The sequence below is a fragment of the Carettochelys insculpta genome, chromosome 16 (genome assembly GCF_033958435.1).
Source record: "Carettochelys insculpta isolate YL-2023 chromosome 16, ASM3395843v1, whole genome shotgun sequence".
Lineage (NCBI taxonomy): Eukaryota > Metazoa > Chordata > Testudines > Carettochelyidae > Carettochelys > Carettochelys insculpta.
The window spans coordinates 17,205,311-17,696,347 of NC_134152.1; the positions used below are offsets into that span (position 1 = coordinate 17,205,311).

General features: G+C 44.1%; 1 protein-coding gene across 2 annotated transcripts; it reads right to left on the bottom strand.

Moving 5' to 3' along the window:
• Positions 1 to 136,019: 136,019 nt before the first annotated feature.
• On the bottom strand, positions 136,020 to 443,326 carry SHISA9 (shisa family member 9). Of its 2 annotated transcripts, none has more exons than XM_075010947.1 (4): positions 442,561 to 443,326; positions 435,709 to 435,836; positions 163,634 to 163,789; positions 136,020 to 136,441 (listed from the first exon to the last, which is right to left on the bottom strand). In XM_075010947.1, exons 1-4 carry the CDS (start codon positions 443,169 to 443,171, stop codon positions 136,077 to 136,079), a joined length of 1,260 nt encoding a protein of 419 aa, XP_074867048.1. In that variant the 5' UTR covers positions 443,172 to 443,326; the 3' UTR covers positions 136,020 to 136,076. The 2 variants fall into 2 exon arrangements, with proteins under 2 accessions (XP_074867048.1, XP_074867047.1); XM_075010946.1 differs by having other exon boundaries at positions 136,020 to 136,482; positions 163,621 to 163,789.
• Positions 443,327 to 491,037: the final 47,711 nt, after the last annotated feature.

Genomic DNA, 491,037 nt, shown 5'->3' on the forward strand with positions numbered 1-491,037 from the left:
ACAACTGGATAGTTAATTCACAGAAATATAGGGCCTGAAGGGACCTGCTGTGTCAGGCCCTGGTCCTATCCCATTCAGTGAAACTAATTCCACCTTCATGAAGTAAAGCCTCTCCTCTATGTATCTGTGTATACATGAAAGCATAGTATTTAAATAATCTAAATTCTGTTTTCTTTCTCAGTGCTAGGTTTCCTATGTAGGAGACACTAGCTTTAAAACACTAAAATCCTTGTTTATAGTAACAAATGCATCATCGTCTTTTCAGGTAGCAGGGAAGCATTTCCCCAAACAGTGCTCATTTTTACAACACTTGCAATTTTAAATTGTCTACCAAAGTAGATTTATGAAAGGCATACATGCAGAAATATCCCTCCTTTGCTTCATGCTCAGTATTATCATGGGATACAAAATAAGTGGCCTCAAGCTAATTTTAAGGAAGTATAAGCATATGCTGTTGTTCATTTTCAAATATATTTTTCCCTGGAATCCTAATGATTCACTTTGTGCTTCACATTTCTAAGAGATAAACAAGCTGATCATGCCAATCTATTAACCCTTTTAGTACCAGCCTTCTCAGTGCAAGCAGGACTGTGTAATTTTTTCAAGTGACTCTTTTTTTAAAGTATTTTCATTTTACGATAAGAGGCAGCCCTAGAAAAACAGGAGAGTAGCTGTGTTTTACCCTAATGGAAGTTCTATGTGTAACTTTTTATCTGGTTCTAGTTAGGCAGCAAAGGTTTTAAAACACGGCAATGAATATATTATGTGATAAGTCCTCCAACTGTAAGCAAAAGAGGCTGTCCAATCATATTAATCCAAGTGAAAGCCACATGAGAATGGGGCAGGATTCTGATGAAGCCTGTGAGGATCTCTATTTTATTGGGATCTTTATCAAAAATATACATATTACCTCTGCTCAGGAGTTGCAGTTCATTATATGTCTGAGTGGCTACCAAATTTGTAATATTCTGAAATATTCTGGCAGTAGACTAATTATCCTAAAAGTTGTTTGGGCACAGATTGATACTGAACGAAAGCCACTAGGTGTTCAAGTGCAATCATCACATGATTTGCTCCTCTCAGTCCTCTTCCTACCACTCCTTCTATGCCCTCCTTGCCCAAGGCTTGATTATACAGAGTGGTGCATTAACCAACACAGACAGATGTTTGAGAAATGTGAAAAGTAGACCTAGAAATATTTAACTCTGCTTGTTCTTTCCATATTTGAAGACTTGGTGGATGTTATTTTTCTTGATACTGCACTCTGAGACCTGGCCATCCATCAGTTACTGATGAAAAAGGGAATTACAAGAAGTAAGAGATACAAGGGTACCTTTCACAGCTCTTGAGTGATATCCAGCAAGTCACTTATTCTCATTGCGGCTCCATTTCTCCCCCTCTCCCTGGAATCTCTATGTCTTGTCTACATAGCACCTGGGGGCAGAAACTTAAATCTCAGAGCAGGTCTACACTAGAGGACAAAGTCAAACTAATTTATGCAGCTATGTGAATAGTTCAAGTTTGCACAGTGTCAACAGGAGAAATTCTCCTGTTGACTTCCCTTATTCCTCACCACCCTGTGCAGTACTGGGAGCCAAAGGGATTACAATCGAGAGCTGACTGAATGAGTCCCTGCTAGACACACTAAATTGAATTCCTGGGAGATCAAACTCCAGAGCTCTGATCTACCCATTAGTTTAGAAAAGCTCTGAATCTCTTGCATGCCAGGGGAGCACCACCCACTGGGTTACAGAGTCAATTTCATGCTGTCTCTTTGCCCTAATGAATGGAATTGGAGCGTCTCATGCCATGGTCTCCAGTCTAGCCAATATCCGTCACTCTTGGCCAAAACAACAAGAGTTTGCAATGTATGTATGCTCCAATCATACATAAGGTCTACGGATCCACTAGAAGTATCTGTCAACAGATGTTTATGTCAGAAGAGATTTCCCGACAAAATGTCTGTTGACAGAGCACAGCCATACACAGAAGTGGATCAGAAGAGCAATATATTCTGTTGACAGAGCAGCCAGACAGCCCAGCAGCTCTCTTGACAAAACAGCCAACTGGAAGCACAGCAGACCGGGCTGCCCAGTGTCCTGGAAGCCAGGTCTGTCGACAGAAGGCCCCCTGGAGCATCTACACTGCTTTTTGTTGACCAAATCTGTTGACAAAGGTGCTTTTCCTCATCTGGGAGATACAGAAGTGCCGAATTTTTTCAACAGACTGTTGATAAAATGCATTTTGTGTGTTGATGTGTGGCGAGTTTTGTTGATCAAATGCCTTTTTTTTTGGTCAAAAAACTCACTAGTGTAGCTGTAGCTAGGGTGTCTAATTCAAGGAAGATTCCTGCATAGATGGAGACGCACTATTTTTTGGCGCTAATTCCAACAGAACCAGTACAAATGCATCTCGGTATTCTGGTAATCAAATACAGATGTCCCCTGAGAGCTGTGGGAGGTATCACCGCAGGGGACCAGGACTCAGCGTGAGATGGGCAGAGCTCTGCTGCTGTGGCAGAACTGGGGAGCTGAGAGAGCAGGGATATGAATGGGGTAACTGGGGAGCTCTGATACCAGAGCCAAAAAAAGGACTGCTTGAGGGGAGAATAAGACATGGGGTAACACTTATTTTGCAACAAGAACTATGGCTGCATCTACACTGGTACCTCCCTTTCGAAAGGGGTGTGTTAATGAGGGAGTTCTGAAGATGCTAATGAGGTGCTGATGTGAATATGCGGTGCCTCATTAACATAATGGCGGCCCCACACGATCTGAAAGTGCTGCTTTTGGAATGCTGCCACCCGTCTAGATGGGGGGTCTTTTGAAAGGACCTCCCTGACTTCAAAAGCCCCTTCTTCCTAAACCAAATAGGAACAATGGGCTTTTAAAGTCAGGGGGTCCTTTCAAAAGGCCCCCATCTACACAGGCAGTGTGTGTTCTGAAAGAGGCACTTCTGAATCCCGCATGGCCACCATTAAGCTAATGAGGTGCTGCATATTCATGTCGGATCCTCATTAGCATCTTCCAAACTCCCTCATTAACATGCCCCTTTCAAAAGGGAGGGGCCCGTGTAGACACAGCCTACGTGTGCAGACTTTCTATTTCAAAATAGTTAAGTGTTATTTTGAAATACACTTTTGTGTGTAGCAGCCCTATTTTGGGATAGCTGTTCCAGAATAGCTTATTTCAAATTAGGGCTGCTGTGTAGAAGTAGCCTCTGAGTCTCCTGTGACAGGGTTAGGCAAGTGGACATTCGTTAGGTGAAGTGAAAGAACAGTGTTAAAGGTGAAGCAAGGCTAAATTTAAAAACTCGATGTATCCCAGCAGCCAAAGAAATGCCCAAATATTGAAGGCTGGTGGGGGAGTGTATTTCTGAACTGGAAGCGCTCCACTTTTAAATCCCTTAGTTCAGAATTTTAACTATAATTAGCAAAAGGCATCCATATGGTGACTTTTCTAGTCCCAGATGGGTAGCTGTCATCTTGCACATGATCTTTGCTTCTCTTTTGAAGTAGAAATGAGTAATCTTGGAAATATTAATCTGACTTCAACTATATTTATCCCTCTATCAACAGTGATGACACACTTAGATTTCTTTCCTGGCATAACATGGCATGTGCTGCAGTGCAGAGGTTTCCAGTTGCCATTATTTTCAGTGGGGAAAAAAGAATAATCTCTGGGAGCTATAAGCCAGTTATCACGAAATAATGATCTATTAATTATCAAGGCCTAAAGAAATTAGTGATATTAGGTGCCCAGCTAGAAACACCTTGTAGGAGTTGATCTTCAGGGTTGCATGACTGACACTTTCCAGAAATCAGGCTACTTCAAGGTGCCTCAAATCAGGCACCTAAAACCACTCATCACTTCGGAAAATCTTGGCCTAGAGCACTCGAACAGCTGTATTGTGCATAAGCGCATCTGTGTATCTGTTCAAACCTGTCAATCTGCTGGTGTGCACAGCTACATCATAATTAGCAAAGCAAAAATTAATAATATACACTGCCAGGGAACAAGCCTGCTTTTGTGTGACTTATTTTCATCTAAACTTCTGGACTGGTTACCCCGAACCATTTGTTTCTGCCCACGTCACCGTATCTCTAACGCTGTGTCTACACATAAGCGCCCCTTTAAAAGGGCGGCAATCGAAAGAGGGTTTTCAAAAGAGAGTGACCGTCGACGGGTCGCGCCGCCCTTTCGAAGGCCCGCTGCGTTCTTTCGAAAGGGAGCGTCCACATGGCGCCAGGCGCTCTTTCAAAAGAAGGGGGCCAGAAACACTGTGGATGGAGTCACATGGCTGCAAGCCCTTCCAGGGCTGCAGCCAGCCACTCCCTTAAAGGGCCCCTCCCCATCTCTCCCAGCCTGCGCAAGATGAGAGCTGCCCAGCTGCCCCCAGCCAAGCAGAGCTCACTGTGCACCAGCATGGAGTCCAAGCAGCTGCTCCTTGCTGAGGACACACACGGATCATGGAGACCATACTCGCACTGTTGTGCACTGGCGCGACAGCCACCCCCCTATCTACTAGGGTGGCTGAACAGCCCCCCCACCCCCACCCTCCCCAGTGCCATGGAGCCCTCCCACCCAGGACCCTGCAAGCCTCCTTCTGGGTGCCCTGGTGCCTCTGGAGTCACCCCAGCAGCACTGACTGGTGGGAGCACCTGGTGCTGGGGGAGTGGGATGATGCCTGATGGATCCACCACTTCCAGACGAGCAGGCAGACCTTCATGAGCTCTGCCACTGGCTTGCCCCTGCGCTCAGGTACCAGGACACCTGCACGTGGCCCAGCATCTCCCTCAAGAAGTGGGTCACTGTTGCCACCTGGAAGCTGGCCACCCACCACTCCTACTACCCTGTGAGACACCAGTTCAGGATGGACAAGGCCGCTGTCGGGGCTGTACTCATGGAGGTAAGTTGGGCCCAGATCACACCCCTGCCTGGGATGGAGGGGAGGTCTGGGGCAAGGGAGACCCTTGGCTACAGGGGGCTGGGAGGGGACCAGGAAGGGGCAGACAGGGAACTGGCAGGGGGCAGGCAGTGGACAGGAAGGAGGCTGGGAGGGGGTTGGGGGGTAAGCAGGGACTGGGTCCAGCAGTGGGCAGGCACAGGGCTGGGAGGGAGCCAGGGGTGCCATGGGGCAGGAAGGGGGCCACCAGGGGGCTGGGGAGTGGGCCAGAAGCAGGCCGGGATGGGCCGGTGGGGGCAGGCAGGAGGAGTGGGCCAGGTATGCCCTGCCATATCCTCATGGGACAGCATGTTCTCCCCCACCACCATGTAGGTTGTCTGAGCCATTAAAGCCATGCTGCTGCACAGGGCCAGCCGCCTGGGGGATCCAGATGCCACCATCACAGGATTTGCCACACTGAGCTTCCCGAACTGTTTCAGCACCCTGGATGGGACACACATCCCCATGCGTGCCCCAGCACACAGCGCCAGCAAGTATGTGAACCGCCAGGGCTACCATTCAGTGGTTCTCCATGCCCTGGTGGACTCCAGGGGCTGGTTCACGGACGTATACGTGGGCTGGGCCAGCCGCACACACAATGCCCTTGTTTTCTGGAACTCCAGGCTTTGCCGGCTCATGGGGGCCAGAACCTTCATCCCCCAGCGGGAGATTCTGGTCAGGGGAGATGTCACCACGCCACTCTGCATGGTGGCAGATGCAGTGTACCCCTTGCGGCTGTGGCTAATGCAGCCCTCTACAGGCCACCTCGACCCCACCCAGGAGGCATTCAACGTCCACCTCAACCAGCCCTGCAACATTCTCAAGTGGACATTTGGGTGCCTTAACAGGCGGTGGCAGTGCCTCCTCTTGCAGTCTGAGGTCATGATGCTGAACGTGCCCCAGGTGGTGGGCACCTGCTGTGCCCTCCACAACATTTTGGAGTGAAAGGGGGACACTTACTTCCAAGGGGGCACCAGGGCCTGCACCAGATAGGAGCAGCCAGGCAATGCACCCATTCACCAGACCTACCAGGATTGCCTCCGCATCAGGGAGGCCCTCCGACAGAGCTTTGCAAATAGGCTGCAGTGACTCCACCCACAACCATCCCACCCTCACCATCCCCACCACGGCACCTGCACATCTGCCACTCACGATCCCTCTCTGAAGAGCACAGCACAGGGAGATGTTTGCAAAATAAAACTTTACCTATGCACTACTTGAAGCCAACGGAGAACAATAAACTGTGTACAGTGGGGGTGGGACAACAGTGTACCAGGAGGGTGGGAGGGCTCTCAAAGTGAAGGGCAGGTGGGAGGGCTTACAACCTGGCATGGGAGTGGAAGGCACCAGTCCAGGGCTGGGCTGCAAGGCTACAAGTGCTATCAGCCCCAGGAGCCCCTGACCCCCCTAGGTGTGGGGTCCTCACCAGGGTGGGAAAAAGGCAGGAAGCACTGGGAGGTATGACTGTGGGAGGGGGTCAGCAGAGGGCTCATTTGGAAGGCGGTGGGGGGGGGTGGCAGGGGACTCAGTCAGGGGAATGGCAGGGGGCCACAGAGGGCAATGGGGGGCAAGAAGGCAGATCATATTGGTCACATGCTTTTGCAGGACGCCACCAATGTTTTCAAGACTGCTCATGAGCCGGTCCCAGGCCACGCTGCACCACTCCAAGTCAGACTCAGTGAGGCATAGGTGCCACTTGGCCACATAGGCCTGGTGGTGGCTGGCCACGTCCTCTGCCATCCACTGAGGGGCTCACCATCCACTGCCCCAATGGCTTGCTATGTTAGGGGATGCCTGGGCACTCTCCACCTCTGCCAGGGAGCTCTCTGGGACAATGGAGGTTGGGGGGCTCTCCCCGCCCTCGCATGGTGCAGCTGTATGGAGAGAAGACAGAGGGGCCCTGATCATGGCCTTGCATCCCTCCCCCTCGGGGTAACATCCCCCCTCGGGGCACCTCCCCCCTTCTGGGGGCCATGCATCCCATCCGATGGCATGGCAGCCAGGGGCATCTTGGGCAGGTGGGGGTTTCTGGCCCATGTGGAATGGTTCCTGGGTGCTGTCCAGCCCTGACTATCCATTGCCATGTGCATAGTGCACAGCTCACAGTGCTGGCCACTGGGGGTGGGTGCTGGCCATCGTCGGTGGCCATCATGGGGTACTGTGTGCTACACCAGGCCGGGAAGTGTCCAGCCTGGGACCGCTGGTCCTGTGTGTGACCAGCTGGCAGGTGCATCACCCTGACCACATGGACCAGGGTGCATGCCCCCCTGTGTACATACCTGAGGGTCCCTTGACAACATCTGGTGATGCCCAGCTCCTGGTCAGCCAGCTGGATGAGTGGGAGGCGATGTGGACGATTAGGTCTCCCTCCTCACTCAACCACTCCGTGATCGTGTCCAGCTCCTGGCTCCCTGGTCTGGCCTGCTCCTCTGCCTCTGGCTGTGGCTTGTCCGTGCAAGTGTCCAGGACAGCCAGTGGTGGGGAGCTATCCTGGGGCCCAGGGTGGCCTGGAGCTGCCTATAATAGGGGCAAGTGGGAGGAACTGCCCCAGAGTGGCCATCCTCACCCCGAGCCCAGGCACAGCCCTGCCAGGATTCTTTCAATTTACTGCAGACCTGGTCCACAGTGATCTCCAGATGCCCCCTGGTGAATAGGCGCTGGGCCAGGTGGACAAACACAGCAGCATCGTATTGTTTGACCCTCATTTCACAGAGGCCCTCCTCCTCCTCCTTGCAGAGGCCAAGGAAGTCTCTCAGATCCTGCTCTGTCCAGGAGGGAGCCCTTTTTTTAGCCTCACTCCTGGGCCCCTGGGAGGGCTCTGAAGGTGGGGCTTGGGGCTCCCGTGGCATCTGGCTGCTGGCCATGGGTCATCGCTACTGCTCTGAGGCTGTGCTGAGGGCATGCTGTGGGAGCTTGTGCTGCAGCTGCTCCGGGCACGCTCTCAGCTTCCTGCCACAGGGTTTCTGGATCCATGTTACTTTAAGGGCAGCCACACACAGAGATCATAAAGCCCCACTGCTGCAGGCTAGAGCACCCCCGCACTCCAGCTGGCCGGCGCCATGGCAGACTCCTCTCTCAAAAGAGCGGACCATGGAGCATCTGCACGTGTACTCTTTTGGAATAGTTTTCAAGAGGGGACACTTTTCCTGATAAAGGATCAGGGTTGGGATTTCAAAGTCTGCATCATGTTCCTTCAATTTCCTTTCGAAATAATGTGTCTCACATGTACATGCTCCTCACGTTCTTTCGAAAGACAGCCAGATATTTCAATGTTTCTCACACATGTAGGCGCAGTTTGATTGTGAATTAACTCTGGGCGTCTTGTAAATTTTGACAGCGTTCTTAGGGTCCTAATTTTAATGTTTTTAACGAATACAGCTATTTTTGTCTGGGGTATATGTACACACTGCTTCCTTCTGTGAGTGTGAAACCCCCACTCTTGCTTTTGCTTGGGACATCTACAGTAGCTTAGTGATCTCTGAAATGGATAGACAAACCTGACACCCTTCAAACAAGGATTCCAACTCCCCTCCTGAATGGCTTTGTTTTCAATAAAACAAAACTTGTTGCAATATGCCTGATTTTTACCACATGCACTGAATTCCTGACCGTATAATAGAGCAGATTATATCCACTGAAGGCAATGGAACCATCATCCTGCATTTAAACCCATTTGACTGAATGCAGGCTTTAGGCAGAGGGCTGGACTTGATGACCTCCTGAGGTCCCTTCCACCTGTAGGATTCTATTATAGGCTTTGGCTACATGAAAATGATCGGTTTCTCCTTTGCCATTGTCTGAATGGGGAAACTGACAATATGGCTGGCCTTTACAAATATGATCTAGAATTAATTTATGTGGTAAATATCAGGGTCAAATTTCCATTAACTTTAGCTCCCCAGTCAATGGGCATTTAAATACCTTAAATGATTTTGAAAACTTTACCCTCTGCCCCTAAGATCACAGCATTCCATCCCTCAGCCCAAGTGGTAAATATACTAGGTGTAGCTGTGAAGTTGATGTGACAATAAAACCTACCAGAACCCCTTTTACATTGTTAAGAGCTGAGTAGAACGCTAGAACGCTGCTCACGAGAGTGGTCCATATGTTGGCAAAGCTGAGAGACAAATTTGTGTGCCAATGAAGATATGGGATGAAGAAAGACAGGTGAGAAATAACCTCATTCTTTCCCCAGAAAAGGGAAAAAGAAGGAGAGAAACATACGTTTATCCAGAGATGATGAGATAGAGAGAGACTCAAGTAAACACTTACTTATGGTCCCAAGTTTCCATAAGTCTACATAAGAATTCAGTCTCAAGGATTTATTTGTCTCACCCACATTGCAGCTAAAAAAGGAAAGGGAGGTCTCTTTTCTGGTCCCCCAAGCTCATGTCTTTTTCAAGCATTTCAGTGAAAGGAAGATGGTTGTAAACACTGGAGTTCACATGTGGATTAGATCAAAATCATAATTAGAAATACAGCTCCACTTGTGCCCCACCTACTTATCCTCAAAGCTGTGTCTACACTACAAAGCTTTGTTTATAGAAGAGCCCTTCTGTCAACAAAGCTAGGGTGTGTCCACACTACAAATGTGTTCTGTCCAGAATCTGTCAACAGAACACAACCTTTTTGCCACCAGAGTTCTGTCTTGAAAGTTTGAGTCCTAGCACCTCTGTAGACAGATTCTGGAGAATGAAAAATAGTGTAGAGGCTCCAGGGGACCCTCTGTCAACAGAGAGGGCTTCCAGTTTACCTGGCAGCCCTGTTTGCTGAGCTTCTGGTTGGCTGTTCTGTCAACTGAAGTCTGGGCAGTCTGGCCGCTCTCTGTTGACAGAAGGCATTGACGGGGGAGCCACTGGTATGTGTGGATGTGTCCTGTAGACAGAGGTTCTGTTGATAAAACTCTGTTGACAGTTTCTTGACCTCCCCCCCAACACCCCTCCACTCTCTGATTTGCTCACCTTGATTATCTTTTTCTGATTTGTCCTCCTTGCTTACTGTTTTTGGTTCTCTGTGTCTTAAATATTCAGTCTGTTCTGTTCTGGCTACGGTCTGAAGAAGTGGGTCTGTCCCATGAAAGCTCACCTAATAAACTATTTTGCTAGTCTTTAAAGTGCTACTTGACTGGTTTTTGTTTTGATAGTGTATAGACTAGCACGGCTTCCTCTCTGTTACTGTTCTGTTGACAGCGACTTCTGTAGACACAAATTTGTAGGGTAGACCCAGCTAAAAGGTAAAATGTCCCTTATTGCCATGACGTGTATCCAATCTTCCTTATCATAGGGTTTATTTGGCTGCACAATGCCCACATGTTCCTTTTAAAGCCTTGAAGATTGTGTGTGGTGGAGAAATCATGGGTTTCCCAAGCATATTATTTAATAATGATGATTATTTAGCATTCAATAGTCAGAAGGTAATTTTCAGCTTCAGCTGTGATCCTTGGATGCTTGACTAAGGAAAGTAATCTTGCTGAACTGTTATTTATACTAGTGAGATACATTAGTAGTGTGAATATTGCAAAAGAATCCATATTTGTTGTTTATAAACAATATTTATTATGTGCCTTTCATCCTAAAGCATCCCCAGGCACTTCAGAAATTAAAGCAAACTGCTGCTGAACTGAAGCCACAGCCAGGGCGATTTGACAGCAATATGAGGACACAAAATGAAACATACTGAAAATTCTCCAACTGAAATGACAGACTGGAAAACAATTAAAGCCATGTTTACAATATAATCGGCATAAAAGAAAATAAGTTCAACCCTATGAAAAATGCATACAAATCTGGCATCTTTTCATGATGTTTAGAAATCTTATTTCTCCTGGTCCCATTTGACCTCTTACTCACTGAATTGCACGCTATTTGTCAAGTCTGCAGGAAATTTTGTATCTTGACGTGCAGAGAGATTTATGCTTGTATTTATCATTAGTGTAAATGGGAATTCACGTGCAAAAATCCCCATCTAGCAAGAGGAAAATATAACCCCACGAAGGCTGTGAATTCTGTTTCTTCCTTGGGCACGAAGTTTAGTCTGTTTGCAGAATATAATTTAGAAATGGCAAAAGCCTTTAACTTGAGTAAGCACATTTTAAGCTTATAAATATAATAATATAAATATATATACATATAGAAAAGAGAAGTCAATATGGACAACCAGGAATAACTTAGAGTGCAGCAGCAGGATGCCAGGGGAAGCATTACCTCTTAATAACATACATTCTGTCTCACTGGGATCTAAGCAAATTACAAGGCATAGGATTCAGAACTGCATCTCAAAAATTGAAAGGAAAGGTGCAATTTATGTCAGTAAGTAACACATTAATTATACAAAGACTAAAGCTCAATTATTTTATTTTGTCTAATTTGCTTCCATCACATTTGTGTCATGGAGAGTATTCTGAAGTTACATCGCTGTTGAATTTCTTTTTGACCCTTCCTCCTTCTGCATGTTTGTTGTTGCTCAAGATTATTTAACAGGGTTAAAATGATCTAAAAGGGGTGTAGTCCCACTGCGCGCACTTCTCCTGTTCTCTTCTCTTCTCTTCATAAGCTCATTCTTTCAAGGTATTAAGAACTCTCAAATCATATAGCCTTCAAAGGTACCTACAGCTCCCATTGGCTAAAGTTGCTTAGCTCATATAAAGCCATTTTGGTTATCCCTATGGCATTTAGGAATTTTTTCATACATCGAAAATTTAGCATCAGTCAGTACTGCTTGCAAAATTATAGGTAAAATGTATGGGTCCAGATATAATGTTGACTTGCCCATTCTTTGTCACAATTGTTAATGATTATGATTTACTCCATTTCAAAAAATTGTCTTAAGATAGCAGGGGAGTAGTATTTTGCAAGGCTGCTTTCTGGCTATTACAGCCTGAATTATTTCCTTTCCCTGCTCTTCCTTTCATGGTCTCAAATATTTTTTTCTTCTTTTTTAAGTTCTCCTTCATTTGCCCTCTTTCTCTAACATGGGGAGTTGCTTCTGTCAGGCTACGTCTACACGTGAAGCCTACATCGAAATAGCTTATTTCGATGAATAACGTCTACACGTCCTCCAGAGCTGGCAACGTCGATGTTCAACTTTGACGTTGCGCGGCACCACATCGAAATAGGTGCTGCGAGGGAAAGTCTACATGCCACAGTAGCACACATCGAAATAAGGGTGCCAGGCACAGCTGCAGACAGGGTGACAGGGCGGACTCAACAGCAAGCCGCTCCCTTAAAGGGCCCCTCCCAGACACAGTTGCACTAAACAACACAAAATACACAGAGCTGACAACTGGTTGCAGACCCTGTGCCTGCAGCATGGATCCCCAGCTGCCGCAGCAGCAGCCAAAAGCCCTGGGCTAAGGGCTGCTGCCCACGGTGACCATAGAGCCCCACAGGGGCTCGAGAGAGAGCGTCTCTCAACCCCTCAGCTGATGGTCACCATGGCGGACCCCGCTATTTCAAAGTTGCGGGACGCGCAACGACTACACGGTCCCTACTTCGACGTTGAACGTCGAAGTAGGGCACTATTCCTATCCCCTCATGGGGTTAGCGACTTCGACGTCTCGCCGCCTAAAGTCGAAGTTAACTTCGAAATAGCGCCCGGCGCGTGTAACCGTGACAGGCGCTATTTCGAAGTTAGTGCCGCTACTTCGAAGTAGCGTGCACGTGTAGACACGGCTTCAGTCTGTTTGTGTTATTTGCTGCCTCACTTGCCTGACCAGTTGTAATTTTATAATTTCTGTGGTATTAAGAACCAGCTCATTTTATGTTCCTTTTAACTGACTATCTAAGCAGGTTATTATTGTCAATATTGCACCAAGTAATGAAATAATGTCTTTCTTTATCTCCGTCTCCTCCACTGTATGCCTTTTACTGAAAGTAACTTCAGTTTTCTTATATAAACATAATTGACTCTTGGAATGTGAGATTGTGCTTATTGTTTCCTTTCATTTTCTTTTAATGGAATAAGTACTTTCCTGTTATGATAAAATTGTGAATGTGGTGCTTTGAAGGTTTCTTTCCTGGTCTTTGTATTTAGGAAGAAATAGGCCCAACCCCTCACTGTGTGGCTAAGAAATTGCTCGCAAATTAGAAATATGTCACCAGTTCCTCAGCTGACATAATTGCCAGAGCTCTGTTGAAATCAATGAAGCTATTCTGCTTTACGTCAACTGAGGATGTAGCACAACAATTTAAAAATAATACAAAGTTTTGTATGCAGTGCTTTTTCAAACACTCATTGTCATTACAATTCTGCAGCCTCAGTCAATGTGCCCTGCCATTCAAATAAACAGTCTCAGGTACAGAGGAACTGACTTGGCAAGCATTTGAGAAGGCACCTCTTTATCATAGTGACAGTTGGAAGGAGCAGTCACATATTCTATGGATGAGGTAAGTTTTCGATGCTATTTTAACATTGATCATCCAGTTGCTTCCCTTTTCCTTTTGCTTCACTCCATTTTTCATAAAAATGCTAAAAACAATCTGATCATTCAAATGAAAATGAAGAATCCTTATGCTGACCTGTTTGTAGATTAGTAAAGATTAAGCTGAACTAATTATAGTGTTTGTGGTACGGAATTTTTTACAGTCCCAATACGTCTAATTTATTAACTGTTAACCAGGCCTTGGTCTCTTGTTAACATGTCTTCCTCTTTTTAGGGGATGTAGATTTTTGAGCTAGGAGCTCCCTGTTAGCAGAAAGGTAAAGTTTCCTTTTAAGATACAATTTCATTTATTTGCATATCTCATTTTGAACCTCTCCCTCAGTATTACTTATTCTACATAAAATGTTTGTTTGACAAGAAGTATTGTCATATCCTTGTTATTATAGATCATGTTGGTTGAATGCAAAATATGCCAATTGCTTTGATTAACAAAATGTTTCAGTTATGTAACTTTCCTATGTGGTATTCAGTATGTTTCTGTCAGCAGGAATGTTTGTACAACAAAGATGACCCAGAAGATTGGTTGGGAATAAGAAAGGGGCAGCCAAGAATAAATCACTAGAAACCACCCTTCCTGTGGCCATGACAGGGTGAAGCAGGGAGGATATTTGTACATAACCCTTATCTCTGATGCTACAAGAGCCCACTATGGTGTTCAACTGTTTAGCACTATGTTATATTGTCAATTAAATATAAAATTGTCTCCTAGATCTTTAGGTTTTACAAGGACAGATTGTGTATAAAGACAGCTTGTAGTGATTCACTTTGTTACTAATAATATATTATCCATAGGATGGGGAAGAGGTGCTTTTTCTAGCCAATCATTGATTATTTTTATTATTTTTGGTATGGGATTCAAAGTCCAAATGTAAGACTAGTTGTATTGCAGATAACAAACAGCCATTCTTGTCCAGTGCGCATCTCCAATAACAGCCCATAGTACGTGATCCAGCCCCACGTGCTTTCTGAAAAGAAACCTCTAATGCACCTTACTTATTGTGAAATATGGTATCACTTTGTGACCAGTTTACCCCTGATGAAGCGGGTCTTTGCCCACAAAAGCCTCTGCACCAAAATATCTGTTAGTCTATAAGGTACCACAGGACTTTTCTTGTTGTTTTTGAAGATACAGACTAACTCAGCTCCCTCTCTGAAACTAGTCAACCCCTTAGAACTTTTCATGTGCCCAATGCCATGGTGATGGAAACATAAAAGATGCAACCGGCAAATATTATTAGATGATGAAAACTGGAGCATGTAAATGCTACATTTGAGACTGTGAAATGTACATGCAGTGGATGGAGAGCTAACTAGGTGGTCTATGCCTGAGTCCCAAATAAATATATTTGCTGGAGTCAAAGGTTCCGATTACAGGTAATATTGAATTAGAGCATCATCCTTCTAAGCATAGGGGCTGGAATTAGGAGTATGGGGGTGATGCAGCACTCCCTGGCTTCAAGTGGTTTCCATTATATACAGGGTTTAAAGTTTGCTTCAGCACCGCCACTAGAAAAATTGTCCCAGCACCCCTGTTCCTGAGGAAACCAGGTGCTCTACAGGATTGTAAGGCACCTCACCAATACACACCCATAGTGTGAAGTGTCTTTTCTGTGTCTGTAGGAATGAGGCTCCCTGAACCCAACAGCATCCGGTAACACATGAACAGCCCTCCAGCCCTCACTGTCTCTGTGCAGGTTAATGGAGGTACACACCAGCCCTCCCATCCTGGGAATTTCTGTAGTGCCCAGCCCTTAACCCACTGGACACTCAGAGGTTTGCTGCCCCCAAGGGAACCGTAACACACATCTCATGCAGAGTTACAGGTCAGGATTAGCTCCTTTGTGATATGATATCACAGTACTAAGATATGTTTATTATCAAAAGCTAAGATTTAAGAAACAGAGAGTAAGTATAATGGTACATGTGAAACAAAAGTATTGCACATTTCATAGACTCTCTAGATCCTTGTCTAAAGTTTATTTCTATAAAGAACTCTCCCTGTGTCTCTAACAAAGCTGGCTGGGATCTCTTGTTCATGAAGGCAAGGTAACCCTTCTCCAGGTCCACTGTTTGTCCCCAGAGTGCAGATCGCCTCCCAAGTCTATTCCTGGTACACTGATTTACCATTCTCTTATTGATTTGCATGCAAAGAGAGCTTTCATTGTGCTTAATTTACACTTGAAACAAAGCAGATGGGTGAATATGCATCCCTTTGTCTGGCAAAGCCTGTCTGTCAACCCTGGATGAATTCAGATTAAATTATATTTTCCAGTATATATATGTATTTTAGTACCAACAGATATATTTCACAATGCTATTCATGACCATTGTCATAAAGGCTCTAATTTAAGATATCCAATAACATACTGCATAGAGCTTAGACAAATATTATCAAAGGCATGTGCTAGGTGTAGACAATTTTTCAAATCAGATAGGAATTGTTATCCTAGAACAGTAAGCTCTTGGCCAATTAGCATTTAGAGGAATTTAGGGTCACAGGAAGACAGACTGTATATTATATAATTTACTGCAGTGTTTCTTAAACTACGTTCTGTGGCACACTGGTGTTCAGGAACAACTCACCGTGTGCTACGAGCATTTGAAAAAAATAATTCAAAGTTTTACAATAAATAACCATTTTACAATGATACCAGTAATGAAAAATATTGAAACAGAATTTTATTTCTACATCTCACAAGAGGGTAGTAGTCTGGCAACATAGCAAGGTTGACTAACGTCGTGCTAGCCTTCCCTTCTCCTCTACTCATCTTCTAGCTATACAGTGGTATAGCAACCAGCAACAATGTCTGGCAGATGTGCTATGCTGGCATGGCAGCTATGCTATGAGTCAGCTGCTTGATGTTAGCCAACATCCGTGTGTGGTGTGTGATGATCTGTTGAATTTATTATTTCCACCAATGTGAGTAAACAGAGTGAGTTACATTTCTTTTTTAAAAAGCCAGAAGTGAGTGAAAATACTACTGCTGAGGAACAAGTACCATCAACAAATGTACGAGGGGTTACACATAAAAATATTGATTGTTTAGTGTTCCTTAGTCTCAAAAAGCTTAAGAAACCCTGTGTTACTATGTGTGGGCTCTTTCTCATGTGCTTATTCCAAATTGCCTCTATCCCCACTATCTTGCATGAAGCTGGGGAGTTTACATTCATTTCAGATTCTGCTCCATGTCTAGTTGTCAAAGTACTTTGTGATCCAGACTGCAAGTTGCAATATACATGTAAAATACAATTATCTATAAAATATATATTTGAAATAATTCATCTACAGTTAGATTAAAATGAAATAAGGCTAAATCTCTGTGCACCATTGTAGTCTTGTAATAGCTCTGCTACAGCAATAGCAGGATATGAAGGAGAAAGCCTAAAGTGTGCATGGGATATTGATATGTTGTTTTCTATCAAGCTGCTTTTTAAATGGATACTGGTTATTTTTACCAGCTGCTGTAGACTAACTCCTTTCCATTGTTCCCTGCTACCTCCAGAGTATATTTTACCAAGAAGTTAAAAGAGTAGTTGAAAATAAGAAAAATTGATCTGAAAAGTAATCTAAAAGGTAAAGTGATTTAATTTAAAAAGGCAATAGAAGCTTTTCTCTGAGATTTTCATTTCCTGACAGGTGTGGTGTGCCAGTAATATGGCCGACCCACACTTTAATTAAACTAAACATTTCCAGGAAAATAACAGAAAATGAAGAGGGAGCAGTTAGAAAGTCAGAATGGCCTCTTCTTAAAGAGCTCCATTTTGGCTGAGTGATGAATGGGAAAATGGCTGCGAAAAAGGACTGAAAGAGAGTCTTTGGGGGAGATTTCAGAGATGCCAGTGGAAGTTAGGTGCCCAGCTTTTGCTGACGGGGAATTCTCTCACATGCACAGAATGAGCATAAGGCACATGTCCCATGTGAGGTGAGCACCTAACTGATCTGTGCAGTTGAACATCTTCCTTTTAACTTTTTGTCAATCCCCTTAATATTAGCATTACAAATTATGTAACAATACAGCACTATTGGCTGGGTGCATTATGAGATAGTTGGCTTTTCTGCAGGCCTGTGAATCATCAGGTATCAGATAATGGAGACAGTGGGATATAAAAATTGATGATGTAGTGTCAGCCCCAGGAAAGTAAAAGCTGTCTTACCTGGAATTTGGATAAGTAGCACATCTATTAACAGTCATCTACTCTACCTATGGCCACCCAGCTGGGGCTGGCAGAGCAGGGATCAAGGCGTCAGTGCTGGGGGCCAGCTGCCTAGCCAAGGCCAGTGATCACAGGGTTGGTTGCCTGGCTGGCAGCAGCAGTATTGGGGGCCAGGGACTGGGTGCCCAGCCACCATCAGCAGCCACAGAGCTGAGGGCCAGAAGTCAGCTTAGGAGCCAAGGGCCGGGTGCCTGGCCATAGCTGATGGCTGCCAGGCCGGTGGAGCAGGACCAGCGGCTCTGCTCCAATAACCGGCAAAATTGATTATCCAGCATCCCCCACTCCCCAGGCGTGTTGGATAATAAAGCTCATACTGTACTTTGTTTCCATGAAACCAAAACAGAAAATTACATATTAAGATTGGAATTGACAAAGTTGCCTTAAGTATTAACAATAGTAAAGAGAAGAGACTTGTTGATACATTGAGAAACCTCAGATGCCCTCATCTGCATCACCACGCAGTATTTTAAGTTACCTATATTAACATTGAACCATCCAACATGGGACAGTGCAAATGTGACAGTAGTCCAGGGGGTTGCTATTAGTTTTAACATAAAGTGCAACTTGGCAAGTCAGTTCCATCCCTGAGGGAGTTATACTGCATGGATTATTGATACAAGAAGCTGAAATACTTCTTATTTCCTAGTTGTGGTGATGCCTCATTTACAGCTATTAGAGTCTCTCTTGACAACTGAAGTTTGTGCATTAGGAAACTAATATGCTATATCTGTGGAAAATACACTTCATATGAAAAATGAGTGCACCAAGATTTCCCATTCAGCGTAACTGATTCTAAAACCCCAATGCTATACCTCAGCTGTTTGTTTCTAATAGTTATCACCTCTGAGCCAAGTAATTTTTTAGGATAGAAGTCACACTGTACACACAGTAAGTACAGGTGCCAATTAGACCTTATTTTGAGTGCTATACATAGTGTACCTATAATAAACAGTCCTGTAGCACTTTATTGGGTAATGAATATTTGTGGCTAAGACTGCAAACTTTTGCTTTCACATTCCTTTTCTGGAAGAAAGGTTTAAGGATGGGGCTTCTCCTGCCTCCTCTCCCCTTAGTATAAACGGGAGTTTTACCACTGATTTAGGTGGGAGCAAAGTTGCATTGCATAAGGTGTTTGAAAATCTCATCCTAAAAGTCTGAATCCACAACATCTATATTTTGTCTCAAAGTATTTAAACCATTTAAAATCAAAGATCCTTCTCAAAAGTTTTTAATCCAAAGCAAACTCATGTCGATCTGGTGGGGATAAATGGAGATTATGATGTAAGTGTATGGTAGAGGCTTAGGGATAAATGTTACATGACCTCCCTCCCCGAACTCCACCCCGCTAAAGTTAATGATGCAAGTCCCATTGTCTTCATTATGTCCACTTTACAGTTAGTGTGGTGAAATGTAACATTTGTGGGTATGATCTAACTCCAGTGAAATGCATTTGAAGAATCCTGAGTTGAACATACTAGGACAACTGTAATTCAGCTGAAATAATTCACAATGGCAACATCTACATTAGAGAGTTTTGTTAACAAAATGAGGTTTTGTTGCCAAAAGTCACAAAGCATCTACACACAAAATGCATTTTGTCAACAGTCTGTCAAGAAAACTTGGTGCATCCACCGACAGAGTTCTGCCTCTCTGCAATGAGGAATAATTCCTTTGTTGACAGTTTCAGTCCACCAAAAGGCAAGTAGATGTTCTGGGGGGCCCTCTGTCAACAGACAGGGCTTCCAGTTCACTGGGCAGCCCCATCTGCTGTGCTTCGGATCAGCCGTTCTGTCCAGAGAGAACTTCTATTAATTAGGAGAGAATGGGCAGGTCTCAAAATGCCAGTTGACACTAACTGAGGCTTTAACCTACAGTTTAGCTGTAAACAGAGATTAAATTCAATAATATAGGATTAATACACACAGCAAATGTAGCCCATTGTAGCAGTCCAGGATAGAAATGTATCTTTTGATAGAAACTTTGTATTACCCAATATCTTCTGAGAGGAGACTTGAACTACATTGTACCTTCGTAATGTTTATATTTGTTATTTTGTATTACTTTGTATCTTTGTCATTGTGTATTCATAGACACTTGGTGTCTGACTCCATATTGTACCTAAGACTTCATTTTGAGGGACATGGTCTGCCTTGTTAGCCTCTAATCCTTGTGCTGTCTTTGTGTGAGGATGAGTGAGAGAGATCCTTCTGGAGGTGTGAATGTGGATGCTTCCTGAGTTAGCATCTGAGCCAGCCTGTCTGGACAACAAAGACTTGGTAGCTGAAGAACAAGGAGAACTGGATTCTGCAGCAATGACACACACACGAAGATTAAGTCCCATCTGTAGTTAATGAGTCACACAGGAAGCTGGAGCAGGGGGAGAGGATCAACCCCATCTGCCCTTGAGTGGTGACTCTTGGGCAGTGAGACAGAACCAGAACTATGGACTAAAAGACATAAGAGAAGCATATACCACTACAGAGCTGGGTTGTTTTCATCTTGTCACTGTCAGAGTATTGATCTGGATCGAGGAACCCAGCTCCACCCTCACTTCAAATCCATCTGGGCAATGGATTAGAGTGTGCAACTATAAGCAACCACCAGATGAAGTGTGTGTGTGTGTGTGCACGTGTGCCTGTGAGTAAACTGAGTATATTATATGCCTATAATATGACAGTGCTATGTTCTTGATAAATACAGCATTCCTGCCTTATCCCTCTGAAAAGATCCTGTGTGCTTCTTCTAAGCAAAACACCATTAGTGTTGTATGTTCCCCAGTGGGTCACCCAAGAAGATTCCTGCTTCTGACAGGACTATCCCAAGAATCCATCTAGACAGCTCTTCTTCACGCAGCCCCACATTTTGCAATTGTGTTGCTGTAGACAGAAAATGCGCATGCAGCTCCAGCTTGCACTTCATCCCTTCAACATGATTGTCAGACAGCGAGTGACAACTTATAAATCAGCTAAAGGTAACAGCTGGGACTCAGTAGCCATGTCTGCACGAGCCCAAAACTTCACAATGGCCATGCAGGAATCAGCAGTTAGGAATAAGGGGATTTCAAAGTTGCGGGGCTTCTTTTCAAAAGGATCCCAATCTGGCCGAGCTGCGTGGCAACAAGCCGCAGCAATTTCGAAGTGCTGTGGCTACCGGCATGCTAATGAGGCACTGAATATGTATTTCAGTGCTTCATTAGTAATCTTCAAAATGGCCATTCTAAAGTTTTGGGCTAGTGTAGACATAGCCAGTGAGTTTAAATAGTTATACCCTACCTGTGTCACACACACATATATATCTCCTGCAGAAGCCCTTTCCAATCAATACCTCAGAGCACTGAGTGAAAAGAACAAAAGGTATTTTTAAGTTATCTTGGTTGTGTTTCCATTCATGTTGGTTCCAACATTTTATAAGAGGTTTGTTTTTTTTCCCCCCCACTAGTGGCTCTTAAGGAGTCACATTTCATCTTCTGAGTCATTTTCCAAATGAAACACTTAATAACAAGGTAATAGCTGCCCTAGTGATAGCTACAGACTAACACAGCTACCTCTCTGTGACTAGTGATAGCCGTTAAGTAATAAGTGTAAGAGACACATTTTGAAACGTATGTTAATGGGATAATTGGAGCTGCAGCTGAAATTTACTAGGTCTAGTACAGGATGCAATAGAACCACAAACCTGCTCTCTGCTGCTAATTCAAGAGAACCCCTAGACCTAGTCTATATTACAGAATTAGGTTGACAAACAGCTTATATCAATCTAACTCCATAAGCATCTACATTAAAATGCAGCTCCTGTCTCTGTAGCTTGTCCACTATGCTGACATAAATCCACCTCATGAGAGGCCTAGTGCTGAAGTCGATGCAGCTAGGGTTCATGCAGTGTCCTTGGAGACATTGTGTGACTTAGATTGACTGTTGCTGTCTTTCTGAAGCCATCCTGCTGTACCCACACTGATGGTTAAATCTATGCAAGCACTCCTGGTGAGAATCCGCCCTGCCAACAAAAGAAATGGAGTGTAGACATGCAAAAATGATTTCTTAGACATTTACTTTACTTTAGACTGACTAAATTTTGAAGTCTAGGCTTCCTCTTAGTCTTTGTCCCTTCTCAATATTTCTTTTACAGCCCTGCTGCCTGTCTCCACTTTTCATTTATCTTCTTACCTATGCTCACTTTTGTTCTCCCCCCTTTCTTTAATGACTGTACTTTTGACTTATTCTTTTTTCCACACCCTCCTCAACTCCCCCTATCCAGCCCTTCTCTACCACCTCCTACCCCAATTTCTGTTGCCCCACCTGTGCCCTCTTACTTTGCTTCTCCTCTTGTGCCCCATGCCTTCAGGTCAACTGAGGGTGCCCCAGCACTTCCAGGCTCCAGCCAAACTCCAAACACAAGACCGCTGCAATTTTCCTTCTCCTGTACAGTAGATTAATTGGTGGCTGCAGCATGAAGCTGCTGAAGTTCCACAGAGAGGGCATCACTGTGCATAGGTCCCTTTCAAATGAGAATAAACAGTGTTTCTTTCTCCACCTGGAGGTGACTCAACCTTCCTGAGAGTATTCCAAGTTAACCATACAGCTTCTAACAACCTCCTGTTTAAAGCACCAGAAAAACAAACAGTCCCTGGCCATGTCTACACTAGCATTCCTCTTTCAAAAGAGGTATGCAAATGAAAAATAAAAAATGCAAATAAGACTCAGACTTACCTATATGGAACCTCATTTGCATATTCTTTTGAAAGAACAAAAGCAGCATAGATGCAGCTCTTTCAAAAGTAATCCCCACCTGAGAAAGAACGCCCCCTTCCTTTTAAAAAAAAAAAAAAGTTCTTTCATAGACAAGGATTTCTTCCAAAAGAGCTGCATCTACACTACTTTTCTTCTTTAAAAAATATGCGAATGAGGTGCCATATATGTAAATCTGTCCTCATTTGCATTTTCAATTTCCTTCATTTGCATGCCTCTTGAGAGAGGAATGCTAGTGTAGACATAGCTCCTCTGTCCATTGTGAGCAGGTTTCACTGTATTTGTTTTCCAGGGGCATTCATATTCTAAATAACTAGCAGCACTGTCAGCCTGCAAAGGCGCTCTGAGACATACTCTTTACTGTTAACATATTGAGAAATAACGTGAAGTTCCATATAAACTATGACATATGTCATATGAATGAGCCAGCTCGCATTTGAGTCACACTTCAAGCATCATTGCCAAATGCGCCAGAGGCTCACAAATCTCCAGATACAATGTGGCGTGGCCAAATCATTACTCAGCCAGCCTTTACCATAGTGTTTGTGGGGTTGATTAGTTATACTCCACCTTCTCCTGTTCCCTCCACATTTGTAAAATTTTATCCAGGGTCCATCATGATATCAGCTTTATAACTGTAATGCATTTACTGACTGACATTTCTAGTTACCAAAGAGCTGCAAAATAAAACCTCCAGGATGATTTTATACTGTGGTAGCACATGGAGGCCCCAGTCATGAACTCATCATGCTAGACAATGAACAAACATAATAAGAGAAAGAGACAGCCCCCATCTCACTGAACTTTTATATTGGGTTTTTACTACAGACAGTATTTTCTTATTCTTGGCATACCTCAGCCTTGTGTATTGAAAGTCAGGGTCTGTTCCCTTTTCTGTAATTAATTCCTTGTCAGTTTCACTTTCCAGGTTGCCAGAGGTGTAAGGTTTGGAATAATTAAAATAAAACCTAGCTTGCTGTATAGTGTAATCACAAAGCATTTCACAAACCACATCAGTATCATTATTCCTGTCTTACTTGTCCAAAGTCACTCACCAGGTCAGTGGCACCACTGGGAATTATACTAAGGTATGCTGTGTCCCAGCCCACTACCCTGCCCACTGGACCAGCAGTTCTCAAACTGTGGCTCATGATCCCATTTTAATGAGGTCACCAAGACTGGCATTATACTTGCTGGGGCCTGGTGCTGAAGCCCAAGTCCCAGTACCCAGGGCTGAAACCTAGAGCTCCTGTCCTGTGTGGTGGTGCTCAGATTACATCCCCTCCAACATGAGCTGAAGACCTTGGACTTTGACTTTGCCTTTCCCTCACCTTGCCCTGCCCCCATCCAGGCTCAGCCTTTGGCCTCCCTGCTGGGGTTGTTTAGTAATTTTCACACTGCTTCACTCCGCCATGTTACTGTCTGTCCAAACACCATGTGGGGATTTTTGAATTGTTCTTACAACTGTTTCCTTTGAATTATTTTTTAAAAGGAAAAAAAAACCACACACACACAGACCCCCACCCCAGGACTAATAAATCCCTCCTTTAGCAAAACCTGAAACTGTCACCTGATAGCAATGGCCAATGCATCGACCCATTCTTCAGATATGGCATGTGGTGAAACAGAGCAGTCACTTCACTCTAACTGATGCAGGAACGCTCCCACAATGCTCTCACTCTCTGCCACTTCGGAGAGTCAGAAACTGGGAATGGGAATAGAAATCAGGCCTCCCCTGTGGCTATGTTGAGGTACTACAGTGTTGGATAACCAGCAGAGTTTTTTCTTTAGATGTATCTCAGCTGCTTATTGAATCAAAACTATACTGATTTCTAGTTGTAAATTGTATGCTTGTCTTTATTGACTGTGAAATCAGGTGCTTCTTAACATCTGAACTAGCTTACGCCAAAGTTTACAAACCTCTCCTCACAAAATAAGATGGTCAGTAGTAAATCAGTTTTCTCAGGGATGAGATGTCAAGCTTCAGCATTTCAATTTACAGAGCTGTGTTAGTTTCTTAATATTTAATAAAGCCTGCAATGAATACATTTTATAGCTGTAATATCATTTACTTGGTACCTCAAATAATAATTTGCGCATGAAGACCTCCATTTTGAAGGTAAACTTTAGATTATCTGGATGAATGAACACATCAGAATTTTGTGTACCACAGTGGGAGACTTTAGGTTGCTCTGTAGAAGTGCAGCTGATCAACAGGAACCACTTAACTTGGGATGTAACTACTGAATACTCATTGTGATGGAAGGGAAGTTGCTATGTAATAATCTTCTGAATACAGGTCATGGAAGGGACGTTATTATTCTCTATTGGGTTAGAAAACTTTCCAGGATGAATGCAGTGATCTAACTTACAGTGGGGTTGTCGGATGAACAGACAGTGAAGCAACAGACTGGCTTCCCAAAGAAGAACATCTATTTGCACACGGAGCTTCAAGAATTCTGTCTCCAACACCAAGCGGAAGGGCACAGATGAGCACAGTCAGTAGAGGGTCACTGTGCCCCGCCCCCCAAACAGCATGGCTCTTTTTCAGGATAATCCTTTTAAGCCCATCGCAAGCAGGGCAGCACACGCGGCATCATGATTTGCTGAGGATAAGCAAACAAAGGTGAATCTCCCCTGTGCTATCCATTACAGAACTTCCCCTATTTCACCATATCAGTCTTCTCAGAATCACAGAGCATGATAGCTGCATGAATATGGCCAAAACCCTGAACCTTTAGCTACTCCGCTTTCTGCTGCAGGTGTAACCCTTCTGCCATTAGCAGTCAGCAGCAACTAGGGCCAAGTTCAATATCTAGAGGTTCCTTTTCATTTATCCCACAAAGAATCAGCTCAAGGCCCCACCCAGTAGCCTGGGAAATTCACACACCCCTGGGTACCTTGGGGAGGCAATGCTTCTCCACTCACAAGCACAGAGTCCTAGTGTAGAAAAGAAACTTTTAATGAAAGAGGGAGAGAAGTCACATGGCATTAGCTTGGGAAAATACCACCACCAGAGTTCATAACGAGCCCTCAAGCAACCATTCCAGCTCAGAGGATTGAGCAATGTCCTTTGCCTCTCAGACTCACCAGTCCAGCAAAGTAAGGGTCCCATTCACATACCCAAACTTTAAATGCCCCACTCACAGCTTTGTCCAGTCTGTGCTACCCCAATACATCAACCTGATGATTTCCCTCATTGAGCCTGAGGCAATGCCACCTTTGTGCTGGTCTGGTGGTCCTCTTGCTCCTGCCAGCCACCCTGCTGGCCACTCACCAGTTGCACCCGCTCCTGACAGCTGCCTGTCCACTGCTTTGTGGGTTTGGCTCAAGGCAAAACCCTGTGATTTCAGCTCTCAATCTCACCATCCACTAGGGTGGAATCTCACACAAAAGAATACAGACTCCAGCATCCAGTTTTTAGTTCTGCCTTTAACAGTGCAGGGTGGGGTGGGGTGGGGTGGGGTGGGATGACTAGTCAAACCAGGGTTATGGCTATATGGCCAACACTCAGTTTGGCAAAAAGGCTCCTAATCAGCTGGTTCAACCAGTAACCCCTTCCCCCTTGCTGCCTCCCAATGCTCAGATGGAGGGAGCCTCCCGTGATCCATACCTTACACAGTGATGATGACCACCCTGCACCCCCACAACAACTTCAAGCATTGGTAAAACTCCACAATTCTTACACTGGGTGATAGCATAAATTGTGACTTTACAACATGTCACAAAGATGAAACCCTACCGCTTCATCTGCTACCCAAGGCATTACATAAGCACACCTTTGTATTTCAATGCAAGTGATCTTGAAAGGATGTGTTCCTCACATTCCTGCAGCAGGGCTGAGCTCCTGCTGACATGTTCCTTACACTGTGATGCCAGAGCTCTTACTGCTGGCTTGATCAGGAAAGGTGTGGTACCATGGAGGGTGGAATAAAGCAGCCTCCCCAGAAACTTTCTGAGAGAGATTCCAGAGTACATTGATGAGAGCTTTGAAGAGATGGTCAGAGAGGGTTCTCACGCCATCTCCGGGTGTATTAACAAACTCTTCTGGGGAGCAACTGCTGTGTAGGTGGACTGACTGCCACTGTATCCCAATTGTTCAGGGCAAATATAGGATTAAACCCAATTACATTTAACCACTGTAGCAGATTACATATGTAAACTCACCAGAGGTGCCCTCCCTGCCATGTGGGTCCAGCAATAATCGGTCCTGAAAAAGGATTAGCTCCAGAGTTAAGAAGAGTTCCTGGATGTCAGTGACAATGAGAGTGACTTATGGAAGAAGTACAAGGGGTCATGTCCCCCCACCCCAACCACTGTGGGCAGAAGGGGCAAGGGGGTCAGCCAGCAATTGGCAGTGGAACTAGCACAGGAGGGGGCATCTGACACCTGCAGTAGAGGTCCAGCATTCCCACACTCACTGGCCCTGGTGGGGCAGGCGCACCAAGGTGGGTCCACCTCATTGTGCTGCCCCAACTGTGTCACATGGGGGAGGGGTAGGACTACGCCTGCAGCCACCAGCAGAAAGCTGAGTGGTATGGCCAGGGAGAGCAAAATGAGCTGGAGCTGTGTTGCTTCACTTCCCTCGCTTCTTCCAGTGAGTGCAGCCTCCCTCCAGCCCCGTCCTACCTTGGCATGTTTGTGGCTCAGACCTGGAGTGACAATTTGCCTCCCTTGTCTTCCGGTACACTTGCCAGTACTCCTTTATATTCACATGGTACTGCTGCACGTCTCTGCTGTACCTTTTTTCCATCATGTCCTGTGAGATTTTGGCATAGATGTCAGCATTTCATCTGCTTCAGAGCTCTGCCTCACACATTTGTCCCCCTACACAGCAATGAGATCCAGTATCTCCACATGCTCCAATTTGGTGAGGCAAACAGCTGAGGGAACGGCAGTGCAGGAAAGCAAGGGGGAGGGAACGTTTCATGTGCCCCTCAGGGAGATGTGCTGAGTAAGAGACCCCCACATCTTTCTCATGCACTTCCCCTCCCTCCCAGACCCCACACCTGTGCCCTACATCCTGCCCAGACCCACACCCCCCCCACCCACTCTGCAGTCTACCTCTTGCCAAAAGCTTGCAACTCCCTCCCTCACCCAGATCCCACACTCCCATCCCCATCCTGCTTCCTGGCAGCCCTCTCCCACACACTGAACTCCTAATCATGGCCCCACCCCAGAGCCTACGGCGGTGGGTGGTGGCATAAGAGTTAATCCAGCCTGGAGAGAACCGCTGAACTTCAGTCTTCCCTCATCCTCCGCCTCGCACCCCATGAGGCTGCAGTGAGAGGGGCGTGAGGTGTCTTTTTTCTGCTTTTCAGTTGGGGCCAGAGTAGCATTAGTTTGAGGGTTTGTTTTGCTTTGGTTTTTGCTTCTGACTTTTGCGGGGCCCCCAATGGATTTTTCTGTGGATCAGTGCCCCTCCCCCACAATGCAAATGTTCCCAACCCCTGTTATGAACAGAGGCAGGGAATTAAGATAAAAACAGAGAGACTTACCATTAAAGTAATGCAAGGATCATTAGATGATCCCAAAAGTACTCTACTCAAAAGATAGGCAACAAAGGGTGGGAATAAATGGTGAGACTAGAGAGAAATAACTAGGGGTGACCCTCAGGGCTCTATACTGGGACAAAGTGCTGTTCTTCACAATCATAAATCATTGGGGGAGGGGGAGGAAGATGTAAATTGTTAGGTGGCAACATTTGCAAATATACACTTTTTTCCAAGACTGCAAAAAGTTACAAAGGGATTTCCCAAAACTGGGTGACTGGGGAACGCAATGGCAGATAAAATTCAATGTTGATAAATGCAGAGTAATGTGCATGGAATACAATCCCAAATATGTATACAAAATAACGGCTTTTAAATTAGCTGAACCTATCAATAAGGGGGTTTTGGAGTCAATGTGGATAGTTACCTGAAAATATCTGCTCCATATTTAGTGACTACCCAAAATTTAACAAAAAACACACTTACAGAAAACTGGAACTCATTAGTAACAGAGAGGAAGCCATGCTAGTCTATACACTATCAAAACAAAAAGCAGTCAAGTAGCACTTTAAAGACTAGCAAAATAGTTTATTAGGTGAGCTTTCGTGGGACAGACCCACTTCCTCAGACCATATCCAGACCAGAACAGACTGAATATTTAAGACACAGAGAACCAAAAACAGTAAGCAAGGAGGACAAATCAGAAAAAGATAATCAAGGTGAGCAAATCAGAGAGTGGAGGGGTGGGGGGGGAAAGGTCAAGAATTAGATTGAGTTAAGTATGCAGACGAGCCCATTAGTCTATAAATGTGGTGTCCAATAAATCCACCACTTACCACACGTGGTAGATAGGACACTGCATTGTGGCCAACCCATGGCTCTCAAGCTGCATGCAGATGCATCTGATGAGGTAAATGCGTGGTTGCATAGGTGGTGTAGCAGGGAAGGATTTGGTCTCTTTGACCATGGGATTCTGAGAAGAGACGGGATCCACCTCACTAAAAGAGGAAAGAGCATCTTTGCGGGCAGACTTGCAAACCTAGTGAGGAGGGCTTTAAACTAGGTTTGTTGGGGGAAGGTGACACAAGCCCGGAGGTAAGTGGGGAAGGAGGAGGGAAAAATCAAGTGGGTTTCCTGGGTGAAGAGGAGAAGGTGGGCCAATCGGCCCCTTCTCTAAGATGCTCGTACACTAATGCCAGAAGCCTGGGGAACAAACAGGAAGAATTAGAGGCCCTGGCACAGTCACACAAGTATGAGGTGGCTGGAATAACGGAGACTTGGTGGCACAATTTGCATAACTGGAGCACGGTCATGGAAGGTTATAAATTGTTTAGGAAGGACAGACAAGGAGGAGGAGTTGCGCTCTATGTGAGGGAGCAGTATGATTGCTCAGAGTTCCAGTATGGAGAAAATCCAGTTGAGTGTCTTTGGGTTAAGCTTAGAGGTGGAAGTAACAGAGGTGTTGTTGTAGTTGGTGTCTGTTATAGGCTGCCAGATCAGGGAGATGAGGTAGATGAGGTTTTCTTCAGACAGCTTAGTGAAGCTTCCAAATCACAGGCCCTGGTTCTCATGGGAGACTTTAATCATCCAGACATTTGTTGGGAGACCAATACAGCAGCACACAGACAATCCAGAAAGTTTTTGGAGACTATTGGGGATAACTTCTTGGTACAAGTGCTGAAGGAACCAACCAGGGGCTGTGCGCAACTTGACCTGTTGCTCACAAACAGGGAAAGAACTAGTAGAAGAAATGGAAGTGGGAGGGAACCTGGGCTGCAGCAACCATGAGATCGTAGAGTTCAGGATCCGGACGAAAGGAAGGAGGGTGAGCAGTAACATACAGACCCTTGATTTCAGAAGAGCAGACTCTGACTCCCGAAGAGACTGGATGAGCAGGAACCCTTGGGAAACAAAGATGAAGGGGAAAAAGCTGAAGAGAACTGGAAGTCTCTCTGTTACTATTTTAAAGAAGTCTTACTGAAGGCACAGGAACAAACAATCCCGCTGCGTAGTAAGAAATGCAAACATGGTAGACAACCAGCTTGGCTTAACAGGGGAATCCTTAGTCAGCTTAAATTCAAAAAGGATGCATACAAGAAATGGAAATGAGGACAGTTGATTAAGGAGGAGTATAAACATACGGCTGGAGAATGCTGGGCAGTAATCAGGAAAGCGAAAGCACAATTGGAACTGCAGCTGGCGAGGGATGTGAAGAGTAACAAGAAGGGTTTCTACAGGCATGTGAACAATAAATGGGTTATCAGAGAAGGTGTGGGGCCATTACTGGATGAGGGAGGTAACCTAGTGACAGATGATGCAGGCAAAGCTGAAGTACTCAATGCTTTTTTTTGCCTCAGCCTTCACAGACAAAGTCAACTTCCCAATGATGGTCCTAGATGATGCAGTATGGGAAGGTGGAGGGCAGCCATGTGTGGGGAAGGAACAAGTTCTGAGCTATCTAGAAAAACTAGTGTGCACAAGTCCATGGGTCTGGATTTAATGCACCCCAGGGTACTGAGGGACTTGGCAGAGGTCATTGCTGAACCTTTGGCCATTATCCTTGAAGACTCTTGGAGATCAGGGGAGATACTGGATGACTGGAAGAAGGCAAACGTAGTGCCCATCTTTAAAATAGGAAAGAAGGACAATCCAGGGAACTATAGACCCGTCAGCCTTACCTCAATCCCTGGGAAAATAATGGAGGGAATCCTCAAGGAAACCATTTTGAAGCACTTGGAAGAGGGGAAAGTGATCAAAAGTAGCCAACATGGATTCACCAGGGGCAAGTCCTGCCTCACCAATCTGATCAGCTTCTATGTTGATGTAACAAGCTCTGTGGACATGAGGTGGTCAGTGGATGTGATATACCTTGAATTCAGCAAGGCTTTTGATACAGTCTCCCACAACATTCTTGTCCATAAGTTAAGGAAATATGGATTGGATCCTTGGACTATAAGATGGATAAAAAGCTGGCTTGATGGTCAGGCCCAACAGGTAGTGGTCAATGGCTCAATATCTGGATGGCGGTCTGTTTCAAGCAGAGTGCCTCAAGGCTCGGTTCTGGGGCCGGTGTTATTCAACATCTTTATTAATGACCTGGATGAGGGACTGGGTTGCACCCTCAGCAAGTTTGTGGATGACACAAAACTAGGGGGAGAGGTAGATATGTTGGAGGGTAGAGAGAGAATCCAGAGGGACCTGGATAAATTGGAGGACTGGGCCAAAAGAAATCTGATGTGGTTCAATAAGGAGAAGTGTAGAGTCCTGCACCTGGGGCAGAAGAATGCCAAACATTGTTACAGGCTGGGGACTGACTGGCTCAGCAGCAGTACGATGGGAAGGGACCTAGGGGTTATGGTGGATGAAAGGCTGGATATGAGTGAACAGTGTGCCCTTGTAGCAAAGAAAGCTAATGGCATACTCGGGTGCATTAGGAGGAGCATTTTGAGCAAATCTAGAGAAGTAGTTATTCCTCTTTATTCCACACTGGTGAGGCCACATCCGGAATATTGTGTCCAGTTTTGGGCCCCCAGTATAAAAAGGATGTGGATTTGCTGGAGCAGGTTCAGCGAAGGGCAACAAAAATGATTAAGGGTCTGGAGCAAAAGACCTATGAGGATAGGCTGAGGGATTTGGGCTTGTTTAGTTTACAGAAGAGAAGACTTAGAGGTGATTTAATAGCAGCCTTCAACTTCCTGAAGGGGAGCTCTAAAAAGGAGGGTGAGAAATTGTCCTCGGTGGTGTCAGATGGCAGAACAAGGAATAATTGTCAGAAGTTGAAGAGGGAAAGGTGTAGGTTAGATATTAGGAAAAACTTCTTCACCAGGTGGGTGGTGAAGCATTGGAATGTGTTGCCTAGAGAGGTGGCGGATTCTCCATCCCTTGAGGTTTTTAAGTCCCAGCTGGACAAAGTCCTGGCTGGGATGACTTAGTAGGGGTTGATCCTGCTTGAAGCAGGGGGCTGGACTAGATGACCTCCTGAGGTCCCTTCCAGCCCTATGATTCTGTGAAGTGGGTCTTTGGCCATGAAAGTTTATGCTCCAATAAATCTGTTAGTCTATTTTTTTTCCATAATCAGCCTATGGAACTCTTTGCCAGAAGATGTTGTGAAGACCAAGATTATAACAGTGTTTAGAAGTGAACAGAATAATTTCATGGAGAACTGATTTCTACATGGCTGTTAGCCAGCATTGGCCAAGATCCAAGTTCCACAGAGCCTTTACTTTTGCTTTCAAGAAGCTGAGATTGGGTGATGTGATGAGTCACTCAGGCTACATCTACACTAAGAGAAATCTTCAAAATAACCATGATAATGGCCATTTTGAAGAATACTAATGAGGATTTTGAAGCTGGGTGTCGTTTTCGAAAGGGCCCTGCCATCTGGATAATACATGCGGGAGAGAAATGCAGCAATTTTGAAGACCCATGGCCAGCAGCATGCTAATGAGGCACTGAATATGCATTTCAGCACCTCATTACTATTCTTCAAAATGGCCATTAGCATGGCTATTTTGAAAATTTCTCTTAGTGTAGACATGGCCTCAACGATTGCCTGTTGTGTTCATTCCCTCTGGGGCTCCTGGTATTGGCTAGGGTCAGAAGATTGGAAAGTGGGCTAGACAGAATTTTGATCTGATCCAGTAAGGCCATTCTGATGTTTACATGGATCTGCCCCCTGCTGTAACCCACTAGACTCCACTTTCTTTCCAGAGCTGAGGTAAAGACCCCATCAGAACCCCTGGGATCTATGTTCTTACTTTGCTACTAACTCCACAGAAATATATTAAAATTTAAACCAACAGTGTCCCCTAAGGGACGTGCCACAGCATGTCAGAATAGGTTATTAGTGGAGCTAAATGGGTCTAACATTTGTCTTTTTTATATATGAATTAGATACAGGGTTTCTGTCAGCTCATTGCTAAATTATCTGCCAGAAAACTAGTTTTCAATGTCCTTAAATCAAACTAAAAAGTTCTCAAGCCATGGGGTTTTTTGCCCCCCCCACCTTTTTTTTTAACTTCATCTACCAGTAAACTTAAGTTATCATAAATGGAAACAGTTTGGTTAGCAGGGGAGCGTGTGTGTGCTGAAATCAACCTTTACAGACATTTTACCAATGAAATCAAATTCTTTCAAACTTAGATATTTGGAATAGAATACAAAACAAACTAACATCTGTTCTGTGCCCCTCTCCACACAACCAAGCTCATTCCAGCCCCCTTCATTTTTTTCAGGCGATTTCTCAGTCTGTAGCCTCTGATTCCTTTTAGTCATACAAAACACAATCAGCTAAACAATGATGGTACATATACCAGCTGGTTTTATGTAACTCTTCTCTTATTCCTAGGGCCCAACCATGAGGCTAAGAGTTTCTCTGCTTGCTTAGCATATGTGATGTGGGTACATTGTCAATGCCCACATTCCTCTTCTTCATTATTCTCATCCTCTGTTCTCATTTCATTTAAAGTGTCAGAATCTGTCACTTTTCTGCCAATTTCATGATGGCTTCCATTGGCAAACATCCTGAACTCTGCTGTAGTGATTTCTGCAAAGGGAGAGGACATGGTTGTGTTCCCCAAAAATTCCCACTAAAGACCACCCAGGGTTAAACTAGTATAGATTTATTGGACTGAGAAATTATCACACCACTATATGGTTAAACTAAAGAGGCTAGAGCTGCCAGTAAAGGTTTAAACTAAAGAGGGAACCAGCTATCTTTGTCTCTCTCTCACACCGACAATTACATACACACCATCATTCATTCACACACATTCAGGCACTCACCCAGGCACATGGGTTGCAGAAAGAGCCGAAGCTTTTTGGGTCTAGAGGGTGTGTCTGCTGATCAGGACTGCAGAGCTGGCCAGGAAAGACACTTGCTGCAGGAAGAGTAGTCACTCAAAAAGAGTACTACTTCCATCTACTTCGTCCTTTTACTGCCTCTGTACAACCCATGTGACTCATTCACATTCCTCACCAAGGAGCATGGCCAAATTTCCCTTGATCCAGCAGAGCAGCAAATCTCCTTTGCTCAGGCTTGATTGGTTTGATGACTCATCAGCTGGCTCCACCTGCTCAGCCTTGCAGTTTCTAGTTCCACTCAGCGGTCTCCATTCACACACACATTAGTATCTGAGGGGAGAATGCAGTTTAGAGCACATTTCAAGCAGAATGGATGAAAGTTACAAAAAAGATTATGAAGTTGGAAGGCTCAGCAATCACCAAGTTTACAGTAAGTTTCTGGATTTATAAAACAAAGTTGTTGAGATTTAAAAAGTTGCAAGTTTTCACAAAGATTACAGAGTTGCAAAGTCTAAAATGACAAATTGCGGAGTTTAAAAGGCAAGGCTGCTGAAACAATTACAAAGCTTCAGAGAGTTATTTAAAAACCATCAGTAATGAAGTGACTTAGAAGAGAACTGCCCCTGTCCCCACAGCAATGAAGCAGTCAGGAGGTTTTTGTCAGCCTCTAAGTCCTGTGTTGGCAGGGCCTCACAGTTTAGTGTATTTCCAGGATATCCATGTGTAAAATCAAGTAATAGTTTGGATGGAGGCTTTTATGCAGCAATGGCTTCTTTAGCCTTGTCTTGGATGATGTCACTTTGGCATCTGAGTCTCATGTTTTCACACCGCCTATAGGTATGATTCTGGCTTATAAATTATTTTGGGCAGAAACCATACAAAAATCAATGTGGTCTACTTTCAGCCACAAATCACTTCAATTGTAGGGAGGGTTTGTTGATTTCAGTTTGAACTGGACATGCCAAGTAAAACTCCAGACTACAAACTGAAATAATTCTTTGTGTGGGTTGATGCAAACAAACTGCTCTATTTTACTATTATGCTCTACAGCTGGAGAACCCAATAAGTCCAGCTCAGATTAGTCCTTAGGGTAGGAAAAGACATTCACAATTTCTACTCTCTGATGATCCTATTATCTCTTTATTTGGTTGCATAACTCTATTGCCGATCTCTAGGGAGAAACTTTTACCATTGCTTGATTCACCAAATCAGTATTGCCAAGCACAGGTTTCCTATAATAACTTCTGAAGCATAATGTGGGTAACAAAGACAGCTGGTTAAAAATTTTTGTTTGCAAGTTTTTAGACAAAAATGGCATTGTTGCCAAAATGGAAACTTCTGTGAAAAATTAACTTATTTTGACTAAAAATCACTTTAACTAGAAAAATAAACAAGAAATTCAGAAGATATAGATTGCCAGATTAAACTTTTTGTTTAAGAACATAAGACCGGCCATACAGAGTCACACCAAAGGTCTATCCAGCCCAGTATCCTGTCTGCCAACAGTGACTAATGGCAGACACCCTAGTGGGAGTGAACAGAACAGGCAATCACTGAGGGATCCCTCTCCAGTCATCCATCTCCAGCCTCTGACGAACAGAGGCCAGGGACACCATGCCTACCCATTGAAGCTAATAAATATTGACAGACCTAATCCTCATGAATTTATGTAGTCCTTCTTTGAACCCTGCTAAACTCTTGGTTTTCACAGTTTCCTCTGACAACGAGTTCCACAGGTAGACTGTGCACTGTGTGAGGAAAATCATCCTTTTGTTTGTTTTAAACTTGTGACCTATTAAGTTCATTTGGTGACCCCTAGTTCTCAAGTTATGGGAACAAGTAAATAACTTTTCCTTATTCACTTTTTCCACACCAGTCATAATTTCATAGACCTCTATCATATTCCCCTTACTCTCCTCCTTTCTAAGCTGAAATGTCTCAGTCTTTTAAATCTCTCTTCATAAGGCATCTGTTTCAAACCCCTAATCATTTTTGTTGCCCGTTTCTGAATCTTTTCCAATGTCAATATATCTTTTTGGCCGTTTCTACACATGCCACTTTCAGTGGCATGCTAATAAATGGCCTGAAATATGCTAATGAGGCATGGATGTAAATTCCCTGCACCTCATTAGCAAAATTTTGGGAAAGAAGGGGCCTCCGGAAGGAGGACTTCCTTCCAGAAGACCTGCCCCCAGGGGCTGTGCTTCTACATGCTGTATTGGAGTCCAGCAGAGCGTCTTCCGGACTCCAAATCATGTGACCTTATGCTAATGAGGCATGGGGAATTTACATCTGTGCCTCATTAGTACATTTCCAGCCATTTATTAGCATGCCACTTTCAGAGAAAGTGGTATGTGTAGAAACGGCCTTTGAGACAAGGAAATCACATCTGTATGCAGTATTCTAGATGTGGGATTACTGTGGATTTATACAGAGGTAATAAGATATTCTTTGTCTTAGTCTCTATTTTAAACCCTTTTTAAATGATCCCTAACATTCTGTTTGCTTTTTTGGCTGCTGCTGCCCTTCAAGTGGATGTTTTCAGAGAACAATTCACAATGACACTAAGGCAGTGTCTACACTAGCCTCAAACTTCGAAATGGCCATGTAAATAGCCATTTTGAAGTTTACTAATGAAGTGCTGAAATACATATTCAGCGCCTCATTAGCATGTGGGTGGCCACGGCACTTTGAAATTGACGCAGCTCGCCACTGCGCGGCTCGTCCCAACGGGGCTCCTTTTCGAAAGGACTCCGCCTACTTCGAAGTCCCCTTATTCCCATGTGCTCATAGGAATAAGGGGACTTCGAAGTAGGCAGGGTCCTTTAGAAAAGGAGCCCTTTCAGGACGAGCCGTGCGGCGAGCCGTGTCAATTTCGAAATGCCACAGCCTCCTGCATGCTAATGAGGTGCTGAATATGTATTTCAGCACTTCATTAGTAAACTTCAAAATGGCCATTTGCATGGCCATTTTGAAGTTTGAGGCTAGTGTAGACATAGCCTAAGATCTCTTTGTTGATTGGGTATGGCTACATTAGTTCCCATCATTTTATATGTACAGTTGGGATTATTTCTTCCAAGGCACATTACCCTGCTTTATCAACATTAAATTTCATTTTCCATTTTGTTGCCCAATCACCTAGTTTTGTGAGATCCTTTTGAGGTTCTTCACAGTTTGCTTTGTTCTTAACCATCTTGAGCAGTTTAGTATCATCTGAAAATGTTGCCACCTCGCTGTTTGCCCACTTCTCCAAATCATTTATAAATATTTTGAAGAGGATTGGTCCCAGTACAGACCTTAGGGAGACACCACTAGTTTCCATTCTGAAAACTGGCCATTTATTCCTACGCTTTGTTTCCTGTCTTTTAACCAGTTATCAATCTATGAGAGGACCTTCCGTCTTATCCCATGACAATTTACTTTAGTTAAGAGCCTTTTGTGAGGGACTTTCCTCTGGAAATCTAAGTACACTATATCTACTGTATCCCACTTGTGCACATGCTTGTTGACCCTCTCAAAGAACTCTAGTAAGGCACAATTTCCCTTTACAAAAATCATGTTCACTTTTTCCCAATAAATTATGTTAATTTAGTTCTATTCTTTACTACAGTTTCAACGAATTTGCCCGTAATTAGATTTACCAGACTATAATTGCCAGGATCTCTACAGCTCTTTTTTAACAATTGGCATCACATTAGCTATCTTCTAGCCATTAGGTTTAGAAGATGATTTGAAGGATAAGTTACAACAGGTGGACAAACAAAACAAATATGGAGAGGGGAGGTGGAAGAGTGTGTAACAACAGAATAAGAATCCTGGAACATGGAACAGCCAGTGGGCTGGGGCTGCTGGCCAGCAGGGAAGCCTGCCTAAGGCTACATCTAGACTACAGGATTTTGTCAAGGTCAACAAAACCCATGGAGCATTCAGATTGCCAAGTGCATTCTGTCAACAGTAAGACAACAGATCTCAGCACTTTTGTCAACAGCCGTACCCTGCTTGCCACAAAGAAGGACACCGCTGTCGACAGAGAACTGTTGCCATACTGCTGGTCTGGAAGTTCTGGGGGGGCAGCGGGCTTCTGTTGACAGAAGAGGGCTCTGGGACACTGCACAACCCTGTCTGCTGCAGTTCTGGGTGGCTGTTTTGCCGATAGAGTGTCTGGGCAGTCTGGGTGCTCTCTGTCAACAGAGTGGATTACTCTTTTGATCTGCCTTGCTGTCTGTACATGATCAGTTGACAGAAGTTTTGTGGCAAGGTATCTTCTGACACAGACTTCTTCTGACAAATCCATGTAGTCTAGACATAGCCTGAGAGCGCTGCTTAGGTAAGCACCACACCCCAACTCCTTCCCAGACCATGCACCTGCTTCTAAACCCCTCCTTCAGGCCAGAATCTTTTCCTGCACCCCTATTCCATCCCAGAAACTGCACTCCAATGTGCTGTCCCATGTCACCACCCAAACCCTCTGCAACCCTTTCCTCCCATCTCAGGTCACAACTCCCGCTCAGACCCTATCAGCCACTCCTACCCCTCTTCCTGAGTGCAGAATCCTGTCCTGCACCCAGACTTCATCCCAGACTGTGCACCCCAATTGCCTGCTCCAGGTCACAGCCTCCCCTTCAACCAAACTCCCTCTCAGACCCCATACCCTATCCTGCAACCCACTCATATACCCTGAACTCCTTTCTACCTCCAACTTCCATCCCAACCCCCCACCCCAACTCCTTAGAAAAGCACAACCCTTGACCACTTACCAAACCCTTGTAGTGGCTCGGAGTGGTCCTACATCAAAAACTGTTGTCCACTTCTGCTCCATCTCCAGTTATAAAGATCCTGGAGGTCCTCCTGACCTGCACAAGAGTCATGTTTACAACAGCCATGGATCTTTGGCCTCCTCCTTATGTAACCATTTGCATCAGTGCCAAATAAGCTTTCCATTCTGACTAGATAATATTTTAAATCCTCTTTGCAGTGGTGTAAGTGATGACACAGAGTAAGGGGGCACAGTGAATTGGGAGTATCAATCTCAAACATTTTATAAATACACAGAATACCTCTACTGCAGAGAAAATGGATTCTGCCCCTTTTACTCACAGTGAATGCTACTTTGTGCCTCAGTTAGCCCCATTTCATTGGAGGAGTAAAGTACTGCTCAATGAGGGTAGCAGAATCTGGTCCTGTTATTTGTTAGGCACAGAAACTGTATTTTATTCAGCCAACTAATTGCATGGCTTTAGAAACTATGCTGCTGTTCAGGTCTGCAGATAGCCAGCTTTGAAGTGAAATAAAATTGTTGCTGGTCTCCAAAGGCAGCTTTCACAGCACAGATCAGCTTTGGAGCCTGGCTATCAACCCTGCCTGCTGAGATCCCTCTTTCATGCAAATTATGACTTTTTCTGTGAGTAAGTGATAAGCTTTTTTAACTGGCCAAGTAACCTAAGGAAAGAAAATGTCTCTGTATCTGCATGAAGAGTGGCCTTTTTTTGCACGTGTTTTAGAATGACCTTAATTTCTATGCAATGAAATCTTGCTCCTTTTAATGATTTAGCTGTGGTGGGTGACAGAAAAATGGGAGTGGGAGGGAACGAGAGGAATTGGCACATTTATTTCTCCCTGATGATCTCATTTGAAAACACACAAAATGAATTTCAAAATTCACTTGAACTGATTCACTCATCGAATTAAATTATCTTTTATTATAGGGTAGTTTCTGAGAAACTGCGATTAATCTGTCATGTAAATGTTCAGATTTCCAATTAGGAAATGATCATCAATGAAGTTTGGTTTACTTCTGGGGCTGTTTGTAACACTTCTTTTGTGATTTTTTTCTAGAGCCAGCCATCCCTTTATAAGACTGTAAAGACCCCCAGGCTACATCTACACGTGCAGCCAACATCGAAATAGCTTATTTCGATGAATAACGTCTACACATCCTCCGGGGCCGGCAACGTTGATGTTCAACTTCAACGTTGCTCAGCACAACATCGAAATAGGCGCAGCGAGGGAACGTCTACACGTCAAAGTAGCACACATCGAAATAGGGATGCCAGGCACAGCTGCAGACAGGGTCAACGGGCGGACTCAACAGCAAGCCGCTCCCTTAAAGGGCCCCTCCCAGACACAGTTGCACTAAACAACACAAGATACACAGAGCTGACAACTGGTTGCAGACCCTGTGCCTGCAGCATAGATCCCCAGCTGCCGCAGAAGCAGCCAGAAGCCCTGGGCTAAGGGCTGCTGCCCACGGTGACCATAGAGCCCCGCAGGGGCTGGAGAGAGAGCATCTCTCAACCCCCCAGCTGATGGCCGCCATGGAGGACCCAGCAATTTCGACGTTGCGGGACGCGGATCGTCTACACGGTCCCTACTTCGACGTTGAACGTCGAAGTAGGGCGCTATTCCTATCTCCTCATGAGGTTAGTGACTTCGACGTCTCGCCGCCTAACGTCGAAGTTGGTGCCGCTACTTCGAAGTAGCGTGCACGTGTAGACGCAGCTCCAGAGTGTTATGTATCTCATGAACTGCCCCTGTATAACAAGGTGGTGGGGGGATGATCAGAAGTCCCAGGAATGCTATTTTTTAATTAGTTTCCTCTCCTACATAGCTGATAGTAGTATTTTGGAAATAGAAGTGTTATCTGTTAAGTATCAGAGGGGTAGTCGTGTTAGTCTGTATCTGCAAAAACAACAAGAAGTTCTGTGGCACCTTATAGACTAACAGATTTTTTTGGAGAATAAGCTTTTGTGGGCAAAGACCCTCTTCGTCAGATGTGCATCACATGCGCCTGACGAAGTAGGTCTTTGCCAATGAAAGCTTATGCTCCAAAAAATCTGTTGGTCTATAAGGTGCAAAGGACTTCTCGTTATCTGTTAGTGGAACGTAGCTGGTTTAACAAAAAAAAAATCTATATACAGATTATTGTTGCTCTCAAAATCATAGGTGCTGATTTACTGAGATCCTGCTTGCCTCAGACACCACCTCCAGCCCCTCCTGCATGCATAGAACAGCTGATTGCAGTGGGGGAAGGGGGGAGCTAATCAGCAGGTGGTGCTGAGGTAATAGGGGAGACACACGGACCCATGGTCTGCAGTGGTGCTGAGCACCCATGATTTGGTTTTTTCCATGCATGCTCAGACCTGGAGTGCCTACAGAGTTGGCACCTATGCTAAACCAGTGTTCAGACACAGGTGGTACACTACTGAAATGCAGTCTCTCCTACCGTCAACCAGAATAACTGGAAACAGGAATGTAACCCAGTAACTACGTTCCCAGATCCATATCTCAGTTATCCTAGTCAATGCAGAGTAACTCCAATAACTGTTCATTTTAACAGTTACTCCTGTGTAACTGAAAATAATATCAAGCCCAATTGTGAATGAAAAGATCTGGATTTAAGAGGGCAGAATATAGTCACAGAACCACACATAAATGCAGGATTGGAAGCAGGGGCAGCAGATCCTCCCCCAAAGTGTAGGAGGGCAGGAACCCCACCCCTTGAGGCTCTTCCCTTCCTCCTCCTCTTCCCACAGAGACCCTGCTCCTGGCCAAGCTGGAAGCTGGAGTAGGGCTGAGGGGTTAAAACAATCCCATACCTTGTTCCCACCTCCCAGACAACCTGCCCAGAGAGTTTAAAAAAGAACCAGATAAATTCATGGGGGATAGGTCCATCAATGGCTATTAGCCAAGATGGGCATGGACAGTGTCCCTAGCCTCTGTTTGCAAGAGGGTGGAAATGGGTGACAGGGAATTGATCACTTGATGATCACCTATTCTGTTCATTCACTCTGGGGCACCTGGCATTGGCCACTGTTGGAAGACAGGATACTGGGCTTGATGGGCCTATGGTCTGACCTAGTATGGCTGTTGTTATGCCCAGGTGGAGGGTGTAGACCATGGCTCACTACAGGCGGCCATGTTGGTCTTAGCCCAACCCACCTCAGCCACGCAGGTCAGGTTTTCTAAATGTCCTATCTTTTTTATTTTCTGTCCCCTCTGTTCTCTCCAATTTGTCCACATAGATCCTAAAAATGTCACCCAGAACTGGATGCAGTACTCAGATGAGGCCACAGTAGAATGGTCTAAATCAGGGCGATTAACTCCCATGTCTTACAAATATATAGCCCTGTCATTACACCCTAAAATGGTAATAGCTCTTTTCACAACTATATCACACTGTTGAATCAGATGCAGCTTATGATCCACTGTAACCCCAGATCCTTCTGAAGAGTACTACCATCTAGCCCAGCAATTCTCAGATTGTGGGCTGAGATGCCAAGTGGATTCCATAACTCTCAAGTAACCGGCATTTTAACCATAAGTACATTTTAGTTACATTTTCCATACGTACAGTATAGTCAGAGCAAATACAAATAAATGGAGCAAATACAGTATAAGTTGACAGTGTACAATACTATTGTTGTTAGTAAATAAAGTACTCTGCATACATTTTTGTTTGTTTCTTAATATCTAATCTTGCTTTTCTTTAGTATTATGCATTGCCAGGTACACCTCTCTATTATGGGGAATATTTGAATATCCACCAACCTCCCAGTCCTAGGGCTGCCAGATATGAAAAAGTTTACTGTAAATTAGGGCACTGAACAGCAGTCCTGAAAAAAGTGACTTTTTATTAATGGAATCATAGAATCACAGAATCACAGGGCTGGAAGGGACCTCAGGAGGTCATCTAGTCCAGCCCCCTGCTTCAAACAGGATCAACCCCAACTAAGTCATCCCAGCCAGGACCTTGTCAAGCCAGGACTTAAAAACCTCGAGGGATGGAGAAACCACCACCTCTCAAGGCAATGTATTCCAATGCTTCACCACCCGCCTGGTGAAGTAGTTTTTCCTAATATCTAACCTACACCTCTTCCTCTTCAACTTCAGACCATTACTCCTTGTTCTGCCATCTGACACCACTGAGAACAGTTTCTCACCCTCCTCTTTAGAGCTCCCCTTCAGGAAGCTGAAGGCTGCTATTAAATCACCCCTAAGTCTTCTCTTCTGTAAACACAGGAAAGTTTTGATTGAATTTGAATTTGAATTAGAATTGGAATTGGAATTCAGCAGCACCCAGCCCTGCAAATATAAAGGGTGCCCATTACAAAATAATTCCTTTGCTCATCACATCGCACCACATCAGTAATAGCCATCACATTGCATTGGTAGCAATTGCATCAATAGCCCTCTCCTGCAATCATGAGTATTCAGGGTAGTGATCTACCTAGTATCTCTCAGGGTCAGAAGGGAGCCCCAGCGTTGACCCACCAAGAGATTCTGGATTTTCTTGTGATTTGAGGAGTTCAATCGGTGGTGAAGAGGCTTCCGGTGGCCAAGAGAAACACAGCAATCTATGACCAGATGTTGTGCAAGATGACTACCTGAGGTTACTCCCAGGACTTAATGTAATGCCGGGTGAAGGTGAAAGTACTCTGGGAAGCCAAACCGCAGTCAGTGGCAGCTCCACAGACCAGCCGCTATTATCAACAGCTGCACACGCTTATGGGGAACGACACCATCATGGAGCCCAGTCTCAACTATGACACTTCTGGATGCCCTGCTATGGAGTTCAGGGTGAGCCCAGAGGAACTGGCTGCCCCAGAGGAAGAGGGCAATGGAGAGGAGGAAGGGAGCTAAGAGCAGGGGACTGAGGAGGTTCTTCCCAACAGACTGGAGTTTTTCACAATAGACCTGGCGCTGGTCCCCTCCATGCTGGGCTCCTCCACTCCAGTCACCTCCAGGCCAGTCTCCAAACCCCCTAAACCAAGCTGTTCAGGGGAGTATTTATTTACTGTGCATGCTAGAAGTGAGTTGGGGGTGGGTATAGGTATAGGGTTGTGTATGGGTACAGGTTTGTTAGCTATGTTTCTGTGCTGCATGTTGATGTTTCTTGGGATGGAGCACTTCTTCTTTTTGGAGATATTTTATAAGAGGCCTCATCCAGGCACTCTTGTTTTGTTTTGCTTTGTTTTTTTCACAAGGTTCTTGGGAAGTCCTGACTTGTTGTGGCTTCTACGGTTAGCACACCTTGGCATTCCAGGCAACTAGATAGCTATCTGGTGTCATGACAGCACACAGCATTTTAGCACATTTTCCAGGCTTTTGGTCACACAGCATGAGCAGGTGTTTTGTTTTGTTTTTTTCTCCACAGCTGTTATCTTTAGGAGGTGATGTCTTCTTTGGAAACCTACAGGAATTTGCATCAGATTTTTTTATCTTGCTTCCTGCCCCTTTACATTTTTCTCCAGCATCCAGTAGGAGCTCTGTTTCCTACCCCCCAATGTGGTTTGCAGGCTCTGTGGGGCTTTTCCCCTTCCATGTCCCTTTCCAACCAGTATTTATTTTCATTTTTCAGGAATCCCCCTGTGCCACACAGCTGCTGGGCTCTCCAAAGCATTTCCACACACACAAGCTATTTCCTTCCCCACCAGCATTTCTTTTTATTTTTCAGGAATCCCCCATGCCACAGGGCTTCCAGGCTCTTATGGGTGTCTCCCCTCTCATGTCCTTTTCCACCCAGCACTTCTTTTCATTCTTCAGGTCTCCATGCAGGACCCCAGCATTTTTTTGGAATATTTTTTCTTTACATTCATTTTATTTTACATCAACCCCCTACCACCACCGCACGCTGCCATCCTTGTGGCTCTAATCAAACCCTTCCCCATCGTCCCCTCTGCACAGCTTGATCATTGCAGAGGATTGCTCCTGGAATGTCTGAATTTTTTTCCCCTGCCCCAGGACACCTGGCGGCTTTCCCTGTTTCCAACCCTCCCCTTCCCCTGAAAAGAGGACAATTGTTTATAGCTTACTGTGTCCACAAATAAAAATGATGGATAAGTGACGGCAAATGCTGTATTGTGAAATGCACACTTACGAGCCCATCCTTAATAAGTATTTAGAGGCCTTCAAAAAGGTAACTTTCCCTGATTGTAGACACAGAGACCCAGAATGAAGCCACAGCCAATTTCATAACGACAGTTATGAGGCAACTGAGGTCCTGCGCTCCTGGCTGCAGCTGCAGAGGGACTCCCAACACAGCCCTGTAGGGTCCAATACACTGCTGCCCGGAGTCCCCTGAGGAGAGGTCACCCACCCCCATCATCGCAGTCCCCACACGTGGGGAGGGAGGGCAAAGAGAGCCCACTGCTCCAGCCCCAAGGGCCACTGCAAAAGGCTATTTGGGCACCCTTGAGAAATCTTTTCCCAGCCTCTTAAACCTCTTCTCACCCCAAAATAAAATCATTCCTTTGAGCTTGGTGTGATTTTGTGATGTGCAGGAGTGGTTGAGAACACAAATCGTAGTGGGGTTTGGGGGCAGGCTGAAGGCACAGCTGCCCACTGATATTTCCAGGTTGGCAGCAGACACGCGGCTGATGGAACCAGTCGGTTGGGGGAGGGCTGAAGGCACAGCTGCCTACCACATGCATTATACATACTGCAACTTACCCCCCTCACATCAAGAAGAATTCATTCATTAAGACATGGTCTGATTTATTGGAATTATGTCAGAGAAATACAGCAGTCGCATGTGTATTACAGATCATCATGAAGCCATTTTTTAAAGCTTCCCTTATTGCTGCTGTCTCAGCGTGGCTACTGGGGGATGGTTGTGTAGGCGGCTGCGAGTAAGCCCAGCCTATGGCCTCACCTTCAGAATTCCAGATGGATGGGAAAGTCTCCCACCTGGATTCACATATGTTGTGCGAAATAGCGGCTGTAATCACAGTGGGGACATAAGTTTCAGAAAAGTCCAGATGGGTCAATAAGCATTTGAACCTCACTTTTAAATGGCCAAAGGCGCATTCCACCACAATTCTGCACCTGCTGAGGCTGTAATTGGAGTTTTCCTTGCAGGCGTCCAGTGCTCCTGTGTAGGGCTTCATAAGGCAAGGGAGCAGAGGGTAAGCAGGGTGCCCAATATAACAATAGGCATCTCCATGTGGTTTTCTGATCAGGGAAAAAAGTCCCACCCAGGAGCTTTCTGTACAGTCCAGAATTTTGGAAGATGGGCACATCCTGAACCCTCCCTGACCATCCCACATTGATGTCGGTGAAATGACCTTTGTGGTCTACCAATGTCTGCAAGTCCATGGAGAACTACCCCTTTTGGTTTGTATACTCAGAGGCCAGGTGATCCGTGGCCATGATGGAGCTGTGCATGCCATCTATTGACCCACCATGGTGAGGAAACCCCTGGGCAGCAAAGCCACCCACTATTGCCTGTACATCTCCCAGGGTCACGGTCTTCCTGAGGAGATGCCAATTGATTGCATGGGCCACCTGCATCACCATGGACCCCACTGTAGATCTGCCCACCCCCAATTGATTTGCCACTGACTGGTAACTGTCAGGCATTGCAAACTTCCACAGTATGTTTGCCACTCACTTGTGAACTGTTAACGCTGGCCTCACAAGTCCATAACCACCACTTCACTGCCACCAATGAATTCAGGGCAGCCAGCAACTCCGAGTCCTTGGATCGCAGTTGGGAGATTTGTTCTTCCAAACCATCATCGTCAGCAGCAGCAGCAGCAGCACAATTACGATATTGAACCGTCACTGAGCTTTGTAATTGAAGGCAAAATTGTGTGACAGCCAGTGTGGTTGCCGAGATGAAGCATCTGGGGATCCATGCTTGCACTGGAATGCCACCGCAGGAAATGGCACGATCTCCAGTTCATTTTCATGTGGTTACTGGTGCTCTGAATTCTGGGACAGTATTCTGGGATTCAAACATGAAACACCCCTAAACAACCTGTGCTAAGACACAGTGGGATAGGTAACCACAATGCACTGCTCATGCTGTCAAACTTGTACAGGGCAATGGGGACACAGAAATTCGACAGGAAAAAAAGGTGGGTCAAATTTCAAGAAGCTTTCTGGACACATTTCGAATTCATAATAACAAACCTAGGAGTTTATCTTGTAATGTAGATGCAGCCTAGGTAAAGTATTCCTACACTTCACCACACTCCTGGTGAAACAGTTTTTTCCTAATATACAACCTACACCTCTCCTGCTGTAATTTCAGACCTTTGCTCTTTGTTCTGCCATCAGTCACTACTGAGAACAGCCTCTCTCCATTCTCTTTAGAGCCCCCCTTCAGGAATTTGAAAGCTGCTATCAAATTGCCCCTCAGTCTTCTCTTCTGCAAACTAAATAAGCCTAAATTCCTCAGCCTCTCCTAATGGGTTGTGTGCTCCAGCCCCCTAATCGTTTTCGTTGCCCTCCAGTGGACCCACTCCAATGCCTCCACATTGTTTCTATACTGGGGCCCAGAACTGGATGCAATACTCCAGATGTGGCCTCACCAGTGCTGAATAGAGAGGAGTAATAACTTCCCTAGGTCGGCCAGAAATACTTCTCCTAATGCACCCCAATATGCTGTTAGCCTTCCTGGCTACAGGGGCACACTGTTGACTCATATCTAGCCTCTCATCCACTGACATCCCCAGGTCATTTTCTGCTGCACTGCTACTTAGCCAGTCAGTCCCCAGCTTATAACAATGCTTGGGATTTTTCCATCCGAAGTACAGGACTCTGCACTTTTTCTTGTTGAACCTCATCAGATTTCTTTTGACCCAATCTTCCAATTTACCTAGGTCACTCTGGACCCTTTCACTATCTTCCAATGTATCTACCTGTCCCCTCAGCTTAGTGTCACCCGCAAATTTGCTGAGGGTCCAATCCATCCTTTCATCCAGATCATTAATAAAGATGTTGAACAACACTGACCCTAGAACCAAGCCTTGGGGCACTCCACTTGAAACCAACCACCACTCAGACATTGAGCCATTAATCACTACCCATTGGACCCAACTACCAAGCCAGCTTTCTATCCATCTTACAGTCCATGTATCCAATCCATGCTTCCTCAACTTATGGGCAAGAATCTTGTGGAAGACTGTATCAAAAGCTTTGCTAAAGTCAAGGTACATAATATCCATTGACTTCCCCATGTCCACAGAGCCAGCTACCTCATCTAATCCAACCCAGTGCTTCAAGCAGGACCAGCCTCAATTGTGTAATCACTTGGAGCCCTCCAAAATCTATTTTGTCCTATGTGAGGACTGCAGGGTTAAACTCCAAGCCTTGATACTTGTTCTAAAACAAGACAGAGCAAAATACTGCTGTTTTTCTAATAAGAAGTTACAAGTTTCAGTAAAGCTATTTTCCACAGCTCTGGTTTTGTGTGTATCTTATTTTTCTCTCTCGCTCTCTCTCTTGCTCTCTCTCACTCACACACATGATCATTCTTCATTGCCACAGAAATACTAGCCTTCCCAGGAGCCTCGTTAACTGTAATCTTCTCACTACTGCAAGTCAAGTTTTAAACATAAAAATGCACAGAGACAAGTTGTAGAATCCTCTCACAGGCTGAAATATACAGTGTGTGAAAGCCCATCAAAGAAGTTACTATTGCATGCAGTTTTTTAACATTCAATAACATATCAAAGCATATTTGAGCCAAGTCTTTTAAACCCAATCATCCTAACACGTAACTAGACGAGCATAATGATGTTTGTGTGGTGTGTTCTTTCATTAAAAGCCATGAACCAAAATTGTATCTGACTTCAGTGGGATAGCCTCTGCATACATATCAGGCATCATAACTTTTGTGTAAAGAATGGAGTTTGTGATACGCTTTTGAAAGTATTTTCATCAGTTGTGACAAACTGGCTTGTACTTATAGACCACTGCCCTTCACTGGATGGATTCAGGATTGTGTGTTACTGGCTGGTTCTCTTTTAGCTTAGGTATTAAGGTCCTATGCTTTTGGAGCACCAAGATCTCAGTTCTTTCCTCACTGCCACCATGTGGTTCTGAAAGGCTGGGATGCAGAGCATCATAACAACCACGAAGTCTATGCTTGTCCTGGGTTTAGTCATGCAGTGCACTGTACAGTCAGGGCTATAACATGGCTTATCTATGGAATTTTTGAAGTTAGCCACATGAAAGGAGAGAGAGTATGTACCGTGCCCAAACTCCCAAGCCTCTGAGAACATAATGCAAATACCTCTCTGCTTCTTGTTTGTTGTGCCAATAGCAGAAGTACTAATAGTGGGTGCCGCACAATAATTAAATCTAGGGACTCTCAAAAATAACCCAGAAAACTGCCACCATCCTCAAAAATTAACCTAATCAAAACATCCAAGCAAATGACACGAACAACAGTCAATCAAGCCAGGCCCTTTCAGAAGTCCATAGAAGCCTGAACCACTTCCAGCTTTCAAGGCCCCTAGCCATAACAAAAAGAAAAATGATGTTTTTTTACCAAATCACATTTCTTATTTGCTTAAATTTGTAGCAATAAGTTGAGAGAGTGAATCACATTTTGGTCTGATATGGATACGCATTAAAACAAGATGGGAAATTTATCAAATGCCAAGTACTCTACAACTGTCAACATTTGGGGCCCCCTTTGAGCTTGAGGCCAAGGCCAAATGTCCCTCCTGTCCCCGCTCAAATTGGTCCTAAACCAAACTAATGGTCAACTAAGCTCTTGTATGTATTGCAACTTGCAGGACTAAGGTTCTGATGTCAACTAAAGGGCAAGAGCTCCTTTAACTGAGAATGCGCAGGTGCCTAAGTTCTAGGTAGCGCACATTTAATTCCCCTTGCTAAGTCTACTGGTACCTCATTGAACTACAGTTCAAATCAAATAAAGCATAAATGAACTTTCTTCTCAGATGACTGCAAAGGTATTTGTTCATCTGCAAAATGGAGTCTTTGCAATCCTTTGCTTCCATTGCAAATATAAAAATTGCTAATAAGCATAAATTGTTCAACAGATCCATTAAAAGCAGTTACCAAAGCTGAGTATTTTAAACAGGGCACAATTAAAAAGATCACGATGTACAACAGAAGAAAAATTGTTCCCACATTTCTTATATTCATCCCTTAACTTACAGACTGTGAAAAGATCAAAAGTCAGCGAGTTAAATGTAATTTTAAGACAGACATAACTCCAGGTTTGTAGAAGTGTGAAGGGTTAATATGATAAAACATTCATTGTAATCGTGTGCCACAATATAGCTCTCCCTTTTGATAGGGAGCTTTATGTTTGTGAAAGAGACAGCTTTTCTGTCCTTATTTAATGTTGTAAATTGCTTCCTTTAAAGTCTGCCTTTCCCTGACTCAGCCCTACCTGGACTATTTTAAACAGAAGTTGGAGACTGATTGGCTCCATATTATTGTCACAGTGGCCCTTTCATTCCAGAGAGGATTCTAATATGCATAGGGCGTTTTTTTAATCAAGGTGAATTGAAAAAAAAAGTTGGAATTCAGCCTAAGATGAAAACCTCCATAGGGACTCTGCAGGATTTTGCTCATGCAACTAAACTGATTTCCTTGCTCTTGTTTCTTGCTTCAGGGAACTTTGCTGAGGTCTAGACAAATTCATTATAATGTCTCTCTTCATTAGTGTATATCAGGAGAAAAGGGTTCAAATAGAGAACATGATAAAGTATTGGGGAAATAACCTGAGCATTCTGACAAGTGTTTTTTTAAGCGATTCAAAAACAAATATTGACTTAACGTTCCCATCATTCACTGCAACTTGTTACACAGCAGCCTGGGAATCAGATGATGCGTGGGACTTCGTGGTATTACTGCTTGCAAGATTTGGACTGAATTTCAAACCCACTCAGACTGAATAGGGATTTGAAGTTTGCAATGTTGTGAACATCAGCCTGTCACGTTCACAGGGCTGGGACCAGCAAACATCACTTCCTCTGAACCTGATCTGACAATGAAGAGAGCTCCCTATTCTTACAGTGAAAGCAGCACACAGAGCCCTAGGAAATCTGGGCTGCTAAGATCAGACGGTTGTGCTACACTTTCAGTCCCTGTGCACTGCTCTTGCAGTCCTTCGCCCTTAGTCCATCAAAGTGACAGCCAACATACTAGACCCCCCTTTGCTGGTTAAAAGCAGTGTTAAGCTAACCCTTTGTGCCTTGGGCTTCAGCGAGTGTATCTGTACATGTTGAAGTGCAGGATCAGGGAACATTTTGTTGTTAAGATGTCAGCGTGATCACTTTGCTGTCAGTGTATTTTTTAAAAGAGCACGTGACTGGACTTCAGAATTCAGAGACTTTGCAAATGGCACCATTCATGATACAGGTTGAACCTCTCTCATCCAGCACCCTTGGGACCTGATTGGAGCCAAACGAAAGAATTTGCCAAACCTATATTGTCTAACAAATTACCAACACTTCCACTGCTTACTGGGCTTGTAGAAGACAAGTAGGGGTAAATTACAACTAAATAACAGCACAGAACATTGACAGCCAGAACTGGGGGCTTTAAATAAACCTTATGTGACCACAAGAAACTGATATGTGGATGTCTGGCTAACTAAATCATGCCAGATTATGGATGTTGCCGGGTGAGAGAGTTCCAGATTAGAGAGGTTCAACCTGTACTTGAACAATACTTTGTACATACAGTATGATCTTGTTCCCTGTGAAATCCACAGAGGAACACGTGAACTGAGAAAGAATCCATCTGGCCATATTCATATAGCACCAGTCATGCAAGCATCTTGCAACAGTTTATAGCCATTAGCCTTCACAGAGCTCCTGTAAACATTGCATGGAGGATTAGCATCAAGGAAGAGCTTTTTGGGTCCCCAAAAGGCCAGCTAATGATTAACAAAAGTGGCAGTGGAATCTGCTAGATCTCAGGGACACTTTAGGATTTTCATTTTGTTACATTTTCAAATTTTTCATGTTGCCCCCCCGGTCCTTTTTCCTGCTTTTAACACCTGTCAGGATTACATTCCCGTTCCTTTACAGCCAGAGAAAGAGGCAGAGAGTGTGACCTCAACAAGAGGTCATGGAAAGGATGGGGCATGGAATGGAACGTAGAACTCCTGAGCACCAGTATCATGTTGTAAGTGCGCTTGAACATCCTTTCTTTTCATTAAGAATGAATTATTCAACGAAATAATCCAGCTACAAAGCTAATATAAACCCAAAGCTCTGTCCTGCCTCATATTCTTTCACTTACTGAGATGGTAATTTCACCGGCTGAATTTTATCCTTCTCCTATCAGAAATGAAATTCACCTGGTTTGAGACACCTTTCATAGCTCAGGTAGGCACAATAATACAGTGCCTCTCTCTGAATGAGACACCTAATTCTGCTAAACTCCCATCTGCTTTAAGTTAGTTCCCCTACCTTCTATAATCACCAATCAGTACACATCAAGTGCTAATTATTAGGCATCTTCGCTCCTGGCTTCCTTACTTAGAGAGTCCCCGAAACTGATAGGAAACATCTCACTGTACTTTGTGTGGTAGTGTTGCCGATTCTTTTTTGATGGTAACACTCAGCCCTTCAGGAAGGTACTATTGTTTCAAAAACATTTGTTGAAAAGGGGAGGGTTTGGGGCAGGGCAAAAACAAAAGACACTTTACTAGACAGCAAGATGAAGGAAAATATGATTAGTTCCTTCTTCATTCATACATCTCATTTACACTAGTGCAGGTATGATTTCTCACTGTGTAATGTAAGTGGTGCCCAGAAGTAATGGTTTCATATGTTGACTATGACTGTTCTTGGCTGTAATATTTTTCCTATGGACTAACATCTTCACAAAGTCATCATGTAAAGTGCTCCAAGCACCCTGTAAATAACTTTTACTTTTTGTAATTAAGGACCTCCCCAATGACACCATTTGGCTTCATGAAGCAAACTATAAAGTACCAAGAGAGATTATTGATGGAAAGCTTAGAACTTTTTAACTCTGTAACAGATTGTGTTTTAACTTTGGAGTGTTTTTTGTTTGTTTGTTTTTTGGTTTTTTTTTAAGTAAACTGTTAATTTCCCAAGACAGCGTAAAGGAAGCACATTCCTGCAGGCTGAAGTGGGAGGCCAAAATCCTCCAGTGGGGCTACCACAAGGATACCACAGAAATCATGATTTCAAGTCAGCGTCTATACTCGTGCAGAAAGTTGACTGCTGATATGCAATTTTACATACACCTTAACCCAGAACTTAACCCCTCATTCAGTCTGAATGTGATGGATGGCCAGGTGAGTTTGACTGGGTTTTGCTGAAAAGACTGAGCAGAATTTGGCAACTAACTGCTGGGCCTGAAGCATCTGTTCCAGGTTGAGGTTGGACTCAATATGGACCTCTCCTTGGTTTGTTGCATCTTCCACCTGGGGCCCCAGTTCCAGGTCTGGTGGGTAGACAGTTGTTAATAACCCTTCCTGGACCTTCCAGGGACTTACAGAGTAAATCTGTCGCCCTTTGTGCTTATCAGACTTTCCATCTCACAGTTCACTGGACCCACTGGAGTTTGGAGTCTGTACTAGGTAGTAGCACTAACACCTGATCCGCTGGTTGGAACTCACGGAGTCTTGCTCTTTTGTTATAAGTCGTCTCCTGGGCCCTCTGAGTTTCAAAGAGGTTTTCCTGTGCAAACATGCTTCAAGCCTGTCTCGTAGGTTAAGCGCATATTGCAGTACGTTAATGCTTTGGGATGGTTGTTCCTCCTACATCTTCTACATACGTCCAAAATCCTCCACGGCTGCCTCCGATACATGAGTTCAAAAAGTGAAAACCCTGTGGAGGCCTGGGGGACTCCCTTGACTGTGTACACGAGGGCTGGGAGGAGCTGGTCCCAGTGGCGTACATCTATTAGAACAAACTTGCGGAGCATTGACTTCAAAGTCTGATTGAAGTGTTCTTCTAGTCTGTCTGTTTGGGGGTGGTAGACTGACAGCTGGATAGTCTTGATTTTTAACAACCAGCAGAGTTGCTGCACTGTTTGGGACATAAAGTTTGTCCCCTGATCTGTTAGGATTTCCTGAGGGACTCCAACCCGAGTGAAAATGTTCATGAGCTCAGTCACCACTCTCTTGGCACTCACCAAGTATAGAGGCACAGCTTCCAGGTACCAGGCTGCATAGTCGACAATGCTGAGGATGAATTGGTATCCGGATGTACTCTTCCCCAGTGGACCAACGATATCTACTCCAATCTGCTTGAAGGTTATACTCAAGTGGGAGGGGAATTAATGGGGCTTTCTCCGCTGGCCAGGGTGTCATGACCTGGCACTCTAGGCAGGCGGCACAAACACCTACGACCTCCCTGTGGATCCTGGGCCAAAAGAAATGTGCCAGGATTCTAGCCAATGTCTTTTCCCTTCCCAGTTGTGCCATCATGGGGATGGCATGGGCAAGCTGGATGACCTCCCTCCAGTATGGTCAGTGCACCAGGAGCTGATGGTGCACTTTTCATCTGTGGGTCCTTATCTACATGGCATAGGCAGTCTCCCTGGATTTAAAAATGGGGAAACTGTTCCACTTGATGGGGTCCTATGGTCTCCCCATTTACTACTGCCAACGGGTCATAGGCTGTGCTCAGCATCCATCTGCCCATTGCTCTCCCACAAAGTCCAAGGGGTGCATTAGGACTGCTGATTCAGGTAGTGGGGTTGGCTCCCTCTCAGGCTGGCTGGGGCCTGGGCTCACCTGGGCCTGTGCTGGCCCCTGGGAAGTCCCTTGCCTTGGATCTGCCACTTCCCATACTCCTGCAAGAGTCATGGTTCTCTTTGAGCAACTCTCAAAGGCCAGGATTGCCATTCCCTAGCTGAAGGCTTCCCAAGTCCCTCTAGCAATTCCCCAAAATATCTCCAGCCTCTGCCCACTAATACTGGGTAGACAAGGGTTGGGGCCAGACCCAACCACCAATGGCTTTTCATGATTCTATACTTGCAAGGTCAGCCGGGTGCAAAGGTACGCCTTCACATCCCCATGGATGCCCGGCAGCCTGAGGGTGCCCTGAGGAGAGCCAAGGTCAGGCACAAGAGCTCGCCAAATCAGGGTCTGGGTGCACCCAGAGTCAATCAGCCCAATTACCTCTGTCCTGTTGATGCACAGGGAGATGATCAACTTGGCAGGGTCCTGGGGGCTGCAACCATGTTCATGGGGCCCAGAGGTTCCCAAAGTTATACTCCATATATGGGCAGTCTCAGGACCAATGCCCAAAACACCCACATGTAAAGCTGTCACCCTGTTCTGGAGTGGACTTCAGGGGTGGGGGGGGCAGTTCCTCAAGGTGACCTGGGTGGAAGGGTGTGGAACAGTTTCTCCATGCTGGGGAGTCAGTGGGGGCCCTGGTTCCTTGTCTCGGGGGCACCTGGTTTCCCAAAGGAGAAGCTATTGAGCTGGTCCAAAGCCCAGGGGTTGAAGTACAGGGGGTAACCCTAAGTCCCACCTCTTTTGAGGCCCAGGGAGGGGCAGCAATTGCTGAGGTCCACCCCAGCTTTGTGACCTCTGACTGCTCTTAGCCATTCTTGTCTGGGTGCCTCTCACCTGTCTGGGACCTAGAGAGGGAGCCATCCCTGTGGCCTTGGCTGCTAGATAGTTCTCCATCAATGGGTGGTTCTGCATCACCCACTTCCTTCCCCCAGCAGGCAGAATCTGGGTGAATTGCTCAAGCAGGATCCGCTCAGCCACCTGCACCCTGTCTTTGTTTCGGGCTTCAGCCACCTTCAGCAGGCTTCCCACAGCTCCTGGGTGACCAGGTGGAGTCAGGCTCTGGGGTGGGATATTGCTCCCCCACCATGGAAGCACTGGCAGGAGGTCTCCTCTGACATGTCCAGGGCATCCAGGATCGCGCCTTGACCTGGGCATAGTCCTGAGAAGCCACAGTGGCGAGGGCCCAGTACACAGCCTGGGCAACCCCCATCAAGTATGGGGCCAAAATGGCCTCCCACTGCTCTCAGGCCCCCAGGCTACTGTGGCCACCCACTCAAATGTTTGCAGGAATGCCTCAGGATCATCCTTCAGTCCCATCTTAGTGAGCTTGCTAGGTGCCGGAGCAGGTGCTGACAGCTCAGCCAGGGTCCTGGATTGCAGCAGGGAAGTCACCTGCTGCATTAGCTGTTGTTGGTAGGTTGCTAATTCCCCAGTTAGCTGTTGCTGAACCATCTGTTGGAGCATCTGCTGCTGTTGTAGCTGCTGCTGGCTGGGTGGCATTTTGCTTCACCATTCACTTCAGCAGTGGCTCCATTGCGCTTCAGTGGCTGGGCTCCCACTCACTAGGTTTATGGCTGTCACTGCAGTAAGGCCTTCAGCAGGGCTGGGGCACTGGCCATATTCTCCAGCACATGTAGGTGGGTCTCACTAGCACCCGGGTGGTCTAATGTCTAGGTGCCCATGGTGCCTAGGGACCCGAGGAGTAGGACTTCAGCCCACGCACTAGAGGCTGAAGCTTCAGTTTGGGGCCTGCCTCCGAGAGTTAATTTTCCCCTCCTTAGGGGGGGTTTCCCTGGGATTCTCCCCCTTGGCACCTGGGCGGGGGTGGGTTGGAGGCTGCATCCTCCTGAGGCAGACCCAGGAGCAGCTTTGGCTCAGAACCTGTGGGTGCCGGTGCCAGAGCCAGCTCCTGCCTCTTGGCTGGTCAGCCCTGAACTGGGCTAGCTTCCCTCCTTTCATCCTGCCTCCAGGCCTGACACTGGCTGCAGGTGAAATGGGGCGGGGCTAAGTGGGCAAACTGGCTCTATTTAGCCCCTACATTCTGAGGCCTTCTCCTCAGTCCCTTACAGACTCCTTCAGATGATTTCAATGTATAACCACTTTTACTTAGCTTCTAATCTCAAGTCTTACTGTATCGAAGTAACTTTTTTGTTAATTAATTCTGCTCTTTTAGCTGTTCCAAAACACAGCTTACATTTGATCAGCAAGAAAACAATTTTTCTGAAGTTTAAAACAGCGCAGAGCCACAGCAATGAATCCATGCAGGACCCATGGGGCATCACAAATACAACAAGGATCTGTCATTTGACGCGGACTGGAGAGCCATTTCCCTTCTTGCTCCTGTATGTGTGATGCATACAGCTGAAAGAATTTTAAAACATTTTGTTGTACAGGGAAAGGTGACGTGTGGACACCGTTTCTACCAGCAGTTTGGAAAGCTCATGCAATGACTGTTAAGTAAATTCAGCACCATGCTCTTGTCTGTATTACCTTGATCTCAGAATAGGGAAATCGGAAATAATCCCAGTTTCACAGAAAAACCATGCTAGCCTGCTCTTGGAGAATGGCTGTGTTCAGTTAACTAGCATCTGCTGGGCTGGCTGCCTGGCCAGGACTGGTGGCAGGGATGCCAGTGGTGCAGGGCCATTGGCCCCAGCTTGATTAACCAGCACATTTGATTATCTGGTAACCCACATTACCCAAGGATGCTGGATAATCAAGCTTGTACTGTAACTTACTTCAGTTATAAAACCATGAATGTTCTGGTTCTTTTTGACTGTGGCAGCAGAGTGGAGACATAAGTAACTCCAGAGGTGGGCAATAACTTTTGATGAGGGAGCCACTCCAAGAATTTGGAAAGTGTTCAAGGGCTGCACTCTTCTGTGATGTTACTGGAGGAGGTGTGAGGTCTGGGACAGAGGTTGGGTACAAAAGCATACTTGTGGTAAGGATGTGCAGGAGGGGGTGTGGGGTCTGGGAAGGAGTTTGGGTAATGGAGAAGGCTGTGACCTGGGGCAGGGGTCTGGGATGTAAGGTCTGGTAGGGGGTATAGGTGTGGGCAGAGGGTTTGGGTTATGGGGGGTGGGAGGCAGAAGACTGAAGGGAGGGAGAGGCTGGAGTGTCAGAGGCAGCCACTGGCTGGAAGACTTACCTGGATGACTCCTGGCAAGCAGCCCAGCAGGGCCCTGGGACAGGCTCTCTGCCTGCTGCAGCCCCAGACTGCTCTAAGATGTTCCTTGCTCCACAGGGCTCTCTGCTCCAGACACTTTGCACACTGCCCAATACCCCAGCAAAAATCTCTCCGTTACTATCGGCCAGGCACCAGCTAATGGGAGCTGAAGTATTCTGGAAGAAGGTGGGAGCCGTGCGTGAAGCCTCCCCCCGCCCTCCAGGCTTTGGGAGCAGAGAACTACCTACAGAGATGCACACAGCAGGGAGCTGCTTAAAACAGCGGGGCCGCATCTACACTTGCATTCCTCTTTCAAAAGAGGCATGCAAATGAGTTGCAGATTTACATATCTGGCACCTCATTTGCATGTTCTTATTTCAAAAGAGCTTCTTTCCAAAGAAGAACACCAGCATAGACGCTGTTCTTTCGAAAGTAAACCTCAACTTTGAAAAACTTTTTTATGGGAAGAAGGACTCTTTTGAAGATGGGGTTTACTTTCAAAAAAGCAGCACCTACACTGGTTGTCTTTTTTTGAAAGAAGCTCTTTCAAAATAAGAACATGCAAATGAGGTGGCATATATGTAAATCTGCACCTTATTTGCATTTTGATTCCCCTCATTTGCATGCCTCTTTCGAAAGTGGAACGCACGTGTAGATGCAGCCAGGGTGTCTGCTCTGTGCCTGCAGCCACTGGGCTGGACCCTGCCCACCGCTGCAGACCCTCTTGCTCCCCAGTGTCTACTTTGTCTCTGTTCCTCCCTGCTGCATTGTGCAAGGGGTGCCTGCAGGGCATGATGGGGGAAACCAAAGCACCCTGGGAGCTGTAGTTCCTTGAGAGTTGCTTTGTGGAGCAGGGAAGGAACTACCTTTCCCAGCATACCCTCAGCTGCTAGCGATGGGAATGGGAGGTGGATGAGGGGGTAGTTGTGAGACGCCTGCATAGCACTCACCGTACATGGACAGCAGCCAAAGTGTACCTGGATGAAGCGGTGGATATCTTTACCCAGAAGTTCTCTAGAAGACTAGAGCTTCAAACTCTCCTTAAAGATGGGAACAAACTATGAACATATCTTAGACACTGCCGTGAATTTAGTGACATGAAAAAAAGTTTGCTATTCCCTAAAATCTATGAAATTACTACTAACTATATACAGTCTTCACTGAAAAACTCTGGAGACAAAGTCAAATATTTTGGAATATAGTTTTTTACTTATAATATTACAGCAGGCTCCCAGACAGTAATTTTTATAGAACCTTTATTACTATATGAACTTGTAGTAAGTTATAACAAAATCATTTTACCAACCATTGTTTCTACGCATATTTTTCATTTATCTCTCTTATGCACACTCATTGCATGACTATTTTGAACTCCTTTATATTTAAAAAAAAACGTGGTCCACATTTTCAACAAAAGCACCCACCCCGATGGAAGTCCTGCATATGGGCCCACCCTACCCATCTGTAGTCATGTTGCCATTCTTCCCTTTGCTTGCCTACATTAACATGACAGCAACCAAACCAATGGGGGTTTGTTTGTTGGGTTGGCTCTATTTTTTGTCCAAAGGGCGGCAGTGCTACTCATCTTTTGTTCTTCAGTCACCTTTCCTGAATGGTTTATTTTGATTCCATCTAACATTAACATAGTGGGTTTAGGCAGCAAAATAAATAGCATGGAGACAGCATGTTTGGTTACAATTAGCTTGCTTCATTCTTTATTTCTCAGCATTCAGCTCATAAATTGCTTGTTCCATTTATGTGACTTGCATGTTTCATAGTTTGAGACAAATGGATTGCTGGCGAAATGCAGTGTTTTGTGTTCCATAGGAGAGATTAGATACTAATAACCAGCACTGTACAGGCCCAATTCTGCAAAAAAGTCAATGAGAGCTCTTCCGTTCACTTCAGTGGAGCCATGATTTCACCCATGATGTTTGGCAGAGTTCATTTTAACTAGAAAACAATATTGCTTAGAGCAGTGTGTCCCGAATGGTGTTCCACAGAACCTGGAGGTTCCGTGAAGTGAAGATAAGTGTTCTGTGAGAAAGTGACCAGAGGTCGGCAACCTGCAGCTCTGGAGCCACATATGGCTCTAAGGAGTCATTTGCAGCTCCAGATGCTGCCATCGCTACTCCGCTGCCACCACTGAAAGAGTAAAACTAAATTTAATTGGTTTAAGAGCTGTCAGGGTGGTGGGAGGGATCCGGCCATTAAACCAATTGAATTTAGTTCCATTTTTCTAGTGATGGCAGGAGAGAGAACCGCAGAGATCCTCTAATCCACAAAGTAGCCAGCGTGTGTGCAATGGGGGTGGGGCAAATGGACCCAATGGCCATCCAGAAGGGGAGTCAGATGGGTCCTGCAGTTCCTGTGTTGTCCTCACCTTTCACTGGCTGCAACTGGTCTATCGCTTTGCCATAGGGCAGCCAATAAAACCAGACACTCAGGACTAGAGTTGGAAGCGCAGCGGTGGCTAAGGTAGGTTTATCCACCATGCTGGGTGAGGAGGAGCTAACTCAGGCAGAGTTTGTTCAGGTGGGGTGAGGCTGGGGGGGCCTCTTTGGGTAGACGGGTTAGTCCCGGGGGCCAGTTTGGGGCAGAGGCAGGTTAATCCTGGGGGCAGGGGCAGGTTTGGGGCTGAGAGGGGTTAAGCCTATATAAGACTGTTATTAGGGGTTCCACAAAATTCTTTTTAATTTAAAAGGTTTCTGTGGCCAAACAACATTGTCAAACACCAGCTTAAGGAATCACAGAGATTCACTGGGACAATGAAGGTATGAAATCTAGCGTGCACACACGTACACACACACATGCACGTGCACACACTCTCACACACACACACACACACAGGACTGAACTTCTTACTAATCCCCCAGGGCAGATCAACAATATAATAATGTACAAGCACTAAGGTACGCATATGGTCCCATCTGCTAGAGGAGGTGCTACCTACACAAATCATTACAACTCTTGTCCCACTAGTTAAATAAGAATTTAAATAACTCCTCAGAAACAAGGCAGTCTGTCATCCACGCGGGTCTCCATGTCCGCCTGCCATATGGACAACTAACTCATAGTTGGATGTACATTATCACTGAGTCCAGGATTCATGTCCTCTAGGTCAAGCCTATCCAGGCTCTCTCAGAGAATGACGGAGGCCCAGCCCACTTTGAGGTTAGAGGCCCCAGCCTAGCCCCAGGATCCTGACATATCTAACTTCTCATCCACAAAGTCATACTAAAACCAAAAGTACACACACAAATGAACACTTGAGACATGTATTTATTATCAAGTCCTTATACCAATAGCAGGTACATTAAAAATGTAACGTTTAAGTGTAAGTTTCCACTGCAAGCAAAACTCTTCATTTTAGGAATGCTTTTCTGGCTTTGTTGTGTGGAAACTCACTTATAATTGAATAAAATCTAATTCACATGCAACATCACTAAGCCTGTTCAAGTGCTCTTGTTCCATTGTAGAATGATGATAGTTCTTACCTGTTTGAACACGTTGAATGTGCATTCACCTGGAGCCACTGATGCAGGGAGACTGACAAAAATACATCATGCAACTGTGATATTAGGGAATCCAGTTGACAGGCCGAGATCAAATATTTCTTGAAGAAGTTCTTTTTTCTTGCAGTCCAGTTTAAAATTGGTGGCACATATACGTTTCAGGAAGAGGATCTTATCACAGAGATCTCCTGAAATTTTGTTGTAGTACCTTTGTTGAAACTGTTCAGCTGCTGAATACAGATCCTCACCACTTAGTTGTCTGAACTCCCAAAGGAATCAAAAAGGGTACAAATTTGTCACAGTGATTCAAACTGATTTGTAAGACCAGATTTGATGGAGTTAGTAGTATCAAAAAGACCACTGACTCGATAGTGCCTTTTTGCATCAGATTAAGATGTTAGACTGTGACTAGTGGAAAATTCAGATAAAATGGCAATGCCCTGTGCTACTGATTTAGGCTCAGGAAGAACTGAATCCCATTGATCACGAATCTTTTGAACATCTTTAAGAAGTCGTTCAGTGTTATCCCTCTCTACATCTAATGTAGCATTGTGTGTGTCAAATACAAGATTAGTTTTGTGGATCATGTTTAGCAGCTTCATCCACATGAACAGCATTAAAATGTGTTTAAATCTGGATGTATACTTCTGAATTGACTGAAGCTGTGCGAGACTGTGCTAACAAAACAAAACAGCAGAAATGTAGCACTTTAAAGACTAACAAAATGATTTATTCAGTGATGAGCTTTCGTGGGAGGGACCCACTTCTTCAGCTCCGAGACTGTTCAGTGAGAGTAAAAGATGCAAACTCACTGAAAGCCTTTCTCACCAAGTTCAAACGCTGTACAACTGGTTTAATGCCATCAGTTCATGCTGACCATTTTGTTGTCGACATGCCTTCAAGGGAAGCAGGATTCAGAATTTCCCACTTTCGGGACAGCTACTGAAGAGGATGTATAACTGCTGGGTTGTTCCAAAGTATGTGATAGCTTCCTTGCATGATTCGGCACAATCAACACCAACAAGTTTTAATGTGTAGTTGTCACAACTCTAGCAAATAAAGTTTGGGTTTTGCTCAAGAACGACTGCTTCTACTTCATTGTTCTTCCCAGCCATATTGGACTCATTGGCATAGGTTTGGCCAACGCAGACTTGAAAATTTAATTTGAAGCCTTCCAGAATTTCTAATACACGAGTGGTGATTTCTTTTCTAGATTTTTTTTCATTAAAGTATTGACAAAATTAATGATTCTTCAGTTGAAAGCTTTGAACTTTCTGCAATTTTAACATATTGAACAATCAGGGTCATCTGTTCTTTATGAGAACAGTATGGAGTTACATCAATAATAATTTTGAAAAGTACTTTCCATGTTGTATCTCTTCAAGAACTGTGGTTTGCAGAAATGCCTCCACAGAGCTCAGTCAACAAAAAGCAGTCCTGTAGTACTTTAACGACTAACAAAATGATTTCTTCATTGATGAACTTTTGTGGGACAGACCCACTTCCTCAGCTCAGTACAGTAAATCCTGATGTCTTGACTTGAGCTTAACTTGCGTTAACATGAGTCAATATCCTGGGGTTCCCACAGGTTGGGGGCGGGCAGGACCACAGCTCCTCCACCAGCTCCCCACTCCATCCCCAGGTTCCCCCAGCTGTGTGGCTGACAGGAGCAGTTTTCCGGTCCCTGAGCGTGGCCTGGTTCCCAGCTCCAAGCCACTCTGGAAGCCAGGAAACTGACCGACTGCCACCTGGTTCCTGGCTCCCCCCAACTTGCACGAAATTTGAGTTATGTGAGGTTGCCCAGGAATAACTTGGAGATCTACTGTAAACTTACTTTGTATTTGGTAGACAGATAATGTACTTGCATGTGTTTTCCGCTCTCTTTTGATTCACGATCACGCTTAACATGGCCTGATAAAAGTGGATCATACTTGCTAAGAAGCTCAAGTATACCAAAAAAGTTTGCATATGTAGGGTCACCAACATGTTGACTGGAATGAAAGAAAACCAATCCCTGTTCAGAAAGAAAAAGAATGTATTCACTATGTGCTCAGGAGTTTTTTCCAGTTATCAGTTCTATGTTAATTTCATTCATGAGTAAGTTTCCAACTGAATTGTCAGCTAGTGCTGTTCCACTAGATGACTTCCATGTAACACAGTTATCTTCATGTGCAGGTATTCAGTCTTTCAACTTCCTCCAACTTCTACTGATGCTCCAACCAGAAGGATCAGACAGTACTGATGCATTTGAAATATTACTGTTAGAAGTGAAATAGGGTTCACAGTACAAAACCTGCTTTCCATGTGCCAGCAGAGTCAATTTCTTATGTAGATCTCACCATTTGGAAGAGCTTTTGTCGGCAGATGAGTGGGAAAAACATGATTTTCAGCATCTTTCAGTATATTACTTGGCAACTGAAAAAAACTAACTTTAAGAAATGACTGCATTTAAGGAACATTGTTCTTATCAAAATGTTCAAAGCAGATTCTGATGCCTCTGTTGTTATACTGTGTCCTGTGCTAGTCAAAAGTTCTTGCTCTTGTTGTTCAGCATGTCCACAGTCCCCATTTTCTGCCCACATGGTCACTAAATTGAGGTAGATTCTTCATCTATCATTGCTGTTAGCATTTCTCTGTCTTAATTCATGACCTCATTTTGAGGCAGTGGCACTGAAATATCATTTGTGGGTACAAAGTTTTCATCATCAGAACTTGGAAGTGTCACTATCAGTTATCTACGAGAAACGATGCTATTGGCTTCAGATGCTTAACTGCTGCTTCCCTCCTTCACTTTCACCATCTATTACTTGCACCACTTTCAAAGCTTTGCTTAATTTTTACAGAGATTCTTTTAAAACACAGTGGCACACACTAAATTAATTTGCTAAAGGCTATTGATTATACAAAATGTTAATTGTATAGGCTTCACAAGGAATATTATATAACAACAGTTTGGGACTGTTATTTTCTATGGCCCTTATAGCCTTATTTCAAGTCTTGAAAGTTTATCTGCTAACATGTTCCCATTATTAAACTCTTCTAATAACTGATGCATTATTATGAATATGAACATGGTGTGATTGCCAGATTAGATATAAAGTTTATTGAATAACAAGAATTAAAAGTTTATTGTCACAAAAAAAGCCTATAAATGTGAATGTAAAACTGGATGAAGTAGCTTACAGATGAGCCTGATATGGTTACTGTATATGAAGACTCATAAGGTAAAACAGGAATATGAAAATCTCCTATGCTGAGAGAAACAGCAAATGTAAAGGTTAAACTCAACTTCACACCAAGCAAAATAACGTTACAGTAACAGAATTAATCACAACTTTCAAAACCTCTAAACTATGCGAAGACAGGAAATAGTGTTTCATAATGTAGAATTGCTAATGACAGAAGATACTTCAGTCTCTAGTCACACAGAAGAACGCTTGGATGTGACTGAAAAATTGGGCGAAGGCCTGAGGTCCCGTTATGATTTAAATCAATTTTTCAGGTACATATAGGAGTTGCAGAATTGTGTCCACGACGCTTTGCTTCTAAATTTGCATTCTTAACACTTTCACATTTCACATCAATAACCAAGCAATGGCCAATATGTATTTAAACGTCAGTCTAAAAAGCACCCACTCACTCAAATTAAAGCAGATTCCATATCTGGGGGTGTATGTGCAGCGGGTTGAAAAAAGTGCTTACAAGATGGAGGGAAGAATGCAATTGTGTATTTTTGCATCAACATTGCATCTGTGAAGTAACTAAAGTAATCCCTTTCTCCATAGATGTTTGTCAAAAAGTTTCTATTTCACAGTGGGTCCAAGTTATTTAAAATATCTTTGATTAATATGTTAATTGAAGAAATTGATCTGAACTATTGCATCAGCACAGTGATTGGTAGCTTGTGGAGATTTTGATCTTTGATAATATGCCAGTGTGAAGACTGATGCCGAAGTGCGGCACACTAGGCTGCTGGGAAATTGAGGTGGCAGTCAGCTTCTCTAGGTCTTGTTCAGAGTTGGTTCAAAAAAGTCATCATGATGTCGAAGGGTAAGGGTAAGGTACCTACAGTCTGTGATCCTGTAATGAGTTGTTTGTTATTTGTATTGCAGTAATGCAGTAATGCATCTGGGTAGGGCTGTCCCTAGAATTTACGGGGCCTATGCACACTCTCCCCGACATGTGCCCCCTCATATGATTTGTTCCTGCTCCCAGCCTGGTGCCCCCCACGCTCACCCCGCTGCATGGGATTGTACTTGGGAGAGTCCAGAAGGGAAGACTTTAAATGCCTCCCCCGTCTGCTGCAGAGGCTGACACTCAGCTCGGGGAGCACTCCAGCCTCCACTGGGGGATGCCAGGCTCAGGAAGTGCAGATGACGGGGTGAGGAGAAGGGCACCTGCTTTGAGACATGGCAATTTAAAATGGCCCAGTGCTCCAAGCAGCCACCACTGCTATCACCGCAGCAGCTGGAGTCCTGGGCAGCATAAGCAGACAGTGCTAAAGGGGTGGCTGGGGAAAACTGGTCCCCAGCCCTGTTCCTTTTGGGTCTGGGAGATGCCCTGCCCCCAGGGCACAGCAGTTCAATCAATAGTCCTGGGCTGGGCTCAGGGGACTGATAGCGGCAAACAGGTCACCGCCCCTGCCTCACCCTCCAGTGCACACATCTCCATAATCTAGGTCTCCCCAGGGACGGCAGGCCTGGGTCAGCTCACGCACATGTAAACATGGGAGCCAACCTACTCCGACCTGCTGTCTCCAGTGATGCCAAATTTTGGGTGCCGCACACAGCCACAAATTGTGCGTGTGCCAAGGGACAGCCCTGCCTCTCAGCCCTAACCCTGGCTCAGGTCCTCCTCCCTGTAGTCACTAAACAACAAGGTGAAAGCATGAGCTGATGTCACCAACTCTCCCTGCAAGGCAAGGTCTGTCTTCCCCAGAGGAGTTCTCCACAAGCCTGAGCTTTCTGTCTGCTTTGGGGAGCTGCAAACTTTCCTCCATGTCAGGCAGCAATTCACATTCTGCAAGGCCCAATCTGCAATGTACAAGAAAAGCTCAGGCTACGTCTACACTACAAGATAAACTTGAATTTAAAGCAGTTAGCTCAATATTACCATGTGACTGTCTTCACCTTAAGTACCATTAGCTCGATTTAGGAAGCACTAATATCGATAGCACAATATCATCTGAACCTGCTGGGTGGAGCATCAAGTTTGAATTTTAAAGTTTGATTAAAAGTCAGTGTGGAAGAGCCACATCTTAAAATTGAATTTATTAGCCTCCAGAGGCATCCTGCACCCACAATATCCCACAGTGCTCCACTCTGGCCACCGCTCTCCAGCTGCACAGGAATTAGGTAACAGGAAGACCATGAATTTCAAATAACCCCTGCAGGGAGTTTGTGGTTTTGTCTCTACACTAGGTATTTTTTCTGTGCTGCCTGGCACCAGCAAGGCTGCAAGGCTGTTTTGGGAGTCGTGCCTGCATAAGATACTGAGAAACTTCTTTTTGGTGATTTACATATGTGCACACGCGTCGGGCGCCATTTCGAAGATAACTTCGACGTTAGGCGGCGAGACGTCGAAGTCGCTAACCTCATGAGGGGATCGGAATAGCGCCCTACTTTGATGTTCAACGTTGAAGTAGGGACCGTGTAGACGATCCGCGTCCCGCAACGTCGAAATTGTGGGGTCCTCCATGGCAGCCATCAGCTGGGGGGTTGAGAGACGCTGTCTCTCCAGCCCGTGCGGGGCTCTATGGTCACCGTGTGCAGCAGCCCTTAGCCCAGGGCTTCTGGCTGCTGCTGCTGCAGCGGGGGATTCATGCTGCATGCACAGGGTCTGCAACTCGTTGTCGGCTCTGTGTATCGTGTGCTGTTTAGTGCAAGTGTGTCTGGGAGGGGCCCTTTAAGGGAGCGGCTGGCTGTTGAGTCCGCCCTGTGACCCTGTCTGCAGCTGTGCCTGGCACCCTTATTTCGATGTGTGCTACTGTGGCATGTAGACGTTCCCTCGCAGCGCCTATTTCGATGTGGTGCTGCGCAACGTCGATGTTGAACATCGACGTTGCCAGCCCTGGAGGACGTGTAGACGTTATTCATATTTCGATGTCGCCACATCGAAATAGGCTACTTCGATGTAGGCTTCACGTGTAGACGTAGCCAATGTTTGCTGACTGTGTGTGGCAGCAATACGTCAACTTTTTGAGGAGCATGTCGGGAGGTGAGGATAGTCAAATTCAAATTTATAAAATCCAGAGTTGCAAAGCCCATACTAATAAATTTGAATTTATCTCGTATTGTAGACATAACCTTAGCCATTGCTGAAAGCTTAGGGAGGAATTGGCCTCTTTTGTTGTTTGGTTCCACTGGAAAAGAGAGATGTGCCTTTTACACACACTGCAAAAGGACTCGGCAATTAAGCAGAATTATCAATCCTTTGGGTAGCAAGGAAGGGAGTGCTCTTTCTTCTGTTTGTCCTCTGTTGTACAAGTGTCCTCAGATAGCAAACCTCAAGAGATAGGGACTTTACCATTGTTTTAACCTAAGCCACCCGCTGCACAGCACCATGTGCAGTTACAGGGTAGAATTGGGTAGTCTGCCCCCTAGAGGCAGTACTGCAAACTGATCAGTCCTCCCCATCCCATAGCATGGCTCTCTAAGGCTACATCTACACTAGCACACTACATCAAAGTAGCCGATTTCGACATAAGAACATTGAAATAGACTACTTCAACGCGTATCATCTACACGTCATCCACGGCTGGTGCCATCGACCTTCAACGTCGAAGTAGCGATGGAGACCATCAAAAGCAGCTGCCCCAGAAGGAAATGTGGAGCGGCCACACACACAAGTGCTCCCCGTCAAAATAAGGGGCCAGCAAAGCCGCTCCCTTAAAGGGCCCCTCCCAGACACACTCGGCCTGTACAGCATGAGATCCACAGAGCCGACAACTGGTTGCAGACCCCATGCACACAGCATGGACCCCCAGCTGCAGCAGCCAGAAGCCCTGGGCTAAGGGCTGCTTCACGCAGTGACCACAGAACCCCGCAGGAGCTGGACAGAGCGTCTCTCAACCCCTCAGCTGATGGCCGCCATGGAGGACCCCGCTATTTCGACGTAGTGGGATGCAGATCATCTACACACGCCCTATTTCGATGTTGAACATCAAAGTAGGGCACTATTCCCATCTTTGGATAGAAATAGCGATTTCGATGTCTTGCCGCCTAACATCAATTTCAACATCGAAATAGCTCGTGGCACACGTAGACGTGACGCGTACTATTTCGACAGTGTGCCAGCTACTTTGAAGTAGCCGGCTAGTGTAGACACACCCTAAATGTTTGGATTGGTCTGATTTTAAAACCCTGAGGAGACATAGGGAGAGAGGAAAGATACCCTGGGAAGAAGTAGCACCTCCAGTGAATTCTGGTACTCTTTAAGGGCCTGGAACCTGAGTCTTGGAGACAGGGTGGGGCAGGGCTCCCCTCTCAACTAGATAATACAGAGAGAGCAGAGAGAGGGTCCAGCACCTTCTTTCATAGGACAGATGGCTAGAGGGCCCAGAGGAAGCAGGGGGCTGCGATAGATAGCTGCAAAGCCTGCTGATCCTGAGTGAGGTCAGCTGAGGGAGGTAAAGTGCAACCCTACTCCAGTAAGAGAGCTGGAATCTTCTGATAAAGACAACATTTGTGTAACCTATTCAAGCTCCATGAGGAGAGCTGGAACTCATGCCAGAAGGAGAGACAGCAAACCGGGAGGGGATGGGCAGCAGAGCTTAGAGGGCAAGCTTGGGAGGAACCCTGAAAGCCAGAAGCTATTTTTGTTTATTTGGGACTTATTGTTATGTCCCTTTTTGCATGAGGTATTTTAATAAAGGGGCATCGTCAAGCGTGAAGAACATCTGAAATGAAGTTGGCTTTTTGAGAGGGGGAAGTGAGGCAGAGAGTACTTGCAGTGCCACACGAACTCCCAAGGCAGGCATGCCCTATGGCACTGTGCTGTATGAATAACTTTAAAATAGCTGCATTTGCATATGGAGCTTGTACATAAATTTGCATTTCTGGACTTCCTGCTTTGTCCCTCCATTTATATTACTTTCCTCTCATTAGTATTAGAGCATTTTACAGAGGTCAATGATTCCAGCAGCTCAGCTAAACATAGGGTTTGTTTCCTTGGAAGAGGGATTTTTTAAGAGTAATTTTCATTGTTTGCCATTATTGGAAAGTGGTAGCAAAATACTGAGCAGCAAAGTTTGTGCCCAGTCCTCATGGGAGCATCTCACAGACTCAGGCAAATGTAATTTACTGGGATGGGAAAGGTAGTCCAGTGAAACTGTCTTTAATATCTTTTTTTTTCTGCCTATCTAATATGAAAGAGTCTATGACTCATATTTAAAAAAAAACAATTAGTTCAAAACTTCAAATAGAATTGAGATATTTAACTCTAAGACAACTAAAATGAAAGCTATGTTCTGAATTAAAATCTAACTACCAAATTACTGACAGCAGTGAATGGACGAGGGGAAAGTTTAGGCCAAGTGCTCATCAAACATTTTATCTGGATATCTCAAGCTTTCAGGATTTGGCTACAATCCCCTACCACAAGCATTTTTCAGAACATGCCTTGGTCACAGGGGCTACGTCTACACGTGAAGCCTACATCGAAGTAGCCTATTTCAATGTGGCGACATCGAAATAGGCTATTTCGATGAATAACGTCTACACATCCTCCAGGGCTGGCAACGTCGATGTTCAACATCGACGTTGCACAGCACCACTTCGAAATAGGCGCAGTGAGGGAACGTCTACACGCCACAGTAGCACACATCGAAATAAGGGTGCCAGGCACAGCTGCAGACAGGGTCACAGGGCGGACTCAACAGCCAGCCGCTCCCTTAAAGGGCCCCTCCCAGACACACTTGCACTAAACAGCACAAGATACACAGAGCCGACAACGAGTTGCAGACCCTGTGCATGCAGCATGAATCCCCCGCTGCAGCAGCAGCAGCCAGAAGCCCTGGGCTAAGGGCTGCTGCACACGGTGACCATAGAGCCCCGCACGGGCTGGAGAGACAGCGTCTCTCAACCCCCCAGCTGATGGCTGCCATGGAGGACCCCACAATTTCGACGTTGCGGGACGCGGATCATCTACACGGTCCCTACTTCAACGTTGAACGTCGAAGTAGGGCGCTATTCCGATCCCCTCGTGAGATTAGCGACTTCGACGTCTCGCCGCCTAACGTCGAAGATATCTTCGAAATAGCGCCCGACGCGTGTAGCCGTGACGGGTGCTATTTCGAAGTTAGTGCCGCTACTTCGAAGTAGCGTGCACGTGTAGACACAGCTAGGATGAGCTGTGGTTTAGACCCTGTGGTGGTACCTCTCCAGAGACAGGCTTTCCTTCCATCACTTTTCTCCAGCTTTTAACCCTATTCCCACTGGTCTTAAGCAGGGGAGTTGCACCACAATCTACTGCCTGTGAGGAAATAACAAGGCCAAATTATTTTGTGCCCATGAGACCTTATGCCTCCAAAAGGCTGAGTCCTGACTCAGAACAGCTTCTTCAACACACAGGTGCACCCAAAAGAATCTGAGGTTCCCAGATGGAAGTTAGAACAGTAAAAGGCTTGTTTCCTAGAGTATGACCTCAACTCTAGCCTTTCCTTCCAAGTTTGAATAAGGTCTGCTCAGCCCAGACACCCCATATTTCTACAGCATCTTCTGACTAAATCTCTCTCTAGCCACATCTACACGTGCCGGCTACTTCGAAGTAGCCGTGCCAACTTCGAAATAGCGCCCGCCACGTCTATATGTGGCGAGCACTATTTCGAAGTTGACATCGACGTAAGGCGGCAAGACATCGAAGTCGCTATCCTCATGAGGAGATGGGAATAGTGCCCTACTTCGATGTTGAACGTCGAAGTAGGGCACATGTAGCCGATCCATGTCCCGCAACATCGAAATAGCGGGGTCCGCCATGGTGGCCATCAGCTGAGGGGTTGAGAGACGCTCTCTCCAGCCCCTGAGGTCTATGGTCACCGTGTGCAGCGGCTCCTTAAAGCTCCCCGCCCCCTGCCTTCCTGTGCAGGAAGCTGAGAGAGCGTGCAGGCAGCAGTACAGCACGCCTCCTTGCACCCCAGAGACACCCCCCCCCGGCTACGATGGCCGTCCGCCAGCCCCCCAAGCTGTGGGCACCCCCCCAAGGGGAGCCAGGGCACCCCCCCAAGGGGAGCCAGGGCTCCCAGGCTGGCAGCCAGCCAGGGAAGAGGCAGCGGGGCCCCTCCTGGACGGAGGCCGAGCTCCGGGACCTGCTGGGGCTCTGGAGTGAGGAGGAGGTGCTCCAGGTAATGGAGAGCAAGAGGCGGAATGCGGATGCGTTTGCTCAGCTGGCCTAGGGCCTGGCTGCCCGGGGTCACCCTGCCTGCACTCCTGCCCACATCAGGAGTAAGGTCAAGGAGCTGCGGCAGGGTTACGCCCGGGCCTGGGATGCGGCCAGCCGATCTGGGACCACCCCCGTCACTTGCCCCTTTTACAGGGAGCTCAGGGAAATCCTGGGCCCCTGGCACACCTCCTCCCCGCTGGCCACTCTTGACATCTTGGCTGATGAGCCCCAGCAGGCCCCAGAGGCAGAGTCCACCCCGGAGGCAAGCCCCGCACCACAGGGGCCCCCCCAGGAGCCCACCCCTGGGATGCCGGAGGAGGAAGAGGAGAGGGAATCCTCCTCCAGTGACGGGGGTCTCCCGATCGCCATCCTGTCCCGCAGCTCCAGCAGGACGTCCGCCCACAGGGTGTCCCCCGACGGTGAGCGCGGACCATCAGGTATGTACCCCCCCCGGTGCACACCCTCGGGGTTTGAGGGGCGGCGGCAACAGACATGACCAGGGCCCTCCACATGCCCAGATGACCATGGCCCCAAGGACAGCAGTGGCATGTCCCTCAGAAAAGTGCATCAGTCCCTGGCCCCACAGCATGACAGCGCCATGCCCCATCCCTGGGGATGGGGGGAGCGGAACCTAGGGTCCCCTGGGGGGAGGGGGTGGGACACCTATCAGCAGCAGCAGCATCTCCCGGGGACGGGGATGGGGAACCAGCAGCAAAGGGGTTGGGGGACAAGGGCCACAGCTCAGGGCCCACACCAACGGCTGTCTCCACTCTTCTTCCCCCCCGCCCCCCGGTGTTCCGCAGCTGCACCATCAGCGGGATCGGAGAGTGCTGGTGAGGTGTCAGTGGTCCCGGAGAGCCCACCGGGGCCATCACTGCAGGCCAGCCCCTCGGCGGAGCACCGACCAGCCCCAGGGCGGGGACGACGGCGGACCCAGCACCACCCCCGGACAGCGACAGACCCCCAGCCTCTGGCGATCCTCTGGCGGCAGCTGGAGGTCTCAGAGCAGCACCTGCGGGTGGACGAGTGGTGCCTCCATCTGCAGGAGCGGACTCTGGCCTGTCGCCAGGAGGTATGGGGGGCCTTTATGCGCACATTTGAGCGAATCGTGGACTACCTGGCCCCCCATGCCATGCCGGCCGCCACTCTGCCCGCCCTGCCTGCTCCACCCGCCTCTCCACCCGCTGCTTCACCCACTGCTCCAACTGCCATCCCACCACCGAGGGGCCTTCCGCCGAAGGGGACCTGGGGCCTGCTGACACCCTCCGGCCGTATCTGCCGGTCCGCCCGACACCCAGCCAGCCCCAGCCAGGGCTGAGGCCGAGGCGAGGGTCGTGGCCACCAACCCCCAGTGCTGGACATTAGGGGGTGCGTGGCCCAGGATGTGCCCCACCTCCCCCTTTGTACATCTCCCCTTTTATTTGTGTTGTAAATAGTTTTTATTAGACCCCTGTTATTTTATGATACCTGCCCCCCCATGTAAATAGTTCTCCCCTTCCTTGTGTTCCACTGTTTTTTGGTTATCATATACTATATAATATTTATATTTGTTGTAATAATATAATAATAAGAATTCAACATTTTGTGGTTTCACGAACAACAGGTCTATTTTTATTTGCAAGAAAAGTTGGGGGTGTGTGCTCTTGGGTGCTCTGTGGTGTGGGCGTAGGGGCAGGGAGTGTTGTGGAGGATGGGGGGGCCAGTGGGGGGCCTGCCAGCGTTCACCCTGCAGCCTGGTCGAAATGGGCCCGCAGGGCCTCCCAGACCCAGCTCCCCTCGGGGTCCACCTGGCGACTGGGGGCAGCGGGTGACTGCACGTCGGCCCTGCCAGCCTCCACAGCCCAGCCCTGAAAGAATGTCTCCCCCTTGCTCTCCACCAGGTTGTGGAGGGCACTGCACGCGCCCACAATCTGGGGGATGTTGGTGGGGCCCGCATCAAGGCGGGTGAGGAGACACCTCCAGCGCCCTTTGAGGCAGCCAAATGTGCGCTCAACCACCTGGCGCACGTGGTTCAGGTGCGTGTTGAAGCGCTCCTGGCTGGCTGTGAGATGGCCCGTGTAAGGGTGCATGAGCCAGCCCCGGAGGGGGTACGCCGCGTCTGCGACAACACAGAGGGGCATCGTGGTGTCCCCCACAGGGATCTCCTGCTGGGGGATGTAGGTCTCTGCCTCCAGTCGGCAGCACAGGCCCAAATTCTGGAATACCCGGTCATCGTGGGTGCTGCCAGGCCACGCAACATAAATATCCAGGAAGCGGCCCCAGCTGTCCACCAAGGCCTGGAGGACCACCGAATGGTATCCCTTCCTGTTCAGGAAGCGTCCTCTGCTGTGCTCTGGAGCTTGGATGGGGATATGGGTCCCATCCAGAGCCCCGAAGCAATTTGGGAAGACCAAGGTGGCAAACCCCGTGATGGCGGCATCCGGGTCCCCAAGCCACACGAGCCTGTGGAGAAGAAGGGTGTTGATGGCGCGGATGACCTGCAGGGGAAAGACATGGGAGAGCACCAATGAGGGGTGTGCAGGGTGTGTCTGGCCCTCCCCTCCCAGGGCTCCCCTCCCCTCCACCCCCAGGGGTCCCCTCCCCTCTCCTCCCAGGGCTGCCTCCCCCTCCCCGTGGGTCCTCTTACCTCCATGAGGACAGCCCCAACAGTGGCCTTGCCGACGCCAAACTGCTGCCCCACGGATTGGTAGCTGTCTGCAGTGGGCAGCTTCCAGACAGCGATGCCAACCCATTTCTCCACTCTGAGGACATGCCGCTTGGCGGTGTCCTGGTGCCTCAGTGCGGGGGTGAGCCACTGGCAGAGCTCCAGAAATGTCTGCCGGCTCATACGAAAGTTCTGGAGCCAGCGGTCATCGTCCCACTCGCCGAGCACCAGCCACTCCCACCAGTCGGTGCTCGTGGGGTAGCTCCACAGCCAGCGGTGTGTGCGGCGGGGGCGGGGGGCAGGAGACAGCAGGGTCTGGGGTTGCTTCCTCCTCCACTGGGGGCAGCTCCTCTTCCACGAAGAAAAGGTGGTCAGCTGCCTCCTGCATGGCATTGAGCAGGGCACGCACTGCTCCTGCAGGGGCGGCTGGGTGGACCTCTGGCTGCTGCTGCTGCTGCTGCTGCTGCTGCTGCTGGGGGTCCATAACTGCTTCACCGAGGTGTGCGTGCCTATGGCTCTGCAGACCGCGTGCTGTGCAGGCTGTGTGTGTCTGGGAGGGGCCCTTTAAGGGACCGGCTAGCTGTTGCCCTGGAAGTGCTAGTCCACCCTGTGACCCTGTCTGCAGCTGTTCCTGGCACCCTTATTTCGATGTGTGTCGCTTTGGCGTGTAGACGCTCCCCCGCAGTGCCTACTTCGATGTGGTGCTGCCCAACATCGACGTTGAACGTCAACGGCACCAGCTCTGGAGGACGTGTAGACGTTATTCATCGAAATAGCTTATTTCAATGTCGCTACATCGAAATAAGCTATTTCGATGTAGCATACACGTGTAGACATAGCCTCTGACTTCTGCAGAATCTTCCTGCTCCCAGCAGCTGTAGCCCACTTACCTGAACCCTACTTTTCTAGGAAGGGCTTTTTAATGGTTTAATTTCTTAATCTTAGGTTTGAGCCTGCAAAAATAATCTAAAAGCCTGGATTTGGCCATGCTGATGAGTATTTCCCAACCAACAGCTCCTTAAGACCCCTACTTTTCTTAGCTGTATTTTCTCTTTCTAGTAGTTTTGTTTACCACTTGCTTTTCTTTCCTGGCCTCCTTTGATTTAATTCTTCCACATGTAGAATATTCTTAGAAAATAATACAGCTATTTCTCTCCTTCTCCAAAACACGCATACAATCTTCTCTGGGCAATCATAGATCTTGAGAACAAAAGTAGCTTTCCCTCTCTCTACTATACCTTTGGTAAGTAAATGCACTGATACTGGAACTGGGTTGCATTTATGGAAGAAAGGATAACTAAATACATTCAGCACATGATTATTGCTCATGAATATTTTTATTCAGTTGAGTGCATCAACACTTTGTGGGTTTGTTAGGCCACGATGTCCAAGTTTAAACCTATAGTAGGGAGTGAGAATTCTCTTACATTACTAAGCAGACTTCTTGGGCCTTGGATTATGTGCCTGCTTACAACCTCTGCCCAGAAGGTAGATAAGGAGATGCAGGAAATCGGTGGGGCCTTGTCTTCGTCCCCCACATGTGCTCCAGTGCAGGTGAACTGCCTTGGGGAGCATCAAGGTTTTCTACTAGAATAAATCAGCCACAAATTGCTACTCTTGCACACCCACCTAGAGCAAGGAAGAAGCCCAGCATCAAAAACTGAGACTTTTGTGTATCAAGTCATTTTCTAAGGTCTATCCCAAGGGCAATGTAGTTTACAAACCACCCTTTCCTCAGGACAAGGGTAGTGACAGATTTCGCTGGGCCCTGGGCATCATGTGCAGAAGGGCTCAGCTCCAGGTCTCCTGTGAGCGGAGGCCTCAGATGGAAGGCCTTCCCCTGCCAGCCCTCAATGTCAGTGGGACCACACTGCATAGAGCTCTTACAGCAATCTACAGGGCATGGGACTCCAGCCATAGCTGTTGCTATAATAGCAGCCTCGGTCGTTTTAAATCATTGGCAAATAGGGCAATTGCCTGATTCCTCTACCCGTTTCAGCTGTGGATCAGAGCAGAGCCTAAGGGCACATTCTAGCTCATAGCATCTTGTGAATTGTTTCATCCCTCTTGTCTCCCCCAAAAACTTCTGTTAAAAGAAGTGTTCCAGACTGACTTATTAGAGTCAGCTATGAGAATGTTGCGCATTTTTTATTGAAAACTTTCCCCTTCCCCTCAGTGTTATCAACTCTCAGATTTTTGCCATAGCATAGTTTTAAATGATCTTATTTTCTGCATGGAGGATAAAGTCAAATTCTCCACCTTCCATCAGAACATATGCATGAATACTGGCATATCTAATGTTTGACACATTTTGTCATAAACAAGGTAGCAGATGTTACCTTATCCACATATATTAGTTCAGTCGGCACCATATTTTTCTAATTTTCATTTTTAATATTAACTCTTTTCTAAGTTATGGTACTAAAATGGCATTAGTGCTAATATTGTGTACTCAATGTTATTTTGTAGTTTATATTAGGCTGTTATTTTGGATCTGATGCTGCGGGGACACTAATTCCTTAACTAGGAAAATGTCATTGAATTGAATTGCTTTTCTAAAGCATATTTAATATGTACAGAAATGAGATGTTACTTAGCAGAAGACACCAAACTGAATGTTTACTACAAAAAAGAAAGAAAATAACCTAACCAAGGATCAGGTGATTTAGCTTATAGTCAGAAACCACACTGGGATTCCAGGATAGTAGTCATCTTGCAAGGATTTGAGATAAGATTTTCCCTGCCATTGCCAGGAGGGGGACACCATGATAGTTTCCACAGTCTGACGTCACATTTCTTGAAGAGACTTATGACCAATGTGTGTCTGAAATCTCACAGCATTTCTTCACTATCCCAGATCCTCAGGAGGTGGAGTTGTTTGTGGAGCTCTGGCCCACATCAGCAAGGATTCCATCTAGTTCAGTTGCCTTGTTCCACTTCATCACTTTGATAGCAGCTTGGATCTCACTCAGGGTAGGAAGTTCCTTGTATACTGTGCAGTTGTTGTTCCAACATTTCTGTATGCACACAAAACCCATACAACAGACAAGCATCATTTGAAGGCACTTGAACAATATCATCAAAGCTGTGTTAGAAGAATCCTAAATATCTCTTCAGAGGATAGGCACACTAGTGTCCTGGGAGAGTTGCATATGACCAGCATTGAAGCCATTATCATTCATCAATGACTTCATTGGACTGCTCACATGGTTCAGATGTCTGATTGGCACCTCCCAAAACAGATTCTGTTTTCCCATTTGGAGGAAGGACAGAGGAGCGTTGGGGGCCAGCAGAAGCGATATCAGGACATGCTGAAGGCACACATGAAAAAGTGTAGCATTGCAGTCAACACTTGGGAGAACCTTGCCCAAGACCATCCCCAGCGCAGAAAGGTAATCCATGAGCAGGTGGCGCAATTTGAGAGATTCTGCTACAGTGCAGACGAGGAGAGGCGGAGAAGAAGAAAAGAGCATCAAAACTGCCCTTTGCCGTTCCAACAGCTACAAACAACTGCCCCTTCTGGGATAAGATTGCAGCTCCAGAATCGGGCTGATCAGCCATCAATGGACTCACAAATAGGAGAATGACATGAAGACATCATACTCACTATCGAGTGACTGCCAAGAGAAGATGCTTGATTAGATTGACTGCTGGATTAGGTGCTTCAGTGAGGCTGAGCACAAGCCGTTCATTCCTGGAAAGCTTAGTTAAAGTGTGAGTTAGGTCAGAAGTGAGATGAGGAGCCTGTTGATCTCAGCCTAGTGCTATGGCCTTCATCCTGCAAGCTGTTCCATATGGGTGAATCCCTGCTCCTTGTGCAACTCCATTGATCTCAGTTAGGAGTCCATCCACAAGGAGCAATTGGCAGGATTAAAGCCATACACATAGCTCTAGATTGAGAATGCATAATTCATTTAATTTGTGATCTAGATCCCACTTTAACTCAGGTCTTTGAGGCTTAATGACTGGTACACCATTTCAGTGAATCACCTGATCCATAGCTCTGTATTCCACATCATATTTCATCCCTTCCTTCTGAGCTTTGAAGCCCCCAAGGTTAAGCACAGGTCCTGATGGTGAGGAGAAGGTAGAGCAGCTTGCAAAGTTGGGTCTTAAATCAGGTCTTTTTTGAGACACATGCACACATTATAATGGAAAAGCAGTTTTAAAGCTTGCATCATATAATTTAAGCCAACATTTAGTCAACATTTTAATGGAATGGGGCATTCTATTAATGACCTCAAGGTATGTGTGTTACTGAAAAAAAAACTTTCGCACCATTCTTCAAAGAGAAACAGCCAAGCTGGCTTTTATATTCAAATTCGGCACATTAACATGTGGTTTAAACCGGGATGGGAACTTTCAGAGTCACTATAGGGGCTAATCTGCATACTTGGCTTAATCTAATTCTTGACCTTCACCCCCCCGCACCCCTCCACTCTCTGATTTTCTCACCTTGATCATTTTTTTCAGATTTGTCCTCCTTGATTACTGTTTTTGGTTCTCTGTGCCTTAAATATTGAGTCTGTTCTGGTCTGGCTATGGTCTGAAGAAGTAGGTCTGTCCCACAAAAGCTCACTTAATAAACTATTTTGCTAGTCTTTAAAGTGCTACTTGACTGCTTTTTGTTTTGATAATTTAGCCAAGTGTATCTTGTATTAAAGTTGTCGTGCATTTGACATGTAAAATGTGATTTCACTAGAAAGGCTACTGTGAACAAGTCAATAAAGAAAAAAACACCTGCTTTGTAGTAGGTAGCAAGAAGGAGGAAAGAAAAATTTCTGTAGCATGTGGGATTTTTCAGTTTTTCCCAATGGGTAAAAAAAAATTATCTTTGTACACCATTCTATAAAACTAGAGGCCCTGTTGCACTCTGCTTGCAAGTGTAAGTTGGGCTGGAAGAAATCTTGAGAGAGAAACCTGCTGTAATACGCATCCAAAGTGTGTGGGCTGGACGCTGTGCTGGCCGAGGGAGGGGCTGGGGCTGGGGCTGGGGCTGGCATGGCAGGGGGTCTTAGTTGGAGAGGCTGGGTCGGACCTCATGCTGGCCAGGGGAAAGGCTCTTTTTGGGGCTAAGCCAGGCGTCATGCTGGCCAGGAAAGGTGCTGGGCTGGCACAGTGCAAGGGTGGTGGGACATGGTAGAACCTTGCCCAGATGGACAAACAGCAAAAATAATATATATGATGTTGCATGTTACCTCTGTAATGGATGCTCCTGTTTGACCATGACAAGTGAAGTGTGGGTTGGCTATACTAACAAATATAGATATAGATATAGATTTAATTTCCCTTCCTCTTTATGATTATGATTTCCAGATGATTCTTAGGAGTGAATCCAGCCATCTGTGGTATCTCAGGTAGGTAGCATTGAGTGGTGAACAGCAAACAGGAAAACAGAAAGTGTTTACCTGAGAACCATTCGAGAGGCGCTATCATGAGTGCTGCATTGGACAGCTGTGCTGTGAGCAGGTGAGGTAAATATCTGAGTGTCTGTCTGCTGTGACCACTTGTTCGACTGGACTTGGTTGCAGGTACTGTTGGACAGTCTGTGTGTTTGTTTGAAAAATGTGAACTGGGAGGTCTTTGTTTCAGGTGGACCTTGGGAAGTTGACTGGAGGGAAGACTTTGAGCCAAGCCCAATGCTTTGAACCAGCAGCCTTATAGAAAAGCAGCCAGTAGCAAACTGAGTGAATTGCAAAGGACACGCTAACATATGGAGCTTCCACAGAGTTTTTGTGCCTTTTAGGGGTCTTTGAGCAGCAAATACAGCATCTGAGGAGGCTCCCATAATGGGGACAATATGGATAGTGAGCAACTGGCTATCATGACCTGCACTGGATGGGCCTTGTTCATCTATCTCCTAAGAAATAGAAGTGACTTCATGTGTAGAAAGTCCAAGCTAATCTCCATATCAGAAGAGAAGGTTAAAAGACCAAGTATCTACCCTGCCTTGCATCATAGCAAATAAAGACTTGCTGGATAGAAGTCAGCATTTGGTACTGAAGGCACAGGCTGCTGAAGAATCAGAGAGGGCAGTGCAGAGCAGGGAGGAAAATTAGCAGTATGTGGCCTCCAGAAGAAGAAAGAGTAGAAGTCATAGAATCACAGGGGTAGAAGAGACCTCCGGAGGCTCTCGCATCCAACCCCTTGCTGAAATCAGGACCATTCCAAACTAAATCATCCCATCCATAGCTTTGTCAAGCAGGGACTTAAAGACCCCTAGGGAAGAAGATTCTACCACCTCCCTTGATAACCTATCACAGAGCTTCTCTCCTAGTGAAATAGCTTTTTCCTAATATCCAACCTAGTCCTCCCCCACTGCGATTTGAGCCCATTGCTCCTTGTTCTGTTAAGTCATGTTCTGCCAGTGCAGGTAGAGGTAAGAAATAATTTTCACTCTCTGCACAGGTACTATGTTGGAGAATGGTTTACAAGTACTATCTAGGGAAACGGATCAGAAGAAGACCCCATTTAATGAAAGGCATGAGATGCATTTTCCCAAAGATGAAGATGCCATGACTACTTCTTCCAAAAGCAGGAGAGAGTGGATGGTGGCTGAGAACTCCCTTCTAAGAAGGACAGAGTCATCCATCCACCATCCAGACCAGGGAATTATTGTAGACAAGAAGCTGGATATGAGTCAACAGTGTGCCCTTACAGCCAACAATGCTAAGAGCATATTGGGCTGCATTAGTTGGAGCATTTTCAGTAGAACAAGGGAAATGATTATTCCCCATCTATTCAGCACTAGTGACATCACATCTGGACTGTTGCATCCAGTTTGGGGACCTCAGTAGAGAAAGCAGGTGGACACACTGAAGAAAGTCCAGGAGCAGGCAGTGAATATGTTTTGGAGGCTTGGGTATGACTTACGAGTACAGAGTGAGGAAACCAAGCTTGTTTAGTCTGAACAAAAGAAGAATGAGGGGGATATGATAGCAGCCAGGCTATTCTCAGTGGTGGCAGATGACAGAACAAGGAGCAATGGTCTCAAGTTGCATTGGAGCAGATCCAGATTAGATGTCAGGAAAAACTACTTCTTTAGGATAGTGGAGCTCTGGAACGGGTTGCCTAAGATGGTGATGGAATCACCGTCCTTAGCAGTTTTTTAGGCCAGGCTTGACAAAGCCCTGGCTAGAATGATTTACTTGGCCTTGGTCCCGCTTTAGCAAGGAGTTGGACTAGATGACTTCCTGAGGTTTCTTCCAGCCCTTGTCTCCTATGAGTCTATGATTCTGTGTTCCATTAAGAGGTTTAGAGAATATACAGAATCTGCTCTTTATGTTCAGCAACAGCAGCAATAACATGAGGCAAGGATGGCATTTTGTTGCACTGCAGGGACACCAGTTGTAATAGAAGACACTGATTTTGTGCATGTTATATTAGCTTTAACAAGGCCTTGATGAGAAGCAATCAACTGAGTGACATAGAGGCTTGCATGGAAGGATGCAGGGAGCCTTGTCCTCTACTCTTGTATGTTTTCACAGGGGCCTTTGCCCCTCATTGTAGGGTAATGGCAACATAATGCACCTTTGTGCACAGAGAATAACTGGGTCATTCTGAGTTTAGAACTTCCTGTGAAAGTCAGGCACTAAGAGTCAATCTATTCTCAAACTCTAAGCATTTGTCATTTAAACTGTCTGTGGTTGATTAATCTAGTCACCAAAAGTGCATATTATCTAACACCTATAGCAGTGGTGGGAGACCTGCTAAGTGACACTCAGGGCTGATTTTTAAATGCCTAATGGGTAATCAATCACATAGATACTTATTAGTCTATTTGCAAGGTAGAAATGAAAACTAGGCCAAACAACACTTTGTTTCTGAAGGACTGGGGAGAGAAAAGGGAAATGCATCTCTCTGATTTCTGCCTGCACAGTAAGATAACCCCAGTATAGCACCACTACTACAGTGGTAGCACCACCAGTATACTGTTTATCAGGAGCAACAATAATCAGCTCCCCTGAATTTCATGCTGCCTGTTTGGGGTATCTGTTTTTTTCTCTGTATGTTGAGGGAATAACTCTCTTCTCTGTAGCAGCCAAGGAGTAAACAAACTGAAAACAATTTTCAGACTGAGAGCACAGAGCTGATGATTACCAATATTTTTCCCCTAACAATAGTGATATTTACTTTTTCCTGTTGAATAGCCTTGATAGAAAGCTTCATTTCTGCTTGCATTGTGGTACATCCTGTTAATTTACCCTCATTATCCTTTAACTATAGGTTTTCTTTTATGATTTATTTTATGGGAGTACTTCTGTGCTTAAGATTCTTGATGAAAGGGGAATTTAAGTAAGCTTAACACAGCGTTAATTAGGACAGAATAGAAAACTGCATGAGTGATCAAAGGGTTGCAGAGGAGAGAGACCTCACATGGGTAAATTTCTATTCCTGCCTCTTAGCTCCTGTACTAGGCCCCCAGATGTACCACTAGGTATTTGTGTTTGGTATAGAGTAGGTTTGCCACTTACCTGTTGCTTAGCCTCATGGAAATGTACTACACTGAATTAGGTCTCTAATACTTCATCCAAGAAGAAGCCCCAGGACACTAGGAGGCCAGTTAATTAGATTCAGCTGTGGAATCCAATCAGCTCTTGAGGCACTGGCATGGTTTTATTTTCTTTTTTAATTTGCACCACTGCTGCAGTGACTCTGCTGCCTCGCTCCTATTTCCTTACCCTTCCGTACCCCCTACCTTGCAATGACTTTCTGCACTCGGACTGGCGGTACAGTGTACTGAGGAGGGGAGAAGCGTTGGCTAGGTGACAGGTGGTGTCTTGAATTTACAGAGAAGCCAATTCCTCTCTGTAACAAAAGATACAAAAACACCTTGTAGAAAAAAGGAAGAATTTCACAGAGTCAGACTGAAGCTGTTTCAAGGAAGATCAGGCTGCCATGCGGTAGAATTGTGGGTCATGAATGCAAGTGCCCTATACAATTAGTGAGGCCTGAGAAGGAAGGGAAGCCTTAAAATCAGAGTATCAAATATATATTTCAAGACTCTACTTCTCTCCCAGGTCTCACTTGTTGAGGCAGGGAGAGGGTTGGGGACAGGGGTAATTATCTTCAAAGGCAACAGGCTTCCCATCGGGCACTGACACTGGTATCTTATGTGCAAGTCCAGCCTGATTAGTAACACTTGAGACTAAGATTTTGCCATGGTTTTTAAAAACAATAAAGAAAACTTCATGTAAGCCCAAAACCTGTCCCTGGGAGCTGCATGTTCCGCAGTTTGCTGCAGGGTCTACCCATAGTGTTTGGGAACTGTAGGGCCCCGTTCACCGACAGCCCCAGCCTCGGAGCCTCAGAACTGAAGTGGAAAATGTCACAGAACTCTCGAGAAGTCACGGATTCCATGAGCTCTGTGTCAAAATCTTCGCCTGCCTTATCAGGCGCAGTGCTAAAGCACAAAATGGAAACCAAAGCCAACCCTTAAGAAGTGGAGGGCTCAGTTTATTGATGCAGGGCTTGGTTCAGCCATAGCTTAGGCTGGCTTCTACTGGTGTGAACTAGGACATAATCCACTTGGTGGTTAGATGTCTGTTTGTAAATGGGTTACAGTGGTGCAACTGCAAGGGCCCTGCATGTGGCCAGTGAACCCCTGTAAGTAAGTGCCATTGGCCAGGGACAGGGTATAGTCAGGGCAGAATCTGCTGGAGAAATTCTTATGGATTTCCAGTTGAGTGTACAGCTTCCTTCTCCGTGAAGAAATGGTGGAGCAGGCAGTTGGTACAAATATTAGGGTGGGAATGTTCTCTTAAATACTTGTTTGAATAGCACCCAACACAATGGGTCCCTGATACCTGCTAGCATGCCATGCAAAATTGTCTTTTGCACTCCAGCATGACATTTACACCTTTCTGGAACAATTGGAACGAACCAGTCCCTGAGCACCCATTGAACCATGGGGAAAATGATGGTGGGTTTGTAAATGAGGTCTTGAAAAATGGAATAATTTGAACATCTACCTTCTGTCCTTGCCAGTATTCCTTATAAAGTTTCTCCAAGTGTCCCACTGTCATCTTTTCCAAAGTCTAATCCTAATGCAGGGAGCTTACCAGAGATCATGATATTTAACAGCCGCCTGTGACAAAGAGAGAGTAAGAGCACAAGCTCTTCATCAGAAAAAGGCTTATTGAACAGAAAACTGTTTTGCTGAGGAAGGAAAAGAGAATCCTCGAACCACTTATTGCACTTGCTGGAGACGCAATCTCTCAGGAAATTAAAGGCAATAACACAATCCTACCATGAATGCTCTTCAAGAGCAGGACTGCATCTGAGTTCTGTCCTACAGCTCAATTCCACACACCTCAGGATATTTCTAATAGCTTAGGGCATACGTGGAGTCCCTTTGCTGTGTTTGGCTTTTCGCTCTGATTCCTTTTGAGACAACTGCAATATCTGGGCACATTGGAATGAGTCAAGGACAGAGTGCCTGTCTTGATTTTACTCATCCCAGTGTAAATTGGCAGTAACTCACTGAAGCTAATGGAATTACACTCTTTTTGTGCTGGGGCTAGTGAGCCAAGGATCTGGCCAGAGCAGTAGCCTTAATTTGAAATGCAAGTAGTCCTAATGACTTTTTTTTTTAACGTAGACATTAAAAGTGGCTTTTGGCTGGCTCTGCATGTGAAAAGGAGAGGCAGAATCCTCCTTCTCCCTTTTGCCCCTGCACAACAACCTTCCACCAACCCCATCCTTGCATTCTGCATGTGGTGTATCATAGTGTAGTCTTCACAATGGGCACCCAAACAGGCCAGGGAGAGACAAGCGCATGGCTACTGTGTTGGCTCTTTCCTGCTGTGCTGAGCTAGTCTGGCACAGTGGGAACCCTGTTAAGGTGTTTTGTTGTCCGTTAGATGCAGCCTCCTTCACTCCTAGAAGAGTGAGTCTCCCACAATGTATCCCGTACATGCTGCAACAAAAGCCTTCTGCCACACATCACGTAGCCTAGTATAGAAGGTAGCTGTGTGTGTCTGTATCTGCAAAAACAAGAAGTCCTGTCAAGTATCGGAGGGGTAGCCGTGTTAGTCTGGATCTGTAACAGCAACGAAGGGTCCTGTGGCACCTTATAGACTAACAGAAAAGTTTTGAGCATGAGCTTTCGTGAGCACAGACTCACTTCATCAGATGCTGACCAGCATCTCACAAAAGCTCATGCTCAAAACTTTTCTGTTAGTCTATAAGGTGCCACGGGACCATTTGTTGCTGTTAAAGAAGTCCTGTTGCACCTTATAGGCTACCATATATTTTGGAGTATAACCTTTCGTGCACAAAGACGAAGTGGGTCTTAGCCCACAGAAGCTTATGCTCCAAAATATCTGTTAGTCTATAAGGTGCCACAGGACTTCTTGTTATCATGCAGGCTATAACTTAACCACAGCGTAGCCCTAATATCAACCCCTACATTATATTTTGACATAGATTTTTGTATTTTATTTTTGCAGTCATCTCTAAATTGGTTACATTTCCTGAAAGGACTTGGTATCACGCTTATGGGCAGCGTCCAACACCCCATCCTGTGAGGGTGAACCTTGTTTTCAGATGGGATTTGTAGGGGAATTTATTCATCATAAAGAGAGAGCAGCTTTTCTTAACTAGCAGACAGCTAGAGCTGTTCTCTGAGCTTTTCAAATAAAGTCTGCTAATCCCAACACCTCACTAATTAGACTATAACAACCTCCACACAAATGTTACTGGACTACATTTTATCCATAGCTCCATTTGTCCAAGTGCTTGCCTGAGTTAAGAATTTCCATGGGGAAAAACAAAGTTAAATGCACAGAGTACAGAAGTACCGTCCCTTAAATGACACTCAAAACACACCAAAGCTGGATCTCAGTGGAAGTAATATTTTATTATGCCAGAGGCCTAGATTAGTAATATCTCCATCTACCACACACTGCTTTCTAAATTAATTATCCCATTCTCCTTTCCCTTCCTTATATTTCTTTGCCTACTTCAGTTTCTGCAGAGAAAGACAGGATAGGACACATGTGGGTTAAAACAGCTGTGACAATCATGAGACGTAATTGACATGGCAAGAATGACAGTAGATTCTGTACTATGTATGGCCATTTTCCAGCAGTTCTAAGCAGTCTTGCTTAGCTGCTTGTTAGTTAGTGGCTTTGGGATATACTTTGGGCTTGTCATGTAATTGGGCTGCCATACAGCTACTAAAGCTTTCCATTTTTCTCAGACGTATTTTCAGTTCCCTCACGCATCTCTCTTCTATTTATCACTCTCTATTGCTTTAACTTGAAAGAGGCCTTTAAAAGAGCCACTTATAATTTATCTTTTTTATTAATGCAAATACCTTATTACCAGTGTCCCTTCATCTATTTTAACTGCACTCCAAACTTGTTCACTTCCAGGGCATCAAAAATAAATTCCACTTTACTTGCCCTCCAACAATCCCTTTGAATGTACATACATGGTTTACTTCTGGATAAGGAATTTATTGTAAAGCCTGTCTCTTCATTATTTGCACTTATAAAAGTGGGAGCACTTTCACAGAAATATAATTAGCATACCAAAATGTTTTTGATCGTGCTTACCCTAGTCAGAAGCCTCATTAGCAGCAATCTTCTACTGATGAGAAAACCTAACTTTGAGTTTGGACTCTCTAGATCAAAGCCAAATTTTAAACAAAATTGGTCTTGATTCAGCGTTTTTTTTTAGAAGTATAACTGTTTTAAACAGTTTTTCAAAATTTTTTCAAACTGTTTTAAACAGTTTTTTAGGCGTGAGTAAATGACATTATTTAATTGTAGCGTCATTTGTGTATGTCCAAATGCAGTTTTTCCTAACGATGGATAGACAGCAAGTTCACATTTTGGTTTCTTCGTATTTCATTTACTCATTTACAGCAAGAGATTTCAAAAGAGAATTTTACCTAAGAAGCAGAGCACTTTCACTCTTCTTTTTAACATCCACAAGAAAAAGTGTAAATGCCAAAATCTAGAAAAATATGTAACTTCTACTGACTTAGCTGCCTGCATCTTTGCAAATATATGTAATAAAAAGTATATGCACAAAATCCTCAGTAAATGCATATTTAAGGCCAGATTCACCTGGTTTTAATCATGACAGATCTGGGTCCCACTTCTTGACTTATTGAACTCAGTAGCAACTCTCAATGCCATAAATTAGAGCAGGAGAATTTACGTACAGTAAAATTGTTTCCATTATGATCCGCCAGGGTCTTGCTGTTGCCTTCAGTGGGACCAGGATTTCACTCTTAGGCTGAGTCTACATTATGGGATAAATTTGAATTCATCAATATTGATTTTGTAATTCTGGAATTTATTAAGTTCAAATTTGACCATCCTCACATCCCATGTGATACTCACAAAGTTGACTCATTGTTTCCACACTCAAACTAGCTAACATCATCTGCTGCAGTAGTGCATTCTGGGAACCTATTGCACAGTTCACTCATCCCTGTAGCATTCTGGATATGCTTGCTGGTCTTTGAGATCATCTTCCCACATTGCATTTTCCTCCTTCCCCTCCCAATGCCTAAAAATAATACAGGGACCCTCAACATTAGAAGAAGGAGGATAGAAAAGTATAGGAAAAAAGAACTTTTGGTTTTTCCCCCCCACATTACATTGCCAACATAGGTGCAGCAACTGTATTCTCAACTGGCCATCCACTGAGTGTCCCACCTCCCATCACTGCATGTGATCCCTGAAAATAATACAGGGGCCTGGACTGTATTTTAAAGTGAGAAGAAAGAGGATAAGAAAGTAACGGAAAAAAGAGTTTCTGATTTCTCCCTCGTTACAATTCTATTGGGAAGAGTCTTTGGCTTTCTGGTGCACTACAAGACTTCTGTGCAACAACTATGTTCTCAAATGGCCATCCACCAAGTGTCCCCCCTCCTATCATTGCCGAAGTAGCTGAAGTATTCTCCCTGTGTATCTTAGCAACAGGGGGAGATCCTCCCTCCCCGCAGCAGCAAGCCCCGGTATGGGCGTGGGGCGGGAGTCAGTGAGGGACCAGTTGAGGTGGTCCTCTCCAAGCATGTTAGCTGGGGGAGACTTCCTCACAGTGGCAGCAAGCCCCCAAATATCTTTCCCGCCCTTGAAGCCCTACACGTGCACAATCTATCATGGTGCTGCCTGGCAGCATGGTCAGCGCCGAATGGCAGGCACATCCTTTTATTGGGTTGTGGGCTAGCCATGAGGGGCAGAGTGCGGGAAAGACCCAGACTGTGTAGAGCCTGTGGGGTTCGCACACAAATGTAAACTGCTAAGAAGAAGTTTCTCGGTATGTTATGCAAGCACGACCCCCCCAGCTCAGCCTTGTTGCCATGTGGTGCGGGGGGCAGGGGGGTATGGGCTGGCACCAGGCAGTGCAGAAAAAAATAACAAGTGGAGAGACAGAGCCACAAACTCCCTGCAGGGCTATTTGAATGGGTAGATGTGCTCACAGTGCTAATAGCAAACAAAGCAAAACATTTCTCAGGCTCTCATACAAACATGAGCCCACAGCTAAAGCCTCACTGCTCCCACTTGGAAATACACAGTCTTCCTTTTACAGGAGAGCAGCGGCCAGAGCAGAGCACTGAGGGGCATTGTGGGTTACGTACAGGACACTGCTGGGGCTAATGAATTTGCTTTTAAGACGTGGCGCTTCCCCACTGCCCTTTAATCGAACTTCTGAATTCGAGCTTGACACCACACCGGTCAGGTAACTGCGATTTTGTAGTCTTGAGATTAGTGCTCCCTAAATCGAGCTAATGGTATTTACGGTGAAGACGGTCACGTGGTAAAACTGAGCTAACTGCCTTAAATTCAAATTTATCTCATAGCGTAGACGCAGCCTTGGTCAGTTTCCCTATTTAAAGTAATTCGATTAACTCTAAATTCCAACCATACCAGGGTATTGTAATTTAAAGCATTGTCATTGCCTTCAACATTCACACCTGTACAAGGAGGCCACAGCTCCAGTGTTTTCGCGGGAATTGTCCCTGCTGTCACTGGCCAAGGCAGCTGCACCTGTATTTCTCCTCAGTGGACCAGCAAGGGCACCTACACTCGGTCTTCCAGTTGTCTTGTTTACCTTTTGCATAGAAGTACAAACACCACAATTACGTTTGTAATTCAGTGGTATTAACCAATATCAATAAAGTTAACAAATGAATAAAGTTCCTCTGGCTATTTCAGGAAAGTGACATTCCTCCACACCCCCTGAGACATGGGTGGAGTTGGACCCTGTCTGGGAGGGTGTGGAGATATTTTGTTTTTGTAGTGGGGCGACTGCTCCACCCCCTCAAGGAAGATGATAAGACAGGCAGGAGGGAGCCTGCGCAACAACCCCAGCCAATGAGGGAAGGAATCCTGGGGTGAGCCAATCAGAAGGAAGCAGCCCTGCCTATCAGTTAGGTCCTGGCCAGGGAAGGTGCAGGAACAGCTCCCAGTATGTGCCAGCACCTTGCACAGTCACCTGCCAGACTGCTGGCCCTGAGCTCCAGGCCAGTAAGGTGCCCAGGGAGTGAAGCAGTGAGGGAGAGGAGAGGAGGGCAGGGAAAGGATGCCACCAGAGGGTTCCTGGGCCATACTCAGAGTAGTGGGTAGGCCTGAGTCCTTTCCCTCTCCCCCTGCACCACATCTAGCCACACCATCTGTGGCCAATATGGGCTCTGACTTGCCCCCTGAGGTGGGAGACTAGATGGAGGCTGCAGCTGGCCACACTGGTGGGTGCCCTGAACAAGGACTGCTGAGACCCTGGAAAGGTGCAAGGGACTGTAGTGGGCACTACCAGAGGGTAGTGTCCCAAAGAGGATCCAGCAATCCTGGTCCCAAGCAGAGCACAAGGTAGAGCAGGGAACGGTGGCGGACAACACACCAGCCAAAGGGAGGAGCAGGGCTGGAGAATGAGCTAATTCCCGCCCCCTCCCCCAACCAGCAGGAGGCCCCGTGGCAGCGAGTTCACCCCATGACAGTTGTGTGCTTAGAGCAGTCCTTCACACAGTCTGGGTCCTAAATGGTCCCTGTGGGGGAGACTATCACCCACACACTGAATCAGGGCACAGAACAGAGCTGTAATAGGGGACGTGGACAGCAAGGGGAGGCGGCAGCAGCAGCAGGAGGCCTCCTCCCCATCAGCCTCTCCCTCCACTGTACTCACAGCACGGCACGAGCAGCAGCTTGCTCTGTGGCAGCCTCTGGGCCTGCGGAGCCCTGCTTCGCCATCGGTGGTGGGGAAGAGGCCACTTCCTGCTGCCACAGAGAAGCGAGGATCGCCAGGTCAGGAGGCTGCAGCAGAGTGGAGAAGGCTGCTGCTGACACCACATGGTGAGTGTGGGGTGGAACTTTATACATGTCCTGTTTACTTTTCCATGGGCCCATATTTACTGACCAATAGGTCCCGTGCTGTTTGTCTGTGCAGTCCAGTCCACAACCTTGCCAGTTTGGCTCATCAAGTTCAGTCCAGTTCATTTCTGCTTAAAGGGGCCCTGCTCCCAGCATCTTCTGCTATTCAGCCATGTCACTATCTCAGCATAGTGCCCCCAACCCTTGGGAGCTGAAAGCCCTAAAGAAACTGCATTGAACAGAATGTTAACATACTGAGTGGCGTTTTCTAAGACCATGACCGTGCCCCAAACAGAAGAGCGTTGGCCTGATAGGACATGACCAGGGAAAAGTGTAAGTCCAATAACTTGTCCGGACAAACCCCTAGAGGCCTGGGTTGGGATCTGGTGGAGTGGGTGGTCCGGGATCACTATCCCTTGATGCCAGGCTTCTAGCAGCAGTGGAACCCCAAGAGAGTGATTGGAGCACCCAGGAGGGATTGAGGGTTATCATGCCTGCTGACTAGGTTCCTCAGTGATCTAGAACTGCTTCACACCACTGATGATGTCATTGCTTGGCTAGATGACTATGCTAAATAAAAGCAGAACTTGTCCAGCGCCCATACCAGGACAGCTAGGCTGGCAGAAAAGGTAAGGCTGGTGTTCACCCTCTAGGCCATTTTGTCATCACCTTATCCTGCTTACAATCTCCATAACCCTAATACCTGAGTATCTCTCAAGTGATGTTTGCCTAACTTCACCCCTGTCAGGCAGGGAAGTGGAATCTCTATTTCACAGATGAGGCACAGAGTGCTTAAGTGACTGGCCTGAAGTGAAACACCAATTCTGTGTCACACCTGGGAGCTTGAGACCAGATCTACTGAATAGGGGCTGAGAAAATGACTGATTTTTCAGTGCATTGGCTGTTCAAAAATCCATCTGCACTGAGCCACAACTAAAAGTTCTGAAACAAATATGGCAAGCAACATCAAAAATTTGTTTCTGTTGGAATAAAATGTTTTGTTTCTTTCTCTGGACACTTTAAGAATAAGAACAATTAAAGAAATGGCTTTGCAAAATGGTGGTGTGTGTGCAGACCAGATGATGCTCCTAATTTTTGCCCAAAGTTTAGGGCACTCTCTTCAGATGTGTGGGACCAACATTCAATTTCCATGTGCCTGAGATGGAGAAGGTGGAACAGCTGTTTCACTGTGAATATGACAAGAATTAGATAAGCTACTGCTGCATTGAGAAACCTCTGCAAGATCCGGAAGGCTAAAATATTTCTCTTAAAACTAAAATTGGTGTATATAAAACAGCCATCGTGTCAATATTGCTGTATGGGTTGGCATGCTGGAGTATGAGGAAAGCAAATGAATGACAGATATTGACAGCAGATGAACTAGCTGAAGAGAATAATGAGCATTTCAATGCTGCAGAAAACAAAATATGAAGCAGCCAGAAAATGACTAGGACAAGAAATAATGCTGTTGTGGAAGACTCAAGAAAACTGCTGGCAATGGGGTGTGGATTTGTTTTTCTCATGGACCTGGGATATCAAGTGAAGTGCATGGAGCAAGAATCTAGGAAGACAGACTGCATTGGATGGACACAGTGAAGAATGACATAGAACCAAAAAGTAACAGAGAGAAAGCTGTGCTAGTCTGTATACTATCAAAACAAAAAATCAGTCCAGTAGCACTTTAAAGACTAACAAAATAATTTATTAGGTGATGAGCTTTCGCAGGACAGACCCACTTCTTCAGACCATAGCCAGACCAGAACAGACTCAATATTTAAGGCACAGAGAACCAAAAACAGTAATCAAGGTGGTTCTCTGTGCCTTAAATATTGAGTCTGTTCTGGTAGGGCTATGATCTGAAGAAGTGGGTCTGTCCCACGAAAACTCATCACCTAATAAATTATTTTGTTAGTCTTTAAAGTGCTACTGGACTGATTTGTTGATAGAACCAAAAGGTTTAAAGATGAACAAAGCTGTGAAGTCTGGTGCTGTAGGAGACTTTTTTTTCTTGTAATTTCACTATTGCCCCTTGGTCTCTTGCGTTTCCTCTAAAGACTATTTGAATCCATCTTTGGTATTCTTCTTCCCTCACCCTTTGTTTTTGGCACCCTTCTCATCTAAAGGCAGGGAACTAGCAAGTCACCTGACTGTTAGTTAGCCTAGCAACTGGGACAGTCTGTAAGATCAGTTCTTTGGTCATATTTATACATACCATCTTGGAGGTTGATGGATAGATAGCCTATTAGTACCACACTAGGGTAGTTGGGAGGATCATTCACTTTGCATCATCTGCTGTTCAGGTCTCAGTTCACATCCACCCATGATGGCTTGGGGGGAAATCTAGAAGAAAAAAGGAGCAGAAGGGTCATGTATCTGTCCTGAGATCCTATTTCCAGTACCTACTGGTGCCATTTGGCTACAGAATCCATCAGTCACCTTGGTGTGAGCTGTCCATCTAGCTGCAACAGATGGTAAAAAGAGCAACATGTACCTTCTGTTAGCCTAACCTCAGTTAGGACTTAAGCCCTTTATCCCTGTTATAGCCAAAGCTTGTTTGTATTTGGTCCTCTTTTAGTTGGGAGGCCTTAGAGTCCTTTTTGCTTTACCTTGTTTTGCTTATCTGTGTATTCCTTTGCCAAGCTTGTAATCAATACATCTGTTACTGGTTTTGCACCTTATCACTTGTAAGACTGCTTCGGGTGAATAAATCTATTGGCAGGCACAGGGTAGGGAGCCAGATCTCACCCAGATCCCCTGGCCAAGGTATAAAATTGAGTCACTAGTACAAGACAGAAAGTGATGGAAAGACTCCTTGTGGACCTGGTTGCTGCTGAGCTGACAGACAGGAAACAAAGAAGAAAGATGAAAATATGCTACCTTTGCTCAAGATGTTAGTGAACACCACGCAAGACAAAACCCAGCCAGTTATTTAGGATAACTTGCCAGATGCCTCACCTATATTTAGAGGAGTGGCTTGGTCATTGTTCGAGAGCGCAGTTTACGAATAGTTAACATTTTCTCTTCAGCCTATAATGATTTGCATGCTTGTAAATATCTATTACATGGTGATTCACAGATTGCTACGTCTGCTCTCTTTCTTTATTAAGCTGCATCTTAGTCAATTATCTACCTCGTGCAACCTGTCCCATAACGCATTTGGATATGGAAGGTGAACAATATCATTGTTCATTGATACATAGTTATTCTTTTCATTTTGTATGTGGTATGAATATACATATATAAAGCCAACTGTTTGAAATATGTATTTTTGTGGTATTAAAATAAATGACAAAAGTGAAATCTCGGGCCCATTGAACTCAAGGTCTAAAATCTCATTTACATTCATGAGGCCAGGATTTCACACCATTGCATTAGTTTACTAAAGAAGTTTCACCATTAGCAAATATCAGTATTCAAGTTACTTCTTGTCACTAAAAGTACTAGGGAACACTGTAGATGCTGAGATAACTATATATATTTATCATACGTTTATTGGCAAATTTTTCAGCTCTGCCGCTGCCGATGTAGAAAATTATGTGTGCTCTTATCGCAAGCGATAATTTGGGAAAGCAAATTTGCAGCAGGGAAGACTGACATTTTCAATGTTCTACAACAAACATTTCTGTTATGCGTGGGAAAACTCCAGTAGATGAAAGGGAAAACCCTCAGATTTAAGGTCCAGTGGGCTGTAATATATCATCAAACATAGCACTACTGTTCTTAGCAAACTTTTCTTCCTTGTACTTCATTAAAGATAATTATCTGATCTCTATATAAACAATAACAAATTTATGGATTGAGTAATTTCATTGAACTCAGTGGCATTATGCCAGTAAGATATTTAGCTCTCAAACTTGAACTGTGTTTTGTCAATTCTCCTTTTATCTATGATTTTATCCACCAACACCATCAATACTCTGTGTGTTCAGGTGTGTGGCTATGTCCCTCCTCCACCTCCTACTCAAAAGCCTTGGAAAACAGATGGGCCTTCATAGTAGCAAGTAGTCGATTCCTTACTTCATTTTTTTCCCTCTACGTGATTACAATTTTAATCTATGTCAGTGCTGCAAGGTTTTTTCAGCATTACTTATTTTGGTGTTCTAATGTCTAAATAAATAATGTTGGGAAAAGGCATTCATACAGGCAGAGCATTGCAAAACAGAGCATTCTCATTTACAGCCATAGTTCACAGCTACTGCATTGCAAAAGGAGGTTTTGCATGAGCTAGTAATAGCCATACTTTGTTTCCACACATTCCTTTTCCACAGGTGAAGGGGTCAGCAACAGCCATTCACAGAGCTGGAGTAATTATTTGGAAGGAAAAGCCCTCTTACATCGAATTATCCTGAGCGGCCGTGTGAACTCTTTCAGGTGTGGGGGGGAGGTGTTTAGTTTGTGTAGACAAACCCTTAGTTTTTTCAAAGTTTTCCCATGAGGGACAGGAACAACTAGCTTGTTAAGCCCAAATCCAAAAAGTTGTACTGAAGCAAACGCAAAAAAATACATCCTGCTCCAAAACAATATCGTTTGCTCTAAAGAAAACACATGAATGTGCAAGGATCTGTATCTGCAATTTCAACACTCACCTTTAGTAATTTTCACCTCACAGCATTACTCTCCACATAGATTGACTGGTTACAGAATGTTTCTTCAAGTCATAGCAAGGTGCCAGATTCACACAGAAAGGATGAGTAGTGGTAACTTTAATTTGTTTGCAAATTAAGTTGATAACACATTGTTGGCTGTACTTACACTACAAAAATAACATCTACACACACCCGACTTCAAAGTTAAACTTTGAAGTAGGGCACTGCTCCGTTTCCGGGAATGAAGTAAGGACTCCAAAGTAAGGGAAAATGTGTGTAGACTCTCTGCTGGCTACTTCAATGTAATGCATAATGTCAAAGTTATTTCCTCGTGTAGACGCACCCATTGTTTAACCTATAGCTGGGTTTGTTGAGAAGTTAATTACCTCTTACAAGTAGTTCATTTTGGTGGTATTGAATCAGGATGCCAGGCAATCAACAGCTGGGGACACCATCTGTGAATCAGCAGAGACCCCCCACCCCTCCGCCCAGACTATGAATATGAATTGCATTGGGGCCCAGACTTGCCCCTTTCCAGGCGATGTACTGAAAATTGTGTTAAAATTACAAGCTATCACTTGTAAGTTTGTAAGTGGTGTCCAGGTCCTGCATGTAGGCTAAGGGGCTTTGCAGGGCACCACATTAGCTGGGTCTTGTGAAGGCAGCATGCAAAGAGTCTGCTTAGAGTAAGACAGACCAATTTGTGAGACTGACTCAGGGAGCACCCAGGAAGGTGTCGCTCCTCTTTTGATTCATGCAAGTTAAGACTCTGGAGTCTAAGAAACAGAGTATGCTACACTGCCATTTTCCAGAAAAGACTAAAAAAAAGCCCTGTAATTTCTTTATGTGTATGTCACATACATAACAGAGAATTGGCAAACTCAACAGACTAATTTCTTGTGAGCTGCCTAGTTACTGGGGTTTCTCTTTTGTGAGGTCTTTATTGTCCTAGCTCTGCCCCACTTCTTCAGCCTGATAACCCCTCTTACGCCCTGATTTGGAGCTACATTGAGCCCTAGCTGGTCTGGCTTCCATTAACAACAAACCACCTTCTTCTCCCTGCAGGGCCCTAGAGCAAGGGTGAGCAAACGTGTTATGTAAGTGTAACCCTTCTATTAATGCCAGATGCCTGCCAGAAGGGCCGGGTTCAACTCTTGTGGGGTTTTCCTGTCAAGGATACAACCAACCGGCTCGAGCCCCCACCCAGTGGCCTGGGACAATTTCACCCCCGTGCTGGGTGCCTGTAAGGCAGTTCTCCACCCCCCCGCTCGCAGCACAGAGTCTGAGACAGAAATGGCTCTTTTAATGACCATAACCTACTGCAAGGTTACAGTGACAGATGCAGTATATCTAAGCAAAGAAGAGACAAACCCCCTTCACCCAGATACCATCCCCATATGCAGTAGAACCCAGTCTCTTGCTGGGGTCTTGGCCCTTTACCCCACACACAGTTACAGGGCGTACCTTCTGCAGTGCAGTCCCAAACCCAAAGCCTGCAGATACATCACCAGGGCAGTACTAGCTGTCCACTTGCCTGCAGCCTCCCCTTGCTGCCACCAGCCACCCACCAGATGCCCACCATCATCCAGCACCGCTTCTACCGGCTGCCGTCGTCACTCCTAACCCCACTGCTTGGGATCACTCTAAGGCAGAACCCTGTGATTTCAGCTCTGTGTGGCCTCAGCTGCCACTCTGTGATTTCAGCTCCTGGTAGCTCTTATATGGGGTTTCACAAACACCCTAGTATCCAGCTCTATCTTTCAACAGTTGGGGAGGGTTAGTCAAACCAGGCTTATAGCTACATGGCCAAGGCATAGGCAAGGCCATGGCGCTCAACAAGCTGGCTCAGCCAGTGCCCCTCCCCTTTTTTCTCACAATGCTTTAAACCAGGGAGCCCTGTGTAATCAATGTCTTAAACACCTAAGGCGACTGCCCTGTCCCCCACAACAACCCAGAGCATTGGTGAGATCTCACAACTCCCGCATAAAGTGTCAGCTTAAACTGTGATTTTACAACTACATGTTTACAATAGACCAAATCTCATGGCTTACTTGCTACCCATTAGGCTTTGCCTGAAAAGGTATCACACATGCACACCTTTGCATTCTTATGCAAATGATCACTGGGAGGCACACTCCTCCCAGCCTCAGTATCACACCTGCCACCCTTTGCATTCTCATGCACATGACCTCTGGGAGACACATTCCTCCCAGCCTTCAGCAGCATTCCGTTCCTTCTGCCACATTCCCTACATCAGGTCCCACATTTTGTCCCTGCAATTAGCAGGGACCCCACAACCTGTTTAATGTAATCTAAACTGATGGCAATTTTGGTTATTTTCATATGAAAAAAAAAAACCCTTCCAGCAAGTGTAAGAAAACAAGTCTGTAGAATGTAAAAGCATTATTATTAGTCGATACATAACTGTGAATACATGGACATAAAAACAGTACCATATTTCAACATTTGTAGTGAGATGGATGAGCCTGAGACCCAGCAGCTACCCCTCTACGAAATTTCTTGCTCCCTCCAGGGATCCACCCTCAAATTTGCCCACCCCTGCCATGAAGCCTGGTCAGGATACATTAGATGTAGACTGTACAATGGGAGTTGAGAAGTGAGGTTGAAGAGAAGGAAGTCAGAAACTACGTGGAAAATGGGTTGAGAATGTTAATCTTGAATTTCTTCTTTTGCATTATTGCCTGCTGGCAGCAGTGCAGCAACACCTTGACTAACTGACTAATGATAATCCTGTAGCCTATATTCATTCTATTATTTTTCCGCAGGACCTAGAAACACCTGTTGACTCTGGTACACCTTGTCCTGTGATTGACAATAAGTGTTTTGATGGCTTGTTTCACAGCTTTAGTTGTACCTCAGGAGTTTAATTCCTTTGAGCTGTGAAGGAAAACTCTAGCCTTATCTGTGCTCACCCAATTCTTGTTCAGATTTTCTTCCTGGGTTTCTGCTTGCCTTTACTGATTTAATTAATACTTCTATATCCCTAAGCTATATACCTGCTGACTTTAAATCTGTTGTCATTTATCCATTATTAAAGCAGCATTCCTTGCCTGATTATTTGGCTGCTAGTTACAGAACTACTGCCAAACTCCCATTCCTCTATGAGAGGTTAATGTGAAGTTACAGAACAAGTCAAAAGGAATAAGACTTATCTTCGTAGTTTAAAGCATGAAACCCTAAAGATCTTTAGGGACAAATTAGCTTGTAATCTTGGTCCTGCACCTTTCTATTTTCCTGTCCTTGATGCCAGTGACCATTTGGAAAGAACACTCTGCTGAACACTGTTTACCTATTTTTGTAAATAGATGTGAGCAAGGTAATCAACGTTAACAATTACCCCTGGGCCTCAAACTTACTCCCTCTTGCTCTGCACGCCCAGTTTTCTGGTTTAATGTCATATGTCCCCCTTTTGGGAGATGGCTGCATTCTTACAACATAGGAACAAAGGGGACTTGACAATGGCAGGAACAGAGAACGTTACCGTCTTTGTCCTCTGCTTTTGTTAGGAAGGGTACCCTAGCCCTATGAATCACTAGGTGCAGGATGATGGATTCTGGTGGGATGGGACTGTGCCTCCTTTTGAGTAACTATGGCTCACAGTCCTCCAGTACCCAGTCACAATGTGAAAGAGTAGCACTGCATAAATGCACTACTTTTCATTCAGACCACAGCATCTGCTGACAGCTAAGCACTAATCCTCAGTTCCTCAGCTTGATTCTCTCCCCGCCCCCATTGGACTAGAAGATGTAAGATCATCACGGAGCAGATCCTAGACCATGTCTGCAAACAACTCTGTTGCTCCACGAGTACCCCAAAGTTCCCTCTACTTTTTGCCAGCCGTATGCAGAACAAATTTTGCTATGTGCATCAAGGCATGTGTGGATGTGCACCACCAGTAGATAGACAGCTGCCTGCTGTGGGCACAGTGAGCACTTTGCCAATCTCCTGGCCAGCCACCCAAGCACACAGCTTACGGGGCACACTGGCATGCACTCTGATTGCACTCATCCCCAACTGACCTGGTGTCCGTGCACAGCTTCTTAGCAATATGCTGTTTTATTCCTTGCTTGCGCTCTAGAAAATGTAAATGTTTATGATATTTTAAACTGAAAAGGTGTTTCTCAAATGGAGCTGCTAAAATTACTCATTCACACTTTTCAAAAAGTCATGAAAACCACATAAAACATTTTAGTTTATAGTTGTATGCAAAATATTTGGGAGGAGGGATATACCCAATTTCATCCCCTCTTAGCTCAAACTGATCATTAGTGTCCCAACATTTACGGACATAATTGCTTGATATATATATTACTTAAAACACACAGCCACCTTCACTGGATATGTTGTATGGGTCTGCCTATGTATTCAGTCCTACACTTACATGAGTTTGGGCCCAGGTGAAAAGCACCTGTCCAAGGCTGCTGCAGCAAGCACAGTGGGGAAGGGGTACCAGTCTGTTCTGATGTGGCTGTGGTCTGAAGAAGTGGGTCTGTCCCACGAAAGCTCATCACCTAATAAATTATTTTGTCAGTCTTTAAAGTGCTACTGGACTGCTTTTTTTTTTGATAGAGTATAGACGAACACAGCTATCTCTCTGTTACTGCAGTGGGGAAGGAGTACTTGTCCTCCAGCTGGGGGGCTGACTGACACACAGACAGAGACAGAGACAGAAACAGACACACAAGACAAAATATCTGAAGCATATAGTAGATAGCTATCTCTTTCTCCACGATTGCCCAGTCCCCTTGTCTGGCCCCTTGCTGTCCCTTTGTACATTTTAACAGTCCCTGCTAGCAGAGCTCTCCCTTTCCTTTTTATGAGAAATAACTACATCCCATTGTCCTGGCGCAACCAAACCATCACCTATCTTCAAGCTATGATAACAGGAAGCTTGATACCAGATTTGGTGGTCCTAGCGCTTACCATTTAGGAGGAGTTCTTAAACAAACAGACCAGACAGACGGATACACTCAGACAGACAAACTCTCTCAAATATATAGCAGACAGGTATATCTTGCAGGTTATCTAAGGTACATTACATCGTTACACAATTGTTATATAGAGTCACCAGATGACTTGCATGAGTTTTCATCTATCCCTGTTTCACTTGGCCTTCTTTCTAATGGGCTGCTTCAGGAGTTATCTCCTGTGTTGAGTATTTGCTGTCTGTAGCGCTTCACTACTGGATGGTATTCTAGAGTTGGAGAGTCAAACAGTGCTGCTGTGTAGATAACACAGATGTTTCAACGTTTCTACACCTGATTTCATTTAATCTCTATAAGAGTGTTTGTCCAAAATTTAACGTTTGAATGAATACAATTCGATTAAGCCTAAGTGTTTGGAAACCAAGTTTGGGCACTCCAGCTGCCTTACATTGTGTTTTCCCTTCCCGTTCCCTTTCAGGGTTTGAAATCACATTATGTCTTGCTATAGAAAATCAGTTTCAATTCATTGTTTTAACTGTGTTAAATGTCTTCGTGACTCACGTGTAATCATATTTGTAAACAGCTTTGATATTTTTCCAGATACTGCTATGCAAATAAAATACTGTTTCTGAAGCAAACCATTTTGAGTTACAAATAAAAAATCTCTGTAACTTCTGTATTAAAGTATAATCACACTCGGGCTAAAAACTCCTTTCCTTTTTAATTCTGGCCTTATTTGAGCAATTTCGAAGCAGCTTCCTCTTCTTTAGAACAAACCTAAGGGACGGGTTTAATAGGATGGGGGTTTCTGGGCACAGCTAGAGAAATCAATGCAGGTTATCTTTGTTTAAAATCTGGGCCACTTACAGCCCCAGGCTGGGATTTTTCTTCTCACTAAGGCAAATCCAATCAGCCTCTACAGCACCTCTGCCAGCCCCATTGGCCAGCCAGAAGCCACACAAGCAAACCCACAGACTTCTCAGCTTCTATACCAGCCTAGACCAACAACCTCCAGCTTAAGATGAGAGGCTCTTAAGCCTGTTTTACCAAACTCCACACAGATACTTCCAGACCCCCAACGGGCCCAGCTCCAGACCCTGGTCAATATATACTTGGATCTTACCCAACCAACCATGAAAAACCAGATCCTTTAATCCAATATCTAAGGGTTTATTAATACGAAAGGAAGAATGGGGTTAGAGAGAAGAATTGTTAAAGCAATACTTTAAATGCATCAGTCACAAGTACTGAAGGAGGCCAGCAATGTTCTATGCTGATTCTTGAGAGTCTCTGGAAGTTGCTTTCAGGGACCATAGATTCAGTCATTGGAGCATTGTAGATCCAGCCTGCTGGGGTCCACATGCTGGGACGTGGCCCCTTGGAGACCACAAGACAAAGGATGCAAGATGGACACAGCTAAATCCACATCATTCCTCTCAAGAATGGGTCCCCCTGTCCAGACAGGCTTAATTCATGGGTCTGAAAGTACCTGCCAGGGCCCATCTTACAGCCTTTCATGGGCTAACTCCTGCACCCCATCCTGCCACCTTGTGGGGAAACTGACCAAGCTGGATGCACAAAGCAGCTGATATTGCTGCTCATTCCTACACTGGCCTGCAGCTCCTTCACCTCAAGCAGCCCAGGGGGTGCACAAGGAAAGGGGGGAGAACACGGCTGCTGATGCCTCAGCGCAGCCCAGGTGGGGAAGTGACCTGAGCAGAGAGAGCCCTGGGGTTGTGTATTCAGAGCAGGGGAGAAGGACTCTTTCTAGTCCACATTTACATTATTTTAAAATAGACATATCAGCACACCCGACAGACATAAGTTTCACTGACAAAAGCGCCAGTGAGGGTAGTGCTATGTCAGCAGGAGACACTCCAGCTGCTTGCTGGGGTGGTTTAATTGTGCTGAGGGGAGAGCTCACTCCTCTCCAAATAGAGGACCTAACACAGGAAACCATACAGCAGCACTGCTGCAGTGGTAGAGCCATGCCATGGGAAGGTCCATAGTGTAGACATTGCTTTAGATAGATCAGAATTATGTAAACACTAGAAGAATGAAATTTGATTACCGCAGGAGACCATCACTCATGGATACTTTCTGGTCCAGTATTCAGAAGTCTTCATTTGAAGTTTTTCTTTGGCCTGGCTACTGTAGGCATGAAGGTTAGCTAATGTGTAACATATAGATAGGCTCTATCCTTGCGCTCCGTCCTCCTTAGGTCACATTCTGACTCTCCCTTATCCCCACTTTTGTTACTGTTTAGAAATGTATTGATGAGCATCTTTTAAAAAAGGGAGAGAACCACAGAGATATCAGTGCATCTGTAATTGACTTTGCACTCCACTTTGACAAAAGCCATTTAACGATCCTGTAAAATAGAGTGAATCTGGGAAAAACCAGATAGAGGAAAGAAAATGGAAACCTAGTTCACAAGCTAGAATTATTACAAAGGGTTTTCTTTTAGTGTAAATAACAAATATAATTAGCTTCAGATTGTGGCATATTGAAGAATGAAGGCTTCTTTATTCTAGGTGGTTTTGGTAGCATTACAAATATTTCTGGAGTACAAGCAAAGCTGCTGGAAAAAGCAAATCCTATCGTGCAAATGTAACTTGACAAAAACTGACCTTGACATGCAGCCTAGCTAATTTTAAGCATTCAGTGGGGAGGCTAATCTCTTGCTTAAAGTAAGGTTGTGTTTAAGTTGATTGATGGATGGTGGTTTCAGGGCATGGCTGAATGTGCATGTCAAAATTTCATTACATTAGGATTATTTTAGGGCCTGCGTCTACTTGGTCAAATAAACACTACCCAAGACTTTTACAGATGCAGAGGGTGCAGGATCAGGGCCTTATTTCATTTTATGGAACTTAGATGTGTCTGTATGAAAAATATAACAAACAGTCATGTCAAAGTATGTGCTTTTGAACCTGGTTGAATATTTACCAATACACATTGTCCAGTAAATGTTGCCATTTTTCTACTGAATAACTATTGTGAATTACAGTTTTGGATTTTATAAAATAAATAATTGACCAGGTCTGGAGCTGGGTAATTCTATTTGTTTAAGACATTTCTTGGCAAATAGCAAGTGTGGAAACTATTCTGAAAATATCATTTTCTGACACTTAACCTGCTCTGCTCTAGCAAGGAGGCATGTCTGTGGCTTACATAGAAATACAGAAGTTCATTTTTCCACAATAGGTTGTCGAGTGAAAGTCGTACTATCTATTTATTTTGATGGAGCATCCTTCAATGCATCTCCTTGTGTGTTCAATAGTAATGTGTTCTGATTTCATCCTGGGGTAGAGAGACTGCAAGAGATCTCAGGGATGGCATAAAACCTCCGAGTTTTTATATCATAATTAATAAACAACAATAAAAGGGGATTTAAGCCTTCCCTGAGATCTCTGGCAGTCTATACGCTGGTGACACTGAGCTCATTGACAAAATTTCCACTGACTTTAGCGGATTCTGGATCTAACTCTTATGTGGTGCATAAGCTCCCAGGGCTGGCTTTGGCACTGGAGCTCTTAAGTTTATGTGGCGGAGTGGTGCCCCAAAAAGAAGTGTGAGCCCCACAGTGCTCACAATCAAAGTGTACAATGCGAAAGTATTTTATATTATCTCAACTTTCCAGATGAGGACCTGGAGCAAAAGGAAATAAAGTGACTTGCACAAGATAACACAGGCCACTCGTGCAATGGTGTTGTAGCTGTGCAGGTCCCAGGGAACTGGAGAGACATGGTGAGTAAGGTAATAACATTAAGTAGACAACCTTCTCTTGGTGAGAGAGACAAGCCTTTGAGTTTATACAGAGTTCTTCAGGTCTGGGAAATGTCCTGTTGCACAGTTAACTACAAAATGGAACAGATCATTCAGCCTAAGTAGTTAACACATATTTCAAGGTGAAGTGGCCAGTTAACATATTTCCAGTTAGAGGGAGAAAAAGTAGACTATAGATTTTTTAATTTGCCATAAATTCAGTGTCTCCATGATTTTAGTGTCTTGAAGTATAACAAATGTAAGCTCCCAGGCTTCTCTTTTGAAAGGGCTGTGCAGGTTTCCTTTGAGGATGTGGACAGATAACTCAGATATATCATGAGCGCTTCATGAAAAGTGTTCACCCCACCTCTGGGTGGTGGTTTTGTCTTTTATCAGTCAGAGGTGTGGATGAGCTTCCTAGATAATATGGACTAACCTATAGGATGAGTTCTGGCCTCACCACTCAATGTCTGTTATTCACAGAAGCCATTTTGCATTTGTCAAGGCTGTTCCCCACTCTGGCATGCTGAGTGCTGAAGGTGGGAACCTAAAAGAGATTCTAAAATACCTTGCCACTTGTATTTAAAAATGTCCCAGGTCATGGACTCGCTGGCCTTCAACTGGTATTGCTGCCACCACCCAAATGCAGAAACCCTTTGAGAAGCCAGGAAGATGTATTTGGGAATTCCTTCCTGTGGGGTACCATCAAGCTTTTTAACCCTCCCTCTGGAGAAAGCTTGAAACACTGTAATCTCTCATAGTACAGTGAACTCTTTCATAGCTGGCAGTCCCGTGACCTGGGACTGACTATTCAAATATTCTGGATAATATAGAGGTATACCTAGCAATGCTTAACACTTAAGAAAAACAAGATTAGATATTAAGAAACAAACAAAAATATATTCAGAGTACTTTATTCACTAACAACAGTAGGATTGTACACTGGAAACTTATACGCTATGTGCTGTATGTATTTGTATGTACTTACCCTATACTCTACTTATAGAAAAAGTACCTAAAATTTACATATGGTTAAAATCCCAGTTATTTAAGAGTTCCATACGATAGAATGCGGGATATGAAAGAGTCAACTGCAATATGGCTTGTAGTCGTAGGCATGTACACACAGAGCCTCCTGCCTTCTCAGATAAAGGAATTAGATCATGATCTTAACAGGGTGATTTTTTATTAACAAAGCAAGGAAAAAATACTTGGTGAAACATTATTTGGTTGAGATATGATACAAAGCAACTAAAAAGAAAGGATTAAAACACAGAATAGCTTCCCTGGGATTCAGCTTGGAAAGTTGGAGTATCAGGCGTGATTATGTGTGCTCAGCACAGAGAAGTCCAACAATCCCCAAAATAAAAGAAATAATCTGATTGCAACCGACTAAACATTCTCCATTCTACTTGCATATCTGTAGTGTCAAGAGTTAGGTCTTCCCTACGCATGGATGTCACTGGAACTTCCATGCCTGGCTCTCTGGCTTAATTCATGTCTCCCATGTCCTTGTGCCAGCCACTCTACCACCTTGATAGGGAGCAGCACTGCTCCCTCCCTCACCCCCCCATAAGTGCCCCCCGTTGCAAGTATACCTTCCAGCACCCACCAAATACCCCTCCCAGTACTCGCACACCCTCTAGCAGCCCAAGCTGCACCCCTCCCCTGATCCCTGGCAATGTCCTCTTTTGAGGAATGCGGTATGGTAACTCTAAAATTATCTGTCACTTTCAAGACCATAAGAAATGTTTGAGAAGATGTTCCCAATGTTCAATGAAACATGAGACTTAAACTAATTTTCCAGTGTCATCTCTTGTGTCCTCTTCACCTAGGTTATTAAAAAGACATTTTCAAGTTGTCACTAAAGAGCTGATGTAAAAGTGTTCCTGGAACCATTCTGCTCATGCGTAGGTCTGTATGCATGTGACAGAAATTATGATCTTATGACTTCTGTGACATTTCCCCTATTCTAAATACTAAATTAATTGAATGAGTATGGTTTTAACACGCTTTCCTTGAGAGTCTTTTGCTAATCGCGTGACTTGCAAAGTGAATAAAATGCTGTTTCAGCTTCAAAATTGAATTCACTCTCATCAGAAGAGTTTTAAGTGTCCTTTTTTCTGCGACTCTGACAAGATAGATATTCATGGCTTCTGTTATTTATTCTATGGTACAAATTGAAAATCAGAACCTAAAGCAGAAAACCCTTAATATATCTGTGCATGTACTTTTTTCACAGATGCCCTGATTGTTCCTTGTCAGCACTTACAACATTCCCACATGTATAGAAATCCAAGTACTCATATTATTACGGTGCTGTTTGAGATTCATTTCCCATTAACAAAACTTAGAATCTACAAAGATCAAAGATGTTAATGAAACGGATAGGGAGTAGATGAGGAGTCAGCTATTTTAGAGCACTCTGATTCCATTAAAAGGAGAGGAAGGATGGTCTTATGGTAAGAGCCCTGGGCTAGGATTCAGGAGGTCTGTGTCAATTTCTAAGTCTACCACAGAGTAAACCAGGATAAATCACTTAATCCCTCTGAAACCCCAGTTCCAAATCTGTAACTTGAAGGTATGCTCCAAATAGACAAGATAGCATTAAGATCTTTGGGGAAGGGCGTGTTACTCACATCTATAATAAAAATGATTAATTATACCAATTTTTTACCATCTAATAGCCATGTGGGGTCCCTGAAATAAATCTGGCAGTCAAGTTTATAGTGGACTGGTATCAACCTTAACATACACATATCCCATTTAGTACCAATTAACAATCTTGTCAGTGATCTGAGTACAAAAGCCAAAGATTAAATGGTTTTAGAGACAGAACTACTATAGATTTGGCCCATCCAAGGCAACGCTGAGGTACTTGGACTAATCACTGCAGTGAAATTTGCATGGTTCCTGCCTATTTGCCTCCTGTTCTGAAGTTACATCAAGAATTTCAGTTTCCCATACTGTCAGACCATCAGAAGTACATTACCATCAGGCACATGTACAAAATGTATATGTCTGGGATTTGAAACTAGATGTTCCATTTAAGTTGAAAATAGGAGCTAACTACCATAGTATGCCAAATTATGAATTGTCATGGACAGCAAATAATAAGAATAAGAATAAGAATAAGAAATTGTGTAAAATATATGTGTAAAATAGATATTATTTTCTTCAGTGGTTACTAAGTGTTGTAATATCTTCCTTTGAACCAGGCACACAAATTGTTTGCTTCCCTCACTGCTCTCCTTTTGTATGGGATTTTCCTAAATACCTTCCTAGAATAAGTCCCACTGGAAGTCAAAAGAATTTGTGCTTCCAGTCCCTTTTTCAAAATTGGAACTAAGTGTTTGGACACAAGCTTTAAAACAGAACAATATTATTGAAAGGGTGAGAATGAAGGACTACATGCTGAATGTCAATATGTTCTTACGGAGTTTTCATAATTTTCTGCAATTAGTATTCCTAATCTTCAAATCTATTGTGTAGGGTTCACAATGTCTAGCTGCTCAGTGAATTGTTCACAGTGAATGCTTTATGCCTTTTTAATCAATATTGTGAAAAAGTTTTGTGTGTATAGGGAGAGGGATGAAATAAAAGCAAATAAAAGACAGCTCGCAGAAGGGTTTTGCTCTAAGTGATCTCATGCCAATTATAGGTGTTGCCTAATAGCTGGATATTAAAGGAGGCTTGAGTACTGTATTAGAAGAGTCACAGGTTATTATCAAAATCTTTATACAGCACAGCACAGTAGTACTGGTATTTTAAGGATGGACGTTGCATTTTAGATCTTCTTTTGGGTATAAGAGAATATCATAGAATCACAGAAGATCAGTGTTGCAAGCCTGACCTTATCAACTTCTAAGGATAGAGATTCCACCACCTCCCTAGGCAACCCATTCCAGTGCTTCACCACCCTCCAAGGCTACGTCTACACTAGCCAAAAACTTTGAAATGGCCACGCAAATGGCCGTTTTGAAGTTTACTAATGAAGCGCTGAAATGCATATTCAGCATCTCATTAGCATGAGGGCGGCTGCGGCACTTTGAAATTGACGCGGCTCACCACTGTGTGGCTCGTCCAGATGGGGCTCGTTTTCGAAAGGACCCCGGCTACTTCAAAGTCCCTTCATTCCCATCTGCTCAAAGGAATAAGGGGACTTCGAAGTAGCCAGGGGCCTTTTGAAAAGGAGCCCCATCTGGACGAGCCGCGCAGTGATGAGCCGCATCAATTTCGAAGTGCCGTGGCTCCCCACATGCTAATGAGGCGCTGAAAATGTATTTCAGCGCTTCATTAGTAAACTTCAAAATGGCCATTTACATGGCCATTTCAAAGTTTTTGGCTAGTGTAGACACGGCCCTAGTGAAGTAAAGACCTGTGTGGCTATAAAATTTGTACCATAGAATCATTGAATTCTAGGGCTGGAAGGGTCCTCAGGAGGTCGTCTAGTCCAGTCCCCTGCCTAAAGCAGGATCAACCTCATCTAAATCATTCCAGCCATGACTATGTCAAGCTGGGAATCAAAACCTCTAGGAATGGAGTTTCCACGATCTGTCTTGGTAACGCATTCCAGTTCTTCACCACCCTCCTGGTGAAATAGTTTTTACTAATATCCAACTGTAGTGAGTCAGTATGGCCTCCCGCAGACTCAGAGGCAGACGAGGCTGCGCAGAGGCCCTCGTGGGCGGGCCCGGAGCTAGGATACCAGAGGCCCACCCCTCAGAGGGCGGAACCCAGGGCTAGAAGAGCCCAGGGCGGGGCTCAGGGCTCATTAAAGGCTGGGCCTCCGGGCAGGGAGGACGCGCCTGCATGAGCTCCCTGGCGCCAAGGGCAGAGGGCCTGTCGCTGCCCGGCCAGGCCGGACGAGCAAGCCCCCAGGGGCTCCCAACAACCCCGAATCCAGATGCCCCAGGGGGACTACCCGGACTTCCCAGACCTGCCAGGACCTTCACGCCGGCGGAGATGCCCTGCCTTGGAAGGAGCCCCGGGAGCGGTCTGCCCCAGAGTCCCGGGGGACCCCTACAGCCCTCAGGCCCAGGATCGCCTCGGGTCCCCTGTGCTACCGCTGCCCGACTATCCCAATGACATTGAGATGGGCGACTGGCCGGAGCCCCCGAAGGTGGATGACCTGGAGGAGACCGACCTAGAGGGACCCCCTGACCAGATGGACTGGGACCTTCCGCCAGTGGAGGTAGAGGTAGGAAGTGGCCCAGGGAACGACGCTCCCAAACCCATGGCAGTGTGTTGCGGCCTGGATCCCCACTGCCGTGGTCGTGTGTGAGCGACCCCCAGGGCCCCGGGCCGGGTCGCAGTGGAGTGGGAGGGCCTGCGACCCCCTACCCCCTCCTTGACAGGGACAGCCTGCGCTGGGCCTGTGCTTAAACCTCTTTGTACTGCTGCCATTCCCCAAACTGAGGGCTGGGCCTGTGCTTAAACCCTTGTGCTGTTGCCCCGCCCCAAACTGAGGGCTGGGCTGGGCTTGTACTGCCATTGTGAACTCCTGCCCCCGCCCTGGACTGAGGGCTGGGCTGGGATTGCCCTGCTATTGTGAACTGCTGCCCCGCCCTGGACTGAGGGGCTGGGGCCGGTATTGTATTGCACTGGGAACTGCTGACCGCCCCAACTGAGTGCGGGCCGGTGTTATAACCCCTCTTTGGTTGCCAACCGCCCTAGGCCAAGGGCCGGGCGGTCTAGGACATCCTACACCAACCTACACCTCTCCCTCTGTAACTTCAGACCATTGCTCCTTGTTCTGTCATCTGTCACCATTAAGAACAGCCATTCTCCATCCTCTTTAGCTCCCCCTTTCAGAAAGTTGAAGACTTGTTATCAAGTCACCCCTCAGCCTTCTCTTCTGTAAACTAAATAAGCCCAAGTCTCTCAGACTCTCCTCATAGGTCATGTGCTCCAGACGCCTAATCATTTTGCTGTCCTCCGTGGAATCCCCTCCAATGCATCCACATCTTTTCTATACTGGGGGGCCCAGAACTGGAATAATATTCCAGATGAGGCCTCACCAGTGACGAGTAGAGGGGAATAATAACTTATCTAAATCCGCTGGAAATGCTTCTCCTAATGCACCCCAATATGCCATTAGCCTTCTTGGCTACAAGGGCACACTGTTGACTCATATCCAGCCTCTCATCCCTTGTCATTCCCAAGTCCTTTTCTGCTGCCATGCTACTTAGGCAGTCAGTCCCCAGTGTGTAACACTGCTTGGGATTCTTCTGACCCAAGTGCAGGACTTGGCACTTGTCCTTGCTAAACCTCATCAAATTTCTTTTGGCCCAATCCTCCAATTTGTCTAGGTCACTCTGGACCCTATCCCTATCCTCCATTGTATCTACATGACCTCCTAGCTTAGTGTCATCTGCAAATTTGCTGAGGTGAAATCCATCCCCTCATCCAGGTCATTAATAAAGATGTTGAACGGTACTGGCCCTAGAACTGATCCTTGGGACACTGCACTTGAAACTGACTGCCAGTCAGACACTGAGCTATTGACCACTACCCACTGGGCCCATCTGTCAAAAAAGTTTTCTACCCATCTTACAGTCCATGTATCCAATCCAGATGTCCTTAACTTATGGGCACGAATATTGCAGGAGCCTGTATCAAAAGCTTTGCTAAAGCCAAGGCATATCACATCCATTAACTTCCCCTGTCCACAGAGCCAGTTTCCTAATCATAGAAGCTGATCAGATTAGTCAGGCATGACTTACCCTTGGTGAACCCATGTTGACTATTCTTGATCACTTTCCCCTCATCCAAGGGCTCCAAAATGGATTCCTTGTAGATTCCCCCCATGATTTTTCCAGGGACTGAGGTGAGGCTGAACGGTGTATAATTCCCTGGATTGTCCTTCTTTCCTTTTTCAAAGATGGGCACAACATTTGCCTTTTTCCGATCGTCTGGGATCTCTCCCAATCTCCATGAGTTTTTCAAAGATAGTAGTCAAAGGCTCTGCAATATCTGCCAATTCCCTCAGTAAGCATGGATGCATTAAATACGGACCAACAAATTTGTGTATGTCTAGCTTTTCTAAATAGCTCTTAACCTGTTCTTTCCCCACCGTGGGCTGCCCACCTCCTTCCCATACTGCCTTGCCTAGTGCCACAGTCAGGGGAGTTGACCTTGTCCGTGAAGACTGAGGCAAAAAAAAGCATTGAGTACTTCAGCCTTTACCACAACATCTGTCACCAGGTTACCTCCCTCATCCAGTAATGGCCCCACACCCTCCCTCATAGCCCTCTTATTGTTAACATATCTGTATAAACCCTTCTTATTGCCTTCCACATTCCTTGCTAGCTGCAGTTCCAGTTGTGCTTTTGCTTTCCTGATTTCCCCTGGCTGTTCCAGCCATATAGTTACACTCCTCCTTACTCATCTGTCCAAGTTTCCACTTCTTATATGCATCCTTTCTGAGTTTAAGATCTCCAAGGGTTTCCCTTGTAAGCCTAGCTGGTTGCCTACCATATTTGCTTTTTTTACTGAGCATCAGGAGGGTTTGTTCCTGTGCGTTCCATAGGACCTCTTTAAAATATGGCCGATTCTCCTGAACTCTTTTCCCCTTCATATTAGCTTCCTATGGGATCCAGTTCTCTCAGGAAGTCAAAGTCTGCTGTTCTGCTCACCTTTCTTCCTTTTGTCAGAATCCAGATATCTACCATCTCACGATCGCTGCAGCCCAGGTTGCCACCCGCTTCTACTTCTCCTACTAGTTCTTCCCTATTTGCAAGCAGCAGGTCAAACTGTGCATACCCCCACTCAGTTTCTTCAGCACTTGTACCAGGAAGTTATCCCCAACATACTCCAAAAACTTCATGGATTGTTTGTGTGCTGCTGTATTGGTCTCCCAACAAACGACTGGGTAAATAAAGTCTCCCATAAGAACCAATAGCTGTGATTTGGAAGCTTCTCTTCATTATCTGAAGAAATTCTCGTTTACCTCATCTACCTGATCTGGTAGCCTATAGCAGAGACCAAACACTACATTGTCTCTGTTGCTTCCACTTCTAAGCTTAATCCAAAGACACTGAACTGCCTCTTCTCCCTCCATAAACTGGAGCTCTGAACAATCATATTGCTCTCTCACACAAGTCACAGCTCCTCTTCCTTTGCTCCCGTCTGTCCTTCCTGAACAGTTTATACCCTTCCATGGCAGTGCTCCAGTTATGTGAGTCATCCCACCAAGTCTCCATTATTCCAATCACTTCATAGTTCTTTGACTGTGTCATGGCCTCTAATTCCTCCTATTTGTTTCCCAGGCTTCTTGCAGTCATTTACAAACACCTTAGATAATAAGCTGATTGGATACTTCCTCCTTTCAAACAAGTGGTCCTCCTTTTTTTGCACCTTTGTTTCCCCACTTACCTCAGGGCTTGGGTCACGGTCCCACCGATGAACCTAGTTTAAAGCCCTCCTCACTAGGTTTGCAAGCCTGCCCGCAAAGATGCTCTTTCCTCTCTTCGTTAGGTGGATCCTGTCACTTCCTATTAATCCTTGCTCTCGAAACAGAATCCCATTGTCAAAGAAGCCAAAGCCCTGTCTCCAACACCACCTGTGCAACCACGCATTTACTTCCATGATTCAATGATCTCTGCCTGGACCTCTTCCTTCAACAGGGAGGATGGATGAGCATACCACTTGTGCTCCATATACTTTGATCTTCCTTCCCAGAGTTACATAATCTGCAGTGATCCACTCAAGGTCATTCTTTGCTGTGTCATTGGTTCCTACATGGAGAAGTAGGAAGGGTTAATAATCCACAGGTTTGATGATTTCTGGAAGTCTCAGTCACATCCTGGATTCTAGTTCCTGGTAAGCAGCAAACTTCCCAAGATTCCAGGTCTGGATGGTAGATGGATGGGAGTCCCTGATCACCACCACTTGTCTTCTTCTTTTGCGGGTGATGGTCATAGAAACGCCATCCCTAGGACTACTCAGTCCATGCTTTCCAGACAGTGGGGTCTTCCTCCGATCCCTTCTCTGAGAAGTTTCTGCCACAGTATTCTCCACTATATCACCTTGAAAGAGGTTGCTTACGTGTACAGGAACTGGAGATAACTAAATTGGCTTTCATCTCCTGGAGGTGACATGCTTCCAGTTTTTTTCCTCAGCTTCTACTGCCCTCATTGGTTTCTCAGCCTGTTGTGCCTGCAGTACTAAATGATGCCTTCTATCGAGGAACTCTTTACCTCCTCTGATGGACCAAAGGGTTGATATTTGCACCTCAAGTCCTCTAACCTTTTCTTCCAAGATGGCGACCAGCTTACACTTGCTACATAAGAAATGCCTTCTGTCTTCTGGGAGGAAAACAAATATAGCACATGTAGTGGAGGTCCCAAAAGGCAGACTTGTCACTATCCATTTTTCTTTCCCTTTCTTCAGTGAATTTGCTCAGAAGATATTGTAGCTGATTTGAAGGGCAGAAGGGAAACAAAACTATAAAAAAACTTATAATAATATGGGACTCACCCCCAGGTGAACTCCCAGGCAAACTCCCCTGTTAGCAGTTCCCAGATGGTTATGCTCCTGCTGGTTGCTAGCCTCTGGCTTGTGAAGCCTCTTTTCCTTTGGTTCCTCCTACCCCTGGTGAATCACAGGCGGAGGGACTCACTCTTTCACACACACACTAACTGCTACAGTAACTGGAATTCAAATTCAAGCAGACAATCTACCTAGCAAACTGAAATTCAGATTCAGAAATTCAAATTCACAGAATCAGCTTAGCAATCTGCAATTCAAATTCAAACAATCAACCTAGTGAGCAAACTCACCCACAAATAACTGAGATCAATCAGTAACTGAAATTCAAATTCAAACAACCAAACAGCCCAGGAAAAAATCACACCTAATAGCTCTCTTCTGATTCAGTGGGGTTCACCTTCTCTCCCAGGCAAACTCCCCTGTTAGCAGCCCCCTGTTTGGAGCTCTCAGCTGGTCATGATCCCACTGGTTGCTAGCCTCTGGCTTGTGAAGCCTTCTTCATATCTGCATCTGTATGCACAAAAATGAGCCAAATATATCTGCAGTGACATCCGCAGATGCGAATATCCACAGATGTAAAATAGATACCTTTGAATTTGGTGGCTCTACTAATATTCAATCTAGACTTCCCTCACTATAACTTGAGACCATTATTTCTTTTTCTGTCACCTGCCATGTCTGAAAATAGCCTTGCTCTATCATCTTTGGAACGCCCCCCTCCCCTTTCAGGTAGTTGAAGGTTGCTATCAAACCCCTTCCCCCCGGCCATGCCACCCTCATTTCTCTCCTCTGAAGACTAAGTAAGCCCACCTAGGTCCTTCAGCCTCTCCTCAGAAGTCACGTGCCTCAGCTTCCTAATAATTTTTTTTTGTCCACTGCTGAACTCTCCAATTTGTCCTCATCCGTTTTATAGTGGGGGCACCAAAACTGGACACAGCACTCCAGAGGAGACCTCAACAGTCCTGAATAGACAGGGAATAATCAGCCTTCCAAATTGCTAGGTCATGCTGGACTCTATCCCTCCAGCATATCAGCCTCTCCCCCCAGGTTAATATCTTCTGCAAACTTGCTGAGGGTGCACTCCATCCCATCATCCAGATCATTAATGAAGATGCTGTGCAAAACCAGACCCAAGCCAAAACCTTGCAGCACAATGCTTGATACCAGAGGCCAACTAGAGATGGAGCCATTGATCACAATCTGTACATCCTGATGATCCAGTCCTATCCCTTCTCCTCAGCATATCTTCTTCTCCCCTCCCCCACTCAGTTTAGCATCATCTGTGAACACACTGAGGATGTTATTCCTGGTAAGTAACTTTTCACAAATTGCTAAGGAGCTGAAGATTAAATCTAATGCCTGTATCTTCTGAGTGTGGCCCTCATGGTTATGAACCACCCAGGACAATGTGACACCATGTTTTAGTAATTCTTATTTTTCATTGAATGTATGCTCATAAATAAGCAATTACAATGCTTCCTGTTAGTTACTCACGTGCTGGTATACAAGCAGTTTAAGGATTTCTTTCCTTCATGTCTTTTGGTGTTTTCATTAATTTTTTTTTCTCAGCATCTAGATATGGTGCTGAATGAGAGAATTTGCCAGACCATGGGAGGTTAATAGTATTTAGCACATTGCCAACACTTCCACTGCTTAATGGGCTCTTAGAAGACATTCAGGGGAAAACAGAGCTAAATAACAGCACAGAACACTAAGAGACAGGACTGGTGGCTGTAAGCAAACTTCATGGGACCACAAGAACTTTCGCCACATCCATGGTAAGTGGTTGTCAGGCTAACTAAAATTGTGCCGGATTATGGATATTGCCGTATGAGAGAGTTCCGGATTAGAGAGGTTCAACATGTAGTTTATATGCTCAAAATATGTCCTAATCTCTTACATTGTCAGTATTTGCCATACATTTTCTCTCACTGAGTACAGCTCTTCCATCTTGTCTAAGTCTGAAGTTAAAAAAAAGAAAATCAAGATTTACCTAAGAGAAACCCCTACTTTGTATTGTTTTCCTGGCATGTATCATTGGGTAACATATGGATATGTCCCACTGCGGAGGTTGTGTTGTCTGTCTCAGCTGCTGCTTCACATTCGTTAAAAATACTGGTTCTCGTTTCACTTGTATATATTAACAGTGTGAGTGCAAATGAACATATATGTTATTGATGCTGCACGTTTGATCCTTGCAAGAGAGAAAATCATTGTATTACAGCTGCATTCTTGATTCCTTTAAACACCCAAAGAAGGGTGAAAATTTTCAGTAGTTACTAACAGCATCACTTCTGTAATTATTTTCCTAGTCTAATTTTACTGGCATTTTCACTTTGTCCCTTAGAAGTTGTTTTATTTTTTTCTTTTAAGCTGTATTCTGAGCTTTTGGAAAATCCATTTAGTGGTAAGATTATGATCCTTTTGATACCCACACAAAAGTCTGATTAGCGAAAGAGAGAAAGTTAGTTTTCCCTAAGTAACCTTTTGTAACTATGCTCTTTCATCTGTCCTTCAGGGAAATCCTACCATTATTACTCTTGGTATCTTCACTTGTGGCTAAGCTCCTTGAAGCTGTCAACAGTTTTTCTTCAGGTTGTGTGCATGCATGTGTGTCTGAGAGAGAGAAGCACAGATCCTCTTCCCATTGTTCAGTGATCCCTGAAAGATGGGAAGAAATGAGCAGCTTTGAAGGCCACTGGGAATCAGCATACAGATATTTAGTACCAGTATTTCTGAAATCATGATCCATCCTACATGGCATGAGTCAATAAATTAATGTTTCCACCCTTCACTGCAGTTACTTAAATGAATCTGCTCACGTTGCAGCCTTAGTGGTAGATTGATATATAGCTTTGTGTGATGTACATGTGGCTGTAATATTAAAGAGCAAAGGGAATGGGATACTTAGGGTATGTGTACACAGCAGCCTTATTTCGAAATAAGATAGGCTGGAAGAGCTCATTTCAAAATAATGCTACTGCACGCAAAATGCATTTTCAAAGAGTACTCAGCTATTTTGAAACTCAGCGTCTACACACAAAGAGCCAGTTTTGACATACAGCTATTGGACATACTATGGCTTGTTTTGAAATAGGCTCTATTCCCTGTCTTAATAGCCCCTATTTTGAAATAGCTAGACACTATTCCTTGTAGATTGAGGTTTACCAACTTCTAAATGAGCCAACCACTATTTCAAAATTATTTTGTTGCATTTCATAGATGCTAGGATAGTAATTTCAGAATAATGGCTGTTATTTCAAAATAACTTTGTTGTATTGACCTATCCTTTTACTGTCTTTGTTGATGCTTTTTTGATTTTTCTCTGCTTATGTTCATGAGTGTCTTTTGCCAGTTATGAAAAGAAGCAACCTTTCTAAAAAGGAGTAGAATAAGTTTTGTTGTGAATCATGTAGTATTTTTCATGGGAAATCATTGCATTACCAACCTTCTGCATGAGATGTACATTCACATGGGAAGTGGAAGATATTATTATGAAGGATGTGATGTCAGATTTTTATAATCTTTGTTCATACTAAATACACACCTATTATTTTTAACTTTAATGTTCAAACATTTACATATTTAGTGACCATTTACTTCATGACTGATACTGTAGTTTGTATGTAATATATTAGTTTATGAAATGGTAGTAGTACAGTGCTATTACAAGTCAGTTTCTATCTATCTATCTATCAATCTATCTGCTAGGTTAGAAACCAATAGAGATTCATAAATACAGAGAAAGTAAGGATAAAGACTGAGATTTTCAAAGACGCCTATGAGAAATTTCATGCACTTTGGCTCACATTTGAGCACCCAAAAACTGACCTAAAACACTTTATCACTGTATGCAGGAGGGATTCTCTGTAGTGTCAACAGTTCATTTGGAAAATACAGTGACATCATGCAAATACCAATATCCTAATATGCACAGTAGCATCTTTTTTACAGAGTGCTATGAATATGTACCTCAGCGCCAAGCAAACTACCTGAGAATGTGATTGTTTGCCAGAACAAGGGATTCTCCCTTATTCATTATGTACTGTGTCAAGGTAACCAATGTCTGCATGACAACCAGCAGAAAGAGGCAGATGAGCAACTGGCTGGATATTTCCCCAAAATGTTACATTCCTTCACTTAGCACTGTTCTATTTGCTCATTTAATGTGCACCATAGTCAGTGGCAAAGATCCCACAGGATCAAGGCCTTAGCAGTCAGCCAGCGTGTTTACTGGCCTGTGATTTAGGTGTCCTGTGATTTAGGTGTTTGAGCTTAGGGATCAAGTACCCAAAGAAGTGGAAGGGCCCAGTTGTCTACATTGGACATAAACAGCCCATTAGCCTGAGCCCGCACACCTGACATGGACCAGTCATGGGTTTTAATTGCAATATAGAAATATCCAGAGAGTCCTAGATTCTGGAACTCGAACTAACTGTACTGTTACAGCTCTAGTTTCTGTGGCTTTTTGACAATTGTTATGGGCCTGGTGCATCAATCTTAAGCGTCTCCCTGCCAAATAGGCCATTCTCTGCATTATACCCTTGAGTTTGCTGTGTTAATTAGATTTAAATGATTGTGGGACACATACTTCACCCTCTGTGCGCTAGCAAGGAAGTGATGGGGCCACACAACCTTTGACACTCTCTGCAAAGGGTTGGGCAGAATCTGTCTCAATATTAATGAGGCTTTTTCTAATTTCCCAGCTAGGGAAACTGTTCAATGCGTTCTCCTGAGAGAGAGTGAGATGATGGAAGGGACGTGTACTGGCTCCTGCAGGGAATTGTAGAGTGTGAGACAAAAATGCAAAGGACCAAATAGAGAAATATTTACTATGGACAAAGCATTCACAAATAAAAGCAAAATCAACTCGGTATAAAGGTTTTTGTTCAGTTTTAAATTAAATAACACTTGACAAGGCAAAAATTTTCCTTCTCTCAACTGTAGCATTACAACAGTGAAAGTGGGGATTGGCTGGCTCGGGGAATTAGACAAACTGGAGAAATCTTCTGGGCTGGCGTAAATAGGATGAAATTCAACTAGGACAAATACAAAGTACTTTTAGGAAGGGACAATCAGTTTCACATGTAGAAAATGGAAAGTGACTGTCTAGGAAGAAGTACTGCAGAGAGGAATCTAAGGGATCTTAGTGGACCACAAGTGAAATATGAGTCAATGTTGTGACACTGCTGCAAAACAAACAAACAAACAAACATCATTCTGAGATGTGTTAAGAAGAGTGTTTTAAGCAAGACACTAGAAGTAATTCTTCCATTCTACCCTGCACTGGCCTCAACTGGCATATTCTGGGTGCCACATTTCATAAAAAGTGTGGGCAGATTGGAGAAGGTCCTGAGAACAGTAACAAAAATGGTTGGAGGTCTAGAAATCATAACCTATGAGGACAGTGTGACAGGATGAACCACAGAAGTTCTCTGGTCTGCTGATTATGCCACTGATGTCTGTCTTTTTGCTCTCTAGAGCTTCCTACCACCCTTGCCTGCTGAACCAGATCCTCTGGTCTCCTCCAGACCAGGCACAGAGTTGGGGGTTTCCACCCCCCTGCAGAGAAACACAGGCACTGAACCCATTCAGCTCTGGGAGGACTCATCAGATTCAGTGGGTCTTGCCCACAAAAGCTTATTACTAAATAAATAAAATTGTTAATCTTTAAGGTGCCACAGGACTGCTTCTTTCTTTGTTACCCAAATAGTTGTTCTAAGCATCTCTTTCACAAGCTAAGCAGGGGCCCAATCCTCCCCTTGTTCAATCTCAGATGTTTCCAGCAGGCATCTCAGGTGATAAGAGGTGTTTCCTGACACTTGGCAATTGCCCCTACTGTTTGGATCCCCTCCCTCTTAAATCTCTTTTGCGCATTTGTTGTGGTCAATTCAAACTTTTATGGAAAAGTACCTGATCCAAAATGCGTTTCGGCACCAGGTGCCCTGGCCACTTGTTTTCTAGGACTAACCATAGTTTGGGCTTACAGGACAAGCAGGACAATTTGATCCTCATGGTTCTGGGGCACCAGTAATGGCCCTCATTAGCATATTCAGAAATAAAACCAGATTCACACTTCATCTTTCTAACCTCATGCACACCATTGATCGGTGCACAAAATAGGGGATGTGCAGATTCAGCAGAGTTGTAACTGTAAAATAGTTATGTTACATGACCTGTTTTGCATAAAGCATATTCAAGTTATGCATATTCATATCCATAAGCTAATTTTCATAAAACATACAGATCATCACAGGAAGATTTGGGGTTTGTTTAGTCTGGCCAAGAGAAAACTGAGTGGGGACGTAACAGCCTTCAAGTACCGAAAGGTTGTTATAAGGAGAAGCGAGAAAATTTATTCTCCTTAACCTCTGAAGATAGGACAAGGCACAATGGGCTTAAACTGCAGCAAGGTAAGGGGTTAGATTGGATATTAAGAAAAACTTCCTAGCTGTCAGGGTGGGTAAGGACTGGAACAAATTACCTAGGAAGGCTGTAGAATCTCCATTGTTGGAGAGTTTTAAAAGCAGATTAGACAAACATTTGGCAAGAATAGGCTCTAGATGGTGCTTGATCCTGCCATGAGTGCAGAGGACTGGATTTAATGGCCTCCTGAGGTTCCTTCCAATTCTATTTTTCTATGTGTTTACGATTTTATGAAAAACCTGCAAGAAGTTCGGTGACACCTTATAGACTAACAGATATTTTGGAGCATAAGCTTTTGTGGGCAAAAACCCACTTTGTCAGCTCCATATGATTTTATGATTGGCATAAAAATGGTACCTTTCACCTTTAGTCACTTCTTCAAACTTGGCCAAAGGCTGCAATGACTCAGAATGTGGACCTTCTGGGTGTTGGGCCTCTGTGACATGAGTCTGTCTTGGAGCAAATGCAGGGATGCAGATATCTACAGCACAAAATCCACATCCACGTTCCCAGTTGGCATTACATGATCAGTTTCAGAAAAGGCTGCACAAGGTTTGAATTGTTCCCTTCAATCTAGAAAGTGTGCTTCCAAATTAGGAGAGAGGGACATTGGAGGGGCAGTATCAGGAAACTTGCATTGCCTGTGCCAATGTGATGTTGGTTCTGTGGATCACTTTCCCCTCTTCCAAGTGCTTCAAAATGGATTCCTTGAGGAACCCCTCCATGATTTTTCAGGGGACTGAGGTAAGGCTGACTGGGCTATAGCTCCCTGAATTATCTTTCTTCTCCTTTTTAAAGATGGGCACTACGCATGCCTTTTTCCAGTCCTCCGGGACTTTCCCCAATCTCCAGAAGTTTTCAGAAATAAGCCGTGTCTACACGTGCACGCTACTTCGAAGTAGCGGCACTAACTTCAAAATAGCGCCCGTCACGGCTACACGTACCGGGCGCTATTTCGAAGTTAACTTCGACGTTAGGTGGCGAGACGTCGAAGTCGCTAACCCCATGAGGGGATAGGAATAGCGCCCTACTTCGACGTTGAACGTCGAAGTAGGGACCGTGTAGTCATTGCGCGTCCCGCAACTTCGAAATAGCGGGGTCCGCCATGGCGGCCATCAGCTGAGGGGTTGAGAGACGCTCTCTCTCCAGCCCCTGCGGGGCTCTATGGTCACCGTGGGCAGCAGCCCTTAGCTCAGGGCTTCTGGCTGCTGCTGCGGCAGCTGGGGATCCATGCTGCAGGCACAGGGTCTGCAACCAGTTGTAGGCTCTGTGTATCTTGTGTTGTTTAGTGCAACTGTGTCTGGGAGGGGCCCTTTAAGGGAATGGCTTGCTGTTGAGTCCGCCCTGTGACCCTGTCTGCAGCTGTGCCTGGCACCCTTATTTCGATGTGTGCTACTTTGGCATGTAGACGTTCCCTTGCAGCGCCTATTTCGATGTGGTGCCGCGCAACGTCGAAGTTCAACATCGACATTGCCAGTCCTGGAGGACGTGTAGACGTTATTCATTCAAATAGCCTATTTCGATGTTGCTACATCGAAATAAGCTATTTCGATGTTGGCTTCACGTGTAGACGTAGCCATAGTGGCCAAAGACTCTGCAATGACATCTGCCAACTCCCTTAGTGCCCTTGGATGCATTAAATACAGTCCCATGGATTTGTGTATGTCCAGCTTTTCTTAATAGCTCTTAACCTGTTCTTTCCTGTCTGAGAGCTGCCCACCTCCTTCCCATATTACATTGCCTGCTGCAGTAGTCTGGAAGATGACCTTAGCTATGTCTACACGGGGATGCTACATCGAAATAGCTTATTTCGATGTAGCGAAATCGAAATAAGCTATTTCGATGAATAGCGTCTACATGTCCTCCAGGGCTGGTGCAGTCGATGTTCAACGTCGACGCTGGGCAGTACTACATCGAAGTAGGTGCTTCAGGGAAGCGTCTACACACCAAAGTGGCCCACATCGAAATAAGGGTGCCAGGAACAGCTGCAGACAGGGTCACAGGGCGGACTAGCACTTGCAGGGCAACAGCAAGCCGCTCCCTTAAAGGGCCCCTCCCAGCCACACTTGCACTAAACAGCACAAGATCCACAGAGCCGACAACTGGTTGCAGACCCTGTGCATGCAGCATGGATCCCCAGCTGCAGCAGCAGCAGCAGCCAGAAGTCCTGGGCTAAGGGCTGCTGCACACAGTGACCATAGAGCCCCGCAGGGGCTGGAGGAAGCGTCTCTCAACCCCTCAGCTGATGGCCGCCATGGCGGACCCCACTATTTCGATGTTGCGGGACGCGGATCGGCTACACATGCCCTACTTTGACGTTCAATGTCGAAGTAGGGTGCTATTCCCATCTCCTGTTGGGGATAGCGACTTCGACGTCTCGCTGCCTTAAGTCGATTTCAACTTCGAAATAGCGCTCGCCACGTGTAGACGTGGCAGGCGCTATTTCGAAGTTGGCATGGCTCGTGTAGACACGGCTCTTGCCTGTAAAAACAGAGAAAAAAAATCATTGAGTACTTCAGCCTTTCCCACATCATCTGTCACCAGGTTACCTCCCTCAGTCACTAAGGTTAAGTCTACATGGCCAAATTATCTCAAAAGAACAGCAGCTATTTTGAAATAACTGGCATTGTCTAAATAATACACATGCTACTTTGAAATGTATTTGAAATAATGGGCGCATTATCTCAAGTGTAAGAAACCTCATTACCTGAGAAATAAGGCCTATTTTGAAATAGGCCGTAATGGGCTCCAATGACACTATTTCAAAATAGTACTATGGACCGGAAATGATAGTTTGAAATAGCTAAGTGCAATTTCAAAATGCATTTTGTGGCTGCTTCTACTACACGTGCCACCTCCCGTCAGAGGTGGCGTGGTAATGAGGTGCTAACGTGCATATTCAGTACATCATTAGCGTAAAGACAGCCAAGCAAATTTCAAAGTGCAGAGTTCGAATTGCAGATTGACAGTGTAGATGGGGTCAGCTTCAAAATAAGAGCCCCGCTTCAACATTCCAAACTAGCTCAAAGTAAGGGAAAGGCTAAGTGTGTCTCTTATTTTGAAGCTGCCTCCATCTACACTGTCAATCTTCAATTCAACGTCTGCACTTTGAAATTCACGTGGTCACAGTTATGCCCTCTTAAATTACGCCCTTTTAAAACACCTGGCAGCAGCAGCAGGTGGGGCTGGGATCTGCCCAGTGGGGGCGGGGCATATGTGGGTGGCAGGTGGGACCAGGGGAGAGATCTGGCAATGATCATTGGTGGACCCATGCCCCTGGGTCCTGAATGCTTCTGGAGGCTGGGCACCATGGGCACATATAACCCGCTGCTCCTGGCAACAGAAAGCCTGATGCTGCATGGTACTGCGTAATATAAGTGGGACATCCCATGGAAGCTTAACTATTTGTAGCACAATCCTTGCTCAGAGCTGTAAAAGACAGGGAAGAATTGGAGGCCACAGCAGAACAGAGAGAGACTGAGACTGGTAACTGAGTAGGGGACAAAGAAGAATATGCTGCTGCCTGTAGTTTACCATTGATACCATTTTGCACCCGGGGGTTTTGCTCGTGTTTGTTTTTGCAATGAAATAATCCTGCCAATGAGCACTCAGCAGGCACGCGACTCTCTCCTGGTTCAGCTCTGTAAACTCAACTGAACCTCATGGTCATTTTTAACATGCTCTTGTGATCTCTTGATTTAACGTAGTCAGATGTTTGATGCCCTGTTGTGCTCCCAGCCTTATTTATCACTAAGAAGGCACACAGCATATTGTGTGTAAGTTCAGAAAATGAGATCTTCCTGTGAAATGTCAACCCCTGTTAACATGAAGTGACGCACTCTTAGAATTTAAGTGCGAGTGATGTTGCTAAGCAAAGGAGGCTTGGGATAACTAAAGCAGGGAAGGTGCAAGAGTAGAAACCATGTACAGAATAGGCTGAATACATGGCGGTTACTGCACACATCTCAGGAGATGCTTGGCACCTTGCAGGATCAGAGCTTATCAGACTTAGAAGAGAGTTTGCCCTTGAGCACAGTACATGGCTATAAGTACTTTGGATGTTCCGTCCAGCCCATCCTTCTACCTGATGCAATTAGGTAATTTATATCAGGTTTGGGTTTATATTTATTAGAAATTAGCCTGAGTTAACACCTGACTCTTAAACCCTTGCCTTTATTTTCATGGCCTAAACGCAGTGCATCAGCTAGAAACCCCTGATCCAAACTGCTTTAGTCTTGGAGGTCCAGGACTGATACGATGATCCTGGTCTGGTTTCAGATAAAAAGGCACAATGGATAAAGTTCAACAAGATCTTTACAGCAGCTTGCTCAGAGACCATCCCTGCATGCATGACATCAGGAGCATTGGGGGGTGACAGACTCACTGAGCCCCAGGGCCAGGCAAGGGAGGCAGCTCTGCACCTCTGGAAGGGATGGGGCCTTGGGCAGAAAGGGTGGGGCTGAGGCTAGCTCTCGCCAGACAGCCTCAGAGCTACCAAAAGTGATCCAGGCTCACCTCAGGCAGCCTTTCAGCATCATCTGAACCCCTTTCGGATTGCTGGGCACTGAGTTGCCCCCTCTGCCTCTCACTGTTGTCCTGCCTGATCAGGAACCAACCAGTTGCTCTTCCTCAGTGAGCCAGCACTGGGTTAGTGGTGGCATGTACAAGTCACCCATTGGTGAACTGAGGATTAAAGAGCAGCTCTGACCTAGGAGGCCCTGCCCAGTAGCATTTGCTGGGCAAACTCACTGTGATGGTCCACTCTCCACGCTCTATGAAAATTGGCTTATGAGATGCTGTGGACAAAATACCTTCTGTGACCTATGAATCTTAATGTTACAATTGGCTGGTCCTGTATAGCCTATTTTTGTGCATTCTTGTATGTGAAGTTAGAAATATGAAGTGTAAATCTGTTTATAATTTGAAATGTTCTCATGAGAGCCATTAATGGTGCCTCAGAGAACTAAATGATTGGGTGAGCAACTCTACAGCTGGTAAACAAGCTTGTTTCTCCTGCAACTCTAAGCAATGGTTGTTCCTTGGAAGACATGTGACTGTGCCACCTAGTTTGGGTTCCATTTTGAGCTGGTGTTTTTCTATGTGAAGGGGGGATGCCAAACAATAGATTCTTGCCTGGGGTCAGAGTCTATTTAAGCAATGGGATGCAATCAGCATTTTTCTTTTTTTTTGACTGGCTGAGAAATGGCATATGCACACCCAAAAAGGATACCAAGAAGGCTGGAGACAATTAGCTCACTTGGTGCCCAGGGCTGGGCACTTAGGGAGAGAAAGGACACTGGAAAGGATGGGCCATGTATTCTTCTGGATGGGCATCCATAAAAAAAGATATATGACTTCTGTGCCCCGTGATCCAAATGCAGCTGGCAGGGCCCAAAAGGATGCCAAAGGCCCCTCTGATTCTGTGCCTGGTGATAAGCATGCCCTTTGAATGGAGAAATGCATTTAGTGGATCTGCTTGAGCAAAGCGCATATATATATTTTGACAAACCCCTTGTCTGTCCTTTACGGGTCCTGCACTTCCAGGTGGCTCCTTGTGTGCCTCAGAGACTCAGAGAAATTCTTTCATTGCCCTGGAGCACCCCAAAGACAAGGGTCTCCCTTTACCAAGCCATTTTCTTCACAGGCCAGTCTTGAGTGAGGGCAGAGTATGATCCTCTCCACCAGACTCAGGCTGCCCCCATTTGGCCCAAGTTGGGTACCCCTCTAGGGGAAGGGGAAGGGGAAGCCAGTCCCACCCACTGCCCTGGACTCCAGCCCAAGGACCCTAGGAAGGAAGGACCTTTCCCTGGGGCTCTGCACCCACCATTTCCCTCTGGTACCTGGTAAGCTGGCATCCCTTGGTTTCACTCAGCCTGTCCTGCTCCCCTCTTCTCTCAGCCCTCCAGCCTCTTTTTCTCTGGGCACCACTCCCCCTGCTGATGCCTGGGAAAAACCTTTTACAGGCAGCCTGGAGACCTTAACTAGTAGCAGGTGCTTGACTGCAAGAAGTGGCTGCCTGACTCCTAACGAGCCCCAGCTGCCTATCCAGCCTGCAGGTCTGCCCCCTCTGGGAACTTAGGAGGGGAACACAGAGATATTCCTCCAGCAGCCAAAATGTTCACCCTCCATCAGACATTTGTTGGCTGGCACTTCTGGTCTGCTACGAGACTATGCTACACAGTCTCTGGAAGCCTCTCCTCGCTGCAAGATAAATGCACCTGTCATAACAAAGGCACACAGGAAGGTCTTTGCAAGGGTGGGAACACTGAGAGAAATATTGGTGGACAGGGATCCAACTTCTCTTCAGAACTGTGCAAACTGGGCCCACCAATGGGGGGGGGCGGGCTAGAGGGGCATGTGCCCCAGGACGCTTTGAACTGCTGCTAGTGCGCCATTCCGTGCTGCTCTGAACCCTGGGGCGGGGGGGCAGGGGGGCATGCTGTGGTATAGGCAGAACTAAGGGCTGACTGCAATTGGCCTCACCCCTTCCACTGGGGGCTCAGAGCCAGGCCCCACACACCTAGTGCCCCCAGGCCTGTGGTGGCTATCAGCCCTGCCAATGCAAACTGCTGAGGATCAAAGTCCTCAGGACTTCTGTCTATCATCCACAGACAGATGGGCTGGTGGACTGTGTCAGTGGGACCCTGAAAGCCATGCTGAGAAAGTCTGTTAACGCAGACCTTCAGCACTGGGACTGACTGCTGCCACCTTTGATATTTGCCATATGGGAGGTCCTCTGATCCAAGGGAACAGGTGTAAGGGTGCTTACCCTGAGGTCATCTATTTGAGCTAGTATTAATAGGGCCTTGGGCACGAACCCACTGGAGGACGAGGGCCCAGGTTTCCCCACCCCCAGCCAACAGACTCCTGCCACTCATTGGTAAGATCCTAGTCAAGAACACAGGATGGACTGCTGGGCTAGGACCTCAATTCACTGAGAGAGCCTCAAAGGCTCGCTGGTCATGTGGTTTGGCTGGCTGATCAGCACCTTCCAAAAGAGATTCTGTTTTCCGAGTGGTAGAAAGGACAGAGGAGCGTTGCGGCCAGAGGAAGCAATACAAGTACGTGCTGAAGGCACATATGAAAAAGTACAGCATCAGTGCCAACACTTGGAAGAACCTTGCTCAAAACCGTCCCAGTGGAGAACAGTAATCCATGAGGGGGTAGCACAGTCTGAGAGGTCCCACTGCAATGGAGACAAGGAGAGGTGGAGAAGAAGGAAAGAGCCTCAAAAACTGCCCTGTGCCCCTCGAAGAGCTACCAACACCTGCCTCTTCTGTGATCAGATCTGCTGCTCCAGAGCTGGGCTGAGCAGCCATCAACAGACTCACAGATAGGAGGGTGACATGACCCATTGTCGAGTGACTGCCAAGAAGAAGCAGCACTGGGCACAGTGAGGGAGCTGCTCAGAATGGTGGTGGTGCTGAACACACGGAAAGAGGCTATGTCTGTGCAGTTCTGAGGCATAGCTTCGGCCCAGTCCATCACATTCCACAGTGGTTGCTGGGAGGACCTGCTAGTTACTTCTGTCCTAAAGGTGAGTGTGATTGTCCAGTGCACGTAGAGGCATTGTTCCTAGCCTGCTTCTTGGAGCAACAGTTCTCCCCATCAGCAACAGAGAGGGAGCCGTGCTAGTCTATGTACTATTGAAACAAAAAAGCAGTAAAGTAGCACTTTAAAGATGAACAAAATAATAATAATTGATAATCTAATAATTTTTTTCTGATTTGTCAACCTTGATTACTGTTTTTGGTTCTCTGTGCCTTAAATATTGAGTCTGTTCTGGTCTGGCTATGGTCTGAAGAAGTGGGTCTGTCCCACAAAACCTCATCACCTAATAAATTACTTTGCTAGTCTTTAAAGTGCTACTTTACTGTTTTTTGTCTCCCAGTCACTACAACTCCGGCTGTGCACCTTAATTCATGCTACACCGCTCTGTCTCTAGGTCTCTCAATCAATCCTTAAGCTTTCAGCTGTGCCAGGCAGTGCCTGTATTGCTCATTCAGATGCACATGCTCTAAGCTACAAGGAAACTTGTTCAGCTGCAAATAAGCATGTAGTGGAGACAAATGGTGGTGAACAGGGGCACAATGGAGGGTTACAATTAGGGTAAGGAGAGAAGTGGATAGCTGTGGTTGGGAACCTCTGGGCTTAGAATTCATCAGGGTCCTACCACTGGCACACTACTCAACCAGTACATTAACAACAACTCAGCAGAAATTAATCAAAGCAAATGCTGCATTATCTCCTGAATGCAGAATTGGGATTCTGTATATTTTATGTCTCTAAAGAGGAAAAACGGAAGGACTTTACTACTTGCCCACAAAACTGTTTTCAGTAATTTATTATTGAATACATGTGTATTCTATGGTCTAGCAGGAAATGTGGGGTCGGGGGAGGGGGAAGATAATAAATGACAAAAGTACTGGTCACAGCTGTAACTCTGAGTAGGTTTGTTTTTGGTTGTTTGGAGAGTTGGTTGTTTGGGTTATTTCACATGTAACACCTTCTGTCAAGAGGAACTGCGAAGAACTTCAAAAAGATCTCAGCAAACTGAGTGACTGGGCAGCAAAGTGGCAAATGAAATTTAATGTGGGTAAGTGTAAGGTAATGCACATTGGGAAAAATAACCCCAATTATACTTACAATATGATGGGGACAAAGTTAGCTGCAACAGATCAGGAAAGGGATCTTGGAATTATAGTGGATAGTTCTCTGAAAACATCCACACAGTGTGCAGTGGCAGTCAGTAAAGCAACTAGAATGTTAGGAATAATTAAAAAAGGGATAGAAAATAAGACGAAGAATATCTTACTTTCCCTATATAAAACTATGGTACACCCACATCTTGAGTACTGCGTGCAGATGTGGTCTCCTCACCTCAAAAAAGATATATTGGCATTAGAAAAGGTTCAGAAAAGGGCAACTAAAATGATTAAGGGTTTGGAACGGGTCCCATATGAGGAGAGGCTAGAGAGACTGGGACTTTTCAGTCTAGAAAAGAGAAGACTGAGGGGCGATATGATAAGGTATATAAAATAATGAATGGTGTGAAGAAAGTGAATACAGAAAAGTTATTTACTTGTTCCCATAATGTGAGAACTAGAGGACACCAAATGAAATTAATGGGTAGCAGGTTCAGAACTAATAAAAGAAAGTTTTTCTTCACACAGTGCACAGTCAACCTGTGGAACTCCTTGTCAGAGGACACTGTGAAGGCCAGGACTCTAACAGAGTTTAAAAAAGAGCTCAATAAATATTTGGAGGTTAGGCCCATAGATGGCTATTAGCAAGGGGTAAGGTATGGTGCCTAGCCTTTTGTCAAAGGCGGGAGATGGATGGCAGGAGACAAATCACTTGATCGTTGTCTTCGGTTCACCTCCTCTAGGGCACCCGGCATTGGCTACTGTCGTCAGACAGGATACGGGGCTAGATGGACCTTTGGTCTGACCCAGTATGGCCGTTCTTATGTTCTTATGTTCTGCTGGCTGAATGTCCTAGTTGGGATTTAAAAATCTGAAAGTAGAAAGAATGACACTTTTAACAATCTTGGATGGGAAAGCTATTATTTTAACCAGATCCTTCCCATATGTCTTCATCAATGGGGCAGAGAACATTTACAATAAAAAATGTGCCTTCCATAATTCCATTAACATGAAAGAAGATTTTATTTCCTTTTCTCTAATCTAGTATGAAAAGCATATTATTCTAAGGGTGCAAAAGAGGAGAGGGAGAGAGCACCTAGCACACAGCATCAGTGACAATCCAAAGTTAACAAATGAGTCAGCAATGAGGGGAAGTTCACATGTGAACTGAATTACTACCTGAGCCAGTAGGAAAGAATTGCTCGACAGAAATTAGAACAAACAGAAATTTGAACTGTATTTTACGTGAGATATGGGTAAAGGGTCATTTTAAATATTGCCGGTTATCAAATAAGCAATAACTCCGCCATGAAGCCTCTAGGGGTTCCATGCCAGTCCCAAGCCTGGATGAAGGAGGAGGGTTGGTCAGATGCGTACTACTGAAGGACACCAATGACAAGGCTGAGGCAGTGGTGAGAACATGCGAAGAGTTGGGAAGTTGGTTTAGAATGAGTAGAGGTGCGAGACAAGGAAATTTGATATTGCTGAGTATCTTCATCACGCACTCAGGCTGTTTTTACACGTGCCGCTTGTTCTGAAAGCAGCATGCTAATGAACAGCAGTAAAATGCTAATTAGGTGCAGATGTAAATTTCCAATGCCTCATTAGCATATGATCACATGATTCAGAACCAGAAGAAGCTCTTCTGTACTCCAAAATAGCTGTGCAGAAGCACTGCTCGCAGAGGATCTCCTGGAAGGAAATCCTCCTTCTGGAAGCCCCGTCTTCCTGGAAATAGTTATTTCAAAAGAGCCTCTATTCCTCATAAAATGAGAGTCACCACTGGTTTGAATTCATTTTGAAATAGTGGTTGTGTTGTGTAGATGCTAGCATGGTTATTTCAAACTAACTGCTGTCATTTCGAAATAACCGCACTGCGTAGACCTACCCTTAGTGCCTTTTCTGGAGAACAAACAATGTGTTTGCAGTTGTACAACACACATCAGTGTTGAATTAATATATACAATCCTTCAAACAAGTACGGATTTTTTCTAATTTATGTGAGGTTATTAAACAACTAATACACAACTACAAGCAGTGCTTTGTTTGTGTTGGTACAGGCTGGTAGGCTGTACTGGCACCTCCCAGCCGAGATATCCAGGGTGGGTGGGGAAGCCCACCAGACCTGCAGCTGCGATCTGGCTGGGGCACAGAGCCTGCCGGCAGCCACAGCAACAGGAATCTGTCTGGGTGGTGGGGGTACCCTGGCAGTGCCGGGACGAGGAGCTGGCAGGGCTTGCAGCCCTGCTGGCAGCTCCAGCCTCGGAGACATGGCTGGGACTGGGCTGGAGCTGGGGGAACCCCAGCAGCCCTGGGGCTTGGAGCTGGCAGGGGCCTGGAGGCCCATCGTCAGCTCCAGCCTCAGGGACCCAGGTAGGGGGATGGAAGAGCTCTGGCAGCCCTGCAGCAGGGATTCGGCTTGGGAATGGAGCCCAGCCAGCAGCCCCAGCTGTGGGAACCCTGGTGGGGGAGGGGGCAGGGAGCTAGCTGGATACTGGCTCTTTTTTTTTTTTTCACAGAAAAAAGCACAAAGTACAAGACTTTAAAATGGCAAAAGTATCTATGAGGATTTGTAACAGTTTTCACCCACTTCCTTAAATAAAAGCTGCATGTGTCCACATTCATTGATTTAGAGTCAGTTCTTATTCTGCCCCCCGGCAGACAGCATGCCCATGGTAATTTTAAGGAAGAAGCCTATTTAAATAGTCCTTATTTAAATTATAAGAAAACCCTAAGAGGGCTGAACAGAAGAATGTGTGCATGGTTGTGATGCTTTTTCTTACATGGTCGCTGTTCACTGGAGGGAGAACATAAATAATGGCACCCTCACATTCAATAAATTGGCTCATTCAATATAATCAGAGCAAGATCAGTTGACTTCAGTGACAAAAATGAGCCTCTGATAGTTTTTTACTCACTGAGCAGCTCCCACACAGCTAAGGGGGTACTTTTACATAGAAAATAAGTAGGATTGGACTGCAGGGAGGCATATCCACACTAGCTTTACTCTAGCAATTAAAAGTAACAGTAGTAGTGAGGACATGGTAGAATGGACATCAGTGTGAGCTAGTAACATGAATAAACAGCCTAGAGTACCCAATGGGCTTGTCCTGGGGCAACCAGCTTGCACCGAAGCTCAAGCCATCATGTCTTCGCTTTTGTTATTACCCACTCCAGCTACATTAAAGCCTGATGCATATCCACACTACAATGACAGTCACATTTACTGAATGCAGATACCCTATGAGTGACATGGAAGCAGTCAATCAAAATGGCAGAACAAGGGGATGCAATGCAGAATTCAGAGCCCATGAGGAAGTGGGAATGAAGGTGAGTTTAAGTTATCTTTGGGCCCTCCGAATCACAGGCTATTCTGGGCTCTGAAGAGGGTCCTGGTGTAACTTTAGAGAAAGTCCACAGAAGAGCAACAAAAAGGATTAAAGGTCTAGAAAAGATTTCCCTTGAGGAAAGTTAGAAAAAATTGGGTTTGTTGTCTAGAGAAGAGAAAAATAAGCGGATGTGGGACATAATATATCTTGAGTACATAAGAGTTTGTTCTAAAGAGGAAAGCGATAAACTGTTCTCCTTAACTACTGAGCACGTGACAAGAAGCAATGGGTTTAAATTTCAGCAAGGGGGATTTAAGGTAGACATTAGGAAAAACTTCCTGTCAAGAGAGTTAACCATTGGAACATATTGCCTGGGGACATAACAGAATCTCCGCCATTGGAGGTTTTTAAGAACACATTAGATAAATCCCTGTAAGGAACAATATAGATCAGCAGTTCTCTAGAAGAGGTCCAGGGGTCACTAGGAGTGGCTCAGGAAGGTTTCAGGGCCCCACCAAGCAGAGCCAGTGTTATAATAGCTGTGTCCCAGAAAACTAAAGCCCCAGACCTCGAGCCCTGACACCTGAGGCTGAAGCAAAAACCTGAGCAACTTACTGCCTTCTAACACCAGCTCTGGCTCTTATATGCAGAAAAGCAATTGTTGAGGCACTGGTGGGCCAGGGGGCCTTTAAATCATGTTGGAGAGAGGGGCCTCAGAAAGAACATCCACCTCAGCTCTAGATGATAATCCTGCCTTGGTTGTCCAGGAGACTGGACTACAAGCCCTATTTATGTCCTTTCCAGCTGTACATTTCTATGATTCCGTGATTCCCACGAACCGGTCTAGGTTACAGTAGCTTTTATGGGCTGCTCTGTGGGCCACATCTGTACCCATACGTTGTGGCCCACAATGCTGAGTGCTGTGGCCCTGCCTTAACAAGTCCCTCCAGACCCTTGCACAGATCTTGTGAGGGGATCCTCAGGTGCCTGAGCTCTGGGTATTCTCCTCTGGCCAGATGTGAAGTTGTTAAAACCCACGTCATTTTATGTGGTATGAAAGAATGTGCAGGAGGATGTTGTCCATTATGTCTTTCAGATGGATAGCTCTATATGTGAGTGCTGGGGAGGGACATTAAGGGGACACCAGCCACGTGACCCTTGCACATGATGGCCCCCTAAGCCACCCTAGTCGTGGGCCCACATGCTCTTACACTCCCCTCCTTTCTCTTCCTCTCACCTGGTAACAGAGAGGACCTCAGTCTATGACCAGCAGCTATGGACTGAGGACAGTGCTGCTGCCCTCCCACACACCCAGGGCCAGCTCTAGGCACATGCAGAACACACAGCTGCCTATGGCACATGCCCCTTTGTGCCCTACCCAGCATGTATCACCCCTGGATAATTCCTCCATATGCCACTAAGATGATAGATTGTCTTCCCTGCCCAACCTGTTTAAGTGACTTGCCCCAGGTTACAAAGCAAGTCAGTGGCACAACCTGAACTTGAACGGAGATCTAACTCCTAGTGCTTCACTCTAAATATCAGGCCACACTATTGCATGTTATTAAAGACTAACTTGGAAGCTAACAAAATACTTTGATTTTTCCCTGCCTGAGGTTTTTTGTTCCCTCACCCATACTGAGGCCCATGTCAGGTTATTTCTGTCCAAGTGAGCATCATGCAGTATTTCTTCTGGGCTGGATAACTGCATAAGAAGTAAAGTGGTCCACCTACAAGCACCCACTGCATGGATCAGATTCTGCAGTCCCATTGAGGACAATGGCAAAACTCCCATGCACTTCAAGGAGAGCAGGATTTGGCCCTATGTGGCTTTATTTTTTTTCTCCCAAACTTTAAAATAACAATTCAAATGTGCAGCATTCAAATGCTAGCAAGGTGCACACTTACCACAAGTCCCATACAGGCTGCATTTGCAAGAGACCGTTCTCCTCCTGGCATGCTTACAAATAAAGAATGAATGAGGAACTCTGGCATAAGCCCAGTGATAAGAGTTTATGAATGAGCAAGCAAATCAGATTCACATAGAATCAGTTTTATTGCCAGGTAAGAAATTCATATTAATATAGTGAATACATATGTTTACAAATAAACATTCTTAAAAAACAAACAAACATTTTATCGTAGGAAGTATTATTGGTATCATAAACTCCAGAGTTGTTAACAAATATTAACACGGGTTTACTTACAGAACATACAGTTACTAAAATATTTCCACATAAAATATGCTCAAGTTACACAAAAATCTGTGTGGATCAGAGTGCAGCTGAAGTGTGTATCTAAAGCATATGGATTAACAGCAACATTCCATAAAGGGTCAAATTAAGTTAGCCAGTTGTGAATGCAATAAAGGTTAAAGGAACGACATGAGAGATACAGGAGAACTTGGAGTGTGTGTGGGTAACCCAGACGCCATGTACTGGCACCTCAACCACTTACAGAGAGAAAAAATGCATCTCCTCTACAACCTTAGCTGAGAACCAGCTGCCTTTTAGCTTAAACTGTAGAGGCTCATTCAGTGATCTCCAGAGGTCCCAGCAGTTACAAGTTGGAGCTCATCCACAATTTCAGCTGGGCCCTTGAAGCTTGGGAAATATGTAACCCACACACCTGCTGGATGTGGGTCACTGTCCCATGTAATGTCACTTTGACCACTTACAGACAGAAAACAAAATGAGTCTTCTCTGCAGCCTTAGCTGACAGCCAGCTGGCTCTTAGCTCAGACTGTAGAGGCTCATGAACTACGCTACAGAAGTGCCAGGGTTAAGTCCTCCTGTCGATGGTTACATGTCCATGGGCTTTGTTTATGTCTCTTAGGCTGAAAACAGATGATCATACAAATTAGAAGCACACCTACAGAGCGATGCCCCTATTGTCAGGGTACAAATCAGTCTTGAGTTGGCTGGATAAAGAATTGTGTCCTTTTAAACGTCTCTGCTCTTGCAGCCTTGTAAAAATGTGAGAAGAAATACAGTCTGAATCAGCTGAATACAGTTCAGAAATTCCACTTTTGAATCATTTTACAGCATACAGTTCTCAGACTCATGGAGCCAATCGTGTCTTTTTATATTATGAAACTAATCTTAAGGAGACTTGACAGCCAGAGAGAATGTAAATTGCATTGGGATGGTTAGTTTATGACATGGCCAGAAGACTTCTTCTTTAGGGATGGCAGGGAGTTTAGTGCATGATGAAAGTGAAAAGCAGATTGCACTGCCTGGTGTATCAGGCTGTTGCCACAACATTTATTCACTTCACTGCTGATGTGCACATATTTTATCAGTCCAGGACTGCCAGCCTGTTAACTGTGCCCAATTCTGGAGCAGTTTTATTGATTTGAAAAATGTATCCAAGTCATCAGAACCAGAGTAAGACAAGATCATGTGTCTGATTTTAAACCCAAACTCTTGTGATGGCTTGAGGCTAAAGCAGTAGCCCCTTACCTATCAAACAGCCCACCAGGAGGAGGGGGACACCACTAACAAAAGGCAAACAAGAGAAAAGACAATATGCATGGAACATTTAATTGAACTTTGAAAGAGAACTACTGTGCCTAAAGGCAAATACAGACTGAAAGAATATAGGGCATTTTAGGTAGGAAAGCTATACCTTAAGAGTAGAGGGCTAACTCAATATTCCTGACCTTGCAACCACTACATGGAGGTGAAACATGAATTTTTGTTCTTGACAACAAAAGAGGGCAGAGAGACAGTTAGGGCTAGAACCCTTCTAATACTTTAATCAAACATGAGGAAATAAGCTTAAAAGAACATAGGTTTCACTTTGAGAAACAAGACTGTCATTGAACAATAGCAATACAGTAAAGGCACCACCCACGCTTATTTATTTTCAGTCTGAAGCAGTTGACTATAGGCAAAACATTTAGGTGAAGAAAAAGTTTTGACAGTCCACAAAGCGAGAGTTGTTACCTCTGCCTGGAAAACAGGTGTTCTGCTCCTGCCCACACCTTCCCACATCCCTCCCCCCATGTTCTGTCACGTGATATGTCTCTTATTTTGGAGGATCCAAGAATGTTAAAATTGAACCAAAGTTAAACGAAAATAAAAGCTTCTAGTTTGTCCTTCTGGACACTCTGCCAGCCAGAAAGTTGTCATATGCTTTCAATTGTAACAGTCTTCATAAGATTCACATGAAAGAGTCTTTTGTCTGTTTTATTTTATTGGGTGCTTTTCATTTGTTTGTTTTTACGCTTCCTATAGTGATGGCATGAAAACATAATGTCAGGGCTTGTACCAAGTTATTTGCACTTGGGTTTTCACAGGTTTAGTGATTATTATTCATAGCAGAATTTATACAAAATTCCAGACCAAAACAATGTATTACAGTATATTGTTCTTGCTCAATGGATCTCTGTTTCAAGGCAGGAACATAATGTAAATGGTTTAAGCAGTTGTAAAGTTTCTCTAGATTGTGCTACTTCTCTTCATGGATTTCCGTTTCAAGTAAAAAAAAAATTAGTCACAAGGATTTGTTTCCAGTATGAAATACAAATGGTGTTTCTAATTCAACCTTCAGTGTATTGCTGAATGGTATTAACCCACTCTTTACCTTACAATTGGCTTCACAGCAGGAATGCCCAAGTGGAAGTTCCTTTCTTTCCTGCTATCTTTTTTTTTTTTTTGCCTCTTTCAGTTATTTATGTGTGTTTTGTTTTTAAGGGATCTTTTTTGCTCAGACACAATCTCAAACAGTCACTTCTGTCTTGCTGTTAGTTATGAAATATGGCTGTGGAGGCAGATAGTGCTGGTTCCGAGTTGTTAGTGGATCACTTCCTGCTGGTTCTCCTGTGCCGGGCTTGCCCTTGTTTGCATACGTCTGCCGTCGGAGGGACTGGTCACTGGGGTCCCAGGTTCTGAAGTTGTAAGCTAATGGGTGTGTTTGCATCTTTGAGGCTTTGGATTTCTGCCCATTCTGTCTGGTCGTGCTATTGTCAGGCGTGTATGTTCTGTCTTCTTCTCTGTGCACCGGGTGCAGTGGCAGGCTCCCCTTGGCAGCCAGTTCTGCAAGCTGTCGGCGTTTGGAGTAGAAGTCATCATTGACCTTGTCAGCTGTTTGATTGCAAAAGAGGAGGGAAAAAAAGAAAAAGTCAGTTGAGAGCTAGAAAATGTTAAATATCAATGCAGGGTATATAGTCCATCATGTATTACTACATTTAGATCAGATAGAAAAAAAATCTTTCTAGATGGGAATAAAAATTCTTCCTGAAAGTTTTGGATTAGGAAGATTCAATGATGTTTTCCTTGGGTTTTTATAGGTATCAGCAGCCCAGGTATCAGTGGCTTCAATATAATCCTTCAACAGACATAAAATGGCCATGCCAATGTGCACTTATACCAAGGGAAGGCACTAAAAAAGCAGGGGCCCACCAGGATTAGTCCCTGATGGGCCACTGCTGCCACCACAAGTATCCAGGGGTACTTACCTGCACTTTCACAGGTGTCAGGTGATCACACCTCTTGTAGACCACAGATCAGTGTTTACGGCCAATGGGAGCGGAAGGAAGCAGAGCACACCAGGACACTGGTTCCAGCCACTCCCATTGGTTGTGAAGGGCAATCTGTGGCCAATGAATGCTGCAATCACCTAATCTCTGCAGAGGCACAGAAAATATAGAGGTTCAGGCCTGACAGGAAATAATCATGGTGGACCAGGTCCAGCCTCTGGGGTGATACGTGCCCACCCCTTACCTAAACCATACATTTTTGAAAACCAAAAATCCCATTTTTAATCCTTGCTAAGATCCTGTGCCAAAGCTCATGGAATCATGTTGGCTTCAGTGGGCTCTGGATCAAGCTCTAAACATACCTGCTTCTGCAAGCATTGCCTGGGCTGCAGTCTCACGGGGTATCATAGGATCACAGGACAGGAAAGGACATTCAGAGATCACCTAGTTCAGATCCCTGCACTCATGGCAGGACTAAGTATTATTTAGACCATCCATGACAGGTGTTTGTCTAATTTGTTCTTAAAAATCTCCAATGATGCAATTTATTTCAGTCCAACCCAAACATCCCTTGCTTCAGTTTAAGCTCATTGCTTCTGGTTCTATCCTTGGAAGATAAGAACATTTTTCTCCCTCCTCCTTGTAATAATCTTTTATGTACTTGAAAATGGTTATCACACTCCCTCTCAGTCTCCTCTTTTCCAGACTAAACAAACCTAATTTTTTCACTCTTGCCTCATAGGTCCTGTTTTCTAGATCTTTAATCATTTTTGATGCTCTTCTTAGAACTTTCTCAACATAGTCCACATATTTCCTGAAATATGGCTCCCAGAATTGGACACAATACTCTAGTTGAGACCTAATCAGTGCAGAGCAGAGTGGAAGAATTGCCTTTTGCATTTTGTGTACAACACTCCTGCTAATACATCTCAAAAATGGTGTTGACTTTTTTTGTGACACTATTACCCTGTTGACTAATATTTAGCTTGTAGTCCACCATGACCCCCAAATCCCTTTCCACAGTACTCCTTTCTAAGCAGTCATTTCCCATTTTGTATGTGTACCAGTGACTGAATGTCATCCCATCTATTTCAGACCATTTCTCCACTTTGTCCAGGCCATTTTGAATTTTAGTCCTATCCTTCAAAGCACTTCCAACCCCTTCCAGCTTGGCATTGTCCTCAATTTTCATGAACATAGTTTTTCTCTCATTATCTAAATCATTGATTAGAAGACCATTCATAAGAACTAAGAACTAGGGGTCACCAGATGAAATTAATAGGTAGCAGGTTTAAAACAAACAAAAAGAAGTTTTTCTTCACACAGTGCAAAGTCAACCTGTGGAACTCCTTGCCAGAGGATGTTGTGAAGATCAGAACTTGCTCGGGATTTTAAAAAGACCTAGATAAATTCATGGAGATAGGTCTATCAATACTTATTAGCTAGGACTGGTTGGAATAGTGTTCCTAGCTTCTGTATGTCAGAGGCTGGAAATGGATGGAGGAGAGGGATCACTCCATGATTTCCCGTTCACTCCCTCTAGGGCATTTGGCTTGGGCCACTGTCAGAAGAAAGGATACTGAGTTATCTAGAACTTTGATTTGACCCAGTATGGCTGCTCTTATTGAAGAAGATATTGAAGAGAAATGGATCCAGAACTGACCCCGTCAACCTCTCGTCATTATGCCCTTCCATCATGACTATGAACCATTATTAACTATTCAATCAGAATGCTTATCCAGCCAGTTATGCATCCATCTTATAGTAGCTTCATCTAGATTTTATTTCCTTGATTGTCTGACCTTCTCAGGTCATGGGAGATTGTATCAAAAGCTCTACTAAAGTCAAGAGATACCAAGTCTACCACTTCCCCCACTCCACAAGGCTCTGTCAAAGAAAGCTGGCAGGTTTGTTCTCGTCAAATCCATACTGACTGTGACTTACCACTCTTTAGCTTCTAGACGTGTGCAAACTGATTGCTTAATTATTCTTAATTACCTTTCCCAGTACAGAAGTTAAGGTGACTGATCCATAATTTCCTGTGTTGTCCTTATTTTCTTTTTTATAGATTGACAGTGTATTTGTCCTTTTCTAGTCCTCTGGAATCTCCTCTGTACTTCATGACTTTTCAAAGGTAATTGCTAATGGATCATATATCTCTTAAATCAGCTTCCTGAGTATTCTAGGATGTGTTTCTTAAGGACCTGGTGACTTGAAGACATTTAATCTGTCTAACTAATTTTTAACTTGTTCTTTCCCTATTTTAGCCTCTGATCCTACCTCATTTTCACTGGCATTTACTATGTTAAATGTCCAATCACCACCAACCTCCTTGGTGGAAACTGAAACAAAGGAGTCACGAAGTATCTCTGCCATTTCTACATTTTTTGTTATTGTTCCCCTCCAACCCCCTGCTGAGTAATGGTCCTATTCTGTACTCGATCAACTTCTTGCCTCTAATATACTTACAGAGTTTTTAAAAATCTTTTAGGTCTCCTCTAGTTTGATCTCATTTTGTGCCTTGGCCTTTCTGATTTTAACTACATACTTGTGTTATTTGTTCACATTCATCCATTGTAATTTGACGTGGTTTCTACTTTTTGTAGAGCTTTTTTTTTGATTTTTAGATTACTGTAGATGTCCTAGTTACACATCTTGAGACTCTGGGCCAAAATTGTCCATCCTATGGAGAACTGTAACAGAGAGGGAGCCATGTTAGTCTGTTCTCCAACAAAACAAAACAGCAGAAATGTAGCACTTTAAAGACTAACAAAATGATTTATGATTTGTTCAGATCTGATGAAGTGAGTCTGTCCTACGAAAGCTCATCACTGTATAAATAATTTTGTTAGTCTTTGAAGTGCTACATTTCTGCTGTTTTGTTTCATCCTACGGAGAGGCAACCAGAAATGTCTACATGATAAACCCTGCAGAATTTACGTCACAAAAGAAGGGAGTTGGGGAAGTGATAGAGGTGCAGTCTGCCAACCTCATGAATCAAAGCAATTCACAAAGAGAGGTCTAGGGGAGGTGCTATACTGATGCTTAGATAATAGAGTTTTTACAGAGACCCCTGTAGTAGTATCTACAGAGGGTATCTAGCAGAAGTCTATGTTTATTCAAACTACATGAAGTTCCACTTGGATAAGGGGTCAACAAGGATGATTTTTTTGATAACAGAGTATGTGTCCCTGACTCTACTTCAGCCCTACCCTCAAAGTACTTTGGAAGCACATCCCCTCAAAGCTAGACAGAAGGATCTTTATGAGATCCCAGGGCACTGTATGGTAGACATGGATTTTCCTTATGTTCCCTCACCATCACCATATTTACCAGTTATCCCACCACCCGTCTTTTTGCAGAGGATGTTCTTTGCTTTTTAAATGGTGAATTAGACCAGGAAGGGAATGATGCTGGAGGGCTAGCTACACTGTGTGTTGTTTGTGTGCATTGCAAAGATACAAAACAATTCATCACAATTCAATACAAACATCACACTCTGCTCAAGAGAGGCAGCAGTAAGCAAGATGAGATGCATTTGGTACAGTCATGCTAGGAAGCAATGGGACCTAATACTCTGGGTTCCTCACTCTCATTAGCACTTAAATTAATTCAAATCCTGTTAAATTCTGTTAGCATCAATCCAAAAAACTGCATGTGGCACACCGTTTCTTTAAGGAGGAATATCAGCAAAACACCAATGTTTATTGAGTGTGCTGATGACAAACTAAGCGAAGGGACTGTAACAAAGATGTGATTACAACAATGGCAGTGTGGATGTTGCAGTCTAACGTATACCACTTTTATTCAATACATAGTTGGAGGCACTTGCTCTATCATTTTTGAAAAATATCTTTATTGAATGGTGGTGGTTTGCTTGCTGTTATGAATGGGTACAATGTCCCTCCTTATGTTCCCCTACAGAGAGCAGATCTGACTTTGCTACATCATCCTTTGTACCCGTTCTAGAGGTGAATTAACAGATTATACCCGATTTCCATGAAGCTACAATCTGGTTGGCCTCTGCAGGCCTGTTAAATACCAGTCTTGCTGTAAAGACCATCACATCTTTCTGCCATGATGCACACTTCCCCAGCTGTCATATCTGTGCACTTCTGCTGTTTTCCTTGCGCTCTTTTCCTGAACATCACTATATGGAATTTTGCTAAGGAGGATGGAACTTTAATTCAGAGGGTGAAATTTACCTGTGTTCAGAGAGCTATCATGAAGGTAATGCACCACATCCGTCCTCAAAATAGGGCTTCATTAGGACTTCAATGCTGCATCCTGTTTGTATGGGTCCTGTGCACAAGTGGATGGATTTTACACACACTGGTTGCTGCTCCTCATCTCAGAACATTATCTGTGTAATGGCATGCAACCGGGTTTTCTTTTTAGATTGTGGATGTCATCACAGAAGATATATTTTCCCTTAGAAGATTTGAAATTGCTTAGGAAGACTACACTGTAAAATTAGGCTTTACATGCCTTACCTATCTCCATCTGTCTCTCTTGTAATTGGCATCTGAAGTCTTTCCATAATGTACAGTTGGAGTAAAAAAATTGTCGTTTCTTTTAATTAACATACAGTGTAGATAATAGCCTGTTCTAATTTCAATATGTGATATGTGAATGCAATTACTGATAAAGCTGTAATATATTACAAAGAAGACTTGCTAGAATTTTCTTCCCTTTATAAAGTTGTGATCTAAACAACCAGGAATTTTCATCTACTTTGTTTCTGAGTGACTTTGTCAGACTAAATATGGATAGTCCTATTCATTGTAAAAAATATTTGTTTGGAAACCAACCTCCCTGAAGTTCCACACTGACAGGATACACAGCACCTCTTATTAGCTTTCCATGAACACTTGTGCTAGCAAGTATGTCTTTGCAAATATGTGTTTGTCTGAGTATGAACACCAGACACATTTGTGAGAGATAATGGCGGATATAAGTCAGCCAATCAGGGAGCAGCAATGACTACATATGAGTGAGGTTTTGTTTGTATGGGAAAAGTCACACAAGTTTAAACACTTTAAATCAATCTAATCCAACAGCTTCAAACTTCCAATGTAGACAGACATAAGTTCATTCTGTGTTTAAATTGATTTAATTTTCATTGGAAAATTACCACTTTAAGAAACTCTTTTAAATGTGAGTTACAGTATGGGTTTGGACCGTTTAGCTAGATCTGTGCTGTTTAATGCAACTTTCTTTAGTTTAGGCAATGCTTTATGTGGTCAATCACAACATAAGTAATGAATTATGAACAGCAAATGACAAATGTAATAATCATGACACACACTTAGGAGGAATCCGTTGGGTGAAAGTGTTTCCAGAGGATTACCCACTTCCAGATCTTCCTTGGAGAAGCAAATGAGTCATTGCTTCCTTTTTCTTCAAATTCCTTTTGTTGGCCATGTCTGTCATGCTGCAGCAGTGTCTGCATTCAGACTCTGTCAGACAGGAGATGTAGTACCCAGATCTCTAGATATACAGGTTGAACCTCTCTCATCTATCACACTCAGGACCTGACCGATGTCTGACTAGAAAATTTGCTGCTTGATGGGAGGTCAATAATTTCTAGCATATTACCAACACTTCCAATTCTTACTGGCCTCCTAAAAACATTGAAGGGTAAATTACAGATAAATAACAGCACAACACTGAGAACCATGACTGGTGGCCTTAAACAAACTTTATGGGACCACAGGAAACTTGGCCACACCCATGATAAGTGGTTGTCTGCCTAACAAAAATCATGCCGGATTATGGAGTTAGCCAGAAGATAGAGTTCCAGATTAGAGAGGCTCAACCTGTAGTAAAATAAATAATCTCAGACAACAGGAAATTGTGTTACCATTTTAGCTGTGGTAGTTCAGTTGTTTAATCTAAAACAATCTCCCAATTTGACAACTAGAACTGGAGAGAACAAAGCCTAGAAAGTACTGTGAATAGGAGATGTTTGGAAATTTTATTTGCCTTTATACAAAGTTATAGGTAGTCTTTGTACAATTTGCAGCTATTTGATTAGCTGATGTTGAAGACACCAGGAGGGGGGAAGCATAAGTCAGAATGCTCCTCTCATTTCCCAGAGCCTGTCAAAACGCCATCCAGCTACCTCTTTACTGTTGGGGCCACACAGGTCAGAGCTATCACTGAGACCTCACTCTGAAGCCTGGTCCCCGGTATATCTACCAGTTTATCGGCTGTGAGCTATGCACTCCCTGTGAAACAATAGGCTGTTGATGTGCTGCTAAGGATGACAAGTATCAGAGAGGTAGCTGAGTTAGTTTGCATCTTCAAAAACCCCAAAAAGTCCTGTGGCACCTTATAGACTATCAGATATTTTGGAGCATAAGCTTTCGGGTCTTTGCCCACGAAAGCTTATGCTCCAAAATATCCATTAGTCTATAAGGTGCCACAGGACTTCCTGTTGTTTTTGCTAAGAACAAGAGAGCCGTTGACTTTGCAGTTCATCTTACGTTGGTAGCTGGAACTGCCTTTACCTTCACATGCTTAGAGACAAATTTTGGAAGCTGGGCCCCTTTCTTCATCCTCTGTGATCCCAACCTCCTTCCTGTAAAGTTCCCATGAATCATTATCCTGGTAGTTTTACCATGGGAGATGTTGATACTTGGCGAGGTGGAATGTGCTGGGGGGAGCCAATTAAACGGTTAGGATTTTTTCTACTGTGACTCTCTTTGTACATTAGACATCACAGCTGAGCATGTCTGAACTGCTCTTTTTCCAGTTTGATTTTTGTACATTTAAATCAGCTTAAAACTGCCTAAATATAGTAAATGCATGCATGCACATTGGGGTAAATGTATTAGAGATACGAAGCCTTCCCAGCATCCCTCACAATCCTATTTTCAGCTGTTAATGCTGTGTGTAACTGTGACATGTCAGCAGTGTGTTTGACTGCACAGTGAAAGACACTGATGTTCAAAGCCAACCTTGTAAATCCCATTCTCCGTCTGTTTAAAGTATGCATCCTTAAAATAACAACAACCATGAAACCTGCCTCAATAAACACAGACTGGAGAAAAAAATTAGGATAAATAGTGGAAAAAAAAATCTTTTGGCAACTCTTCTGCACATTGGAGTTCTCTCCATCTTAAAATGTGCACATCAGTGGGGAGAAGAATGTGACAGAGAACCACTGACTATTTCCCAACACCAACTATGTTACCCAACATGCTAACACCTGATGCTCATCTATTGCAGAAACACATTCACTTCAGCGTTGTCTAGCTGGCCCCTTTCTTATGGGGCACTGTGGAGAGGAAGGAGAGGTGATTTCATAACAAACTGAAAAATAAAGCATGTACGCATTATTGGGATGTTTGTGCAGTCATCTTTGAAAAACGCCTGTTGAGAATACCTTGGTAGGTTATTTTTTATTTTTAGCCTATCACTGTAAATGTCTTATTTACCTTTGTACACACAGAAGGGTTACAGGATATCTGGGATTTTACTCCAGGTTCTTCCATTGACTGGCCACATGATCTTGGGAAATCATACAACCTTTGCATTCATAGGCTGGTAATCCATTAGTAGCTCCTCTGAGGTGTTATGAGGATTAATTGCTATCCGTACAATGCATTGAGCTCTCAAATTAAAGGCCCTGGAAATCATTTGTATTGAGTATATTTTGTATGCAAGACAGTAAAATAGGATTTAAAGATATCACTGTCACGTTAGAAGAAAGAGAGAGAAAAGAATTAGAATCTCAGAATTGCATAATGACTATGTACAATAAGAGCTTTAATTCTGAAAGTCACCCCTTTTGCTTTTCCTGTCTCCGGTATTAATGGTTAATTAGATGTATTCTGACAGTTCAACATTTTGGTAACATTTTTGCCCTTTCATTTATGGTAGTCAACAGTACTTCTCTGCCCCACCCCCACCCCACCCCCACTGTAATATTTGAATATCTCATAGCTTATAAAGCATCTGTCCTCTCAACAATCTTGTGTGGTACGGAAATTCTATTATCTCCCTTACAGAGGGGTAACTGCTGCACGTGATGTGCCCAAAGTTACACAGGGAGTCATTGTCAGAGCAGGGAATTGAGTCTGTTGCCTGACTCCTCAACTAGTGCCTTAATCACATCACAGACTTCCTATCTTAATGTACACACAAACTTAATGACAGTTTTTTGTTTGAGGAATTGACATATTGAAACATGGACAATTTCTCCTGAAAGACCAACAAATGTATTTATTAGTTAATGAGCTTTCCTGGGTAAGACCCACTTCTTCAGATTTGGAGCAGATAATGAGAATCCAGGGTTTATATAGCAGGGAGGAGGGAAAGAAGGAGAAGGAAAAAAATAGGGGCCCGGGGGAGTCACCTGTTGCTAATAGGACCAGTGGCAGAAGTATATTAAGTGAAGTGGGATGGGTGCCATTCCTGCAAATATCAAAGATGGGAAAATTGCCCTTGTAATGCGTAAGATAAATTACAGCTGTGTTAAGCTCCAGGTTAAATGGTCAATCTTACAAATGAATTCCAATTCAGATGTCTCCCTCTGTAATCTTGGTAACCTCTGTTACCTTTAAAGGCAGTTTATTTCTTGGTTAAGGAACCAGGAGGGTTTATCTGCCTAGGAAGAGGAGGAAAGTTGAGGAAGCTATTTACCAAATGTATACTCTTTTTGTTTGTGAACTGTTTCTGAAGAAACTTCAATTTTTGCATATTTGTTCTTAATTCAAAATTATGTGATTAATGTATTTTAGTCAATATGTTACTTATGCGCTAAATAGTATGGATGACATCATCGATCCTTGAAGACACGAGGAGTTTTGCCATTGAATTCAGGAGGGCCTCCCTGTGTAACTTTGTCAAAGTCACCTTATTCTGTCTTTTGAGTATTTACTAGCCAAGCTATGTGATGGGCCACTAAAACTACACAGTATTGTTTCTGTTCGTTGAATAGTTTTCAAGATGGCCATTCAAATGCTTCTGGCATAAATATTCATGTGAACACATTTCTATTAGTATTTGTGTTTTATTTCTCTCTGCACATCTATTTTTTCATAAACTTTTGCCTCTGCAAATGTCTGCAATTACAAACGTTGCATGGTGGAAAGTAAAACATAAGACTGTAAATGGCTCTGAAGCAAATGTGTGGCTTTTCATCTGCCTGGTCTTGCAGGCCCCATTGTATGAGGAATGAAGGAAGGCAGTTGCACTCTGAATTTAAGACTAGAAATAACAGGTGGGAAAAACAATACCAAATGAGAGGGAAGTGATTCAGTTTGGCATTATGAGTGCACCTTCCCATTAGTACGTCTTAGCTTATACACATTGGGTGCGTCTACACTTGCATTCCTCTTTCGAAAGAGGTATGCAAATGAGGGAAATCAAAAATGCAAACAAGGTGCACATTTGCATATCCGACCCCTCATTTGCATACTCTTATTTCAAAGGAGCTTCTTTTAAAAGAAGAAAACCAGTGTAGATGCTGCTCTTTCGAAAGTAAACCCCATCTTCAAAAGTATCCTTCTTCCCATTAAACAAAGGGAAGAAGGATTCTTTCGAAGATGGGGTTTATTTTCAGAAGAGTGGCGTCTACACTGGTTCTCTTCTTTTGAAATAAGAATATGCAAATGAGATGCCATATATTCAAATATGCAGCTCATTTGCATTTTCAATTTCCCTCATTTACATACCTCTTTCGAAAGAGGAATGAAAGTGTAGATGCACCCATTGGGAAAACTGCATGTTGGGGATTACTTTCTTCTACCTGTGGTCTTTGATTTGAGCTATAAAGTACTTACTCAAGGCTATCTAACCTTAAAATGGGAAACCTTATGTCTCTCTCCAAGTAAAGAAGCTAGAATGTCCCCATAAGATTGCTTAACAAATGACAAAAGAGATAGTCGTCTCTCGCCTTTGGCTTGTATATGTTACTGGAAGTTACTATAATACAGTCAACTTGATCTAGCCCTAAATGTTATGACAGCATCTGTTTGTTTTAACTTCAGCTCAGAAAAGCCACAGAATCATAGAATCCTATGGGTGGATGGGACCTCAGGATGTGTTTTGAATGTGTTTTGAAGCTTCCAAACCTCTTGATTCATGTTTTTTAGGGACTTTTGTTAGAGTTGATTTGAAAACTAATGCAGAATTAATTCAGCAAAAAATCCAGCCTAGTACAATTTAATGTTTCCTATGCTGGGGAAAAAGACCCATGTGGCCAAATTACTGTTTGGTTCAGATTCACTGAGTTAAATTAAAGAAATATGGCTCAATTCAGGAAGGTAGAACTAATAGGCAGCGAACAGCACTTGGAACACAGGGTTCCCAGGGCAGCATTCAGCCAGTTTAACTGCTGTAGTAACGAGGGAGTTATAGGGAAAGCTGGACACCAGAATTCAGTCTCATGTCTGGAAATAGACAAGCTCCTTTAAATAATAGTTAGGGAAGGAGAGGACAGGATACCAGGTCGTGTCTGTTGCCAAGGGGTGGAGGCACGGCTGCGGCAGCTCACTGCTCACCAGCCGTTCTCATCTGTGAAATGGCTTCTTGCTGGCTTTGTTGCAGCTGAACACAAGTTAGAGTGGTTGTGAGCCAGAGTGAGGAGATAGGAAGTGAAAAGTGTGGCTTAAAGTCACCAGCGTCTCCTGCCATTTCCACTCTCGTACGGGGCACAACTTGGCTAGAACAGAAAATTCAGCCCATGGACTATGTATTTACCAACATTTTCTCCTCTTCCTTTTCTCTTTGACTAGTTTATTTGTAACAATTTGCAAAGAAAGATAGCATATTATGGCAGCAGATTACTGTCTATGATCTTCATTAGTGACAAGAATGCTTGGTAAGCAACAAAAATATATATGATGCTCAGAACTGGATGTAAATGAGTCTCACAGGGCTGTAATCCTACTTATATGGCTCTGTCATCCCTCTCCTTACATACTGTACCACTTTATCAGTTCACTCATTGCTCATGCTGATCTGGAAAGAGGCCAAGCATAAAAAGACATATTAAATCATTCTTTTCCTCCACAGGCGCTATTTGAAAGGAGCTTGTCCACCTCCAGACATAAGACTGAATTCTGTTTTCCTATCAAATAGAATGCTACTTTCATGTGATGAGAAATGATTAAATATAAATATGTAGGCACAAGTCCTTCTTCTTCTGTTCAATTGATTACTTTTATAACAGCTTTTCATATGCTCAAGAGGCCAGAGAATGTTTGGTTTTGATATACAGTAGGAAAGCTTTAAAATATGAACGTAATTAGACTTGGTAACTAGAGCCTGCAGTCTCCACTATGTTCTCTTCATCCACGGCAGACAGTGAAGTCTGCTGCTTGGCTGGTAACTCTGAGGCAGAAGTCGATTAACTCTTCAGGCACCAGACATGACGCACGACACTCTCCATAGCACCTTACCTTGGTAGGTAACAAATCACTAGTGCTTCAGACTATTCACATGCCCAGAAGCAGAAGTGCCACTCTTCTGAACATGTGCCAAGAGGTATAAACACCAAAGGAACTAATTATTTCTGGTATTTGTTTCTTATTCATTTCCAAACACTTTGTAAGAGCAAGCTGGTTTCTCTCTGTGGAATTAAAAAAACAACTTCTTTTCAAAAGGCACTTTTATATTAACCTGATAGGTTTAAATTTCAGTGTTAACAATTTTATTTGACAAAGTAATGCAGAGGTGTGATCCATATTTACCAATCAAGGTATACTGGCTACATCCATTTTATACTATTTTCAAATTAATAAATTATGAATATATACCAATCCTGTATTAGAAAACCAGTGTATTGAATACAGGTTTATGATAATCAAGAGAATCTGTCTTCCTGGAAGCAAATAATGCTGCTCTGTGTTAAACTAATAAAACAGCTTTTTGTCATAGGATTTGAAATCTGTTGATGGACAGCAATTCATTAAGCCTCACACCAGCCTTGTACTGTTCTTATATTGCAAAAGCCAGAAAGTATGCCCAGTGTTTGTTACTTGCTCAAAGTGAAATAGTGAGTGAAGAATCTGAGACCAAAATAAAAAGATTTACACTTCCCTGCGCTGAGAACATGATGATGGGTTAGGTTTCTAAGGTAGATAAGAGAACAAAATAAAAAGCTTTACAGTACCCTGCTCTGAGACATAACAATGGATTAGGTTTCTAAGGTGGATAAGGGAATTAGGCACCCAGTACCCTCAGGTTCCTCTGAAGATTCCAGCCAATAAGCATACTGTAATGTAAAACCTGTTTCATAATGATTTCTCTCTCTCCTTTCACAATGAACATTAACACTTATCCTTGCCTGTCATCTGTAACTGGCAAGTAAATTGCCACCGAATTATGGGTTGGATTTCACTAAAAAGTCAATATTTATTACAAAATATTAATTTCGTAAATGAATAGCTTTGACCATATTTTTCTCAGAGTTTTCTGGCAATCTTCTCGGCAAATTAAGGGATAGGCCACAAAATTTACCATTTGAAAGGCAAACTAATAATCCATACACTGACTTCAATGGTGACAGAATGGATTGAAGAACAAGTGTACGACAGTTAACATCAGATAGCTTTCCAGTTGTCTATTAAAAAGTGCTTCTTCCTTTGGTCATTCAATCAGCTAGTTTATTAGTTAGCTTCATAGTGTATCCCTAGCATATAAATAAAGAACAAACTTTATGGCATCAAAGTTGGTAGCAATCCTTTTATGAACACATCTTTTATGTGTTAAGTTGTGTGGTTCAAATAATAATCACAGCATAGTATTCTAGAATGTTTCAGTAAGCAACAATTCATTTTTGTTTCTACAAAATACATATTTATGTTATTGACCTATGGACTTAAAAAGCTGAAAACAAATTGGAACTGCACTCACAGGTCAAATGCAACTCCTTACCATGCAGTTTTGTTCTACCAGTCCCAAAATTTGACTAAGTGCTAAACTTTGTTCAGTCTTTAAGTTCTGAAAACAAAAATTTTCTTGAAATCGACATTGCTTGGCTCATTTTTGTTAACGGTGTAAAGCATCTGAGTGCCACTGTTCACTGGTTCTCAAACATTTTACTCAGGTAACCCACTAGCTACATGGTCTCACGCATCACATACTCTGGCACCACAACCCTGCTCCCAGCCTGGCGTGTCGAGGAGGCCTTTGGAAGAGGAGGGTTGGAAACTGACAGCAACTTGTGAGCTCACCTCACAAGAGTGACAGTGTCACTTAGTTTGGTCGGGAGAGGGAGCAAGGTCTCGCCCCACCAGAGAGGAGCTGCTGTTGTAGGGTGAAGAGGGTGCAGTGTGCGCTTGCTGTCCATCCCAGCACACGCTACTTCCGGGGCTTTCCCTCCTCCAGGCCAGGAGACGTACATACATGGTTAAGGATGAGAGATGGATTCATCTAGCCCTGAATGTGGTGACCTCAAACTCCCTCTAGCCCCTCTGCTCTGGGGCACTGGCTAGGAAGAGCCAGGTGCTGCATATGCCAAAGCCCCACACAGCTCTGGCATGGGGAAGTTTCTCTACCCCTCAGATACGCTTCTGAGTGGTGAGTGGAAGCTATTACCAGTCTGCTTGTGCCCTGACTCTGCAGGTCCCCAGGCAGGGGCATTTAGCACCATCTTCACATGCTGCCCCTACCCTAGGTCCTGTTCCAGGGTGTGTGGGGCTGCTCTGTCCCCCAGGCACCCTCCCCTGCTGAGCCACCTCTCTGGCTGGCTTCATAGAAGCCCCTGCAGTCAGGTTTCCTGGGACCTGACTCTCAATGAACCCTTAAAGCTTAACCCCTTCCTGTCCACATTGTAGCCAGGGGACAGGAGGCAGTAGGGTTATATTGGTGGGCCAGGAGCAGCTTGGAGGTGGTAGCTGCCTTTCTACATGTGCAAGCAGGAAGGCAGAAGCAGCTTCCATCCACAGGAGTGTGTGGGGGAGAAGACATGGAGCTAGGTACCAAGAGTCTGTCCTGGGAGCCCAGCCAGGCATAGAGGGTGAAGAGCACTAGGCAGGGAGAGATTGGTCACCCCTCCCTTCCCCATACCCCATCCCACACCCAGCGAGAGAGGTGTATGGGAGTATGTGTGTATCACCTCACCCATGCTAACCTTAGCAATAAAAAGGTAAATAAAAAGACTCAAGCATTTCTTTTTAACAGGGACTAAGTCAACTTGCTGTTACTTTGAACATTTGTACTGTATAGCTCTGAACTCGCTTGAAGCTGAGTAATTTTACCAGGTATCCTGTATTCAGCATAGAGAAACACGATCACCCTACTTCTGATTGCTCACTGAGGGCACTAATCATAACTGTAGTTCATTCTTCTAGACTGAGCAGTTATACAGTAAGAAAGCCCATGACATAATATTGCATTTTTGAAAAGGCAACAGCATCCCAAACCAGTCTAACTTTCCTCATGTGATGCAGTAACTCCCTGTGATTTTCAGGAGGAAACACAATTTTTCTCATAATAGTGTCTTACCAGGTTTTCTGGGCCACATACGATTTCTGGTTGTTATTGTGGAGAAAGTTTATCTAAAGCGCTAACATGATAATGCTACTCTCTGGTTTAGGCTTTGGATACTGTACACTCATCCCTTGCTTTTCGAGTACAATTGGTTCCCAAATTTCTGCTCATAGGGGAAAGCTCATAAGAGTGACATTAAATTCCCATTAAAATACATGCAAAAGTCTCCAATTTGTTCCAAGGGCTTGTAACTTGACACAAACCAGGTGAGTTTAGGTACTTTTCTCATGTATTTGAATAGTTTGGCACCAGCAAGAGGATGTAGTGTATGTATGTAGAGCAGGCATTTCCAGCCTATGGGTCAGGACCCGAACACGGGTCCCATTAGATTTGTTAAAGGTCGCCATCTGGGCAGTTTCCAGCTGCATGTGGCTGTTAAAGAAGCCATTTGCAGTTTCTTAACACTGCTGCCTCAGGCAGATATCTATCAATAGCGATAACTGTTGGAGATGGCAGCTAACTCTATTGCTAGGGATAGCAATTACCTTAGGCCTAGGTGCTGAAACCTTAACACTTTAGTTAATTGCTGGGAGCCAGAGGGCTGGGGAAGCCACCCAGCCTAGCACCCCTGGTGAAGAGGCTGTGGGAGAAGGAGTGTCTAAGACTGGGGCTGCTGAGGGATGCGGGGGAGGTGAGGTCTCTAAGACTGGGGGAAGTTTGGGACTTCTGAGGGGTTGTAAGGCTGGGGGAGGTTTGGGGCTGCTGCTGGGTTGTAAGCCTTGGGGCAGTTTGGGGCTGCTGGGGGGCTCTAAGGCTGAGGGTGGTCTGTGACTGATGGAGGTGGTCCTAAGGCTGGAAGAGGTTTGTGGCTGCTGAGCAGGTTTAAGGCTGGAAGCAGTTTGGGACCATGGGGGGCAGTTAATACCTGTGGGGCACGTGGGGGGGTCTAATACAGTAAACCCTGGAGTTACCTAGGGGTTGTTCTTGCAACCCCTACATAACTCAAATTATCCTGCAAGGGGAATGGAGCTAGGAACCACCAGGGCTGGTCAGTTTCCTGGCTCCCAGAATGGCAGGAGCTTGGAACCAGGGGCAGGCTGGTTCCAGTCTCCCTATGGCTTGTGGAGCCAGGAAACTGATCAGCTCATGGCTGGTCAGTTTCACATTCCCACCACTACAGGGGAGGGAACCAGGCTAAGAGCCTTTTCCCTCTTTTCCACCAGCCAAAGGGCTGTCAGACAGCCGCATGTCTGAGGGAAGGGAGGGAGAAGGCTCCAACTGCAGGTCTCCACGCCCCCAGCCAGTGACCTCACAGTTGGTGCTGAGCCAGCCGCAGGACTGCGGGTCTCCCCGCCCTCTGGCTAGGGACCCCACTCATATTAGTGGGGGAAGCTCATTCATATAGTGAATAAAGGTAGGTATAAATATTCCTCATTTTAGTGAATACTCAAAAGTAAAATACTCATTAAATGAGGGATGAGTGCAGTGGGGAATTTCAGCTGCTGTAGTCACACAGCTAATATCTCAGAAAAACAACTTTTAGGCAAAAAAAAAAAAGTGGGAAAATTCATTGGGCGCATTGCAAATCATGTTACTGCACTTTTTCCCCCCAAGCCTTTTGTTATTACAGGATAGAAGTGTAGGAGTAAAGCAGTAATCTCTGTGATTTCTTACCTGTGAGATTTCTTTCTTATACTCAGTTGCTCCACTTTGAACAGCCTTTGCAATACTGAAATGGCAGAGTGTGAACAGCTGCTATTTATATAATGTATAGAATAAAGGGTTCGTTTCCATCATTTGAGGGGAAAGCCACACAGTACGAAGGTAAAGACTGCCAAAATGAGTGGATTCTTCTGGAGATGTTGGTGCAAATGTCTGGATCCTGTGAAATCTTGCAGGACTAGTAATTGGTGTACTTGCGTCGGGGAAAGCTTAGTTTTATATGTAAGGGTAGCACATGCAAAAGGCATTGAAACAATCAAGACAGGAAGCCTCCAACACGTCGGCACACACAATGGAATTTTAAAAATCACCCTTCAGTGCAGAGCGAGGTGTCAACTAAGGTTCTACAACAACACTGCTCGTATATAACTTTGTAGTGACTTTGATACACGTGAACCTCTTTAATCTGGCAACCCTGATGTGCCAGATTACAGAATTTGCTGGGCCAGGGAGGGCACTGTGGGGTGTGGGTGTGAAGGGGGATGGGGTGCAGTACGTACCTGACACCCCACTCCCAGGGGCACCTGTGGCTCCATGTTCCCCACCACTCTTAGGCACCACCCCCTGCAACTTTAGGACTAGTGCGCAAAATCCTCACGGGAGCTCATCACTGCACTGCCATTCCCCCAGCTGGGAGGGAAGTGGGAGTGGCAGCACACAGAGCCACTACCTCCGCCCCACCAGAGTTCATACCCTGGGTGTTCCCAGATTAGGGACACCCAGAGTGCAGTGGTTCAAAGGTACATCCTTTATAGTCAAACTCTGTTTGTAAATAATCACCAGGGAAGTAAACCAGTGCAGTATTAACACATATTTTCATTAAGATCCTGCCAACAGTTATAAACAAAGCCATTGCTGACAGTGGTTACAACTGAACTAGCACTGACACCCTCTCTGCTTGTCTGCACTTACAGCTGACTTCCATTCAGCACCTGTTCATCTGCAATCATTTTTGTCCTGTAGCATAGAGAGGGTCGAGACATCATCCTACACATTTCCTTATTTATCACTTACTCGAAAGTCTTGTGTGCAATTCATTAAGTTTTCATTACAACAGGCTCGTCTAGAGGCACTCTGGATTTAGATTTATTGGCTTCTTACCCATCTCCATTGCTGATCTGCTAAATGAATGGAAATAAGCCAGGCTGATTGTTAGCCTGTTGCCACCAAACCAGCCACTAGCAATGGGGGAAAAACCCATCTAATCGGTTAATGTATTTCGTAAGGTCATTTGAATCAAAGCTGCTGCTTTTACAAGTCCACACATTGTAAACTATGGAGGACGCTTATTTGGAAAACTATTTTTGCCTTATTTTGAACACTCACAGATAATGTGGGTTTGAAAATTCAATTAATTTTCAAGGCCCAGCTTTCCATGGGAAGGGGGTGTCTTTAACATGGAATATAGTGCAAGTTTTCCCCTAGCTGGAAATATGTTAATTGTTTAAAACTGAAGCCCTTTTTGGGGCAGGGAGAATACAGATTTGAATCACAGCAACTGAAGAGATTCACAAACTTAAACTAGTCTTATAAGGTTGAAAGATGGGTTGAGAAGTTGACAAACTTTCAGCACTTCACGCAGATAGTCCTCCCCAGTGAAATTAGACATTGGGTCCAATTTAGTCTGGAAAACAAAATCCACACAGTCCTTCTGAATTTGGCTCAGTAACTCCTAAATCAGAAATAACTAGGCACCCAACGTCCAGATAGACTCTGAAGAGGAAATCTGAATAATAGTTGCTAAGTTTTTTGCATACTTTAGTGACTATTTAAAAATGATGAAATGCCTTTGTGCTGCTGGTAGCCAGCCTTACCTCCTGCAAAATTCTTCAAAGCTAGATATACTGTTTGACAGTTAAAGGTGAGATGACACAAATGAAAGTGTTTAGTGTGTCCTACTTTGGTGTTAAACCTGCCTCTCCCACACCTAGTGCTGTTCGCAATCTCTCCCCTCCACCTCTACCCAACCTAGGTGTCACTTCTACTAAGACCAGCCTTATCCCTAAAGGCCTACCTTTCCACAGCTCTATTCAGTTGCTAAGGGATGGATGTGTCTGTAACAGCCTTTTGTCATGGCTGACTACTAATCCTCGAATTCCGATAGCACTAAAAATGAGAATCGCCAGGTAGCAGAGGAAGCTACAGGAACATCTACTTTCTTAAAGGCTGCAATGAAACAATAGCCAAACTTCTGATGAGGTATATGGGATACCAAAGCATTTCACAACCAGAGTGCTCACAGCTAAATTCAAATGCGCCTCTCTGAGGTAGAAAATGACAATTAGTGTAGGAGAGGGGAAATTCTGATCAAGGACATCAGAGTAGGCAGAGTAGGTTTGTTTTTTTTTTAAATTCTTCGACAACTGCTGAGAGATAAACCGGGACCAATCTAGCTACCATTGAAGTCAATACAAAAAAATTGTATGATTTCATTGACAGCAGGAATGGTTCCTGAAAGTCTGCACCAAGCAGTCAGCAATGTTCAAATCCTTGGCAGAAATACCCCCACCCAGAGTAGCCATGCTATTTGTCACAAAGAGAAGAGGGAAGGGCTCCTTGGGCAGCACTGTGGTTCCAAGCTATTTCTGATGTTATGGTTAGCCCACTAATGTCTATAGACACTTAGAACCATAACCCCTGTGCCTGGGGGAAAGCAGGGAGTAACTGATGCAGCACTTCCTTAGCAAATGAACACCCCAAAGCTCCACAGCCTCCAGCCTTACCAGATTTATTTCATACGTATACATCAGGTTTTTATGTCACACATGGTTCTGTTAGATCCATGGCCCCAGAGTTAAGTCAGGCAACGTGCCTCATCTAGCATTATACATGCCACTGAACATACCCCTAAATACATGAGATTATTAACTGATCACCCTCAGGATACGGCAAATGATGCCTTAATCTGCCCTTCCCTGTCTGTTTCCTAGGCATTAAATCCAGTGAGCTATTCCTGTGTCTAAGATTCTTAATGTAATCCATTTTTGTGCCACCACTTAAGGAAGTGGTAGCTGAGATTTCTTTGCTTCTGGAAATGAAAATGTGGTATTTATTTTGCAGTTCATTTTTGAGACTTTGCAAAGAAATGAGGTTCTTTACTCATCCATCTAACAGTGTGGTTGTTGGCAGTTGACAGTGTACTATAACTGCATTATGCCTAATAACCTTAATTCTGCTTTAACTAAAGAATCAACCTGCCATGAAGTCACAAACACATCATCTGTGTTATATGCAAGGTGAGGATACAGCTTCCAGAGCTCACTGGCATATTGATTTTTCCCCCGCCTAACCTTTGATTTGTGTTGATGCTCCTTAACTGGAGCTCCATGGAATAGTGGGTAGCATGGAAGGGTTCCACTGTCTGCCATGTAGAAATCCATTCCCTCAAAAACAATCTTTGGGGGTAGCAATACAGTTTAAGGTTTATTACAGTACTTTCCTTTACATCTCAACGGTGGCTTTGGCTGAGGAGCTGCAGCGATCCCAGCTAAGAAGGGTAGCTTCTTCAGAGGCTGTGCTACTTGGGGATGATGAATCCGGGGAGTAACAAACATCCCTGCAAGACAGCCCTTGTTTCAGTTTAGAATGGGTATCCCTTCTCTGCAAATCCCCAGGACCTGAAGGGCTAGATGGGGGGGTGCATGGCACCACTCCATGGATTCCTTCCCATTAGAGGGCTATAATTCAAGTAGAAATCCTTGACATACACCTCACAATTGTCTTGTTCTCCCTTGGTCTCCTCCCACATGGATTTCCAGGGTAGCCAGAATTGGACAGATGGCTTCCCTTGCATGCTTCACCTCTGCCAATGAGATTTTCTATACTGCAGATACAGCCATTATGTGTCATGGGTAGCAAAAAGCAAAACCAACCTCTGCTCCAAATCTCACTCATAGGGAAAAGTGGCAAAACAGAAGAAACTGGTGGGGGGTATTGAGCATCATATTTGCAGTTTCTCGCTTTGGCCATGAGTAGGACTGGAATGGTGTTTAGCTTTGTTTTCCCTTGTCAGACGAAGGAATTTCAAAACCTAAAGGGATGATGGGAGCTGTGAACTTTGAGGTGGCCATGCTGCTGCATGCAAACAGTCTTTTTTTTGTTTTTTCAAATGCAAAAACCTTCAGTGAGGAAAGATGCTCTGGCCACTTGCGACTCCTTGAAAATCCGGGAAAGATATGAACTACTTGTGTGAGTCAGCAGCGCAGAACTGGGCCTTAAGAATGGTGATGACTGTTTGCCTATATATTAATGCATGAAAATAACTAATACATTGTATTAATCCCTGACTGAGGGAAAGCTAGTTTACAGCTACAGAACAGCATTTAAGTCCTACAGCTTAGGAGGAGGAGTTCAAGTTCAGGTTGGATTAATTATGCCTTCTGAAAGGTCAAAGGCTCAAAAAGGGATTGCAAAGTGTTTTGATGACATGATTCTGTGTTTAGTAAATCCCAGCACTCCCAACAGGTACACTATCTCTGTGCTTCTCAAGAGCTTTCTATGTCAGCAGTGCATAAATAAACAATGATCATTTAAGCATGGAGCACAAACAAGGGTGATGAATTGGAAATAAGAATAATTTATGTACAAAACCACTTTCTGAACTTTTCCACATAAATAATGAAATGTTGGGAAACTACCAAAGGGAACTAGGATCTTGGCCTTGCAGGTCATCAAATAATGAAGATGGCTGAACACTGAGTACTCCTTGCCATCCAGCAGCCAAGGGGATTTTCTGAAGTATGTGGCTTTGGGAAAAAGCTTATAGAACCTTTATCTAGTATGTTATATTTGTACATTACCTGGCACACTGAGGTCCAGGTCCAGAACTAGGGCTCCTAGACACTAATGTAATAGTGCATGTTCAGTTGTTAGGAATGATTCTAACATTCTGATTAGATAAAAACCAAATCAAATGACATGAGAATTATTGCTTTCAAATCCGTGGGAGCAAACAGCAGAGGAATGTATTCCATCAGCTTTATCCTGGGCGGTGGTGGGAGACTAATGCTGCTGGAAAAAATTCTCTGGCTAGATAGCAATGGAGCATGGAAAGGGGGTGCAGATGGTAATCAACACTCAAAGATAGTACTGATTTGTGAAGTTGGATCTGAGAGAGAGAGAGAGAGAGAGGGAGAGAGAGAATATGATTCTGCTCAGGAAATGAGAGAATAGCTGTTGGACTCAATTTGCCATTATCCTGCATCTTTGGTAGTCCTTTTCATGAGTTCAAGGTGGGTGTAAGTGATTCTCACATCAGAATAGTACTGTTTGGCACAGATGTAAATATACAATGTGCTAGACAAAGGCAAATCTGATCCTTAGTTCCTGGCCAACACTCAGGAGGAATCCCTGCCAAGGGTAAAAGTAACTAAACATTTTTAAAGGTACTGTTCTATTGCAACCCAGGTCCCTGCCAGCTGTTTAAATAGCTCCTGTTGACTTTTGCCACCTCACAGCCAGCTCTTGATGGAGGTGTGTGCCAGAGCACACCAGCTAACTTTCACCTCTGCCTCCGAGTCTGCACTGGAAGGCTCAAATAGATCAAATAGTAACCCTACAACATGGCTAATTACAGAAAGTGAAGAAACAAATCCACTGTTCTGTGGACCTTCTAGGAGGAATTTAGATAGACTAGAAGTACTGTGACAACCTTTTTCCAGTGGGAAATGAGACATCCCACAGCACAGCCTGAAGCCCCCTTCTCCCTCCCCCGTTTAGGGCTGGTCTGAGCCCTCCCTGCCTCCTCCTACCTGGGGATAATCTGAAGTCCGATTTCCCCTGGAGCCAGCCTGAGCCCCCTGCCACCCATGGCCCCCTTCCCCATGCACAGGGCTGGCCAGAGCTCTCCCTGCCTCCTGCCCATGTGGAGCTGGCACAAGGTCCTCCTTCCCCCGGTGTGTGAGGCTGGCCCAGGGCCCCAATACAGCCTCCTCCTTCTACAGGCACAGGGCAGTCAGAACATCCCTGCTGCCCACCTGCAAGTGGAGCCCAACCTGCTCTCTCAGTCCTCCCTCCATCGTGTTGCTGGCAGTGCATGTTCCTCCATGTCCTGCTGGGGATCCCACCCCACTTCTTTAACTAAACTGTGCATTCGTCTCACTTGCTCTTGCCAGCTGATCATCAAGAGCAAATAGGACAAATGCACAGTTTTGCGAGAAAAGCCGGGACAGCTGAAACACGGCTGAAGAAAACGCCCCACCCAGGCAAAACAGGATGTACCGTCACCAGAGATAGGGCAGCCGAGATAGGAGAGAGACATTTGAATCTGCAGTTTGAATTCCCTCACAGAAAATCCTTTCCTGTACAAATAAAATACATAACGTCCATTTCAATTTTGTTCCCTCCTGCTCTTTGTGCTGAATCAAGTGCTTTTAACACCTCATTAATTAATAACAATGGCACTGTTCTCGTTTAGCAATTCTTGTGCTCAGGAGTCCTGAGTTTGTCTGGAGTGCTCAACTACATGCAGGTGCAGCAATGTATGCCTTGAATTACTATGGGCTACTAGATTTTTAAGACTAGAGCTCTTACAGCATCTTACATAAAGTTCTCTTCAAACTGAGTAGCTGCCTGCTAAAAATAAACAGCCGAATTATTGTGACATCTATAGTACAGGAGGAAGCAGCTGCCTTAGCTCTTTGAAATTTCATATTGCATCTGGTAATGCATCACTTTTTCAATTGCCTAAACATCTTATCAATTGGTCTTTAAGACTATGTCTATTGCTGATATTTACAAATTGTAATATGGGTTGTTAATAGTTGACAGTAATGTTTCTCTGCAAGAAAAGGGAATTAAGCATCGCGAACTAATTCCTAATATAAAGATCATGTACCGTGAGCTGCACTTAAATGGCTATGGCTTGTTTCCATATACCGCAGAGAGATGAAAGCCACACTCATTATTACATTTCTGCTGTAGGCAATTGGATCAATGCTTAAATCACTTGTCATCAAATGCAAAGGGAAAACTAAAGTGATGGAACTAAAGTGATTAGAATCTGAGTGAACTTTACAGTGTAAGTGTGGGTGTATATAGCCACATGAAACAGTAAAATTGGTGTAAATGTAGAACAGCATCAAAGCCTTTGTTGTTTGCCAATGGTACCTCTGCTCAAGAGACAACGTTGGGGAACAGCTGAAACTGGCAGGTTTTGTATCACTCTAGTAAGAAATGCCTGTATGAGAACTTGACAAAGATAGTCTCAGACAAGGAGATCTCATAAATGTGCCCGGGAAAAGGGAGCATATTTCCAAGCATTGTTCAGACTTGCTGGAACTGGATATCAATAGCCTCAAAACTTTAGTTCAAGATTCAGATAGACAGCAAAGCTTTTGGAATCCTATGGAAACCAAGCCTCAGACTCTTGAAAGACTGATTTTAGTTCATTTGTTACAAACTAAAACTTAAATGCCAGTGTCTTAAAATTTCTCTGAGCTCTTGTGCCTCTGAAATCTCTTGATTCAAATCAAGATTTTAAGTCGTAAATATTCAATCAAATAGATTAGAACAGAAAGAACAGGGGTTTTCTCTTTTCTTCTTTCTCCTACCACCTCGCTGTCTGGAAAGGTCCAAAGGCTCTGATTTAGGTTCCATCTCCCAGCTGTGATTATGTACTATACCATATACCATTATGTACTATATTGCAGGCCATAGAAAAGAAACTTCCTGTAGAATTTTTGTACATTATGCTACCACAGATCAGATTTGGATCTCTATGGACAACACAACTACCTTATTTGTCACCCAAGACCTTAACCTAGGCATCATCTTGGACTTAAATCTCATTTTAGGTCCTGCCTCCAGGTTATGCTTAAATCTTGCCCCTTCTTTTTGACTAATGTCTCTGGACATGGCCTCTCTTATCCATTTTTAGCTCAAGAATTTAGAAATACTCCAAAGCTCTTTCGACAATCAGGGACAGAGGCTTTTGGTGCCACATCCGACCATGGCAAACTTTATATCCATGTCTACATAAAGCTGGACTCTTGGCAGCTCCATGCTAATGAGCAGTCTCACAATTGCAAATGGCTGCTCATTAGCATAATCATGGGGCTAATTAGCATAACCCTTCTGTCACAAGTCCAGCTGAGGCATCTCTATATAACTTGTTTACCGCCAGCAGAAGCCTATGCTGGCAGTGAGCTCTTGCACAGCTAATTAGAATATGCTAATAAACAGACATTTGCAGCTCCATGTAGACATGCCCTATAGGCTGCAAATTTCCAACGGATTGCTCTTCTGTCTGAAAAATGTCTAATTTATTGAAACCCAAACTGTTTGCAAAGCAAAATCAGCTCTGATAAACCTCCTCACCTAAATATTTTTGGGGGGAGAAAGCATATATAAAAATTTCAAACTGTTCTATCTTGGCATTTTCAAAAAGAAAAAAATATTTTTGTCAATGATTCTTGGTTTTGAAATTTTAATATAAGAAAACAATTTTTTAAAACAAAGCGTTTTGATGTGATCAGAAATGACTCGTTTAAGTTAATTGGCTTGCAAAAATTTTGAGATTTCCAAACTTCATCCCAATTTGGATGGGTAAGATCTTTGAAATCTCAAAAATTCTCTCAGAATAGAAAAATCATTTGACACCGAGCTCGGATTTCAATGCAGTGAATAGTTGTTCTAGTGTGATGACTTCCATTGTATATCTGAGTGTTCCCAGTTATAGAATTATTGTCTGAGCCAAAAAGTTAGTAACATGCCTCTGAACGCAGAAGGTATGATACTGTTCTAAACATAGGGGCCATTTCTACACATACCACTCGACAGTGGCATGTTAATAAACAGCCCAAATATGCTAATTAGGTGCATATGCAAATTCCCCACGCCTCATTAGCATAAGGTCACGTGATTTGAAGTCCAGAAGACATTCTTCCAGACTCCAAAATGCCGTTTAGAAGTGCGGCCTGCAGGGGGTCTTCTCGAAGGAAGTCTTTCTTCTGAAGGCCCCTTCTTCCTGAAAAGTTTTCGGAAGAAGGGGCCTCCGGAAGAAGTGCTTCCTTCTGGATGACCCCCTGGGGGCCGCACTTCTAAATGGCATTTTGGAGTCTGGAAGAACATCTTCTGAACTACAAAATCACATGACCTTATGCTAATGCAGCATGAGGAATTTGCATCTGCACCTCATTAGCATATTGTGGGACGTTTATTAGCATGCCACTTTTGACAAAAGTGGCATGTGTAGAAATGGCCAGTGTGTTAACAACTTCCATATATATTAACTGGAAAAGGACTGGTGAGAATCTAAGAATGGACAAAATTTCTAATTTTTGCTTCGTTATGGAGTAGAAGGGAACAGAAGTGATACAGTAACAGACACTTCAAATCTCTACTCAGAGCTGATTAGACCTCTATTGGAGTATTGTGTCCGGTTCTGGACACCACATTTCAAGAAAGATATGGAGAAATTGGAGAAGGTCCAGGGAAAAGCAATAAGTATGATTAAAGGTCTAGAGAACATGAACTATGAGGGAAGACTCAAAGAACTGGGCTTGTTTAATTTAGAAAGAGAAAACTTAGATATGATAACAGTTTTCAAGTACCTCAAAGAGGGTTACAAGTAGGAGGGAGAAAAATTGTTCTTCTTGGCCTCTTTGGAGAGGACAAGGAGCAATGGGCTTAAACTGCAGCAAGGGAGGATTAGATTAAACAGTAGGAAAAATGTCCTAACTGTCAGGATGGTTAAACCCTGTGATAAATTACCTAAGGAGGTTGTGGAATCTCCATCGCTACAGATTTTTAAGAGCAGATTATGTAGACATCTGTCGGGGATGGTCTAGACAGTGCTTGATCCTGCCAAGAGGGCAGGGGACTGGACTCAACAACCTCTCAAGGTCACTTCCAGTTCCAGTGTTCTATGATTCTACAATTCTAAGTATTGTGCTGAGGGTGTTACATCTCTTAAACTGTAATAGAAACATAACTTCCATGAAGGAAGGGTACATTGCTTTCCCCAATCTGTCCCCTGCTGCCTCCAGCCATAAAAACTACTTTTTCAAGAGCTTTAAAAAGGAATGTGTATATATATAATATTAAATTAATAAGCCTTGCTCCAACATCAATAACCACAACCATGTGTATAGATGGTTAAAATCATGAAGCCTCACAACACAGCTAGATTATATACCAGTGCCCTGCAAATTGCTACAAATAAAGGCCATTCTGACTAATGGTATATAATCGTGTTTCCTATGAGCAAATACAAGCCAGATACTTAAATTGTGTTCTCTAGATTTGCACATTCATCTGTTCTTGCATATCCTTTATTGGAGTGCGCAGTCAGGATAACTACTTACTTAAGTACCCGTTCACTGCACAATTGATTGATTGGTATGTGGAAATGCAGCATTTTTAAAACACCAAAGGTAATGTAAACTGCCAATAATACATGTGCCTGCATGTGTGCAAACTCCATAATTGTCATTTCCTTATGCTCAATTGTAAGGTAACCTCAGTGTTCATTTATGGAGGTCTGTCAACTGAAATTGTGTTAGAATGGCTCAGATTCTGTAATGAGGTGGTCCAGAACCATAACGCCTTCTTTGTGACTGATTGTTAGCGGGCACCAGAATATGCAGAATGCTGAATTAAATGAGGAGCATGCATTATTTTTCTTGCTTACCGACTGCCTTTAGTGAGGCATACTTGTTAAGCTCCTTCCCCGTGGGCTGTTGTTCATAAGGATTTGTGATCTGGCCGATTTTGGGGTATGAATGTGGATGTGCCATCTCAGGGAGGAGAGGAGAAGTTGGTACCACATTATTCATCTTTGGACCATCTGTGTTAGAAATGAAAAAATATAATGTTTAGATTTGATCATCATTTTGCATTACAAACCAGAGTAAATGCACTATGGTGTATAAGAGAAAATCCAGCATTTACCAGAAAACAAATGAGTGTTAGAACACAGCCAATCTAACCTGCCCAGTAAATATATTCACAGGCTGCAGTATGAGTAAAGGAATGTATATGAACAAAGCAAAGATTTGGACTAATTACAGGGGTCTGCACGCAGTTCTTTAAGTACTTCTTTGTGGCTCCTGATGCTGTACTTGCAAAACTCCTCCAGAGAGGGAGAAGGCTCAGGAGTGAAAGTCAGAAAGACAGTGGAACAAACACACACACAAAGTATGAGGAAATAGAATATATAAAAAGTTCGTGAATATCCTGCAGTAAACATATATCATATTACAAATTATTTTGTGTGCACTGTTCTTAAAATAGGGGTTACAAGAAGTATGCTTTGATGTTATTTATTAAGGACCATCTCGTATTCCCGTGAATTGTGGCTCTTGAATTATTGAGTTTTTTACCAAAATGGAAAAAATGGCTCCTCCTGCTAGTTTGTTTGCTGACCCCTGGACTAGTAAATATTATTTTAAAGCTACTGATTATTAATGCAGTAGGACTGAGCTTATTGCAGCACTAACTGCATATTTTGTAACAGTATATGGAGCAAAACTTACCTGTTTTTTATTCCAAACTGAACCCTAAAATTCAGGTGTGTTTGAAACTGGGGTTTTGGTTCTGGTCCATCATTAACACTTAGCAATACTGACCAACAATGAGGTCATTCTAAATGTACATATATCTTATTTTTCTTCCTCTCCATCCACTCCATTTCCCATGATAATGAGCATCATAGTGGGAGAACAAAATAGCATTTAGGCTGTGTCTACACTAGCCTAAAACTTTGAAATGGCCATGCAAATGGCCATTTCGAAGTTTACTAATGAAGCGCTGAAATACATATTCAGCGCCTCATTAGCATGCAGGTGGCCGTGGCACTTCAAAATTGACGCGGCTCGCCACCACACAGTTCGTCCAGACGGGGCTCCTTTTCTAAAGGACCCCGGCTACTTCGAAGTCCCCTTATTCCTAAGAGCAGATTGGAATAAAGCGACTTCGAAGTAGGCAGGGTCCTTTTGAAAAGGAGCCCCATCTGGACGAGCTGCACAGCGGTTAGCCGCGTCAATTTCGAAGTGCCGCGGCCGCCCGCATGCTAATGAGACACTGAATATGTATTTCAGCGCTTCATTAGTTAACTTCGAAATGACAATTTGCATGGCCATTTCGAAGTTTTGGGCTAGTGTAGACATAGCCTTACTGTGGCAGCTGACTCAAGTCTAGAAACAGAAGCTTGGGAGCACTTGAAGACTGTCATATCAGTACAAATTTTATAGCTGTTCTCAGGCTGGTTTGTCCCTTTCGATAAGCCAATAAAGTGTGTCTACACCCAGACGCCCTAAACTGTACTCACTTGTACAATGAGCTTTTCCACCATTACTTCTATTTCTGTCTCGCAAGGTGAATCAGATTTGCATGCTGCTCCCAATAACATAAATTTCTACATGGTCAGCATAGCTTTTTGGTAAGTCTGCTACCAAGCTGTGTGCTTTGTAGTATTTTGTATTGCGTGTCAGTCAAATAACAATGCTGTTTTCAAGTATATAGCGATTAAGAATGTTTATTCACAGAACAGCCCATTTTTGTTAGTTACTCTTGCAATGAAACCATAACACTGAATCTGTGACAATATAGCAACTCTCCTAGCATCAGATGTAGGATTAGGACACAGTAGAAGAAAAAGCTGGCTTGCAAGGGAGAGAAAACATATTGTGATGGAGTAAAAGGATCCTCTCCCTTAGGAGTCAGATACCTCTACAAATACTGCCAGTATTGTATGGGAATGGAGCCGTTTGGCCGCCTATAGTTCTCTAAATAAACTGAGTGGATCTATTAACTGCACATTCCTTCTTGCTACCACAAAATATAATGAGGAGTAATAGCAGGAGTGTAACGACTGGATACTGATTAGAGCTGGGAGGTGTGAAATGGTTTAACCATTCTTGGAGAAGTTTTGCAATTTTTGAACATTTTTTCAGTACCATATTGGAAGAAAAAGTTAACATCTCAAACAAATTCTAAATCAAATCTAGGGAAAAAAGATTCATTAAATTCAAATGTTTAATTCTAATAATTTCAAAACATTTTGTTTCCATTCCTTTTTACATTTTTACTGTAAATTAACTTATATTTCAATATGAAAAATGGTGTCAAACTGAAAAATGGAACTTTTTGATTTTGAAAATGTCAAAATGGGGCATTCTGAGAACTTTTAAATAATTTGCGAACATTTTTGGTAGTGACAGATCAGCATTAAAGAAAAGTCTGATTGGAAAATTCCCAACCAACTATAATAATGACACTTACCAATTTACTGACTAACTGTGGTGACTAACACCACACATGGAGATAAAGCTCAAAAATCCATTCCCTTTCTACTGAGTCTAGAGCCCACCTGAGGAAAACTTTTTATTCTGATGACTTGTACTCAATGACTTTGAAAGTAGGTCAGTTCTCTATGCAAACCTGCAAATCAACCAAATAGTTGATTGGTACTTTTATGGTTGAGTCTTCACTAGACTTTTTTGGAAAGACTCCTGCCACTGAACTACCATACTTGCAGCTCCAATGGTGGGAACTTTGGTGTTAACAGGGCATCAGGTTTTTAACCAATATGTCTTTTAGTTTTGATCAGAGTGGAGTGCAGATGATTCAGCAGTAAAAATAACTGTGGCATTTCTACACTAGCAGTTTCATTGTTGCTGTCACTGGTGGTCCTGCAGTGGTGGAAGATTTCCAGAAATTATCTAGCATGGGTAAAGTGTCAGTGGTCACAGTCCTTCATCTAGTTACTACCTCTCTGTCAGACTTATTCAGACACGTCTTTAAGAGCAACAAGGGAAAGATGGAAAAACACTGACAAAGAAAATGGATTTAACTATAAAAAATGTTCTTTCATTCAAGTGCACCCAGTGTTGCAGTCCTACTTTAATTCTCATCTATTTTCAGAGTCAATGTTGCTGCTTTTCAGCTCTTCCACACTTTATGCAGATTTAATAATTAAACAAATTGGCTATTTTTGTATGCTTCTAGAATCTGGTTCTTAGTTTGTTGGCTTTTGGGTTCAGGCAATGAAATATTCTAAATGGTGATTCTCAAGTTGACTAATGACAAAATCTTGTTCATTGCTGTTCACTGACTGCTGCGGTCACATTGAAGTACTGATGCAAGTCTAGATAGGATTAAAAACGTCATTCATGTTTCCCGCTCAATTGACCATTAACAAAAAGGCTAATTAAGCAAAAAGCCAAACGGAGGCACAATACATTGCTTAAGTAAGGAAAAGACGCATGTTTATAGAAATATCTTCTTTAGACTGGATTTCCGAGACTAAAAGTAAAATCTGAGCTGTCTCCACTAACACACGCATTATTCTGCATCCTACCATTTGTTAGTTTCAAAACTACCATCAATGAAAAATATGCTATCTGCATTTTCAATATTTTGAGCCTCTTAGCTGTTTGAATTCTCATTCAATTGCGATTTTTCTTGTGCTTTCTTTGCACGAATTTGATAAGCAAATACCATTCTGCCTCCTGACTGCCAATACAAGAAGGAATAACAGGAGCAGTGTGTGCTGTACTTCACCAATACAGAAGCTAGACTCCTGCTGGGTCAGCAAATGAGGCAGACAAGAAACAGCTGACAAAAGGCTCTTCAGATGCAGAAGCCTGCTCTGCCTTTTTCTTTAAAAGCACCAGGCATCCAGGCATCAAAGGTCACTGGAGGAGGTCCAGATATGAGCTGGACAAGAGAGAAGCAGCTCTTGAGCCACCTGATAGCTTGGAAGAGAGAAGTGCTGTATAAGTACATTTCCACTCTCTCTCAGTAATGGAAATGGGAGAGCAAAAAAACCTTTGAAGCTAAGGTGTCAGCATATCTTCACAATCCCAACTAGTGAAGAGAGGTGTTTATGCTTAAGCAGGGTGAGCACGTTGCCCCATGGCAAATATGGCACACCTTCCTCCAGGATCAGGGCTCCTCAGTGATGGGAGCTGCTGGTCCATGGTGAGGCACTGAGGATGGGGGCTCCACAACCTCCTGATGAGGGGGAGTGGAGAATGGGGGCTCTGCAAGCTCCTGGTGTAGGTGGGGGTAATGAGAATAGAGGTTTGCAGCCTCCTGGCAGGGGGAGACCAAGGAACATGGCAGCTGCCCCACAGCAGGGGTCTGTGGCAGCAGGGTCTGCCAGGCCAGGGAATGGGGTAGCTGCCCCCCAGAGGAGCTCCCCTGCATCAGGAGCTGCTCTCCCAAGGGGCAGAGCAACAAGAAACAGAGCAGCTGCTCAGTGAAGAAGCTCTCTGGCAGCAGGGGCTGGCACCCTGAGACACTGGGTGGTGGGAAAAAGGAGCCCTGCAACATTCAGGACAATTTGCCCAGTTTCTTAAAAAAGCTGGGACGCCTGGGAGAGAGCTTAAATAAGGGACTGTACTGGTAAAAACAGGATGGATGGTCATCCTAGTTTAAGTGAACTGGGTACAGTGATTATGTGCTACAACTTTCTACTGGACCACATCAGATTACTCTGCAGTGTGTCTCAGACATTAGACAGCCAGCAGCAAGTGGAGATTTTACAAGCGAAAATACTTTCAGAGGCGATGCTTCTGTTTTCTAATATCTATTCTTGCTGGGGGTTTTCCAGTGGCATTAGGACAGCAATGGAAATACTGACATGGCTGCAGTTTATTACAATATAAGTTGCATTACATTCAGTTATGCTAGTGTCATGTCTAATTTATGCCTTGTGCTGAGATGCCAGAATGGGCATATCAAGCAATCATTCAATGCAAAATAGATACCCAACATATCAAGATCTGACAAATTCCCCTCATATCAACACCTATTTGAGAAACATATTGTCCATTTCATCTACTTATTTATCGGTATTACATTATCCTGGCTTTAGTTTTGGGAGAGGGAGAAATATGCTATGTTGACCTGATAGCAGTAATAAATTTGTCCAAAACATGGTCTGTCTTGAACCTTCCTAAGGCTCAGGACGTGGTCTCTATTCAAATCTTTCTCTTCAACTTTCAGAGAGTGGAAGCTATTCTACAGAGTGGCCTGAGGGGTCACTTTCTTCTGGAACAGAGAAGTAATTTATTAGGTGCTTGTAGACAAGGAAAATGAAAACAACCTGCAAGAATAAAATAGAATATTTTAGTAAATGAGCAGTTGCAGACATGAGAAAAAGAGCAAACAAGTCGAGCAACACGATAAAAACAAAATGTGAAGGAGGAAGGGCTGAAAAGCAGAGCAAGATTTTGCTGTGAAAACTACCTGCAGGCAAAAAAAGTGAGGATGGGACAAACAAAAAGAAACCAGGAAGTCAGACTAAATAAATGCATACAATAAAATGATAAGAGAAAATTCAGAGCAAAACACAAGACTAGTTGGGCATTTTCAGATACTCAGCAGATAATCACAGACTACTGGAACTAGAAGGAACTTCAAGAGATCATCAAATCTAGTCTCCTCTACTCATGGCATGACCAAGCACCATCTAGATTTACCTGCTCCGAAAAATATCCAATGATGGAGATTCCACGATAGCCCAAGGCAATTTATTCCAGTGCTTATGCAACCGCCCACAGGCAGGCTGGAACCTCTGCAGCTTACAGCATGAGCTTCTATAGTTTGAGCTAAACGCCAGCTGGCTCTTAGCAAAGGCTGTAGAGGTGACTCAGTCTGTTCCTCTGTGTAAGTGGGCTAGATGCCGCTCACTGCTTCGGACTGTGAGACACACCTAGGCTATGTTTACACTGCAGAGCTATTTTGGGATGCTGAGGTATCCTGAAATAGTAACTCTGCATTTAGAGAATAAGCCCAGTATTTTGAAATATCTTTCACGTTGTGGGAGGAGCAAGGGATGCCTCAAAACAGCACTGTATTTTCAAAGCTGGCACTGTGTAGACAATGTCAAATCCCAAAATAACCTGTGTTGAAATTTCGATTTAGAAGCACAGTGTAGATATACCCATAGATGTGTGGGTTATAGTTGACCACCCTGACAGCTAGAAAGATATTCCTAATGTTCAACCTAAACCTCCCTTCTGCAGTTTGAGTCTGTTGCTTCTTGTCCTAACCTCCAAGGTTAAGGAGAATAATTTTTCTCCCTCCTTCCTGTAACAACCTTTCAGGAACTTGAAAGATAAGCCCCAAAACAGCTAATGTGGAAAATGCCGACACAGTAAGCCCTCAATTTTATGCACCTTGATTTACTGCTGGGATCCATAAAATCCTACCCCCCCATCCCCTCCCCCTGAAAAAAACCCTTAGGGACTTATTACTGCTAAATGGCTGCTTGGCATGGTGGCGGCTCCTCCAGCCACGCACAGCGAAGCAGCTCCAGTTGTGCGCAAAAGGCGCTTCCAGTCACATGTGATGAGGCAGCTTCAGCCATGTGCAACAGGGCGCCTCCTGCTGTATGTGGCTGGGCGCCTCCAGGAGTGTGTGGTATGGCACTTCCAGCTGTGTGTGGCAGGGTGCCTCTAGGACACCTCCAGACACGTGCAGTGGGACAGCTCTAGCGGCATGAGGTAAGGGGCTTCCAGCTGCAGGGCTGCTCCAGCTGTGCATGGCAAGGTGCCTGCTAGGGTGCCAGGGTCCAGCAGCTCCTCCAGCAGCAGCTCAGGTAGGTCAAGGTTTTTTTAATTTGTTTTTGGGGGTTTTTAGTGGGGGATTGGGGGGACTGGAGATGGGGGCGCCTGGCGGTGGGGGGGGTAGTAAACCCTCGCATATAACAGACCTTTGGGAACAACAGACAACCCTCCCCCTGCACTGGTCCGTTAAATTGAGGGTTTACTGTAAAAGCAGAGCAAAGTTGAGTAATATAACAATGTTTGCAGAGAACCCCCGCCCCACTCTGTCTCACAGGCATACGGTGCTCACATATTCCCTCTTTCCTGTTTTCTGTCCACAGAGTCATGAGACACCACTGCCACACAAGGGATGAGCTGAACTGGTAGTGTGATACCACATGCAGTACTGATGAACTGCTTCGAGGCTAGTATCAGAGGGTTAGCCGAGCTACCCTGTATCTTCCAAAGCAACAAGAGTCCTGTGGCACCTTATAGACAATGAAGAGGGTCTTTGCCCATGACAGCTTATGCTCCAAAATATCTGTGAGCTCCAGGGTTATAATACCACGTGCCCCTGTAAACTCACTCTCTTGTTACAGTGCAGTTTAGGATATACTGCGTGCTAATTATACACACACACACAGAGAACATTACCTCAGTAAACCCACCAGCCCACAATGGCATTGCAATGTGGTTTTGATAGGCCCACTGATGAAGGAAGAGGGAACGAAGGGGGCAGGGCTCCCGACCACTGCTGCAGCTTTCTCATATCAAAGTTTTTCCATGCTCCTGATTTTGGTCACCTTTTCATAGAATCCTAGGGCTGCAAGGGACCTCAGGAGACCATCTAGTCCAGCCCCCTACTTCAAGCAGGATCAACCCCCACTAAGTTATCACAGTCAGGACCTCGTCAAGCCGGGACTTGAAAACCTCGAGGAATGGAGAATCCACCACATCTTTAGGCAACACATTCCAATGCTTCACCACCCTCCTCGTGAAGTAGTTTTTCCTAATATTTAACCTACACCTCTTCCTCCTCAACTTCAGACTCTCACTCCTTGTTCTGCCACCTGACACCACTGAGGATAGTTTCTCCCCTTCCTCTTAAGAGCTCCCCTTCAGGAAGTTGAAGGCTGCTATTAAATCACCTCTAAGTCTTCCCTTCTGTAAACTAAACAAGCTCATATCCCTCAGCCCGTCCTCATAGGTCTTGTGCTCCAGATCCTTAATCCATTTTTGTTGCCCTCCGCTGAACCTGCTCCAGCACATCCACATCCTTTTTATACTGGAGGGCCCGAAATTGGATACAATATTCCAGATGTGGCCTCACCAGTGTCGAATAGAGGGTAACAACCACTTCTCTAGATCTGCTCAAAATGCTCTTCCTAATGCACCCTAATGTGCCATTAGCCTTCTTGGCTATAAGGGCACACTGTTTACCCATACCCAGCCTTTCATCCACCATAACCCCTAGGTCCCTTTCCGTTGTACTGCTGCTGAGTCAGTCGGTCCCCAGCCTATAACAATGCTTGGGAGTCTTCTGCCCCAGGTGCAGGACTCTACGCTTCTCCTTGTTGAACTGCATCAGATTTCTTTTGGCCCAGTCCTCCAATTTATCCAGGTCACTCTGGACTTTCTCTCTACCCTCCAACATATCTACCTCTCCCCCTAGCTTTGTGTCATCTGCAAATTTGCTGACAGTGCAATCCAGTCCTTCATCCAGGTCATTAATAAAGATGATGAACAACACCCGCCCGAGAACCGAGCCTTGCAGCACGCCACTTGAAACTGACCACCACCCAGATATTGAGCCATTGACCACTACCCTTTGGGCCCGATCATCAAGCCAGCTTTCTATCCATCTTATAGTCTGAGGATCCAATCCATACTTCCTTAACGTAATTGAAATATTGAAATACTTTTTGCTGAACCTCCTCTAAATTTGCTGTATCGTTTTTAAGATGGGGTGACCAGAATTATGCACATGGCTCCAAACAAGAGTCCAACATCAGCTCTGTAACACTGTGCATGTAATTCACCATCCAGTTCCTTACTGGCACTAAGCTAAGGAGACAGGTAGATACATTGGAGGGTAGGGATAGGGTCCAGACTGACCTAGATAAATTTATGATTGGACCAAAAAAATCTAACAAGGTTCAACAATGACAAGTGAAGGAATCACAAGCATTGTTATAGGCTGGGGACCAAATGGCTAAGGACCAGTGCAGCAGAAAAGGACCTGGGGATTATTGTAGAAGAGAGGCTGGATATGAGTCAACAGTGTGTCCTTGTAGCCAAGAAGGCTAACAGCATATTGGGGTACATTAGGAGATGCATTTCCAGAAGATCTAGGGAAGTTATTATTCCCCTATATTGACACTGGTGAGGCCACATCTGGAGTACTGCATCCAGTTCTGGGTCCACCCCCCCAAGTATAGAAACGACGGGGATGAATGGGAGTTGGTTCAGCAGAGGGCAACAAAAATGATTAGGGGGCTGGAGCACATGACTTACAAGGTAAGGCTGGGGATTTGGGCTTATTTAGTCTGTAGAAGAGAAGACTGAGGAGTGATTTAGTAGCAGCCTTCAGCCTTCAAGAGGATGGAGAGAGGCTGTTTTCAGTAGTGACAGATAGCAGAACAAGAAACAATGTTCCCAACTTAAAGAGAGGGAGATGTAGGTTGGATATTAGGAAAACTATTTCACCAGGAGGGTATGAAAGCACTGGAATGCATTACCTGGAGAGGTGGTGGAATCTCCATCCCTAGAGGATTTTAAGTCCCGGCTTAACGAAGTCCTGGCTGGGATGATTTAGTCGGGGTTGATAGGCGAGGGACTGGACTCGATGACCTCCTGAAGTCCCTTCCAGCCATAGGATTTTATGATTCTATGATTATGCAGGCTAATGTTTTGGGTGCAGCTTTGTTTTCTAACCAGAGATGTACACTGAGCAGCAGCTCTTTCTTTCCAAAATGAGATAACTGCATGGGGGCAGGTCACACAGTACAGGCCAGTTTTCCATTTCTGGTACTGTGTGCTATCACAAACAGCTAATGTCTTAGTCTCTGGTGAGGCTCCAAATGAGTAGGAGTTGAACTGAGTTCTGTGCTATCAGTTGGCTGTTTTGCGGCCACCCAGGGAGGTGTGGGAGTAGGACAGCATCGGTCTTGTGACTAAATTGGCTGGGAGCCTGTGCCTTCTGCATAGTTGCTTATTTCATGTTCCTGTGTGCTGTATTGTACCATTGGACAGTGGGTATAAGAGGCAATGCCTTCCTTAGGACTTAGTGCTCAACCTCTTCCTATCCCCACTCTGACAACCCCTGCCGGCTCAAATGGGAGTCTATCGGAGCCTGGTTTGTCCTCCCCTAGAGTGGATACAGTAATTTCAAAATGAAAAGCCTTCCAGCTTGCCAGCCCTATTAACACAGCATTGAACCCATGAAAGAGCCACTGAGGGGTAATTAAGCCATTTCACAGGTATGTGCCAACCCAGAGGTGTCTACTGTCAGTATCTGAACTATACTGAAAAAATAGTTGCGCAATACTGTAAGGTCTACAGGACCTGAGTTTGAAATTTGCTTGAAATATGTCATTAGTTTGTTGCTGACAATAATAAAATCACATCTTGAAAAATATTTGCATAGATTTTTAGATGCACAATCTGAGTATTCAGGTTTAGCCTTAAATGCTGGATCTTCAGACCTTCAGATTTTCAAACAAATTCTTCATAAGACTATCTAAAATACACATTTTAACTTTAATTACTTTAGTACTTGCTGTCCATCCCTGTTCTCCTTTCATAGCCTTTGGAGAGAGTTCTCATATAGCTGGACAAATCATTTTCCCATTCTTTACTTCTGACTATTTGATTAGTTGGTTTTAAGAGAATTTTCCACCAAAATCAGTACCTTAATAAGAGGTAAAATCCTTTGCTATGCCTAAAATCTTTGGAACATGTTTTTAACATAAACATACAGTGAAATTTCATAAAGATGTCTGTTCTTGTGGAGATCATAAAATGGTATTGTCTTATTCTAAAAGCAATGAACTTTGTTATAAACACACAAAACCATTCTGACTGATTAATTTAAAATGTCTTTGTTTCAGTGCATTAAGTATGTATTAATCTGGAATGATGACTTTATGAAGGCTTATGAGTACATTTAAAATATAAAATCAGCTTGGAAATACTGATTAAGAAAAAGCAAAACAGAGAAGAGCTGCATCATGTATTCCGTAATATTTAATGTTGTATTCAGCAGAACAGCTGACTTGTCCTGATAACAAAGTTTTTGCAAATAACTCACAAACATCAAGGTATAGCAGAAAACCTGTGACTGACATTTTTAATTCCAAAATGTATCCATTTTAAGTAGGTACTTTCTGTATGTTCAGTTTCCACAATCCGGACAGCAGTGGAACACATTCTCTATTTTCTTTAGAAAGAAATTTTGGAAGGGTGGTTTTCTTTTGTTGTTGTTGTTTTTGTTTTGTTTTGTTTTCCAACAGTCATTTGTTAAAGTTGGTTTCAGGGATTCAGCTGGAAGGGGTGAGCAGAGAGAGGCAGGGAAGAGAACAGGGGGATGGTGGGAAGGAGGTGGGGCAAAGTGGGAACAGACCTTGGCCAGAGCAGAGGTGAAGTATGGGCGGGACCATAGGATGGGGAACTTGCCTTCCCAAGAAGCAACTTCACCCATGGCCCATGGGACTCTCCTTTTATTTATTGTCTCTGAATATAAATACACTTTATGTTGGATTGGTATTCCAGATAATTTTTTCATATGGACTTCCTGTCATAGGATCCTATGTTCTACTTTATGAAGGACACTTATGTGTTTGAAAAAAAGATCTTTGTCATTAAAGATTTAGGCATCTTCTTATTCTCCAGCTCAAGTAGTTGTAATTCTGTGATCAGATTTGTGGCACTGTAATCTTCTCATTGATACCCCCATTGTGACTTAGCAGACAGAGGATTAAACTTTTTTAAGAGGGCACTAAGCACATGAAGTCTTCAGATACAAAATCTCTGCTTTTATTACAATCTCTAGTGCTTGAATTTGGATGGGGGAGGTTGTGGTGGACAAGAAGTGACACTATGTTCTTACTCCCACTCACATTTTTGTCTGACTTCACCTTCCCTTTCCTCCAGCAGCTACACACCTTTTGAGCACTGATAAGATCCCTAGCTATGCAAATTAGGGAAAGAGAAATTCAACATATTTACTTACAAAGCCAAATTGGTGTCCAGCAGAATGCTCAACACAATTTCCCCTGTGGTGTCAGCTGTTCTTTAAATCAGTGTTGTCCATGCCTAGAAATACTAGCACCATGGCTGAAATGTGTCACCTACTTCTACGCTTTGTTAGCCTACTGTATTTGGTCTCTTATTGCAAATATAACTCCTGCTTTAGAATAGCAATGTGGTGGTCTTATTATAACCCTTGGCATGTTTCTGTTTCTTTTCCTTATTTGCATTTGGAGTTGAATTTGCAAAAGAGAGTACGTCGGGGTGGTGGTATTATTTGTTCACTTTTCAATAATGGCTATGGGCAACCAATTGATGCAGAGGAAATTTTCTTACAGTTTGAATGCTTTAAAATATTTTCTTGGGACATCTCGATGGGCAGCCTGTCATCTGAATCGGGCAGTTGGCCTGACTAATTTGAGGTCATTTCAGAGATTTTAAATGAAATAATATGCTCTGTGAATAAAAATTACAAGACAGTTATGATATTCACTGAATCTTACACCAGAATTTAAAACTTCTTATCCAATTCAGCATCACTTCTTAGCATGGGTGAAATACATCCCCATTAAACAGAATGAACGCTGATTACCTCCCTGATTAAGCCATAGACATCATTCACTAACATCATACTAAGCTGGCTAATTGGGGAGGGTCTGCACAAGTTAGAGCAGAATATACTGAAGTGGTACACAGTGTAGAAGACATTCTGTATATAGCTACATCTGGACATTGCTAATGGAGATGGCAGTGCCATACACCTCCCTGGTGTAACTCATTTAATGTCAGTGGTTGTTACATTTGCGTTTTAATGCGAGGCTTTAATGTCTAAATATGGACATGGTCTCTTCTGTTTCAAATACATAGAAAAACTTTGAGAATACTCTTAAAACAGTGGTGAATCATTGCTCAAACTTTCAAAATATCGCTAAAATTCGTTACTCTTTATATACTAGTTCCTGGAGCTTGGAGGATGTGTCTTTCTATTTGATCTTATGCTTTCTATGCCCTTTTCAACGGGCCAGCCTGATTTTTTGACTTTTCAGCTCGGTAAATCATCTTTTAAGAAAATAACCTTTAAAACTGAATTATACTATAATCCTCCGTTTCCCCTCCTTTTCTATGATCAACCCCAAACATAACACAAATTTATATTGCTTCTTTGTGAACCATAAGAGCTTAATATGTGTCCCTTTTACCTATAGCAAGTGGTGAGCAGTTAACTAGTTAGTTATGCTTTGAACCACTCATTTGAAGAGTGGCTTTTTCAACAGATTTGTAATGTTGTTCTATCCAAGTGCAGTTTGCATGGAAACTGCAGGAAACAGTCAGAACTGTGGGAGAAGGGGCAAGATAAAAACCAAAATTGCCAATGGAAGAACGTTTTCCCTTCCTCCTATTTTTGACCTCTTTATTTGCTTTAGGTCTTAGAAGCAACAATTGAGGTAGCATGAGGCAGAGAAAGCAGATATAGGATAAAGGCAAATATAACACATGTATATGGACAAATCAATGATTTTCCAGAGAGCCATTTATAAACTACTCCCTAGGAAATAAATTATTATGGTACCTTGCAGGTAGTCTGACTTTATATCCATTCATAATATTTGCAGTTCATATCAGATAGCAGAAAAGCTGTGTGGGAGTGAAAGAAAACATACTTGACACCATTGTTTGAAGAGGCACATATCATGAGCTTCCTAAGGTTCCTTGGTCCTTCTAGTTCATGCATTGCTATTAATTTACTTCAGAGTCTGAGTTTGTTTCTCTAGCTGGTCCATAGTTGAAGATGAATTACATTTCTTTCATAAATTCTAATCTGTGGGCACCAACAGTTCTTAGAGTTTCTATTGGTTACATTTTCAGTCACAGATACACCTTGTCTGCCTTTTGTGTGGTCATTAACTACAAGAGCTGGAAATTATAAACAAACAAGCAAACAAACAGAAAACAGCACAGGGTGGGGGTACAATTATTTTTAAATAATTCCTTCTTTTTTTCATTTTGAATATCTTTCAGCTTTTAAAACTGGGACACATTTAACTAATTCCGAGGCTGGATGAAAAAAGAAAGGGCAAAATTTTCCAGAAATTTGATGAAAGTTGTCACCACTTTCTTTTAAAAAAGTCTTATTCACAGATGCTATTTTACTTTAGGGTTTTAAGGTGATCCTCAAGTCACACATTATTTGACTTTGTCTTCTAATCATGCATATAAAACCATAAGGCTGTGCCCACACTAGCCCCTCCTTTTGGAGGAGCTATGGTAATATGGCACTTCAGGATATGCTAATGAGGCACATTCATGAATATGCAGCACCTCATTAGCATAAAGGTGGCCGCACAAACTTCTAAACTGCTGGTATCAAAACACACACCGCCTGTGTGGTCGGGGGGCCTTTTGAAATGACCCCCTGATTTTGAAAGCCCCATTGGCTGGGTCTACACTACAGACTTTTGTCGGCAGAAGGCCTTCTGTCGACATAACTCAGGAAATATTCACACACTTAAAGCAATCTCTTGACACAACTCTGCATTTTCCTCGACAGTATTATCACCCCCCCCAAAAAAAAAAATCTGGACAGAATTCTGTCAACAAAAGTGCAGTGTTGACACTCCTGTCGACAGTGAGGGCTTCCAGTTGCCGGGCAGGCCTCTTTCCAGAGCTGCCATTCCATTTTCTGGCACCAGAGGACAGTGCAGCCTGGCAGTCCTCCGTCGACAGAGCAAGTTGCATGTAGCTGCAATCCATCCACAGAACACCGTTGAGATTTCCCTGTCAACAGTAACTTCTGTTGACAGATGCTTCTAGTGTAGACATAGCCATTTGGTTTTGGGAAGAAGGGGCTTTCGAAATCAGGTGGTTGTTTTGAAAGGCCCCTGGCTACACAGGTGTTGTGCATTTCGAAACCAGAAGTTTCGAAGTGCACGCAGGTGCTATTATGTTAATGAGGTGCTGCATATTCATGCGGAGCCTCATTAACATATCCCAAAGTGCAATATGACCATAGCCCCTCCAAAAGGATAAGAACAAAAGGTACAAAATATAGCTGGTGAGGATGAAGTCAAAGGCTTGCTCTTAACTGGTGCCTGGAAAGTTGCATATCCACTACAATGTTATGTTCCCTCTTGCTAAACTGCAGCTAGGCATATGTGAGGAATGTTACCATTTCAACCACGTTCCCATTTTTTTTATTTTAAGGTCGAAAAGGCAACTCTGGTGTCTCAACTCCCATGTTATTTTAAGACCCTCTCTTTGTGGAATTTTTCTGTGATCAATAAGGTCCATGCACATACATTGATGTTAGCGTAGAGATGACCCAGTTCTATTTTGGGATGCTGTGAAGGCTCTTCTTGAAGGGACAGCTTAGCTGGCAAAAGGACAATCATGAACATATGTTTCAATAAATGGGAGAGAAAAAAACATACTGCTTTAGAGATTCAGGTTTCAATAGTTTTTAAATGTTCTCAGGCACTTCAACAGAAATTGAGATTGTATACTTTCTTACAAGCTCCCTATCAAAAGAGCAAAAATTCACTAAGGACTGGCTTTTCATAGAGTGACTAAAGCTGACAAAATAACTACAGCAGGTTAATTAAAGGGCACTGCAAATCCAGAGTAAAACCAAAGTTTTATGCATATGAGAGTAAGGCATACTGGACTGGATAATCAAAAGATCACCAGCAACTCATTTAACCTACTTACATTTAGTCAAAAATACCCTTCACGGTATGAAGCTGGCATAGAGTGACTTGAAAAAATAATCCATCCATTTGATGATGTAAATTTGAGTGATCATGTAGATATGCGTACGCAAAATTCTTGGAGCAGTTGTGTTAGGAGCCAGGGATGTGCTTAGCTTTACAGGGAGTTTTCAGAGCTTGCCAGCAGGCAATTTAATTCACAAATCCTCTCAGCTCTTAATCATACATTTCTTGTAAGGTGCATATTTGCTTCTTCTTCTTGGGGACACAAGGAAGTGGGGGTAAGAGTCATGCAGAATTGTTGTCTCTAGTTCATGGAGTGCAGGGCTGCTACTAAATTGCTCCCTCAGGACCACACAGTATCCCAGATGGGGCAATGAAGAGGCAAGGCTTCAGCTTCCCATGCACTGGTCATCTGGGGGATACATACAGCACGTCTTAAGGGGTGCTGCTGCTCTTCTCAGTGCACCAGCCCCTTTTGGGAGACAGTGTCTGTGATGAATGGAGTCTCTCATGTAAACCTTTGACTTGTGCACATCCACTATGCACCCAGTCTAGGGCTGTGCCAAAGAAGCACAATCTACCTTATGATATGCATATACCCGCTTTTTGGAAATAATTTTATGTTTCAGAGGACTGCCAGGAGAATAAGAAATATCAGAAAGTGAGGGAGCCTTGAACTTGCATTTTGCCAAAGTTTTATCTTCTACATCCAGAACTTCTAACTTTTGGGTGAATTCTAAATTTGCCCAAAAGATTTTCCCAGCCCTATTCACTATAAAAATTCTTCTACCACCATCTTCTCTCCTGTAAAACCTTATTTTCTTTCACATTTAGTGTAACTGGGAAAATATATTGTTATTTTTGCCTTGACTGTTGCCCTGCAGTGGCAGATGCAGGTATGCTGGGGTGCTGCACCAACAGAAGAGTCCTCTGTTGCTGAGAAAGCAGGAGAGGGAGGTCATTTCAGTGTTACCAGTCAAATCAAAAACAACAAGAAGTCCTGTGGCACCTCACAGACTAACAGATATTTTGGAGCATAAGCTTTTGTGGGCAAAGACCTGCTTTGTCAGATGCATCATATGAAGTGGGTCTTTGCCCACAAAATTTTATGCTCCAAAATGGTGACCATCTGTCTTGTATTGAGCGGGATGGTCCTATATTTGGGATACCAAAAAGGTGTCCCTACTTATTTTTTAAAAGGGACTCCTTGTCCTGTATTTGGGCCACCCCCACCCCTGCTTTTCCACCAGCAGCTGAGCAGGCACAGCTGCTGACAGGAGTCCTTTCCCTGAGCCTTGGGGAAGTGTGGGCTGGCAGCTGCTGCTTCCCCAGGGATCTGGCGTATTGCCATCAGCTGCCACTTCCCCGGGGCTCCCAGTGAGCGCAGGTGGCGGTGGCTTCCCAAGAGCTCCCAGGGAGGGCCAGCAGCTGCCACCTCCTTCCCGGCTCCCCAGGGCTTAGAGGAACCACCCCTCCCGTCCATATCTCCCTGTCCCGTATTTGGGACAGGGAGATATGGTCTCCCTAGTTAGTCTATAACATGTCACAGGACTTCTTGTCGTTTTTGAAGATGCAGACTAACTCAGCTACCCCCGATACAAGTCAAATCGAGAGTCTTACAGAAATTTGGTGGTGACTATGTACTGTATGCAAATAAGTTGGTGGATCTCAGTTAAGTTCTTAATGGACATTCATCTGTTCACATCACTAAACTTACCATCACAATTGGGAAAAATTGACACACTTGTTCACATTTTCGGATAAGAGGCCAAGGACTGAAATAGGGACAAAGTGACAGAATTACTTTCATACCTCTAGAGATGATTGTTCTAGATTAGATAAGTTGTATGAGTGGGAAAAATGGGGGAAATAACTGCTTTACATATACTCTTGTAGGGTTGTAGATAAACTGAGGACTTTAGAGTCTAATGTGTTAACCTGGCAACTTTTGTGTAACTTTTAAAAGAACTGGTTCAGTTTTTGGCACTATCTTCTCTGGAACTACTCTCTCACTGGTGTTTAATGTGTAAGTTCAGGCCTGATGAAAGTAAGCCCTAAAGAATAGGTTGACAGTCCTCGCTATACACACAAAATAGAGCACAGGTAGCAATTTTTTCTACTTTCTCTGCCAATGTTACTTGACCTTGCTGTGGGAGGACTATATCCAAAATTGAAAAAGAGTCCAGTCTCTTCCCAGCTATTCATTTTGGCCTCTCTACAGAGAACAGTGTGCTAATTTGTGCTTCCCTTTGGATTTTTTTTTTATACTGGGGTCACTGAATGACAGCACCAACTCATTTCACGAAGGCCACCTCATAGGCATTAGTTGCTAATAACTTTCAGTCACTGTGAATGTGGGCTGTGTTTCACTTGTTGAAATGAACAGTCTTTATTCTACTGCCAGTCTCCTAAACTACAGTTCCATTTTTCATTACATCACAGCACCATTTTTCACATCAAGTGTACAGCTTTGACCATCTCTCCTCAAGTTGTAAGCTGCCTGCGTGGTTTTCCTGAATGTTTCACAGTTTGTAACCTTATCTTTTTCTAAACTGGGCAGTGTACTACTGGCTGATGTCTGTGACCTAGACACCTTATTTTCTTTAGAGAATTACATTCCAAATAAGAGATTCCCTCTCTTAGTTCTTTGCTAGTCTACAGAATAAGATCATCTACTTCACTGAATCTAAATAGCTTTCAAAACTGGACCTTTGCCCTCTTGGTAAATGGGTGTTCAACATAAGTGCTTCAGTTTCAGCATTTTCCAACATTTTAACTGTACCAGATGCTAAATATTTTGATTCCACAAAGACCTGGTAAAGAACCATGAATGGAGAACTACGAAAGTCTCCTTTGTACTTGATACTGATTAGCAATGCTGCTGCACTGCTGTATATTGATCTGCAAGCTTCTACTTTGTGCTAACATCTCCATAGGATGGCAGTCTTAGGGCCTATAGCTTGATTTGGGAGCCAATCCTACATCACCTCCAAAAAGTTACCTGGGCTGGCAGAAGGGGCAATGATCAAATCCCTTTCATGCTCCTGACTTCGTTTGCTTTCCCTGGATATTGCTGTTCCCTTTCTCAGATAGCTGCTACATCCTTCCTGGTTGCTCATTTAGGCTACGTCTACACGTGCACGCTACATCGAAATAGCTTATTTCGATGTAGCGACATCAAAATAGTCTATTTCGATGAATAACGTCTACATGACCTCCAGGGCTGGCAATGTCAACGTTCAACTTTGACGTTGGGCAGCACCGCATCAAAATAGGCACTGCGAGGGAATGTCTACACGCCAAAGTAGCACACATCGAAATAAGGGTGCCAGGAACAGCTGCAGACAGGGTCACAGGGCGGACTCAACAGCAAGCCGCTCCCTTAAAGGGCCCCTCCCAGACACACTTGCACTAAACAACACAAGATCCGCAGAGCCGACAACTGGTTGCAGACCCTGTGCATGCAGCATGGATCCCCACCTGCAGCAGCAGCAGCCAGAAGCCCTGGGCTAAGGGCTGCTGCACATGGTGACCATAGAGCCCCGCAGGGGCTGGAGAGAGAGCGTCTCTCAACCCCTCAGCTGATGGCCGCCATGGCGGACCCCACTATTTCGATGTTGCAGGACGCGGATCGTCTACACGTGCCCTACTTCGACGTTCAACATCGAAGTAGGGCGCTATTCCCATCCCCTCACGGGGTTAGCGACTTCGACGTCTCGCCACCTAAAGTCGATTTCAACTTCGAAATAGCACCCAACACGTGTAGCCGCTACGGGCGCTATTTCGAAGTTGGCGCCGCTACTTCGAAGTAGCGTGCACGTGTAGACACGGCCTTAAGGTGAACTCCATCCCTGCATAGTGGGACAAAACGAGGCCTATGCACCATTTAAGTACTTATGCCATGACACACATCATAAGTGACAGATAATCTCTGTACTCAAGTGACTTTCTCCCAAGATGCATGTTCATTATGCATTTGAACAATTGTATAAAACTGTTTGGTATCCACTGCCAATATGTGAAGGCAAAATACCAGCAACGGAACGTCATTTCTCAGTTGTTTCTGGTTATCACATATTGCAACATCACATTGTATCCAGCAATACTAATGAAATGCAGAATGTGTCTGACTTTCGTGGAATTCCTTCCTTCTGCTTTTTGGAGCCTTACTGGACACAAGAAGGAATCATGGCACAGGAAGTGACCTCAAGAGGCCATACAGTCCAGTCCCCTACACGTATGGCAGGACTAAATATTATCTAGACCATTTCTAACAGGTGACTGTCTAACCTTCTCTTGAAAATCTCCAATTATGGAGATTTCACAAGTTCCCTAGGCAATTTATTCCAGTGGTTAACCAACATAGATTCATATGATTTGCATGCAGTTCTTTTCCACTTTCCCTAGTAAGAAAAGGACTTTGACAATAGTTCTGCTATAATTCTTTCCACTACAGCTGGCCTCAAATACACCAAAGTCAATAGAAAATTGTACTTAATCCTACAACACACCGAATGTCCTCATCTTCTATTAACTTCTACTATGGGAACTTAAATGCTCAGCACTTGAAGAGCTGACATCCTGAGCCCATAGAAGTCAATAAAAGTTTTGCCACTGATTTTAGTGAAGTCCTGTTTTCACTTGAGGCCACAGGTGGCTGTTAACTGCCTGGAGCGTATTGGTCCTGAAAATAGAACTCTCTGCACACATGATTGAGACAATGGACTCTCTTAGTGACACATATTCTCAGTTCTGAAAAACCTAACTTCCAACTTTATATTATTTATTTATTGCTGGTAGCATCCACTGTGTGGTTGGTATTTTGGAAACACAAAAAAAGGAACAGTCCCTGCTCCAAGGAGAATGGGCTAGAAGCTTTGCTATTTAGGTGCACATAAACTAGCTTTGTAACCGAAGGCCATGTCCTTGAATTAATTCCATCAAACCTCTGTTATTTCTCACATCTTGTTACTTTATATAATCTCTGTTCACTGGTGGGGACTCTACTGTAACTTCCCAGAGAAACGGCATACTCTGTAAATATGTTTCTTTCTCCTTAATGTATTTTACTCCCAACTTTAATACGTTAGAAAATATTACCACAGTTTATATATTTACAGCTACAAACCCTAGAACTAACAGTCCCTTTTCGGTAGTATTAAAGACTGCAATAGTTCATCAGGATAAAGTTGCAATACTTTAATAATAAATAAGAAAGGTGGAATAGTGTAGGATTTGTTATTAGATTTTGGCAATTATATTCATCCTTTCACGTGTGAATTCTCACTCTGGTTTCTTCAAATCCTGCCCTAAACTTTTGTGAAGTATTTCTGTGAGCTATTATACTGTTTCCACATTACAGCCAAGAACAGGCTGATTTTTTTCATGGTTAGAGAAGTGATCCCTTTTTAAATTTTAATTTGTAAGTTAACAACTGCTTTTTTCCCACCCTCTGAGATTGTGAGAGAGACAGACAGACAGAGATAGAGAGAGAGAATATGGATTTATGGTTCAGTCCTGAAACTAGGACTTGAGAGATCTGGATTCAGTTCTTGGTTGTGCTGTAGAACAACTCTGTCTTGTGGACAAGAAAATTCAGTGGATGTTTTTAATCAGAACTATGCTCGCAAATCCTTTAGATGCTTTTGAAAAATGCACTTTTAATCTCTCTTCTTATTGGTTCTCTACCTGCCCATTAATACAGTAATCCTGCCTTTTGTGTACGATTTCAACTGCTGTTTCTTTGGGGAAGAGACGTTCTCTTTACGTGTGTTTGTAAAGTGCATGGCACAACGCAGCCCCGATCCCAGCTGGGGCCTCTGGCAGTAGTGTGTTACAAGTTCACACTGAGAATGCTTTGGGTTCCATTTGAATAAAAGGTACTATATAAATGTATGTTATTGTTTTGTCTATTGGAAAGGAAACCCAAATTAAACAAAGCTGTAAACGAGAAGAATGCAGTGGTCATGTTTGCCAGCTACTGCGATTTCTTTTGTCAGTACAGTATGTACACCATTTATTCATATTATTACATTCAGGCCATGCTGAAAGCTGCTTTTCAGGCCAGCAAGTCACATGCCTTTTATCAGAATATGGCCACTTAGTGTGAGGGGAAAAAAATCCATACAAGAGCCCCTCATTTTGCAGCAGCAGCATGATTTTTAGATTAAACCCAGTATGTGACAGAGCCACTTGCATTTACCGACAGCCTCTAATTATTTGTTATGTTCTCTAGTACTTAGGTCACTGCATGCCAGAAGAAACACATTTTGCACTTAGGAAAGGAGTTGCCTTTGTTGAATACAAGCTGCTCTTGTTGTTGTTTTGACTGAGTCACTGCATCTGAAAGGTAAAGACAAGTTCACACACACAAGCAAGGGTAGAAATCAGAACAGTATTTCTCCTGAGAAGTGGTATGATTTGTGATGGAGCTAACAATTTTACTATTAAGTCCTGCAGAAAAAAGTGGTAGCACTGGACAAAGTTGGTGTGAATGTGTATCATGGGAGTTCCTCTAACTACAGCAATGGAAATGTGAGTTTCCATTCCCATGGATTTGTGGGAAGCTCTTCTCCAGATGTAATGCAGGTAGGTTCACTCCCTTGTGCCTTTTGCACTGTGATGTTTTCAATTAAATCTTAGAAAGAAAATCATTAAAAATGCTAGATTTTGTTCACTGGAAATTATAAATCAGCTGAGATAGTCACCAAACTCGACTCCAGTTCTTTCAAAGGTTCACAAAGGCCAATAAACATCTGGATAGTAAAAAATTCAGCTGAGTTTTGCCTAGTTGCTGGTTATCATACAGAAATCTTCCACAGCTCTGCCTGAGACATAGTTCTTATGCATAAATACAGTCAAAATGTATCCTATTCCTGGCATACTTCCAACAGAGTTATTGCATTTATTAGAATAAATGGCAATATCTTTCTCTTGTCAAATGGAAGAAAGACCCAGAAAGCAGATAAATCTGAACCTAATTGCCAATTAGAAAACAATTGGGTCTTGGCAGTACTCAGTAATCATAGGGATTTTTCCCTACATCTTACTGATTCAATTAGAGGGAACTAAACACATTTCTGCATATGTTTCACATGTTTGGATGAATGCCCTTTGCTTAGCCATTTCTATTCATAACAATACCTAGGCACAAAGGGCTTTTTCGTAGTTATTACACATGCATGTGTGCAGTTGAATAGTGATTTGTGAAAGGATATGAACTTTTATCATGAGGAAAGGAGAACACAAGAGATATACAGATGGATTGATTGACTGAGTGACTTAATTGCCTAATGGGCTTGGAGTCCTAAACACACATCTAGTTGAAATATTAAATATTGCCACTCTTCTAAGTTGGGATTTCTCTGGAAGCAGTATTCACTCACGTTGTTTCAGTAAAAGAGCCTGATTCCTTATTAACACAAAGCTGCCAGGGACTTCAACTGTGCATCCACCAAGGATGATCATGAGTTTTCACCTCAGGAAGGATAGCAGTACTTTCTCCTAAAACACAACAACTCAGCAAGGGAGACCCAAATAACACGCCAGTTTCCTTCACTTTTTGGAAATAAAATCACAACAGTAAGCTTCATGAATCCCTTAAACACCTCCAATATTAGCGGTTGAATTTGAAATGAGGTCAGAGGAGAAGGTGAGACTGCTGTGATGCAGGAGGTGTGTGCAAAATGGGCTGCACTCTTGGGAGCAAGGTCTGCGACTCTTGTCATAGGTTCCTAGCTTCTGAGAAGGGACAATTATATAACATCCAGCTCTTTGAGTCTGCCACTAGAAGGCATGTTTTCTAATCTTTTAATCATTCTTGTGGCTCTTCTATTTATATTTGCCTGCTAGTGGAAAACTGGAGCTGTAATGTTTGATGCTTGTTGCTATCCAAAGAACAACACACAATGGAGAAGATAAACAGCATTTCTGAAAAATCAGCACTTCTACATTTTGGACCCAGTCCAAAAGCCCTTCTACTTATGCTTAGTCTGAAATCCTGGCTCTAATGAAGTTAATATGTAGATTATATGACCTGGAGACAATGGAGCCAGGTTTTCTCTCTTAGGGTATGTCTACCTGCAATTAAACACCTATGGTTGGCTTGTGTCAACTCATTTGAGCTTGAGGGGCTGGGCCTGTTGGGGTTTATAAAACTGCAGTGTGTATGTCCATGCTCAGGCTGGAATCCAATTTCTGGGACTCCCCAAGTTGGGAGGACCTCACAGCCTGGGCTCCCACAGAAGACATCTACACTGCAGTCTGATACCCCACAAGCCCAAGTCAGCCAATGTGGGCTAGCCACAGGTGTTTAATTGCAGTGTAGCCATGCCCTTAGTTTTTCTTTCCCATGTAGTCCCTAATCCAGCAAAGCACTTAAACACAAATTTATTTAACATTATGCATCATTAGAATCAAAGGGACAGCTTAGGTCTTTAAGTGTTTTGCTGGACACGGGCCACCAGAGCCTTATCCAAGGCCTACTGAGGTCAATGGAGGCTTTCCATTAGCTGCAATCAAAGTGGGTTCCTAGTCTCAGCAGTGCTATCAGCAAGTGTAAGCATTTTCAAGATTGGACTCTTTCTACTTCACCAACATTGGCTGAAATATGCAGTGTGAACCTCTGGAAAATGTTCAGACTGCACCAATTATCATAAGATACTCACCTCTATTAAACTTTTAGTTGAAGTTCCACCCAGTCTAGTAAAAAATACATTAAGGCAACATCTGAGTCAAAATAAGCAATGCCTGATTAGTAACATACCTGTGCAAAACCACAAATAGCAGTACATATTATTAACCTCCTGTAATTATCATTGCTTCCAAAACAGCAGAAAGAGAAATGTGATGAAACTTCTAAAGTTTTTACAGTTCTGGTACATTAGCAGTAGTTAGATGGGAACCATGCCATCAGTCACTCCTGGATATGTAGCTGTTCAGCATGAAAGCAAACCCACTATTAAATTTTGTTTAAGAAGTGTTATGACGTAGTACTAGTAACTATATAAGTGCTCCTTACTTTGGGACATAAATCTGTATTTTAATATAATAGATTTTTATACTATGACTGTATGATTAATAGACAATAGGGCCAGGAACCTGAGTTAGTTTCCTGATTCTGCCACTGAGTCACCATGAATACATAGTAAAGTGGGGAGAATGATACTGTCGAAAGTGCTTTGTGAGCAATGGATGGACGATGAACTATTATATTAGAATGAAACCTTGGGAAAGGAAAAGTCCGTGGGAGGCTTGTCTAAGTAACTACAGATTGAACCTCTCTTGTCTGGCGCCCTCAGGATCTGACCAGTGCCAGACATGAGAATTTGCCAGACTGCAGGAGGTCAATATTGTCTAGCAGCATTACCAACACTTTCACTGCTCACTGGCCTCTCTGAAGACATTTAGGGGTAAATTACAGCTAAATAACAGCACAGAACACTGAGAGCCAGGACTAGTGGCTGTTAAGAAGTTTTACTGGACCACCAGAAACTTGGCCACACCCATTCAACCTATACCATATCATTTTCCTGTTGGAATAACTGCTCTAGGAAGGAGTTATTACTGTAGAATTATAACCTGGAAAGATTCAATGCCTGAGTAAGGATTGCTTGGCAGGCTAAGTACCTTGTCAAGACTGGTCCAAATGACTCATGTTTTCAGTGACTGATTTTGAATAACCATCATTGGCAATGCCCCAAAGGCTAAGAAAAATGGGGAAGAGAGCAATCAAAGTTAATAAAAGCTAATATACCATAATAAAGAGACATAATAAAGGAATACCTTTCAAAACTAGCTAAATTCTGAATATAGTATTGTCCTTCAGAATAACTCCATGAACAATGTACTAAGCCTGCTTCCTCCACAGATTAACTAGGAGGCTGTCATGGGGTGGGACTCCCAGAGTTTCCATGCTCCCAGCAACTTTGAGGCCCATCTAGTAACCTAACAGAGCCTGGGAGCACCAGCTTCCAAGCTTCCAGGCATATGGCCCTTTGGCAGTGTAGACTGCCATGGTTTCCAGGATCTGCAGCTCTAGGACAACCTGCCAAGTAGACTGCCTCAAAGTCCTGGACTGCTGCACTTTCTCTGTCATCTAAAATTTTAAAATAAGAACACAACAAAGTTTCAAAATAGCAAAACCCCTTTGTGAAATGGAATTGCCTTTCTCTTCACAGCTCTACCCTTAGACTAAAAATTCCCAGCATAACTGCTTTTAAATAAAGAAAGTACAGTACAGCATGCAGTCACCTGGGCACCTGTGAGATATGTAGCCAGATTGTGCAGGTGCTTCTGCCTCCCAGAAATACTCAGGACTGAGGAAGAAAGGGGAAAACTTCCTGACAAATGAGTAAGCTGCAGAAATTCGTATGAGCAGAATTTCAAAGTTAGTTGCACTGGTGAAGAGTCCACAGGCAACCAGAGTGGAAATGGTAAATAATTCAACATCCTGCCTGTTCTCTAGAAGTTTAGCCTTTGTGTAAAATGAAAAGTTCTTGAAAAAGTCTCTAATTTATGAATCACCAGCAGACCTCAGCTATGTCCTCTGTTCTGTTTTGGGGAGGACTATTTTTGCACGTAGTTTTTGTAAGCTTCATTTTATAAACATAGGGTTTGATCCTACAGCCATAGAAGTCAATGGAAGTGTTGCTATTGGCTTCAGTACCAGAATCAACAGCGTATTTCTGGCAGAATTCTCAACTTGTACAAAGCCAAGTGACCAGCCTTTGAATGTATGTCTGTGACAGTCATAAAGGACACAACATTCCCAGCTGCCCGTTAAAACTTCCCATCATCTGTCTGCCACTAATACATTCTTCACTGCTCTTCCTTCAGCCACTTCCTCTGTTGCAACATTTACTGGGGCTGTGGCCATGGATCTGCGTGGCTGCAGACCCACTAGTCACACCCTCTCTCTCCCATCCCACTCTTGCCTCACTCTAACCTACCTTCCTGCTTCTGCACAGCATTTCTCCAAGTGTCAAAGTCCCCTGTATTTCCTGTCAATCTGGGTGTGATGATTTATTGTGTGTAGCCTCCAAGTACAGCCAGCTCCAAGCATTCAAAAATCATAAGGTTTGCTTACAGATGCTGAGATTTTAAAACAAACGAAAATGTCCATCCAAATAACTATGTACACATGGTCAGTGCATCTAGGACATTCTCTACAGAACATGCTCACCATACAGTTTTCAGGTCCATGCCTGCAGTTCCGAAGATGGGGAGGTTTCGGGTAGATCACCAGAGAGAAAAGGGCTGGGGACTTTTAAGGGGTTCCTCACCTCCCTCTATCTCCCTTACAAGTTTGGTGGGGGGCTTTGGCCAAGCTGATAGGTTGGCAGGAGGGGCCCAGAAGTCCATTAGTTCCCATACACCCAAGGAGAGGGCATATTAAGCCCGTTCCTTAAATCAGAATCCCATTATATTCTTGGATCAGTTTTGTTAAACTGCTTCAGTTATGTTTCTACACTCCTGCGTATGTATATTCAGTGAGAATAATAGCTTTGACCTATATGCCTATAGGAAGCAGGAGGCATAAATCTCTCTCGCTCTTTTCCATTAAAACTTCCTGCCAGAAGGACTAGGGTATTTTTCCAGAAAATGACTAGTTAGCTAAAGAGCCCTGCTCTGCACTGGAACTAGCACAGCCCCATCTATGTGAGTTCTTGTCATATATGTAGAGCCCTGTAAATCTGTGGATATCTGCTTTATAGTCTTGGTTAGCTGCAGCCACAGCTCAGTTTTGCAGGTATGGATGTGGATGCAGATAAATGTTTTTATCTCGAACCCTGAAAATGTGCAGAGATCTGCTTTATAGCGGGGGTGCACGCATCCACAGCTGTGGTCTTCTTGGCCTCTGAGGAGAGAACAAGAGGCAATGGACTTAAGCTGCAGCAAGGGAAGTTTAGGTGGGACATTAAGAAAAAGTTCCTAACTGTCAGGTTGGTCAAGTACTGGAATAAGTTGCCAAGGGAGGTTGTGAAATCTCCCTCACTGGAGATATTTAAGAACAGATTAGATAGATGTCTATCAGGGATGGTGTAGATAGTGGTCAGTCCTGCCGTCGGGGCAGGGGACTGGACTCAATGGCCTCTCGAGGCCCCTTCCGGTCCTAGTGTTCTATGATTCTATGATTCTATATCCAAAGTTCATTTTTATGGATACGGATGAGGATAAGGACAAAAATTTTGTATCTGCCCATGACTCTGAGTTCGCCAGTCTGAAGTTCTCAGATAGCTAAACACAGGTCCTGATGCACAGTCAGCCAGAAAAGAGAAGAGGTGGCAGAGAAGAGAGAGAGGGAAAGAAAGACAGCAGATTCAAGACTCCCCATTATGAAACTTCTACTAAGCACAACCTCTGCCAATCTAAGAATAAAAGTAAAAGGATAGTAAAAAAGAAGGCACGTGGCACAAATAAACCCTTACTACACAGCAATTCTGAGCTAGCAAGGGCATTTCAGACTTTCACTTGAAAAACAGACAGTTCTGAAGACTGGAAACTGACATCGTTTTAATCTATTTTTCTATTTTGACTTTAACTTCCCCTCAAACAATGATAAGGGAGTGAAGAAAATGTATTGTCCATGCAATGTGAAAACCCTTTTATAGCTCATTAAAATAAAAAAGACATTATTGAATCTTTAAACTTCATTACTTCTTCAGAGGCTAATGTAGCACTGTTTATTTGTGAACACATACTAATGGGAACAGAAGATGTTTACTGTTAGGCTAACAGATCATGCAGTAAGTTATTATGAAATGTGTTATTAAGCTGCAGAAAATTAATTATATGACAAAGAAAAAGCATTACTGAGCAGTTCAGGATATTTCCACTTCATATCTAGTTCACTAAGAGGTCACACTCTCCCTGCTCCTTCAGGTACTTGGCAAAGATTATGCACCACAGGCAAGATTCACTCTTGTGAAAGAAGGAGCATAAAGCCTCCATAAACAACAAGAAGTCCTGTGGCACCTTATAGACGAACAGATATTTTGGAGCATGAGCTTTCGTGGGCAAAGACCCACTTTGTCAGACGCATGAGTTGGGGTGGGGGGTTCAGAGGAGGCTTTAAGGAGCAGGGGTCTCACTAGAGGGGAAGGCCAGAGGTGACAAGGTCTATTCAGTCAGGGTGGATCATCAGCAGTCAATGTGGAGTTGTGAACATCAAGAGAGGAGAAAACAAGTCAGTTCATCGGGCGATACAGCCCATTGTCAGATGCTAATGTGGAGGTGTGAACATCAAGAGCAGAGAAACTGCTTTTGTAATGGACCAACCACTCCCAGTCTCTGTTCAATCCTTGGTTGATAGTGTCAAATTTGCAAATGGATTGCAGTTCAGAAATTTCTCTTTCCATTTTATTTTTGAATTTTTTTTGTTGTAGGACTGCTACTTTTAAATCTACTTTTAAATTGCAAGCAATTAAAGCCTACCTGAAGCCTTCCTTAGGTCATAAGTAGTATATAAGCCTTATAGTGACCTTCTGAACACTCTTAACTTTCACCTCATAAGATATTGGTCCAAATCAGTTACATTAAGGTCTAACTGTGCCATTGTGTCAGCAAAAGGCCTCTCTACCTGGTGAGGTAGTGCAGGGACTTGATGATGCTGGTGTACAGGGCAGGTTGGGGTGAAGACTGGGACAGAGAAGGTGGGCAGGGCAGGGAATGAGTTGTGTGGAGTGCATTTACAGTTAGTCTCTACTTCCAAGGTCTGGAAGAGGCACTCTGGACCAGGCAGGCCCGTGGCTGCCCCAGGACACAGGGGATACAAGGGAAGCTTAAAGCCACTTCATGCTTCCTGCCTCAAGCATGGACATGGAGGAAACATGAATGAGAACCTATGTTCCTTTAGGGTTTCCTAAATAAAGCTGCTGCGGAACTTGCAGCAGAACCAGTGTACAACACCGGTGACTTCGGTGTGCTGAGGCAAAGTCCCCGTGTGACACACAGGATATTTGAGTGGGCTCTGACCTGCTACCTTTCATTCCCTCTCCCCTCTCCTCTTCCAGTTCTTTAAACTGGACAATTACTATATTTCTTTCCCTAATGTTTGCAAGAACATGAGTGTAAGATTTATTGGGAGTGGGTTTGGATACTAGCAACACGCAAAAGAAGCCAGTTATGTGGACATGATCCTATAATCGATCAGATTTCTGCTCTCTCCTCCCTTTCAACAACAATAAAAATATCAACAAAATAAACGAAACAAAACAAAATCCCAGGAGCAAGCTAAAGGGCAGAGGGGCTGTATGATGGAGCATTGTTCCAGAGAGATCACAGGAGCTCCTGAGCAAAGAGGGGAAACACAGATGCTGCTAAGCTCTTGGCACACTCTATTCTCTACCCTCCCCCACTCAGATGGCCTGTATGAGGTGGGAAGTCATGGCTCCACCTTCTCTCTAACCCAGTGTGACCAAACAGTTCCTGCTTCCCCCTCCCTCACCAGTAATGGAATCTGGCTGCACAGCTGGGTTAGCAGTGGACCTTAGGCATAAGGCAGAGCTGGGACTGAACTGGGGATGGGGAGGATCTGTGGCAGACCTGGCCTGGGGGCAGAGAGAGAACGAGGGCAGAGCTGGCCTGCTGGTGGAGCAGGGCATGGAGTGGAGCTGTGACTGCCGTAGAGGGCAGAGCGAAGCTGGGACTGGGCAGGGAGCAAAGCAGAGGGAGAGAGGAGTTGTATCCGGAGCAATGGGCAGAGTGGAAGTGGGCTGGGGACAGAGCTGGGCTGGGAACAGGGCAGAGCTGGGGCTGGGGTTATAGTCATTCCCTCCCTGCTCCCTCTGGGGGATGCCTGGCATTCCCTCTTTGCCCCCAGGACGTGGAGAGTGCTGGCCTGAGCCCGGCAATGCATCCCTGAACGTTCCTCTGTGCTTCCCCCTCCCCTCCGGGTGTGTCCTGCGGCTTGAGGACTACTCCTCTAACCAGTTTTGGGAGGCAGCGGGAGGTAGGGAGCATCTCCGGTGCTTCCCTGAATGTATTTATTACCCCTTCCAAGGCTTTCGGGGAGGTCAGGGAGGATCGACAACATGGAGGAGACTCTATTTCTCTTCACACACTGTGCACTTGCAGAAGGATGAAGCAGGATCTGGTCCTGAATGTTGTTTTACTCTGTTGTTGTTCCCAGTAAGTTCTTTAGCTGCAGTTCCTTGCAATCCAAATGGCAAAATTTAGAATTAATTATGAAAATGACCTCCTTGTGCAGCAGAAGGCAAACGGTTTATGAGCATAAAGCAGAGTTTCCCTAATTAATGCCCCTGAGAAATATTTCTTAATTTAATGGCTTTTTAATGCTAAAATGTCCTAATGTTATGGTAAAATATGTTAACTTCCTTTCTACTCAGGCTTGAATGATGGAAAGACCAGAAAAGTAATCTGTTACCTACACTACTCATGCCACCTTCGAAAGTGGTGCTTTCTGTATTTACATAATGTGCTGATCAACTGCTTTTTCACTAATTACATCTACATTTAAAGTGTATTAATTCTCAGCCATTTAATTATCACTGGCCTTTCATCTCAGAGACCCACCTTCAAATCCAGAACTCCCCAAGCTTTCAAATGATTGTAAATGTAGATAATATTAAGCTGGAAGAAAGTTGACTCCTAGTAAGTGCATTTTTGATCAATGGTCCTTCACAAAACTCACTCAAATTGATGGACATGCTACCCATCTTCCATTGTGGTTACGTAAGGGGACAATTAAATGCCCCCTTTCTAAGTGATCTGAAACATTTGCTGTCACTACCCCACATAACTCTATACTGACTTCAAACGCTGGGGCTGGAAATTGATTTGGTTGCAGCTGTGTGTGTCTGTGTGGCACAAACCATGATGATCGAGCAGAAAGCAAGAGAAAGCCCATGAGATAGCCAAAGAAGCCTTTTAGGGTGGCACTAGGTTGGAAGAAGCCAAGAGAAAGACCTTCTTGGGGGCAGAATGCTCTCTGGGAAAAGACTTGGAGATTGTGAGCAAGGAAGTTACCTCCTGTTATTTGTTCCTAATGTGCTCAGAGAAACAGAACTTTGTGTATAAGGGATTGCACTAAGAAATACGTGACTGTCATTCATTTCTCCTCCAAAGACCTAAACACTGGCTAATGGTTTGGGCCAAAAATGGCAACAGTAATCAAAACAAGCTGTTCCAAGTTTTGAAATCACTCTGGCTGCTGTTGGTATTTCCAAGTCCTCAGGCCATTTATCTCTCAGACCATGTGCATTGTCATGCGTGTTGTTTTAAAAAAGAGATTTTGGATAGGGAGGTCCTTGATTTGATTCCAAAAAAGGCCCTAACTGAAAATTTGCCATTCACATAAATAGAAGATTGAGACAATTTCCTTGCTCAAACTTTTCTGGGTATCTGCTAAGTCATCTCTGCCAGTGAGACTTAACACTGAGGCTCACAAAAATATGTGTGAGGCCCACACTTTTCACCATTAGAGTGAGTCAGACAGCACAAAATGATAGCTATTTTCAGAACCCTTTTTTTGGGAATGATGCCCTTAGAACTATCACAATCCATGTTAAGCAGAACTGTGTGCTATACTCTGAGAGGGGAATTGAGAACTAGGTACAAACATTTCCCTCAGAGGCAGCTAAATATGTGAATTTGTGAACTGAATGGTGCCACCTCCTTCCTTGGTTACGGTCATGGGAAGGTGTTTCAGATTACATGAGAAAACAAATGTTTCAACCCTCTCTGCTCTGCCAAGGGGTATGTGTACTGCTATATTAGGTTTTTCACAGTCTAAGTGTGGGAATTTTGTGTTAGTCCTCTGTTAAAATATTGGTAGATCATCAATGTTTTGTGGTTTATATGCATGAAATACAATTCCCTCAACTTTATTTGGCAGTCCCTTAAAGTGTAGTAGTTTTTCTGAGACGGAATAAAAGGATAATCAGTTTGCTGTGAAAAAGAAAAGGGCATGAACTGATTTAGCAGTTAGACCATAAGCACAGTCCTGCATTCCTTAGGCACCCAGCCTCTGCTTCACTCAGTCTGAGGCATGAGTCCCCAAAGAATGAAGGAAGAGGCCCCATCAAATAAATTACATCAGAGGTTCCCACACTGTTGTCCAGGCACCATTAGTGGTTTGCAGAGATGTGAATGCTCCCATAGTGCTAACTTCTCCTTGCTTGGAAAAAGATCCTGGAAGTCCGGGAAAGCAGCTAGAAACAAGGAGGAGTCAGAACTACAGAACAGATGGAAACAAGAGTTGCCCTGGCGGAACAACTGGAGCTGCCAGACACCAGCACTGCAGGACTCTCTAGGGCAGAAGAGAATAGGCAGCCAAGTATTATCCAAGGGATTGGTGAGCAGAGATGAGTAGATATCTTGCAGATGTAATCAGCATTACCGGGGGGGCAGAGTAATAGGGAACAAAGTGGCAGGGAAAGGTGTCCTGAAGGAAAGGGGAACAAAATAACAGGAACATCTTGCAGAGGGAGAGAAGAAAAAGAAGATAAGGCAGCACAGAAGTATTTGCAAAGAATGGAAAGAAGACAAGGACAGAGCAGGTGTGTGTGTGGGGGAGCTATCAAGAACAAAACTAGTGTCAGTGTGATTCATTATTTTAAAGAGCAAAATACTTATAAAATTTTAGGATGAAACAACTGAAAATATCTAGTTTTCTTATGACTTCACTAGACAGGTAATTGTTATAGGCATCAGGTGGTGTTATTCAATTGCAAATGGAAGCGGGAGGTTATCTGCATGACAATGAAAAAGATGAGGGTTTGGCACCTTAGTACAAAGGCTTGGTATCATTCATGGCGTGAATAAAATCTGAGAAGCTGGTTTAACGGTGATAAATCGCAGACTAACTAAGGTCCCAGGCCAAAGGTGCATGTAATTGTTATTTATTATTTGTTTTTTACTGCACCAAAGTGTCTCACTACTTCTGCGGAATACGTGGATTAAGAGTGATGTTTTATTTAACTTTAAAAGACAGGTGAAAAACTGGAACACCTAAAGTTTATCAGTTGGAGGAAACAAGAAGTTGAGGGAAGCAGCAGAGAAGGTTCAGTTGTCTATGTTTTGAGTCATACCTAGTGCAATCACAGCTTGATGCTGCAAACTGTCTTTGAGTGGCACATTTACTTGTCAGTTCTGCTAACTCACTTTCAGAGGTCACCAGCCTGCTGCCAGCCCTTGGCTGCTGTCCCCAATTATTACAGGGATGTAAATGAGTTCTGAAGGCAATGGGAAGTCAGAAGGTAGGAGACTGATGATAGGCGCTATGGAGGGACTGTGGTATGGTACGTGATGAATGGGGGAAGACTACTACAGTGGCACTGTGCTAAAATTGGAGGAGGGCATTCCACACTAGTGAAACAGCTTAAAAACACTAACAGTGTGCCTAGCAGAATGTTCATGGCTTAATCCGAAAGATTTAATGAGCTTCAAAATGATCTTATGAAAGCGCATGAAGATTTTTTTTGTTGTTGTCAGAATGATTTATTCGTAACTGTGCCTATTAACATTTTAAAAATGCTCAATAGCTCCTTCGAAACACCTTGTAAATTAATCTTAATAAATATGCAGTAGGAAGCAGCTTATCCCAGTAATTGACATTTAATACTATACAATAGCTAAAATTTCTCAAATAATTCCTACAAGAAGTTTAACTCTTCAACAGACCACTTTTGAGGCAGGAAAAAGGAAATAAAACCACTGCATGTCTTTGAAAGATTCTAACTGAGGTAAATTGCATGTTGCATTACAGTTAGTGAATGGTTAATGCAAACTAATGAAAAGTATGGAGAACAGAATAGGTCGAATACTTTTTTAATGTAATAAAGGCAATTAATTACGCAGCACTCATCACCTGCAAATTCACATGAAACACAACAACAAATCTTTTCCCGTATTTGTTGCCTTTTTTAAAAATATTTTTTGGTTTGTTTTTCCTGTGTGGAATGAGGAGGTCAAAGAAAAACATTCCAAATGCAATGAGCTTTTTTGGCAGTTGTCTCATCTTCTCGGAGTTGGCTCCATTACCGTGGGCAAGTTGTCAGTCCACTGATGTTCCAGTAGAAGTCATGATCCTTTGGGTGGCTTGGGCTAATGCCCAGGAGAGATTTAAAGTAAAGGGCCAAAACCTTGAATTTAAATCTCTGTTCAGTGGGAAGATATTGGAGACTGTGAAGCAGTGGATGATGTGTTCTTGGAAGCCTGTGTTACAGAGTAAGCAACCAAATGTGATCCATTTGAGCTTCTTTAAAAGTCAGAGGTATGATTCCTGTGTGTTGTGCATTGCAGTAAGTGAAGCTGAAGGTCACAAACACAAGGATAACTGTGCTGAGTCTGAGCCCCACAGGAATGGGTTCAATCTGACAGCCAGTAAATGTGGGAAAGTGTAGGTTTTTTCACAGCTGTGGACATTTTAGTGAATCACAGATATTGTAGTAATACGGAGGAGCCCACAGAATGAGGACTATATTAATGACCCAACAGGAGATGCCCTCAGTGGACAGCAACACCTATTGTACTGGCACATTCTTCAGTTTTCCCTTCCCCCACCAGTACCACCTTAATCTGCTTTCATTTAACTTTGACCAGGCACTGAGAAAGCCCAGAGATGATGCTGTTTGCTTGAGATAGAAAAAAGCATAAAACAGGATCTTATCTGTATGCTCCTGGGATTTGAACCTAAGTGATCTCATAAGGTGGTTCCCAGGATGGGAATATTAGAGACAGACAGCAGATGATAACAGAATCCTCTTTAAAATGTCCACTTTTGAAAAAAAATAATGCTCTGTCCTGAAGACCTTATTCAAACTAACCTTGCCCTAGCTTCAATGGGCACTAGATCTATAGACTGAAGAATGGATCCCATATTCAAAAACACTGCAGTCATTTTGGATAATGCTGACTAAAGAACATGAAGAGTTTTTTATAACCATATGTGATATAGTAATAATACTTATTCCTAACAGTGTAGCTCCTAATAACAAAGCACTCTGTCTTATTTAAGCTTATTATAGAATCAATTTATGGAAAAGACAGTCTACTGCCAAACCTTTGCTCCTAGTTACATTTAGTGCTTACTAAGATCAGCACAACTCATAATACAATTACATCCCTGATAATAGCTATTAGAACCATCATTTTGCCTTCAGTAACTACTTTTTATGGGCAAATTCTTTTCAAGACAATATCGTGTCAAGAGAAGCAGATGTTTCAGCTGAAATGCATAACAGCCAAATACGGCATTCAGGTGTTATTACTATCAAGCCAAAGTGTTTCAATTTATTGTATTTATAAAATGTATTTACTATGCAAGTATATTTAACCAGTAAGTAAAGTAATTATTACTGTCAAATTGCTTAATAATAAGATTTTTTTGTCTGATTCACTTTCTGTTTCCCTTTTGTTGTCTTTTTGGAGATTTCATTCAGCTATTTCCTGGATTCAAACACCCACACCTATAGTGTACATTTCAGTGCAATGATTTTACTTCTCAGGAGTCAGTGAATTCTTTCTGTCACTAAATTTTTCACATCTCATTTCTCTTTGTTTCTTTTGTTTTCCTACCCTGACTTTCTATTCCTTACTGTATTTCTGATCCTTGCTGAACCAGTGATTCAACTGCTGAGTTGACAATTCTATTTGAAGAAATAAAACAAGTGACAGCACATCTGGTTTTGCAACCTCTCAGCCCATTTTTTCCTTGTGACACATGACTGTCTATAAACATTTTCAGCTCATGCCATTATAATAATTTCATTGTACTTTTATTATAGTTTCATGGGACTCAGATTTTCTTTCAGAATGTGTGAAAACACTGATTTTTTTTCAGCAACCCTGTTTCAATATTCAGGAAGATTATCTCATCCTCAGAGAACAAGATGATGCTTTTCAGATATCGTGGTATGCATTTTGAAAGTGGTGCTCAGGAGTGATGCATCTGATTAGCAAAAGAATTTGCGAGCACAACTCTTTCATCCCAGTCTGAAAATTTACCCCCATGGAATATCTAATTTGCAAAAGGTAAAAGGAGAAAACAGGACAACCTTGTTAGAGTTTGTCTTGGTTAACTGCAAGTAGGCCCATGGAATAGCAAATTCTGAACTGATTTAATCCTGGGTAAATAATGTTTATTCCCCCATAACCAGTAGTAGCGCCAAGAAACTGACTCTGCGGATAGCATTGTGCTCCTTGATGTATAGCAAAACTTCTTTCTTCAGGGGAAAATATAGAACTTTGTTTTTCTGATGTCATTTCATTTGCAGCTGGAAGTAGCACGGCAGGGATGCTGTCCACTTTTACACCTTTTCTATCCTGTTCCTCTTGTTGAAACCTTAGAAAAAGAAGCTAGTAGTAGGTTTTCTTTGCCTGCAATTGAGTAAATCCAGTAAACCTGGCAGGGAGGTGACAGAGGGAAAGGAGCATTCTGGTATTGTATGAAGGGCACAGAGAGGACTGATGTATCCTCTTCTGTGGACTCTGTACTGTTGTCATTTTCTTCAGAAATCAATTCCACTTCTCTTAATTTTCCCTTGTCCAGGTCAGCAGACAAGTAGGAACCCATCATGAGGTAGATGACTGAGCATCTGCCACTATGGTATTGATTATATATATAATGGACCAAATTCCTCTGTTTTCTACCTGCATCATACCTGCAACAAGCCAACTGTAACTTGACAGACTTCCAGAGGGAGACTACAGATTTACACCAGGATGAGAGAGAAAAACTTGGCAAAAGATAATTTTAAAATAATCAGATTCTGTTCAGTTTGAGAGTCTTGAGCATGGATACATAGACTCTCCTTCCCCAAATCTATCTAAGGTAAATGCTGATGGGTCTATCACCAAATTAGGGCAATGGCCTAGAACATTTTGGGATCCATATGGGAAGGTAACTTTCACCTTCACTCTGGACTGTGTTGCTGGCGTTCATATACATATAACTCAATACCCACTCCCACATAGCAGCTTTCATGTGTTTCTTGTAAATCCCAAATTTAGTGTGGCTCCAATTCAGGAAAGCACTGAAGCCAGTGTGCTTAGAAAGTTTCATGACCAGGGATGAATGGGAGCCCTTGTGGGGAAGAGGAAGCATACGTAACTGGTGCTACAGAGTCAGTGAACAGTGACCTGAAAGATGTCTTTCTGGCCTGATGCACATGTGAAAAAAGAGTCCAGTAATTCTTTGAGTTGGGAAGGCTCCCAGGCTTATATGATGCTAATAGCTGAGCCACAAATTGTGTTTATAAATCTCATTTATTTGCAGCTAAATTGTGGTACATTTCCTGCATCACTCTGACTAAGATTAGAGACAGTCATGGTGCGAATTCCAGTGTAGGAGTGTGTGACCAGCTGGCACTCCCACCCTGCTCCCAAAAAGTCCATGCAGACTATGTAAGGTCAGACCTACTAAATAAGCCAAATCTGAGGAAAGGGTGAGTGCAAAGGAACATAAGCCTCAGCCTAAATTTTCTCCCTAACACTTGTCGTCCCTAAGGTCTTTAGAACGTCGCTTTCTGCATCCCTCATTCTCTCTGATCAGAGGGTCACATCCACCTCTTGCAGCTTGGTGTCAGTAATAAACCACAGTGCCCAGCCAGGGGGCAGAACTAACTTGGCATCTTTATGCATCAGCTGGGCTGTATATCATCCTCACATGACAGCTCAATAAAAGAGTCCAGCATCCCTGTGCAAGGTCATGGATCCTGCTATCCTACCACAGAGCACATTTCTTACTATAATAAGGAAAAGGCCTTAATCTTCTGCTGCTTCCTAATCCAAACAGACTAATTAAATAAAGACAGTATTTTATATTTAGACACAAATTTTAAATAGTTACTCTACATTCCATAGTGGGGGAAAGTTATTTTTTAATATAACCCAGTGCTGTATTTGACTAGAAATGTACCAGACTGTTTTATAGCTTTGTCCTAGTGCCCTTAGAAACCCCACTCTATGGAAGCTGCAATATCATACGTAGTGTTGGATGGGGCAGCAAGCTGAGAAAAATATCATAACAATGATGATTTTCTTCCTGTGAAAGGAAATGCTGAACCACAATTGACTTCACATCAATATATAAATTGACACAGTGCAGAGATGCATTCCATGGAAGCTGGCGTGTACCGAAGGTGCTAGGATTGCTATCTCAAAATAGTGCTTTGCATTCAGGGATTCTAATATGAAATACCCACAAGCAACCAGGGCTAAGGCACTGTGGGGTAGGTATCCACAATGCACTGCTCACGCTGTCAAACTTGCATAGGGCAATGGGGATGTGGAAACTCAACTCGGAAAAATGATGGGTCAAATTTGAAGAAGGTTTGTGGGCACAAATTCAAATTCGTAAGAACAACGTTAAAATCAAATTTATTAAAAATCAAATTTATCTCGTAGTGTAGACACAGCCCCAGATTCCTCACATTTGCATGATCAGTCCTTATGACTCCAACCAGCTTCTCTGATATTTTATAGCTTTCTTTCAAAATCCAAGAAGAAGCTGAAAGAAGGACACTAGAGAGAAACTTTTAGGTGTGTTTTAAAGATATTGAACTACTGTTTTTTACCTTGAGAATTTAGTTTGGTTTGATAGTACCAGTCAGGATAAGCAACAAAACTTCAAAAGCCCTTCTTTCTCTCATAGCTGTATTTTGCTATGTGATGCTTGAGACTTGGTGGGGAAGAGGGAGGTGTGCAGCGTTAGAAAAACTGGGACAAATCTGTGTCTCAAAAATCAAACTTTTTTTTTTCCTTTGTAAGTTACTTTTCTGGGGGTAATGCTCATCAGCTCACAGTCACACGATGGTAGAGTGGTTCATAGGCTGTGTGGGGCCTGTAACACTAAACAGGCTGTAGTGAAAACCTTTGATAGCTTGGTATTGATACAGCTGGCCCACTGTCTCTTTATCCACCGAAAACAAGTGTTGAATCCTGCAAACTTTTGTCCACCACACGGATGTTTGTTGTACAACCAATCTCTAGAAGTGAGGCTTGTTTACAACTGAAAAGCACTGAATGCTGTAAAAATGGCTCTGCATGTACACGTGAAGTTCCAGATAAACCAAGGCAAAGGTCCAGATTCAGTTCCCTTGGGCAGGGAAGAGCAAATGGTGCCTACTTGCACCAGACTATTCTGCTGCACACCAGAGGATTCACCAAAAGAAAAACAGTTCATGAAACTGCTGACTGTCTTCTCTGTCTTTGGCTTTTCCCTAGAGAAAGGCAGTGACAATCTCAACCAGTGGCTCTCTAGCAGCTGCACTAATGGAGCCTGTTTAGAGAGACACTGACCCTCCAGCCACCTTAAATGCAGAGCATCACCCCTTTCTATGGCTGCAGCCACGGTTATTGACTCCCTGGAAAGGAAGGGAGGGTGTGGATACCTTGAATTTCTGCAGTCCTCCTGTTGCATGGGCAAACTCTTCAACACCAGCAGCCCTGTGCCAGATGCCAGCACAAACTTTGAGATCATGTGGTCCAGAACCATCAGCAATGCAGAGAAAAAAATACTTAAAACCCTGATCAAGACAATGTTCAGGGAGGAAGATAGCTCAGGCTTGATCCAAGTATTTCTTGTGGAAAGAGATTATTAGTGCTGCCGAGATGTTCTTACTCATTTCCTACTATAATTGTGGGTAATCAACCATATATCTTGCTAGGCAGCACAGCACAGTCAAATCCTGATGGCATGTGCCAATTATGCACCCTTGGAGAAAAGCCTTCCATGACCATCTGCAGAGCCTTCCACCTGCCAGTTGGTTTCCTCAGAGTCCAGCAGAGAGAGCTCTGCGGGACTGAAACATGTCTCCCTATTGCCTTCATCTTTTTCCTCCACTCACTTCAATTAGCCACAGCAGAGGCTTGCAAGGCCTCAGAGCAGTGGCACTTTTAAGATTGCTCATCTGATGGGTTTTCCTAGGAACACCCAGTCCTTAAGGGGAGGAAAAAAAATCACTAACACAGTAAACCTATAGTTACTCTAACGAGAAATAATAACCAACATTTTTAACGTAACTCCTCTGGCACAATTCTAGCGGTTAATTATACAATTAGAAATTTAGTTACCAAAATTAGATTAGGAAATTTTCACTAAATAGAATAACTATTTCTCTGGTGACACAGGCTTTGGTAGTTAGGCCCGTAGTGAAGTGGACTGTTCTTGGCTCTTCATTTTCCGTCAGATTGCTGGTTGCCAGGAAAGGACCCCAAGGTCAATTCTGTGGTTGCATCAACAGACACTTCACACTGCATTAATTCTAGGGCATAAATTGCATTCGCTAGCTTGGGTGTCTTGTGCACAGGCACTCCAGAAATCTGTACAATCAATTATTCTCTATATTTAGTTGGTTAATTATAGGAGTAAAGTCAAGCAGAGGAGCATAAGTACCACTTTCTGGAATTGAGCAAATTAACAATCTGAGCCATACATTTGTGACCTTTAAAATGGACATACACCTGTTCAACAACAGGCCTTGTCTTCTGCTGAGGTAACCTGGCAGAGAGCTGTTGATATCAGTGAAGTGACCCTGATTTACATCAGCTGTGGATCTGGACTATTCTGGGTGTGTTTTAGTACATTTATTATGTAAAAGGTGCCTGATAGAGAGAATGAGAAACTAAGTCTCTAGTCAGAGCATAACTGAGGCACAAGCCCTGACTCTGCAACCTCTACAGTCACTCTACCTGTGTGTCCCAGCTGTGTCTGGGACATAATACTAGTTGTGCAGGGGATAGGGTTGCCAACTTGGCAATATTTTAAAACTGGACACTGCCACCGAAGTGCTGGAAACTCACCTGCCCCACCTCTTTCCCCTCAGACTCCACCCCTTCCCCGAATCTTTCCCTGGGACTGCCCCTACCCACTCCTCTTCCCCCTCACACCCCTGTCACTTGCTGCTTTTCCCTTCTCAGGCCATGACCAGCCACGTGCCCCCCAGTTCTGGAGGGACTTTCCTGCTTTGTTTGTACTGGGAGCTTCAGATGTCCAACACAAGTAGGAGTCAGCCCTGGTTTAGCAGGGGCTAGCACAGGTGATGGCCCAGCACGTTCCCGCCCTTCCCCCCGACCCCACCCCTGCAACTGGACTTTGGGTATCAGATCACTGTCAGTATCCCTTTATACCCAGACTTTCCAGACAAAGACTGGGCACCTGGCCACCATAATAGAGATGAGAAGGAGGTTCAGTCTCCAGAGCCCCACACTATCTTTAGTTTCTCTGAGGCTGCCAACAGGGGTGTTTTTATGTCCAATAAGATCTGCAGAGGGGTTAAAGCTATAGTATTAGAATCCATCTGCCTTACAAATGTCATAACATTGATACAGAATGTGCACAGACTGCTAGCCAAGGATTATTCATTCGCAAATGTTGCCTAGTTATCATAAGATGTGGTAACACATGTCATCAAGATGAAATATCAAGTCCCTTATTTATTTACATAATCCAGAAAAGTTGGCAAATATTATAGAACTTAGCCTTGATTCCCAGCTGAAAATAAAGTATTGTGGTAGACTGCATCCAGTTAAACCCAGAATCCAGTCCTGTGCTGAAAGGAGAAACTCTCCCAGTTTTCTAAGGACTATATGTATTATTTTAAGCCTTTATCAAGGTCACATTCTATAAACTATTCATCCCAATCAAAGTGGACAGTACCGGTTCAGAACCCAGAAGCTGCACAACATGTGATAATTCTGCTAGTCTTCAGCCTTATTCAGAAAAGTTCATCAGCTTACGTGTACAGAACCTGAGGAACAAAATAATTCAGCTTCACATTACCTGCAGAAAAACACGTTCCTTCTTCTTGTACTAAATCATCCCTGGTCTAATTGGGATACATTTGGTAATGAATGTGTTTTGTCTCGTGTGATACGATTAACAGCATTGCAGCAGTTACTGCAGACTACTGGCTTTCCTCTGGTTGTTTCTTAAGATACTTCAGTTGGTCAAAGGCAGAGTAAAATTTGTGGAGGAGCACTGAGCCAGTGCAAGTGGGGGCCCTTCCCCACCTGCAGATCCCCTCCTTCCCCTATGCCCTAGCTGGAACACTGGATGAGCAGAGTGGGCAAGCCCCTGTGCCCCAACCCAAATCTCCAGCAGGAATGCTGTGAGCATGCTGGGATGCCTATTTTTCTGCCCCCCACCCCATTGGCTAGGTCTGTTGGCTCACTGGCTAATTTGCCACTGAGCTGGTACATGGGTACAAGTTCATATCTCTCCCTCTTTATTATATGTTACCACAGCAAAATACATAGGGCAAAATTCTGCCCTCAGAGCATAATAATAACTTATGTATAAATGTATGTTCTTGAAACTCTTATTGCTGTCAGTGATATATGCATATGAGTATCAGTGGGCAGAATTTGGCCTATTGTGCCTGTAGTTTACACACAACTCTAGAGTTTAGTATAAACAATACAACAGTCCCATGGGACTCAAACATTTGTATGTTACATTGATGCTAAACAGATATTCTCTTTTTAAGATTTCTAGCATAAACATTTGAAACTTAGATGCATGTTCACAGCCTGAATATTCAGAGTTTTGATGCATAATGGACTTAGCTAATGTGACTCCAACATTTAAAAAGGGCTCTAGAGGTGATCCTGGCAATTACAGACCAGTAAGTCTAACATCAGTACCAGGCAAATTAGTTGAAACTATAGTAAAGAATAAAATTGTCAGACACGTAGATGAACATAACTTGTTGGGGGAAAGTCAACATGGTTTCTGTAAAGGGAAATCTTGACATACTGATCTACTAGAGCTCTTTGAGAGAGTCAGTAAGCATGTGGACAAGAGGGATCCAGTGGATATAGTGTACTTAGATTTCCGAAAAGTCCATGATAAGGTCCCTCACCAAAGGTTCTTAAGTAAAATGAGCTGTCACCGGATAAGAAGTAAGGTCATCTCATGGATTGAAAACTGGTTAAAAGACAGGAAACAAAAGGTAGGAATAAATAGTAAGTTATCAAAATGGAAAGAGGCAACTAGTGGTGTTCCCAAGGGGTCTGTACTGGGACCACTCCTATTCAACCTATTTATAAATGATGTGGACAAAAGGGTAAACAGTAAGGTGGCAAAATTTGCTGATGATACTCATCTGTTCAAAATAGTTAAGAGCAAAGCAAACTGTGATGAGCAGTGATTGGTCAACAAAATGGCAAATGAATTTTAATGTTGATAAATGTAAAGTAATGCACATTGGAAAAAAATAATCCCAACTATACATATGAAATGATGAGGACTAAGTTAGCTATAACCACTCAAGAGAGATATATAAAATCATGACTAGTGCAGAAAAAGTGAATAAAGAAAAATGATTTACTTGTTCCCATAACAAAAGGACTAGGGATCACCAAATGAAATTATTGGGTAGCAGGTTTAAAACTAACAAAAGGAAGTTTTCCCTTCACACAGCACTTAGTAAGCCTGTGGAACTCCTTGCTAGAAGAAACTGTGAAGACTAAGACTTTTAACAGGATGCAAAAAAGAACTAGATAATTCATGGAGGGTAGTCCATCAATGGATATTAGCCAGGACAGGTAGGAATGGTGTCCCTAGCCTCGTCTCTCAGAGGTTAGAAATGGATGTCAGACAAGGAATTGCTTTTGTGATTACCTGTTCCGTTCACTCCCTCTGGCGCATATGGCATTGGCTTCTTTCAGAAGACAGAACACTGACCTAGATGGACCTTTGGTCTGACACAGTGTGGCCATTCTTATGTTCTTATGACTTATTTTCTTTCCATGATAGCATGTGGACAGTGGGGAATTAAGAGAGCTATTCTGCTTTGCAGGACATATATGTGTCTTGGTGGAGTTTTTAAATGTTTCCATTTGTGTCTGGCTGCAACACAATTCATTAAATACATATTGGAACATGGTTTTGTTTTCCATAGTGTCCAAAACACTGTTCCTGGAAGCTACTTGATTTGTTATAATAATCCCATGAGAAACTGAGCTCATAGTAGAATCTGAATCTCAACCCTCAAAGGAGTGACAAGCCTCTGTGCACAGTACATAAAAGGAAAAATGAGATTAGAGATGACATACTGACAATGGGGTCTTCCTTGGGTACTTGGGGAAAACAGAACGTGGTACTCCTGCAGTCAGAGGATGTCTGCAAGGACAGAATGATCAACTCTAGTCTTGCCTTCTGCCTTTTGATTCTGTCATCTTATCACTCACCGTAGCACTTTCCAGCACATGGAGATATTGGGTTTTAGTCTGCAGATGCTCTGTGCATTGAAATCAATGGGAACTCTGCATGCAAACAGCCTGCAGGATTGGGCCTATTATGTGGTCACATTTTTATTTTGCTATGTTGGTTTTCTATCCTTTTTTTCTGTTTTTGCCCAGAAATAACACTTTAATTCCCTTTCTGATTTAATATTTTGCCTTTCAAAGAGATCCAACTGCTGTTTCGCTCACAATGAAAATCATATGATGAACAAGATAGCAGGGAAACAAAGTCTAAGCCCAGTGAACCCTATTTATCTTCGTGTGACTGTGAGCAAAATCTAATTTCACTTAACATCCGTAGGTCACAGATCTCTCTCTAGAAATCCTGTTAAACCTTGATTCACCAGTCCATGAGTTTTGATTGTTTCTAGAGGTTTTGGAGACTAACAGACAGGTAATTTTTTAAATCAAGTAATACTGAAATAGGCTTACATAATTATAGTTTTGTCCTCCATATGCTGACTCACATTTTCAGAGAAATTTACACCGGTACTCTCAAGGAACACAGTGCTTTCCAAGGTGTTTATGGGCCTACACTAAATCCAGCATGTGCCCCCAGTGTCTATGTTAACCCTTTGTGGCAAGTGTCTGGATGAATAAGACTGTAATTCAAGGAGCTCTGCTGCAAAATGTTTTTCTAAGCTCACAGGGACTCGTTAATACCCCCCATTACCTGGCTGGTTCTAATATAAAGTGCCAAATTTACTCTGCTGAACAATCCAGAGTGATTTACTGCTCCTGCTCTTCATCAGCAAGAAGGAAGAATCAACCCATCCCATTAGGCAGGCAAATTAGGGGACTGTTAAATCGCACAGAATGGATATTTATATTTCCCAGATTTTCATGCAACTATGTTACATTGTGGGAAGGTGAAACATGAGTGTCGGTAAAATGGCATTATGGCTGTAATGAAGAGGATCTCTAAATTGGATGGTCAATAACCGCATTGGAATCATGACACTAAATGAGAAAGATGTTGCCATCTATGCCAATGCCTCTTTCTCTCTTTAGACCAATAAACTGACTCTAGTTGTTTTGTTTTGGACTGTGCAACTTTGCCTTTGGCTGTAGTCTGCTCAGTTGTGCATAATTTGCAAAATGACTGAGCATTTTCATTTCACTATTGGAAAGTTATCAGCCTCGTTGAAAACAAATTAATTCACAGGAGATGCCCAGCCCGGTAACTTAGTTGAGTGCTGGGGAACGGCACAGGCAAAAAAAGGAAAGGATGCAACAGAGGTAAAGCTGCTCTTCCATTTTGGCCTACGGGGGGAGGTGAACCCGGTGCCCTCCCCAGCTACACACCGATGAAGGAATTCAGCATCTGTAATAGAGTCTTTAGCCTTCACTGTCTGCAGGCTAGTCCCTTTTCCGGTCTCCTAATCAACCATGTGTGACAATGCTCAGGGACCTCCTGCAGAGATAGATGCCCTGCTGCGAGTTGGTACACAGTCTCTCAGATCCTGTACCTTAGCCATGATCCTAAAGAGGCTCAGTTGTGTCCGCAGAAGTGAGACCAGGTTTACCCAGTACAGATGCAGGTGTTGATAGAACGGTTAGGGTTTATAATTATAAAAGTATGATTTAAACACACAAAAAAGAAAATAAGCATTAAACTGAGCAGTAATTAGGTCAGTAGTTTTTGGAAAATTAAAAAAATAATTGAGCTATGGCATTAACTCAAATACCAGCCTGGGCAATAATCCTTTTTTCCTTTCTCACTGGATAGATGTACCTGCTGTTCTAAGTTCACAGCCACAGGAGTTGAGAGGCTGAGTTTGTTCTACAGATGAGTTGCATTTGGAAGGTGACTTCTCTTCTGCAGGTTTAATGTATTTTACACATCAGGCCTCCTTACCTTCCTCTTTTCCACCTCAGTAGCATCCTGTGTGCCACCCGCCCAGGCCCCTCTATTCCAGCAACTCCCCGTGACTGCCCCACATCCCTCCCAGGGGCTGCAGTTCTCATTCCCTCTTCTGTTCCTTTGTGTTCCATTCCCCACGTCTGCTCCACGGCTGGCAGTCTGTTTTCCCGTACAACATGTCCTGGTGCTGGGGTTAGGCCAGAAGAGTTCAAGGTGTAGGAGGGGCTCTGGGCTGGAGCTGGGAGTTGGATGGGGTTGGGGGCTGAGGGTTTGTTTTGTGGTGCAATAGGGAGCTCTGGGCTAGTGTCAAGAGGCTTGGGGTGCAGGAGGAGGCTCTGGGCTGAGGCAGAGGGCATGAGGTGCCGGAGGAGTGAGGGCTCCAGCTGGGCAGTGTGGACTATAGGGTAAGGCCTCAGGGAGGAGGGGTTCAAGGTGCAAGAAGGTGCTCAGAGCTGGGGTGGGGGTGTATGGAGAGTGAGGGCTTCATCTGGGGGCAGGGCCTTAGGGCAATTCTGAAGAGGTAGGTGACGGGCTCCTCTGTTTCCTCAGGCAGAGCATAATGTAGCAGCCTGCCTGCTCAGCGCTTTGTTCTCTTTGTAGTTGAAATATGTGGCTTCAAGTTGCATATAACTCGCTTTAATGCAAGCTAAGTACAACTTGAAGCTGCTTTGTGGCCCCTTCCCCCTACTTTCCCGAAGCCATGCAGCTGTCAACCTGACTGTCCTGCCACTGGAGAAAGGCAGGGAGAAGCAGCCAGGAAACTGAGAAACTGACCAGCCCTGGTGGGCTGGCCAGTTTCCCAGTCCCACAAGAAGAATGGAGCTGGGAATCAAGCGGCAGGCTGGTTCCTGGCTGCCCTGTGCTGGAGAAACTGGTAAACTCACCCGCCATGAGCTGGTCAGTTTCCTGAGTCCTCCAAGCCCAGGGGAGATGGGAACCAAGCTGTCCCCTGGGAGCCAAGAAACTGATCAGCCCTAGTGGGCTGGTCTGTTTCCCAGCTCCTGCAAACCCAGGGGAGCTGGGAACCAGCTTGCATCCTGGTTCCCTCTCCCTGCCAACTTGCACAAAAATTCAAGTTACGTGTGGTTGCACGAATATAACCACCATGTAACTCAAGGGTTTACTGTAGAGCAGTATTTTCTTTTAATGTTCCAAATTGTTTCCATGGATATCAGAAAGCCAGATAGTGCTTTCATTTATCTAGTGCAATTGATGCTGCTGCAATGTAAATGAGGGCAGAATTTGGCCCAAAGAATTATAGAACTGGAACAAACTAACCATAGGGGTGTCATCTATTCTGCAATGAGACTTTTAAGTGGATGGGCAGCCAACCATTTTTAGATCTCCTTTGATTCTACCTAATAATTATGACACTCTTTGCCTCACTCTGTTCCAGAAAAATACCTCAGAGGAAGTCACGCCAGAAAAGTATGTTCAAGCATTTTAAGTTGTTACTGAGAGGCAGAAAATCCCCAGGTGAGCTTGAAATGCATCACAAAGAAATAGCAATTAGAAAAACTGGAGCACTATCATGTGATGCTACGCCTTCATATTTTTACGGGATCTGTTTTGAATATGAATATGCATAACTCAAATATGCTTTATGCAAAATGCAGCATATAACCTCTAGTTGAAAAGTTTGTAATCCACTGAATGCATATATGCTATTTGTTCATGTATCATTTTTGTATGTAAAGTCAGAAATATGAACTGTAAACCTGTTTATTAATCTAAGTCTTCTAGTGAAAGCTATTAGTGGTACTTAGGGAACATAAGGGTTTGGTGCTCAGGACAATGATCTGTAAATGATTTTGTTGTTCCTGTAAGCCCAAACTGTGATTGGTCCTACAAAGACACGTGACCATGCCACCTGGTGCTGGCATCCATCTTGAATTTTACATTCTTGGTTGCGGGGAGAACTGAACAAAAGATTCCCACTTTGGGCAAATTCTATTTAAAGGATGGGGAGCAAATGATGGTATTTAGCTGGCTTTTGAAACTGCCTCCCCATCCTCAGAGGATACACAAAACATCTGGAAAAGAAAAGAACTTGTAATGAGGGGGATGGAGGAGCTCTGCTGGGCCCAGATCAGAGGAAAAGATTAGCCCTGGCTTGTGAAGAACTGCACCTGAAATAAGAACTAGGGTGAGAAATTTGATTTGCAAAAACTTCTCTTAGGCCGTGGCTAAACTAGCCCCCACCTTTTGAATGGGGTATGCTAATGAGCCACTTTGTCAGGTGCTAATGAGGCGCTGCCACGAATATGTGGCTGCAAGCATTTCGAAAGTGCTGCTTTTGAAATGCATGCTGCTTGTGTAGACGGGGACCCTTTGAAAAGACCCCCAGACTTCAAGAGCCCCTTCTTCCCAAAACCAAATGGGACGAAGGGCTTTCTAAGTCTGGGGGTCCTTTCGAAAGGCCCCATCTACATGAGCAGTGTGTGTTTTGAAAGCAGCACTTTTGAAACACACGTGGCTGCCATTATGCTAATGAGGTGCTGTAGCATCTGACAAAGCGGCTCATTAGCATACCCCTTGCAAAAAACGGGGCTAGTGTATTAGCTGGTGCATTTTATTTTAGCTTAGTAATTTTGTCTGTCACAACTTGCAGCCACTTAAGTGCTACTTTTTATATTTAATAAAATTCCTTTTGTTTAATATCAAACCTTGGGTAAAAAATTGTTATCTGGGGGGATCAAGACCTATGTACATATCTCTTTGATTGATAAAGACAGCAAACTTCATAAGCTTTCTCTGTATAAAAGTTTTATATACAGTAAGATGGATTTATTGGGGGGAGGTGTTGGGCCATATTTGGAGCAGCGCTTTTGAGTGCTATCAAGTCCCTGTAACTGAGCCCTTGCAGAACTGAGCTACTCTCAGCGTGTGCACTACTTTGCTGGAGGACTGTTCCCCCAACTCTGTGCCTTTGCTGGAGGAGGCCAGTGCTTCTGGCCCAACCAGACAGGGAGGTGGGACACAAAGCCTTCAAGAGACCAGATCCTGGAATAACAGCATCTGTGATGGAAATGAAGTTCAGGGTGGGGGCCTGCAAAAGAATTTAACAGTACCTTGCTGCTATAGGCTTCTGCATAAAAGCATCCCAAGATCACAGATTCCCTGACTTTGGACAGTAGCTGCCACCACCCAGGTAAGAACACCCCTTTTTAAATCCCAAGAAGACACACTGGGGATGTCTCCCTGTAGGGTAACCCCAAGCTCCTAATCCTCCCATGTGGCGAGCTGGAAAACAAAGAGGAAAACAAATTGCAGTCTCTAGTAGCTTACCTTTCCATCTTAGGCATACATACACAGGGAACCTCTTCAAGGACACAGGAATCAAATTACTGCCTTGAAAAGGTGATTTTATTAACAAAACAAAGAAGACATACTTTTAAGTATACTTGCTTGCTAGGTGTTACAGAGCAACTAGAAAGGTGGATTAAAGCGCAAAGAATTATTATCCTTTGATTCATTTTAAAGATTACAGTGTACAGACAGGTACAACAGCCAGCCTGAGAACATCCATACCAAGTCCAAAATAAAAAAAAAATTAAAAAAAAATTGATTGCATCTGACTAAACATTTCATTTCTACTCACAGATCTGTTATTCCAAGATTGCTTTCGAGGCTTGGATAATACTGAAAACTCCAAGTCTGGTTTCAGACTTAATTCATCTCTGTCACTCTCCTCGGGCCACACAAAGGACTCTCCCAGCAGGTAATTGCTTCAATTCAAAAATCCCCCTCTCTCTCCACATTGGCTCATCTGGCTTCTTGCCAACACAGGATCCAATCTCTGGTCTTAACCCTTTACAGGCAACTTAATTAACTGAATCGTGAGCAGTCTAGAAAAGGAGTAGTAGCCCTGCCATCCATCACACATATAAACCCAAGTCAAGTTCACCGTAAGGAGGGAGAGAAGACAACTCTCAGTTTCTATGGTGATGGCTGCCAGCACAAAACTCTGAGATAGATGGATAGATGAACAAAAGACTCCAGGAAGACAAGGTCACTATGTAGATGTAATTTCACTGAAATGCTGAAGCATGACAAGGATGGGTTCTGTAGAAAACTGTAAAATACAAAGGTATAATTATCAGACCCAATGCTAGTACGCCTGGGTATTGTAATATACTGATATACTCTATACTGAGTCATCTCTACAATGTTAGAAAAGGATGTGTAGGCTCAGTGAAGTTACCAGACGACTGGACTGACATTGAAGAAGGATCACAAAGGTCCGTGGGTTATTGTTGAGGGCTGCAGGAAAATTTTATATTAACAAAAATATCTGCAGGAGCATTCAGGATGCTCAAGAAGAACAAGATGGCATTAGAGCCAGCACAGTGGGGCACAACTGGTGAGCAAAATCCAGGCAGCACATTGACAGTGGGGCCCAGCCAGTGGGCAGTGGATGCTATTTTCAATTAAAGCACAGGGCCTTGAAGGCGCAGGGCCCAAGGCAACTGCCTTACACATCTTGCCCTAAGGTCAGACCTGGATGACACGAGAAAGGTTGTGGGGTGGGCAGCATCAGTGTAGGATGAATGAAGAGAGCCATTAGGGAGAACAAGCCACAGGAATAGCAGAGAGGGGTAGAGGCCCAAAAGGGCATTGAGCACCAGTTGGTGACGGAATACTGGTGAGGGTTACAAAAGGGAGAAACTGAAAAGGACCCTATTTGCTAAGAAGACTTAACCAAAGATTTCGTGAATGGCTAAAAAGGGGCTAATTTTAACAAGCAGAACAGCAGTTCCCAACCTTTTCGAGACAGCCACCCACTTTGACCCAAGGCAATTAAAAACCCAGGGTGAGGGGAGGGTCTCCCCTGGGCAATTTTTTTATAAATCTTGACTCTGCCCCACCCCGCCCCAGGCTTAAACCCCTCACAGCCCCAAAACACATCCCCACCTACGTCACACAAGGCTGCTGCTGCTCCTCACTGCTCCTTCACCAGGCTTGCCACTGCCGCCTCCTCCATGTGGCTATGACCAGCTTCTACTCCCTTCCCCCACCTGAAGCGCAGGCAGTTCCCTGTCTGGCCACACTGAAATGAAACTCAGTTTAATTGGTTTAACAGCCAGATCCCACCTGCCAGCTGTTAAACCAATTAAATTGAGTTCCATTTCAGTGCAGCAGGACCGGAAGTCAAGGCCAGAGCAGTGAGAGGCAGCAGCAGCAGGAACCATGAATGGCTCCTTAAAGAGCCACATGCAGCTCCCAGACATCCAGCTGGTGACCCTTACAAAATCTAATGGTGACCCATGTTTGGCTCCTGACCCACGGGTTGGGAATCCCTGCATTAAAATCTACACCTCCTCATATCCTATCAGGCCCACCAATGGCAGTGGCAGTGGACAGAGCCCTGGGCCCCTTTGAATTGGATTGCTCTGAGGACAAGGGAGTGAGGCACAATGCAGTCTGGGGAACACTAAGGGCTGACCACCCTCAGCCCCGCCCCTTCTGCCTGAAGCCCTGCCCCTTCCAAGGCATGGAGCTGGGCCCCCCACTTCTTGCCTCGGTGGCTGTTAGCTCTGCTGTATCCTATAATTGTGATTTCGTGCATAAATTATCCTCCAAATAGATGCAGTGAAGCAGCCTTTTGTCAGCAACATTTCTAACATGTTGCTGTTTCATGCAATGGTTCAAAATACCGATTTGTTTCACTTCCTCTGGTTCAAATAGCCTTGTATTTCGTGTAGCACATCTGCTGTGACAGTGACCACAGACTCTGGGCAGCATTATATGTTTGACTAACTTCCTACCATTCAAGTCCCCAAAAAAGTATTTTCTTCTGACCACACACAGCAAGAGTCGGAGCTCCTGTAACAAAGCGAGGGGAGGATGGGCTCAGGCTCAGTGAACACAGTGATGCAGCTTGACATTCAGTTACTGGCAAACCTCCATGAGGCAAATTGTAGCTTTATTGTGCCCAGAAGCACAAGAAACATATTAAATGCTGGTCCAGAGAAAACCATTCTTCTACCAAGAGGATAGTGAGTCTGTAAAAGAGCTGCTTCTGATTATATCATATGGGCCAATTTTATCCCAATGTAAATCACTTTTATTGCCAGAGAAGTTAGTTACACCAGGGATTTGGCCCTCTGCGTTATGCGGAAGGAGGAGTGGAGAGAGTTGGCTTTTGGAATGAGGTGTTTGAGGTTCTGTGTCCTGTTCCTAGCTCTGCTGTTGGTGGTGTCCTACGTAACATGGATCAGTAAAGTCAATCAGAGAGATTTGGCTTGCCTGCTCCCTGTTCCCCATGTGCTCTGGAGAGTCTAATGCTCAAGCTAACTGCATTTAACCCTTGCATGCAGGGAATACTGGGACTATATTGTAGTTTGCCCTGAACTGGAATATGAGGAAAGAGAGAGGATAGAGGAAAAAAGACCCCCCTCCACACACACATGCAAACACCAATGAAAGTGGGAGGTGAAGCACAATACATAAGGGTTAGTTTAATTTAGTACTAGTAATAGCCTCTCCATTGATGGCTGGGAGAGCCTGGTGTTACTGCATTGCCCCTTCCGCTCCCTTCAGTGACTGTGTTCCATGGCACTTCGCAGAGCTCCTGCAAACATTGTGTCTGAGACACAAAAGCAGGTAACGCTGGCCAGAGAGGCAGCAAAGCCAGGTGAATTCCTTGACCCTGGTGGTAGTTAAGGGTCTAGCCTATGATTCATTTCTCTTCCTTCTGTTTTCATGCCTACCAACTAGTGGCAGCAGCCATTCATTGAGATGAATTTAATGAAAGATTAAAATGAAACACAACACACCAAACTGCTTCCTTCTTATTTCTGTTCCACCATGTTACAAAATATGGAGAACAGCCAAAGTAGGCAGTATCTAATCTCCACTTGCTTTCCCAGCCTGCCACAATTCAGGAGCTCCCAACTACTCACTTAAGGGACTGCTAGCCTCCTAACGTGTCTGAACAAAGCCAAGGTTGGGACCAAGTGAACAATGAAGATTTAAAACCTCTTCCTAAGGAATTTATAATCTCTAATATAATGGTGTTCAGTACTCACTGGAAACCTCAGAGAGGCAATGAAGAGTTTTTAATATAGCCATTAACTTTGCAAGTGAAATGGGAGTCCCTCATGAGTGTCCTTACCCCCAATTTACCTTTTTACCCCAACGGTATCTAAGGTGGGTCCTCAAGGATATTTTTAAAATTATGCTGATCCTGGATGTGTAACTGACAAAGAAAGGCACAGAAATGTGTTGAAATGAACAGACACTTGCATTTGGAAAGTGTTTTAACCTTACACTGAATTTATGCTTTGTTTCCATAAGTAATTGATTATTTAATAATGACATCTAATAGGCAGCTGCCATGGGAATTCCTGCAACCCTGATGAAATAAGAAAAAAATCTATCACACATTTGTAATTAATTTATTACCTTCCAGTTTTAAGAACCTTTAATATTCAGCATAGATCTCTTTCCAGTGATGATGATGATGATGATGATGGTGTACATTACAGAATAAAACAGCAGAAATATAGCACTTTAAAGACTAACAAAATGATTTAGTCAATTATGAGTTTTCAAGGGACAGAACCAACTTCATCAGATCAATGGCATCTCCAGTACAGACTGACATCTATAAGCACAGAGGTCTAAAAAAAATTGCAATAAAAACTGACAAATCAAGTACATAGGACTGAAGGAGGGGGAGAGGGGAAGGAGAGTGTTAAGTGTCCTGCCTGAGATGATTACAAGCATCAAAGGAAGGGAAGCAGTCCTTGTAATGTGTGAGGTAATCGATGTCTCTATTCATAACACGTGTTAATGTGTCAAATTTCATTATGAATTCCAATCCACAACTTTCTCTTTGTAATCTGTTTTCAAATTCTCTGTGCTCTAGGACACAAATTCTCAGGTCTAACAGAATGACTCACTCCACTGAGGTGTGCACTGACCAGCTTATGTGTATTGAATTTCTTGATGTCAGAAGTGGGTCTGTCCGACGAAAGCTCATCTCTGAATAAATCATTGTTAGTGTTTAAAGTGCTACATTTCTGCTCTTTTGTTTTGTTGGAGCACAGACTAACATGGCTACATGTCTGTTACTATGTGCATTACAGGCTAAACCTCTCTAATCTGTAACTCTCTCATCTGGGAACATCTGTAATCTGGCATGATTTTAGTTAGTGGGACAAACACTTACCATGGGTGTGGCCAAATTTCCCATGGTCCCATACAATTTGTTTACAGCCACCAGTCTGGGCTTTCAGTATTCCATGCTGTTATTTAGCTAAACAAACCAGCAGTCATGTAGCTCTTTAAAGACTAACAAAATTAAAAGTGCTACACGAATACTGATTTGTTTTGTTACAATACAGACTAACACAGCAACCTCTCTGTTGTTATTTAGCTGTAATTTACCCCCAAATGTCTTCTAAGAACCAAGTAAGCAGTGGAAGTGTTGGTAATGTGCTAGACAATTTCTATATCGTTGAGCCCAGTCAGGTCCTGAGGGAGCCAAACAAGGGACGTTCAACCTGTAGCTGCATAATATCCATTGACTGCCATGTTACTAACAGTAGAAAGTTTTGGTTTAGAAGTTCCCATCCGCATTCTGCAATATGCTGCATCTAATGTGATACAAACTTAAGAATGGCCAGACTGAGTCAAGCCAGAGGTCCACATAGTCCAGTATCTTGTGTTCTGACAGTAGCTGGTGTCAGACGCTTCAGAGGAAATTAACAGAATAGACCAATTTAGCATATGACCCATCTCCTGTATTCCAGTCACAGCTTCAGGCAGTCAGAGGTTCTAGTACTTTACATCTTCTCTAAAACTATATTCAGCAAATGTCTACTCTTGAGCAAGCTGATTGAAAATGCAATTCAGAGTGATCACTTATTTTTTATGTAAAACTGAAATTCAGTTTAGGACTTCTTCAAAAGAGACTAAAAAGCCATAAAACAAAATGGAAGTGCCTTACTGGACTTCATGAAAATTTCATGCACATAATACTGAAAATATACTTAATACAATTTTCACTCATCTATATTAAAGGGCCAATTTTCTCAGTTTTCATTTTCTGGACTAGTTCTATACCTATTGTTGTTTTATTCTCAGGTAATTTGGGTTTATATGTTATATAAATAGTATATAAATATATATATATATATATATATATTACACAATTCTTTTATGAAGGAGAATGCATTGTTCAGGAGTGCACAGTCATTGTTTGCAAGGGCTTTTAAGGATTGGGGTTTTTCTTCTGGACTGTGAAGCTTAGAAGCATAATAATGTGAGAGAGATACCAGTATTTTAATAACTTACAGAAATGGCTATAAAACTGAGCATAGCATAAACAATAATTACCTTGACAGTAAATTGCACCGAGTGAGTTAAACTATTGATATTCCTTCTATCAATGAATCATTTGTATTTTCTTTGGCAAAAACTAGGAAAATAGCATTCCTGCTTCTGTATCCCAGGCCATAAGAGTAAAGTGCCAAGTTGTATAGTGGTGTGTACAGGTCATGATCAAAGTAATCCAGAAAGTTTCTTCTTGGGTGTCTGTTGTTCTTTATAAGAAGAATATCTGAATTATGTTGTCTATTAGTGAGTGTGGAAGAATGGGAGTTGGATTCCTCAGTGCTTTCCCTAGATCTAATACTTAAGTCGGAGGAATGTGACATGATTTCACACAAAATCTCTGTGCCTCAATTTACTAAACTGTAAAATTTATTCCTGTTTCATTGCTGTGTCGGGATGTTTCGTATGTTATTTGTGCAGTACTTTGAGTCCGGCCTGCAGTCCATCATGCCAGGACCCGAAAGTAGGGAGTAGCCTCACGCCACTCAAAGCAGCTGGCTGCTCCACATGGTTCTCTGTGCCATGTCTAGTGCATGGGGGGAGAAGCTGGCCAATTAGAGCTGAGAGATTGTGCTGAGAGCAGGAGCAGCAAACAAAGCCCACCCCTCCCACCAGTGCATGAGAAGCACATGGAGGGAACAGCCAGTCACTTTGGCTATGTCTATACTAGCACCCCCCTTTCGAAAGGGGGGTGCTAATAAGACACTTTGGGATATGCTAATGAGGTGCTGCAATGAATATTCAGTGCCTCATTAGCATAACAGCAGCCACGGCACTTCAAAAGCGCTGCTTTCACTCACGCGCAGCTCGTCTACACTGGGTCCTTTTCAAAAGGACCCTACAGATGTTGAAATCCCCTTATTCCCATTTGCTTACAGGAATAAGAGGACTTCGATGTCTGTGGAGTCCTTTCAAAAAGGACCCCATGTAGACGAGCTGTGCACAATCGAAAGCGGCACTTTCAAAGTGCCACAGCTGCCATCATGCTAATGAGGCATTGCACATTCATTGCAGCACCTCATTAGCATATCCTGATGTGTCTCCTTAGCATCCCCCCTTCGAAAGGGGGGTGCTAGTGTAGATGTAACCTTTGAGTGGTGTGATGCTGTGACAGCCAGGAAGTCTGCCTGAAGGCCCCACTTGGCTGCTGGCTGGGAGTCACCCAGGTAAGCCTCTCCCTCTCAGAGCCTGCATCTGGTACCCCACCCACTCCCACACCCCAGTTCCCTGCAATCACATATCTTACATATTTCATAGAACTGGAAGGGACCTTGACAAGTCATTGAATCCCATCCACTGCTCTCTCAGCAGGACCAAGCACCATCCCTGATAGATTTAAAAAAAAAAATCTATTTGCTCTAGGCAATGAGTGAGCTCACAACCCACATTCAGTTTACAAGGCCAGTACTCAAACCACTAAGCTATTCCTCCCTGCTTCTTGTGATACTTACAATTTATTGTCTGTAAAGGGGAGAAGAAAGAATTGGCTACCATCAGCTTGATTTAGCTTTCCTGAGAGTATAAATTATAACACAAAAACGATCATTACTTGCTTTATTAAGATGGTGCCAGTCATTTGGTTTTGCTGCAGTAACTGTTTAAATAAATTGGTACTTTCTGGGACCCACTTTCTACTCCACTCACTTACACTAGTGTGAATCAGGAGCAGCTCCCCTGAAGTAAATGGATTTACAATACTGTGAAACCAAAGTAAGTGAAAGGCGATTTGGAGCAAGCATTTTTTTGATGTATTTCTGGAACAATGGAGTGACTTTTACTTATGTCAGAGACAATGGAATGGGCTCTCGGTGTGAATTAGTACAGTGAAATCAATGGAGCTATGGTGATTTGTGCCATGTAAAGATCTAGCCTGCAGTTTTCAATAAAATGCTAATCATTTCAGGGTAATATGACAGAAACCGAGAACTGGAATAGGCCTGAGGTTCCCACCTTCCCTGTCTCTTCTAAGAAGCAGAACTGATTAGTTGTAATATTTGCTGTAGCCACGAAGTTGGGAAGTTTGATTCTCATGATATTCAGACAGCTGACAACTTGTTTTACCATGTCTTCACTTTGAATTAACATGTCTACATGCAAAATCAAATTCATGCAGTGTGAATAAGGAGAAATCAAACATCCTCTCAGAACAACTGCTTCACTTGTTGGGTGCATACTTATCAGGCCAGATCTTCATCTAGCATGAATCTGCATAACTTTGTAGCTATAACAATTCACAATAGCTGAGTGGCACAATTCAGGGCAAGCTGCACCTCTGACCCCCTTCAGCAGGGTCTTCCTGAGTTCCCCTCACACAGATTTCAGGTAGCAAGCCTTTACTTTCTTGGGGGGGGGGGGAACTCACAGTTCTTCTGCTTGCAGATGGAGTTCTGCACACCTGGAATGCTCTGGCCTCACCTGTTCTCTGCCTCCTCCACTGACGACTTGCTCCCTTCCCCAAGGTCCCCTTTGCTTCCTGGTGAGTCCTGTCTCTCCTTTATTCCACCTCCCCCTCTAGAAGGGTCCACCACATCCCTCCTCTCCTCTACCCCCCCTCACCACTGCTTGAGTCCCACCTCACCCACCAGTCCTATGTGAGACACCTTCCTTCTGCTACATTCTTCTTCAGCTTCCTCTCCTTGGAAGCTGGGGAGGGACTCCGCACTAGCCAGTGGTCTGGAGCAGTGCATAGGCATGGACGGGAGTGGCAGAGCACCTCGGATGGGGTGGGGGACTGGAAGGGGCTGGGTAGGGCCAGTGCCTTGACCAGACATGGCAGGGTTGGAGGTTAGCCTCCCCAAAAGGGATTTCTGAAAGGTGACCATCTGTCCTGTTTTAGCTGGGACTGTTCCCCCCTCCACGCTTTTTTTTAAAGCTCCCTGGAGAGTGTTGCTACTTTAAAAAAAAAAAAACACAGGCTAATTGTCCTGTATGTTGCACAGCAGGGATTTGAATTTTAAAGAGACAGCTCTTTAAACAGCAGGGGCACCTACAGGAGTAATGTAATGAGAGCTGTCTGCAGGAGGTATGTAGGCTCTTAAAGCAGATTGTTTAAACATGCGGTTAGCAGTAGCCCCTGGGGTGATGGGGGCGGGGGAAGTGCAGGAGGGGCAGTTGTGCAGTCTGTTCACACTGCCAGAGAACGACAGAAGAGGCTGTGTCTCAGACAGCTTCCCCCACCCGCCCCCAAAACACACACATTGCTGGCAGGTAACAGGATTGGGGTAGGGAGGGCAAGGCCCTATGGCAGAGAATGGTGGTGGGGGCAGCCACATGGGGGAAAGGGGTGACAGATGTTGGGGTGGGGGATTGCACTTAGCTTGATAGCCCACAGGCAGTGCAAACAGGCAAGTCTCTGGAGTAAAGGACAGCTGGGCCCAGGCCAGGGGTTAGATCCTAGGTTTGGCCGAGTCCCACAAGGGATGGAGGACAGGACTCAAGAAGGAGCAGAGACAGGAAGAAGGGACAAGGAAGGTGAATCATAGAGGTGGACTGATAGGGCTGGATTAACTCTACTGGAGGCCATGGCTATTAGATTTTGTGGGACCCCCTAGGATGATGAAGCGGGTCTTTTCCCATGAAAGCTTATGCTCCAAAATATCTGTTAGCCTATAAGGTGCCACAGGATTTCTTGTGGATTTAGAAAAATAATGGTTTCAGAATAGGGGAGGGTTTGCTCCAGGCTGGGCCAGAAGGCTGGAGGTGTGAGATAGGGTGAGGGTGCTCCAGCTAGGAGAGCATGCTCTGAGTTACAGCCTGGGATGAAGGGTCTGGGTGCCACAGGAGGGAGCTCCAGGTGGGGACCCAGGGATTTGGAATGTGGGAGGGGACTCAGCCTGGCCCACTGATGGATGAAGACAAAGGGGTAAGTGCTCAGGACCCAAGACAATTAAATAGCCTAGAAGTCCCAGACCCTTTTAAATTGCTCAGGCAGGTGTGGCAGATGGAACCCCCTGCTTTTCTTTGGGGAGACTAACCTCCCCCAGTTCTATTCTTTCTGCCTGCGCCTTCCCACAAAGTGCAGAGCTGCAGCCCGCTTCCCAGCCTCCCAGAGGAGGTGGAAAAAGGTGAGCTGATGGGAGAAATAGAGTGGGGGCAGGGAGTTTGGTTGCTCTACTTTGCATGGATGTTAATAGATTAGAAGAGAGAGAATTCTTTTTACAACATAATTCTTTAGGAGTTTTGTAGCTATGTGAAACTGATCCATAAAAAGTGTATCCTGAATTACTTTACTAACTGGTGCATGGTAAATTAAAAACTTGAAGAACTTTACCATAGATCCTGTTTATTTGACTTTTCAGTTAGAGTTGGATTTCCAGACAAGAGATTTCCATCAAGTTTTAGCCTTTGTTTGGGGAGGGTATTGAAGCATTAGGCTGAAGACCTTATGTTGATCTAGCCTTGCCCTAGGGAATGAGGGAGCTAGATAGGCTGATGGGGTAGTATTTAAAGAGGGGGTCTCCTCTGAAACCCCCCAACTCATTCATCTGATGAAGTGGGTCTTTGCCCACGAAAGCTTATGCTCCAAAATATCTGCTAGTCTATAAAGTGAGGACTTCTCGTTGTTTTTGAAGATACAGTCTAACTCGGCTACCACTCTGATGGTTTGGGAGAGAGAAACCCATGATGGTGGATTTCAGTGGGAGGCAGCATCAGGGCAACGAGTGAGGATTTCAAAGCCTGTCAGTGCTGTACCTTTCATGGGGACTTACAAGATCTGAAAATCCCGTTTACAAAGTGGGGTATTAGAATGTAGGTCTATTGTATACAGACCAGTGGAAGGCTGGAAGGTTTGGCAATGGGCTTGGCACAACGTGTATGGCTATTAGAAGGTATGCTGTGCTATACTGAATACAAAGTGGTATTCAAAGGTATCAGGTATGGAATAATATGTTGTTTGACATTGAAAGCTAAGGGGTTATTAGCTTAGGGGGTAAAACCTAAGCTAGGGGGTAAAACCATGGACTCCAGTGAAATTAAGTGGAAAAATGCAAAAATATCAAATGGCTTACACTGCCCCAGGGCTCCGCCCCACTTCTGGACTCCTGTCCTGATTCCTGCACACACACCCAGCCCTGACTTCCAGCAGCTCATTCACATACCCCAGCCTTCCCCCACATATCCCCAGCCTCCTGCACCTCTCTCTATGCCACTACCAGCTCACACTCGAAAGGACAGCAAGATTAGTACAAGGCAGGCACTTTTATACAGCAATAACCACTCAATTGTAGGTATGTATCTTTAATTTTTACCTCTTTTGGGGGCTCAGTCACATTAATGATATTTTGAATGTTTATACTGTGTAGTTCTCATGGAACTCAATTAACTCCAAGCAATTTGGCAGGTGTCCCATATTTCACATAGGGAAATACGGTCATTCTATTTGTTTTAACTCTCCATAACACCCTCCCAGACCTTTAGCCCTCCCCCTTCTGGGGTCACTGCCATATAACTGATCTTGGTTTGGAGGCAGTAAAACTTCAAGGTTGTGTCTACACTTGCATTCCTCTTTCAAAACAGGCATGAAAATGAGGGAAACTGAAAATGCAAATGAGTTGGAGATTTACATATTTGGCACCTCATTTGCATATTATTTCAAAATAGCTTCTTTCCAAAGATGCCACATACGTAAATCCCCACCTCATTTGCATTTTCAATTTCCTCCATTTGCATGCCTCTTTCAAAAGAGCCCAAATGAATTAACTCCTCCATTATCCCTTTGAACCATGTTAATGGAGGGCTATCAGAAATGTTTACCCACTTCCCTGATTATGTGCTAATCATTGCATTCCTGTATCACCCACTAATAATCATACAACAGAAGGACATCAACAATTAACAAACAGGTATATAATATTCACCATAACCTTCACAGAGAAACTGTCTTCTTATTCTTTCTGGGCATGTCTACACTAGCAAGATTTGTTGCCAAAACCCCTTCTTGGTGACAAACCTCTGACAGCATTCACACTGCAACATGACAAAAATTGCAAAAAGTGCTTTGTTTATGCAATAAAAAACTTTCATCTCCTGGAGGGACTTTGCCCTCTCGTCCTCCCTGTACTGTTGGCAATCATGCAGCCTGTACCACAGGAGGCTTTTTTCACTTTAAAGAACTCCAGGTTGTTTCCCACAGTGCCAAAGCAGCCACTCTGGACATTGTTTTCAAGCCTACTGAGCTGCAGCCAGGTAAACAACAACCTGTCCCCTCCTCCTTTCAAGGCCCAGGAACTTTACATTCCTTTTCCTGCTGGTTGGCTCAGTATGCACTGCTCTCCTGGCACAGTTCACTATTGCTCCAAACGCTCTCCTGCTTGGACCACAATGCAGCTTTTGGGCCTTATCAGTCTGTGGGGGGAAGGATTCAGTGCAGGCTCAGCTGTGAGTGACCTGTAGGAACTGGGACGTATACATTCACACTTCTCAATCCTTGTGTGAGAAGGGGTACGACCGGGACACACCACAGTGCAGAACAAAGATAAAAGGGCTGAGTCAGTCCTACCATATGATGAGGGAGGCAAATCATCATTCTGGTGCTGCACCCAAGATATGCAGTTTTTATAAAGAACTTGATGCAATCCTGGTGGAGGGGACTCCACTTTCACAGCCAAGAGCCCTGTAGATACTTCCAAAAGCGCTGAGTCAGTGGAAAGAGGACTTAACCCACAGGATGAAATTACAGATGAAGAGGTAGAGCTAAACAAAGAGGCAGGACTCACAGCAAGGTCATCTGGTATGGCAGGCAGCTGGGAGCTGTTCCCGTTCCAAGGCTAATGGCAAGTCTCAGCAGCAGCTCAACATGCAGCAGGAAGAAAGGGAAGAGATGCAGGGTAAGTAGCTCTGCCTTGGGGACTGCAGTGGGGCAGGGGAGTCACAGAAATGAAAGAGGGTGGCTGTGTTTCTGTGAGCTGGCTAAGCTCTGCATAGCTAAACACTGTGTTTAAACAGGATGTTGATGCACACTGAAATGGCAATCGAATCAAGTATAGAGACGCTCTGGAAATTTTGCCTTAAGTATTTATCAGTCTTCTCTCTGATTCCATGGGAGGGTTGCCATGTTAGTCTCCCATACCATTCTTCAATCAGTTCTACAGGAACGTAGGCAGCATAGATTTGGGCTGCGTAAGGAGCAGGGTGACCCCAGCTAGCATCCAGAAGCACAGCCCTCATTTCCCTGCTTGCCCTCATCAGCAAGAGTGACGCCAGCCTGTGGACAAGTTCATTAGAATTATTCTCCACTAACCTGCTGCACGAGACAGAACTGTACTTTCTTATGCCCACCCTTCGTTCCCACTTTTCTGTTCCCCAAAACTCACCAAGTTCCCAGTGCCTGCAGAGATCTGTGTTCAGCTCAAACATCAGTGGAAAGTGACAGCTTATGATGCAAATGGTGCTTTTGATTGAAATGTTTCAACACTGAGTGAAAATTTTACAATTCCTATTTTGTTACATTCTATGTTCCAGAGGAAAGCTTGACAACTCAGAAAAGTACATCCACTGACAGACCACGTCAACTGAGGAAGAGATCAAGGAGAAATAGAGATGACATTGTGAGGTAGGTTTTGAATCATTCCTCACCGCAATAACAGAGAAAGGAGGAAAGATGGTAAATAGACATGAGAGACAGGAAAGACACCAGTGAATGTCTGATCGAGATCATTGAGGATCAAACAGAGATGCTAAAGACTTTAATCAAGATGTACAGCGGTCACAAGTGGCGTTGAGATCCCTTACAACAGAAAAAAATTCTTTGTCCAGAAAACCACCCTCTATACTACCCCCACAGCCCTTTTCACTGCCTGGTGTTGCTCAGTTTCCACCACATTCCACTCCCTCTTACAGCTGCGACTCTTAACAGCTGGACCTATACACAATTGGGAGGCTTTTCCCTATCTCTAACCCTCCCTCACCAGCCAACATTCACCCCAGATGTGTGATGTAGGCTGCAGTGATCAATAAAAGCCAACATATTTAATGGTAAGATGACTTTATTTTCTATTCCACAACCCCTACCAATCACCGACTTCCGACGAAGGCTGTCACATTCCTTGCTATCAACTGAATGCGTTATTCAGGATGAATCACGGAATGCAGCAGAGAAGCAACTCCAAAAGTGTGATGTTTCAGCACCCCTCATTGTCAAAGTAGTTTCTCAAAGCCTCTCTGACATTAATGGCCACCCTGTGACCTCTTCTGACAGCCCTAGTGCCTACCTGCTGAACCTGTGCTCCCAAGTGCCCTACCTCAGTGAGCAAACATTTCACCTTTATTTTCACACAGATTATGTAAACAGCAGCATGTGGTGACAACCATGAGAATATGATCCTCCACGAGGTTTAGCCTGCTGTAACAACACCTTCATCTCTCTTCAATCTACCACAAGTGCTCAATAAGAGTCAAATGTAATGCCAGATTACTTCTGTGCACGTCACTCACAGTCTCATCTGCTTGCAATTCTTCTTCCTCTGGCAGCAAGTGCAACAGTAACTCTGCTGCAACGCATGATGTCCTCAAGATGATGAACGCAGCATAGGAGAGGAGTGAGTGATCCAGGCTTTCTCAAAGCAGATGCGAGAGTGAGCAGCAAGAACTGGCAATTTCACAAATGGTACAGAAGTGCACCAGAAGCCCCTATGGGCTGGGAAATAAAGCAATGCCTGATGGGACATTTTCACGTTTCCAACATGCAGAGCACTGTGTTCCATGTTACCAAAACGCCTAGCAAAAGAAAGATGTCGCTACGCATTGTGGGACGCATACACTCAGTCTGTCAACAAGGAGCTATAAATGTGGCCATAATCTGTCAAGAGAGGGAGGCAGTGTAATCTTGCTTTGGCTCCTTTTTTTTTTTTTGACTTCTGTGTGTCAACATTAATTTTGTCACCAAAACTTTGCAGTGGAGATGTACTCTCTTTCCCAATATGTTCCATATACTTTTGAAACTGATAGCACCTCCCTACAATAATACTACTGTTAATTACAACCACAGAGTGTCAGGTGTATTTCTGCAGAAACTGCATAATCATTTCAGATGACATATTATTTCACCACCACATTAACCAATATGGCATTTAAGGGCTACAAGAGAGCCGACTGAAACTACCAATTTCTAACAAAACTCAGGTGTACTGAATTAGAAAAGTCACTGGTATTTCCATTTAACATTTACGATAATAATAGAACTTTGTCTCAGACTGACAATGATTAAAAAGAAAAAAGAGAACAAGATAATATGTATGGGAAGCCTTTGTGATTTTTTTTTCAAGAACAGTTGATCCTTACCCAAAGACAACCCTCATTATTCCAGAAAGGTCAGTATTTGAATGGATTATCTGATATGCACATTAAATGTTGGCCAGACTTTTCCCCAAAATGATGGAAGCAGTGCAGTTATTGTACCATCAGATCTGGTGTTTTATTTTTCTTCTGGCTTTTGATGCCTCCCTTCTGAGCCCAGTTAAAGCTCTTCTGCATCCAACACAGAATACTGCTGGAGTAACCTTGTCTGTTCCAGTAATCCATATCTGTGAGGTTTGCTTTTGTGTAAATCACATGGACAGCATGACCCTTGCTCAAAGGAGCAAACTATCTGAAAACAGGTCTTTGAAAATAAGTCTTTGCTATTAGGCATGAGGCTGAGTCAAAACACCTAAATTTGGGTAGCAGTGTTAGGTGTGTCCCACCAGAAGAGGTGGACAATAGCAGCTATTTTCAAATACATCATCTAAACACACACAGCTTATTTTAAAGCAGACCTATTGAATGCACTATAGGTATTTTGAAATGGGTACTATTCCCTAACTTAACACCACCTATTTCAAAGTAGCTGTTTCAAAATAAGTGCTATACCTTGCGAAATGAGGGTTATCACTTTGAAAATAAGATGGCCACTATTCTGAATATATTTCGAAATAGTGGTTGATTTGCGCAGATGCTAGGTGAGCTATTTTGAAATAACTGTGCTGTGTAGTCCTACACTAGGCTAGAATCTAATAACTTTTTAATGACCTGGTAATTAGTTTTCAGTTTCGTTCCTGGAAAGGAACGGAAAATTTTCTACTTGTCACTTCACAATGCTGCTTCTGACCTTTGATCCCACATCAGCAGTCTCTCCCTATTCCGCAAAGCACTTAAGGGTGTGCTTAACTTTAACAGCTGCTTAAGTCCTTTACAGGTCAATGGGACATAAGCACATGCTTAAGTGTTTGCTGAACTGGGACTTGTATGTACAGTGCCATTAGTGCTGTGTTGCTTTCCCCCTCCATCTTAGGTTCCGTTGATTAAGAATGGTATGGACTTGGCAAAAGGTCTGAAAGTTAGAAGTAGCTTGAACTTAATAGTCACATTTTTAAGAGCAACGAAAGGACAATTTACAATGCTTATCACTACTTTTGTTGGTAACATTAACTGAAACTGAAAGCTAGAATTCTTATTTCATAGGGTGATGTGTTCTAGTGTCACTCTGGATTTCAATTCCAGAATGCAGAATCACTGGCTCACTCTGTGATATGGGCCATATCACTCCACCCCAGTTGATCTCTATTCAGGACACTGTTTATGTCCTGCTGATTTCAAAGTCTAGCATATGTAGTACATAGCTAAATTCTTTCCCTGAAGCTTGTACTTTTGCATCCTCACTTGTAAAATGAATCATGGAATACTAGAACTGGAAGGAACTTCAACAGGTCATCGAATCCAGTACCCTGTATTCACAGCAGGACCAAGCATCATCTAGATCATCCCCAACTGATGTGTATCTAACCTGTTCATAAATATCTCCAAAGATGGAGATTCCACAACATCCTTAAGCAGTTTGTTTCAGTGATTAGCCACACTGACAGAAAACTTTTCCTAATGTCTAACCTAAACCTCCGATGCTGCAATTTAAGCCCATTGCTTCTTGTTCTTCCCTCAGAGGTTGAGGATGATAATTTTTTTCTTTCATTCCTCCTTTTCACACTCTTCTGGGTACTTGAAAGCTGTTATCATGCCCCTCCCAGTCTTCTCTTTTCCATACTAAACAAACCCAGTTCTTTCAATTGTCCCTCATAGGTGATATTTTCAATATCTTTAATCATTTTTGTTGCTCTTCTCTGGACCTTCTCCAATTTGTACACATCTTTCTCAATATATCATGCCCAGAAGTGCACACAATACTCCAGTTGAGGCCTTATCAGCATACAGTAAAGCAGAATTACTTCTTGGGTCTTGCTGACAACACTCCTCTTAATGCATCCCAGAATTATTTTTTTTCTTTTTTTTTCCCCAAGTGTCAAACTGACTCATATTTAGCTTGTGGTCTACAAATGACCTTTCTGATCCCTGTAGTATTCCTTCCTAGATTACTTTTGAATGTGTGAAACTGCTCGTTCTTTCCTAAGTGGAACACTGTGCACTTGTCCTAATTGAACTTCATCCTATTTATGTCAGACCAGTTATCCAGTTTGTCCAGATCATTTTGAATGTTAATCCTATCCTCCAAAGTACTTGCAACCCCTCCCAGATTCGTATCCTCTGCAAACTGTATAAGTGTACTCCCTATGCCATTGTCTGAATTGTTTGTGAGTTTAGCAGGCCAATGCTCAAACCACTGAGCTCTCCCTCCCCGCCTTGTTTTACAAAGAATTATTTATTTTCTATTTTAATGTAACAGTCTTTGTAAAGTTAACATTTCATCAGAAATATTTTGATTGTAGTTTTTAACTAGTACTTTGCTTTTACAGACAACCAATACAGACTCCCACTACCCCTGCCTTCTAAAAACTATTTTGTTACATTTTTGACCAGAACTCTGAAAACAATTCTGACTGTGTTAGTCACAATATTGCAATGTATGGGATGCGTTGGCCACATTAGTCATATCATGTTGTATTGCATCTGATAACGTTCCATAATGTGACTTCCTGTGTGCCTGATTCAGTATATTATCCAGGAAATCTGAACCTAAAAACCGTTTTTATATACATGAGGGCTAAAAATAAGAGGCTGTGTATTTTTTCATAATTTTCAATTATTTAGAGTATTGTTACCAGCAATACCCTTCTTCCTTGTTCCTGAAAAAATAGCTGTAGCTGAGATACAGCAAATTCTTCTGCATCCTTCATTAACTTCATCGCCTACCATCTTGAAGTGTATAAGTGCTGTCGTTCATTCAGATTTTGACAAATATTATTCTGAGACATCCTCTGATTTGGCTTCTTACTTTAAAATGTGATCACTTCCTAGAAAAAGACAGGATTGAGTTTTCTGATCATCTAGGGTACTTCAGAGGTATTTTACCAAAAACTAATTTGCCTAGGATTAGACAAACACTCGAATTCTACTTCCTGGAGGAAACATTCCCATCTCCATCCAGAGAATGCTTTATTTTTTGGGTAAGACCTACCAGTCAAGCTGGTAGCAAGCACTAATTTGGAAGGTCAATAGATATACATAACTTGTCAGTTAGCCAGATGCATTCAGAAGTACCCAAAATCTATCCGGATTGTTTCTGTCAAACTCTAGGTTAAGGGCGGGGTAGGGGGTGGGGGAGATATAACCAATGGGCCAGATCCAGCCTGCCAAGCGTTTTAATCTGGCCTGCAGCCATCCCCTAGGGCACAGAACAGAGCCATGCAAAGTGTCTGGGTACTCCCTGTGGCTCTCTACACTGTGGTGGCTTGAGAGCAGTTTTGTGCACAGCCTCCACCCCCAACTCCCCCTCAGCCCTTCCACCCACTCCTACATCCCTTCCGCAGGCTATACTACTCTTCTGAACCCATACCCCCTCCCAAATCCTGCACCCCAATACCCAGCTCCAGGTCACAACCCCCCGCTTCACCCAAAGTCCCTCTTAGACCCCACATGTGAATGTAAGTTCCTTACCCGGAGCTCCCATCTGCACTCAACCTCCATCCCATACCCAACACCCACTCCATAGAAAAATGTATCCCATGACCTCTTTCCAAAATCTGAAAGTGCCCTCCTCATCAAAAATTACCGCCCACACCTACTCTACATGTTATTGTATCAGTATATAACAAGGAACAGCTATTGTTTTCAACTGTGACTCTTCTGTGAATACAATGGCACATATAAATTATGTAAGGTGCAAGCAGTCGACCATTATTCACTGGGCCATCAATTAATCCCAGCTGATTAATTAACTGTGATTAAAATTAATCACAGTTATTTGCACTGTTATACAATAACATATCAATTGACATGTATTAAATAGTTTTGCATATTTTTTCTACATTTTCAAATACATTGGTTTCAGTTACAAGAAAGAATACAAAGTGTACAGTACTCACTTTGTATTATTTTATTACCAATATTTCCAGTGTAAACATGATAAAAAGGAGTACTATCTTTTAATTTGTGTCCTACAATTAAATTTAATTTATAAATGTAGATTGTTTTGTTTCTGAGTGTCACATGTAACCAAAAACAATGTAAAACTTTAGAGCCTATAAGTCCATTCAGTCCTACTTCTTGTTCAGTCAATCCTAAAACAAGTTTGTTTAGATTTATGGGAGAAACTGCTGTCATTTTCTTTTTTTACAATGTCTCACCTGAAAGTTTGGAAAAAGATGTGCACATGGTACTTTTGTATCCACTGTTGCAAGGTACTTATGTGTCAGATATACTAAACATTCATATACCCCTTCATGCTTCAACTATGATTGCAGAGAACATGCTTCCATTCTCATGATTCCCATTAAAAATGTATTTATAAATTCAAGATTGAACTACGTGGGGGAAAACTGTATGTCTCCCGTTCTGTTTTATCTGCATTCTTTCCTGTATTCCATGTTATAGGAGTGTTGGATGGTGACCCAGCATGTGTTGTTCATTTTAAGAACACTTTCACAGCAGTTTTGACAAAACACAAAAAAGATACCATTGTGAGATTTCTAAAAAATAGTTACAGCACTTGACCCATGATTAAAAGAATCAGAACTACTATCCAACATCTAAGTGGAACGAGGTATGGAGCATGCCTTTGGAAATCTTAAAAGAGCAACTCCAATGCAGCTACTACAGAACCTGAACCAACAAAAAAGAAAATCAACCTTCTGCTGGAGACATCTGATTCAGCTGCTGAAAATGAACATGTGTTGGTGCATGCTGCTTTGGACCATTATCTAGCAGAACCCATCATCAGCATGGATGCATGTCCTCTGGAATGGTGGTTGATACATGAATCTTCAGGGCATCTGGCATGTAAATATCTGTGAATCCGGCTACAATGGTGCCATGCAAATGCCTGTTCTCACTTTCATTTCATGTAAACAAGAAGTGGGCATCATTATCACCCTATGGTAAGCAACTTGTTAGTCTGAGTGACTAGCTGAACAAGAAGTAGGACCGAGTAGACTTGTAGGCTCTAACGTTTTAAGTGGTTTTATTTTTGTACAAAATTCTACATTTGTAAGTTCAGTTTTCATGATACAAATACTGCAGTGCAGATTCTATTAGGTGAATTGAAAAATACGATTTTGTTTTGACAGTGCAAATAATTTAATCAAAATATATAAAAAATGAAAATTTCAAGCTTTGTATACTGTTATAATTGATATCAACATATCTGAAAATGTGGAAAACATTCAGACCAATGGTATTCTATTATTATTTAACAGTGTGATTAATAATGATTAATTATGATTAAAAATTAATCATTTGATGGTCGTAATTATTAACATTCACAAAATGCAGAGCAGTATTTCCAAACAGTTGATAGTGGCTTATTTATAAGTGATTAAATCCTATGGATTTACTATGATAGGCATAAATGTACAATCAAATCATTATATCGCTGATTTTCAATTATTAATAATGCATTTACCACTAATGCCTTAATATCGGAGGGGTAGCCGTGTTAGTCTGGATCTGTAACAGCAATGAAGGGTCCTGTGGCACCTTATAGACTAACAGAAAAGTTCTGAGCATGAGCTTCCGTGAGCACAGACTCACTTCATCAGATGCTGGTCTTGGAAATCTTCTGGGCCAGGAATATAAGCCAGAGAAAGGGTAGGGATAACAAGGTTAGCTCAGTCAGCAAGGTGAGGCTTACTACCAGCAGTTGATCTGGAGGTGTGAACACCAAGGGAGGGGAAGCTGCTTCTGTATTTAGCAAGCCATTCACAATCTTTGTTTAAGCCAGAGCTGAGGGCGTTGAATTTGCAGATGAATTGTAGCTCAGAAATTTCTCTTTGGAGTCTGGTCCTGAAATTTCTTTGCTGTAGGATAGCTACTTTTAAGTCTGCTACTGTGTGGCCTGGGAGATTGAAGTGCTCTCCTATGGGTTTTTGTATATTGCCATTTCTGATATCTGATTTGTGTGCGTTTATTCGTTTACATAGAGACTGTCCAGTTTGTCCGATGTATACAGCAGAGGGGCATTGCTGGCACACGATGGCATAAACTATATTGGTAGATGTGCAGCTGAATGAACCCATGATGGTGTGGCTGATCTGGTTAGGTCCTGTAATGGTGTTGCTGGTGTAGATATGTGGGCAGAGCTGGCAACGGGGTTTGTTGCATGGATGGGTCCCTGAGTTAGAGTGACTGTGGTCCGGTGTATAGTTGCTGGTTAGGATTTGTTTCAGGTTGGCAGGTTGTCTGTGGGCAAGGACTGGTCTGCCTCCCAAGGACTGTGAAAGTGGGGGATCATTGTCCAGGATGGGTTGTAAATCCCTGATGATGCACTGTAGAGGTTTTAGGTGAGGACTGTAGGTGATGGCTAGTGGTGTTCTGTTGGTTTCTCTCTTGGGCTTGTCCTGTAGTAAGAGGCTTCGTGGCACACGTCTGGCTCTGTTGACCTGTTTTTTCACTTCCTCAGGTGGGTATTGCAGTTTCAATCATCGCACCCCATTAATATTTAAAAAAATTTAGTTTAGTGAGATCAGGTCTTCCACATTCCACCTGAGTGCCCTAGCCTGGGCTTTTTGGGGTGTGATGCTCTCACATTCTCGTTCTCTTTTGTTAGTTTATTTTAAAACAATTTTTACTTTACTACTATGACCACTATCACTAATACCTGAAATTCCATCTTGGGCTTCAGAAACCTTGATGAAAATTTTGTTCAATCTTATACGGGTCCATGAAAAGTCTGTTTCATCAAAGAATTCCCACCCAGCTCCACTCCTAACCATATATTCTGTCTATGTCGGATGAAGACTTTGCATGACAGGGACCATGTCTTTTTATATGTTTATATCTGTTAAAACATCACACAAAGTTATGGTACTATAGAAATACAAAAGTCCAGAGGAAAGCAGCAAGAATGATTAAAGGTCTAGAGAACATGAGCTATGAGGGAAGACTGAGAGAACTGGGGTTTGTTTAGAAAAGAGAAGACTGAGAGGGGACATGATAGCAGTTTACAAGTACCTAAAAGAGCGTTACGAGGAAGAGGGAGAAAAATTGTTCTCCCTGGCCTCTGAGGATAGGACAAGAATCAATGGGTTTAATATTCAGCAATGGAGGTTTAGCTTTGACATTAGGAAAAAATTCCTAACTGTCACGGGATGATTAAACACTGGAATAAATTGTCTAGGGAGCTTGTGCAATCTCCATCACTGGAAATATTTTAGAGCAGCTTAGACAGACATCTGTAAGGGATGGTCTAGATGGTGTTTGGTCCTGCTGTGAGGGCAGGAGCCTGCACTCGATGACTTCTTGAAGTCCCTTCCAGTTCTAGTGTTCTATGATTCTATACTTATGAATATTACAACTGCATCAGAGAAAGAAAAAGCTGTTCTTGTATAACAACAATGGACATACCCAACGTGTCTCTCTATAGTTATGGCCAGATTTTCCAAAGAATTCAACTGCCACCTGAATAGGATACCAAGATTTAAAAAAAAACATTCAGCCTCCTAAAGCTTCCATTGCCCTCAGTTGTAGTTGAAAATCGGCCTCTTTATTTAAGTGTCCAAACAGGAGCAGACTGACTGACATATCCGGATCTTTACTTACCAGAGATGCAGCACAATTTTTTTAGCCAAAATACAAGGTTAAAGTTGAGTCTTTTTCAGGTAAATGAGCTCTTGAAGTTAATACTTCAGTGCTTGAAACTGCTGCAGCCAGCTGCAAGATGTGTAACAGTTCTTTTAAATCATCACAGCTGTCAGTTTGAAAATGCCATGGTGTAAAGTTTACAATCTCTTTCTGCTAGAAAATCAAGCACTAAGGGACTGTCAGCATTCTATTCCATTATCAGACATTTCCTGTAGCATTAGAAGGATATTAATATCCAAGCTGTTTTGAATTGTATTGCATTGAAATTGCTACACAGATAGTCATCAAAGATGGTGTTTATATTTTATAGAACAGAGTCCAACGACTTTTGGTCTAGTGCTTGATTTTAAAATATAAAACTCTCTCAAGTACAGGTGCTTTTCTGCCTTCTAGATTAAAAAGTTACAATATGTCAGATGACATGCAATCAGCTGGAAAATGAAATGTAGTCATAGCTTCAGTGTCTGGAAATCACCCAGACATTCAGACTTGAAAACACTCGCAGTAGATATCTGGTAAGTGCATTTGTGAACCTTGATAGATGCAGTACTTACTCCTTGTTTTTCATGGTAGCATATCCTGGATATTTCAGATTGCACCATGGTACATCTCAATGCTGCTGTCATCTAAGTAAAACGATTTATTTATTCTTTTGATGAAACTGGCTTTACCCATAACATTGTTATGTAATTACCAGCCCTGCATAACTATTATGACTGTGCTTTGTGGGTAATAAACCCCAGCATGTTTACTTTAAGAATGGTTGGTAATATGTAGCATTATTTTATTAAAATCACTGGAATGTTTAATTTCAATGGAACTTTGTATAAAAGTATACAAGGAGTTACCATGCTAGCCATGCCGCCACAGGTTAAAAAATTTTTTTAAAAAAAGGCATCCATTGTAGGAACAGTAAAGGGCCTGGAAAAAATAATTCTAGGTGGAAATAACAGCGAACGTTCCATCTGTTCCTTCCACTGTATTGCTATACCTGCACACATGGCCCCAAATCTATGTGGGTGGACCTTTTGTGTTCATGTAGACCCTCATGGAACTGGATGGGACAGACAATATGGAAGGGCCTTAGGACTGTGTATCCTCTTGCCCAATCTGATTGGCACAGATAAACTGTCATCTCTATGTTGCATTTGCTGATGGGAATGGAGACAAAGATTCTGTGACAAAGACAATTTGTGAATTTTGGTAAAGCTCTCAAGCTTCATGAATAAATATAAATTAAATAACTTTGTGATTTTGCCATTCCAGAAATTCACCTAGGCTAATCTATATAGCACCCTAAACTTGAAATTTCTAGTCCATTTTCAAATAGGCTATTTTGGCAAATATTGAAATAATGCACTATTTTGAAGCATTACTTACTCCTCCAAAATGAGGAGTACAAGGATGTTGAAAAATATTTCAAAATAATGGGCATGTTTCAAAGACTCAGAGTAGTTTATTTGGTATACCAATTTATCCCAATATAGCTCTGCTTTGTAGACATAGCCCAAGTGAGGATACTTTACAGTTATAACAATAATAGGATAAAAAGAAACTGGACTGCAACAATAATTGAGTCGCTAGTATATCTTCTGGAGGGACAATGTCAGCCATGTGGGCAGGCGTCCCTCTAAATGTTGTTTCACTCAGTCCTACTAAAATGAATAGAGTACTATGCCATGGATTTCAATGACATTTTGGCTACGTCTACACTAGGACACAACGTCAAAGTAGCCTATTTCGAAGTAAGAACTTCGAAATAGGCTACTTCGACGATTATCGTCTACACGTTCTCCAGGGCTGGCAACTTCGATGTTCAACGTCAGAGCAGCCCCAGAGAACATCGAAAAGAGCCGCCCCAGAAGGAAGCGCGGAATGTCCACCCACACAAGCCCTCTCTTTTGAAATAAGGGGCCAGGAAAGCCCACGGACCGCGTCACAGAGCACACTAGCCCTTCCAGGGCAGCTACAAGCCACTCCCTTAAAGGGCCCCTCCCAGACACACTCAGCCTGCACTGCACGAGCAGCCCTGCATTGGTGATACAAGCCTCGCAGACCTCGAGCCCGCAGACATGGACGTCCAGCAGCAGCTGGAAGCCCTACAAGCTGCCTCCCATGGAACAGGTGCCCTTCTAGATGCTGCCCGGGCAGCTGCCCAGCAGCTTCTGGAATGGGAGCCCTCCCCAGGAGCACCAGGAGACATCCCCGACCATCGGGCCCTCCTCACCCTCCCCCGCCAGGTGCCCTGCCGACTCTGGAGCTACCCCTCCAGCACCGAGTGATGGGAGCACCTGGTTATGGGGGAATAAGATGATGACCAGTTGCTGTGGAACTTCCGCATGAGCCGGCAGACCTTCATGGAGCTCTGCCAGCGGCTCACCCCTGCACTCAGGCACCACAACACCCAGATGCAGTGCGCCCTCCCCGTCAAGAAGAGGGTCTCAATAGCTGTCTGGAAGCTGGCCACTCCAGACAGCTACCGCTCCATGGGACAGCAGTTTGGAGTGGGAAAGGCCACAGTCAGGGCTGTCCTCATGGAGGTAAGGAGGCCTGGGGCTGAACCCCCTGCTGGGGAGGGGGACCTGGGTGAGTGGGGCCTGGGAAAGGGGCTGAGGAGGGGAGCCTGGGGAGGGGGGCCTGGATGAGGGGGGCCGAGGAGTGGGGCCTGGGTGAGGGGCCTGGGTGAGGGGGGTCACACTGCAAACCCTCACAGGCACCCATGTTCCCTCCCCACAGGTGATGCGTGCACTCAATGCCCTGCTGCTAAAGAGGGTCATCCAAGTTGGGGACCCGGATGCGTCCGTCGAGGGATTCGCCACCATGGGATTCCCCAACTGCTTTGGAGCCCTTGATGGGATCCACATCCCCATCCGCGCCCCAGACCACAGTGGTGGCCGCTACGTCAACAGGAAGGGCTACCACTCTCTGGTCCTGCAGGCCATGGTAGACAGCTGTGGCCGCTTCCAGGACATCTACGTGGGCTGGCCCAGCTCTACTCACGATGCCCACATTTTCCGGAATTTGGGACTATGCCGCCGACTGCAGGCGGGGACCTACATCCCCCAGAGGGAGATCCCTCTGGGGGATACCACCACCCTACCCCTCTGCCTTGTGGGGGATGTGGCATACCCCCTCCAGCCCTGGCTTATGCAGCCCTATACAGGCCACCTCTCTGATAGCCAGGAGCGCTACAACGCCCGATTCAACCATGTCCGACAAGCGGTCGAGTGAGCCTTCGGGCGCCTGAAAGGCCGCTGGCGTTGCCTCCTGACATGCCTAGACCTGGGCCTCCCAAACATCCCCCAGGTTGTGGGGGCCTGCTGCACACTCCACAACCTGGTGGAAAGCAAGGGGGAGGCCTTTGTGCAGGGCTGGGCATGGGAGGTCGCAAGAGCCTACCCCCAGCCAGCCGCTGCCCCGAGCCACCAGGATGGGGTCTGGGTCTGGGTCTGGGTCCGGGAGGCCCTAAGGGAGTACTTTGACCAGGGGGATCAGTGAGTGACCCCCCGGCCATCCCTGCACCCCACCCCAGCACCCACCCCTCACCCTCACCAAAAGCACACAGGACACAGGTTTTTGGAAAAATAAAATTATCATTATTTTTACAAGAACAAAAATGTTGCCTCTTTTTGGCATATAAATAATATTAGCAAAAATAAAACAGATTCAATAAAAATAATAACTATATACCATTGGGGGACATCTTTAAAAACTATTACGGGGGGGTCAACTATAAATAACTATATACAGGGGTGGGGACAACTATGTACAAGGGGGAGATGTGGGCATGCCACATCGGCCCATCATTCTGGGGCGTGGGTGGACAGGCGCGAGCCCTGCCGCATTCGGCTGGCCGGTCCCTCTGTCAGCTGGGGTCCCCGGCGAGGCCGGCTGGGGGCCGGGAGCATGGGGAGTATGGCCGAGGCGGGTCCTCGGCCCCGGGTGGCTCTTGCTCTGAGGAGCTGGTGGGTGGGGCAGCAGGCGGGACATCAGGCGGGACAACAGCAGGTGGGGCAGCGGGGAGGGCAGCACGGACGACATTGGGGGCAGGAAGATGGGCCACCAGCTCCTCAAATGTATTGGCCACCCGGTTGAATGTGGCCATGAATTCCCGCTAGGCCTCCTGGTGCCAGGCGGCCTCCCGCTCCTCGAATTGGAGCTTCCGCTCCATGAGGTCCGCCTGGCACCGGAGGGCCTCAGCCACCTCTGGGTCATAGGTGGTGGTGGTGCAGCGGTGTCCTCGGCGGGGGTGGGCCCATACTGGGGCAGGTGGTGACCCTGGGAGGTGGTGCTCCGGTAGTCTGGGAGGGCTGTCAGGGACCACGGATGGTGCGGCTGCAGAAATAGGGGAAAAGGAGGAAGGGAGGCCGTGAGTACCCAGCCTTGACCCATGCGGCCCACACCCCATCCCCCCAAGGGCCTGTCCCCCCCCGCATCCATCCCCCATTGGTGCGTGCAGTGATCCTGTGGGTGGCCCCCTCCAGTGGTCCACCCCTCTCCCCTCCCACCGGGGCTGGGGCACGGCACTGTCCATGGGTGGAGGTGCTGCTGGGCACTGATGGCTGTGGCACCGTCCCTGTGCTGTGGATTGCCTGGGCCATGTCAGGCTGGGCTGTTGTGGGAATGTGTGGGGCCCCCGGTCAAGTGGTGCCCCCGCCCCATGCTCAGGGGGTCTGTGCCCTGTGGGGTACGTACCTGACAGTGCACTGCCAGGCTCCGGAGATCCCCAGGCAGCAGACACCCGGCTGGAGCTGCGGGACAGGACGTCCAGCACCAGCTCCCCCTCCTCACTGGACCAGTCGGTGGCTGGGGTGGAGGGTCCCGGCTCTAGCCGTGGGGGGGCAGGGCTGGCCTCTGGACCTGACCCTGTCTCCGAGGCCTGCTGGGGCTCGTCAGCTGTGGTGTCAAGGGTGGCTGGGGGGGAGGAGGTGCCCCAGGGGCCCAGGATAGCCCTGAGCTCCCGGTAATAGGGGCAAGCGGTGCAGGCAGCCCCAGACCAGCTGGCCGAGTCCCAGGCCCAAGCGTAACCCTGCCGCAACTCCTTGACTTTACTCCTGACATGGTCAGGAGTGCAGGCAGGGTGACCCCAGGCAGCCAGGCCCTCAGCCAGCCGGGCGAACGCCTCCGCATTCCGCCGCTTGCTCCCCATGACGTGCAGCACCTCCTCCTCCCCACAGAGCCCCAGCAGGTTTCGGAGTTCAGGGTCAGTCCAGGAGGGGCCCTGCTTCCTACCCCGCCGGCTGGAGGCCTGGGATCCCTGGGATGGCCCGGAGGGGGAGCTCTGGGGGCGCTCGGGTGGCTGGCTGACCACCATGATGGTGTCCCTCTGGCTGTGCAGGGACCTCGTGGCAGGGCTGCTGCGCGCATGCTGCCAGCTTCCTTCTACAGGGTTTCCGGGTCCCTGTGGCTTTAAGAGCCGCTGAGTGCAGAGATCACAGAGCCCCGCAGTGGCTGGACAAGGCATCTCAACCTCTCAGCTGATTGCCGCCATGGAGGACCCCGCTATTTCAAAGTAGCGGGACGCGGATCGTCTACACACACCCTACTTCAACGTTGAACGTCAAAGTAGGGCGCTATTCTCATCTTCTGATGGGAATAGCGATTTCGACGTCTCACTGCTTAACTTCGATTTGAACGTTGAAATAGCACACGGCGCGTGTAGACGCGACGCATGCTATTTTGACGTTGTGCCGGCTACTTCAAAGTAGCTGGCTAGTGTAGACGTAGCCTTTATGTTGTAAGAAGAATAAGCAATTATATTAGAAAGACACAATCTACTAGAGAAAAAAGATGTTTTTTGTGTTACACATGACTTGGCAGAACCCAGATTTCATAACTGGTTCAGACAATAGCTCATTTGAGCATTGCTTCTGCTCCCATTGAAGCGAGTCTTTAGTAAGGCAGCTCACTAGACATTTGGAGTTCGGGGAATGTTTACTTCAACCTTCAATGCTTGATAAGGAACAGAAACTACAACTCTTCTGGGGTGAACGGAGCCTTTTAATAATTAATTTTAAATAAGTAATGAATTTTAATCAGTGTTTAAATTAATGTAGTATTACATAATTTAAAATAATTTCTGGAGTCCCAGCTCAAGCACATGAACTGATTAAAAACATACTACATCGAAATGGTTCACTCAAATTTAAAACAACCTTGTTCCCTTTCCACCCCATAATTATTCTTGGGATTGGAAGCAGCATAGTTATTGCGGGTCAGAGGAGGCACACCTCCTTTGTCTGTCCATACTAAAAAACTTTCACTTTTGCCTCTCTCCTATTTCTCACTCTCCCATTCCAGTCTTGAGATTCTTCTTCCTTTCCCCACCCCACCCCACCCCGCCAACACTTCTCTGCCCTTTCCCACAGTAGGCCAGTGGAAAGTACCATAAATTCTTTTGTATCCAGCAACCCAGGACCAGGAGGCTGCCAAATATGCAAATATTCTGGTTTATCGAGAGTAGCTGATTGAGGCACAGACAGGGGTCAGTGCCCCTCCCATAAGAAAGTTCAGCCTCTCCTGCACCCCCAGCACCAGCTCCCCCACAAATGCTACCCCTTTACCTTTTGGTGAGCACACTGAGAGCCACTGGTGGGACTTTCACATGGCCACATGGTATGCAGAGCCACTTGAAGGCTCAGGGATTGGTGTGGGGAGCTGCTGGCGGGCTCAGGGATTGGCATGAGAAGCCGCTTTTGAGCTCAGCAATCACCACATGGTGCAGGAAGCTGCTAGCAGGACTCAGGAATTGCTGCATAGTGCAGGGGGCCTCTGACCAATAGCCTGCCTGGACGCCAGGGACCTGTGAGCACCCTGGCTGGTGCTGGGAGGAGCAACCACAGCTCAGCGGGACTCACCTGGCAGCTCTGAGCAGAGAGCTACTAATAAACCCACTCAGCCTGCTTGCACAGCACCTGGAACTGTGTAAAAAAAAAAAAAAGGAAGCCGCATCATGGCTCAGGGTTTGCCGGTGTTATGCTGATTATCTGAGCACCAGATGATCAAATACCAGACGAACAAGAGTTTACTGTACTTTGCTCTTCACAAGCAATGCTTTTCCAACATACAGAAATCTCTGAATCTAAAAACCGAGGATGCTCTCAGGAGAGCTTTTCTCTTGAGTTTCCCTCTTGTTTCTGGCTGAGACAGAAATAACATAATAACAGCTTGTACTGCTGGTATTCTGGCCTTTCTGTTAAATTAACCAAATGTCAGTTTAGGTGCTGTTCATATTTTCATGTCAATACTTATATTACCTGAACTGGTCTGTCCTTCCTACTTAAATCATCTTTTCTGTGATAACAGCAACATCATGGGCAGGTAAAGAGACACGAAGGTATGTATTTTAAAATTCATTTAAGCATTTACATATGCCCATAAGCACCTGCTGGAATTTTCAGAAGTGCCTAGGTGCCCAGCTCCCTTACGTACTTTTGCAAATCTCAGTAGGTGCCCACTGGCATATTTAGGTTCCTAAATACTACCACAGGTTAGGCCCAAATACAAAAAGGAGACTGCACTTAAAACAGTTGGACTGAACTTAGTCCAAGTAATAACTGACATTCTGTCCTTAACTCTTAGGTGCAACCATTTGTATTTGCTACAGTTTTTTCAAGCAAATGTTAAATATTACCACTCCATCTCCCTCTTGAATTTGCAGGGTTGCCAACTCTCATGGGCTTTACACATATCTCATTTTATCTGGTGATGTTCTGAACCCTACAGCTCCTGATTCATGTGATTATGTAAGACTCTCAGTTTTCACTGCAAAACAACCAGAACATTTCTGGTCCCTGTGCTTTTGAAGTAAGTTTTGAAAATGTGATATCCTAAAGGCTCAGAAGTTAGATAAAAAGAACCCTAAATTAAATTTTTTAAAAACGTGTTATTTTGTAAGCTGGATATAACTCGTGGGTTTTGAACACCTGATGCAGGCACATGACACCTTCTGAGATCAGTGGATGGACTAAAAAGTATATGCTTCTGCTGAAATGCAGTCACACTGGGAGAGGTCAGGGCAAAATAGCAGCTTTTAATGCTGAATTGACTTGTGTTTGGCATTTTACATTCCATTCTGTCATTTGAACATGAAGAAACTGGGCTGCAGTTAGGTTGGTGGGGGGGTTGGTCTGTTTGTTTAATTGTTGTAATAGGATAGAACTCAAAATAGCACAGGCCGGATTTACTTGTGAATAACATTAAGGGACCTATTCACAGAATTACAAGCCATACACAGAGAAAATTGCATAATTTAAGAACCTAATAACTGTAATCACTAGAACAACAAAGGTCACTGTGTCCATCAATACTGTTTCTTCTTTCTCCTCACTTCCATCCCTCTGCATGAGAAGTATTACTTTATTCATTCCCTCATTAAATCATCTGTTTCCACTCTCAACATTGTTCCCTGTTCCTAACTGTGTAACTCTCAGTCTACCTTAACCCTATTCCACTGTCTCAGTCCTTAAAATATACTTATGGAGATATACCTCTCTCAGAGAACTGGAAGGGATCTTTAGAGGTCATTGAATCCAGTCCCCTACACTCACGGCAGGACCTATCATCATCCCTGACATTTTGTTTGTTTGTTTGTTTGTTTTAATCTCTTTGCCTCAGATCCTGGAATGGTCTTCTCAAGAATTGAACTCACAGGCTAGTGCTCAAACCTCCTTGTTTTCACTTTGGTTTTTAATTAGAGGATTTTTTGCATGGCTGGAGTTGTTGCTTGATATCAACACTGATTTTTTAAAAATTTGCTCTGATAACTTATTGCTTAGTGAGCCATGAAGATTTACCATGACAGAAATATGTCTAATTTTCTTTTTCTTTCTTTCTTTCGCCACGTTTTCACTATAGAGTTTTGTCGACAAACCTCAGGGAGCATCTACACACAAAACGCATTTTGTTGACCAAGTCTCAACAAAACAGTGCATTTTCCCCAACAGTGTTATCTCTCCCCACGTTGAGGAATAATGCTTCTGTTGACAAAAGTGCAGCATAAACACTCTGGGGTTCTTTTGTCGACAAACAGGCCTTCTGGTTCACCGAGACTGCCCTGTTTGCAGAACTTCCAGTCAGTCATGCTGTCATGAGAGGGCTGGACAGTCTGGCTGCTCTCCTGTCAGCAGAGTGGACTGCTCTTTCCATCTGTTTTTACGCTTAGACTCAATCTGCCGACAGGAGTTTTGCTGGTAGCTCTCTTCAGACAGTGACTTCTGTCAACAGATGGCTGTAGTGTAGACCTAACCTCTCTCTCTCTCTCTATCTCCCTCTCTCTGTCTGTCATTCCTTCTTTACAGATGAGGTTAGAAAGTGTCACTTGCACACATGAATCGAAGCTAGTCTAATCTGAGCAATAGATCTTTCGTCTAATCCTTGGTGAAGGTTGCCATTTCCCCTGTGAACAATCTTTCTAGAAATAGTTGTCCAAAAACTAGATGGTCTATGAAATTGAAGCCTACTGCTTTGTTTTTCATTACTCTAAAAGCCCATACCTCCTCAAAACAGCTTAACAGAGAATAATATTATGAAAGCACCCATCCATCTTGATTGGTTGATTTGGTGATATTCCAGGATAATATCAGTTTGGGGCATTTCTGCATCTGATGTCAAACCATGGACTTTTCTGAAGTTTCAGATGGATCTGAGGGGTAAGGCTACTGTTTGGCAGGAACACACTCTGTTTGTTTGTTTTGTTTTTTTTGCAAACCCCCAACTCCAATAATAATGACAATGCAATATCTGTTGCTTTTTTTGTTTGAAGCACCACACTATTTCCCTCTTTTAATGTATCTGCACCTGAACATTTTACCTAAGGCTTTATGGATTTTCTGAAAAACTCCTCACATATTCTAAATAGTCAACATCAGCTCTTTTATAATAAGCAAAAATCCCCTCTTTTAAGAACATGAGAATGGTCATACTCGGTCAGACCAAAGGTCCATCTCACCCAGTATCATGTCTTCCAAGGGTCGCTAAAGGCAGTGCCTCAAAGGGAATGAACAGAACAGGTAATCATCAAGTAATCCATGTCCTGTCATCCATTCCCAGCTTCTGACAGAGGCTAGGAACACAATTCCTGCCCATTCTAGTTCTTTGCTCCAAGATTCATTCCCTATTCACTGACAGAATATCTTGAATCCTAGGATCTTTTGTGTTTGTTTGCATTGCTCACTGTGTGTGACACATTAATTTAGCATCATTCTACCATTTAGAAACATACAGGGCTTGTCTACACTTGTCCCAACTTCGAAGGGGGCATGTTAATCAGGGCAATGGGAGATTACTAATGCAGTGCTGTGGTGAATACGCAGTACTTCATTAGGATAGTTCTCCCCTGCAGCAACTTCAAAGTGTCAAACACTGAAGTGCTGGCATGTGTGTAGCCACGGGTACTTCTACGTGCCTTTACTCCTCAAAATTTCAGTTTATATACTTCAGAGACCAGGTGGGACAGGGCCATGATGGGGATGTGCATGCCATCTATTGACCCACTGCAGTTAGGAAGCCCCTGGGCAGCAAAGCCATCCACTGTTGCCTGTGCATCTCCCAGGGTCATGGTATTCCTGAAGAGATGCTGACAGATTGCATGGGCCAACTGCATCACCACAGACCCCACGGAGGATCTGCCCATCCCAAACTGATTTGCCACTGACCAGTAACAGCTGGAAATTGCGAACTTCCACAGTGTGATTGCCACTCACTTCTGAACTATTAAAGCCAGGTTCATTCTTGTATTACTGTGCTTCAGGGAGGGGGCCAGCACATCATAAAGTTCCATAAAAGTGGACTTGCACATGAGAAATGTCTGCACTCACTGCTGGTCCTCCCAGGACTCCAAAATTATGTGGTCCCACCAGTGTCTGCTGATCTCACAAGTCCAAAACTGCCACTCCCCTGCCACCAGTGCATAAAGGGCATCCAGCAGCTGTCAGTTCTTAGACTGCAGTTGGGAGATTTGCTCTTTCAAACTGACATCAGTGTCACTGAAGTAATGAAAGGGCCTGACAATCAGGCTTGGTGTAAGACTAAAGGCCTAGAACAATGGTCAATGCCTAGCTAAAGCACCTCAAGCCTGAATAACAGAAGGTTAAAGAAAAAGCTGTGAGTAAGGTAGATTCTGCTCACAGGCATTTGGCAGAGACAGGGCTGATCAGAACATTACTCCAAAGTGCTAAGCAGTCCATGATACACATAAACAGATTCTGCTTGGCACCATGCACTCCCCATATCTTCCCCATAGATAACAGCTTAGTACCAGGTACATTCCGACCCAAGTTCAGGAAAAGGTAATGACAACATGACAGATAGTAACAGAGAGTAAGCCGTGCTAGTCTATACATTATCAAAACAAAAAGCAGTCAAGTAGCACTTTAAAGACTAGCAAAATAGTTTATTAGGTGAGCTTTCGTGGGACATACCACTTCTTCAGACCATATCCAGATCATGACAGATAGTTTTGTTTTGATGGTACCACCGCTATCCCCCAAGTTAATGGTTAGATCTAGTTTCATTGGGTGGGCATCAATGTATTACAATTAGGGGGTTGTACCTGGATATGTAACTTGTTTATACCTGTGTATAAAAGTGTGTGTAACAGGCGCTCTGTCAAGTGACTTAGGGGATGACGGAGCACCCTTGCTGTCAAATGAGTCGTGTCCATTGTCACATACCAATGTAAACTGTTAAGTCATATCGGAGACTCATGAAGGTGTTGGAGCCCATGAACTATTGACAATAAACCTGGTTCCTGTTCCTTCCTACCTTGCCTGATTGGTGGTTCCTGGGGGCTCTCTGAGGTGTGCAGTGCTGGCTAACTGCAGAGTCTATACTTCTGTCCAAAAAGAGTACATGCATGAGGCCAAGGTGATTGGCATCGAATAGAACAGCTTGGACGTCTGAACACTATTCCAGTAGAGACAGCCAACTACAATGATCATCATCATTATGATAGTGAACCATCACTGAGCTTTGTAATTGAAGGCAAAATTGCACAACAGCTAGTGTGGTTGCTGAAACAATGTGTGATATGAGTTGAAGCATTTGTGGATCCATGCTTGCACTGGAATCCTGCAGGAGGAAATGGCATGATCTCCAGTTCATTTTCACGTGGTTACTGGTGCTCTGAATTCTGGGACAGCGCTTTGCATTCTGGGATTCAAACATGAAACTCCCACAAGCAACCTGGGTGAAGGCACTGTGGGATAGGTACCCACAATGCACTGCTCCTCTGTCGAACTTGCACAGGGCAATGGGGATGCAGAAACTTGACACAGAAAAAAGGTGGGTTGAATTTCAAGAAGCTTTGTGGACACTTAATTCAAATTCATAATAACGAGGTTAAATAAGCAAATTTATCTTCCAATATAGACATAGCCTAGGTCTCATTCTTCTGATAAGCCCAACCTTCAGCTGGCTGTATTTCAGGGCATATGCGTGCATATGTATGTGCATGCATATGTATGTACAATGGTAGCATAAAGCCACCTCATCCCCAATGCCTCCTGAATTATTCAGGATCACCCAGGATCAGGAGCACTATTAGTATATGTTATTTGCATTGATGAAGTGCCCAAAGGTCCCAAGCAAGATCACTGTGTTAGTTATTGGACAGTCAGATAGGAAGACACAGCCCCTGCCCTTAAGAACTTATACTGTAATGTAACTTAAGGCCAAATATATATATAAAAATATGAAAAATAAGGGTGAGAGAAAGCAACATTAAAGTCCAAGCAATTATATGACCTGCATGTGTTCATTCCTCTTGCAGAGCTCTCAACAGGATGCCATCCCAGTGGCAACCTGGGGCACCTGGATTCAAGGCTTCATTCCCTGTGTCTCCTGCAGGGGCTCAGGTGATCCTGTTTTCACTTCTGATCTGGGGCTTCTTTCAGGACTGGGGAACCCATGTTCCTTGAGGGAATCCCAGACTGGCTGGGGGTCCCCGCTTTAATCTGTCCCTGGCATTACTAGCAGCTAGGAGCCCCCAGCTAGGGTACTAGCAGCAGCATGCAGGAGAGCCTATCCACCGGCATGACCTTCCTCTAACTGCAGGAAGCTGGGAAGGTGCTGCCTTGAAAGGGTGGCTGTCTTGGAACCCCCATCAACTACTATACAACCCCCATCCACGATCCCATTTGGGTCCCAACCAGTGTAAGCTGTAAACTGAGTGCTTCAGCAGCTGCTCAGAAGAAATTCAGCTACTGCCCAGCTAATTTAGCAGAGTGCTTGCAGCCACCCACAGCCAGCAGTACGCGTTTCCATTGGTGGTGCACAGTGACTCATGCTTTGGTGCACATAACAAACTTTATTCTGCCCTTGGATGGAAAAAAAATTAGAAGGAACGCTGGGCAGAACCCCCAGTTACAACACATCTGAACATTGCAACACTGACCAATTTTAAAAGCCTTTGGCCATGAAACTGACCAGAAAATTGTGATTTTGGTAGGAGCCTAGTTATGACATATGTGTAGCTAAAGGGCCTAAAACCAGCCTCCCTGCTCCTGGGGCTTCTGCAAATGTCCACCTGTGGACGTGAATAGTCAAGGATAGACATTGGGATCCACAGGGCTCTGCTCCCAAGAGATATCAGGCAATGGAGAAGAGTGTGACCCCAACACTTCCGGGAGCCAGCAGCTCATGCCAGCAGCTCCCCCAAATAATATAGCAGCACCACTCCCAGCCCTGTTGCCAGTGGGGCTGTAAAACCCCAGATGGATGATGGTGCAGCTATGAGCAGGGCTGATGTACTTACAGACATGCTGCTGAGGGGAGCTGCCAGCATGGGGCACTGGTTCCCAGGCAGAACAAGACCATGCTGCTCTTTATTGGCAACAGTGTCTTTTGGGAGTAGAACCCTCTGGATCCCTATGTCTTTCTGCGGATAGCTACATCCACAGCTAAACACAGGCAACTTTTCAATTATTTAAATCTAGATAAAATTAAACGAATAACTGTGCATGGAGGTGATTTTACATCACTTACAATATTGTGTGCTGTTCAATATAAAGAAATATCACCTGTTACAGGAGGCACTTCAGCCTACCTATCATTAGATGCCTAATTTGTCGGAGTTTACTGAATAAATTCTTAAAGGACTGGAGAGGACAGAGTCATTGCAGACTAAATCTGCTAATCACAGACATCACAAGGACGACACATAATCAGAAAGAAGAGATTAAGTAGAAAATATACCTGAGGCACTATCCTTGCTGTAAGCAAATTTAGGAGATTTGCTGTAGATAAAGTGATGTGAGAGTGGTGCATGTCACAGATTAATCTTGTTAATAATCGAATCTTCAGCAGCCATTGTCCGACCATTCAATCATTCTTCTTGTTTAAGTTATTATCTTCTGGAAAGTAAAGTGGATTGGGCACACTTATGGCAAACTATTTGTCTTTAAGCTATAGCCATAGTGAATTTCTTACCTTGACTGTGAACTCTGTCAGACAAGATCTAAAAGGTTCTCTTTCTGCTGCAAGCACGTTCCATGTGGTGAAAAATCTCAGACCTCACACTGGTGTATTTTGCACTGGACTAGGAACAATGATGTAACTAAACCAGTGCAAACCTCTAGAGAAGTTATACTGCATCCATATAAAAATGACTTCCATGAGTGCACGTTATGTTGGCGTCAAAGCCTCACCCAAGGCACTTTTTACCATAGTGCAAAGTGTCTTTGTTAGGAGTTTGCAGGGGGATAGCAATCTTTGTGTAGTTATGAAGGTATCAGAAAGCTCCAGTGTAGACAAGAACTTCAAAGACCCTGCTTTCTGCCACAAAGGAAGCAGATTCCTCTTGAAAGATACTGTGGTATTGTGGCATTAACTGGTTTACATTCACATGATGTTGGTATTCACTTTAAAAGCCTAGCCTCCTTACTTAATTTTAAAGATGATGTTTGAAATGGAAAACACTATTTGGAATTCACCTTTGCAAATATCAGGAGAAATGTGAAAAGGGTTAATGCATTCAATCAAATTCTGTGATTCTGTGAAATACATTGTGTCCTAGAAATATAATTGAAAAATGTCTGTCTGAACTGCCAGATGTGGTGGTCCTCAATAAACATGTTAATGAAGACTTTTAACTCCTAGTCTGGTAAAACAATCAAATATGTATAAACAGAAGATCTTCAATTATACAAAATGATGCTAGCTATGAATGAGATTGTGAACCCCTTACTTGTAATGGTGAGCAATTATTCATTCAAGGAGTTCTACTAAATTCCCAGTGTGAGGAAAGGAGCCACATATATAGCCCTGTGAAGGGACACCTTTGGAACATGGGCTATGACGAAGGAAAAAGCTCATACAATGGAGTGAGGGAGAGAGAAGCCAACCTTAAAATTTACAATTGTTTCTCAGAGGCCAGGCCACCGCTAGAGATGCCTATCACCTGGTTGTTCTCCCCCACAATTATTTCCGATTTGGGGACAATTTATACCTCCAGATTAGTGGAACTGCTATGGGCACCAGCATGGCCCCACAATATGCTAATATATTTATGGCTGACCTAGAACAATGATTCCTCAGCTCTCGTCCCCTATTATCCCTCCTCAACTTAAAATACATTAATGACATCTTTATGATTTGGACCCATGGTATAAAGACTCTAGAAAAATTCCACAGAGACTTTAACAATGTGCACCCCACCATCAACTTATGCCTCGACCACTTCACATGAGAAATACATTTCCTGGACACTACAGTACAAATCAAGGATGGCCTGATCAGGACCACACTCTACCAGAAACCCACTGACCACTATACTTACCTACACGCTTCTAGCTTTCACTCTACATACAACAAGATCCATTGGTTACAGTCAAGCCCTTAGGTACAACTGCATTTGCTCTGATCCTACTGACACAGACCAAAAACTACAAGATCTCTACCAAATATGCATAAACCTGAATTACCCACCAGGAGAAGTAAAAAAACAAATTGACAGGGCCAGACGAATACCCAGAAACCAGCTACTTCAAGATAGGCCCATAAAAACCAACAACAGAACACCGCTGGTCACTACCTACAGCCCCCAACTCAAACCACTGCAATGCATTATTAAAGACCTACAACCCATCCTTAATCAGGATGCCACACTCCAGAAGGCCCTAGGTGACTGGCCTGTTCTCTCCTACAGACAACGCCCCAGCCTTATGAGGATTCTCACCAGCAACCACAGACTATACCACAATAATACCAATCCTGGAACTTTTCCTTGCAACGAGCCCTGTTGCCAGCTTTGTCCACATATCTATTCTGGAGATACCATCGCTGGACCTAACCAGGTTCTTCAAAGGCTCACGGACACATTCTCATGTTCCTCTACTAACAGCATATATGCCATCATGTGCCAGCAATGCCCACATACTTTGTATATAGGACAAATGGTAAACACACTTGGACAAAGAATGAATGGGCACAAAACAGACATCAAAAAGCTCTTAACTCACAAGCCTGCCAGCCAGCACTTTAATGGAGTGGGCCGTTCTGTTAAAGACCTGAAAGTCTGTGTTTTACTGAAAAGGAACTTTAGGAATCAGCTGCAAAGAAAGAGTGCCAAGCTCTCTTTTATATTCAAATTTGACACATTAACATGTGGTTTGAACTGGGATGCCAATTACCTGGGTCATTATATGGACTCTTTCACATACCTTGTTTTATCAGACTCTTGACTTCCCTGCTTCCTACTGCCCCTCTGCTCTTCTGATTTGCCCACCTTGATTACAATTTTTCTGATTTGTCCACCTTTAACATTTTTCACTCTCTGTGCCTTAAATATTGAGTCTGTTCTGGTATGGCTGTGGTCTGAAGAAGTGGATCTATCCCACAAAAGCTCACCACCTAATAAATTATTTTGTTTATAAATAAAATAAAGTGCTACTGAACTTCTTTTTTGTTCTGGTTGAAAAAAATATTTCTATGAAAGAAATCACATGAAGCAAATTCATTCAAAATCCAAAACAAAATTGTTTCATATGGAAGGGACATTTTGTTTCATTCAAATATTCAAAAACCAGAAAGAAATAAAATATCAATTTGAATACAAAATATTTGTTTTATTTTTAAAGTTTTGTTTCACAATTAAGCAAAATGTTCATTGTTACAAAATAATACAAAATACAAAATAAAACAAAATACAAAATAAAAAAGATTTTTTCATGAAAATGCATTTTTAATAAAAAAGCTGACAAATGTTGATCAGCTTTAATGTTCGTCTTTGTATTTTTAGCCTACTTATGTAAATATTCAGCTTTATTTTATTATCTGTGCTTATGCTCTTAGTTTTCAATCCGATGTGAAATCTACTTATCTTTATTCAGGATAACTAGAGTTAATAGCAAAAAATATTTGTTTGGAGATGACGAATACTCACAGATGTTCATGAGGGATAGACACGGATACCTGTTATACTCTGGAAGCAAAAGAGAGATAATCTGAGCAGACTACGAAAGTAAATGGACTGTAGGGCTATGTCTAGACAGCAGGAGCTATTCCAAGGTATAGTGGTATCCTGAAATAGCTGCCCATGTCTATGCAACTTGCCTGTTGTCTCGAAACAGTTTTCGAGATAATGGGCACACTATTCCAGCACCCCTGAATACCTCATCACAGGAGTACAGAGAAGCCTCGAAATAGGGCTTTATTTCAGAATGGGGCACCATTTAGACAGTGCCACATGCCAAAATAGCCTATTTTGAAATCCACTTGAAATAAGCTATGAAATTTGCTTAGCGCAAACTGCATAGATTATTTCAAGGTTAGGGCACCATCTAGACCTAGCTTATCACTCCTCCTCAAAAGCTGAGGCAAAGCTGGTTTGGGCAAGTAGAAACAGAGAGACCTGCTACTCGTGAGTAGGCATCCTATTCTACTAAAGAAATCAGAATATTTCAATTATCACACCTTTAGCAAGAAGTCATATTTGAAACAAGCTCAGTGTTTCAAGACAGTATTCTGAATGTTAGCCTCTTAACTGAAGTTGAACAACAAACCCTTTTCTCATCCTGTGAGAATCTTCAAGATTTCAAAACTGCAAAATCTTGAAATAATCATGAATTTCACAAAATTATAATCCACCCCAAAACAACTGGATTGGATCACTCACTATATTTTGTTTTAATAACTTTAAAAGTTTTCAAAATGCTACGTTATGTTTTGATCATTTTAAACCAAATGGGGAGGTTCATTTTAACAATCATTTCCCGCTAACAGGTTTGATTTTGAGAAACACATTTTCTGATGAAAAATGTTTGAAAAATTCCTGTTCAGCTCTACACTTAACTTCCCTCTGGCACAATTTGCCTTTCTGCAAAGACACAAATGTTACAAAGTTTAATTAATATTTGTAAGGATGGTTATTTTTATGCCGTGTAGTAACATGAACTTTGCCGGTTCATGACTATGTCAGAGGTGGGTATTGTGGACAGCATCTAAACATCCTTTATTATATTTGCTGTTTTCAGAATGTGGTAGTAAGAAGGAGGAAATACAGTCAAACAGAGGGGATATATGAAACATTAAAATAGCAGTTTTAATCTGGCTTCTTGAAAAGAAATATATCCTGGAGGCAATGAGCATAAGATCCAAAACAGCCCACATGTTTACATAGGAACATACAATTTATAGGATTAGAAGGAACGTCTTGGATTATGTCCAATACCTAGAGGCCTGCACAGATACAAAATTGGTATTCGCATCCACAACACATCTGCAAAAATGGTCCATGCATATCCACATCCACAGATTAGGATACCGGATGATACAAAACAAATATCTGCAAATTTGCAGAGTTCTAGAGACAAAATTTGTATCTGCATCTGCAACTGTACCCACAAAAGTGAGTCATGGACATCCACATCCACAGATGGGACACACATGGATACAAAGCAGATATCCACAGATTTGCAGGGCTTTACCAATACCCTGCTATCACAGGAAACCCCATCGTACAATTCCATTAATACCTTATCAAGTTCCATCTTAAAATTATTTGGGATATTTTCTTCCACTTCTCCTACTGGAGGCTATTTCAAATCTTCACTTCTCTGATGGTTTGAATCCATCCTTCTAATTTGGGCCTGAATTTTATTCATTCAGTTCAATGCTTCATTTTCTTCATACAATGTCTGAAAGGTTGAGAAATTAAGAGAGTGGGGTAAAGCCAGAGATATGGTTGGAGGAATGAATGTTCATGTCTGAAATAACTAACACTTTCCCATTTTGAACTTTTCAGGGTTTTTTGAGCCTGGTAACAGTATAGTATAGTATTGACTGGCATCCTAGAGTACTAATTGAGATTGCTGTAAGTTATTGAGATCTGTGACCATCAAGCAGCAAAAGTGTTTGTTCCTTAAGTAATTCTTCCTCCCATATTCCTCCAACATTGTTAAATCTGTCATCGAAATCTGTTATTTACTCTACGCTGGCCACAGAGTCACTTGGAGCTTCTCTCTGCTAGCAGATGGACTGACATCACAGCAAACCAATTATCCCTAGCCTCACCCCAGTGCTCGCCTCTCCAGCAAGGGCCCTCGACTTTATTTAAATCAATTGTTTAATGCTGGGTTTTATTAATTCAGTTTTGAGCATCCTCACCTTCCCACAGGCTCCCCACAAAATCAACTTACTGCTGCCACACACAGGTTGCCAAAACTGACTTGTATCAATGTCATATCCCAGAGCTCCCTGAGCTCTATAGTATTCTGTGTATTTTCACTTGTGCAACATGGGAAAAAATGCCCTGCAAGTGGCTGTTGGTATCTGACGCTATCTTCCTACATTTAGTTTCCCACATTTCCTTTCCCTCATTCCCGTGCAAGTTAACCAAATGTCCCTTTTTCCAGACAGAATCTGGCTTGCCTGGATAAGAGATGTGCTTTTTTTAAGTGAGGGGAGTGGAGGGGTAGTAAAGCAGATAGCAAAGGTTAGAAATAAGATTTTGGGCATCCCAAAGGACAGGTTTTGACACCAGGATGCAAAAGTACTGGAGCACATGCTTGATACTGAGTGAGGAGGAAGGGTCACATAAACTGAGGGGAACCCTTAACATCAGCAGGGCCAAAAGGCACTGTGGGCCCAGTGGAAAGGCTTGGATCTGGATTTAGACCTCTGGTAAAGAAGATCCTCAGATCAAGAATTCTGTCTCAAAGGCCAGCCACTCTAGTGACAAATGTCTGAGTGTGCACGAACAACAGAGCTACAGGCTGCTGTGCAAACACCCTTGCACCCACTCCTTTCCAGCCAGCATTCCACATAGAAGACCAGGAGGGAGCCTGAGACTCTCCGGGCCCTCAAGGAATCAGCTGGAGGGGTGCCAGGAGCCACCCTGTGGCAACAAGAGGCGGGTCCCTCCTGGACTGGGCCCAAGGTGCAGACCCTCCTAAGCCTGTGGGGCATGGAGGAGCTACTCCAAGACCCCAAAGCAAAGCACAGTAATGCCCAAGTCTAGGCTGGATGGCCACCACCCTGACAGAATAAGGCCACCGCCTGCTGCATCATGAAGTGCAGGTGAATGTGAAGGAGCTCCAGCAAGGCTATATTTGGGCCCAGGATGCTGTCCCTGACACTCCAGAGCAGGATCCACCACCTGGATCTGGGTTTAGACCTCCTGGCAAAGGAGATCCTCAGAACAAAAATTTTCATCCTTGCACCCACTCCAAAATCTAGAAATGTATGTGTAAGCAGACACAAGCAAAACATTGGAAATGCAATGGATCATCAAATCCATTATGGCTCGGTTGGTTGCTGCAAGCCTTACTTGGACAACTGTGCTAATTGTAGAGCTGCTACATTGCCTTCAATGGCCTTTGGATCAAGCCCAAAAAAATTTGGTCCCTAAGGACAGTCATTCTAGTGACAAAGTTTCACAGAATCACAGAACAACAGAGCTGGAAGAGAGCTAAAAAAGCCATCAAGTCCAGCCCCCTGCTCTAAGCAGGATCAAACGCATCAGATCAGCCCAGCCACGGCTTTGTCGAGGCGAGACTTAAAACACCTCCAGGGATGGAGACTCCACTACTTCCCTGGGTAGACCATTCCAATGCTTCACCACCCTCCTAGTGAAAAACTTTTTCCTAATGTTCAACCTGGACCTTCCCAAACACAACTTGAGACCATTGTTCTGTGTTTTGCCATCCGTGACCACTGTGAACAGCCTCTCTCCAGCCTCTTTGCAACCTGCCTTCAGTAAGTTGAAGGCTGTTATCAAGTCCCCCCTCAGTCTTCTCTTCTGCAGACTAAACAGTCCCAATTCCCTGAACTTTTCTTCATAAGTCATATGCTTCAGCCCCCTAATTGTTTTGGTCGCTCTTCGCTGGACCCTTTCCAGTGTATCCACATCCTTCCTATAATTGGGGGCCCAGAACTGGACACAGTACTCCAGATGCGGCCTCACCAAAGCCGAATAAAGAGGAACAATCACTTCTTTGGATCTACTGGCAATGCTCCTCTTGATGCAACCTAATATGCCGTTAGCTTTCTTGGCTACAACGGCACACTGTTGACTCATATCCAGCTTCTCGTCCACTACAACTCCCAGGTACTTTTCTGCAGAACTACTACTGAGCTAGTCGGACCCCAGACTGTAACAATGGTTGGGATTTTTCCAGCCCAAGTGCAGGACTCTGCACTTGTCCTTATTGAACCTCATCAGATTTTTGGGGCCCAGTCTTCCAATTTGTCTAAGTCACTCTGGACCCTATCCCTACCCTCCAGCGTACCTACCTCTCCCCCTAGCTTAGTGTCACCTGAAAACTTGCTGAGGGTGCAATCCAACCCTTCATCCAGGTCATTGATAAACAGGTTGAACAGAACAGGACCCAGAACCGAACCTTGGGGCATTCCACTAGAAACCGACCATCATCCCGACATCGAGCCATTGATCACTACCCGCTGGGCCCAACCTTCTAGACAGTTTTCTATCCATCTTACCGTCCACTTATCCAATCCACATTCCGTTAACTACGTTTTTTCTTCTGTTCACCAAAAAGGCCTCCAGCTGTCCCAGGGGACACCTTGTCCACAGTAATCAGTGATCTATGGTGCCTGCCACTGGCCCTTCTTAAAGCTGCTGGGAGCCCAGGAAACCCTGTGGCAGGACCCACCACTTGTCCCTATGCCCAGGGGACCCACAGGAAAGTCTTGGCTCTGTATTTAGACCTCCGGGCAACAAAGATCCTCAGAGCAATAATTTGCATCCTTGCACCCGATCCATAATCTAGAAATGTACATCTAAGTGCACACTGGCATTACACAGAACATCTGCCCTATCAGCTTTCGATGGCACTCCAATGTGCCTACAGGTAACAGGAAACCAGGGGTAATTACAGAGATGGAGCCTGAAAAACGGCTGCCACATTGGACTGAGCACACTTTAAATCCTTTAGCAAGACATCCCCCAGGTAGCTGCCAGGCCCCCAAATACCTGCCAGCCCTGGAATGTATTTAGCTGCTGAGGGAGACTTCTCCTGGGTGGCTCCAGGACACTCACCATGCACCAGCTGGCTGCAGCACGTTTAGCACATTCTTTTATTGGTTCAGGGTCAAGCCACCTGATGCGACTGGGCATGGGAAAGTTCCAGAATGTGTGGCGCCTCTTGGGGAGGGAAGGGAGTGGATGTGGGGGTCAGGACAAAATGTAAACAACTGAAAAGAAGTTTCTCATCCTATCAAACAAGCACAGCCCCCTCCCCTCCACACACAGCCTAGCTGCCCATGGTGCTGGGGGGCAGTGGCTGGTGCCAGGCAGGGCAAAAAAAAAAAAAAAAAGACAGCTAACAGAGCTAGACACAGAACCACAGACCCCATAGCTACACTAAGAACAGAAAAGCAAAGAAAGAAAAGATTTTTCAGCCTCTCATATAAGCATGACCTACAGCCATGGGCTCTCAGGTGCCCAGCTGAAACAGTCTTCCTGTTGCCTAAGAGTATAGCAGTAGAGATGGAAGAAGCCAGAGCAGAGAACTATGGGGCATTGTGGGGCACACAGAGGACATGTCTGGAGCCTAATAAATTTGATTTAAAGACAAGGCGCTTCTTCACGACCCTTCATTCGGAATTTTAGATTCGGACTGAACGCTACACCTGTCAGGTTACAATGATATTGTGATATCGATATTGTGTCAATATTAGTGCTCCACAAATCGAGCTAATGGAATTTAAAGTGAAAACGGGCATTTGGTAAAATTGGGATACATGCCTTAAAATCAATATTATCTCATAGCGTGAATGCAGCCTTTGTAAAATGTATCACACAACAGCTGACATGATCCTGTATTAAATCATACCTTTATTATAGGCACTTACAGCTCCTTAAATAGCTCTCCTAAACTGCAGAGAAAAACTTGTGAAAATGTCTGCAAGGGCTTTGACAAAGTCCATGACATTTTTTTTCTGCTCAGAATTGGTATCTCTTGTAAAATCTGGGATATGCAGCCTTTTCATTTGTGGTCTTTAACCTTATTTTTAACAGTTCAGATACTCTACTTTCAGCTTATCTCATGATTCTGCATTCCTAGGTCTAAATCACAGATGAAAGTTCTCATTATTGTTTTATACTGTCTCTTATTATCCATTGTCCTTTTTTCATGAATTAACTCAATTCTTCTCATGAATAAATATTTGTAAAAAGTTCAGCTGTTGTTAGGTTTTAGATGTAACAAACATAACTACTGCTTAATATAAACACACGTAGTAGTAGTAAGGCTCTTCCACTCCTACATCTTGGAGCATAGGCTATTGGCGACTATTTACACACATATATACAACACATAAACACACAAATACAACCCCAAAACAATTTAAATTATGTTGACCATATATACAGGATTTCCAGACTGTCACTTGTATGTAAATTTAAATGTCTGTGAGACATTTTACCAATGAGTTCCATATCTATATGGTGACAAGAGAGCAATTCTGGAACTCAAGGTCTGAGTTCTATTCCAGGTTCTGAAGAGATGTCTGCACGAGGGCTGAATTAACCATCAGGCTAATAAGATTGTTGCCTCATATTGTTTAGACTCTATTGGCCAAGTGGGGTAAGCCAGGCGAGGCAGGGGGAACGAGGTTGGTCATGCAGCTGTGCGGGCGCCTGGAGCATTGCCGCTCCCAAGAAAGGCAAAGCAGCCCCTTGTGGTTTGGAAGGAACTCAGCTGGCAGCTTGTTGCTTCTGTTCCCTCCAGTTTGTATCTCCCTGTGTGGTAGGAACACATTGCCATCTGTCAAGGAACCGGTTAGCACTGGTGACACTAAAAATCTAGATACCATGGGAACCCGTGCAGCTATCGGTGTAATTTGAACAGGCGTAGCTCCCTAGCCATATGCTCACCCACCCTGATCTCTCCAGACCTCTGCTTAGCTGTCAGGGTGGGTGGGGCCTCCCCTTGGGACTGGCTGGAAGCTCCAGTACACTGTCCCTTGGGTTCTAGTACCTATCAGTCTCATCTTCTGTGTGCTGCATCCCATTTCTAACCAACTGGTCAGTGCTTGTGGAGGGGCAGGGCTAGAGGACAGTGGGAGGAAATGCACACAAATGCAAGAAGCCTGGGAAACAAATACGAAGCATTAGCGGCCCTGGCACAGTCAAAAAAAGTATGAAAGGATTGAAATGATGGAGACTTGGTGGGAGGACTTGCATAACTGGAGCACAGTCATGGAAGGGTATAAACTGTTCGGGAAAGACAGGAAGGGGAGAGAAGGAGGAGGAGTGGTGCCGTATGTGAGAGCAGTAGGATTGCTCAGAGCTCCAGTATATGGATGGAGAAAAGCTCATTGAGAGTCTTTGGGTTAAGTTTAGAGGCAGAAGCAGGTTGGTGTCTGCTATAGACTACCAGACCAGGTAGATGAGGTAGACTAGGATTTCTTCAGGCAACTAAGAGAAGCTTCCAGAACACAGGCCCTGGTTCTCATGGGAGACTTTTAATCACCCACACATTTGTTGGGAAGCCAATACAGCAGCACACAGACAATCCAGGAGGTTTTTGGAGAATGTTGGTGATAACTTCCTGGCGCAAGTGCTGAAGAAACCGACCTAGGGCCATGCACAGCTTAACCTTTTGCTCACAAACAGGAAAGAACTAGTGGGTGAAATAGTGGGTGGCAACGTGGGCTGCAGCGATCATGAGATGGTAGATTTCAGGATTCTGAAAAAAGGAAGAAAGGTCAGCAGTAAAATACAGACCCTTGATTTCAGAAGAGCAGACTTCAGCTCACTGAGAGAACTGATGGGCAGGATCCCTTGAAAAACTAACATGAAGGGGAAAGGAGTTCAGGAGAACTAGCAATATTTTAAAGAAGTCTTATTGAAGGCACAGGAACAAACCATCCTGATGTGCAGTAAGAAAAGTAAATACGGTAGGTAACCAGCTTGGCATAGTGGAAACCTGGACAGAGGACTAAGGAGTATAAATATATATCTGGAAAATGCCAGGGAATAATCAGAAAAGCAAAAGCACAACTGGAACTGCACCTAGCAAGGAATGTGAAGGGCAACAAGAGGGGTTTGTACAGCTATGTTAACAATAAGAGGGTAATGAGGGAGGGTGTGCAGCTGATACTGGATGAGGGAGGTAACCTGGTGACAGATGATGTGGAAAAGGCTGAAGTACTCAATTATTTTTTGCCTCAGTCTTCATGACAAGGTCAGCTCCCCGACTATGGCACTAGGCAATGCAGTATGGGAAGGAAGTAGGCAGCTCTCAGTCTGGAAAGAACAGGTTGAGAGCTATTTAGAAAAGCCAGACACACACAAATCTCTGGGTTGAGATTTAATGCATCCAAGAGTACTGGGGGAATCGGCAGATGTCATTGCAGAGCCTTTGGCTATTATTTTTGAAAACTCATGGAGATTGGGAGAGGTCCTGGATGACTGGAAAAAAGCAAATGTAGTGCCCATCTTTAAAAAAGGAAAGAAGGACAATCCATGGACCAGTCAGCCTTACCTCAGCCCCTGGAAAAATCACAGAGGGGATCCTCAAGGAATCCATTTTGAAGCACTTGGATGAGGGGAAAGTGATCAAGAGTAGTCAAAATGGATTCACCAAAGTCAAGTCAGCCTGGCCAATCTGATGAATTTCTATGATAAGGTAACTAGTTCTGTGGACATGGGGAAGTCAATGGATATGATATACCTCGACTTTGGCAAAGCTTTGATACAGTCCCCCACAACATTCTTGCCCATAAGTTAAGGAAGTATAGACTGGACACATGGGCCGTGTCTACACGTGCCCCAAACTTCGAAATGGCCACACAAATGGCCATTTCGAAGTTTACTAATGAAGCGCTGAAATGCATATTCAGCGCTTCATTAGCATGCGGGCGTCAGCGGCGCTTCGAAATTGACGCGGATTGCCGCCGCGCGGCGCAACCAGACGGGGCTCCTTTTCGAAAGGACCCCGCCTACTTCGAAGTCCCCTTATTCCCATGAGCTGATGGGAATAAGGGGACTTCGAAGTAGGCGGGGTCCTTTCGAAAAGGAGCCCCGTCTGGTTGCGCCGCGCGGCGGCAATCCGCGTCAATTTCGAAGCGCCGCTGACGCCCGCATGCTAATGAAGCGCTGAATATGCATTTCAGCGCTTCATTAGTAAACTTCAAAATGGCCATTTGCGTGGCCATTTCGAAGTTTGGGGCACGTGTAGACACGGCCATGGACTGTAAAATGGACAGAAAGCCCAACGGGTAGCGATCAATGGCTCTGTGTCTGGTTGGATGAAGGGATGCATTGCACCCTCAGCACATTGTGGATGACACTAAACTGAGGGGGGAGTAGATACACTGGAGGGTAGGGATAGGGTCCGGAGTGACCTACATAAATTGGAGGCTTCGCCAAAAGAAATCTGATGAGGTTCAATAAGGACAAGTGCAGAGTGCTGTACTTGAGATGGAAGAATCCCAAGCAGTGTTACAGGCTGGGGACCTCCTGGCTAAGTAACAGTGCAGCAGGGAAAGGACCTGGGGATTACAGTGGATGAGATGCTGGATGAGTCAACAGTGTGCCCTTGTAGCCAAGAAGGCTAATGCCATATTGGGGTGCATTAAGAGAAGCATTTCCAGCAGATCTAGAGAAGTTATTATTTCCCTCAATTTGGCACTGGTGAGGTCACACCTGGAGTATTGTGTCCAGTTTAGGACTTTTCAGTATAGAAAGGATGTGGATGCATTGGAGGGAGTTCAGGGGAGGCAATGAAAATGATTAGGGGGCTGGAGCACATGATGTATGAGGAGCGTCTCAGGAATCTTGGGTTATTTAGTTTGCAGCAGAGAAGACTGAGGGGTGATTTGATAGCAGCCTTCAAGTTCCTGAAAGTGGCTATAAAGAACATGGAGAGAGGCTGTTCTCAGTAGTGATGAAATGCAGAACAAGGAGCAATGGTCTGACATTACAGAGGGAGAGGTATAGGTTGGATATGAGGAAAAACTATTTTACCAGGATGATGGTGAAGCACTGGAATGCTTTACCTAGAGAGATGGAGAAATCTCCATCCCTAGAGGTTTTTAAGTCCTGGCTTGACATAGTCATGACTGAGATGATTTAGTTGGGCACTGGACTCAATGACCTCCTAAGGTCCCTTCCAGCCCTCGGATTCTATGATTCTGTGGGGAAGAGGAAGTACCATATCGCTGGATGGGAAGCCTGCATAGAACCTGCAAACACTCAATGCAGCTCCAGCCAGAACTGCCCCTCCCATTTGTTAGAAATGAATTCCCACACATTTGTAGGGAAAACAAAACAAAATATTCCATTCTGGATACCAGAACTTTAACTTTTACAGTACCTTTCATCAAGGACTTCAGATTTAGGATGTACTGTGTCCAACACTATACTGAATTATACTAAGAACCCAAGAAAAAAAATTGTATCTTTTTCATTTTGCTCAGCATCATTCCACAGGCCAAAGCATCTTTGAACTTTTAAGTAGCTGCAAAAGCACTGGAAGAAGCTCAACACAAAATGTTGTAGGATTCTTTCTCCCCCTTCCCTCAAGTATTTTAAATCTACTTCTTAATAGTCTATGATGGAAAGACTGGCTGAATAAGCTAAGACAGCATTTTGCCCATTTGCTGGGTGTCTCGCAGTTCTATCCATCAGAAAAGAAGTTCACATTTGATTTCATGTTTCATTCCAAAAACTAAAAACTGAAGCTAGTCCTAATTTTTCTGCCCCAACTCAAGTTAATGTGTTTTCCAAGTGGAAAACAGTAAGTTAGCATGGAATGCATGTGATTTGAGAAGGGAACAAGAACACAAAGCCCAATTTCTGTTGACAGTTATATCTTGGTAGCCTTTTTGATTTCAGGGAGAACAATTTTTTTTTTCTCAGAGCAGATTTTTGTCCAGTGTGCTTTATCACACCTGGACAAGTGGAATCTCATACATCCCCTAATTCTGAGCACTTTAAGGAATAAAAGAAGCAAGATCTGCTTGACCCCTCATTTGACACAGCCTTTCTTAAACAAACACCAGACCTGATGAGTGTCACTACAGCAGCCTTGGCCAGACCGTTCTTTTAAAAGATACATTGTGGGTCTTTTAATACGCTGATTTTCAATGAAGTCTTATTGTTCCAGGGGGCAGACAACACAACAAGGAATACCTCTGTTTTGTTAACTCCTAGTCATTTAAAGCTGAAAGGCTTTAGACTAACTTTGACGTTTGTACACTGATTCTGAAGGGCTTTTACCCTTTACCTACAGAATGCTTAAAAAAAATAAATGCCTCCCAGACTGCAGTCAGAGTGGGATAGGGGATGTGGTGTAGAGTCCATAGCAGGGGGAAACACCCACAGGAAGGTTTGGCTTTGCACTGTGGACCATGAAGCAGGAGGTTGGAAATATGAGCAGGATGAGGAGTGTTGTGGTATGTATCAGAGAGGTAGCCATGTTAGTCTGTAGCTTCGAGAACAACAAGAAGTCTTGTGGAACCTTACAGACAGATATTTTGGAGCATAAGCTTTCATGGGCAAAGAGCCACTTCATCAGATGCATGAGTGGGGGGGGTTTCAGAGGGGTATTTAAAGAGTGGGGTCCCAGTAAGAGGAAGGGCCAGAGATGACAAGGTCTATTCAGCAAGGTGAAAATGGCCCAGTATCAACAGTACTGTTGATTGATTATCAAGTACTGTTGATACTGGGTCATTTCCACCTTGCTGAATAGACCTTGTCAGCTCCGGCCCTCCCTCTTACTGGGATCCCGCTCTTTAAATACCCCTCTGAACCACCCCCCCCCCCCGACTCATGCATCTGATGAAGCGGGTCTTTGCCCACGAAAGCTTACGCTCCAAAATATCTGTTCGTCTATAAGGTGCTGCAAGACTTCTTGTTGTTCTCGAAGCTACAGACTAACACGGCTACCCCTCTGATACTTGTCACCGTATACAGGGAAGTGCTTATGACTCCATAACTGCAATATGTAACTCATATTTAGGCTTTTCCCACTGACTAGCTTTAGGCACCTCCATAACCCTAAACCACTCTGATCTGTTCTACTTGTTACAATCTGTCATTTCTCCCTCAGCTTGCCCCTTCTCTGCCTATCCTTCCAGTTCTCCTTGAATTCTACTGCCTCACACCAGCCTGCCTCTGTCCATTCCACCATGCCTTGATCTCTCCCTCTCTTTTGAAACCTGTGCATTCAAGCACATCTGACTGCCTTCTCCATGCTGTCTGAGTACTAGCTGCAGGAAACTTCAGGATAAGGGCTCAGGGCAGAGAGTATTCCCACTCTCAGTTTTATGTCAGGCACCACAGCACTCCCCCAGCAGGCAGGAGGAACAACTGCAGTACTAATGCTGCTCAGCCCCCCAAACACCATACAGCCATGCTCAGTTGCGAGGTGGGGAAAAATATGTGAGGCGTCCAGTGAGCATGGAGTAGCTGTAATTGGGGAGAATTTTGTCTAAGGATGGGTCAAAAGCTTATGTTCACAAAAAATGCCATGGAATCTTAATACAGAGTAGACGGGATCTCAAGTTTTCAGGTCATGCACGCTGGAAAGATGAATGGCAGGTCAATACTTCTACAGGTCTCAGAGTAAACTTGTTTGTAATCAGTAAAAGTATTTTATGGACATTTTTGCTGTGCAGCAGAATTACAGACAAATATTCATTGTTTATAATTTTTTAAAATTTTTGTTTATTATAAATGGTGTTATTTCTCATTTCTCATATCTGACACAATAGAATACAATAACACTAAGCATGACTCATATATTCCAATGAATCAGCAAGCCAGGAAAGTCAAACAGTAAATCTCTGTATTGGAAAGTTTTAAAAAGGAAAGAGATGTCAGGGGTGTTTAACTTGGTTCTGAGCAGGGCAACGCAATATGTTTCACACTACTAGGAACTGTTTCTACATATATAAAATGCACATGTGGGTTGACCACAAATATTATAATGATACTATATTTACTGATGGCAAAATCAAAACTCTTCTGTTGTCTTCAATATAAAAATGAAGTATAAATATGCTTGAGGACCTAGCCTTGTAACTCTTAATTTAAATTTCATGAATAACTGAAATCATATAAAACCCCCTGATCCTTTGCTTGGCTATCAGGGCACTTTCTGTAACTAATATCCATACCAACATGTCATCCAAAATCAAATATGTATTATTCAATTCAAATCTGAAGCTATCTAGTATAACCCATATTATTTGCTTCCTTCTATTATCTTCTTTAATTAATGCTTAATCTTTATGAGGCTACATTACTGTGTATGCGCCATGATAAAGATCTTAGTAATAGATAATTGGTCTAAAGAGACATGTAGTTGTATAATGTAATGAATTAATTCTTTAATTTTTTCATTGTTAACAAATATGGACCAACTTCTGCTTGTGGACAAAGATTTCTCTTTAATGACAGGGTTTCTAGTATCTTAATTTATGACTGTTTATAACACATAAATGTTTATATTTTTGTGTCTGAATTCTGACCACTGAATCTTCAAACATTTTGATTCAAATATACACTCACATACACTTAGCTGAACTATCAGTAACTGTGTCTACAAAACTGTTTTGGAAAAATTTGCATTTTGATTTTGGTGTGAACTTGAAAGTACTTCTTACTTCTCTCTGGGCTGCAAATGCCATGAGGAAAGACTTTATTTATTCTGTTTCAGCATTTCCACTTCCAATCCAGCCATGATCAAAATGTGTGAAAATACAGTGTAGAAACAAAAAACATGAATGCACATTTTCCAGACTTCAGGAAAGTTTGGTTTGTATTTTGTTCAAAGGTTCAGATTGATTCTTATTTAGTTGAGGCTTGGTCTATACTACTGGAGCCATCAATCTAAATTATGCAACTTCAGCTATGCCAATAACAAAGCTGAAGTTGATGTATTTAGGTCTACTTACCGCAGTGTCTTCACTGTGGTAAGTCAACAGCTGATATTGTCCCATTGACTCCACCTGCGCATCTCTTTCGGGTGGAATATTGGAGTTGATGGAAGAGTGACTGGTGATCAATTTATCTTAATGTGATAAATTGACTCCTGCTGGATCGATTGCTGCCCATTGATCTGGTTGGTAGCATAGACAAATCATAAGCCACTACACCAATTTCCAAGCTGCAGCATCGTCCAGTGTGGGTCATTATTGCCTGCTGTTGTACTAGTATAGACTAAATAAATGAGCGAGAGGTGTGAACATAATAAAATCACGATGCAATACTAAACAGTGTTAAACAAGGTTTGGGACTTGGAAAACAGAGACCCCAGCTTACTCTGCATCACACCAGACACACAATTTAAAACCCTTTTCATCTTTTATGAAAGATATGGAAGAGAAACCAGGTAAAACACATGAAGGGTAAAGTATTTAATAAGGCTGCACCCAAACGTCAGTCAGAGATGTGAAAAAAACACCCCCACATGAAGCAAGTTTTGACAACAAAAAAGCACTAGTGTGAACTGCATTTTCTCTGAAAGAGACAAAACTCCCACCCCACCTTGGGGTAGCGTAATTTGGCCAGCAGGAGGGCCTTCTCCTGCTGGTGAAGTGGTTACCCTGTGGGCTGAGTACCTTACAACAGCATGGCTTTTTCGCTCCTTCATATATACCCCTTCAGAACCATTTTCCTAGCTTCTGGCTTCAACTCTTTTTGCACTCTTCACTGATGCACTCATCTCCTCCACTTCAGTACTGACCAGTATTGTCTCATTGTTAAGGCTACGACTTAGTCACAAGTACTTTTAGTAATAGTCATGGACAGATTATAGAAAGTAACAAAAATTCACGACCCTGTGACTGTTCCCTGACTTATACTCTATTAACCCCTTGGGAGGCACCCTAGGTGGGGGAGGGCCGAGGGACGGGGGAGTGGTGAGGGGGAGAGCCCAGGGGTACCAGCTGTTGGAGGCCTCTGAGCAAAGGCTGCTCCAGCTGCCTGGGAGCCACTAAACAGCAGATACTCTGCCATGGGACCAGTGACAGGAGCTGGCGAGAGTCACTGCTTGGGTGGTCCTGGGGTAGCTTCTCAGGGCCATGTGAGCATTAGCTTGTGAGACTAGCCCCAGAGCTGCTCCAGCAGCAGTCAGTTTAGCTGGCTGAGAGGTTGCCCAGGTGGCTGAATGTAGGTCATTCCAGCAGCAGGTGTAGCTGTCTCTGGACTCACCTGAATAGTGGCTCTGGAGCCAACTGTTGGGGTAGCCATAAGGTCAGTCACACTTGCTGCTGCAGAAATCGTGGTCTCTGTGATTTCCATGACCTCTCTGACAGACGGAGCCCAAATCATTGTTACTTGTGCTCCCCGTTTATTTGCTATTTTCACTTGGTGCCTCTTGCTTTGTAATTGAGCGTTAAGTTCTTCCGGGAAGTAACTGTTCTTTTTGTCATATTGGCTGTGTCTACACTAGCACCCCCCCTTTTGAAAGGGGGGTGCCAATGAGACACTTCAGGATATGCTAATGAGGTGCTCCAATGAATATGCAGTGTCTCATTAGCATAATGGCAGCAGTGGCACTTCGAAAGAGCCGCTTTTGATGACGCACGGCTCTTCTACATGGGGTCCTTTTCGAAAGGACCCCACACACTTCAAAATCCCCTTATTCTTATTACCAAATAGGAATAAGGGGATTTCAAAGGCTGTGTCTACACGTGCCCCAAACTTCGAAATGGCCATGCAAATGGCCATTTCGAAGTTTACTAATGAAGCGCTGAAATGCATATTCAGCGCTTCATTAGCATGCGGGCGGCAGCGGCGCTTCGAAATTGACGAGCCTTGCCGCCGCGCGGCGCGGCCAGACGGGGCTCCTTTTCGAAAGGACGCCACCTTCTTCGAAGTCCCCTTATTCCCATGAGCTCATGGGAATAAGGGGACTTCGAAGTAGGCGGGGCCCTTTCGAAAAGGAGCCCCGTCTGGACGCGACGTGCGGCGGCAAGGCTCGTCAATTTCGAAGCGCCGCTGCCACCCGCATGCTAATGAAGCGCTGAATATGCATTTCAGCGCTTCATTAGTAAACTTCGAAATGGCCATTTGCATGGCCATTTCGAAGTTTGGGGCACGTGTAGACACAGCCAAAGTGTGTAGAGTCCTTTTGAAAAGGATCCTGTGTCGACAAGCCCTGCGCAATTGAAAGCAGCACTTTCGAAGTGCCACAACTGCCACTATGCTGATGAGGCACTGCATATTCATTGCAGCGCCTCATTAGCATCTCCCTTTCGAAAAGGGGGTGCTAATGTAGACACAGCCATTACATCTTAACAGAATCTAAGACAATAAGGTTCTAGTCCATGATAATCTAGCTGTGACTGTGATGAAAACACACAATTATAATTAATAAATTCTTGGGTGTATATGTGCACCACTTTTACTCCTCCTCAAAGGTAGCCGTCATCCTTATTAATCCTTTTCTACTTTATATAGTCATGAGGTTAGAATGTTGAGGTTGTGGCTTCACAATTCTTTATTGACATCAGATAAAAGTGACACAACATATGACTTTCTTGCTTGAACCAGACGGAAGATGAAGCTAGGTTAGGAGAAAGAACTTCCCAAGTCAAAATAAACGCAATTCACCAGTTACTGATGATCATATAGGCTATGTCTACACCACAGCAAGAGGTCACTTCTTGAAGAGATCTTCTGACAAAACTTCTGTCAACAATATGGCCACACACAAAAGCAGATTGAAAAAACAATCTACTCTGTTGACAGAGAGTGGCTGGGCTGCCCAGCCCTTTCTTGACAGGACAGCCAACAAGAAGCAGAGAGGACATGGCTGCCTGGTGACCCGGGAGACCTGCCTGTTGACAGAGGGCTCCCCAGAACATCCACATGGCTTTTTTGTTGAGAAAGGCATTCTGCCTCATGGGGGAAAGGCAGAAGTCTGTTGACAAAAGTGCTGAGTTTTGGATGGATGCTGGCTGCTCTGCGGGTTTTGTCAGCTAAACTCTCTAGTGTATACATAGGCATAGAGTTACTATCAAAATAAACTTTAATTTCATACACTGTTTTTAACAGTATTCCTTTAAATCATATAAGTTATCATGACTGTGTGGGTGCTGGTATAGAATCAAGGTTCTCTGCAGTGCTCTTCTTTTGAATTGTTTGCTGTTCTCTGCAAGCCACATTATGTCCTATGTTTATTTTTTAGAGTTTGCCCTTGAACTACTTTCACAAAATAACCATCCAGCAGTACAACAGAGGACTCAAGGCTCACTGTTACCACAAACATTTCTATGGCACTTTTACAAAGCCACTGAATCGCCTTCCAACTGCGTTCATGTGACTAGAGCCCTGCAAACACACAGATACCCACTTTATAGACATTGAATATTTTTGCAGCACAGATGAAGATACAATTTTTGTATCTGTGCAGGACTCTGATAGTAAAAGTTGGCAGGCAGTTGTGGGAAGCCAGGGTGGACCCTTCATCCGCCCTGGGCAAGGGGGTCTGAGTGGCACGTGGGTCACCCCACTCACTTCTGGCCAGGCCAACATGGTGTCCAGCTGGGGAGCAAGAGCAAATTCTCCACCTACTCTCAGTGTGGGCAGAGGGGCCTGAACCCCCAACTGTATTCCCAATTCCCAGGCTCATCGCCCGGCCAATGGCAGGTGGAGGGTTTGCAATGCCATAGCTGCCCAACCAGTACTGGGGAGACTTCAGGAATGTTTCATAAATATCTCCAGTGGAATAAGATTTTAGTATTTTAATGAGTCCTCCAGAACCAGGAGTTCTGCAGTCCTGAAAACCTACAGCACCTTCACAAAGTGATATAACAGTACATTTCATACGGATGAGCCTATACAAACCAGTATAATTGTAAAACTCGTACTGGAGATTTTCTCATCAAATTTTAGGAGGAAGAATTGTATCAGACAAGTTGCTATTATTAAGAAAAGAAGGAAGAGAAAACTGTCCCTCCTCTGTCACTGAGCTGATGATTTTCTCCTTGCTAGTGGTTGGCTTGTTAATAGTAGAAACAGACCTAGTGAATTTAATCCTTGACCCATTAAAGTTCAACCAAGTTTTGCCAACCGGACAGTTGCTCTAATGTGGACCAACTGCTCACAGTCCATTAAGCTACATATAGCACCCAAGGTTCACTGGAGCACAGGGATGCTTTGGTCATATTTTCTTTCCACCAGCCACACTCCTATGCCAACCACAGGAACAGGACAATGATGTAAAAATCACTATACCAGCATTATACCACCACAGTATCCCACTTACATGGAGATGATCAGATCTGGGTCTATGCTTTCCATGTAGTTAAACTCAAATGAATTATACCTGGCTCAAAATTCTACAGCAGCTATTAGAGGGCTTTAAAGCTATGTCTATACTAGACATAGTGGTTGACTGCTGATAAGGATTTTAGTTACACCAGTTGCGCAGCTAAAATTGACTTATCAGCCATTGACTGCTATTGCTGTCTACACAGGAGAAGGTCAATGAGAGAGTTTCTCCTGTTGACCTTCCTTAATCCGCGCTGCTTCCAAGGAGTTCTGGGGTCAACTTGGACCCTAGAAAGCACTGTTTCACTCATGCATGAAACAAAACCCTGAAAAATTGACCCTGAGCAGGCTGATCTTCCACAGCAGCGTAGCTGTAAGATGAGATACTTTTCCACTACCAGATTCTCTTTTCCTTCCTGTAGAAATTGCCCTACTGAGACCCTCTGCCACTGGAATTTTGTAAATATAATTGGTCTCCTTGATGTGTGCAAATGTATTTATTTAATCATTCAGGAGTCTCCTGCACATCATACTTATCTAAACAAACACCTCTATATCCTCAACTGCATATGATGAAGACTCTCAGATGTCCCTTGTTTATTCTTGTGTATTTCCATCTATAATGACTGTGGAATCCCTATTCAGTCATCTCTCAAAATAGACAACATTGCTCTATTGAGCTTCTTCCAGAGGGACCAGTGTTGCCCATTCTCCTTAAGGCCTTTATGCATTGCCTTTGGTCACCCACTGTCTGCTCTCATTTTAAATATTAAATGGTTTTGTCTTGCCTTTTTCCCACTTGTATTTCAGGTTGTCTTTTGGAAAAAATGCATTTTGATTTTTCTATTAACTGTATAAATCCATATGAAACCTCATCTGTTTATGTGCTTGAAAGAGTACAAGCAATAAAAATGGTTCTCATGAAATATCTTTAACCTCCATGTCATAAAAGAGATTTATTTTGTTAAGAAGAAGGAAATTGTGTCTTCCCAAACTAGTACCAAAGTTCAGCTGGCATCTGATTCAACTACTGAATCTTACCCACAAACCAACAACTTAAGCCTACTTTCCAGTTTGAAAAGGTCCCTAAATAAATACAAGTGGGCCAACTGCCAAAGGTGTAGCTCCTGTTTGATTTCAGTGGGATTTGAATGCATACTTTGAAAATAAGGTACTTATACTCGGTTACTTAAAATATGGATTTAGGAGCTTAAATGTAGTTCCTTAGGTTTGAAAACATTGATCTAAATTTTCTCTGAATTCAATATTATTTTATATTTTCTCAGAAGTTTGATTCCTGGGGCTGACCAATTCCTGTTCCAAAAGAAAATTAAATTTGATCATTATCCCTCTCTGTTTATGGGTTCATAAATATGAACAATGTTGAATCTCATCAGTAAATAATGCATGCCATTTTGTGTTGGATCATACTTAATTCACAAAATTCTTTTTAATTGTCAGACATACACTAATTCTGGTGAGTTATTCAAAACCCTTTCTATACAAAATGCATTATTCAAAACACAATCTGTGCTCTTGACTTGAAGGCTTCACATACATTTCAGAAGCTCCTTTGCGTAGTGTTTTACTTTTTTCATTTATTCTAGCACATACTTGTCATAATTTTTATTCTCTTCTAAAAGCTCTTCCTTCCCTTAGAGCAATCTAATCTACAGAACGCATCAGGGACAAGAACAGAAGCAGGATAAACACATTGTAAGGATGATCAAACTCCCTCTGCTGTCCTTTCAAAGTCATTGAACAATAATGGCATTAACATGAACTCCCCTCATCTACTTGGCTTCTTTGAGTTGTTCTGCAATTAAATATCCCTCTTTAGTGAAACACCAGAGGCACAATTCCATACACTGTGCCCTCCTTTACATCGTATATCATTGAGGTATAACATTACAAAACAAAGACATAAGAGCCCCATTCAAAGAGGCAAAACCCAAGTGCTGTCACCCCTTGAGTGGCACAGATGTGCCATCCATTAGACATCCAGCATCTCTATCATGCACTGGTTAGGAAAATGTGCTCAGTTGTTATAGGTTGAAGGTGGGAAGGGTAAATACAGCAGGAGTTCAAGCTATACGCGCTCCCACACAAAAGCCTGGAAATACTAATGATAAGAGAATCACGAGTTACTTCTGTTCCAATCTGTCAGTAAACAACACACGGTTCAATCAGTAAATGCTAGATAACGGGGATAACAACCGGGGTGGTGGATGAACTTGGGATTGAAGGAGGGAAGCCTGAGGCTCTGTCCCTGCTGCGCAAGGCCCCCATGGAAGCCAAGCTCCTTCCCCCCTCCCAGGAAGTGTGCAGTTCCAGACTTCCCTGGGAACACAGGGAGAGTGGGGGTGTGAAACTCCAGCCTTCCCTGGAAAACAGGGAGAGCAGGTGGCCACCCAAGGCATGGTGGGTGGGTGGTGCACAGTTGGTGCACCCCCTCCCCAGTTCTGGAGAATAGGTGGCACCTGCCCGTCACACCCGGCCCCAGGGTGGCTGGTGGCACAGCACAGTGGGGCTGAAGGAGACTGGGGGAGCCATGCCTAATGAGAAAACGGCTGGGGGCCAGAGTGTGGGCAGGGCCAACCTACCAGTTTGGGAAGGCATTGCCTTCCCCTGATTCTTATACCCATCATTTATGCTAAACACCTTCATTGCTTAATTCACTTGTTCTGGTAAAGTCTCCCTTACACAGTAAGGGCACATCTACACTACCCACTTAGGATCAATTTTCTAGGGTTTGATTTTGCAGGCCTAGTGAGGACATGCAAAAATTGAGCTATCAGGGTCAACAATCGACCCCTGTACTGCTCAATCTTACGAGGAGTAAGGGAGGTCGACGGCTACATATGTCAGTCATAGATACGTCGATTCCAGCTACGCAACTGATGTAACTGGAATTGGGTATCTACAATCGACTTTAGTGTAGACTTGGCCTCAGACTCCTCTCCTTGCATATTAGATTAGGGTTGCAAGTTTGGCTCCCTGATGATAATGACCTTTATTTGTTCTCAACCTGTACGTAGATTCCTTGCAGGCCATAGATTGTCGTCTTTCCTTATTTGCTACATTATGTTATGTGAGACTTTATAGAGCCAGGCATTCCCAGCCACCTCCCCCACACCAGCCCTAAACAAATGCCCTCCTGCCCCAGAACCAGGCACCCCCAGCCTCCCCATTCTAATTCAATGCCAGCCACTCACCAGAGTTGTCGAGGTTGCTGCCGCTGTCACCATTCACTTCTCCCACCAAGCTGTAGTGGGCATGCGCAGAACGGGAAGATGGCACTCCCAGCATTAAGCTCTCAGGAGGAGCCACATTTAAAAGCTTCAAGAGCCGTGTGCAACTGAAGAACAGGGCCCTCAAATTCCATTTACCTTAGGGCCAGTGCCAGTCCTCAGATACTCCTAGTGGCCAGTAGGCATCCCTCTCTGGCAGAGTTCAGAGGGTGCAGGGAGGGTATACATGAATTCCTCCCCCACCACTGTCTGTGTCTTCCAGCCTCACCTGTTGGCCTGTGCACACCCCATGCATCTCCTGATCCACCTGCCTCACCGGGTGATTTAAATTTTCTCCCAGGAGCTCCTGACACCACTACTGGTAGTGCTGCAGGACAAGAGCAGCTTCCAACTGCTAGCTCTGCACCACTGTGAGCACACCCCTGTAGCCCATAGGAGGTGTGTGGAGCTGTCCAGTCCATAGAGCGGTTTGGTATGGCCATCCTGGGACCTGCACTTTGGGGGATGCCATGTTGACCACTCGAAACCATCCTACGGACAGGATGATCCCCCATACTCAGGTTACCCTCTGGGGACCCTGAGCAGGCTAGGGCCAGAAGCCTGTCTGGGCTGGCCTGGGAGATGGCAGCACAGCAAAGAAAATGCTGCTGCACCGTTCCACCTTCCTGCAAATCCTGACACCACAGTGAGTGCAAAAAGACTGACCCCTGTTGCCCCCCTCCCTCCAACCCCAGGCTGCAAGTTTGAGACCTCTGCTGTAGAACAACCGCCTGTGACTTTAACTATTACATATTATGTGGGTGGATTGTACGTAGGCTGTATGTAGGCTCAGGAACAACTTTCAGCAGTCAGAGTTCTCCCATTGCCAAAATCCTGCCCCAGCAGCATGATCAGCATCCATGGTAAAATCTAGCAGTCTTCCAAAATTACAATTACATAATCCTGGTCAGGAATCTGGAGGGGGTGGGAGGTTACCTATAGCATAACAGAGGACTATTGCAGGAGAAAAGACGGTGTTTTCTCATTTCAATGAATTTAAATTATGAAAAAGTTTGGTTTTGGTTTGAGATCTAGGCTGAGATTTAAGTCAATGTTTATTTATCTCCAGTTCATCTGCCTATCTCTATGTGGATTATTTTCCCCTGACTATCCTTCCATCTCAGCCTTAAACCTGTCATTTACACGTTTACAGATTCTTAAGATATTATGTGGTCAAACTGTGCTATAATTCAACCTCAGCCTCAGCTGCAGTCATTTTCTGTTCATATAAGAGAAGTCTCATAAATCATTGATAACAAAGGAATATAAATCTCTCAGCTCACACTATGCACCACTATCATTATTAAATTTCAGTCCACCGTTTCTTAAAAAATAAAGGTGAACGCATTTAGTAACAATAAATAACTAGAATTGCCAGCCTTAATTATCGACTGAAAAAACTGTCTACGTGTGCAGAGAATGTAAACTAGAGCAATGCATGTTTTCTTTTTAGGCATCTGAGCACTAATTCCTTATAAAATTAACTTCCATGTATATTATTTGCTAATTGTGGACTGCAGCTGTACTTGACATCCCCAGGGAACATCAACAATGGTCTAGATAAAGAATAAGGAAATGATATATTTCTAGTGAATGTGCTCATGATCTCTTCTCTGATCTGACAAGCCATACTATGCCCTGGAGAATCCTGCAAGAGTAAAGTACGATATTGTTGTATTAGTACACTCACTCATCTTTCTCAGTAGAATCAAGAGCTTACTGAATTACCCATGTGTAGACAAGCATTTAGGTTTGGGTCATCTTAATTTCCTTTTCATGTGACAGATATTGTGACTTTTTGTCAACTTTCTTATTCAGAGTGGTGTCAGCTGATTCTTTGAGGAAGAAAGAGCCCCAGTATCCAGAGATACTAATTTCTGAACGAATTTTTGGGTGGTGTTTTATTTTGGGTGGTGGGGAGATATAGCCCACTTCCAGTAGAATAATGCAAAGATAACTCTGAGAGGATCTTTGCCAGGGGGGGGGGGGGGGGGGCTGGGGGATTGTGCTGTAGTGGTGGGACTATCAACCAGAAAAAAAATGTGTTCTAGTCTGAGCTTTAGCATGGGCTCCCTATTTGACATAACCCATCTGGACATGATTTTCATTCACATCAAAGACCCTGTTCTGGCCCTGTGAAAGAGCCTCAAAACAAGAACATATATATAATTTACAGCCACTTTAAGTGTAAATGAGAATCAGGTCTGTGGCTAACACTCTGTTTCAGTTTATCCATCTTTACAATAATAAATACTTAATTACCGCCTGGGTTGTTGCGGGGCTTAATAATGTGTGTAAAATGCTCTGAGATCCCTTGCATGAAAGACATCACAGAATTACAAAGTACTCAAAGTATTTCATAAACCAAAATAAGGCAAAGAGCCGAAACAGTATGCCAATAGGCATTTCTCACTCGCTAATTCCATTTTCTCCTATCTCCTGCTCCCTGCGCACTTTCCAGTTACTTAGCTACATTGCAGCCATCAGGTTGTTACTTCTGTGATTCAGGGACACTACAGTCTTGAAGCAAAATAAAAAAGCTACCACACTGGAAAACTCCACCATGAAGCCTCTATGAGCTCCATGCCCGTCCCAAGTCTGGATGAAGGAGGAGGGTTGGCCAGATGTGTGTCAATGCACTGACCGTCAAATAACAATACAAATGAAATCTGATGCCAGTACAACTAAATGATAAAAGATGCCAGCTTGGACATCACTTGGAAAAACAAGGTCCACGATACAAATCAAGCGATCGGGGTTGGGTTGATAAGTTGGCTACCGAAAGAAAATTACAACTAACACATATGCTATCCTTTGGAACGTGGAATGTCCGAACACTGTGGGCAACTGGAAAATTAGAGCTGCTTCAGAAGGAGATGGAGAGATACCAATGAGATATAGTTGGACTAGCAGAGATGTGCTGGACAGCATCAGGAGAGATATGTGGTTGCGAAGTCATTTGGTCATAAAACGAAGTCAAGCATGAAGCAGGACTTGGATTCTTTCTTAGCAAAATAGCTAGAAGAGCATTATTAGGATACAAACCGGTGAGTGCAGGAATGATGGTAGTGAGATTCAAAGCAAAACCATTCAACATCTCAGTCATTCAGGTGTATGCATCCACGTCGGACGGTATGGAGGAAGAGATTGGGCTATTCTATAAAGACTTGACAAAGATGGTGGAGGAGATACCGAAGGAAGATGTGTTGATCATTGGAGGAGATTGGAATGCGAAGGTTGGAACAGATAACCAAGGCTGGGAGAGAGTCATGGGAAGGTTTGGATATGGAGAAAGAAATGAACGAGGTGAGAAACTACTAGAGTTTGCTACAGAGCATGAGATGGTGATCTGCAACACGAGATTCCAACAAAATGACTGTAGGAAGTGGACATGGCAATTGTGTGATGGGAAGTCCAAGAACATGATAGATATGATTTTGATAAGAAGATGGATAACATCAGTACAGCAGTACCAAACATTCCAAGGAGCAGATATAAGCCGTGTCTACAAGTGCATGCTACTTTGAAGTAGTGGAACTAACTTCGAAATAGCGCCCGTCACGGCTACACATGTTGGGCGCTATTTCGATGTTAACATCGACGTTACGCGGCGAGACGTCGAAGCAGCTAACCCCATGAGGGGATGGGAATAGCACCCTACTTCGACGTTCAACGTCAAAGTAGGGACCGTGTAGTCGTTGCGCGTCCTGCAACATCGAAATTGCGGGGTCCTCCATGGCGGCCATCAGCTGGGGGGTTGAGAGACGCTCTCTCCAGCCCCTCAGCTCAATGGTGGCCGCATAGAGCAGCCCCTTAAAGGTCCCCTCCCCCTCCCTTTCTGTGCAGGAAGCTGAGAGAGCGTGCAGGCGGCAGCCCAGACATGCGGCCAGCCTGCACGCTCTTGAGCAGCCCCAACAACCCCCAACCAACCTCATGGCGGCACAGCAGCCCCCCCAGGGCACCCCCCCCAAGGGGAGCCAGGGCAGCCAGGGCAGCAAGCGGCAGTGGGGCCCCTCCTGGACGGAGGCCGAGCTTCGGGACCTGCTGGGGCTCTGGAGTGAGGAGGAGGTGCTCCAGGTAATGGGGAGCAAGAGGCGGAACGTGGATGCGTTCGCTCGGCTGGCCGAGGGCTTGGCCGCCCGGGGTCACCCTGCCCGCACTCTGGACCATGTCCGGAGTAAAGTGAAAGAGCTGTGGCAGGGTTACGCCCAGGCCCGGGATGTGGGCGGCTGATCTGGGGCCGCCCCCGTCACTTGCCCCTTTTACAGGGAGCTCAGGGACATCCTGGGCCCCCAGCACACCTCCTTCCCTCCGGTCACTCTTGACACATCAGCTGAGGAGCCCCAGCAGGCCCCAGAGCCGGAGTCTGCCCCGGAGGTAAGCCCCGCACCCTGGGGGCCCCCCCTGGAGCCCACCCCCGGGGCATCACAGCAGCAGGAGGAGGAGGAGGAGGAGGGGGACTCCTCCTCCGCTGAGACGGGGCTGCACATCATCCTCCTCTCCCGGAGCAGCAGCTGGGCGTCCGCCCCCCGGGTGTCCCCAGACCGTGGGAGTGGACCTACAGGTATGTACCCCCCCCGGTGTACACCCCCGGGGTTGAGGGGCGGGGGTAATAGATATGTGGCCAGGGCCCTCCACATGCCCAGATGGCCATGGCCCCAAGGACAGCAGTGCAATGTCCCTCACAGGAGGGCATCAGCCCCTTCCCCCCGCCCCAGCACGATAGTGCCATGCCCCATCCATGAGGCAGAGGGGAGCGGAACCTCTAGGGTCCCCCGGGAGGAGGGGGTGGAACACCCCGCAGCAGCAGCAGCCGCAGCAGCATGTGATGGAGTGGGGGGAGTGCAAATGCGAGACTCAGGCTAGATACGAGCAGCAAGCTGAATAGTTCCCAGGGGCAAAGGATGATCCTGGGGCTACAACTGGCAGGTGACACCCCTGCCCTGAACAAAGAGGGGGGAGGAGCCGAGCTGGCTTTGAATTGGGGGGGGCCGCAGGTAGAGGCTAGGGGAAGGGAGAGCTGGAAGGCAGCCAGCCTGAGGAGGGGGAAAGCTACACCCCAGAGGGGCACCCCTTGGGGTCTTCTCCCCAGGACGGGTTGGAAGGACTGTCTCTGACTGCTGTACTGTTACTCCTGGGAGAAACTGGGCATCTGTGGCCTAAGAAACCTCTCCTGTCAGACCCTGCTGAGTGAAGTGAGAGTCACTCCCGCCAGGGGACGGGGTGCAGTGCAGGGGGACCCGTGAACCCCATCACAGCAGCATCTCCCGGGGACGGGGATGGGGAACCTGCAGCACAGGGGTGGGGGGGACAAGGGCCACGGCTCGGGGCCCACACTAACGCCTGTCTCCACTCTTCTTCCCCCCCTCCTGTGTTCCGCAGCTGCATCATCGGAAGGACCGGAGAGCGCTGGCGAGGCTTCAGTGGTCCCGGAATCCCCTCCGGGGCCATCGCTCCAGGCCAGCCCCTCGGCGGAGGACCGACCGGCCCCACGGCGGGCAAGACGGCGGACCCCGCAACACCACACGGCGGCGACGGACCCCCAGCTGCTCGCCATCCATCGCCGGCAGCTGGAGGTCGTGGAGCAGCGTCTGCGGGTGGAGCAACGCCGCCTCCACCTGCAGGAGCGGGCGCTGGCCTGGCGCCAAGAGGCATGGGGGGCCTACATGGAGACATTCAACTGTCTCGTGGACTACCTGGCCCCCCGTGCCGCGCCAGCCGCCGCAGTGCCCGCCCTTCCCACTCCACCCGCCGCGCCACCCGCTGTTCCGCTCGTCGCCGGGCAGTCCGCCATCACCCCGCCACCTGCCACCGAGGGCCGGACTGCCAAGGGACACGTGGGGCCAGCTGAGACTCACCAGACGTATCTTCCGGTCCGCCCGGCCCCCAGCCAGCCCCAGACAGGGCTGTGGCCGAGGCAGGGCTCCCGGCCACCCACCCCCAGTGCCAGACTATAGGGGCGTGGGGCCCAGGACATGCCCCCCCCTTTTTATATAGTTGGACTTATGTTTTTGTGCCCCCCGTTTGCCCAGTCCCCCCCCCATGTAAATAGTTCTCCCCGTCCTTGCAAACCCTGGTTTTCTGTGTTTTGTTACATGTAAATATATAGAAACTTTTTTATTATTCACTTATGTTATGCTTTAGTTAGTAGGTCTTGTACATAGTTTTGTCATTATTAGTTCAAAAACCAGTTGAAAAAAGAAAACCAGTTTCATTTTACCAACGAGTCCGTGCTTTTATTTGTCAAGGAGAAGTGGGGGGGCTGTGCTGTTGGGTGCTCCGTGGTGTGGGCATAGGAGCAGGGAGTGTTGTGGAGCAAGGGCGGGGGGCACAGTGGGGGGCCTGGCAGAGTTCACCCCGCGGCCTCCTCGAAGTGGGCCCGCAGGGCCTCCCAGACCCGGGTCCCTTCAGGGTCCACCTGGTGACTGGGGGCAGCAGGTGGCTGCACGTCGCCCCTGCTGGCTTCCACAGCCCAGCCCTGAAAAAAGGCCTCCCCCTTGCTCTCCACCAAATTGTGTAGGGCGCAGCAGGCACCCACAATCTGGGGGATGTTGTTGGGGCCCGCATCCAGGCAGGTCAGAAGACATCTCCAGCGCCCTTTGAGGCGGCCAAATGAGCGCTCCACCCCCTGGCACGCGTGGTTCAGGCGCTGGTTGAAGCGCTCCTGGCTGGCAGAGAGATGGGCCGTGTATGGGTGTATGAGCCAGGGCCGGAGGGGGTATGCCGCACCTGCGACGATGCAGAGGGGCATGGTGGTGTCCCCCACAGGGCTCTCCCGCTGGGGGATGTAGGTCCCCGCCTCCAGCTGGTGGCACAGGCCCGAGTTCCGGAAAACCCGGGCGTCGTGGGTGCTGCCAGGCCAGCCCACATAAACGTCCTGGAAACGGCCCCGGCTGTCCATCAAGGCCTGGAGGACCACTGAGTGGTAGCCCTTGCGGTTGATGTACCATCCTCCACTGTGTTGCGGGGCACGGATGGGGATGTAAGTCCCATCCAGAGCCCCGAAGCAATTGGGGAAGCCCAGCGTGGCAAAGCCCGCGATGGTGGCATCTGGGTCCCCCAGCCTCACGAGCCTGTGGAGGAGCATGGCGTTGATGGCATGCACGACCTGCAGGGAAAGCACATGGGAGAGCACCAACGAGGGGTGTGCAGGGTGTGCGTGGCCCTGCCCTCCCCTCCCCTCCCCTGCCCTGCCCTGCCCTCCCCTGCTCTGCCCTCCCCTGCCCTGCCAGGGCCCCTCTGCCCGCCCCCATGGGTCCTCTTACCTCCATGAGGACAGCCCCGACGGTGGCCTTGCCGACGCCAAACTGCTGTCCCACGGATCGGTAGCTGTCAGGAGTGGCCAGCTTCCAGACAGCGATGCTGACCCATTTCTCCACTGGGAGGGTACGCCGCATGGCAGTGTCCTGGTGCCTGAGTGCGGGGGTGAGCCACTGGCACAGCTCCGTAAATGTCTGCCAGCTCATCCTGAAGTTCCTGAGCCAGCAGTCGTCGCCCCAGTCCTCAAGCACCAGCCGCTCCCACCAGTCGGTGCTGGTGGGGTAGCTCCACAGGCGGCGGCGTGTGAGGCGGGGGGGGTCGGGGTGCTGCTGGGTTGCGGGTTGAGCCCTGCTCCCCTGGGGGCCGCTCCTCCTCCGGTGTGGCAAGGAGGTGCTCAGCTGCCTCCCGCATGGCATGGATCAGGGCGAGTACTGCTCCTGCAGGGAGGGCTGGGTGGACCTCTGGCTGCTGCTGCTGCTGCTGGGGGTCCACGACTGCGTCGCCCGAGGTCTGTGTGCCTATGGCTCCTCAGACCGCGTGCTGTGAAGGCTGAGTGTGTCTGGGAGGGGCCCTTTAAGGGAGCGGCTAGCTGTTGCCCCGGAAGCGCTAGTCCACCCTGTGACCCTGTCTGCAGCTGTGCCTGGCATTCCTATTTCAATGTGTGCTACTTTGGCGTGTAGACGTTCCCTCGCTGCGCCTATTTTGATGTGGTGCTGTGCAACGTCGATGTTGAACATCGACGTTGCCAGCCCTGGAGGACGTGTAGACGTTATTCATCGAAATAGGCTACTTCGAAGTAGGCTTCACATGTAGACGTAGCTATAGACTCAAACCACAGTCTAGTGTTCGCAAACATCAGGATAAAACTCAAAAGAAAATGTAAAACACAGTTTAAGAAAAGAAGAGACGTGGCAAAGCCATGTGAGGAAGAAAGAGGAAATGCATACAGAGCAACGCTCGAAAAGAAGATTACGAATATTGCCACAGAGAAAGACCTAGATAAGAGTGTCGCAGGGATAGCCATCGCTATAGAAGAGGCAATTGAGCAGACTGTTTCAGAAGAAGAAAAGATCAATAAGAAGTGGATTACCCAGGAGACACTGAAGTTGGTTCAAGAGAAGATTGCACTGAAGATCAGAAGAAATGTCTCTGAGATGGCAGAATAGCAATATAGGGTGAAATGAAATGAGGTAAGGAAAGCAGCCAGAAAGGATAAGGAAAAACTGTTACAGGAGCAATGTGAAGATATAGAGAGGTATTATGGCGCATGTAAGACCAGGGAGGTGTATAAGACAATTAGGAATATTAACAGGAAATGGCAACCAAAGCAGATGGCCATCAAAGATGAGAACGAAGAAGTGCTCATGAACAGTGAGAAGATTGTGCAGTGATAGATGAGATATTGCAACGACCTATACAAAGCACAATTGGACTGAAGTGTCTCAGAGAGACTGACTGAAGAACTGAAAGAGATATCTCCGCCGAGCATCAAGAACAAGACCGATATTTCGAAGGAGGAAGTAGAAAAAGCAGTAAAACGACTAAAAAACAACAAGAACCTTGGAAATGATAAGATCACAGGAGAGATGATCAAATATGGCGGAGAAAGCATGATTCAGGAAATACACCAACTATGTAACATAGCATGGAAAGAAGGAAGGAAAGGTGCCTAAGGATGGGACAAAATCTGTGCTAGTGACAATACCCAAGAAAGGAAGTACATTGGAGTGCAAGAACTACAGAACAATTGCCCTAACGAGTCATCTAGGCAAGGTGCTGATGATGATACTGACTGAGGGACTAAGATCACAGATAGAAGAACATATAGCAGACGAGCAAGTGGGGTTCAGAAAAGATATAAGTACCATACAGCAGATATTGGCAATAAGACTGGTACAGGAAAAAGCCTGATGAAAGAACAAGAATGTATACACTTGCTTCATCAATTTTCAAAAGGTATTTGACAGTATACATCAGAAAGTGACTTGGGAGGTGTTGGAGTCATACAGAGTGGATAGCAGACTGAAACTGTTGTTAAAGGATATCCATGACAATGTGGAGGCAGCAGTGAGAACATGTGCGGAGTTGGGAAGTTGGTTTAAAACAAGTAGAGGTACAAGACAAGGAGATCCAATATTGCCAAGTATATTCATTGCACATCTGGAGAGAGCAATGGACAAGATCAAGGAAGAAGTATAAGGGGTATCTGTGCACGAGAAAAGAATTAACAACTTGAGGTTCGCAGATGATATAGTTATCATTGAAGAAGATGAGGAGAAGCTAGCAAAAATGGTGCAGGTGTTAAATGAAGAAGGGAAGCATTACGGACTGATGATGAACATTGATAAAACAAAAACAATGGCATTTGGAGATAAGAAAATAGGAAGGGAGATCAGTGTCGATGGTATTGAACTAGAAAATGTAGAGAAGTTCACACATCTGGGGAGCAACATAACGTATGATCTACACTGTAAGAAGGAAATAGCAACTAGAACAGCGAAAGCAAGAGCGAGTTTGAAGGCGATGGATAAGATCTGGAAAAGCAAAGCAATTAGCTTAAGAATGAAGCTGAGTGTCTTGAAAACGTGTGTATTCAGCAGCATGTTGTATGGATGTCAGACATGGTGATAACGAAAGATTCGAAGAGAAGAATATTGGCATTCGAAAGGAGTTGTTATAGAAAGATTCTGAGAATAGGATGGATGCAGAAGGTCACCAACGAGGAATTATATAGAAAGATACAGCCGAAAGAGAACCTGCTGCAGATAGGTATAAAATGGAAGCTACAACTCTTTGGGCATATTTGCAGAATGAACAACCAATGAAAAATCAAGACCCCGGTATTCGGCATAATGGATGGTTCAAACAGGAGAGACAGATCCCACAGAGAATGGATAGATGACATAGTAGATTGGTGCGGAGCTAGTCTACAGAAACTAAGCCACTCTGCACTGGACAGGGAAAGACAGAACGAAATAGTGAGAGAGACGTCAGACACTAATGGGCACTGAGCCCATGGTTATTGATGATGATGATGATGATGATGATGAAATACTGGAAATACTGCATATAGAAAATTAGTATCTCTGGATACTGGGGCTCCTACCTAAGGAATGGGTTCATATTTGCTTCTCTGCTCTGCTATTCTTTTCAAGACTGAAAACCCAGTTCAAATGTTTAATACCTAAATTGGCACTCTGTTAAGAAGGAGAGGTTTCCAGCCTCTCCAGTGGAATTTTGGCCAAGAGGAAGTGCAATGCACTTAAATGACAATGAAAGAAACACCTATTCTTAGACTACTGTTGTATCTTGTTTCCTTTTATCTTGTTCTTGATGCCGTTAAGAGTTATTCTTGCAACCTTGACAGATCTCTATTTGTATGACCCTTCTCTCTTATATGTGGCATCCTTACAAAGTGCTCAGCACATTCTCAAGTGATAAAGGTGACTGATGAAGTCAAGAAACAAACATTAATAAACACAGTAAGATATTAATGTAGGCATAAAATACAGCTCAATAAAAGTCGGGGTAAGAAAATACTTTGTCTTGTGATTTTTTAATAAATAGAATAATAGAAATGTAGGGCTGAAAAGGATCTATTCCATCGTCCCACACTGAGGCAGAACCAAGTATTTGTTGACCATTCCTGACAGGTTTGTCTAACCTATTCCTACAAATGTACTCATGCTGTCGGCCTGAAACCTGATCTGTGCCCTCCTCAGCTACTTTAAACAAGGTTTGGGTGAAAAAGGGAGCCCTAAATACACCTGGGTAACAATGTTGTCTTTGGATCCAGGCACACACACAAAACAAATCTATTAATGACTAATAATTTCAAAGAAACAGCTGATATTACGAAGAAACATGAGTGAGATTCTTTTAAGAAGAAATGAACTCACTCTACCAGGGAAAAATCTAAGGCTGCGTCTACACTATGAGCTAAAATCGAATTTATTTAAATTGATTTTTAATGCTGGGTTTTATAAATTCAGTTTTGAGCATCCTCACCTTCCCACAGGCTCCCCACAAAATCAAGTTACTGCTGTCACACACAAGTCACCAAAATGGACAGTGGCAGCAGTGTACTGTAGGAGCCCCATAGCGTTCTGTGTCTTTTTACTTGTGCAGCATGGGAAAAAATGCCCTGCAAGTGGCTGGGGGTGTCTGACGACATCTTCTGACATTTCATTTCCGACATGTCATTTCCCTCATTCCCCTGTCATGCTAACCATATGTTCCTTTTTCCAGGCGGAAGCTGGCTTGCCAGTATAAGAGATGTGCTTTTTATAACTGAGGGCAGTGGAGGGTCAGTAACGCAGCAGTAAAGGTCAGAAATAAGATTTCAACCTTTCCAACTGACAGGATGTCAAAACGGGATTCAAAAACACTGGAGCACATGCTTGATATTAAGTGGAGAGGAAGAGTCATATAAACTGAGGGGAACCCTTAACATAAGCAGGGCCAAAAGCCACCACGGGCCCAGGAGATAGGCTTGGACCTGGATTTAAACCTCTAGCAAAGAAGGTCCTCAGATCAAACATTTTGTCTCGAAGGCCAGCCACTCCTTGCACCCACTCCTTTATGGCCAGCATTCTACATGACACACCAGAAGGGAGCCCGACACTCCCTGGACCCTCCACAAATCAGCCATAGGGCTTCCAGTAGCCACCCTGGGGCAGCAAGAGGCAGGTTCCTCCTAGACTGGAGCTGTGAGGCGAGGAGGAGCTACTCCAAGATCCCAAAGCGAAGCACAGTAATGCTCAAGCTTACGCTTATGCTTGGCACCACCCTGGCAGAATGAGGCCACCCCTTGCTGCAGCATGGCAGAAGTCCAGGTGAAGGCGAAGGAATCATCCAGGCCCAGGATAGTCCTCGACACTCCAGGGCAGGACCCACCACCTGAATCTGGGTTTAGACCCCTTGGCAAATGAGATCCTCAGAACAAGAATTTTCATCCTTGCACCCACTTCAAAATTTGGAAGTGTATGTGTAAGTAAACACAGGCAAAACATTGAAAATGCAATGGATCATCATCTTTTATGGCTCAGTTGGCTGCTGCAAGCCTCATTTGGACAGCTGTGGTAATTGTAGAACTACTACATTGCCTTCAATGGCCTACGGATCAAGCCCATACAAAAATTTGCTCTTGAAGGACAGTCACACTCGTGACAAAATTTTTTCTTCTGTTCACCAAAAAGGCCTCCAGCTGTCCCAGGGGACACCTTGTCCACAGAAATCAGTGATCTATGGTGCCTGCCTCTGGCCCCTCTTAAAGCTGCTGGCAGCCCAGGAAACCCTGTGGCAGGACCCACAACTTGCCCCTATGCCCAGCAGGCTCAGAGGAAAGTCTTGGCTCTTTATTTAGACCTCCTGGCAAAAAGATCCTCAGAGCAATAATTTGCACCCTGGCACACAACCCGTAATCTAGAAATGTACATCTAAGTGCACATGGGCATTACACTGAATGTCCGCCCTACCAACGTTCAATGGCACTTCAATGTGCCCACAGGTAATGGGGAACCAGGGGTTAATTACAGAGAGGGAGCCTGAGAAACTCTTGCCACATTGGACTGAGTACACTTTAAATCCTTTAACGAGGATCTATTGAAGGGCAAGTCTAGTCCCACTACTGCCTCTGGGTGCTTGATGCTCTTAAGCCAGCCCCAAATATTAGGCGCCGAGAGAGACTTCCCCCAATAGATGCCAGCGCCCAAATACCTCAGCTGCTGGAAACTTTCCCCAGGTGGCTGACAAACCCCGAATATCTTAGCTGCCGAGAGTGACTTTCCTTGGGTGGCTGCAAGGCCCCTGAATAGCTGCCAGCCCCCAAATATCTTTAGCCACTGAAGGAGACTTCCACCAGGCAGGACCATCACTGCACACAAGCTGCCTGGCATCATGTTCTGCACATCCTTTTATTGTTTCGGGGTCAAGCCACATGATGCGGCTGGGCACAGGAAAGTTCCAGACTGCGTAGCACCTCTCGGGGAGTGAAAGGAGGGGATGTGGAGAGCAGGACAAAATATAAACATCTGAAAAGAAGTTTCTCATCCTATCATCCAAACACGATACCCACCCACAGCCTAACTGCCAAGTGGTGTATGGTGGCAGTGGCTGGCACCAGACAAAGCAGAAAAAAAGACAGCTAATGAAGTAAACACAGAACCACAGACCCCACAGCTGCGCTAATAGCAAAGAAAGAAAGAAGATTTTTCAGACTCTCATACAAGCCTGTCACTATAGCTACAGGCTTCCAGGTGCCGAACTGAAATGGTCTTCCTGTTGCCTAATTCTGGGGCACCTGAGAGCAGTAGAGATGGAAGAAGCCAGAGTGAAGAACTGTTGGGCACATGCGGAACATCTCTGGAGGCTAATGAATTCAATTTAAAGACATGGTGCTTCTTCACTACCTTTCACTTGGAATTTTAGATTCAAACTGAACGCTACACCCATCAGGTTACGATGATATTATGATGTCAATATGTTGATTTTAGTGCTCCATAAATCGAGCTAAAGGAATTTACAGTGAAGACAGGCACTTGGTAAAATTGAACTAAATACCTTAAAATCAATATTATCTCATAGCGTAGGTGCACCTTAAGTAAACAGACAGATTTCGCACCATGCTTTGAAAGTCACCATTCCTGGGCTTTCTTCTACCAACAGTTAGGGCACATCTGCATAGAGATGCTTGGAAAAGATAAGCCTCAAGTTTTGCTTACAGTGCCAAATGAACAACAAAACTTTTGTAGTTCACAGATGCTTAATCCTGTTCCACAACTCTCAAAAGACAAAAGCCCTCTCCTATCCATAGGGCAAATCCTGCTCACAGGGAGTATAAGTATTTTGTCAGCAAAAATGCCAACAAATAGCATTTATTCTGCCTGACTTTTAGAGTGTGTCACTAAAAGCTGTGTAGTGCACATAAAGCCCAAGTAACTGAATATATGAATTTAAAGCAAATTAAAGTACTTTAAATGCCTATGAGAACCATCCTTGTTCAGTATCCTTGTTCTTTGCCTTATTTTGGCTCATACATGTATATTTGTTTATTTTGGTTCACCCATGCATAAAATCATTCAAAATCAAACCCACAAAGTTCAATAGTCATTGACTGTTCACCCCTCTCTCTTTGTCTCCTCTTATGTATGTCAGCATAGCTATGCCAGAAAACCCCCCTAACACAGATGCAGTGTCCATTGTCAGAAGGATTGTTCTGTCAGTATAGAAACACCAACCTATAAATTGCCAACAGAGCCCTGTATGTCATGGTCCAGGCAGCTCTTGAGGGCTAACTGGGCACAGCTAGCCCCTGGTCCTGTCCTCTCTACCCAAGGTGCACTCATTCAGGGGGCTTGGAGCTGCACCTCCCCCCACAACATACACACACTGCCCAGGACACAGCAATGTCTGCCATCAGCCGTGTGCATAAGGAACTTTATGTCTGCAGTGCCAGCCGCAGGTTAGAGAAATGGCCTCTTCTTCTTTAACTTGTGCCAGGACCATATGGCTCCAAATCAAGGAGTTGCAATTGTCTCCCTGAAGCCACCCCTTTCCATGGAGATCAAATGCAGGTCAGCCATAATTAAAAATCAGGGTCCTAATTTCTAGTCCCAGCTCTACTACTAGATCATTGTTTCTCAACCTGTGGCCCTATGAGCACAGATCTGTGGCACACGGCAGGATTGAATGGGCTGCACTTATAGCCTACAATAGTAAATAGATTGAGAATCACTTCACTTCATCATTGTGTGCCCTCAGTAGTCATTCTTTGTATTTCACTGTTCCAGTCTCGAAAATGGGTAGAAAGCTATGTACTTACTTTTTACACAAGAGTCTTGAGAGTGTTAATTAATGCCATACAGTAGCAAGAACAAGCAAGTACTCTTTTTTTTTATTATATTCTAACACAGTGGCTTTCAACCTGTGGTCCACAGGCCCAAGGGTCTGCAGAGGTCCACACAAGGTTGTCGTTACCATAAAAGAGCAGTTTTCAACCTCTGATCCACAGACCCAGTGTGGGAGAGGCAATGTCCATAACTATGTTGAAGATTTCCAATGGGCTGCACACCTCCATTTAAATTTTTAAATGCCCATAAGTGAAAAAGGTTGAAAACCACTGCTCTAACATGTAAAGCATTTTTAAATTATTATTAAAAATCTAGGACAAGGCAGAAAAGTTTGTGAGAGCCTCCCAGGGCCCCTGAGAATCAGAAAGGAAAACAAAGAAAAGAGAGTATCCTTGAGGTACCGCTGTGTAATTTGGATGGTACAGATAACATGTCTTGAAGTTATATTACAGCACAGCTTTCATAAGAATGTATTTCAGAATTCAGAAAATTTACAAGAAGCTTTGCAAAGATGTGAGTTTTACTCTGCACAAGTAAAAGTGAAACTTCAGTAGATCACCTAGTCCAACCTCTGCACTATGCAGGACCAACCCCAACTAAATCATTCCAGCCTGGCCTTAGAAACCTCTGCAGATGGAGATTTCACTCTCTCCCTTGGCAACCCATTCCAGAAATACTTGTATGGACTGAGACCCTTGCAAACAATGAGGAAAACATATCTTGCTTTTCACTTCTTTCTGTAGTGACCTGATCTACTGTGTAGTGAAGTTAATAGAAAGATTCCCTATGACTTCTGAAGGCATCATATTGGGCCCTTTATCCGAAAATCCATTAAAATCCTCCTCCATGAAATGTTCCAAATCAAAGAAAACTTTGGGGCTGGTTCTCCTCTTATGTGCATAGGGTTAAATCAGGAGTAATTCCAAAAATCAATTGTGATGGTTTTTTTACTTTAGTGCTAATCTTAAAGATGCTAGATCTGCACAGTAGGTGTTTGAGTCTAAATGTCTTACATAATATGCTGGCCAGATGCTCCACAAAAAATCGAGAGGGGAATAGGAAAAAGAAGGTGATCCCTTGGGGAAGTTTAGGTCATTATGTAAGATCAGCGCCCATTTGGACCACTTACAAATGCTTAAATACTTGTATGTAATCCATTTGAGTGGCTTAAAAGACACTCTAAAATCAATACATGAACATTTTGTTAAGTGCTTAAATGGATGTCAGGAGTATACATGCTGTGCTGGAGAATTTAAGGTGTTAAATGGACATGAATTTGCTTCACTAATATCGACAGGTGGCAGTGAACATTATTTATATGTAGGTTTCATTTAATTATTCACCAAAAGAATTAAACCTGTAAAACCTTGGGGGAAGGGCACAAATCTCCATCAGCTGCCACCATGGATTCTTAAATTATTGAATGAGGAATTGTTGATGTGCTATTGAACTGAACTGCAAGGGAGCCAAGAAACTTCCACTTTGTGAAAACTCTGAAAACACAGGGAAAATTGTAATATGTATTTATTTACTTTTATGCTATTTCATTCACTGAGCAAAAATGTGGCACTAGTTCTGTATTTCATCAGCAAAAGAAAGAAAAGACTTAAAGACTTACAACACAGTAGTTTCTGACAAGCTTCACAAAGAACAAAAAAAAAAACAACCTTTCTTGTTACATTTCCAGGTCTTTTCATAATGTTATCTGTATAGTGGATGATAACAGCATGTGCCATATACAGCTGCACCATACAAATAAAAATATATGTAAGTAGCACTTGTATGCTGTGCATTTTCAGTGGAAATCTTTTCCTATTCAGTTAGGCTGTGACAAAGAAGGCCTTTCCGTTTTCAACTTCACTGAGATATAGCCACAATATTTACAGACATCTAAAATTTAATTCACAATGTGGATCGCTGTTATTAATGAACCAGTTGGGTACCATTGAATCTTATTCTAGCAAACAGCTCAGCTCTTTGTTGTGTTCTACATGAGCGAGGGAAATAAAAGATTGAAATAAAACCTCTCTGGATTATTTTCTTTGTTTTCTGACTGAAATAAGCATGATCTTCTGTACGTATACGGCCTGATTCTGATTCAATTACACTGGTATTAATACAGAAAAATGCCACCATGATACTCCTTATATTGTGGTTAAACTTCAAAAGAAAACATATAAACCAATTCAAAATAATATCCAGTTGGTAAGATACTGTTAATAAGATACTGTTAAAAATCATGTGTGTATAAACATATGTGTATTTTAATTTATGTGATCAGTTAAATATTAATTAATAACAGATTATGCATATTTTATATACAGTACAGTGAAATTGTACTTTAAGAAATCATCAACAAACAAGCACAAACTATGGCCACGGTTCTACTCTTGAGTATATAAACATACATATTAATGTGAGTAATTTCACTGAGTTCAGTGCTGGAATTTTGAGAAAAGTGTGATTACTCATATGCATAAAACTACTCATGTGCAAGCATTAGCAGAGTAGAGGGCTTACTCATCTAAAGATGGGTCTTAGCAAAAAAGAAAAAAATCAAACCAAATTGCATGTGAAAACTTGTGGTTATATTAAACCAGCCATTTATGACAAGATGCTATTTGCTGAATGTGTCCTGCTTGCAGGTTTTACTGTATATTATATACAGTCTTAGTAGGGCCACAAATATTGCTTGTACATTTTTGGTCCAAAATTCAAACACAAATGTGGGTGGGGAAAAAGTAATTTTGACTAAAGACAGCCTTTCTTTGCCATATCTCGAATGGCCATATGGACTCAATTTTCATGAGTGCACTGCTGCTTCTCAGAAATACGGGGCGTATCAATCCGTACAGCAGCCTTATTTCTAAACAGGCTATTCCTGAAGAGCTATTCCAGAATAGCTTATTTCAAAATAACACTGCTACACACAAAGGCCATTTCTACACAGGCCACTTTCTTCAAAAGTGGCATGGTAATACATGGCTTGAAATATGCTAATGACATGCAGATGCAAATTCCCCATGCCTCATTAGCATACTATCACGTGATTTGGAGTCCGGAAGTTCTTCCGGACTCCAAAATGCCATTTAGAAGCACGGCCCCGGGGGGGGCTTCTGGAAGGAAGTCCATCTTCTAGAGGCCCCTTCTTCCCAAAAATTTTCAGGAAGAAGGGGTGTCCGGAAGAAGGACTTCCTTCTGGAAGCTCCCCCGGGGCCGCGCTTCTAAACAGTGTTTTGGAGTCCGGAAGAACTTCCGAACTCCAAATCACATGATTGTATGCTAATGAGGTGAGGGGAATTTGCATCCGTACCTCATTAGCATATTTCGGGCTATGTATTACCATGCCATTTTCTTCGAAAGTGGCCTGTGTAGAGATGGCCAAAGGCCATGGCTACACTACTCCTCCCTTTCAAAATGGGCATGTAAATTATGGCTGTTAGGAAATGTAAGTGAGACACTGATATGAATATTAAGTGTCTCATTTGCATAATGATGGCCACCCAGCCCACTAAAAGTACTGATTTTGAACTAAAAATAGCCGTGTAGCCAGAGTTCGTTCAAAAGGGTGCCCTGAGTTTAAATGCACCCCTCTGAAAAAAATTTGGGGAAGAAGGGTGCTTTTGAATTCGGGGCACCCTTTTGAAGGAACCCCGGCTACATGGCTATTTTTAGTTCAAAATCAGCACTTTCAACAGGCCGGGTGGCTGTCATTATGCAAATGAGGCACTGAATATTAATATCAGCACCTCCTTTGCATTTTTGAAGAGCCATAATTTACATGCCCCTTCCAAAAGGGAGGGGTAGTGTAGCCACAGCCAAAATGCATTTTCAGTGTACACACAATAGAGCCTATTTTGAAATAAGGCCATTGGAGGCACTATAGCTTATTTCGAAACAGGCTTTATTTCCTGTCTACACAGCCCCTATTTTGAAGCAGATATTTCGGAATACACGCTATTCCTCATGGAATGAGGTTTACCTATTTCAAAATAAGCCAACCACCCTTTCAATATTATTTCAAAATAACAGTTACATTGTGTAGACTCTAGGAAAGTTATTTCGAAATAATTTTGCTGTGTAGACATATTCACAGTTGCAAACAGATTTTTGGGCATTAAAAATACAACAAATGCAGAGAGGTTGATTTAATTTTATTGTAAATAATCTTCCAAACACTATAAATTCCGCAGTTACTACCTGTCACTATTACATGTGAAGTGTCAAAAGTGTGAACTAGTAAGGACAAAATGTACCCCACACCAGGGGGGTTTTTGGGCTACATCAGTTAAAATTTGTTTTATAGCATACTATTTCCTTCTAATCTATGAAAGTTCTATTTCAACAAATTATGAAAGATCACAGTGTGTAACCCCAAAAAGGTGAACCATTTATTCTTCCAATGAAGAGGGGTTTCTATTTAAAATTTTAGTTTTGTAGGAAATGTAGGCAAGTGTATGTACCGTTTCTCCAAAACACGAGTCTTTCATGTGACATATACTATCAGATATTTATGTGCAAAGATGTTTTGCTTCATGATGCTAAAGATTATAATGTTTAAAATCCTGCTAATTGAAAAACCACTTAATTTTAATAAATCTACCACTAAGCAGTAACTACATGAGATGCCCGAATGAAAAAGGATGAAAGAATAACTCATGCAGATATGAACATATATTGTGGAAGCAGCAGGGCCTTTTCTATATTGAGGAAAAAGCCTACAAGAAGATCACTGAGTTGTCCCAGTAGCAATATTCTCTGCTGCCATATGCAGGGATAGTTTCTTCTGTGAGCAGATCACATGGGGGAAGTAAACACTGCATGCTTCTTAACAGTGACACCTCCGTCCTGCTAAGAAGAATCATTCATTGACTCTAAATGGAATGCCAAACGGTACTCCTCAGCTAGAAGACTAGCATTGTATCAAACATGAGGAAAGAAAGTTTGTAGTTAATGTACCAGGCCAGGTCTCAGAGCTCTGAGTCTTGTTTCCATCTCTGCAACAGACTTTGTGTGACTTAGTACAAGTCACTTAACCATCCTTTGGCAAAGTTCCCCATCTGTAAATGGGGAACAATATTTCCCTTCCTCTCATAAGTATGATGAAAATTATTTTTATTAATATACCTATGGTGTTCAGACAAGAACTTCTTTAGAAAGAGTGTCTCCACACACAAGTGGCTCAAAAAAGTGATCTGCTCTTTCAAAGGAGAGCGTCCACACAGCCCCTGCTCTTTCGAAAGAACAGGCCAGGGATTGAAAATATCAGGCACCACGAGGATTGCTCTTCTGAAAGAAGGGCCCTGCAGAGCATCTACACAGAGTTTCTTTGGAAAAAAGCTTTCAAAAGAAGGTGTTTTTCCTGAAACAGGAGTGAAAGAGCACTTTCAAAAGGAGCACCACATTCTTTTGAGTTACTTTCAAATGAACACTTTCTGTGTGTAGATGCTTGCAGGAGCTTTCGAAAGAGCCCAATTCTTTTGAAAAAACTTTCGAAAGAACTTGCTAGTGTAGATGCAGCCTATGAAGATGAGTGTTGTAGATAAGTCTGTATATGAAATAATTACATGAGAGTTTAGAGTGCAGTTAAGGATAACAAAGTAACCAAGTAAAAAGGAGACCTTTTAATTTCACAGATATATCCCCATATTTTATTCTTCTGAATATATACAGGCAAAGTTATAAGAGAATTAACTGGGTTTTATTCTGGCTCATGCTTCAAATCGTGTCTAGAATTCTTAACTAAGTTACATTTGCAGAAATTTCATTGCTGTTCAAGTGTGAACCAGAAAAAAATACCCACATAAATTAACTGCCAGATTTCAGGTTGAGTTTGCAGCAGCGGCTGCTGGAAATTATGTCTAACTTGATTAGATTTGATAGAGAAATATTAGAGAAAAATTGAACTCCATACTGCTATTTTCAAAGTGCAATAATGAGTCCATGTGAAGGGAAAAGAAAAAGATGTAGAAGATGACTATTAGAGGTCCATTTCAGCCCAAAATTTTTATATGCAGTTGCATGCCAGGTCTCTCCCTATCTACATGTTCCCCAAAACTTTGTGGCTATATGGTATCTAACTGTATCTTACCACTGGACAAAACATCACTCCAATATATATACATGTACATCCCCTCCCAAACTACTGTCAGCTCTTACTGAGTTTCTTCAGATTCTTACAGAAACAACAACTATTCCATCAACTTCAACCTGCAATGAAGGAACCCCATTTGGGACAGAAGGATTTTATCATTTGAAAGTTATTTTTACTTGGATAAATACATCTTGAAAAAGCCATCTACAGAGATTGAGCAGGCTTCCAGAAATATTGTCAGGATTATGTAGAATGCAGACACTAAAATTAGTGGTTATTAGTAATATCCAAAGCTTTTTAACAATATATTTTAAAAAGAGTATCAGACAAAGCCTGTATAATCCAAGAAGAGAAGACAACTGTATTTTTGTAAAAGTTTACAGCTTATCATTAAAATTAATCAGGGCTTTTTAGTTAATTATGACCACATTATAAGAAACCAAATATTATGTGCACAAGGACAGGGATAATACCTGAGCAATGATTAAACAGATACTCATGCAGAAGATCGTATTCTAATTTCCCACTATGCTAACTTAACTAGTTTCTACTTGACGCAATAGAAAGCACTGATATCGAGGACATACTACATGCAAATAGTGTTGCAAAATACATGGCTGAAATAGTCGTGCTAGGGAAGGAAGAAAGGAGAAAGGTTAAATATCATACACTGTGATTCCTGCTTCCAATCCTGTTTAGTTTCTGCTGTGTCAGTTTTTGTTTCCAACATTGTCTGATAGTGTCAAATAATCTGAATGCTGACGTTTCAGAGTCAAATTGATGGTGATTCCATTTTATTTTTACCAGATGGAAAACAGAGGTTCACTTTCCGTCCTTTTTTTTTTTCTTCAAAATAACTCAGTGTCTCTCCTTAGCTTGTGTGGCTGCAGACAGAACTGGGGAATTCAGAAGCCTGGCCCCTTTAAATTTGAGTTCATTTTATAGCTTGTCCAGGAGTAGCATTCTCTGTCCCTCTTTGATCAGAAAGAGATGTGAAAAGCTTGCTCTCCCCTTGTGAGTTTTTGTGGGTTTTCTTCTTAGAAAGGCAGACAGTTCCCCTGCCCCTCACCCATAGATAAAATCTTCTTTTACATCAAGATACAGAACTTTGACAGAAAATTGTCCACACAAGAAAACAAAAAAAGCAGTCCTGTGGCAATTTAAAGACTAACAAAATAATTTATTAGGTGATAAAGAGCTCTCATGGGACAGACCCACTACTTCAGATCTGGAAAATTCTGATAAATGAAAACTGAGATGAAGAGAATTTCACAGAAAAAATTAAATGAAAACTGATGAATCAGCTAAATAGGACAGAAGGTGGGGAAGAGGAGGAAGTAAAATACTAACTGCAAATGCCTGTTAAGTTAAGTGGGCTGCCTGGGATCATTACGAATGGGGAAAGATGGGGAAACTGTCCTTCTAATGCATAACATAATTGATATCTTTGTTGAAACCAAGGTGTAAAGTATCAAACTTGAGAATGACCTCCCCTTCAGATTGGAGTAACTGTAATCTGGTGTTGAAGTCTCTTTGTTTTAGAATGCAGACTTCTAAGTTTTGAATGCTATGATCTGCTAGATTGAAAATGGCTCTGAATTGCCCTTCCCCTCTATGGAAATCTACCACTTTCAGGTCTTGTGAATGCTAGGATTTTTTAGACCTGTAGTTCCCATTTAAGACAGTAGTAGCTCCAACGGGAACTAAAGTACACAAGGATCAGACCAGCACAGGTGATTTTACTATCATGCTACCTACCCAGCTCTATGGCTTATTTCCACTAGCAGTGGAGAGGTTGCAGGGAACAGGACAGGAAGACTGCTCTGGTTAGGAACTATGGATCTGAAATGTCCAAGGGTTTCATCTTCTATTGTTCTAGTCAATGTTCTCTAGTCACATTGCCCATGATAAGCTTTGTAATTTGCTCCAGTTGTTATTGAGATGTAAGCTTTTCAGCCAAAGCTTGCACATTTTTGTTATTATTTCCTATCTTTGCTTCCATTAGTAAATTAAATAGTGATTTCTGGCACTTGTATTTTCCACAAGGGAGATAACAGCACAGAGATCTTGTTTTGAGTTAATCAACTGGAGTGCTCCTTGGAGAGAAAAATCTTCTGGCAGAGTTTTAGTGGGTACAGATGATGACTACATGATGTTAGGAAGTGTCCTGGGTTTTCCTGTCTTTATGTTTATTTTTACTGATATACATGTTATCTCCAGATTTGGTGTTTTTTGGAGACTTTGCGAATGCTCTCTAATGTCCTGTGAAATAAACTTTTTAATAAAAAGTTTAAACTAATTAAGCAGCAGCTTCCATTTCACAGTTCCTGTCAAGTTTAGCTCCACTCCAAATACCCACTCCAACCTCGGAAGAGTTAGTCAGGCATTCTAGCTTCAATCCAAGCCCCTTTGGAGTCAGTGGAAAGACTCCCATTGATTTCACGAGGCACTGGACTCTTTGAATGCAGGAAATAATAGCCCTGATACAGCCAAGTTTGTGATCATATGCTTAATTTTTAATATGTGAGTCATTCCAATTAGTGTTAGCATTAGTAATCCCAATAGGATGATTCACACGCTTAAAGTTAAGTATTTGATCAAACTGGATTGTTTCCAACATGCTTTAAATTTTCTCTATAGCTGGATATTTTTCAAAAATTCATCAGCTTTCATTCTTAGTGACTCCATGCATGCATTATTTTAACTAGATGTCATTTCCTCTCTCTCCACTTTGTTTGAATGCAAATTCCATCTCTCAGCAGTGAACAATGAAAAAGTCCACCACCTTCTGTTACACAGAACAGAGTTCAGACTGCAAGAGTCAAAGGAAGAACTATGTCAATCCTTAAGAAAACCAGAAAGCTTTGAAACCTTTTGAATTTTAATTACTGCATGTACAATGTAGAACTAATAATAAGGTGGAGTAATTAAGGAGGTACATCTCATGGAGCTATAAGGGGCCATGAGAGGTCATTGAGTCTACTGCCCTGCCCTCTTGGCTAGGCTAAGCACCCTCCCTGGCAGGTTTTTCTTTTTTCCCCTCCATATCTATTCTCCCCAGACACCTAAATGGCCTCCTCAAGGGCTGAACTTACAATCCAAGGTTTAACAGGGCAATGCTCAAACCACTGAACTATCCCTCTCCCTGTAAGCAATGTGGAGATGCACAGCTCATGGAGCTGGAAGGGACCTCAGGAGGTCATTGAGTCTAGTCCTCTACCCTCTTGGCAGGACTAAGCACCATCTTTTTGTGCCCCCCCCATTCCTCTTTTTGCCCCAGATCCCTAAATGGCCCCCTCACGAATTGAGCTCACAATCTTTGGTTTGGCAAGCCCATGCTCAAACCATTGAGCTCCACCTCCCCTAAATGCCTGGTACATTTTAAAGCACAACACATTCACACTTATACAAAAGTACACACACCCATTAAACGATGCTGCTTCCATAAGAAACTCTTCACAGTGCAGTCTGAAATAATCCCAGAAAAAACTGAAGGAAACATTTGATTTTTAACTGTTTTTATTAAACAGTCATGGTTGTGACTTACCACAACCTACGATAGTAGGGTTCACATCAGGTGAGCAAATCATAAATAAAAACACAGTATGGTGTGCAAATGGTGAGCAAATCATAAATAAAAACACAGTAATTGAGAGATTCTATCTCATGATTAGCCTCAGCCTGTGTCTAGACTGCAGGTTTCTGTCAACTAAACTTCTGTGGACAGGTTTTGTCGACAATGCACAAGTCTAGACTGCCAACCTGTTGGAAGAGATCTGATGGACAGGAACTTCTGTAAACTTCCTCGTTCCACGAGGAAGAAGGGCTGTCTCCACAGAAGAGCTTTTTTTGACATTTGGCCCCATGGGGATGGGCCAAATGTTGGAAAAGCCTCTCCCAACGGAACTGTCGGCAAAAGATCCGCAAATGCATTGCACAATTTGTGTATCTTTTGCCGACAGTTCTCAGCAATATAGTCATAGCCTCAGAGGGGTAGCCACAGAAACAATAACCCAGGAACCTGTCCCTGCAACAAACCTCCTTGCCAGCTCTGTCCACATACCTATACTAGCAACACTATCACTAGCCCAAACCATATCAGCCACATCCTCTGGGGCTCATGCCCTTGCACCTCCACCAATGTGATATATGCCATCGTGTGCCAGCAATGTCCCTCTGCCATGTACATAGGACAAACAAACAGTTTCTGTGCCAAAAGATGAAAGGACATAAATCCAGCATCTGGAATTGGAATGCATATATATCTATAGGAGAACACTTTAACCTCTTTGGACATTCAATAATGGATTTAAAAGTAGCCATTCTCTTTCTGAAGGATTGCACCACAAGATTACAGAGGGAGAAATCTGAATTGGAATTGATTTGCAAATTCAACACATTTAAATTAGACCTTAAAAAACATCTCAATTATCTTAAGCACTACCAAGGCGATTTCCCCACCTTTGATATTCTAGTAATGGTAACCATTCCACTTAATTTGCATCATCTACTGATCCTGCTAGCAACAGTTAACCCTTTTTTCCCCTTCCACCTCTCCCCCCGCCACCCCTCAGTACATAAACCCTGGATTCAAAGGCTGTGTCAACACTATGGATTTTTGTCAACAAAACTGGTGTTTTTTCTTGCTTTGTTCGATGCATGTAACAAATATATTCATTAGAAGGTCTCAATAACTGTTGATTTGAGCCTGAATCACATTTTGTTTGTATATCAATTCACATATTTGTGGCATGCACAAATTATGTAGATACATGGTGTTTCAAGAATAAAATATTACCAAGTTCAAGTTGAAAATAAAATAGTCTTTATATTTTGTAATGAGAATATAAACTAATGCTTTATTCCCCTTATCATGGTATGTACGAGGCCCACATTGAACAGGAAGTTTAAATAGTTTCACTGGGGCCACGTGGTCGTGCTCCCCCCATATCTCTGAAGCCTGTAGAAAGAGAGGGAGGTACAGAGTAGCCAGCCAATAGAAGCAAACTGAGCTCTTGAGCAGAAGAGCTACGGCTTGCCAAGTGTGCACAGAAAGGGCTTACAATTGATTCCTTGAAGGTCAGAAACTTTAGCCTAGTCTACACTAGAATTTTACAGAGTTCTCTCAGGTATGTGAATGTAACACCAACAGACCTGGGTTACCAGGACTAGGGATTGAACCTGCAATCATGAGGTCTAAAGCCCAATGCACTACCACATGAGCTATGCTGGCCTTCAGCTCATAGGGCAGAGAACAGGGTTTTAGACCCCACGATCACAGGTTCACTCCTGGTACCAGCATATCCACACCACTGAGGCACAGAGCTACACTAACCTAACTCCTACTGTAGACAACACTAGGTATCTAGAAGAAATTTTCTATTGACCTAGTTATTGCCTTTCAGTGAGGTAGATTACCTATGCCTCCACAAATGAGGAATTGTGTAGCTTTCTTCTTGTAGCATGATCATGGGTGGAAATTGAATGGGATTGTAGAGAATGAGAGAATGGGACACATAGAACTCTGTGCTTTCTAAATTTATCTACAACTTATGGTCATGTATTTTGCTTCTTCTAGGTTTCAATGGCTTTTTTTTTTTTTGTGCCTTTCTGCTGAATTGGAACCACAAGACTGTGGCTACATCTACACTTACCGGGAACGTCAACGGCTGATATGCACTTTTAAGTACACCAATTGTGTACCTAAAAATCGATTTTGCAGCTATCAACATTGGTCCCAGTCTTCACTGCAGAATGTCAACAGGAGCACTCCTCCCACCAACAATCCTTAATCCTTGCAGCTTGCAAGGAGTTCTAGGGTTGACATTGACCCCAGAATGTGCCATTTCACGCACGCACAAAATAGCACCCCAGAAGACTGAACTTAAGCATTCAGTCATCCGCAGCCAGTGTAGACCTAGCCTGTAGTCTTGTGTGGGTTTGCTGGGCCCAAAAGGCTACCAAAGGGAACAACAGACCTCCCAGTATGAGAAATTCCTTTCTCCAGACTTAAAATAATTACAATAGTACAAACAAAAAACATGTACTACTGGTATATTATGATTATTTCAAATAAGTTTTATTACTTGCTTTCCAGACCATAGTAACAATATACTAATTCTCTTTTTGTTTGTGCTACAGATAGAGTGAATTAGTTTTCACTGATTTTGCCCAGTTATCTGTAAACAAGATATATTACAATAATTCAATGCAGATTGTATACTCTGTACAATGACTGTATGATTTGTATATTTAGTACCAACTTCCCTGTAAGCCAGTGAGGTGTTGCTAACCAACTAACCAAGGCTAGTGAGAGAGAGACATGAGTGGTCCTCCTTCATCCCTGTTGGCCACAAGATTGAAACCCATAGAATAAGATTAAATACATTGCATTTCTCCTTTTTTCAGTACAAAAAGATCCATTCATGGCAGAGGGAGTGGCAACTCCCACAATGTTGTGTGCCATCAGCACATACCTCATATGTGCCCTTGCTTTAAATGTGTTTCATTTTTCATTTTGCCAAGGGCTGCTCAACCCACCCCTCCACTGCAGGCTCTTCCCCCACTCCACCCCTTCCCTCAGACCCTTAACCCAAACTCTTCCGTCTCCTCCCCAGAACATGCCCTGTTCCTTGTCCACTGCATCAATCCCAAATATCTGGAGTGCTGTGAATTGGCTGGTTTATGCCCCGATTCACAGTGCTCTGGAAGTTCTGGGAGGGAGAAGGAGAAGTAGGTAAGTCAGGGCCTCAAGCATGTGACAGGTGTGTGAGGAGGGAAAAGAAGGGGATTGCACAAGCCATATGTAAAATGCTGATGGGCTGCATGACACCTGCGAGCTGCAGGTTGCTCACCAATGCTGTAAGCTATACAATTATAATGGACATCATTATTTCTTAGCGAATTAAATGCTAATCTCTTGTCAACTGTAGAGCTGATGCTGGTTTTGTACGATACACACCAAGAAAACCCATACTACTGTGAGAAAAAAATATATAAAGTCAATTAAGTACACACAAGTACACAGCAGTCCACCCTCAAAGATCTCTCTATTGCCAGTCTCACTAAATCAACTGTTGGCTGCTGTCCTTCTGAACGTCCTAGGATCTGTGAAGGCTGGTTTGCCTTTCATATTTGCTTTGGTTCAACAGTATGATGCGGCTGCATCTCAACAACGGTACAGCTGCTGATGGGCTGGCCCCTGCCCTACCATACCGCATGGCATCTGTGCAGTGCCGACCACGTTTCCAGACAGCAGCATGTCCTGGCCTGCACAGGGTGAAAGCTTCTGCGCCTCACATTTTCTGGGGCCTCACCAAGCTCCAGGGTGCTGGCATCCCCCGCGGCAAATATTTTTGGGGCTGGCTGGCCCCTGAGAGGCAACATGCACTGGAGGACCGGCTCCCCCAGAGGCAAGTATTTTTGGGGGCTGGCTGGCCCTGAAAGTCAACATTTGTCAGGGAGCTGGTTCCCCTGGCAGCAAATGTTTTTGGGGGCTGGCTCTCGGCAAATGGCTCTCCCTGTGGGAAACATTTTCAGGGGCTGGCTGCCCCCCTCACCTAATAAGAAATCCACTGACCACATCACGTCAACTGTTCCCTCAGTTGGCCCCCACAAGCTAAACTTTGTTCAGGGGCCAGCCTCTGGTGGCACCTACTTTCTGAGCTGCCCCCTCCCCCAACCTAAGCACACAACTGACAGAACAATGTCAACAGGTTACAGGGAGGGCTGTCCCCATGGGGGCAGAATGAACTTTCTGGGCTGGCCCTGCCCCTGCCTAATAAGACACGCTTACAGCACCATGTCAGCTGGTCCCTCACCTGGCCCCTGCCAGCTGAGTTTTGCTGGGGGCCCGGCCCCCAGGCCATGCTCCAGTATTCTCCCTTCCTAAAGCATGTGGATCTAGGAAGCCACAGTCTCTGCAGTGCCCTGTTTGCTGTATTTATTTAACCAGGGGGAAAAAGTAGCTGAGCAACCTGTTGAGATGGCACAGTCTGCTGGATGCTCCCAGAGCATATACACTGTAGTATGTGGGACTGACAGTTCCCTGACATGCTGCCTTAACATAAAAGGTGTTCTTCCACTGGGGGGAGAAGTAGCTGAGGGATCCGTCGACATGCCATAGTCAGCTAGGTGGTCCCAGTGCACATTTGTGAAGGTTGCTTCAGCTCCTGAAGCCCACCACCTGTTTGGCTTTCTTTCCTTTGGGATTTCCTACTTTGCTTCTTTGTGAATAGGGAAAGACTTAATATTCACATGGATCCAGATTCTTCCATTTTTTGGTATTCTTTCACCAGGGGAAAACTAGTTGAGCAACCTGTTAACATGGTTCACTCATTTTCTGAAGCCCACAACTGTTTGGCTTTCTTCCACCTGGGATTTCCTGCTTCTCCTTCTTTTCTTCTAAAAAATGGCCATTTGCTTTCAATGAGTGGGGAATGAGGGCAACATGGTCTGGGAAGGTGACGGGGTGCTCTCAGGACACATTGCGTTGAAAGGTCTATAATGTGGACAACTCAAACAATTCTTATTGGGGAAAGAGACTTCTGAAAAATGGCTGTTTGTTTTCAGTGGGAGGGGAGTGAGGGCAATGCAGCCTGGGAAGATGGCATCACACACCCACAACCAATTGTGGGGCATTTTTTCCCACAATGCACTAGCAAAAAAAAACAGCATGCTAAGGGATAGGTCCACATAATGTACTACCGCAACAGTCAAATTTTGGTGACTTAGTGGGCATGCACTCAGTTGACTTTGTAGGGAAGTGCGGAAACTAAACTTTACTTTATAAAAAACAGTGCTACCACTATCAGAGAGGTAGCCGAATTAGTCTGTATCTTGAAAAACAACAAGAAGTCCTGTGGCACCTTATAGACTAACAGATATTTTGGAGCATAAGCTTTTGTGGGCAAAGACCTGCTTCGTCAGATGCATGAGTGGGGGGGTTCCAGAGGAGGGTTAGGTCCTGTGATGATAATCATTGGTATAGATATGTGAGCAGGGTTGGCACCAAGGTTCATCAACCCTATCATGACGGGACCTAACCACATCAACCACACCATCAGGGGCTCTTTCACCTGCACATCTACTAATATAATATATGCTATCATGTGCCAGCAATGCCCCACTGCAATTTACCTTGGCCAAACTATGTGAAAGAATAAATGGACATAAATCAGACATCAGGAACAGTAACATAGAAAAACCTGTAGGAGAACCCTTCTATCTCCCAAGATACTCACTAACAGATTTAAAAGTAGCAGTCCTGCAATGAAAAAACTTCAAAAATAAACTCCAAAGAGAAACTACAGAGCTGCAATTCATTTGCAATTTGACACCATCAACCAAGGATTGAACAGAAACTGGGAGTGGTTGGCCACTTACAAAAGCATTTTCTCTGCTCTTGATGTTCACACCTCTATATTAGCTACTTATAATGGGCCACATCCTCCATGACTGAACAGACCTTGTCAACTCTGGCCTTCCCCTTGACTGAGACTCCTCCTCTGGAACCCTGCTGCACTGACACAACTGACAAAGTGAGTCTTTGCTCATGAAAGCTTATGCTCCAAAATATCTGTTAGTCTGTAAGGTGCCACAGGACTTCCTGTTGGTTTTAGTGTTACCATTGTGTTACATGCACTTTAGGAAAGAAAACTGAAATTAAATATGACGTAAAATTGGCATATTTAAAGAAGGTTCAGGAGTGGAAGCCAGGAATATATTGGAACAAAAACACACCAGGTAAAGTACAAGAAAATAGAATATGTGTCAATTACAGAAGAATATAGCAACTGGCACCATTTTTAATAAAGTGCCCTACACTTTAAGGTTTCAGAATATAGAATTTGAAGGTGCTCATAGATATTATAGTTGAAAACAAAAAGGGGCAATCAGTGCCCTGCTGAAGAAGGTATTGGTTCACTGTTGTTATTTCATACTGGTTTTCACTATGCTGGCCAAGTAGTCTACTGGGAAATGGAATATTTTCCTGCACATTTGTACATGAACAGCCTTGCAGATGTGGGCTGGACAGTCTAGAGCAGAGGTTAGCAACCAAAATAGGATATTCACAATTTGTTTACATATTTTAAACTTATTTTCCTTACACTTTACTTGTGTGTTTTTGTACCACTGTCTTCACTTTCACTCCAGAACCTACTTTAACTATGCCAATTTTAACTCACATTTAACTTCAGTTTTCTTTCTTAAAATGCATGTTGCCCTTCACTGCAGGAATGCTACAAGCTTCCTTTTCAAAATCAAGATTTTATTAGCAACAGGACCAAAACACAGATACAGTATCATATCCACAATGCACTGCAGCAAGGGAGGTTTAGGTTGGACATTAGGAAAAAGGTCCTACCTGTCAGGGCAGTCAAACAGTGGAACAAATTGCCAGGGGAGGTTATGGAATCTCCATCGCTGGAGATATTTAAGAACAGGTTAGATAGATGTCTATCAGGGATGGTTTAGATAGTACTTGGTCCTGCCATTGGGGCAGGGGGCTGGACTTGATGGCCTCTCAAGGTCCCTTCCAGTCCTAGTGTTCTATGATTCTATGATATTAAAGGGGGAGTTATCCAACGTTTTGAGATCACATGCTTGCTATTTAGATAGAAGTTGTTCATTCTTGGGCTTTTAGATGCTCACCATTTGTTGAAAATAATCAGAAAGGTTTTTTTTTTTTTATCTTGTAATTATAGAGTTGGGAGCCACAAAGAAGTCCTTAAAGAGCTTCATGCAGCTCCAGAGCCACAGGATGCAGACCCCTGATCTAGTGTAATGTAGCTCACCTGTTCATAGTCCAGAGACCTGGATAGGGTTCATTTTGATTTGTGTAGCAGAAGTTTAAGATTTTCCTCCCATCCTTAGATTTTCTTATAATCACCAACTCAAGTAAAAGATAAAATAAGTAAACATTTTACTAAAATATTTTTAAAGTGTGAGGATTAGTTGAAAGGGGTCAAATATTTATTAAGCAATTACATGTGTTTGCATTTGTTTTCCATGTTATTTGGTCAAATGGTGAAATACGTTTACCTTATTTCCTGGAGGAAAACATATTAAGTGCTGAAACCTTTAAAAAACGAGCAATTTCAGTATATTTGAGTACCATAAATGTCAGTGTAGGTGACATTTAAAATTAGTGCTTTGAAAGTGGTGCATTATACTTTTTGAATTTCCTTTAATCATCTATCAAACTTGAGTGTTACCAACTGACATTTTGTGCAATATTCTCTCAAGGACAAGTCATGACAAATAATCATGCTAGACATTTTCTGCTTTGGTTATACTTCCTGCCTGACAACTTCTCTGGTTTTAGTTACCAATTTTTATTTCCAAAGATGCATTTTAAGTATCACTGAAAATTATTTTAACACTTAAAAATTATATGGTGTCTTATGGCTAGTTCATGCACACATGTGAATGCAGTTCCTCAAGGAAAGAAAAGTTGGAATTTTTCTACCCTATTTCTGGTTCCTTTTCAAGGGGTTAATACAAACTAAGTTTAAATCAACAGAATAAATCCCACTGCCTTCTGCGGACTTTGAATCGGGACACAAACTTGGGACAGGGCCATTTCTGGAGATGCTTAGGATAGGAACACCTTGTTCCAATGTATTGCAGTAGGTGCATCAGAAGTAGTCTGTGCACTATATCTCATGTAGAGCATAAGTGACTACATTATTCATGTTTACCCATTTTGCTGAAATGGATTATTAGCAGGAAATATATTTTGATGCCCTGAAAAAGACTGTATTTTTCTTTTTTCTGTATGTGTCTTTGCAACAATGCCAACCTTGAAAATTTTATTTAGGTTACACAAAGATACTTCTATGCTCCTGTTTTTAATACAAAAATCTTGGCACTTGCTATCCAAGAAAAGGTCATATTTCACAGCACTGTAACTATGAAGCAATTAGGGGGTAATAAGAGAGCTATTTGTCACTGCCATGAAATTGTAGCAATCTGAACTTCGGAAGATATAAGTAAAACAAAACACTACTGGAAGTAAAACTAACAATAAACCCATAAATTCTTCTTAACACTTGACACTGAAAACACATCTTTATTTTCAAAATGTTCATTACAAATCCTGTTATGACTGCACATTCAGAGGCCACGACAGACACACAGCTTGACAAGTCAAAACAAAAAGCAGTCAAGTAGTACTTTAAAGACTAGCTAAATAGTTTATTAGGTGAGCTTTCGTGGGACAGACCCACTTCTTCAGACCTCCTGTAACAGGGTAACAGACCTTCCTCTCTGTTACTATTCAGCTTGAAAAGTGTGTGCCTAAATAACCACCTTAGTGATTATTCGGTGTGTAAATGAGGACAACACTGATTGAGGAGGGAGGGGAGTGACCTATGGCTGGGGTTTTTTCACTGCTAAAAAGAGATGTGAAGAAATTGACTAATACCTTTCTGTGAGAAAGAGGAGTATTTTACCACAGGATGGCTAAAGCATGTTAGCTATCCCACTGTAAACTCCTAGGGAAGACAAGCACTGCAGTCTTATCCCAAGGTGAACTATAAAGATCAAACACAAACTGTGGGTACAGGGCTGATCTCGCCTCGCTATCTTGTGGAGAGAACTACAGGTTACTTATCCCCCCTAGGATTTTACAGCAAGATTCTGCATAATGTTACAGTAAACAAGGCTCACTTTTTTGCAGTGACTATCCTCTAACAATCTGGTCAGCTTCCTGGGTCCCACTAGCACAAGGAGCTGGGAACCAGGCTGATGCTTGGTTCCCAGCTCTCCACCACTTGTGGGACCGGGAGGCTGATCAGCCATGAGCTGGTCAGTTTCCCAGTCCCACAAGCTATAGTGAGACTGGAACCAGCTGCCCGCTGGTTCCCAGCTCCCTGCCACTCTGGGAGCCAACAAACTGACCAGCCCTGGTGCAGCCTGGTCAGTTTCCTAGCTCCTGCAAGCCCAGCAGAGCCAGGAACCAGGTAGCAGCCTGATTCCAGCCTCCCCTCGACTTCCGCGAAAATTGGAGTTACGCTGGGGTTGCTGGAACGCAACCCCCATGTAACGCAAGGGTTTACTGTACTCTGATGCAACCCAAACTCTAATGTGTTCTGAAATGCCAATGCCTTTCATTAAGTTCTTTTCTGATTGCTGCAATTTTGCCTTATCACCCACAGAGCAGGAGTGCTGCACTGAGATGACTTTAGCACAAAGTCCCAACTTTAGTACAAATAAAATCATTAAAGCACTTCCATTCCACTCACCTCTTCATACCTCCTCATAGCAATCAGAGCTCTTTTGTCACTCAGAGTAAATTAACCCACTGGGATATAACTCATTTCAAAAGAAGAACCCACCTAATTGTCAATGAAGCTTTTGTATATTAGCAATACTGTAAAACACTGAGATGATCAGGCATTAGGTTATTGTGTGCATCACCTGCACACTTCTACCACTCAAAACTCTACCCACAATTCTGACAATCAATCTGACAACACAGCCAATCAAATTCCATCCTACAGCTGCTTCCTAGGAAACCAACACATACTGTATCTATGGAAACGCACTGAAAAACACTGGATGAAACATAAAGATAAATCCTGCAGTTTTCCCCCCCACCTTAAAAAAAAGTACTTGAATTTTTTTTAATACAGGGGGGAAGGTAGCAGTATTGAAAAACAACGTTATGATCAAACAATACACAAAAGAGATGGCACTCTGTGTGTGTGTTTCTAAAGACACTCATATGTCTATATCATATATCCATACATTTGAGTTTCAGTGTTCCATGGACAATTAATGATAAATGACACAGCATACGTGACAGTTAGATTTCTTATTGACTTATGTTTGTTTCTCTGTGTGCAGCATGTTTTCGTATTATATCTGTGGGTGTGTGCATGCACACACACAAACATTTTAACCTGCCTTCTGAGGTTATGTATTTTTATATATTGCATTTAGTTGCTTTATTAGAACATGGAAAGTAGGAAAAATGTGATTTTCATTTTGCAGTGCAAAGATACACATTTTATTTATTATTAATTTTATAATTAAATTTCACTAGGATAGTCACATCTTCAGATCCTTTTATAAGTGCTACTCTTGAAGAACAGAGAGTATAAGAAGAAAGGAAGAAAAAAACATTAAAGATCATGCCATACAAGGTAACAGGATAGAATTTCATATACAGCACATTATGAAGCACACTATATATTATAAATAGTACTTTGAAAAGAAGGCATCAAAGGCATATACTGCACACCAATTATAACAAGACAGGACAACCCCTTTCTCCTTTTGCCTACTGTATACCAATGTAAATAACTGTGTATGCTTTGAAATGGAGTACAGTAATCCCCCAGTATGCACGATTTCAATTTGCGCTTAACTTGCATTAACACGAGTTAAGTGTGAATCGAAAGCGCTCCAGCCCCCGGCTCTCTCAGAGGGGGAAGTTGCAGCAGCGTGTCTGCCTGCTGGGCTTCTCCCAGCTGGGGGAAGCCAAAGGACAGACATTTGCAGTGGCACAGCTGTCTGCCCATCCAGCTGCCCCCAGGTGGGAGAGCCCAGTGGGCAGACACCTGGTGCTGCAGGGCTTCTCCCCTGCTTCCCCCAGAACGGGTGAAGCTGCTGCGGCACGGTTTCTCCCACTTGGGAGCCACACCACTGCTGATGTCTGACCCCAGGCTTCTCCCAGATAGGGGAAGCCCAGCAGACAGACTGCATCTCTGCGGCTTTCCCAGATGGAAAGAATCCACACTTGGCACTGGTGCTGGTCAGCTTCCCAGCTCCCACCAGCAGAGGAGATCCAGGAGCCAGGCTGCTGCCTGGTCCCCAGCTCCCCTCCACTGGCTGGAGCCAGGAAACTGACCAGGGCTCGTGCCCTCATTAGTTTCCTAGCTCTCCTGCTTTATGCGAGTAATTTGACTTTTATGAGAATGCAACCCCCCGCTTAAGTTGGGGGTCTATCGTAACAGTAACTATGTTCAGGCAGTCTCCCAGAGGAAATATTTACAAATTTGGAAAGAATGAAAATGCAAGATTATAGACTTTTTAAAAAATCGTCCACAATAATTTAGTCTCATGACATTGTAGTTATTTCAGTTCCCGATACTCAGAACTACAAACCTAATTCGAAGGTGAAAGGCTGTTTTTCACTAAGACTGTAAATCTGCATGCTGAGACACCTGATAGTTAGAACAGATGGGGCTTCTGTGTCTCTGCAATGCCCCCTGCTCAAAGCACTGCTTAAATGGAATAATCTAACCTACTAGGGTTGCCAACTTTTTGATTGCAGAAAACAGATCACACTAGCTCCACCTGCCCCAAAAACCCACCCCCCTCACCCCAGCCACCCTCCTTCCCACTTTCTGGCTGGGGGTGTGGGCTCCAGGGCAGAGCCATACATGAGGTGTTCAGTATCCAGGCGATGGCTCTGGGTTGGGACAGGGGGCTGGGGTGAAGGGAGAGGTGTGGGGTCACGCTCAGGTGCATGCTTTGGCGGGGCAAGGAATGAGGAGTTTGGGGTGTAGGAGAGGGCTCTGGCCTGGGGCCAATGGCTTTGGAATGCAGGAAAGGACTCAGGGCAGGAACAGGGGGTTGGGATTTAGGAAGGAGTGTGGACATACAGGTTCTAGGAGGGAATTTGGCTCCTTGAGCAGGAGGGGGCTTAAGTCTGAAGCAAGGAAATGAGATGCAGGAGAAGCATGGGCTCCAAGTGGCACTTATCTCAGGTGGTTCCTGGGACACTGCACCATGTCCCTCTGGCTCCTAGGCACAAGGCTGGCCAGGAGGCTCTGTGCATTGCCCTCATCTGCAGGTGCTGCCCCCACAGCTGGGAACTTTGGCCAATGAGAGGTATAAAGCTGGCGCTCAGGGCAGCAACAGTGCACAGAGCCTCCGGGCCACTCCTGCACCTAGAAGTCAGAGTGCCACATCAGCCACTTCCAAAAGCCACACTGAGCTGGCCATTGTGGCCAACCAGACTTTCAGCATCCCAGTCAATTGTGCTGACTGGAGTAGCCAGTGTCCTTTTTTCAAGTGGGTGTTGTGATCAAAAACCAGATGCTTGGCAACCTAGCTTACTGACATTTTAGAAGAGATGATAATTCCATTCTAGGCCCCCACTTTTAATCCATTCATCAAAATTATTAAACTGCCCTGTCATGAGGTGTATCTGTTCAAATGCGATTTATTTTAACGTTGGAAGAAAATCTACATAGACACGTTTTTTATTCCCACTTAAAGCTGGTTCATGTTTTTTGTGCTCTGATAAATCCAAAGTGTCTTTGTTTTAAAACTTCAGAACTGGCAAGTGGGTAGCTGGGAATGAGCTGTTATTATTCTCCCTTGTTTAAAAATATTTCATTAGAAAATAAAAATTCTGAACCTTTGAAGTTCTACTCTACCCAGCACAGTTTCTGTTCTGATCCAGGTAAGTACTGCTGCTCATTTTCTCCCATCTCCCTGTTTTCATCTCTTACTTTGCATTTGAGTGTTGAGAGGGTTTTTAAAACTGCTTTTCTTTTGTAACCAAAATATGTAATAGTCTCTTACATGCGTTGGCAGCTACACTTTACAACTAGACTGTTTACTATTATTGTCACACCAAATAGTCATACTGCAGACACTCAACAAGATTCTGGATGAATTCATATACACAGGAGGAGGGTGTTCAGACCTGAAAGTCTGGCAGAATAATTTCTTATTATTCAACAAGCTTACAAAGCTCTAAAGAGGTCATGGTGAAGACTAAACAAGACATTCCACCTACCCAATTAACCTTCCTTAACATTGCCATCTGCCAACAATACAGCAGCTTAAAAATTAAAAGTGAAATATTATCTTTACAGTGACTTACATGGTGGGTTCAGTCCAGTTGTTTGAATATACAGTGGCCATATCCCCCAAATGAGTTCCTTATAAGGCATCAATTGAAACCATGTTGGCAGCCTCAGCAGAGGACAACAACTACATGGGATCTGACTTTCTTTGTAATGATCCCTTCAAAGCAAGGCTGACAGATTTTGAATGGACAGAGTGGAAAGCTTCCATGTCTCTGCCTATGTGTGACGTATATTTTGGCAGAATTTCTGCCTGTGCATGCTTGAGAGTGGACATAGGGACACAAGGACATTGCTGTGCACCTTCTGTAGTCATTTGCATCAATGCCATGTGGGTGCTTCGGTAACCCACTGGTGTTACTGGACTCCCACTGCATGGATCAAGGAAGATAGGAGTTGACAGCCCCCAGCTACGACATCTTGACTCTTTAGTTCAAGCTGTTGCATTTTTAGCTCTGGAGGCCAGTTGCTTCCATCTCTGTTGTTCAGCCAAGGAGCTGGTAGCATCACTACCTTTCTGATTTGGAGACATTTTACACCCATCCTGTACCTGGTGCTAATGACTAAACAAGGGCAGGGCAATGGAGTACCAGGCCCAGGATTTTTTCATTTCTTTCTCTATCTGCCACAGCCTGAGATTACTGATGCTGTAAGACACTTACTTTATTACAAGAATTTGTCTATGGATTGAAGCGAGGAAGATTCTTCTGATGCAGCAAAGGGTGGGAGAAAGAGAAGTTACTCACCGTAGTAACGGTGGTTCTTCGAGATGCGTCCCTGTGGGTGCTCCACAATCGGTGTCAGGCTCGCCCAGCGCCGCAGATCGGAAATCTTCCAGCAGTTTCTCCTGGATCGTGCATGCGCCGGCGCTTGCCGCTCTCCTGAGCGCCCCCGGCCACGTGCGCGATCTGGTCCCCGCCAGTTCCTTGACCAACCGCCTCGAATGCTCCTGAAAAACACTAGACAGAGATCCGAAGCGGGGAGGATGGGTGGGTGGTGGAGCACCCACAGGGACACATCTCAAAGAACCACCATTACTACGGTGAGTAACTTCTCTTTCTTCTTCGAGTGGTCCCCGTGGGTGCTCCACAATAGGTGACTACCCAGCAGTAACCCAAGTAAGGAGGTGGGTAATCAGTTTATGTGCAGCTTGCCCCCGAGAGGACTGCTGTCGACAGACGGGTATCCTCTTCAAATACCCGGTGCAGGGCATAATGCTTGGCGAAGGTGTCGTAGGATGACCAGGTCGCTGCCCTACAGATGTCTTTCAACACGATGCCCTTGAAGAAGGCTGTTGACGCTGCCACCGCCCTGGTGGAGTGAGCCCTAGGCGGGGCCAGCAAAGGGGTCTTTCGAAGCTCGTAACACATTTTTATACAGGACACAATGTGCTTTGAAATTCTCTGTAAAGAGAGGCCTTCCCCTTTTGACCTGGGAGCGAGAGACACTAGGAGCCTGTCCGTTTTCCGGAAGAACTTAGTTCTGTCTATATAGAAGGCCAATGCCCTCCTCACATCCAGGAGATGCAGGTGTGCCTCCTTGCTGGAGCTGTGAGGCTTTGGGTAAAACGAGGGTAAAACTACTGGTTCGTTAAGGTGGAACTCTGAAGAAACTTTTGGAACAAAGGCTGGGTGCAGCCTTAAGGTTACCGCCTCCTTTGAGAATACTGTGCAGGGCGGCGTTGCCATCACTGCTGCGAGCTCACTCACCCTGCGGACTGACGTAATTGCAAGGAGGAAGGTTGTTTTTATCGTAAGGAGACGTAGGGGAACTGTGGCTAATGGTTCAAAAGGTGGACCCGTTAGCGTGCTGAGCACCAAGTCCAAATTCCACGATGGTGGAAGCGGTTTCCGAGGGGGATACAGGTTTACCAGCCCCTTCAAGAACCTGGTAATGATAGGATGGGCGAATACCATGGGCCCTTCCTCTGTATGCCGAAAGGCTGATATGGCGGCGAGGTGGACTTTTAGCGAGGATAAAGAAAGCCTGCCCCTCTTGAGGTCCAGTAAGTATTCTAGTATTACCGGTATAGGAGCGTCAAGGGGAGCTAACTGCTTGGCGGAACACCAGGCTGTGAATCGAGTCCATTTCTGTTTGTAAGTATTCCTGGTGGAGGTCCTTCGGCTACCTTCCAGGACTTGTTGTACTTCCTCTGTACATGTGCTCTCTAAGGAGCTGAGCCATGGATTAACCATGCTTCTAGGCGCAGACCCTGAGGGTGCGGGTGCACTATGGACCCCCGAGCCTGTGTGAGTAAGTCCGGCGCCACCGGTAGAGGGAGCGGCACGCGGTCCAACATGCGCCGAAGCAAGGGAAACCATTGCTGCCGATCCCACGTTGGGACTATGAGTATCATGCGAGCTCTCTCCCTTCTGGCTTTCTGCAAGACCTTGTGGATAAGCACTGTGGGGGGGGAACGCGTAAAGTAGGGGGCCCCTCCATGAAATCATGAATGCGTCCCCCAGAGACCCCCACCCCACTCCTGCCCTGGAGCAGTACTGGGGACACTTCTTGTTGTACTGAGTGGCAAACAGATCGATCTGGGGAAACCCCCATGTACGAAAAATGCGCCGTAGCAGATCGGAGCGGATCTGCCATTCGTGCGTGAGTGCGAAGTGCCTGCTCAGCTCGTCTGCTTTCACTTTGTGAGCACCCAGCAAGTACGAGGCTTTTAACGTTATGTTCACACGTAGAAACACTGTCTAATCTGACTCTGGCCGTAGCCTGAGCAGATTCCGTCTGCAGCCGATGGCGATTGAGAAGGAACTGGCAGGGACCAGATCACGCACGTGGCCGGGGGCGCGCAGGGGAGCGGCGCACGCCGGCGCATGTACGATCCAGGAGAAACTGCTGGAAGATTTCCAATCTGCGGCGCCAGGCGAGCCCGACACCTATTGTGGAGCACCCACGGGGACCACTCGAAGAAGAACTGTCTGTGCCACCTCTGCGACCAGTTTAATTAGCCATGTTGCCTGCTTATATGCTGCTTGCTTATCTAAATGTGAGGCCAGATGCCCCAGTCAAAAGTCCAATAAAAAGCATTAAAATAAACAGATTACTCCAATTGCTGGTGGTATAAAACTGGGCCTCTTATGAATGAAAATCTAACAGGCAATTAACAGTAATAGAATTAAGAAGACTACCAGACCTGCCCTGGGGAATTCATTTAAATCTGTAAATATATTTTGTTAAACCCCCACTTAAAATATTATCTTTGCTTGATCATTTTCCTCTGCACGTTAGACCACTAGTTTTCTCATTCCTTGACATCCTCCGTAGGCTCCCAGGGAAGTTCAAACTGCCAAGTTTTCACACTGAATATTCTAATGCCATAGGAAGCATGTTCCTAAGTGTTAAATAATTGGTTATATATGCTTACATTTTCCAATATAATTACAAAAATGAACCTAGTTTCATTTTCACCAGACAACTTAAATCCGTCTACAAAAACATAGAAGTTGTGATTCCAACCTCCCCCCAAATCCCCACACCACTTTTTTCTTAAAAACTGAACTCATTTGATCTGGAGTCCTTGAGAGAAAATAAATGTGCAACACCACCATTACAGACTAGAACCACACTTGAATAATCTAGCTATAATAATTAAAGAATATAATTTGTAATCCTGTTAGATTTTGAAACCCATATTCCTTTAAAAAATGATAGTGTTTATACACCAAAGCTAGGTATTACACACCAGAGTCTAGTGACAAGACAAATATATATATTTTTTTAAATTAGCAATATTTTATATTAAATTAAACAAACAAATTATGCCAGCACACAATCTAGCCAGACTCAAATTACAGTTTATTCTACCATTTTAAAGATGCAGAGCGGTATTTTGATTTTTAGATGTGCCAAGTGTTGTGGATGACACTCACCTCTTCTTTGCTTACCTTGATACCTCGGGTCCTTCGTGGCCCTCGCCTCTAGCCAAATCACACAGTCCCGTGAATACATTCCTTCTAGGAAAGCAAAGCAGTGCCAGTGGGGCTGACAAGTCACTGTGAACCCCGGAGCAAGGCTTTGGGGGGGGGGGTCTCTGCTCCATGGGGCCATGAGCTGAAGGGTCAGTGCCAAGGGCAGTCAGCCCTTACTGCAGCTCAGACTGTGGTGCACTCCCTCCTGCAGCCCTCAGAGTCACTCAGAGCGATGCTCCAGCCACGTGGGGAATCCAGACTCCTTTGACTCACTGGGCCGTGGGGCAATTGCCCTGTATGCCCCCACTCATCTGCAGGCTTACGCAGTCCACACACAGTCTGCCCTCTCTAAGGTCTTCAACCACAGCTCTGTGCCTTAGGTCATTGTGCTGATGGGGAAACTTGGGCCCCACCACTTCTCTGGGTCTCAACATAGGGACTCTATGAACAGCAGCCATGCACTGCTGTCACTATTCCCTGGGCCTTTTCACACATAGCTGGTTCTCTTTGCCCTTACTTCAGGGCTCAAGCTCTCAGATCCTCTTCCTCCTTGCTGAATGCAGAAGCTGCCGGCACCCACCTCCTGTGAGTCCATAACTAGATAGGAGCACACTTCTTGTTCTTCTGGTTTCAGCCAAGAAGTGATCTGCTAAGGCCCTGCAGCTCCTTTTACATGAGCTTGCTGAGCAATGATTGGCAGCCTTTCTAGGCAGGCACCTTCCTGGGCCACAGTGCAGCAAGACTCCAGCACCTTCAGCAGGCTAGCAATGAAGGGCTAGGTACAACCCAGGATAACAAGTTATTTTCAAATCTGCATCATGTCATTCTTGAAGTTGAGATGAGGTAGAAACTGATGTACATATGTTGACTAAAATATAACATAACTGGAACATGGTGCTAAACTATACAATACCTGGTGGCCCTTTACTCCAACCACAAAATATTTGTTCTTCAGTGTGCGCAGAAGCTAGATGGCAAATTAGCTAGACTGAAAACTTTCATCAGGAAATCCAAGATATTTTTAGTTGTTTCATTATTCCAACCATACTCTCAGCCAAAGTAAACCAAGGAAACCTCTGACCATCTCCGTGAAGACCTGTAACCTTCATTTGTTTTTCCCCTTAATTACCACTTCCTTTAGTCTTTAGTACTGATACAACCATGTAGTCTTGCTATTTACTTCAGTCGGTCTACGATTTCGCTTCTGAAGTTCATATTTAATAAGGCCAAATGTGGAGGTGTCTTAAATAGTTCTCTAACTAAATGTACTGTCTAACTATGAGAACTCTGACCACAGTCCCTGTTGGAAGTATGCACATCAGACACTTATGACACAGATATTGAAAGGTGGGCCTGTTCACATGCATACCTTATGCGTGTGGCAGTACTCAACATAAATTCATGAGTCAGGCACGTGCCGTTAGATACTGTGAGATGCTAGCTTATCCCCAGCCCAGTAAAGACCCCTGGCCAAGCCCAGAGTCCAGTTTCCAAACATGGTTTAGATTTCAAACACGGACAAACAAACAAAAACAGATTTTCAGCCCGCCCTCAGCCAGAGTTCGCAGGAGAATTTCTCTTTGTCTTTTTAAAGTCTTACTGCTTCAGGGCCTAAGAAAGGATTCTCCCATGCTCTCTTGATTGTGCACTGCCTCCCAGGAGTCTTCCCTTGGAGACTGTTTTTCTACTGATGTATTCCCCCAGTCTCACTCCCAGAGTACTCTGACAGCCTCTCCCAGAGAAATCCTGCTTTGTCAACCTTTTCCCCCAAGAGATCACATCCTATTTCTCCAGGTCTGCTCTCTTCCCCTTTCTTGAATGAGTTTCAGGCCTTATTCACTCACTTTCCTTCCTTTCTGGGGTCCAAGTGCCTTCTTATAGCCTGACTGGAGATCAGCTGTCCAGTCACAGGTGCTCCAGCCTCTGACCCCTACAAGGGCAGTGCCACCCTGTGACAGTATCCAGTTGGCCTTTTGCAAATAACTAATTTAAAAGCACACATTCTGCATGAACTAGGCAGACGTAAATGTATGCAGGCAACTGCACATAGCTAACTCTGAAATCCTGGCCCTTTGTTGAGGTATGCAATCAAAACAGGTATGATGCTAATCAAATCAATAGCCTTTATGTAGATACAATCTCATTTGATAGGATCATAATTTTAAAGAAAGCAGGGAAAACTCCTACCACTCCTAGAGCAAAAATAATTTAAAACATTTGTCCATGAGACTACTGAGAACTGTCGTCTTATAGAACATGTGTTATCAGAGGAGCTGCTCTCCAGTCCCAACATACTTGTGGCGCTGCCTACCTGAATTTAAAATTGCTAAAATAACAGATATTTTGGAACATAAACTTTCGTGGGCAAAGATCCACTGGCTTATGCTCCAAAACATCTGTTAGTCTATAAGGTGTCACAGGACTTCTTTTTGTTCTTGAAGATACAGACTAACATCTCTGATAATTGCTAAAATAAATAGGTTCCATGCTACTACATCAGTGTTTGCATACACAATTGCTTTCCCCAACACTATTGCAGAAAGTTAGGGTTTGATCCATTTCCCAGCGAAGTCAATTCAAAGACTCCCCTTGATTTCATAGGAGAAAGATCTGGCCCATAATCTGTCTTCAGTTAACTGTTCAGATATACTAGCTGTATCTAGGCCAAGGCTGAGTAAATTATGGCCCACGGGACGTCTGGCACGTCAGCCATTTTAATCTGGCTCTTTACCTACGAACAGCCATCAATGGGAGCTACAGGGGAGATGACTGCAGAAGGGGGGAGCAGTGTGAGGAGCCACCTGGGCACAACCCCACTAGGAGCTGGCCAGACAGGGGACGTGCTGCTGCTTCCAGGTGCTGCTTCATGAGATAAACACTGCCTGGAGCCTGCACCTCTGACTCCCTCCATACACACACACACCCAAATCCCCGGCCCAGCCCTGATTCCCCTCCCACCTGCTGAACCTCTCCATCCCAACCCTGACCACCATACAGCACAAGAAAACCCTCATCCCCAGCCCCATTCCAGCACCTACACCTGCAGCTCGTGCCCTCAACCCCCCAGCCCCACAGATTACCTCCTGAGGTACTTTGAATCAGCTGTGCTGGCTGGAATCCTACAGGGAGCTGAGCCAAGGCTTAGTCCTTGTGCCAAGTTTGGGGCACAGCAGCTCTCTAGAGGCTGCTCCCTGTCTGTAGACATACTCATTATTACCCAAGATACAGGTAGCCTGGGGCAGGAAGTAAGGGAGTTCGTGATTTAGCCAGAATCTTCTGGGAGGTGGTATCCTCTTCGTGCCCAACTCCCCAGTGGACTTAACAGTTTGGTCTGAAGTTTTGTTGGTGGTTATCAGCACAAGCAGAATTTGAATTGTATCTCCCACTTTCAGCAGCCATTGAGGCCGCTGACAGCCTCATTAACTGTTGTCTTTTAATATTCATTCATTAATTAAAAGTAACAGCAGCAGTGGTGAGTGTAGTTAAGCTCTATCCCAGACACTCCCAGACAGCTGAGAAAATTCTGCTACACATTCCACAAGTCTCCCAGAGTCAGGGCCCCTAAATTAGCCTGAAGAATCAAGGTGTGATGTTGGCCCCCTGATTCATCTTATTTATTTTACTCTCTTTGGCTATGACTACACAGCAGAGTTATTTGGGGATATCTCAGCATCCTGAAATAGTTAGGCCGTGTCTTTGAAATATATTTTGAAATAACGGGCATGCAGTTTGGCATCCCTCTGCTCAAAGACACTATAACAGAGGCCCAACTTAAACGTATACCCCAAATTAAAAAACATACTAAGAGGCTGAAAAAAGAGCCACCATGAGTTAACACCTATGTAAAAGAAGCAGTGAGGGATAAAAAGGCATCTTTTAAAAAGTGGAAGGCAAATCCTAGTGACGTAAATAAAAAGGAACATAAACACTACCAAATTAAGTGTAAAACTGTAATAAGGAAAGCCAAAGAAGATTTTGAGGAACAGCTAGCCAAAAGCTCAAAAAGTAGTAACAAAATATTTTTAAATACATTAGAAGCAGGAAGACTTCTAAAAAACCAGGGGGTCCCCTAGATGATACAAATACAAAAGGAGCAATCAAGGATGATAAAGCCATTGCAGAGAGACTAAATGATTTCTTTGATTCAGTCTTCACAGCTGAGGATGTTGGGGAGACTCCCAGACCCGCACAGTTTTTTGTGGGAAATGAAACTGAGGAACTGTCCCAGACTGAAGTGTCATTAGAGGAGGTTTTAGAACAAATAGATAAATGTAATGTTAACAAGTCACTGGGACCGGATGGCATTCATCCAAGGGTTCTGAAAGAACTCAAATGGGACATTGCAGAACTATTAACACTAGTTTGTAACCTGTCCTTTGGATCAGCTTCCGTACCTAATGACTGAAGATAGCTAATGTCACACCAATATTTAAAAAGGGCTCTAGAGGTGACCCTAGCGACTATAGACCAGTAAGTCTAATGTCAGTCCTGGGCAAATTAGTTAAAACAATAGTAAAGAATAAAATTGTCAGGCATTTAGAAGAACATGATTTGATGAGCAAAAGTCAACATAGTTTCTGCAGAGGGAAATCATGTCTTACTAATATGTTAGAGTTCTTTGAAGGGGTTAACAAACATGCAGACAGGTGAGATCCAGTGGATATAGTATATTTAGATTTCCAGAAAGCCTTTGACAAGGTACCTCATCAAAGGCTTTTATGTAAATTAAGTTGTCATGAGATAAGAGAGAAGGTCCTTTTATGGACTGAGAAATGGTTAAAAGGCAGGAAACAAAGGGTAGGCATGAATGGTAAATTTTCCAAATGGAGAGAGGTAACTAGTGGTGTCCCACAAGGGTCAGTCCTAGGACCAATCCTGTTCAATTTATTCATAAATGATCCGGAGAAGGGGGTGAGCACTGAGGTGGCAAAGTTTGCAGATGACATGAAACTGTTCAAGATAGTCAAGACAAGGACAGACTGTGAAGAACTTCAAAAAGATCTCATCAAACTGAGTCATTGAGCAACAAAATGGCAAATGAAATTTAATGTGCGTAAGTGTAAGTTAATGCATATTGGAAAAAATAACCCCAACTACACTTACAATATGATGGGGGCTAATTTACCTATAACTAATCAAGCAATAGATCTTGGAGTTATTGTGGGTAGTTCCTTGAAAACATCCACACAGTGTGCAGAGGCTGTCAAAAAGACAAATAGGATGTTAGGTATTATTAAAAAAGGGATAGAAAATAAGACAAGAAGTATTTTACTACCCCTATATAAATCTATGGTACGCCCACATCTTGAATACTGTGTACAGATGTGGTCTCCTCACCTAAAAAAAAAAGATATCCTGGCACTGGAAAAGGTTCAGAACAGGACAATTAAAATGATTAGGGGCTTGGAACATGTCCCATATGAGGAGAGGCTAAAAAGACTGGGACTTTTCAGTTTAGAAAAGAGGAGACTGAAGAGGGACATGATAGAGGTATATAAAATTATGACAGGTGTGGAGAGGGTGAATAAGGAGAAGTTATTTACTTGTGCCCATAATACAATAACCAGAGGACACCAAATGAAATTCATGGGTAGCAGGTTTAAGACTAATAAAAGAAAGGTTTTCTTCACTCAGTGCGCAGTTAACCTGTGGAATTCCTTGCCAGAGGAGACTGTGAAGGCTAGGACTATAACAGAATTTAAGAAAGAGCTAGATAAATTCATGGAGGTTAGATCCATAAAAGGCTATTAGCCAAGGGTAGGAACGGTGTCCCTGGCCTCTGATTGTCAGAGGCTGGAGATGGATGGCAGGAGACAAGTCATTTGATCATTGTCTTCAATCCACCCCTTTGGGGCATCTGGCACTGGTCACTGTCAGCAGACAGGCTACTGGGCTGGATGGACCTTTGGTCTGACTCAGTATGGCCGTTCTTATGTTCTTATGCTTGTTGCAGTAGGAGTAAGTGATGCCTTGAAATAGCACATTATTTTGACCTTATGCCGAAATACCCTATTTCGAAATAAACTTGAAATAAGATACACAATTTGAGGAGCACAAATTGGCTGAGGCCGCACTACACTTCCCTTTCAGAAGGGAATGCAAATGCGGCTGATCGGAAATGCAAACAAGGCATGGATTTACATATCTCATGCATCATTTTACATACCTCATGCCTCATTTACATATCTCATGCCTAATATGGCAGCCACTCGCTGTTCCAGAGGTGCTGTTTTCAGAAAAAAAAACAAGCAGTGTAGATGGGGTTCCTACAAAAACAAACCCCATTTTCTAACGAACCCTTCTTCCTGAAAAATATGAGGCAGACGGGTGCTTTTGAAGTGGGGTTTCCTTTGAAATGAACCCCATGTACACTGCTTATTTTTTTCTGAAAACAGCACTTCTGGAAGAATGAGTGGCTGCCACTGTGCAAATAAGGAACATGATATGTAAACAACCACCATATTTGCACTTCTAATCAGCCACATTTGCATTCCCCTTCCGAAAGGGGAATGTAGTGTAGCCGCTGCCTCTGAGTATCATTTCAAGTTTAGGGTGCCATGTGGACGTAGCCTTTGAGACTGAAACTATGATACCTGTGTAACCCACATATGCTGTCCCATGTACTGGCATCTACACCACTTACAGAGAGAAAGAATGAGTCTCCTCTACAATCTAAGCTTAGGGGCAAGCTGGCTTTCAGCTCAAACTGTAGAGGTTCCTGCACTAAGCTCCAGAGATCCCAGGTTTGAGCCCACCCATAGGTGGTTACAACTGCACATAATTCAGGTCCGCCTCTGTAAGCCAGATCCACAGATGTTTTGCACAAGGTAGAGGAGATGAGACAGAAAAGTAAAACCATGGAATTTCACTTAGTTCTTCATCCAAGGAACCTCCAAACATTAAGCTTAGCTGTGGCTAAATCAGTAGATTTCAGTGAGTAGGTTTTTTCTTCGTACTATCTGATCTACATTTTTGGCAACACAGGACCACGGATAAAGATGCCACCCAGAAATGGCTAAATAAACAACATACCTGAGCCTCAGATTAGAAGAACTTTGACTTTAGCAAACAAATGTAGTTCCATTCAGCTACGAAATATATTACAGTCACGGGAAATGAAGTAGACAGCTAGGATGTTCGGTTGACGTATACTGTGCACCTAATATTACAAACCTTGTAATTAAATTAATAAATTATCCACTTTTTGGCTGTGGTGTTTTTTCTGCATCCTTAAAACTCACATAAATGGAGATGGCACTGTGGTACATCATCGTAACAAGTGTCTTTAAAGTGCATTATAATATCTCACCATGGCAACATCTTTCCGCTGAACTTATTTATAGTAAAAGAAAGAAAATGAAAATAAATCATCAGAACCCTGAAAACTAAAGGTGAAAGGCTAACCTCTTCAAGGTTCTTACCTCCATAATTGTCTGCAAAGTGGTTGGCACACTTTTGGCTCCATGTAAGTGCTACATTTCTGCTGTTTCGTTCTGTTTAAGCAAGAAAAAATGCTTTTCTGCTTTTAATTCTTGTTTTTTTCACCTTTACATGAAAACACTAAGTACATGTGAATTTACCTAGGGAAATGCTTTTGCTGGACCAACTAGAAACTGATTTTCATAGAACATGCTAGAAAAATACACTACAGTTTGCTATTATACCTGGTCCTGGAGTTTAACACAGAACGCGCGTGTGTGGTGGGAATAAGGTTGGATCTGAGATAATTCCAACTTTCCCTTGCGTGAGACTTCCTAGTGCCTCTCCATCCCCTGGCACAAACTGAAGCTCCTTTAGGGTAACAACCTAATTTATGCTGACTGATAAAGCCCCTTATGGGCTGTTAAGCCATTTGGGGACTGCATAAGTGTAACCACTCCACCGCAGGCTGAAAGGAGAATCTGGCCCTATGTTCTGAATCCATTACCATGTCTCTGATTTGTGCATATACAAATCGGTATTGTGGAGCAGACAGGTATTAAGGAGGGCAAGGTGAAGAATGTGGTTTAAGTTGGATCAGAGAGTAACAGTACTAGTGGGGAGCCAAGGAGGAGCACTTGAGTGCCAGAGAGCTGTAGTGGTTCTCTCTTACCTGGTGTACAGAAGATGAAGATGGCTGTGGGTTAAGATTGGGAGAAACAGGGCTTGAGTTCTAAGTTTCTGGGATGGGGCAAACGGAGCCAGGAGGGGCTCTTCTCTGCTGAGCCATCCGTTTTCATCAGACTGCACCTTCTCTCTAATGAACCTCTCCCAGGGTCTCTACCATAGGGCGGGAGAGAGAGAAAACAGGGATGTGATAATAACCCATCTAGAAATGTGGGGTATGCAGGTTAGTGTAGATGTAGATGTTTGGTGGGCTACTGAAATGGAAGGGACGGACTGTGACGTAACCTTGGAGGAGCAGGCTCAGTACTTTGGCAATGACATTTGTAGGGTTCTCTCTGTGTTGCCGTCCAGTGTGCCAGGGAACCAAAACAGGAGTGCAGGAGGAGCACTTCAAGGAACAACACTTCAGATAAATCCCATCCCAGACTTTATCACAGTTGTACTGCTGACTCTACCCTCCACTTGTCCCGTTTATATACCATGATCAGTCATGAAAGTGTAAAAGCGGAAGATTTCAATCCTGAATAAATTAAAGTTTCCTTCAGAACTGTAATGTCTTTGGCCAAAATGTTCAAACCTAGGTGGCTAAAATTAGGCACCTAAGAAGAAGCCTGGTTTTCCGGCCACTGAGCAAACACAATTCTGGGTGACTTCAGTTGGAGCAGTGGGTGTTCAACTGAAAAAGTCAGGTCATTCATTTAGGTGCCTAACTATGGAGGCAGATGTTAGGCTCCCCTTTGGAAAACATTGGTCTTATTGCTTGTTTCACTCCCACACACTCTTCATTCATTCAAATTCCTTTTTAGAAGAAGTCCTATGTTTATATTCAGTGTAAATAGGAAGGAAGCGAAAAGGGAAATATGAAGAGATTCTGAATTAAACCCAACCCCCCCCACACACTATTTTTAATCCTTCATGAATCTTTCATTACGACTTCCCACAAAACACCTCCTGCTTTCTCCAAATGTTGTATCAAATAAAGAAATAAATGCTTGGTAGGTAAAAGCAGCAAAAATAATTGTAGTTAAGCAAAAAGTTCTTCTAAAGCTGTAGACATAGTGACTCCCCCTCACCCCTTTTTCTTTTTCAATATGAGTAAGATCATTTAAGCTACGTCTACACATGAAGCCTACATCGAAGTAGCTTATTTCGATGTAGCGACATCGAAATAGCCTATTTCGATGAATAACGTCTACACGTCCTCCAGGGCTGGCAACGTCGATGTTCAACATCGACATTGGGCAGCACCACATCGAAAAAGGCACTGCGAGGGAACGTCTACATGCCACAGTAGCACACATCAAAATAAGGGTGCCAGGCACAGCTGCAGACAAGGTCACAGGGCGGACTCAACAGCAAGCCGCTCCCTTAAAGGGCCCCTCCCAGACACACTTGCACTAAACAACACAAGATCCACAGAGCTGACAACTGGTTGCAAACCCTGTGCATGCAGCACGGATCCCCAGCTGCAGCAGCAGCAGCCAGAAGCCCTGGGCTAAGGGCTGCTGCACACGGTGACCATAGAGCCCCGCAGGGGCTGGAGAGAGAGCGTCTCTCAACCCCTCAGCTGATGGCCACCATGGCGGACCCCGCTATTTCGATGGTGCGGGACGCGGATCGTCTACATGTGCCCTACTTCGACGTTCAACTTCGAAGTAGGGCGCTATTCCCATCCCCTCATGGGGTTAGCGGCTTCAACGTCTCGCCGCCTAACGTCGATGTTAACATCAAAATAGCGCCCAACACGTGTAGCCATGACGGGCGCTATTTCGAAGTAGCGTGCACGTGTAGACACGGCTTTAATGTCAAAAGAGTATGTGTTCTTAGCTGTGCAAACAAATATGTAATATGCATATGAGGGAGGGTAGGGAGTGTTCCAGATATGGAAAACTCTCTTAGCTAGGACATGGCCCTTTCTACTCACTTGTACAGGGGAGTAAAGGAGTATATGGATCTGTTTACTAAATACTCTTGCTACCAATTGCGAAGGATAGAGAAGCAACTGGCAGTCCCACATCTTCTGCCACGGCACGGCAAGGAGTAGGACAAGTGGAGCCTTGTCTCCATTCCTCCCCTCCATATGCAGCTGGAGGAAGCTAGAGGTTACAGGAAGGGAAAATTTGGAGAAGGCACTAAGAAGTATGTGCATAGGGTTGGAAAGTGTCTCTATAAGAAAGTTCTCTTAATGAAGAGTCTCACCAGCTTGCAACTCAAAAATCTTTTTGGGGTAACTTTCTTCTAAGACTGATGAACTTCAAACTGGCAGCACACTAATCCTTCCAATGACTATCTTTTTGTGTTCTTTGTTTGTACAACACCTCGTGCAATGAAGTCCTGGTCCATGACTGAGACTCCTAGGTTCTACTTCTGTACAAAAATAAAAACCAAGAACAGAAAATATGGCTCTAATGCTGGGGTCAGAAACCCCCAGCACAGATGCCAACAGTGGCACGCAAGTCGATTTTCATTGGCACACTAGGAGGGAGCTCAGATCAACCCTCTCTTTCCTCATACAGCCAGGAGCTTGTTCAAAGCAATGCCACGTGTGGATCAACAAAAGACCAGCTAATACTACCAACCACCACCTACACAGTAAAGCTCTGCATCTTAATTTATTTATTAATGAAGCTGTTGTAAGTAGGACTATCAGTGACTTTAAAAAGTATTAGAGGCACTTGGACCATATACAGAGGTCAAAAGGTCAAATTTCAGCTCTCTGCCTCAGAAAGGTTGCCAACTCCTGGTCTAATGTATGATTGCCATCTGGCTTGCATAGTTATGTACACGGCATTCACAGTGCTTATTTGTTATTAGACATGCTGGTGACACCTAAAGAGTGAGGCCTCTACCCCAAAGAATTTTGGATGTACAGTGCTCTCATTCTGGTTTCACAGCATTTTACTATCACTTTACACTGACGTAAATACCTACACAAAGTGTAGAACAACATATGAATCTGGCCTCATGAAATGGGATCCCAGTTAGCTACTGACTTCAATAAGAAACTGGAAGGTGTCAGTGGGAGCAGCAGATACATTAGTCGCCTAGCTCAGTAATACTGGGAAAAGTGAATGGAAATGTTTTGTTTGTTTTCATCACCATCATCAATAACAACCACCAGGGGTTCAGTGCCCATTGGTGTCTGATGCCTCTCTCACTATTTCCTTCAATTTTTCCCTGTCCAGTGTGGAGTGGCTTAGTTTCTTTCTGTAGACTAGCGCCACACCAATCTACTACATCATCTACCCATTCTCTGTGAGGTCTGCTTCTCCTATTCAAACCATCCAATATGCCAAATACCAGGGTCTTGATTTTTCGTTTGTCGTTCATTCTGCTTTGTTTGTTTTGCTCTTAATATATTCTTGAGGAAAGAGAAAGTGTTCATGTTTTGTACTTCAGTCTTCAACATCAATAGCAAACCTTAAGTGTTTGTTTAACCAACCTTCTAAACTGGCAGGGTTGGACAATGTAGTCAGACTTTCAAAGAGACAGCTTTGCTCCCAGGTGCTTATTGTCAGACATTTGAGTTAAACAGATTTTAACAACCCAAACAAAAACTCCACAGGGGATTTTTTTTCCCACAGACAGAAAGCTAAAGCTCAGCTCTGGCGACTTAAAACACCCAGTTCCTCATACTTGATATGCGAGTTTACTTTCTGAGCCCCCAGATTAGCCTGTTCATTGTTAACATCAGTTTTTCTGCCTACCAGGGAGCATTTACTATCAGGCTTGCCAATATAACTCTTGACTGATCTCAACCAAGAATAGGGAGTGCACTACAAAAACTAACAAGTGTCCTTCCCTATCAACACACAGTAATCACATAACAAGTTACTGAACATTTTCCTAACTGTAAAATTTTGAAACCTGAGGTGACTAATTGCTCTGCTTATGCCTTTCCTCATTAGGCAAACCCTTTCCTTGGTCACCAGGGAAAATGGTATTGGAGGCTTTAACCAATGATTCTAGCCAGAGTCTCTGCAACCTGGCACAAGCAGAGAGATTGGCCAGTAATAGAACTCAAAGATAAGAAGATATAATTCACCTTGTTCTTTTCTGCCTTTGTGAGTGCCCTATGTGCAATATAAATAATAAAGAATAATAAGGGACTGTAAACGTATTAAAACTTAATTGTATTAGACGCCCTAGAGCTTTTAAGGGTGAACTTGGAAAAGACGACAGAGAAAGTCTGTTAGTTGGTTTTTTTTTCAAGTGCAGTTCTACCCTGAAAAAGATTGTTAAAATTGCACCAACAAGGAGACCAAAAACTGCACATTAAAGAACACACAAGACTCGAAGAACAAAAGAAATACAGATGTAACTGTGCTAAGTTAATATCAACCACTTATAAAGTACATCAGATTAATCAAGTACTGTATTCCAAGCAAACTAAAATTGATTTAAAATCTACAAAATTCTAATTTCCAAGTTGGCCTACATTCAAAAATCCCAGAGAAATCACTGTGATTTCTAAAAAATTATTCTTTCAAAATTTGAGTGGGAAACTCTGAAAAAAAGGAAAGAGCACTGTCCTGTACAGGGTGAAATGTATTACAAGCACACCTCTGGTTATTTCCTTTGAACTTACCCCAAAAATAAAGAAAAAGATCAAAAACTTATTAAAAGAACATCTGTGAAGTTGCAAAATCAAGTACTCAGAAGTTAGGAAATGCCAGAATGAGATCTAAAAATCAAAATTAGTTTTGTTTTGAACAAAAACTGATATTGGGGGCTTTTCTAACAGAAACTGAAAACCCCCAAAAATGCTTTGCACCAGAGAAAAGCAAGAAATGAAACAAAACAAATAACCTATGTGAAATTTTGTTTTGTTCTGTTTTGCTTCATTCTGGGAGCTTTTTATCTTTTTTTGTAAAGTCTAGATGAATTTTGAAATGTGAAGTTGAAATGTTAAGTCTGAAATAATCAGAATGAATATGACTGCTTAAAAATCCCTTTTTGAAAATTAAAATTCATCCAAATTAGTCAGAATTCACGAAATCTAAGCACCTCAGATAAATGCAATTTTTCTGAATTTATCTATTCAGCAATTTTTCCCCCTATCATTCTAGAGAGTTTTCTATAGCTAAGTACTCTGAACAAACAGGTCCTTAGCATCTCAAACAGGGCACCCAAAATTTGTAATAATTTCTGACGTCTCTCTTGCTCTCTCTCTGTGCTTCAGCACCTTGATTGTCAAATGGAGACAACAAAGATAGTTCCTCCTTTTCCATGGGAGTGATGAAGATCTAAATTAATGAATTAGTGAAACACCTAAGTCGTATAGTGACAAGTGCTATAGAAAAGCCCAGGAGGAACTTAATAATGCTGCGTTCAGAGCAGGGTTTGAATAATGTGCAGTAAGTAAGTGCTAATGCCAGATACTGAAGAATGAGGATAAAACAAACTAGTGCATAGCTACTCACTCATTGAGCACTGTCCAATATGTGCACTTGATGTTGCAGACATCCTTTGGAAAAAATAGCATGTGATCACATAATTAAAGAGTGTCATAATACATGTGTAGTAGGGGTTTGATTTAAAGTTGCAGACAGCCTTAATTCTGGCTTTTTTAAATTTTTGAGTGATTGGCTTTCTGAACTTGACAGTGTTTTCATGTTTATTTTTGTGTGAAATGACGATAGTATGTTTAATTTGTACCCAGATTTACAAAACACAATATAGTCGGCAGCGCCATAAAGCATCATTCCTTGTCATGGTCTTTCAGTATTTTGTTTAGTTATTGCCTGATTTATATATGTATTATAATATTGTCATACAGTATGGTATTAAAATATTGAAACAAGAAAGCTTTAGAAAATATTAACCACCAGTGCTGCTGTCTGTACTTGCATAAGTATTAGTTTCATTAGTACCATCACATTAATCACAGGCACAATACTGCATTCAGCGTATATTTAATGGTCAACCTACCTTTTTTCTCCACACAAATATAAATCGAATTTGTCTCTAATTTTGTACTTCACATTGAGTTTATCACACTTTGAGCCCTTCTGTGTATTCAGTGAGATAAATATGTAGAAAAATACGTTCTATGTTACCAGAGGAACATATATTAATCACTGTTATTTTTCAATGGCATAATTTACACTGGAATAGTTCAGGTGTTGTCAGAATTTTTTCATAAATACTTATTTTCAGAGGTTTATAATTTATCTATTTCTGTGTAACTAGAAATTTGAACTCTATACCGAGGACATCCAAGTCTGACTGATGTTATTCCAGAAGGTTTTTTTCCCCTCAACATGACAAATTTTTTTTTAAAAATATCCTACTAAAAAGTCTCCAGGATTGCTTACAATAGTTCCTAAGAGATTGATGCTGATTCTGGGAAACTCCAAGCCCACCCTGTAGGGTTGGCAACCCTAACTATGCCCTACAATATCACTCCAAAACTATTTTTTCACTATTACATTTTTGTTTGCTGTGCAAGTCTATATACTATCAAAGCAAAGAAGCAGTCCAGTAGCACTTTAAAGACTGACAAAATAATTTATTAGGTGATGAGCTTTCATGGGATGGACCCACTTCTTCAGACCATAGCCATACCAGAACAGACACAATATTTAAGGCACAGAGAACCAAAAATAGTAATCAAGGTTGACAAATCAGAAAAATATTATCAAGGTGAGCAAATCAGAGAGCAGAGGGGCAGAAGGAAGGGGGGGAGTCAAGAATTAGATAAAGGAAAGTATGCAAAACAGCCCCTATAATGAGCTAGAAAATTGCCATCACGGTTCAAACCACGTTAATGCATCAAATTTGAATATAAAAGAGAGTTCAGCAGCCTCTCTTTCCAAACTGCTGTGAAAAGTCCTTTTCAGTAAAACACAGACTTTCAGGTCTTTAACAGAATGGCCCACTCCATTAAACTGCTGGCTGACAGGTTTGTGAATCAGGAGTGTTTTTATGTCTGTTTTATGCCCATTAATTCTTTGTCTAAGAGAGTTTGAAGTCTGTCCAATATACAAAGCATGCTGGTATTGTTGGCACATGATGGCATATATGATGTTAGCTGAGGAACATGAGAACGTGCCCATGATTCTGTGACTAACCTGGTTAGGTCCAGTGATGGTATCTCCAGAATAGATATGTGGACAAAGTTGGCAATGAGCCTGGTTGCGAGGAAAAGTTCCAGGACCGATGTTCCTGCGGTATAGACTGTAATGGTTGGTGAGAATCCTCATAAGGTTGGGAGGTTGTCCGTAGGAGAGAACAGGCCTGTCACCTAGGGCCTTCTGGAGTGTGGCATCCTGATTAAGGATAGGTTGTAGGTCTTTAATAATGCGTTGCAGTGGTTTGATTTGGGGGCTGTAGGTAATAACCAGCGGCGTTCTGTTATTAGCTTTTCTGGGCCTATCTTAGAGTAGTTGGTCTCTGGGTATTCGTCTGGCCCTGTCGATTTGTTTTTTTTATTATTTATTACTATTTTTGGTTCTCTGTGCCTTAAATACTGAGTCTGTCCTGGTATGGCTGTGATCTGAAGAAGTGGGTCTGTCCCACGAAAGCTCATCACTTAATAAATTATTTTGTTAGTCTTTAAAGGGCTACTGGACTGCTTTTCTGTTTTGAGTGTAGATCAGTGTTTCTCAGCCAGGGGTACATATACCCTCAAAGTTACTCAGAGGTCTTCCACAAGGTACATCAACTTGTCTACATATTTGTGTGATTTTACAAAAGACTACATAAAAAGACCACAAGCAAAATCAGTACAAACTAAAATTACAAGCACTGACTTGTTCATAAAGCTCTATGTACTATACCCTGAAATGTAAATACAATATTTATATCCCAATTAATTAATTTTTAATTATGTAATAAAAATGAAAACAAGCAATTTTTAACTAATAGTTTGCTGTGACTCTTTCGTATTTTCATGTCTGAATTTGTAAGCAAGCAGTTTTTAAGTGAGGAGAAACTTCAGAGTATGCAAGACAACTCAGACTCTTGCAAGGGGTACAGGCATCTGGAAATGTTGAGAAGTTCTGATGTACATGATGCACAGCTGCCACTAAGATTACTTGGGCCACGTCTACACTAGGCTTTAATGTCAATTGCAGATACACAATTCCAGCTCCAGCAAATGCATAGCTTGAATCAACATAGGTACTATGGACTTCTCCATCATCCTCCCTTGCTCCTCGCGAGAATGAGGAGTACAGGGGTCAACCGTTGACCTCGCACAATCGAACACCAGGGCAATCTCTGGGGTTGTGTAAATGTACTTGTATATTGTAAATTCTTTGGGGGCGGGGACCACCCTTTTTTGCTCTGGTTTTGCATGGCATCTGGCAAACTGGGTCCAGGTTCAGATCTGTAATCCCTACATGTGACTCTAACACAATAATCCAAAGAACATTCAGATCTGAAACCCTGTTCATAATCATTTAATTGTGCACAGTTACAGCATACATTTATACCTATTAATAAAACAATAATATTATATTATGTGGAGCGAATTCTGATCCCAGTTACACCAGTTTAAATCCAGAGTCCATATTTTGACAGTAACTCCACTGGAGATATTAATATTTTGACAGTTTCTATAATGTAAAACTAAATGATATAATTCATTACTAGCCATCTATTCCTAATAGTATATTATTATTGTATAAATTCTCTGCACAGCTGCATTAATGTAGGAGCATTTCTTACAACCTGAAAATGTACATGCTATTGTGTGTTTAAAGTTAGCTAAAATGGAGGAGACTTGTGGCTTTGAGTAGCTTTTTGGCAGACAGCTTTGGAGGATATGTTAACTACATTTAAACATAGTGGCTTGATTCTCACTGTGACTAATAAATGGTGGATACAGTTGAGGTGGCAGGCTGTAAAAGCCCAATTTGGCCCCAGCTTTAAGAATAATCCTATGCTGTGCTCTTGATACAATGGGCCCCAAGATGCTTTTAATGCTGGCAGGATCACTGGATGAAGTGGGTCTTTGCCCATGAAAGCTTATGCTCCAAAATATCTGTTAAGTCTATGAGGTGCCACAGGACTTCTCATTCTTGCAGACAGACTAACACGGCTACCCGTCTGATACTTTTACTAATGACTTACCAATAAATTGGAGGTAGAGGCACATAGAGGTTCCTGTAGCTAATAATGTCAAACAAAGATACTCCTGGATAACTCTTCTAGTAGATAAGAAAATAACAGAAAAATATAAAGCCTATTACAATTCCTCGGTAATAGAATCACAGGGTTGGCAGAGACTTTAAGAGGTCATTAGGTCCAAACCCCAAGTTTAAATGAATTCTAATTAAGCCTTCTTACATCATAGTCAAATCAGAGCTAAGGAGTAAAAATGGGGCCAGCAGAAAATATGAACACATGTACTCCTCCCTGATGGAGGTGGGGAGGAGACACAGCGTGGAAAGAAGAGTCAAGGACCTCTGCTGTGGTTTCATTACTGTGTAGCAAAGACCAGGGCCAGGATATAATTACCACCTGTCCTTCTGACAGCAATGGTGGATTGATGTTTGCGTGAAGGTAGCTATCTTGCATATGATAGGCTGCATTCACTGCATGTTTTCACCCTGATCCTGAACTCATCATCATTTCAGGTTTACACTATTTCTCGTTCACAGTATGCATGCTGTGCTCTCTATTTTAATGGACTGCATAATATTTTCCTTACACTCACTTATCCTATAGTACCCTTTGTACAAAAATTCAGCATTCACCTTTTACTTTTCACACCCATGAAAGACGCAACACATCTGTAACAAGGGACACACAATAAAAGGGAATAATCATTTCATATCCCTATAATATCAGAGAGATTTTGGTAAAATCATATTAGAAAGTTAGCTGCTAGTCAGCTGTATCCTTAATCTGTACCTTTTAACAGTGTCATATTATAAATAATCTCTCCTAAGCACAGTAAATATCTGGCTTACATGTCAGGAATTTTACATCCTTTAACATATAAATGTAACCTGCCAGAGTAAGTTTCAAGAAAGATCTACATAACTTTATGTTACTGTGGGAAATATACATATCATACATGAATAGCAGAAATCTGCAACCTACAAATACCATAATAAAACAGGATAATACTAGGTAAGGAGGTACTGGTATGTCTACATGGTAAGAATTACAAAATAACTTGTCTGAATTAGGAAAACCAATGTGTGTATGGCAAGTGATACGGGAAGACAAGTAGCTGCAAAATATCATCAGAACTTTTCAGCCTTTGACTCCACCTAGACATAAGAACCACTCAAACAAATGACACTAATGGGCCATCTGTCCCAACAGCTGTCTGACAGAGGCCAGTGCCAGATGCTTCTGGCAGTTGGAGAGTTACGGTCACAGTAAGCATGACTCTTTGCCAATAGCCCTACCAAACTCACAGCCATGAAAAACATATCACAATCTGGTCTTTTGTGTGCTTTTAACCTATACTACACAGATTCATGGATGGAGACCAGTATTTCTCAAAATTTGGGTCCTGGCACAAAAGAAGGGTACAGATAGGTCTCTAGGTTATTTTAGGGGGGTTGAGGTGTTGCCACTCTTACTCCTATGCTGCCTTCAGAATGGACACCCCAAGAGCGTGTGCAGGTCTGCTGGCGGAATCCTGCCAGCAGCAGTGCAGATGAGTGGCAATGTTACACCATCAGAGGGGTAGCTGTGTTAGTCTGTAGCTTCAGCAAAAATAAGCAGTCCTGCAGCACCTTAAAGACTAGCAATTTTATTTATTAGGTAATGAGCTTTTGTGGGTAAGACCCACTTCTTCAGATATGGAGCAGCTAATAAGAATCCAGGGTTCATACAGTGGGGGAGGAAAGAGAGAAAAAGGGAGGCCATTACCTGTCACTAATAGGACCATGGAAGAAGCAAAGAAAGTGGCATGGGTGCCATTCCTCCAAATATTAAAGGTGGAGAAATTGCCGTAGTAATGCGTAAGATAATTGAGCTCTCTGCTAAGCCTCAAATGTGTCAAACTTGCAAATGAATTCCAATTCAGATGTCTCCCTCTGCAATCTTGTGGTACAATTCTTTTGCAGCAGAATGGCTACTTTCATACCCTCTACTGAATGTCCAGGGAAGTTTGTGAATAACATACCATCTCACCCTTACTTCTGTGATGCTGCCTGCAGAGTTGGAGGGGCCTGAGAGCGGCAGCTGCTGACTGAGAGTAAGTTTACACAGCAAAGTTATTTCAAAGTAAGTATCCTAGCATCTACACAATACAGCTGCTATTTCAGCTTATTTTGAAATTGGTAAACCTCATTCTACACTCACGTCTACACTGGCCCCTCCCTTTCAGAAAGCCATGTTAATGAGGGAGTTCAGCAGATGCTAATGAGGAGCTGACATGAATATGCATTAGCATCATTACCATAATGGCAGCCATGCACAATTCGAAAGTGCCGCTTTCAGAACACACACTGCCCATGTAGATGTGGGCCCACTGAAAGTACCCCCTGACTTCGAAAGCCCCTTCTTCCTCTTTGGTTTTAAGAAAAAGGGACTTTTGAAGTCAGGGCGGTCATTTCGATAGGCTCCTGTCTACATGGGTAGCATGCGTTCTGAAAGGGGCACTTTTGAATTGCAGGCGGCTGCCATTATGCTAATGAGGTACTGCATAGTCATGTCAGCGCCTCATTAGCATCTTCCGAACTCCCTCATTAACATGCCCCTTTCGAAATGGATGGGCCAGTGTAGACATAGCCTATGAGGAATTGCACCTATTAATAATAGGCTAATAGCTATTTCGAAAAAAGAGCTGCAAAGACAGGGAATAGAGCCTATTTCAAAATAAGCTGAAGTGCGCTCAATGGCTCTGTTTCAAATTAAACTCTATGGGTATGGTTACACTGACCCGAACTGCTGGCAGCCGTATGTAAATGGACGGTTTCCGAAATACAAATGTCTGCTTATTTGCATATTTGCTCACTGGCAGAGGCTGCAGCCAGCAGAAAAAAAGCAGCGTAAACATGGTTCTGCTGGCAAACCCCCACCTTTGTCAGCAGCCTCTTATGCCTTCAAAAAAACACTCATCATCAAAGGCTGCCAGCAAAGGGGTGGGGTTTGCCAGCAGAACCATGATTACGCTGCTTTTTTTCTGCTGGCTGCAGCCTCTGCCAGTGAGCAAATATGCAAATGAGTAGACATTTGCATTTTTGAGACCACCCATTTGCATACCGCTCCTGGCAGTTCGGGTCAGTGTAACTATATCTTATGCGTGTAGGCATTGTGTTTCAAAATAGCTAACTGCTATTACAAAACGCATTTTTGTGTGTAACAGTGCTCTTTGGAAATAAGCTTTTCCGGAATAGTATATTTCAAAAAAAACTCTGCTGTGTACACATACCCAGAGGGTCCAGCTCTGAGGGCAGTGGCACCACCAACAACAGTACAGAAGTTAGGGTAGCAGTACTGCAATCTCCTCCCCCCGCCACACACACCATAACCTTATGTCTTGCCACCAGTCCTTTTTAGGTCAGGACTCCTAGGCTACGTCTACACGTGAAGCCAACATCGAAATAGCTTATTTCGATGTAGCAACATCGATGAATAACATCTACACGTCCTCCAGGGCTGGCAACGTCGATGTTCAACTTCGACGTTGCGCGGCACCACATCGAAATAGGCGCTGCAAGGGTACGTCTACACGCCAAAGTAGCACACATCGAAATAAGGGTGCCAGGCACAGCTGCAGACAGGGTCACAGGGCGGACTCAACAGCGAGCCACTCCCTTAAAGGGCCCCTCCCAGACACACTTGCACTAAACAACACAAGATACACAGAGCCGACAACTGGTTGCAGACCCTGTGCCTGCAGCATGGATCCCCAGCTGCCGCAGCAGCAGCCAGAAGCCCTGGGCTAAGGGCTGCTGCCCACGGTGACCATAGAGCCCCGCAGGGGCTGGAGAGAGAGCATCTCTCAACCCCCCAGCTGATGGCTGCCATGGAGGACCCGGCAATTTCAACGTTGAGGGACGCGGATCGTCTACATGGTCCCTACTTCGACGTTGAACGTCGAAGTAGGGCGCTATTCCGATCCCCTCATGAGGTTAGCGACTTCGACGTCTCGCCGCCTAACGTCGAAGTTAACTTCGAAATAGCGCCCAACGCGTGTAGCCGCGACGGGCGCTATTTCGAAGTTAGTGCCACTACTTCGAAGTAGCGTGCACGTGTAGACACAGCTCTACAGTTACAGCAGCATGAAACTGCAGATTTAAAAAGTTTATATAACGTAATTTATTGTTTTAAAAATCCTATGACCATGAAATTGACCAAAATGGGCCACTGATGAACATATCCATGAAGAATTGAGTATAAATGTTTCTTTAAACAGATTAGTAGAGCTAACTGAATACTAAGATGTATGAGTGCTTATCTGAAGCCCTGAAGGTCTCATTATTACACCTATGCAAAGTTGTTTTCATTTTGCAAGTAGTCACTGAACAAAAACCTGTGAATTTTTTAAAAATTTTTATAAGTCTTGCTAACTCTGCTACCCAGTACACCTTTCAGAACAATTAAGAAAAATTCTACCCTTAGAACAAAATTGTAATTTTATTTATTCTAAGCAGAAAGCACTTTGGTAATAAAATTTTGTCATAGCAAAAGACAAGATGATGACTTTGTTTTGTTGCCTGAAAGAATATTTTTGTATATTTCACGTAGTTCAGAAAAAACTGTTCTGTTTTTATTTCACCCTCAAATCACTCCCTCTGTCCCACCAACAAGCTCCCTAAATTTATAATTTCTCCTCAAGCCACATGCCTGGATTAGGAGTGTCTCAAAATCATTCTACCCTTCTCCCTTTCTAACCACTGTATCAAGCTAGGGAAGCACCTATCTTACTGATTTGGGATTGATTTTTGTTACAATAGTTCTGATATTTTTCAAGGATGGTCCTGCTACTCTTGAATATTTTGTAAAAAAACTATCCTATAAAACTTCTAGACAGCTTTACAATTTATATTCAGGGAATAGTTATTTTACATGAATAAAATAGGTGGAGATAGTATTGCCCAAAAATATCAAGCTATCTAGTAATTTCGAGTACACAAAGTTTTGGCTTCTCAACTTGAAACACTAAATTGCAGAGGGTCATCACTTGGAACTTGCTAATACATCAAAACCGTATCCACACTGGGCCTAGTGACTTGGGGCAGTGGCCAGCTGCTCATAACCAGGGACAGATTCAGCCATCCAACCCAGACAAACCCCATTCCCTTTCCCTCCACCACGTTGTGGAGGACAGAGCAGGCGCCCACCACCTTCAGGACATTCTGCAGCCTGACCTCCAGATGTGTGAGGAGGCACCTGAACCAGCCATTCAGATGTCCAAAGGCTGACTCCACCGCCTTGCGGGCCAGGTTAAAAGCTTCCTGGGTGGGGTCTGGGTGGGTAGTGTAGGGCTGCATCAGACAGGGCTACAGGAAGTAGACAGCATCCACCGCCATGCCTGTAGCTTGTGCAGGGGGACGTATGTCCCAGCTTCCATGCAGCAACAGAGCTCAGAGTTCCAGAGAACGTGTGTGTCATGTGCCTGGCCCACCACACCCACATAAAAGTCCATGAAGCGGCACTTGAAGTCCACCAGTGCCTGCTGGACTTCAAGTGTGGTAGCCTTTCCTGTTGACATATTGGCCAGCACTGCATCAGGGGAAGCCAACTGCGGCAAATCCTGTGACAGACGCATCCACATCCCCCACACAGATGACCCTGTGGAGCAGCATCGCGTTGATGGCACAGATAGCACACATGGGAAGGAGAGCATGTGAGCTTGTGAGGGTCTGATTGGGTGTGCCCGTCCCCCTCCCACGGATCCCCACCTTTAGGCCCCCTGCCAGCCCCCTCCCCCATGCCCACAGCCACCAAGGGTCCCATTGTCTGGGAGGCCCCCCGCCTCCCTGTGGCAGGTGCATGACCCAAGCACGCCTTATCTCCATGAGGACATCCCCACCAGTGGCCTTGCCCACCCTGAACTGGTGCCCCACACACCAGTAGCTGTTCAGGATAGCCAGCTTCCAAATGGCAATGACAACCCACTTTTTGATGAGGATAGTGGGTCTCATGTGGGTGTTCTGGTGTCTCAGGGCAGGGACAAGCCAGTGGAAGGTCCTGGAAGGTCTGCTTGGTTCATTCTGAAATTCTGGAGCCAGCTGGTGTTGTCCCAGTCCCCCATCACCAACTGCTCCCACCAGTCAAAGCTACTGGGGTGGCTGCAGAGATGCCAGCACACTCGAGGGGGAGCACCAATGCGATCCTGGGTGTGATGGCTCCAAGACCCCTGCGAAGGAGCTCACCCCCAGGAAGAGATAGAGGGCAGCTGTGACCACCATGGTGGCCAGGAAGGCCAGCTCTAATGCCAGGAGTTGCTGCTGGGGCTCCATCAGGCATTATGCTGGCCATCTGGTCCCTGCACTGGCTCCATGTTGCTTGAAGCAGTTCTGCAGGCCTCAGCGTGTGCAGAGCAAGGATGTTTGTGAGGGGCCCTTTAACAGAGCTGCTCTTGTCAGTCATGTGACCCTGTTCACAGCATTTCCTGTTCCACTCTTCCAAAAGGGCACCTGTAGCTGTGTGGATGATCTCTTTTGAAAGACCAGAGCAATCTTTTGAAAGAGCAGATCAAAAGCTCAATCCGCTTTCTGTGTGTAGATTCACACTTTCAAAAGACAATCTTCCAGGAAACATATTCTGGAATCATGTCTTTTGAAAGAGCGCTACAGTGTAGACATAGGTCAAGTGGGACACCCATAACTGAGGTATTCAAAATCAGTAAGCATCTTCAAAAAAGTCTTGGTCGTGATTTAGATTTTAAAAACAAACAATAAAATATTAGCAATATTAAGAGTGTTCTTGCAAAAGTACAGTTTCAATGCAGAGGGCAGAACGCTCTTTAAATAATTTGCCAATTAACAATACTGTAGATGCAAGGTTACAATCATTTACAAGTGTATGCCAACTTCTACCTGCATAGTCCCAATATGCAGGACAGCAACAGTAGAGAGTTGTAGGTCAAGCTGGGTCACAGGAAAAAGAAAAGGCACATTTCTGATGCACAGGCATACGACCAAATTTGAGGCCCCCATTCCAAAGTACAGTGGTGCTCAAGTATTTCAAAAAAGAAATCTCAATAATTTTTAAACACGGGCAAAACGTATTTTTACTTACCCTTCTTTCGTATATGCTATATTATTTTTGCTGAAAATTTCAAAAAACATCAGCCTGAGTAAATTCATCAGCATGGAAGAATTGAGTACAAAAGATTAGTTTGATAAAGTTATCTCTTTGCAGTCACTCAACAAGTTGGACATCTTCATGTCACCCTCCTACTTGTGAGTCCATTGATGGCTGACCAGCCTGATTCTGGAGCTGCAGGTCTTATCACAGAAAGAGTTGGTGTTGGCAGCTGTTGGGAGGGGCAGGGGCAGTTTTTGCTGCTCTTTTCTTCTTCTCCACCTTTCATGGTCTGAACTGCAGCAGGACCTCTCAAACTGTGTCACCCCTTCATGGATTACTGCTCTTCACTGGGGACGGTCCTGGGCAAGGTTCTCCCAAGTGTTGACACCAATGGTGCACTTTTTCATGTGTGCCTTCTGCATGTCCTTATACAGCTTCTTCTGGTCCCCGATGCTTTTCCATTCTTCCTTCAACTCTGAAAACAGAATCTATTTTGGGAGGTGCTGATCAGACATCCAAACCACGTGACCAGTCCAACAAAGTTGTTGGTGAATGATAATGGCTTCAATGGTGGTCATGTTCAACTCTTCTAGGATGCTAGTGTTTGTGCACCTATCCGCCCAAGAGATATTTAGGATTATCCTGTAGCGTCACTGATGATATTGCTCAAGTGACTTCAGATGATGTTTGTATGTTGTCCAGGTTTCATATGTGTACAGTAGCATTGGAATAACCACCACGCAGTATACAAGGATGACAAAGATGTCCTGGTTTTCTGAGACTCTTTGTCTCAGGTGGGTGAAAGCAAAACTTGCATAGCTCAAACAATGCTGCATTTCCAAATCAGTGTCAACTTTAGAGGAAAGATGACTTCCAAGGTATGGGAAATATTGCAAATTTTCCAGCAGTTCTCTGTTGACTTCAACAGAAGGTAGATGAGATTGTCCTGTTCGCAAGGGTTGGTGGAGCATGTTGGTGCTGTTGATGTTCAGGGTGAGGCCAAGGCTCTCATATGCTCTGATGAAGGTGTTTAAAGTGGTCTGAAGGAATCTGGGAGAAAGAGCAGCAACCATGTTGTCAACTGTGCATTGGAGCTCTATGATTGAGGTCATGGAAGCCTTGCTTTTAGCCTTCAGTCTCCTGAGATTGAAAAGCTTCTTCTTCATTCGATATAAGTTATAAACATCTGATAACAGCATCTTATAACTAGAAGGGCTGACCAACTACACTGGGCAGTACTAGCAGCCAAACCCATAAACATTGGTGGGGGAGAGAGGAGTGAAGTTATGAATCCAGGGGTGTCAACAGCTTCCATGGAAGTGATGGGGCCTCAGGTAGAAGGGCATAATTGGGGTAATTTAAAGCTTCCAGGGCTCTGGCTGCTGCCACTGCTGCAATAGCAGCAGTGGTAGCTGGGAGCCCCAAGCCCCTTGGAACTGCTGAGCCTTGGGGCAACTACTGCTTTTGCCCCCCATGTCAGCCAGACAGCAAGAATCCAAAATACTCCCCAAAATGGTAACATCTGTGCATACCCCCACAGATATAGTCATAATATAACAGTTATATGAAATATAACCATTTAATAACCAAAGACTTATACTCACAAACACATCATTAATCTTCTATAAGTGTAGCAATGAAAACAGTGAAGACCAAAACACACCACTAAGTAGATCTAAACATTAATTACATAGGGGGGTGTACCACCTGCAGAAAAGCACACAACTCCTACTCATGTCAACTAAGCTGCATTAGTGAACTGATAGGTACATTCATTTCATAGATCCTTGGGGATGGATCCTGGAAACCTTTACTACAGAATTTGTTCCTGCAAGCACACCAACGTTAGTAATCTCCATGGAAGTGAATAATAACACTCACAAACAGAAGAGCTTTCAGGATTAAACAACTTTTGAATAGCATTTACTCATACTGTTTGCCTCTTTGAAATCTAGTGGAAATATTCAGGGACATTGCAAACTGAAAATAAAGTTTGGACTATTTACAGCAGACAATGATTTTAAAAGATGTGTTTCCCCAATCAGGGAACAGAAATACCACCATGTGACCTATCTCACAAATCTAACAAACTTAGCTCGAGCTTCACATTTTGAATAATTGAGTCCTGAAATGTACTGGTCATGAGCAATAGGCAGACCAAGAATTATTTCCAGAAGTTATTCACTGAATAATTTCAAACAGCAAATAAATTCGAGAAAATCACAAACTCTGATCATTTTGTAAACAGAAAAGGATGAGAATGCCATTATATAAACTGCTTGCTCAGCTTGTGTGTGTAAATAAAATACATAAATAATAACTGCTGCAATAGCACAAAAACATGATCATAGGATACTGCTCATAGTCGAAGGCTGAGGGCAATTTCAAGCAACATTTTTTCCTCTGGAGCCCATTGCTATTTGTATTATAACTATTTAGACTTTATTTTATGCATATAAGTTCCTGTACATTTACATTTTGCTCCCTGTAAAATTAATGTAAAACTGAAGTACCTCCTGTGAAATCATTGGCATTATTCCAGATTTATGCTGGTCTGACTGAGAGCAGAAAATATCCCAGGAATTTAAATATATGTATACAGCTTCACTGAGCAAGAGACATTTGGTCTGCCTATAGGAAGGAGAAGTTGGGGCAACTGGCCAGGCTTTCTCTCCATGAGTTGATGCCGGGTTAGTCAGCAAGCTCCCTTTGGCCATCAGATGTCATAAGAAGTAGCCACTCCCTTTCCCTAGTGTTAAGAGAGCCAGTTTGCTTCCCTTGCAGGCGATGCAAGGGTCCCTCTCATATTCATACATACATAGCTTGCCATGGCTGCCCTAACTTGATATGTGTGTATATAAATCAGTTGTGTATTCGTTTACATAGCCCTTATTCTATTTATCTTAGGATATAATTTAATGTATTATTCAAAAAAGTGGACGAAGAAAAAAAGACATCAAAAATACTCTGCTAAGTACAAATAGCTAAATAATGCAAAATGTTAACATCAAACTGTTCCCCAAATGTGCAATTACAGACAGCTTCAAAGAGCGGAGAAGCTTTTTTAGAAAATACAGCACACTAGGTTTATATCGGTCTTTGCTTAGAGGCAAACTACTTTTCCACAGATATATGAAACTCCTGTTGACGAGACCATCAACTGATCACTAGCAGTCTTAAGCACAGAGGGAAAGCAGAGCAAAAAAGAAAGGTGCAAAAGTGTGTGGCAGTATGTCTCAGCATGTACCTCTCTCCTCCTGGGAGACAGAGAGTCTTCACAGGAACTCCTCATCATGATCTAGAGCAGGGGTCAACAATTCCCAGCATGGGTGCCAAGATCAACATGCAAGCTCATTTTTGTTGACACTCAGTGCAGGAGCTCAGTCCCACCCCTCCTTTCCCCATGCAGCCAGGAGCTTGATCAAAGCCATGCTTCCTGTGGATTAACAAAGAGCAGCTAATGCTACTAACCACCTAAATGGTAACGCTCTGCATCTTAATTTATCTATTAATGAAGCCATTGTAAGTAGGACTATTAATGACTTTAAAAATTATCACTAGCACTCCAGCCGTACATAGAAGTCAAAACATCAAATTTCAGCACTCTGCCTCAGAACAGTTACTGATCCCTGATCTAGAGGCTCTACTTTTTCAGGAGATATGTGAGCCAAGCCTATTGGGTGGGTAAGAGAGTAGTTACTTTATTCACCTTTCTCCCTTCTGAACTCAGCGAAAGTAACAGGCCAAATTACCAGGCCAAACAGAAGTAATGTTTCTATTTCCATTCCATGGCTGCACCTTTCAAGAGCATGGCATAGGTTTAGCTGAGGTGAAAAATGGTCTTAGTAATACGGACAATACATTGTGCAGTGTGAAGAGGCAGGCCTTCTCTGCAGGAGACCCAGGACTGAAAAATGGTACTTTCTTTCATCTTGAGCCTATAATTTCCTGTCACCCCACCATGTCCATGAACACCTCCTCCCAAGTTATGTTTTTCATTGAAATTCACCCAGATGAATCCTTGGATTTGACTATGACAATTTATCATACGGATCAAACATGACTATAAGAAGTCTTGAAAAATCTTGAAAGCCCACTGGCGTTTCCACCAGCTACTTATCCAAAAGTCTGGCAGTGTCTTCAGTTGGGGCCTTATCAAAAGATCAATGAAGTAAATGAATTTCTTTCTGATGATTCCAATGGGCTCTGGACCAGGCCCATGATAAATGATTAATCTGTAGCCCCAGTAAAAGTCTTCATGGTTTTTTGTAGGCTTGAAAATTCTTTATGCCATTTACAATCAAATTGTGAATATCCCAGAATAATGTTTTGTCTATGTGTTAAATTATATTGTGGGAAATAGAATTTGTACTAGGTAACTCTTCTTTATAGACTCTCTAGTCCTCTTCTTCCTTGTAATAAAGAACATTTTATGGGTAAAAAGCTGCCGATGCTGAGAGGGTGTGGTCGCCTAGTAAACTGAGTAACAATCATTGATGAAAAACCTTCCAAATGAGCTTTACAATCAAGAGCAGCCCACTAATTGCATATTTTTGATTCTCATTTTACACCCAGTAATACCCAAGGCAGGCCTAGACAGCAATGTTATTTCAAAATAACAGCTGTTATTCTGAAATAACTGTCCTAGCATCCACAAAATTTTATGGGTTGGCTCATTTTGAAATTGGTAAACCTCATTCTACAAAGAATAGAGCCGATTTCAAAATAAGCCATAATGCGCCAAATAGCTCTATTTCAAAACAGGCTCTATACCCACGTCTACACCAGCAAGTCCTTTCAGAAAATCAGGTCCTCTACCAAAGAAATAAGTGGAGCATCCACAAACAAAATGCGCTCTTTCAAATTCCTTTTGAAAGAATGCAGAGCTTCTTCTGGAGGCTCTTCTCCTCTCCCAAATGAGGAATAGCAGCTTTTTCCAAAAGATTCTTTCAGAGAAAAGCACATTGTAGATGTTCCAGGGAACCTTCTCATGGCATCAGATTTTTTGATCCCCGGCCCATTCTTTCGAAAGAGTGGGGGCTGTGTGGACACTTTATTTAGAAAGAGCAGATGGCTCTTTCAATCCCCCTTTTTGTGTGTAGACACAATCTTCTGAAAGACAGTCCTCCAGAAGATCGCTGTAGTGTAGATATGGCCTGTGTGTAGATGCTGAGTGCTATTTACAAATGCATTATTGTGTGTAGCAGCATTATTTCAAAATAAGCTCTTCCATAATAGCTCTTCCGGAATAGCTTATTTCGAAATAAGGCTGCTGACTTTTATTTCTCTTAAATAAGCAAGCCCCACATGCTGACGATGAATTTTTCAATTCCATTATTGCTTTTAAATATCTGAGACTTTGACACTAAGGACCTAAAACCTTTTAACCTATTTTGTAGGGAATCTCAGATGTTTATTCACCTTTTTGTTTTGACCATTCTACCCTTGTTAGCCATATACTGAAATAATCAATAAACCATAAGACCGTGTCTAGACTAGCACCCCTCTTTCGAAAGCAGGATGCTAATGAGACACATTGGGATATGCTAATGAAGTGCTGCAAAGCGTGTTCATTGCAGCGCCTAATTACATATCTCAATGTGTCTCATTAGCATCCTCCTTTCAAAAGGGGGGGGGGGGCGGTGCTAGTGAAGACATAACCTAAGCAAGCCCTGACATTAAAAGTGGAATCAGGTATGGACCTTACTGGTTGCTTACAGATGAGGGAAACAATAACTTTAGAGTCCCAGTATCTTTCTCAATGAACACTTTTCATTTTTGTTTCACATATTTGTACCAATGAGAAAAAAAAACAAAGCAATACTAGTAAAGATATAAAATAACCTCATGTGGTGATTCAATAGAGGATCAGTAAACTATGGGTGATTTGCCAATTAACATGATACATATAGGCCTGTTTCTCAGTTAAATTAAGCTCCCTATACACCTCACTAGCACTGTTAAGAAGCTTTAAAAGGGGTGTTCAAAGGAGCTGTGAACGTTATTTACACCATTATAAGACTACTCTGCGGTACAATAGTGGTGTGAAGGAGGTTTAGTGCAAGGGCATGTCCAAGTTTTGTTGACATATGGAAATCAAGAATGGCAAATTTGTTAATGCATGTTCACAATTGCTCCTTGTGATGACAGATCATTTTCACATTTCAGATCCCTCATTAATAGCAGGAGCAATGCACTGTGGGTGTGTATCCCATAGTGCCTGGTGTCAGGGTCTGTTGCTGTGTGTTCTGGCACCTCAGAATAGACCCTATCTCAAGACCATGCAGAACATCCATCAGGCACTGCTTTGTTCAGGGACTTCCAGAATCCCTTTTGTGCCTCTTTTCCAACTCCCACTCTTTGCTGTGCACTCCAACACATCTGCAGCTACAAGGAATGGGTCCCATACTTCATAAACTCATAGAATCCTAGGGCTGGAAGGGATCGTGGGAGGTCATCTAGTCCAGCCCCCTGCCAAAAGCAGGATCAGTCCTAACTAAGTTCTTTTATATTTTTTGTTAACTGTTGTGAGGACCTCGCACATGGTAGCCAAGATAATGTTAAAATTATTGACAGAGGAAGAAAACTCAGAGGAACCTGACAGTGTGCGCAATAAGGAAAGCGGCACCCTGTCATTGCATTTGTCAGTCACAGAGCAGCTGTACAGAGTAGGGTAGTGCTTTTGGATTAAGAAAATCAGCACTGACTGGTAAGATTCCATTGTCGTGCAGGTGTAGGCTGAAGAACAAAGGCTACAGAACTTTAGTAAATATAAAGAAACCTTTATAGGGCTGTGCACTGAGCTATCCACCAAACTGCAGTGCAAGGACACCAGAATGAAAGAGAGCATCTCAGTTGAGATATATGTGAAAATTGCTTTGGGGAAGCTGGTGATTCCTGATTGCTAGCAGTTAGTTGCAAATCAGTTTCGAATGTGGAAGTCTATCATTAGGACAGTATTACTGCAAGTGTGCAGGGCAATGCATTACATCCTGCTACAGAGGACTATGACTCTGGAAAATGTGCATGGCATAGTGGCTGGCTTTGTAGACATGAGACTTGTCAACGGTGAGGGCGCAATAGATAGCACACATTTTCCAAGTTTAATGCCAGTCCACATTGCCACCATATACATCCACAGAAAGGGGTACTTCCTGCTCACATCCCACACTTGCATCCCCATCCTGCTTCCTGGTAGCCTCATCCCACATAATGAACCCCTCATTTTGGCTCCACCCACAAGCTTAGGGGGGCCCACAAAATCTAGTAGTTCCTGGCCCCCAGAAGACAGAGTCCAGCCCTCCTCCTTCCCCCACCCCTCATGAAGCTGGAATGTGAGGGGAGTGAGAGGACTGGAAGGTTTTGTCCATAAAAATGGCCATTTTTCTGACAAAAATCACATTGCAATGTGAATGCTCATGCAGTTTTGTCACTGAAATGCACTTTTCTTCAACACAACTTGCCAGTGTAGACAAAACCTAAAAAAGTTTCAGACCCCGTCTGCTTATTCACCTTCCTCTAATTGCGCTGGGCTTCCTGATTCTGATTATTCATGTACCACATTCACTATACCAGCACTTGTCAAGTGAAGTTTGCTGTGGAATTTCCGCAAGTTTTTATGTTGGTTATATTTCCTCTGGCCTGATTCACACAAGAAAGGTCTCAGTTAGGGAACACCTTAAAAAAAAGTGCAGGTATTTTCTTGGATCTATGAAGAAAAACTCACATCAAAATTCAGGATTTGTACACCAGGGAGACTTCCTCCATGAGATAACTTTAAAATGTTTTGATTTAACAAATGTAATGTCACAAGGAGTAAGATCTCACAATAAGCCAATACCTTACTTCCAACACACACACAATTTTAAATATTGGTTTCTAATAAAGGGCCAAATCAGTGGAAAATATTGTAGATGTTCTTCAACTCTAAATAGACAAGGCTGCAGAAGCTCTAAATCTGAGTTGTATACTTGTGAAAAAGGAAATTAGGATGTTCTCTTTTTGAACTGAAACTTCAGATGGTATCACAGACCGAGGGCCAATTTCTGAGACACACGATATTGCAGAACTGGCTGGGATAAAAGCAGAAGAGCAGGAGATGCCAAATGGCTGGGTATATATATAATATGAGAGCATTCAATGCTTACTACTCTAAACTTCCTTAACCTTTGAATGCAATGTTTTTTTTACATTGTTACACTAATGTAATGGAACATTAATATGTTTATTATGTGCAATGGGTGGTTTAAATCTGTTTAATTTTACATTTTAAACCCTTATTGTCACTTGAAAAGTACAACTTACGAGTAAAGAAATTTAATTTAATCTAGTAAAAGACAACTCCTAAGGCAGTGCAAAAACTTATGGACTTCTTGGTTTAACATGCTTATCCTTAATGTGATTTTTACATAATATTTTCTGTTCTGTGGTATCTTTTATTGATTGTGGGCTGAGTTTATTATTTCCCGGAAGTTAATTAACCTAACATTCTTCACTGGAGCCATTACTCATCAGTTTGAAAATGTATTCTCACTCGTCTCTCTCATTTACACTGTTCTAATAACCAGAGTGTCTGTGGCGAGCTTCACCATAAACTATTTCAAGGCAATTTATTGTTATCATGCTCTCACTATATTGAAGAGTAGATGTTTAATTATGACTCGAGGCCTGAATTCAGTGCCCCCTGCAATGGAAAGAATCACACTGACTTAATGGATTTTGGACCAGGCTCCAAGGCACACGGTTCCCATGTGGTGACGGGTGCAGAAGCACATCACTCCAACTTGAGTTTAGGAAACACTATTTGCATCAGGCACACAACGTTGTGAAGCTCCTGGAGACTGAATTCACTTCGCCAAGTTTGCAGTATTCACTTTTGTGCCCAAATGATCGTGTTAAATGTATTGTACCTTCCTCAACCCATTCATAATACTTAAAGTTTCTGGTGGAGATGAGATGTAATAGTGTCTTTATATGCTAAAAATGTGAGGTAATGTGTGAGCAAAGAGAAAAGGAGCTTCTCTTATTTTCTGTCAATACTGTTGCTTTGAAAACAAGTGTCTAATGTAGTGCAACATTTTCATTGTCTTTCAGAACAGATAGCTTCTAAGTCTGCTGGTTGACTAATTCTCCTTTTGTGACAGAGTGGATTTAAGATACAGTGCAAGAAGCATCTGCTGTCAAACGGGGTTATTATTTCATTAGATTAATATGCAAAAGTATCTAATTATTCCTCTCATGTAACACCCTCACTGGGCAGTAAGTCTCATAGTACCAACTGTAACTTTTCTCCAACACAAAATGTTTTCACTATGCTTGCTACCATACAAAGAACAAATGTAAAGCATTTAAATATGAAAGAATCTTCTAGGCAGCAAACTGTGGGTTGCAGAAAACTGTGTGGATAAATTTCAGTAGTTAAAAATCTAAAGCTAGCTTATTTCCTTTTAGTTTAGAGCCCAAACTGTTTTAAAGAGGCCTCTTTCAAACATGCCCAAGCACTCATCATGGGGCTGTGAAGTCCAGATTAATGAAGGAATGCTTTTTGGGAAACATCCCAGCATTTCTAAAGGCATCCTGCAACAATACAAGTGCCTGAAGGTTACACAAGCTCTGTCTTATTGGTCTGCCTTCCAACATGCCATAGAAACCATCTATTTCTAAATTTACAAAATATGTATTCTTCTTTTTGCTCCTTCCCTTCTTCCCACTCACTTACAGAATCCCCACATCTCCATCTGAACTTCAGTGATCCTGCATGAAGGACTTCATTATCTTCTGATTTAAATGGGACTGGATGAGACTCACTGAAGATTACTGATCTTCCTCATGTACCAAAAGAGTCACAAATGAAAAATGTAAGAGACTCCCAATTCCAATCAACCTGGGGAATGAGACTTCTGATCCCTGTGTGCCAGCGCATGTTCCTGGCTTTTTATAGTTTGACCCCAGAACTCTTGTTAGATAAGAGAACTGCAGCACCAAACCACAGTCCTTTTGTCAGGCAAAACAAGCTTCTATGTCTACTAACCTGCCTTTCCACTATCCCCACCATTCAGCAAGCACCTCTTCCACTGCGCTAGGTGCAGGAACAGCAACTCCTCCCTGCAGTACAGCTCCTAAAACCATTTCAAGCCATCCTCAATCTCAAATCCTTTATTCTGACTCCTTCTGCCTCTCTATCCCATCTTTCCCTTCTGTCCAGGTAAAAAATGCCAATCTATGTTTAACCACTTACCACTACATTTTATTAACTCTTTCCCTTGAATATTCTTGACAATAGACTAGGAAATAATTGGTTAATTTTAACTACTGAAAATATGTCATAAGCATACAGAAAATCTCTCCTTGAAAGGTATACAGTGGAAAACTGAATACCCAGAACTTTCTTCAGGCACTCAGCTAAATCTCCTAGAAAGGAGAGGTAATTTATCATCCAGTGAATGTATGTTCCAAATTAAAATTAAACAAAAAGAGAAGTTTAAACCAAGTAAATGCTGTGAATTACACACAATAGTCACACCTACCCTAATTGACAATTTCGAAGTAGCTGGCCCAACTTCAAAATAGCATGTGTTGCCTCTACACACACCATGTGCTACTTTGAAGTTGAAATCGACGTTAGGCAGTGAGATGTCAAAATCGCTATCCCCATCAGAAGATGGGAATAATGCCCTACTTCAACATTTAATGCCGAAGTAGGGCATGTATAGACAATCCACATCCCGCGCTACTTCAGAATAGCAGGGTCCTCCATAGTGGCAATCAGCTGAGGGTTTGAGACATGCTGCGCAGCCGCTGAGGGGCTCTATGGTCGCCTCCACAGCAGCCCTTAAAGCACCATGGACCCGGATACCCTGTGGCAGGAAGCTGAGAGTGTGCAGGCAGCAGCACTCACATGCTCACCTTGCATGTCCTCCAGAAGCCCTGATGCAACCATCCAGCACACGTGGCAGCCAGCCAGCCCCCTAAGTGCCCCCAGGGCACGCCCCCAAGGGGACCCAGGGCTCCCAAGTGTCCAGCCAGGGGTTGGGGGGGGGAAGAGATGGCAGAGCCCCTTCTGGATGGACGCCAAGCTCCGAGACCTTCTGGGGCTCTGGGACGAGGAGGAGGTGCTACAGGTAACAGGGACCAAGCGGCAGAATGCAGAAACATTCGCCTGGCTGGCCGAGGGCGTGGTCGCCAGGGGTCAACCTGCCTGCACTTGTCACCACATCAGGAGTAAAGTCCACGAGCTGCAGCAGGGTTAAGCCCAGGACTGGGACACAGCCACCCGGTCTGGGGCCACCCCCACCACTTGCCCCTATTACAGGGAGCTCCAGGAAATCCTGGGCCTCAGTACACCTCCTTCCCCTGGCCACCCTTGACATTGTGGCTAAGGAGCCCCAGCAGGCCTTAGAGCTGGAGTCTGGCCCAGAGGCCAGCCCAGCACCCCAGGGGCCCTGGGAGGAGCCAGCCCCCAGCACAGCAGAGGAGGGGTCCAGTGATGGGGAGCTCCACATAGACCTCCCCTCCCACAGCTCCAGCAGGGCGTCCACCCAACAGGTGTCCCCTGACAGCAGAAGTGGAATTTCAGGTATGTACCCCACAAGACAAGATATGGGACACGACAGGCCACCCACACACACCCAGCTGACCTCGGCTCACCACGGCCCAGCCAGACCATGGCCCCGGGACAGCAGCACGGCTCCCAGGGGCTGTCAGCACCCACACCCATGGACAGCACCACATCCCATCCCCAGGACGGTGGGGCATGGGGGGCTGCACTCTCGAAGGGGGCCGCCCAAAGGGACACTGTGCCCATGTGGAGGCAGGGGGCATGGGGCACAGGCCAGGGTCCCATACTAATGGCTGTCCTCTGTTCCCTGCTCTTTCCGCAGCCGCACCATCCGAGGGCCACAATAATGCTGCGGTGTCCGTAGTGCCGGACAGCCCACCAGGGACATCACACTGCGGCAGCCAGCCTGGGCAGGGACCAGTGCCAGAACCAGTCCACCACCGCCAGTGCCAGCCACGAGTGGCCGCTTACCCCCAGGTCCTCGCCACTCTCCGGCGCCAGGTTGACGTGGCAGAGTGCCGCCTCCAATTGGAGAAGTAGGCGCTGGCCTGGCACCAGGAGACCTGGGGGTCCTTCATGAGGACATTTCAGCGGATCGCCAGGACCCATGAATGGATCGAGGACTGGCTGCTTTCCCCTGCTGCTCCAGCTGCCATCCCTCCCAGCGGCCCCTCGGCACTGGAGCCCGCCCAAGGGGACTTCAGGGCTCCGGAGCCAGCCCAGCCATTTATGCCAGTCCTCCCAGCCCCCACCCAGCCTCGACGGGGACCCCGTAACCGGCGGCAGTCGCACTCCTCCATGCCAGATAATGGGCTGTGAGGGGCCAAGGCCTGGGCCACACAGACCCCCCTCCACTGTAAATAGTTCACCTCCCACTTCTGTTCTAAATAGTTGTTTCACACCCTTTAGGTAGCTGTCCCCCCTCTGTACAGTTTCCCTATGGATGTTGATTTCTGTAAATAATAGGTTAACACATTTGGGTTGGTAAATATTATTTCACAGGTTTATTTTTCAAAATGTGTTTCGTGTGCTCTTTAGGGGGGCAGTATGTGGGTGGCGGGGGCAGTGAGAGAGAGGCCCACCAAGGATGGCCACAGCAGCGCTTACCCTGCAACCTGGTCAAAATGGGCCCACAGGGCCTCCCGGACCCAGATCCCCTTGTGGTGGGCCTGGTGGGCTCAGGGTTGTGGCTAGCTGTGGGTAGGTTGTGCCAGCCTCTGCAGCCCACCCCTGCACAAAGGCCTCCCCCTTGCTCTCCACCAGGTTGTGGGGCGTGCAGCATGCACTCGCAACCTGGGGGATGCTGGGGATTTTGGGGGGGCAGTGTACGGGGAGGCCCATGTACAGGTGGGCAAGGAGGCAGCACCAGCAGTCTTTGAGGCAGCTGAAAGACCGCTCAACCACCTGGCGGGCATGATTCAGGCAGGAGTTGAACCCCTCATGGCCAGCATTGAGGTGGCCCGTGTACAGCTACATAAGCCAGGGCTGGATCTCCTTCTGGGGGACTTAAGTCCCCACCTCCAGCCAGCAGCACATGCCCAAGTTCCTGAAAACACAGGCGTTGTGGGTGCTGCCAGGCCAGCCAACATATATGCCCTGGAAGCGGCCCTGGCTGTCCACCATGGCCTGGAGGACCACCAAGTCATAGGCATTCTGTTTATGAAGTGTCCTCCGCTGTGGTCCAGGGAGCAAATGGGGACATGGGCCCCATACAGGGCCCCAATGCAGTTGGGGAACCCCATGCCAGTGAACCCTAAGATGGCCACATCCAGGTGTCCAAGCCACATCAGCCTGTGCAGCAGCAGGGCATTCAGCACATGGACCACCTGCAGGGGGGAGGACATGAGCACCCATGAGGGTGTGCAGGGTGTGCCTGCCCCCCCTCAAACCCTCTGTCTCCCCCTCCCCTGGCCCCCTCCCTCCTGGGCTCCCCTCTCCCCTGCCCCCTTCCCCAGCCCCCCATGCCTCAGTGGATCCCCGCCCAGGTCTCCTTACCTCCATGACGACAGCCCCAACAGTGGTCTTGCCCACACCAAACTGGTGTCCTATGGATCAGTAGCGATCTGGAGTGGCCAGCTTCCAGACAGTGATGCTGACTCATTTGTTGATGGTGAGGGCACACCGCATACGGGTGTCACTGTGCTTCAGGACAGGGGTGAGCCACTGGCAGAGCTCGAGAAACATCTGTCAGCTCATTTGGAAGTTCGAGAGCCAGTGGTCATCATCCCAATCTGCCAGGACCAGGCGCTCCCACCACTCTGTGGTGGTGGGGTGTCTCCATAGCCAGTGGAGCACCTGGCAGTCGGGGGACCAGGAGGGCCCCATGGTCTGGGGCAGCCCCTTCATCCCCCGAGGAGGGCTCGCCTTCCAGGAGTTGCTGGGTGGCCTCCTGTGCAGCCGTGAGCAGGGTGGCCCCTGCCTCAGTGACAGCCCTGAGGGCTTCTGGCTGCTGCTGCTGCCGCTGCTGCTGGTGGTCCATGGCCGCGTGCACGCAGTCTGCGACCATAGTATCAGCTCCGCAGGCCTCATGCTGTGCAGGCCAAGTGTGTGTGGGAGGGGCCCTTTAAGGGAGCGGCTTGCTGTTGCCCCAGTGTGGCTAGTCCACACTGTGACCCCGTCCTCAAGCTTTCTTGGTCCCTTATTTCGAAAGGGGCTGCTTTTGTGTGTAGATGCTCTCCTGAGCAGCCCCTTTCAATGTTGCGCATCGCTACATCAATGTTGAACGTTGACGGTGCAGCCCCAGAGGATGTGTGGATGGTACGCATCGAAGTAGCTTATTTCGATGTCACTACTTCAAAATAAGCTACTTCGATGTAGCATTCTAGTGTAGATGTAGCGAAGATTGCAAAAATTAAAACTCTGATTTCTTTATGATCTAGTCCCAAGATAGTCCCTGTTAAAAATCAGTTATTTAAGAATTTCAGAGGTATTTTGAATGCAGCTGTTCATTACAAAGCCTAGTATATTGCTTGAAGCGTCATGGTGACACATTTTAGATATGTTGGGTAGGCAGTTTGTTTGAAGTTGTAGCAGCCGGAAAGTATTGTCCATATGAATGAAATGCACAGAACTATTACAAATTAGAACTGCATTTAAAATAACTCAAAACCTCACAGGAAATTTTCCACTGTTAACCAAAGAACAGTATATATGAAACCTACTGATGATACACAGCTCTGAAAGTTTAATTCCAAAAGACAAGAAACTAGCAAATGAATGGCCAGTGGAGTTAGTGTCAGCTGCAACCCTTATATAGACTTCTAGCCATCAATAAACATGCTTAAAGCCTAGCAGTGAAAAAGCTTGTTATCATTATACTTCTCAAGTTAAGATACAGCAGCTATTCCAACTTGACTAACCCTGGGGTAGCTTCCAATGTCACTTTTAATATCCAAATGTCAATTACTATCATGATTTGCAAATGTCACCCTGGGCAAATAGCTTCATTTTCTGATACTTGCTTCCTTTCCTATTTATTTTTTCCAGCATGGAAAGGGACACACCCCACTCTAATATGACAGTATCAAGCACTTATGGGTTTGGTCAAAGTTAACCAAATGCACCTGTAAGGCCAGCACTGCCTGGAGGTGGGGCATTTAAAACGGGAAAAACCTGCCACAGGAGAGGGTGATGTGCAGAAAGAAGAGAGCTGGAACTCAGTGACTGCTGATTATAGATGCAGATCAGCAAAGAGAGAGAAAGTTGTAGGCTTCACTGAACCTGAAACTGCATGGACTAGTTATTAAGGAAGGGAGCCCCAAGAGGGGCTGGGAGAAGATCCTAACTAAAGAAAACTATACCAACTGATAAATTAAGCCCTAAACGGGTGACCTCAAAAGACTGCCTAAAAGAAAGACAACCTTTGTCTTCCATTTTTTTTGAGGGAAAGAGAGAGGAAAGTGCCTTTCTTTTGGTGGGGGGTTGTTTGGTTGTGTTGTTTGTTTGGAGAATCCCTTTTGTGCTACAAACAGAGGAAGGAAATTCAAAATTATTTGAACTGGAGTCTGGCATAAGCTCAGGGGAGTCCTCTACCACCACACTTACACTTCCCTAAAGTATGGCCTCAAAGGCTACCTCTACGTAGCAAATCCTTAAATATTTTATGCAATTTGCACTATGCAAATAACTTATTCTGAATGTGATGCTAGCCAAACTGCACTTAAGTTCTGAATAAGGGACTATTTCAATTGTTCATACAATAAGGGGTACTGGAACCCTAAGAGTGTGCCCTCCAAAAAGCTGTGGTATTGCTGTTTTGGGATACCTTTGCATGCCAAAATAGCTTGTGCTATGTAGCAGTAACCTAACTGACAGATTGATTCAGCACACCCAATTCTCACATACAACTTAAGTTCTACATTGGACCTTAAAAGAGAGAAATGCTGCAAATAAAAAGAATTATCCAAACTTTAGATTTCATTGCAGAAATGCTCCAGTAGATAAAACCAAAAAGTTTAAAGGAATTTTCAACAGAAAAAAAGTTAGTCCCATATTCATTCAGTTAAGTTCTTGTTAACTGCTTCAATTTGGAATCAAACCCTCGAATGATAGTATGGTCTCTTACAAAAGCATGCTTTCCGGAAGACAGAGAATGAGTTGTGTTTTTACATACTGCAGTCCGGAGTCACTAATTTTGATTAATATTCCATCGCATTCAGCTAAAATTAATGGAATGTGAAGGATATTTGGATGCTGCTTCTTATTTCAACGCAAGAGTGTTAAGGATTTAAATAAACATAATACAGACAGTCTATTTCATCAGGGTGTAATCACTTATTGTTCTCAATTTTCAAATCTGATTTTAATTTTATGGCTTTCAGCTTTTGGACTCGAGTCATGTTAACCCAGTGCAACTACATTATTTCAACATATGTCAATTCAGGTGATCACATTCGTATTATCTGCCAGATTGCAGATCAGCAAGACCACTGTAAAATGCTTTATAGGTAGTCTTAAAAAAAGCAAGTTTACTGTAATTATATCCATGAAAGCAGTCATAAGAGACTGAAAGAAGCACCCAAAAGCAAAGATCTGATTTTCAAAAAGCACCTGAAAAACTGAAATGAAGTATGGAAATGTTTAGATTCTTGAATAATCACAGAACCTATCGCTGTCTCTGTTAAGACCAAGCCGCAAAGTGTCAAATTAGGTAATGAACTCCAGTTCAGAGATTACAAAGGGAGACACCTGAACTGGAGTTTATTCTCAAGTTTGACACTTCGCAGCTTGGCCTTAACGGAGATAGCAATTACTTTATGCATTACAAATACATCTTCCCCATCTTTGATATTCGTAGTAATCTCAGGCAAGTCACTTAAGTTAATAGACACTTGCAGTAAGTAATTTTCTTTCCCCTCTTCCCCCTTCACCCTATTTAGCTGATTTGTTAGTTTTAATTTCTTTTTTTTTCTATCTCTGTTATGTTTTTGTCATGCCAGTTTACTTTCATCAGAATTTCCTGCTCTGAAGAAGAAGGTCTGTCCCACAAAAGCTCATCACCTAATAAATTATTCTGTTGGTCTTTACTGCTTTTTTGTTTTGTGTAGATTCTTGAAGGAAGTTATTGTTCTTTTCAGTTACATTAAACTAGAATAACCCTTCTAATCACAGATAAGGAAACATAAGTCTGAGACTAATTCAGGATTTACTTTGTTCTTCTTGTGTTCTTTAGCTAAAATATCTGTTTTTGAAATACTTTACAAAGTAATTCCTTTAAATTATGGGCAAAACTAAAACACCAGCAAGAAAGACATAAATTCAGGCAATAATATGGAAGCAATTCCAGCAATTGTTTCTAATTTTCTTGAGCCACTGAAATATGGTGCCCCTACTGACTTTAAGTGGCATATACTAACATGCTATTAATTAGAAACAACTGGATACAATTCCTTTTGTACCCCAATTAAAAGAAAAATGTGATACATGTTATCTCTGACCACCCTTATTCCTTTGTTCAGACCTACATTAGCTCACAGAACCATTTTAGTCATAGCAACTGGATGACTAAAGGGATTGATAATGAGATATGAATCTTTTCATTTCTTGGTCAGTGGTATGAGGCTGACCCAGACAGACAGCGAGCAAAAGTTGCTTCCATATGATAGCTACTGACTGGTGTATGTGACTTGAATAGGCAGTTTCCAATCAGTTCTCAGGGGAAAGATAAGCTCAGTGGTTTGTGTACTGGCCTGCTAAACCCAGGGTTGAGAGTTCACTCGTTGAGGGGGCTATTTTGGAATCTAGCACAAATAGATTACAAATAAAAAAAAATCTGTGAGGGGTAGTTATAGGTCCAGCTATGAGTGCAGGGGACTGGACTCCATGACCTGTAAAGGTCCCTTCCAGCTCTATGAGATAGGTAATCTCCATATTAAAAGTAACCTTTCACATTGGGGGGAACATATGGAGCATGAAATGTCACTCTTTTAGAAGTCTCAGCAGAGATATATAGACTAAATGGCCATGGATTGCCCAGTCAATGAGAGCTAGTGCCTCTAGGCCCAGGTAGAGCCATTTTGGCATTTCACTCTGAGGAACACTGCTCTACTGCTCCCTGGTCTGTGGCTAAAGAAAGGACATTTGTCAACAGATCTGTCAAATTGAACTCCCTTTAAATACACTAATAATCTCCACAGCAAACTCAGCTTCTCCCAGTTCTTATCCCAAACTGTCTTGCTTTAGCAGCAAATCGGACCAACATACCCATTACAGCTGGCTGAGGCAATCAGATAACCTTTTCACAAAGTAACAGTGAGGAGCTGAATCCTAACAAAAAGGAAAGCCTATTCTTTACTTAAAGCTACAGAGGTTTATTTATCATCACTTCCCAAGTCTTTGGTAATCAATTCATTGAAGCTGAAATTACTTCTCCTTCTCCAAGCCACTGTTTGCCACAAACAGATGTGGCAAAACACACCTTGCAGCCAAAAAAATATATAAGGTCGTCATCATCATCATCATCATCAATAACAACAACCATGGGCTCAGTGCCTGTTCGTGTCTGATAACTCACTATTTCCTCCCATCTTTCCCTGTCCAGTGTGGAGTGGCTTAGTTTCTGCAGAATAGCTCTGCACCAATCTATGACCCATTCTTTGTGTGGTCTGCCTCTCCTATTCAGACCATCCATTATGCCGAACACCAGGGTCTTGATTTTTCATTCATCATTCATTGTGCAAATATGCCCAAATAGCTGTAACTTGCGTTGCATAACCTTCTGCAGTAGGGTCTCTTTCAGTTGTATTTGTATCTTCCTATATAATTCCTCACTGGTGAGGTTCTGCATTCATCCTGTTCTCAGGATCTCTCTATAGCAACTCTTCTTGAACACTAATATTCTTCACGTCACCCAAAAATTATATAAGGTCACCAAACAAGGTAACAGTGGCAAAAGGCCTTATTTAGGCACTAAAGTAAAAAATGATTTGGAAACAATCAATAAGCATAGAATACGCATCCTGAGAGAGACAAATAAACACTTGAAAGTTTATGAAAGTGATAGAATTTATCCTAAATTATCTTGCACATTTATTATAATAATTTCCACTGTAGGGTTTCACATAGCAATGTCAAAACCTTCTAAGTGGATATTTTAACAGAAGAAAGAATTCTAATAAGCAGTTGTGTCTAATACTGGTCTTTATGATTTAACTAACACCTTGTTTCACTTTCATGGATATTCTGACAGACTTGGTTTTTCCCCCCTCTAACTTTTTTGCTAACTTTGTAAAAATACGGATGTTTAACTACAGCTGTCAAAATAGAAATATGCAAGCTTTGCATGGCTTTAGGCAAGTTTCAGAAAAAAGTTTGGACCTGCATTTTCCCTCAGGCTGATGGAGCCCTTGAACCAGATTCTTCTGTCTTCTACAATGCACATAGCAAAATAACACATTATATGAGTTACTTAAATAATGTATACAAAATGGGTCACGCATTCTGCTGGTACCTCATGTCAAATAGATAAATGGGCTTTATGCTGGCTTTGGGTTTGAAGGAATCTTGCTACTACCAGAATTCTCTAAACCCCTTCATGCAGATTCAATACCATTAGTCACAGAACACCAGGGATGACATCCTGGCTCTGTTGACATCAATGATAGAATTCCCACCGACTTCAGCTGAGTTAGAATTTAATCAGCATGACAGGGTCTAACCCAGTGGGACATCTGTTGACTGATAGCAAAGAATGGACTGAAGAGCCCTTCCATGGGGTCCTATTTAAAACAATAGCTTCCCCTGACATATCTGTGCATATTGATTACATGTAATTTTGCTCCATTGTCCTCTATGAATCACCAAATATCTTTTCCTCACCACATAGTTATTTATGACTTTCCTCTTAAACAGAAGGTGGTTTACAAAGTGTTGTTCAGTTCCACAGCTGTTACTAGTATAGCCAGAATAAGTTACTTGCAAGTGTGTATATATATATTTTAAATTACAGATGGAGCTGCACTGAAATACCATGACCATCTGGTTGTTGCAGGGACTACCAAAATACAGACAGACATTCAGCAAGTCCCATTTATCTTTTTCCTCTTTAACAAAACTTAGGGTGGGTGTTATGCAGGTGTCTTATTTTGAAATAACTGGTTTTTCTTTGCAGTTTGTGGTCTAGTGAATCTACTCTTCAAAACAGAGAACATAGCAAAAAGCCCAGATCCAACGTAAAATAAACAAAAGAGGAATTTGACCATTCCAGATAAAGTCAAGGCTAAATGACCATGGCACATGGACAGTGACTGTGACTATCACAAGTACCTGGCCCAGCACAGCTGAAAAGGGGTAATTTCTTACTTACAGAAAAAGCCCCGTTACTTAACAGCTAGTGAAAATTCCACATGCTTTCTTCAAATGCTTCTGTTGTCAATGGGCATATATATTTGTAATGTGTGGGGAACCCATCAGTGGACTGCCTGGTATCTCAATCAGTTACCTAATTCAGCATTTCACTACCTGAGTTCTATAAGCAAGGAACTATCCCCAGAGGTAGTCTTCTGGACTTCCTAGACCTAAGAAATTCTATAGGAGAAGAGCTGCTCTCCCGCGGAAGTCCTGAGATGTATTGTAGAAAAGTTCCATTAGTGTGCTCTTCCTAAAATATCCAACATGGGCACTAATCTCCTGCAGAAACTGAAGATTCTTTCACTGCCTTAAATATTTGACCTCAATCACTGCCATATACAAGATAATGGACTATATGGAGCATGCTTTCACCTCGTACAACCACTGCTATGTTGTGTTCGAGGAGTTAGAATCAGTGGGAATCACAATACTTAAATTTTTCTCAGTACCATTGAAATTTTACCCCAAAGAGATCCCTGCATAAGCTCTTTAGTGTGAAAATTTTAATAAATCACCTGGAAACTTACTTCCACAGCAGATTTGGGAGAGGGGAGAATCTGATCTTTCATAAATACATAATGGCAACTACATACAACTATGATGGATGCTCTAGAACTAATGATGCTGGGAGACTGATACAGCATATCAGCAAATATGTCAAAATACAGAGTATCTAATATTAACTGGCATTTAACTTCTGTGTAACAAAAGTTTTAGTGCTGTATGACAAAATTCCAAACAATGTCCTCCTGTGAAGAGGAGGGACAGGTGCAGAACCACCAGGATTTGAATGAAGTTAAGCTGAGAGTTCATGTCAGGAAGCCAAAGACATGATTTCTGTATTTCTCTGTTAGTAGGTTAAATGTTTCGCACTCTTTCAATTTCTTAAAATAGGTCATTAGCAAGAAATGTGTGGTTCAGTTCAAAATAATAGAAGAGCTCTACTTATCTGAGCTGATGTGATCTTTTAACTGAAATTAGACAACGATGATTGCATATGGAAAAATTAAAAGGAGGCAGAAACTATTAAATTGTAAGCTAAGGCAGTTATCCTTTGTTTCAGAGAATTCTAACTTGAAGTGATGCCAAACTTAAAAGATGTTAATTGTAATTAACATTTTATCTTACAAAAGAGCATCTGAGTGAAAACTACAGGGAGGGCCTGGAAAAACTAAGAGATCCTTGTGGCTATATGGGAATATATTTATTTGTATTAAAACAAAGATGTAAGTAGTTTGGTGTTTAATACTAAAGGTCTAGTCTTTTACACATATAAAATTCCTCATGGGTGACAGAAGGATGTCATCATACAAAGGCATCTGTCTGCTGCCCTGGAATCCCTGGGGAAGGTTGGTGTGGTTGACTCCAGCAGGGCAGTAAGGGAAAAGCAATGGAGCTGGACTGCCTCCAGCCATGGGTGAGAGAAGGAGCTGAGAGCAGCCACCACTACTAAGCCACGGCAGGGAGGGAAGGTGCTGCTCAGAGCCGAGCTGCAGCTGCTGCTACTGACACCCTTCACCCCTGGGTCAGGCAGCAGAAAGTGACTCCCCTGTCAGAAGTGAAAGCCAGAGCTTGGCTGTGAGTGGTGCCTACCCTCCTCAGGAGAGGGTCTGGGACCAGTGGGAAAGGCCCCTCAAAGGCTGGGGGCTGGCCATGTGGCTCCTGCCCACCCCCAAAGAAGGCCAGGGGCTGGGCACCTGTGTCCCAGACCTCCCAGGAAAGGCCGGGGGCTGGCCATGAGGCTCTCCAATCCCCTGGGAACAGAGAGGGATTGGTGAGCAGGCCGTACAGCCACCTTGTTAATATTTTAAAATAAATGTTATGATTAAAACCTGCTTGTCCTAGAAAACCATCTCAGTCAGAATTTGGACGACTGACTTGTTCTATATGAAATGTGTGCTTGTTACTTATATAGAACAAGTCAGTCCTTCAAATAGTTCAGAATAGCTGTTCCTGAGAAGTTATCTTGTAGAAGCACCCTTTGTGAATGCTGTTATTCTTTGTTGAGTGCTTTTGGGCAGATTTGTGCCAGGAATGCAGCTGCCTCCAGGGTCAGTGACCCAGCAACTCACTGAGGTTGACAAGAACCAATAAAATCTCACTAGGTGACTGCTCCCAGATCACTATTTGACTCTGTAACAAGAGTAGCACAGTGTCTATTCAATGTATTCTACATCCAGAACAGCTTCCAATCCGGCCCTTGCGCCAACCCTTGCCTACTTCATCCCTAGTCCTTTCCTACCATTGAACTCCTGACTCCTGGCTCTGACCACTGGCTTGCCTTGTGATCACAACTCCTGCTGTCTTTTCAGTTCTCTTCTGGCTGCTGGGTCTAAGCATTGGCTTGCCTCCTGACTATGCCTCCAGTTCTACCCTCTATTTCCACCAAGAGGTTACACACCTACATCTCAATGTGCCAAAATTAGATTAAAATGGATCAGACTACAGAGCAGAAAGGCACTCATAGGCGTTGCCTACACTTACCTTTACCATCAGTCTACTTCAGCTATGCGAACTGCTACTCTTATTGTTTTGATGGAGTATTGTCAACAGGAGTGTGTTTGGAGATCAATTTACTGTGTCTTCAATGACACCAAAAATCGATGTCAAGTGGACTGATTCCTGGCACAGTGAAGACATACCCTTAGTGTGGAATAACAACATCCACACACAAAACTAGAGCAAAATAGCTGTTCCTTCTTAAATTCACACCCTATCCATTTCACTCTAACTTGCCAGTGAATTCCCCAGGTAGACAAGCAGAAGACTGATTACATCTCATCCTTGTCTCAGAGTCCCCTCTTTGGAAGTTTGAATCTCTCAGGAGAGAGGTAGCTGGGATAAAAATCTGGCAATGTAGAAAATGGCTTTATTTTCCTTTCCATTCTGACAAAAAAACATGAAGTAACCCTTTGTTTATAGCAAGTAAACAGAGTTAGAAAACGTCTAGTACTCTGGTCTTTTTTATTACCAGGAATACTGACAGATATGAAATGCCTCTCCTGACAAAACCGGGAAGGATTAATTACCTGGCTTTCTGTTGTTCTTCATTGGCAAGGAGATCTAATGATTGAAATTCTTGATGTATTCATCATAAGTTTACTATAATATTTACTAATATTGAACACAGAATTAGCATTAGCTCGGAACAATCACTACAAAGGTGAACTCCAAACTTTCCCATAGTTTGAAACTGTAATGGTCCAGGGTTTTTATTTCATAAAGATGAGAAGTTCTTAACCAAACAGTTAGGCTACGTCTACATGAGAGGCTTTTCCCAACAAAACTGAGCTTTTGTCGGAAAAATCTGTGGAGCGTCTACACGCAAAATATTCTTTGTCAACAGTCTGTCGACAAGCCTTGGCACATCTGCCAGAAGGCATTATTATACCTCTCCACAGTCAGGTATAATGCCTTTCTCGACAGTCTCCTGTTGACAAAAATGCCATGTAGATGCTCCAAGGCCCTTTTGTCAACACACAGGGCTTCTGGTTCACGAGGCACCCCTGTGTGCACAGCTTCCAATCAGCCATTCAGTCGAGAGAAGGCCAGACAGTCTGGCTGCTCTCTGTCAACAGAGCAGATTGCTCTTTCAATCTGCTATTATGGGTAGATGCACTTTGTCGACAAATTTTGCCAGGAAATCCTTTCCGACAGTGACTTCTGTCGATAGAGGCTTCTCATGTAGATGTAGCCTTATAGTTCAGGCCTAAATCCATCAAAATACTTAAACACACCCCTAAAATTTAAGTGCTTGGTTGTGCTGTTAAAGTCAAGAAGATTTCTTCTATTCTGTCAAATGTCGGTTAGACCATATCAGCACGACCGACCTCGGGTGCATAGCTCAGGCACTCAACTTGTAACCTCGGCTAAAGAAAATGGGGAATTGACTCAGAAGAGACAAGAAAAAAGGGAAGTAGAGGGACCTCTTTGACCACATGCAATAAGCACGAAGCCTGGAGGAGCAGCAGCGGTTATTAACACATGACTTAATGAATATGATAATCAAGCTAAGGCTGGTGGGTCCTCCCCATTCCACATCCCAAATAAGTGAGCAAGTGAAATGTGTTGTAAAATGATTGGTGTATAGGCATACATCACCCCAGGAAGTAGTGACATCAAAAATCATATAAAGGAGCATAACAGCAACCCCCAAGGGGGTACTCCCGATGCCCTGGAGAAGCCGAGCGTCACTTGCGCCGAGGACTGATCACCCTATGCGCCCCGCCCTCCCCACAGCCTGCTCACAAGATAGACAGAGTAGGGCACAAATACCTATCGGTACCGTGAAGAAACCTGTATAAGTATAGCTCTAGCAACATAATGCAACAGTTTATTGTTTTATACCTGCTCAATTGGGTAAGTAAAAATTCTTGCTTGTATTAAATTTGTCTACGTCTTGTTATTTGTTTGTCAGCCATAACCATTCTTTTACCCAGTACCCTGACCATTGGTCAGAGGGAAAGGTACCCTTAACTGTGTATCATGGTGTGTTTATGTCTTAGTTCATGAGCCTGTAAGGGCCACATGTAAGGCTGAGGCAGACACCCCAGGACCCCCGAAAGGGCTCCGGCCCAATGACCGGGAAGTTCTGAAATCAAGCTGCCTCAGCTGGGAAGCATGCCCTGCTGAACCTCCGTGTTCTACAGGACAGAGTGTTGTGTGTTTGTATGTCAGTACTGACAGGTGGGCTGCGGGCAGACCCACTACTGGGGCCCCTTTTTCAGTTAACCCCTTTTTTTTTAGTTAGCCCCTTTTCAGTTAACCTCTTTCTAGTTAACCCCTTATTCCAACCAAACCCAGTTAGAGAGCACTAGATGAACCTGGAAATCTGTTTGTGTGACAGTAGAACCTTAGAAACCGCACGTGTCATATGCTACACATTAGATATATATCTTCTTGAACTAGGAAAGAAAATACTGCAAAGATGACAAAAAAGAGTGGCAGAATTTAATGTGAGGGTTTGATTTGGCTGCTTCAGCACTATTCAGTTCTTCATTACCATGGCTATGTCTACACTAGCCAAAAACTTCGAAATGGCCATGCAAATGGCCATTTCGAAGTTTACTAATGAAGCACGGAAATATATATTCAGCGCCTCATTAGCATGCGGACAGCCGCTGCACTTCAAAATTGACGCGGCTCGTCTAGACGGGGCTCCTTTTCGAAAGGACCCCAGCTACTTCGAATTTCCCTTATTCCTATCTGCTCTGTCCTGCCAACCTCTTCAGACCTGGATGGAAGTATTATGGGCATGAAGTCAATTCACTAGTTTAAATAGTGTGATTCCAATGATGACTTTGGTCCTGCCCTGACTTTGTGCACTGGGCACTAAAAGCAATGGAAGTAAAGAATGCTCAGCACACTTCAGACCCGCTGTTGTCCATTAAGCAATTTCTTTCTCCTTTGAACACAGCTTCTGTCTATACTAGCATGCTAAATTGGCACTGCTGCCATTGATCCAGTAGCATCAGTTTAGTGAGTTTGGTGAAGACATGATACATCAATGGCAGAGCGCTCTGATATTGAGTTCAGTAGTCCTCTTCTCCTGACAGTGAAAGGTAAGACAGTGGGTGACACAGCATGGTGTAGACACAGCATTAGGTCAATATAATCAAGGGCTGCGTCTACACTTGCATGCCTCTTTTGAAAGAGGCATGCAAATGAGGGAAATCGAGAATGCAAATGCATATTTGAACATCTGGCACCTCATCTGCATATTCTTCTTTCAAAAGAAGAAAAGCAGTGTAGACATGGCTCTTTCGAAAGTATACCCCATCTTCAAAAGAACCCTTCTTCCCTTTTGTTATGGGAAGAAGGGTTCTTTCAAAGATGGGAACAAGTGTTGGTGCAAGGGTAGAAGACTCCACCAAGTGGAAGTATGCTAACACCTCAGTTCTTTCTTGGAGCCTCTGGAGGCCAGTCTGGCATGCAGAAAATAAAACTGACAGCAATGGGATTTGAACCCATGCCTCCTTAGGGAGACCAGAACACCCAGGATGGCTGAGTGGTCTAAGGTACCAGACTCAAGACACTGTTTTTCCCTCACCTGTGTGTTCTACTCTCCCCAAGGAGGCATAGGTTCAAATCCCATTCCTGACATCAGTTTCAAAGATGGTGTTTACTTTCGAAAGAGCTGCATCTACGCTGCTTTTCTTCTTTCAAAAGAAAAATAAGCAAATGAGGTGTCAGATATGCACATCTGCACCTCATATGCATTTTCAGTTTCCCTCATTTGAGTGCCTCTTTCGAAAGGAAATTTACTGGCATACTTGTTTCAGCAACAAGTGGAGTGAGAATTTGGAAATGCTACAGTACTTCTTTATGTTCACAAGTAATACCTGAATAAACAAGTAATACCTGAATAAATAAATACAATGAAAGCATTTGAAATGTCAAGTATTACAAGTAGTTTTCATTGAACACTCCTTTTTGCATTTGCCTCTAGCAGGAGGATTTTTAGAAATAAAGCCCATGTTTGACAGTCTGGTAGATGGTATCTATGATAGTAACTGTCCTTGTGGAAGAAGGGGCCAAAATGAACTGTAGCTGCTGTTAAAGTCCAATCCTGTTTCATCCAAGGTTATGTCTGGGATTCAGCTGGAGCAGATAGAGGCAGTGTCACAGCTGGAGTTCTGCTTCTTGATGAATGTTAAAGAACTTACAATTAACTTTTTAGGAAAGACATATCAAAGTGGTTTTGGTAATACTAAGTCATGGTCATTGCTGTCAGATTTAAAGTACTTCTGCTGCTACAACTATTATGATGTGCATAACGTTTTAGTACTTCTTTGAGAATCCTCTGCCTCTCTCAGCCATGTTCTGTGTATTTTTGAGAACCCTACAGGCTCATCTACACTAGCCCCTTCCTTAGAAGAGGGCATGTAAACTAACCTAATCCAAGAATAGTACTGAAGTGTCGTGTTGCTTGTGCAGCACCTCATTAGCATAATTCCTGCTGCTCAAATTTTGAAGTTGCTAACTTTGAAGTGGCAGCAGTGTAACCATGGGCACTTCGAAGTACTCACACAACTTCAAAGTTCCCTCCCAAAATATTTTGGGAGTAAGGGAACTTTGAAGTTATGTGGGTACTCCACAGTGCCCATGGCTACACTGCTTGCTGCTGCTTCAAAATTAGCAACTTCAAAATTTGAATGGCAAGAATTATACTAATGCCATGCTGCATATGCAGTGTGGCACCTCATTGCTATTCTCCAATTGGGCTCCTTTACATGCCCCCTTCAAAGGAGGGGGCCAGTGTAGGCAAGCCCTATGTTTCTCATTCTTTCAGCCAAGCAAATTTTTAATTCCGATAAGACCTTGTATTTGCAAATCAAATACAGTATTGGAATATAATTTTTGTTTTCTGCTCCTCTAATCATAGTGCTCATCTTTTTGCTATCTGAGAAGAAAAGTATGTCCCTCTTGTTTAAACAACTGATCCATAAACCCCGCCCTGTTTGTTCAATCCCCGGGTTGAAAAAAAAAAAGACTAATTTGATATTTTGAATAGTAATAGCTCCTGCTGTCTTTGGATAAATGTGTTTCCATACACAAAAGCCAAAAGCATAATTTCAATTTATTGTAAACTAGGGGAAAATAATACAAGGGTAATAGTGACAGACCTGGATCATTAGCAGGACAAAATGAACCTGCAACCTTAGGAGTTAAAGCCCTGTGCTCTACCACATTTGCTAAAGGGTAGCTGGCTTTCAGTCAAGGCTGTAGAGCAGAGACTTCATTCTCCCTAGTACGTAGTCTCAGTGCCTCTGGGGTTACATAAGAAATCATATTAAAATCTCTCTGTGGAAGCACATTGTATGTATCTTCTCTGTAGCAAACTACAAGAACTCTGACACCAAAATGGCTACTGCCTCTGTGGATAGCGTTTTTGCAAATTTCATGGTGCAGTATAAAGAAAAAAAGACCCATGGGTAAAGTTTTCAGAAGCAGTTCGGTTCACTTAGTCAACGAAATTTAGGAGCTTAAATTACTTACGAACTTCTGAAAATTTTGCCCCATGAGTTATTTGAATAAAATTCCACAGAATGCTAAATGCAACTGAAAAGAGAAGTTACTCACCGTAGTAACGGTGGTTCTTCGAGATGTGTCCCCGTGGGTGCTCCACAATAGGTGACGGCTTGGCCGGCGCCACAGATCGGATCTTCCAAGCAGTTTCTGCCGGACCGCGCATGCGCCGGCGCGCGCCGCTCCCTGGCGCGCTCCTGGCCATGTGCGCGATCCGGTCCCCGCCAGTTCCTCAACCAACCGCCTCGGGTGCCCCTGCAAAACACTAACAGAGATCCGAAGTGGGGAGGATGGGCGGGAAGTGGAGCACCCACGGGGACACATCTCGAAGAACCACCGTTACTACGGTGAGTAACTTCTCTTTCTTCTTCGAGTGTCCCCGTGGGTGCTCCACAATAGGTGACTACCCAGCAGTAACCCAAGATAGGTGGTGGGTAATCGGATTAAGTGCAGCTGGTCCCCGAGAGGACCGCTGCGGAGAGACGGGTATCCTCTTGGAATACCCTGTGAAGGGCGTAATGTTTGGCGAAGGTGTCGTAGGATGACCAGGTCGCCGCTCTGCAAATGTCTTTCAATGCAATGCCCTTGAAAAAGGCTGATGATGCTGCCACCGCCCTGGTGGAATGAGCCCTGGGAGTGGCCGACAAAGGAGTCTTTTTGAGCTCGTAGCACATTTTTATGCAGGATACAATGTGCTTTGAAATTCTCTGCAATGAGAGACCTTCTCCTTTTGATTTGGGAGCGAGGGAGACTAGGAGTCTATCCGTTTTCCGGAAGGACTTGGTCCTGTCTACGTAGAAGGCTAGCGCCCTCCTCACGTCCAGGAGGTGTAGGCGCGCCTCTTCGCTGGAGGTATGAGGCTTTGGATAAAATGAGGGTAGAACAATAGGTTCATTGATGTGAAACTCGGAAGAAACTTTGGGAACAAAGGCTGGATGCAGCCGTATGGTTACCGCCTCCTTGGAAAAGACAGTGCAGGGTGGCGTTGCCATGACTGCCGCAAGCTCGCTCACCCGACGAGCCGACGTAATTGCAAGAAGAAAGGTCGTCTTTATTGTAAGGAGGCGAAGGGGAACCGTGGCCAAGGGCTCGAACGGTGGTCCCATGAGTGTGGTAAGCACCAGGTCCAAGCTCCACGAGGGTGGAATCGGTTTCCGAGGGGGGTAGAGGTTTACCAACCCTTTGAGGAACCTGGTAACCATAGGGTGGGCGAACACCGTGTGCCCCCCATCCTCATGTCTGAACGCCGAGATGGCGGCAAGGTGGACCTTTAACGAGGATAGCGAGAGTCCTGCTCTCTTGAGGTCCAGTAAATACTCTAGAATTGTAGGTATAGGCACCGAAAGGGGGGCCAGCTGCTTGGTAGAACACCAAGCCATGAAGCGAGTCCATTTTTGTTTGTAGGTTTTCCTAGTGGAAGTCCTCCTGCTACTTTCTAGGACTTGCTGTACTTCCACTGTGCATGTGCTCTCTAGGGAGCTGAGCCATGGATTAGCCACGCTTGCAGTCACAGGCTTTGTGGGTGCAGATGCACTATGGACCCCTGGGCTTGCGTGAGCAGATCCGGCGCCACCGGAAGAGGCATCGGTGGGCAGACCGACATGCGCAGGAGTAGGGGGAACCATTGTTGGCGATCCCACGTTGGGACTATCAGGATCATCCGAGCCTTTTCTCTCCTGGCTTTTTGCAGAACCTTGTGGATCAGCACTGCGGGGGGAAACGCGTAAAGCAGGGGGCCCCCCCACGGGATCGCGAACGCGTCCCCCAGGGACCCCCGGCCCAGCCCTGCTCTGGAGGAGAATCATGGGCACTGTTTGTTGTGCTGAGTGGCAAACAGATCTATTTGGGGAAACCCCCATGCGTGGAAAATCGGCCGTAGTAGATCGGGACGGATCTGCCACTCGTGGGTGAGCGCAAAACGCCTGCTGTACTGGTCTGCCTTCACGTTGTGCGCGCCCGGCAAGTATGAGGCTCTCAGGATTATATCGTGGGCGATGCACCAGTTCCATAGGCGGATTGCTTCCGCGCATAAGGTACGGGATCGAGCTCCTCCTTGCCTGTTTATGTAAAACATGGTGGAGGTATTGTCCATACTGATCCCGACGACTTTGCCTTGTATACGGTCTCGAAAGTGTTTGCAGGCGTTGAACACTGCTCTGAGCTCTAGAACATTGATATGTAGAGACTGTTCCGTGGGTGACCACAGTCCTTGAGCCACCTCTTCGCCCATGTGCGCTCCCCACCCTATGAGGGAGGCATCCGTAGTGAGGAAAACCGATATTTGCGGCTGATGGAAGGGTACCCCTGTTAGCAAGTTCCCGGGGTTTACCCACCATTGCAGGGATTCGCGCACCCCAGGTGAGGGCGACACCACCCTGTGAACGGTGTGTACTGCCGGCTTGTATACACTTGCCAGCCAGTGTTGCATGCTGCGCATGTGCAACCTGGCGTTCTGTACCACAAACGTCGCCGCTGCCATGTGGCCCAGCAGCTGCAAGCACGTCAAGACCGGCACTGTAGGGCTGAAGGTGATGACCTGCACGAGGGAACCGATGGCTCGAAAGCGAGCCTCTGGTAGGTATACTCTCGCCGAGACTGAGTTTATGCGAGCCCCTATGAACTCTATGTCCTGTGAGGGGTCTATCTTTGATTTTGCCAGATTGATAACCAGGCCAAGTGAGGAGAACGTGTTTGCTGTGACGCGTATCATGCGGAGGACCTCCCTTTTCGAGGGAAGATAAACACCCCCTGTCTGTGCAGGTAGGCTGACACCACTGCCAAGGTCTTGGTGAAGACTCTGGGGGCCGAGGAAAGGCCAAACGGTAGGACCTTGTATTGGAAGTGTTCGTTGCCCACCATGAACCGGAGAAAACGCCGGTGAGCCGGATGGATGGTTATGTGGAAGTACGCGTCTTGTAGATCGAGGGCTGCGAACCAGTCTCCATCGTCCAGTGCTGTAAGGATGGAGGCAATCGTGATCATCCGAAAACGTTGCTTGCGTAGATACCTGTTGAGGCCACGAAGGTCTAAGATGGGCCTCCAGCCTCCTGTCTTTTTCTCCGTCAGGAAATACCGAGAGTAGAACCCTTTCCCTTGCAGTTGCTCCGGCACCTTCTCCACCGCCCCTAAGAACTCGAGGTGGGCCACCTCCTGCCTGAGCCTGGCTACCTGGGAGGCCTCCTGAGGGTGGGGCTTGGGCGGGGGTCGCGGCGGCGGGAGCGACTGGAAGGGGATGGCGTACCCCGTGGCTATGATCTCCAGCACCCATTTGTCTGTGGTGATCCTTTGCCACTGGTCGTAGAATGGTCGGAGGCGATGGTGAAAAAGCCGTTTCGGATGATCTTGTGCAATGATGGTGATGGCGCAGCCCTGGATCTGTATGTCAAACTTGTGGCCTTTGGCCCCGCCCCGAGGACGGACGGCCCTGTTGTGAGTGTCGCCTGGGGGTTCTGTACTGCTGGTGCTGCTGATGCCGCCCTTGCTCGTAACCCCTGTGATACTGGGGTGCTGTTGCTGGTACTGGTACCGCCTTTGCTGTGGGTAGTACCTTTTCTTTGAGTATGGAGGGGTGTAAATCCCCAGGGTCCTGAGTGTGGCTCTTGAATCTTTACTGGAATGAAGGACCGAGTCAGTTGATTCAGCAAACAGCTTCTGCAAGTCGAAGGGAAGGTCGACTATCTTCGCTTGCAGATCTCTCGGTATACCCGAGGTCTGGAGCCAGGACTCCCGTCGCATCACCACTGCAGTTGCTGTGGAACGTGCTGCCGTGTCCGCAACGTCCAAAGCAATCTGAACTTCCATCCTCGCAGCCGCGTAGCCCTCTTGCACTATGGTCTTGAGGACCGGCTTTTTGTCCTCTGGAAGCGAGTCCATGAGGGAAGTTAATCTGGCATAGTTGTCAAAATTATGGTTCGCCAAGTGCGCTGCGTAATTTGCCATGCGCAACGTTAAGGTGGAGGAGAAGTAGACCTTTCTGCCGAACAGCTCTAGCTTCTTGGCATCTCTGTCCGTTCCCCCTGTTTTAAATTGAGATGTTTTTAGTCTTTGTTGCGAGGACTCCACCACCAAGGAGTTTGGCTGGGGGTGGCTAAACAAGAACTCCATGCCCTTCGCCGGCACGAAGTATTTCTTATCCGCTCTCTTTTGAACAGGCGGAATAGTTGCAGGGGTCTGCCATATGGTAGTGGCAGACTCCAAGATCGCTTCATCAAGCGGTATTGCTACTCTGGAGGAGGCCGGGGAGCTCAAATTTTTAAGGAGCTTATGATGTTTCTCTTGCACTTGTGCTGTCTGGATGCCTTGCGTGAAAGCTACCCTCTTAAACAGCTCCTGAAACTGTTTGAGATCGTCCTTAGGATGGACGTCCCCTAAGGCCGTGGCCTCATCCGGGGAGGAAAACGAGGAACCGCTGGGGTACATTTCTTTGGACCCTTCCGGTTCTTGATGGTGATGGTGCGCCCTCTCGCTGGAGGTATGCGAGGGAAAATCTCGTGGGTCTACGGCCAGTCCCCCCTGGGACGTTTGAGTCTCTGTCCCCGATCGCGATTGCCCTCGGGGGTACGAGGTAGTATGTGGGGATCTTTCCCTGGTAGATTGCCGATGGTGTCCATGCCCCGCGTGGTAGGGACGACCATGGCAGTATAGGCACTGTTCCTGGGAAGGTGACCTTGACCATTCCCTTTGCACGTACCCTCTGTGTCTGGGAGAGGGGGATCGTCGAGACACTGGAGAGAGCGATTTTGCATAATAGTCCAGCGTTTCAAATCCCAGGAAGGGTGAGGGTGGTGCCAGCCATGGGGAGGCTGATTGCAGGAAAGGAGAAGGGGGCTCCGGGTAGGCTAGGGGGGACCCCTGCCTTCTGGTTGGAGTCTGCAACATGAGCGGAGGGCTGTGAGAAAAGAGCTCCACAGCCCTGTCTGGAGAGGGGCTGCAGTGCCTCCTCTTGTGTGCAGCCTTTCCCCTCCCTAAGGGAGGTAACTCCGCCCCCTGATGGGCGGGGGATCCCGGCCCCATCGGCACCGTGCTAGGCACGCTCGAAGGCGGTGCCGCACGTGCAGAGTGCTTCTGTGCCTGCAGGCTACGTGCCTGCGCGCTCTGCACCGCCGGTTCCCCGGGGGTCGGTGCCGCTGCCTGCGGTGCCGCCGGTACCGGCGCTTGCTTAGCCGCCGCCCTGCCTGCGGTGCGGGGCGGCTGGCTGATCATCGGAGGCTGAGCCGCTTCCACGTGGCTCTCCGTGCCGCCGCCGATCAGCTGTTGCTGCGGCTGGGGGCTGCTTGCTCCTCCCGTCCCGCTCACCGTTGCTGCCGGCAGGGATCGGGTTGGAGAAACTCTCCTCCGTTTTTGCGCTGATGGAGTGAGGGAGGCAGCTTTTCTTCTAAGGGCCCCGGAGGGTCCCTCCTGCTGCGGCCGCTCCGGCACGTCTGGCTGGAGGGCCTTGTCAAGAAGCAGCAGTTTAATCCTCATCTCCCTGTCTCTCCGTGCTCTTGTTGTTAATTTTGCACAGAAGGCGCATTTTTGTGCCACATGGGACTCCCCCAGGCACCTTATGCAGAGACTGTGCCCATCGGACACTGGCATCGCCTCTCGGCAGGACTCACATTTTTTAAAGCCTGAGGAGGACATTGTTGGTGAGTCTTTGAGTTTGTTTATGGGTACTTAGCACCCTCTTTGTGCTGTTTCCCCGTCCGATGGCCTGCCTCAGCAGGAGGGCTGATGGCCCTAGCTCCCAGCCTCCGGCGCTTGTTACTGGGACTGGCTTGAGCTGTCCCTCCGTAGCTTGTTTGTTGTTTGTTTGGTTTTTTTTTTTTTTTTTTTTTTACAAAATAACAACCGGCTACTTATGGTAGCCTAAATAACTGAAAACTTTAAAGAGAAAACAATTAAAGTCGTTGAATACGCTATGTGGCTTTAGCCTAGTCGGATTCCATCTGCAGCCGATGGCGGTTGAGAGGAACTGGCGGGGACTGGATCGCGCACATGGCCAGGAGCGCGCCAGGGACCGGCGCGCGCCGGCGCATGCGCGGTCCGGCAGAAACTGCTTGGAAGATCCGATCTGCGGCGCCGGCCAAGCCGTCACCTATTGTGGAGCACCCACAGGGACACTCGAAGAAGAACTGATATTTTGCTTTCAAGGCAATGTATCTATTGAAAAATGTGTGTCTAAGGGCCAAATTCTGGTAACAGCTGTGGAACCACTGAAGCTCACCACTGAGGAAGCTGGGGCAAGGAATGGACTGGAGGAGAGAGGAAACTGCAGCACATGGTACGAGGTATGGGCAAGGCTGTACTTGTACCTCCCCTGAACTTATTACACTCACTCATGTTGGGGTTTTCTTTGCTTTGGGCACATAGACAGTATACTGGGTTTTAGAAAGCTGTTTCCAGTTACTTTAATAACTGCTGTCTTACATGCACAAACTGTTAAATGTTGCCATGTTAGATTTATGGCACTAACTTTAGGAAACAGAAAATTTACGTATTTCTGTTCCTTTTGGGATCTGAAAGCAATAAAATAATTGTCCTGTAGTCTATATATACTGCTAAATTCTGTAAGCTTCAAATAATATCCTAAGGTCTCTTATCACAAAAGTTTCCTGCTTGCTTTTTTCCTTCTCCATACAGATCTTTCATTTATTGCAACAAATTCTTCTCCTTTTATGAACCTGTAATGGATCTGAACTGAAACACACCTTGTAAGGACTGGCACAATAAAAACAAAAAATCTATAGGTAAGTGGTATAGTTTCTTTTAACTATGATCAATTAAATGATTTTTTTCTCCCCGACATTTGCACAATATAAATTAAATATTTAACTCTGCACACAATTTAAACTACTATTTGGCATTTTACCAGTAACTCTTTCATGTAAAAACAAAAACGGGTTATCCTTATCTTGGCTTTGAAAAGATACAGTTTGTCCATTTAGGAAATGGATTGTAGCCTACAACAGGAACATGCTAATAATTGTACAGCATAGCACCAGTTCTCCAGCTCTAGATGACACTGCACGTTTTGCATGGGTTTGGAGTGTGTTATTTGTTTGAATTACGTAAGAATGGCCACACTGGGTCAGACCAAAGGTTCATCGAGCCTCTGACAGCATCCAATACAAGGTGCTCCCAGAGGGACCAGGTAATCATCAAGTGATTCATCCCACTGCCCATTCCCAGTCCTGAGAAAGAGGATAGGGACACCATTCGAACTGAATTACTTGGGGACTACTATGGGCAGAGACAGAGGAATAGATAATAATATCAATGCCAGAAAAGGGAAAGCAACAGCTGCATTCAAGACTCTTAATTCTATATAGAGATCACAGATAATATCTTTGAAGACAAAACTGTGGCTCTTCAACACAAATGTGAAGAGCGTGCTCTTGTATGCACATGAGACCTGGCATACTAAAAAGTCTTAAAATAACAGGCTACAGATGCCCAATGTACATTCTTCACATCCAATGGCAAGACTTGGTTACAAACAAGGAACGTTGGAAAACAGCAGGACAAGAACCACTTGATGTTCAAATCAAGAGAAGAAAGTGGGGATGGCTAGGCAACACTTTCAGAAAACCATCATTCAGAAAAATACAATAGTTCAAATGGAACTCAAAAGTAAATTTTAGTTACATTTTTCATACAATATATTGAAAGTAAATACAAATAAATACAGCAAATACAATAAATGGTTACAGTGTACAATACTACTGTTGTTGGCAAATAACTCTGCATACATTTGTGTTTGTTTAGTAATACCTAATTTTGTTTTTCTTTAGTGTTATGCACTGCTAGGTATACCTCTCTATTATCCAGAATATTTGAATATCCGTCAACAACCCAGTCCTGGGGCTGCTGGATATGAAAGTGTTTACTGAATGAAGACCTCTGAAGTGCTACAAAGCAAAGTTGATACATCTGTAACACCAGATATAGTAGAAACTAAACATATGTACTCTCTGGATATGTACAGATCCTGACAGTTAGAGCAATCTGAGATCTCTCTGCATATAAATATACATATATACAAGATAAACTTCTCTAGCCCAGCACTCTCAGGACCTGGCCAGTGCTTAACCAGAGAATTTGCTGAACCGTAGATCATAGCATTACTAATACTTCCACCACTTACTGGGCTTTTAGAAGATATTTAGGAATAAATTACATTTAATTAACAGCACAGAACACTAAGAACCATGACTGGTGGCTGTAAGAAAAGTTTGAGACTGTGCAAAATTTGCCAGCACCCACGATAAGTTGACATCTGGCTATCTAAAATCATGCCAGACGACAGATGTTGCCAGACCAGAGAGTGCTGGACTAGAGAGGTTCAACCTGTATATTCAACTGTCTATGTTTCGATCATTAGAACATAGATAGCTAGGTTTGTGGTGACTGGGAGGACTGTATGGTGACTTGCCTGCCTGGCACAAAGGTTGCGGATCTCTCGAGGCATCCAGATAGACTTATGGGTGGTGCCGGGGAGGAGCTGGTGGTTGTGGCAAATGTAAGTACCAATAATGTAGGGAGGAGTAGGAGAGATGTCCTGGAGGTCAAATTTAGGCTGCTAGGAAAAAGATTGAAATCCAGAACCTCTATGGTGGCATTCTCAGAAATGCTTCCTGTTCCATGAGCACAGCCAGGTAGGCAGGCAGAACTTCAGAGTTTCAATGTGTGAATGAGACTATGGTGTAGGGAGGAGGGGTTTAGTCTTATTAGGAACTGGGGACACATTTGGGATGGGGGAGCCTATACAGGAAGGATGGGTCCCACCTAAACCAAAGTGTATCCAGACTCCTGGGACTAAACATTAAAAACGTTGTAGAGCAGTTTTTAAACTACGAGATGGGGGAAAGCTGATTGGTGCGGAGGAGCACATGGATCGGATGGAGAATTCACTTAGAAGAGAGTCCATTGATAGAGATTTTCCAGGTCTTAGTCAAAAAGAGAGGAGGGGAGATGATATAATATGCACCAGATCAGACAGAAAACACTCACATATAAAAGAATCTAACACATCAGGGAAGGGCAGACAAATAAACAGTGGCAGTTTTTAAAGTGCTTCTACACAAATGCTAGAAGTCTAACTAATAAGATGGGTGAACTAGAGCACCTTGTACTAAAGGAGGAGACTGACATTACAGAAACCTGGTGGAACGAGGAAAATCAGTGGGACACAATTTTACTGGGTTATAAAATATATGGGAAGGACAGAATAGGTCATGCAGGTCATGGAGTGGCACTGAATGTGGAAGACAATGTAGAATCAAATTAAGTAAAAATTTTAAATAAATCAAAATGTTCCATAGAATCACTATGGATAGTAATACCATTCTCTAATAAGAATATAGCAGTAGGGATATATTATCGACCACCTGACCAGGACAGTGATAGTGACTTTCAAATGTTAAGGAAGATTAGAGAGGCTATAAAAATAAAAAATTCAATAATAATAAAGTACTACAATTATCCCCATATTGACTGGTTGCATGTCGCCTCAGGACAAGATGCAGAGAAAAAGTTTCTCGATGCCGTAAATGAGTGCTTCTTGGAGCAGCTAGTACAAGAACCCACCAGGGGAGAGGAAATTCTTGATTTAGTACTGAGTACAGCACAGGATCTGGTCCAGGAGGTAACTATTACAGGAACACTTGGGAATAGTGATCATAATATAACAACATTTAACATTCCTCTGGTGGTAAGTACACCTCAGAAGTCCAACACTCTTGCATTTAATTTCAAAAGGGGAAATTACACAAAAAGGAGGAGGTTAGTTAAACAGAAATTAAAAGATATAGTGACTAGAGTAAAATCCCTGCAAGCTTCAAGAAAAATGTTCAAGGACACCATAAGAGGCCCAACTTAAATGTATACCCCAAATTAAGAAACATAATAAGAGATCTAAAAAAGAGTCACCATGGCTTAACAACCACGTAAAAGAAGCAATGAGAGATAAAAAGGCACCCTTTAAAAAGCGGAAGTCCAATCCTAGTGAGGAACATAAGAGGAGCCCCTAGACAATCAAGATACAACAGGACCAATCAAGGATGATAAAGCCATTGCAGAGAGACTAAATAATTTCTTTGTTCAGTCTTCACAGCTGAGGATGTTAGGGAGAGTCCCAAACCTGCATCGTACTTTGTGGGTGATGAATCTGATAAACTGTCATGGATTGAAGTGTCATTAGAGGAGGTTGTGGAACAAATAGAAAAACTTAACAGTAATAAATCACCGGGACCGGATGGCATTCACCCAAGGGTTCTGAAAGAACTCAAGTGTGAGATCGCGTAATTATGAACTGTGATTTGTAACCTATCCTTTAAATCAGCTTCGGTACCCAAGGATTGCAAGACAGCCAACATAACGAGAATATTTATAAAGGGCTCTAGAGGTGACCCTGGCAATTACAGCCCAGTAAGTCTAACATGAGTACCGGGCAAATTAGTCAAAACAATAGTAATGAATAAAATTGTCAGACATGTAGAAGAACATAATTTCTTGGGAAATAGACAACATGGTTTCTGTAAAGGGAAATCATGTCTTACTAATCTACTGGAACTCTTTGAAAAGGTTAACAAACATGCAGACAAGGGCGATCCAGTAAATATAGTATACATAGATTCCAGAAAGCCTTCAACAAAGTCCCTCACAAAAGGCTCTTGTGTAAATTAGGTTGTCATGGGATAAGAGGGAAGATCCTTTCAGGGATTTGGAACTGGTTAAAAGACAGGAAAAAAAGGTTAGGAATAAATGGTACATTTTCTGAATGGAGAAGGATAACGAGTGAGTTCCCCAAGCATCAGTCCTAGGACCAATTCTATTCAACTTATTCATAAATGATATAAAGAAAGGGGTAAGTAGTGAGGTGGTAAAGTTTGCAGATGACACTAAACTGTTCAAAAGAGCCAAGATGAAAGCAGACTGTGACGAACTTCAAAAAGATCTCACCAAACTGAGTTATTGGGCAACAAAATGGCAAATTAAATGTTATGTGGATAAGTGTAAAGTAATGCACATTGGAAAAAACAGCCCCAAGCATACATACAATATGATGGGGGCTAATTTAGCTACAACTAATCAGGAAAGAGATCTTGGGGTTATCGTGGATAGCTCTCTGAAAACATCCACGCAGTGTGCAGTGGCAGTCAAAAAAGCAAATAGGATGGTAGGAATTATTTAAAAAGGGATAGAAAATAAGACAAAGAATATCTTACTGCCCATTTATAAACCTATGGTATGCCCATATCTTGAATACTGTGTACACATGTGGTCTCCTCACTTCAAAAACGGTATTTTGGCATTAGAAAAGGTTCAGAAAAGGACAACTAAAATGATTAGGGGTCTGAAACAGGTCCCATGTGAGGAGAGACGAAAGAGACTGGGACTTTTCAGTTTAGAAAAGAGGAGACTGAGGGGGGATATGATAGAGGTATATAAAATTGTGAGAGGTGTGGAGAGGGTGAATAAAGAGAGGTTATTTACTTGCTCCCATAATATAAAAACTAGAGGACACCAAATGAAATTAATGGGTAGCAGGTTTAAAACTAACAAAAGAAAGTTCTTTTTCACATAGTGCACGGTCAACCTGTGGAACTCCTGGCCAGAGGAGGCTGTGAAGACTAGGACTCTAAGAGAGTTCAAAGAAGAGCTAGATAAATTCATCGAGGTTAGGTCCATAAACGTCTATTAGCCACGGGGTGGGAATGGTGTCCCTGGCCTTTGTTTGTCAGAGGCTGGAGATGGATGGCAGGACACAAGTCACTTGATCATTGTCTTCGGTCCACCCCCTCTGGCGCACCTGGCACTGGCCACTGTCGGCAGACAGGATGGTGAGCTAGATGGACCTTTGGTCTGACCCAGCAGTAGCCACTCTTATGTTCTTACGTATAATGAATTCTGATCAGTGCAGAAGTATGCTACTCCAGAATTATGCACCAAATTAGGCCTTGACTCCCACAAGTTGGTAGATGCATTCTTCTCTGTAAGACCTTGTACCATATAAAACTGGGCAGCCAGACAAAAGTCAGCGGGTCACAGCTTTTGCAATATAACACTGCTTCGTGTCTGCCATGCTCTTACTTCCACACCAGTGGAGAGACAATGCAAGCTACCACTCCTTTATGACTATTGACAGGGAGAATCAGAGTTTGTCAGTTTTCACCCTGAAGAGTTCCACCATGATTTCAATAGTTTCCACCTCATTATCAACCTCAGCCTGGACCAGTCCACACAAGAAATCCACTTCCTGGACACTACTGAGCAAATAAGTGATGGTCACATAAATACCACTATATACGGGAAACCCACAGACCACTAAGTTTACCTACACACCTCCAGCTTCCACCCAGGGCACACTACATGATCCATTGTATACAGCCAGGCACTAAGGTACTACCATATTTGCTCCAATCCCTCAGACAGAGACAAACATCTGCAAGACCTTTACCAAGCTTTCCTGAAACTACAATACCCATCTAAGAAAGCGAAGAAACAGACTGACAGAGACAGATGTGTACCCAGAAGCCACCTGCTACAACACAGGCTCAACAAGTAAAACAAGAGAACTCCGCCAGCCATCACATACAGACTCCAGCTAAAGCCTCTCCAGATCATCATCAGTGACCTACAACCCATCCTGTACAATGATCCTTCACTCTCACAGACCTTGGGAGGCAGGCCTGTTCTCGCCTACAGACAGCCTGCCAACTTTAAACAAATTCACACCAGCAACTATAGACCACACCACAGTAACTCTAAACCTGGAACCAATCCCTGCAACAAACCTCGCTGCCAATTCTGCTCACATATCTACCCCAGTGATACCATCACAGGACCTAAAATCAACCACACCATCAGGGGCTCTTTCACCTGCACATCTACTAATATAATATATGCCATCATGTGCCAGCAATGCCCCACTGCAATTTACATTGGCCAAACTGGACAGTCTCTACATAAAAGAATAAATGGACATGAATCAAACACCAGGAACGGTAACATACAAAAACCTATAGAAGAACACTTCAATCTCCCTGGACCCGCACTAATAGATTTAAAAGTAACAGTCCTACAACAAAAAAAATTAAAAAATAAACTCCAAAGAGAAACTTTAGAGCTGCAATTCATTTGCAAATTTGACTTCATCAACCAAGGACTGAACAGAGACTGGGAGGGGTTGGCACATTACAAAAGCAGTTTCTCCGTTCTTGATGTTTACACCTCCACATTAGCAACTATTAATGGGCCACATGCCCCCTGACTGAACTGACTTGATTTCTCCTCTCTTGATGTTCACAATTCCACATTAACTGCCAATAATGGGCCACATCCACCCTGACTGAAAAGACCTTGTCAGCTCTGGCCATCCCCTTTACTGAGACTCCCTCTTTAAGTCGTCTTCTGAAACCCGTCCCCGCCCACCCCCGGATTCATGCATCTGATGCAGCGGGTCTTTGCCCACAAAAGCTGATGGTCCAAAATATCTGTTAGTCTGCAAGGTGTCACAGGACTTCTTGTTGTTTTTCTCCTTGATTGTTACACAGGTTTAATTAACTCTATTTTTTTAAAAAATCAGAATTTAAGGGGCTGCCTTGTGAAGAGATTTCAGTGTTTGCCTTGGGCTTTATTATTTATTATGGTAATGATCCTCATCATACGTTACTAAGTTGAGAATTCCAAAAGAGGCCACACCTGGACGCTCCTGACTTCCAGGGAAACTCAAATCCAAAACTGATCCAAGGCTTAGAGGTTAGGCTCATCTCTACTGACAATTAATCTCTGGCTGGACTTAAAGTAAAACTTTTCTCACAGTCAAAGCTCAATTGTCATAAACAGAAATACAAGTCAATTCTCATGCTGAATTTCAGGATATCTGAATATTGATACTAGTCTGGAGTGGTTGACAGAAATGTTATATTAATTAATGAGCACCAGTGATTGGCTCAGCACAATGCAAAGGTAGAAATCACTGCCACAGGTATGTTGCTGTATCATGCTTTGTCTACAGTGGCAGCACTTTAATGTGGCAAGGTGTTTATGGCACCAACACTGGGAGAGGGTTCTTCCAGTGCTCTAGGTAAACCACCTCCCATGAGGGGCATAGCTAACCATGCTGACAGCCTTTTTACACTGGTGTTTTACAGTGCAGGCAATTGTTGCACTCAGGGGAGTGTTTTTCACTCCACTGAGCAAAAAAGTCTTAGCACAGTAACTCGCCAGGGTAGACAAGCTCATAATTTGACAAGCAAATTAGCTCACACACACATAATAAAGTGGCTGAAAGGGTGATGGTCCAGCATCCAAGTTCTGCAGATTGCTTTTAAGAATGGTGGTGAGGATAGTTCATCTATTTGCTTGCCCTGCACTCAAGAATTATTTTCATGGCACTGAGTAATTAACATCTTTCAATCTGAGAAGTGGGTGATTATTTTTGCACTATAAAATTAGTGGACAGCAGACACATGATTAATCCAATTATTTTTAGTCTGTTTTAAATTGCAAATATAAATGCCTGAAAATAAGCTTTGAGCAAAAATGAATTTTTAATAGGAAAGTAGCATATTCCATGTTTTCAAACAGATTTGCACAAATATTTCTCTTCCAATGTGCTTCTTGACAGTCCCCATCATTTACTACTCTAATCCTTTTCTTCATGTAACTATAGCTAGGTGAATATTTCAAAATAATTACCATAAATATGCACTTGCATATTAAAAAATGCATCTCCCATGTTGATGTTCTATTGTATTTGCTTTCTGCAAACATCCTAGTGAACAAGATTAGTCAGGAATGTTCAAGGAAAAGTGGATTTTAAGAGAATATGAAAGAATAGCAACTAATAATGAACTTTGTATTTGTACATGCAAGCATTGTGTATATCCAGTCAAAATGACTCAAACTTCAAATAAAACAAAACAGCAGAAATGTAGCACTTTAAAGACTAACAAAATGATTTATTCGGTGATGAGCTTTCATGGGACAGACCCACTTCTTCAGATCAATCTCATTTCCAATACAGACTGACATTTGTAAGTACAGAGGACCAAAAAAAATTGCAATAAAATCTGACAAATGCAATACGTAGAACTGAAGGAGGGGGATGAAGGCAGGAGGATGTTAATTTGTGCTGTTTTGTTTTGCTGGAGTACAGACTAACACAACTACCTCTCTGCTATTATTCAAACTTCAAATGTTCACAACAAATTATTCAGAAATAAGCAAAGACCACGCATTATTCATAATCTTGTTTACATTGATTTAATTGTTTAAAAATAGCTGTCCTCAAATCATTGAGAAACAGAATGAGGTAAATTCCGTTGCCTAATGGAGGTCTTAATGATACTGTTTCACTCCCAGCCCAAAATATTAGTTGTTTTAGCACCAACTCAAACACAGCCAGGTTCTCTGACCTATGTTTGGTCAGGGGCCTTGAGGTGGATTGAAGCAACTTGACAGGGTGGAAATTTTCTGAGTTATTCAACAGGAAAATCTAAGTTAGTGTTGGACTCATAAACATTATATCTCTTTGTTCACAGAAAAGGGAAGCCCATCAGATAACAACCCACTCATAGTCTATTTAGTGCCAACCTTGTTTTCCATGTCTATGATTTGACTGTTCTTATAGAACTGAAAAGTGAGTTCCTTCTCTTAAAGACTATCAGGCCTACTGTAGCAAAGTCTCTCTAGTTCCTATTAGTTTTGGATTTTTGTCAGTGCTTTCCATTGGAAAATGGTTCTAGAATGCCTTCCACCTTCTAGAAAATTACTTCCTACATGATATAGAGCTTTCCTATTCTGATTCTTCCCTGTGCTGTTGATATAAGGGATACAGCTGGGGCAAGCAGAGTGCCGCCCATTGTGGGTGTTGGTATTCTGTCTCGGAAACCAACACAGCACAGAACCAGTCCAGAAGCCAGGCATCTTAAAGCCAGATTTACTCCCTCTACCAACTGTACTGTTTGCTCTCTGGACACAGGACAGAATCTATACACATTTTTTCATATATGCTTTGTCAGCGTTGCCATGCCATGTTTCTTGTTTCTGGAAGAATTAATTCCTGTTTAGAATCTATAAATTGTGACATTTTATTTCAAAAGGAGTTTGCAAAGTATTAACATTAATAGACTCATTAACAGAAAGCATAATATAATACAAATATAATTTAGTTTGAACCCAATTTGTATTTAATGACATAGTTATCAAAGCTCAATTACTCCAATTAGAATTTCACTAAATAAGACGAGGAATGACTTTGCTGAGCACCTTCAGGATGAGGCCCTAAGACAAAAGGTTGCTTAAACTGATTATTTGTATGTCTGTGTTCCTTATTCACACATCCTCAGGGGAAGTAAATGGACATTACTGATCTGCCTTTTAATAAATTATCTCTATAGTTTGTCAAATAGTATCAAATCCCTCCAGTAATCTACTTTGTAAATTTAACAAAATTATAGTTATCCCATATTTTTTTTCCTCTTCATCAAGATGTCTCTTGCTACATAGAGTTTAATATCTTCCTTCACATTCAAAGCCAATGTTCTGTGGTATGGAACTTATCAACTGTTTTAATTATGAATTGCTTTGTGTTCAACTTTTACTGTGAATGCAAGTATGGCTTCAGCTATTTAATTTATTCTAATGAAAATGCTTGATTATATAGTTCTTATTAATTTGCATGCATGGTCACTTTAAAAAGCACCAAATTTTAGGAGTGATATTAATTTAACTAACAGTTATTCACAGATCTAGAAGAGTTTTAATGGCTACCACAATGCGATTTTATTTTATTGAAATGGCTTAGTTTGTGAAGTCTATTCAGAACATGAAAAAGGAAGGAATGTTTTATTGCTTTCTGCTCCAGGCTAGCAACATACACGTTACAAATCTCACATTTAAACATTGATGGTTTGTTTGTTTACCACTTCCAGAAAATGGTCCTCTGCTTAAATAACAGGTGCCAGAGGAATGTCATCCTAATTTATCTGAAACTTATCAGCTCACTTAACCCACTAGCATCTCTTTCAAGTTTGTAATTCTAGGATGTCGTCATACATGTACAGTTCAAGGAAGAGCTTTATTCCATTACTCTACAATTAACTACAGTATTGAAGGCTCATTGAAGCTAATAATATCCCTCTGGCTGCACAGCAGAACCCTCCTACCTACAGAAAAGACCACTCTGCGTCAGAAGAACAAAATGGAACCTAACCCCTTCAAATCTTTGCCAGTCCGTAGCAGCCATGCTCAGTGCACAGTGAGTTATATTTTATTCTCTCTGGCTATGTCTACACTATGAGATAATATCAATTTTAAGGCATTTAGCCTGATTTTACGAAGTGCCTGTCTTCATGGTAAATTCCATAAGCTTGATTTATGGAGCATTAAAATCAACATAATCGGTATCATAAAATCATCGTAACCTGACAGGTGTAGCAGTCAATTCGAATGTAAAATTTCAAATGCAGGGTAGTGAAGAAGCACCATGTCTTTACATCAGAACCATTAGCCTCCAGAGATGTCCCATATGTGCCTCACAATGCCCTGCTCTGGCCTCTTCCATCTCCACTGCTCTCAGGTGTGCAGGAATTAGGCAACACGGAGACTGTTTCAATTCGGCACCTGGAAGCCCATGGCCATAAGGTCATGTTTATATGAGAGGCTGAAAAATCTTTCTTTCTTTGATATTAGTACGGCTGTGAGGTCTGTGTCTACCTCTGCAAGCTGCCTTTTTTTCTGCACTGCCTGGCACCAGCTGCTGCTCCCCCGCACCACATGGCAGCTAGGCTGCGGATGGGGTTGTGCTTGTATGATAGCACAAGAAACTTCTTTTCAGCTGTTTACATTTTGTCCTGAGCCCCACACCTCCTCCCTCCCCTCCTTCAGAGGCACCACGCAATCTGGAACTTTCCCACACCCAGCCACATCACATGGCTTGACCCCAAACCAATTAAAGGACGTGCTGGATATGCTGCAGCCAGCTTGTGCACAATGAGGGTCCTGGAGTCGTCCAGGGGAAGTCTCCCTTGGCAGCAAAAGACACCCTGGGGCTGGCAGCTATTCAGGGACCTTGCAGCTGCCAGAAGGAAGTCTCTCTCGGTGGCTACAGATATTCAGGGTCTTGCAGCTATTTGGGGGCCTTGCAGCCATCCAGAGGAAGTCTCCCTCAGCGACTAAGATATTTGGGAATGGGAAGTCACCCAGGGAAAGTCTCCAATGGCTGTGATATTCAGGGATCTTGCAGCCACTTGGGGGAAGTCTCCCTCGGTGGCTGATATGCAGGGGCTGGCAGCAATTCGGGGGTCTTGCACCTGCCTGGGGGAAGTCTCCCGCAGTGGACAATATTGGGGGCTGACTTAAGAGCACCAAGCACACAGAGGCAGAGGCTTGGAACAGACTTCCCTTCCAATCGCTCATCATTGAAGGATTTAAAGTGTACTCAGTCCAGTGTGGCAGCCATTTCTCAGGCTCCCTCTCCATAATTAATCCCTGGGTCCTCGTTACTCATAGGTACAGGAAGTACCATCAAAAGTTGATCGGGTAGACATTCAGTGTAATGCCAGTGTGTACTTAGATGTACTTTTCTAGATTATAGATGGGGTGCAAGGATGCAAATTATTGCTCTGAGGATCTTTTCGCCAGGAGGTCTAAATACAGAGCCAAGACTTTCCTCTGGGTCTGCTGGGCATAGGGGCAGGGTGTGGGTCCTGCCACAAGGTTTCATGGGCTCCCAGCAGCTTTAAGAAGGGCAAGAGGCAGGCACCACAGGGCACTGATTACTGTGGACAGGGTGTCCCCTGAGACAGCTAGAGGCCTTTTGGGTCAACAGAAGAAAAAACTTTGTCACTAGAATGACTGTGCTTTGAGATCAAATTTTGTATGGGCTTGAACCAAAGACCACTGAAGGCAATTTAGTAGCTCCACAATTACCACAGTTGCCCAAGTAAGGCTTGCAGCAAACAGCCTAGCCATAGCAGACTGATGATCCATTGTATTGTCAGTGTTTTGCCCATGTCTGTTTACACATACATTTCCAGATTTTGGAGTGGGTGCAAGGATAAAAGTTCTTGTTCTGAGGATCTCCTTTGTCAGGAGGTCTAAATCCAAATCCAAGCCTGGGCCCACTGGTAATAGGGGCAGGTGGTGGGTCATCCCACAGAATATCAGACAGCATCCTGGGCCCAGATGTAGCCCTGCTGGATCTCCTTCCCCTTCTCCTGGACTTCCTCCAAACTGGAGCAGGGGGAGGCCTCATTCCACCAGCATGGTGGCCATCCAGCAGAGGCTTTGATATTACAGCACTTCACCCTGGGGTCTTAGAGTACATCCTCCTCGCCCCACACATTCAGGAAAGTCTGCATCTGTGGCCCACTCTGGGAGGGACCCACCTCTTTATTCCCAGGCTGGCTCCTGGGACCCCTCCAGATTATTCCTTGAGGGCCCATGGAGTCTCAGGCTCCCTCATGGTCTGCCACGTAGAACGCTGGCTGCAAAGGAGTGGGTGCAAGGGTGTTGCACAGCAGCTTGTAGCTCTGCTGTTCTCGCACACTCAGACATTTGTCACTAGAGTGGCTGGCCTTTGAGACAATATTATTGATCTGAGGATCCTCTTTGCCAGAAGGTCTAAATCCACACCCAAGTCTCCAAAGATCCAGTGCTTTTGCATCCCCTTATGAAAATCTGTTGGTTGAGAAACCCAAGATCTTTTTTCTAACCCTTCTTAAGTGCTTTACTACACCTCTCCTCAAGTATAAAAAGCACATCTCTTATACAGGCAAGCCAGATTCCTCCTGGAAAAAGGGACATTTGGCTAAGATGACAGAGGAATGAGAGAAATTAAATGTAGGAAATGAAATGTAGGAAGATATCATCAAATACCCACAGCCACTTGCGAGGCATTTTTTTCCCGTCATACCAGCGAAAATACCCAAAATGCTGTGGGGCTCAGGGAACTGTGGGATAGGTTCCCACAACACACTGCTGCGACAGTAAATTTTGGCAACTTGTGTGTGTGGCAGCAATAAGTTGATTTTATGGGGAGCATGTGGGAAGGTAAGAATGCTCAAAAATGAATTTAATAAAACCCAGTGTTAAGAAATCGATTTTGGTAAAGTCAATTTTAACTCGTAGTGTAGACATAGCCTCTCTCAGAGATCTGTAAAGTTGGGCTTACAATACTAATGAAGCTTGGCTATACAAGTGGAGAGATACAAAATACAATTCCTATTTTTAAAAAATGAAATAACTAATGTATTTCTGAAATAACTATTCTAAAAACACCATATGCAGAATACATGTTGCACTGGCTTAATGGGTTTATGGTTCACACTCAGTTGCAAACACTGCTGAAACTCACATCTGGCTGCACCGCTCACAAATAATTGGGCCATTCCAAACTCATTCTGATAAAAGATAACGCACCAACAGGTATTTCCTCTTCTGAGGATCTATAAACTGTATACACACCTATAGCTGTTAAAATTCCAAAGAGTAATGGAATCAGTGCTGTTACTTGTATGACACATATATGACATTTTAAAACATGATGCACAAAATCCACAGATTTGCTTGAGAAGGGATTCCTATAATACACGGAAGGGGTGTGATCCTGAGGCCAGTCTGGTCCCATCATAACTTAAAGCAACCCTGAGGTTGCACTAAGTTTCACCTACCTGTCCACAGCCCGAAAGGGTTGTCCTGACAACTAGCAATTGCTGAGATACAGTAATGCCCTGCCTGCATACTTGTTTTCCCTGGCATTCCACTCCCTGCAGCGGCCATGCGGAGATGACATAGCAGAGCCTCTACATCACAGAAAAATCCTCAGCCAGTTAAACTGGCTTTGTCTTCACAGCACAAAGCAACTGGCGAGCCCATAGTATACGTATGTGTCAGAATTGGGCCAACAGTATATGTATGTGCCAGAAAAAAATAATAAAGATAACATCAATATCCAATCGGTGGACAACAAAGAAGGAAACTGCCTAATGGGATTAAAAAGCAAACATGACTTGAAATCAGAAAGTCATTTATTAAAACTTTAGGTATAAAAGCAAACCCCCTTTTTTTTAAACCTTCTGCAACAGTGTTTTTGTAGCATCTTCTCTACAAATTTGTAAAATAATTAATCATCGAGGGCTGTGCATGTAAACCTGGCTAATGTACCTAGATTACAAAAAAGCATAATACACAGGTAACGTAGTTTTTGTAGGACAAGGATGCAGAAAAGTGGGAAAACTAATCTTGTGGGTGAACTACTGAGCTCAAGAAAAATGGTTTTGATTGTTTTTATTAGAGAGAGGCTTAGGATTGGGAGAAGATTCTGTGCTGCATCTCTCAGATGTGTTTTTAAGGAGAAGGACAGTTAGGAGGGCTTTAAAACTTCCAAATTCTGGGCTGGAATGGTCCATAGCATATCTTATGGCCTTACTGTGGGCTGCAGCACCACCCAGTATCTCTTTAACACCCTAATCTGTCACATGCCTCCTTCCTGCTCCAAACCTGCTCTCCCACACCCCACAAACCATGGTTTGTCACTGTCCTCCCTGATTCCTGTATACCTCACTGGATCTGGGGCTTAAGATTCCATTTGGACAAGGGTTGGCAACACTGTATTTAAAAAATCTGTGACAGATGTTAAATATCCCATCTTCACCTGAACCTCTGAGAGGCAAGTCCCTTCTGATCCCCCCGACCTTCCTCCTTAGGGCTCTATCTCCAGGGGCTATGGAGACCTCAAAGGCTCTGGCACTGGACTGGTGGGGCAGGAGGCTGCTGCAGCTCCTGTTCAGATTCTGTGTGTGCTCAGAGCTCAATCAGAGTTGCTGGTCAATGGCTGCTGCAGTGTTGTGTGCCACCAGCAGTTGTGGCTGAAAAAAGTGTGAAAAAGACTGCTGCAATCAGCCGGGGCACCATTTAGAAGGGGAAACTTTCAGTGAGAGACCAGAGATAGAGGGTCAAATTTGAGTGGCAGTGCAATTCCATGTAGCAGCTTGCAGCACCATCCAAATTTGGCTGTGCTACTTCTCTGTTATGCCAGACAGAATAGGCAATTGAGCCAAATTTGAGTGATGTTGCAATCCTGTGTCAAGTCTAGTTGCAAATTAGTGGTGCTTTGCATGTGAAATATTCAGTTGAAATAAAGGATAGAAGACATCATATATTAATTTACTCCAGGACATGCATTTTTTTTATTTAGCTAAGCGACAATGCTTATAATATGGGACTGTTCGTGCAAAACAGGGCTGTCAATCTCCCCGCTCGGCTGGAGCAGAATCGAAAATCTCACATAAGTCAATGAAATAAAAAATCTGGTTTTCACAGTGAATTTGAAAAGTCAGGAAAGCTTTTTTAAGATAGCCAGTGACAGAGAATAATGAGAAGAGATGGTTAGAAGTGAACATAAAGAAGTGTCACATTTCAGAAAAAAATTGTTTTTTAATTTCTCTGGATGCTGTGTAACCCACCACACTCTATAGCTTGAAAAATTTCCCTAGAAAATCACTTAACAAAGGACATTTAACAAAGGACAGGTATCTTCATGAATGTCGAGATTTCATCTGAAAATCCTGAAAATATGTTTATTAATAAATTGTGGAGAAAATAATATTCATATTCCATACATGAATATGCCTCAGGGGCTTTTAAATTGGTAACATATTGCATGTGTTATTAGGAAAACCTACTGCAAACAAAATCTTCTGTCACCAGCAGTTTGCACAGTGGTATTGGGAATGCATTGAATGATCTTGGAAATGTGAGGTTGCAAATTCAAAAAAGAGAGAGTGAAATTTAGAACTGTTTGGCTGCAGCAATGAAAAAACAAAACATATGTATTTTATCTGGAAAATGGCATTAGAGACATTATCAAACATCTAGTTAACCCACAATGGTCAATGAAATCCATTTCATTTAATTCCTTTGACACCTATCTCATTGACTAAATTCTGTGAATGCAGTAATCTAAATTACAGGGTGCACCTCCCTAAATTGCGATTCTGACCTGGCAACATTTTCGGGCCAGAGAGCACCAGTGGCCGAGAGTCAGGCAGCAGGAGGAACGGCAGATCAGAAACCAGTTGGGCTCGGTGCTAGGGCCATAGCAGCCCAGCTGAACTGGGAGCCAGGACTGCAGCAACTGTGGCAGCCTGGAAAAGGAGCTGGAGTTAGGGCTGCCAGGCAGGGCTGCCTGGCATGATTGCTGGGACTGGAGCAAGAGTACAGCCATCTGGACAGGGTTCTGGGGCTGTGGCAGCCAGCTGAGCTGGGGCCAGCAGCAGGCAACCCAGCCTAGGCCAGTGGCAGGCTGGCCTCTCACAGCTGGAAACAGAGCCAGTGGCAGGTTAGGGGGCCAATGGTAGGGGACCGACCCTGGTCCACTAAATTCCTTTCTTCAGAGCTGCAGATCCTCAGGGTGCCAGACCAAGGAGGTCCAACCTGTACTAAACTTGTCTCTGAAAAAATTAAAGGAAGTCAGGCAGACAGGTTTTACTTTTTCCATGGGCTTCACAGTAGGTGGATTTTCCTATTTCCAAGACATGTTGTGAAACCTGCTCAAAGGAAAAAGGTAGTTGCACTGGAGAATAAATTCCTGGCAGCTATTTATTACTCTTGGATTACTGCCTCACTGTCACCTGCAGTTGGCTACAAAAGAGAAATGAATTTGCTTCTCATTCACTCTTTAACATGATTTGCACTGAAGTCTGATTTTATTGACCAATGTTTTGATCATTTTAAACAATTTTCAGTCAAACAAATAGGGGACATTGTAGTTGTTTGTTGCCTTTCCTACTCCAGCCTTACAAAACACAACAGAAAAAATTCACAAAAAATTCTCAAGGGATGTCATGGTATAGTAAACCATCTGCATATCTATTGGGAATAGTTCATATTGAGAGACTCCTGATTTGACGTCAGTAATTTAATGCAAGAATGATACATTACTTGAATCTCTATTTCAGTACTGTGTTGGGGAGACAGTGATTTTAAGAAATGAAACAGAGACAACTGCTTATTTATGAGAGTAGAGACATCTATTTCATTACTATTTATGACCAACACTACAGAAGTGCAAACTGCATGAATAAAAGCTAAGAGAAATAGAAGGACTTGCTGCCTATTATCTAACAAGAAATATTTAAGGAAACACTAGACCAAGCAGGATAAACTGATTTAAAACCAAACCTGTGATATGGCTCTCATAACACACGTGCTGTAACCTAGAACCTGTAACATCTCAATTCACCTGTATTCTCTTGTATACAGGTGTAGAATGCATGATACTGAGTTGTAATACCGTTATGAATAGGTGACCTAGCTATTACCTGTGTAGCCACTTTGGAATGTGAGTACTGAATGACTAAGTTTAATAGTGGGCTGTCGGGAAACAAGCAGAAAATGATACAACTGTAGACATGTAGATAAAACGTAGCCCTATGCAATGTAGTGTGCCTCAGTGTACCCTGCCAGTCACCCTTTCTGACTAGCAAAAGGAATGGCCTACTGCTGTTGGTCAAGATGCACCAGCCAGGCAGTTTTGATGTGTCACTGATGTCCAGGCAGGAACAGACCAGAAAGGTCCTCTTCACGCCCTGTCATCAGCCTATAACCTTTACACCTGCTCTCTTCTTTAAGTATTTAAGAATGTCTTTTGCATTGTGGAAGAATTTGTAATACAGTAAGGTCTCAGAGTACACGAGGGTTCCATTCCACGCACCCTCGTGTAACCTGTATTTTGCGTAAGTGGGGGTCCAGCTTTTTCCCAGGCAGGTGAGCTGGGCTGCAGGGGGGCAGGGAGTTGAGCCGGAACCAGAGCTGTATGTGGGTGGTGAGCTGGCAGGTGGTTGAACCGGAGCCACACAGGGCAGGAGTGGGTGGCTGGCTGGCTGGCTGGCTGGCTGGGTGGGCAGCTTGTGAGCCAGTGGGGGGGAGGCAGGTGGGTGGCTTGTGAGCCAGCAGTGGGGTTGGAGCGGAGGGAGAGGTTAGCATGCGGTTTGTGAGCTAGGGGGGTTTGCAGCAGAGCCGTGCGGGGTGTGGGGGTGGGTGAGCAAGTGGCTTGTGAGCCAGGGGGTTGCACTGGAGCCACAGGGGCAGGGAGGCAAGCAGGTGGCTTGTGCGCTGGCAGTGGGGTTGCACCAGAGCCACGCGGGGCAAGGGGATGAGTGGGCGGCTTGTGAGCCAAGTGGGTTGCACGGGAGCCAGCCAGGGGCTGCGGGGGGCGGGGGGGCAGTGGCTGGAATCAGAGCAGCTTATGGGCAGTTTAAACCTGGCCAGGGTCTGGTGGGTGAGCTGGAGCTATGTGAGAGTGGTGGTAAGCCAGAGCCAGTCATGGGCTTGTGCATGGTGAGTGGAGCTGGGGGGGAGCTTCTCTGGGGCCATGCGGAGCTGAGGGAGGTTGGGCCAGGGTAGGGAGAGCGACTTAAGCAGTACTGTAAATCATGGTACACAGTTTACAACAGGAATTACGGTCGGACGCATAAGTGTGAGGTCACATACTCTGAGTTTGCGTACTCTGAGACCTTACTGTAGCAGTAGTTACTTTAATTTTACAATATTTTGCACTAGCTGTTTTTACAAAAGCAACTGTGTACTTTTTACTTGTGTGAGTGAAGAATGTGAGTGTTTGAAAAGGTCAGAAAGCTACTACATTATTCAGATGGTAAGAGAAGGGGCCAGAGCCCCAGGAGAGCCAACTAATTATCAAATGTACCCATTGTATTTGATGACTGAAGAGCAGCAGACCAATGATTCTGAAAGTAGAAGCAAGCTCTCACAGTGTGTGATGATAACAAATCTCATCAAAACCAGGGTGGAGCAACACCCAGAAGAGTCATCAGCAGCCTGATGTTAAACAACAATTAAAACTATCTCCAGATAAACATATATTGCAAAGTGACTGACTAAAACATGATGCACAAAATCCACAGGTTTTCATGAGAAGGGATTCCTATAAAATTTGGGCTGTCTTGCATGGTTCTTCAGGTTCTATCCTACCAAGATCTGGGGCACTGGTCCAGACCAATAGAGATGTGCTTCTCCCTCGGACTCAGACACTAGAGAGAGACAGAGTGAGTGTGTTTGTGTGTGAATGCTTATGCTTTTTACTTTGTATTCTCAATAAACATGGCGTATTGCCATTTCCGCTAAAAAGATCCTGTGTGCGTCTTTTAACTATAACGCAATGAACAAGATAATCAGAGGGCTTGGAGGGAAATGCTTCAAGGATCCTTAAAAGAACAACAGATTAGCTATTAATTTGGAAGTGGCAACCTGCCTGACTCCAGCCACGTTAGTAAGCTTATATTTCCAGAATGGGATCTATGATCAACAGATAGCAAAATTGTTAAAAACTCCTGCCTACAGTGTAAGGGTTGTGTAAGGTGAGTTGCCAGCATCTCCTGAAAGGGAGATGTTATCTGAGAGAAGCAGAGACTGCAGAAGGGCAGTTGATCTGAGTCACAGGCTCTGTGGGGTGTGTACTGTACAGCCAGAATAGTCTAGACTTTGAGAGAAATTATAAGCTTTAGGTAAGACTTCTTGTGTTTTTAACTCTTTCTGTGCTTACTGCTTGCCTTTAGATGACTAGACAATAACATTTGTTTGGAAGAGGCAGTTTTGGATACTTTAATCAGCTGCTGCCCAGAGGCTCCCAGAAGACAGTGTCTTGCAGTTGCCATATACACTTGGGCCTATCATATTATCATGGCTGGGAACTGGGGAGGCTGCTATACTGGGGTCTAGTGTGAGTTGCACCACTATGGCATTCCACCCAGAGAGAACTGGCAGTAGTAACCTGAGGGACATACTCACAAGGGACTGCAGACAAGGCATAAGACAGCACCATCCTGTAACCAAGACAGGATGGCAATAAAGAGATGTGCTGTAGCCTAGTGAACCAGACTGTTAAACTTTGAGAGAAGTGCAGGTAGAGAAGCATGTCATTTTAAAGCAGGTCACAAAGAGACTGCGGGAGAGATCACCAGTCTCTCAACTGCCACATACCTTCTTGTGTATGAAGAAAAAAGTCTTCCTAAGGCTTCTATTTATTGTATCTATGTGTGTATATGTACACTTTAGAGTGTTTCTGTCTGTCCATTTGTCCATGAATCCATCCATCCAAGCATCTGTGAGTCTGTTTGTTCAAGAACTCCTCCTAAGAACACCAAATTTGGTATGCAGCTTCCTGTTATCCCAACGTAGAGCAAGGTCGTGCTTTGGTTGTACCGGGAAAATGGGAAGTGCATGGAACAGGAATGTCTTTCAGAATGTGGAATGGGAGGGGGCAGAGAGGACGGACACCATTTTGCAGCAGCACAGGGGCAGTGCGTGCGACGGACAGCTGCACAATGAGTACCAGAAGCAAGCGTGTCACCAAGAGAGTGGCCTGCTGGGGCTGGTATTTGTCATCTTGCTGGTCACGGGACCAGGAAACTGGTCCCCCTGCTCCAAATCCCTCCTCACTGGGCACTAGACTGCAATGCCAGAGAAAGGGGGGGAGGGAGAGAGAGAGCCCTGCTAGAGTGGGGGAGGGAGAAAAGGCCCCTACCAGACAACCAGGCAGGGAAGAAAAGACCCCTGACAGATATGGGGGGAGAGAAAATGAAAAGGCCCCTGCTGGACCGGGAAGTGGGGAGAAAAGGCCCCTGCTGGACAAGGGGAAGGAAAATAAGCCCATGCTGGGGAGAATGGGGGGAAAGGGGAAGGAAGCAAAGCCCCACCAGACAGGGGGAAGAAGGCCCTGCCAGACAGTTGGGGGGACAGAAAGTCCTGCTGGATGGGGGGAGGAGACATCTTCACCAGACAGTGGGGAGTAAAGAAAGCCCCACCAGTTGGTGGGGAGAAAGCCCAGCTGGATGAAGGGGAAGAGAAAGCCCTACCAGATCAGGGAGAAAGCCTCACCATCCCTGGAGGCGCTACAGCCTGCTCCTACCAAGGGGGAGGGAGGAAAAAACCCAGCTAGACTGGGTGGGGGAGGAGAAGGTGGACAGGGTGAGAAAAAGCCCTGCTGCATGAGGGAGAGGAGAAAAAGCCCTGTTGGACGGGATGGGGGGAAGGCCCTGCTTGATGGAGGGGAAGAAAAAGTCCCACCATTCCCTGGAAGAGCCACAGCCCTCCCCGCTTCACACAGCACTGCTAGGCCGCCCAGTGCACACACCCCTGGCTGGCCTGCGTGCCCCCCCTCGTACCCTGCGCCCATCTCATGGAATGCTGCTGAGGATGGCCTATGATCCCCACCCTCAACCTCCAGACAGGGACCAGGGTGTGCTGGCCGCTGAACCAGTCCCTCTCCATCCCAGTCCTGCCCTCTGGCGACAAGCTGGTGGGCAGGATACAGAGTCAAACCCCCACCCCAGGGACAAATCAGTGGATGGAGGCAGGAGCCCCAACCCTCTGAGGCATCCACAGGGAGAAGCTGACAGCCACCCCACTCCCTGTCCTGAGCCCCCACCACCAAACTCGTCCTCCTCCCAATTTTCTGCCCTGATTCCTGCAGGCCCACCGTCCACCAAGCCCCTCCTTACACCCAACACTCACTCTTGCACCACCCCACATCACCAGCCCCTCTGCCCTAAGCCCATTTTCAACCTCCCCACACTGACTTCTTTCCCTTCCCACATCCCCAGCCTCCTGCACTGAGCCGCTCCCATCCCCAAGGTCCTGCTCTGACTCCTGCACTCCCCGCATCACCAGCCCCCTGCCCTGAAGGACCCTGGCAATGTCAGGGAAGATTTCTAGTCTAAAAGAACAAAAATATTGGTACTGATGTTATAAATGGAGCCTACGATACTTCATGCCTTTGTACTGAATCTGTACAAAGAGAAGAGGTCTTCATAGATTTACATGAGAAGTTGGATCAGAGCCTTCAGTAAGTTTCACCACACAGACAGCACAGCATTTGCCACACAGCTCTCTCTATTCCAATGTAGTAATGCACCTGCCTTTTTTTTTAAAATGTATTTGTCCCAGACCCCTAAATGGCCTCCTCAAGGACTGAACACACAACCCTGGGTTTACAAGGCCAATGCTCAAACCACTTTTAATTTCAAACACTTTGCACTGAACTGGCTTTGTTACATGCACACATGCAAACACAAGGATGCCCGCACACACAAAGATTTCCTTGGCTTTGCTTGGATCCTTAACTCAATTTTTGGGTTCCTTCTTTTAAATCATTGCTCTGAGGTGGGGCTGGGGATGAGGAGTTCAGTATGCAGACTTACCCAGAGAGAGAACTAACCCAGCCCCCTCTCACTGCAGCAGCTTGGAGCCAGATGAGAATTGCCTTCCCATGCCACTTCAGCTCCAGTGTGCACAGCTGTGTGCATGGCAGTATATGTGTCCCCCAGCTGGGGCAGGTGCAGATTTATCTGCTCTCTAGCCAGAGTGAGGAATGCAGCAAACTGCATACTCTCCCCTGGCTTCTTGATGAAGGGGAACAGCCAGCAATGTCTATGTATGAATTGGCATTGGGGGTGGGGAAGCTTCCACCCCCCCGCCCCCCCATTTCCTAAAGGGTATCTGGAGGCATGGCAGGCTTAGGGCTGAGGCAGTCCCAGATGGGGGTGTACCTACAGCTAGCCCCTGTCATCTGCCTGGTGATTCTGTCTCTTTTCTGTTTGGTTTTATAAGAAGCAATCCAGTTCTGGGCACAGCCTATTTTCCTGGAACAACAAAACCCCTTTCTTTAAGTTATGATAAGAGGAAGCTGCATACTGAATTTGGTGGTCCTACCTCGTAGAAGAAGTTCTTGAACAAACAGATAGACAGAAGGGCAAAGAGACAGACACACAGATGACAAACTCTTTCAAATATATAGACGATATATAGTCACAGAAATGTAGGCGTAATAGTCTGTATCGTCACAAAATAAAAACAACAGTCCTGTAGCACTTTAAAGACTAACAAAATACCACTGACTTCCTGAGGAAATTATATCCAAAACCTTTGGGAAAATACCATCCTTGCCACCATGTGTGTAGAAGCTCTTTACATCAATATTCCACATGAAGGTGGACTACAGGCAATTAGGAACACTAACCCAGATGTTACCATGGCAAATTTGGTGGCTGACCTATGTAACTTTGCCCTCACCCAGAACTACTTTCAATCTGGGGACAGATCAGATCAGCGACACTGCTATGGGCACCCACATGGCCCCACAGTATGTTAGCATTTTTATGCCTGACTTAGAATAATGTTTCCTCAACTCCCGTCCCCATTGCCCCTCCTTTACTTATGCTACATCCATGACATTTTTATCATTTGGACCCATGGTAAAGAGATTCTTGAAAAACTCCAGAGATTTTAATAACCTGCACCCCACCATCAATCTCAGCCTTGACCATTCCACACAAGAGATCCATTTCCTGGACACCACAGTACAAATTACTAATGGCCAAATCAATACCGCTCTCTACTGGAAACCCACTGACCACTACGCTTACCTACATGCCTCCAGCTTCCATCCAGGACACATCACATGGTCCATCATTTATAGTCAAGCCCTTACATACAACCACCTCTGCTCCAGTCCTATTAACAGAGACCAAAAACTTCAAGATCTCTACCAGCATTCATAAAACTTAATTAGCCACTGGGAGAAACGAAAAAAAAAACAGTTTGACAGGGCCAGACGAATACCCAGAAACCAGCTACTTCTAGATAGGCCCAAGAAGGTTAACACCAGAGCACTGCTTGTCATCCACCACCTACAGCCCTCAACTCAAACTCCTTCTGTGCATTATCAACAATCTACAACCTATACTGGAATATGATGCTACACTCTCACAGGCCCTGGACGACAGACCTGTCCTTTCCTACAGACAACCACCTAACCTCAGGAAAATTCTCACTAGCAACTACATGTCGTATCACAGAAATACTAATCCTGGAACTTTTCCCTGCAACAAATCCCATGGCCAACTCTGTGCACATATTTACCCTGGAGAGACAAACACTGGACTTAAACATGTCAGTTACATGATCGGGGCTCACATTCCTGCATCTCCACCAATGCAGTATATGCCACCATGTGCCAGCAATGCCCCTCTGCTATGCCCCTATTTGGACAAACTGGACAATCACTTTGCCAAAGAATGAATGGACACAAATCAGACATTAGGAATCTGAATACACATAAACCTGTCAGTGAGCACTTCAACAGAGCAGGCCATAGCATTCAAGACTTGAACGCCAGCATTCTAAAACAAAGAGACTGTAACACCAGATTACAATGGGAGACATCTGAATTGAAGTTCATTCTGAAAGTTCAACATTTACATCTCAGTCTCGAGAAAAATATCAATTACCTTACGCATTACAAGGACAGTTTCCCCATCTCTGATATTAGTTGTGATCTCAGTCAGCCCACTTATCTTAACAGACACTTACAGTACGTAATTTTCTTCTCCCCTTCCCCTGAGTCATCAGTTTTCACTTCATTTTTTCTATCTTTCTATTTAATTTTCTTCATGTCAGTTTACATTTATCAGAATTTTCCAGATCTGAAGAAGTGGGTCTGTCCCATGAAAGTTCTTTATCACCTAGGCTATGTCTACACTAGCCAAAAACTTCGAAATGGCCATGCAAATGGCCATTTCGAAGTTTACTAATGAAGCCCTGAAATACATATTCAGCGCCTCATTAGCACACGGACGGCCACAGCACTTTGAAATTGACACGGCTCGCCGCCGCGTGGCTCATCCACACAGGGCTCCTTTTCAAAAGGATCCCGCCTACTTCGAAGTCCCCTTATTCCTATGAGCAGATGGGAATAAGGGGACTTCAAAGTAGGCGGGGTCCTTTCGAAAAGGAAGCCCGTCTGGACGAGCTGCGCGGCAGCGAGCCCCGCCAATTTCAAAGTGCTGCAGCCACCCATGTGCTAAGGAAGCGCTGAATACGTATTTCAGCACTTCATTAGTAAACTTCGAAATGGCCATCTGCATGGCCATTTTGAAGTTTTTGGCTAGTGTAGACATGGCCCTAATAAAGTATTCTGTTAGTCTTTAAAGCAGAGATATATTCTTTCCCTCTGTTGACTGAACTTGTGTAGAGGTTCCTTTAACATCATTAAGAGACCTATAGTAAAATACCAGCTTATGCATATGTTTACCATAGCCTGACATAGTACAGAAGCAGACATGTTCAAGGACTTCCACTTGTCTTGCCCACTAAATTGCTAGCTTACAAAAAGCGTATACACCCAAATGCTACCGATAGTCAATGAAAGTTTTTTTTTCTGTTGCTCAGCTGCAGAAAGATTTGAAATAGAGGACAATGAATTTAATCTTAAGTCTACATGTATTCAATTCAATTGGTGGGTGTCTTTGTAACGAAGGTGCCACGGTTTGTTACAAACTGACTCTCTCTAATGAAGTCTGATTTACCAATACCTAGTTTGTCTGAGAAAAATCCTCCCACTCCTATTCAGTCTCATCTCGATTTTTCAATTGTACCAATATTTTCTTTTTGAAAATGCTGCTGTGACCCTATTGCAGTTGGAAACACTAAATTGATAGTGACATTAATCTAGTCTCAGAATAAACTAGAGCCATAAATACCTTGTTTAAAATGTATGGCACATATCCTTGGAACGGTTAAATTAATATTTCTGAATACATCTTGCTATTTGGTGTAATTGCCCACTCCAAAAATTACTGCATTAGAAATATTTCAGAGTATACTTAGCACTCATTAAATGCAATTGTCCAACTAGTCTAAATCAAATCTGTTTTAGCAGGAAATATCCTGGGTGTGTTTTGGAATTACAGACAATTTTGGGGTTGTGATGCTGATATTGGTTTACTGTAACTACTACAGGGTCGTAATAACAGAAATGGAAGAATTTTGAGATTAAGGACACATGCAGACATAGGTATCTACCAGAGCTATATAAATAAATTTATAATAATCCTAATTTATATAATTAAAATAGCCATTTCCATTCAGATCACTGTATCAATGACTTTTTGTCAAGATGTTGGCTTTCCAGCAATAAAATTACATATGAATGAAAAACTAGATTAGAAATTGAGAGATAATTTAATACTGGATCAATAGCTTGAATAAAAAACCACTGCATATTTAGATTTATAAATCCCTTATGCAATGTAGGCAAATGTTTACTTGGGTCTTTCAGGCATTTCTAACATCTTAAATAGCAGAACATATCAATACCCATTTCCTGAAATTCACCAATGAAACTGAAAGCTATAGGATCAGTCACTATATGGAATCTTAAACCAGGCTTGCACTCTTACATTTACAAACAATAAAACACATGATGTAGAATAGGATTACTGCCAAAGCATTTAATAGGCAGAGGATTAAACTCTAGTCATGTTTTGAACCAGAGTAACGACAATTAGCACGTTTTCTAGATGAGTAACTCAGAGAAGGTCATCATTCCTCAGGAGCACATGCACAACAAAAAGCAACTAAATGATGTAAGATAATGAAAGTTACTTTGCATCTATTTGAGTGGTATTTCTTTCTGAACTATCACCTAGCACTGGCATTGGCAGAAGTTCATTTAAAAATACTTGTAGCAGCACCACAGGTTTACAAAGTTATTTGATACTGAAGTCAGACCACAGGAAACAGAAAAACAAAACAAAAAATAAATTCCAGTTATCAAAATAATTTCAAGAATTCTACCCTCACTTTTGGCTCTGAGATCAGTGCAAGCTTATCTCTCTAAATGCCCACTGCACAGTCACAAACTCATCTAACAAGTTATTTAGGAAAATATTTATTCTATTAACTCTATTTTTAACATGGTACATTACAGTGAAGACAGCAGATATTTTTGAATAAAGCAAACTTAAGGAGTCGGAGGACAGGAAATATTCTTATACTGAGTAGTAGTGTTTCTACCTTTAATAAAATTCTATTAGGCCCATAATAACTTTAATGAGGGAAGAACTGTACTGTATTTGCAGGAATCCCTGCTGTATTCTGCTTGCCCACAGAGTACTACTCTCCTGCTGCAAGTGAGCACTAACAAGTCCTGTGCAGTTCCAGTGAAGAATCCTCTCTCCCTGTGCTGCCTTCTTATTTTTAAAAAAATCATAAAAGCACCATTATATAGTCCTCAGTGTATCAAAAATGCCAGGTGCTTCAGGAATCTGCAAACAAACTAAAAAAACTGTGAATATATTCGCATTTTGGAATAACAAAATTTCCATTTTCAAAATGGAATATATTTCAGACGATTTTCACCATGTGGCTTACCTAAGAAATGAAAAGCATGACACTGGAAATGTGAAGTGAAATATTTCATTTTTGCACAAGACTTGTTATATTGCAGGGTGAAATATCTTAATTTGAAATTTAGTAACACTAACCGAATTGCTGAGAAAACTAAGAGAAGTATGCATCTGACAAAGCGGGTCTCTACCCACAAAAACTTACGCTCCAAAACATCTGTTAGTCTATAAGGTTCCAGAGAACTTCTTGCTGTTTTTGAAGACACTGACTAATACGGCTACCTCTCTTATAAGACAAGTATGCCTATTTATCTATGCATTCCTGACTCTTCAAGTTGTCCTTTGTAAATGACCACGTTACTCAACATCCGTTAATCTTCATTAATCTTGAATATAAATGTTAATGTAGTGATCAGCTGTTTTGATGTCATACACTATATAGTTTCTTAGCCATTTTCTGTACTAAGAATGACCACAAAGATTTGAATCTCTGAAAACACTTAATTACCTAACTTCAGTTCTATGTTGCATACTTGTATATTAATAGCTTAAACATAAAGGCTACATGTTGAATAGTAACAGAGAGGAAGCCGTGCTAGTCTATACACTATCAAAACAAAAAGCAAGACTGCTTTTTGTTTTGATAAAGGCTACAGTTACACTACAGTGCTTTGTCAACAGAAGTTACTGCTGGAAGAGATTTCCCAACAAAGCTTCCGTTGACAGAGTGAGGCCACACACTAAAAGCGAATCGTAAGTGCGCTCCATTCTGTCGACAGAGCAGCTGGACTGACCAGTGGCTCTCTCAACAAAACAGGCACGCAGAAGCACAGCAGACAGGGCTGCCCATTGCTCTGGATGCCCTGTCTGTTGAGAGAAGGCCCCCCAGAGTGTCCACACAGCTTTTTTTGTTGACAGAATCTTTTGACAGCAGCATTATACCTCCTGCCTGAGAGGCAGAACACTGCTGGCAAAAGTACTGAGTTTTGTCAACAAACTGTCAACAAAACACATTTTGTGTGTGCATGGTCCATGAAATTTGCTGAGATTTGCTAGTATAACCATAACCACGGTGAACTATTTTGCTATCCCCTACAAAAGAGATAACTAAGATTTCAAATGATCATATGATAGATGAGCAGAGCATTTAAGAGACACTGAACCTTTAAGACTTAATTTTTCTATAAGCGTAGGCCATGCATTTGAAAGGTATTTTCAGTATTAGTCTGAAAATCAGAATTCCTTGGAGATCATTCTATTTGAAGAAACTCTACATGCAGTTTTTTTGTGCCTTCCAGTTAACTATATAAGTGTTGTGAACAAAATAAGTGCTAGATTTGGGGGTGGGGTGCTTCAAACAAATGAAAGGGACTGTTTACTAACCATAAAAAATGTTGTAGTAATGCAATCATTCATAGTGACAAGGACCATACACCTTTGAAATGTCAAGACTTTCTCCATAAAGCATTTCTTTTAAATAAATATAAATTCAAGTGGATCGCACTGCTCACAAAAAGTGTCAGACTGACACTCAGAGAGACTTGTCTATTCACAATGCAATGTGGTACAAAACACAGAGAAGCTCCCCCCTCAGCTCACAGACTACTTGTCCTACCTCATGAAGGAGAAGAAACATTTAAGAATCACAATGCTTACTTCATACTATAAATCGTGTCCCAATAAATTATGTGAAAGGATGTGGCACTGCATGGTCTTTTGCATAATAGAGAAACTACTGCAGAAACACCAAAGAGTTGAAGCTGGGTAGATTCCCTCCACAGATTAGATCTGCAGAAGCCCCCAATATCTGCACCAGGGCCCCCTCACCTCTGAAAACCTTGTGCACATCTAGCACAGTCTCACAGGAACTGTGCTCTCAGGAATGGGGGCAGTACATAGGAAATAATTAGATAGTTTCCCACTTATCATATACATTGCAGCTTTCTCCTTCAGGGCTCCACCTAGCAGACACACACAGCACTTCTTCCCCATACCAACCCCCAAGGGGACAGAATGGTGGAAATGCAGCATGGCCTCCCTCAGAAATGACTACATGTATTACATGTATGCAGCAAATGATTCAGAAATACTTAACTATTGCGCTGCATCCAAAGCCACTGCAGTCATGGGAACCTCTCCCTTATCTCCAGTAATTTTCAGACAAACAAACATACACTACAGAAAAATACAAACTAGAAATATCCATAGTGCTGACTCTGTATACATTCAGTAGTGAAAGATTCAGACTTACAATTACAAACCTCAGCAGTTTCTAAACTCTTTGGTATTAGTGCGAGGAACACAATGTTATACCTGAGACCTACATGTTTGGGAACATTCAGGAGAATTACATTACAGCTGCTAGAAACATTGATAGCACAGATATTTTGGGGAACGTGTCATGACCCAAGTGATACAGTTTACTTCTAGCGAAAAAGCTTCATGGGATGCAAATTACGAGCCACTATGTTTTCAAAGAATTAAGAGGTTACATTGGACACTGCAGAGATTGCTCAGAATTGGGTCACAGCTTAGTGAACATGTGCAGAGAAGTGCTTTAGGGAATTGGTTGGGTTGCTAAGATATATTGCCCAAATACTAAAACATACTGGCATAAAATAAGGGCCTTTTTACAATTAAAAACTGTACAGATGATATAAATGGACACATCTCCATTTATGCTAAATGTTCTTTCAACACTGAAAGTGGCGAGAAAACATAAATTCTGGATGAGATCAGCAAGATCAGTGAAGTAAAGGGTAATTTATAGACTAAAAAGAATAAGAAAAGACAAGCAAGACACAGCAAGTGTGCAAGAATATAGGCCAGGTCTTTTTAAGAGCCTAGGGTCGATTTTATAAACCATCGGTCTATACCACAGTGCTCAATACGTGAATTTTAATAGGCTCTAAGGTTGACTTCTATTATGCGGAATTCCCTGGGAGTAACTCCTAAAAGTCAATTTTACAATGTCAAGTACAGACAGCAGCACTATTAAAATCGATTTTATTAGCCTCCAAAACTGTCCCACAATGACCCTTCATGTATACTTTCTGGTCATTGCTTCGCCTCCACTGGTCTCCAGGTGAGCAGGAAATAGGTGACAGGAAGCAGTGGTCTTCAGCCTGGGACTTTTGATTCAATTTCCTTTCCTCTCTGGCCAGCATATATCTTGAGCATACCTCTGCAGCACACCTAGTAGCCATGAATTCCGGGAACACAAACGAGCCCCAGCATGGAGTCATCACGAGATCTCGGACCTCATCATAGTGCAGGAGAAAGAAGCTATCTTAGTTCAGCTCAAAGCCAGCAAAAGAAATGCCAATATTTATGCTCAGGTTATCTCAAGGAATGATTCTGAACGGGTGTGCCAGGGACAGTCAGCAGTGCTATGTTAAAATCAAGGAGCTGAAGCAAAGCCACCAAAAGTGCAAAGAAGTAAATGTTTGGGTCTGCACCATCTCCCCAGATATGTCAATATTATGATAAACTTCATGTTATTCTGGGTGCAGACACAACCTCTTCCCCTAGAAGATGCATCGATTCCTCAATAAACAGTGCTGCTCAGCAGAATCATGACGCATGATCTGACTTGCTGAATGAAGCAGAGGTGGACGACAGCAGGGTCCAGCTGGGTAAAAAAGCAGATACTACAAGACAGGAGCTGTTTCTTGACTTGCAGCCCCCTTATCTCAGGAAGTGGCTTTGGAAGCAAACTGGGATGCTAGAGAGGGCACTTTGGGTATGTTTTTCTTCTATTGATAATAATATATTGCAGTCATGGGGGTGGGAAGGTCTATGCCCATCTCGCTTAGAACAGCTTGTTAATATTTCTGGTGATGGAGTGCTGATCCTGTTTGAATACCTCACTGAAGGTTTTAGACAGGCACTTTTGGATTCTCCTCACAAGATTTTTGGGGAGACCTGACTTGTTCCTGCTTCCATGGTAAGACACTTTACCATGTCAAGCCACCATTAAGTAATCTGGAATGGTGGCCCCACAGAGCATTCTTGCAAATTTTCCAAGACTGTACGCAGACAGAAAGAGCAATCTTTCCTTAACCCCTCTTCTTATTCTGAGGAAGCTGATATCTCATTTGGCAACCAAGAACATATGGAAAGTTATGTGAGTCACTAATGATTTTCTGCCTGTGACCCAACCAGTACAGAGGAAAACTCATGCAGCCTGACTGGCTTTTAAATCTTTGTGCAGCAGGTTCCCCCACTTCCCACACTGGGGACTTCAAATTATTTCAAATGATTTTTTAACTCCGAGAGTAACCTGCTTTTTGAAATCAAAGTGCTGCTTTAAGAACCCCATGCAGCAATCCAAACCCCACTCTGGGCTCTGCCAGTGGCTGATAGGACAGCTGGCAACTCCCCACTGCCCCACTAGGCCAGAGGGCAATTGTATCCTGCCCTAGTTCATGTGAGCGCCTGCACTGACTTTTAGTTATTTGTAACTCCTGGAGAAGCCTGCTTTTAAATCAAGGCGCTGCTTTACGAAGCCCATGGTGCAGGCCACCACCTCCTGGGCCACACTGACAGACGACTGGACACATGGTAACGCTTCCCCCGCTGCGTCAGCAGGTGATTGGACACTGCCCTGGTTCATGTGTGTACCTACACTGACTTTTAATGATTATTTAACTCCTGGAGCCACCTGCTTTTAAATCAAGGCATCAACACCCACCACTCCCTGGGGCCGTGCCAGCAGCTGATCAGATATGCAGCAAAATTTTTTGCTGTGAACCGAAGATAGCTTACCATTGTGTTGAAGGTAAATATCAGTTGCACAAGAGGTTAAATAGTTCTGCTTGGAATCATGCATTCTTCAACCTTAAAAATCCACAAAATGCCCCTGACGTGGCCATATGCTCTTCCATAAAGACAGACAGCCATGCATTCTGCCAATATGCTTGTTGTTCTGAGTAAAGATAAAAATGCTGCCCTTGACAATGCCATTAACATTTCAACTTTTTTTTTTTTTTTTTTAAGGAAATGACCTTGCAACCTGAAGCAGTGGCCCCAGTCCCCCCCAAATGAGGTTGCCATAAATGCAGAGGAGGAAGAAGTCACAGCAAGAAATGAGGGAGAATTATTTTGAAGTGCCAGCACAGGAAAAAATTGAGCTGAGAGAGTGTAGGAAAAACATAGTGTACAACCAAGCAAAAATGCATGCGTTAGTCCTGTCAATAATGACAAGACAGACTAAGATAATGGAAGCAATTCTTGAAAAATCAGAATCAACAAACTCTGCACTCCCTGTGCAATATATGCCCCATTACATGCACCCTATCCATACTCATTTACCTCACCTGGTCAGGGCTCTGTATGCCCCAACAACTCCAGGCACCACCATTACATGCCACCCTTACCACATTCATTCTCCTCCTGTGATTTGGGCCCTGTATCAAGCAGCCACTCCAGGCCCCACCATTTAAGACCTCCCTCTACACAAACAGTCATCCCCTCCCCTGCTTGGAGTTCTTCATCCCCTGTACAATTTATGTCCTATCTTCCATACTTCTTCCCTCTGCACATTCCACCCCCTCCCCTCGTCTGGGACCCAGAATGGGGTGGGGAAGGTCACAGAGATACCTGCACTCTACCCCTAGGGAATCACCCACTAGCGTGAGACTAAAACACAGCAAGCCATTAGCTTAGCATCCTTCCATTTTTCCCTATACCTACCACTCTATCATTGCAGGTAGGAAAAAGAAAGTTTTGTTTGTTAGTTAACATGCTTTGGGGCTGGGTGTGGTGGTGGGGTTGTCACATGGTTGGAGGGGGTTTCATAAAGGGCAAGGAAACAGGATGCGGGGGAGGACGCTAGTTAATGCCCTTCATACTCATTCATAAATTTCTTTTTCATTGTCTCTCTCTTTTCTTTCCTGTTTGCTTTTGTGTTCAGTTGCTGATAATTTCTGGCCAGGATCTCTGCCTCTGCACCCCACGCTGGCATGACATTATTCCCCTCCACGGCCGTGTCTACACTAGCCCCAAACTTCGAAATGGCCACACAAATGGCCATTTCGAAGTTTACTAATGAAGCGCTGAAATGCATATTCAGCGCTTCATTAGCATGCGGGCAGCCCCGGCACTTCGAAATTGACGCGCCTCGCGTCATGGAATAAGGGGACTTCGAAGTAGGCGGGGTCCTTTCGAAAAGGAGCCCCGTCGGGACGAGCCGCGCGGCGGCGAGGCGCATCAATTTCGAAGTGCTGGGGCCACCCGCATGCTAATGAAGCACTGAATATGCATTTCAGCGCTTCATTAGTAAACTTCGAAATGGCCATTTGCGTGGCCATTTTGAAGTTTGGGGCTAGTGTAGACATAGCCCACCTCACAAATGTTATGAAGAATACAGCAGTGCCCAATGACAAGAATAGTGTTTTCTTCACTGAGGTCTCAGCGGGTCAGAAGGCACCTAAACCTAGCTTTTAAATGGCCAAAGGCACATTCTACCACCATTCTGCATCTGCTTAGCCTACAGTTGAAGAGCTCCTTACTGGAGTGCAGAGTGTCTGTGCATGGTTTCATGAGCCAAGGAAACAAGGGGTAAGCAGGCTGACCAACAATTACTGTGGGCATTTCCACGCCCCCAATGTTCATTTTCTGGTCTGGGAAGAAAGTTCCACTCTAAAGCCTTGTAAACAGACCAGAATTTCCAAAGATTCATGTGTCAAGCACCCTTCCTGACCACCCCACGTTGTTGTCAGTGAAATGACCTTTGTGAGCTACCAATGCCTGCAACACCATAGAGAAATACTGCTTGAGGTTAATGTACTCTGAGGCCTCGTGGTCTGATGCCAGGATGGGGGTGTGTGTTTCATGTATGGCCCCATCACAGTTAGGAAACCCCATGGCAGCAAATCCATCCACTATATCCTGCACATTCCCCAGAGTAACTGTCTTTTGGAGGAGAAGTTTATTGATCGCCTTGGCTATCTGGATGACTACAGCCCCCGCTGCAGATTTGCCTGCTTCAAATTGACTGACTGGAGTTGCAACCCTCCACAGAGCAATTGCCCACATGCTTGTGAACTGTCAAAGCAGGTCTCATTCTGGTATCACTGCGCTTCAAGGAGGGAAACAACTCTTCACAAAGTTCCATAAAAGTGGCCTTATGCGTGCAGAGGTTTTACAGCCACTGCTGATTGTGCCATGACTGAGCTGGTTGAAGGTGTCAGCAACCTGCGCTCTATGCTGTGCAGTGACTCCAGTGCTACCAACAACTCTGCAGTGCTATTCTTCAGATCTTCACATCCATCATTGTCCCCAACATCAATCCACTGATAGTGCATGGGCATTAAGTTCAGAATGCACTGTATTGCAGTGTGGGCAGTCATCACAAAACACTGCACCAAACATTGAAGCAGCTGAGGATCCATGTTATTCTTCGTAATGGCGGGTGGCAGTCAATGTAAAAGCTCTTTTCAGCAAGAAGCAGGAAGTGAGGGTAATGTACTCTGGGATGATGACATCAGAAACCCAGAAGAACTTGTGGCGACTTTTTTCCCACAAGACATTGGCACAGAATCCCAAAATGCAATGGATCTGCAGGATCCGTGGGATAAGTGCCCACAGTGCACTGCTGCCACAATCAAACTTAGACAACCCAGTGGAGACACACTAAATCGACTTTATGAGCAGTTTTGTACACTTAAATTCAACTTCAATAAATCTAGTGTTTAAAAGTCAACTTCAATAAATTTGACTTTGTTCCCAGGTGCAGAAATACTCTTAGGTACTGGATAGAAAACAGTGATTCACCATTAGTAGCAGAGTGGGTTAGACAGCTAGCAGACCATGTCTCATACACAAGATCAATAAATAAAATTCAAAATAAATTTGTATGAGTGTGTACAAATATCTTCTTCAGCATATTAAGAAATAACAAATTGATATTGATATGTGCACTTGAGTTGATCCAAAACTAAACTAAATAACGTAAGAAAAATGAAGAACTACTGTTCACATATTGCTTTAACCTGATAAACCTGTAATATATTTCAAAAATATTTGGCTGAATCCTCAACAGCACTGAATAAGCACTATATGGAACTGAAAAAGGAGCCACTTGTGACTCCATGATGATGACGCTACTTTTACACCATTCTCCACTCAATTGTACTTTACAGCAATCTCAGGTCTGCCATAAGCTACATCAGATGGCCCCAGCAAGCCACTACATTAGACTGAGGATTGCTGTAGTGCAGTGGTGCTCCAGCCATACTCCTTTACTCCCAGCTCTTTAACACCAGGGGCCATCTATGTGGGTTGTATGTTACCAATTCACTGCTCTGTGCAAAGATGGCTAGTAAAACAAGCCTTCGGGCCTATTTTTGACCACCAGAATGGAGCAGCAGGACTGAAACAGCTCTGAGAATCTGCCCTGGAATTTGTATATGGCATATTATGAAAAAAATGGTATTATATTTAAGATAAAATCAAAATATTGTGCGCTGATGTAAGGAAGATGGGATGCGTAAGAGTTTTTAGGATGGGTGAATTATTCATGAATGTTAACATCAAGTGTTGCATCAAAGGAAAGCTAGTACAACTTCATACCATTACCATATATTCAGTATATGCCACACCCACCTGCCAATAGCAAATATGATCCCCAAGGCAGAACAGTCGATTGGCCCCAGAATAGTCGATTTAAGTGCTGCCCAGAGAGATTTAGATGCCACCCAGCTGATTAGCAGAGTGCCCACAGCTACCCACCACCAGCAGAATATGCTAATATTGGTGGTGTGCATCTACATATACCTCAGTGCACATAACAAAATTCATTCTGCACATGGATGGAAGAAACTAGAGGAAACATTGCCAGCTCTCTAACTGTGCAAACTCAAAGATCTTTGCAACACCTCATCCTGCTCCTTCTCTAAGGCCGTTCCTCTCACCTCTTCTCCAAGGCACCATCCCCTTTTCACATCACATGCCCCCCTCTGTTACTCACTGTCCCACACCCTCACTAACCTTCTCCTTGCTGAGGCAGGGGATACATGGTGTGGGCTCAGAGGGACTGCAGGTGTGGAGTGTGTGCTCTCAGCTAGGATATCCCAGTACTTTCACTATGCAGGAGAAGCAGGATGTGAGCAATGAAGAGTTTGGGTGTCAGGAGTGGGCTCCGGGTTAGAGCACATGAGGGGCACTGTCCTTATCTTGGACAGCCCCTGAAAGCAACTGGCACGCCTCTCCAGCAGCAGCTCTTGGGCAAGAGAGTCTGGGAGGCCTCCATGAACCACTGCCCACAGACATATCTCTTGCATATCCCACTAATCACAATTCCTAGTCAATGGGGGCTGCAGAGTTAGCATTTGGTGGGAGACAGGGTGTGGAGCCCCTCTCCCAGGGGCCACAGAGATGATGCCAGCAACTTCTAGAAGCAACACAGAGCAAAGGGCAGGCCGACAGCCCGCCTTAGCCCTGCTGCACTGGGCCCATGCCCACACCATCTGCCAGCCTGATGCCACATTTGTTACAGAAGAACTATTTTAGAATTATTTTAAGTGTTTTAAAAATTTTATTAGAAATATGATTTGTATGTCAAGTTGTAAAACCAGGTGTTTAATTACCATGAGTCTAAATATATCATGATCAGAGGAGCCATGGAAACTGTTGAAATAGTCTTCTACACGTAAAATGACAATGTTAAAGCAGGATATCTTGAGAGACTGTTGGGCTAAAAGTAAATGCTGCTTTAAGCAGCCCTAGGATTTGGAATGTTGGCAATGGATTAGCAGGCAAAAGACAGGTGAAGCTGTCAGTGGTGCATACACTTATTCATGAAATAAATTTACCATATGGATATCGCTCTCTTGTGTGTGATATGCTTATATGTTTGTATATACTTTAAAAAAACAGTTGCAACAGTGGTAGTCTTGTCTCTTCTTATTCATTCCTTGACCTGCCTATTGAAACTTCCAAATGAGCAGGTGGATAGAAAAGAATTAATGATGAAAACATTTGTCCAGTAAGACGGACTCTAACAATTTATTACAATTAGACCATTGAACAGCAAGCAAATCTTACTATCTTTCTCTCCTGCACATTTGTAGAGTCTGTTTGTTCCTCTCAGATGGTTGCTTGTCCTTCTAGCTCAGTGGTTCCCAAACTTCGTCATCATACCCCCCTTTTGATTTTTGAGAAACCCTCATGACCCCCCCCCACTTCTTCTTTACCATCATCTAACCACCTTTTAACAAATAATTCAATTCATAATTTAAAATATGCACAAGATCTTGATATAAAAAAGTTACTTAAATTAAAAATAAGCACAAATAGTTTTTCTTGGCCCAGAAATGTAATTTAACATGAGAAACAGGAGCACAAATAAATGAATTTAATGCAAAAAATGATGCTGCATTTTCTCCATCAGTTGGGAAATCCTAGCAGACCAACTATGGACCATCCAGGCTTATGGCACAGGCCCCAGATAAAATAACAATTATAGATTATTAATATTCCAGAATTTGTGCCTTAAACACAACCCTGATTGCAGTAGAAGATGGACTTTCTGACTTCTCAGTTCATGGACTGAACGCAGGAGCTACTGAGTAAAATTATGTGGCCTGTGCTGGTCAAGAGCTTATAACAGATTGGTTAGTTTTTTGGCCTCCAGGATATGTAAGCACAGGGTCTGGGCTCTGTCTCTGCAGAGCTCAGGGCAATTGGAGGTATGTGAACTGACCACTGTGATTATGTTGCTTGTGACTCCACAACTACATACATGTAGGATTTTATCCCGCATAGTGAGAGAGTGGACAGATAACACAAGGTATTGCTATGTCAGCCCTGAGCCTCCAGTAGTGGCAATGCAAAGGATTTCCTGTCTGCATCCCTGCAGACTATGTCACCATGCAGCTGAAGTACTCACCCTTTCAGCCTTTATCAGGATTTGGTCCTTTATAATCATCTGGCCAATTAAATGGCATCATCTAAAATTCACCCAATCAGCAATCACAATCTTCTCACAGCTCAGATGCTCCAGAATGTTTTCTTCTTTACAATATTGCAGGCTACTGAGAAACTTCTTTCCATGCCTTAGAATCTATCTGTATTCATAAACTGAAAAGTGGGACTCCAGATCTGCTGATGAACACACTCCCATGTTTGTTTTAGCAAATCTATCCAGTTAAAAGAGCCATGCTCTCATAATCGATACAAATAGATATCCCAGCTATCTTTCAAACCATGAGATGGCCATCTTCTCCTTGGTATTTAGGATTTTAACCAAAGAATTGGGAGCTGGTAGTTGACATGTTAACACTGATTACTAACTGGTAATTACTTCATTACTCACTACCAATCATGTCTAGATTTAAACCAGTACCTAGATGTTAAAGTTCTGTATCCCATTACCTGTCTCCTGAGCCATCCAGTCCCTCAGGGCTTGTTTTCTTATGGAATTACAATTTCTTTGTTTCACTTTCCTCTGTCCATGTCTACAAAAGGATTTAAAAAAAATCTTATTCTCCTATCTTGTGTGCCTGCTGAGTTTACAAAATGTCATTGCTAACCTAAGCTATTTTCTTTAGTGAAAAGCATAATATTGAATTAATTAGCCTGGATGCTCATTTTATACATGTTAATATTTTATTATTCTTGTTCAAGTCATATTTGCCATTAAAAATTCCCAACTTACTTGTCTCCCTCTCCTCCAGAAATGAGCTTCTCATAATTATCAATTTCTTAACAATTTTCAAATGTTTATTTTAATAATTGCGTTAGCTTGAACTGCATAGAAATTGGAAACTACCCTCCATCCAAAATGTATGTTTCTGGCAGGCTGCCATGATTTGTTAAGATCTCTAGAACTCTCTGAGGTTTTGATACACATTTCCCAGTCTCAAATATTTTATATTCCCATATTTTCAGTTCTTAAAAATCATGTTGCTTAGATGTCAAAATACCTGAAGTTTGTAATAATGCTCGTATAAATAATATAGTAGATTTTAGAGGCATCTGTGGCTTATGAAAACATCTATAAAACAATATCACTGATAATATGCATAATGTGATAATATCCTGTGGCATTCAAGCATCTTTATTTGATATATAATGGGTTTCACTGAAAAATGGGGCTGTCCCACCAAAAGACCCTAATCTAGAGTTTCTTTAAGTGCAAACAATATTCTGACCAATTGCCTGCCTTTTGTGAGTTAGATTCCGCCTCCTTTTCTATACTGTGTAGCTTCTTAATATATTATTAACCATTCAGAGAATGAGGTACATTTGGAAGAATGTGGCCCCAAGTCTTCTCAGAAATTTAGATTTTTTGGAATGCTGCATTGGCAGGTTTTGATTTTATCCAGTTCAGATAACATTTAGAAGCAAATCATTTCCTCCCAGACAGTATCCCATCCAAGCAGAAACAAAAGCTCAAGAACACCGAGAACATCACAGAAGTGCCTACTGCATGTTCACTTTCCTCACTGAAGATTCAAGATGTAAAGCTTCTAAGCTTTTAGCACCAAAGATCTCTGGGGAAAGTAAACCTCAGCTCTAAAAGCAGAGACTTGGGATCTGAGAATATCCACCAAAGTCCTTCCCCTCCATGCTACTGTTCAGCCTCCCCTTGGCAGCTGTGACTGGCTTTCTATTCTGCAGCTGTACAATACCTATTTTTCCAGAAGAGTTAGAAGCCATAGAGGAGGAATAATGCTGCTTTTGAACAGCCTTTAAGTACTGTGCAGCCTTCTACTGGGAAAGCACCCAAAATGATGTTGGCATTATGAACACCAGAAATAATAATAATTAACAATTAATAACAAATCTGCCAATGTCTAAGGGAAAGCATGCTGCACAGCATTGTTGCTTCTCTGACATACCATTTCCCACCATCACCACGTACAAATGCAACTTGCAGACTACAAATCAAGCACTGTGTGCATGGAAAAACTTGTAAGGATGGGGGGCATGCTGGAAAGCCACCCCTGCTCACACCTCCCCACACACACATCCCACTTTCCTTACTTTCCTATTGTTGTGGTGAATAGAAGTCTACTGTAGATGGTTAGGACCTCTGTGTGCAACATATCAGCACCCATTTATGCGCTGGACCAAACTCTGAGCTAACCAAACTCTGTACTATTTTACTGCACTTATTAGTTCTGCATGGAAAAGTCTGTGTAGAAGCTCCCCTTATAGGTGTAGTATCCACTAAATGGTCAGATTTTGAAGGCTACAGATTAGAAGTTTCAACACACAGCTTGGAGCTCTTTTATCTTTCTTTCTAAAAGTCTTTGGATGATTTTAATAGCTACTGAAGCAAGTTACTGAGAGCTCTGGCTGTATCCAAGCAGGCAGGTGATATGCACGCTTCTCAACTCGAGAAATACACCCCTTTGATTCCAGTCCTAGACTTCGCCTAAGTAGAGCTTGCCAGTCCAAAAATTGGCACAATTCAACACGTTGTGGATGAATGCCCTTGGAATTAGAATAAAGCTGCTAAAGGAATTTGGATCTGCAGAGGTGAATACCCACTGCACTAGCCTGCCAATGACAAAACAATACCACGATATATTAACGGGTGTCATTTTTGTGTGTTGAGAGGTTCTCAGAGTGACTACTGTTTTCCTGTTTTATTTAAATTTGCATTTTTGATAAATCAGCTAAGAAAAAGACCTAGAGCTTATTCTTCTCTACCTCGTATCTTACATGGTGTCTTTTATAACTGTTCACGGCAGATGTAAAACAATATTGTATCCCAGTGGTAATGCTGAACCCATTTTTCATGCTCAAGTTACATGGCTACCAATGACTACACAAAGTATAAGTGCAAAATAATAATAAAATAATCTTTTCAAAGAAATTTTAAAAAAAATTAAAAATGTTTTCAAAAGTCAGAAGTTGCTAGTGGTTGCCACCGGTTTTGTTATAAACATTTCTACCCGTGCTTAGTCCCTGAAGAACTCTGGCTGCATCTACACTACAAGATAAATTCAAAGTTCAACGCTCTAGCTCGACATTAAAACGTGACTGTCACACGTAATACTGTTAATTCAATTTACTGAGATATAATGCCCGTTACAGAATATCGACATTATGGGACGGGAATAGTATTGATCTCGAATTTAAAATCTCGAATCAAGGCTAGTGTGGAAGCACCATGTCCTTAATCTGAATGTGTTAGCCTTCAGAAGTGCCCCGTATGTATCCCTCAAAGCTATGCAGTGACCCTCCAAGAATGGCACTGCTGTCAGGTGTGCAGCAAGGTCAAAGTAAGCCCACAACATTTGGATTCAATTGGAATTGGAATTGGAATTTAGCGGCCTTGCCCTGCAAATAAAAAGGGTGTCCATTATGAAAAGTCCTTTTGCCCATCATGTTGCACTGCATCGGTAGCCACTGCACCGCACAGGTAGCAATTATTGGTAGCCCTGTACTGCAATCATGAGCACTCAGGGTAATGATCTGACTAGCACTTCTCAAGCGCACAAGAGAGCCCCAGCTTGGATCCACCAGGAGATTCTGGATCTCGCTGCCATTTGCGGAGAACTACTGGTGGCAAAGTAACTTCAGGTGTCCAAGAGAAACATGGCCATCTATGATCAGATGACGTGCAAGATGGCAGCCCGAGGTTACTCCTGAGAGTCTATGCAGTGCCGGCTGAAGACTGAAGAACCCCGGCAGGCCTATCAAAAAGTCCAGGAAGCCAAACAGCAGTCAGGGCTGGCTCCACGGACTTGCCACTATTATCAGTAGCTCCACATAGTTATGGGGAGTGACCCCACCATGCAGCCCGAACTGAATTATGGTACTTGTGGAGGCCCTGGTATGGATTCTGGGGTGAGAATGGAGAAGCAGCGTGGTGCAGAGGAAGAGGGCAAGAGAGAGGAAGAAAGGAGCAATGAGCAGGGGACAGAGGAAGTTGTCCCAGACAGCTCAAAGCTCTTCACCATAGACCTGGAATGGATCCCCTCCATGACAGGACCCTCCATGGTGCTCCCCTCCACAGCAGTCCCCTCCACGCTGGTCTCCCAGCCTTCTGGAGCAAGCAGTTCCGGAGAGCCTTTATTATGCTTGCTAGAAGTGGGTTGGGGGAGGGGATACCTAGAGGGTTTTGCATAGGTACAGGTTTGTTAGCTGTGCTTCTATGCCCCCCAGAACATTGTGTTAACTTTTCTTGGGATGAAGCACTTCTCCTTTTTGGAGATCTCCTCGAAGGCCCCACCCAGGCACTCTTGTGTTTTTTTCAGGAGACCTTCCCATTCCCCCCCCAAAAGAGGACAATCGCTTATAGCTTACCATGTCCACAAAGCAATGTGCTGGAGAAGTGGTGGCAAGTGAGGTATTGTGAAATGCACATTTACCATCCCATCCTCAACAATCCATGTGTCCTTCAAAAGTATATTTTCAGTGATAGAACACAGAAAGACACATTCATTGCACTTCAAAGCACATTATTTCAATTGTATCTTAAGTTTGACCTTCATTTTCCAGTGACCAGTGTTGCAGAGAAAACCAGGCAACGCAGGAAAGGCAAACAAGATATGATCCTGAAGCACATGCAAGACACTCATGCAGAGCGGAAGAACTTGATAAAGGGCATTGCTCAGTGGCATCACAGTACAGCTGAGTGGCATCAGTCAAGTTAACTTTAACAACAGAATGCTTGACCTGAAGCACCAGCAATTGTCAAAGAGGAATAAGACCCCAGCAAAGCACCCTGAGCTTGCAGCAAAGATCGAAGTTGAAGCAAAGCTCGTAACAGCCATTACTTATCAGATGGAGATCCTGTGCTCCCTGCTTCAGCTGCAGAGGAACTCCCAAACCCACAGGGCATCAGCTGATACCTGCTGGCCAGAGTTTCCTGAGGAGAGGGTGCCCACCCCCCATCGCTGTGGACTGTGACAAGTCCCCTGAGGAGAGATTGCCCGCCCTCCATCATTGGGGTCCCCGCACACATGGAGGAAGGGCAAGGCTACCCTGCTGTTCCAGCTCCCAGGGTCACTGCAAAAGGCTATTCAAGCACCCTTGAGAAGGCTTCTTTTGCCAGACACTTAAACCTCTCCTCCCCTCAAAATAAAATCATTTCTTTGAGCTCGGTGTGATTTCTTGTCCTGCAGGGGTGAGGAGGGGGAACACAAATCAAAACGGGCTGGTGGAGGGAGGGTTAATGCCACTGAAGGCACAGATGGGCAGTGAAACTTGTCCACAGCAAACGCACAGCTGAGGGAACTGGGTGTGTGGGGAGTGGGTGAGTGCCTCTGAAGGCACAGCTGCCCAGTGATACTCCCTTGTCGGCAGGAGACATGTCACTGAGGGAACCGGGTGGGTGAGGGGTGGGTGAGTGCAGCTGAAGGCACAACTGGGCAGTGAAACTCCCTCGTCCGCAGCAGACACGCAGCTGAGGGAACCAGGTGGTTGGGGGAAGGGTGAGTGCCACTGAAGGCACAGATGGGGAGTGAAATTCCCTTGTCCGTAGAAGACATGCAGCTGAGGGAACTGGGAGTGGGGGGGGGGCAATGAAAGTACAGCACATTCTATTTAACTTAACCTCCTCCCACCAAAGAAAAGCATTCATTCATTACAGCATGGTTGATTTATTGGCATTATGGTGGAGACACACATAGGTACCATGTGTGTTACAGATCATTCATAAAGCTGTTTTTTAAAGCGTCCCTTAGTGCTGCAGCCTGAGCGTGGGTATTGCTGGATGGCAGTGTAGATGACTGCAAGTAAGTCCCACCTATTACCTCCGCTTCAGAATTCCAGACAGACAGGAAAGTCTCCCACCTTGATTTACGTAAGTTGTGCAAAATAGTGCACACTGTAATAACAGTGGGGACATTAGCTTCAGAAATGTCCAAACGGGTTGTTAAACATCTGAACCTCTTTCAAATGTCCAATTTATCATTTGCTGGAGTGTAGCAGACAGGGGCTATTATAAAGTGGGTTACAGTTCCCCTATTCTGTGTTCCAGCCTAAGGAACACCAGCATACAGCAAATGGAAACCGTCAGAGCACTTTGCACACTGGCCACACCTCCTGCTCACTTGTACCCAAAATTACATCCCCTTCTAAATCTGTGACACACCCTCTGCACCAAGGACAAGAAAGGATAGGATCCAGATCCCCCTGCAGAAAATTACTAAATTGCCTCATCTCCCTCGTGGCACTAAAGGAATTGGAATAAGGTGAGAATATGGCCTGTAATACCTAAAAATGCTGTCTGAAGTTGCAGTCTGAGGAACAGATTTTTTTTTAAAAAGTTATTCTTACAATACATCAAATCAATATTTATCCTGAAATTGATCTAGATGCATTTTCATATAGGTCAAATTTCTTCTGGCCTTACACAAACACTCCCACTGCAGTGACCGAGAGCAATTAAAGTAGGCAACTCAAATCCTGTGATATGTCTGAAGAGACGAAAAGGATTGCTGCCTTGTACCATCATCCCTGGATCCCTCCTCTTTCCCCTGTAAATATCCCTAACCATGTGCTCCTTGGCCGTGTCTACACTAGCCCCGAACTTCAAAATGGCCATTTCGAAGTTTACTGATGAAGCACTGAAATACATATTCAGCACCTCTTTAGCATGCGGGCAGCTGCGGCACTTTGAAATTGACACGGCTCGCCACCGCGCGGCACATCCAGACAGGGCTCCTTTTCAAAAGGACCCTGGCTAGTTTGAAGTCCCCCTATTCCTATGAGCAGATGGGAGTAAGGGGACTTTGAAGTAGGCAGGGTCCTTTCGAAAGGACCCCCGTCTGGATGAGCCGCGCGGCGGCGAGGCACATCAATTTCGAAGTGCCACGGCCGCCCACATGCTAATGAGGCACTGAATATGTATTTCAGCGCTTCATTAGTAAACTTCAAAATGACCATTTGCACAGCCATTTCGAAGTTTGGGGCTAGTGTAGACATAGCCCTTGGGTCTTGGGGGCAGGGGCAGAAGGAAGAACTGGCTTTCATATGAGTAGAAACAGACATCCACTTAGATGTCAGTACCTACATTAATGCTGCTTATATAACTTATACTCCATTGCCAGACTCCCTAATCCATCACATCCAATTTGAGCCATTTATGGCCTAAAACTAGCAGAAGCCAGCTTTTCTGCCAGCTCTAACACCTCTCACATTAGAACCCTCAATCCCTGGTTTAAGAAGGGGGCACGATGTAGCAAATTCCAGTATATCCACTTCTCCACTAGTATAAAGTCCCAGAGAGACTTTAGGCTAATGGCATAAATTAAAGCTTCAAACTGAAGCTTTATCTTATGCCCAAGATGGATGAAACTGGAACGAGCTTGTGACAGCTTCTCTGTGAGCTTGGAATTAGTAAAGAAACAAATACCATGCCTGCAACCCTATCAGGAGGGCATACTGCACATGGTATCTGACTAACAGAAGTACTGCTCCTACTGTAGCCATGCTGTCAAAAATGAGGGGCTGAGAGGAGTAGCACGGAGAAGACAATTTATATAGAACTGGGGTTTCCTTTTCCCCAGGGTGGCAAAGATCTGAAAGTTTCACCTTTTGCCGCCTTTGCAGATTTCTAAGACTCTCTCCCCTCACCAGGCAACTGGAAGAAAATTCTGAACTTTAGGGAGATTCCTTTTCAGGAGGATATAATTGGCACTTTGCTGGTAATTTCTACTCTACTTTTCGTATTTCATATTATTCTTTGCAATAAACAGTCTTTGTTCCTTTTTCTGCTTTGAATTTCTCCTATCAAATGTGGTGAATAACTTAATAATTATGCTGTTCTTTTAATTCCCTCTCAAGCATCTGGGATTGACCAGTGCTGGAAGACAGGACACAATGGTCTGACCCAGTATGGGCATTCTTACGCATAATGAATTAAAACTAAATTACAAACTATCACACATAGGAGTAGGATGCTCTCTACAGAAGCATGTGATCTGGATCTTGTGAAGGCTATTTGCAAAGAACCAACCTAAGCAAAGGTGGGGTCAAGTTCTGCTCTGCTTAGGGAGCTATCTTTGGATCTCTTATTAAAGTTACAAATACATTAACAAAAATACTCTGTTGTGTTCCAGCTCCCTCTCTGTATGCCATGAACATAAGGCTCTTCTTGAGAAGGGTGTGAGGAAGGGGAAAGTGTTCTGCACAGCTCCTTATCTTTGTCCCACTGAAGACAATGACAAAACACTCATTGGTTTTTATGAGAGACAGATCAGGCCTATATAAGTTGCATTTTAACACATTCCTATAAGTCATTAGACATAAGGGATGAAATCCTTTCCCATCAAAATCAATGACAGGGTAACAGACAGCAGAAAAGATATCATTTCTGGTTTAATAAATAATGGGGGAAACAAGCATTATTTTGCATGGAAAACACATTGAAAAAACAATATTGGAATATGAAAAATTAAAAATCACTGATCAGATCAAGCCTAGAAGAGCAACTGCATGTAAGGAAAAAGCTTTCTCCTAGCGACAGCTGTAGAAACCAAAATGTGAACTTATGCAGCTAGGTTAAACTCTTCAGGAGGTAGGGCTATATATTTTCTTGTGTTTAGTAATTACCTAGCAGATTTTGGGCACTATGCTAAACTAAATACTATATAATTACTAGCACCAATAATACGCTCAAACTTCTGATCTACTAGATTGGTCATTTCTGCACTCTTTTCAAGTATCAAAGATTTGATCCCAAAATGGAATGATATGATCTTGGAACGTATTTTAGTAATTATAAGGTCAGTGTCAGAAGCAAATTTATGGGTTTCAGTTTTACCTTCTTGTCAGTAATAAATGTGCAAGGCAAGTACATCTCTTAGGCTGCATCTACACTAGTCAACACTGCAATTGAAAGAACATGGCCCTTTTTCCGACAGCCTTCTTCCTCTCCCAGATAAGAGCGCCTTTTTCTGAAAAATTATTTCAAATAAGTGCATATAGACACTCCGCAGGCCCTTCTTTCAAAAGAACAGTCCTCATGGCGCCCCAGTTTTTGATCCCTGGCCCAGTCTTTCAAAAAATCAGGGGCTGCGTGGATGCTCTCTATCAAAAGAGCATATTGATCTTTCATTCTGCTTTTTTGTGTACGGAAGTGATCTTTCAAAAGAAGTTTTTTTTTGGAAGATCTCTTCAATAAGAATTTCTTTCGAAGGATTGCTGTAGCATAGACAAAGTGCCGCCTTAGAGTTGGACACTTGCTCAGTTATGAATTACACATGAAGTACGAGTATCATTACCTCATTTACAATTTTTTAAGAATGCTGTTTTAATATAACAAAAACATAATCTTTCAAGGTTTAATGATACCTAATACATGAGAATCAATATTGTTAATTATCTGTGAATGATTACTAATGCAGTTTTGCATCAGCTGTGAAGACTTGCTCTCATATTTTATATTATACCTATCAACAATACAGCCATTTAATAAATATTAAACATTCAATTCCCTTCTTAGTTTTATTTTATAATGAAAATGGAGTCAACACTGATGTACATTTTAAGACAAGTTATGATACAAAGCATCAAATGAAGCAAAACTACTGAAAACCATTTATGACTGAATTTTGTGGACTGAATTTTTTGAAAATGTTATTTACACTGAACAGTATTTTTAATTGACTAGTAATGCTGCAAAATGTAGTCCTAAGTTTTCTAATGTATACAAGCCAACCTTAACACTTATTTCGTATCTACTGGGTTTGGACGCAGACTAGTAAAGTTAGCATGGGTGGATTGAAAGCTGAAGTAATAAAAACGATATTACAGGATATAACAAAAATTTAAAACAATAAATTTAGCATCAAAGTTCATTCAGCCACAATGGTAAAATTGTAGGTACCTCTGTATCTTTCAACAGTTTATATCTGGCCTTGTATGTGTAGACTGAAACTAGTACCATTGCTGTGATTTTTGAGACAACTAACATGGGGGTGGTGTTGGGAACTAACAGACTTAGAAAGATGATTAAACATTAAGATAGCAATTAAGAATTTTATTTTGTCATCCAAATGGCACATGCAAATTCTACACATCACATTGTTGGCAAACCAACGCTAGAAATGAAAGGTACCTTTTGGCTGCCTTCTAACCAGGTGACTCATGCCATAATACCTTGGGCTTTATAAAGCTGTACATTCCACGTTAAGAAGATCAGTGTCCAAACTTTTTCCAAGCAGAGTGACAACATGGGTCAACTCAGACTTTTCCATCAAGATGTTACAGATTTTAATATCGGTGAAATGGTGATGCCTGATGCTGCTGACAATTATTGTTAATAGCAACATGTTTTGCTAAATGTTGGTAAACCTAAAGCAAAGTTATAACAGCTGTATCTCTCAAAGAGCTGTATATTATTCTAAGACGAAGAAGAGAGGTAAATTGTGAGAGCTTCCCACATTAAGATGTAACAGACAGAAATATAGTTTATAAAGGGTTAAGCTAGTCATAAGAACTACCATACTTGATCAGACCAAAGGTCCTTCTAGCCAAGGATCCTGTTTTCCAACTGAGGCGAAATCCAGATGTCCCAGAGGGAGTTAACAGAACAGCTAATCACCGAGTGATCCCTCTCCTGTCTTCCATTTCTAGCCCCTGACAAACAGAGTCGAGGGACACCATTCCTACCATACTGGCTAACAGCCACTGATGGACCTATCCTCTATGAATTTGTCTAGCTCTTTTTCGAACCCCATTAAAGTCCTGGTATTCACAACATCCTCTGCCAACAAGTTCCACAGGCCAACTGTGCGCTGTGTGAAGAAAAGCTTCCTTTTGTTGGTTTTAAACCTGCTACCCATTAATTTAATTTGGCGACTCCTAGGTCTAATGTTAAGGAACAAATAAATAGCTTTTCCTTATTTACTTTTTCCACCAGTCATGATTTTATAAACTTTATTATACTCCCCTTAGTCTCCTCTTTTCTAGGATGAAAAGTCCCAGACTTTTTAATCTCTCTTCATATGGCACCCATTCCAAACCCCTTATCATTTTTGTTACCCTTTGCTGAACTTTTCCTAATGCCAATACACTCATCAAACACTATATCAGCACAATTGGCTCCCAACTTTCTGCTCATAGGCAAAAACTCATAAGAGGGACACTAAATTACCATTAAAATACATGTAAAAGTCTCTGGTTCCCAGTGCTCCTAACTGGGGGAAGAAGTGGCAGCATGCAGCCTGAAAGGTAAGTGAACCTTACGGGGGAAACGCGTGTTGGAAAAGGTGCAGTACCTGTGGGTGGTACAGCAGGCTGGGGGGTTCCAGGCCTGGGTGGGTGTTGGGAGCTGGCAGGTGCATGGGGAATTGCAGGCCATGGTGTTGGGAGTGGGCCGGGGGGGCTGTGGGTTTCCCCACGCCCCACCCAGGCACACTGCAGCTGGTTCTCCTCCAGCCACAGGGCTACAGGTCTCCCCATGCACCCGCCAGGGACCCCATGGCTGGCTCACATAAGCAGGGGAAGTTCACTCTTTTAGTAAACAAAGGTATGTATTTATGTCCCTTGTTTTAGCGAGTACTTATAAGTCGAGTACTCATTAAATGTGGGATGACTGCATATCTTTTTGAGATGAGGTGCCCACATCAGTATACGGTATTCAAGATGTGGGCATAACAGATTTATACAGAGGCAATAACATATTCTCTGTCTTATCCTCTATCCCTTTTTAATGATTCCTAAGTCCCAAATGCTTACTATTTCGAGTGCTCCCTTTATTGTCAGAGGAACAGTGGACAACAGTAAGCATTAACATTTAGTAACAAGTGTCTGCAGGAAAGGATCCTTATTAAACAATTATCCTGATGATGCAGAAGAAGAAACTGAATTACCCAGGAAGGGGAGAAGTTCTTCTCAGAATCACACCACACTTAAATGTTAGCTCTCATCTGCCAGTGAATAATCTACTATATAGAGAGTTTGTCTGTCTGTATCGTCAATAATTCCTCCTAAACCAGGGGTCTTAAAGCTGAAACTCTGGAGCCACATGAGCTCTTTAAGGACTTCTTTGTGGCTCCCAACACTATAATTGCAAAATTAAAAAAAATAAAACAACTCATATCTAAATAGCATACAATGGGATTTCAAAATGCTGTACAACTTCCCCTTTAATAAGTGCAGTGCATTGTGGGATACAATACTGTATCTGTGTTTTGATCATGTTACTAATAAAGTCTTGAATTTGAAAAGAAAAAGGATGATTGCAGCATTCCTGCTGTGAAGGGCAACACACATTTTAAGAAAGAAAACTGAAATTAAACATGAAATAAAATTGGCATAATTAAAGTGGATTCAGGAGGGAATGTGAGGAAGATAGTAATACAAACACACTTGTAAAGTGTGAGGAAACAGAATATGTAAAAAATGTGTGAACATCCCACGATAAACATGTATCGCATTACAAATCGTGTGTGTACTGTTCTTATAATAGGGGTTGCAAAAAGTATGGTTTGACATTATTTATTATGAATCAGTTTTGTATTTGCACGCCTTGTGGGTCTTGAATTATTGAGTTTTACTAAATTTCATATTTTGCATCATGCCTCACTCTGGCTGGGGAGTGGACAAACCTGGATCTGCCCCAGCTGGGAGACATGCACCTCTCTCCCACCTATGCCGTCTGGAGCTGCAGCATCCATGGCAGTGAGAGAGTAATCCTCTTTCTCCCCAGGGCAGCTTGCATACTAAACTCCTTATTCCCAGCTTCACCTCAGTGCAAAGACTGAAATTTTCATTTTATTTTACAAAAAACAAAAACATCTTGTTAAGGACCTGAGCAATGCTGAGTAATTCTTCTAGTGAGACAATACATCACAAGTGCCAAAATGAGTTTTGTTCTTTACTATATACTTTCCAATTTTGTTGTTGTGTGGACTGAAACAACCCATGTAATATAATATTACAGCAATCTTCGCTTCAATTATAAGAACAATTTTGTTTTATTAATGAGACATTCAATCTGTTAATTAAACTACATTATAAACTGTAAAATTTATGCAAAGTAGATTTTTAAGAACAGAATTTTAATACCATAATTTTAATTACCACAAAATTAAATAAATCAACGATAATTAGGTATGGCTGTCTCTCTCTCAAATACCTTTTTACATTGTTAAATATTTTATTAAAACATGCCAAATTTATCTGAAAATTAAAAGCGAGCTAAAGACAAATGATTATGTATCAACTGAAAAAATATATTCTTATTGCATAATAGACTGCCAAAAAAGGACCTGTCTTGCAGATGCTGGAGTTTTTAAATGATTGTGATCACATGGGGGTATTGTGATGTGTCTCTACCACACAAAGCCTGGCTAAGTAAAATGGAACAATTAAATCAGTGACAGGCTGTATGTGGAGATGCACTGGGACTGATAATGCTGAACCACTGTTTAAGCCCAAGTGTGGGAGGAGCTGGGACAGGCATAAAGAGAAGAATCCACTGTAGTCATTCCCCAAGAGGATGGGAGTTGGCAAGAAATGAGGCAATCAAAGGTCACTGTAAGCCTCATTTGGAATATGAAGTGATCCTGATTTGGAATATGGACTGGCCATAATCCAAGAGCTGGTGAAATAGCTGCAGGGAGCAGGCCAAGTTCAAGTGATAATACGGAAGAGGAGAAGATAAAATGGAAGGAGACAAATGAAGCAGCCACAGGTATGGAATTATGCAGACTGTGTTTGCTGGTCATAGGGTCCGTGGACTAGAATCTAGACAGTGGGCAAGCCTAGATTCATCTGCCTGCCACTGGGGAAGTGGCACAGTCTCAGCAGTGGAACTGAAGACTACTTGAGACAGGATGTTCAGAAAGACTCTGATACTGCAGAAGGGGAAAACTAGAAGGACCTGGCCAGAAGGCCAAACCATGTAGAAGGAGCACCCCCCATGATACAGAAACAGGAGCATGATTTCAGAGAGACACCACAGGGTGAGCAATCAAACCAGGGTGAACCAGATTGTCTGACAGGTAATCCCCAGATGAGCAAGAAGGAAATGACCTAGCAGTGAATAAGAAACCCTACCACAGGCAAACCCTGAGTTGGCATAAATTGTCACAGCTCTGTTTAAGTCAATGAAAATGCCTATAGTTTCAATCCATTGACTTCTATGAGATTTGAATCCAGCCCTAAATGAATGGGATAACTGCTGAAAAAAAAAAATCGCATCCATAATATCATTCTCACTGATTTGCCAAGGAAATCATAGCTGACAAGAAATTTTAAAATCAAGAAGAGATCCAAGGAGCCTACTGAAGCAACAATCAGTGCACAGCACTGACTTCACACCAAGGGCTCACTCCTGTTGTCCATACTCCACCAAAGTTAGGTCCCAGTCCTGCAAAGATGTACGTGTATGTTTTAACTCTATGTACTGTGATTCATTCCATTAAATCCAAGGATTAAAGGATTCACTGTGTATAGTTAACTGCATGATAAATCTCTGTAAGATTGGTGGCCTTATGGTTGGGGCAGATACTCAGCTGGTATAAACTGTCATAGCTCCATTAAAATCACTGGAATAATTTACACCAGTTGACAAACTGGCCTGCTCCCCTCCACCAGTCCTAATTATCACTGCAGGGGCACTATGGTGCATTTAGCACTAGTATTTTATAAACCACCAGTAAAGACCATAATTCTGCTTTTAACATTAAAATTCAAGTTAATGAAGGTAGTCACTGCATAATGACATATTTATCCTACTTTCCCTTTTTCCCCAATAAACTGAGCTTCTCTCTTCAGAGTCTAAGAATGATAGATATGACACTATCTTGCAGTATTCCCAGGCAAGCAACTGAATTGTTATTCCTTACTAAATGATGCATTTTAGGAGATCATTCTATTAAAAATGCAAACGTTTATGTGGTATTGAGGGGACTGTTTGTAATTTTACAGAGAAAACGGGACCACAGTTCAAGAACTAAGAACAATATGGGACAGTTAGACAAATTCACACTGGTTATAACACCTCCAAGAAAGGCTGATCTATACCAGTTCAAACTCACTTTACCAGGGAATAACAAAAAGAAGATTTTTTGTTTATAACAAGGCTAAATTAAAACCAACTTGGGCCCTTCATTCTGATCCAGGCAAACAGACAAGACCTTCCATTCAAGGAAAGGACACTTATTCCTTACGAAAGGGAGGGAAAGACTTACTCCCGACAGAGCTCCTATTGGACTTGAGGAGTGATCTCTGGTAAGATTATGAGCAGGTGAGAAAGTTCTTTTTTTGTTTTTAATATGTTTTCTCTGTAATGCTTTTACCTTAAGAAAAAGTGTGGCTGCTTAGAAATACAGTGCTTTTTTTTTATGCTGGCACTTGCCAGTACTATCACTTCAGCAGCCCCAGCCATGGGACTGGCTGCTGAGGGGAGGGTGATGGGAGCAGGGCAGCTAGCCAAGTACCGGCTCCTCTCGTGTGTGTGTGTTTTCCAAAAACAGTACTGGGAATAGCGATGGGATAACTTAACTGTGGATTAACACTGTGGCTAACCTTTGAAAAGCAGGCCAAGCACCACTGCAGTCTTGTCTATGCAGATCTGACTTACTGGAGTAGACTAAGTAGACAGGGAACTGTGAATCTTGGAAAAATACTGATAAGCAAGAAGGGGTCTCTGGTCAAGAGAAGTGACAACTAGGGTGCTGGCAGCCTTAAGATGGGGCCTTACTGTATCAGGGTACAGGAAGTACAAGTGCAGTTGTTCTGAACTGAGACGACAAGTCCCGTGAAAATATTTTTTTAGGAAAGCTCATAACATCCTATTATAAATCACTATTATATATATATATCTATTAAAATATAAATGGCAAACCAGTTACATTTTATATTAAGTATTAAAAGACAGTGGTCAACACAAATTCAGAACTAATTAAACAGAGAAATAATGACTGGTTGAATCTATACAGGAAATCAATGAAGTGACATACAGTTATTGTAATTTTAGATTGGACGCTTGTCTTCCAGCATGGGAGGCACATCACTAAAAGACAAATATGGACAGTAACAACCCTTAGAGTCAGGCTTAAGCAACAAGTGTTTAGCTGGTCTGGATTTATATATACACAAGGCAGAAGTTTGTCCTCTCCAGAATCATCCAGCTGAATATTCAGAAAAGGAAGGTTGGCAAATTAAGTAAGTGACAAACCACTCAGCTGCATATGTACATTTTGAACTTATTCTGAAGGAATTTAGCTTCAGATTAGGAATTTGATGGATTCCGAATCTTGTCAAGTAGCAGTGTTTAATCCAGGTTGCTTAGAAAACCTCTCCTTTTCTTTTAGTATAAATTAGATGGTAGACTTAAGCAGAGACTTTTTCCAATGTTCATGCAAAGTATTTCATTTTGATAAAGAGTTCTCTTTCCTGAAAGAGCTTCATTCTGGTTTGGAAGCATCAGCAAACTGGCACTTCAATAGATCAGAAACAGCAAATGAGTAACTGCTCAAATTAGAACACTTTTGAATAATACTTTGGTTTCAACAATTCATCTTTGTTGCATCTGAAATTCTCAATACAAAGTATTGAATGACTATGAAACTACACTCTGCCTTCTTGCATCATGGATCAATACAAGAGGGAAGACTTCAGAGAACTTGTAAGAGTAATTTTCAGTCTGCGTTTGAGGTGTTCCTGAAGGTTATAATTTATAGTAACCATCAGCTGATGCTGTAAGTTTGTACCAGTACTGTTCAACATCTTTATTAATGACCTGGATGAGGGGATGGACTGCACCATCAGCAAATTTGCAGATGACACTAAGGGGGTCAGGTAGACACATTGGAGGGTAGGGATAGGGTCCAGAGTGACCTATATAAATTGGAGGATTGGCCCAAAATAAATGTGATGAGGTTCAACAATGACAAGTGCAGAGTCCTGAACTTGGGACAGATGAATCCCAAGCACTGTTACAGGCTGGGGACCAACTGGCTAAGTAGCAGGAAAGCAGAAAAGGACCTGGGGGATTACAGTGGATGAGAGGCTGGATATGAGTCAAAAGTGTGCCCTTGTAGCCAAGAAGGCTAATGGAATATTGGGGTGCAATATAGAAGTATTTCCAGCAGATCTAGACAAGTTATTATTCCCCTCTACTCAGCACTGGTGGGGCCATATCTGGAGTACTGCATCCAGTTCTGGTCCCCCCAGTATAGAAAGGATGTGGATGCACTGGAGCGGGTTGAGCGGAGGGCAACAAAAATAATTAAGGGGCTGGAGCACATGACCTTTGAGGAGAAGCTGAGAGACCTGGACTTATTTAGTTTGCAGAGGAGCAGATGGTGGGAGGGTGATTAGATAGCAGACTTTAACTTTGTGAAAGGGGGCTCTACAGAGGATGGACAGACTTTTCTCAGGTGATGACTAATGGCAGAACAAGGAGCAATGGTCTAACTTTAGAGGAAGGGGTGTAGACTGGAATTAGGAAAAACTATTTCACCAGAAGGGTAGTGAAGTACTGAAATGCATTATTGAGAGAGGTGGTGGCTTGACATAGTCATAGCTGGGATGATTTAGTTGTGGTTGATCCTGCTTCAGGCAGGGGACTGGATTGGATGACCTCGTGAGGTCCCTTCTAGCCCTAGAATTCTAAGATATTCAAGTTTCAGGTTTATTTGCTTGCAAAGACATATATTGTAAAAGGTTGGTTTTTTTATTTAACATTAGCAGTGGGTAGTCTTATACTATTAAACGTTGGTGACTGTGTCACCATGTTTTCTAATTCTTCAGAACTCCACCATGAATATTTCAAATTCTTAAGATATATGACTCAAAAAACTAGAGTCTGCTAATGAACATAAATATTTTTCACAAAGGATTTCGCCCTGTACCCTATAGTGTAAATGCATATGCATGCCCTAGAACGTAATTGCTTCTAATACACTGGTTAATTCTGTTGAGTGGCTTATTTCCATTTTATCTACGGATGTATTTTCATGATTGTTTATAATGGCACAAAAACAATTTTGATTTATCAGTTACATAATAAACATGTTTAAAATTGTTTATGTAACTCTATGATAAACCTGACAGGAATAACATGCCAGTATCGGCACACCTTCCAGATTTGATTTCCATTTCTTTGTGTAATATGAAAAGCAAAGAAAGTTAAATACAAAGGGGTAGATCTTCAGCTAGTATAAATTGTCAAATAGGCCTATAATATCTTATACCAATAAGTTGAAGATTGGTCACAAAAAGTTTAAGTACCATTAAAAAATTAACTCAACCCAGCTCTGCAAAGATGGACTCTCACTGAGTTAAATATGGTGCCTAAAGATCAATAAATCCAAAAGACAATTAGATTAATAAAGATCTACTGTGCTGCACTTTTACGGAACATTACATAAGGTACTGTCTCAATTTCCCAGTGTGAAAAAATGTTAAATACCCTGAAATGTGCAATGAAATAAATTGTGTAGCACCTGGCTTTTATCTGTAACATAGATTCTTATCATTATTTTCATGTATTTAAGTGAGTAGGGATACATTTAATTGCTTTACAACTATGCACCTTCCCTTCTTGAAAACCTAACCACAAGAACAATACGCCTTTCCTTTTATTCAGAGAAGGCCGAACAGCATAGTACTGATCCTTGATATACATCAATAGATGCAGCATATACACTGCACATCAAACTTTTTAAAGGTCTTATGTGCTCCATGCAGTTAAGGCTCCTTGGTTGGGACAGGAGTACAGCTCCTTTCGGGAATTTCTGAATGGATGTCCAGGGTGGAGGTTGCAGGTTAGGCGTTTTTGTAAATCTCTGTACTTTCCCCTCTCAGTGGTGCAGGAAAACAGCACAGTTACGTGTGCAAGACATGCAGCCAGGTTATAACAGGAGGCCAGGTTACATGATACATTGTAAGTAGTTTCACTGTAAGTTGAAGGTTTTGCTCTCTCTTGATACCTGGTATCCACAGAAGTGGAACCTGCACATAGCTGTCACCACTATCCCCAAAGAGCAATATTTATGAAAAATACCATTCTTTATCAGGGTTCTCTGATTCCCTTCACACCCCCAAAGTTCTACTAGCAGATAATATGATATGGCCTCAAAACAGTTGTACAATATGATCCAAAACAAAACCTACTTCCTTGGTCAAAGATGGCCAAACTGTCCACTATATGTAATTGCAGAAGGATATATGAATGAAAAGGTAGCCAGAGATCTAAATATATGTAAAAACACATGCAGAATTAAATCCATAATACCTTTGCTGCAGAATGCAATGTGCAGATAAACACATTTTCCACTGTAGCCTGCTATTCTGAATTATGTTTTTCCCCCCCACACACAACTTGATTGTGAACACATATATACACACAGAGACCTGCAAAAAGGGAAAATTAATCCATGCAGGAGAAAGTTTTCACAGGTGCTCAACCAAGACTGCAGAACAAGAACACACAGGATCTATGAGCCACCTGAAGCCTTGTGTAAATTTGGCTACTTTTATGTTTTCACTCAAGTATACTGAAGCACTGAATAGGTCATAATCTGAGAAGTGAATGAAAATACCTTTTTAAAAAAAGAGACTGAGAAATTAAACAAATTTCAGCCAACACCAAAATTGATCTCAAATAAGTGCAAGAATTTACATTTAGTTCAGCTGAAAATACAATTAGCCCATGTAAAGTCCTTGATGTAATCTAATTCAGAAGTTCTCAGACTTCAGCAAACGAAGGACTTCCATTTTGATTTAAAATATTTTGTGAACCCCTAAGTCAGCTTCTAGCCCCTAAGTTATTCTCCCCCAAGTGTATATTATCTCTGTTCAGTGGTGTGCAGGAGGCACTGGGTAGGACGAGGAACAGTTATTCCATAGTGTGCAGGAGGCCCTGAGAGGAAGCGGGAGAAGTTGATCAGTGTGGCTTCCAGCCCTTGACATGACTTGTAGACCCACAGAGTACCCTCAAGGACCCCAGTTTGAGAGCTGCTAGTCTAATTCAATAACACAAGAATATTTCTGATTTAAAGAACCCGTCCTATTTTCTTTGATCAAAATCAACTCATTCATTCACATAGCAAAACAGTAATAAAATATAAAGAAACTTACGCAAGTTATTTGCAGATGGCCCTGTCTTCATGTTTTCGTAATGTTGTACATGAACTACAATGTTTAGGTCTCTTTCCATGTGATCTGTTGTGCAAGGACCCTGAGGACGCATAACATCAGCAAGAGCCCTGAAGAACAAAAATTAAACTCATTGGATTTTTTTCTAGGCACTATGCTGAGTATAGTTTAATTTTGTGTAATATTATATGCTGTATCCTAGATACTGCATCTGGTTTATAAATAAATAAATAAATAAATACATTCACTAATGAAAGACAAGGCAAATGCAGTGCAGCTCTTCCACTGAACCAGTGTGACAATGTTATTTTTCCTAATTGCTATGTGCTATATCGAAATACAGGTTGAACCTCTCTAGTCTGGCATCCCTGGGATCTGACTGGTGCTGTACAAGAGAATCTGTCAGATCACAGCAGGTTAATATTGAATAGCAGCATTCCCAACACTTCCACTGCTTATTGTGCTCTTAGAAGACGCATGGGGTAAATTACAGCTAAATAACAGCACAGAACACCCCAGAGCCAGGACTGGGGGACTGCAAACAAACTTTACTGGACCACAGAAAACTTGGCCACACCCTTGATAATTGGTTGTCCACCTAATTAAAATCATGCCAGATTACAGATGTTGCCAGATGAGAGAGTCTCAGACTACAGAGGGTCAACCTGTACCAAACACTAGAACCACAAAAATATGTGGGCTACAAATAGAGATATCTTGAGCTGGATCTTGCTCACAACTTTCAGATATAGCGCTTTATTGCACATAAGATACACAATAATATGTTCCCACATGCTCATGGATTATTTTTATGCTATTAGAATTTTAGGTACTATTCAGACTGTTACATTCTGGTGATAATGTAAGAAGTTACAAGAAGGTAACTGAAATTATTCAAGGCACTGAAGCACCACTCCAATATGAAGCAAGAGCAGCAGAGCTGGTTTACATAGCTGAGAGAAAGCCACAAGCAGGGATCTCATAGAGGTATGTACAATATGATCCTGAAAGAAAGAGATTACATTACAATCCAGAGTTTGAAAACACATTTAGACTGATGCTGGGAGAGCATTCACATCTAATTATTGTATACAGAATTTTTTGTCAGCATTATAGATTTAATTAAATTTAATTCAGCAGCTGGACACATTTTTGGAAAAGGAAAAAATGCAAATTAGATGTCACCTCCATTCTGGGAATGAAAATGGTGTAATCTCATGATGCGTAGATTAGTATTTCCCAAGGAGATCAGGCTTTTGTTGTCTTTAATGTTAGAGTATATAATAATGAACATTTTTTTTACAGTAAGTAACTATTTCCTACATTTGAAAATACTAACAAAGTCTTCAGCATTTCAAAGATGGTTGGGGGGGTAGGTGTCCAACTACACTATTTTAAACTATTTTTAAAACCCAAACCTTGGAACACAAGCTTGGCTACATTTAGATTGTCTAAGATTATTTCAGAAATAGTGCCCATTTTCCAATTACTGAATAATCAACCAGATACGAAGAATGCGAAAAGCCAGGACAAAAGAAAGAAGCCTCTTTATCTGTAATGTGTGTTCCATTTATATTGTAGTACACAAATAAATAAATGGCTTCATCTTTCCGGGAGCTGAACATCTCATGCAAGATGGCCCATACTTTTACCTGTCATTTACATTAATGAGAATTAAGAATGCTCGGCATTTCAGAGAACCAAAGAAAAAATATATAGATAAGAGATCAAACATGGATAACAAATTAGTGGCTTAATTAATATGACAGATTCAAGATACATGTTCCACCCTTCCGAGGATTTGCTCATATAATTTTAAATGTTAGGGCATGCTTATGAACCATAATGATAACATAAATTACTTGGTATGAGGATGCTTGTTTTTCTAAAACTGTGCATAGACACAACAGGCTGTTGGGTAGACCTTCTCTCCCCATGCATTTGACCAACCTGGGAAAATATGACCACGTATTTACTCTTTACCCATATATAGATGTTCATTTGCCGACTTTGCTTCTTTGTGGTACTCCATTGGCTTTACAATGTAGAACAGTACCATCTTACAAATATTTGAAGGTATTATTGCAGTTCTCACTGGGAAATGAATAAATAAGGGATTTATATTGACACTATACCTATGCCTCACATTTTTTGAATTTATGAAAAATGCATACTATGAGTGAAATGATAAACTTCAAATCAGACAGAGATCTTGCCTGTTCCTCTATGCTGATAATGATGGAGATCATACATATATGGAGCAAGGTCTTCAACTTATCAGATCAGCCAAAAGCTATTAAAGTGTCACAAATCTTCAAGATATCTCTGTAAGATTTTGCTCAATGGATCTCCAATACTGTTTTAAGAAGTTATAAAAGCACATGTTGCCAGGCAATTCCCCTATGGCTATAAGCCTGAAGAGGCTCATATAGATGTGACTTCATGAAAGGTCAGTGGTCATTTTTGTGCTTCCGAAAGTGGGTCAAAACCAATCTGAGAAATAATTTCGCACAAAGATTTCAGCATTTTGGCTATCCAGACTATATCTGGCCCCAAGTATTCTCCTTTTAGATAGTCAGCATGTTCTGAAGGATGAGAGAATTGAGGCGGTTCATAACATATTCAGGGGGGCTGATACCACACACTTTTACCTGACATTTATATTACATTCAAACTACCCTTAACATAAAAATGTTAACAAAACAGGAGCTATAAAATCACCGACTTCGGCCTTTACACCCTTAGTGTTCTTCATTTATGTGCGTCTCTCTCATGTGAAGTGGGGCGGTATATGATTCTTCTATAGAGAAGAGGTAGAGTATACTTGGAAATTTTGCCAGGATCACTTGTTGGAGTGCTTTTCTATTCACTCTTTAAGGGAGATGTTTCTCTACCTGAACTGGCAAAAAGATGCAGCTTTGCAGCCTAGAAATCATGTTGAGCCATGTACTCCCATAAACATGAACTGCATCCTAGGCCAACAACCCAGAGAGACAGACTCCTCTTCGTAGCTGCTGTTTCCCCATCACACTTGGGAACACAGCTCCCTCGACAAGGGTGCTACCATAAAAGTCTTCCCCCCACCATCACATCTACCTCTACCTTACTTCCTCTCATAGGGGACATGAGATTCAGAGGGAGAATTAATGATTTTATTGAACATGCAATATCACTTTCTTGGATACGTGTTCTCCTTCTTTGCCTATGGATAAAGGAAACACTTTAAGTTTGAACAAACTCACCTCACGAAGACAAAGAGGTGGCATTTTGTATTAGGAACACCCAATACTTTAGAATACTATTGGAATCATATCATGTAGCAGCCATCTTTCTTCCTGCCTCCCTCTATCTTCTTTCATCTTCACCCAACACTATAATCTATACAGACAGTAATGTATTAAAATATAACAAGGGTCATATTTGGCCTTATTTGTCTAAGCTATAGGACCTACTTAGCATGCCTGAAGATGTATGAGTTAGTTTGATGGTTGTTAGTGAACACATCTGCTTACCTGTCAGTTTTTCTCCTGCATTTTAACTGACAAATAACTTGTAAAACTTCAAAATGGCCATTTTATGTCAAAACAAATTTCTTCAGATAACAGCAAACAGAGTGCACTATATGGGGAAAGAAACCCCATGCCTGATCATTCTTATAACCAGATTGTAACACCTTTGTTCACAAAAGTACCTTACTTTGATAGGGGATCCAGGGACCGGCTATATAGAAAGTACTTTTCAAGACAAGAGGGGCACAGTCTTAGTCCTAAATTAGGCAATATTCTTATTCCCTAGAGCATATATAAAAATTCAGAAAAAAGTAGCTTTTAGCAATGTAACAATTAAAAATAAAGATTTGCATGTTTTGGTAATCAGTAATAAAATAGGCATTTAAAAAGCACACCAGTATATTGTGTACTATATTCCTGATAGGTAATGCCACACATTCTTTAAGTGAATTTGTAAAGTTAAAAGGATTCAAGCGTTCCAGGTAACACATTAGATAGTAAGTAAACTAAAGCAACAGTGTACATCTTTGTTAGACATATTCTCAGCCTGGCCTGGGATATGCAACACTGCCAAATGAGGGAATAAAAAAAAACATAAAAGTCATCTTCTGTGTGCTTCTCACTACCACTCAAAAATGGATTAACATGTAGCACTGGAAACTAGGCAAGCTACTCTCAAGAAAAATAGTGAATTAAACTCTTTAACCAGGATTTCTAACCTCAAGTCCATTATTTCAACATGAAATAACTAACTCATTCATAACCAAGGCTTTATAATTTATATATTTTAAAAAAATGAAACAATGTAGGCAGAAGATGGTAAGCCATGTTTGTTTTTTGTAGCCCTCTTGGTGATTGGTGCCATATAAAAATGTAGTTATCTACATAGACTATATAGTGTAATATTTACTGGTACTTTGAAAAATTTTTAGCAAATACTTACATTTACAAAATAAAACTTTGTGCTGAGCTCTGACCCCCTCCTTTTTCCCAGATAAAACTGACATGAGCCAAGATTTGGTCTTTTGGTTAACAGACTGAAGACAAGGAGACTGCCATTAACAGAGAGACCTGGGATTCTAGTTTCCTTAGGCATCCTCTGCAAACTTCTACTGTGTGAAAAAGTAAATTAAGCATCCAAATTCTCAAGATGGGTTCAAAAATCTCACTCTGTACGTTTGTGATGAGAACTTTTGAAAGAGTTGTAGCAATTTCACAAAAGCTGCAGATTATCCATTGTGTGTACTGAGAGGGAGCCTGCTTTTCTATTACCATCCTGCCTCTTATAGGTTCATACAGCCTCTAAAACAATCCTACCTTAAGAGATCTCTGAATAAAAATGTACATGAATTTGAATATTCACTAATCAGGGCAACAGCTCTTATTTCTGAGCCTACTTCAGTCTAATCTACATAGCTACACATCTGAGGGGGCTTAAAATGATATTCCATTCCCTATAACTCTGTATCCATTGACTTAGTGATAGGAGTATAATTTTAGAATCCTTTATACCTGTATCTGATAGAAAGCAAATACATATACCCTTCTGGAGGGTTTTTTTTTTAAACCAAATACTGGAAATATGGTTTTCTGACCTAATCAGCGCAGAACAGAGATTAGATACACTGTCTTCATCTTCTCCCTGACATGCGGTTGGTTGAGCATGGGGGTGAAAGCAAAGTACCTAAACTCACCTGCTGTTTTATCTGCAAGTCAACAAGTACAGAAATGGAACGAGGCAGAAGGCAATAAAGCTATTTTTCCATAGCTTTGGCTAATAGGGTAGGTGATATAGTTTTTTTCCAGAATTTGTGTATTCTTTTAACAATTTAGTGGGTTGGGATTATCTAAATGTTCCTCTATTAATACCCTGCTTAACAAAGATAGTTTTCTCCAAAATTACCACAGACATAACAATGAGTTGACTAAAAATTCTGTGGTCTGCTTTGTTCCTCAGTAGTAAAAATGAATCCATATCAGCTAGTATATAAATAGCAAATAATTGCTAGTAAACTAGTCATGCATTCACAGAACTATTTTTGGTGGTTTCTGTGCTCGTTTCAGAGGAGGTTGTTAATCACAAAGCAATACAGAAACTTGGACAAGAAATAAGGCTCCAGGTGTTGAGTCCATCTCTTGAACTATCTTTCTGAGGGTGACTCCTGAGCCAAGCTTTAAAGCCCTGACTGTGAATTACTGCATTTCTATTAACCACCACTCACAGAGACAAAAAACCTGCCACGCTGCATGTCCGGTAGAAGGCGTCCTTGCAATTGTGTTTCATTTCTAAAGTTGACCAAGATGCTAGAATCAATTTAGACTCTTTAAGGGAGCTATGAGCCTTTTAAAAAAAGAAATCTGCAAATGTCTTTCCCCATCTGTTTTACTTTCCTGTGCCTGGGATTAGCATAATGAATCAGACAGGCTGAAAACTGGACAAATATGTCATCCCTTGATTCTGAAGTGCTGTTTCAATCTGGGTGCTTGGAGTATGATGTTAAAGTGATTGGGTTGTGTCCTGAGCTGCCCACCTGCCCACCCACCAGCAGGCAGCCAGTACCTGGAGCAGGGGAGTACACAGCTTGCCTCACTCTAGGCACGGAGAGGTTCTCTTTGATGTAACCCAGACATTGCCCTGTGGACACACAAAGTGTAACACATACACCACACATACACTTTTTATGTTCCATATTTGGTTACATTTTGCCTCTGTAGCAACCAAAGAAAAAAAAGAGGCTGGGGATGCAGCAGCTGGGTTACATCAGCACTAGACTCCTCTGGAGTTGAATATTCCACAATAGGTGCCTTTTAGTCTCTCTTTCTCCACCCCCCACCACCTCGTTTTCAGGACAAAGAGCTCTCACACTTATCGGGGGTGGGGGAGGGAAAGTCCTGTCAACACGGCTCTGCAGTGGGAGAGGAAGGCAGGGACGGGATTTGTTTACATCCTCCTGTCTAGAAGTAAAAACCTTGTCCGGGGCTTAGCGGGGGAGCCCAGCAGCTCCCCCTGAAGCTGTTTCAACTCCCTCATTTCTTGCTGGACTTGGGCTTTTTCGGTTTCAGACAATATTTCCCACCAGAGTTCGGGGGTGGGGGGCGCACTGGTGGCTGGGCAGCGGCAGGAATGCACAGTGGTGCTTGCGGGCGCCTGGCCCTTGGAGTCAGCAGCCGGTGTCGGGGCAGCCCCGCGCCAGGCTCTGCGAAGTTGCTCCGTTCGTAGCCCTGCTGTGCAACGAAGCCTGGCGGCCGGGAGCTGTCGGCTTAGCTGGACCACCTGGGCTCCGTCTGGTCCCGCGGGGCTGGGGGGAAGGGCACTGAGCCTTACCTGGACATGTGCTCCCGCTGCGGTCGGTGCGCCTTCTCCAGCCCCAGCTTGGTGAAGATCCCCACCAGCACCATGACCGCCACCACTCCGCAGATGATGTAGACGATGAGGTTGGTCTTGTCCCTGGTGGGGTCGTGCAGCGGGTCGTCTATGCGGGCGGGCGGCTTCCCCGTGTTCATCCAGTTCGGCCTCTCGTAGTTGGAGCAGGCGTTCTGGTCCAGCCGGGTCTTCTTGAACTTGCAGCAGAACCTGAAGCCACAAGTGCCGCAGCAGAATATGAACTCCCCCGAGCTGCAGTTGAACGGCGGGTCCCACTGGCCCATCACGTCGAAGTAGCCCCGGCAGAAGTCCGGGGTGGCGGGCGGCTCCGAGGCGTCGCCGTGCTCCCCGAGGCTGGAGTGGTTCCCCCCGGAGAGCACCACGATGCCGCCCAGGTGCTGGCCGGCTTTCTCCTGCGCCCGGCACACCAGCGTCAGCAGGTCCGCCGCCAAGCAGCCGAGAGCCAGCCGGAGAAAGCCCTTCATCCTGCTTCCCAGCCCGGGCGCCGCTCTACTGCCGCCGCCGCCGCCGCTCCAGCTGCTGGCTGCTGCGCCGCGCCACGAGCCCAACATGCAGGGGCCACGCGCTCGCCCAGCCCGCTCGCGCCTGCGGCAGCCTGCTCCGCGCGCGCAGGGCCGGGAGGCGGGCGCCGAGCCTCCCCGCCCCGCGCCCCGGCGGGCGCCCCGGCCCGGCGCAGCTGCGGGCGAGCGCCGCGAACTGAGCGGCACTTGTGGAGCGCGCGGAACGGAGGGGGGCAGAGCCGCGAGGGGGGCGGCCGCCGGGCGTTGCGGGGGCTGAGGGGGCCGAGACAAGCGGGGGGCGGCGGGAAGGGTGAGGTGCGGGCGCCGCCGCAGAGCCGGCGGAAGCGCCTCGCGCCCCCGTGTGTAGGGGGCAGGCAACGGGGCAGCCTCTTCCCGCGCCCCGGCCCGTCCTGTGAGGAAAGTCGCGCCCTCGGAAGCGAGCGGCGGTGCGGGGGCACACTGGCGGCGTCCGGCCGCGAGCTCGCGGCAGCCCCCAGCCGGCGGGCAGGAGACGCCCCGCGGGGCAATCCGGCGTGGTGGCAGCCGGGCTCGGGCGGCTGGATCCGTCTAGCGAGGCGTCTGCTCGCGTCGCCTGGCGGCCCCCTGCCGCAGCAACTGGCCGCGCTCCCCGCCACTCGCTTACATAACACGCTCCTCTGCGCGCGGCAAGGTGCGCGAGCGGCTCCGCCCCCGCCCAGCCCGGCCCGGCCCAGCGCAGCGCCGCCTCCCTCGGCCCGGCCCGGCCCCGCCCCGCCCGCGGGAGAAGTGGGGAGGGGGCGCTCGGGGGAGCGGCGGAGGCAGTGAGACGTGTGCCTCGCTCCCTCCGGGGACAGGGGACGCGGGCGCTGAGCAAGGCTCGGGGGGTGTCTGGGAGGAGGCTGGGGGCCTGGGCTGAGGCGAGCCCCCCTCTGCCGCGTGTCTCCAGGAGAGCCCGGTGCGAGGGGCAGCCCTTTGCTCGCGCGTGCCCTGCTTCACCTTGCCTTTACTCTGGCCTGCTGGTGGGACTTCCGCTCCGCTCCGCTCCGAATGGGGGCAGGGTTGGACGAATACGGGACTTGGGAGGTGCTGGGAGAGCAGTTTAGTGGATAAAACCCTTGTTACCCGATTCCCTTCACCTGTCTCCTAAGAGCCACTTACCTGCAGAACCAACACAACATAGGCCAGTAATGTGCCGGACAGTGGCTACTGCAAGGCAGGTGGTGTGAACAAAGCTCTAGTTTAGCCTGTGCCACGGCAGTGATCCCACATTACTGCCCATCATACCTGAACTCCCCTTGTTTGTTTTAGAAAGCACTTTCTGAGCCACTGAGGCTAGCTCCAGAGGATGCCCTTTCGCTGCAGGCAATCACAGACAGAATTCAAATAACTTCCCTCCCCACAGTCCTTTGATTCTGCAGAAGACTTCTCAGGTTATGTCTAGATTACAGGGATTTGTCCACAGAAGAGCAATCCGCTCTGTTGGCAGAGAGCAGCTGGACTACCCGACCACTGGCAAAATGGCCAACCAGAAGCACAGCACACAGGGTTGCCTGGTATCCTGGAACCCCTGTCTCACATCAGAAGACCCCTCTGAACGTTCAGGCTGCTTTCTGTCAACAGAGGTGTTATTCCTCATGGGGAGAAGGGGACAGCTGTCAACAAAATCCAAACACTTCTTGGGTTTTGTTGGCAAAATGGCCATTTTGCTGATAAAACCCTCTAGTGTGGATGTAGCCTTTATTATTCATTCCTGAATCGCACATCTAGACCACTTGGTTGGAAATCACCTGCAGAAATTGTGAGAACATTTTCCTGAATCTTTTGCTGCCATCAAATGCTAGGGGAAGCCCATAAAAGTGTGGGATGTGTTTTAAAGCCAATTCCCAGCTCATCTTAGGCCATATCTCAGGTTGCGTCACCAGGGGACCTCTGCTGGTATCTCTCATGGAAGAGGGGCTTGTTGATGGACTCTGAAGCCAAGCGTGCACAGTGGCAGGTCTGGTTAGGATGCAGCTGGAGCACTTCAGCCAACTTCCTGCAGGAATTGCTTAAGAGTCAGTAAATAAGCAGAAAGGTGAATCAGAGGACAAAGCAGACATTTGGAATTGGAGAGGGTTGTAGTTAGTTAATTGCGATCCTTTGCTGTCTCTTAAAAATAGACTTTAAGTACAGTGAGTGCACCAAGCGTTTTGACAGGAAGCCTGGTATCCTTGGCCAGTTGGTAGGAAATAAAACCTTGTGATTCCATAATGGAGGGAAACAATCAATTCCATTCCAATTCAGTTTTTTTGGTGTTAATATTTAATTCCTAAAACCTCCATCTCTTTTCAAAAACTGGTCAGCTATCCTTTCTTGCCTTCCTTGCCTATATTTCTCTCTACTATTTATTATTTAACTCTCTGTAAACCACTTCGTGATACAGTTTGTACCAAGAATGCTACACAAAATGAAGCTGTATCCTATTTTATCATCAGCTACAAGGGTGTAGGATCCACTCTTGCCAATCACTGGAGAAGATGTGTCATTTTGCATACCTGAGTGGTCCCATTGATTTCACTTCTTAGACAGATGCTTAAGTGCTATGTAGTATTGGGGCTATAAATATGTAGATATAATAAAATTATAAAGTAAACACAAACCTGGGCTGCTAACACTAATTTAGTTGAACTGGAAAGACTTTTTTGTTTTTTAATTCTCCTAAATAAAGGCAAAACCCAATGAACTAAAATCAGATTCTAATCTCTCTTACACCAGGAACTCCACTTGCTTTACTGAAATAAAATCAGAATAGATTCTTAACTGATTTGCCACTGGGATGTGAACTGGTAAACACCAGGTATAATTCAAAGACTACAGTAAATCCTCAATTTAAGGGACCCTGATATAATGGACTTGGGGGATAATGTGTGCTGTCTGTGAGCCCCTCCCCAACCCCCACAAACACATGCAGGAGACTCAACACAGCCACTACCAGGGCTGGACAGGCCACTGCAGTGGCTGTGGCCACCAGGGCCAGAGGAGCTGGGGGTGGTGCAGCAGTGTGCAGGAGCTCTCCTTCCCCAGCCCCGTGTGCGTGGAGCATGTTGGTGCCTGGCCACCACTGCCTGCAATGGTGCTGAGCAGCAGCCATGGTGTCGGAGGCTGCTGCCCACTGGCAGACTGAGGGTGGCCACATTCTACCTTTGTGCAAGCGACTCAGAGCCAGAGGCTGGAGGAGCCACAGCGCTGAGAGCTGCAGGAGGTGGAAGAAGCCATGACAGCATTCGGCTCCTCCCCTGGTAACTGAGAGGGGAAGAGGAAGGTATGAAGGGAAGAATGGGGCAGGAGAGGGGAAGAGAAGGACAGGAGTGACTGATGGGCTGGGAAGGTCAGTGCATCATCATACAGTATAACCATTTGGATATAACAGACTTTTGGCATTGAGATACCCCTTCCCTCCATTAGTCTGTTAAATCAAGAGTTTACTGTACTGAAACCAACAGAAATGCTCCCCCTGATTTTAAGTGGGGGTTGGAGCCAGGCCTATAACACATTTGAAGTTTTTTCTTCAATTACACTCTGCTGTATTTTATTTTATATTTGTATTGCCATAGCAACTTGGAGCCCTAACAGGATTCTATTGTGCTAGGCCCTGTACATGTCACATTTAGTTGTTAAAAAGAATTGTAAATCATCGGTATGTGAAATCATGAAGCATAACAAATATCACAAAAGAAACAAGAAGTTGCTGTAGTTTACCCTTATTTCAGAGACCCATATCTCATTAAAAGCAATGGACGTTTGAACAATGATGGGGAGAATACAGGCCATTATATGACAAAGGAAGTGTTGCTCAACATTCAGCACATCATCCAAAGCCCACCTAAGCCCACTGGATTTCCATTTACCTCAAAGACCTTTGAATCAGATAGTAAAAATCTAAGAGAGAAAGGAGACTTTTACACTATGGTCTATCACTTTTTATGCCATGTTGTTAATTGGCTTTGGTTTAAACTGAATAATATTTATGTGGTTTCCACACTCTTTCACTATAATTATTTTCCCAACACATACCCATGGGGTTCACATGTTGCTGCCCTTACTCTGGTAAACAGTTCTTAGGCATGCAAATGGTCCATTGCAGGAACAGGCTTTACACAGGGTCAAATCCTACTATGATTCCCTCTCAGCACAGTTCTCCCATTGATTTCATTGAAATTTTCATATGTGGATTAATGATGGGATGTAGCCCAAATGTGTTAGAACAATAGCTTTCTTGCTAGGAAACCCTGTAACAGTAGAGTCTGCTCTCAGTGAAGAGTTAGCTAAACAATTTAGCCATCATTGGCAGCAGTAGCATTTCAGTAGCACCTAGCTCCAATCAGAATCCCGTTGTTCTAGGCACTGTACAAACAAATAATAAACAGTGTAGCTGTTAAAACTGTGAACACAGTCTATAAAAATGTTATTCAGTTTGTTAGTAGAGTCCTGTTCTTTATACCAGCAACACATGGCTTCTGCGAATTTGCCATCAGACGCTAGAGTGGTGAATACGTGGTACATTCCTCTAATAAAAATATTACTACAGTTGTTCCGGTCAGGCATTTTTATTTAATCCCAGCCACCAAACTAAGGATAACATGGTCATGGGAATAGGACCATTTAACATGGTCTGTCTGTGTCCAGACTGGTGAGGCATTGAGGAATTTTGCCACATCACTGCCCATGCTATGCTTGGTTTATGGCTAAACAGAATTTGGTCTCTGAGGTTACTTCTACACTTACCCAGGAGGTCAATGGCTGCTCCATGATTTTTGGTATACAGTCACGTGCCAAAAATTGACTTTGCAGCCATCGACTTCCACGCCTCTCTTCACGGCAGAAGATCAACAGGAGCACTCCTCCCATTGACCTACCTTAATCCCCACATCTTGTGAGGAGTTCTCGGGTCAACGTTGACCCCGGAATGTGCCATTTCAAGCAAGTGGAAAATGGTGTACCGAGAGATCAAACCTAAGTGGAGTGGTGGGGTTGGAGTGGGTTCAGGTTCCCCCGACTTCCTGCCCTCCAGGGTCATGCAGTAGTTTTTCTTGTCAGAAGGGGAGGTCCTAGTGCAAAGAAGTTAGCGCTCTGCTGCACCAAACATACCATAAAATTTAATGCTGAAGCTGTGTCTACACATGAATGCCCTTTCGAAAAGGCGAAAATTGAAGTTTTGTGGTCAAAATAACAGCCGTCGAAAGGGAGCACCCGCTGCCATTTTTCGAATTGGCACTTTGACCCGCTCTTTCGAAGTGCTGTCGAGGTCTTTCAAAAGAGCGTGTCCACCCGGCTCCAAGCCCTCTTTCAAAACAAGGGAGGCAGGAAACGCCACGGACGGGGTCCCATGGCCAACAAGCCCTTCCGGGGCTGCAGCCAGACACCTCCTTTAAAGGGCCCCTCTCTCCACCTTCCCCTCCGCATGAGCCTAGTGCTGCCCAGCCTTTCCCAGCCCAGCAGAGCCCACTCATGCTCACCATGGAGGCCCAGCAACAGCTTCTGCAGGAGGACACCTTCATCATGCACGCCCTGCTGGCAGTGCTGTGCACCATCACCACAGCTGCACGCGATCTCATCAGGTGGCTGGGCAGTCCTCCCCCAGGGCAGTGGGGCTGCCCCCCAGGGCACCACCGGATGCCTCCCCGGGTGCCCCAATGCCTCTGGACCCACCCCAGCAGCACTGACTGGTGGGAGTGCGTGGTGCTAGGGGAGTGGGGCGAGGAAAGGTGGCTGTGGAACTTCCGCATGTCGATTCAGACCTTCGACAAGATCTGCCTCTAGCTCGCCCCTACATTCCAGCACCACGACACCTGCATGCTGCCAGCCCTCACCCTGGAGAAATGGGTCACGATTGCCATATGGAAGCTGGCCACCCCAGACTCCTACCACTCTGTGGGACAGCAGTTCAGGGTGGGCAAGGCCACCATTGGGGCTGTACTTATGGAGGCAAGGTGGGACTGGGTGGGGGTGGGGGGTGGGGCAAAGGGAACCCCCCGCTGCAAGTTCCCTGCTGGAAGGGTGGGGAACAGGGGGCTAAACGGGGCAGGGGTGGGGGCTGTATGGGAGGGGGACAGAATGGCATGCACATCCCCATCTGTGCCCCGCCACACAGCGCCAGCCAGTACATCAACTGGAAGGGCTACAATTTGGTGGTGCTCCAGGCCCTGGGGGATGCGAGGGGCTGGTTCACCGACCTCTGTGTGGGCTGGGCTGGCCGTACCCATGATGCCCGGGTCTTCCGGAACTCCAGCCTCTGCTGGTGCATGGGGGCCGTTACCTTCATCCCCCAGTGGGAGATCGCAGTGGCAGAGGACATCACTATGCCACTGTGCATGGTGGCAGATGCGGTGTGCTCCCTGCAGCCGTGGCTCATGAGGCTGTACACCGGACACCTCGACCCCACCCAGGAGGCATTCAATGTGTGCCTCAACCACGCCCGCAAAGTGGTGGAGTGGGCCTTTGGGTGCCTAAAGAAGCAGTGGAGGTGCCTCCTCACATAGCTGGAGGTCGGGGTCCTCAGTGTGCCCCAGTTGGTGGGTGCCTGTTGTGTCCTCCACAACATCACAGAGGGAAAGGGGGATGCCTATGTCCCTGGGGGACGGCCCTCCGGCCAGCGCCATCTATGAGCAGCTGGGCACTGCCCCCATCCGCCAGGCCCACCAGGATAGCCACGGCATCTAGGAGGCCCTCAGGCAGGCCATTGCCGATGGCCACCTCTGACCTGCATGCACACCTATGTCCCACACATATCTGCCACTCACCATCCCCACCACCTCCACCCCCACCAGCACCGCACCCGCACATCCACCACCCACCGTCCCCATGAGGAGCACAGCACAGAGTGGTGAACAATAAAGAAACGTTTATCTAACTATTTTTGTTGGTAACTACGTATGGGGGCAACCTAACTTGGAGAGGGGCGGGGGCAACCTAACTTGGAGGGGGGCGAGGCACTCATTCTGGGGCAGGGGTGGTGGGCCGCAAGCCCCGTCGGCCCCTGGAGCCCCTGCCTCCCCGGGTGTGGGGTACCCGGTGGGGAGGGGAGGGTGCAGGTAGCACTGGCAAGTATTGCCGGCGAGTGGTTCTGGTGGGAGTACAGGGGGCGGGTTCAGTGGGGGAGGAGGGGGCAGGCTCAGTGGGGGTGGAGGGGGCAGGCTCAGTGGGGGTGGAGGGGGCAGGCTCAGTGTGGATGGGGGGGGGCAGGACCAGCAGGGGGAGTTGCTGAGGGGGCTAGGAGACAAGCAACAGTGGCCGTATGGTCCCAGACAGCATGGCCAATGCCCTCCAGGGTGGACAGCAGCCTATCCCAGGCTGTCCTCCTCCACTCCATATCAGCCTGGGCAAGCTGCAGGTGTTGATCAGCCACCTCGGCCTGGCGCTGGCTGGCTGGGTCCTCATTGGCCAAGCGGGGGGCCCTCTGGCCACAGCCCCGATGGCGCACTGCCTGGGGTGGTGTCTGGACACCTCTGAGGACTGCGGGCAGGTTCTTGGGGATGAGAGACGGTGCAGGGCTCTCCCAGCCCACAGATGGTGTGGCTGTGTGGAGAGGAGCAGAGCATTTCAGTGATGTGCCCCAGACAGAGGGGACCAGGCTGTGGCCCACCCGCCTGAGCCCACCCCATAGGGTCCCCACCCCGCCAAAGGACACTGACCCCCCTGGGGGCACTGACTGGGCCTCCCGGCCTGGGGGTACATCCAGGGGGCTCTCCTGCAGGTGGCCCTTCCTGGCCTGCAGTGTACGGGATCCAGGGGCTGTCCAGCACTGACCGGCCACCACCCCTGTGCAGCTTGCGGTGTTGTCCACTGTGGGCGGGTGCTGGGCATCGCTAGTGCGCCACCGCGGAGTGCCGCGTCCCATGTGGAGGGTGGCCTGTGTGCAGCCCGGGACCACCTATGTGTGGGTGACTAGCCACTGTGTTGCCCCCACCCTGTGGAGTAGGTCTGCACCCCTCCCTGTACTTACCAGGGGTCCCTCGTCGACGTCTGGGGATGTCCGGCTCCCGGTTGCCCAGCTGGAAGAGCGGGAGGGGATCACAATGGTGAGGTTCCCCTCCAAACTCAACCACTCAGTGGTCCCCTCGCCCTCCTGGGTCCCCAGTCCAGGCTGCTCCTCCTCCTCTTCCTCCTCCTCCTCCTCCGGGTGCAGCTCCTTGCCACAGGAGTCCAGGAACATCAGGGGTGGGGAGCTCTCCTGGGGCCCCAGGATGCCCCAGAGCTCCCTGTAGAAGGGGCACATCGCTGCAGCTGAAGGAAGGGGCAGGTGGTGCAGTAGGCAGCTATCTCTACATGGCCAGCTTTGTGCAGTTGTTTTCTAGAGCTACAGCTGAGTACTGGGTCTGAGGGAAAGCTGGGTATCTTTTCTTTCTAATGTTAAAAAGCTGCTGGGCTACTTTTGCAAAAGTGCCTAATGATATTTGTTATACCAATTTTAGAGACATTTAAGGGGCCTACCTTTCAGAGAGAAGATTCTCAGTACTTCTGAAATGCTGTCTCCTGTCAGGCACCCAAAATTATGAGTCACTGTTTTGAAAAATTAGGTCAATTAAGTCACCATTTTTATTGGTGCATGTCCACAAAATAGTGAGATTTAAGACCATGGTAGTTTCCTAAGTAGAAAAGTTGCTGCTTTTCCATCCAGGTTAGGGTTTTTTGTTTGTTTGTTTGTTTGTTTAGGTGTTTTGGAGGGGAGAAAATCTCACATTTGAATAAAGAAAAGGCAATATTTTTCTGGCAGGTTGACATTTCTAACCATGTCAGCAGTCTGAAGTTACTCAAAGGTTTAGAATGGTAAATTAAGTCACAGATAAGGAGATGCAATATTGATGAGTATCTTCATCATGAATCTAGAGAGAGTGATGGACAAGATCAAGGAAGAAGTAGAAGGCATATCTGTGCATGGGGAAAGAATTAACAACTTGAGCTTTGTGGATGATACAGTTATCACTGAGGAAAATGAGAGAAGTAGCATGTTGTACAGATGTGAGACATGAGTGATAAAGAAAGATTCAAAGAGATGGATATTGGCATTCAAAAGGCATTGCTATATGGATGCAGAAGGTCACCAATGAAGAATTATAGGAGAAGATACAGCCAAAAGAAAATCTACTGCTGAAAGCTATACAACGGAAGTTACAACTATTCGGGTATATTTGCAGAACGAACGATGAACAAAAAATCAAGACCCAGGTATTTGGCATAATGGATGGCTCGAATAGGAGATGCAGACCCCACAGAGAATGGGTAGATGATATAGCAGACTGGTGTGGAGCTAGTCTACAGAAACTAAGCCACTCCACACTGGACAGGGAAAGATGGAAGGAAATCGTGAGAGAGGCATCAGACACCAATGGTTGCGGAGCCCATGGTTGTTGATGGTGATGATGATGAAGATGGAATGGAGAACACATAGCAAGTAAGCTTTGCACCATCAATAAACTAATGAGCTGTCAGCTGCAACTATATGGTATATTATATGTCATCAACTATTTCAGCTTTCCATGTCAAAATTTACACAACCAAAGTTTGATTCGGTGTCCACCAAAATCAACAATTGTATTTCCATTGTTTTAATTGGGAGTTGGTTTGGACTCTCGTATTCAGAGGGGCTGAGACTCAGAACCACTGAAGTCCACAGAAATTCTGAGTGTTCTGCACTTCTAAAAGTTGTGTCACTTAACAGCCTAATAACTGATTTGAAGACCTAAATTTAGAGTGTGTGCACACAAACGCACATGTATAGACTTCACTAGTTAACAGGAAAGACTGTAAAAACAGTCGCTTATGAACCCTACTCAATGGTCAATCCATAGAGTAGTATTGGAATTGGCCTCACAGACTATGTCTACACAGTGCCCTAACCCCAAAACAAGCTACACAATTGGCACTATGCCAGTTGCGCAGCTTATTTCAAATAGATTTTGAAGTAGGATAGTTTGGTATGTGGCACTGTCTGAACAGTGCCACACGCTAAAATAAAGCACTCTTGCAAGCACTCCTCCTGTGATGACGTGTACAGGGATGCCTGAATAGCATGCCCATTGTCTTGAAAACTGTTTCGAGATGACGGGCATGTTTCTTAGATGCAGACAGCTATTTTGGGATACAGCTGTATCATGAGATAGCACCTGTCGTATAGACATAGCCAGAGGGATTTGCTTTTCTGCCTCACAGGTGAAAATAGAAGGTGAGGCAAAATCTATGACCCAGGCTTACTAATAGCTTGTCTAAAATAATCTGAAGAGATAAAGATGAAAATGCAGTTTCATATATTTTCTGTCTAAAAAGGCATTGTTCTCTTGTTAATATGATTTATTATTTGGTATTTTTCAACACAGTACAATCCTATTGTCTCTGTAGTTTGAACAAAAAGCAATCCCTGCAGTCTCTCTACTCTTTGCATCATGATAATAGTTTGCTGAAAAATGGACGTTGAAAGTAAATGAAATACCCTATGGATAGCATGTTTATTATTAATACTTTGTAGCCTTTCTTTTTCTTGTGATTTTGCATAGTAGTTTTGCTTCATTTTTATTTTGAATGTGCAGTGATTCCCACAGCTGATGAATAATGGGACAGATAAAGAGGTTTTAACTCTCATGTAAAATGCACATTGGAGAATTGGGAGAAGTAATACAAGAAAGTGCTGAAAGCACATCCTGAGACGTCTTTTGTTGCCACATTTTCTTACATCAGCATACTAACTCTAATTTACTAAATATCATTGAATTTTAATAACACATCTAGGCTACGTCTACACGTGCAGCCAACATCGAAATAGATTATTTCGATGTTGCAACATCGAAATAGTCTATTTCGATGAATAACGTCTACACGTCCTCCAGGGCCAGCAACGTCGATGTTCAACTTCGAAGTTGCTCAGCCCAACATCGAAATAGGCGCAGTGAGGGAACGTCTACACGCCAAAGTAGCACACATCGAAATAGGGATGCCAGGCACAGCTGCAGACAGGGTCACAGGGCGGACTCAACAGCAAGCCGCTCCCTTAAAGGGCCCCTCCCAGACACAGTTGCACTAAACAACACAAGATACACAGAGCTGACAACTGGTTGCAGACCCTGTGCCTGCAGGATAGATCCCCAGCTGCCACAGAAGCAGCCAGAAGCCCTGGGCTAAGGGCTGCTGCCCACAGTGACCATAGAGCCCCGCAGGGGCTGGAGAGAGAGCATCTCTCAACCCCCCAGCTGATGGCCGCCATGGAGGACCCAGCAATTTCGACGTTGCGGGACGCGGATCGTCTACACGGTCCCTACTTCGACGTTGAACGTCGAAGTAGGGCGCTATTCCTATCTCCTCATGAGGTTAGCGACTTCGACGTCTCGCCACCTAACGTCGAAGTTAAGTTCGAAATAGCGCCCAACGCGTGTAGACGCGACGGGCGCTATTTCGAAGTTGGTGCCGCTACTTCGAAGTAGCGTGCACATGTAGACGCAGCTCTAGAGTAGTAGCAGCTAGTATAACTATAAGACATTCCTGCAGATTACACTGAGGTTAAACTAATAGAACATGCTGAAAACTAGGTTCTACAATTTTTAGAATAATTTACATGAGCATTTGAATAGTATCAAAATAATGGTCCAGCTTAAAAGTAATTGAGATGAGCTCACTGTATCTGAGCATAGAATAGAAATCATATATCCATTGGGGCAGTTGTAATTCAGTTTTTAAAGGGCAACTCCCAATTTTGTTGAATGTGGGAGTTAGTCTGCCATTCACACCAACACACACCTAACAAAAAACTGGTCCCTAGAGAGGTAATTTTGTAATTTATGTACACCTTGTTCAGTCTTTAAATATGATTTCCCAGGTTTAAAAATTGTCTTTGTGAGAACTATCCTTTTTTTTTTGAATCATGACATCAATATTTGAGGAACTAAGGCTACATTTACACTACACTGCAATTTTGACAGGACCTCTTTTGAAATGCACTTATTGAAAGAATGGCCTTCGAAATTGTGCATCCACATGCACAAAGCCACGATCCCCTATTTTGAAAGAGCAGCCCAGCGTTTCAAAAGGGAGTGTCAACACAGACATGGCCGCTATTTCGAAATAATGGGCCAGGAAATGCGGCAGATGGGGTCAAATGGTTGCCAAGCCCTTCTGGGGCCTGCAGCCAGCCGCTCCCTTAAAGGGCCCCTCCCAGCGCTCACATCCTGCACGTGCTCCAGGCTGCAAGGCTTGCCACAGCGCTGCAGGCCCTGTGCTGGGACCTGAGCTCTAGCAGGGACACCATGCCTCCCTAGCAGCTCCCCCAGGGGGAGTTCATCTGGGACATGGCCAGCCTGCTGGCTGTGCTGTTTCTGGCTCTCCTCCAGCAGCACCGGAGGCCCTGTCCCATAGGCACCCTCCTGCAGGTTGTCTGCCAGGGGCTAGTTCAGCAGCCCCTGACCCTGCTGATTCGGTGACACTGGCTGTACCCCACCAGCACCGATAGATGGGACCACTTCGTGCTGGAGGATGAGGTGACAACCAGTAACTGCAAAACTTTAGACTGACCAGGCTGACCTTCAAGGAGCTGTACCACTGGGGCCCACAGTGATCCTCCCTCAGCCAACTCCCGATCTCCCCCTCCCACACCCTCACCCCCCACACCACACAATAAGGACACAGGAGCAGGGATGGAACTTAAACTTTACTATTGTCAATAAAACTTACATGTTTATAAATCTCTAAACAACACGCTTGCCTACAACTGTGTCCAAGGGGGGAACTACATATAAGAGGATGGAGCGGGGGCATTGCGGGAGGCAACCAACTAGGAGGAGGGGGCCGGGGGGGTGAGGACTCACTGGGGTGGAGGGCCAGGAGCTGCAGCAGGACCATCCCAGGTGAGGGGACCCTGTCAGGGCTGGGGCCAGGACAATGGGAAGGTAGGAGCATCAGTGGGGTTTGGTGGCCTTGGGGTCGGTGGGAGCCATGGGAGGGATGGGGTAGCTGGTGGGGAGTGAGGGCCCTGCTCGCCCTGGGTGGCACTGGCCACCAGCCACTAGCCAAGTGCCAGGTGGGTGCTGGGTGGGAGGGTAGGCAAAAGCAGGGTCCCAAGGTCGGCGGCTGCCCTGGGAGCAGTGGAGGGGAATATGCAGGGTGCTGCTGACTGGGCTGGCGAGGGAGCAGGAGGTTGGGTGAAGTGGGTGGCCACAGCCTGAGTCAGGGTCTCCAGGCTGTCAGCCACCTGCACCCACACCTTCTGCTCCATCACTAGCCAGTCCCAGAGCACTGTGGTCATCTCCCGCAGGCTGCCTTGTTGACAGCCACCTCCTGATCCCCCTGTTGGCAGTGCCACCTGGCCCATCGGCGACCATGTGGGGACACAGAATCAGGTGGCTGTCTGATTCCTGGCCCTACGCAGCTGCTGGATAGTCCCAGACTGGGCTGGAATGGCTCCTGGACAGCAGACCTGTGGAGACAGAAAGGGTCAGGGGGACAGCCCATGAGTCCTGTGTCTGGCTCCCACCCCGCCCCCCACTGTTCGATGTCCCAGGGGGCCTTCTGGGATCCCAGATGCAGAGGGTGTCCCACATGGTGAGGGCTGGGTTGAGTTTGGTGGCCCCCCCTTCCCTGGGTGTGTGGACTATGGGGCTGTGCTGGGGTGGGCAGTGACCATCAAGCAAGTGTGTGGCACCCTGCTGCCTGTGTCAGGCGGTCGAGTTCACCATGTACCTGCTGACTGGTACCTCCATGAACTCTGGTGATGCCTGGCTGGAGGTGTCCTGGCTCAGTGTCCCAGAGGTGGGGGGCAATGATGAGCATCCCATTGCTTGCTTGAACCTTCATCCTCACTGCCAGCCTCTGTCCCCTGGTTCCCCGGGTAGGTGCTGGTGGCACCTGAGGGACCTAGCTCCTCCTCGGTGGCCTCCTCTGGCTCTTCCTTCATCTCCATGGGCAGAGGGGGGGTGGCAGTATCCAGGAGGTGCTTTGGGGGTTGTACCTCCTTCATCCCCAGTAGGTGGTGAAGTTCCTCATAATGGGAGCACTGTGTGTGCTGTGCCCCCGACCAGCTGGCAGCACCCCGAGCTCAGCAGTAGGGTTGCTGGAACTCCTTGACCTTTGTTCAGATGTGTTTGCCGCCCTTGGTGGGGTGCCCCAGGTGGTGAGGTCTCTGGCCAGCTGGTTATATGCGTGAGCATTCCATCGCCGTGTGCCAGTCTGTAGCAGGACCTTCTCCTCCCCCACACAGCATGAGGAGGTCCTAGACTTCTTCCATCCCCGCCAGCAAACACAGAAGGATACAGGCTAGAGACAGAAAAGGTGAAATAAAATGTGAAAACCCAAAATATGGCTGAAATTAAAACTAGGGGTCACTTTCTCATCTGTGCTGGATGGATGCCTGTGGGGCAGGAGGTGGTGGAGGGAGCCTTTTATTACCCAGGCACCTTAAACTCCCATGCAAGATAGTGATCAACAGAGTATAAACAGAGAGGCTAGGGTACTATACCCACCAGAATACCCAGGGAGGCCTGTTCTGCCAGGCACATAACTGACCTCACACACAGCTCACTATCTCACACATCAAGGTATGCAGCATGAGCTAGCAATGAAACCAATATAAAAAAGCAGTTGTGAATTCTGGGACACTTGTCAGCACCCTTGCAAACTTTCAGATATCCAGAGTCATTCTTCTGCACCCTGAATAGATGATTGTGAGAGCAGAGGGACTGTTTTTCTCTACAAGATCAGGACCTCCTGCTACAGTTACATTACACTGGAACAATGGGACAGTCATTTTCATTTCAGTGGCAAGAAGAGCATTCTCAGCAAATAGCCCATAGGTAGATAATTCACTCCCCAAAGATATTTGAAAAATCATAAATCATATCCCCTTTGAACTTACATGTAATTACTCTCATTGGTTCTTTCCATAATAATACTAACAGAAATAATGAAGCCATCTCCACCAGGAGTTGGACAGAAAGCTAGAGATCCTTTACTGTGTTTACTCTGAAAATTTGTATGGTGCTCTGATACCATGGTGATGAGCCTGGTATAAATGTCTCGCTAGATAGATGGATCCAGCTGGCACCTCTCAGCTCTTCCCACACGCACCATGGTGCTTACCACAACAAGCTTATCAGTTCACTTTTTAAATTAAGTATACAGGCACACATTTTGCAGAAATGACACCTGTAGCAAACAAGCAATACTTTACACACTTGAATATTAGCATATATAAGAACTAATATGTAAATAAATATACTGTATTCTTCCAGTGAAAAAACCCTTCGTGTGTCTGTCTGTGTCATCTTAAACAGGAGAGATAGAAAAGGATATTAGCATGCTTGTTCAAATAATGCTTATTATTTAAAGGTTTAGAAAGACTCATCTAAGTTGAGGCCTAACTTGCACTTTTGCTATTTGCATAGGATTTATACAAAAATATCAGTTTTTCTCATCTAAAGAAAATACTACAGTAAGGTAAATACTTACTATATCAGTATTTGCTGTATCAGAAGTATCCAGATAACACAATTCTCTTTTCATAAGGAAACTGAGATTCTGAAACATAATGGAAATTTTTATAGTTGCACAAACTATTTCAAGATTGGAAAATATTTACTTTGCCAGTCAGACTTTTACCAATTTAGAATAGAAAACACTTAACTATTTTTGCATAATTCAAACTTTCACAATTTTTTTAAAACTGATTCCCTAAGCAAAACTACCTCCACAACTGGCAGTTATCAGTGTTCTTATTATTAGTGTCAGAAGCGAAATCTATAAATCTTATAGCTGAATAGCTATAAAAAAGAAGATAAACTTCATCTCTAAAAGTAGTTCTTTTCAGGTCTCAGTGAGGACACTTCAGTGGGGCAATATGGGAGCACCATTGCTTCAGAATGACCGCTGGAGTCCAAAGGCTTACAACTCTCTTGTACCATCATCTAGCAGCTGTAACTAACATATTTGCTTTCTGATGAACCATTTTAAAAATAGTGTAATTAGTGACTAAGGCACTGTATTGGGCAAATTGCTGCATGCTTCCAAAACAATTATATACATAAGAGAAAGGCAAACAGTGGACCACATTGGTTTAAGTGGGATTAGTGTGCCCTTTCACCAGACGTGAACTTTTTTTTTTATTGTATGAATTGCAAAATTCTCATTATCTGTTTTTACTGTGAGTTCTGTTAGTAATACATAGACATTCAAAGCTTTGGTACTGGTGGCATAACATTTTTTTTTAAAACCAGAGACTCCAACGACACAGACCTAATCAGAAAAGTAATCTCTATCTTCCACCCCTTTCTCACCATTAATATTTTACCTGTTTTTGCTTCAGATTAAATCAGGTGATGCTTACTTCCCTAATGAGGAATGGGAAGGGAGAAAACAGAGCTCAGCTGCCCAAATTGAAGCTGCACTTCAGTAATAATGGAACCACACAGATTTATTTTGATCTTGGAAGCTAGAAGCACAGATTGAAGTTTTGCTACCAGTTTGTTTATTATATCATTATTTTTAGCTGACAGCTAAGCAACAAATGCTTCTCCGGGTCATGGCTTCCCAACCTTTCACTATACAAGAGTCTCATCTTAATTTGTAATTTTATAAGGATTTCAAACATCATATCACATATGAAGCCTGCTTGTGATGAGAGGTACTAGGCCAAGAAAATCACAGCTGGAGTCCTCAAAGTCCTGCCATACCAATACCTGGAAAGAAGCAGTTTCTCTAAGTCCTCCAACAGGCCCTGCGAGGCTGCAAAGAGTGCTAGCCAATCAGAGAGACTTCAGCAAGAAGCCGCTAAGAGGCCGGAGGGTCATATGAAAAAGGAGCTGCAGAACCTGAGCCAGAGCCTTTTGTACAGAAGGGCTGCGTCTATACTATGTCCCCCTTTCAGAAGAGGAATGCATATATGGCCTATTGGAAATGCAAATAAGACACTAATTTACATATCATACATCTCATTTGCATAAATGCGGCCACTCACTCTTCTGGAAGTGCTGTTTTTGAAAACAACCCCTGTTTTCAAAAGAACCCTTCTTCCTGAAAAGTATGAGGAAGAAGGGTGCTTTCGAAAGCAGGGTTTCCTTTTGAATGAACCCCATCTACACTGCTTGGCGTTTTTCCCAAAAACAGCACTCCTATAACAGCAAGTGGCTGCCATTATACAAATGAGGTATACAATATGTAAATTAGTGCCTCATTTGCATTTCCAATTGGCCGTATTTGCATTCCTTCCAAAAGTTGAATGTCGTATAGATGCAGCCATGGTGTTCCTGGAAGGTAACTGCAGCACCATGGACAGCTCAGTGAAGGCGGGGATTAAGAAGGAAAGAACTCTTGGCTGGGGGCTGGGCCTGAGTGAAGAGGAGCCTTGCCCTAAGGGGTCAGAATCAGGGAAGGCTGAGGCCATGAGAAAGCAGCCCAGAAAACTGAAAGCAGTTTTGTAAATGGATACAGAGGCCTGTTTCTGCTATTTTTAGGGTCCTTAGTGGGCCCCTAGAGTAGTGAGTGAGTGTAAGTTTCCCCACTAGGTCCCTGGGTGAAGTAGCCTACAATCAGATAGAGATAAATACCCGGAAGGGGATTTGAACCTAGTATTGAGCCATACCCTCATCATTCCCTCTCTGAAGGGAATGATTTTACCCTCTTGGTCCAGTCTGGTAGAAGAATAATTTTGAAAGTAAGATTTTGCTCTTCGCAATATTTCTTTCATTTCTGGAACAAAGTAATCCATGAACCAGTCACAGAATACTGTAGCTCAGAAATGATGAATGGGCTGCTGACATTGCTCGCCATCTTGGCCTACCTCCAACAATGGTTCATACCATTGCCAAGAATGCTGATGATATAATGGAAAAGGCTGAGCATACGACGCAGCATTCTTCTGTAGAGATCACGCAGCAAAGAAGCAAAGTGATGGAAACAATGGAGACAATGTTGGCTACATGGTTGTATGACTTGCATACACAGAATATGCTGGTAAGTCTCAGTGACATTCAGGAGAAGGCAGTGAGGTTATTCAAATTCCTGAAACATAAAGGCTGTGTCTACACGTGCACGCTACTTCGAAGTAGCAGCACTAACTTCGAAATAGCACCCGTCGCGGCTACACGCGTCAGGCGCTATTTCGAAGTTAACTTCGACGTTACGCGGCGAGATGTCGAAGTCGCTAACCTCATGAGGGGATCGGAATAGCGCCCTACTTTGACGTTCAACGTTGAAGTAGGGACCGTGTAGACAATCCGCGTCCCGCAACGTCGAAATTGTGGGGTCCTCCATGGCAGCCATCAGCTGGGGGGTTGAGAGACGCTGTCTCTCCAGCCCATGCGGGGCTCTATGGTCACCGTGTGCAGCAGCCTTTAGCCCAGGGCTTCTGGCTGCTGCTGCTGCAGCGGGGGATTCATGCTGCATGCACAGGGTCTGCAACTCGTTGTCGGCTCTGTGGATCTTGTGCTGTTTAGTGCAAGTGTGTCTGGGAGGGGCCCTTTAAGGGAGCGGCTGGCTGTTGAGTCCGCCCTGTGACCCTGTCTGCAGCTGTGCCTGGCACCCTTATTTTGATGTGTGCTACTGTGGCGTGTAGACGTTCCCTCGCAGCGCCTATTTCGATGTGGTGCTGCGCAACGTCGATGTTGAACATCGACGTTGCCAGCCCTGGAGGACGTGTAGACGTTATTCATCGAAATAGCCTATTTCGATGTCGCCACATCGAAATAGGCTACTTCGATGTAGGCTTCACGTGTAGACGTAGCCAAAGAGAAGCAGGAGGTGGGAGGCACTTCTAAAGAAGAAACATTTAATGCTAACATGGCTGGTTTCACCATTTCCAGTCCCGCTATGGGTTCAAGAATGTTAGACTGCAACGTGAAGCAATGAGTGCCAATACGGAGCAAACTGAAGTGTATGAGAAAAAGATGAGAGAGATCATTCAGGAAGGAGGATACAATCCACTACAACTCTTCAAGGTGGATAAGATGGAACTTTATTGGAAATGAATGCCAACACGAATCTACATTTCTGTTAATGAAAAAAGTGCACTAGGCTTCAGGACTGCAGAAGACTGCCTGAGATTCCTGCTTAGTGGCAATGTCAAGGCAGACAAGAAAATTAAACCACTGCTTGTTTATCATAGTGAGGACCCTCATGCCATGAAATATTACATCAAGTCTCTTCTCCCCATCATATGGAAGTCTCAGTGGAAGGCTTGGATAATGAAGCAAATATTCTGTGACTGGTTCATGGATTACTTTGTTCCAGAAATGAAAAAAATATTGCAAGGAGTAAAATCTTACTTTCAAACTTCTTCTTCCTGCAGACAATGCTCCTGCACATAGCTTAGACTATGAATCATTATGCCCCAACATTAAAGTTGAGTTCTTTACCACAATGTGCTACAGCACTGATCCAACCAATGGATTGAAGTGTAATTGCTAACTTTAAAGTCTATTATCTATATAGGACATGCAGGAGAATCATCAAGGATACAGACGGCAAAGGAAAACCAACCGTGCAAGAATTTTGAAAAACTTTTAACATAATGTATGCAGTGATGCACACTGACACAGCATGGGATGAAATAGGTGTTCGAGGCATGAACGTTGTGTGGAAAAAAATCTACCCTGAAGCAGTGCATAATTTTCTTGCTTTCAACGAGATCACAATTTGAAAGGAGATGGCGATGCTAGCACAGGCAGGTTATGTCTACACTAGCACCTTCCTTTCGAAAGGAGGATGCTAATGAGACACTTTGGGATATGCTAATGAGGCTTTCGATTGCGCATGGCTCATCTACATGGGGTCCTTTCCGAAAGGACCCTGCACACTTTGAAATCCTCTTATTCCTATTTGGTTATAGCATATTAGCATATCCTGAAGTGTCTCATTAGCATCCCCCTTTTGAAATGGGGGTGCTAGTGTAGACACAGCCACAGTGTTTAACAACATTGACAAAGAGGATTTGACTGATATCCTTGCTTCTCATTCTGAACCTCTAAGTGATGAAGACTTGGAAGAGCTAAATAAGCAAGCATTTGAAGGGAAAGGCAGGACAAACGAAGAAGAAACAACGAAGAAGGAAGATAAAGCACTTAAAGTGAGGTCTCTTCACCCTATTTTTAACTTTGCTAATGAAATTATCAACACAATCAAGACTCATGATCATCTGTCTGATCGCTCTTCCAAGGTTGCACATCTCCTAAATGACAGTTAAAGTTAACTTTCAAAGTAAGGGAAAACATGTGTAGACTCTCTGCTGGCTACTTTGAAGCAGTGCTTAACTTCGAAGTTAACTTTGAAATTAATTCCTAGTGTAGACGCACCCTAAGTGTGGTGATACAGTATCAGTGATTGAACATGAGGCATCAGCTACCTGAAAAAATATATTTTAACTGTTGGTGGTGTGCCAGGGGTCAGCAACCCCCGGCATGCATGTCAAGAGCAGCATGCGAGCCCATTTTCATTGGCACATGAGGCAGGAGCTCAGCTCCACCTCTCCTCCTCCCCCACAGCAGGAAGCACAGAGATCCTCAGGTGCTGCTCTGTTCCCACAGGTGCACACTGCAGTGAGGATAGCCACCAGCAAGCTGCCCAATGGAGGGATTGGGTGAGCGGGCCAAGCTGCAGGTAAAGGCAGTGTGGAGCTGCTGGAATCATGGAGCTGGGGCCTTCAAGCTGAAGGTGTGGTGCAGTGCAGAGCTGCTGGTACCACAGGGCTGGGCCCTTCAGGCCAAAGCTGGGGTTGGGGAGGAGCTGTTCTCCCTGCTGCATGTGCCACCCTCTACCCCGACATCTGTTCTCCTCTCCTCTGGGGAGGGGCACTGACCCCTCTGGCTCCTCACCTCTGCCATCTGCTCCCCCTACCCCAAGGACAGAGACTGAGCTCCTCTGACCTCCCAGCTCTGCCATCTGCCCCTACATCCCCCAGAGACAGGGACTGAGCCCCTCTGTCCCCACATGCCTTCCATCTGCCCCAGGGCAGGAATTTTTTAGTCCATCTGCCCCCACCTCTGCCCACTGTCTGGGATGGAGGCCAAGACTTTTTGCTTTCCCTGATTTGCTCCTTCACCAATCACTGCCACTATTCTTCGGGCTGATGGTTAATTCCAGCCAGGGGTTTGGAGGGCCTGCTTCTCCAGGGCTTCCCAGGTCCTCCCTGTCAGCTCACTTGCACCCAGCACATGCCAGCCCCACTTCTGCATGCCAGGGCTCTCCCTCCTGCCAGCTGCCACAGCTAAATGGTAAAGCTCTGCATCTTAATTTATTTATTAATGAAGCTGTTCTAAGTAGGACTATTAGTGACTTTAAAAAAGTATCACCAGGATTTGGACCATGAATAGAGGTCAAAAGGTCACATTTCAGCACTGCCTAGGAAAGCTTGCTCTTCTCTGTGCTTTGCAGTGAATATAAGAATAATTTATAGGAAACAGATCTCTACAAAACTAACCAATTTACTTACAACTTCTGTCTTTGCCACAGACTTCCTTAATAACAAAAATTGTTGCATGGTCCTCAGTCTCTGAGGGGTGGCCTTGTTCATAGTATTAGTAGTAATGAAGAGTTCTGTGGCACCTTAAAGACTCACAGATTTATTTGGGCATAAGGTTGAGATGCATGCATCTTACTATGTGATTTTTACCCACAAAAGCTTATACCCAAATAAATCTACTAGTTTTTACGATGCCACAAGACTTCTCACTGTTTTTGATGTTACGGTTAGCCATTAAATTGTGTGGTTTTGCCACCTTCACAAAACCCCTGATAAGGGAGCTTAATGCTCAAATACTACCAACCTACATTCTATGAAAAACTTAAATTTATCTGTCCCCTTTTTCCCCACAGCCTTAAATACTTAGGGATATATCATGCTCTATGAGCTTGTCATTTCTAATGACTTCATATAGACCGTAATGTATGTTATTAAGAATTTTTTCCTGTTGTACATTTTTTTCATAATTTCCTCCTATATACTTTTACCACTGTAAGCATTTAAGTTTAGAAACACCAATAAAACTGTAAGAGAAGCACAGTCAATTAGTTCCTTCATTTGAATAATTAACCATTTTAAATATTCCCTCCATACCTTATGTTCAGCTATAAATATATTATTAATAGTCAGCCTGTACTCTGTACTGCAGTAGAGTGTAGGCACATAATTCCTAGCACCTGGTGTGGGAATATTTCCTGACACTCTGAATTTACTTGCCTACTGACAAAAAGTATCTTGTTTTACTTCATGCCTGTTTTACTTTGTAATAATCATATTGTATGACTATTGTACTTCTCTCTTTATGAAATTTCACCACAAAGTTAATCAAATAAATTGTGGGGCTGATGAATCCATCCCACTGTGTTCAACAAAAATGTTGATCGTGCTGTTCAATATTTTTTCGTTTTTTTACTGTGTTGTTATTCATTCCAGTAGTTTACCATGTAAATGACTGTACAGTCCAAGTGGCTCGGTTAGTTGCTCCAGCTTCTGTTCTAAATGAGTTTAATCAGCATCATGATCCCTAGGATAACTGCACCTCTATACCCACACTGTTCTTTCAGAATACACCCTCCCAGGCGCCAGGCCTCATGGGTGGAGCCACACAGTTGTCTCCTGCTTAGGCTGGGTTCTGGGCTACCGTGCTTACGCAACAGGTCCAGCTAGGTTCAGTACCTGAAATTCTTCCCTTCAGGATCTTGTGTCCAGTGGGGTATGCAATAACCAACCGCCTTCTCACACTGAAATACTCTTAATTTTAACGTTTGGAATAAGGCATAACGAGAGAGACAGGGGATTTTAAAACATTTTTTTTTACTTTTTGCAAGTCTGCTTTACCTACAGCCCATGTGACGGTGGTGTGGCAAGCCTGTGTGTCAGCCTCCGCTGTTTCACAACAATAGTTGTACCTTCCTGAAGAGACAGTCACTTACATCCACCCAGAAGTCCTTTGTCCTACATTCATGTTGTTTCGTCTTTCTTCATCAAATCAAACTCTTTCCTTGAAACCAGCCCAGTGATCTCAGCAGGGTGTTGGAGGTCACACAGCAAAGTGAATGACTCTAGCTTTGGTGTTTGCTTAAACAAGGTACTTCAGGATTCACCTCTACCACTCTACAGCTACGTCTACACTAGCCCCAAACTTCAAAATGGCCACACAAATGGCCATTTCGAAGTTTACTAATGAAGCGCTGAAATGCATATTCAGTGCTTCATTAGCATGCGGGCGGCCGCGGCACTTCGAAACTGGCGCGGCTCGTCCCGATGGGGCTCCTTTTCAAAAGGACCCCAGCTACTTTGAAGTCCCCTTATTCCCATGAGCTGATGGGAATAAGGGGACTTCGAAGTAGGAGGGGTCCTTTCGAAAAGGAGCCCTGTCGGGACGAGCCGCGCGGTGGCGAGGCGCGTCAATTTCGAAGTGCCACGGCCACCCGCATGCTAATGAAGCACTGAATATGCATTTCAGCGCTTCATTAGTAAACTTCAAAATGGCCATTTGCGTGGCCAGAACAGACTCAATATTTAAGACACAAAGAACCAAAAACAGTAAGCAAGGAGGACAAATCAGAAAAAGATAATCAAGGTGAGCAAGGTGAGTTGTCTCTCCTACAGACAACCTCCCAACCTCATGAGGATCCTTACGAACAGCCGCAGTCTAAACCCCAGGAACACCAGTCCCGGAACCTTTCCCTGCAACAAAGCCCGCTGCCAGCTTTGTCCACATATCTTCTCTGGAAATACCATCACTGGACCTAACCAGGTTACTCACAGAATCACGGGCACTTTCTCATGCTCCTCTACTAACATCATATATGCCATCATGTGCCAACAATGCCCAGATGCTTTGTATATTGGACAGACTTCTAACTCCCTTAGACAAAGGGTCAACGGGCACAAAACAGACATCAAAACACTCCAGATCCACAAACCAGTTAGCCAGCATTTTAACGGAATGGGCCATTCTGTCAATGACCTCAAGGTAAGTGTGTTACTGAAAAGAAATTATCTCTCCTTTGTAGAAAGGGAAGCGGACGAATTGACATTTATATTCAAATTCGGAACATTAACACATGGTTTAAATCACGATGTGAACTTTCTGAGTCACTATAGGGGCTCGTCTGCATACTTAACTCAATCTAATTCTTGATCTTCCCCCCCACCCCTCCACTCTCTGATTTGCTCACCTTGATTATCTTTTTCTGATTTGTCCTCCTTGCTTACTGTTTTTGGTTCTCTGTGTCTTAAATATTGAGTCTGTTCTGGTCTGGATATGGTCTGAGGAAGTGGGTCTGTCCCACGAAAGCTCACCTAATAAACCATTTTGCTAGTCTTTAAAGTGCTACTTCACTGCTTTTTGTTTTGATAGTGTATAGACTAGCATGGCTTCCTCTCTGTTAGAATTTTATAGTTCCACAGCCTGAGCCGAAGTCAGCTGACCTGGACTTTGAGACTTGCTGCCACCCTACCATCCTTTTTTTTCCTGTTTGCACATCTTGACACTGAGGGGAGACGAGGCACATAAGACTTGTAGGTTCATTGCACAGGGACTCTCATTAATGCAACACTATATTAATGGTAAGGGCTGATGCGAATCAGAGAACCAAATGCCTTCACAGACAAAGTTCTAGTCTGTCAAATGCAGACACCCCAGCAAAAAAGGTGTAGGAAATTTCTTCTCCCTCAACAGGCCCTCTAGCCTGACTTTAAGACCCCTGCCAATTAAGGAGCTCGATTACATCCAGTAGTTCTGCATTACATGGACAGGAGGGATGGGAATGCAGCCATGATTCTCCTGACATTCTGTATATCTCAGTATTTGGAAACAGATGCTGGGAGAAGCAAGTGCTCTACCTTTCAGCAGTAGGTGTATGGCAGTCTCAGCAGTGTCTTCCTCCCAGGCAACCTTAGTCACTCTCTGCATTTGCCTGGTGCCAAAATCTGAGAACACCTTGTCATGTTTGCCACTATCCACACATCTCCCTTGCACCACCTGTAATGGAGAGTCCAGAATATGGCCCTTAAAATATCTCCTTGTGTATTGATGGTTAGTAGCATCCTTCAGTCTATGTAGACTATGAATCGCACCCTTTGTAGTTCCATTTGGGATCATTTGCAGCATCAACTGTGACTGTGAAGGCCCACACGAGAGTGACAGTCCTTGCTGCATCCGTTGCATGTGTAATGGGTGTCTGGCAGGACCTTACTGTGCTTTCTGTGGGCTTGCTTCTCCTCTGCTAGCTGTCTGATCCTCATCTCACCCTTCTGAAGGCCCTTGTGTAGTTCCTGCCTCCATCTGCTGCGATCATCTGCCAGCTCCTCCCAACTGGCCGGCTCAATATTTACCTCCCTGAGGTCCCTCTTGCAAACATCTTTGTCGTGCAGTTGGGGGCGTCTGGGAGGTCTTTTGCCAGAGGCTAGCTCGCCATACAGGATATCTTTTGGGATCCTTCCATCATTCATCCTGTGAATGTGGCCAAGTCAGCGGAGCACCGCTGACTGAGGAGGGTATGCATGGTTGGGATTCCAGCTTGCTCAAGAATAGCAGTGTTGGACGCTCTGTCCTTCCATGATATTCCAAGGATGCGCCTGCGGCAGCGCAAGTGGAAGACGTTCAGCCTCTTTTCCTGGCGGGTGTACAGGGTCCAAGACTCACTGCCATAAAGGAGAGTGCTGAGGATGCAGGCTCTGTAGACTTGCATTTTGGTGTGGGTGTACAACTTGATGTTATTCCACACTCTCTCACTGAGTCTGGACAGAGTTGTGGCTGCTTTTCCGATCCTCCTGTTTAGCTCAGACTCCAATGACAGGGTGTCAGTGATGGTGGACCTGAGGTAAACAAACTTGTGGATGACCTCTAACGAACAGTTGTCAGTGCTGATTGATGGAGGGTCAGCAATGTCCTGAGCAAGTACATTTGTCTTCTTTAAGCTGATGGACAGCCCGAAGTCCTTGCATGCTTTGGAGAACCAATCCAGCAGTTTCTGAAGCTGGTCTTCTGTGTGTGACACTACAGCAGCGTCACCTGTGAACAGCAAATCTCTGAAGAGGACTTCCCACACCTTGGATTTAGCTTTCAGCCTTGTAAGATTAAACAGTTTCCCATCAGATCTTGTGTGCAAAAAGATGCCCTCTGTTGAAGATCCAGAGGCGTGCTTCAGGAGGAGCGCGAAGAAGATCCCAAACAATGTCAGAGCAAGGACTCATCCTTGTTTGACGCCACTCCTGATGCTGAAGGCATCTGATGATGTGCTGTCATATTGGACCATTCTTCTCATGTCTTCGTGGAAAGACTGGATCTTCTTGAGTAACCGTGGTGGACAGCCTATCTTGTGGAGCAGTTTGAACAGTCCATCCTTGCTGACCAAGTCGAAGGCCTTGGTCAGGTCAATGAAGGTTGATTGATGGTATTCTGTGAATAAAAGCAAGCCAAGAGGATTTACAAAGACCACGTAACCTGTCATTCAGGGAAATTCTAAATTATCTGGGTGTCCTCTAATGTAGTCTGCTGAGGAGAAATTGAGAGATTCACAATTCATACCTTTGAGTTCTACAACTTATTTTGTCATTGGAAGGAGAAGACTATTATTAACAGTGACATTTTTTGGCTGCAATGACTCTAATACAGTATAATACTTTGTCTTGGTCCTGCAGTCTATCCAGTACTTATTCTCTCATTGTGGTAAATAAGAAATCTGCTTCAGAATGGACCATAGACAAGTTGTCTTTGTAGAAATATCCTCTTCTGAGGTGATTTATATGTCCCTGTCCATGAGCTGTGGTGTCTGTGTGGTTGCCCTGCATCCTAACCAAACAGCTCTTAAGCTAAGCATTCAAATTTATAATCTGCTTTACCAGCAGTGGTGACATATTTCCCTCACAAACCACATCAAAAATTAGATAAAGTGTAAAGTATATTTACTGTTAAAATGGTGTTCAGATACACAAAATGGCCACTGGAAAATGACAGTTAGAGAATGACAGTTGCAATTAATATTCGGCGGGCTATGAATATGTATGAAGTTACGGTTTGAAAGGTTTCAAACTGATTGGTCAATTTAGAATCCTTATCCATATGCAATAGTCAAATGCCCCTTTGATACATTGTGGCACTGAGGAGGACCTAGCAGGCAGAAGTTGTCAAACAGGTCCACCCAGGCTGCATATATTCAGGAGAGCAGCCCTGCTTGGGGCATTCCGGACCAGACCTCAGAGGAGAGCAGAAGAAGAAAGAAGACTACAGAGAAGGACTGAGCTAACAGCTGGACCGAGCCTGTAGCCGAACATCACTGGCGGAAGAGCCGAAGCTGACCTGCATGTCAGTCATCGCTCGCTAGCCGCCGTGGGCCGACGAAGAACAGAAGAGTTCCATCCAGAAGACCAGAAGAGCTCCAGCCTATACAGAGCAAAAATCACTAGTAAGGCTCCGGTTCTTTTATCCGGAGGGTTTGCCCGGCAGACTGCACCGCCTAAACAACGGTGCCCTGCACGGGGAAACCGCAGCAGCGACCCTGCCCTTCCACTCACCGACCCTAGCTCAGGCCGGTGTCTGAAATATCATGGTCGTTCCTAAAAAACACAGGAGGTTTTTGTTAACCAAGCCGGTTTTTCCTCCTGGCTCTCTTTTTCTCCCTCCTTTACTATCTGACCTGACGCGGCTGCCGTACAAGCGCGCCGTGAGGGTCATAACTTCCTAGCTCGAAGAGAACTACAGGCCCAGCGCCTGGATCACACAGCAGGAATAAGGAGGTATTTATGGTCTGGGTTTAAGGTTAATATAAACAATTAGGTGAACAGTTAATGTTTTTATATAGTTTTGTAATAGAGGATGGATTGGGACTTCCCCAAGTCCATGATCTGCGTCTTATATTTTGTATTCCTTGTCTCTCTGTAAAGGCACAGGAGGCCAATGCTGTTGGTCTAGCCTAAAACTATTACATGCACACAGAAGGGTAGTTAGGTAAACTGCTTTATTATTATAATCCAGAGCTATAAGCTCCCCCCTATTTAGGAGGGTAGAGCGGTCAGGGATAACCCTATAAAGGGAAAACCCTGGTGTCCTTAGTAACCCTTTAAGGGTAATCAAGGTTCTGCAATAAAGGGCCACCATAACAAGGTGGTCGAAATAGGCAGTTCCATTTTTGAGGGGATAACCTTTAACTAGGAAAACCCCCACCATTTAACTAAGGGGATAACCTCTCAGTAGGAAACCCCGCATATACTGGGCTCTCCCCTGCTTGGCCAGCAGGGCAACCCACTTAACTAGAGAATTGACCTAGCTTAGCGCAGGCAAATTCTTTTTCTAAGTAAGATCTGCTCCCCGCGGTAGTCGGCCAAGGGTTGAGCGACTTGGTGAACCTCAGGAAGATCCAGGGATAAATAAATACAATACAGCTCTGAAGTTAATCTTTCCATTTTACAGCACGCATCGAAGGCTGCACGGCCCGTCCCGGAGGCGCAGTAAGTAGCTTAGGGGTTAGATAGCAGTGCTGTTATAGCAGTTACCTATTGTTTAAGGCTATAAGCCAATTAGTATTCAAATCCTGTGCTTATTTCAGAAAAACAAGGGTCCATATATTTTGTGTTGCTTAGCTTACCACAATCCATACTTTGGCGTTATAAAATAAACCCTTTCTCCCTGTTTGAACCTGACATCTTGTTGGTATTTCTTCCTTGGGTAAACACACCGCAGCAGCGCAGTTCACACACCCTGAAACCCCATTGTGATTAGACCCACCGTAGACGGCGAGCAGGGTCGCGGGGTAAAATCCTGGGAGCATTGGTAAGGACTCAGTTTTAGTCCAGTCCATTGCTCTGGTGTGACTGACTTAGCCTAATCAATATTCAAATTTATTCTTACGTCACTCACATCCTCGATAGTCTTGTCCTTCAATAATCTCATGAGGCCATGATTTTGAGAATGAATTTGGCATCTCATCCAGGTTCTTTTGTAAGAGTTTGGTCCAAGGTAACCAATCCAAAGGGCTTTACTTTCCTTATAATACAACATTCAAAATGTAGGCAAGTTTTTAAGCCTACATCTGACACATCTTGCAGAGTGGTTTACAGCTTGGTTCCATCTGTTGACTTTCCTTCCTACATCAAGCCCCATCTGCAATCTCATGATAGTGAATGCTATTTTCTGAAATGTTTTAGTATCAGAGATCTTTTGACCATTTATTCTAGCTAATGTTTCTCTTGAGAAAGGATGAATCATTTGATGGTTACCTTTTCTATCCACTGCCCTCGAAGCATCTGACTTTGGCCACTATCAGAAGACAGGAAACTGAGTTACATGAACTATTGGTCTGACCCAGTAGAGCCATATTTATGGTCTTATGATTTTAAGCTTCTTCCCAAGGTCCTTGATCATTTGGCCATAAAGGTGGCCCAGCCCAGGTGGCTTGCATGACTTGAACTTGTCTACTGTAACTTCTTACTCACATATGAGAGATTTTGATATGGTACTTAGATATGAGAGCAAGATTTTAAATTCCCTGTCTTTCTCCTGAATAATCCATCTGGCATGTTTGCCAAGGCTCTACCCGTATGACAGTAAAGGTGGCAGTGCGTATTTGTTGACACCTCTCCTAGAAACAATGAGAGGTGATACATTTTGTTTCCCCATATAGTTGCATCATATTATTGAACTATCTTCTGAAACTTCCCGGTGGGAATATGTATGTCAGATGTCCGCAAGCCAGAGATTGCCTCTGGAAACACACCACTACCACAATGAGGTGGAGGGGGTCTCTACTTGTGACTGAAGAGTTGGAATAGATTTGTACCATTATAAACAGATATCAGAGAGGTAGCTGTGTTAGCCTGTATCTTTGAGAACAACAAGAAGTCCTGTGGCACCTTATAGACTAACAGATATTTTGGAGCTTAAGCTTTCATGGGCAAAGACCCACTTAATCAGATGAATGAGTCCTAAAACAAAGAAATTTCAAAAATCAGCTGGAGAAAGAAATCTCTGAGCTGTAAATTATTTGCAAATTTGACTCCATCAGCCAAGGATTAAACAGAGACCGGGAGTGGCTCACCCCTTACAAAAGCAGCTTCTCTGCTCTGAGTGTTAACATCTCCACATTAGACTCTGATAATGGGCCACATCCCCCTGTCTGATCTGACTTGTTTTTTCCCTTTTTGATAGGTACTACTGATAATGGGCCATTTACACCTTGACTGAATAGACCTGAAATGCCCCCCCCACATTCATGCATCTGATGAAGTGGGTCTTTGCCCACGAAAGCTTATGCTCCAAAATATCTGTTGGTCTGTAAGGTGCCACAGGACTTCCATTCTAAACAGAGTATTTCATACTAAAACTAAAACTCGCAGCAAGATAACACTTTTAAATCACATGATTTTCCAATATTGGTCCAGTGAAATAGACTTTATAAAAATAAGGTCCAATCCCAAAAGGTACTGAGCACATCCTCCTAGGTGCTGAATGTTAAGTTCAATGGGAGTTTAGGATATTTCAAACTTTACAGAGTACACACATGCACATTTATGTGTGAGAGAAAGTGGGGGTGGGGAGAGAGACCAACTGATCAAAACAATCTCAAATGATTTTGGCTTTTAGTGGTATTCTACCAGATGTTATAGCTGGCGTGACTGAGGAATAAGGCAGCAAAGTGATTTTTCACAGGGTCACACAGTGAACTTGCAATTTAGGCAAACTTTGACTCTGGAGTTCCTCTCCTGTTCCTTTGCTTAAAGACAATATTTTTTTAAACACTACTTGCTACTTATCCTTGCAAACAAATGAGAACAATGAAAAACACTTTTAATGGTGTGATCCCATTGAGGAGTGAGTTAAATGTGTTGATTTTTGCCTCCTGCACAGTGAAAGTGCTTTTAATGTGATTATCTCCCAGCAATGGTAGGAATATACGAACAGGGAGAAAAGCAACATCCATTGATAAAATCCCATTATGCCCATTATAATCAGCAACTGAAGACATTCAAAGGGAGTTTAAATCTATTTTTCTTCATGTCTCTTCCTTTCAGAACAGCTTCATTTTACATTTGGGCATGTTATATTTGTACTATCGATTTTAAGAAATGTTGTGTGCAAGATATCATTAATCCTCAGGATGATACAACACCAACAGACATTGTGTTGCTATCATTCAGGGACCTGTAATAGTGTAAGTGCAATTGTGAAAGAATCTGAGAAATGTATCAGTGTAAACTAGGTGCCTGAGAATTCTTTCCCTGGCTACATACAGGATTCTAGTACATATATTTTAGTGGGAAGAGATCATAACCCATCTTTGCTTACAGGTCTGGATGGGTTGCTGGTGTGGTGCAACAGCTCACTGCATTAATCAAAAATATATATTTCTAGTGGACAACGTGGAGAAGATCTACTGAGATTGAAAGATAACACCTGGAGTACTCCTGGAGTCAGCTAGAAGTTTTGTCCTAAAACAGAATGAAGTAGAAGAGTCGGGGTGCCACCCCACCCTGACACTCTAGCTGCGTCTACACGTGCACGCTACTTCGAAGTAGCGGCAGTAACTTCGAAATAGCGCCCGTCACGTCTACACGTGTTGGGCGCTATTTCGAAGTTGAAATCGACGTTAGGTGGTGAGACGTCGAAGTCGCTAACCCCATGAGGGGATGGGAATAGCGCCCTACTTCGACGTTCAACATCGAAGTAGGGACGTGTAGACGATCCGCGTCCCGCAACATCGAAATAGCGGGGTCCTCCATGGCGGCCATCAGCTGGGGGGTTGAGAGATACTCTCTCTCCAGCCCTTGCGGGGCTCTGTGGTCACCGTGGGCAGCAGCCCTTAGCCCAGGGCTTCTGGCTGCTGCTGCTGCAGCTGGGGGTCCGTGCTGCATATACAGGGTCTGCAACTAGTTGTTGGCTCTGTGTATCTTGTGTTGTTTAGTGCAACTGTGTCTGGGAGGGGCCCTTTAAGGGAGCAGCTGGCTGTTGAGTCCGCCCTGTGACCCTGTCTGCAGCTGTGCCTGGCATCCCTATTTCGATGTGTGCTACTTTGACGTGTAGACGTTCTCTCGCTGCGCCTATTTCGATGTTGGGCTGAGCAACGTCGAAGTTGAACATCGACGTTGCTGGCCCTGGAGGACGTGTAGACGTTATTCATCGAAATAGACTATTTCGATGTTGCAACATCGAAATAAGCTATTTCGAAGTTGGGTGCATGTGTAGACGTAGCCTCTGAGTGCAGAAAGTGGGAGCCCGTCAATCATTAAAAATATCTTGCCTATAAAGATTCTGCTTAAAAAACTCCCCAAGGTCACAGATTCCCTGAATCTGGAGGGGGGGTAGATGCCACTACCCATGTTAAAAAAAAAAACTTTAAACCAGGAAAAAATACTTGGAAAGTCTCCCTGTGGGATAAGCCCCCAGCACATAACCTTCCTTTAGGAGAGAGCTTGGGAACAAAGAGCTGTACTCTACTAGCTGACCTTTCAGTCTAAGGCATGAATATGTAGACACTCTTCTCTAGGACACAGGGATCAAATCATTGCCTTAAAAAAGTAATTTAGTCACAAAATGAGAGAAAACACTCAAACATTTTGGTTGCAGCCCAGAGAATTACTTCCCTGGTATTCACCTTAGAAGTCAGAGTACAGGGGAAAGAAACTGTGAACTAGAGCAACTCAAAAAGTCCACACCACTTTCAAAATAACAAATAACCTGATCACATCTAACTAAATATTTCCCTTCTAGTTACATATCTATGGCTGATCATGAGATGGCCAGGAGATTTACTGAATGCATTCCAAATGCTTACGAGCAATCATTTCACTCTGTCCCCTCTGCAGCAGCCTTCAGACTGCAATTGTTCTCAGTTCAAAAGAGTTTCTCTTCCTCCCATTGGCTTACCTGACCATCTCCTGCAGAAAGCCCTCTTAACCCTTTATAGACATTCATTCATGACAGGAGGATACTTGTAGATGACCTATGTTTCACCTGGAGTACAATGGTTTAAGTCAAGTTTAAATTAATATGCTACCAGTATCTTAATAATGGGGCAGTAAGCCTGAGATAATCCTCTGTATAAGGGTGGCATGTGTTATGCAGAGGGTGCGGTGACAGACTGGAGAATCTGATCACTTGTTTGCCCATTTAAAGGAAAAAAAGAAAGGACATGGTAAGAAAACTTATATTAAGGGTACTTTGCAGGAAAGGGTTATACTTTATTCCTGAAATATGTTCCATTGACCTTGAACAGAGTGGTGTGCACAGAACTTCCAGCAATCAGGCCTATTGGATATACTGACAGAATATGAGTATCAGAGAAGTAGCCGAGGTAGTCAGTATCTTCAGAAACAAGAAGTCATGTGGCACCTAACAGGGACTAACAGATAATTTGGAGCATAAGCTTTTGTGGGTAAAGACCTGCTTCATCATACATCTGAACAGAGTATAGAATTCCTGTGGCTTGAAGGGAAGGAGGAGCCATTGCAAGGAACCCAGCAGATTTCTGCCCAGAGTGGATTTTGAAAGCCTCTGCCATTTGGGTCAAACTGGTGCCCTACAAAGACAAAACAATTCCCCAACTTTTTAAAGATATCCAGTGATACTCAATTTCTGAAAGAGACAGCTGAGTAGTGTCCAGGGACGGGTCACTCTATCAGACACCAAGTTACTTGATCTCTCCCTTTAGTTGGTAGTGGCTCAATTTTCAGGATACGGGATGCAAGCATCTCATTGCTTGGAGTGATAGAATGAGAAAACAAACAAGAAGCTGTTAAAGAAAAAAAATCTCTGTAAAGTTCTAGCATATTTCTGTTGTCAGATTCCCTTTCCAGGAACTAGTTTGTAAAACTGTGTGCAGTTCACATGGAAACATCTGGAATAAGAGAGATAAGGCAGGTGAGGTAATTTTTTTCAATTGGACCAGTGTCTGTTGGAGAGAAAGTCAAACTTTTGAGCTATAGTAGTAGGCATCCTTCAGTCTGCATAGACTATGGATCGCGCCCTTAAAAGTTTCAATTGAAGACTTCATTTACAGCGTCTATTGTGACTATAAAGACCCACACGAGAGTGACAGTCCTTGCTGCATCTCTTGCAGATGTAGTGGGTGTCTGGCAAGTCCTTATTGTGCTTTCTGTGCGCTCGCTTCTCCTCTGCTAGCTGTCTGATCTTCAACTCGCCCTTCTGAAGGCCCTTGTGTAACCCCTGCCTCCATCTTCTGCGGTCGTCTGCTAGTTCTTCCCAGTTGTCCAGCTCGATGTCTACCTCTCTGAGGTCTCTCTTGCAGACATCTTTGTAACGCAACTGGGGGCGTCCGGGGGGTCTTTTACCAGAGGCTAGCTCACCATACAGGATGTCTTTTGGAATCCTTCCATCGTTCATCCTGTGGACGTGGCCAAGCCAGCGGAGCCGACGCTGCCTGAGGAGGGTGTGCATGGTTGGGATTCCAGCTTGCTCGAGGACGGCTGTGTTGGTAACTCTGTCCTTCCATGATATTCCAAGGATGCGCCTGAGGCAGCGTAAGTGGAAGACGTTCAGCCTCTTTTCCTGGCGGGCATACAGGGTCCAAGTCTCGCTGCCATAAAGGAGGGTGCTGAGGATGCAGGCTCTGTAGACTTGCATTTTGGTGTGAGTGTACAGCTTGTTGTTATTCCACACTCTCTTGCTGAGTCTGGACAGAGTTGTGGCCGCTTTTCCGATCCTCCTATTTAGCTCAGTGTCCAACGACAGGGTGTCAGTGATGGTGGACCCGAGGTAAACAAACTCATGGACAACCTCTAACATATAGTTGTCAATGCTGATTGATGGGGATTCAGCAACATCCTGACCAAGTACATTCGTCTTCTTTAGGCTGATGGTAAGCCCAAAGTCCTTGCACGCTTTGGAGAACTGATCCAGCAGTTTTTGAAGCTGGTCTGCTGTGTGAGACACTACAGCAGCGTCTGCGAACAGCATGTCTCTGATGAGGACTTCTCGCACCTTAGTCTTAGCTTTCAGCCTTGCAAGATTAAACAGTTTCCCATCAGATCTTGTGTGCAGCAAGATGCCCTCTGTTGAAGATCCAAAGGCATGCTTCAGGAGGAGTGCGAAGAAGATCCCAAACAATGTCGGAGCAAGCACGCATCCTTGTTTGACGCCGCTCCTGATTCTGAAAGCATCCGATAATGCGCCATCATATTGGATGGTTCCTCTCATGTCTTCGTGGAACGACTGAATCATCTTGAGTAACCATGGAGGACAGCCTATCTTGTGGAGCAGCTTGAACAGAGCATCCCTGCTGACCAAGTCAAAAGCCTTGGTCAGGTCGATGAAGGCTATGTAGAGTGGCTTTCTCTGCTCCCTGAACTTCTCCTGCAGCTGCCTTAGAGAGAAGACCTTGTCAACAGTAGACCTCTCTGTGCGGAATCCGCACTGCGATTCGGGGTACACCCTCTCAGCAATCTTCTAGAGTCTGCCAAGGATGACGCGAGTGAACAGTTTACCAGTGACGCTTAGGAGGGAGATTCCACGGTAGTTGTTGCAGTCGCTTCTGTCTCCTTTGTTCTTATACAACGTTACAATGTTAGCGTCACGCATATCCTGTGGAACCTCACCCTCTTTCCAGCACAGGCACAGTAGTTCATGCAGGGGTTCCAGGAGTGTGTCCGCAGCACATTTGATTACCTCTGGTGGTATACCATCCTGACCAGGGGCCTTTCCTGCTGCAATGCTGTCGATGGCTGTCCTGTTCAGTTCATCCACAGTCGGTTCTTGATCCAGTTTGTCCATTACTGGTAGGAGCTCGACGGCATCGAGGGCTGTGTCAACCACAACGTTCTCGCGTGAGTACAGCTCGGAGTAGTGCTCAACCCAGCGCTCCACCTGTTTGGCTTTGTCAGCGATGACTTCACCAGATTTGGATTTCAGAGGTGCTATCTTGTTCTGGGTGGGTCCTAATGCCTTCTTCATACCCTCGTACATTCCTCTGAGATTACCAAAGTCGGCACAGGTCTGGATGCTGCTGCATAGCTGGAGCCAGTGGTTATTGGCACAGCGCCTGGCTGTCTGCTGTACTGTTCTTCTGGCCGCTCTAAGTGCTTGCTGGGTACTCTGGCTCAGTGAGCGTTTGTACTCCAGGAGTGCAGTGCGCTTCTTTTCAATGACTGGAATCATCTCATCAGAGTTAGCTTCAAACCAGTCGTTCGTGTTTCTAGCTCTTCTTCCAAACACCGACAAGGCCGTGTTGTAAACTGTATCCCTCAGATGTTGCCATTTGGATGTCGCATCGACGCCCCAAGGGCCGCTGCGCAGATTTTCCTGGAGGGTCTCTGTGAACTTTACAGCTTTCTCCGAGTTTGCCGTCTTTCTGGCGTCAATGCGGGGCCTTCCAGCAGGTTTAGAGCAGTACAGCTTCTTGGGTCTCAGCTTGAGTTTGGAGCAAACTAGCGAGTGATCTGTATCACAGTCAGCACTATGATAGCTGCGTGTCAGAAGGACATTTTTGAGGTTATTACGCCTAGTGATGAACTCTTTTCCAAGTCTGGGAAAGGTATTTAGAGCATCACAAGGTGGGACATGAGGAAGTGTTGCATGTCTGAATCAGAAGGGCAAAAACGTGTATAAACTAAATTCTTGTTTATCTGGTACGTGATCAACCGGAACTCTCGAATAACCGCATAATTCTGGCAAACCCTGAGCCGTGATGCAGCTTCCCCTTCTGACTCTATCAGAGAGCAGAACTGAGCACAGGAGTGATGCCCCACCCTCAGGGGCTGGCCCTGTATCTCTCTGTGCTGCATGTGTGTGCAGCCGGTGGGCTCCTCTGCTCTCCTGCCCAGCGTCCACTGCCCAGAGCAGCTCCCCCCCACCACACAGCCACGTGCAAACCCCACAAGCAACTTCTTAAACTATGAGGCTATGTGCAAGCCCCGCAAGCGTCTCCTTGTGCCGCACGGCCATGTTCAAGCCCTACAAACAGCTCCTCACGTCACACAACCATGTGCAAGTAGCTCCTGCCGTTCCCACCAAAATGTAAATGGGGCTACGGTGGAGCAGGAGCTGGCACTGTGGGGTGGGAGGAGCTGAACTTTCTTATTTTGGGGGGGCACTGACTCATCCCTGGACCTCCTCCAGCTGCTGTCTATTAACCAGAATATTTGATCATCCCACAACCTCCCGGTCCTGGAGCTGCTGGATATGAATGAGTTACTGTATTTGTATTTCTCAGGCCATAGGGAGGAAGTCAATCTTTTGAGTGCTAGGACAATCTGCCAGGGAAACAGAGTGTATGAGTGTTTGCGCTTCTGATACTGGGTGGCTACCTACCTACCTCACCCAAATCCTCCTGCGTCATTTCAGTGCAAGTTAGGGAGAATTGACAATTGGCTTGTTTCTGGCATAAACCCAAGTACAGCACACAGAAAGGAGGCATCTGGCAAACATGGGATGAGGGGAGTTTTAGCACTGATGGGGGCACCCCTCTTCTCTACTCTCATTCTCTTGTAAGAATGAGGGTGGTGGAAAATAACAGCATCTGGCTGAATCTCTTGGGTGGATTGAGGAGTCAGGGTAAGGGTGTCTTACGTCTATCGAGGTTGTGGCCTGGACCCTGTGATTAACTGATGTTTCCTCCTGGTAGAGGCTGTAGTACTGTTCACCCATTATTAAATAAGTTAATAAATAAACGTGCTGTGTGAAACTCATCTTCTGTATATTGTCTTCATTCACCTGTGTATCTGCATCAACATGGATTCCTTGTTTTGTAAGGATTTTCTTCTTTCTCTTCTCCCTTCAGTCAGGATTTGTAACACAATTTTAAATCTTTGGTTGCAGGGGCCCAGAGCAGTGCATACTACTATTCTCCATCATTAAAATAATATTAAAAACGGAACCTTCAGATTTGTTTGAAAATTATCCTTAACAGAAGAGAGAGAGAGAGTGCTTGAAATTGTCCGCAACCAGTGCTCTGGGCAATGCTGGAAGATAGTCCACCCTGGAACACAGAAAACATCAAGTAATATTTAATTCTGCAGTTGTATTTTTTGCTAATTAAAAGAAAATGTTTATAATGTCAATAATTGTCCATTCTGCATCCTTCATCAGTCTCTTAACGAAATTTCTTATGTCATTACCTGAGCTGTAAAGACCTCAAATGGGTCATTTGTGCTTAATTTAATCTCTGATTTTCCCAGAATAGTCGCTTTATTCATTTCCAAGTTTAATTACAGAGAAGTATTTTGTTCTGCAAGATATCCAACTCATTCAAAATATGAAAGGGTAGAAAAGCCAGGGGAAAACATGTGCTTCAATAACTGATCACACTGTTTCAGAATATTCCAGGACTGCCATGTCTGTTCTGTTCATTGGCATAGTTGCACTGAAAATAAAATTGGAAAAGTAAGCACAGTGAACCCCAACTTACGTGCAGATTGCGTTCATGGGCAACTATGCGTAAGTCAAACGTTGTGTAAGTTGGGGTGGGGATGGTGGAGGGGCAAAGAGCTCAGCCAGGGAGTGGGGCACCTTACTGCCTTTGGGTCCCACTGGGCCAGAGTGTGAGCGGTGGAGGGGGTTGGCAGCTGCAGCAAAGATGGTGGTGGCTCCATGCGCTCACCGGCTGGTGAGTTGGCACTGCTCGCAGCGCTCACCCTGCTGCTCTCATCACTCCGGTCCACAGCTTTGCAACTCCGGGCGCCCACTGGCTGGCATGGCGGTGCTGCTCATGGCGCTGACCCTGCTGCTCTCGCAGCCCTGGTCCTGCTTTGCAGCTCCATGAGCCTGCTGGCTGGCATGGCGGTGCTGCTTGTGGCGCTGACCCTGCTGCTCTCGCAGCCCTGGTCCTGCTTTGCAGCTCCATGAGCCTGCTGGCTGGCATGGTGGTGCTGCTTGCAGCTCTCACTCTGCTGCTGTCACTGCCCTGCTCCGCAGCTTTGCAGCTCTGGGTGCCCACTGACTGGCACGGTGGTGCTGCTTGTAGGTCTCACCCTACTGCTCTCACCACCCTGGAGCTCGCCCAGGGAGTGGGGTACCCTACCACCTTTGGGCTCCCCCAGGCTTGGGCTGAAAGCAGCGAAGGGGCTCGGCAGCCACAGTGAAGATGGTGGTGGCACCATGTGTCCTCTGTGCCAGCTGGTGGGTGCCCAGAATGCGAAGCTGCAAAGCTCAGATGGGGGCGATGAGAGCAGCAGGGTGAATGCTGCAAGCAGCACCGCTGTGCCAGCCAGCGGGCGCCCAGAGCCACCACCATCTTCACCTCAGCTGCCGAGCCCCTGAAGTTTTCAGATGGGCAGCAGCGAGCAGAGGGAGGCCAGGGGTGCAGCAGGGCCTGGTGGGAGGGCACAGCAGCCGGGCAGTAGTTGTTGGATTTCAATTCACATTATTCCAAGACACGTGCAAGTCGAACTCATGTAAGTCGGGGTTCTACCGCAGGTATCGTGTTAATAGATGTTTGGGGTGGCCATTGTCCCTTATTTTCAGCTCCAGTGCTCCCCCTCCCGGGCAGCTGCAGTCAGTACAGCTGCAGCAGCCTCCTGCTTGTGGCTGGCCGGAGAAGGCAGGCAGGCAGGCTGCGGCCGGCAGGTGGCGCTCTCAGGCAGGACTCAGACGCACACGGGGAGGAGAGGCAGCCTGGGTTGTTAGGCGGTTAGTGGGTGTGGGGTGTGTCACCCCTCCCCGGGTGCACCCTAACGCAGTGTTTCTGAGCAGCGGAGTCTGCCAGCCCTTTCAGGCTGTGGGGCTGAAGCCCAGATCCCTGGCACCATCCTGCTCCCCAGTGAAGTTGAGAGCTGCAGAGCTGAATGCCCCAGTGGGTGACCCCACGGGGCTGCGGACAGGAACTGAGGACCGAAGCCCTGATCTCCAGTGTGCCTGTCCCCATCGGCTGAAGAGCAGCTCCCCAGTGTGCCATTCCTCCCCACATCCCCAGCGTGCTCCCCTAGGCTGGAGCCCTGATCCCTGCTGTTCCCACCTCTCCTGCCAACGAAGCCAGGAGCTGCGGGAGTTGGGCCTGAATGTCCAAGCCCTGGCAACCCTGTGTGCACCCCCGCCGGGAAACTTAACTAAAAGTACAGGGCAGACCTCATCTTCCTTCCTCCCTGCCTCTGGCCAGCTCCCGGCCCCCATTTCTCACACAGCCAGTAAAACCTGCAGGGGTGGGGGACCCAGCTCCATAGCTGGCAGAGCCCTCAGAGAGCAGGAGCTGCAGGGGACCCCTCCCGGCACACAACCCCAGCTACCCCTTCCCAGCATCATGAGGTACCCCCTGCCCCCACTCAGTCCCTAGTTATTCCCTCCCTGCGATCTGATCTACCCTCTGGCTGCATATAACCCCAAGCTACCCTCTGCCTTTCCCCTGAGCTATCTCCTGACTGCACCTTGAGCTAGCTGCCTATAGGCACACAGCCCATAGCTATCCTTCCCTGAGCCCTGAGCTGCCTGCACATACCCCCTAGCTAGCTCCTCCTTCACACAGCCCCAGTCACTCCTCTGTCCACACCCTGAGCTGCCCAGCTCTGCACCCTAAGCTGTTTTCAAACTTTTTGAGCTGAGACTCCCCACACACACACCACAGCCAAGCCAAGCTGGGTGGCTGCTGTGTGAATGGGGTGGAGGTGGCACTGCTTCCCTGGTCCTGCCATGTGGAACTGGCTTGAACCTGCTGCGCCCTGCCCCGAAACAGAAGTCATTGTACATCTATACCTGAGACACCCCCATCCCGCCCCAGCCCAGACCTTCATGGGCCCCCTTCACCACTGCAACTTGGAGATTCTAAAGCATGTTGGGAGAGGGCATCTCACAGGTCCAGAGAGGCCTGGACCACTCCCAGCTTTTGAGGGCCCTCATCATAATGCAAATAAAAGGAAAGATGATACATGGAAACAAAATGAGGTTCTAAAAGAGACCAAGACAAATTTTAAAACTTTTTTATTTAATAAATGATTTTCTAAACTATCAAATGCCAAAAAAAAATTAACAAGTTTCTAAATCTTGAGCTTGAGGTCAAAGGGTGCTCCACTCCCCTATCCCACTGATTGGCCTTGTTTGGGGTAGGGCACTGTATAGTACTGACTGATTGCCACTGAACTTTCTTGAATTTGAGCAATTTTACCAGGTGTCCCATATTCATCATTGGGTCTGCTACATATTTAGAACACTACACATTGCTGGAGTAAATGGGCAGTGCAGAGGAGAATGCTACAAATGTGTGGAGGGACAGAATCCTTCCCTCGAGGACCTGAAGGAGCAGTAGAATTTCTCTCTAGCTGTATCTGCACCCAGTCACTGGCATAGAGGACATGGCTGTTGGAGCTCTGTCCTGTATGCATGGGCTCCCTGTGCCCTGCCCTCTGTGCAGTGGAAAGGAAACACAGTTGAGAGGAAACAAGAATTCCTCCTTAGTGAATGTGACCTAAGGCTTCTGTTCCTTGGACTTACCAAATCATGTAATATGAATATTGATGTATATGCCTCTCAAACTATTGTTTAGCTGAACGCAACAGTCATGATATATTTAAGGTAAAACCAAGCCATTGAAAATAGAAACCCTCCCTTTTGAAATAGCGGGGAGAGAGAAAATTCTCATGCCTCTTTGTTTTATTACAGGTGACTTGCAAAGTGCAATGCTGTCGATCCAATCTGAGAGGATTTCTCGGTATGTGTCTAGTTCAAAAAATGGGATCTGAGGCCAACAATTGTTTATTGAATTTTCATCCTTGAAAGAGTTATTGCTACTTTGCTCTTTTACTGTTTCAGAAATAATGACTGCGGTTTTTTCCAATTAAATGTCTTTTATCAACAGTGAAGGAGAAAGGAATCTGAAAAAGCCAGGTGGACCATGCATACAAAAGCCAAAACTAAATCCTCATTCTTCTGTACATTAATGGGAAAATTCACTTTATTTAAAAATTAGACAGGTCAAGCTGTAAATTTCAGATCAGGATCTGTTCTTTCTAAAGGATATTTGGATCTGGGTTTTGATACAGGGTCCCAGTGGAAACCCTTAGGAGTCTCATTTTTAAAAATATCAGAGAGGTAGCCATGTTAGTCTGTAGCTTCGAGAACAACAAGGAGTCTTGTGGCACCTTATAGAATAACAGATATTTTGGAGCATAAGCTTTCGTGGGCAAAGACCTGCTTCATCAGATGCGTGACTCATGCCCACGAAAGCTTATGCTCCAAAATATCTGTTAGTCTACAAGGTGCCAAAGGACTTCTTGTTGCTCTCATGTTTAAAAGGTATTTAGGCACATAAAGGTATAGACAGATATCTAGTAAGACTTTCAAAAGCAGCTAGGCACTTAACTGATTTTTTCTAGTACCCTGAGTTGTTCTTCAATACTTCTAATGACATCTTGTTTGTACCATGGCTAACTAACGCTGAGTAACATTGGTGTAGTATAGGCAAGCGCTCCTCACGTACCTCCGGCTTACGACATGGAAATATTTAGGGAGAAGCCTGTGTGATAATACTAGCAACAAAGGCTGTCTTTATGTAGGGAGCAAAAGAATAAGAATATCTAGCAGATTCAGCAAATTTCTTTTGTATTTATGAGCAGTGTGTCCTTTCTCTTCTTTGTTATAAGGGAATCTATAAATAAGCCCAATCCTATGAGGTGCTGAACACCACCTGTTCAGCATCCTTCCCTGGAAACAATCTTGCAGGAAATGCTCAGAGTCTTGCAGGATGGGTCCCATGTTTACAAAATAAGTAGCAGGAAGGTCAGGAACTTACGTACTTTAAAATATTATAACCAATATTTTCAGAAGTGGCCTCTCACCTGGAATGCCCCCATATTTTGGTAGCCTCAACTTGAGCTTGATTTGCTAAACACTCAAAACTCCAGTTACAATATTACAAACATGGACAATACCTAGATGATCTGTATCCTTGACAAGAATGCGAACTCAGTGTGCAAAACAAATTGAGTTAAATAATGTATTTAACACATTACATCAACTTTTATATCTTTCATAGTTACAATGATTCAAGGAATATATTATAGGTTTCTGGAACAAATGGAACCTGCCCACACTAAATGACTCAGATAAAAATCAATTACATTGTGGATTCTTAACTGTGGAAACAATCAATGTCACTTCAGTCCCCTCCTTGGCAACAGCAGATCAGTTCTGGTCAACAGATTTTCAATTGGGTTGGGACAAAATATTTTTAATTTTCTTCACATGTTAATTAAAAAACAAGTAATATTTGTTTGAGTTCTTTTGAGCATGGAAGGCTCCCTTCTATCAAAGAACATGATTTAATAAAGATTTATTTCTTGCCTTTGTCTTCCTTGAACAGTATAAGAATCATCAATGCAATGACTCATAATTAGTTTGTCCCAAGTTACTTTCCTCTCCCATAATCAGATGGTGGGTCCCTGCTCAACCTATTTAAGAAAGGCCAAACTGCTGCCTCAGAAACTGACATTGCAGGAGTCTTTCCTAAAATAAGAATTAATTCTCAATATTTTAGGCCAAATTTTACCATCAGACACGTACTCATGCCACTGAAATCAAAGGAAATTCTATATGAGTAAAGATTTGGAAAACACCAAATGGAGAACTCAAATTTGGCACATTTCATATTCCTTTAGGCACATCCTGGTCTGTTGCTCTACTCATCCAATAACCTTCTACTCTGACTATTGTTCTGAATCACCTAATTTACTTTCTTCCTAATGTTAGAGTGATCTGCTGGCCTGAATCTCTTAGGACCTAAGTGGTATTTCTTGTGGCTACCTTCGTTCTTTCCTGGATGGTGTAAAATTGTGATAGGACTGGGTGGCTATAATAGGACCACAAAACAGTTCTCAAGCATTATTAACATAGTCCTTTTAACATTTAATTTAATTTAATTTAATTTAAATATCATCTTCTTACAAGTGTTATAACTGAGGGTCTACTTACCATGGAGCAATCATATTTTTCACAGATTGGCCATCACATAAATACCAAATTTTGCAGATGTAGTCATAGTGTTGATATGCAAATATTGTGTTGCACCACAGTTACCTTTGTGACTTGCTCTGGGTAAGAATGTCTGATAAATAATTATTAATAGATGAGAATAATCTTTCAAGTTGTGCATAAAGCTTACAAACACAGATGTATGTTTACCTAAATAAAACAGGATGGCCATCCGCCAGCAGTTACAACTGACATTTTTTGTCTCTGTGGGGTGAATACCTACTGACTTCCATGTTGTGCATCCATGGAATTGCTAAGAACTGTAAGACAGCATTTTGTCAATTTGTAGAGATTTGGAAGTCAAACGGAAATAGACTCAATATTCATTTACTTTTACCAGTATCTGGCATTCTTTGACAAAGTTCAGGTAAGTAGTACACTCATTGTCATGATCTTCCTCCCACCCAAGAATTACTCGAGTTTGTTTAGGGTCAAAACACTGAAAAGGTTTAGGTCAACATGTGAATAGCACTCAAGAATGTAGGCATCTGGTTGTTTAAACCAAGGTGGTAGTGCCTGTAGTCCTGGTTTAACTTTTCTAGTACGTAACTGGAAAATTTCCTGTCTGCAGCTATTTTTGGCTTCACAAGCTGCAAGTTCTCATGATGCCATGCCTTCAGCCAATCTGATCAAATTTATCAGTTTGTTGTATGCTTTGTGAATCAAAACTGGCCAACTTACAAACCATGTTAGAAGCTGCGCATACTGGATTGCGTTCTCAGCCATGGCTTTCACTGGCCATTTGAAAGAATGTGTGCATGCAGGTAACGTGAATTGTATTGGGCATCATTCCTTGTGGTACACAAGAGAAAGCTTCACACCTGTACATTCCGTTGTCGGAAATGCTGAGGTCTTGTTGAAATCTAGCCGCTAATTTATATCAGCTTTTGCTAAGGCTTGTGTTACAGCTGAAAAATCTATTGACTCGAGCTGAACAGGCTCTGTGAGGAAAACAGCATACAGTTGTCCTTCCAGCTGTCAGGAGGTACGGATAAAATGTAGAGTATGCATCTTCCTATGCATCTGTTGCTTCACCAGCTACAATTGAAAGGGAATCACATTTTGCCAAGGGAGGTTTTGTAAACCCTAGGTACTTCACAATTACTTCTGTTAGATAATGTTGGCAATGTTTGTTTGCATGCAGGGAACTGCCAGCATTTGGTACCTGCTTTCAAAAATATTCCCTTAGTTTCAGATTGTCTGCTTTTTTCTGAAGATACATTGGCAGCAGTGAAGGCCTCCACTAGCTCCATGGTAGCTTCTCTTTTTCAGGCCAAACTACTGCCAGTCATTCTTTTAAACCTTGGAAATGTAGCTGTTTGGTTTTTGTTTTTGTTTTTTTGTTCTGATGTATAGCCTCTGTATTTTTCATTTAATATGCAAGTCAGACTCAAAATAACGATCAGTTGCATTTTTTTCCTGAACAAGTCACACTGCAAGATGAACAAAACAATTTGCTACACAAACCAAAACTGAAATATTCTTTGCTCTTTTTGATTTGACAGGCATCTTTATATGTGACAACAATCCCTTAACTCATCCTGTTTGTGCTCATTTACCTTCATAAATATTCACAAACTCTCACTCAATAATCTACTATAATGACTGATGTGCTCACTTTAGTCTATGTCCTGCAACTTCACAAGACACTTTCAATCAACTATCTACTATAATAACTAGAATGATACTGCATGATTACAGTCAACTGTTTTTGCAGTGTAATAATCACAGAAGCTTTGCAGCATATTTTATGAATGCATGTTTTTATTTTGAAGATTAATTTTGTGGATACCATATTCCATGATTTCAAATCATGATGGACGTAGACCCATAGTATAATTGTTAGAGTTATAGTCCATTCTCGTATTTTAGGGTTGCTGCAAGTGTAACCACCAACAGACAGAATCAAGCCCAGGACCTCCTGGAACCTAGGTGCATGATTCTCTACCCCTTGAGATAAAGCCCAGCTAACTAGTAGCTACGGCTGAAGGAGAAACACATTTTTTCTTAATATAAGCGGTCTAAAGGCAGGACTACACTAGCCCTATCTATCTCATAGATCTGGAAGGGGGACCTTCAGAGATCATCAAATCCAGTCCCATGCCCTCACAGCAGGATCTATCTCCATCCCTGATAGATTTTTTTAAAATATACCTGCTGCAGATCCCTAAATAGCCCCCTCAAGAATTAGAGCTCACAACCCTGGATTTTGCAAGTTCCTTTGCAAGCCACTGAGCTATCCCTCCCACCAAGGTACTGTATGTATGGAATGCCAACTATGGCAATTGCATAGATTGCATTGACATCTACAGTTCACTCACCCAGCCATCCTCACTGAGGGAGGTAGACAGGAGAAATTCTCCCATCAATCTCCCTTACGCCTAGAGAGATTGAAGAGTACAGGTTGACCATTAATTTATGATAGCTAGATTTTACTGTCCCCACTAGGTGCACAAAATCAAACCCCAGAATATCAACCCTGATCATCTAGGTAGCGAAGACATACCTTCAGTGCCACTGCATGGGACAGTGAAGCACACCTAGGAGATATGTGGGTTACACAACTTTATGGTTTGGAAGGCAGGGGGTTAAATCAGATTTTATTTATTTAGCCAAGTCTTTGAAGTTCATATAGTCCCTTAAACAAAGCTGTGGCCCTTTGTATATGTAGTTTTACTAATTTTCCTTATTTTGTTTAACTCTTCCCTCACTCGTATACATCAGGACACATCAGAAATGGATGCTGATAATTCTGTGTGTTGTTTACCCTGAGCACTCACTGGATTCTCTGAATCCCAGATGGCATATAGAATAGAATGACTATGCAGAAGCTTAGAACGTGTGTAGCTTCAAATGTGCATCTGTGTCTCTAACTTGTAAATTTAATTCCTAGGTCCAGAACTCCCTGTCTTTTTCACCTTTAGTATTCCCCCATACTTGCAATGTCATTTGTTCCTTCCTTGACAGTAGTCATGTAGCTCCGTCTTTCAGTATGTTTTTGAAATACTGTTAATCAGAAGGTGGTGAATTTAAGAATTAGTGTTTTATTTACATCTCTCAGGAGCACAAAATTATACCTTAATTTGCAGCAATTAATATGGAAAGATTAGCAAGTGGATTTTCCACAGATTGCTAATAGTAAAGAATCCATATTGCAGAGTATGAGTGCACATACCCTTGGTGATATGCAGAGGCCTTCCAAAGGGCATTTCAATTTATTTTGATATTTGCTAGTTGTACACCTGGGCACACAAAAAGCACTTGCAAAGTCAGTATAAACTAAAATTTCATACAGAAATTGATTGGTTTATATTCTCTATATATTTGTAACAGGTTCTCACACAGACCCCTCAGTTTTGGGGCCTTTTTGAACCCACAGAGCAGTCAGACACCTTTCCTCTTATGTCCTTTATCATTCATGCCAGTTTTCAACACCTTCTATATACAGAGCTTCAGTCTTGTCAGCTCAGAAACTGGCAACTTCTACAGCTAGCTAGAAAACACAACCTTCCAATTCATGTCATCTCTTACCCCACTTTTTCCCTACAAGGCTTATATAGCCCTATGGGTAATGAGGCCTGCAGCTATTGCCCATTTACCCCTCATATAAATTGGGCTTACTCGGATAGCTCCAATCATTCTTCTTGCTGAAACTGGCACAGCAGAGTTCTGTCTCACTTTTCTTAGCCAGCAGTGTGTCACAACACTACACGCTAATATATACAATATTTACAATCCAATAGATTATTTGATAATTTTATGATAAAACGTATTTTTTTATTTATTTCTATTTGTCATAAGTATTTATCAGTGCCATGACAATTTTGTATTTTGGTCTGATTTTATAAGTTAGTGTTTTTCAACTGAGGTGAAACCTAGGGATGGGATATTCAAAACAAATCAGACTCCTCAGAGGCAACAATAATTTGGAGAGGTTGAGAACCACTGCTTTAGAGTGTGTAGTCTACTGTACAGGACACTGCACCAAGGCTCAGTAGATTTGAATTCTATTCTCATCTTTACTACTGTCCTGGTATACGAGCTTGAAGAAATCAGTTCCACTTCTG

What these genes read in the sequence shown, in the direction of transcription:
- SHISA9 (XM_075010946.1), bottom strand. Translation starts at nt 443,171, where the DNA reads ATGTTGGGCTCGTGGCGCGGCGCAGCAGCCAGCAGCTGGAGCGGCGGC. An exon ending in GCCATCTGCAAATAACTTGC is followed by an intron (nt 163,790 to 435,708) that starts GTAAGTTTCTTT and finishes TTTCTAACACAG; the next exon opens with ATGGTCCAAAGATGAATAAT. An exon ending in GCAGTCGGTAAGCAAGAAAA is followed by an intron (nt 136,483 to 163,620) that starts ATAATGCATGCT and finishes CTAGCTCTCAAC; the next exon opens with TGACTTTTTCTTTTTTTCCC.